Source organism: Chiloscyllium punctatum, chromosome 22, assembly GCF_047496795.1.
Source record: "Chiloscyllium punctatum isolate Juve2018m chromosome 22, sChiPun1.3, whole genome shotgun sequence".
Taxonomy (NCBI): domain Eukaryota; kingdom Metazoa; phylum Chordata; class Chondrichthyes; order Orectolobiformes; family Hemiscylliidae; genus Chiloscyllium; species Chiloscyllium punctatum.
This window is the reverse complement of record NC_092760.1, coordinates 38,929,498-39,506,213: the sequence shown is the minus strand read 5'-3', so window position 1 is coordinate 39,506,213 and position 576,716 is coordinate 38,929,498. Positions and strand designations below refer to the sequence as shown.

Here is a 576,716-nt window from a genome sequence, read left to right as displayed (position 1 = left end):
TATCCATTTAGGTGTTTGGGGGGGGGGGGAGGGGGTGGGGGGGGAGAATGTTCATTTGGGGCACCTTTGTCGATCTGAAAATGTGTTGCTAGAAAAGCGCAGCAGGTCAGGCAGCATCCAAGGAACAGGAGAATCGTCGTTTCAGACATCAGCCCTTCTTCAGGATGTTTCAGGCTGATGCCCAAAACGTCGATTCTCCTGCTCCTTGGATGCTGCCTGACCTGCTGCGCTTTTCCAGCAACACATTTCCAGCTCTGATCTCCAGCATCTGCAGTCCTCACTTTCTCCTCACACCTATGTAGATGGCTAGGAAAGGACAACCTTTGAGAGACAGGTCTTGTTGAAGTGCCACACATACCAAGTGAAGTTGTAGGTTCTTGTTTTCTGTTATTTGGCTCTTGTTGCTAAGCTGCTGTAGCTGCTTGTCATTATGGTGGTACACGCCAGCCCACCAGTTCAATTGCCAATTCCCTCTTTTGCAGCTAATGACTCCCTGGTTTGATAATCGATATTTAGGACTTGCATATCACACTTACAAGGATCTTTAAAGTGGCGCATCCTTTGGCGCTTCTTCTAGTTAACTGGTTTCAGCTGCCAAATGTATTGAAGGTCCTTGGATATCCATCGCTCTTCTACCCAATCCACCTAAGTGGCCTTCATTTGATTGGTGCCTATATACTTGGGAGCTCTGCCTTTGAGAGGACTGCAAGATTCATGATTTTGTTCTAGTGGGATAAACCCTTGAGGTGGTATACCCATAATGGCAGGGTATGCCCATGATGTGGTCTACCCATAATGGCAGGATATACCCTGTTCTGCTGCAGATAGTAGGGATAGAAATTATTGAAATTATTTTCCTGGTAGCTGTAACTGCCCATGTTTCGTAACCTGGCACAGTGGTAGTGCCCTTACCTTTGAGCCAGAGGTCAGGGTTCAAGTCCCACCTGCCTCAGAGTTGTGTATTACATATCCAAATAGGTTGATTAAAATATCTACAGTAAAATGCTGAGATTGCATGCCTTACAAATTATCGGTTTTGGCCTCAGGGTCATTTAATGTTATCCCTTATGTATTTTGTAATTCGATGAAAGGTGGTAGTCACTTTTCCTATGTGTGTATTGAACTCTTCATCAGAAGAGTTTGTCACCATAGACGTAAGGTAGTGAAAGCAGTTCCCAGGGGGATTTAGTCACTGTGACCATGGGTAGAGATGTAGCAGCTTATCTCATAACGATTGTTTTCTTGGTGCTTACAGTCAGGGTGTACATGTTAAAGGCACTATATTTACTCTATATTGTATTGTATTTTTGCTCACAAAGTGTTGGGCCACGGATCTGTTAACAGGACAGTGATCCCAATGATACATCTAGAATCTCATGCCCTATGCCTTATTTCTCTCACAAGTGAAAGAAAACAACAGAATCAAAGGCAGGAATCATGAATTAAAATCAAACAAAGTAAAGAAGTTGAATGTATTATTGGAGAGTAAAAACAGACAAAAAGTAAACAAAAGAATTTCCTTGGAAGAACAAACAGAAACTTTGTGCGGAGGGGCAAACACTATGGATTTGGTCTTTTCCAGGACTGGATGTCACATACTCAATCTGTCAACAGAGACAGAGGAGAGATCAAGAGACATAATAGAGATGATGAGAAAGGTGCTGGGAGTGGACATGTTTTAGGATTCTTCCAACAAATGGCTGATGGGAAAGAGGCTGAAGAAGCCAAAAACAGATACTTGCATGACTTCAGAGGTAACAGTACTGGGGCAAAGAGGCACACATTGTTTTCGCTGTAGCTAGTTTTATTAAAGCCATGTTGTTTCTCATCCAGAAAAAAGTTGTGGAAAGCCAGGGGTTATTAATAACTGAACAGGGTCTCTGGAAGGGCTTATGCCTGAAACATTGATTCTCCTGCTCCTTGATGCTGTCTGACCTGCTGTGCTTTTCTAGCTCCACAATTTTCAACTTAGGTGTCTTGGAGGGAAAGGTTTAGCTTGTACTAACAAGGGGGCAGTGATAGGCAGGGTGAACAGAATGGAAAGGAGCTTGGCAATAATTAGCCCATAGTGGATGGACAGTTTGGTAAGAGGACAATAAAGCAGCTAGAGTCACTGCTCATATAGATGAAATATGGGTGTCTAGATAGACCTATGGAAATGCAAAGAGAATTCATAGAGAGTAACTGTGAGTTTATCAAAGGGAGTTCCCAATGTGAAGGTAGTTGGGAAAGCAATGGGTAAGGTCGGGATGAGGGGAGCAAAATACATGACAGTAAAGAAATTAATGATTGCATGAAAGTGACAGAAAGAGGAGGACAAAATAATTGTTTGGGTGAGAAAGAAGGCATGAGGTCAGGAATGAGAGAGGGTCATGTCTTTTGTTGTATCTCTGTAGTTGTATCTCTCTAGTTCTCTCACTAGTATCCTCACATATGGATGAGGAAGGACACCACTTCAACTGGGACAACACATCCATCCTAGGACAAGCCAAACAAAAACACACAAAGAATTCCTAGAGGCATGGCATTCCAACCGGAACTCTAGCAACAAACACATCGAGTTAGACCCCATTTACTACCCTCTGAGAACAGGAACAGGAAGCGACTTCACCAGAGGAAATAACATCACAACAGGAAATGACATCACCAACCCAAAGAAACCCAAACATATAAATAGAAAACAGGAGTTTTCAACATTTCTTCACCTGAGGCCCACTGAAGATGCTACCTAGTAGGGTAACGAAATGTCTGGAAATGAACCTTCCAACTCATGAGCAAACCTACATCCAAAACCTCAACCTGAGCTACAAATCTTCTCAAAACTCGCTTCTGAAGAGTATTGCAAATTTGACACTGAGTCATATAATGAAATATTAGAGTATATCACCAAAAACTTGTTCAAGGATAGTTGTTAAGGGGTGCACTAAAGGAGGGAAAATTATTTAGGAAGAGAATTGCAAACCTTAAGGCCTTAAAAGCTGAAGGTGCAGTCACTGTTGGTGGGGTAATTCACATCAGTATGAGAGGAGTGCAAATACCTCACAGTGTTGTAGGACTGTAAGAGATTTCAAAGATAAAGATGCTATGCATGCCATTGAAGTGTTGCTTAAGTGGTCACAAATATAATCCTGTGAATGGGACTTGCAAAACTTACAATACAGACAGGCGGGTTTTGGATGACCTCATGTCTACACTGGGAGGCTAGCTAGGAATGTATTGGAATAATCAAGTCACAAAACATGGAAGAGACTTTCAGTTGAAGTTCAACTGTGGCAATGATGAAGTTAGGCAATGTTACGGAGGTGGAGCTAGGTGGTCACAGTAATAATGTTGATATGTGGCTTATCTTGAGGTGAGTGTTTCTAAAAGTCAGACACCTACAAACATTTAAAAGTTAATAAAATACTGGAGAAAGTCAGCATCCGTAAAGAGAGAAACAGCATTAATATTTCGAGTTTTTCCATCTTTCTTTGGAAGTGAAGAATCATCACTGGACCTAAAATGTTAACTTTGTTTTCTCTCCACACATGCTGCTGGACCTGCTGTTATTTTACTTTATGTTATTCTACTTTTATTTCAGATCTCCAGCATTCACTGTATTTTAATTTAACAGTTCATGTTTAATGCTTTGACTTGGTTGATGGTGTGTGATTGAGATTGATTGGTTGTTGGTGGGAAAGGGAGAGGGAAGACTTTGCTTGTCTGTAGAAGTCTTAATTACCCACACAAGGCAAGCTGAAACAAGTGGCTGTTGACTAACTGTTTATGAGGAATCTTACCTCCTGTAAGTGTATAAATAAATTTTGTACATAAACAACAGATACCTACAAAACATCATGACAGTACAAAGCTAACTCATTGGCCTGGCATGCTTGAACAAAGCAAAAGGTAAGTCTTTCCATCTTGCTCATAAAAATTAGGAAATAGGAACCAGGAGTAGGCATTTGCCCCCTCTATCCTTGCAATGCAATTCTATAAAATCATAGCTGAACTTTACATCAGTTCTTTCCCACTCTATCCCAGTATCACTTGATTACTTTAGTGTCCAACAATCCACAAGAAAATAACATCCAGGGCTCTCTGGGGTACAGTGTTCCAAAACTTCAAAGAAATTTCTCCTTACCTAAGTGCTAAACGACTCACCACTTACCTTGAGACTGTAATCCCTAATTCTAGACTCTGCAGCCAGGAGAAACAGTCCCAAACCATATATTCTGTCAAGTCTGTAAAAATGAAAGCTGTTTCAGTGATACCACCTCCCATTCTTTTGAATTTCATCTCTCAACAGAGGACAGGCTTCTCTTCCAGGAAATAAATCTAGTGAATCTTTGTTGTACCCTCTCTAAGGTAAGTATATGATTCTTAGGGATGGAAACCAAAATTGCATTTAATATTCTTAATATATTACCACCAAAGTCCTATCCATTGCAACAAAACTGCTTTACTCTTAGTCTGACATTTTGTTAACAGCTTGGCATTCCTGCCATCATAGCCCAAACTGATTGCCTCTTCCACCTTCTGTCTTTCTGCCCTCTTTCACGATTAAATTAAGATTATAAATGGCAGCAGTATGCACCCAAAGTGCATGCGATTTAGTGAGAGGGAGTTGACAATTATGCCTATACATGCAGCATCCTGTTCAAACAGGGAGGCACTGCATCACTGTTGGTACACTTTACTGATTGAGTATCCCATATTCTTCAGAAGAGGAGTGATCACTGATGTAGCCCAGCTTCCTGGCTCAGCGATCAGCAATGCCTCCTATACATTCTCCTCGAAGTCATCAGTGAAAGTGGGGTCTGCTCTTCCTGAAAAAAAAGCATAAGATGGCCCACCCACCAGACCAAAATGACCTGGAAGGAGATGGAAGAGGAGGTTACTCACTTAACCTGTGCCTGATGCAAGTGTAAGTACCAGTTTTGTGCCTTCAGCAAGAGGTTCTTGTCATGAATACTATTTATTTGCAAGTGGGCAGCGTGCTGTAAGGTGTGTGGTTTAAATGTATTTTAATATCTTTTACTTTTTGGGCGTCTGAATTTTGAACTCGTGCCAAATGAGTTTTCTGTGTGTCTGAAGGCGTTTAACGATTACTTGTAAGTATTGCTATACCCACAATTATTTCTTTTGAATGAAAAACAGTTTTAAAGAGAGACTTCTTGGAGACTAATGGGGTTTTGTTTATGTTGAGAGTATGTATGAGCAAACACCGTAAACACAGTAGTATATTAAGCTTTCAAATAGAAGATTCTGGAATTTTGTAAAACATGAAAAAATGTGTTTTTGCTGTTTGCAGACGTCTTAACTGAAGTTGAATGTGTTAACAGTTACGCCTGAGAAAAGAAGGTTGTTTTGGGGTTAAGAAAGAAGTTACTCCAGTCTATGGAGTTTAGTTTAAAAGTTTCAGACAGGAGGCATTTATTTAAAACTCTGAAGGGGTTATCAGAAGCTGAGAAAGTCTAAGTTCAGTTGTATGAAGGCTGTAGGAAAAAGCTATTAGATTCTCATAGAAGGGAATTGAATCCACAGTTAAATTAAGTCCTAAAGATGTGAAAGGAAGGGAATTCTCCCAGGTGTGAGTAAAGAGATTAACACATGGTTTTTACCATGTGTTTTGACTTGCTTACATCTGTATTATGTAGAAATGAGTTTAGTTTATTCTATTTTACCTTCAGTTGTTTTGTGGAATAAACTTCTGTTTTATTGTCAAACCTGGATCTGCAGCTTTGCATGTTTATGTTTCAATGAAAGACCACTTTGATAAAAGCAAAAAGAAACAAATTATGATCTGTCAAGCCAGATTTCAGACTCAGATCTGACTTGTCCAGCAATAACACCAGCGGCAATCATACCAGCAGCAATGCCAGAAGATTGACTGTAGGTCAGCCTTAGTGGTAATTGAGGCCAAAGTGTGTGGAAGTTTGCCTTCTGTGTACATGTCAATGCAGTGTATAAATGACAAGACTGTATTTATGATGAAGGTGCATCTGGACAATGGAGTTAGATATCACTTGATAAGTCACTAACCTTGCACTTGGTCAATCAGGATAAGCAGACCCACAGTATCAAAGACAGAAGATGGACAGAAAATGTACCTTAGTTAGTAGAGAGAGATTTGCTTTGATTTATTATTTGATTTAATTTATTATTGTCATATGTACATAGGTACAATTAAAAGTTTTGTTTTGCGTGCATTACAGGCAGATCATTCCATATAAAGTGCATTCGGATAATAGAATAGAGCGAGAAGTACAATATTATGGCTGCAGAGAAGGTGCACAAAGAACGAGGCCAACATTAAATTTGAAATTTGAGAGTTCCATTTAGAAGTCTAATAACAGCAGGGAAGAAACTGTTCTTGAATCTGTTGGTACATGTGTTTAAGCTTTTGTATCTTCTGCCCAGCAGAAAAGCTTGGAAGAGATCATAACTGGGGCAAAAGGGGTCTTTGATTATGTTGGCTGCCTTTCTGAGGCAATGAGAAGTGTAGATAGAGTCAATGGATGGCTTTGTGTGATAGACTGGGCTATGTTAGATAGGTGGCAGTTGGTAAGGCTGGATCAGTCAGGAATAAGGAGCAAGAGGGATCAATCCAGTGTGTGGCACAGGGGCATACATGGTGGATGTGATGAAATGTGAAACTTTCCAGGTTGTGACAATACTTACGTAATATTTTTCTTGCTGTCTACTACAGATCATCACCATCCATCAACCACACAGAAATGAGAGGACCCAAAAACTCCACCTCAGTGCTGCAGTGGATGCACCATTATCTACCTCCGCCAGCACAGTCACCCCCCCACTCAGCCCACAGAGGGAGCACAATCTGGTTAGCACACCACGGATACATCTCAGCAGCTGACAGCTAGGACCCCAGAGGTTCAGAGGACTGTTGGGGATCAGGCCTCTGCAGATTCCCACACTCATAATGGACCTCAGGTCACACCCACAAGATATCAATCAGATGCGGGGCAGTGGAGTTGGGAAAACACAGTGGAAATGCTAGGGATTAGATGCAGCTTGACATGGGGTATGGGGCAGCCGATGCACACAATCAGTTCTGGCCATGTTTGAGGAATGTGGGCAGATAGCTTCTTCTGGAGGAGCATATAATGACTGCCAAGGAGAACCTGGATAAGCATCCAATCAATGCACACTCAGATCTTCATTGAATCACTCTCATCATGGGTTCAGTGCAGCAATGGCAAGGTGAGATGGGGTCAAGGTAAAGATGAATGTGTTAGGCTTTCAATCATCTATAATGAACATTCATGTCAATTCTTACTTCTCTGATGATCATTCTATGAAATGTGGCTTATAAAACAGGCACAGGGCCACTCCTTCAACAATGCCCTTGAGAGGACATTGACCCATGTTACTCCAATCACATATAAGGTATAAATAAGTTAGATGCATTGCTTTCAAAGATGCTGCTCTGGATCTGAATCATTGGGAAAGACATATGGCTGTTATGTGGATATCCATGTACCCTCAAGGCATATTTGGTATCAAGCACTCGTAGCGAGCCTATTCTAGGTGGTAGAGGACACAAGTTTACATTGTTAATTGGCAAGGATGGTAGTGCAAGGTTTAAATACAGGAAGGCAATGGGGGGTGCTAATACTGATGCATTATTGTTGAGTGAACCTTATGTAGATCAGGTTGGCCCTGACATCCATGAAGGGATAATTTTGATTTGTGACTTCCTCCTCATACTCTGATGAATCTGAGAAGATTTGATCTTCCTTCTGTTCTTCCCTGAGACAGCTAGAAGGTGGTGGCCTAAAGGTAATGTCACTGGACTATTAATCCAGAACCCTGGATTAATGCTGCGGGGGAAGTAGATTTAAATCTCACCATGGTAGATGGTGGAATTTGAATTTGATTAAAATCTGGAATAAAAGTTGCCCTAAGGTGAGCACGTAAACACTGTTGAATTAAATCATGGCTGACACATCACTGTAGTACTGAGGGAGTGCTGTATTGTTGGAAGTGCTAACTTTTGGTTTAAATATTAAACCAAGCCCCAGTCCGCTTGCTGAGGCAGATGTACAAGAAGCCAAGGCAATGTTTCAAGAGGGGGAGATTTATCCCTGATGTCCTGGCCAATATTTATCCCTCAATAAACATCACAATAACAGATTACCTGGCCACTTCACATTACTTGAGTCTGGCTGAAAAAAAGAGACACAGGATTGAAGCTTTTCATTTTGTATTCATCATGACAGATGCAAGAAACCCAACTTTCAATGGGAGAAACAATTTATACTGCGTGAGAAACTATATGTTGCTTAGTTTTTAAGTGAACTCAGATTGGTCAAAACATTGTAATGGAGATCATAAAATATAGCAGCAGAAGTAGGCCATTTGACTCATAAGGTCTTCCTGCCATTCAATGAAATCATGGCTGATTTTATAATCCTCTACTCCATTTTCTTGCCTTAGGAATTTACCAATAGTAACCCCAAAAGTTTTTGTTAAAATTGAAAAAAAAGCCACGTAACTTCTGATTTTTTGAAGATTTGCCATGAGGGATTGCAACAAGGAACAGTGCCCCAATGCTTGGATATATAGCTTATGCCAGCAGAGGGACTTGGCCCTGTGTAAGAGGATATGTACCATAAGTGAGTCACATTGTGAGGTTGACTGATAATCTTAATCTGCGTGCTATCATACTTCTCGGCAGACCCAGGATTGTTCAATAACACTCAGGACTGCTTCCCATTGTGAATCACATCTAATTTTGGTCATTATGTTCTGATTTTTGCAACAACAGGCTGGTTGAGTAAAGTCAGCAATCCACCCCCCCACAGATCCCACTGTCACCATCCCCGCCCTCCAGAATCCTGAGGGGAACACCACCTCTGCTCATGACTCTGGATCATTCCCCCTACCACCATGCCCACTCCAGTTACAGGCTCCGCCCCCACTCCCAGCTCCACCCCTACATGAGGTTCTAGCTCCTAGCCCTGCCAAGTTTTCACCATCCCTCCTAGACCTCCCCCTCACTGAGGACAAACGATCAGTCCTGAGCAAAGGCCTTACCTTTATCTGCCTACGTTGATGCATCAATGAATTCAATACGTGTCGTGACGTCGACCACTTCTTCCGCCACCTCTGCCTCCAAGCTTACTTTTTCAATCAGGACTCCCGCCCACCTTCCTAGGACCCCTTCAAACACCTCCAACACACTCCATCCATCTGGACACCCCGTGCTGGCCTATTACCCGCCCTCAACCTCTTCATCTCCAACTGCTGCTGAGATATTAACCGCCTCAACCTGTCTACACCCCCTCCCTCACTCCAACCTCTCACCCTCACAACGTGCAGCCCTCCACTCCAATCCCAACCTCACCAACAAACCAGCAGATAAAGGGGGTGCAATGGTAGTTTGGCGCACTGACCTCTACACCTCTGAAGCCAGACGCCAACTCAAAGACACCTCCTCCTACCACCCCCTCAACCATGACCCCACCCCCCCCAGTCACCAAACCATAATTTCCCAGACCATACACAACCTTATCACCTTAGGAGATCTCCCACCCGCAGCTTCCAACCTCATAGTCCAGGAACGCTGCACCGCCCGATTCTACCACCTTCCCAAGATCCACAAGCCTGACCACCCTGGCCGACCCATTGTCTCAGCCTGCTCCTGCTCCACTGAATTCACCATCTTCACCATGGACATCCAATCCCTCCGCACCTCCATTGGCCATGACCAGGGCCTCCAAGCCCTCCATTTCTTCCTCTCTCAACGTCCCCAACAGCACCCTTCCACTGACACTTTCATCAGTTTAGCTGTACTGGTCCTCACCCTTAACAATTTCTCCTTCGAATCCTCCCACTTCCTCCAGACCAAAGGGGTAGCCATGGGCACCCCCATGGGCCCAGCTATGCCTGTCTCTTTGTCGGCTACATAGAACAGTCCATCTTCCTTAATTACACCGACACCACTCCCCACCTCTTCCTCCGTTACATTGATGACTGCATCGGCGCCACCTCGTGCTCCCGCGAGGAGGTTGAGCAGTTCATCAACTTCACCAACACATTCCACCCCAACCTTAAATTCACCTGGACCATTTCTGACACCTCCCTCCCCTTCCTGGACTTCTCTATCTTCATCAACGACAACCGACTTGACACTGACATTTTTTACAAACCCACCGACTCCCACTGCTACCTGGATTGCACCTCTTCTCACCCGACCTCCTGCAAAAATGCTATCCCGTAATCCCAATTCCTCTGCCTCCACTATATCTGCTCCCAGGTGGACTACTTCAACCACAGAACACACCAGATGGCCTCCTTCTTTAAAGACTGCAATTTCCCTTCCCACGTGGTTGAAGATGCCATCCAACTCATCTCATCCACACCCCTCCGCCCTCAAACCCCACGCCTTCAACCGTAACAAGGACAGAACACCCCTGGTCCTCACCTTCTACCCTACCAACCTTTGTATAAACCGCATCATCCACCGACATTTCTGCCACCTCCAAACGGACCCCACCACCAGGGATATATTTCCCTCCCACCCCTTCCCACTTTCCGCAAAGACCATTCCCTCCGTGACTACCTGGTCAGGTCCACGCCCCCCAACAACCCACCCTCCCCTCCTGGCACCTTCTCCTGCCACCGCAGGAATTGCAAAATCTGCGCACACACCTCCTCCCTCACCTCCATCCAAGGTCCCAAAGGAGCCTTCCACATCCATCAAAGTTTCACCTGCACATCCACCAATATCATTTATTGTATCCGTTGCTCCCAATGCAGTCTCCTCCACATTGGGGAGACTGGACGCCTTCTTGCAGAGCACTTTAGGGAACATCTCCGGGGACACCCGCACCAATCAACCCCACCGCCCCGTGGCCCAACATTTCAACTCCCCCTCCCACTCTGCTGAGGACATGCAGGTCGTGGGCCTCCTCCACCACCACTCCTTCACCACCCGATGTCTGGAGGAAGAACGCCTCATCTTCCGCCTTGGAACACTTCAACCCCAGAGCATCAATTTCCCCAGCCCCCACCTTACCCAGTTCCAACCTTCCAGCTTAGCACCATCCTCATGACCTGTCCTACCTGCCAACCTTCCTTCCCACCTATCCGCTCCACATTCCTCTCTGACCTATCACCTTCACCCTCACCTCCATCCACCTACTGTACTCTTGGCTACCTTCTTCACAGCCCCACCACACTCCCATTTATCTCTCTACCCTGGAGGATCCCTGCCCTCATTCCTGATAAAGGGCTTTTGCCCAAAAAGTCGATTTTCCTGCTCCTCAGATGCTTTTCCAGCACCACTCTAATCTAGACTCTGTTGTGAACTGCTGAAGCATGCGCTATTTGATATGATCCACTTGTCATTGGGATGTCTAGCCTATACGTGGCATCACAACAGCACTGAATCTCACATACCACATTACTCATTTGTGTGGTAGGCACAAAATGTCACATTATGATTTGTGAGAGCTTGCTGTTGACATATTGTCTACTGCTTTCCTACATCATAACAATGACTACACTTTCAATGGATTTCATTGGCTGTAAGTTGTTTTGATATATTGTTTATATGCTGCTGTAATTTCCTTTTTATGCTCATTCTCCATAACTATTGTAACACTAGAATGTTTCAATCTAAATGAATGATAGAGTGACAGAGTAACTTGTCTAAGTTGGAAAGACATAATATTATTGAGGCAGATGCAGAGAGCCTGAAAAGAGATATAGATAGGTTAAACGAGTGGGCAAAAAGATGGCAGATGGAGTATGATATGCGGAAGTGTGAAGTTATTCACTTTGGCCACAAAAATAGAAAAGACGTAGATATTTTTCAAAGGTGTGAAACCTGTACATATTGATGTTTGAACAGACTTGGATGAACTCATACAAGGGATGCAGGAAGATGGCATGCAGATACAGTAAACAAATAGAATTAGAATCAAGTTTATTGTCACACGGACTGACATGAGTGTAGTGAAAAGTTTACAAAGTCACCACATACGGTGCCACCTTAGGTACAAAGGTGCCGAGGTTGATCTTAAGAATAAATCATAATAATAAAAATAAAATGTTCGGCATTACAGTCCTTCAAGCAGACCCACGCAGGGCCTCATCTACCATCCACCCTAGGCCATACCTCCAATCCAAACCAAACTCAACTTTATACTGCACATCGAGTGCAACCTTGCTCCAAGCACCAAGCTCCACCACAGCTGATGGCCCATCAAGTTCCCAAGTTTAGGCTCAGAGCCTACTAAAGGCAGAAGTCCTTGATCCGGACACTGCCACCACTGCTGCCAAAAACTCTCTAACACCGCTCTGGTGTCTGATAAATGGCATGTTGACCTCTATCATAAAAGAGTGGAATATAGGAGTAAAGGAGACTTACTAAAATTGCACAGGGCTTTGGTGAGACTGCATCTGGAATACAGTGTGCAGTTTTGGTCTCTATATTTAATAGAACCCCCACAGTATGAAATCAGGCCATTTGGTCTATCAAGACCACACCGTACCTCCAAAGGGCATTCCACCAGCACTACCCCCCCATCCCTGTAACACTGCATTTCCAATGGCTAATCCACCTAGCTTGCTTAACAGGAGCAATTTAACATGGCCAATCCACTTAACCTGCATATCTTTGGACTGTGGGAAGAAACCAGAGCACCTGGAGGAAACCCGCACAGATGAGTGGGGAATGTGCAAACATCATACAGGCAGTCACCTGAGGTTGGAATCGAGCCCAGATCCCAGACACTGTGAAGCAGCAGTGCTAACCACTGAGCCATCATGCCACCTCTTTAAGGAAGGATATACTTGCTTTGAAGGCATTGTAACACTTGAACTGATACAAAGGCTCAGACAAGGAATAAATTTTGATTCTGTTAAAGGTACAGGATTATAAAGTTCTTGGAATAATTTTATTCACTATATTTCAAAATGACAAAGGTAAGAATAGCACGTTGATAGCTGATGAATAGAACAATATTATGCAGGATCCAATAATGGAAAATAAAACTTACAAACTAATATCTCCAAATGTAATTGCATCCTAATTTTATAAATGCCCCACAAAATGCTGAATTTGCTAAATCCTGTTTGCAGTTTACCAGGTAAACTGTGGGGCAAGTGACCTCTTTCATCTAGCTCCCTGTTTTACTATAAACTACAAAACCAAAGGTTTACACATCCAGTCACCCGAACAATCCATAAAGCGGAATTGGCCAAAAAATCCACAGCCCTTCTCCCTAATCTCTTGAACAGAATTATTAGAGCCTGGCCTCTGCTTTAATTCAACCAAGGGAATAAAAATGTTACATTTGCTCAACCCAACTGTTTCTTCCTGTCCCTATTCACATCTGAAGCGCTAATCAGATGCCTAGAGGAAAAGATGTAACTTCTGAACATGACCTAAATCTAGTTGTACTGCAAGGAACAAAGGTATGCTTTTGTGATGTAAGGCAGATGATTTATGTAAGTCTTACTATCATTTATTTCTGCATTTAAAAAAAAATTGAACTAGTGGCATATGGGGTTTCTGTGAGTCTGAAAGGGTTTAATGATTAACTTGTAAGTAATTCTGTAGCCATGGTGATTTCTTTTAAAACACAGCATGAAAAAATGATTTCCTAAATGGTAATGGGTTTTTGTTTCCCTTATGATAACATTAAAAATGAAGAAAGTAAACAGTTGGGCATTATGATTCAGTTTAGAAGATTTTTTTTTCTTTTGATTAGGAAAAACACCCATAGCTGGGGAAAAAAGAAGTTTTGTTTTTAGCTTCAGTTTTAGCAATTCTGCAGAAGTATTGGCTGAAGCTAAATGCGTAAAGCAGTTTCTCCAGAGAAAGAGAGAAGATAGTTTAGAGTTATAATAAAAATAGGCTACCTTATTGTAAGGGATTAAGTGAAAAGGTTCCAGACCAGAAATGTTTGGTTAAAACCCTGAAGAGGTTATTTGAAGTCAAGAAAGTTTAAACTGAGTCATGCGAACGCTCTAAGAAGAGGCTATCATATTCTCAAAACTGAGAGCTGAAGCCACAGTAAAACTAAGTCTTACAGGGATGATAAAGAAAGGTGTGAGTATTATGAAGAGGTACTTCTAGGATTAATAGGATTATATTTTATTGTAGTTTGCAAAATATTTAATGGGTGATTTATGTAAACAGTTTAGTTTATTCTAATTCATTATATTTTGTAATAAACCTCTGTTTAATTGTTAAAATCAAATCTGCAACATTGTATATTTATGATTTAATGAGATGCCACATCAGTAAAACCAAGAAAAAAAATGTGTTTTATCAAGCCAGATTTCAATCTGAGATCTAACTTGTCCAGTAATAATATCCGCTGGGATCATATCACTTTTCTTATACCCTGTTGTGCATCTGCTCAAAACCTCTGGCAACTGGTTCATTTTTTCTTCTTTTTTTTACTACCGCCTAACTGCGGTAGTGCTTATTTTTTCCTCAGCACCCATGTTGCAGGTGTGAGACACAGTGAGAGACACAAGGTGTACGAATCTTTATTCAATTTCCACCACCAGGAAGAAAGGAAACACCCAATTGGCCAGTGACAAGCAGTGCCCTTCACAAAAGGCAATGCTGTGTGATCAAACAGTGAAGGGGAGGGCAGGGATTAAATCAAGATAGAGCTGGAGGGGAAATAATGCACTCCATTCCCTGTGGCGTCTACCTCTCCCTGAACAACTCCAGGGTGTTGGTGGAGACCATGTGCTCCTTCTCCAAGGACACCCAGGCTCTAACATAACCACGGAAGAGGGGCAGGCAGTTGGATCTAACGACCCCCTCCACGGCCCACTGCCTGGACCTGTTTATGGTCAGTTTGGCCAGGCCCAGGAAAAGACCCACGAGTAGGTCTTCAGGGCAACTGGTTTATCTCTGCATAGCCAGCTCTGTGAGTGGCCAAATATTGATGTCACGCCTTATGGACAAACCATGCCATTGCAAGCCCCACCCCCCACAAATTTCATAGGATGACAAGAATCATGGAAATGAATCCTTTATATTGTTGCTCGGCCTTCATTCCCCTGGACATAATGAAATCAGAAGATGTTTCAGAGTTCCCTTAATGAGATTCTTCCTCTGAATGACTTGATAATCATTGGTATTTGTCCAATTGACATACTTTAATTCCTCAAGATTATAGGCTTCATGGTCATTTTATTACCCACTTGCTTCCTTAAAACTGCGTCCTTGCTTGCACAGGTGTATTGAGCTTGACTATTTTTCATTCACTAAACCACAAAAACCAAAGTTACAAATTCAGTAGTGCCTAATTTGATTAAATCTGGTGATATTTTTATACACACGATTTTATTGCTTATAACTGTAATTATAGCATTCCACGCAAAAATATTCATTTAAATTGTAACTTTAATGAAAGTGCACTCCCTCCATGAGCTGACAAAGGCTCTGTATGGAAAGAAAGCCTCCCAAAATCTTGTCAAGTTCTGTGCACACAAAATATGTCCCCTGATTCTCCCCAGTCTATCTAATTCAAATAGTCTAACAATGCCAACAGTGTCTAGTCTCTTCATTATTTCAAATATCTTTTATCAAGCCTCGCAAAGACTATATTTTTCAAAAGTATGAAAAACCAGTTAATGTAAATTAGATTATTAATCCAGTGGTCCTTTTCTGAAACTTCTCCAGAGCTTCATATGACACAGCATTTGAGTGAAATAAAACTGGATGAGATATTTGAGAAGATGCATCAACCAAGTCTTCTAGAAAGGCAATTCTACACAGTACTTTTGTTCTATATCAAAATGCCTAGTAAAATCCTTGCTGCGCTAATGGGGACCCTGCACTAATTGGACGTAAAGTGGTCCAAGTAGCACTCAGACTTCACAAACTCAGCAAGGGGCCTGTCCTCTGAATGGTTAGCCTGCACTTCCTAAATGCAGCCTGTCCCTCTGAAATGTGAGGTACAATTTGAGTGTAGATTTTTTTTAAAATTCAGGGAGAAGACAATCCATGGAGCAAATGACAAAATGAGAATTCCAGGGCTCCATGATGCAGTATGGGATGCTTTTAGACCAGGAGGTTAAAGGGAGGTGAGTGACCTTCTACACACAGTCTTCAGGAGACCCTCAAGGAATAAAGAATTGAGAGCATGTGGCCACCTCAGGGAATTCCAGGGTCTGGCCTTAAGGATCTGGTCGCAGTGCTATAAAAAAAGCTCAGTATTTTCACAGGAGTGATGTTGCTCAGCAAAATGATATATCCAAATCACCAACCTCTCATGTGGCTTAATTTGCCACATCTTCATCACTTACCAATTGGCAAACATAATTCAAGTCGAAAATGTGGATATTCTATGCACTTAGCAATCCCGCTAGTCTCACACCCAAGTCTCACAGAAGAACTGGCAGGAATCACATACCTGCATCTCCGCACACCCTTGGAGAGGTGAGTGTTTCACATGTGGACATGACAGTGACTGCATAAGGCCTTTACATCCATCATTGCTTTGCCCTTATGAACCTCATCAATCTCACTTCATCGTCATCCTGTTGTCTGGCATGAAGTACAAAATGCAGATGCTGTGACCATGGATGTCTTGCTTTCCATCCACACTGTATCCCTCATCCCAATCGTCACCTTCATTTGGCTAAGATCAGCTGCCTGACTAACGAATGCAGTCTCACAACAAAGGGTGACAGAGCTTTTCATTTTATCTGACAATCACAGCCACAAGCTCAGACATTAGTGGAGAGTGCAACAGCAGGATCTGCACATGATCAGTCACTGGACGTGAGTTGGCTTCAACCAAACCAGAACAAATAGTTGGTGTGTGTGTCAAATCCATGAGGGAGAGATCTCAGATGAATTCTGCTGCAGGCAACTCAAATCACACCCATGATGCGGATGTACAGAGAGATACCTGGTGCACTGGCAGCCCTGAATTATCTCTGATATAATAATACATGGTAAACAAATTTTAGTGATGCGGCTAACCCGTGAGGAAGGATCTACCTGTGTGGATATTGACAATGATCTTCGTTGATCAGTGAAAGTGTTGCTGTCATTGTCCAACGCAACATGTAGCATAGAGCAAGACAAAATGGCATGGCTCTTTGGTGAAAACTCCTGGCTGAGATGGAGTTAGGAGAAGTGTCTTCTGAGGACCTTTAGTGGATATATCTTTTATTGAGAGCTCTCCTCTTTTGCTTTCATGTGCACCTCCCCTGGCTGTGGTGCATGTCCCTTTGGACTTGAACTTCTTCTTTCTTCTAACCTCCTCCAACAGCATTCACTCTGCAGCAAAATAAGGAAGACAAATGAATCCTTCATCTGAAAGTCTCATGTTCATGCCTTGAAGTAGCAGATAAGGGTGTGGAGGGAAGAGCTCTTCTATTGTTAAACACATGTTCAGTTGGAATTGTTTAGGAGATGGTGTTAATATACCTTGTGATACCATGTTTTGCAGAGATCTGCCTGTCTCTGCCACAGGAAGTCCCTCACTGACACATACAAATACGGCGAGCTGTGCGGGCTCTGCTGCAAGGGAGCTGAATCAGTTCTCCTGTTATTTTCAGTTCTCTCAGCTACCAACATAATGTGGAGGTGCTGGTGTTGGACTGGGGTGGATAAAGTCAGAAGTCACATGACAGCAGGTTATAGTCCAACAGGTTTATTTGAAATCACAAGCTTTTGGAGGGCCGCTGCTTCATCAGGTGAAGTGATGTGGAATAAATTTTGGGCCTCAGCCTCAGAATTCTTACAAAAAGTTGACATTTTAAAAAAATTAAAAATTAAAAAGCGCTTAAAAGGTTAGGACAAAATAGGCTATGGAACAAGTGCAGGTAAATGGGATAAGTGTAGTTTGGTGTTTGTCAGTCAGCATAGACATGGTGGGCTGAAGAGCCTGGTTCTGAGCTGTATGATTCTATGTTATGCATTTGTTCTACTCACACACATAAATTATATAGCTAACTACTGTCAAGATGTAAGTATAGCCAGAATTCCAGTAATAAGTTGCAGCATTACAATATGGAAATGCCCCATTAGACTTAATGGAGTTAATTATAACCTTATGGAATACATTGGTTTTAGTACAGGTGGGTGGGGCTGGAGAAGAGTGGGTGGCACAAGTAGAGTTATTATTCACTCACTTTTGAATTAAACATTAAGCCCATAGAAATCACCAGGCTAAAAACATTAATTTTGCCTTTTTCCCATAGATGCTGCCAGATCTGCCGAGTTTCTGTAGCAATTTCTTATTTTGTTTCAGGTCCGCGGGTTTGCTCAGCTTCCTGCAATTTGCCATTGAAAGCAAGACAAGATCAGAGGTGGCACCAGAGGGGTGTCAGTACACCTCATGGAACTGAGGCATTAAATACTCTGGATTCTCAGAGCTTCTTCCTGACCTACCAGACATCTGGGTTTGTTCATGGTCAATGGATAGAAGAGGTAGTATATAGACAGAAAATGATCTGTCAGTGGATTTATAAGGTAAGTGAGTGTGGGGAGTACACTATAAAGTAATGAGGAGAATGCAGTCCAGATGTTTAGAGAGTACACTGCAGGATGCAGGAGAATGTGCTGATGTGCTCACATTAGCTGCCCTCTAAGGTCATCACACTGCTTCGTACACTGAAGCAGAGCACTACACTCCTACTGCTGACCACTTCTGTGCTCTCCAACTGCACCTTTGTCAACTGCAGCATCTTGCTTGCATGGTTTGGGAAAAGAATCTCTTCTATTTTCATTGTCTCCTGCAGCACATCAGGGAGGTGCCAGTAAAACAGAATCTAGAAAGCATGGCCCAGTTTTGGCAGTTCTCCAGAATAGTTATAGAAACGGTCCCAGGAAGTAAAGTTGGCAGAAACGAATTTATTTATAGCTGTTTAGGCCCCTTTAGTAACAGTAGCAGTAAATGAATTCCCCCTGCCCTTTACCATGAGAACTCTTGCGTATCAGTTGTTTTCATACAGATGGTTTATTCCGTGATATATGGACATCTAACTGACGAGTTAAGATCATGTGCATAGCTGTGCAGGAAGTATCAGTTTCCTGCCATTCCTGCTGTCCCAGTGTTTAAAATGAAATATCTATTCCAATGACAAGTGAATGATTAACACAAAGTTCAAATCAAAATGTGGGCTAATCTTTTCTTGTAGCCAGATATCTATTCGCATCGGCAGCTCAAGTTCCCAATGTTAGGAACATAGGAACAGGAATAGGCCATTCAATAAGATCATGGTTGATCTAACTCCGTATGTCTGCTTTAGGCCCATATCCCTTGATACTTTGCGTAACCAAAAATTTGTCTACCTCAGATTTAAATTTAACAATTGAATTACTATTGACTGTCATTTAAGGAAGATGGTTCCAAATCTCTGTTTCCTGCCACTCAACCAATTTCCTATCCACGTCAGTAATTAGCCCTCGATTCCATGGCTTTCTACCTTAACTAACAATCTCTTATGTGGAACTTTGTTGAGCCTTACTGGTGGTATTATTATTCTGCTTGAGTGTAGCACCTAACCTATCATTTCCACTGAAAAGTTTACTTTGGGGAAATAATAAACATGTAGGTTAGAAGCAACTTATCACATTGCTACTTGCTGGGATTTTGATGGCCTTGGCTCTCCACAGATTTACAGATTATGAGGCCCCTGTGTGTACATGTGCCACACTGGAGATTGTGGTGGATGTTAGTTTGAAGGAAACTCCTTGCCTCACCTGATGCAACAAATACTTCTGGAATGTTGGCCACCAAATCACGTGTGTGCCAACATTGTTTGGTCCTTGCAGTTCTTAGCTGATTAAACAGGCTTTTCTCCATCTGTAACATCAAAATCTTACAGTGATTTGGTGCGATCAGCTTGTATTATTCTTCCAGTGCTACTTCAAGTGCCTAGCTGGATATTCATTGCAGTTCATTCCTGATTTAAAAGAACTCAGTGCACTGGACATCATCTTGTGTGGGAGAAAATCCCCATAGTTTGGCTACAATCTGTAACATGAAAAATCTGGGGAAATGAACAGGCATAAATTCTCCCAGAAACTTTTAGTACCTTACATTTAGTTGATAATTAGAACATAAATTGTAGTTTCAGTTACTTTTTCCTTATGATTGACCCTTCTATGCCTCTTTTTGCTATGATTTTCTTGGTTACTTTCTCCAGCTGGTCCGATTTCTCAATGATTTACCATATCTCTGACTCCCCAACAATAACTTCTACAAATGCTTACCTTGATATTTTTGTTTTCACGTTTTTTTCCAGCTTCAGAATAGTTGAGTAAGACTGGAAAAGGACAGAATGATGTGCAATTGATTCCTTTGCTATCACTTCAACAGCCAATCATGCATCCTGCAGTGAGGTATAGGTCTATTTTGTAGGCAGGAAATGGACTATGATTGGCTATTTGAGAACCTTAGCCTAAGCTGTCAGCGTGTAGCAAGTGTTGAGTTGTGGAGGGGATCCTAGAGAAGCCTGATCCTCTTGCACATTTACAATCAGATTCAACATTCCACTTGCACATTTATTATATGGGATGTTAAGTGTGGGAATTCTAAATTAAGCCAAGTCCAGAGCCATAGAAATTATTTGTTATGCTCCTACTTGTGCTTTGTTAGAGGTCCACTACTTCAACACAAATTGAACCTTGCACCTCCCTGATCTGCATTACATGATAGCACATCATATTGATTCACTGAATCATTGGGTACGGCAAAAAAAACATTTTAGGTTTAAAATACTATAAATACACATGAGGTAGAATCTTATAGGGCCCTGAATGACAAGGACTGGTGTCAGAAATCTGGGAGAATTATGTAAGAAATCCACTGAGGACTTCCTTGATATTGGGAGCAACAAGTCACATTTTCCAATTAAGTTCTGGACATTTGGACTGGATTCCTGCTAATGATGGCAAGATGTCTATTAATGGAAATTGATGCTCATTATCACTCACGCTTTCTATTTTACCACATACCAGACAGTAAGAATTCCCGACAGCAGCCGCATGCTTATATCCATGGCTCTTGCCACCCGACACAAACCTGCCTTACCACACCATCGTGGCACATCTCCAGCCTATTACAGTACATTTCTGCTCTGTAATGCTATACTTTGGGCTGCTCAGGTATTTCTCAATGCAAAGCTGCTGTCAGGACAGTTTACACAGGGACAGGCACCCAGCACACAGTCTGGGCCAGAGTTCACCTCAGGGCTGCTGGCTCACTCTCTCAGTGCTCGCTCACTTAGGACCTAACTGTATGCTCAGTTGCCTTGCCTTTGGGCTTCTCCCCCTCAGTCAGAGCCATCAGGATCACTGAACTGCTTGACAGAGGCTCGGCTCTAAGCACAAATAGAGAGCCAGGCAGCTTGTCGTGTTGTCAACAGTTGTCAGTTATGGATATCGACAAGCTGGTGAATGGCTCGCACTGCATCATGTGCCAGTAGCTTACGTGGTGAATATTATGTGCTGCAAACAAACATGTTTCACCATCTGAGACTAAGGTATGGGAGACAGCCATCAGTCACAGGAATCCTGGCATTGTCAAGGCCAGCCTCCAGATCAGTCCATGGGCTTGGGCCTGGGCATGGTCAGGAGTCCGGTTGCACTAGTCATTGTCAGGTGTCTGGTTGCATTGGTCATTGTTGGGGTCTATATCTCTACAGTCCAGACAGTGTGAGTCAATCAGTCTCGTAGGTCCAGTGCACCCAGTCTGGGGTGTCACAGGAACACAGTCAGGGAGCTTTGCAGATATCATGCAAGGGTCCAATCACTCATTGTTTGGGATTGTCCAGAGAGGTCATTTAAGGAAGTGGTTCCCAATGGCCATTACAGAAACTTCTGTCCATTACAAGTCAAGGGACGCAGTTACTGGGGTCCAGTGCTGTAGGAGGGAGACTGGGCAACATAATTATGTGGACTGGAGTCATAATGCTGGAATGCAGGACAATGACAATACTGAGGAGGGACAAATCAGTACGTGAGGGCAGGGTACAGTAATAGCATGGGAGGGTAAGGAGATGTGGGGGTCCCCGGTAAGCAGGACACTGGCTTCAAGTTGGGGGAAGAGTGCATTGCTAGGTCTGGCATGTGAATCTTACCTGGCTGAGGTCAGGGATAACGTGGGCAGACGCAGACTTGTATAGATAGGTTAGGCTGGGACCACGCGAGGTGCAAAACCTATGAGAGCTTCCAGCATGGGAATATTTATGTTTAGGGATTTACCTACACAGAGAGCTGGAGCCCTGAGACGCACTGTCCAAGGAGTGACCACAGTTGCCTTCCATCGTGCTAAGAAGTGCACAGTGCAAACAAAGATGGCTGCAACCACACCTGGAATGGGTGGTGCAAGTGCTTCATTGTTTTAGGGATGGGGCTGCAAAGATGTGTGATCTGAAGCCTTTTAAAGGGCAACACCATGGGACATACACCTGCACAATGAACGTCGACCTGTGAGCTCTGCATTCTGTCCCACCTTGGGAATGGTCCTACTGTGTCCATTCCAATGCCATGCCCTGATCATTTCATGCAGGATAAGGACTGAACTCCATTAATGTTGGTCATGTAATCACAGTGTGTAGAAAAATGGAGCAGAGTTGCTAAGGTCTCAGTCTGCAATTGCAAACCTCATACCTTGGGCCATGAAATATCATGCAGGGATGGGGATGGGTGAATCCAGTAACTGCAATTTTATTTTTATTCACTCATGGCACATGGATGTCATTTGCTGGGCAGGCATTTATTGCCTGTCCCTAGTTTCCCTGGAGTCGGTGGTGATGAACTGCTGCAGTCTATCTGCTGTAGGTGGACCCACAAAGCCTTTAAGGATGGAATTCCAGGTGTTTGACAGTGAAAGAACTGTGTAAATAATACACACTGCTGCTACTGAGTGTCAGTGATGAGGGAGTGGATGCTTGTGGATGTGGTGCCAATCAAGCAGGAGGCTTTGCCCTGGATGGTGTCAAGCGTCTTGAGTGTTGTTGGAGCTGTACTCATTTGGGTAAGTGGAGAGTATTCCATCATACTCCTGACTTGTGCCTTGCAGACAGGGTTTGGGGAGCCACTGTGTTTATGTGGCAAGTCCAGTTGAGTTTCTGGTCAATGATAACCCCAAGGATGTTGACAGGGGGAATTCAGTGATGGTAACACCAATGAATGTTAGTGGGCAGTGGTTGGATTGTCACTTATTGGAGATGTTTATTTCCTTACCACTTGTGTGACGCGAGCTTTACTCACCAATTGTTTGCCCAAGTCTGGATATGGTCTAGATCTTGTTACATTTAGACATGAATTGCTTCTGTATCTGAGGAATCATGAATGGGGCTGAACATTGTGCAATCATTGGTGAACATCCTGCAGCAATGTCCTGGAGCTGAGATGACTGACCTCTAACAACCACAACCATCTTCCTAGGTGCCACATTTAATCCTAATCAGAGACTCACAGATACAGCTGACTGAGAAAAGTAAACATTTTCTTAGTGGCAGAAAACTATTTACATTGATCTGTCACCTATACCATCAGTGTTCATTCAGAAGGTCCTTTTGTTTCCCTTCTCCCTTACATCTTGGTCTTGGTATCCACAGCTAGGGTCAGAGGGAGCATGCCCTGCGAGGGAGCATGCCCTGCAGTGGAGCCCACTGGCTTTGGAGGTTTGGTCGATTGATCTTGGGGCCAGTTTTGTCTCGAGGTCACAGACATGCTCAGTGTGTCCTTCACAGATGCAAGTGCAACCCCCCCCCCACCTTGAAATCCCACAAGATTGAGGGTGGTAGGCAGAGTGGAGGTGGAAGGCTCAGCCACCTCTGGAGTTTCCAGAAAGGAGACTTCAGTGGGCACCTTTGGGTGGCTCTTCCTCCAGCTGGATGCCCACTGGTACTCCCCATTTGTGAGTGAGGGTCATCCGAAAGTGAGTCACAGTCCTTTGTCCACATGCTGACTTATATTTGGTGCTGTGGTTGAATGGCTAGGGCAATGGAGTGCAGGTCTGTGCATATCTTGAGCAGACCTGGCTCTCCATGGAACCTGACATGGAAACAGTCAGATGTCCACATGCCAGAGGCAGCATGGTATCATCAACAGAGACAGTGAAGTCTTCCAACCTTTACATCAATTTTCCGACCTCTCCTGTCTCTACTTGTGCAGGAATTGCTGACACCTTTGGGTCTTCCCCTACTTGGGGGGCTGAACAGGTCCCTGGTCTCTGCCAGTTCTCTGAGTGTCAGTGACCTGGAAAGTGTCTGTCTTGGCAAGCTGTGGAGATGGGGCAGATAGCTGGAGGTGCTGGCAGATTGGATGGTTCAGTCAAGATGAGAGTGATGCTGGAAATGCACAGCAGGTCAGGCAGCATCTGAAGAGCAGGAAAATCAATTCCTGATAAAGGGCTCCTGCCCGAAACGTCGAATTTCCTGCTCCTTGGATGCTGCCTGACCTGCTGTGCATTTCCAGCACCACTCTAATCTTGATTCTAATCTCCAGCATCGCAGTCCTCACTTTCGCCTGGATGGTTCAGAACCTCTTCCTCACGCCCCCACCTCCCAAGGTAGCCAGAGGATGCCATGACACCAGACCCTGCCATTTTAGTCAGTACATTCTCCAGAGTCCTGAGAAACATATCGACTCTAATCTGGCCAAAATACACACTGAGGTGTTAGGATCCGAGCTGTTATGGGCTGGAGGAGGTTGCCTTGCCGGTGCTTCCTCTGATAGGTCTGTGCTGTCTTCACCACAGCCATCATGGAAATGCTGCAAGACACAAAAGACAGAATGTTGCAACCAAGGGGCTGAGGTTATGAAATGTTGAAATGACATGTACAGTGGGGTTGACGGGGAATGATGGACTTTGCTTTTTACCTGGCTGCTGGGACATGGATATTTCAGTGTCTCTACAGGACATGCTGCTGGTCCTCACCAGCAAAGGCTAAGACCCTTTCCTCATAGGTGGTGGGGAGTTGAATATTGGGCAACCCAACAAACATCCTGACTCTTCCAGCTCTGTGATGGGCTGCTTTCTGTTGAAACAAAAGAGGGGAGGATGGAGTGAGATGAACGTGACCAGCACAACTATAGTACTGATGGAGTGGGTGTGTGGTGGGGTGTCCCAAATGAGTGAGTAGGCAGCACTGAAGGTATGTAAGGTTAGCTTTGTGAAGGCTTGGGGTGGGTCAGACTAAGTGAGGGGTGATGCTACGTGCATTTTCTTTGAGAATGAGAGAGCATGAGCCTCGTTGGGAGTTGGGTGCAGTAGCAAAGATACAGTGAGTGTGAGGGAGCAGAGAGAAAATGGTGGCACTTACCCTGGCAGAGCGGAGAAGGTCACTGACCTTCTTGTGGCACTAGTGTGTGCTTCTCCATTCTGTGGAAACTTCACTGACCCAGGTGGTGTCCTTGGTCCAGGCAGGGTGTCTGGTGTCGATGCATCTTCTGGTGTTCCTGGAGAAGACAATGGCCCTACTCTGGATCATTGTCCCCCACAGCCGCCCCACCCTCCAACACCTCATCTCCCCAGGTCCCTGTTCACAAAGCAGGGCTCCAATGTCCCCTTGCGTGCCATGCTTGGAGCAAAGGTCATGAACCGGGTAGCTCCAGAATACCAGCACTTGAGTGTACAACAGCCCTTCAAATATGGTACCAGTGCCAGGGATGACAGCCTGACTTGGCATATCTGGCCAATGACCACAGCTTCTAGCTACAGTAGAATCTAGTTATCATTAGATGAGAGGGGCCACATAGAGATGTGGTAGGTAGTTAACGAGGCAAGTTTGGGATGATCTGATGTGAAAACCTCCTACTGGAGACCAACCCTCCATGAAATGCAATAAAAATGACAATTAGTCATGGTTTCTCACTTTAAGTAAGTCTTTCCCCTCAGAGCAAGTGAAAGTTTTATTGAGCACAACTTCAGTGCAGAGCATGTGTTTCCTTCTTCATTCTGTGACTGCAATACTTCATTGAACCAATATAATTTCTGCAAACAGTCAAACCATCATTTAAAACCCAATCCAGCATCCTAACACAACTCACACAGAGAAATGTTCTAGAGATTTTACTATTTCAGACATTCTGTACTCATGACATATAATAACAACATGATACAGGGTTCCTGCTGACAGTCCTTATACCCAAATTACCAGCAGCAGATGCCTTTGTGATCTACATCTCAATCTATGTGTCAAATTCTCATTAACAGATGGCAATGCCCTCCAGGAAGGGCACCCCTTCTGTAGAAATTTCATAAAGAGGACATTTCTTTGTGGGAAGTCTAAACATCAGCACATGTTCTGTGTGACCCCACAATTTCCAATTCAAGTCCATGGCTAAGTATTTTCATCTGTCACCTCTTACCTCTGCTGCCACTATATCAGAACTCACCTTACTCCCACTATTATAGCTATGGATTCTTTTGCACCATGTTTTCCTTCATATGCCTGGCATCAGTTTCCATAGCAGATTGCATTGTTTGAGATCTGAAATCTGTCTCTTTTAATTTTCAATTCCTGTAGAGAGTATGGTCCCAGCGATCAACATTTATTCCAGTTGCTATACTGCTAATTGGATTAAGTTATGCTTCCACAATCACTTTGGATATCTCAAACAGACTGTGATACAACAGCATAAAACAATTAATCGCATTTATTTACAAAATCAGGCAGTTATAAAATACAACAAATTAAAATAACTCTGAAATATGAGACAATTGCAACTGATAATATAGGAGGGATCTAAGCTCCAAGAAACATTTAAAAATTAAAACACAGTCTCCTGAAAGTAAAATAGAAAGTTGTAGTACTGATTGCGTTTCTAAAGTTTATTTGTTCATGGGTTGTGGGTGACACTGGCTGGGCCAAGGTTGCTCATTCCTAATTGTCCTGAGGAGGAGGTGGTGGTGAGCTGTCTTCATGAATTGTTACAAGTCATTGTCACTTAGGTTGACAAGTTGCAAGTAACGCTCATACCACACAAATGCAAGGTGATGACCATTGCCTGTAAGAGACAATCTAACCACTGCCACTTGACATTCATTGCTGTTACCATCTATGAATCCCCCACTATCAACATTCTTGGGGTTACGATTGACCAGAAACTCAACTGGACTAGCCATATAAACAGAAAGGCTGCAAGTGCAGGTCAGAGGCTAGGAACACTGTGGCAACTAACGCACGTCCTGACTCTCCAAAGCTTGTCCATCATCTACAAGGCACAAGTCAGGAGTGTGATGAAATACTGTCCACTTGCCTGGATGGGTGCAGCTCCAACAACATTCAAAAAGCTTGACACCATCCAGGACATGCAGCCCACTGATTGGCACCACATCCATGAGCATCGACTCCCTCCACCACCGGTACTCAGAATGCAGCATGTGCACTATCTACAAGATGCATTGCAGAAATTCACCGAAGGTCCTGAGTCATCACCTTTCAACTAATGACCACTTCCATCTAGAAGGACAAAGACAGCAGATATATGGGAACACCATCACTTGCAAGTTCCCACTCACCATCCTGGCTTGGAAATATATCAATATTCATTAAGTGTTTCTGTGTTAAAATCCTGGAATTCCCTCCCTAAGGGCACTGTGGGTTAACCTAGAGCAGGTGGGCTGCAGCAGCTCACCACCACCTTCTCAAGGGTAACTAGGGGCAGGCAATAAAGGCAGGCCCAGCCAGCAACCCACATGTCCCACAAAATAATTTTTAAAAGTCCATATGGAGTGAATACATCCACAGCACTGTTAGGAAAGGAGATTTCAGATTCTGATGCAGTGACAGTGGAGGAGCAGTGATACATTTCCATATCAGGATGGTGTGTAGCTTGGAGGGCAACTCAGAAGTTGATATGTTTCCATGGAGCTGCTATCCTTGGTGTTCTTGGAGAAGAGGCTGCAGGCCTGAAAGCTGCTGTTCAAATGAGTGGCAACAGTTTTCTTTTCTTGTTCTAATTAGTTGTTGCATTGAGCCCTATTTTTCAGGGTAAGAGTTTCACATGGAATCTAGAATTCAAGCACTTACAGAGCTCTTTATTTTGAATATCCATCAGATGTAACAACCATACCTTTTGTGGGTGACAGTGCTGTCGTGGGGACATAAGTTAAAATCTCACCATGGGAACTGGTGGAAGTTAAATTCAATAATAAAAGTTGTGGAACAGCAAGTTTAACTCAGTAATGGTGACCGTGAAACTATCGTAAATTGTCAAAACGTCCCATTAGCTTCGGTTATGTCCTTTAGGGAAGGAAATCGGCCATATTTACTTGGTCGGATAGGAGCATTAACAGACAATTGCCATGTGGCTGAGCCCAAGCCAGTCCTCACTCAATGGATACAGATGTACCACTATCCAGTAGGACATCAGCCAGCAGATCAGAAACTGATTTTTTTTTCACAACCCATCTTAGGGGCTGATTGTTGAACCAACTGTTAACCCAGCTGAGGCCAGTAAACACAACAAAGATTTAGTGATTGAGTTGAGTATGCTAGTCTGTTGTGTCACACTTTCAATCCTTTCAACCACAAAACTGTAAGACAAACATCTGAAAGATTTCTCTAATTGATTAAGCATGAAGAAAGCCAGAGCTCACGGTACAATGTGATGTGTTTGAAGGGAAGTTTGTTCTAACGTGCTAATCCCTGAGATGCTGCTTTATGCTTAAATAACCTGTCCAAATTGTGATACTTGCTTTCATCACTATTGCAGTTTAAGTGAAAGATGAATTCTATTAAATATTAGCTGTGCTGTGACCTAGTTTCAAGCACAAACAGAAAATGAACATAGCATGAGAGCAGTCTGTCTCCAGAGATGGAAAGTGTAGTGTTGCCATGGTGAACTTGCTTTCAGCCATTTCTAGTTCACTAATCCCCATTGAGCCACACGCCATCATTATTTATGCTGCTTAATGAAACTTAAATGGCACATAAATACAAATTATCCTGCACCAGAGCTAAGAATTCAGGACTGTCACTTGGTCTGTCAGTTTGGAGACAGCTTGGAGACTGAATATAAAACGTGGAAATGATGACATGCAGCTGTCACCAAATACTGTATGTCAGTGCAGACACTGGATGGAGCTGAGAGTGTAGGGCACTGGATGGTGCTGATAGAATGGAGTGGTGGAGCTGACCTTGTAGGGTACTGGGTGGAGCTGACAGGGTGGCGTGGGGTAAGGGTGGAGCTGACAGTATTGGAGGTGGAATTGACAGTGTGTGTGGGGGGGCATTGAGCTGACATTGTAGGGGATTGGTTGGAGCTGACAGTGTGGGAGTAGAGCTGGCAGGATGGGGGAGTGGAGCTGATACTGTAGGGTACTGGCTGATGCTGACAGTGTGGGGGATGTTGGAGCTGACATTGTAGGGTACTGAGAGGAGCAGACAGTGTGTGTGTATGAGAGTATGTGTGTGAGTGTGTGTGTGTGCGTGTGTGTTTGCCAGGTCGGACGGGGTGTGTGTGGAGCTGACAGTATTAGGGGTGGAACTGACCATATTGGGCCACTGGTTGGAGTGAATAATATGGAAGACTGGGTGCAGAGCAGGGGCTGAAGCTGGCAATATAGAGCACAGTGTGGAACTGACAGTGTTGTGCACAGAATTAATGCAAGGTGAGAAAACAGGCCATTTACCTAAACTGTTCACTGTCTTATTCCCTTCATAGATGCTGCCTGACCTGCTGAGAATTATCAGCAATTTCTGCTTCCATTACCAATACAGGCCCTCAATCTGCAGCTTCAGGACCTTTGGGCAGGACTTGATGATCTGGATTATTAGCCTTGGACATGGTGATTCATTAGGGAAGAGGAAAGTTCATTTTGTTACTGGAGGCAGTCAAACCACTTCAGCTTCATACTTACAGTTTGGTCCAATGTTAGGGTTTGGAAAGTATGACTGCCAGTGAGCCAGGTATGCAGACCCAGAATCATGGAATCATAGAACCTCTACAATGTGGAAAGAGGCCATTCAGCACCCACCAAAGAACATTCCATCCCATATAACCCTGCATTTCACCATGGCTAATCCACCTAGTCTGCACATCCCTGGACATACAGGACAATTCAGCATGGCCAATCCATCTACCCTGCAGAACTTTGGATTGTGAGAAGAACCCGGAGGAAACCCACATAAACACGGGGAGAATGTGCAAACTCCACACAGACAGTTGCCTGAGGGTGGAATCAAACCTGGGTCCCTGGTCCTTTGAGGCAGAAATGCTAACCACTGAGCCATTGTGCTACTCAAAAGACAACAATGGTGGTATCTCAGCATTAGCGGTTGTCCAACGGGTTTAACGTTCTAACAGCTGAGGGAACAAGGCACTTTGGAACAGGAAGCGACCATTCAGCCCTTTGAACCTGCACTTTCATTCGCTAAGATTGTGGTTAATTTGGTTGCGATCTCAACTCCAGTTTCCTGCCTGGTTCTTATTAACCTGGACTCCGTGTTCTATCAAAAATCTTACACAGTCTTGAATAAATTTAATGACCCAAACTCTACTATTTTCCCAGGAAAAGAACTCCATGGCTAATGACTCTCTGATGGAAAAGATTTCTCCTCACCTTCATCTTAAGAGAGAGAGCGAGCGAGAGAGAGACCTCATTTTAAACTGTGTTCCCTAGTTATACCTCACCCACAAAAAGGAAACATCCTCCTAATATCCACCCTACCAAAACCTCTCAAGATCATATCTGTTTCAATAAAATCACTTTATTCTCCTAAATTCCATTGGGTATAGACCCAGATTGACCAATCGTTTCTCCAAAAGATAAACTCTTCACTCCAGGAAGAATCTAGTGAATGTTTGCTGCACTAGTTGTGGTGCAATTATTATTTTCTCAAAGAGAAAAAAGGAAAGTAGGACACACTCTCAACGTGTGGTCTCTCCAAATTCATACACAGCTGAAATAAAACTTACCAACTTTTATACTCCATTCCGTTGTAATTTGTAACTTGGAATGTAACATTCCATTTGACTTCCTCATAACTTGCTGTATCTGCATATGAACATTTTGCAAATCATGTGCAAAAGCATCCAGATAACCCAGAGGTGTGAAATCTGTTCCGTTTGAATAGTTTACAGGAAGTCCCTGGGTTACGAACGCCCGACTTACAAATGTCCCGTTCTTACGAGCCAACCTCCGGCTTTTCATTTTTAAAAATCCAGGTTGCGTACAGTCTTTTGTCCTAACAAGTGGGTGGAGTACTTAACCCGTATCTGTCTGACTTACACACAAATTCAGTGTGGAAAAAACAGAACTGTTTCGTAACCTAGGGAGTTCCCCTATTCCCTACAAAAACAGACAAAGTCACACGTTCCCACATTATACTCCCGTCTGCCAAGTCTTTGTCCATTTACTGAACCTATCCATATTCCATTGCAGACTCTTACCTCTTCTTCACAAAACTTAACAACAAAACACTATGTTCCTAACTTTTGTGTAGGAGAGTGAGCACAGGAGGGTGGCTGAGCAAACTAACTACAGCAGTGTGGTACAATGAATCATTCAAGCTAGGGGGAAAAAGAAACTGATTATAATAGGGTAGATTATATTTTAATATAGATATTGTTCTGTGCAACGGAGAACATCTGTACCGAAGGCTGTGTTAGCTGCCCAGTGTAAAAGTAAAGGAAGGTAAAGGTTAAAGGTAAAGTCCTTTGGCCTGACAAGGAACTTAGAATGAGAGAAGATCCAATTGCCTTGGTCCATGTGGCTAGCAATGATATTGGTAGAATGACGTTCTGCTAAGGATGTATGAGCAGCTAGGATTTAGATGGAAAAGCAAAATGGTAATAATATCTAATTTACTCCTTGAGTCATGAACAACTTGGTATAGTGTAAATAGGATCACTAAGTTAAATATGTGACTCAATAATTGCTGTTTTGATTCACGAGGCACTGGTATCAGTACCGGAGAAAAGGGAATTGTACCATTAGGACACTTTTCAATAGAACCACTCTGAGATCAGCGTCCTTGCAGGTCATATAATTAGGGAGGCCTATTGAGAAGCCTTTAATAATGGAGGGGAAAGGGTTAATGTGTGGAGGGGGGAGACTTGAAAAATTAAGAATAGACAAGGCATGAGTGTAGGGTAGCAATATGAGGAATGATAATTAGATTATGACATGAAGGAACAGAACATACAAACATAAAACTATACCAGCAAAATTGCTATTCAAGGATAAATGGCTTTAAGCTAACAGAAACAGAGTAGGATTTGGGTGAAGGGAAAATTTAAAAAATCTAAAGATAAAAGTTGAGACATTAGGAAAGTATACTATTGTGTGTAAAGACAAGTTGACAGGACAGGAAGGGACAGAGAGTTTAACTGTAATAGTGCGCCAAACAGAAATGCCCATGTGGGAAAGCAGTAAAATTAAAATTGAAGTAACTTTTATCTGAATGACTAAAACATCCAATATAAGATAGATAGACTAATGGCACAAATAGAGATAAATGGCTTAGATCTAATCGCTGGAGACATGCCTACAAGGTGATGAAGGCTGCGAATTAAATATTCCAGGATACATAATACTTTGAAAAGACAGGCAGAATGGAATAGTCTAATGGGTAATAACATAAAATAAAGGACTGCAGATGATGAAAATCTGAAACAAAAACAAAAATTGCTGGACTTGAAACATTAACTCTATATTCTAATTGGCACTCTGCTCATAAAGAGATGTCAGAGCTATTTGGAAAATCAGGAATAGACTCAGTATAGATTGAAATTAGGAACAACAATGGTTATAAAACATTGGTGGGAGTAATTTATAGGCTCCATAAGTATTTCTGTTACTCAGAGCATTAAATAATTCATTGTTGGAGTTTAAAACAGAGGTGGTGTAATAGTTGTGGAGAGCTTTTATCATTACATAGGATAAATCATTCAAATTGTCAATGGTGATTTGACTTTTTGTGGAATATTTTTATAACAGTTTCCTCATGCAATACCTTGTGGAATCAACCAGGGAGAAAGTTAGTTTAGATCTATTTACAGCATGGTATGGCAACAGCTCTTCCCAAAACCTCAAGAAACTACAGTTGTGAACATAATCCACACAAACCAGCCTTCAATACTTTCAATACTTCAAACTGACTATCAATACTTTCAAACTGACTAGCAATACTTTCTGCTACCTCAGGAAAGCAACCAACATAATCAAAGATTCCTCCTATCCCAGTTATACTCTCTTCCCACCCTCATCTATCAGGCAGAAGTTAAAGAAGTTTGAATATACGCATGAACAGATTAAAGAGCAGCTTCTTCCTTGCTGTTATCAGACTTTTGTACAGACCTCTCAAGTGTTAATTCTCATCACTCTCTCCTGTACCTTCTCTGTGGCTGTAATACTGCATTCTGTCCTGCACCTGATGCACTTTAGATTAGATTAGATTACTTACAGTGTGGAAACAGGCCCTTCAGCCAACAAGTCCACACCGATCCTCCAAAGAACAACCCACCCAGACCCATTCCCCTACATTTACCCCTTCACCTAACACTATGGGCAATTTAGCATGGCCAATTCACCTAACCTGCACAATTTTGGACTGTGGGAGGAAACTGGCACACCCGGAGGAAACCCACGCAGACATGGGGAGAATGTGCAAACTCCACACAGACAGTTGCCTGAGGCGGGAATTGAACCCGGGTCTCTGGCGCTGTGAGGCAGCAGTGCTAACCACTGTGCCACCACTTCGTATGGTATGATCTGTCTGTAGAGCACACAAAACAACACTTTACATTATTTCGGTACATGTGACAACAATAAATCAAATCAAATCAAATCAAACCCAGTATTATGTAGTGAGCAGTGATTTATTTTTACTTTTAAGCCAAAATAAAAGATCCACTGGTAAGTAGTGACCATAATGCAACTGAATTTCACATTAAATTTGAAAATGACATACAGGTAATTCTCCTATAATGCCACAGCTGCATTCCAGTGAAACTTCACTTAACAGAAAATTGCTTTATAGAAATAATGGGGCCTATGGGAAAAGTAGGGTTATGGGCAGACCAACAAAAAATAACACTCATGATCACTCAAAAATCACCCAAAAGCCTAACACAAAGTATAGCACAGCTTGAAAAAAGGTTTAAATCATATTTGTTAACAAAACAAAAGTAAACTTAATACATTACAGCGAAAAAATATTGCTAATGCAGGGACAGATAATGATGATCATCACCACCTTCAAGTGCCGTTGGGGTTGCAGAAATGGATGGCTGTGGTTGATTGTCTTCTGATTGTTTCTTGGTTTAGATTGTGTGAAATGCAGGTCCAAGAACAAATTAGAAAGGCAAATGGTATGTATAAGAGCAATGCAGTCCTGCAGGAATTATACAGTGCTTACACAATTATACAAGAATATCCTTGCCTCAGGGGGAAAGCAATGAACATTCATTAGTTTAATTTTGGAGATGAAGATGCTCAATATTTAGTACTGTACCTCTCACACGCTCTGACGGCAGTTGACATCGGTGCACACGCACAACAAAGCGTGCAAAACAATCGTCACTGGGATCGCACTATTGCAAACAGAGGTAAGCATTCTCGAAAATCCCGTTCCTTAATTCTTCAGTGATGTTATAGCCAAATTGTTATAACATGCTTTATACAAGAACTTTCTGTATTCCAATAAAAAAACAAAAAGCATCTTATATTTAAGCAACGTCAATTACCTAGGCAAGAGGAAAGAGCTGGATAAGGTTGAATTGGGTAAATAAACCAAAAGTTATGGTGGTACATGAACAGTGGGATTCAAAAGTATTAACAAAAATACATTTTATTTCTAACATAACCCAACAAGTAAGACCAATCTGTGGCTTACTAAGGAGGTGATGAATGATATGGGATTAAAAGATAAGTTTATCATGTTGCAATAAATAATAGTAAATTTGAGGATTATGTTTGATTAGATTATGTCTATTTTCATAGTAGAGGACGCAAGTTACATACTAGAAACAGAATATAAGCATGGAGGCTAAAAATATTGAGGAAATTAAGATAATATCAGCAGCAAAAAAGTACTGGTGAAACTCAAGTAATTAAAATCTGACAAATCCTCAGGAGCTTATGCCCTCGATCCTCGGGTTCTAAAAGAGATAGTTGCAGAAATTATGGATGCGATGGCAATCACTGTCTAAAATGTGCTAGGTTTTGGAACAGTCCCAGCAGATTGGAAGTTTGCAACTTAACATCGCTATTCAAGAAAGAAGGCCATTAGAAAATAGTGATAGACAAGCCAGTTAACCTGGCATCAGTCTTTACTAAAGTGCTGGAGTATATCATTCGGGAAGTCTGAATACAAAATAAGTACTGTTTAGTCAGTTTGGAACAAGTTGTAATGATAGTGATAAATTATTGATTTTCGACTTCCCAACCATCTGATTGGGACCATGTGGAATTAAATGGTTTCAAAAAGAGTAAAGCACTGACTTTAAAAAGACTGCAGTAATTACAGGTTGAGCCAAGCTTTGTGAAACCAGCAACTTTCAAGAACCAATCTGGATTAAGATTAGCATCTCTAGTTAAAGAGACTGAAACCAGTCAGGCTTGAAGAAACTTAAAGAAACTTAAGAAGCTAGTCTATTGCATTTGCTCCTCACAATGTGGTCTCCTCTACGTTGGTCAAATGAAACATAGATTGGGTGACTGCTTCACAGAACACTTATATTCTGTCTCAGAAAAAGATCCTGAGCTTCCATTTGCCTGCCACTTCAACACACCACCCTGTTTCCTGGCCAATCTCTCTATCTCAGGCTTGCTGCAATGCTCCAGTGAAGCTTGGGGCAAATTGAAAGAACAGCACCTCATTTTCCAGTTGGGGACCCCTTTGAACTCAATCTTGAGTTCAATAACTTTACAGCTTGAGCTCTCCCTTGTCCTAACCCCAACCCCCCCCACACCAGGCCTTGTTATCACATAGTCTGCTATTACACACTACCCTTTGTTAGCCACTAACCCATTAATAGTCATTCACCTTCCTAGTCAGATCGTTATCCATTCCATTGTCTGTCCAACTGTTCTTCTCTCTGGGCTCTATTCCCACCTATTGTTTACTCCTTGACCCCATCCCCCACCCAACCTTCTCCAAAAAAACTGACACTTTTCTAGCTACCATCAGTTCTGAGGAAGGGTCACTCCACCCTAAACGTTAACTGATTTACTCTCCATAGATGCTGCCAGATATGCTGAGCTTTACCAGCAATTTCTGTTTTCATTTGCGTGTTGTTGAAGAAACGTACATCTTTTGGCTTGTTTTACATCTTTATGAAAAGTTCGTATTTTGAAGATAAAAGAACATCACTTGCAATTATCCAGGTTGGAGACAACAAACCCAAAGTCAGGAATACATAAATGCATGACGTAGTTAAGCAGCTGCTTTGGTAAGGCTAAGGAAATAGATTTGTCACTGGAATTGGAGAGAGGTCTCTCTCACTAAGTGTTTACTCAGGAAGATCAAATCTTGTGACAAAATGAATTAGAAGAACATCCAAATACTAAGCACATAAATATACCTGCAATATTCATGGTTGCCATTGACTTGGGACATCACTAATCCATCATGATCTCAGATAAAATCTAACAACTCCAGTAACAACCTAATGACTTTAAATTACATATTCTTTGCTGACCTTTTTATACTGGACACTATCCCCTTTTAACTTGTACTTATGTTGGTGTACATGTGTTTGATGTCACATTCATATCTTTATTAATATTCTCAGCAAGCAATGAAATTACCCCAATAAAAACAGAAAATGCTGGAGAAATTCAATGGGTCTGGCAGCATCCAAGGAAAAGAAAACAAAGTTAAGATTTCAAATCCTGTACTGTATAACTTCTTCAGAAAAGTCATATTGGACTTAAAACATCAATTCTGTTTTTTGAAAGATGTTGGTAAACTTGCAGGGGTTCAGAAAAGATTTACAAGGATGTTGCCAGGGTTGGAGTGTTTGAGCTATAGGGAGATGCTGAATGGGCTGGAGCTGTTTTCCTTGGAACATCAGATGCTGAGAGGTGACCTTATAGAGGTTTATAAAATCATGAGGGGCATGGATAGGGTAAATAGCCAAAGTCTTTTTTCCCAGGGTTGGGGAGTCCAAAACTAGACAGCATAGGTTTAAGGTGGAAGGGGAAAGATTTAAAAGAGAACTAAAAGTCAACAGATTCACACAGAGGGTGCTGCATGTATGGAATGAACTTTCAGAGGAAATGATGGAGGTGGGAAATTACATAATTTTAAAGGTTTGTGGATGGGTACATGAATAGGAAGGGGTTAAAGAGATATGGGCCAAATGCTGGCAAATGGGGCTAGATTAATTTAGGATATCTGATCGACATGGATGAGCGGGACCAAAGGGTCTGTTTCCATGCTGTACAACTCTATGACTCTCTCCACAGACGCTATCAGACCTGCAGAGCTTCTCCAGCATTTTCTGTTTTTATTTCAGATTTCCAGCCATTGCAGTATTTCACTTTTTAATAAAATTGCCCTGAATTTCACACAAGAGAACCTTGAAATTGGCTTCATGTCGGGGTTTTAGTGAACTCGTTCACTGCATTTAAATGGGAGTGAGGTATAGCTACATGAAATCTTTGCCACAGCCCACTGAGAATGTAGAAAAGAAGAATCTAATCCACTCCTCCTCATCTAGTCGTTACAAATTCAGCATGAATTGAAATAGAAATCTTGTTTTACAAATTTATTGGAGCTTTTTGTGGATGTTACTGGTAGGGTAGATAAAGGGGAACCAATAGTCTGGTATAGTAGGGATTTCTAAAAAAGCATTCAATCAGGTTTTATATAAAACAGTTGATGCATATAGGGACTCATGAAATTGATGATTACGTATTAGAATGGATAGATGATTGGGTAATAGACAGGAAGCAGAGAGTTGGGATTAATGGTACACCGTCAAGTTGGCAGTTTTTGACAAGTGGAATACTGCAAGGATCAGTACTGGGGCTTCAGCTATTTACATTCTGCATTAGTGACTTGACATAAAAACAAAGGCCAGGAGTAATGTATCTAAGCTTGTTGGTGATACAAAGCTAGGTGCAAATGCCGCAGTGAGGGGGACATCAAGACACTTCAAAGAGACTACAGGGGAACCTCAATTATTGGAATACCAATTATCCAAAAATCGGATTATCTGAAGGAGATCTCCAGGTCCCGATGGAAACATTACATCAAAGACATGTTTCCAACAGTGCTCGTGTCTTTTGTTTACAGTGATTAAACAGGCACCGTCTCCAAATGACTGTCTGCCCACCCTCTCTCTCCCCACACTTTCCCTGGAGTTCTGTAGAGTGGTGTACCCTAAACCACACCCCCTTCCCCATATATTCTCTCCAACATTGTCCTGTACAGGGCAAAGATGGAACCTGTCAAAACATTGCAGTAAAAAGTTGTGTGTGTTGCTGTGGCTGCTTGTGTGTGTGTGCTATTTGGAGACTTACCCAATAAAGGCAACTGCAGCAGACTTGTTGCTGTACAGTCCAGCTGCCCCGGAGACGGGGTGGGTGTAGACGGGGTTGGGTGGCAGGGGGCGGGGGTGCAGTGTTGGACAGGGGTGGGGGAATCGGTGTTTGACAGGCTTGGGGGGTGGGGGAAGGTGTTGGGTATGGGGGTCAGTGTTGGGGTTGCAGGGCGGGGGGCATGTGGGGCGGTGTTGGGGGCAGGGGCACTGTGGGGGGTGGTGGGGCGGTGTTGGGAGCGGGGGCAGTGTTGGACAGGGTTGAGGGTGGGGGTGGTGTTGCGCAGGGTTAGGGGGCGGGGCCTCACGCGTTCTGTGCTGCTGCCTCATCTCCTGAACGGGGAGCAGATTTTAAAAACTCCGAGCCCCAGAGGAAATGCATTTAATAGATTAACCGAATAATTGATTATCCGAATGAAATAGTGCCCGCCCATCACGTTCAGATAATCAAGGTTCCCCTGTATACACATGTTTAATAGTTATCTTTGAATTCTCTTTGGCCTCAGGCAAGGTTCCAGGGGACTGGAGAATGGCCAATGTTATTCCTTTGTTTAAGAAGGGAAACAGAGTATTAGGTAAGCCTGGCATCAGTGAAGGGGAAGCAATTGGAGAAGATACTGAGAGACAGGATTTATTGACAGATGGAAGTGAATGGACTTGTTAGTGATAGACAGCATGGGTTTGTGCAGAGAAAGTCACATCTCATCAACTTGAATGAGCTTTTTTTGAGGAGGTGACAAGAACGCTTGATGAGGGAAGGGCAATGGATGTTGTCTACATGGATTTTTTACTAAGGCATGTAATAAGATACTTCATGGCAGGCTGGTACAAAAGGTAGAGTGTCGTAGGATCAGGGTGGGCTAGTTAGATGGATACAAAACTGGCTTGGTCAGACAAGACAGAGAGTAGCGGTGAAAGGTTGCTTTTTGGAATGGAGAACAGTAATTAGTAGTATTCCACAGGGATTAATGCTGGGACTTCTGTTGTTTGTAATATATATAAATGATCTGGAGGAAAATGTAGGTAGTCTGATTAGTTTGTGGATGACACCAAAATTGGCAGAGTTGCAGATAGTGAGGGTTGTCAAAGGGTACAACAGGATATAGCTAGATTACAGAGTTTGGCAGAGAAATGGCAGGCTGAGTTTTATCTAGACAAATGAGAGGTGATACATTCTGGAAAATTAAATTCAGGTGCAAATTATACAATAAATGGCAGAACCCTGAGGAGCACTGACATTTGCCATTGTGACTCTATGACAAAGTGGATAAGGTGGTCAAGAAGGCATACAGTACACTTGCCTTCATCGGCCGGGGCATCCGAATATAAAAGTTGGCAAGTCATGCTACAGCTGGACAAAAATTTAGTTAGGTCACATTTGAAATATTGAGCGTGGTTCTGATTGCCTTTAGCTGAACTTTCAATTGCAGGAGGGGCTGGGCAGGAGTGCAAACATGCATTGAAAATCAAGTTTCCAATGGACAATTGAATCCTGATGCTTGCTGAGGCTGACACCATTTTCAAAGGGAGATCTTATGCATGTTTTGTCATTTTGAGTCATAAACAGGTTGTTCATTTCATCAGGGTTCCCTGATTCTAAGCAATGCTCACTCAGGAAGGGTCACAAATATTCATTCACTCCCTTTTGTTTTGCTGTCTTTTCTCACTGTCTATACTTCTCTATCTCAGTGTTGCCTCTCTTAATTTCCCTCCCATATACAGTCTACTTCTTGATTTATCACCCGGCCCTTATCTTTTGATATGATATAGAAAACAATCTATTGGCAGCATTGAGCTAAACCAAAGAAGTTTAAAGACATTTTAGTAACGGTATAGATTAAAAATGGGAGGTTTTCCTCACATTCCCTGCTGTAGTTCCAGGAAGGTGGCCTGACTCTCATTACTATATTTACCCACTGAAGCAACAATGTTTGGCAAGAGTAAGGAAGAATTGTCAGGAGAAGGAAATGACCTGCCATTTCATAACCTCATTTTCACAACAGCCCTGCTTGTGGAAATCAGACTGGAGATTAGAGTCAAATGGGGAGAGAGGGCCATGTTAAAAGAGTTGAAAGAATAGGAGAGATAGAGCATAAAGGCATGAAAGGATGGATAAAACAGAGACATTGAAAGTAAAGTAGAGAGAAAAGAGAGGACAGAGGGGTGAAGTCAAGGAGAGTGATGGAAAAACGATAAGAAATAAAATGGGGAGTGGCAGTGAGAGGATAAAAGTCTACAACTCGTATAATAAACTCTCCACAAATATAACATAGTAATTGAAAAGGACAAACATGGACTATAAATTTAAAAAAATTAAATTGTGCAAACTCTGTATCTTTTTAATTATTTGCTTTCTTGATTGTGGATTTAAATGGGAAAAAGACTGTTTTAAGGTCAAAATTGTGGAAGGAATTGCGGCACTGTTTAAAATGAAGTTAACAAAACTCAATAGAAGTGATGCTTATACGACTGCTTGGTTTAACCACCGAGGAGAGGCTGGTAGCAGACAGGCTGTCATTAAGGACCATGTACAAAATTGCAATTTGGCTGGCCATAAGATTAGGCAAGTAAACCTGCTAGGCTTTGCAATGAAAAGCTTTCCAAAAAACATTATTCAATTTGTATGGCTTTATCCATACAAATGGATCCACACTTATGAAGATAGATTGGGTAACTTCATTAAAAGACATGAGAGTGGTTCAGCAATGGTTAATACTTATGAATGCATTGGAGCAGTCATACATACCTTATGGATGCAAGAGCAGGAAAAAGTGTCCCAGGCATACTTAAGAAAAGAAATTAACTATAGAATTAGACCTAAAGATATATCATATATAGTTCCTACAAAAAAAGGAGGCCTTTGTTCTTAGAGCCACTTATAATTTATCAAAAGAGGACCAAGAAGTTGATTAAGAAGGAAAAAAAAATTGAGTACGTGAGTAAACTTCTAAGAAACTTAACAGTGGGCTGCAAGAGCTTCTGTAAGTATGTTAAAAGATAAGGGTTAGTGAAAACAAATGTAGACTCCTTCCAGTCTGAAACGAGAGAACTAATAATGAAGAACAAGTAAATGGCTGTGCAATTAAGCAATTACTTCCATTCTGTCCACACAGAGGAAAACAAAAAAATTCCCAAAAGTGCTGGGTCTTTTGGGAAGGAGGAGTTGAAGAATATTTGTACTAATAAAAGTAAAGTGCTGGTATAATTAATGGGACAGAAAGCTGATAAGATCCTTGGGTTTGAAAATCTATTTCCCAGGGAATAAAGAAAGTAGTCATGGAAATAGTGGAAGTTAGTTGCCATTGTCCAAAATTCTGTAGATTCTGGAACAGTCTTGGCAGATTGGAAGGTGGCAAATGTAACTCCACTGTTTAAAAAAGGAGAGAGAGAGACACTTGGGAATTATGGATTGGTTAACCCATACAAGGTAAGGAAAATACTGGAGTTTGTTATAAAGGAAATGATAACAGGTCATTTAAAAATACCAGTGATGTTACACAAAGTTAAATGGATTTATGGAATGGAAATTGGATTTGACAAACCTATTAGAGTTTTTTTGAGTATGTAACTAGTAGATGAGATAAGGGAGTATCCGTGGATGTGGTGCAGTGAAACTTTCAGCAAGCTTTTGATAAAGTCCCATGTAAGAGTCAGTGTATAAAATCAAATCACATGACATTGGTGGTAATATACTGACATGGTTTGAGAATTTGTTAACAGACAGGAATAAAGAGGTTTTAAAAGTGGAAAGCGGTGATGATGTATATCAGCAATATATATCAACAATCTGGATGAGGGAATAAAATGAAATATTTCCAATTTGCTGATGACACATGGAAGTGTGCATGTGAGGAGGATTTAAAGAGGCTTTGGGGATTTAGACAAGTTGAATGCATTGATTAGAAACCATGTATGTCCCTAGAGACAAAACAAGAATATGCAGTAGGATGTCCAGTAATAAGAAGCTAACTTGTCTGATTGCTCATGTACAATGCCAAGTAAGTTTTAAGCAAAAAAAATTATAATCTATAAGTCCATAATAGTGATATAACTGTGAATGTGAAATGTTAAAGCCAACTAGGAGCGCTAGTACATCAGCTAAAAGATGATCATGGATAGCTACAGTAGTAATGGAAAAGCTTTTTCAACTCCATTAAAAGTCTGAGGTCAAAGACTACTGTACTGGACCATTTTAAAAGTAAAATTTAAGTTGCATAGTCCCCTTCTCTCATTACAGAGAGAGATAGCTAGTGGTGAGTTTAACCTGAGGGTTACCACTTCTCAGGTGAGGGGCAAGGTTGGGAAGGCAATACTTCCATGATAACCTCAGCCCAGTGTGGAAATTGAACAGATACTGTTGAAATCAGCCAGCATCGCAAACCAGCCACTCAGCCAATTAAGCTAACTGGCAGATGCTCAAGAAAGACTAGAAAGAACTCAACATATGGTAGAGATGCAAAATGAGTACTTTGTTTCAGTTTTTACTTGTGAAGATACTGATCAAGTGGTGCTGTTAAAATCGGTAATATTAAAATACAATAAGATAAAATAAGGAGCCTAAAATAATTTGGGTGGATAGCACAAATGATATCCACTACTAGGTCTTCAAATAAATGAGACAGATGGTATGTGAATCTCTTGTCTTATTCTGAATTGCTGATTGGAATCCTGAAATGTTCACTCAGACTGAAATGTTATGCCTGTATCGTAACAATTTGTAAGAAGTGTGAAAAAGCTGACTTGGTTATTCTAGGTCCATTAGCTAGGCTTCAGTAAGAGCTCAATTGAATAATTAGAGATGCCATAGAACAATCATTTAGTTAGGGAAAGCTGAACAACCCAGAAGACAATCTACTTGTACCTTCAGAAAGCTCTCTGCAAGACAAGATCATGTGGAATTAATGAATATTTACTGTTGGGCATTGTCTATTGGTTGAATGCCTGTAGACAGAAAGTAATTGTACCTGGAGGTTGTTTACAAAGGATATTATTCATTGATAACTAGTTAATGGATGTGGATGCCCAGTATTTATTGCACATCTCTAATTCACCTTGAGAAAATAGTGATATGGGCACTTTCTGTGATCACTGTGGACTCTGTCTTGGAAGTACAGCATGTTGCTGATGGGAAGGAAGATCTAAGGTTTTGACCAAGCAACAATACTGGAACAATGATATATCTCCAAGTCCAGATGGCGAGTGACTTGGAGGGGAATGTGCAGGTGGCAGTATTCCCATACATCTGCTGCCATTGTCCTTCTAAATGCCAGTGGTTTCAGGGCTGGGAATTGATGGCAGAGGAAGCTTGTATCCTGTATTTGGTTCACACTGCTGCCACTGTGCACTGGTAAAGGAGCGTGTGAATGGCCAAGATGGTGGATGGGATGCCAATCAAGTGGAACGCTTTCTCTTGAATGACGTTGAGTGTCATTGTATTCATTCAGGCAACCGGCAAGTATTCCATTTAAACTCTAGATTTATAACTTGTAGATGGCAGACAAGCTTTGGAAAGTTAGGAAGTGGGTTACTTACTGAAGAATACCTGTTGTTGTAGCCCTTAGCATTTATATGGTTAGTTGGAAAGGAATATTTGGAAATATTTGGCAAGGAACTGTTGTTATCTGAGGAGTTGCAAATCGTGCTGAACATCTATGGACATCCCTACTTTTGACCATATGTTGGAGACAAGTTCATTGGTGAAGCAGTTGAAGACAGTTGGTCCTGTGACATACTCTGAGCACTCCAGTAACCATGTCAGTGGGGAGAGATGACTGGTCATTAACAATCTTAACCATTACAAAGGGGTAACTGCTATAGTTTTTATTAGCTACTTCCCCCTAAAACCAGTCCAAATGCCTAAGAAATCTAAACCCCTCCCTCTGAAACCATTTCTGAAAACATGCATTCAACTGCTCCATCCTCTGTTTGTGTACTCACTGGCGTATAGCACAAGGAGTAATCGTGAGATTACTACTTTTGAGGTCCTGGCCCCCTAAAATCTACCTACGGGATCATGACTTTCATTTTATCTGTCATTGATAGCAACATGGACCATGATATCTCATTGTTCCCACTTCCCTCAGAACATTCTGCAAGGATTCAGTGACATTCCTGATCTTGGCTTCAGAGAGACAGCATACAATCCTGGAGTCACAGATTCGGTTGCAGAAATAGTTCTCTGCTCCCATAACCATTGAGTTCCTTATCACTATTGCTTTTCCTGCTTCCTTCCTCTCTCTCTGCTCAACTAACCTTGTAGTACTATGGACTTATCTCTATTTAAGCAATCATCGCTTGAACCTATTGCTTATTTTGTTGAGCTGTTTGAAAGTGAGATGTACAGACTCTTGCATCTGTTTGACATTTCTATGTTTTATTTTCTATCATTGTGATCTGAAGTCATATTCATGCAAGGTTGTATAAGGACACTAGATTTCTTTCTCTAAAGGGGATCCATCTGGTTTGAATGACAACCCACTACTTGTATGGTCATTGTTACGAATAGCTGTTTTTTTACTGCACGTTTATTTCATTAACGGAATTTAAATTCTCCATCTGCTGTTTGGGATTTGAACCTAGAGTAGTAATGCAGACCTCTGGATTGCTAGAGCAGTAACATAATCTCCATGCTGTCAGTTGTTGATAATGATGAAGAATATAGAGTTATGTACTTGGCAGCTGTGATGCTAAATTGAAGCTGGAGAAAGAAAGGAGGGAAATTGAAGGAAGGAAGGTGAAAAAAGGAAGGTGAAGAAAGCAAAGTGAAAGGAAGACAGGAATATCAATCTGAATGTTATAGTGCATCACCCAGCTTCAGGATCAATGCCAAGAAACTAGACAGAAAGCAAATATGGCTGGAGGTCATAATAAAGAAAGTCTATAATTTTGTTCTGGTATAAGATAGGTTATGTGTCAGTTACAGCACTGCGTCCAATTTGCATCTCCTGACATGGAGGCTGATATTAGATATGGAAAAGATGACGTTAATTAATTTCCAGTTTAAGACACCTTAGTTATCCATCTTAGTTATATTTCAGGAAATCATAAACTCAATTACAATTCATAAACAAGTGAGGGGACTAGACTATAACTATGATTCAATTGGTTCAAATGATAGCTCAGGGCAAATCTGTGGTTGTGACTGATCTCTTGGGTGAATGTTAATGGTCTCATGACAGGATGACAGCATTTTAAGCAGGGAATGTGTCCTGCTGTCATGGACAACATAACTAAAATTCTGTTATTTAGTTATATATTTCACTGCAGTTTCTGCGACCTTGCTATTTTTAAATGGTTGTCACATTTCCCTACATTATAAAAGCATTGAAGTGGAAAAAAAAATCCAGTAGAGTGGAGAAACTGGCTGCTGACTTGTTATTGCCCTTTATACTTTATTGCCCAGAAAAATCTTCAGCCCCTTTAATTCATTGGTCGTGGTTACACTGCTGGTGATCAATTACCAAATCTAATAAAGTAACTGAGTTTTGACTGCACACACTTCCTATTGCTGGCAATCATTCCCATAGTTTGTATCCCAGATTGAGTAAGTGCTTTTCATTGTGCAGTTTCTCAGTCATTCTCTGATGCTGGTGTTTTAACAACCATAGAACGGATTAAAAATTGCAGGGGTTGTTGGACACTGAAATGGAAGATAGTGAGAAGTGGGTGTAGTGCTGTTTGTAGACAGTGGGTTTATAGAAAGGGGGTTTATGTAAAGACTAATAATGGAGAGAGTGTTTCTGGAGGGTGGTTTACAGAGAGGTTTGTACGGAGAGGGTATTTATGGAGAGGGTTTTTACAGAGTGGAAATTTATGGAGAGGATTGTGAATTGGACCTCTATGGGGGGGGGCTTATGGAAAGGGCAATTATAGAGAGGGTGTGTATTTGGGAGGGTGCTTATGTAAAGAGTGTATTGAGAGGGTGTTTATCAACAGGATGTTTTTGAAAGGTGGGAGCAAATTACTGCAGACGCTGGAACCTGTACAGAAAATAACAAATACTGAAGATCATAGCAGGTCAGGCAGCATCCATAGAGAGACAGCAAGCAAATAATTTCGAGTCTAGATGACTCTTCATCAGAGCTCTGATGAAGCACCATCTGTACTCGAAACGTTAGCTAGCTCTCTCTCTACAGATGCTGCCTGACCTCTGTGATCTCCAGCATTTGTTGTTTTTATGTTTATGGAGAGGGGGGTTTATGGAGAGTTTAATTACTGAGAAGGTGATTATAGAATGGGTACGTATGGAGGAGGTGCGTAACGAGGGGGTGATTACGGAAAGCATATTTATGGAGAGAGTGATTTTGAAGAGGTTGTTTCTGGAGAGGGAACTTATGGAGAAGTTGTTTATGGAGAGGGTGATTATAGGGAGAATTACATCAGAGAGGGTGTTTTTGGAGCGGGTGTTTATAGAAACATAGAAAATAGGAGCAGGAGTAGGCCATTCAGCTGATCATTCAACCCGGTACCCTGTTTCTGCTTTCTCCACACGCCCTTTCATCAGTTTAGCTCTAACCATAGCTATATCCAGCTTCTTCATGAAAATATTCAATGTTTTGGTCTCAATTGTTTTCAGTGGCAGAAAATTTCACAGACTCAGCACTCTCTGGGTGAAGAAATCTCTCCTCATGTCTGTCCTACCCATATCCTTAGACTGAGAGCCCTGGTTCTGAACTCTTCAATTACTGGGAACATCCTTTCTGTGTTTACCATGCCTAGTCCAGTTGGAATTTTATATTTCATTTGCTATGCATTTGCTCATTCACTCAAGTTATCCAAATCACACTGAAGCATTGCTGCAGCCTCCTCACAGTTAACCATCCCACATAGCGCTGTGGCACGTGCAAACTTGGAAACATTACATTTAGTTCCCTCATAAATCATTAATATATATTCTAAATAGCTAGGGTCATAGCACTGATCTTTATGACACTCTACGAGTCACTGCTTGTCATTTGGAAGATGAACTGTTTATTTCTGTTTATAACTCTTTGTTTCCTCTCTGTGAGTCAGTACTCTGTCAGTACACTACCCCCAATTCCATGCACTTTAGTTATACGCGTTAATTTCTTATGTAGAATCTGATTGAAAACCTTCTGAAAGTACAAGTAAACCACATCCACTTGCATCCCTGATCAACTCTATTTGTTATATTCTCAAATAATTATGAGTAAATTTGTCAAGAATGATTTTTATAAATCCATGCCAATTCTTTCTGATCATATCACTGATTTTCACATGATCTGTGATGAAATATTTTTTATAAAATACTCTAGAATTTTCCCCATTATCAATGTCAGGCCACTAGTCTTTAATTCACTGTTTTCTTTCTTCCTTGTTTTTTTTTAAATAGTGGGGTGATATTATGTTAAAAATCACACTACGCCAGGTTATAGTCCAACAGGTTTAATTGGAAGCACACTAGCTTTCGGAGCGACGCTTCTTCATCAGGTGATAGTGGAGGGCTCAATCGTAACACAGAACTTTTAGTTACATCACACTGTAAATTTTTGCTATAAATTCTGTGTTACGATTGAGCCCTCCATTATCACCTGATGAAGGAGTGTCGCTCCGAAAGCTAGTGTGCTTCCAATTAAACCTGTTGGACTATAACCTGGTGTTGTGTGATTTTTAACATTGTACACCCCAGTCCAACACCAGCATCTCCAAATCATGGGTGATATTAGTTATGTTCCAGTCCATAAGAACAGTTCCACAGTCTATAGAATCTTGAAAGAAGACTGTAAATGTGTGCACTGTTTATAAGGCCACTTCATAAGTACTCTGGAATGTAGATTCCCTGGGGATTTATTGGCATATAATCCCATCAACTCTCCCAACATTTCCCTACTGATACAAATTTCCTTCAGTTCCTTCTTCTCCTAGAACCTGTGTCCCCAACAATTTTGGAACTTTATTTTGGTTTTACCTTGTGAAGACAGAAACAAAGCATGTATTTAATTGGTCTGTCATCTCTTTGTTTCCCATTATAGCTTCCAATATTTATGATGATAAAAAACCTACAATTGTCTTAACTAATCTTTTTCTCTTCATATACTTATATAAGCTGTTACAATGAATTTTTATGTTCCCTACAAATTTACTCCCATATGCTATTTTTACCTCTTAATAAATCCTTATGTTTTCCTTTTTTGCTTTCTAAACTGTTCCCAAACCTCAGGTCTGTTACTTTTTTTTTGGCCAATTTGTAAGTCCCTTCCTTTGACCAAATATTATCCTTGTTAGCAATGATCTTGCCATCCATTCCCATTGTATTTTTATGTCAAACAACAAGGAACAACTTTTTCAGTTCATCCATGAGTTCTTCAAGTGTTTGCTATGACCTATTCACCATCATCCCTTCAAATAATGCTCCCTAATTTATTATTGTCACTTTGCACCTCATACAGTTATAATTTCCTCTATTTAGATTTCGGATACTGGACTCAGAATCAACCATGTCATTCGCTTCCTTAATGAAGAATTCTATCATATTATGGTCACTCTTCCCTAAGAAGCCTCATAAAGCTTGATTGTCAATATTCTAGTCTGATTACACAATAATGGAGAGGCTGTCTATTGAGCGAGTGTTTATGAAAGGGTGCTTATGGAGTGAGTGATTACGGAAGGGGAGGGTTTACTGTGAGAGTGGTTATGAAGGTGAGTTTATGGAGAGTGGGGTTATGGAGCAGGTGTTTATGTAGATATTGATTATGGAGAGGGTGATATGGCAAGGGTATTTATGGACAGGGTGTTTATAGAGAGAGTGATTATAGCGAGGGTGTGTAGGGAGAGGATGATTATAGAGAGGGTGATTATGGAAAAGTTTATTACGGAGACGGTGATCATGGAGAGAGTGATTATAGAGAAGGTATGTTTGTAGAGGGTGATCATGGAAAGGCCATATTTGCAGAGGGTAATTACAGAGAAGGTGATTACAGACAAGGTTAATTTGTACAGGATGATTATAGAGAGGGTATTCATGAAGGGGAGATTATAGAGAGGGTTTGTTTGTACAGGGTGATTATGGAGAAGGTGTGTTTGCAGAAGGTTGTTATAGTCATGGTGTGTGTTTGTGTTATAGCGAGGGGGCTTTCAAGATGGTACTTGTGATGCTGCTAGAAAAGGCTGAGCTACGGAAATTGCTTTTTTGTCAACCTTTGGATTCCTTGTCCTGACCTACTTCACTGCCAAAAATAGCCTTGTTCAGGTCACTGTTACAAATTGAATTGTGCTGCTTGAGTGCCCATGCCAGATATTGGAGCCAGATTGCCTCCAGTCAACACTCTGCCAGAATCGTAACAAGAACACATCCAGAGACAAGACACCAACTCCTCAATTAGCAAGAATGTATAGAGCCTCTGGGACAGAGCGACCAACTCCACATGTCAAACTGAAACTCAGAGAAGAAATCACATGTGGAAAATATCTGATAAATTCCATGCAGGCAATATAATTAAATATAAATTAAATTATATTAAATGTCAATGCAGTAGTATCCATTTATTACATGAATCGAGGAAAATCTCGAGTAAAATGTTCAGATCATAAGAGTAAGTTCTCATTTCTGAGTTAAAAATCACACAACACCAGGTTATAGTCCAACAGGTTTAATTGGAAGCACACTAGCTTTCGGAGTGACGCTCCTTCATCAGCTGATTGTGTGCACTATAACCTGGACTATAACCTGGTGTTGTGTGATTTTTAACTTTGTACATCCCAGTCCAACACCGGCATCTCCAAATCATTCTCATTTCTGAATTCTCATGACCCCACTGTTACATTTAATGTGAATTTTATTAGGGAGAGGGATGCTATATTGCTCAGCCTCTGTCTCACAGAAACGTCTGAGTTGAGTCAAACTACTTTAAAAAAAGCTACTCCACAGTAATATGCTAAGGGCGGTCTCATCAAGGTGAGAAGCTGTCTTTTGCCTGGTATGAATTTTGATTCCAGCAAGATGTTTTATCTGCTGTGGCAATGCTTATGTTGACCATTGTAATGGAAGAGATGGAGAGTGAACATCATGGAACCCAAGCATCTAATAGACATCTATTATAGCTAACTATTATGAGTAAACATTACATTCATGGACACACAAATCAGTCTAACAGATTACAACTGAGAACAGCACACTTCCAGCAGCATATCATAGAGTCATAGAGTCATAGAGATGTACAGCATGGAAACAGATCCTTTGGTCCAACCCGTCCATGCCGAACAGATATCCCAACCCAATCTCGTCCCACCTGCCAGCACCGGCCCATATCCCTCCAAAACCTTTCTATTCCTATACCCATCCAAATGTCTCTTAAATGTTGCGTTCAAATAGTCTTAGCTAAGATGAGTATGAGATCTCTATAGCCTCAGGTCACATGATATGATAATGATATCATGGGCATGAATTTTAGAGGTATGCTGATTGTTCTGACAGACACTACACAGGAAGTCCTGTTCTTGAAACCTGGATGACCGGCAGTTGAGTGGTACCAGAATGCAGCATAGGCCACTGCAAGGACTCGATAGGAGTCCAGAACAGAAGAACATTGATGCTATATTTAGAGTTGAGTCCCAGTTTGTTTTTTGCCAGAAATAAACCCTGGGAAGAGGAACAGGGTGTTGGTAGGGGGCAGTGGAATGTGTTTTGGAGGTTGGGGGTGTCCAAGGAGGGGTTCAATTTAGGGTAGTACCCCTGACAGGCAAAGGTCACACTCCCCAAAGGTGATATTCCATTTTTATACACCTTTTAGTCCAAATTGGTGAACAGGCCTCTCTTGTTCCATTTCCCCTAGCTGCTTGTATTATTGTGATAGGGATGGAAGGAGTTGTGAACAGGCCAGAAATTGATTAAGCACCACCCCCATTAGGCGCCCAGGGCTGGGAGCCTGACTGATAGCCACCCCTGTCTTAAGTCAGGCAGCTTGGGAATAGGTGGGAAGGTGGGATAGCCACCCAGTTATTTTATATTAGATCAAGGTTTGGCGCCTGGTAATGATATATTAGATCCAGGTTAAAGGGGAAACATGGGAGATGATTCTGTGAATTTAAGGTTCTGCAGATGAAAGGGACTCTTTAGCTGTTTATTTGTGTACATTCACCTAGGCTTTGGGCCATGGAAGAGGTCATTAACCCGCCTCTTTTTTGTGCTTAAGTCTGTGCCTGCGTCTTCATGAACAGGGAGCCCATGGAGTCCACTGGTACGCATGAGGCCTTCTGAGACCAGTGGGCCTCACGGACTTTAGAATACATTTTCCTGCCTAAAGTGACATTTTATTTTCTTTTTTTAATTTTGTTACAGTATCCCTTTAAGGAGTTGTCATTTAATTGATTTTCTAAAGAGTCATAAAAGGCACTTATTGACATTAGTTGTGGAGTGTAGAGTCAGGATCATAACATTTATAAAGTCTCACTGAGTGAATAAATCTTAAACTAAGCAAAAATATACATTTGGTCTCCTCCTTCACTGACTTGTTCTCAAAATATTAACAATGTGTAGGCTGAGAGTTGTGAATGTAAACCAGCCTGGACTCAGGGTTGTGAATAGAAACTGGAATGAGGTTTGGGGAATGGGAATGGCTAACCAAAGCGGCTCTGGGTGGGGTGGGGGTTACAGCTCTGAGCTTTATTTCACCTGCATGAGCAGCAAAATTCTCTTATTGTCCATTGGCTGAATTCAGTGTTCATGATGTACAGATTTAAACATTCCTTAGTAAGAGAGATTGCTGATATCCCACTTTGTCTGGTTATTATTGGAAAATGATTCATAAACCTCTCAGGAGGCTCGGAATCCTGGATGGGTAGTCCTGCTCCACAAGACATCACCACTTGTGGATATCTTTCATAACACACACAAACCTGCTGGTGTTTACTTGGAATCTGTTACCTACTTAGTACTGGTACCACCCCTGCCACCTGGTCATTGTTTAACTAGAAGCCAATGTGGGTCAGTGATCACAAGGTTAATAATGGAATGGAACTTTATATGAGTTAGGAAGCAGCTAGTAGAGCTTTGAGTGACTTCAAGGTTCTGGAGGATAGAATGTAAGAGGTAGCCACAAGTGTTGTGGATTAGTCAAATACAGAGGTAGCAAAAACATGAATGACGGTTTCAGCCGTAGATAAGATGGATGGAAGTATAGATATAGCCCCATGCTGATGACAGAAAGAGGAAGCCAGAACACAGTGAACTGCGCAGCCCTAGGCAATAATCATAGCCAGAAGGTTGGAAACCAAAGTTGTTGCAGTGCCAACACCAACAGAACCAGGCCAAACTGGTCGAGCATCATGATACACCATCTGCTAATTTTACAGATTAAACAATAACACTCACAATAAATCCTCATACACAGCCATTGCAAACTCTCATTCTTGCATTCTTATGATCACATTCACGCCTTTAATCAATTCACATGCTTATACATTCACATGTTCACACACAGTATAGACAGACTCTCACTATTACATGCTGACAGTATCCTTTGAAAACTCTCATCCTTACTATCCATCATTACTTTATGTGCTCATTCTCACACATTCCTACACATTAATCCTCACAGATTTCCAGCCACACACACACACGTACCCTTGACTTGCTTTAGTTGCAAATTTAAGTAGAATGTAACCTGGCCTCAATAACAGTCTGAATGGGGAGGCTGCTGCTTCAGGAATTTCACAACCAGTGGGAGCCTCACATACGAGGTTACAACAACCCATCCTCCCACCAAAGCATTACAATCTCCAGCAGGCAAAGGGCTGCCAGAATCTCTGACATTGCTTCCAAGCAAAATTGTCAAAATACTTACGTGAGCAGGTTTGTCCAAATACTACTGGATCAAAAGTTAATCTCCCAGAGTTATTGGAGGTGTGTATCATGATGCTCGACCAGTTTGGCCTGGTTCTGTTGGTGTTGGCACTGCAACAACTTTGGTTTCCAACCTTCTGGCTATGATTATTGCCTAGGGCTGCGCAGTTCACTGTGTTCTGGCTTCCTCTTTCTGTCATCAGCAGGGGGCTATATCTATACTTCCATCCATCTTATCTACTGCTGAAACCGTCATTCATGTTTTTGCTACCTCTGTATTTGACTATTCCACAACACTTGTGGCTACCTCTTACATTCTATCCTCCAGAACCTTGAAGTCACTCAAAGCTCTACTAGCTGCTTCCTAACTCACATAAAGTTCCATTCCATTATTAACCTTGTGATCACTGACCCACATTGGCTTCTAGTTAAGCAATGCCTCAACTTTAACCTTTTCAAAGCATTGTATAGAATTTCCCCATAGTCTCACCAGTGTCTTTCCCTGTAACCTCCTACAGCACTACAATCCTATGGGATCTATCTGCTTCTCCTAACTTGGCCTCTTGTACCAGAGTTTCATTGCTGTCACTTGCAGTCTTGTCTTCAGCTGCCAAAATCTGAGGGTTTGGAATTCCCCATATAAACCTGTCTGCCTCTCTTCTTTTTTGATGTGTTCCTTAGCAAACTGAGCAAACTTTAGATCATATGCTCTAATATCTCCTTTTGCAGCTCAAAGTTTGTTTGATCGTGTTCTTGTGAAGCACCTTCAATATTTTTCTGTGTTAAAGGTTCTATATAATATAAGATGTTGCCGTCGGGATAAATCCAATCTATTATCTGATTTTTTTCTTAACTCAGTCTCCAGAAACAAAATTACATAACCTTAAAGTCTTAAAGAAGAGGAATAATAATAAAACAGGGAAACAGAGCAAACAAGAATTTAGCCTTGTTTGTTTTTCTCACAAAGCTCATCCTCAAAGTACAACTCCTGTGTGTGAAGTATACATGTAAAGTGCTGTTGATTATATTGCTTTGCAAAAGTTGCTTTAAATTTTAAGGTCACTTCAGTTGCAGGCCAGTCATCTTTTAGTACCACACCTTAGCTAAATTATGGCCCCTGTTCCAGCTCTTTATTGTGCCACATGGTTGGTCAGCGCGATAGATCAATGGGCGTGACGTTCACAAGGTCTCAAAGGCAACATTGACATTGCTGTGCCATTATTGCTTCAATGTTCTACCGATTTAATGCACAAGCAGAGTGTGATCTGAACGGCAAGGTAAAATCTCCAATTAAAGTCATTTGTCACGAGATGTGCACCATTTTTTTGCCACAGGGATTTATCAAATGTCAATAGCTTTGTGACTGTATTAACTTCAATATCGCTGTCATTTAAAATGAGGAAGAACTCTTTCCAACACTATTTCTTTCAGACCATTCTCTGGATAGATTCATCATTTAGATATCCATGATAATAGAGGAGAAATTCATATGAGAGTGTAATTCAAGTGGATTCCAATTACTCGCAATTTATTACTGCCACATTCATAATTATGATATTTTCATCATTCAGTATGAACTTACACCCATTCAGCAGATGGCCCAAATGATCATGTGCAGAATTGCTATTGACGTTGCTAAATTGCAACAAGTATTTACAAATCTTTTCTTTGGACCCAGCAGGAAGGAAATATTGGCGATTAAACACAAAGGTGGCAATGAAACTGAGGATTTCCAACAATGCTGTCGCAGGTTTACTGATAAAGATCTTTAGGTGACATTCCATGACGGAGGCACTGTTTAGCATTTGAGAGAGATTTAAACAACACAGACAGAAATCTGTATTTATGTAGCACCTTCAATGTAATATACAGTAAATACCTTGAAGCACTTCTCAGCATTATCCAATTATATCTACGTTAGCAAACATGGATAGATGAATATTGCCTGAAAACCCAAAACGATTTGGTTGCTAATGGGAAAGAAAATGGCTGACCTCCAAAAAAGTACTGCCATAAAAATACTCAATAACTTTCTCCACCAAATGGCTATCTGCGGCTGAGTTTCCAAAGCAAAAGTGTGAATCAGGAGGTGGTTTCATCTCTAGAAAACCACCCATCTTTACAAAACCACCCTGAAATAAAGTGGCAATTTATTTAAGGTGGAAGCCTCATTAATCGGAGGTGCCCACTGATGATCACTGTGCAGTATTTATGAGTAAAAGAATGTGACCATCAATTTTCTTTCCCTGACTGGGTCTCAGGGGCTTTTGCTTTACAGTGATAGAATAACCACTAGTGAATTTAAGAAGAGGCTCTTGACTTAACAAGATATAATTTATTGCATGCAAGTAATTAAGCACAAGTTGTATTTGTTAATTAGACTTTGTTACTAAGACATTGGAAGACACAGGTGACACATCTGCCCCTTCAAAATTCAAAGTTAGTTCTTCATCTAAGACAGTGTGACATCATTGTTGTATTGGTTATGGGGCTAAAGGGGTTAATATTCATTTCATATTTTCTCCACTCATTCAACTGATGTCACACACAGTCTCTGTGTGGAGACAAGGAATTCTGTTTCAGCATTTGGAAGGAGTAGATGGACCAGCTTTCCAAGTCAAATCTTCTGAGAACTTTTAGATTCGGCAGAAGTGTCAGAGTATAGGAAAACTGCCAATCTAACACCCTTATTCAAAAGGCAGCAAAACAATAAGTAGCTAACAACAGGCCAGTTAGCTTAATGTCTGTCATTGAGAAAATGTTGGAATCCATTATAAAAGATGTAATAAAAGAACATTTAGAAATGCATAACCTAAACAGAAAGAATCAGCATGGCTTCATGAAGGGGAAATCATGCCTGATAAATGTATTAGAGCTCTTTGAGAAGGTAACAAGCAGAAAGGGAAACTGGTAATGCATTTGTATTTCCAGAAGTAATTTGTCAAGGTGCTGCTTGTAAATCTATTTCATTAGATAAAAGCCCACAGTTTTAGGGGTCCTATATTAGCATAGATGCAGGATTGGCTAACTAATTGAAGCAGAGAGTTGGGATAAGGGGGCCATTGTCAGGATAACAACATGTAATCACGTAGAGATCAGTGCTGGGATCATAATTATTTACAACCTACCTTAATGTCTTGTATGATAGAAGTGATTGGACTAAAATAAAGTTTGTGGATGGCATAAAGGTGGGATGGCATGTACTGAGGATGATACAAAGAGTCCATGAAGTATAGACAGATTAACTAAGTAGGCAAAAACTATGTGGATGAAATATTGCTTGGGAAAATGTGAGGATATGCAACTTGGCAAGAAGAATAGAGGGGCTGAATTTTATTTTAATGGAGGAAGAGTGCAGAATGCCACAGCACAGAAAGTTTTGAGGGTCCTTGTGCATGAATTACAAAGAGTTCAGTGGTAATAGTGGAGGCAAATGGACTGTATTGATTCTGGGCATAAAGTGATTTTTTTCTGAGGTGTGGTTAATTAGAGTTTAGATAAATGAGAGGAGACCTTGTTATAAAGGTTCTTAGAGGATTTAACAGGGGACCTGTGGAGAGGACACAATCTCAAGGTGTGGAGTCATGATTTAAGACAGAGATGTGGAGGCATTTCTTTTCACAGAATACAATAGCTTTCATTGTCACGTGCACTTAATGAGTGCAGTAAGGAGTTTGTAATGTCATCTCTCTGTGCTATCTTAGCTACAGAGTACCCAGGTACAGATACTTTAAGTATTGCTACACAGTGAAAAAAATGGGTAAGCAAAATGGGTAAGCATGGGAATAGAGTTTAAAAATTCTAAAATGATAATAAAAGTGACTGTAAAATACTTAAGTTCTACTCCTTTTCCAATATGAGCTCATGCCTACTGGCTCCAGAACACGATGCAATGCCACCTCCACATGCCAGTCCCTGTCCGGACCCACTCTGTTGCCTCTCTGGCTCCAGCCTGCACCTACTCTGCCCCTTGCTCCGGGACTTGGCCCACAACTAGGCCCGCACTCACCGTCCTGCCATTGCTCCAGGACTTGGCCTGTGCTTGCCCTGCTGCCGTCACTCTGGGACCACTGGAGATGGAATGAGCGTGGAGATGGAATGAGCCTGGAGAATTGCCAATTTACAACTGGAGGAAACGCTAGTATTGGTGAAAAACCCAGGCTGTGATCTCCTGGTGAGGACATCAGCTGCAGCATATGGTGAGTACATAAAAACATTTCAGTTTATATAGATTTGACCAGAACGCACACTTTAAGTCTGTTCTTTGCAACGTCATCTAATACATTGTTAGCGAAGATATTAAATGGGAGGGGTTTCTGTGGAAAACCTTAATTCATTTGTCTTTTTGAGTGAAAAGGGTTCAGTGAATCTCCCCACCACCAACTCATAGATCTGTAAGTTGCAATGGACATCCTGAATAGATTCCAACATTTGATAATGTACCCCCTTAGTTTGCAGGTTCAAGACACTCCCATGAGGAATTACATCATCTAAAATTGATGAACTTGATACAGTGCATTTTCCTCAAAGCCCAAGATTTTCCTGATCTTGTGTAAAGCCAAAATCTGTTCAGAATCCAAAGCTGTTACTTTATATTCTGAGAGCCTTCAAAGCATCTGACGTACATGTCGCGAAAGCCTTAGGAAAAGTGCACCTCATTCTGCAATATCTTGGGCATGGATTCATTAAACCCTACCAGTATCCCTACTAACCTCAGGCAACAGAGTTCTAAGCATCTAAGGCCTTTGCCATATTCCTCCTTCAGCCAGTGCAGCAGTCAAACAATGTCAGGCTGGCCTCACTTCTCTGAGTATTATGCTGCCCTTCAGTATGCCTTAATCATCAATTTCTGCAGCATTTTGTATTACAATCTACCTAAAATTCACTTTCTTTCACCACAAGCCAGCCCCAAACTCAGATGGCACTGCATGTGCAGCCAAAAGAACTGGAAGAAATGTCGTGATCTAGATGCCGAACTTTGCCCAACTGTGAGGTCTGGCAAGTGATCTACCCCAGGTATCAATGCCACAATGTAACCAGATGGGGGAATGTCAGAAATACTTTCTTTCCCACCATTGCTTTCCTTGAGCTTATCATCTCTCCCATATAGAATAGCCGCAACTTGCCCTGTTAGAAATCACAGTTGCCTCTTGCTTCTAAACGACATGGTGCTGACTGTTATCCACAGAATGTTTTATCACAGCATTGACTACATGCTCTAGAACTATGCTTACTACCTTCTTTGGTATCTTGTGATGGCTTGTTTATAAAAGTGCAGCATTTTAGACTTTTATTCTTTTCCTATTGGTGTTTTGTGGGGGCATATTTCAGACTTGAAGTACATGCTAAAATCCTGTCTGATATATAAGATGCACTGACATGTAAATTTTCACTGGCATTTAACTGTCTGATCTTCCTTGCCTGTTTCCAGGTGACTGTCTAATCCTACACTCAAAAGGAATCCAAATGACTGCATATGTTTTCAAGCTCTATGCACGGAAATAAATCCCTTGCCATTCTGTGGCTTCTCCAAAAGACATGCCTGTGGAATGGGTGCCCATGTGTTTGTGTGTGAACATAAGCCCTGCTGCATGCAAGGCAGAGAATTACAAGATATTCTGAAGCATCCCCAGAATACACACTGAGCTGTACTGGAAGCATGAATTTTTGTCAGTGAACACCAATATGATTGGCATGAGGTACTGTGAAAATTTGGGCATGTCATCAGAATCAATTACCCTTTCATGCTTAAGTCCTGAAATGATTCAAATTGATATTTCTGTTCGTAACAGTGATGATGCTTTATTCAATATAAATGACACATACTAATGTCTGAGCAGAATTTTTAAAGCACAATGCCATTATGTCTTTTGAGGTGGAATGATGGTCTTTGCATGATTACACCAAAGAGTTGTGCCTCAGACATGTCATGTCAGCCAATATGATACATGTTCATGTGGTTCTTTTCCTAACTTGTCCTTCTGCAAAGAGTCATCTCCAGGACGGTCCCACGATCCAGGGCATCCTTCCTTATCACCTTGCTATATAGCAAAGTCTGTGGGATCTTCTTTAATACAATATTACCTTGCTATGTTTTGTGCTACCCAAATGCATGTTCTCTCTGTCCACACAACTCAGGTGTTACAATTGAGATATTTTATAGGATTGTTATGTTTTAAGCTGCCTCCTGAAATTCAAGATGAAACAAAGTGATGAACAAGCATACATAGTCTCCTACTAACTCTGCCAGGCAAAGGAGAGAGAGCCTGGTAACCATGGAGGCATGGGGCCCAGGTTAAGACTTAAGCAAGAGCAAGGTGCAAAGTTCTCACACTTTAAACAAAGGCAACAACACTTGGTCAGATTGTAGGCAGACCTTCCGATGCAGAAAAGAGACAGAAAAGAATGAAAAGTTGCTGTGATATGCAGAGAGGAAAAAAAAGGTTATTTTCTCTGTAGCTACCAGGCGAAATGCTGGGAAAGCTGAACCACTGTACCACTGTTCCACAGAAACAACTCACAGTGATTTAAGGACACTGGGAAATTTACCTTGGCAAGTTTGGGAGAAGAAATCACCACATTGGACTTCACTGCTGAAAATCAGTTCAAGAAATCCCAGAGGGAGAGCACCTTCAAAAGTTGCTTGATTTTGTAATTCAATGGTTGCATTAAGGCATTAATAAAGGTTATCTTTTCTGTGGTTTGAAGTATTAGTTATGTATTAGTAAAATTACTTATTAGTTACAAATAATCTTGAGTCAAAAGTGTTGTTAGTGTGTTTATTACAGTAATAGGATTAAAACTTGTGCAATTCCTTTAAGTCAATAGACTTGTGAATTGTGCTTGTGAATTTAAATATCTTTTTAAAGTTATCAGTCTCTACAAGGTTGGTAAGACAGATCAGCATCTCATCATTCCTCATGTCATTTAGTTTTTCCTACTCTTCGACATGTATCAGCACATTGTCATTTCAGTGTTTGGGCAAAGCAAGGAGATATAGTGGACTTGGTATTCAACTGGCTTGTCCAAGATTTAAATGGGATTGCCAGAAGTCAAAAATAGTGGACAGCGGACCAGCTGTTCTGTAACATGGAGACTAAGATTGCATCATTGTCATAACATATACAGAGCTGATATAATCACAGGCTTCCATCCATAGGCCACATGCAATCCTACACTAGATAAACATAAACATTAAATAATAACAAGGAAAGAAAAAAGAAGATGCCCTAGTCAGTCCTTCAGTGTAGTGGAGTAGTCAGTGCAAGGCACAGATGATCCTGTTCAGGACAGTGACAATTTGCATTATTAGTAACCCTAAAGTAAAAATACAGAATGTAGGGCCAAACAGTGGACAGACCAGCTAGAAACAGTACTGTCCATACTAAATCAGACAACTAGTGCCTCCTAGATTCAAGGCACTCTGCTTTCTCAATCTCTGTAATTTTACCAAGATGTTTAGCCATGGGTTCTCATACAGCATCCTGTCATACACTCAGAATTTCTACTGATGTTTGCATTTTAACCATTTTTTAAACATTTAGCGTTAGAAGACAGTTGGATAATTAAGGTCCAAACCACAGTTTCCGACCAAATCACCTCTCTGCCACTTTCAGCCAGGGCAAAATATAGTACAACAGTATCAGCATTATTATAAACAGCAGATAAAAGGAGCACCCAGAGGCAGTTAGTAGCACCTTGATGAGCAGGTGAAAGGAGTATCCCAAGTTTAAAAGACCTAAAGTAGAGCCTAGAGTTTCACAATGGTACAACCAAGTTAGGAGAGGTGAATTGGTTCCTTTCTTTGTCTCAGTCCTCCATTGGTTACAACAAAGTTTGAAATTAAACAAGACATGAGTAAAAAATAGTGAACATCAGACCAGCTGTTTTATGGCATAGAGAGAAAGATTTCATCATTGTCATAATGTGCACAGAGCTGATGTATTTACAGGCTTCCATCCACAGGCCACCAATTGGCCATCCCATTTGAAACTTGGGCAAGCCAGTTGAGTACCAAGTCCATAATATTCCCGTGCTTTGCCCAAACGCTAGCACTGAAATTACAGGGTGTTGATACATGCCCAAAATTTGGAAAAACCAAATGACATTAGGAATGATGAGATGCTGTGGGACTGGCGTGGACAAAGTCAGAAGTCACACGACACCAGGTTATATTTCAACAAGTTTATTCAAAATCACAAGCCTTTGGAGCACTGTGAAAGCTTATAATGTTGAATAAACCTATTGGTCTATAACCTGGTGTCGTATGACTTCTGAATCGAAACAAAGAGGTGATATTACCAATTATTTATTTATAAGACAGTATGGAGCTTAGTCACAGAAACAAGACAGTTAGGTTTCTTAAGTAACTTATTGAATGCAAATGCAACTTACTTGAATGACGTTATTAACAAAAGACTTAAATTATGCAAATATTAAAAAAAGACCTTTCTTGGAAAAATAACTCCTACACAAACTCCAAGTCTCAGAAAAAAAAACTAAAAATGGTGCAGAGTGCTACACTAAATACTTTGGCCAAGAAACAATTACATTTAGACAAAAACTTTTTCACAAATTGTCCAAATGTTGGTCTTTATCCCAAAGTCACTTTTTACACAACCTGTTGGCACTAGGATGTCTTCCTGGATCAGCTACGGCCAGCTGAAGTCATTTTTCTGATGAAGTGGTGTAGACTTTGAATTCTCCTTTAGGAACCCTGTACTTGTAGCGAAGCTTTACAGTGGATTTACAGTCCATAAACTTAATGAGTTAGGGTCTCAGAGAAAAGCAAGTGTGGGCAAAGACTGTTGCTCCAGCAAAGTTATCTCTTTGCCTGTCTTCAAATCCCTTATTCACGTTTGTGTGCAAATTAGGCAACCTCATTTTGAAAATACTGTACAGTCCACACCTCCATTTAAATAACTTGCCCCTTGCAAATACAATGTTGTGCTACTTTAGTCAATGCCTTTTGCTTGTGTGTACGACTGAACAGAGTGAAGCTGCAAGTTTGATGAGTGAGGACATGGAGGGAAAAAGGTGCTCCTTCCTTTCTCAGTTTTTTTCAGCTCCAGTATTTTGTTCTTACTTTGCTACAGGGGAAAAGCTGATTGGTGAGTAAATGGTAGGTTATTCTGCTTACAATAAATAATTTGTAAAGTGAAACTATGGTAGGGTACCTCAGATGGGTGGAATGCATATCCTATGGCATGTCATGGACTCACCATGTGTCATTGACAAAAACGCCTCCAGGAAGTGCCACCATGTGCAGAAGTTAAGGTCCAGATTTTGAAAAATGAGTGGCACCATTTTTAATATTTGCATAATTTAAGTCTTTTGTTAATAATTCTTATGTCATTCAAGTACGTTGCATTTTCATTCAATAAGTTACTTAAGAAACCTAACTGTCTTGTTTCTGTGACTAATCAGGAGGCAGAAAATTAATGGACAGAATGTTTAGGGAGGGGTTCACACTGTGTGTCAAGAGCATGTGGGCAGAGAGACGCGACTGACTGTCATGCAGTCTAACAGAACCAGGTAGGGATTACAGGAATCCCCTACATCAAGCTGACATGCCAACAGGTTTTTTTTAATATTTTAGAATTTGGTGAGAGCGATGGTTCATCAGACAAGTGCAGCAACAGCTAAACCAACAACTCAGGAATGAGGTGCTGAAGCAGATATTAATGAGTTGGAAAATAAATTGAAAAGTGGGCTCAAAAGCAGACATCTCTGGCTCACTCCCAGCACCATATGCTGCAACGGAACAGCAGGATTAAACGATTGAACATGTGGCTGAAGAATTGATATGCGAGGAAGGTAATCAGATTTCTGAGTAATTGGGACCAGTTCTACGGTAGATGGAACCCGCACATGATGGGTGGGACAAACACCTTGAGAATGGGATTTGCTAGTGCTGTTTGGAAGGGTTTAAACTAGATTGGCAAGGGATGGGAACTCAGATTGGAAGGAAGTAAAACTAGTAACAGGAAATAGAAGCAAAGTAAGAAGGCATGAATCAAATCAGATCAGAATGTGCAATAACATTAAATAGATGAAGTAAAGGGTCCTCTATTGAATGCATGCATTATTTGCAACAAAATTGATGGTTCAAAAGTGCAAATTGAGGTTGATTTAATTTAATTGCCATTATGGAGACATGGTTACAGGGTGTCTAGAATGGGAACTGAAAATTCAGGGATATTTGTAAAGATTGGGAGAGGGGAAAAGGAGGTGGGGGTATCACTCTTAATAAGAAACAAATAAGATGCTAGTATATTAGTAAAATAAAGTCTTAGATTGAAGAATCCAAGATGCACAACCAATTTGAGAAGAGCTAAATAATGACAAGGCGTAACAAACATTGATGGGAATTGTTTATAGGTTACCAAAGTGTAGTATTAATGTTGGCCATGGTACCAATCAGAAAATTACAACTGAGTGTAACATGGGTACTAAAGTAATAATGAGGGACTTCAATTTGCATCTAGGCTGGATAAACCATTGCTGCAGAAGTTGATTCCTGAAATGTGGATAAAATGTGTTTCTGCATCAGTATGCTGTGAAATCACAGTGCTTCACAATTTAAATAAATGATTTGGATATGGGAACCAAATGTAATCATTCCACATTTGCTGATGAGACAAAACTTGGTTAAAACATGAGTTGTGAGGAGGATGCATGGAGGCTTCAAGGGATTTAGACAGATTAAGTGAATTGGTATATAATATATGGAATATATGTAAGTGTGAATTTATCCACTTTGGTTAAAGAAAAACAGAAGAGCTCAAGTGTTTCTTGAACGTGTGAGGTTAGGAAGTGTTGATGCCCAAAGGGAGTTGGGTATCCTTGTTCATAAATCACTAAAAGTGAGCATGCAGTGCAGCAATTAGTAAGGGAAATGGTGTGTTGCTTTTCATCGCAAAGGGATTTGAGGCCGGGGTAAGGATGCCTTTCTTGAATTTCATAGAACTTTGATGAGACCACACCAAAACAGTATTGTGTGTAGTTTTGGTTTCTCACCCAAGCTTGTACTTACCATAGAAGGAGTGAAATGGAGGTTCACTAGATTAATTCCTTCAATGGCCAGATTGTCTTACAAAGAGGATTTGACAAAACTGACCCTGCATTCCACTCTACTCTGGGTATTATTATTCTGCTTAATGAAACTCTTGTACTGCATATGAGCAAAAGGCCACAGAGAAATTGATAACAAATTGCCTGGGACTACCAGGCCATGAATTTGCATATAAAACAAACCGAGTGGAGAGGGGGATTGCTATCAATTTCTCATTGTCAGATTCCCACTCACCCAGATCCCACTTATAAAAGCACTTTTCCTGTCAGGAATTTCCATACTTGTAATTCACAGGCTGAACTGAGCTGGTGGCACTCTCACCTCTGAGTCACAAAGTTCAAATTCATGTCTCACTCCACAGACTGAGGTCAATAATCTAGGCTGGTACTTCAGTGCACTACTGAGGGAAGGCTAAACTTTTGCAAGGGCTATGTTTTGGATGAAGTATTAAATTGAGGACCAATCTTCCTCTGTAGGAAAATGTAAAAGATTCCATGCAGGAGTTACCCTTACTGCTCTGGTCAAAATTTATCGCTCAACCAACATGATGAAATACAAACTATCTAGTCATTACCACATCTCTCTTTGTCAGAGTCTAACTGTGCATATCTTAACTGCTGCATTTCCTACATTTACAACAGTGAAGGAGGTGAAAAGTGTCCCTGAAAAGCACAGTGGAGCAGGCAGCATCCGAGGAGCAGGAGAGTCAACGTTTCGGGCATAAGCCCTTCAGCAGGAATGGGGTCCTCACATTCTCCTAACAGTGAACGAGAACCAAGGGATTGATTAATAAGGGAAAAATAGAATATGAGAGTAAGGTTGCAGGGAACATAAGGATTGACTGTAAAAGTTTCTATAGGAAAAGAGAAAAAGATGAGTGAAAACGAATGTATGTCCCTTACAGTCTGAAGGGTTGGAATTTATAATGGGGAACAAAGAAATGGTTGACAAACTAAATTCATACTTCACTTCTATCTTCACAAAAGAGATCACAAATAATATACCAAAATTGATAGGTTTAGTAAGGGAGAGATACTGAAGCAAATCTGGATTAATTTAATTGAATTTGGTTTAACAATACAGCATAGAACAGGCCCTTTGGCCCACGATGTTGTGCCGAACATTTATCCTAGCTTAAGCACCTATCCATGTACCTATCCAATTGCCACTTAAAGGTCACCAATGATTCTGACTCTGCCACTCCCACAGGCAGCGCATTCCATGCCCCCACCACTCTCTGGGTAAAGAACCTACCCCTGACATCCCCCCTATACCTTCCACCTTTCACCTTAAATTTATGCCCCCTTGTAACATTCTGTTGTACCTGGGGAAAAAGTCTCTGACTGTCTACTCTATCTATTCCCTGATCATCTTATAAACCTCTATCAAGTCACCCCTCATCCTTCGCCGTTCCAATGAGAAAAGGCCTAGCACTCTCAACCTATCCTCATACGACCTATTCTCCATTCCAGGCAACAACCTGGTAAATCTCCTCTGCACCCTCTCCAAAGTTTCCACATCTTTCCTAAAATGAGGCAACCAGAACTGCACACAGTACTCCAAATGTGGCCTTACCAAGGTCCTATACGGCTGCAACATCACCTCACGACTCTTGAATTCAATCCCTCTGCTAATGAACGCTAATACACCATAGGCCTTCTTACAAGCTCTATCCACCTGAGTGGCAACTTTCAAAGATCTATGAACATAGACCCCAAGAGCCCTCTGTTCCTCCACCTTACTAAGAACCCTACCGTTAACCCTGTATTCCGCATTCTTATTTGTCCTTCCAAAATGGACAAACTCACACTTGACAGGGTTGAACTCCATCTGCCGCTCCTCAGCCCAGCTCTGCATCATATCTAAGTCCCTTTGCAGCCGACAACAGCCCTCCTCACTGTCCACAACTCCACCAATCTTCGTATCATCTGCAAATTTACTGACCCACCTTTCGACTCCCTCTTCCAAGTCATTAATAAAAATTACAAACAGCAGAGGACCCAGAACTGATCCCTGCGGAACTCCACTTGTAACTAGGCTCCAGGCTGAATATTTCCCATCTACCACCACTCTCTGACTTCGACCGGTTAGCCAGTTCTCTATCCAACTGGCCAAACTTCCCACTATCCCATGCCTCCTGACTTTCCGCATAAGCCTACCATGGGGAACCTTATCAAATGCCTTACTAAAATCCATGTACACTACATCCACTGCTCTACCCTCATCCACATGCTTGGTCACGTCCTCAAAGAATTCAGTAAGACTTGTAAGGCAAGATCTACCCCTCACAAATCTGTGCTGGCTGTCCCTAATCAAGCAGTGTCTTTCCAGATACTCATAAATCCTATCCCTCAGTACCTTATTGTTTATTGTCACATATACTCACATGAGTACAGTGAAAAGCTTATAAATCGCCACTTATGGCGCCATCTTAGGTACAAAGGTACCTATGTACAGAATCTTAGTAAAAATTCTTCCAGAACTCTTTGAAAATGGAGTTGCAGGTAGATAGGATAGTGAAGAAGGCATTTGGTATGCTTTCCTTTATTGGTCAGAGTATTGAGTACAGGAGTTGGGAGGTCATGTTGCGGCTGTACAGGACATTAGTTAGGCCATTATTGGAATATTGCGTGCAATTCTGGTCTCCTTCATATCGGAAAGATGTTGTGAAATTTGAAAGGCTTCAGAAAAGATTTACAAGGATGTTGCCAGGGTTGGAGGATCTGAGCTACAGGGAGAGGCTGAACAGGCTGGGGCTGTTTTCTCTGGAGCGTCGGAGGCTGAGGGGTGACCTTTTAGAGGTTTACAAAATTATGAGGGGCATGGATAGGATAAATAGGCAAAGTCTTTTCCCTGGGGTCGCGGAGTGCAAAACTAGCGGGCATAGGTTTAGGGTGTGAGGGGAAAGATATAAAAGAGACCTAAGGGGCAACATTTCAGGCAGAGCGTGGTATGTGTATGGAATGAGCTGCCAGAGGATGTGGTGGAGGCTGGTACAATTGCAACATTTAAGAGTCATTTGGATGGGTATATGAATAGGAAGGGTTTGGAAGGATATGGGCCGGGTGCTGCAAGGTGGGACTAGATTGGGTTGGGAAATCTGGTCGGCATGGACGGGTTGCCGAAGGGTCTCTTTCCATGCTGTACATCTTTATGACTCTAATTAGACAGGTTAAATGCAGGAAGGATATTCCTGATGATCGGGAATTCCAGAAGCAGGGGTCATGGTTTAAAGATGAGGAGTAAACCATTTGGGATTGAGGAGAAAATTCTTCACCCAGACAGTGGTCAGCCTGTAGAATTCCCTGTTAAGGCAAAACATTGTGTGTTTTTCAAGGAGGAGGTAGATATAGCTCTTGTAGCTAAATAAATCAAAGGAAATTGGGGAGGGTGGAAATTAGGATTTTGTCTTCAATGATCAGCCATGATCATATTGAATAGCATTGAATAGCCTACTCCTCCTTCAATCTTCTATATGTCTATGACTACACTGGTTAGGCTTCTTGATAAATCTGAAGAATAGTGTTATTTAATGTAAGCTTTTGATTTCTTTGATATGCTGATAGTTTATGTAGTTGAACTATTACACATATCTGTCTGGAAGTTTCATTGCAAATATTAGTAAAGAAATGGAAAAATTGGAGAAATTGATGGGATGAAAGGCTGGTAGATTCCCAGGGCCTGATAATCTACGTCCCAAAGTACTTAAGGAAATTACCCTAGAAATAGTGGATGCATTGGTGATCATCCAAGATTCTATACACTCCGGGACAATTCCTACGGAATGAAGGGCAGTTCCTGTAACCCCACTATTTGAAAAAGGGAAGTTGAGAGAAAACAAGGAATTATAGACCAGTGAGCCTGACATTGGTAGTGGGTAAGATGCTAGAGTCCATTATCAAGTCCATTATAGAAGAGCACCCAGAAAATAGTGGTAGAATCAGACACAGGATTTACAAAAGGGAAATATATCGACAAGTTTACTGGAATTCTTCTAGGATGTAACCAGTAGAGTTCACCTTTGGATTCAAAGATGAGACTGCTGTGTAAAAGAATGCAGAATAAAATCTTCTCAATCCCAATGGAATCCGTCAAAAAAATTTTCTGATAATAAATGGTTCTGTTAAATAATGATGATAGAAACATATTACAAACAAATTATCTGGGTAACGTATCACACTGTGAACATTATGGCATAAGGACAAATGTATCTGACCAGTGTTAATTGATCCTCTGAAGTGGGATGTTGTTTGGAAGGTCATTGTAGAAATCATAGTCAACAAAATGGTGATAAATCACAGAGTTATTTATCAAGCCAGCTGACAAGAGGACAGCTCAGTGGAATTTGAAGGATGGAAACTAAACACTGAGAGTGCTGGGAGTGAAGCCAATTGCATTTTTGTGATCTCATCACAAAGCACAGATCCGAATCAAGTTTTTTTCAGGACAGTGATCCCAAGGGATCTGACTAGCCTGCCAGGGTGAAATGAAGCTGTTTAATTCAGCTAAACTGCAATTTAACAACATGGTGATAGATGAGATTGCTGCACTATTTTGTAACATTAAAGGTGACGTACAAAGAATTTCACATCCAAGTAAAAGTGGAAGAGATGCACCATCACAATATCAAGCCTCCAACTTAAAGAAATGAAGGAATTTGAAGATGCAATCAAAGAACTGAAGTTGTTTGGATTGGTTAGTGACTGAGGGGCAATTCTGGATTCTGGTAATCAGAAGGCTTTTATTCTTTTCAAGGCTGAATACTCCAGTAAACTAAATAATCAGAAGAGCATATCCATTACAAAAAAAGGGAATTTGGATGTTACACAGACCAGGGCATGACTACTACCTGAACTGTAGGGTCCAGCAAGTGAAAATCCTCAACCCAACCAGAGCAATCAGGTATTCTGCATAATGTAATAACAAAAGAATATAAAGACTCATAGAATCACAGAACGGTTATAGCATGGAAGAAAGCCATCCAGCTCATTATCTCCATGCCAGTTCCCTGTAAAAACAACTCAGCCACTTCTACTCTGCAGCTGTTTCCCCATAGCCCTGCAAATGTTTCTTCTTCAGACACTAATCCAACTCCTTTTTGAAAGTCACAGTTGAATTTGTCTCCATCTCATAGTCAGACAGTGCTTTCTAGATCCTAACAACTCGCCGTGTGGAGATTATTTTCTCATGACACCATTGCCAACTTTTATATTGGGGTCCACAAGTTCTCAATTCTCCTGTCAGTTTGTATAGTTTATTTCTGTGTATTCTCTCAAGATTTTGAACACCTCCATAAAACTGACTCCCAATCTTCACTTCTCTGAGGAGAACAAACTCAGCTTTTCCATTCTACCCACATAACTAATATCCCACTGCTGTGAAACCATTCTTGTAAATATTTGTGTACCCACTCTAAGTTTTGCACCCAGAATTCCTACCCAGAACACAATGGACAGAATGGTAAGCGGGCACTGGAGGTGGGTAGGCCTGCACACTGTCCCCCTGCCAGTTATCAACTGGCCCTGACCGTACAGAAATTGGAGGATCATAGGCAGACTGCTTGTGGACTGAAGCCCTTATGTGATTAACTTGGCCACTTAAAAGCTGCAACTTTGAGATTGACTGTAGGACACCAAGAATGGTAGGAGAAACTGACAGATAAACCTGCTCAGGCCTTGGATGGGGTGTGGGGTGGTGCAGCTTATGAGTCCCTTTCATAAGTGGAGCACCTGCACCAAGGTCTGTTCTTTTCCTCCCCAGCAAATTTGCTCCCTCCCTAGCAACGTCTACCCCCAAACTGTCCAATATGACTGCAAAAGGTCAAATTGCTTCCCCCTCTTCCTGCTGAGGAGGTTTCTGAAATTCTGATGACAAGGACCAGGCTGTGGAGAGTGTAGTAGACCAACACAAGTGGAAGGTCCTGTCAGGCAAGTATTGGGTGCTCTCCGGAGTTGTCCAGTTCCTGGAAATGTTGTTTCACTGTGACAATGGTCTGCTCCACATGTTGAAGCTCTCATTATATCAAAGCTGGCCAGATGCCTTGCAAAAGGGGGATAATATGGGAGTCATTAGCCATGTGTAAAGTGGCACCCCCTTCCTCTGATTGTTGTAGCCCAATGGAAACTGTATCTATAGACCCCATGACGGGGAGCAGTGGTGTACTCCCAGGTGTTACACCAGTACATGATGCCTTTCAGCAGCACTGCATGCTAGCTTCAACAATTTCTCTCAGCTCCCCAACAGCACATCCTCCCTGTCCACCAACAGCACATCCTCCCTCTCCCCAACAGCACAGTCCTCCCTGTCCACCAACAGCACATCCTCCCTCTCCCCAACAGCACAGTCCTCCCTGTCCACCAACAGCACATCCTCCCTCTCCCCAACAGCACAGTCCTCCCTGTCCACCAACAGCACATCCTCCCTCTCCCCAACAGCACATCCTCCCTCTCCCCAACTGCACAGTCCTCCCTGTCCACCAACAGCACATCCTCCCTCTCCCCAACACCACAGTCCTTCCTGTCCACCAACAGCACATCCTCCCTCTTCCCAACAGCACAGTCCTCTCTGTCCACCAACAGCACATCCTCCCTCACCCCAACACCACAGTCCACTCTGTCCACCAACAGCACATCCTCCCTCACCCCCCAGCACATTCCTCCCTTTAGCTCTCTATCAGGAAGTAGATAGTCAAAACTTCACCACAAGTTCTTCCTTCACAATACGATGACCAACATGTGCTGCGTCCAATGGCATCAGTGCTACAGAATCAAACTATGCAACCTGTACTCTCTCTTCTTCAAGACTGATAGAAAAGTAGGCTACAGGTCTCCTACACTCCAGAGTGCAGCATTTACTGCCCCATATTTAGATAATCAATAGTGTTTCTAAGAATGGGTTGTAACTGGGAGTTCTTTTGCATTACAAGCTACTGCAATGTTGCACATACTGTAACACTTTATGCATTCTTAAGTTTTCACAGAAGGCAAACTGAAAAGTACCCTAGCAAGACACATGAATGAACTGAATATCTGTCAATTTCTCAGTGACCCCACCAGCTGATCAACTTGGCACTGAAAGGGAAAGGAACTTTGTGAAAGAGATAATAATGGATGCTGTGCTATGCCTAAGTTGGGATAGAGGAGCTCAATACTAGCTCATCAGCATAGCCTTTTATTACTTGTACAATGTACGACATATTGATGGTCTTATTGTAAATTGTAAGAGTGAACTTAATAACCTTTGCCTGATTAACCTTTGCCTTTCTTCTGTTCACATTAATGAGTGGATTGTTTATCAGTGGGTGTTATTAGTATTTTATCAAGTCGATGAGCATTGCAGTCTTGTTCTCTGTGTGCTTGCTATAGTATCCATCTCTCGTTAGCAACGGGCACTGCTAACTGTGCTGTTGTCATGGTTACAGTACGGATTGGATGCTTCTTGACTAGCTCTTCATAGGATCAAAAGAGAGACTCTTAATGAGATTGAGCCTGAATGCATCTGTAAAGAATTTTACCTGGTCTGTAAAGCTCTGGTCTCTTGCAGGTGTTGAACTGGATTTCTTCTCCCATCATTAAATGTACAAGCTCATTTTTCAAAACATCCTCCCCTGAATCTCAGACATGTTTTTGGTGCTGATTTCTAGCTGACAATTCACAAACAAAATGACTTATTGCCAACACACAAATGCGATTCACTCACACATGATTGCAGACTATTGAACAGCATTGAATTCTCTTGTTGTGTAATGTACTGTTGCACCACTTTGTAGCTCTATGTCTCCCCCCTGAGGGGCCGTCACTATTCTAAATTACTTCCCAGGGTGCAGTGCACAGCACATCTAGACTCTAAAGAAGGGGTTAAGTTCAAAACTGATTTTTGATAAAACAACAAGTTCATCCAAACTCAGCAGTTGCTATTTTGTGATTAAAATACCAGTGAACTCTGAACTTAGCTATGGAAAATCAGGGAAATAAGATACAATACACAACAAATATGTACGCCGGTTTGCCAAGTGTTCAACATTCATGTTGAATTGATGTATTTAAGCATCTCATCTTACAGGAACATTCAAGGGGATGGAAAATTTTAATTTAAAGGCAAGTCCTACAATAGCATTTCTGAGATGAGTGACATAATCTTTGAGGCATTTTGCGGCTCACAAACCGCACACTCAGTCCATGTGCCATTCCACATGCCAGTTCTAACTTTACACACAAAGTGGGGGGCTCTCAGTGCATCTTGGGAGATGCGATAGATGTGAGAGAGAGTGAAGGTGAAGGAAGACTAGTTCAATAACACTGCAATAAAGCTTCCAAAACATTGTCTATAGGTCTGTCAAATCTTATCCTTCACGTTTCAGCCTTACACCACCTCATGCAACCTCAGTTTGCCCATGCTGCACTATGCACCCTCTATGTCCTACATGATTTCTCCATGTCACTGCAGATCACCTTTGCCATCCCATGGGACATCTCTGAGATATGGTTCATGACATTATCTATAGTAGTCATCGAATGTGTACTCCTTAGGTACCATTCAGTAACAATGAGAATTAATTCAAAAATCATGGGAAAAACATTAAAACAATCTAAGAAATCTATGGGTGGCACGGTGGCTTAGTGGTTAGCACTGCTGCCTCACAGCGCCAGAGACCCAAGTTCAGCGGCTCTCTGTGTGGAGCTAGCACATTTTCCCCATGTCTGCGTGGGTTTCCTCCTGGTGCTCTGGTTTCCTCCCACAATCCAAAGATGTGCAGTTTAGGTGAATTGGCCATGCTAAGTTGCCCATAGAGTTCAGGGATGTGTCAGTTAGGTGCATTAGTCAGGGGTAAATGTAGAGTAATAGGGTAGGGGAAATGGGTCTGGGTGGGTTACTCTTTGGAGGGTTGATGTGGATTTGTTGGCCCTAATGGGTTGTTTCCACACTGTAGGGATTCTATGATTCTAAAACCTGAATGTGAGTTCATTATTATGGAAAAAAGGGGGTGGGGAGCACAAGGGGGACACTTGTAATCCTTTACATGCCTATAAGATTTGTAAACAAACAAGATACCACATCAAACACACATTCTATTATTATGGTGTTAAAAAGGTTTTAACATTCTAACACCATCTGTTGAGTTTAATCTTTTGAAACCCAGCCAAGCATTTAAAATTGAGTACCTCTCATACCAAAAGCTCCGAGCACCACTGACAGAACAACGTTCATTTCACATTTCCACTTCAAAGCCAAGTCTTTATCAATCCATCAAAGAAGTGTAGGGGCAGACAATTTCTCATTAGTTTGAGAAGCAGTTTTGTTTGAAACAGTCAAATCTAGCAGTCCAATTAAATCAGAGCCCAAAACATTACAGCAGAAGTATATATTTTTCACTTTCATGGAATTATAGACCTTTCTCCATTTGAGAAGTACTGTAACACAGGTGAATAAGTGCATAATGCTGGTCAATAAAAGGTTTAACTTACTTTTAAAAGATAGATTCCCATTATGATGTATCTCTCTATTAAAAGTATATCTATATTATAATAAACTTAACGGTGATATTTGAAGGTGCAAAAAATATTTACCTTTCAACTCTTCAGCAGGCTGAGTCCAATGGTCACAAACATTTTGATGATGTAAGGTTTTGTTTAAGTGCTTACAAAACTCACAACGGTACATGAAATAATAAACAGTAAGAAATATAAATTTCCTGTGGTACTCAAGATGGGTACCTTGACCTTGGAGAGGTGCTTATCTATTGTGTATCCAACATCTTCCCAACCTGCAAAAAGGCCAATGAAAATAGTATAGCTTCAGGAAGCTGAAAATGTGTTGCTGGAAAAGCGCAGCAGGTCAGGCAGCATCCAAGGAGCAGAAGAATCGACATTTCGGGCATGAGCCCTTCTTCAGGAATGAAGAAGCTTCAGGAAGGCAGAGGAAAACTATTTTTCCAGCAAAAAAACTAAGTTTGGCATTTTGCAACACTATTAGCATTAGGAGACAAAAACTAGTTCCAATGTCTCTACTCTACCTGCTGTAATGGATGCACCAATTCACACACAGTACATGCCCCTCAGTGAACCCTGTTGGAATCGGGTTTAGCTATTATCTCTCGGAGGTCTATTATGTCAATGCCAATCTACTCATTCTTGCTTGGTAAGTTTCCCTGCTAACTGCCTGATGTTTGGCTATCATGCAGAAGTTGAATATGTGAATGGACCTGTCTACATTTTGTACATTAATAAGTAATTGTGAGGCTGAGCTCTATTTCTGACACTTGTGTAGATTTTCTTTAAAAAGGCCTGGGCCTAAAGCATGCAATAGGTGGTGATCTAAAATATACCTTTAATGCTCGACTTGTCAGATCTTGTTTGTTCTTCCAGGTAAAAGTGACTATATTCATTATTTGGTGCCTTTGGTAGGGTTAGTTCCTGTTAATTTAAGTTATCAGAGACATTTTGTCATTCCGTCACCAGCTATCTATCAATTTTATAGCTCCTCACTTTTGACTGTGAGGGATGTAATAAGCCACTTTATCTCCATGACGCCTCCTTTCTGTCTATGAGTTGAACTATATGTGTGGATCACATCCAGGTCTCCCTCTCTCTCCACTGTATATTGTTCTTTCTTCTGTGAGGGGCAGTAAGAAATCCTTTTTTTGAAGGTGAGGTTTTCACTTGATGGATATTGTGTGCTCAATGTTGGTAGCAATGAGGGTGCTTAGTAGGGCCAGGCAAGAATGGCAGATTTGCTTTCCTAGAGGATGTTAGTGAACCAGATGGGTTTATTTTTACAACAATTGATCATGGATATACAGTCACCATTAGGCTAGCATTTTATTCCAGGATTTAAAAAGAAAATGGATTCAAGTTTTACCATCCACTCTTGGCAAGATGGACTTACAACCACAGGACATGGATCTGTCAGAAAATGAAGTCGTTTCTCCTCACCCAGTGTAGTCATTAAATTGCTTTCCTCACGTTATCCAAGACACTGGGATGATGTACCCACTGCTCACCATGTCAGGTCCTGCTAGCTACGTCATCTTGTTGTGAGCCACAGGTTTCTTCCTCACATTTTGCTAGGAAAAGTACATCCCTCTTCCTCTGACTGCAACCAGTAGTACCTCCATGATCATTGCACATTATTAAATTTGAGTGATATTCTTGCCTTTTTACATCCATCCTAAATATCTCCTGGCTCTGCCAAATTCATTGTCCCTTTAAATATAATTTAGGTCATTTCTTGTGAATGCTGCTGCGCAGTTGTGTGATATAAAATCTGTAGATGAAAATTTATTGCCTCAATTAGGCTGAAATAGGAAGAAGCGGTTTAATTGATTTGATTTCTTGGTTTTGCCCACACAATTTTATATGGTGCTTGGAACAAAGATGACATAAAGATCAGAGATTTTCAATGTCTCTTTCTTCATCACATTCCTTACAAACCACAATGAAACCAGATTCCCCGGATGGTCATCCTAGTGGTACTGAGGCATTGAACTGAGAGTGTGTGACTGTCTATGATTTAACGCAGGGACTAAACTTATTTGGATTGGCTTAGAGGGAACCTTGATGCATTTGTTCTTTGATTTCTGTATGTAGTTCTGCAACCATCTAATGTTAACCCCTGTGAAGAAATTAGATACTGATCCTGATCTGAATAATGATTCTGCAAATGGAAATCTCTTGCCTGCCCAATCCTTTGACCTCATCTTCTTCCCCTGGGATTGACTGGAGCATTCAATGCTGCACTTTGTCAGTTCACGCCAGTCTGTCGCTAACTAAAGGGCAGTGCAGTTCTGGACTTTGAAAATACCTTTACTTTTGCTCTGAGAGTAGAACTAGGAGAACTTTGTGCTATTATTGTCTCAATGCCATCATGAGTTGTTTGAAATAAGATTCAGATAACCCTGATAGATCCTAACCCCGATAGATCCTAAGGTTTGTCAAACACTGAGTCTGAAGTAAATATTATCTGCCAAGCAGAAACACACACATTCATATTCACTCACCCATCCCCTCACTCACTCATATAAAATCCACTCAAACTCAGAATCCCTTACACAGACAATCAAACACTCATACACATTTGTCTAGAACAGCTTTATTCACTCCTGTTATTTCATGCTTGCATTTTTATATTGTGATTCCACTAACTAAATAGTGCCCCAGGACAGTCACATTACATATGCTGCAGTACTCAAATGTCAGAACATTGAAGCAAAGTGAGACTTCCACAAAGTTATCTTCTGAAATTGCAGCGTTGGCTCAGGTATGTTATAGATTGGATTTAACACTCACCCCAACATTGGCACAATACAATTGAACTGGGAAGACGGTTTATGTTCTGTGAATGGAAAACTGATCAGCTTTCCAAAACCATCCTTTCACAGCAAACCAAATTAGTTTGAGAAAACAAGATGTAACATGAGATTTGAACAGCTGGATGATCCAAAGATCATGAAGCATTCTTTGCTCCACTGGCATCAACTGGCATCAAGTCATTACAAACATAAAGAGCAAATAAGGTTAAACAAGGAAGTATTACATATTCACATGGAATGAAACCTTTGTTTGTCTGATTCCGCTTAGCTGCCCTCCTTCATTGTCACCACCAGTGCGGGAGATTCTGGCTTAATTGCTCAAGCTCCCCTCCTCATAGCACCCTCCCTCACCGTCGCCACCTTCTGTGGGAGGTTCCATGACACACTTCCCCGTTTGAAACTTGCTATCTTGTTAAGTACCCACAGTACACAGTGACCATTTCCTGAGCAATCATGTGTTTTGCAGAATCAATTGTGCTATGATGACTACCGTTATGACTCTAACTAAGCTATTATCAAATGAGTCATATCCCAGACTGAAACCCAACTTGATAAATCATATTTTGACTGGTTTTGGATTTAACAAAGTGGTCTGGAATGTAAGTACACAATGCTGCATATTTTGCTTTAACAATGAAACAGAATGTTATTAACAAAAGAAATGAATATAAAATGGATTGAACAAAACCATCTACTAATAAAAGAAACACAAGATTTCTTAAACATACAGTAAAAGAATAATGCCACAAATCCCCAAATATTCTCTTCAAATTGAACAGTTTTTATATAGCACCCAAATCACCTCTGATATCGTAACCAAAATACCATTCATGCAATACTCACATGAGAGTCCCTGCATTTAACACCTCTACAGGTTTAAGACCCTTGTGACCTCAACATATAGACAGGAACTGCAGACAATTTTTTTCCTGGAGTTATTACACATCTGAGTTTAATGATATTCCGCTTTAAGCAACCTCTTCAGAGTTATATCCCAACACTTCTGGTCTGGGATGAACGCTAACTCTTCATTCTGAGATAACCTAGTTCACTATATGTTTCCCTGCTCAGGAGCACTAGTCTCTACAGATATCCTCATCCAAACACAGTGGAGCCTTGATTATCCAAAGGACATGGGCAGGCAGTATTTCATTCGGTTCATCGAATTCTAGATAACATAGTTTAGCCGAGCATCAGGACCTTCTGATCTTGCCAGATAATCCAATATTCAGATAATCAAATGCCGGATAATCGAGGTACCTCTGCACTTCACAGGACTATTCCACTCAAAGTAAAAGAGAAATCAAAAGTCTCCCTCTCTAAGCTTTGAGTGTTTCCCTCAAGTTTAAAACAAAGCAAGTTTCTGTAATCTCTATCAAATCCTGATGCCCCATTATTTATCTTGCTGGATCACAAAAACAATCTATTCATGGTATACAAGACCCATTAACTCGAAAGCCAGGCTTCAAAAGCTATTTTAAAATAAATCACAATGGCCACTGAAATATTTACGAGTCAATTATTAACTTGATGCCACAAAAAAACTCTCAGATTACCTGTAAAAAATCCAAAATCCCAACCTTACAATAAATGACATTCAAATAGATCTATAATAAGTCAAACATTTTACCACATTAATGGCAGCATACTCTACTTGTGTCAGCAATCTCAAGATCTTCTCAGCTTCTTATTTGTACTGGTACCTTCCAAGGGATCCAGGCTCTGTGGTGGATCACCTACATTCGGGTTCAGGTCAGTCAAGATTCCATGAGTCATATGACTAGTGGCAATTGCTGCTTCAGTTTTTGCTTTGTACTAGATCCTTCCTGCACTACTTTTCAGGGAGGGAGTCAGCCTCCATACACTGGATGCACTCTCTGGCTTCACAATACACAGGTCACTCCAGAATTCCGCATTGCTATCCAATTCCATTCCACTTCAGTTATGATGCATTGACACTTCAGGTTCCATAACACTGAGTGAGCAGCTTACCTCCACATCATTCACCAGTCTTCTAGCCTCAAGCAACCCCACACTGTGAACCATTTTCTGAGGCTGCCTCAGATCACCTGTGTCCAGCAACTTAATATCCCTGTGCATTTAAGGGTCTCATTCACATGTTGTATGTTACTCTGACCCAAATATTTTGATTTTACATTGATTGGAAGGTCAATCCTGTCAGCCCAGTGATCAGTTGTTTCTTATCAGCAATTTTCTTTCAGTCTTCTTGGACTCCATTGTGAATGCCTTCCTTAGCCTAGAGTGATGACTAGTCCTCCACTCGTTGACTTGCCATCCCGATCAAATGATATAGTGAGCCCAAAGAGCTGGTTCTCAGAAGGACTGGGTTTTGTACAAAGAAGAGATTCAGAGTGTGGAGGATCCATACCCACAAGGTATTCAGGCCATGTTTGGTTACTCTCAGGAGGTGAGGCACACAGATGGTAATGCAGAGTACTGTTGAATTCTTCACAGTGCCGATTACCCACTGGATAATAGGAATTGGTGCAGTTCTTGACAATGCCATTGATCTTTCTCGCCAGACAGTCCGCTCAAAATGGTGGGTTTATGAAAAACAGACTATAAATAAGGCTTGCTGGGAAATTGAGACAAGCCTTGACCAAAGTGATGGTGCTAATAAACAAGCTGCAGAATCCAGACAGGCAGCAGCTACAGACAGACAGTATGCAATTAACCCAGCAGCTGCAAACAATGCAATACACAACCTGAATGCCATCCCCAGGACAATCGGAAACGTCAAGTTTGCCAGACACAGGGGCACCTCACCTCCTTATTTGGAGAGGGCTACCTGACCTATTTGTGCCCAACACCTCCAGGAATGGATGCTTAACGCCCATCCTGCCATCAACATGCCAATGCCCAGTAGTGTCCGATTGAACAGGCTGCAACACCACCCTCAGGAGCAGAAACTTGAGACCAACCACGGTGAAGAGAAGACACCACTGGGACCACCGGGAGAAGATGACCAGATGATCATCACCATGTGGATCAAGGCCAAGATCTTGTGTGGTGGTATATGATCATCCAGAGTTAAGTTAAAGTACAAATGTTAGTTTATAGTGTATTTTGTTGTTATAGTATTAATTGTGTTAAATAAATAAATATTATTGTTTATAATAATAAAGAGTCAATTTGCAGTTTCTTTGCTAGATATGAGTTAAACATACTGTGTGGCAGGTGCAACATCTTGCTAGGCTCCTGTAGGATTTTGCTTTTGGAACTGTGCCTCTGATCAAAGTCAATACAATAAGGGACACCGAAACAGAGAAACCAGTCATGCATTAAGACTCTGACTATAGCTGAGGCCTTTTGACCATGGTAGGAAGGGCCTAACTGAAGTTAGTGAACACATCTGGGAGGATGAGCAATGTCCACCCCTATTACTATAGGTAGTGAAGAGTGTAAAATCTACTATTGGACCTTTAGAGGTCTGTTGGTGACAAAATATCCCATGCTGGGGTGAAGTCACTTCCCTGCTTTGCCTTCTTATCTCTCAATATTTTGACAGTAGTCATGAATATCAGTTGCATCCTGGCTCGTAACATGGCTTGCTGGTCACAGCTGTTCATTTTTCCATTGCTCGGTGTCCTGCATGATTATGAATTGCTACCAATACTTGACACTTGAGGCTGTCAGGAAGGATGAGTTTCTTCACCTCACTCCTTGTCATGACCAGTCAATTGAGCACCCCAATGTCCTCTCTGACCCTTGTCCAGCAAACCAGCAGTTTCTGTGCCTGTTTAGTAGCGGTGCCATGTTGGTGGATGTCAGGCTGTCCAATTGTAGTGCAGTCAACTGATGGCAACATCAATCACCTGAAGCTGTATGAGGTCCTCTTTGGAGATGGATGGCAAAGGTGAAACCACACCCATCTCTATCTGCCTGGATCTGGTTTGGATCTCACTCATAATGCCGGCCCTTAGTCTGAATGTAATAGAGAGCCGAAGTTGGAACACTGTCTTTGATTTGAGACATGGGAATGGCATCAGTCACAGTCCTCCCCAGCCTAGGTGGGATAGTTTCCCTCCAGTGGTCACTCTTCTAAGGGCAAGAATACTTGCATTACTTATGTCTGACCTATAGCAAGTCACCGAATCAAAGTTGCATGGGCTTAGCAGTGCAATGGGTCTATTGCTCCTAGCTTGGTGGATATTGGAAAGTAGCTGAGTGAGTTGGTCTCTGTAAATATTTCAAAGTCTATACCAATCAGAATATCTCTGAACTTATGGGAAATAGCCCACCTCAAAGCTGGCAGTTTGAGTTTTATACTGGAATCAGTCTCCTTACTCCTTTCATTCAACGTGAGATCCCAGTAGCCTTCAGCAATAAACATTTTTCTGTTTTTGAACCTGTGACAGTATTGCTCCTAGGAGAAGAAACCTTTGTGCATCACTTGATCATGTGCATGATCATTACGCATCATTGATCATTGTGCATCACAGGATCACTTTGTGCAATCCAATGTGAAGGAAATGGAAAGCTGGGGAGCCAGAGATCTGTGATGACACAAACTACTGCTTGAATCTTCACAAGCTAGGGTCCAACTGCCTGTGAAGGTATGTGATGTATCTCTTGCATTCTTTCCCAGCCATGTCAACATTCTGATTTTCTCAGCAAATTGTGGAATGGGGCAGCCAACCATGGACCTAGCCTTGCACAAATCTCCTACTGTAATAGCTAGATCCAGGCACCCACAAAGTTCCCTCCCTGTCTTATACTGGGCGCCTTCCTTTACTGCTTGGATTTTCTCATTGTCTTATACCTTGTGAAGGGTCCTAGATACTTTACTTATGCCCCAACAAGTTGGCACTTCGCTGGTTTGTCTTTCAAGTTAAACCATGACAAGCAGGGTAAGGCTGTGTCTAGATTTGTAAGGGTCTTCTTGAGTGTCAAGGGTAACACCTCATTCCAAAGACTTCTGCAGGTGGTCCTGAACGTTTTCACAGTGATGAAATGGGATCTACTGGCAAGCAACCTTTAGTCACAATTTTATGGCTTGTCAAATTACATTAAATGTCATAATTGCCTTTACTGAAAGTTGTCTGGCACTTGCTGAGAGTAGAAACGAGCTACCTCCTTTTGGTCTCCCCAACTCACCAATGTTTATCTTTGAAATAGGGTTAGAGATGTCTCCTCTAGACAGTCACTGTTCACCATGGTGCATGGAACAAGGCAAAAAGCTCGCATGCCCCCTCCACCAACCTCATGATGTGCTGCTTATAGAAGTAATCAGACGTGTTTTCCAAGGACACTTGGATATCCCTGAATGCATTTGACCCCAACAGTGAGAATATTCTCAACTTCCTTACTTCTACGGGAGTATCAATCAGGTCAAACACTCCAGGCGACAAAAAAGGATAATTGAGAACAGATAGGGAGAGTTTGATGTTGCTATAATATGGGATATCCAACCCCTGCAAATCAGAGACTCAGAGAAGAGCTATCAATCAGCTTGCTCTCCTCAGCAAGATACTCACAGGAAAACTGATGGGCAATGGTTCACAGCTCCGCTCCTGTGTCAATTTTGGCAAAGTGCTTCTAACTTGCCAAGTTTCACACTTACTATAGGGCAAGTCCCTTTCCCTTTACACAAGATAAGCTTCTTCCTGAAGGAACCTCCACAACCCTACCCCAGCTGTCAGTTGGAAGCTCAACCTTTATAACATCTTGTGAGGAGTGTAGGCCATTGTACTGGATGGGGTCTCTGTACTTGACAGTAATGGTGGCAGTGCTGGATGAGAGCAGTTTTGTTTGAAGTGTGCAGAACTGTCACAATTCCAATCCTTCTTTGGAGCATTCCTTTGGCAGGTTCAACCATGTGCTCATCATGGGGATAGGACAGGGCAGCAAGGACTCAATCAATCTTGCTAAACAGCAGTCTGTGCTGCTTGCCTCTTCTGCCCTGAGGTTTACATCTCCATGCTGACAGTCACCTCCCTGATGATAATCTATTTCTTGGAGTCTAAGGAGTCTGGTTTTTGCCAATGATCTGGATGCTGTGATCCCACACTTCAAAGAAAGATATTTGAGGTTTGTCACTGTTAAGCTTCCCGAATTCCATCTGGACATTCCCACCCCCCAATGCTTCAGTGAGGTAGTCTTCAGCTGTCCATCCTGGTCAATCTGAAGGAGGAATCCAGGAGGTCAATGCAATTGAAGAACTTACAAGCTCCCAGGATATGGTAACAAGGTCCTCCCTTTCAGCTTGCTTCTGTTCATAAAACCTCTGTTGTAGCAGCATCAGGTTATTGTTGTCCCCAAAATTCCTTCTTAGTACTTCAAAGATCCATTGCAAACTTCTTTGAACAGCTGTGCCTCTTCCTGATATTTCCCAATGGGCTTTCCTTCTCGGATGTTCCAACATAAATGCTACTGCTCACTTGTATTGAGGTCCCTGGAAAGCATGATCAGTTGTCTGCCCTCAATCCAGTCTTTACTTTCCGGATAATCATGTGTTTCCGACCTTCCTTTGAATCTATCCAGCTGACTTGGAGTGCCACTTCCTGTCTCCATGGCATCAAGGGAATTCACTTGGGGGACACTCTGATGGTTCTGGCCTTAACATCCAATTTCCTGTGCTAATACCTGAGCTTCCAATGATCTTGTGCAGCTTCAGCCTCCCTCACAGACATTGCCAGTTTCAACCCCACCATCATCTATTCAACAATGGCCAATCGTCTTTCAACCATATCCACCATGACTTGATACTTATGCCGTGCATTCCCGGTGACTACACCGAACGATAACATGAAATTTGAACAGACAGATGGCCCAGAGATCATGAAGTAAGAGTTCTTCATTTCATGGCATCCGGTCATCCGGAATTAGGGTTAAATAAGGAAGCATCTATAGTGTTGACATGGAATGAAGTGCCTGGTTTATATTCTGTTGAGGAATCCCTTGTTTGTTTACTCCTTCTTCCCATGAGTCCTCTCTCAATCCCCACCCCAACACACCCTTTTTTCCCAGAGAAGGTCCATTTGACTACTCACAGCACCCTCCCTCACCATCGCCACCTGCTGTTGAAAATTCCATTACAAAAAGTGGAATGCCTGGCTTTCCTGGAGGTAAAAACAATGATTGCAGATGCTGGAAACCAGATTCTGGATTAGTGGTGCTGGAAGAGCACAGCAGTTCAGGCAGCATCCAAGGAGCAGTAAAATCGACGTTTTGGGCAAAAGCCCTTCATCAGGAATACAGGCAGAGGGTCTGAAGTATGGAGAGATAAACTAGAGGAGGGTGGAGGTGGGGAGAAAGTAGCATAGAGTACAATAGGTGAGTGGGGGAGGGGATGAAGTTGATAGGTCGGGGGGGAGGGTGGAGTGGATAGGTGGAAAAGAAGATAGGCAGGTAGGACAAGTCATGGGGACAGTGCTGAGCTGGAAGTTTGGAACTAGGGTGAGGTGGGGGAAGGGGAAATGAGGAAACTGTTGAAGTCCACATTGATGCCCTGGGGTTGAAGTGTTCTGAGGCGGAAGATGAGGCGTTCTTCCTCCAGGCGTCTGGTGGTGAGGGAACGGCCGTGAATGAGGCCAAGGACCTCCATGTTCTCGGCAGAGTGGGAGGGGGATTTGAAATGTTGGGCCACAGGGCGGTGTGGTCGATTGGTGCGGGTGTCTCGGAGATGTTCCCTAAAGCGCTCTGCTAGGAGGCGTCCAGTCTCCCCAATGTAGAGGAGACCGCATTGGGAGCAACAGATACAATAAATGATATTAGTGGATGTGCAGGTAAAACTTTGATGGATGTGGAAGGCTCCTTTAGGGCCTTGAATGGAGGTGAGGGAGGAGGTGTGGGTGCAGGTTTTGCCGTTCCTGCAGTGGCAGGGGAAGGTGCCAGAATGGGAGGGTGGGTTGTAGGGGGGCATGGACCTGACCAGGTATTCATGGAGGGAATGGTCTTTGTGGAAGGTAGAAAGGGGTGGGGAGGGAAATATATCCCTGGTGGTGGGGTCTTTTTGGAGGTGGCGGAAAAGTCGGCAGATGATTTGGTTTATGCGAAGGTTGGTAGGGTGGAAAGTGAGCTCCAGGGGCGTTCTGTCCTTGTTACGGATGGAGGGGTGAGGTCTGAGGGCGGAGGTGCGGGATGTGGACAAGATGCGTTGGAGGGCATCTTTAACAACGTGGGAAGGGAAATTGCGGTCTCTAAAGAAGGAGGCCATCTGGTGTGGTCTGTGGTGGAACTGGTCCTCCTGGGAGCAGATTCAGTGGAGGCGGAGGAATTGGGAATACGGGAAGGCATTTTTGCAAGAGGTAGGGTGGGAAGAGGTGTAATCCAGGTAGCTGTGTGAGTCGGTGGGTTTGTAAAAAATGTCAGTGTCAAGTCGGTTGTCATTAATGGAGATGGAGAGGTCCAGGAAGGGGAGGGAGGTGTCAGAGATGGTCCAGGTAAATTTAAGGTCAGGGTGGAATGTGTTGGTGAAGTTGATGAATTGCTCAATCTCCTTGCGGGAGCACAAGGTGACGCCAATGCAGTCATCAATGTCGCGGAGGCAGAGGTGGGGAGTGGTGCCAGTGTAATTACGGAAGATCGACTGTTCTACATAGCCAACAAAGAGACAGGCATAGCTGGGGCCCATACGTGTGCCCATGGCTACCCTTTTGGTCTGGAGGAAGTGGGAGGATTTGAAGGAGAAATTGTTAAGGGTGAGGACCAGTTCGGCCAAACGAATGAGAGTGTCGGTGGAAGGGTACTGTTGGGGACGTCGGGAGAGGGAAAAACGGAGGGCTTGGAGGCCCTGGTCATGGCGAATGGGGGTGTAGAGGGATTGGATATCCATGGTGAAGATGAGGCGTTGGGGGCCGGGGAAACGGAAGTGGAGGGCATGGTTGGTGTTGTGAACGTATGTGGCAAGTTCCTGGACTAGGGGGGATAGGACAGTGTCGAGGTAGGTAGAGATAAGTTCAGTGGGGCAGGAGCATGCTGAGACAATGGGTTAGCCAGGGTAGTCAGGCTTGTGGATCTTGGGAAGGAGGTAGAACCGGGCAGTGCGGGGTTCCCGGACTATGAGGTTGGAAGCTGTGGGTGGGAGATCTCCTGAGGTAATGAGGTTCTTTATGGTCTGGGAGATGGGGGGTGGGGTCATGGTCGAGGGGGCGGTAGGAAGAGGTGTCCTTGAGTTGGCGTTTGGCTTCAGTGGTGTAGAGGTCAGTGCACCAGACTACCACTGCGCCCCCTTTATCCGCTGGCTTAATGGTGAGGTTGGGATTGGAGCAGAGGGATTGGACGGCTGTGTGTTGTGAGGGTGAGAGGTTGGAGTCGGGAGGGGGGGTAGACAGGTTGAGGTGGTTAATGTCCCGGCGGCAGTTGGAAATGAAGAGGTCGAGGGCAGGTAATAGGCCAGCGCGGGGTGTCCAGGTGGATGCAGTGTGTTGGAGGTGGGCGAAGGGGTCCTCGGAAGTGTGCGGGAGTCCTGATTGTGAAAGTAAGCTCGGAGGCGGAGGTGGCGGAAGAAGTGTTCGACGTCACGGCGTGTATTAAATTCATTGATGCGTGGATAGAAGGGGATGAAGGTGAGTCTTTTGCTGAGGACTGATCGTTTGTCCTCAGTGAGGGGAAGGTCTGGAGGGATGGTGAAAACTCGGCAGGGCTGGGAGCTGGGATCTGGTGTGGTGTGGAGCTGGGAGTGGGGGCGGAGCCAGTAACTGGAGTGGGTGTGATGGTGGGGGGAATGGGGGTGGAGTCATGAGCAGGGGTGGTATTCCCCACAGGGTTCTGGGGGCCGGGAATGGTGAGGTGTCCAGCTCTGTAACTTTTGTTTTCTGAATTTATGACCCTTATATTGCCTTAAGTAAATAAATGGTACAGAATTTGGTAATAATTTAAGTTGAGTAATATTCCTTAGTCAAAAGGTCAAATCGAGAGGCCTTTCTTGAGAAGTACAGCCTGTCCTTTTAAGACAAGTAACAATGACATGGCAATTCTAAAAGCTATTGTACATGATATTTATACAGTGATGTCTACCTGGACTGACTTACACAATTAATCTCACTATCTATTTTTGTCCCAACCACAAGTATTAATAACGAGCCCTCATACCTTGCATCTCTTCACTGTTCTTTAAAGTGACTGGCTGAATTAGCTGCTTTGCTCCAAATTCCATCCATGTACATTTTTATTTGAAGCTTGGAACATTATGATGGAACAGCAGCAATTCTTAACTTTTACAGAGCTGACTTGTCTCAAGATCAAAACAGTAAGCAAACTGTATATTGAATGGGAAACAGAGGTTATACTGCTTGTAGGTTCTTTTCCCATTATGTGTGAGTTAGTCAGTACTGATAACTGCCAGCTCCAGCAAGCTGGGATGTTCATTGTGTGGGTCACTGAAATGATAAGTGTCTCATAATTGAAGCACTTTAAGCAGGCCAGAGGGTGTGATGATAGCCCAGGGCCAGATAACATAAAAGAAGCAGCGAGAGTAAAGTTGGCAGCTGTCAGCCTCTGCTTGTGCTTCCACTGCATTATTCTATTCTGGGTGACAAACTGACAATGCATTTTTAGCCCTCCGTGTGCTAATTCCCTCAGAAAGATTCTAGCAACTGCAACCTTATCTGATGGGTTAAAGCAAAACTGCAAAAATAATTCTTTCATTCAGAAAGCTTGAGAGACTGATGGTAAACGATCGAGGCTCATGCCATTGAATACCTCCAAATTTAGAAAGTCAAAGGAAGAAGAGGAGATAAATCAAAAAGTGAAGTCAAGTGCGGCGGTTATAAAACTCTGTAGATTGTTAAAGGAAGCAAAGACTGAGCAAGATAAGGAGTTGCCCAGTTGGCTCTAATCAACTTTCTCTTAGAAATTTATTGCTGCACAAAAGAAATCTACAGGGCGCATAAGGTTAATACAAAGTGTTGCAGCTACTGTGGATGCTGATATAGCAGTTATCTCCAGCTCGGTTTCAACAGTTGACATACAGCAAATGATCAGGGCCGGCATAATGCTAACCTGCAGTGTTGTAAGTGGGACAAATGGATAGCAACTTTGCCTTTGTTTTGGGAGCTGAGATTGTAATAATATGACACAAAATTCCTATTTTATTAATGGGTAAGATCATCTAGCATTTTAAAGCTTTCTCAATACTATATTCCACAATTTGGTCAATCAAGTCTCAGAATATTTCATTCCATTCTGATACTCAGATCATTAGCACCATCTAACTACCTCAGGATACACTGTGAAAGTGAATTTGTTTCTTTTTCTTAACTCTCAAGTATTTTCATTCACGAAGTCAGGTATTATATCATGAACTGGATAATAACTGCTCCTAAATTGAGTTTTCCTTTCAAGACACCAGATTGTTCTACAAACCTACCCAATTTTTCCATCCCTTTTTATTCAGTTCTCATGAAGATGCTGTCTCTCGCTGGATTATATTTTAGAAGCCCCAATATCACTCTGCTCCATTTCCAAGTGGTTATTCCTCTTGTGTGATCAGAACTAAGTTACATGGGCTAAAAATTGGTCCATGACCTCACTTAGGTTGGAAGGGTTGGAATTTATAATTGACCCTCACTGATTCCAGTGGAGGTAAGCAACATCAAAATTTGATGTGACTCCCTCCTTTAGTTGATTGTAGCACAAGGCTGAGAATCTGCCACAATCTGCAGGGAGCTGCACAGGATGCACTAAAAACGTGGTGGTGCAGGTAGCCTTCTGTTCTCAAAGGCAATCCCTCCATATTAGATAGAAGCTGCATTAAATTACAGGAGGCTGCTGCAGAATACTTTTGCTGCAATTCTAAACAAGGAGTGTGGAACTTCAGGACAGAGAGGGGGCTCCTTGGTCACATAATTGAAGGAATCAGAGTGGAATGGTGGAGAACAATAATATCAACTGAGATCAATGGTGGATTTTTAAAAAAAATCATTCTGGAAGTGGGCACCACTGGCTAGGCTAGCATTTAGTGTCCATCTGTAATTGCCCAGAAAGCAGTCAACCATATTGCTATGGGTCTGGAGGCTCATGTAGGCCAGACCAGGTAAGGACAGCAGTTTCCTTCCCTTAAGAGTATTTTTGAACCAGATGGGCTTTTTCCCCCAATAATTGACAATTGGTCCATGGTCATCATTAGCTCCCTAATGCCAGATTTTTATTGAATCCAATTTCGCCATCCACTGTGGTAGGATTTGAACCTTGCTCCCTAGAACATTGCCTGGATCCCTGGATTAACAGTCTAACAATAACACCACTTGGCCACAGCTTCTCCAGTGATTGTCCAGACTATGGGACCAACTGTGACAGAGCTGGTAGCATCCATTTGTGCTAAGAACATTCCAGATGACCGGATGTCTCTTGCTGTCAGTACCCAGTTAATCCTCATCCTGAGAACTGGTATGTCGAGCAAGCTGCAGATGGTGTCACCATGCTTTCTAACTTACACCCCCACTCTCACCCCGATTTTTCCCAATCTGATTTTCTATTTTCAAATATCTAAGAACAGTCCAAAGATGTGCAGGTTAGTTGGATTGGCCATGCTAAATTGTGTCCAGGCTTGTACAGACTAGGTGGGTTAGCTATGGTAAATGTGAGATTACAGGGATAGGGTGAGAGTAGTCAGAGGCTCTTCGTTGGGTCAGTGCAGAGTCGATGGGTCAAATGGCCTCTATCTGCACTATTGCGATTTTATGATTCTCTGGCTGCCCAACTGCAACAGCTCTAGGAGAAGGAGAGAAAGTAATTGCTCATCTGTGATCAAGAGTATTTTACCTGGCACTGACAATCACAGACTTAGACACCAACACAGCACTTAGGTTGGTGTTGAATTGAGAACAGCAGATGGTGAGTCACTAGGCATGACTGGACTGCAGCTAGGCTGGGTTTGTATTAAGAGGGAATTCAGATGTGAAGCATAACAGTGTGGCCAGTAGGACAACCCTGATAAAGGTGTCCACTGGAGCGCTGGCTGCATTGGGGCTATCCTTCCACACAGACTCCAATCACTGACTAGGTACATGGAGGAGCTTGGCTCCAGCTTGGTAAAAACGCATTACTCAGAACTTCTCCTTTTTGCAGTCTTCTGTGCCATTTCGCTTTTATTTTTGCAAATGCAGGGGCACATCAATTGCATCTCCCATAACTATTGGAGCCATTTTTAATGACAGAGAATCAAACCCTCTGCCTGCAAAATCCAGGAATCCGTGACAACATTTCAAAAATACTTAGCAAAAATGATTCAAAATTATCTCGCCTGAAGGTTGGGTGCCTAGCCTTAATACTTGTTCTCAACCCCTTCTACAACTGAACATGTTATCCATGGTTAGTGACAATTGAGTGGAGGTCTTGTAGCACAGTAGTAGTCTCCTTAACTCTGAGCCAAGAGGCCTGTGTTCAAGTTCCAACTGCTTCAGGAGTGTGTAATAACATTTCTGAACAAGTTGATTCACAAAAAAAAAGAAAGTGAATTGAGGTCTTGTGGTACAGTGATAGTGTCCCTAGCTCTGAAATAGAAGCTCCAGGTTTGAGTCCCATTCCAGGACAATGGCCATGGAAGGTGTGCTTGTAAAATGAAAATGTGGGTGTGCTAGAAATAGGTAAAGTTGGCAGATTGTGATATCTTTTCCACCTATCCACTCCACCCTCTCCTCCTTGACCTATCACCTTCATCTCCTCCCCCACTCACCCATTGTACTCTATGCTACTCTCTCCCCACCCCCACCCTCCTCTAGCTTATCTCTCCACGCTTCAGGCTCACTGCCTTTATTCCTGATGAAGGGCTTTTGCCCAAAACGTTGATTTCGCTGCTCGTTGGATGCTGCCTGAACTGCTGTGCTCTTCCAGCACCACTAATCCAGATTGTGATATCAATCAGAGTGTAATACTTATTTGAATTTAATGCTTCCCTTTTTGAGTTCAGTCTTGCATCTACTGCCATCTTGTAACCTCCAACAACAGGAAGGAGCCCTCACCAGTATTATTGAAGGGATCACCAATTAATTTCAGGATGGTTGCTGATTGATTTCTGCTGGCTGTTGCTGCAATTGTACATTTGTGGGATGTTTCCAAAGCTCTTTAAAGTTGTTAAAGTATAGAGGTAAGTGGTGTGTGCACGTGGAAGGATTTGGTCTTGACTTCAAGGATTCTGGACAAATCAATTGCTCCAGACATAGCTCTACTGATTTATATTGCCTTTGAATGCAGCAGCTCAACAGGGATTCTGAGCAGGGGGCACACAGATAGGACAATCGATTGCAAGAGAGAGGAGGAATGTCTCTCAAGAGAAGCTAGATTGGCTGAAAGTATTCGAAGATCAATTCTCCAAGGTAAATCTTGAACATCTCCACTTAGCTAAGAGCTTCTGCACTAAAAGCTGCCAACTGCTGGAACCAGAAACTGTAATCTCAGAGCAGAGGGTGAATGGCAATGCCTCTGGCTGTGAAAGTGGCCAGGAATGTTTACATGCTGGGCTTCTTCCAGGCTGAAGCTGGCAATGTTCACAACATGCCCCAGGTTACATAAAGAAGATCACTGATACCCTTATTCAAAGACAACTGAAAACATTCCATTGTCTCTTGCCAGTGTAAAGTGCTGCTCATGTGACCCATGTTAATACATGAAATATGATGGAAGAGGCCATTGTCCTGCTGAATCATCACTTTCACTGCCAGGGCTGCTACCAAAGAGTGTTGCAGTACTCGGCAAAGTGGATATTATTCTTAGCAGTCTGCTGCAGTCTGCACAATCTCATCAACATGTAGTCATTGACGCTAGCTATATAGCAAGCGGCTGAGAGGCAATCAGTGCCATTCAAATGAGGACTTTGACAGCATGGCCTATAAAATCAACCTGACTTGGAAATATATCATTGTTCCTCCACTGTTACTGGGTCAGAATCATGGAATTCCTTTCCTAAGGATATTGCAGATCTACCCACAGCAGGTGAACTGCAGCAGTTCAAAAAGGCAGCTCACCACCACCTTCTCAAGGGCAACCAGGGATGGATAATAAATGCTGGCCAGTTAGATACGCCCGTGTTCCAAGAGTGAATTTTTTAAAAAGGTAGAAGCTATTACTCTGGTCCTCCCTGGATGTGTATAATTTTCCTTTTCTTTGTATCTCTTTTATTTTAGAGGTCACAGAAACAGGCTTTCATCAAAACATTAGTCTATTCATCCGTTGGTACTGGGAGCTCTTCCATGTGTTTTTGGTTTTCTTTGAAAAGGCTCCAGTGTTTGAGGAAGGAAAGAAGAGATGACAGGTGCAACACAGCATACCCCCAAACCAAGAGTCAAGGGTGGAGGTGAAAGACCATGCCTTATTCATTTTCAGAATGCTTTAGAAACTGATGACATTTACTGTCTGCAGGAGTTGTCAAGTGTTGGATACGCTCATGTTATCCTGAAGAGTATTGTAGCCTGCATGACATTTATCAAGGTTTTCAAGGAGAGGAAAAGCTTTTCAAAGTTGAGAAACCTCACTGCACAGCCACAATTTACTCTGACATTGCAATGAAACTGGGCACTGACCGTGCACCTCTATACCCAACTGATGTTCCTATTATGGATCTGCTTACCTTCCTCACCAGATATATCCACACCATTGGCAACTGCACAGAAATCAAAGACGCTTCTGGGATTTAGACCAACAATCGGCAGGTTAATGTGACTCTGGAGGTGGATTGTATGGAAGCAATCCTCTGCCCTGCCTACAGTCTTGTTATAAGCGGAAACGAGATCTATATTGTTGATGCAACAGGCTTGTTCGTCATTCGTGTGCCAAATTGGGTCATGTGGTGGCCAACTGCAGTGCCAACATCTGCAAGAACTGCAGGCTGGAAGGTCATCTGACAAAGGACTGCAAACAGAGCTGTGTGATGAAACAAGCAACCTCTACAAGAGCTGCCCAAAATGCTGCACAGGTAGGAACCAAGGAAGGACATACAGATAAAACAGTGAGGATGACTTCCATCAAGTAGATTGCAACCTTCCTGCCACTGAGCAAAATGAGACAAAGGAGGACACATGTTTTGCCATTGTTATACATTCACCATATCAAAATCATTTTTAGAGTAACTTCCAGCACTTATTCCACCAAACACGGTTGATTCTGCTTCCCTCCCACCCCCGCTCCTCCCCCCCACCCACCTACCATGAAGGTACTGATTTACTTTAAGTTGTGTAGATGAATTGTATAATGCTCATACTTGTTCAGGTGAGCAGCCAGTGATCAACAGAGTCAGCAATAGCTGAACGTTCCATTTATTTAAATTAGCAGCAGACCCGAACTTTGTATGCTGCCTGCATTGAAAGCAATGGGCTCAGGTTAACCCTGAGTCATGCATTTCAATGTTTCCCCTGGTCAAATTTTAAAAAAAATGTTTCTAATCAACCTATTATTGCACAGTGCTGCAGTAGGTGGAATTTGAACCCTGTTTCCTGGTCCAGAGGTAGGGACACTATCACTGTACCGCAAGAACCGTTTTTAAATGTAGTGCGTAGATTAAAATAACATTTTTGAGAGCAGCATGTGCAAGCTCACAGCAGTAACGGGAAGACAAAAATAGCAGAGGATGGCAGATCCAGTCCAGTTGTGTAGGGCCACCTTGTTTCCAGTCAATATTCACATATAATCACATGCCAGCAGGGGCCACTAATACATTGGAAATGTGGAGATTTATGCTGAAAGCTCCATGAAGTGTTTTAACTTGTTTAATTTACCTCATTAAATTTTATTATTCAAGGAACGTACATATTTTATGAATTTTAGGCAGTTCACTGACATTGCCCTAACCATGTAATTCTCAACCAGGTACGGCACAAGTCTAAGAAAATCTTCCTGTGGACTGCACTATTGCTTTAAGCTTTTCAAAGTTAAATTCAACAGGAGTTAGTTATAACCTTATCTTGTGTTTGGCTGTCTTTCAGTTTTATTCCTTCATTTCTCTTGCAGCTTCCCAGTTCATTCAGATATTTGGTGATACAATGAAGGAAAAGGAATCAGAAAATTCCTTTTTCTTGTGTGCAGTTATTAGATGCTGCTGCATGAATTATATGTGTCTTATCCATAATCATTCATAAGGCAGACACAAACAAGCTACTTAACTTATTCACCTGCATCAACTTGCCAAGGTTTCTTTAACAGCATTTTCTAAATCTGCTATCTCTACATCTAGAAGTACTGTAGAATGGGAATCCATCAAGCTGGAAGTTCCCCTGTATGTCAGAGATCATCTCAGCTTGGAAATATATCATTGTTCCACCATTGTTGCTTGGTCAAATCTCTGGATCTCCCTCCCTAATATTACTATGAGTGTTTCTATACCATTTGGATTTTAGCAGTTCTATCATAATTGTAATGCTTCCCGACTCTCATGAACAAATAGAAAAATGAGTAAATGATGAAAGTGCTCAAATATGAAATTGCAAGCTTCCAGCGAGATTGGAGATAAGAAAGGACTGTTTTGCAACACAGGACAGAAGAAAAATAGTATAGACTTCATGAGAAGGTAAATGATTTGGGGTCAACTGGAATTGCAAAATTGGCAGGACCAAATGAGAGATGGCATTCAGTGCCAAAATATGGTGTTGCATCATCACTCACAAAAGGGGTCCACCAACAGGTAACTTTAAGGTTATAGAATCCCTACAATGGGGAAACAGGCCATTTGGCCCAACAAGTCCACACCGACCCTCCAAAGAGTACCCCACCCAGACCCATTCCCCTACCCTATTATGTTACATTTCCCCTGACTAATGCATCTAACCTACATATCCCTGGACACAATGGGCAATTTAGCTTGGCCAATTCACCTAACCTGCACATCTTCAGACTGTGGAGTAAAACTGCAGAGACATGGGGAGAATGTGCAAACTCCACATAGACAGTTGCCCAAGGCTGGAATTGAACCCAAGTCCCTAGCACTATGAGGCAGCAGTGCTAGCCACTGAGCCACCTGTAAACTATTCAATAGATGAATACACTATCATACCTGAGGGATCAACTTAAAAATAACATTTACTTAAGAAAGACTGCAATGTTTGAACTTTCAGCTTCATTTCTTTATCTTCTACTTAAAACTAAGAAAGTCTGCATGTGTATCTTTTAACCTTATTTTGTCTGTATTATGTTTTACTATAATTATTGCATTGTTTAACTCTTAACTTTGTTTCATCTTTCTGCTTCCTTCTTAAAATTCTGTACCTAGATACAGAACAACCTCAGTTATCTGAACATCGATTATCCAAATTTTGGATTATCCAAACAAGATCTCAAGGTCCCTGTACATGTGTTTCAACTGAAGTAGGAAAATTCTATTCCTCATCTATTTAATTCATCATTTTTGTAAATTTGAATTGGAATATAGATGCAAGCATGCTTTAATAAATAATTAACTTAAAATATATACAGAGGAACCTCAATTATCCAAACGAGATGGGAGGGCACTATTTCGTTCAGATAATTGATTATTCGGTTAACCAATTCAATGCCTCTCCTTTGGGGCTCAGAGTTTCCTATTGTCTGCTCCCTGTTCAGGAGATGAGGCAGCAGCACAGTGCACATGAGCCCCTGCGCCCCTCCTGCCCAACACCGTCTCCCGGCCTCCAAACTCCATCCAACACCGTCCCCCCCCCCCACCCACCCTCCCGTACACTCTCAACACCGCCCTTCATCCATCCCCCCAAACTCCTTCTCACACTTCCCTCCCCTCACCCACCCCCAAACCCCATCCAACACCACCGTCTGGCCGCCTCCCCAAATCCCGACCAACACTGCCCCCCCGTCCACCCCCAAACCCCACTGTACACTGCCCCCCACCTGAACCCTCCCAAACCCAGTCCAACACTGCCCACCGCCCGTACCCCCCTGTCTGCCCCCCATTCTGCCAACCCCTGTGCACCCCCGTCCGTCCCCACCCTCACCCCTACACGCCTCCCTGTCCTCTCTGGGGCAGCCGGACTGGGCACCAACAATAAGACTGCTGCTGCTACTGCTACTGCCTTTTGGGGGGGGGGGGTGAGTCTCCAAATAGCATGCACACACACACAGACACAACCTTTTATTGCAACGTTTTGACAGGTTCCTCCTCTGCCCTGTACAGGATAATGTTGGAGAGATTATCTAGGAAAGGGGGGTTTTGGATACATGTGTCTGTTAACTCCAGGGAAAGTGTGGGAAGAGAGAGGAGGAGGTGGAAGGTCAGTCATTTAGAGACAATGCCTGGGCTCCCATCAGTCCAGACTGTTCTCTGCAGTATGTTTAATCACTGTAAACAAAAGATGCCATCAGTGTTGGACGCACGTCTTTGATGTAATGATTCTGTCGGGACCTCGAGATCTCCTTCGGGTAATCCGATTATCAGATAATTGGTATTTGGATAATCGAGGTTCCTCTGTACTTGAGATGTGACGTTAGAGTTAAGTTCAGACTTTTTATAAAAAGGCTCTCCAATACTTTTTCTCCCCTTGAACAAATGTTTGTGACTGTGAACACACAAGAACAACATATGTGCAAGCCCGAACTGTGCACTCTAACAGCAAGATTTCCTCTCAACATTGACTCACTCCGTTTTGCAAGCCCAACCATTTGTTTCCTCAGCTCATTCTCTGGGCAGTTAAGTCAAAATATGCGCCCACACTGTTTGTTTCCACTACTTTTTCCTTCCGTTATCCCATGATGACTCTTTTTTTCTAGACAAAAAGTAGTTCGATGTCTTTCAGCTGACAAGAAAATTCAATGTAACTTTTTTTTGATGGGGGTGAGCAAATTGTAGTGAGTTAGCACACAGGAAAATAAACAGGAGGAAAACTTGGCAGGAGGAAACATGAGGAAAACATTACCCCCCTAAAAATTGATGAGGGACAGAAGCTGAAGTCAATGAAAAAAACCTTCCCTCTCTCTTGTGTTGCCTCTGTATTTTGCACATCTTTCTCTTTCTCTCTCTCTCTGTAAGGGCTTAGCAGTCACTCAGGAGGGAGGGACAACACTTGGTTAGTCTGGACAGCAGGACAACACTGAACAGAAAGATGCCGGCTGCTGTCAAGGACTGGGATAAACCTAAGGAAAATGTCAGTGGAAAGTTTCACAGACTTCAGTCAAACTCTAGCCAAAAAGTGCATTTTATTTGTAAAATATCATGAATATTGAAGCAATATCCAGCATTTGTACATATTTTATCAATTGAATAAAATAAAAACTCTGTAAGCATGATTCTTTACGTAATTATGTTCAGTATGGCTTCCTTTGTATACAAGCAGATCAGTTATCCGAACAATCAGTTATCTGAACAAAATACTTCCTGACCATCTTGTTCGGATAATCGTGGTTGTTCTGTACTTGTACGATTGCGCCTTGTGTGGTGACATTACATGTTTTTTACTGTACTCCTGCACTTATGTACTTGAGTCCATGTTACAATAAAATCAAAATCAAATCAAATCAATGGAGATTTTATAATCAGCAGATAACATCTAAACAATTGGTTTCTGAAGGAAAATCTTTCGTCACAGAGTCATGGAATTAGTGGTCCAACTCGTCCATGCCGACCACTTTCCCAAACTAATTCCTGATGAAGGACTTATGCCCGAAATGTTAATTGTCCTGCTCCTCAGACGCTGCCTGACCTGCTGTGCTTTTCCAGCACCACACTCTCAACCCCAAACTAATCCGATCCCAATCGTATGTGTTTGGCCCATATTCCTCCAAACCTTTCATATTCATGTACTTATCCAAATATCTTTTCAATGTTGTCACAGTACCTGCATCCACTGCTTCCTCTGTCAGTTCATTTCACACATTAACCAATCTCTGTGTAAAAATGTTGTCCTTCATGTCCTTTTTAAATCGTTTGCCTCTCACCTTAAAAATATGCCCCCTTGTTTTAAATTGCCCACATCCCAAAGAGAAAGGACTCTTGCTATTCACTTTATCTATGCCCCTCATGATTTTATAAACCTCTGTAAGGTTATCCCTTAAACTCCTACGCTTCAGTGAAAAAAGTTTTGAGTCTTTACAGTTCAAATCACCCACTCCCGGCAACATCCTGGTAAATCTTTTCTGACCCTGCTCCAATGTAATAATATCCTTCCTAGAAGGGCAACTAGAACTGCACACAGGAGAGGCCTTACCAAAATTCTGTACAACCTCAACATGATGTCCCAACTCCTAAACTCAAAGGTCTGATCAATGAAGGTGAGCATGCCAAATGCCTTCTTAACCTCCCTGTTTACCTGTCTCGCAAATTTCAAAGAATTATGTACCTGAATCCTACAACACTACCACAGGCCATTCTCTTAATTGTATAGGTCCTCTCTTATTTGTTTTACCAAAATGCAATACCTCACATTCATTCAAATTAAACACTATCAACCTCTCCCCAGCCCATTGGTCAAATTTATCAAGATCTCTTTGTAATCTTAGATAGCCTTCTTCGGTATCCAATAAGTATCAGAGTCATCACTTGCCAAATATTTACTTGTTCTGACTTGGAGAACATTAGTTGCATGTGGGTTCCTTATATATTTTCCAATCAACCTGTTCAGAAATGTTATTATGCACCTCTAGAACAGGTGGGACTTGAACCCAGCTCAGAAGTAGGGACACTACCATTGCACCACAAGAGATCCTATATACTCAATGATATAAATAAGATTGAAGCAATCCAAACATCATTAGTATGATTCTGCATGAATTAGATTGGGAAATACATCAATGTCACATTCTTGATCAATGATTTGAATTATGAATCACGAGAGTGAAGGAGGGAGAAATATAGACTGAACATGTTTTGTCAAATAATGAAATGGGTAGATGGGAGTTGACAGAACCAAGTGTCCTCCCAATAATGAAACATGAACTAATTATCCACATAATCTACAAAGACAATTTGTTTCCAGAGTAGAGTATCAACAATCTTTCTTCCCAAGGATATTCCCATGGTGTGGAAATTGGAAATGGTCATAGACTCATCACTTGAACACTCCACCTTTAGATTATTCCTATTTATCAGTTTTCATTATCAGGACTATGATTTCAGTAGGTCATGCCTAGTTTGGCCTGCAATAAACCACATAACTGTTGTGGAATCTAAATATTAATTTGTGATGCCCACAGAACTAAAGCAGAAGCAGAGGCACAGTCACACAGTTGGATGCAGAGCTACGGGTGTTTTAATTCTACACCTAATTTCCAAGTGCCTGATGCTGATAAAAATAGAACATTCTGCAACTTTCAAAGCCCTCACCTAGGTAAATGAAAAAATTCTTAAATCCATTGAGACTGAAACTTTTCCAACTTTCAACATCAGGATGCAATTAATTATTATCATTTACTAGAGGTCTCAATCTTGACAGGGGTGCATTATGTAGGTGGGTACACGAGATGGCTCTTCTGTTGGGCAACGTCAGACTTGGGTTTCCTGCTCTTTGTTAAGTTTTGACAGAGCAGCATACAGTTTGGCTTTGACAGGTTTTGCCTGGAGGTCAGACTGATTGACAAATCTGATTTCCAATCAGGTGATGAGAACTCTGGAAGAGGCCAAAGCCATAGACACAGCTGCAAGTAAGTCACTTACTGCTCTGTGGGGATGTTAGAGGTCTGGAAAGCTGCAAGAAAAGTGGATTATAGCTAAAAGAGATGAAATTATACTAGCATTCTGTCTTTGATGTGTCCAGTTTAATAGTTCTATTCACAGTAGTACACTGAATGTGAGTTTGACAACAGAGAAACCCAATGCATCAAAACAGATACTAAAGTGCAGCTCTTCATAACTTCTTATTTCTGGTGCAAGAACTTTTTGGGTCATGCCTAGCTACTTTATTTCATTTTGTGAAGGTTTATTTTCTTCCAGTCTGTTTACAGTCACATATTTTGAGATAAGAAACATGTTTCTTCGGTATCCACATGAATCCACAGATTCAATCAATAAGCACATCGACCTGGACCCAATATACCGACCACTGCAGCGGACAGCTGGAACTGACAACCGGAAGCAGCAGATTCAAACCACTACAAATGCTGGAGGAAAGATCACAGAAGCACTTCACAGGAGGCTCCCAAGCACTGAGGATGTCATCTAGACAGGGGACGAAAATTCTGCAACACAAATTCCCAGCTTGGCGAACAGAACCACAACAACGAGCACCCGAGCTACAAATCTTCTCACAAACTTAGAACGTGTTTCTTAATTTGAAATCATTTGTTTCATATCAACTGTGCAATTGCAAAATTTGGAAATAAAAAGGGGATATGCTTGAAGGAATGTTGAGGTGTCCACTGTAGTCTCTAAATTTAGGATTTTATAACTGTGATCTGTTGCACTTTATATGTGAGAGTTCAGGACTTGGTTATGTTCTGCTACTTTGAAAGCTGTTATCATTTTATTCACATTTTTGTTTAGAAGCCCTTTGTAGAGTAAATAACTAAAGGAGAAGAAACTGGTCTTCAGTGAAAGTCCAAGACCAATTTCAACTCTACGGAGCCATCATTCATATTAAATCAGTCATCATTTATGATGGAATATAATGTGGTATTAATAATCAATAAATGTACAATAGATGTAAACACCAAACCATAGGCAGGTTTCCCACAAGAATACAAAATAGACCTCTCCATGTCTGTTCCTGCAAACCACCTTCTTTGGTACTTCAGTTTTTATTTTTATAATTACAGAGTATCGTTACATTGTCAAAAGAGCAATTCAGGGTCAATTTATATTTTGATGTGAGACAAGTCATTAATGTGTTCATGCAACATACCTCTGCCCACTATGCTAACTGAGAAATTCTTTAATTGAAATGGATTAATGTCTTGCTAAACAATGCATGGGGGGGAAGGACATAAACAAACATATTAAATTTATGCCAATTAGTATAACCATCAGAAATTTCTATCTTATTCAAGTTTCTAAAAGTTTAAAATATTTGAAATGAGGTTGACCTATTTCTGAAAGAAGACAACACATTGATATTTATGCGAATCTCTTTATTAGAACTTAGCTAACACTATTTTGATATGGATTCACTCTTAAAGCTTCTGAAAATTTTTCACATTTGCTTTTAAATAGTTAGATCAGCATATCCTCAATCAACATGATCCTCTACCTGACTCTAGGTTGCCATAGAGTAGGGGGAAAAACCTGATTGTAGAATATACTATAGAATGAGTTAACCATATTTTAAATTTATGAACTGAAACTTTTTACAATGATGTATCTAGAGTTAAATTCTCAATGAAAGAAACTGAAAGATACTTATACTCTCTCCTAACAGGGATTTGGACTATTGCAAGATTCTCATTAATAATGTAAATAGCATCCTGTGACTACACTGAGCCTGTGCCACAGTAAACCAAGTCAGCAAATGAGAAATTAGTTTCCTTGGTGAGGCCAGAGAGCGTGGGCATGTTGTTCCATGCCCCATGCTAAACATTTAAGCTTTGTTTAACTGCAGACCTCCATCTCATCAGCCATAAGAACTCTGTAATATCCATTCACCACCACCCATTAGCCCTTAAGATTGACCTGGTTTACAACGATCCTCAGTTGTGACCTGGTCACTGTGCCCCAGTGGAAATGGATGAACAGCTGATTTACAAAATTCAGATAAGACCGAGCTGTTATAATCAGTTGCGAGTCCGACAAAGATTCTGGTTTGGGATTTCCATCACTTCCATCCACCAGGAGTAATAGGCTCTAGAATTGTAGAGAGTATCAGGAAATATTTCAAATAGAATATAGGGATCAACATTTTGTGGGATATAAATGCTCCAAGGCCCCATTAGAAACATAGAAAATAGGAGCAGGTGTAGGCCATTTGCCCTTAGAACCTGTGCGCCTTTCAGTATGATCATGGCTGAGCAACCAACTTCTGTTCCCACTTTCTTCTCATACCCTTTGATTTTTTGAAGCCCAAAGAACAATATCTAACTTCATCAAAATATTCAATATTTTAGCACCAACTGCTTTCTGTGGCAGAGAATCCTACAGGCTCACCACTCTGAGTGAAAACAGTACTCCTCATCTCAGTCTCAAATGACCTACCCAGTATCCTTAGTCTCTGACCCCTGGTTCTGGACTCTCCATCATTGGAAACATTCATCCTTTGTTTACCCTAGCTCTGTTAGAACTCTACAGCTTTCTGCGAGATTCTCCCTTCACTCTTTGGTGAGTATCGTTCTAACTGATCCAATCCCTATTCATATGTCAATCCTGCCATCCCAAGAATCAGTCTGGTAAGCCTTTTCTGCACACCCTCTACAGCAAAAACAGATAAGGGGACCAAAACCACATACAATATTTCAATCGCAGATGTAGTCTCACCAAGGCCCTTTGGAATTGTGCAAGTACAAATGGCCAATCTTCCACTCTCCAATAATGATCCATTACCACCACAAACTGTATTTTTATTCTGATTATTTTTCCCTTATAGCAAAATTAATATTCCATATTATATCAGCTTAGTATTAATAATGTGTTAATAGGGCATCCACCAGCTGGACGGCCTGTGCTTACTTTTGGGAATGTCCATCAAATTAAATACCAAACAGACATTTACCCAGTCAGCACTGGGCTTTATCATGGCATCAGTGACCTGTAGGCCGAAAACCCGCCACCACCACCTCCCCCTCCAGAGCCTCCAGTCAAACAGGCTGACAGTTGCACGGTAATGATAGAACCACTGGTGAAATGGTGGTCACTGTCAGTATCAGACACATCCCAAGTATGGGATCACCAGGTAACCCAGGTGATAGGTGACTGATGGTGGAATGGGAATCATGGTGTAAAGGTGTAAAGGGCTCGGCAAATAGGAAAAGGTTTGACTTTGCATAGGCTGTCCCACCCCTCCCCCCAAACCCCTTCCCATTGCCAAGTCTTTTAATCAGGCACTGACTGCCTAACTTGGACGAATCACCATGGGACCCCCATGCAACACCACTGGAGTTTAGCTTTTTGGCTTCCTGCATGGTGGTTCCCTCAATGTCATTGGACAAATACCAGCAATGGTGGGATCTGGCCCTTAATTAGGCCTGAATTGCCCACTTAAACAACACAAATTGGTTGTGGGGTGGGAAAGCTGTTAATGAGCCTTTCCATTTTGGACTTAATCAGAGCAGAAGTAAGAAGGTGGCAGGATCTCCACCTGCCACCCTACTTCATTAAATGTCCCTCCACTACCAAATACACCTCAGGAATGGGCATTAAGTGCCACTCCATGTGTCTACTTGACATATGATCTAATATTTAGTGTGGGAGTCACAAAAGTCCAATATTCAGGATATTTTTTTGACCAGTGTCAATTTTTGCTAGTTTACCTGTTGGGATGTATCCTGTTATTAGGATGTTTTCAAATTTAAATGTAATATTACACAGGGCTATCAATGCTTATCTAGTTGTGTTTCATTGATCATCATTATTTCCTGTGGTGCATAAGGAAAGTATGATTTGTAGCATTAAATCAGGTCTAATTTTAGGAATGCTTCAAATACACAGCTCATAACTGAAATTTTAAATCTAGATTGGACAGGCTGCTTGAAGCAGGTAATGAAAGGGTTTATGAAAACAGGATTGAGCATGATGTATCTTCCCCGTTGTCATTTTGTGTTGTATTAGGCCACTGTACATGACCAACATTTTATGTGTAGTTTCAGCAGTAAGGGAACCAGGAAGGACATAACACTGATTAGACCACCAGGGGCTCGTTAATCAGAGCGCACAGTGGGGAGGGGTGTGCATCAGAGAACAGCAAGTCCCTCCCTAAAGGTCAAACACAGTGCGGTACTGAAATCAGCAGAGAACGGCTGTCAGACAATGCATAAAGACAAGGTGACTAGAAGCTGAGACCTTGACACATCTTTCTCTCTCACTGTCACTCACAAACATACATAGACATTCCATTCTGTGATTATATTCTTCTTTAATCCCATCCTGAACCAGTATTGCTAATCTCCATTCCACAGGATATCTTTGGGTAATGAAAGGCAATTCAGTCAATTCTAATTCAGATTTTTAAGGTCCATAAAAAGCCTCCTTTTTCAACATTCAACTGTTTCTTAAATAATTCTAACATTTTTGTCTCTATTACTTTGTGCGACGACCTATCTGTATTTTGCTTACCCTATTTTGTGAAGAAAAGGTTCCTGTTATCAGTCTTGAATTTGTTTTTATTTATTCAAATCTAAGCTTTTTTTCTGGAAATTTAAAGTTATTTCCAGTGTTGCTTTATTCCTGCCTTTTACAGTTCCATATCTTTCCAAGAGAACCTACCCGATGTCCTTCTCATGGCAGAACAGAACAAATTTTCCCCAATCTTTCCACAGAACTTTGATTCAATGGAAACAGTCTCATCGCTTTTTTTCTGAAGAAGTCATATTAGACTGAAAACACTAACTTTGTTTCTCTCTCCACAGATGCTACCAGTCCTGCTGAGTTTCTCCAGCACTTGCTGTTTCTATTTCACATCTGCAACACCCGTAGTATTTTGCTTTTATTATGGCTTTTTCTCTGCATTGCAACTCGTGCCTCAATATGACCTATTGTGTTTTGTGACCAGAATCGAATGCATTCCTTAAGATTTAACCTGGACAATTTACAGGTTGATCATAGTATGCTCTGATTCATATTTTATGGTTTTGATTTCATTTTTTAACATGTTACAAATTGAATCTACCAACTCCAAATTCTTTGAATGTCATCCAAAATTATTCAAACATTATTTATGGAGAATGTCATTCGCTTTCTTGCAATGCAGTATTTTACAGCTGACATGATTAAATTGTATCTGTCATTATTTTGCCCAAAAGATAACATTTCAATGAAACTTATTTTGTAATTACTGAGTCACATCTTAATTTGTTATGATCAGACAATTTGATTAATTTGTACTGAGCTGCTGTTTCCAAGTCAATAACATAAAATCACTGAATAGAATCTTAAAATGGTTACAGCAACAGGTGAATGTCTGTTGTCCCATCCTATCTGTGCCAGCTCTCTACAAGAGAAACTCACCTCCTGAAGTCACCTCATACCATTTTCCTGCTCTGTTCCCATAGCCATGCCAATCTTTCTTCCTCAGTTAATAATCCAATTATCTTTTGAAAACCACATTTAAACCAGCCTGTATCAGACAATTAGACAATGCCCTCTAGATTCTTAATGCCCACTGTGTGAAAAAAAATGTTTTCTTTCCATATCACCATTGCATTTTTTGTCAATCACCTTCAACCAGGGTACTTTGCATCTTGACCCTTCAATGAAAGAGAGCAGCTTTGTCCTACTTACTCTGTTCAGATTCTTCATGAATACCTTTATCAAATCTGCTCTCAACCTTCTGCTTTTCAAGGAGAACAGTCCCAACTTCTCCAATTTACCTGCATAACCAAAGTTGCTCCAACCAGGATTAACTTTTGTGAGCCTTTTCTGTGTCCTCCTGTTTTCTTCATATTCTTCTGAAAGTGTGATACCCTAGAACTGGATGCAAGAGAAGCAATAGCAAGTTCAAACCAGAGCACTCCACTTCAGTACATCTCGCCACAGTCCTCAATACTGACACAACTTAGCTGCTACTTTTCAGTCAGTCAGTTTCTTTTTCAATTTCCTCCTGAATCACTGTTGATTTAAGCCTTCTGAGTGGAAGTCTGTCAAATCCCTTTTGGAAGTCAAGATACAGCAAGACTACTTTGATCATCACTTCCCACAAATAAGCTTAAAATTCTTGGGCAATATCTTCCTCTTTTGAAGTGATTATTATCATAGGCTGGAGTACACATTTGAGAATTATCAGCACATTTTAGCAATGATACACTTAACCTGGGCAGTAGCGCAAAAAGCCGTTGTGTGCTAGAAGTACAATTTCGGGCTGTTAGAGATGACAGCAATATCATTGTAGAAATAAAGGAAGTTCTCAGTTGATTTTGTGAATTGGTCCCCAGGAGACATGACATTATGCAAATAAAAGATGTCATATATTATAAACATTCCTGGGGGGGGGGGAGGAGATTTTTGAAGACTACATTTCTATACTAAGAACATCAACATTTTCAAGTTAATAAACCATAAAAACACAATACGTTTATCACAATGTGAGAAATCTAAGAAAACAAAAAGATACTAAACTAAGCTGTGCAGTCTTGGAAGTGAATAATGATGTCAATTAAAGTATGACTTGCTTTTGCCAGCTTTTCTCTGCATAAAAGCTTCCTAATCAGTGGTTCTTTATAAATAAATTTTATGTGTAAAATTAATAAATAATGACGGATAACCAAGATGCTATTGGAAGGGAACACAAAATGGCAGTCATGTACTCCACCCATGCATACTGTACAAGGCAATGAGGGTTGCACTAATAGTCTTTAAAGGGACTGCTGGGAAACCATTACAGTGCAATCTGGGAGGAGCTGTTTTCACTCATTGATTCCTCCCAGATCTCCCAGGATTGCCTGCTCCCCACCTCAATATGAAAGTAACACAGAAATGTTCCCCATGTACAGCAACATAACGTGAATCAGTGGCAATGCAATGAAAGTGTTGTGTATTAACTGGAGATTAACATTAATGCGAAAACAACATTGTATGAGATGACTTTAAGAAAAGACATCGTATAGAAATGTTAAAATAGAAGTTAAGTTTAAAATTTTGGAATTATGAAAAATTATAGGATGAGAAAAGACCATTCATTTCAATAATATCCCTTTCACAGTATGACTTACATCAGAACAGATTTTATTTAATTCATTTAATTTCCAGTGAAAACTCTGTATCGATACTCCCTGATTCCTGAAGGTGATTAATTAAATTTCTAGGACATTCATTAACACTCACGTTCCACACTTTGTCCCAATGCAGCAATTTCTGAGATGCATCCTCATAATCTACTTGCCTCTTAGATAAATACAAACCTCAAATCTGTTTAAATTCAAAATTGAAGTTCTGAAGCAGTTTTCCAATCTCTGGGACTTCTCCTAGATTCAAAGAATTCTTGGAAGATTATGACCTTCTCTATAGTTACTTGCTATAAAATTCCAGGAAACAATCCATCTTCAGTTTCATTCATTTTTCTTGTACTTTCTCTATAGTAATCGTGTATTTATTTCCTCTCACCCTTATGCCCTTGATTATCTAGTATTTTTTAACACTATTAGTAACTTCTACTGTGAAGATTGGCGCAAAGTAGTTACTCAACTCCTCTGCCCTTTCCTGGAGATTTGCATTATTATTCCCCCAGCCTTATTCTATAAGGTTTACTTTGGCCTCTCTCTTCATTTTTATATATTTAAACAAAATCTCGATGTCTGTCTTGATATTACTTGAAAGAATGTCCTTAAATTTTCATGTAGAGTAGGAAAAGCAAACTGACAAAACCATCCACTTGGAGTAATTCATAGAGTGTACGCAGAACAGTTGCATGGACCAATATAGAGTCATAGAGATATACAGCACAGAAACAGACCCTTCAGTCCAACTCGTCCATATCAACTAGATATTCTATATAAATCTAGTCCCATTTGTCAGCATTTGTCCCTTCCCATTCTAAATCCTTGTTATTCATATACCCATCCAGATGCCATTTATGCCTGCTTTCATCATCACCTGATTTATTCCCTGTACTACAGTATAACCACTTTTAGTGGGCCTATAAACTACTCCTACCAGTATCTTCTTCCACTTGCTATTTCTTCATCTTCTGATCCAAGCTCATTTCTAGTTATCATACTTATTCCATCTCATGAGTTAAGAAGAAGGATACTATTTAAGGATTCTGCAAAGGAATATGGATAGGTTAAATGAGCAGACAAGTTTGGAGGATGGAGTGTTAAGTTTGAACATGTTGATTTTGGCAGGAAGAATTGAAAAACAGTAAATATTCGAAATGGAGAGAGGTTGCAGAACTCTCTGGTGCAGAAGAATCTAGATGCCCTGATACATGAGCCACAAAAAGCCACAAAGACATTTCATGTTTAGTAATTATTCTGGACTTGAGTTTGAAGGATTGTGGTAATACCTGGATCCTTTTTTGAAGGTCAATGAAAATATATTGGAATTTTGTTCTTAATAAGGAATTTCTTGGAAAGCACATAGTTCCAGATAATTGTTGTTCTTCAACTAACTTCAGGGAAAACACCTGACTGTTTTTACCACTTGACTTTATAGCTGCTCTGTTGGCAGAGTTTTTTTGAGGCTGGGAGATGGGTTGGGATTTTCAGTTGGAACGAAGCTTGCTAAAAGAAAGAACCTCCTCAGTTTAGCTCACTTGATTCTGGAAGAAAAATCCTTTTCATGAAACTAGTGAGAAATCTCACTATCTTCTCAACTAGTGTCCAGAAAAATCCTCAATTTTGTTTTCTTTCAGAAAGAACTACATTAGCAAAGATTCCAGAGGCCAGCTGTTGTTGATCCCAGTTTGCATGTGCCAGAAAACCAGACTGATAGCTGTCCGAACATTCCACACCTTATCATTGCTGCCTTCAAGAACTATGACTTACCAACCAAAGTGTTTTCTTCTTAAAGTGAATTTCTTTTCAGGACTTGACAGTGTGGATGGTGAGAGAATGTTTTTTCTTATGGGAGACACTAGAAGTAGGAGAACCTGTCCCACTTAAGGCAGTCAAGTAAATAATGTTTTCTTTCCTCTCAATGGGTCATTAAGTCTGTGGAATTTCCGACAGTACTGGAGGTAGGGTGATGAGTATTTTTAGGACTGAGCTATCTAGATCCTTTATTGATAAATAAGTCAAAAGTTGGTAGAAGGACAGAGTTGAGATCACAGTGAGATCGGTCACAATTTTAACAATTAGTAGAACAGACTTTAGGAGTCAAATGGTCTTTTCCACTTCCTAATCCATTCTGACTCGCATTGTAATGCTCTTGCTAGATTTTTACTCTTTCAAGAAAGACCAGGTTTGGTGGTATAATCCTGGTCCTTTGATCAAGTTGGGTAAATTATTTTTCCAGTGGAAAACTTTTGCTATGTGAACATTTTTCACACAAGTTATCTTAAGCAACAAACAAATTATTTCGGTGAAAGGGTCACTTGCTAGATTTGTCTGATTCGTGTTCCATGCACATTCTGAGTTAATCAGGTTGTGTATGTGAGATGCACAGCAAACTGTGTAAGTCTTGAGTATCATGCAGTGCAACTGCTCCCTGCAGTACCAGATTAGCATGCCTTAAGCATTCATACCATGCAGTAGAAAAACTGGGTCAAATAATGTGACTTCTAACAGAGGAAAACATTGCATCACTGTGGAAAGTGCATAAGGAGCAGGAAACTGGTTAGATTTCTTTGAATAACAGAATTAGTTTTATATTCAAACCTAGAAAGCATTTTACTACAAAACATAGACTTTGTATAAAATGATATAAGTCTCACATTCAAAAGACTTATTCTAACCAACTGCTTATTAAGCTGTCATTATGTATCAGTGACTATGTTATCTGATTGTACCAGGAATTTGGTTAAGGCGGCTTGCAAATTTATTTCAAGACCCTTAGTCCATGTGCAGAGAGAATTATGCTTTTACAATTAATTCTATATTTGAGGTGAAAGCACAATATGCACGTTCAACATATAAAGTATTTGATGGAGATGATGGGGTCATATCAGTTGGCTAAAGAGCTGGTCAGAGCCCTGAATTGCCTCTTTTCCAGGTGGCCTGCTGCATCATGGGCTGCATTCAGCTTTTCCCTGCCATCAAACATCCTGAAGACAGAAGCTCTGTTAACTGAGAGCCAGACTCCAATGCGAGGGTGGGAGCTCCATAGAACAGCAGTACACCGAGAAGGCACTGATTGCTGCTGTTATGACACTGATGTGAGGCTAGCATTGTCATTGGATCCAAGGTCTGAGGTGAGGGATGGTGGGAGGCAGTCGTCAGCTAAGGCTTAGCAGAGTGGGGGATTTGAGGTGTTAGGAATGAGGGAGGGAGTCTTTGTGGTCTCCCTCCCATCTTGATGCTGGGATCCACAATCAGACACTATGCAACTTTGAATGGGGGACAAGCCCAGAAGCCACCTAGCAACAGTATAAGGGTTTGTTTGTCATGTTCCTTGTGTGGTGAGACCCCCTCCCATCTACTGCTGGGTCAATGCCAGCAACAAAATGACGAGATGCTTAGGTGGGGACTCATTGCAATGGGGTGGAAAACTGTGCATAGAATGGATGATGCTGATGAGTATTTTGCTACACACCAAAAAATGCAGCCTGCTCAGCAGCAACAGCAACAAAAGGGGGCAGCACAAGGACACAATGGCAGACAGAAAAGGACAGGGAAGTGCACAGCCCTAGTACATCCCAGGGTGTCTGCAAGCCCGGGATGACACACTTGTGGAGGTCCAAGTGGCAGTTCTAGAAGCAACTACACTTCTCAATGGCAGATAGCAACATACCTCTGCTGCAAACTGCAGGGAATCCTGGACCCACAGGGTTACAGTGGTAACCTAATGTCAGTGACCCTGAAAGTCAATGCAGCCCTCAATTTCTTCACCTCTGTCTCCTTCTATCCTTCCACAAGTGCTATTTGCAAGCAGCCAATCACCACTGCAAAAAGATGCTGATGAATGTAAATGTTGAAAAGGACTGGAAACTACATCAAATTCAGAATGTGACATCAACCAGGGGAGAGTTCAATGGAATTCATTGTCTTGCTGGGGTTTCCACGTGTTCAGTGGTATGTCAACATTGAAGCATCATCTGAGGAGTTAGCAGTTTGTATCAATAGATACAAATTAAAATATTAATTCAATATAATATAATATGGGAATTGAATATTACAGTTATGTGGTCAGTATCCAGGTTGCAGTCATGATGTTTATGAGCTGTGCCATTTATAAGTACTCCACTTGTTTGTACCAAGGCTAATGGTACCAAATGTGATGGCCTGGAGGTTTGCAGATGTAAATGATGGGTGCATTGAGAAAGCAGGCCGTCATAAGCAGAGAAGAGGATCATGCTGTGTCCTAGGCTGGTGATAGATCTTTTAATAAGGATCAGACTCAATCTGCAAGCAAAGCACCAGCACTATCAGGTGAGTGAAGACTGCAAGGCCTATTCTCATTCATATGCCTTTATGGGCTGAGTTAATAAGGTATTTATGAATCCTTTTTACTCTGTACACTCCTACTCCAAATTCAGATTCCAAAATGGATTCTTGCCCTCCTGTCAGCTCGCATGCCTCTATCTCAGAGGTGGTCTGAAGTCAGACGTCTGATACTCCTTCCTTTGTATTGATCTGAATAGCCCTTACTACTGGACTGATGCCTGTTCTCATGAAATGTTAGTAATGTTCATCTATCCCTCCAAATCTCACACTCTCAAGAAGGCAGTGGGAAGGGTGTGGCAATGCAAAATGGAAAATGCAAATTCCTGTGATACGCACATGCAATCCAATGCAACTGAAAAGACTGCTGCTGAGGGCACAGTAGCTATATCAATGCCCATAACTTTTCAGAGACCCTTCTGTCCTGACCCTCCTCTATTCAATGTATGGGCCATCTTCTAGTCAAACTCACACTTTCAGCATGAGATAGATCATCTGTTCTTTCCTACGATGGAGCCAATCCCCTGACTACACCTCTGTGGTGAGCTCCAACCTGAGCTCCATGGTTATCCGAGAGGGTCTCTTGAGGCCAATACCAGGTTATAGGATATGTCTGTGTTCATGGATGTCTGCTGGAGGTCCTACAGTGAACCACCACCAAACTATAGCAGCAGGACTATGACATTTCAGACATCTTCAGTTGCCACAGGATTAAACTGGGTGATGTCAATGGTATTTTCTCATGGGACCTTCTTGTTTGGAACCAGAAGTTTGGCTGTCAGAGATTTAAACAGCACAGTTTGTAATTAAGAGGTGACTTCAGTTACAAAAACAGGACAGGCTTCCCGCTCCTGCACAGACCTCAGATAACATGAGCTACCTAAAGTCAGAACCTCCCCCATCACTTGTTCTGGCAGGGATCCCGTGTTCACTTGCACTAATTGGCTGGGCACTGCATAATCAGGTTCAGCCAGTGGCTAATAACGCACCCTGGATTCCTGATGACTCACGGAGTAAATACTAAATCCAGCTCAGTCAAAATGTATTGGACACCCATGAAGGGATTTAGAAGAAAGACAAAGTAATTATGAATCCTATGTCCCATCGCTGAATTTGACATTTCTTGTTTTTCAGGGAGGCAGGATCAAGGTTGGGCTGTGGTTCGATACTCCACAGAAACCAGATTTTGGAATCCCATGAGTGTGGAGATTAGTCTAGGTGAGAGTTGGTCTCTTCTCAGTGCAGTTCTTTTGGATAGCCAGGGCACCCCTTTGGAAAGGTGAGCGATCCCTATGGATATAATCACAGGATACTTCTAGTGTGGGATTCAGGAATCTTTTTTTGGTTAGAGGTATCAGCTATCCTTTGGTGCTGGGGTCATGGATCCTTTGAGTGGGTCAGGGTGCCTTTGAGCTGTTAATTGTGCAGATGACTCTGTGTAAAGGTGCACAAATCCCTTAAAATTGTTTAATTTTTCAAAGGCTATCTAGAAGTGTTAACTTATCAAGAAATGTCAAAAGGTGTCGACCTGTTGAGAAATGTTAATATGTGTCAGCAAATGTCAAGGTCTGTCAAGATCTGTCAAAGATGTGTCAAATTATGTTTTCACAAATGAAAGTGCTTTTCTCAATAAAGAGTTATCTGCACTATTCAAATTTAAATAATGGTATTTATTCTCCTGTGTGTATGGGTACCTGTGGACATGCATTGAGTTGGCATCGTAGATAATGGGGAAAGATTGGTGGGTGAAAGTAGACATAAAGTTGGCATATGGGTTTGAGGGGCAGGCTGGCAGAGGAAGTGGTGGAGGCTGGTCCAGTTACAACATTTAAAAAGCATCTAGGTGGGTACATGAATACATAGGGTTTTGAGGGATATGGGCTAAATGCTAGGAAATGGGACTAGATCAGTTTTGGAGTGTCTGGTCAGCATGTACGAGTTGAACTGAACAGCCTGTTTCCATGCTGCATGACTCTATGAAGTGCAACACACTGCACAGCTTGGCATGAGGGTGGAATACGGAGTGAGGGAGGCATGAAGGTTAAGGGTTGGAGGAAATGTTTTAGTTCTCCCCTTTTAGAGAGATAAGGTACCACTTTGGATCTAGTCCCAGTACACCTTTGATGAAAGTAAGGCTTCCTTTAGTGAAGGATGGGATTGTGAAAATGCATGCTTGTGCATAAACTCATTGGGACTGGCATAATTTCCAAGGAAATAGCTAAAGCAAAATTGTGGAGTTAAATAAAATAGCGTGAAGCATTTCAGAGTGCCATGTTCATAAACCCATATAGGATTTGCGCCACATAACTGATTTCCTAACCAATCATTTTCACAATAGGGTGCTTTATAAGCAAGCATTTTGATTGACAGCCCTAACTACTTACTGAATGTATTTTTTTTAAAATCAACTTGTTTGGACATATTATGATTTATCTCTGTAGCCATCACATTTTGAAATGGGCTTAAACCTGGATCTTCTGACTTAGAGGCATCACTGAGCAACAAGACCTTCTTTTTGAACAGAAAAGTTTGTTGACATAGGGCATTAGGCACTTAAGTGAAATATTTGGAGAGGGAAGGACAAAGTGTAGTGGATGGGGCACAATGAGTTGGCATAAACTGTCAAAGAGGCATTGGAATGATTGAAGGCTTAGGGTGGCATGAGGTTATGAGCAGCAATGGAGAAGATGGATAAATAAACATGGAGTGCAATGAAAGGGGCATGAGGGGTGGAGTGAGAGGGAGTGAGCAGGAAAGGGGTTTACATTTTAATCTTTATTTTTTAAAACTTTGACTACAATGTTGCAGCCCCTATGCCGACTTTCTGCCCAGCCTGTTTGGGAACTGATAAGCTCCTATCCCTTTCCAGAATGCCCAACTCAACTCCTAATCCAAACCGCCTTGGAGATCTGCAGGTTTGTAGAGCCATGATTTCCCCCACTTCTGTGCACTCAACCTGGGTTTGAAAACTGTGGCTGATTTCATGCCAGTAAAAGAAGATATAGCCAACCCCAATGCAAGGCAATATTACAGAATGGTGGGGCTAGATCTTATGAACATTTTAGGTCACTGTTGTTTAAAGGAACACTGTCTCATGAGAGGATGGTTATAAAGGTTGAAGACACAGACAATGATAAATATTTCTCATTCATCTGAATGGTGACAGTGTAATGTAATTTGAATCAGGTCTTTGCTAAGTATCACAGCCTAAATATAATTTAAATTTCAACCACTACTGAATAATTGCTTCCTGTCAAGAAATGCATGTTTTGGCTGCAAATAGAAATTCAAAACCTTTAGTTTCTATTGATTATTTAATTTATTTTTTGTTACAAATGCATTGATTCAATGGAATGCTCAGAGACTGTTAAAACCTTCTAATTTAATAGTATGGTAACTGTAGCAATTATTGCATTAATGATTATTTTTTGTCTTGATTTCTTAGAACCTTCCAAAGTGCACAGAATTATATTGTGATGTGTATCAAGGGACGTGAGCAAATTTCAGAGCCCCTCACTTAGTGGCTTCTTTGCATATGTAAACTTAGCAAACCTTCACAGCTTATTTTTGTTTCTGCTGCGTGTCCACATGTATGTATTCTTGCGTGTGTATTCTGGTATATGGAGATCAGGAGTGGAAATATCGGATTGTCTTTTGCCCAGAAGCACCAACCAATTTCCATCTTAAGTAGCAGTCCAGATGGAAAAGTGATATTTTTATTTGCTGTTGGTGAAACACAGAATGTTGCAACTTGACCTGTAGAATGTACAATAAAAACTTATTGCAATTACTGAATACTATAATTACTCAACATGACACTAGTGTGTTCATATTCCCTATCTTTTGGGAGGCAGATTGAGATATACTGTAGTGAGATGAGGCAATGTATTGATCAACAAGTTGCTTTTTGTCATGTTTTGTAATGTTTCAATGAGAATGGAAAATAGTTTTTCCAGTAACTTTCATTCAATTTCTTATCATTGCTCATATCATGAAACATGAAATTTAGCCCCATCTCATTGTAAAGTCCTTTCATCTCTAGCATTCAAACCTCCTTCAGAATAACTCTTCCTGAGAAAGAGTGGAAGACAAATGTTGACCTCTGAATCTATCCGATGTTGAGAGTGTCATCCATTGGTTCACTGAACTGCTGAACAAATCTACCATTTATAAAGAAATCTGCCCCACTTTATGAAGAAGTTATCAAAACCATACTATTTGTTTAGCTTGTCTCACTGCTGGGTGGGTCTAAATGAAATCCATTCAAATATTCAGATGAAAAGTAACAGACCTTAAACATTAACACTGTTCCTGTCTCCATAGATGCTACCAGAACTGTGAAGTGATTCCCACATTTTATGCTTTTATTTAAACATTAAAGATGTGAGTATCTTTATGTTGCTCACTAACACCCCATTGTCTCAAACGTACCTGTATATGAGAACATATAATGCAGATCACTGATGCTCCAATTTACTTGCTCCGAATAATATTTGGGAAACTTGTAATTCTTTGTAAGTTACTACTTTATGAATATAATCTAACTTTATTGCTGCAGCATAGTATAAAGTGACACCAAACAAGTTAAAAAATGAACATGACATTCACCATGAGTTCCCGAGTTTCAGTAAAACCTCTGAGATAATGTATATTGCTGAAAAGAAAGTCATGTTGCTGAAGCTTTTCATATTGTACTCTTGAGGACAACTGCAAGAATATCAATTTTAAAACTATTACAACAATTTATATTATAGGAGAAGAGGTTTGATTGTTTGACAAATTGACTCTAATTGTCCAAGGCAATGCCATAGAGAAAGCAACGGGGTATTCATAAGCATACCAAGCTCTCAGGTAACTCAAAAAGGCACAAGGTTTGAACATACTTCTTTAGTTTATCAAAAATGAGTCCCTGAATACAATTATGTGTGGCTTTTTTCAAGCATATATGAACTACGTTATGAGCTCAACTGATTTTCTTAAACTGTTTGGTTGATTAACTATTACTACACTTTGGATTGCTCAGCAAATGCTGTAAATAGCGGAATCAAATCCAACAGTAGATGTTCTTACTTGGATTTTGCAAGTGTGGATTGATCGTGTATAGTCTGTACTTTGCATATTATGAAGGAACAAAAGAACATGCCAATCAGTGGGATGTTTCTAGCTGGCATCATGCTGACACTGAAATTCATACATCGCATTGCTCGATTTGTGTAGCAGGTAGAAAGGCTTTATTAGACTAACTACAGCATCCTATCAGTAGAAAATCCTACTCAAATAGCCATTGCACAGTTACAAGAGGATTGGAGTACAAGAGTACATGAGATTCACTACAATTATACAGGATATTGATATGAGCAGTTTGGTTCCCTAGCTAAGAAAGGACATGATTGTTCCCAGGTGATTCATTGGACTAGTTCCTTAGTATCCTGGATAACGATTGTCCTATCATAGAGATTAGGTAGACTAGGTCTATAGATAGACTAAGCTTATGAAAGGTGATCTAATTAATACAAATATAATTCTACAGGGACTTGAACAGGTACTACAAAAATGGTGAGTTTAGAACATTAGTTCATAATCTCAGAATGAGTGATCAGCTATTTAGGATTGCGATGAGGAGAAAATTTACTCAAGAGATTGTGGACGTTTGGGATTTTCTTTGTAATTCTTACATGGGATGTAGGTATTTATGGCAAGGGCAATATTTGTTGCATATTCCTAATTGCTCTCAAACTGAGTGGCTTGCTAAACCACTTTGATAGGTAGTAAAGAGACAATTACATTGCTGTGGGTCTGTAGTCACATGGAGGCCAGAACAGGGACCAGATAAGGATAAGAGATTTCCTTCCTTTGAGAAAGGACATTAGTGAAAATGGTGGGTTCTGACAACAATCAATGTCAGTTTTTTGGTAACTGGTTCATACATTCCAGATCTATTAACTGAGTGTAAATTTGACTAGTTGCTATGGTGGGATTTGAACTTGTGACTGTAGAGCATTAGCCTAGATCTTGGGATTACTACTCCAGTGACACTATCATTATACCACTGTCTCCTCATAAGTGAGCCCAGTAAGCTAAGGAATCTCAGCCGTTGAATATTGTAATGTGAGGTGATGCTGCTCCTTTAACAATATTGTGCTGTCCTTGTTTCTTTTTTAAGAGGGGTCATAAGCACAGAGACTCTGGGAAGTGTTAGTTTAAAGTTTTAGGGCCAATATGATTATAGCTAACAGATACTGCCTCAGGCAAAATGCTTTTAAGTTTAAAAAAACTTATACAATGGAAGGGGAATGGATAGTTCTCCCATCTCAGCTTTTCTTTGGTTTGGTTTGGTTTGGTTTTAGCAAGCAGTCAGTTGTGAAGCTGCTGGACCCAAAGATGCAGGTTCATGCTGATGCTCCCTCTCTCTGACATCTCTCATTTAAGACCCCTGTGTTTGACTTTTCCTTTTTTGCAAAGGGATGTTTATGGGATTGCTGCAAGTATTTGGAACAACATCATTAATCTGAGATATACTGTTGGGTTTTTGGATTGGTTAAGTTCTCATATATTCTGTTCTCTTCTATGTGTGTTTCGTTCAGTTTGGTTTGAAACTCAGTGGTTGGGCCAGCTGCATCACTCCTGGAATAACCACTTCACACCTGCTTAAAACAACTAGCAAAGCTCGGGTCTGGGCTACTTTCTTGAAATGTTTTGAGGGGTTTGCCTGGTCCATAACACATGCAAGGTCAACGGATTTTTGGGTATGAAAGAAATTAAGGGACTTGGGGATAGTGTGGGAAGGCAATGTGAGATCAAAGATCCTGATGAATATGAAATACACTGAAAGGACCAAATGAGCTAGTCCTGCTCCTGTTATGTATGTATGAAAATACCTTACACTCATGGTCAACAGTGATTTGTACTGATTCATGTACAACACAGATTATAATTTCTGGCAATAATAATGGGGGCATGGAGTTGTTAAGTGTCAGGAGAATTCTGACATCAGTTTAAATCCACAGTGAATAAGAGTAAAGATTGAATTCTCTAAATCTTTGGAGCAGAGGTTGGGCTCATGCTTTCTGGGAAGACATATGTCTTAGGAAATTCCACAGTTTAGACAGTGGAATTCTAATTGTATTCCATAAGATGTGAAAAATCAGACTTTTTTCCTCAACATCACAATTCATTCAATCAGTCTTTTCTGCTTTTCCTAAAAATCTGCTGTTCAATTGAAATGCATGCCACTATGGGACCTCAGACACTATCAGCCTGTGGAACAGAGGGGTTGAGGATTAGTAGATCAATTCGGTAAGGGAGGCAACCGACTGAGTTGGAAAAGCAGCTGATGGAAGGGAGGGAAACCACTCGCTCAAATGGTGAGCAACCTGGAGTGATTCATGAAATAATTTTACGCAGATTATAATTGAGAGGTAAAAGATTTATTGAAAGAAATGTAGAAGCTGAATTGACTGAGGATAAGAGATTGGCCAATCAATGCTCTGGAAAAGATCAATGGACTAATGGATTGATCGAGTATTGGCAATGGCATTTGGCTATTGAGGGAGCTGATTGAAAGGTGGGGGATTGATTGATCAGTGATGAGAAATGAATTGTTCAAGAAGTAAAAGTCAAATGGGAAGTGGTCTTCTTTCTAACAATTCAAAACGTTTTAAGCAGTTGTGTTACATTCAGACAGAGTGTTCTTTTAATGTTTCATTATTTCCAGCTAATAAATATCTTAAGTCTTCCAACTCTTATGTAACATGCAAAATCTTCATCTTTTCCAGTGCCACTGTTTATCCCTTCCCTGCTTATTTTCATGCTCTCAACATCCCCCTCTCTCTTGTGCTGAAACACCTGTGTCGTGCAAGTACAAGCTGTTAACAATCCTGGTGAGTGATGTGTGCCAGCTGTTGTTAGATGTCTCACTCTTCATTCTTTCATTGCTCTCAACATTGATATGGGAAAGTGAATCTTCCTGCTTTTGATCAAACCTCCCACTCTGTTCAGGGAGATCTTACTGGCCTCTTCACTGGCAATGGAATATATGCAGTTTCCAATTCTAGAAATTAAAATAAATTGTGGGCTGTACATTCACATCTCATTATTCTGAGCTTGTTTTATCTTTTCTAACACTGAATCAAACTAATATTAATTTGAGAAAGCTTACTTTGTGTTAATTTTCTTTTCTATCATGAAGAACAGCCAATGTCTTCTGGGACTTAGTTCAATGGGATCTTGTGCCTTCTGATCTGTGAGAGTGGCTATTTTTCATGTTAGCTTGAATAGTAGATGCTTGTATGCTATTTGACTACAGGTGGCTTCATAGTCAAGTTCAGTCTTGTCAACATGCACATATGTGTCTTTCCAGCAATCCACTGGACAGGAATCTAGAGTACAAACTCTGCTGATCTTATTGGGCTCAACCAGTTGGGCAGAAATCAATTCTAGCATCACCAATTCTCCCCAATGATACCAACTAACTTAGCACACAACTGTTGTCCCTAGCTAAGATCTTCCATGTCTTTATGACTGTGACGCATTTACAAACTCAGCCCACTATTATGCACCCAGTGTCTTCATGACACACTGAGATTGAGTAGACAGGAAAGCAGAATTCAGGCCACAAAGAGATCATGCATCATTATTATCTAATTGAAAGTAAGCTCACAGGGTCGAACGGCTTACTTCTGCTTCTAATTCATATGTTCTTACATACTCCAACAACATTGCTCAATCAATCATACTTTATCCCTCACTGATCTCAACCCCCACCTCAGTGGGCCAGCTCTCAATGTACCAGTGTGATACATCATACCTCTTATGTCATTTCATGGAGGCTTAGAAAATACAAACAGCTTTCGGGTCTGTTCCACTTTTCAATATGTTCATGACCAATCGTCCATTTCAGTACACTGTTCTTGTTTTCTTTCCATATCCTTTGATTCCTTTAGCCTGAAGAACTATTTCTAACTCTTAAATGAAGCTATTCAATGTTTTGGCCTCAACCACTTTCTGTGGTAGAAAATTTCACAAGCTTACTGAAGAAATTTCCCCTCATCTCAGTTCTAAATGGCCTACCCTGTATCCTTAGACTGTAAGTACTGGTTATGGACTTCCAGCCATAGAGTCATAGAGATGTACAGCATGGAAACAGACTCTTCGGTTTAACTCATTCAGATATCCCAACCCAATCTAGTCTCACCTGCCAGCAGCCGGCCCATATCCCTCCAAACCCTTCCTATTCATATACCCATCCAAATGCCTTTTAAATGTTGCAATTGTACCAGCCTCACCACTTCCTCTGGCAGCTCTTTCCAATCACAAACCATCCTCTGCATGTAAAGGTTGCCCCTTAGGTCTATTTATATCCTTCAACCCTGGCAACATCCTTGTAAATCTTTTCTGAACCATTTCAAGTTTCACAATATTTTTCCGATAGGAAGGAGGCCAGAATTGCATGCAATATTCCAAAAGTGGCCTAACCAATGTCCTGTACAGTCGCAACATGATCTCCCAACTGACTAAATACTCTGACCAATAAAGGGAAGCATATCAAACGCCTTCTTCACTATCTTATCTACCTGCGACTCCACTTTCAAGGAGCTATGAACCTGCACTCCACGGTCTCTTTGTTCAGCAACACTCCCTAGGACCTTACCATTAAGTGTATAAGTCCTGCTAAGATTTGCTGTCCCAAAATGCAGCACCTTTCATTTATCTAAATTAAACTCCATCTGCCACTTCTCAGCCCATTGGCCCATCTGATCAAGATCCCGTTGTAACTGAGGTAACCTTCTTTGCTGTCCACTATATCTCCAATTTTGGTGTCATCTGCAAACTTACTAACTGTACCTCATTGGGAAGATCATTCCTATTTTGACCCAGCCTGGTTTTGTTAGAATTTTATAGATTTTTATGAGATTCCCTCCTCCTACTAAATTGCAAGTCAATATAGTCCTAACTGATCCAGTCTCTCTTCATATATCAGTCCTGACATCCCTGGAATTAGACTAGTAAACCTTCAGTGTATTCCTTTCATAACCAGAACGTCCTTTTTAAGATAAGGAAACCAAAACTGCACATAATATTCCAGGTGTGGTCTCACCAAGGTCCTGTATAATTGCAACAATAAACTATGACAATTTGTTTTAAACCTTTTGGTCATGTTGTGCTATGGATCTGTAAACTGTAAGAATTAAGATCTAAGTGCTTAAGGACTTAACTTTGCAATGGATTCTATTAGCCAGAAGAGAGAGTGAAGATTTCCAGAAATCTGTAACAGTGGAGGTTGACCAGTCTTAGTGAAACTGCACTATGATGTATCAATGATAATTTCCCCTGAGTGGTAAGTCTGTAAGCAGGAGCACATCTCTGAAAGACCATTTAGAACTGAGATATGGAGGAATTTCTTCACTTAAAAGGTAGTGCATTTTTGGAATTTTCTGTCCATTGAGGCTGTGGAAGCTCAGTCATTGAATATTTTCAAGACAGTGATACAAATTTTTCTGGACCTGAATAGCATCAGGGGTTTTGAGGATAATGTGGATAATGTGGGTAAGTGGCATAGTGGTAGATGCAGTGGAATGGCAGTGAGGGCTCAAGGGGCTGAATGGTCTACTTCAGTTTGCATGTTTCTAATTGGCCTTCACACCCATGGACAAAGTCAGTAACATAGACTATGCAGTGTGGGTTTAGTTGATCACTAGCAAGTGACAACTGTTGCACAGTGTGTAACTGTGAATGCCAAGCATGGTCAGGATGTTTATCATGATAAAACAGTGCTTCTTGGCTGCCACATAAGAATACTCAGCACCTTTAGGGGAAAACATTGGGAATATAGAATAAAAAGAAAGCACAAACTCAGGTGTACGGCTTGTAAAGGAAAATAAAAGATCAATGTTCAATATTTTAATGGACACCTTGGTGACAGGGTAGCATCAGATTCATATCTTCGGAGAAACAGTATGAGAGATTGGAAGCAAACAGCACCACCTGCTGATAATACATATAATATGAACAAGTAAGGTTATCTAATTTTGTACAAACATGAAATGTGACAATGCAGATTTACCTCATTCAACAGTCAATGCACGCACGCACGCAGTAATCAGCCAGTCTCTAAACAACATTTTCTGTCTGCAAACGGGCAGTCAAACTCCAGTCCTCAAATTCGTTGCCTTATTGCTAAATGTTTGCTGCCACCCTACTTTGCACAAAGCTGGAACATATAATGTTGTACTGGAAATGAGAATTCTACTGCAATGAAGGTAAAAGATACAAATATACAAGAATATTTGGAATTTATTGAGACAGTATTATGCCCTCATCCTCTTGTTGCTCCTCTTCTCATTCACAACATAACAGAGATTTCAACAGGGAAATCTATTTCTGACGAGCAGCAGAAAATAATTGCAACAGCAAAAGTTTGAAATGAAACACCTCTGAAATGTACTTAACAGATCAATATGCCATGAAAATAACAATAGCTCATAATATCACCTTCTCAATTAGGTACCCACTCTTCCCTTTTCTTTAATTTATTTGTTCATGGGTGTAAGTGCACTGATGTCTTGGAGAAAGTGCTAGTGAGCCACCTTCTGGAACTGTGGCTGTTCATATGGTGCAGGCACACCCATGGTATTGTTAGGAAATGAGTGCCATAGCTTCAACCCAGTAACACGGTGGCTCAGTAGTTAGCTCTACTGGCTCACAGTGCCCGAGACCTGGGTTCAATTCCCACCTTGGGTGACTGTCTGTGTGGAGCTTGCATGTTCTTCTGCATTTATGTGTGTTTCCTTTGGGTGCTCTGGTTTCCTCCCACAGTCCAAAGATGTCAGGTTGGGTGAATTGGCCATGCTAAATTGCCCATAGGGATAGGTGCATCAGTCAGGGTAAATATAGGCTAGGGGTTCCTTTTCAGAGGGTCAGTGTGGATTTGTTGGGCCAAAGGGCCTGCTTCCATACTGTACAGAATCTAATCTAACAGCGAAGAATGGTCAGGGGATTTGTGGTTTGGAGGGGAATCTGTGGTGGTGTTCTTGTGTTTCTGCTACCCTGTCCTTCTATATTTATAGAAATTATGAGTTTGGTACTGTGAAGGAACCTGAGTGAGTCATTACATTTTAGAACATAGAACATAGAACATAGAACATAGAAGAATACAGCGCAGTACAGGCCCTTCGGCCCTCGATGTTGCGCCGATCAAAGCCCACCTAACCTACACTAACCCACTATCCTCCATATACCTATCCAATGCCCGCTTAAATACCCATAAAGAGGGAGAGTCCACTACTGCTACTGGCAGGGCATTCCATGAACTTACGACTCGCTGAGTGAAGAACCTACCCCTAACATCAGTCCTATATCTACCCCCCCTTAATTTAAAGCTATGCCCCCTTGTAATAGCTGACTCCATACGTGGAAAAAGGTTCTCACTGTCAACCCGATCTAACCCCCTAATCATCTTGTACACCTCTATCAAATCACCCCTAAACCTTCTTTTCTCCAAAGAAAACAACCCCAAGTGCCTCAGCCTTTCCTCATAGGATCTTCCTACCATACCAGGCAACATCCTGGTAAACTTCCTCTGCACCCGTTCCAGTGCCTCCACATCCTTCCTATAGTATGGCGACCAAAACTGCACACAATATTCCAGATGCGGTCGCACCAGAGTCTTATACAACTGCAGCATGACCTCAGGACTCCGGAACTCAATTCCTCTACCAATAAAAGCCAGTACGCCATATGCCTTCTTCACTGCACTATTTACCTGGGTGGCAACTTTCAGAGATCTGTGTACATGGACACCAAGATCCCTCTGCTCTTCCACACTACCAAGTAGTCTACCATTAGCCCAGTAATCCATCTTTTTATTACTCTTACCAAAGTGAATCACTTCACACTTAGCTACATTGAACTCCATTTGCCACCTTTCTGCCCAGCTCTGCAGCTTCTCTATATCCCGCTGTAACCTGCCATATCCTTCCTCACTGTCTACAACTCCTCTGACTTTCGTATCATCCGCAAACTTGCTCACCCAACCTTCTAACCCTTCCTCCAGGTCATTTATAAAAATGACAAACAGCAATGGTCCCAAAACAGATCCTTGCGGAACACCGCTAGTGACGGCACTCCAAGATGAACCTTTGCCATCAACTACTACCCTCTGTCTTCTTCCAGAGAGCCAATTCCTAATCCAAACCTCCAACTCACCCTCAATGCCATATCTCTGTATTTTCTGCAGTAGCCTACCATGGGGGACCTTATCAAACGCCTTACTAAAATCCATATATACCACATCTACCGCTTTCCCCTCATCTACCTCCTTAGTCACCTTCTCAAAGAATTCAATAAGGTTTGTGAGGCACGACCTGCCCTTCACAAAACCATGCTGACTATCCTTGATCACATCATTCTTATCCAGATGTGCATAAATCCTATCCCTTACAATTCTCTCTAAGACTTTGCCCACAACAGAAGTGAGACTCACTGGCCTATAGTTACTAGGATTATCCCTACTCCCCTTCTTGAACAAGGGAACCACGTTTGCTAGCCTCCAGTCCTCTGGCACTACTCCTGTCGACAAAGAGGACACAAAAATCAAGGCCAATGGCTCTGCAATCTCCTCCCTTGCTTCCCAGAGAATCCTAGGATAAATGCCATCAGGCCCAGGGGACTTATCTATTTTCACCCTTGCCAGAATTTCCAACACCTCTTCTCTACATATCTCAAAGCCATCCATTCTACTTATTCGTGCCTCAGTATTCATATCGACAACAATGTCCTGTTCCTGAGTGAATACTGAAGAAAAGTATTCATTCAGCGCCTCCCCAATCTCTTCAGCCTCCACACGCAACTTCCCATTACTATCCTTGATTGGACCTATTCCTTCCCTAGTCATTCTTTTATTCCTAACATACCTATAGAAAGCCTTAGGGTTTTCCCTAATCCTACCAACTAAGGACCTTTCATGTCCCCTCCTTGCTGCTCTTAGCTCTCTCTTCAGGTCCTTCCGGGCTACCTTATAACTCTCAATCGCCCCTATTGAACCTTCACGCCTCATCTTTACAAAGGCCGCCCTCTTCCATTTAACAAGGGATTCCAACTCCTTATTAAACCACGGCTCCCTCACACGACCCTTTCCTCCCTGCCTGATAGGTACGTACTTATCAAGGACACTCAATAGTTGCTCCTTGAACAAGTTCCACATATCAATTACGCTCTTGCCTTGGAATCTACTTTTCCAATCCACACATCCTAAGTCATGCCTCAACGCATCATAATTTCCCTGCCCCCAGCTATAACTCTTGCCCTGTAGTACACACTTATCCCTCTCCATTTTCTTTTGTAACTACCTCCTGCAACTTTAATAGTTGCTATAATCATTGGCAATTGTTTGGTGGCAGAAATTGAGTAGAAATTTTGCATTAATAAATTGGGTTCCAACTGGAGAACCTTACAGGAGACTCTATGTAATGATAATTCAGTACTAATAAAAGTTTTATTCCAATTAATGTCCAGCAACTACTCAAAAATAGGTTGCAACTCAGAGGGGAATCTACTCCTCCAATTCAATTCTGAGAACTATCATTCCTGCTAACAGCTCAGCTACCATACTAACCCTGAAGGAGAATATAGTGTGCAGTACAACTGGGATATCTTTTCATTGAATTGGAGGTGATGGATGTTTAAGCTTTCTGTTGTTGTTTTTGTTTGAGCCCAAAGCAATTGACTGCAGCAGGAAACTGTCAACAGAAGTTTGAGAAACCGTGAGGCGAGTGAATGAGGGGGAGAGGTATTCGACATGTGCAATTTCAACCAAGGCAAACTTCAGATGGTACAAGGGATCTTAGATCAATTCCACAACTATTCAAGAAACTCAAGAGGGCACTGGATGATAATTTTGATAAAAAATATTGTGTCTGGAGGAATAGAAAGGAGATTGGCACAAGGTTTTTAGATTAGATTTTCTACAATGTAGAAACAGGCCCTTGGCCCAACAAGTCCACACTGACCCTCTGAAGAGCAACCCATCCAGACCAATTCCCCTACATTTATCCCTGACTAATGCAGCTAACACTACGGGCAATTTAGTATGGCCAATTCACTTAACCTGCACATCTTTGGACTGTGGGAGGAAGCTGGAGCACCCGGAGGAAACCCACGCAGACACGGGGAGAATATGCAAACTCCACACAGTTGCCCAAGGTGAGAATTGAACCTAGGTCCCTGGTGCTATGAGACAACAATGCTAACCACTGAACCTCCAGGAGACTTTATGTAAGTAAAGTCTCATATTACCACAGTGCAGGCATGATGGTGCAAAATACCTCATTCTGCATTGTAACTCTTCTAGGATTCTGTGAGCTATTTTCATATTACCATTTGCAAAAATGCTTTCCCTGACGTGATGTGTGGATTAGACAATAGATCAAGTGAAAGGTATTTGGGATACCACCTGGTAAAATGTAGGAATCTAGAAGTGAACCTTTGTTTGGAAGTGCACAGCAATTATTTTCTGAACAAAGTCACATATCAGTGCACAAAAGGAAAATACTACAATAGCTCCCATTCTGAAGTAGAAACAGAAAATATTGGAAATACGCAGCAGTACGGTGAAGAGAAACAGAGTTAGCGTCTCAGTTCTGATGGAAGGTTACATGCCTGATACCTGAACAGTTTCCTCCTCACGAAACTGCTAGGCACCTGCTCAGTTGGCATTTCCAGCACTCAATCCTTCCGTTTGGGTTTGAACACTGGTCGTGCTTCAAACATTGGCAACTGACACAGAGAAAATAAGCATTTTATTTATTTGTGCATCTAAGAGATAAGCAAATTATTTGGTTGAGGCGCTGGGGCAAGGCTTTTTGCTGGATAGGTACTCACACGCCATGGTATGCCCACACTGAGGTACACGCCCATGACATAGGCTCAGGCGGAAGACGCGGGCTGAGCGGAGTCTGACAGTGGTGAACGATCGCCATAGCCTCATGTAACTTTAGAAACTTCAAGAAAGTTAACGTGGCTGCAACCATGAGCATCGGGGGTCTGATCAGAGTCACAAAATACCAACTACTGGGCATTAGTATCATCATCATGGTAAATATTAATCATTAATATTGATACTTCTTTAATAATGCAGATGCTTGTTCAAACGTTTATCCCTTCTGAAAAAAACCGTGTTGAGCTGGGAACGTTTAACTCGCAGGAACTAAAAAAAAAGTCACATTTGATGTTCGTGTTTATTTAAATATGAAATGAGTTGCTAGCAATCTTTCCACTGAAATAATACGTGTGTGATAAACTGATGTTTCTGATGTCTTGATGTGCTAAAATCGAATTAAAATACCTTATTGGCTAATAACAAAACTAATAATAATAACTGATAATGGTTAAATGTGGCTTACTTACCTAAGCCCCCCCCCCCCCGCCACAATCTTCGTGCTGTAAAATAACAACGAATATTTGCGGGCAATTGAACTTTGTGAGGCATCACAGCGGAGTAATTATTTTCTTTCTAATGGTAGAGGGGAAGCGATGGCCGATTGACAATGGGGTAGGGTTCAAAACCTGCCATGGCAAATTCAATTGTAAAATTGAATTTTACAATTCAATTGTAAAATTGAATTTTAGTGATGACCATAAAACCCTTGCCGATTGTCAGGAAAAGCCCACCTGGTTCACTAATGTCCTTTAGGGAAGGAAACTGTCCTCATGTGGTCTGGTCCACAAGTGACCCCAGACGCATGACAATGTGATTGACTCTCAAATACCCTCCTGGTGATTAGGGGATGGGCATTAAATGTTGGCCTCACCAGTAATGCGTATATTCCGTGAATGACCAAATAAAAACACATTGTTATACAGTGTCGACAGATAGCAGCAACAATGGTTTAGGTAATTGATATCATGTCTACTAAGCTCAAGATGGAAGCATAGACCTTTCAGAGACACCACCATGGAGTCATTCAGTAAATTTCACTTTGGTCCGCTGCAATAACTTGCTTCAAATCAGCTTTAGAAGAGTGCTTTGGGATATTTTACACTGGGTTTCTCAGAGATTTCCAATTCCAAATGTTATGGGCCCATGTCACTGGCAGCTGGATTGAAATAATTTACCCTACTCAGATTCATCAGTAGTTACCTAATGCCGTAACCCACACATTACTCACAGGCAACCAGTTCATGCAAGCAACTGCCCAGCCAGCCCTGAATGATGTGATTTTTAAGCCCCTTTTGACAGCTGGTGTCAGAAGAAAAGGGATAGATAATACAACAAATATCAATTGAAGTCACAGCAAATCCAATTCTTCATAATCCATCTGGATGTTTATCATGAATTAGTCAGGATCGGGAAGAGCCCTTTTTTTGCCAGGAATATCTCAGATTACAGCTCCCATGCCTCTGCCAAAGCAGAGTCAATATTCCAGGTGGGGCAAAGAGGCTCTGGCAAAGGTAGAATACATAATGAGTACTTTGTATCAGTATTTATCAAGGAAGGAGGTGCTGAACAAATATTGATTGAAGTGGAAATGGTTCAGGCAACGGACATGGTGAACATTCATAGATAAAACATTGTAAAAAGCCTAGGCATACTTAGAGTGGATAAATTACCTGATCCAAATGGTTTGCAACCCATATCGATAAGGGAGGTTTGGATGGAGATAGTAGAAGAGTTTGCCATAATCTTCCAATCTAGATATAGATGTGATGCCAGAGATTTAGCAAATTGCAAATGTGACACCCCTGTTCAAGAATGTATGTAAGGACATTATGGTCTTATGTCTTATTCCTAACTACATTCCAGTCAGTTTGATAGCAGCAGTGTGTAAAATTTTTAAAATAATAATCAGAGAAAAAATCAACAGACTCTAGGAGAGGATTGAATTAATTAAGAGCCAGTACTGATTTGTAAAAGGCAGATTGTGTTTGACTATTTGGAATAGATTTTTCCAAGAAGTAAGAGAAAGGTGATAAAGTGTATGCAGTAATTTATACAGATTTTAAGGAAGAAGTTGACAAAAGGCTGGTTAACAAAATGAAAACTCATGGAAAACAAAGTGTCAGCTTGGAATAAAAAATGGCTGAACGACTGAAAACAATGACTCATGATGACGTGTTGTTCTCCAGATTGATGGATCATAAATAGTGGTGTCCTTGAATGGTCACTGCTGGGACCACTGTATTTTATATGTAAATAACTTGGTTATCACCAAAATAAGAGTCACATTTCAAAATTTCTTAATGATGCTAAATTTGGAAGTGTGGCAAACAATGAGGATAGTACAAATTGGTGACATCAAGATATAGATGGGCTAGCAGAGTGAGAAGTTGCAGATGGAATCCTATATGCCGAAGTGTGAGGTGATATAATGGATAAGATGAGGAAACAGATACTTAATGGTATAATTTTAAAGAGTTTTACTGAATAAAAAATTGTGAAAGAAAGATTATGAATAAAGGTGTCCAAGTGTTCTACTGTCGGCTTCATGACAGGGTATTCTTTCCTGTTCATATTTCTCCATCTCCCACTAGCACTTCTCACTTTTTTCCCTCTCATGGCACCTACTCTGATAGAACACAGTCATTACTTTTCTTGACAGTGATGTGCTTTTTGAATTCTGCTTCGGGGATGGGGGAGGTGTGGTAATGGTTTTTGGAAATGGGCTTAACTCTAGGGATCTTTGGAGGTTTTGAGGGATATTGTTTCAATTTATGGTTTTATTGCCACAATTAATTTTTAAAAAGTATGCTGACATTGTTTTTAATATGTTTAATCAGAATAGGACTTTTTAAATTTTTGATTGTTAATTATTTAATTAGGAATTTCCAATGGACCATAATGTGCAGACAAATGTAGGAAACTGAAGGACACCCTAGTCCAAGTGAATCAGTCTCTGACAGTGGCAGGATACATGAAGAGTTGTTAGGAAAACATATTTACTCTTGTGCTTCATGAATTGAGATATTGATTAAAAATGCAGAGATGTTTTGTTGAGCCTTTATAAAGCACTGGTTAAACCACAACTAGAGTATTTACTTTAGCTCTGCAGAGGAGAATTACCAGAATGTTCCCAAAGATAAGGAATAGTTAATTATAAGTTCATTTGGAAAATCTGGGTTTGTTTTCCTTGCAGCAAACAAGGTTTAGGAGGAGATAATACAAGGTGTACAAGATGATGGCAGGTTTAGGTAAAGTAGATAAAAAAAAATTGTTTTGTTCGTTGAAGGTTTAGGAACTAGGGGATATGGATTTAAATACTTGGTCAAGAAATATGGGGAGAATGTGAGAAAGAACGCTTCTATGCAGTGGTAATGTCCTGGAATTCTCTATCCAATAGGGTGGTGGATGCAGAGATGATCAATGACTTCAAATGAAAAATGGATGGGTAGTTGAGGACAATAAACTTGCAGGGCTATGGGGATAGAGCAAGGTAATGGCACTGATAATGGATTTCTCCGCAGAGATGGACTCATTAAAAAGAACAGCCTCTTTTTGTGCTACTACGACTCTGTACCTCAATGATTCTGCATACGTGTCCACATAATACTCACCAAAATTTGTGTTTTGTCACTAAGGGCTACTGCTTAGTTAATTGAATAGAAAGTTGAATTGCTCACCTTGAGGTGTGTCATTTTTGTTACAAGAACATTTTGGTCTAGTCAGTTTCAAGGGCAGTTCACATTTATATCGTTAGGTACAGTCATAGCTTCACAGTAATTTTGTCATGTGAAAATAGGGGCTTGTAATTTCTTGCCCTTGCCTTGAAGAAAATTAGCACCCTGAGTGATCCTACATTTTGGTCTGCTTCCTTTGTGTTCAAGTATATAGTGCTTAAATATTTTAAAAGGACTTGCCTCTCCTAAACAAGACAAAACTCATCTGATGCCCACCCATAAGCCTTGGTAACTGTGGATGTGAAGTTTATACTGTTCTCAATGGTCTCCACGTACATTCCAGTCCTAGATGAGACAGTCAACCCACTCTATACAGGATATGTGGCAATCACACTCCACTCCTGTCTGGCATCATGCCTGTTTCCAGTTGTGGCTAATTCGCTTACTCCTGACCATGGCTTCCTGGGTGGTCACCCACCTGTTAGACTGGTCATGCCTTTAAGCAGTTCCACAGTATATTACGGAGCACCCTAAAGTCACATGAACCCCAGTTAGAGAACTATTGATTTGAAAAGCAATTGAGGAGGCAGAAAATGATATAATATTCCCATTAAGCATTGAAGTTCAATAACTGTACCAGAGAAGCTATATTAGTGCTTTATTTATTAACTCCTATCCTTCCATGGAAAAAGTAATTTTATAAAGCATTTTCCTTACCATAACCTGCAATCAGTCAACTGAAATCAGTAAATTAAATGCCCCACTATGCTTGATGAATACATTAATTCATGTAATTCATTTTTGGAAAATAAAAGTATGTTTAATCCAACATTGTGGGAATGAATTTGTGCAGACAGCAGGAACCGTGTCTCCAGACACAGCTTAAGCCAGGGAGCTGGCAGCCTCAACAACACCATCGCTAGTGGTGGTCAGTTATTGCTGAGGTTGTAACTGCAAGGAATAGAATCCCTAAAGGCTGGGCTGCTACAAAGACTGGGTTGTGATTGCTGGATCCAAGCAGGTAGACCTTGGTAAATGGAAGTCGGCCTGGGAGCTAGTGGTGTATGGGTGACACTAGGGCATCGGGGCATGTCATTACAATTGGAGCTCCCCTCCATGATCTCTAGAGTGCCCAAAAAAAACCAACCCTCCAACCCCCACCTTGCAGCCCACTGGGAGACTGCCAGGTGATCTTTACTGGGTGACCTTCCACATAGCAGCAAATACCCATCATGTAGGAAAATGCCCATAAAGTCAGGAAGTGCCCTTAATTGACCAATTACATTTCTCAGTTGAGGTCCCAGCAGGTGTTCAATCTAATGGCAGAAAGGCAGTAGGCCTGTTAACTTCTTCCTATGTCACTTTAACAGTCTTCTCATCTTCTAGAAAGTTGACAGAGAGCTGGTAAATGTTAGCCTGTTATTTTCTAGAGAGCAATTCAGAATCACAAAAGGTATGTTTCCTGAGAAAAAAAGTGGTTAATTCAAATAAGGTACGTTTTTCAGAAGTGTGAAAGCCAAGTTCAGATTCTCTGTTTCTTTGGGTTTTGTGACATGGTGAATTCAACAGTACAGTTAAGCAGCAGATAGTAAATATTTAATTAAAGTAAACACTTAATATAAAATTAAAATGAATATATGACTGAAAGAAATAGGTGAACCTAATTTCGAGAAACCTGTCCTGTTTAAACATATTGCATTTTGTTATTTCATGTCTCTTGAATGGATGGGCTGTGAAGCTCAGTAAAGTATTTCAGCCACAGAGAATCCACTTATTTAAAAGATACTGGTTGACCAACTATAGCATAGAAAAACAGCTGAAGGCAGTGCCAATTTTATGCTGTCACTGCATCCCCAGAATATTTGGACAGTTAGACTGCACTTTTTACTCAAATGAGATCTTCAAGAGATGACATTCAAAATAGCCAGTCACTAAATCAGTAGACTCTGATTTGTTTGATAGCTTTAAATTCAGCATTGATTCATTTTTAAGAGATTGAGGTTATAGAGTCATAGAGTCATAGAGATGTACAGCATGGAAACAGACCTTCGGTCCAATCTGTCCATACCGACCAGATATCCCAAGCCAATCTAGTCCCACCTGCCAGCACCCGGCTCATATCCCTCCAAACTCTTCCTATTTATATACCCATCCAAATGCCTCTTAAGTGTTGCAATTGAACCAGCCTCCACCATATCCTCTGGCAACTCATTCCATACACGCACTACCCTCTATGTGAAAAGGTTGCCCCTTAGGTCTCTTTTATATCTTTCCCCTCTCACCCTAAACCAATGCCCTCTAGTTCTGGACTCCCCGACCCCAGGGAAAAAAACTTTGTCTATTTATCCTATCCAGGGAAAACAGCTCCAGCCTGTTCAACCTCTCCCTTTAGCTCAAATCCTTCAATCCTGGCAACATCCTTGTAAATCTTTTCTGAACCCTTTCAAGTTTTACAACATCTTTCCGATAGGAAGGAGACCAGAATTGCACGCAATATTCCAACAGTGGCCTAACCAATGTCCTGTACAGACGCAACATGACCTCCCAACTCCTGTACTCAATACTCTGACCAATAAAGGAAAGCATACCAAACGCCTTCTTCTCTATCCTATCTACCTGCGACTCCACTTTCAAGGAGCTATGAACCAGCGCTCCAAGTTCTCTTGTTCAGCAACACTCCCTAGGACCTTACCATTAAGTGTATAAGTCCTGCTAAGATTTGCTTTCCCAAAATGCAGCAGCTCGCATGTATCTGAATTAAACTCCATCTGCCACTTCTCAGCCCATTGGCCAATCTGGTCCATATCCTGTTGTAATCTGAGGTTGTCCACTACACCTCCAATTTTGGTGTCATCTGCAAACTTACTAACTGTACCTCTTGTGCTTGCATCCAAATTATTTATGTAAATGACAAAGAGTAGAGGACCCAGCACCGATCCTTGTGGCACTCCACTGGTCACAGGCCTCCAGTCTGAAAAACAACACTCCACCACCACCCTCTGTATTCTACCTTTGAGCCAGTTCTGTATCCAAATGGCTAGTTCTCTCTGTATTTCATGAGATCTAACCTTGCTAATCAGTCTCCCATGGGGAACTTTGTCGAACGCCTTACTGAAGTCCATATAGATCACATCTACTGCTCTGCCCTCACCAATCTTCTTTGTTACTTCTTCAAAAAACTCAAGTTTGTGAGACATGATTTCCCATGCACAAAGCCATGTTGATTATCCCTAATCAGTCCTTGTCTTTCCAAATACATGTACATCCTGTCCCTCAGGATTCCCTCCAACAACTTGCCCACCATTGAGGTCAGGCTCACCAGTCTATAGTTCCCTGGCTTGTCTTTAATGCCCTTCTTAAACAGTGGCACCATGTTTGCCAACCTCCAGTCTTCCGGCACCTCACCTGTGACTATCGATGATACAAATCTCTCAGCAAGAGGCCCAGCAATCACTTCTCTAGCTTCCCACAGAGTTCTTGGGTACACCTGATCAGGTCCTGGGGATTTATCCACCTTTAACCATTTCAAGACATCCAGCACTTCCTCCTCTGTAATCTGGACATTTTGCAAGATGTCACCATGTATTTCCCTGCAGTCTATATCTTCCATATCCTTTTCCACAGTAAATACTAATGAAAAATATTCATTTAGTATCTCCCCCATTTTGTGTGGCTCCAGACAAAGGCCGCCTTGCTGATCTTTGAGGGGGAAAGTGAGATCAGAGCTTAAAAATGTGTTGCTGGAAAAGCGCAGCAGGTCAGGCAGCATCAAAGGAGAAGGAGAGAAGGGCTTATGCCCGAAATGTCGATTCTCCTTCTCCTTTGATGCTGCCTGACCTGCTGATCTTTGAGGGGCCCTACTCTCTCCCTAGTTACCCTTTGGATTCTCCTTAATTCTATTTGCCAAAGCTATCTCATGTCCCCTTTCTGCCCTCCTGATTTCCCTCTTAAGTATACTCCTACTTCCTTTATACACTTTTAAGGATTCACTCGATCTATCCTGTCTATACCTGACATATGCTTCCTTCTTTTTCTTAACCAAATCCTTAATTTCTTTAGTCATCCAGCATTCCCTATACCTATCAGCCTTCCCTTTCACCCTGACAGGAATATACTTTCTCTGGGTTCTTGTTATCTCATTTCTGAAGGTTTCCTATTTTCCAGTCGTCCCTTTACCTGCGAATGTATGTCTCCAATCAGCTTTAGAAAGTTCTTGCCTAATACCATCAAAAATAGGTTAAAAAATAGTTCTGAGAATCCTTGCTTTGTGAATAGATTAATTAGAGTTCATCAAATACAGATGATGCTGTCTATGAAATGATTGGATTTGATATTCTGACTGGCTTTTCCTTGTTCAAATAAGTTACAATACAAATGTAGGATATGAGTAGGTTGCTTGGTGCACGCAAAATGGTTGCAACAAAGAATTAGTGCCTCCAGAGAAGCAGTGTTAGAGAAAGTCAGAGTGGAGGAAGGAAAAAACAAGTCTAAATGAATTGTTCAAATTATTATCATTGCTGTGTTGTAATGAGCAGTTTAACTTAGTTCAGAGTTTTGCATTTCATTACCTTCTGTTTTGTTTATATTTTACACTAGCTCCTTGGAGTTGCAGTTGCTGCAGTGACCTTGTCGATATCCTTCAGTGATGAGTTTGTTGTTATCTGCAATATCATAATTGAAACCAACCGATACACTAGATTTCATGAACTTGGTGAGTTAACTTGGAGACAGTTTAAAAACGGACTCTTTTCCCCTATGAGCAAAGCACCTTTTTCAATTGTGATGATTGCACAGACTGGAATTTTCACCTCACTGATGTGGCGTGAGCAATGGTGAGAAGGTTGGGAAAATACAGACAGAATGAAAAATAAATCAGAATGTCAACATCAAGAGAAAGTTTTGCAATTTTCCCCTTACGGGTTAAATTGTAAATTCAAAATCTTGCCATTAGAGTGTCAGCTACCTTATTTCCACGCACCTGGCAACTCATTGTTAGCCCCGTTCACATTATTTATATGCCACTTATAATTCTCCTCTCCTTCCCCAAAATACTAGGCAGCACAATTTCCCAACATGTAAATCAGGGTCGTATCTGGCCTCCCATTCTTGCTTGTCCTGGCCATCGTCTGGATGTGTCTTCTCCGATGGCATGGTGGCTCAGTGGTTAGCACAGCTGCCTCACATGCCAGGGACCCAGGTCCGATTCTAGCATCGGGGGACTGTCTGTGTGGAGTTTGCACATTCTCCCCATGTCTGTGTGGGTTTCCTCCGGGTGCTCTGGTTTCCTCCCACAGTCAAAGATGTGCAAGTTAGGCTGTACTAAATTGCCCATAGTGTTAGGTGCATTAGTCAGAGGGAAATGGGTCTGGGTGGGTTACTCTTTGGAGGGTCGGTGTGGACTTGTTGGGCCGAAGGGCCTGGTTCCACACTGTAGGGAATCTAATCGAAAAGAAACCTCCCCCTCTGTGTTCTGTGGTTGCCATCCTCCTCAGCCTTCCTCCATACAACTCGGCACTGGCAAACCAGCAGCCTCACTACATCATCATGCTGGTTCTCAGACCATCTCAATACTTTATTCTGGGACAACTAGGACTTGCACACTTCTGCAAGGTCACGTTGCAAGCAGGGACTCATATGAATCCCGTGCATCTATACAGGATACATCTTTTGGCTCTTGGTTTGCTCTCTTAGTGCTCGCTCATGGCTTCCAGCCTCTGTTTACTTCACATTGCTTTGCTGCTGCATGCTGATTGACATCAGCACAGACTTACAGGCTTCTAGCCTCTGTGTGGGTCATTTATATTTTTAGTGCACAGGGTTGTCAGTGCTCAGTCAAAGGCAGCAGTCTCTATGACTTATGTTGCTTTTTTAATGCAAAAGGAGAGGCAGATGGTTTTTTATGTGGAGACCACTGAATAGCCAATGTGTGGACACGTCACTCTATAGCGCCATGTTAAGTCAATGTTATAACTGCAGCATGTGTGAGCAGCTTACATGACAAAAACACACTGCATGTGCTACAACCAACTGGCCATGTATGAAGTTCAACAGGCAACAGTATTTGATGATGGAGGGATCGAGTCAGTCAGGAGGTACACTGCAGTTAGTCAAAGGATGCATTCAATTCTATTCCAGGGGTTATCCACAGTTATCAGATGCTTGGTCCAACCAGAGTCTGGGGATCTGTGTCCTTGCAGTCAGGGTTAAACCACTGGCAGTCCTGCAGGTCAAGTGCAGTCAGTCTAGGGATTATAGGTAGATCTGTTGGGGTCCGTTGAGTACTGGACACATATGATGTATCTTCCCCAAATAGCTGTTAAGATGTGCCAGTGATGTGTTTATCAGATTGTGATGCCTGAACTGGAATGGTGGTGAGGTGTCCCCAGTGAATGAGTAGGAAGTGCAGAGGACTGGAGTGGTTAGTAGTTGGGGAGGAGACAGGTGGTGAAAGCTGTTGAGTGGACATAATGCATGCAATACTGACAGTTGTTGTCTATGAGCATCAGTGAGATGCTTGTGCAATGACAGTGAATGGTATCCCTGAAAGTAGAGTTTCTCAAGAGAAACTGGTGGCAACTTACTTGTCAAGAACACTGTAGATAGTGACCTTTTTCCTGCACTACTGGAAGTCCATTCGGATTCGGGACACAGTATTGACCCAGGCTGCTGTTTGGGTTCAGGCTGACGTTTTCTGCTAATGTGGCTTTCAAAGTTGGTCTGCAGGAGAAAGCATGCATTTCCATTCCACCACCCATCCACCAGCAGCTGCCAGTCCTGGTCTGTAAAGCGGCTGTGAGCTTTCCTTTCCTTTGGGTGACAATGATCAATAATCACAGTGTAGGAGCCAATTTCTAGTGCACAGTGTCTGATGTGGTACACAGCTGGGTGTTAAACATGGCACCAGTGGCATGAATGTCAGAAGATCCTGGCAGTGGTGAACATTTCTGCTTCTCCTGCCATGCGATTTCCCCAGAAAAGTGCCCAAGTATGGGTTCCAAATTAATGAGATGAAGAATGGAAGACTGCATATGGAAAATTTTCTGAGCCGTGGTGGACTGGGCACCAAGACTCTCACTTGATAAACCACTTAACTGCAAATGGGAAAGTTCTGCCCACTGACTGCTAATGTGTCACGGTTCAATGACAGGACTATATAAAAACCAGAATTCATTTAAAATACTGAGAGAGCAATAACATTAGTTTCCTGATCCACTTAATTATTCATTCTTAGCCAAAGCTAAATTAAAATCAATTTAAAAAGTTATGATCTTTAATGAGGTTTGTTTGAACTGACTAGTCAATGTCCAAAAATAATCACGATGCTAGGAATCTCTAAATTTGAACACATTGGGAAATTATGGACTTTCAACTTTTGGAAAACTGAAGTCTGAATTCTACAATTTCGGCTAAATAGAAGTTAGATATTGTCTTTCATAATAGGACCCAAGTTCAAGTCTCATTCATAGCCATGGAATGAAAAATTTCTACCTCTAGGGTTCCCACATAAAATATATAGCAGTTTGCATTTGTGTAGTGCCTTTAGCAAAAACATCCTAAAAGCTTCATGGATGCATTATTGGATTAAAAAATCAACACACAGCCAATGGAGGAAATATTAGGAAAGGTGAATGAAGGTTTTGTTGAATATTGGGTTTTAACAGGAAGTCTTAAATGAGGAGATATAGTTTGGAAAAGTTGAAGGAGCAAATTCTAGAGCAGTACAAGAATGGCCACCAATGCTGAACAAAGTAAAATGGTGGATGTTGAAACTGGACAAAGGCAGCTAACCCAGAGGGATGTAACTTGGGGAAGATTACAGAGATACATACCTAGAGATGGTAAAAGGACTAAGGTAATGAAGATTATGGTTTAAAATTTAAATTGTTTGGTGACAGGGAGCTAGTATAATCAGAATGAGTTGATGATTTATTGGGAGGACCTGGTGTGGGAAAGGGAGCAGGAGTTATGAATTTGATGGAGTTGAAGTTGATGAAAAGTGAGTTATTGGAGAGAACCAGGATAGTAAAATAGCCATTTCTGAACGGGAGTAATTTATATATATAAAACACTATGTCCTGTGAGACAGTGTAGAAGGAGCTTTATTCTGAAATTACCTGCAGTATAGCTAGTCTTAATGAGGTAAGGTTGAAGTAGGGGAAATATTTCAGTTTTCTTGCAGTTCCTTGGTGACAATCAACCTCCTCTCCCATCCCTCCTCACCCTTACACCTCTTTTGAATATTATTATGCTAAAATAGTAGCAATGCATTATTTCTGGACAGGAAGACTTTGGAGTGGGAACATAGCTTAAAAAGTCAGCTGATCAAAAAAAGTTCAAAGTTTGTTTAGTTGGAGGTGTTTTGCATTCATCTCAGGAAATTAGTCTGTGGCATTGAATGGTAAAGCTCACAGATAGTTCCTGGCCCTGTTCAGCAGGACAGACTCCACAAAACAGGATTTTAAAAATCTCCATTTATCATGTCACAGACTAAAATATCTTTAAAAAATCTATGTCCTGACAATATCTTTTCATCATGACTTCTTAATTTAATCAACTGTCAAATTATTGACCCAGTTAGAAGCAACAAAAAAATTAAGCAAACCTCAGCCTGGTGGTTTTTGTTCACCAGATAAGTGTTTCTATTCAACTAAACCCTATCAGTCACAACAATTCCCCTGGGTGCAGTGAGCCAAGTGCAGGCTGCCTTCAATGTACTTGGAAGTGGTACAGTCAATCCTAGATTCAGCTAGTTGTGGCATCGTACCTGCATAAAATACATTTATAATTCTATAGAAGTTCTATCAGTTCTAATTGTCACAGAAGCATTCTCCTCATCTTGTACAAAATAAATGTGCCAGGAACCAGAAAAATATGGAATTACAGAAGCAAAACACTTCCTTCACTTAAAGAGTAGTGAGCCTGTGGAATTCTTTGATACAAAAAGTGGTTGAAACCAAGACATTGAATATTTTCAAGGAGATAGATATAGTTCTTACGGTGAAAGGGGTCAAAGGATATGAAGGGATAAAGAAAGAAACTGGATAAAATAGGATGGAATTCGTCAGGTTGCTCAGTTTGTATGCTGTTGTATAACTATGATCTTTCCTTGTGTGTCCATCAGATGCACAGAAAAGAGAAAGCAGAAACAGGGTACTGAGCTGGAAAATCAGCCATGATCATATTGAATGGCAGAACAGGCTTGATTGGCCGAATGAACTACTCCTGTTCCTATTTTTCATGTTTCAATATAATCTATAACCTCTGGATCATAGAGACATAGAGATGTACAGCACGGAAACAGACCCATCAGTCCAACTCGTCCATGCCAACCAGATATCCCAACCTAATTTAGTCCCATTTGCCAGCACTTGGCCCATATCCCTCTACACTTTTCCTATTCATATACCCATTCAGATGCCTTTTAAATGTTGCAATTGTACCAGCCTCCATCACTTCCTCTGGTAGCTCATTACATATACATACCACCGTCTGCATGAAAAAGTTGCCCCTTAGGTCCCTTTTAAATTTTTTCCCTCTGACCCTAAACCTATGCCCTCTACTTCTGGACTCCCCCATCCCAAGGAAAAGACATTGTCTATTTATCCTATCCATGCCCCTGATGATTTTATAAACCTCTATAAGGTCACCCCTCAGCTTCTGATGCTTCCAGCCTAGTCAGCCTCTCCCTATAGCTCAAATCCTTCAACCTTGGCAATATCTTTGTAAATCTTTTCTGAACTCTTTCAAGTTTCACAACATCCTTTCGAAAGGAAGGAGACCAGAAACGCAATGTTCCAACAGTGACCTAACCAATGTCCTGTACAACCGTACGTGACTTCCCAACTCATATACTCAGTGTTCTGACCAATAATGGAAAGCGTACCAAACGCCTTCTTCACTATCCTATCTACCTGTGACTCTACTTTCAAGGAAGTATGAACTTGCGCTCCAAGGTTTCTTTTTTGAGAAACACTCCCTCGGGCCTTACCAATAAGCTCTGATGTGCTTTTCCAAAATGCAACACCTTGCATTTATCTAAATTAAACACCATCTGCCGCTCCTCAGCCCATTGGCCCATGGGGTCACGATCCTGTTGTAATCTGAGGTAACCTTTTTCACTGTCCGCTACACCTCCAATTTTGGTGTTATCTGCAAACTTACTAACAATACCTCCTATGTTCACATCCAAATCATTTATATAAATGATGAAAAGTAATGGACCCAGCACCGATCCTTGTGTCACTCCACTGATCACAGGCCCCAAGGCTGAAAAGCAACCCTCCACCGCCACTGTCTGTATTCTACCTTTGAGTTAGTCCTGTATCCAAATTGCTGGTTGTTAACTCACTCGCCAGATAGACTTTTATTTAATTCACCCTATCAAAACTTCTCATGATATTGAAAATATTTATTAAGTTATCTCTGAATCTTCTCTATTTCAAGAAGAACAGACCTAACACTCCTAAACTTCTCCTGGGCACTGAAGTGCCTTATTTGGAACAATCCTGATAAACCTCTGCTGTGCTCTTTCAAAGGCCTTTTTATCTTTCCTGAAGAATGATGCTCCCCATCACCTTGCCATGCCACCTTGGGGATTTTTCATATGGATAGCAAGGTCTCTGTTCATCTGCGCTTAACAAAATTGTGCCTTCTGTAAGATCTCATCTTTCCATGTCAGGCCTTCTGAAGTACATCGTTTCACACACTCCAATGTGAATTCCATACGATATATTTCTGCCCATTTTGCCATCTTGAAATCCAGAACAATCTTCCAATTTTGTGAAGTTTAAAAGTAAGGGGTTGCATCATTTAAGACAGATATGAAAAGCTTTCTGCATAGAAAGTCATGAGAGTTTTGAATTCTCATCATCAAAAGCAATGGAAACAAAGTCTTTGATTGATTTAAGGTTCTCTGCTGAGAAGTGAGGCAGAGTGTGACCATGAGAAGGCAGGAATTCAGGGTAATTCAATCAGCCATGATCTCATTGAATGATGGGCATGCTTGTGGATCAGAGTGACCTCCTCCAGCTCCTGATTTATATGTTCTTTTGCAGCCCATTCCATCCTGTGTAACAGGATTACACTTTACAGTCATGAAACTCTTTCACAATCAGTCTGCTGTGTATGATTTTTATACAGCATTGCATGTTATTGTTGATAGTGTAGAATGGAACATTTTACTTTGTTTAATTTTTTCTCTCTGCACACTCAGACTGTTCAATAAATATCTCATGGCTGGGAGTGTTCAATGCATTATCTGAGGGCCCCTCTCTCTCTGTTATCTCCCAGTGACCATGCCATGTGTAGTTGCTGATATCAGCAACTGACACCTCGACAAGAAAAATCACCCTGCTTTTTTTTTTGCTTCAAGTCAGTAGTACTGGTAACTCTGGAAGATAGTTGAGAAATTTGGGGCTGTATGTGTGTGTGTCCTGAGCTGTTTATTCCTGTCTCACTGAACAGTGAAGCCCTCTTTGTTGACTGCAAAAGTAGGACGGTCACTTTGAGGTGCAATTAACTTGTTTTACTGTGATGTGTAGTGAAGGACTTAGCAATGTAAAGTGGGAAAGTGCCAAAGCCATTGGGAGCTACATTACATAGCCTTTGAAAACATGCGGCACGATCATAATCAAATTAACCACAGCCAATGATTGAAATACAGACAGTATACAATGTTTATGCTGTTTGCTCATTATCATCATTTTTTATGAAGCCAGTTTTCATTATTCATTGGCTGTATGCGTTAGGAGGGGTTCCAAATTTGCAACATTCTAACAATGCTTGAAGCTAACCAGAATAGGTCTGAAATAACTGCACAGAGGCCGACATCCTGTCACCAAGTCACCGTTTATTTACATGTTCATAGTACTCTGGCTCAGAATCATTCTCTGAATTGAGGAGATTCTGAATGCCGTGCAATGTTCGCTAATTGCCCCAGGTTAACAACCCTGATCAAGGATCTCATTGTCAACGAGGTCCACTCAGTTTCAAGAGTGAGAACCCCAGTTTTTGACAGACCTTCTGACTGTTGGGCCAGCTATGTTTTGCTCCTGTCCTGTTTGTGAGGTAGCAGCTTTAATGTCATCTGTGTTTGTTCAGAACTGTATCACCTACCTGAACTTTGTATGTCATAGGCTCTAATCTCGTGTTGGCTTCATCTCATACCCATGCAGGGCCATTTCCATGGTTCTGGCACCAAACATTATCCCCTGAAGTAAAGTGTTTCTCTCGTTTCGAGGAGCATTGGCACTCTTGCTGTGTATGGCAAAAAATGCTGACAGTTTTTCAATCGTCATCCTGGAGTCTATTGATTGAATTCTATGCAAGCTTGAATGGGCATCCACAATGACCAGTACCATTGCGCCCATGAAAAACCAGCACAGTGGATGTGTAACTGAGTCCAGTGTTAACCCAACCATTCCCATGATGCGCCTGCGGTGGCAATTCTTGTCCTTGTTGGCAATCTGGGCACCGTCCCATCAACGCAGCTACGTAGGAAACAAGTCTTGGCCACCAAACATAACTTTTTGCCAACATCTTCATTTTGGAAATCCCTGAATGATCCTGGTGGAGTTCAGCCAGTATCTGGTGGTGGCCTTTACTGGGGACAATTATTCTCACTCCCCATAATAATAGGCCACCATCCTCACAACGCGCAGCCCTCAAATCCCTCTGCTCCAATCCCAACCTCACCATCAAGCCAGCGGATAAAGGGGGCGCAGTGGTAGTCTGGCGCACTGACCTCTACACTGCTGAAGCCAAACGCCAACTCGAGGACACATCTTCCTACTGCTCCCTCGACCATGACCCCACCCCCCCATCACCAAACCATCATCTCCCAGACCATACAGAACCTCATCACCTCAGGAGATCTCCCACCCACAGCTTCCAACCTCATAGTCCGGGAACCCCGCACTGCCCGGTTCTACCTCCCTCCCAAGATCCACAAGCCTGACCACCCTGGCCGACCCATTGTCTCAGCATGCTCCTGCCCCACTGAACTCATCTCTACCTACCTTGACACTGTCCTATCCCCCCTAGTCCAGGAACTCCCCACATACGTTCGAGACACCACCCACGCCCTCCACCTCCTCCAAGACTTCCGTTTCCCTGGCCCCCAACGCCTTATCTTCACCATGGATATCCAATCCCTCTACACCTCCATTCGCCATGACCAGGGCCTCCAAGCCCTCCATTTTTTCCTCTCCAGACGTCCCCAACAGTACCCTTCCACTGACACTCTCATTCGTTTGGCCGAACTGGTCCTCACCCTTAACAATTTCTCCTTTGAATCCTCCCACTTCCTCCAGACCAAAGGTGTAGCCATGGGCACACGTATGGGCCCCAGCTATGCCTGTCTCTTTGTTGGCTATGTAGAACAGTTGATCTTCCGTAATTACACCGGCACCACTCCCCACCTCTTCCTCCGCTACATTGATGACTGCATTGGCGCCACCTCGCGCTCCCATGAGGAGGTTGAGCAATTCATCAACTTCACCAACACATTCCACCCTGACCTTAAATTTACCTGGACTATCTCGGACACCTCGCTCCCCTTCCTGGACCTCTCCATCTCCATTAGTGACGACCGACTTGACACTGACATTTTTTACAAACCCACTGACTCACACAGCTACCTGGATTACACCTCTTCCCACCCTACCTCTTGCAAAAATGCCTTCCCGTATTCCCAATTCCTCCGCCTCCGCCGTATCTGCTCCCAGGAGGACACGTTCCACCATAGGACACACCAGATGGCCTCCTTCTTTAGAGACCGCAATTTCCCTTCCCACGTGGTTAAAGATGCCCTCCAACGCATCTCGTCCACATCCCGCACCTCCGCCCTCAGACCCCACCCCTCCAACCGTAACAAGGACAGAACGCCCCTGGTGCTCACCTTCCACCCTACAAACCTTCGCATCAACCAAATCATCCGCCGACATTTCCGCCACCTCCAAAAAGATCCCACCACCAGGGATATATTTCCCTCCCCACCCCTTTCCGCCTTCCGCAAAGACCGTTCCCTCCGTGACTACCTGGTCAGGTCCACACCCCCCTACGACCCACCCTCCCATTCGGGCACTTTCCCCTGCCACCGCAGGAACTGTAAAACCTGTGCCCACACCTCCTCCCTCACCTCTATCCAAGGCCCTAAAGGAGCCTTCCACATCCATCAAAGTTTCACCTGCACATCCACCAATATCATTTATTGTTTCCGTTGCTCCCAATGTGGTCTCCTCTACATTGGGGAGACTGGGCGCCTCCTAGCAGAGCGCTTTAGGGAACATCTCCGAGACACCCGCACCAATCAACCAAACCGCCCCGTGGCCCAACATTTCAACTCCCCCTCCCACTCTGCCGAGGACATGGAGGTCCTGGGCCTCCTTCACCGCCGCTCCCTCACCACCCGACGCCTGGAGGAAGAACGCCTCATCTTCCGCCTCGGAACACTTCAACCCCAGGGCATCAATGTGGACTTCAACAGCTTCCTCATTTCCCCTTCCCCCACCTCATCCTAGTTTCAAACTTGCAGCTCAGTTCCTGTCTCCTTGACTTGTCCGACCTGCCTATCTTCTTTTCCACCTATCCACTCCACCCTCTCCTCCTTGACCTCCTTCATCTCCTCCCCCACTCACCCATTGTACTCTATGCTACTCTCTCCCCACCCCCACCCTCCTCTAGCTTATCTCTCCATGCTTCAGGCTCACTGCCTTTATTCCTGATGAAGGGCTTTTGCTGCTCGTTGGATGCTGCCTGAACTGCTGTGCTCTTCCAGCACCACTAATCCAGTATTTGATTTTCAGCATCTGCAGTCATTGTTTTTACCATCCTCTATGGTGACAAGATTCTGAATCCCCTGTTTATATTGATTATCCAGGGCTCCCTGATTGTCCCAGGTTAACAACCCCAATCAAGGATCTCAGTCAATAAGATCTACTTGGTTCCAATCACTACTAGGTCAACCTCCCACCACACACACACACAAATATGTGGAAATTTTGAATTTTTAATGGCAAAGTGAGTTTCTTAGAAGAAGACTGTGGAGGTGAACTGCATGGCAGTCTTGAGAGAGTGTGTGCGAGAGCGAGACTGTGCAATGAAATATAACGCCTAATGTACTAAAGAAAATTCAAACACACTGAACTGTGACCTCTTGTGACACAATGAAAATAAGAGGTTGACAATTTGTGTTCAACAGCAAGTCCCTTCTCTCTCTCTCTGTGTCTCTGTCTCTCACAGATACACACACCCTCAACTCCCAAATGGCAGGTACATTTGTGCTTTTCTCTTTAAGGAACACAAGAATAGGAGTGAAAAGTCAATTGCAACTCTGCTGGAATGTTCTAGTGTGACTAAACATTTTGATGTGCAGCAGCCTGTGTTTGAGCATTAGTGTGCTGTGAAGGTCACAGTTTAAGAATACCCCCAGTCACTCGTGTATTGCAGGTAAAGGGACTCCCTAACCCTGAGTGCTGCAAACTAGTAAAAGAATAACAACAGAACTACAAAAGGACACTGTCTCACCTTGAATAGTGGAACTGAATCTTGGTTAAAAGGAATCAGCACTACAGAATCTCAATCAATCTGCAAAACTAAGGATTGTGAAACTTGCTGTTCACTACCAGTATTAATGCTCACAGTAACATTCTACGCAATGGCCATAACCTTCAACTATCTACTCTTTGTGAACAGTTAAGAGGCCGATTCATTTTTTAAATGCCTGTTATTTGTGTATACTCACCTGTTAGCTCTAATATGTGTATTTGAGTGGTACATTATCAATTCTTCATGCATTTAGTAATTAACAAACTCATTGTGTTTGCCAACTCAAGAAAGCATGGATGAATTTGCTCCTTTTAAAACATAAGTTCACTTGGGTGTGGGAAAAAGGTTCCATAAGGAAGAGATTCTTTTTAAATTAACCTTGTTGCAACTAACTAAGGGGTTTCTGAATAAAGAAGGGGATCTCACCCAGGAGCTTAGCAGTCTGGAGCTATAACAAATAAGGGAACCTCACACATAGGGTCTGGTTGTAATAAGGTAGAAGCTGCATTGACATTGGGCCAGATGCTGGGAGTCACACCAGAACTGAATCTGATCTGGGAAAATAAGAATGGCATCCAAGGAAGAGGGTGGGACTTATAATTTTCTAATGTTTTAGCGAAAGAGGTTTTGGCTCCACAAGGTGCCAGACAGATCTCAAGATCCTTGTTCAAATGGCAGTGAGAACAGATAGACACGGAAAGTAATGACAGGAGTCAAGCTCTGAGGACCCAGATGCGGCATCACAAGGAATTCAGTGACCAAGGGGTCAGCTTTAGTGAATGAATCCTCGAATGACTTACCCCATCACCTCCACCACTAGCCCTAACCATTGCTGAATATACCATTAGTGAACATTAATGGTCCCAGCACTCATCCTTGTGGACCACCATTTCCCACATTCTTTGAATAAGTATCCTTTACTCCCATTCTCTGTTTTCTGACTTGGCGCCAGCTAGCATCCATGACATGCTTAGTATTGAGGTAGGCCTCACATCTAGATCTCACATCTAGCACATACTTTCAGCTGTTCAACCATGACAGCTACAAGAGCTGAACAGATTGGACAATACTCTGATCAACTTTCTGCTCTTATAGTGCAAAGCTAAGACTGAGGAACTAACTAGTGAGGAACAGATAAACATGTCCTAACTCCCATTGATTACACAGTTCTTTCCATTTGTTCATAAGATGATGGCAAGACCAGCGTTTATTTCCCAGTCCTAATTACCTTAGAGAAGATCGTGGTGAACTTCTTTTTTGAACTGCTGGTACCCATGAGGTGTAAGTGCACCCATAATGCTATTGGGAGGGAGTTGCAGGATTTTGACTCAGTGACAGTGAAAGAATGGTGAATGACTTGGAAGGGACCTTACAAGGGACGGTATTAGTGGTGTCCAATTCGGCCCTTCTAACTGGTGGAGATTGCAGGTTTGGAAGACACTACATTGCATTCTTGTAAATGGTACACCATGCTGCCATGGTGTGTTGGTGATAGAAAGAATGGAAATTTAAGTGGATATTTTGCCACTAAAATGGACTGTTTTGTCTTGCGTAGTAGTTCTTGAGTGTTTGAATTGTACCCATGCAGGCAGATGGAAAGTATTCCATCACATTCATGATTTATTCTTTGTAGATGGTGGATGGGCTTTGAAGAATCAAGATTGAGGACTCACTACATAACTTCCTACCTTGTAGCTGGGTGTTTATGTTACTAGACCCCCTTTTGGTCAGTTGTGATGCTAGGATTTTGATAATGGTAGATTTAGTGATAGTAATGCTGTTCATTGTTTGGGGGGAGTGTTGAGGGCGGTGGGGGTTTTAATTAGATTCTCTCATTGAAGATGGTCATTATCTGGCACTTTGTGTCACAAACATAACTTGCAGTTTATCATTTCCAGCCTGATTATTGCCCAAGTCTTGCTGAATGAGGACATGGACTGCTTCAATATCCGAGCAGTTAGGAAGGTGACTTAAAACTACTCAAAACTGGAAATATCTGCACTTTTGAAGAAGCAATTAAAGATAATAGGGGTAGGACACTCTCTTTTGAAGAACTCCTGCAGTGATGCCCTGGGTTAGAGGCGATGGACCTCCAACAGACAACTTTCTTTGTGCTAGCTATGACTTCAGCTCAGAGCAGCATTTTCTCTCTGATTCTTATGGGCTTTAATTTCACACAGCTTCCTTGATGCTACACTCAGGCACATGTTGCTTTCATATCAAGGGCAGCCATTTTCACCTCACCTCTGGAATTCAACTCTGTGATTCATAGGATCATTGGATAAAAGTTGTTGCAGAGACTTGAGAGGGTGATCCTGGCAGAACCCAAACTGAGCACTGGTGAACAGCATGTTTGAGTAATTGACGCTGGACACTGTTTTGCTGACAATTACATTTTTATTTGCTCATGGCATATGAGTCACTGACTTGTTCAGCATTTATTACCTGACCCTAGTTGCCTTTGAGAGGGTGGTGTAAGCTCGCTTCTTGAACCGCTGCAGGCCATGTGCTGTAGGTTGACCCACAATGCGTTATGGAGAGAGTTCCAGGATTTTGATCTGAAGGAACCCAGTAGTTCCAAATCAGGATGCTGAGTGACTTGGAGGGGAATTTTCAGGAGACTGCCATGTAGGGGCGGCATGATGGTTCAGCGGTTAGCACTGCTGCCTCACAGCACCAGGGTCCCAGGTTCGATTCCAGCCTCGGGTGACTGGCTGTGTGGAGTTTACACATTCTCCCCGTGTCTGCATGGGTTTCCTCCGGGTGCTCTGGTTTCCTCCCACAGTCCAAAGATATGCAAGTCAGATGAATTGGCCATGCTAAATTGCCCATAGTGTTAGGTGCATTAGTCTGAGGAAAACATGTCTGGGTGGGTTTCTCTTTGGAGGGTCGGTGTGGACTGGTTGGGTCGAAGGGCCTGTTTCCACACTGTAGGGAATCTAATCTGCTGCCCTTATCATTCTGGATGATGGCAGTTGTGGGTTTAGAGCATGCTGTCCAAGGAGCCTTGGTGAATTTCAGTGCTGTATCTTAGAGATAGTACACACTGTTTGCTGCTACCACTGAGCTTCAGTGATGGATCGAATGAATCTTTGAGGATATGCTACCAATCAAATGGGCTGCTTTGTCCTGGTGTCAAGCTTCTTCAGTGTTTTTGGAGCTCTACTTATCCAGGCAATAGAAGATTAGTCCATCACACTCCTGACTTATGCCTTGTAGATGATGGACAGGCTCTTGGGAATGAAGAGTTGAAAATGTGGTGCTGGAAAAACACAGCAGGTCAGGCAGCATCCGAGGAGCAAGAGAATCGATGTATCGGGCATAAGCCCTTCTTCATTCCTGAAGAAGGGCTTATGCCCGATACATCGATTCTCTTGCTCCTCGGATGCTGCCTGGCCTGCTGTGTTTTTCCAGCACCACATTTTTCAACTTGGGAATGAAGAAGTGACTTACTCACCGCAGTATTCTTAGCCTCTGACCTGCTCTTCTAGCTCCTTGGATCAACCCCTCCAGATGTTGCTAGTGGGAGATTCAGTGATGGTAATGTAATTGTTAAGGGGTGGTGGTTAGATTGTCCGGAGATAGTTACTGCATGGCATTTGTGTGGCATGAATATTCCTTGCAACTTTTCAACCCAAGCCTGGATATTGTCGAGATCTTGCTGCATTTGGACATCAACTGCTCCAGGATCTGAGGAGTTATAAATGGTGCTGAACATTGTGCAATCTTTGGCAAACATCCCCACTCCTGACCTTATGATGGAAGGAAGTTCATTGATGAAGCAGTTGAAGATAGATGGACCTAGGACTCTACCTTGAGGAAGTCCTGAATAAATGTCCTACAACTGAAACAACTGACCTCCAACAACCATAGCTGCCTCCCTTACTTCTAATAGCAGAGAGCTTTGATCTGATCTGTCGGTTATGTGATGTTCTCTATAACATGTTGCTTGCACTGTTTAACATGTTTGTAGTTTTCTGTTGTAGCTTCATTGGATCATTGGTAGATGTGCCTGATGTTGCTCCTTTAATGCTCTCCTACGCTCCTAATTGAACCATGCATGCTCCCCTGATAATGCTTGTGAGGAATATACCACATGAAGTCATGGATTTACTCATCACAGTGTTGTGCTCCAGATAATTGGGAAGTTTGGCAGAAATCCTGCATTCAATGTTGTGGTTCTGTTTGCTGAGCTGGGAATTTGTCTTGCAAACGTTTCGTCCCCTGTCTAGGTGACATCCTCAGTGCTTGGGAGCCTCTTGTGAAGCGCTTCTGTGCTGTTTCCTCCGGCATTTATAGTGGCCTGTCTCTGCCGCTTCCGGTTGTCAGTTCCAGCTGTCCGCTGTAGTGGCCGGTATATTGGGTCCAGGTCGATGTGTTTGTTGATTGAATCTGTGGCTGAGTGCCATGTCTCTAGGAATTCCCTGGCTGTTCTCTGTTTGGCTTGCCCTATAATGGTAGTGTTGTCCCAGTCGAATTCATGTTGCTTGTCATCTGTGTGTGTGGCTACTAAGGATAGCTGGTCGTGTCATTTCGTGGCTAGTTGGTATTCATGGATACAGATCGTTAGCTGTCTTCCTGTTTGTCCTATGTAGTGTTTTGTGCAGTCCTTGCATGGGATTTTGTACACTACACCTAGATAGGGGACAAAACGTTTGCAAGACAAATTCCCAGCTCAGCGAACAGAACCACAACAACGAGCACCCGAGCTACAAATCTTCTCCCAAACTCTGAACCTGCATTCAATGTCAAGGGAGGAGCCTGGAACTAACTCTGCTTTGAGCATTGTGCTGGGCTTCCAACTCATCCTCTTCCAGCAAGGAAATGGTGACCAGCTCCTGCAACATATTTGCAGATCCCATCATAGTGCAGATTCTGATGGCCAATGTCTGAGCTCCCGTGGCAGTTGAAGCACAAGACCCTTCCCAGTATCAAGGTGTTGGTCAGACTGAGGTCCCGCTTTTACACACTGCCTGTGCTGGGGGAGTTTATCGCAGAGCACAGAGTGGGTCACATTTTGGGCAAATGGCTGGTTTGATGCTAAATTTCCATGCTCATTAAGAATGATTACTTGTCGGAAATGATGGAAGTTGCTGACCCCCTCTGGAACTGTATACAAAAGATAATTAGCACCTTCAAGGGTTGAGGTGGGGTGGCAGTCACCAGGAAGTTTCTGTGGAAACATCATATAGGAAAGCAAGACGCATGTTGCTTTCAGAAAGATGTACGTGGATTGTGCTGTAATAAAGTGGACTATCGGAAACGAAGTAACATCTTAAATTTTAAGACAAAAGTATAGATCAGGATGCGGCGATCCCATGAGAATTCTGGGTGAGCTGGCCTCCTCTTCTTTTTCCCTGAATGACAGCCAGGCTCTGTGTTTCCAAGTGACATGAGGGAAGCAGGAACCAGAGATACCTCCAGTGAGAAACAGGCACTCATCTGCTCTCTGTTGCCGATGTTGCTTTCAGTTGACCCATGTATAATCTGATAGAAACAGTGCTGGGTAGACCAGTTGCCTCACAGCTAACTAGAGAAATGGTTCCCAAACTGTGGGTTGAGACACCATTTGGAACTGCAATCACATCCTCCTGCAAGAACAACAAGGCCCAGGCAGTGTATTGCATGTCTGCTCATTGCTGTTGTCTTGATCTCTCTCTCTCTCTCTCTCTCTCTCTGTCTCTGGACAGTCATGCCTCATACCAACAGTATACAGAAGATTGATGCACGAGTCATTGATTATCTTCCTGTTTCTCTCATCTTTCTCTCACTGAATTTATCAAATGGATCAGATCTTGGCATGAGTGGCCTGGTCCCTGAGATATACGTTGTTCTTAAAACCATTTTTAAGAAGTTATATGCAGGGCATTCTTTAATTTGAGAGTTCCTGTTCCTTGGCCCCTTTTGGAATCCACTGTGCATTAAGATAGGAATCTGGATTAACAAACAGGCTGATTTAAAAAAAGAACTGGAGCCTGAGGATGAGTCAGTCTTTAATTGGGCAGGCCGAAGGGGTTTGTGCAGGGAGTAGCTTTCCTTATTATTACATGAAGTTGTCTGTAAGGAGATGGTGTCAAATACAGAGATTCCCTCCTAGCCGTGTGAGTTAGTGAGAGGTTAGTATTGGGATAATGATTGTTTAGAGTGTGAGGTTGGGACAGAGAAAGGTTTGACTAAATCTAAAGCTACGATCGCAGGGTAACATGGAGAACTTCCTGAAACCTAAACAAGTATATAAAAGAATAACATTTGCTTTACAAAGTCCTTCATAATTACATTTTTAAATGAATATAAGTCAATGATTTGCAAACTTTAATATTAAGAAACTGAATGTAACCATGTTGCTGTTTTTTTGTTGGCATCTGTGATCATATTAATTATATAGAATCAAAATGGGTCACATTGGAAAATAGTTTGGGAAGCACTGCCAAAGTGGTTTCTCACTACTTTATCTAGAGATTGGCTCAACACTCTTTCTGCCGGCCTTTCTCTATTACATGCAAAATACAATATATTTTGCTCACCATCTGTGGTCACTTTGGGTCAGATTGTCAATATGTGCTAACAGGGACCATTTCATTTATTTTATGCCGAATACTCAAGACTTTTAGTAATGGATTTATATTGTCAAGCCACTTCCATATAGGACCCTTACCAGGCAGTAAACAGGAATTGTTTCATCTTGTTGTGTTTAGCTGCATTTATATTCCAGTCCCAAATATTGAAGGTCAATATTTTACCCATGCCTGACCCTATATTTCGTCAATTGATAAAAGGCAGTGAGGGTTTTATGAGAAGTGCAGAAATGCAGACTCCCACAGCTTTAAACCAATCGTTTTCTTCTGTCTCTCCCTACAGCTATGTACAGTGGCTTGTCTATCAGCATCTTTTTTGCTCTCCTGGGAATCGTCTGTCTGATTGGAATTGCGAAAGAGTCAAAGTACTTGTTCACTGTGGTAAGTAGCACATTGTTTGGAACATATTACATCAGAGGTTATTATTCAAGCAACAATTAGCAAATGAGTTTAAACTCACCATCAGGCAATGTTACAATGAAATGGAAGGAGTACACTGTTACCCTGAGATTCCATTATTCATGGGTCACAATATTTAATATAACGACGTCCTAATATCGTCAATCACATGTTTCCTCCATGTTAGACTAAGAATGGAAAGATCTATCTGATAAACACAAAATTATCAATTTATCACAAAATGAAACCCATTCAGTTAAGATACAGAATTAGGTAACACAATTTGTAATATTAAAATATAATTGTTTATTCCTTACACACTCTCTTCAGGTAAAAGAAAATACAGATTTCTCTCTGCAGTCATTTACTTTAAAAATACTTTCTGGTTGTTCTTGGAGACATTAATAGAAGTATGAGGTGTATCATGTTCTGAGGTTTGTTGCTATGGTGTTCTTGCACATGTGGTCAATTCACTAACCATACATGGTTGTCTCTGGGATCTTGGCAGACATAGCTTGCTCAGCAGTTACTGTATTGATAAGCTTGTTTACTCTTACAGGAGAACAATCCAGATTAACCCTGATCTCACAATTTTTTTTTCAGAAGCAGGAGACCCCAACTAGTTAGCCTTCCTCACAAGCATTTGACCGTAATTAGTCACTGATACTAGAAACACTATCCAAGCTGGTCACCGTTTAAACAGGCCCAGTAGGGGTCTACGGCAAAATAAATAATTATCATGTGATTTCCAAGAGTGCTTTGTTCAACAAAAATAGTTCAATCTCCAAAGACCATTTGATTTTTTTTCAAACCTGTCCCGATATCCACAGAATCTGAAACAATCCAATTCATGACTAGAATGCAAGACTAAGGGCCCATACCTGAAACCCAACCTTCCTCAAAGAAGACATGATGTGGGGATGCTGGTGTTGGAATGGAGTGGACAAAGTCGAAGTCATATAACACCCGTTTATAGTCCACAGACTTATTTAAAATCACAAGTTTACGGAGCACTACTCCTTCATCTGGTGAAGTGATTCTTTCTCCACATTAATTAGTTTGTAGAGTTTTTGATTACTTGCTACCTTGATTAGACCTCGTCATGGGACTCTAGTACCTACTCATGTTATTTCAGCCATTTGGTTTGTCTCTTACATTATCTTATTTTTTATTAATTAAGGTTGAGAGATAATTACAAATAATCAGTTCATAGGTCATCCCTTCACTTGTTATTCTGCTGTTGACACTGATTTTACCTGATGAAGGAGCAGCGCTCTGAAAGGTTGTGATTTTAAATAAACCTATTGGACTATAACGTGGTGATGTGTGACTCTGACCTATGCCCGAAACATCGATTCTCCTTCTCCTTTGATGCTGCCTGACCTGCTGCGCTTTTCCAGCAACACATTTTTAAGCTCTGATCCCCAGCATCTGCAGTCCTCACTTTTTCCACAAAGAAGGCCAATTGTTCACAAAGCAGAGACTTTGAAGGAAGCAGAGACTTTGAAGGAAGCTAACCCAACAGGGACAAACCACCACAAGTGGATAAAAATTAATACCAAACCAAGTGTAATTAGTTAATCACATCCCTCTTCTCAGTACGTTAATCCCCAGGATCTATATTCAAATTAACTTATCCAATTCCTAAATACATGTTTTCCAGCATTTGCCTAACCGATGAACAAAGCTTAAAAGTACCACTATATCCCATATGTATAACACCAAAAGAAAATTACATCTGTATTTGCGTTTTGTTTTGATTTAAAATTTTCTGATGTGAAAAGTTCAGCTAACCTGTATGCCACTTTCACCACATCCTTTCTAAACTTTGGTAAAGAAAATCAATATTAACTTCATGGAAATCAGAACCACATAGGGCAGCACAGTGGTTAGCACTGCTGCCTCACAGTGCCAGAGACCCAGGTTCAATTCCTGCCTCGGGCAATTATCTGTGTGGAGTTTGCACATTCTCCCTCTGTCTGCGTGGGTGTCCTCCGGTTTCCTCCCACAGTCTAAAGATGTGCAGGTTAGGTGAATTGGCCATGCTAAATTGCCCGTAGTGTTAAGTGTTGGGGAATGGGTGGGTTGCTCTTCGGAGGGTCGGTGTGGACTTGTTGGGCTGAAGGGCCTGTTTCTACACTGTAAGTAATCTAATCATTACAGTTAACGCTGAGTTCAAATCACAGCCAAGTGAGCTGTAGCCTGCTGGAAAATACAGAGAGTGAACTTTCTTTATTCTGAAAGTATTGTACATATTCCCTCATTATGAATAAAGCATTGGTGAAACATTGACAAAGATTTATATAAAAAGATTGAGAAACAAAAAGAAAATGTCCCTGGAAATATGGACTGTCACCTTATTGTGTAAGTTGTACTTTAATTCAATCACATACCACTAGGGAGCAGTAAAGGGCTGTTTTTCCTATTTATGCGAGTGCAAATGGAGAGCAGGAGTTTCTGTTCAGCTACATTAGTTTCTCCAGCACAGTTCACCCCAGATCATGCAAACCAGAAAATAAATGTTCAGGATAAATTGAATTTCCATGATGTTTTGTGGTAGTTTTTAAAAAAAGTTATTTTAGAAACTAGCATTGCCTAAACATTGCGCATGCCCAGAATTGAAGTCATCACCATTGGGAGTTTCAGCTGACTGTATTCATTTGAAAATATTTGAGACAGATTTAAAAATAAAATTGATTATTTTACATGCACAAACACAAATTGGTACCCTTTTAAAAAAATTAGGACTTTTAATTGACTAAATAAAATAATTGCCTTCACAATGAATAATTAGTTTGTTAAAATGCTTGTACACAGATGATGAAATGGTTTGAATCATCAGAAATAAGACAATAATAATTCTGGATGTATAATTCCAATAATCAATTAATTAGGTTCAGTTTACAGTAGAACAACTTATTTTAGTTGCACATCAGGGACTGTGCTGGTTTAAGTGTACTGCTTTGAACTTTGTCAAACTTAGCCAACTTCAGTTTACAGAGAGGTGCATATTTCAAAATCAATTGCAAAGCATTTGGGAATGTAAAGAAGCAGATGAGAACACTACAATCAATCTGGCAGATTAAAGTTTAGAAAAATACCATACATCTAGCAAGATGCAAATGGAAAAATAGATGACTTTTTTATAACCTCTTCCTTACTTTTAGATTAGATTAGATTAGATTAGATTACTTACAGTGTGGAAACAGGCCCTTCGGCCCAACAAGTCCACACCGCCCCGCCGAAGCGTACCCACCCATACCCCTACATCTACACCTAACACTACGGGCAATTTAGCATGGCCAATTCACCTGACCTGCACATCTTTGGACTGTGGGAGGAAACCGGAGCACCCGGAGGAAACCCACGCAGACACGGGGAGAACGTGCAAACTCCACACAGTCAGTCGCCTGAGGCTGCCCACTATCCTTTGTCTGCTCCTGAAGTTATTGACACTTGCTGGCTCCAGTACAAATGCTTGTTAGTTCCACATCTTCTTCAGTATTTTCATGAAGCAGTTGAAATAAGCTGTATATGAAATTTCTTTTCTTCCAGTCCAGAGTTTGCGACCTCTTGAAGAACATTACATCTTATTCTAGTCACTTGAGAATCCTGAATTGTCAGTGCTCGATATTTGGTAATCACACGCAGTTGACCAGGTTCTTAACTCCGGAATATTATTCCTTTACTTTCCCTCTCTGTCTTACTGTCCTCCATTTAGACACTAATTAAAACTGACCTCTTTGACCAATTATTGACCACCTGACTGAGGCTCTAATGTTATGCACCATTCCGTTCCTGGGAGCAGAGGCATAAAATCTGGTATTACCATACTGTCATGGGTTTGTACATGCTTGGGGATGAAGTAGTGATGACCAACTCATCCTTAGGGTGATTGAGGTTCTTAAGTGACCAATTAATGGTAATTTAAGAGCCTCCTTTGACCATCACTGGAAAATTACCTATGGTAGGGGGCACCAGGACCCGGTATGTGATATACTTGTTGCCAGCTGGAGAGCTGGATACTTCCTAAGATGCCCTATGATGAATCTTCAGTATAGACTTGCCACCAATGCTGCTTCTTCACCATCCCCCCATCCCACCACTACTCCCCCCCCCCAACCTCCGCCCCACCACCACCAACAAATATGGCTATTCCATCCTTCTGGCGAGGGTGAGTCAGTAGTCAGTTACATCAAGACAACTATTTCAACTATTTGCATTAATTTACTAACAGCAATTACAGACTTTGTTTTGGAATGGTTTCTGCTGCAATATGGAAAGGTAAAATTTCAGAAGTTATTCATTTTAGATGGTATATAAAACTGTTTGGATTACACAGCTTAAAAACCTGTGATGTAACATTTTCACTGATTCAAAACAAAGTTGCATGCGTCAGATCCAGTGTACAGGATATCCTGCATAAATCTGGTCAGATGCACATGCCCGGGAAAAATCCTGGACTGACTGTTAAGTGCAGACCCATGACATCTGTTCTTTGGGGCTCTCTGTAAGCCTAACAATGACCACTGCTTGTGGGGACACTCAAAGGTCAAGAGAGCTACTAGTTAGTTGATTGGCCACAGATCTCAGTAGTGTGACTTCCTCCCTGCTTAAGATGGAAGTCCAGCCCTGAGCTACCTGACAGCCTAATGGCCTTTAACTGATTGCAGATTTCCTGGTCAAGTGCTTCTCAGCAGAGGTTCCCTCAGTATAAAATTCTGACCTGAATCACTCGATGGCTAGGTGTCATATTTTGTTTTATAATGTTTCTGTGAAGTGCTTCTGGAGGCCTTGTTATGTTAAAGGCTCTATATAAACAGAATTGTTGTTGAACATATATCATCTGCATTGCTTATATTGCTTAAAATCTTGAATAACCAAATGAGGTCTTGCTTCAGCAATTTTTTTTTCCCCAGATGAAAACATTTCTTAATTTCATTCTGCAGCATGGAAATTGCTGGGTTAAGCCTAGGACTTAACGGAGGATCACTTGATGTGATTTTCTGAACACTCTAGTAAAGCCCTTATTTTACAGTTTCCTGGAATCGCATTAAAGCTTGCCTCTTAACATGCACATCAGGCAAAAATAAACAGAGTAGGTGCATCAATAATATGGCCCATCAACTCTGTACTGCAATAAAGATCCATTTAAAAAACTGGAATAATGCAGACAGTCTGGAGCTTCTGTTTACTAAGCAATATTGCCGAAACAGAGAGAAGCCTGGTTTACTGACCAGGTGATGCAAAAGGAGAGCGAGAGAATAAATGGAATTTACGTCTCCACATGGCCCCTCCACCAATACCATAGGTATCAGAGCATATAACTAAAAGTGTAAATGTGGTCACCAGAATTGATAGAAACAGACATATTCAAGATTTTAGGGAAAAAGATCTCAGAGCTGAACAAACCTGTTGTGCTGAGCCACTAATAGTATTCTATATAGCAAGTATCTCCCATTTTACATAATTTTTTCAAATTCCTAAAGGTTGAAAGAACCCAAACAGCTAGAGAGGCATGCTGAAATACAATACTAACATAACAAGAGTACTGAGAATGTTTGAATGGAAACTTAGAGTACACAGTATAATAGAAAAATGGATGCACATGAAAGCTGTATACTCAACAATAATTATTAAATAGGCTTCACAGCAGCAATATATGCTCTATATCACATAAGCTGTGCTCCAAGAACTTTAATGCTCCTAAACAATTATTTAGCTTGATGGACAAGGTGACTTGTTTGATTTTAGACCCTAACATCTCTCTCAAGGACGCCTTATTGGAAATCATAGACTGGTCAATAATTTCTACCTCTGCTATATTGCACACTTTTTACTTACAGGCAGAAGCCATTCTTTGAGAACTAATTATATCAAATGCAAAGCACATTTCAAGATCAGGGAAAGAGCTGACTACCTCGATAGAACTAGATGAAATTTGGTCCACACTGTCATTTACGATGGAGCATGCAGTCACTCCTGAACCAAGTGCCTTAGACCCATGGCAGTGGTCATGGGCACAGTGGGAGCAACTCTTCTGAGTAGTGTAAAGACTTTGAACTCCAAAGATAGAGGTGCTTTTTGTTTAAGATCTACCAAATGCAACAACTGTGAACAGAAAACTTGGAAATGGGATGCCTAGACCTCAAAGCTGCCCAGAGTGCCACAGGTCACAGGGCATATTGAGGGCATTGCCAGTGGCAGTGAGGTGCCTCCAAGAACAAGATTTGAAGCAACCCTCTCTCAAATGAACACCATTTCTGGCTAATCCATTATCTCTACACAAGTGTCAAACAAAGTGTCGTCAGAGTGCTGAATTTGACTCATTCAGATTCAGGAGAAAGTGAGGACTGCAGATGCTGGAGAGTCAAAATGTGTGGCGCTGGAAAAAGCACAGCAGATCAGGCAGCATCCAAGGAGAAGGAAAGTCAATGTTTTGGGCATAAACCCTTCATCAGCCCATTCATTCCAGGTTTATGCCTGAAATGTCAACTCTCCCACTCGTTCAGATCCAGATTGCAGGGAGGTCTGGGAGAATAAGATAGCCATCAGTATTAGTGAAATGTTGCAAATAATCATCGCATTTACTCTTTCCACGGGGCAAGTACTTCAAAGACATAAAATGACTAATGGCTAGTATCACACAGAGTGAACTGGCCCAAACCACAAATGGCATTGAGGAACTGTGCTGGAGTTTGTGGTTGTAAGTGTTTTTTTGAGTAGGTTATTTGTCATAATTGTTGGCAGCTTTAAAAAATGACATTGCTGTGGTACTTCTTAGCAGGTATCTTGGTTTTCTGCTGAGTATATGAGTACACAGAACCACATTCATTATGAAATGGTTACTTGCTCATTATCATTCTCACTGTCTTCCTCTGCTGTGACTTTGCTATCCTAATTTTGGGCTTCATGATGAGAAAAATGATGGAGTTATTTATGAAACCATGTACAACAACTGTTTGATAGTTACAATGTAATGCTTTAATATCCCAAACAAAAGTTCAAAAGCCATTCCAGGTGTTGCAAATGTTACGACATGGGGTAAACTCCACTGCTAATTTAAAACCAGCAATACAGAAAAGATTTATCCTGAGCAGTAATCTGTGAAAATTCAAGAGACCAAGAACTACTTAAAGTAAAAGTTAGCAATTTTATTTCTTAAAGTATAACAGAGAATGATAAACTAACAACTACTTACAACGCCTTCCTCTAACCTATCTTTTACCTTCTGCTTCTACAATACTAGTCCAATAAAACCCCCAATTAAGATTTACAAAACAAAACTTCTTATCTCAAAACCAAGCAGCTTTTGGTTCTTCTCTGTATTCATGTCTTCTTTTCTTCTACTTGGGGATTCTGCTTCACAGGTTACTGATCGATAAAGGTATCTTTAAGAGAACGATTTTTTGGGCAGTCTTTTTACATGCTGGTGGCTTGGCAGTTCTCCTCTCAACTGTTCAGATTTCCTTGGTCTTTTAGCCCAAAACATTGGATTGTGTCATTGGCTTTTAAGATTGTCAGTATACTAAATTCAAACTTGATTGGGATTTGGTATTTTCGGGGTATAATTTTAAACTGATTGGCTGAATTCAAGTTTGTTTTTGTCTCATAGCAACTCAGCCAGTTCTATCTGTTGTGAACCAAATGTTACTTTAATAAATTCTCCAACACTCTGTGTGCTTGCCAAGTCCTTCACTCTCTTAAAGGCACAGTACACTTCTGCACCTTCATAACACAAGAGCATTTTTCTTCAATTTATTTTGTCACTCGAATGTCATAAGTTAAGGCTGTAGAGGGTAGCACAGACCATTCGCCCCACCCTTGTACTCTTCGTTCCTCTTGAAATAAAAGTGGCATAATTGATTGGCTTAAAGTTGGGAAGTCAGTCAGCTTTTAGGAAATAGACTTTAGTCCATATTGATCTCAATTGCTGATCAAATTAACTGAATAAATAATAACATTTTAGCTTAATTCACTGGTATTATGAGGTTTGAATAGTAATACCATTAATGGGCCTATGGACTCTAGAAAGGCCAGGAGGTCTACAGCATATTGTACTGTAGTTTGGTCAGTTATTAAAACAATCAAGTTCATTGAATGGTGAACTTGTGACCTCAATATCTGTAGATGTTAAAGTAGCCAATCCTTGGTGATCACTTCATAGAATAGTTGATAACACATTACATGTGTATTTTATTAGCATTAATGTGTTTTCAGTAGAAACCTATTCAGAGCTAGCCATAGTAAGTTTAAATATTTTCAGCACAACAGTACACCAAAGTTGCTTCCTTTTAAACAGCAATTTGTTTACATTCAATAAACATGCTGTAGTTCAGGGATCTATTATATTCCCAATATTTACTGCTTTCCAAAAACAATGCACCCCACCCTCATAGTAATTTTCAGACTTATATCTTCAATATGCTGATGAAAATTTCTTCAACCTCTGCAAACTGAAATCCTAAGGTATGTTTAGGACCTGATGCAATTTTTATTTGTGTCACCCACTGCAGAACATTTTCAATAAAACCTAATAGGATTGGTTTTAGTGACTATTTGAAAGAAATTCGCTAAGGGGCACTACATTTAGAAGAATGGCATTTTATGTTTTGGTGATTTCCACAAAAGTTTGCCTTGAAGATTGATTTTTTTTCATGTTAGATACTCTCCAATAAACATACAGTTTTCAGATGGATGCCCACTTTACTACTTAAAATTGTTAATGATGAACAAAAGGAAGAGGTTCTGCAACAAGTAACGCTTTCGCAAAGAGCAACAGTCAGGTCTTTTATAAAGTAACAGACATGGGGATGTTCAATGATCTTACTGGTCCCATAGGGACTATAGGGTCAGGCTACAGTTCCTGGTTCTGCCTTGAGGATTTTAAGGATAGGTTTAAGACATGAAGAAACTGCAGTTTTCCAGGCTGTTGGAGACCATCTCAATCACCTTCAATAACACATTCCTCTTTTGTGGCAATCAAAGTCACAAAAGGTCTTAACATTTTTACTTCAGAATCTTTCCAGACCTATTTCCTGCATTATTTCAAAACATGTTGACACAGGCTTCCTCTTTGTTGGAGTTCATGTTGCAGAGACATGCTGAGATAGCTTTAGTATCAGAAGTTAGAAGATTCATTAACTTCAAATCCGTGAGATTTTTTCTAATTGGAACTTTTTCACGAGATTTCCTCTTGTTTCATCCATGGCCACATTTATACCTAAGTACTGTGTTACTACAGAATTTGACTACATAATTGCAAGTTGTGGACAAATCCTCCATTAATATGTCCAATAAAAATGTTAACAAAATTACAAGTAGCTTTAAAGATAATTTAACTTAATGGCAATTAAAATGATAGAGGAAGAACATCATTAAATGGTCATGTAAGATGTTGGAAGATCAAGCTGATCTATGGCAGATAGTAATAATGGTGCATTAGTTAAATTTATACAAGAGAGCAGGCTATTCTGGACCTGGTGCTTTGCAATGAACCAGACTCTATAAAAGATCTTAAAGTAAGGGAACCCTTAGGAAGTAGCGACCATAATATGGTAGAGTTCAGTCTGGAGTTTGAAAGGGAGAAGGCAAAATCGGATGTAATGGTTTTACAGTTGAATAAAGGTAATTATGAGGGCATGAGAGAGGAACTGACTAAAATAGACTGGAAGCAGAGGCTAACCGGGAAGACAGTAGAGCAAAAATGGCAGGAGTTTGTAGGTATAATTGAGGACACTGTACAGAGGTTCATTCCCAAGAAAAGAAAGATTAACCGGGGAGGGATTAGACAACCTTGGCTGACAAAGGAAGTCAGGAAATGTATTAAAGAAAAAGAGAGATCCTATAAAGTGGCTAAGAACAGTGGGAAATCAGAAGATTGGGAAGGATACAAAAGCAAACAGAGGATAACAAAGAGTGTAATAAGAAATGAGAGGATCAAATATGAAGGTAGGCTAGCCAGTAATATTAGAAATAATAGTAAAAGTTTTTTTCAGTACATAAGAAACAAACGACAGGCAAAAGTAGACATTGGGCCACTTCAAACTGATGCAGGAAGCCTAGTGATGGGAGATAAGGAAATAGCAGGAGAACTTAACAAGTACTTTGCGTCAGTTTTCACAGTGGAAGACATGAGTAATATCCCAAAAATTAAAGGGTGTCACGGGGCTGAGTTGAGTATGGTTGCCATTACGAAAGAGATAGTGCTAGAAAAGTTAAAAAGTCTTAAAATTGATAAATCTCCTTGCCCCGATGGGATACACCCTAGAGTTCTGAGAGAGGTGGCTGAGGAAATAGCAGAGGCATTGGTTGAGATCTTTCAAGAGTCACTGGAGTCAGGAAAGGTCCCGGATGATTGGAAGATGGCTGTTGTAACCCCCTTGTTCAAGAAAGGATCAAGGCAAAAGATGGAAAATTATAGGCCAATCAGCTTAACCTCGGTTGTTGGTAAAATTCTAGAATCCATCATTAAGGATGAGGTTTCTAAATTCTTGGAAGAGCAGAGTCTGATTGGAACAAGTCAACATGGATTTAGTAAAGGGAGGTCATGCCTGACAAACCTGTTGGAATTTTTTGAAGAGGTAACAAGTAGGTTAGACCAGGGAAACCCAGTGGATGTGGTCTATCTAGACTTTCAAAAGGCCTTTGATAAGGTGCCACAAGGGAGGCTGCTGAGCAAGGTGAGGGCCCATGGTGTTCAAGGTGAGCTGCTGGGATGGATTGAGGATTGGCTGTCTAACAGAAGGCAGAGAGTTGGGATAAAAGGTTCTTTTTCAGAATGGCAGCCGGTGACGAGCGGTGTCCCGCAGGGTTCGGTGCTGGGGCCACAGCTGTTCGCATTATATATTAATGATTTGGATGAGGGAACCAGGGGCATTCTAGCGAAGTTTGCCGATGATACGAAGTTAGGTGGACAGGCAGGTAGTACTGAGGAAGTGGGGAGGCTACAGAAGGATCTAGACAGGTTGGGAGAGTGGTCCAGGAAATGGCTGATGGAATTTAACGTGAGCAAGTGCGAGGTCTTGCACTTTGGCAAAAAGAATAAAAGCATGGACTATTCTCTAAATAGTGAGAAAATTAATAAAGCCAAAGCACAAAGGGATCTGGGAGTGCTAGTCGAGGATTCTCTAAAGGTAAACATGCAGGTTGAGTCTGTGATTAAGAAAGCGAATGCAATGTTGTCTCTTATCTCAAGAGGGTTGGAATATAAAAGCAGAGATGTACTACTAAGACTTTATAAAGCTCTGGTTAGGCCCCATTTGGAGTACTGTGTCCAGTTTTGGTCCCCACACCTCAGGAAGGACATACTGGCACTGGAACGTGTCCAGCGGAGATTCACACGGATGATCCCTGGAATGACAGGTCTAGCATATGAGGAACGGCTGAGGATACTGGGATTGTATTCATTGGAGTTTAGAAGATTAAGGGGAGACTTAATAGAGACGTACAAAATAATACATGGCTTGGAAAAGGTGGATGCTAGGAAATTGTTTCCGTTAGACGAGGAGACTAGGACCCGTGGACACAGCCTTAGAATTAGAGGGGGTCATTTCAGAACAGAAATGTGGAGACATTTCTTCAGCCAGAGAGTGGTGGGCCTGTGGAATTCATTGCCACGGAGTGCAGTGGAAGCCGGGACGCTAAATGTCTTCAAGGCCGAGATTGATAGATTCTTGTTGTCTAGAGGAATTAAGGGCTACGGGGAGAACGCTGGTAAGTGGAGCTGAAATGCGCATCAGCCATGATTGAATGGCGGAGTGGACTCGATGGGCCGAATGGCCTTACTTCCACTCCTATGTCTTATGGTCTTATACAATTTATTCTAGCACAGAACTGGAAACATCCATAACACTTATGGCTATGTATGCACAGTTTTACAAGATGGTTCTGCCTTAAAACGATATTTTAATTTGAGGTCAAATGGAGTAATGAAGAGAAACATATTAACTGAATTCTGCCCATCAACATGCCTGTGTGGTCTAGTTATCACAGGGCTTGGGCATCCATGACAAGTGCCATTGAAATGCATACACCAGGTTTAACAGCCTACTCACACACAGACTGTGAACTGCACAATCTTTAGAGTATTGTCTACCAATACACTGACTAAGAACTGTACTGCTTACTCAAACATACACAATGAACTCTATTGTCTACACACACATAGAATGTGTACTCCTTTTACCTAAAGATGCACAGACTGTGAAGTGTATTGCCTACATGTCCATAGACTGTGAACTATATTGTCTTCCATGATAGCCCGTGAACTCTATTTTCCATACACACATTGACTGTGAGTCCACTGCCTACTCACAGGTCGACTGAATTGTACTGCCTGTCCACACAGACTATGAACTGTTCAATCCTGTGAATACTGCTTCACAATATGTAGACTGTAAACTGTGTTGTCTTCACACATGTAAACTGTGAACTGACTGCGTAGCCTGTGAACTGTACTGTCTACCCAACTACAGATAGTACGCCTGCAGAATGCCAGGTGATTTGATGGAAACATACAAGAATTTGAAGGCATTTGTCACATAGACATTGTAGAAGATGGGAGTACAGTCTGAGGATAATGTGTTGATCATTTGGGTTTGAAATAAGAAGGGCATTGTTCATTTAAAAGATTGCGAATCTTTCAAACTGCTTGGGGAAGTGGAGGATGCAGGTACAGTTACAACATTTAAAAGACTTGGATAAGTACATGAATTGAAAAGATTTAGAGGGATATGAGCCAAATGCAGACAGGTGGGAGTAGATTTGATTGGAAACATAGTTAGCGTGGAATAGGTGGACCAAAGGATCTGTTTCTGTGCTGTATGACTCTATAATTGTCTAACCTAGGGTGTAGTGGATTCATCTTTCAAAATATTTCAAGCTGAGGTAGACAGCTTTCTGATCCGTTACAGAGAATCAAGAGATGTTGACAATGGCTATGACAATGGACTTGAGGCAGAAGATAAAACACTTTTATTGATTGGCAAAGGAGCTGTATGGTTTACTCTTGCTCCTTTTTCTTATTTCCTTATGTTTTGAATGTTCTGCCACTCACAGAAAGACATCCAGACATACTTACATACAGACCATGATTCTAAGATTTTATTTGTTTTTGGAATTTGAGCATGACCATTTCTTGTTCATCCCCAATTGTCTTTGAGATCCAGAATGTACTGTCTACTCATACAGAGAGCAGAAACTGTTGTTCTCACTGCTTAGAGAGGAAAGGGCATATAATGAAGATGTCAGCACAGTTCGGAATCCTTCCTATACCACAACCAGGTTTTGGGAAGGGATGCCCATGGGCGGTCTTTCTATCCCACTGCCAATGGCAGGCCTTACATAATCAATTACTAACCATTTAACAGCCTCATCCCAGAGGTGAGGTGGTGTGTGTGCGTGTCGGTGGTACTGGACATCAGGACTGGAGTTTCCCTCTGAGGGTCACCCTGCTACCCTTGCTGCTATGCCCTGACAGCTCTTTCTCAGTGACTACAATCCTGCACTCGGTCCTAACCCTCTCCAGCAGCCAAAGAAAGATTTCCAGCACGTTAACCAGATTCCCCCTATAGTCTGTGACCTTCTCTCAAACAGACTGCAAATCTTGGATATACTACTCAGATACAGCTTGTGGACCTTAAATATACAACTAAACTACAACCTGTGAACTCGAGCAGACTGTCTCCCCCTACACAACAAAACCTGTGTATTGTTATGATCCCAACTGACATTGGACAGAGAAGATGCCAGACTGAAATCTGGCTTGATAGATCATATTTTGTTTAGATGATCTTTAGCAAAGCACAAGCATGCAATGCTGTAGGTTTGATTATTAAAATAAAACAGAGGTTCAATATACAAAAGACAAGATGATAAAGTAGAATAAACAAAGTTATTTATATAAAACACAACTTGAAATATTTTAAGAAAAAATGTAGTCACATCTATCTTAACACAATCACTTTACAAAGTTCAGTCACCAGAGACAGTTAGTTTCTCTATCATAATTATAGGTTTGACTTAACTATTTCTTTCAGTTCCTGGTTTTCAGAGTTTGATAGCCTCTTTCTTAAGTCATACAGCTGAGCCTCGACTTTCTTAGCTTTGGATAACCTCTTCAGAGTTCCAACCTCTGGTCTGGAACTTTCAAACTAAAATCTTTACACAGAGATAACTATTCATAATAGTTCTAAACTACCTATTTACTTTGGGAGAAACTGTTTAATATATCTAATTTCTACCACAGCTTCTGCAAACTTAAAAATACAAGTTTTCCAAATTGGGATTTTCCCCTTGGCAAGAACAAAATATCCTGATCCTTTGGGACAGAAAGCAAGCTGCCCCTCATTGTTTACTCTATCTGCTTGTAAAACTCTTCCAGTGCAAACAAATTTTCACTATGGCAGGGACACCTTCTCTCATACTTTTTTTAAAATCATGGCTCCAGAAATACAGGTGAGTTAATTATTTAACCCCCTCAAACACATAGACCAAACTTTAGATGTCACTAGTTCAAAATCTAAACACGAAAGAAAAAGATAACAAAATATATGCATCACACACCTCTTTTCACATTATTAACAACGGATGTACAGAATTAAATAGAGGTATATTGGAAACATTTCCCACTCAGGTATTCAGATATACAACTATCACTAATAAAGCAATGTCCATCCGTTAATGTTAAATGGCATGTATAATTGATCTGTATTTACAGAATTCATGCTTGAAACCTTAAAAAGTCTAACATTTGGTTTCCAAAGTAGAGATGAGACAAGCATAAGGCAATTCACTTTTCTCCTTGGAACATATCTCCTGTTTTCAGTTGTCTGAGTCTTGCTGAAGTACAATTCTATGTGGACAAGCTATTCTCTGGTATCTCATCCAAATATCTGTCCTTCATTCACAGCCTGGACAGTGAGTGTACACACAGACTGGATGTAGGTTTGCTCCTGAGCTGGAAGGTAGTGTTTTCAGATGTTTCATCACCAAGAGCTTTAACTGATACTACATTGGACAAACAGGCAGAAAACTAGCCACCAGGATACATGAACATCAACTAGCCACAAAGAGACATGACCCACTCTCAGTAGTATCCTTACATACAGATGAGGAAGGACACCACTTTGACTGGGAAAATATATCCATCCTAGTACAAGCCAAACAGAGACACGCACAAGAATCCTAGAAGCATGGCAATTCAACCACATCTCTAATAACAAACACATTGACTTGGATCCCATTTACCACCCCTGAGAAAAAGAACAGGAAATGACATCACCACAGGAAATGACATCACCAACCCAAGGACAGCTAAATACATAAACAGAAATGGGCCATGCCACCAGTGCTTCATCCAGAGGCTCACTGATGATGTTACCTAGTATGGTGATGAAACATCTGAAAGCAAACCTTCCAGCTCAGCGAGCAAACCTACATCCAGAACCTCAACCTGAGCTACAAATCTTCTCAAAATTTCTGTATACACAGACTGTTTAGTTATTGAAAGCCAGACAGCCAAACCTGAAGCTCGTGTCATAAGTGGACTCATCAGGTGATCTCATTGGACAGAAATAAAGTGATAAAACTCTTAATTTCACCTCCCTATCCCTGCCCAGGCTAATATCTGAATAGGGCTTTTGCCCGAAACGTCGATTTTACTGCTCCTCGGATGCTGCTTGAACTGCTTGCTCTTCCAAAACCACTAATCCAGAATCTGGTTTCCAGCATCTGCAGTCATTGTTTTTACCTAATATCTGAATAGGACCAAAGTTAATAACATCTTTACACCCATCCAGGTGAAGGTCAGCTGTTTGTATAAATCATGAAACAAGCCTGCGACTAGATACACACAAATATGTTATATAGTTGGCCGTGTTTTTATCCATTAGTTGGTGAAGCCTTTTGAGGAGATTCTTTTAAATGAGTTTACTTCATGCAAGCGAGGTAAATCAATTTTGTGAGGTTTGTTGTTTTTAATCAGATTATCATGAACGTTGAGATTTCAGGCTGAGAAATGTGCTCACAAAAGGTTTAGTATTGTTCCCTGTGCTATCATTGAGAGAGAGGAATAAATCTCAGCAGAGTTGACAGCAAAGCCAGAGCTGAAATGCAATTTATATGTTTTCAGATGAATATTATTGATTAAGACCTATCTGCATAATGCTGAATGCTCCAGTAAAAGCAAACTATGCAGATGTAGGAAATCTGAAACAAACAGAAAATGCTGGTGAAACTCAACAGGTCTGGCAGCATCTGTGGAGAAAGAAACTGAGTTAATGTTTCAAGTATGGTTGACTAGTTATACTGCACTCAAAATGTTAACTCAATTTCTCCCACTGTAGATGCTGCTAGAGCCATTGGGTTTCTACAGCATTTTGTGTGTGTGTTTGGTACGGTTGCTCCATTTGGCCTTTCCTAGGATTCCTGCTCCTGATCTCTAACTGCAAGGGCAAGATCAAGATTCATTCTGTGAGTCAAATAGGGGATGAACATTTATTGTCTGGCCTGACATTTGATGAGAACATTTGGCATCTCTGAAAGTATCTATTCGTGAGAGTTGCCGTGTTCAAGAAAGCAGAGAATGGGAGTGATAGTACAAAGAATTAAGTACAAAGGGAGATAAAACAACTTATCTCATTTTTCTGAGAGCCTATATATGTATTCCATCATGGTCTTGCACATGACCATATGTCCTCACCTATGGCTTTATTTCCACTATTGCTCCTGAAAAGAATTAGGAAGTGCCAGTAAAAAACTTCATGAATATGTCTAACCTTCTCATCGGTAAAGACAATTCTGGTGCAAGGTATCCAATTTTAGTTCCCATAAAAAAAAGGTATTTATAGATAAGAAATTTATATCAGTCTAACTATGTTTTAGAAATACTAATGAGTACAAACCAATACCCACCTTTTGCAGTCTGACCCTCATGTCTTTAACTCACAGGGAAGAAGTAATATTTCATGTTTCTGAACTTACAGGTTTACTTTTATGAGCAACGAAAGTAGAAATTGCTGGAAAAGCTCAACTGGTCTGGTATCATGTCTGGAGAGAAATCAGAATTAGCATTTCGGGTCCAGTGACCCTTCCTCAGAATTGGTCTTACTTTTATGAGCATGAATTCAGTGTAGACAGTATGCCTCCACTATACGTATGTGGTTATGAGTTTTCCAGTTTTCTCAGTGGAACATATCTCTTGTGACAGGTACATCGCCAAGGACCATCCACCATATCCAATCAAGAATTCTGGCACATAAGAACTTAAGAAATATGAGCAGGGTAAGCCACTTGGCTCCTCAGCACACCCGAGAAATATTCAGAAACCTGATTATAATAGCGTAAGGTTTTTATACTGGCTGTATTTTTTTGGGGGGAATTGTTTTTGTTTCCAGACTGTGACTAATCATGGGATGAATCACTGGCAGCACTCACAATCAGCACAGGCACAGCACGAACTTCAGTTAAACAAGCTCGTCTCTTTGAGATAACTCATTTGCAGATTTCCCCTGTTAACTGTTGCCCGCTATATCATTCTTTATTTCAGCCACCATTATATCACTTAATCTCTGGTACAACACTGTTAATTATTTCTTTCTCTTTCTCTCTCTCTCTTTCTCTCTAACCCCCTCTCTCTTACTATGGTACCTCTTCTTTATCTCTCTGCAACAACTGTACCACTCTTGCTCTCTCCTGTACGACAGCATCACTCACTCTGATCTCAGTATGGCTTCCTCACTTTTCTCTCCTGCACCACTATATCAGTCACTTACTCTGTGTGTGTGTGGTAGTACTCTCTCTCTCTCTCTCCAGTACCAGTGTTACACATTGTGTATAATTCAACTACTCAGTGAACATTAGTTAATTTATTATCCCTTTGCTCAGAGAATAATGGCTTTGTTGAAAAACATTGGAGGAATGAAGGAGAGTAGAAAATGAAACTTGAAGTTTTATTAAAATGCTGCATAAAAAGCAAAGACTAGAATTTGGTGTTAGGCTGTGCAATGCATGGATTGAGTCTAGGAGTATTTTGGTATTTTGTGAAAGGCTACATATTAAAGAAAATCTTTCTCCATTCCAGGATTCACAATTATTCTCTTTCTGTCTCAGCATGTCTGTCACAGAAGACTTTTCACAGCATTATCTCTATGCCAGATGGATATATGTTGAAATCATCTTGTTTTTCACAGTTTAATATTTCCTGTGTCTGCAGGTGCTGATCTCTTTTGCTGTCCTGTTCTGTGGAGTGGTACAGATGATGTACTGGAAGTCTACTTATAAGCATCTGGTGAGTCATATTCCAAACCTGGACTTAATTACACTTATTTATGTTACTATTGTTTGTAACTGAGTGCAAAAATGACAGATTTTGTTTGTTGTGGTGAACAGGTACCACTGGGAATGGTAGTGCTCCTTTTAAATGGTCAACACAATTTTGTTCACTTCCATTAGTGCAGAATTGGCCATAATCTGGCCATGGTCAGCAATAAATTCAAAGTTGCATTCAGATGTAATGTCCGAGAAGCAAAACTGCCACACATAGTTCAGTGAAAGGTGCTGAAGAAAATCGACAGTATGTTTCGTAGTAAGGGGAATTTTAAGGGGAAGAGTGCACGGATTTTCTAGTTGGAACTTTATTTTTTTAAAAACTCTCAAAACTAAACCGACCTCAAACACTCCCATTTTAAGTAGCAACAGAGGGAAAATATTAGGTGATTGGGTGATTGGTGCCTTCTTAAAATATTTTAATAAAGCAGTGTTCCTCAAATCTTTGTTTCAGTTTTAATACTGACCAACCAGGTTTCCCAGCAGTGGGGACCCTAGGAGCTATGGGAGGTAACTGCTGCACGGAACCGACAAGTGCATTTTCAGCACTGTTTGTGGCGTGGAAGGAGTGTTAACTTGTCCAGCATATGGACTTACTCTCCCCATGATTCAATTTCATCACAATGTCTTCCACAGCCTGTGATCTCTTTCTGCACCGTGGGAACCCCAAACTCTGCTTTTCATTTTCCTCATTCTCTATGGTCCTCTGCAATCTTTTCCCCTCTTCCATGATTCCCTCTGATCCCTGCTGCCTCTTGAGTGCTCCCCCATTCTGCAGTTTTTGAACAAGATGGCGGCAGAGTAACAGGGCTGTGTGCTGGCTCCTGAGCCTGGGCTTGTCCATTCCCATCTACTTACTTTCTTTCTTTCTCTTTCTTTTACTTCTGCATTTTCTTTATGTCTTTTATAGCTTTCTCGTTTTTATTTTCTTTAAAGCCTTTTGCAGCATCAGCACAGCAGCAAGAGGGCCGTGCACTGCAACCTCCCAGAGCATGGAGGCAGAGGCGGCGAATGTGGCTCCTCCCAGTGATTGGAGGTGGAAGTGGCAGGAGGAAGATCCTTCTCCTGGCATTCGGGGCTGGTGGCGGCAGTGGCAGTGATAGCAAAGCTCCTCCAGTGATTGGAGGTGGCAGTGTCAGCATGAGCAAGAACGTGTCTCCTCCTGGCAATTGACACAAGACCAGCAGGCTGACTGAGACTCCAGATTGTGGCTAGCCCTTGGACTTGCATCAGTATTTCCAAACATCTTTATGGAAATAAGACTTAGACTTCAATGTCTAGTCCTTTTGGTTTTTTTTAAATATATTCTGGCTTTGTAACCAAGATGGCGCCGGAAAATGGCGACTTTGTACACTTTTGACTGCAGTCATGTGTTCCTATACTTAAGTACACATGACAATGAAATCTAATTTTAATTGTAATTCATTGATGTCCTCTCACTTAATCTCGCTCCCCCTCTTCTCTGCTCAGCAGCACAGGCCTGGTGCCACAAGCCAACCTGCCTGACAGCTGTGGAGCCTCTCAAGCTGATAGCTGCGAGCGGGAAATGGAATCCAAAATAGTAATGACACCCTGCTGCTCTCTCAGCAGCTCCAGAGAAAAACATGAGCTTCTGGCTTTCATGATCCAGCGGAAAGTGTGAACAGGGATGGGATAAAGACTCAAACTAGTAAGACAGGGTGCAGAGAGGGATCAGCAGGAAATAAAAGAAGCCTAATGATAAATGAAACAGGAAGGCAGAACACAGGACAGACTATATTAAGGAATTACATAATTGGCTAGAGCACTAATAGAAGATTAAAAATAGAATTAATAATAAGGTGGCTTATTATTATTATCCACAATAAAACAGGGGAACTGGAGCCAACTATACATTAATTGGAATCAGATATAGGTGGGATTAGTGAGGCGTGACTTCAAAAAAAATTAGCACTGGGAATTAAACATTGCAGGGCATAATATATTCAGAAAACATTACCTAAGGAATAAAGGAGGTGGGATAGCTAACCTTATAATGGTCACACAGGAAGTGACAACCACGAGTAAGACAGAAATGGAATCTACGTGGATAAAGAGGAAAGATGATGGATTGATCACACTTGTAACAGTAATCTATTAATCACCCATTGGTATTAGATGGAGGAAGAAATATTTAAATATATTAGGGGACCTCTAGATCTTTGGAACCATATGCTTTAAGGTAAAAATCATGAAGAATAGGAACATGAGAGAGACCAAGGTAATGGATTGTAGAAAAGTTGATTTGAGTTGCTGACTGGAAATAGGATTTTGGGAAAATAAAATGCACAATAATATTTGACAACATACATGGAACACTAAAGGGAAATGTTTAAAGCGACGTTCAGTAGAATTAAGGAAAATCATATTTTGCTGAAAAGCAGTAATAAGCTAAAACTTAATGAGAAACCATGGATAAATGAAGACATAACAGAAAAATTGAAGATAAGGAAAGAATACACCAAGTACATGGACAACAGGGAACAGCATGATAAGGGAGAATAAGCAACAAATAGGAAATCAGTCAAAGAGGAATTAGGATGGCAAAGAGGAAATATGAAATGAAATTGCCAAGAAACATAAAGCAAGTTGTAAAATCCTGTACAGGCAGAATAAAAGTCGGACAGTTAAGATTGAAAAAAATTAAATAGATTAATCAAACTAAAAGAGGAATAAAATATTTTGTGATCTAATAGAGGCCTTTAGAATTATGAAAAGTGGGTTTTAATAGAATGCATACTGAGAAAACGTTTTTTTCTTTGTTAAAGAGTATAACTGGAGGCCAACAATATGGCATAGGCACCAAGAAATCCAGGAAAAAGTTCAGAAGAAACTTGTTTATCCAAAGAGTGGGGACAATGTAGAATTTGCAACTACTGAAATTGATTGAAGTGAATTGTAGAGATACATTTAAAGGGAAGCTGAACAAGCATTTAGGGAGAAGGAAATAGAGGGTTATAATGATAAATTCAAATAAGGCAAAATGGGAAGAGGCTTGTATGGACTATTATAGCCAGTCTGGATTGATTGGGCTGAGTGGCCTGTTTCTATACAGGGAATAAAACAACTACTGGGAGTTCTTTAGAAAGAGATAATTAAAAGAATAGAAAAGTGTTGCTAAATGCATATCAATTAGGCCACACTTAAGAGTACAGTACTGTGTGCAGTTCATATTATAAAACAGATTAAATGCACTGAAGAGGGTAAAAATTAAGATGGGACTAGAAATACCCAATTATACCAATCATGATAGACAAATAGATTTCTAGTCCCATCCTTACAATTATAACCCTCTTCAGTGCACCTAAGCCTTTTTATAATAAACTCTTGAAAAGCCACTGCATCACGCTAATATAGATAAATTGTCAACAAATATCTCAATTTCTCTGAAGTAACGCCACAAAAAAAATTTTCCCATCACCAAGTCACCCTTTACTTGCACTTGGAAAGTCCTTGTTGCTGGTCTAGATCCTTCAGAGCTAGTCTCAGAATCGCTGATTCTCTCTTTATCTCTCAGCCAGAGCTCCCTGTTTGGATTAGATTATCAGCCCCAATCAGGGGGTTCATATTCTGTGAGGTCCAGCTCGCCTGATCTCACTACAATCACCATATCACTCCTCCTCTGAGTCCGAGGATATAGGCTGGATCTTTTTCTTATCACTCTACCTGGGGTGTTTTAACACCAGGTTAGATATCCTCTGACTCTGCCTTTGTAATGGGCAGCGTGTAACACACAGGAGCTCTCCTCTTACACCCAGAGCGTCTTGGGAGAAATTCACTTTCTTCTTCCGGTGGCAAAGGCATCAATGTGGCATGATCTGCCGAATCAATCCCAGATTCAGACATCTTTTTAATGCTCAGCAGAAAGAGAGAGTCCACGGGTTCAGACAGCCTTTCCAACGGTTCCGAGGAGTGGGCACAATTTGCTCCCACACCGTTTGCAGGTTTGCGGCTTTCATATGATCCTTGTGCTTGTTCAGGATTGTTGCTCCTACCTGAACTTCTTACGTCACTGGACCTGACCTCACGTTGACCAAGACTCTTAACCATGCAGGGCCATTCCCTTGGTTCCTACACCAAACTTTGTTCCCTTTAGTAAACTGTTTCTCTCAATTGGCAGAGTCTGGCGTCGGGCACTTGCATTTCTGATGCCATTTCACCCTACAGCTTGGGTCCGGGAAGATCAAATTTAACCTGATGCGGAGTCTTCTTGTGATTCGCATCTCTGCTGGATCTTTCTCTGTTGTTGCATGAGGGATGGTCCAATAATCAAATAGGAACTGGGATAGTTTGGTATCCAGCAAAGCTGTAAGCAGTTTCTTCAAGCCTGCCTTCAAAGGTTGGACTGTTCTTTCTGCCAGACCATTGGATGATAGATGCTCTGGTGCTGTCTTTGTAAGTTGAGTCCCACTTGACTTATATGGACAGTTCCATGCCATCCCATTAAACTTTAGGAAATACTAGAATTCCCTGCTAGTAAATGATGGCCTGCTGTGTGTGACCAATACTTCTGGGGGTTTGTGTATTACAAAAGTTGTGCGCAGTTTTTCTATTGTCATTCCCCATGTTTGATGAATGAACTCCTTGCATATCCAACCACTTTGAGTGGGCATCTACAATGCCTAAGAATGTTGAACCCAAGAACAGATCTGTATAGTCAAAGTGTAATCAAGTCCAGGGTTTACCCAGCCATTCCCATGAATCTGGAATAGCTGCTCCTGGTAATTCATGTCTGTGCTGGCACTCTGGGTTGCCCCACTAATATGGCTATGTCTGCATCCAAGCCTAGCCATCAGACATACCTTCTTGCCAACATATTAATTTTGGAGACCCCAGGATGACCCTGGTGGAGTTCAGCCAATATCTTGTGGCAACCTTTGCTTGGGACAATCACTCTTGCTCCCCATAATAAGATGCCGTCCTCTACTGTGATCTGGTCTCTCTGGGGCCAAAGGTCTGTTTGTGATGGCCCTTTTGTTTCCCCCATCACCCCCAGCTGTTTCAGTTTTTGCTAGGACTGGATCTTTCTGCATCCAAAGTCTGATATTGTCAGCCATGACTGGACGTGTGTCCAGAAAATTTAAAACCATTCTGGGTATTTAATTAAGACATCAATGTTCTTAGTCATTGTAGATACCCACTCAAAGTGGTTGGACACGTATGGAGTTCATTCATAAACATGACGATAAAAAAACTGCGCGCAACGTTTGTAATACACAGACTCCTGGAAGTGGCGGTATCATTGGCGGTGTGTCTATCAGTGTGATGCAGCTCAGTGCATCCATGTTTGCTAGTTCACGCTGTTCCAACTTATAATTATACGCACTTAGTATTAGAGCCCACCGCTGAATTCAGTCTGAAGCTATGGGCAACACTACCTTAATCTCTTTAAGTAGGCCTAGTAGGGATTGGTAATCCATTATTATTACAAAGTTACAATGGTAAAGGTATTGGTAGGACATCCTGATTCCAAATATGAGTGCCGAATCTTTCTTCTCTATCAGGACGTATTTACACTCTGCATTAGCTGAAGTCCTGGATGCATACACTATTATGCGTTCCTCGCCGTTGAGCCATTTATGCAGTAATACTATCCCGATGTCATATGGGAGGCATTGAATGTCAATACTAGATCTCACTTGGGATCATAGTGTGCCACCATCTTAGAGAATTTACGTCCCTGAAAGCTATGTCTTGGCTACGGAACCACTTCAAAGGCTGACCTTTTTTGAAACAGTTAATGTAAAGGTGCCAGGATGGAGGCCAGGTTATGTATGAACTTTCCATAATAATTCACCAGTCAAGGAAAGACCTAAGCTCTGGTACGCACATGGGAGCTGAGGCACCTTTGGTCACTCTCACTTTATCTTCCAATGGGTGTAACCCGGTCCTGTGACTTTGTAAACCAAGTTGGTCACTTGTGATGCCTGGAACACACGTTTCCCCTCTATGGCATATGCCTGCCTGGGAGAAACGTCTAAGGACTACATCCAAGTGCTCTAAGTGCTCATTGTTGGTCTTCCCTGTTATTAGTATGTCACCTAGGTAACTGGTGACCTGGTAACTTTGCTGACCTCGCAAAATGTTCTCCATCGTCCATTGAAAATTTATACAGCTGACGTTGCCACAAATGGCAGTCTCATATATTGATACAAATGTCTACAGGTATTAATTCTACCATACTTCTGGGAGTCCTAATCTAACCACAATTGCAAGTATGCTTGGCTTATGTCCAGCTTCGTGAAGGACAGCTCCCCTGCCAGCTTTGTATATAAATCCTTTATGTGAGGGAATTGGGTATTTATCCAGCTGCAAAAAGCAGTTTACCATTTGTTTAAAATCCCCACAATGGCGAGCTGACCCATTCGACTTCAAAATCAGTACGATTGGTGCTGTCCATTCCACAATTACTTTGATGATTCCTTTGCTTTCCAGCCTTCTGATTTCTGCCTCTACTTAATTGCTGTGGATGGGCCTTGCAGAATTATGGAATTGCTTCCTTGTCAACATGCAAGGTGGTCTGGGCTCCTTTGATAATCCTTAGCCTTTCTTGAAAGACTTCTGGGCATTTAATTAAGATATCACAAAGGCAACCGTTTTCTAATTGAAAAGTGTTGAGCCAATTTCAATGAATCTCTCTCAAACAATTTCGCACCATCAAGATTGGGCTTGAGCCTCTTACTACAATCAATCAGTGGTAACTGAACCAGCTACTTCTCATTAGAAACCGGAACTGAAGACATTCCCTTAATCTGTAAAGGCTCCCTGTTGTAGCTTCTCACCATTGTACAAACTGAAGATTGAACTCCAGAGTGAATTTTGTTAAAGCCCAGTTGTGCCATCACTGAAACGGCTACTTCGGTATCAACCTCCATTAGAACCAGATGACTATTTAGCCAGACGTTTATTTTGATTAGTTCTGATTTGGATGTGGCTAAGTATTTTAACTGTTCCAAGCCAAATGTAGGTGGACTTTTCAGGTGCTGGCCTAGAAGTTCCCTTACTCAATATAGATCCAGTAGCATTCCTTTTCTGTCTTGAGTCCGCACACCAGCAGCAACTACAATGGTTTGCCAGCCCGGATCCTAAAGACAGTTTGAACTGTTTGGCCGAGACTCATCTTTGATTTGGGATTTTGCTATGGGCTGATCTAAAGTCCCTCTGTTCAGGATATGTCCTGAATGAGGCTATGCAATTGCCTTCAGTTAAGTGACATTCCCCTAAACTCAGTCAGTCTGGCAAGTGTCTACTTCCATTGGAATACCCTGTAATTCATATGCTCCACTTGTTGCATTTTCCAATGATAAAGCCAGTCATAGTGCCTGTTTGAAGTCTAGTAGGGCTTCAGCTAGTAGATGCTTTTGCATGGCTACATCGTTAATCCTACATACCAACTGGTCTTTCAATATCTTATTAAAGGTCAAACGAAAGACACATGTTTCTGGCAGTCTTCTTAACCTGGTCAAAAATCCGGATATGGAGTTCCCTGCTGCCAAGTAAAAACGAATTAGAGGCTTGAGGTCATGATATTTCTTAATTCAATCCATCAACACTTGAAAGGTTTCAATATCTGGAGCATCAGGGGACGTTAGACTCCTAATAATTGTAAAGGCAGCTTGTGGACCTGCAATCAGGAGAATTACTCGTTGCTTTTCATCTGCCCTAGTGTCATTTGCCTTTTAAAAGTAATACATTCTTTCCACACACTGGGCCCTGTCTTCTACAAATAACGATATGAAGCCTGAAATACTTAGCTCAACTCAAAGACAAGTTGTGGGCGAGTTTTTTCAGGAACATGCTTTACTCTTGTTGCCACTGAAATAACTGCATAGAAGTTGGTATCCCATCACTAAGTCATTCTTTATTTACACGTTGAAAGTCCTAGGCACTAATTCAACTCCCTCAGAACCAGCTTTCAGGTTGTCGAATGTCTAACACTCCTCTTTTTTATCTGTCAGCCAGGGGTCCCTGATTGGGGCTATTAATCTGGTCCAGTCAGGGAACTCATATTCTATGATGTCTACCTGACTGACCTAATTACAACCACTGCACTCTCAAAACTATATTTAAAACCTGTTTTTTTTCTGACATGGATAATATGGTGTTTTCACCAGAGTAGATATTGGAAATTTACAAGGATCTGCTATTACATGGAAACTTTCTCATCTATCCTCTGACTGATCTCAGGGTATGTCATTTCCTCACAAAATGTATCTGAGCAGTGGTCTTAGAGCCAGTTAAATACAACAAAACAGCAGTTATCAAGCAATACCAGACTGCCAACTGCTCACAGCAACCCTGCAGGACATCACCTCCTATTAATTAAACCCTTGATCAGCCATTGTTTGTGCTGTTAAAATTGCAGACGTGATTCACAGACAGTAATAATTAATCTGAAGCAGACATTCTTGGATTTATGCCTGTGTAGTTCAGAGAACCTTTACTTAGTACCTATTACTAATAGAGCCTAATGTGAATGCACAGCCTTTGGCTCAAGGCCTCACTTAATAAATTCCTTGAGGCCTATAAGCCATCATCAATAACCAGAGATTAAATTGAGTTTTGCTTTGTGAAAACTGACAGAAGATACTTCAAGCAGACCATCCAATAAAACTGGATTAGGGGAGGCACGCACTCTAATTTCTGTGGCTTTATGGCATCCACAGCTGTGAAGGGTTGAATTTTACCATAAAATCAGTGAAGTGTCAATTTTAGTGAGTTTCATGGTGGGCTAGTCCTCTTGAGCCCTAGTGAGATTTCACACTCTGGTTCCTGAAACTCACCGCATTAGATGTGCACCATGCCTCTGTGTGTGCCTTCCTCATCATATCTACCTTCTTGCCACAAGCAAGTGTTGTCCCAAAGTCGGGACATATTTAAAATGCCACATTGGGTTGCTGTGTATGCTTTTTGAACATGAAGAATTGCCCCAAGCCAGGCGAACAGAGGAAAAATAAATTCTCCACCCATGCCCCAAGCTTTGCTGACAGGGACCTGGAGGTCCTGGCAGATGGATAGTGCAAGAAAAAGGCCATTCTGTTCCCTCAGGCCTAGCAATGGAGACGACAGCCCCAGATTCTGGTCTGAGGGCTGGCTGCCACCTGGTGTCTGGAGGAACGTGCGGCACTGCCACAAGAAGGTCAATGACCTTCTCAGCTCTATGAGGATAAGTGCTATCCTCTTCTCTCTGTACCCCACACTGAGTCTATCTCTGCTACCGTACCCACCTATATGCCTCGGCTCATACTCTATCCCTCCCACTGTTGCATGCACTATCTTCCCTCACCTGCTCTCACCCACCTAACGCCATCCATACTGCTAACCATCAATGCCACCAACTCACTCTCTCGAACCCTTTTCCCCACCTACGCCAGCACTAACAGCTGGTCAAACCACTTTCATCTCACTCAATCTCTTATTTCAGGAGTAAACTGCCCACTATAGACCCAAAAGAGCCAAGATTCTGATAGGATGAGAGGACCCTTCCTCTAGCTGGTGAGGACCACAACCATGCCTGTTGTAATGCTCAAACTGCATGTCATGGCAACCAAATAAGAACCATTGCCCATGGTATGCTGCTGTCTCATTACGGCCACTAGGAATGTACTCTTAACATGAGCTTCTACTGTTTGTTGCAATGCATTCTCTCTTTTCTCTCCAGCAAGCACTGGTGGAACATGCATAGTCTCTGCCTTCAAGAGACTGGCCCCTCAAACTATCTTCTCCTCCCCTTCTGAGGAAGAAACCACAGACCCCTCAGAGGTAGCGTCGGCATACTAGCTTCCTTCGACCTCTTTCAGGTCAGAAACAGACAGACCCGATGGAACTTTGCTTAACTAGATTTAGAAGCATAATCTGGTGAGCACATCACTTTGACAGCTCTACAGTTGGCTGAGGAAACAATGTCCCAGGTCGCTGACACTTGGAGAACTGTCTGACACCACCTTACCAGGCATCATTCATTCCCAGGCAAGAAAGGACACACAGTGTCAAAAATTAACAACTTAGAGTGATGGACAAGTCATTGTCATGGCCACTGGGCACTGCCTTAAAAGTGGAGGACTTCAACTCTTTTTCTACTGTCTCTGGCATATGAACATCTGGCTGTCTTCATGAACAGCCATGATATGGAGATGCAGGTGCTGGACTGAGTGAACAAAGTTAAAAATCACACAACACCAGGTTATAGTCCAACAGGTTTTTTGGAAGTACAAGCTTTCAGAGTGCTGCTCCATCAAGTAGCTATATGAAGGAGCAGCGCTCAGAAAGGTAGTGCTTCTAAATAAACCTGTTGGACTATAACCTGGTGTTGTGTGATTTTTAACTTCATGAACAGCGTGATGGCTGTTATATAGAGTTCCAAGTTCAGGACCCTTAGTATCTGCTGGATATATGCATAGACCTGTATTTCATTACTCTAGCCAGTGGTGGTCAACACCAACAGAAAGGTGACAGGAGGCAAGGGACCTTGACCCTTATTATTTATGCAGCAGCTGAAAATGGTTGGGTATGACCATTATCCTGAGGAATTAGTGCAGTGAGGTCCTGGAGCTGAGATCATTGATCTTCCTTTGTGCTCAGTATGACTCCAACCTAGTGAAGAATTTTCACTCGATTTCTATTGACTCACTCAGCAAGAGCTCTTTGATGCCACACTTGATGTCAAGGGCATTCGCTTTCATCTCACCTCTGCACTTTAGGTCTTAGCTTTATTGGAACAGCTCCGTTTGAGGCACAGCTGGTTCTGGAGCAGAGATCTATATTGCTACCGCTGGAATGTTGCCAGTGCCAAATTCTTTGCAGTATCCAGTGCCTCCAGCCATTTCTGTACCATGTGAAGTGAATCAAATTAGTTGAAGACTGACATCTGAGATGCTGGGAAATCAAGGGGAGGCTGAATTGGATCATCCACTTGCCACTTTTGGCTGAAGGTGGTTGACCTACTGCAGGTCTAGAATCAATACTAAAATTTTCTGCTATTGACGTCAGTACCAGGGCATGAGCAGCATTGATACCCCCGTTATCGATCTCTGTACATATTCAAGTTATACCAGATAACCCCAATGTTGATACAAGTGCATGTCCAAGATCAGTCCTGATACTCACTGCATTATAGCTCCAGGGGTGGTACTGATCTTCTATTAATTAAAACAGGTACACTTCCAGGAGAATTACTGCTATACATGTTGGCCTCGACCAGAATTAATATTCCTTTTAATGGTTCTGATTGACAGTCATGTACTAGTTGTGTATATGTACTGGTCTCCTAACCATACACATCCAAATTCATTACAGATATCACAACTGAGATCAGTGTAGATCCAGGATTAATATTGCTAACCTAGTGAGTGACATCTAATCTGGAACCAGTACTGATACCATGATCTCAGCCTCTATGAGTAGAGGAGCAACAAGGTGATTCTGTGATAAAGACTATAACTTGTGAGGATAGATTCACTCAACTGCTCTTGATTTTATTTCAGAAATAAAAATGTTGAGAATGGATGATGTTGATCAATGCAGAGTATTTATAAAGCTGTGAACATAGGACCGGAGCCTGCACAAAGTTAATAGCAGGAATGGAGCCTTGAGATTGCTGGAAAATTAGAGAATGACTCTGGTAGGAGGACAGCAGAGTTAAGAAAGTGTATATCCCATGTAAAGATTGAGAAAACTGTGCAGTATTGTAATTAAATTATTAGGCTGCTTTGCTCATTGAATAATTAATCCTACATTACATTATTACAACACTTCTAAAGAGTTTCATTGGCTGCAAGGTGTTTTTTGTCAAGTCTTTGTTTCTTATGAATCCAAATTACTAAATTCCAGTCTTCCTGCAGCGCGTGTGCAACATGTTCCTACAATTCAGTAGTGAGGGCATGGAGTGCCCTGCCTGCAACAGTAGTAGACTAACCAACTTTAAGGAGATTTAAATGGTCATTGGATAAATATATGGATGATATTGGAATAGGGAAGGTTAGATGGGCTTCACATCGGTTTCACAGGGCCTGTACTGCGCTGTATTGTTCTATGTTCACATGAAGCAGACATTGCAACTGAGTCAGCTCCTTGATTGTCAGGTTTTTGAAGGGAGCCATGGTGTGTTGTGTTACTACTGTCATTGTCCACAGTTAATTTTACTTTTTGAACTCCCCTAGCTTAGTAAAAGGAGCCATACAGCTCAGCCTACCAGAGATGCCAGATAGTATCAAAACTATACAGCCTAGAACTGTTGATTAGAGATGCATTATGCTTAAAGGGATGGACATGTCTACTTGGCCACAAAAGGAGGTCACTGCGCCCAGAGGCAATATAGCTATTACATCTGCTTTAGAAGGATCTGCAGACAACATGCAACATAACATGGCACCAATTTTAATCATTTAGCTAACTATAGCTGCCAGATTTTATGTCAAGCTTCATCCAGTTTTGTGCAGAGGATATGAGCAGGATCAATAGGTTCCCAATGTTTTACACAAGAGAAAGGAAACTTAATTTCCTTTCTCACCAAATAGTAAAAACAAAATAATGGGGCTGTCAATTCCTGATTTTCAGAAGCAAAATGATGACTGATGATACCCACATTTCTATCCAGTTCTCCAGCCATAATGGCTTATACGAATATCAGAAGGGTCCTATTCGATCAGTGCATAACTGAGAAGTGAACACCAGCATTATATAGTCTACAAGTGCTTCTTAGGCAACACCCACATTACCTTCAAATGAGAGCAGTCATTTGAACCTGGAAAGCAAAAGAGGCCTTTTTCAGCCTTAACACTCTGACAGAACTGATGGCCTTAGGAAGTAAGTCAACCTTTTCCCATTTCCCTGTTTCACAACTGGAGTATTGTTCCATGTGCTGTCCCAGACATCATTTGCTCCTCAAACATTTACTTTGTCATCCACTTTGTTTTGCCAACTCTTTTCTGAGTTAATTCTAGTGCCAGATTCAATCCTAACTGCTAGCCAAGTTTAAAGAAAATATGATGGCTGCTTCCAGAAGATCTGTTCAGGATTTGTGCAATGTAAAGAAGGGTTGTTCCCTAGTTCAAGACTGGAAAATGTAAGCAAGTCTTTCTGTTCCACCTTTCTCATCAGACTATATACTTTTGAAAAGGATTCCCTTCTGTACAATTCCTCTCTACAATTTTTGTGTTTCTTTCACAGGAGGAAGGTATCACTGATTAAACCAGCAATTGTCACCCATTCCTTTCTTAGAAAAGTGGTAATGAATCTTATGAACATGACTCAAAGTCCTGAAGGTGTAGGTAGACACACAGTGTTGTCAGAAAGTGGATATTACATTCAGCAATTTCTCTTGTCATCAGCAAAATGGAGCAAGCAACATCATCCTATTTTTCAGGGTAATTACTGTGTAATTCTTGACCAAGTTTCCTTTGTAATAATGCAGATGACTTGAGCTTGAAAAATAGCATTATGCTTGACCATGGCACAGGAGGATCTGATCTGGCAACTAAGAGGTCTGGTCATGAAAAATCTTCCAATGGAGACCGCTGATTCCAAATTGGAATAGGTTACTAAAGCGTTAGAGTCAAGTGAGCTTTACTTATACAACACTTGGCTGGGAGGTGTAAAATCTAGATATCCCAAACATCTTGACATTAAAGGCTAAAAATAGCTAATTGCTTACAATAAATGAGAGCAAACGTGTGGGCAGCATTGCTTATGATGCAGAGAGAGCTTCTACAGGAGGTGCAGTAAAGGAGGTTCCTCATTGACATTCCTAAATGTCAAAGCATTCTCCTTGTTCCAGTCCCACCCTCCCCCAACACAAGGTCTACATGTAAGGATATAAGTTGAAAGTGGAGTCTGTGTAATTTGAATTAAGTTCTAGGCATGAAAGATGCATGCTGTTGTTGTGACAAAAGCAAACATAACTATTTTTACTGGTATTCTTTATAAATGTCTTTAAACTGTGGAATAGATTTAAACAGAACATCTGGTCTACGTAAGTGCTCAAGTACAGAAAAACAAATCCATTCAGAGCACATTAGGTGGAGCACTTGGGCACATTCCATTACCCACCGCCAGGGAAGGGAGGGGGAGGTGAGTACAGGGAGGAAATATCAACAAAATCAAGTACACATGTTCACATTGTTGCCAATGAGATCTGTGAGGTGGCTAACATTTGAATATAATTGATTTCATCAGGTGGAGAATGCAGTGAAGGACGTATACGATTTTCTGTATGAAGATTTCATGAGAAACAGTTCGACTAATTCAAAACAGGATTTGATGGCCATTCACTCAACTGTAAATACTCACTTAATCTGTTTCTACTGTCCCAGATGTTTATTATAGAAATACTGACTGGGAATGTTAAAATATTGCAGAAATCTGACATGAAGACTTGCATTTATACTGTATCTTTGATGCAGTCAAATATCCCAAAGTGTTTCACAGTAGTACTATCAAACATTTGGCACACAGTCACAAAAGGAGATTCAAGGACAGATGACTAAAAAAGGCAAATTTTAAGGGGGAGCCAGAGTAGAGAACTTGGCAGGCTAAGTGAAGGAATTCTAGAGTGTGGTAGCTCAGCAAGTGGAAGAATTAAAATCAGAGAAGTTCAAGAGGCCAAAGTTGAGAGAGTGTTGTAAAGTGGGAGGTTTGTGGGCTGAAGGAGGTTACAGACATGAGAAGGGCAAGACCACTGAGATACTTGAAATAGGATGAGAAGGGTTGCTAGATTGGAATTCAATGTACGTTGGTTCACAAGGTGATAGGTAATTGGGACTTGGTGCAAATTAGCATTCAGGCAGCAAAACTTTGGACAAGCTCAGGTTTGTGGTGGATAGAAGATGCAAGGCTGGCCTGGAAAAGAGAGAAATAGTCATGTCCAGAGGTAACAAAAGCATTGGTAAAATTTTCTTTACCAGATAAGCTTAGGTGGGGTGGAGGTGACCATTGTCATGGTGGTGGAAGGATGGAGGAAGGTGGCGATGGAGGAGGTGGTGGTAGAAGGTGGTGGTGATGGAGGAGTTATGTGGTAGGAAGCTCACTAAAAAGTCAGAGGTTGATGTTGAGGTTGAAAGTGGTATATATTTGCCAGAGAGAGATGGAACAGATGGCTAGGGCTATCATCTGAGGAAGCAACTAAAGACGTGGTCTTCCCATTATTTATTTTATGTAAGTTTCAGTTTACTTAGCATTGGATGTTGGTCAAATGGGCGACAAATGAGATGCAATTAAAAAGTTGAGAATGATGATACCAAGATACATTCCAATCTGGTCAACATACATATGGAACCAAAGAAAACTGTCTATAAAGATGTAGTGCTCTCTCATGTGTGGATTTCCCCTTTTCAAATGTCAATTTGAATCTGGAACCAAGTCAAGGGAATCTCCAGATGTCCTGTGTCTGTGCTGGTTGTTTACTCTATTTGACGATGAACAGAGACAGGTACTCAGAAAACCACACAATGTTTTTCAGTTTTAAAAATGGAATTTTATAGAAATTGAAATAAATGTTTGAGAAATGGGATTAAGCTAGAATCGGAAATATCATAGACAAAATCTTAAAATATGTATGTTTTAAAAGTGTTTCATCGTGGAGAAATTTGATGTTCCACAATTGACTTTCCAAGGCCAGAGATGTTTTTATTAGTTATGCAGTTAGTGCATTGTGAAAGCCCCAGTTACACCTCATGCAACATGGTTTAATTTGTACAGAAGGAATAATGGCATAAAAAGGTAACTTTCCTTCAGTTCAGTAATTTACTTGGTTGCCATCGATGGGCAGGGGGTTTCAATGCTTCACGCTGAGTGGAACATTGCTATCAACTCTGGACACTACACTGCACATGTGCAGATTCCAGAAGTTGCATCACGACTGCAAAACAAAGCCATTTTTTTCAGAAAGTAAAGGCCTTAAAGGGCAGCTCAAAATAAGGTTCTGGTCAGTGCTGATGTGGCAAAGGTCTCAATGCATATTTTGAAAATGGATTCACCCTGCCAATACACATTGCTTAAGCTAATGCATAGTAACTATTAGGTGAGTTAACAGTGATAAGCATTCATACTAATGCAGAAATGTGAATACAGCATCAGAAATTTTCTAAATGGTGAGAAAATTCATAAAGCCAAAGTACAAAAGGATCTGAGAGTGCTAGCCCAGGATTCTTTAAAGGTTGACTTGCAGGTTGAGTCCATGGTAAAGAAAACAAATGTAAGGTTGTCATTTATCTCAAGAGGGTTGGAATGTCAAAGCAGCAATGTGTTACTGAGACTTTATGAAGCTCTGGTTAGGCCCCATTTAGAATACTGTGTCCAGTTTTGAGCCTCACACCTCAGGAAAGACATACTGGCATGGAGCGTGTCCAGCGGAGACACACATGATTCCTGGAATGGTAGGCCTGACATATGATGAACGCTGAGGATCCTGGGCTTGTATTCATTAGAGTTTAGAAGGTTGAGAGAAGATCTCATAGAAAGTTACAAGATAATGCATGGCTTAGAAAGGGTGGACGCTGGGAATTTGTTTCCATCAGGTGGGGATACTAGGACCCGTGGGCACAGCCTTAGAATTAGAAGGGGTCAATTTAAAACACCAATAAGGAGACATTTCTTCAGCCAGAGAGTGGTGGGCCTGTGGAATTCATTGCCATGGAGTGCAATGGAGGCTGGGACATTAAATGTCTTTGAGGCAGAGATTGATAAATTCTTAATCTTGCAAGGAATTAAGGGCTATGGGGAGAGTGTGGGTAAGTGGCGTGGAAATGCCCATCAGCCATGATTGAATGGCAGAGTGGACGTGAATGGCCGAATGGCCTTACTTTCACTCCTATGTCTTATGGTCTTAAATTCTCAATACCTCAAAAACAGGGAGCATGGGTTTAGGAATTCCTGGCATCTATGTCCCGTTAAATATAATTTCGTCCAAGTTACATACACCCAAATAAATCTTGCATAAGAAACTGGACATACTGGCTGAACTGAACCATTAGAGTTCTAATGGGTACTTGGAATACTTTCACTTCATTCTCACCTGCATCTTTGGCCTTTTTCTCTGTTGTGGAAATTATAAATTGCCAGTTCACAATTGTCAATGTGAGAGCCTATCTGGCCTTCAACCTATCTTTAATGCTGCTCATAGAAGGATATTATTGAGCAGTATCTGTTTCCCTATTATCGTTCTGTTATTGACTTCTTAACAAAGGTGGAGAACAAAATAGAGTAATGAAGAGTAAAACAGCAAGCGTAATAAACTATGGGAAAATCAGATATTAATAACGGCCATTAACGTCTGTTTATCAGTATCACAAATCTTATAAGTCTCTGAATGAGACCTTTACTGAGGAAGTTTTGGATGAATTTTGCCATCTTGAAAAGTTCAATCTGTAATTATCAGAGCAACTCAACTTTACTGTCTCAATCAACTTTCAAGCTGAAACTAGAGGTCTTTGGAGGATTATTCAGAGCTGTGTTCTCCTGCATATACAGTCAGTATTTTTAAAACTGGGAGTTCAGTCATTTTGGATAACTCCTGGGCTGTACATAGCTCTCATTTTACTGATTTCTACAAAATTAAGGGAGAAATAGTTGGCATCCATGTTGTCTTCCAGGATTAAACATGTCAAATTCCATTCTCTGTCTCTGTAAGCCAGTCAGCATATGCAAGTAGATTCTGATGACAGTATATGTCGAGAGCAACAGTTGGCTGTTAGAAGACAACATATTGGTCAGATGCACAAAGATTGTGTCGTGTGGCTTTTCTGCAGTGGTTTAGGAAAGGAAATATTTGTCTGGATGTTTTTTCAAACTTCCTCCCTGAGAATGCAACATAAACATTGAAGTTGTGTGTTCCGGGAGAAACCATGCAGAGTAATTAGAGCTGGGTAGAGGAGGTCATTATGGTTTGTGGCAATAGTGAAAATTTGTTAGGATCCTTTGTAACTGTTACATTCTATTTGACGACTAAGTGAGAGGAATTTCTTTCTTTCCAATAAGACAAATGGTTTGCTTGAAAGTTTGATCCTGGACTACAATGTGGATGCCATCTACTTCTCCCTTAACTTTGCACAAATCAGCAACATGAGAAAACTGAATAACCTAGGAGTCATCCAAACATTTATAGGAACGCTTATCTTTTTATTTTATTGGCTAGCTTTCTCTTGTATTCTTATTTTCTCTTTTTTAATCCTTCTTTGTTTTTTTTACATCCTGCCCAATTATCATACAATTATATGCTTATTCTTTTAGTTTTATACTGTAATTAATCACAGATTGTGAGTCACTTGGAATTTTTAAACTGAAATTTACTTATTCCCACATTCTCTGAAATACCACCTTAAATGTTTGCCATTACATCTCTATTCATCTATATTTTAACATGATTTGCCAATTTGCTTTAGCCATCTCTTTTTACATTAACTTATATAAACTTCTTATTTTTTTTTACTGACTTACTCCTCTCTCTAGACTAAATATAAAATTCTTTAATATTATGGTTGCTGCTACTTTGGGCCCCCTAATTATGAGATCATTAATGTTTGCTGATACCAAGGAACAGAGATATAGCAGAGAAATCTCAGAAACAAATTAAAATAAAGAATGATTGAAAAAACTAACAAACCTTTAAAAATTAAAAGAATATAGTAAAAACATATAAAGAGGAAAAAAGTAAATAAAGTAGTGTTTAAAAAAACATTTGAAAACTGACTTTATATTGCACATGTGAATTTAAAAACAAAATCAGAGATGGAATGTGCAGTTGGAATTTACCATCAGTTGGTGGGTGTCAGCAGACACTCGTAATCAATCCTATCTTGTTACACAATACCAGGTCAAGTGTAGCCTGCTTTCTGGTTGACTCCAAAATATACCATTCTAAGAAACAATCCTAAAAACATTGTATAAACTCCTCATCCAGGCCAACTTTGCCCCTCTGACTTTGAGAGTTCTGAGGAAGGGTCACTGGACCTGAAACGTTAATTCTGATATATCTCCACAGATGCTGCAGACCTGCTGAGCTTTTCCAGCAATTTTGTTTTTTTATTTGTGACTTTGAGAATCTTAGTTTAAATTCATTTCTACTTCCGTAGTTATCTTTTAGAAAAGAACATGGTGCCAGTTTGATTCCAGTGCAGACTGTCCCATTGGTCCAGATCACACTTATCAAGATTAGAGTGTTGCTGGAAAAGCACAGCAGGTCAGGCAGCATCTGAAGAGCAGGAAAGTCAACATATCGGGCAAAATTCCTGATGAAGGGCTTTTGCCCAAAACATCGATTTTCCTGCTCCTCAGATGCTGCTTGACCTGCTGTGCTTTTCCAGCACCCCTCTAATCTTGACTCTGATCTCCAGCATCTGCAGTCCTCACTTTTGCCCAGATCACACTTGCCCTAGGACTGGTGCTAGTGTGCCACTCCCACAGCAGTCTTTGAGCCACACATTCATTTCACTAATCCATATTGCCTTATGCCAATTTGAACTTTCCACAGTAATAATGGGAGTTGAAACCCTATTATGTGACTGGACCCAATCTCCTTAATTAAAGAAGAATCTCAAAAGTGTTTAAGAGGAGAGCTGGATAAAATAGAAGATAATGAAAATGCACTGGAAAATCAGTTTGAATGTCAAACAGACAGGGTTATAATTCCTCTCATACATCCCTCCCAATAAAAACGCAGACTAATGCATAATGAGAACAATATGAAGGTTTAGTGCATCATATTTTTAAGTTGCATTCAAAGTTGTCTGTGGTTAGACACCATTCAAACATTAAAGGAATGGTAACTATTTCTAGCTGTGATAGCTATGGACTTAATGAAAGCACTTGTGAAACCTGCAACTATGCCCTCTATTCTGAGCAAATGGATATCATTTGCCCTGTATAGCTGCAGTGATTCAGAGTGAATCAGTGTTGTAAATCTTAATATTGTGCTAGCCTTCAGAGCAGAGAAATATAATAATTTGCAGCACATTTCTTTTATTCAGTGACATGTTCATGGCAAAAAACAGATCTCTGAGATGCCTAGCTAGGAATCTAGGTTCTGTGACTTTAGCGTCAGAGTCAATGGCAGGTACTTGAAAGAAAAACTTCTTTCTGTCTATAAATCATGGAGTGCGCTTGTATCCATTCAGAGGAATTACTGTCTGTAGCGTGTTGTTTACTGTAAGTTAATTTGTTGAAATCATCAATACTATGGGAATGTGCAGTAAACAAGTGATGGTGAAATTCAAAATTTGCACCCTCCACAGCAAAAGAAACAATTTCCATAAGCTGAAAGCCTTTTCCTAAAAATACACATTTTTACTGAACTACGGATGGTGTAACTAGCTTCAAAGATCCAAATTCAGCATACCAGTGACTTGGCAGTGAGTTACCATTCCTTTCTCATAGCACCTTATTAACATAAATGTTTTGCAAGAAGATTGTTGTTGAGGAGTATAATCATCTTTTGTTCCATTGTTCTGTTCATTGTAAATTGTGGCATATGGATCCTCGACACGCACGCATACACACACCCTAAATCCTGACCTTTGCTTTCCAAATAGAATGGCCTACACGACCACCAGGACTTTGCAATTGCAGGTCTTTTATGTGGACTTGAGATATGGCTTTGTTGGTAAATACACTGCACTGTATGGCATGAAGACATAGATGCCAGAAGCTCCGAACTCCATCTCTGGACTCTGCTGAGTAAGGAAATCCAATTAAGAATTTACTATAGTTGGAGTTGTAGAGCTGGTACTCATGCCCTAGTTAGGAAAGAATTAACTAGAGTTCAAATGAACGTGTTGTGTAAGTGTTGAAGCAGGAAGTAACTATGTCTGGCTGTGATGCTTTCAAAATATGAATATCTTAGTAATTCTTTTTGTTTATTTATGAAGACCTAGGAGAGGTACCAATGCTCTGACAATGACAACAACAAAGTCAGATCTTCCAGGATTAGAGAAAAGGAAAATGAGGAAATTAGGGGGTAAAGGAACTAAATGCTTTCAAATCTTTCGATTCTAAAGCACCGAATAAAAGTTTAGATTGTATCAATGAAATTGTACACAGACAGAAGTTATGTGAACCTGAATCATTTGAATGTATTCAGCTTCACTTTTAACATGGAATTTAATCATATTTCTGAATTAATATGTTGAACAAATCTCAGAACTACTGAAGTTGTAGTATTTTATCATGAGGCATAGCTAATTAAACAATCCTTTTTTATTCTCTTATAGTTTTTTTGCTGTGGAAAAAACTCAACATTTAGTCACTACAACAGTGTGGAGAATGAAACATGCTTTGCAGAAGGTACTCATCTAAAGGTATGGCAAGAACTATAACTAAAGACAGTGTTAAGGATTTGGTGTATGATTACAGACAGCTATAGGGACCAGGTCTGACATTATAGACAGCTATAGGGACCATGTCTAGGAATATAGTCAGTTATAGAGACCATGTCCAAGATTGTAGACTGCTCTAAGGAACATGTCCAGGATTACAGACAGCTATGGGGGCCATGTCCAAGATTACAAACAGTTAAAGGATCCATGTGCAGGATTACAGACAGCTGTAGGCACTATGCCTAGGATTACAGATAGCTATAGGGATCATGTCCAGCTATGGGGTCATGTCCAAGGTTAAACAGCTACAGGGACAATGTGCAGGATTACAAACAACTATAGGGGACCATGAACAAGATTACAGACAGCTGTATGGGCAGTGTCCAGGATTAGAGATAGATTTCGGAACCATGTTCTGGATTAGCGACAGCTGTAGGGACCACGTGCAGAATTACAGATAGCTGTAGGGACCACGTTCAAGGTTAAAGACAGCGATAGAGATTATGTGCAGGATTACACACAGCTATAAGGACCATGTTCAGGATTAGAGACAACTATAAGGACTGTGTGCAGGATTACAAAGAGCTATACATACCATGTTCAGGATTAGAGACAGCTACAGGAACCATTTTCAGGATTAGAGACACTTATAGAGACCATGAACAAGATTACAGACAGCTATAGGGACCCTTTGCAGGATTGCAGACAGCTATAAGGACCATGCTGATGATTACAGACAGCTGTAGGGACCTGGTCCAGGATTATGACAGTAGGAACCATGTTCAGGATCACAGACAGCTGTAGAGACCATGTCCAGGATTAGTGACAGTAATTGGGTAGGGATCAGATAATTTCACACAGCTATAGAGACAGTGACTAGTGCTGGAAGCAACACATTCATGATTAGAGACAGCAGTTGGAGATTGTTTAGGATTGGAAACAGTAGTTGCGGCCGTATCTAGAATGACAGGCAGTAGTTGGGACCATGTCAAGGATTAGAGACAGCAATTGGAACCATGCCTAAAATAATAGGCAGTGGTAGGGTCTGAATCTAGAATAACAGGCAATAGTGGGGTCTGGATTTAGAATAACAGGCAGTAGTAGTGATTGTTCCAATGATCAGAAGCAGCTGTATGGACCAGGAGGCAGCAGGAGGGAACATGTTAGGATTACAGGCAACATGAGGGATCATGCCAAGCAATGTCCTTAAGCACTGGCTATTTCAGAGTATGTGGGAGGGAAATTCAATTGTTTGAGTTGAATTGCAACCGTGTAGGCAAGTGTCAGTTATGTGGCTGCCCACATAGGCTGGGAACTCCTGTCTTTCCCAAGAGAACTTATTTTTGTAATCCTTAACCCTTTTACATAGCACCACTTATAGAAAATATGTATTTAAGCTTAGCTTTATTTTGGTTGCAAGATCTTCTCTGAATATTCTAACTCCCATCCTCTAGTTCCTCACCTTTTCTTGCGCCCATCTGGATCTCACTATGCAATACCCACCTCCAGTTTAATGCTAGGTTTTACTGATGATTAGGAACCAAGAACACACATTATAAATCCCCCATCCCACAACAACAGGAAGTTTTAACCCAGACCAAAATCACATCCTTCCATCTCCTCCAAAAACGACCACAAACTATCAAGATCAAGCATACACCTATTCCAATGGTTAGGGTTTAGTCCTATGTTAACCTTTGGAATCATAGTCTTTATTATATAATGAAATAACATTCTAACGAGCTGAATAACTAGGGAAGAAGGTAAAACTAAACAGTTGGGAAGGAATAAAATTTAGGAGAATATTGTAAATCAAAGATTAGAGACAAGCTGATAGATAAAGGTATTAATGTGGAAAATAATAGACAGTGAAAAAGAAGGGATAGTGTTTTCATCTCAGCTGACGTTATTACTAAACAAGTCAGATCTCAGCCTGAAATCTGATAGTTCAGACAAATCTAATGATGTGTCACTGGACTCACATTAAATCTGTTTTTCTCTCAACAGATGCTGCTGAGTTTCTCCAGCACTTTCTGTTTTTCATTAAATAAAGGGTTATCAAATTAAACAGCAAGAGAAGAGGGTACTGATGTCCATGATATATAAATGGTGTCCCTTTTTTTCAAGCTTTGCATCATACTCTTGATGAGTGAAAGATGAAAAGCTTAGACTTCTTGTCTCATTTTAGAAATGTTCAAGTTCTGTACTACCAAGCAATTATATTTATACCTGAGCAATTGTTGGATCTGTTTTGAGCAGCCTGAAGGGGCCAAATGGTCTATTGTTCATTCATAAATTTGATCTGCAGTGACATTGTTGTGCAGTCAAACTTGTCAGCTGTTCTTCACATAGTGACATCTCAGAAACAGTAATGAAATCAATAACCTTTTTGATGATGATGAATGAGGGACATGTGTTGCTCACGTTATTGAACAGATTCTTCTCTGCACAGTGTGACAAGATCGCTATCAGACAGCTTTGGTTATCCTATGTTTAAGAGCTCGCATAAAAGACAGCATCTTTTGGAATAAAGCACTCCCTCAGTACTACTTCGGTATGTTAATCTAGATAATCAATTCAGATCATTTGGTGGAATTTAAATTCACAACATTCTGTTAACACAATGGTGGATGCCCAAAATCCTAGGGGAAAACTTAGGAGCATGGAAATGCTAGAGCTATAGGTTCCAAGTGCAACAGTAGGGGTGATGAGCACAAATGAGATTAGGAGCCTTCCCAGAAAGATAGTTGTCTGATTGCACCCAAAATAAAATTTGGACTTTACTGCACTTTAGCATCCTGGCATTCCCTCTCTCTTGTGCCCATGATCCCTTTGCTCCTTTCTGATTCTACCCAGTTGTCCACTCTCCAGACTGAAAAAATGCCCCAATTGCACCAGATGAACAGCAACCCTTTTTTTTGGCTTCTGCCATCAAACTGTGCAGCTTTACTGCCTCTACCATTTGGTGAGAGACCTACCTAGACCACCAAAGCCAACCTAACTTTATCCAGCAAAGTTAGCTTATTTGTGTAGAAACGTATTGATAAATATTAAGCCCAGCTGAGAATGAAGGCATTGCTTCTGCTGTAGTGGCTTTCAATTGTGAGTTTTATAACCATGTGTTTTGTCCATTAGGATTGTCTTCAGGCAGTGGAGAATCGGATCACTAGCCTTATGGTTATCATTGAAGTACTGACGCTATTGGTGGGAACTGTGACGGTAATGTCAATCGAGGGCTATATTGCAATATCAATTTGATGCACGTCTTTGATACGTTTAGGATATTTTGAAAAGTGTAGGGAATTTTGCTAGGGGGACAGAACTTAATGAAAACTATATTTGAAGAAAAATGGGTTATCATCAAGGTTACTACTAATGTGCAGGATAACTACATGCTAATGACTATTTCTGTCTGTGTAGACAGTATCATTAACTGTCATTGTTAACAGAGTAAAATGAAAAATATAAACTCCACAGGACCTGTGGGAAACCACTTGGATGAATAAGAACCTCTGGAATTTTCATTTCTGAATAACTTTAAAGGGTGATATTGAATTGATCAACTGTTTTCAACGTACATGATTTACCTCCCTATCAAAGTCAATGGCAGATTTAGAACTCACCCTCATATCCCATTTCCAAATATACTACAGGCGCTGACTACAATTCCTCATACAGATTTCCTATTGCTGAAGGCAAGCAATCACTGCTGCATCTTTGATAAACAGATTGGTGTAGAAGCTTAATTGTTAACAGGGAAAATATTTAGAGTTTTTAAGAGGTACCATACCACCTAGCAAACACTGCATAGAAGTTTGTATCATTTGTGTGGCAAAGGATGGTGTTAGAATCAATGGCTATGTCGGTCATGTATCAGCTGAGCAACATCCATAAATGCTGTGCAAATCACTCATTATTTCATGCAGAACCTAAGTGATTGCTGCCTGTTCATTTTACAACTGAACAAGTTACATCTGCTCAACAATACTGTTCATTCAAACATCGTCTGATTTCATGGGTAGATCTGTTATGTATCAGATGCCTCCTGTAGCTCTTACATTGTTTTCTAGCTAAGGCTATTTAAGGATCACAGCAATTAACAAAATGTTGCTATTACTTAAAATAATACCCTCAACAACTTATTGTGGAGTTTCCGCCAAATATGTTATGACTATTATTACTATTCTGATCCATTTCAGCTGTGATCTGATTTAATGGCAAAACATGCTGGATTTGCCAATGTCTCCATAATTATAGTTTGTCATAGATGACTTTGGTTATCACCAAGTGACTGTAGGCACAGGGATCCTGAACCATGGCACACTGGTCTATATATTGCCAAAGTGATTTTACTGTGCACATATCTATTTACAGGAGAAAGTGAGGACTGCAGATGCTGGAGATCAGAGCTGAAAATGTGTTGCTGGAAAAGCGCAGCAGGTCAGGCAGCATCCAAGAAGCAGGAGAATCAATGTTTCGGGCATGAGCCCTTCTTCAGGAATGAGGAAAGTGTGCCAAGCGGGCTAAGATAAAAGGTAGGGAGGAGGGACTTAGGGGAGGGGCGTTGGAAATGCAATAGGTGGAAGGAGGTTAAGGTGAGGGTGATAGGCCAGAATGGGGATGGGGGCGGATAGGTCACTCCGGCCTATCACCTTCACCTTAACCTCCTTCCACCTATCGCATTTCCAATGCCCCTCCCCCAAGGGTCTCCTCCCTACCTTTTATCTTAGCCCGCTTGGCACACTTTCCTCATTCCTGAAGAAGAGCTCATGCTCGAAATGTCGATTCTCCTGCTCCTTGGATGCTGCCTGACCTGCTGCGCTTTTCCAGCAACACATTTTCAGCTCTGATTTCCAGCATCTGCAGTCCTCACTTTCTCCTATAAATAGGTATGTGCACAGTAAAATCACTTTGGCAATACACAGACCAGTGTGCCATGGTTCAGGGTCCCTGCTTCTACAGTCATTTGGTGATAATCAAAGTCATCTATGACAAATTATAATTATGGAGACATTGGCAAATCCAGCATGTTTTGCCATTAAATCAGATCACAGCTGAAATGGATCAGAATAGTAATAATATATTTGGCTGAAACTCCACAATAAGTTGTTGAGAGTATTATTATAAGTAAAAGCAACATTTTGTTAATTGCTGTGATCCTAAATAGCCTTAGCTAGAAAACAATGTAAGAGCTACAAGAGGCATCTGATACAAAACAGATCTACCCATGAAATCAGACGATATTTGAATGAACAGCATTATTGAGCAGAGACTTTGCCAATGTAACTTGTTCAGTTGTATAATGAACAGGCAGCAACCACATAGGTTCTGCATGAAATAATGAGTGATTTGCACAGCATTTATGGATGTTGCTCAGCTGATACATGGCTGACATAGCCATTGATTCTAATACCATCCTTTGTCACACATATGATACAAACTTCTATGCAGTGTTTGCCAGGTGATATTAGATGATTAGATTAGATGATTAGATGACTTACAGTGTGGAAACAGGCCCTTCGGCCCAACAAGTCCACACCGCCCCGCCGAAGCGCAACCCACCCATACCCCTACCTTTACCCCTTACCTAACACTACGGGCAATTTAGCATGGCCAATTCACCTGACCTGCACATCTTTGGACTGTGGGAGGAAACCGGAGCACCCGGAGGAAACCCACGCAGACACGGGGAGAACGTGCAAACTCCACACAGTTAGTCGCCTGAGGCGGGAATTGAACCCGGATCTCTGGCGCTGTGAGGCAGCAGTGCTAACCACTGTGCCACCGTGGTACCTCTTAAAAACTCTAAATATCTTCTCTGTTAACAATTAAGCTTCTACACCAATCTGTTTATCAAAGATGGACCTGCTGCACATTTCCAGCAACACATTTTCAGCACGTATCTATTTACAGTAAGTATTTCTTTTCATCATCATGCAGGCCATCATCTAGATACTGGTTGAAAAACTCCCATTGTTGGGAAACAGCAAAGCATCTTGAAAGTGCAGTGTATGCATACCACTGTACTAGGTCCAGGATGTGAGGACCCAAGGATTTGATGATGCAAGTTAGTTGTCTTAATACGGTATTACATAGACAGTATGTTTAAAATGAAGGCAATCACTACCAGCAAAAGCAGCAAACTGACTAAAGGACAGAAAACAGATAGGTTAAATTCTGATATTGCTTGGTTACCAGTGTTTGTAATTTTACTGCTCTTGTCCAAACATTTCTGCACAGACATGATGGGATGAGTGGTGGTGTCCTGAGCCAACTTTTGTGCAAATACATTGGCTGGGCAGCTGGTTTGCAATGCAGAATGATGCCAATACATATGGGTTCAATTCCCACAACAGCTAAGGTTATCATGATGGACTCTCCTTCTCAACCTCCTGCTTGCCTGAGGTGTGGAGACCCTCAGGTTAAACCACCACCAGTTATTTGTCTCTAATGAGGGAGCAGCCCTATGGTCTGGTAAGACTATGGTGATTTTACCTTTAATTTCCATAGTCACTTTACTTGGGAGCAGAAACTAAAATATTAACATTTCCAGAAGACACAAACGTGGAGTGGTGGTTGACTGAAAAAAAAGTATAAAAGGCTTAGACAAAGGTAGGCAAGTATGTGTAAAATGAAATGGGAGGTCATACAATTTCAGACAAACTAAAAAGAAATACACACCAAACAGTAAATCTTTAAAAAACAGTTAAAGGATAGGGGATACATTTTTAAGTGGCAGGGTTTTTATAAGTAGTGGCAATTTGTTCACCATTATGGAAAATTCTAACACCAAGTACTGGAGGCCACAATTAAGAGGTTGGAATTGAAAAGGAAATAGGATAGAACTTAAGACTTTTTAAAAACAATTTCATTGTTAATTATTGATATTAATTCCTGCATTTCTGTTGTCATTCCAGGTCTATGGAATGATTCTGACTGCTTTCTTCTGCTTTGCTGGTTACTATACTGAGGATTGGCACACGAAAGGCAAGTACCAGGTGGCAAAGCAGTAGTGAGCACCAAGCTGAAATCAGAAACTAGGCATCGGTCAGCCAGGATGAGACACCTGTGAAGTGAGGGTTTTCCGGATATTGTGAAAGATGTCACTTCTCAGAGCTCTGAGTCTCTACACTGAACATTCTTACTTTTTCATTCTGAAAGAAGGCAAATTAATGCATTTCTACTTCACACCAATCTGTTGTGTGCTCAGGTCAATCCCCTCCTCACTGCATTGCACCTAAAGATTCTGCTTCTGAAGAGTCCTGAGCTTTGTTGTTGTAACAGTGAATTGTGATATTGTGACCTACTACCATGTGATTTCTCTTAAAGTACAAATTTTGAAAATGGCAAATGGTGTTAAAAGTTAACAGCAGGAACCTCAGCAATTCTTACTGGGATTGGCAGCTGGGATGAAGGAACATATGGACATAAGAACAGAAGTAGGCCATTCAACCCCTTGAATTTGACTATACGATGAGATCTGCTATTCAGTTAAATCACTGCTGATCTATTTCTCAACTCCATCTACTTATTTTGCCTCTGTATCTATTTGTTTTATTGATGGATTTTAGCCAGGCAATCTCAGAATAAATTATTAATAAAGCTAAAATCAACTACTTTTTACGGCAGAGTCTTTCACATTTCTGTCTCCCTTTATGGGAAGAAATATATCTTAACTTTTCTCATGAATGGTCTTGCTCCAACTTTAATGTTTTGTTCCCTTGTCCTAGACTGTTCCACCATTGAAAGATGTAGAAGGCTGATCAATGTCAAGATTGATCCTCTTCATGATAGCTTGTGTGGGAGGGTGGGAAGAACAAGCATCTAGGCTGAAGAAGAGGTGGGGTAGAAGTGGAAAGAGGAATTATATTAATGATCAGAAAGAGCAGCTAGGTTGATGGATAGATATTAGGAGCTGAAAAAGAAACTTGTCTTTTTAAAATTCTTACAAAAAGTTAAGCTGGAACAGCAAGTAAACAGCCCCATTATCACTGCTATGGAATAGAATTTGGTAGTAATGTTCAACTAACCTCTTTGAAAAGAAGCCTGTGTGTATTAATCAGTACTTGGAGTTGCAGCCTGCTATGTGATATTTTTATGTTATTCAATGACTATCACTTCCTCTTCTTTCAATACATATTGGGCACCATAATTTTGGTGTCTGAACAAAGCATGTTCATTACCATGTATCTTTACTATTAGTCCACATCTCTCAGGCCGCCCATTGACTCATTATAATGGCTTTTCAGTCTTATTCCCATTCCACTGCATCTCACTGAGGCTATATGCTTCCCTTGCATGTCACTAACATTCTCACTAAGCTGGAATGTTTCGTTCTGCCTTTAATTGAAGGGAGTTCTCATATTGTTGTCATAAAGAGTTAAGTTCAGCTTGTTTGGAAATTAAAATGTTTTACTGTTTGGTACTCATTGTGTGACTCACACACAGGCAGTGAGATGACATGATTGACAGATGAATAGCACTAATGTTTAATAAACAATATAACTTCTGTACGATGCAGCCTCCACTGATGAAAGGATGAATTATACGATGTTCTTAGCTCCTTCAGATGGACTTTACTGAAGTGAGAGTCTGTTTGTTACATTTAAACACAGTACTAAGACCTCCTCCTCTGACTCAATAAGCTATTGCCAGCAGTGATCCACCTGCGTGGTATTAAGCAAGGGATGCCAAACATGTGCCAGGATTAATCCATTAAATGCTAGATTGGAACAATTGATGTGATGCTTCATTTAGCCCAGGTTGATGAGAAAAAGTTACTACCCACTCAAAATCATTATTCATTACTGGATTATGCATGTGCAGACCTCAGAAACAAAGAAAATAGGAACAGGAGTAGACCATTCAACCCTCGAGTCAACTCCATAATTCAATATGATTGTGACTGATCATCAAGCTCAATACCCTGATCCTGCACCCCCCCCCAATCCCTGATCCCTTCAGCTACAAGAGTTATAACTCTCTTCTTCTTGAAAACACATAACGTTATGGTATCAACCACTTTCTGTGATAATGAATTCCACAGGCTCACCATTCTCCTGGTGAAGAAATTTCTGCTCATTTCAGACCTAAAAAGTTTACCCTTTAATTCTTAAACTATGCCGCTGGTTCTGGACTCCCCCAGCATCACAAATGTTCTTCCTGTATCTGACCTGTCTAGTCCTACTGGAATTTCATAGGTTTCTTTGAGACCCCTCCTCATTCTTCTAAACTCCAGTGAATATAATCCTAGCCAACTCAATCTCTCCTCATATGTCAGTCCTGACCTCCCAGGAACTAATTTGGTAAATCGTTGCTACATTCCCTCCGTAGCTCCATGGGCTCCATGGAGCCCAAAACTGCACAGTGTATTCCACGTGTGGCCTCACCAATGTATAATTTCAGTAAGACATCATTGTTTCTGTACTCGAATATTCACACTATGAAGGCCAACATACATTCTTTACCGTCTGCTGCACCTGCTCAGATGTCTACTGTCTGGAGAAATTGTTATCACTGTCAAAGTAGAATTCTCCAGATATGACAACATTCTAAATATCCAGCCTGATTATGGAATAGCTGCTGAATAATCAGCTGCTGGTCCATATTTATACATATGTGCTGCTTTAGATATTGCACAGGCATTCCCTTAAGAAAGAGCGAACCTGTATTTATCTGAACCTTTCATTCTCAGGACGTTGCAAAACACTTCACAACCATTCAAGGACCTTGGATATGTGGTCTTTATGATTACATTAGCAAAGGAAAAGCAGTCAGTTTGCACACAGCAAAGTCGGACACACTGCAGTGAGATAAACAACTGGATTACCCACTTCTGAGACAGTTGATTGAAAAATCAACTGCACATCTCCTATTCTTTTTCATGTAATTGTCTGTCATGGAATAATCTATGTTCAGTTTAGGAGAGGCAACTGATGCTTCTGCTTAACATTTCATCCAAAAGACAGACCTTTCTACTGTACAGCAGTGTGTCTCCCTTTCAGGATTGCACTGACTTCTCAAGTCAGAGTAGGTGCTCATCTCTACAGTGAACTCACAAATTGCTAATTCAAAGATGAGTCTGTTACCAGCGGGCTGATGCTGATATATGTAGAAGCTATGGGAACTATTTCTTCAACAAGATGTTTGTCTGAAAATATGAGGAATAAAAGCTTATCATGCACCATAATTGAATGGTGGCGCAGACTGTGTGGGTCAAATGGCTTAATTTTGCTCCCATATCTTATGGTCTTATGATATTTAAATGTCTCCATGATTTTAACAAATGTAGCACATTACAAACAAAAAAATCACTCAGTGTGATTGAAACAGAATCATACAGGCAGACTGGCAAAATACAACACCAGTAATATACAAGTATATAACTAGATAACTAGATCCAGCCAGCAAGACCAGAAAGAGCAATATATAGGCATAAAGCCGAACTTCAATGGAATAAAAGAAATTCAAAACTTTAGAGAGAATTCCATGCAGAATGACAACAGGAAAGTTTCATAATTCAGTACTAGGCAGGCTGGCTATTGATGTTGTAAAGGAAATCATCCACGAGCTCAAAATGGCAACTCAGGTTTAATTATGAGCTTTTGGGAAGCCATGAGATAGTTGAATTGTGTCACCTTTCCAAACTGCCTCTGTTGCCAGCCAAAGAAGAAATTAGTGTAATTGCTCACCTTATTGAATAATTGATTTGTGACTTTGACGTGAAGGGGACAAGCAAACCATCTGATCATGCTGGTGTTACTAACGTTAATCAGACAAGAGCTTTATGTACAGGTGGCTATTTATGAGAATTTACAGTGACTGGGCCTGACTGACATCCCACCAAAACAGGCAGTAAAAGGCAACTGGCTAGCTTCACTCAGCTTAGATTCATTGGGCTGTGTAGGCTGGGAACATATTGCACCACAACTGGGGATTTTTAGGCTAAAAAGGTAGTTTCAGCTACACAATAAACAACTCCTCTATAAAGTGAATAAGCTGGTTCACCCATTAGTAATTCAGAACCCTGTGAAAACTAAGCTTAACGTATAGGTACTCCACACTCCGGATATTATGAGTAGAACTGATGTGCATCGTAATAAGTCATGTCTAAACAAAATATCATACATTATTATATTTTATATTAGCTTGTAAAACAGGAACTAGATAAAATGCAATTCTACCCTGTGCACCCTTCAATCCAGATAACTGTCCAGATTTGGAGCTGGCAAAAGATAGCCCCTGTATTTTGCCACTTACTAGACATAGTAGAAGGTGTCCCTATCTTTACGATCACTCAGAGAGTCTCGTGAGGTTTACAAAACTTCTGCAAAGATTGTGATCTTAATGCTAACAAGCACATTTGTGAAAAATAACATGGGTTGATAAGGTATTTAAAATCTATTGATAATTAAAAAGAAATGACTGCCAATAATGAAAACATTTTCATTTACCTGCACCATTCTGTGTCCAATCAGTGCTGAAACATAGTAACAGTCAGCAATACGTCCAAGGCATCATCTAGTTGTTGAAGTGTAGGGGTAATTAATCAACATCCAAAATAAAATTGCAGTAAGATTGCCCTAATAAATCAGTTTCAGAATTTAGAAATTTCATGTCACACTCAGGTGACTCCACCACACTATGCACTATCACACACATTTGTACACATAGACACATATACGCTCTCTCTCACGTACGCACTCGCACATACACACTCACACCCTCTCACAGGCAAATACTTTCTCACACTCACGCACACTCTCTCTTAAGCGCACACACACTGTCACACACGCACACACCATACACACACACATATATAATCCCTCATATTCACATAAACTCTCTCTCAAGCATACTCACAGACACTCTCTCTTTCTTTTAAACTTTGTAAATGAATCTGCTCTGACATAAACACAGTCTTAAAACAAGGCCTCACACCTAAAATGCATTTTCTGACCTTTATAATGCCTTCACTAAAGTGGAGGCTTGGAGACATTTAAGTATCATAAGACCATAAGATAGTGATGATAAAACCTTCAGTTATCTTGGGGCAGTGACTTGAAAGAAATTCTGGGATTTACGTATTAGTCAATCGAAACCTGCATCTCCATTCTTACAGATTAAAGACTTAGAAGCCATCTGGGTTTGTTCAATATAGCCATGACTCTTTGATCTTTTACTTACAAATTCTGTGCCCAATGTATTCTTTCTCGCTAGCTGCCTGAGGAAGGAGCAGGGCTCCAAAATATTGTGGTTTCAAATAAACTGTTTGACTATAACCGGGTGTCATGTGATTTTTGGTTTTGTCTACTCCAGTCCAAAACTGGTACCTCCACATCATTGAAAGATGTTTGAGAGAAAGAGGATACAGAAACAGAACAGAGGACTTTTGAGAAGGATGGGCACCAGTAAAAATTTGTTGGCTGAACAACTCGCTGTATTGTAATGTCCATGTAATTCAATAATCTTGGTCATTCTTATGTGAACCATTTCTGAGTTCTTTCAGAGTAAGGCAATTAAAACAGAAACACTTCTTCAGAACTGGCTTTATCATTGGCCTATACCATGTCAGCATAATGTTTTCTGTGTTGTAGTCTAATGCTTTCCAAATGTGACCACCACATGACGTGACTTAACAGCTGCTTCACAATGGTTAAATATTTTCAGGGCATCTTCAATGATTATTCCCAAATGTTTCTCCTTTCAGCTTCTGCCAATGAAGACTCATTCATTTTCTCCAAAAGCATGTCCAACCATTAGCCACATTCACAGATGACTCCTATTTCAGTATCAAATACACATTCTGTTTTCTGTCCCATGTACATTGCTTCATCGATATTAAAATCAAACTGCTTTGCTGTATGAAAGACAGAACAAAAGGAAGACTGTTTCTCCATTGCAACAGGGACTGCATTTTAAAACCCATTTCACTATGTGAAGACTTTTTTGGGACTACCTGAGGTTATGAAAGTTGCTATGTAAGTGCAAGCTTTTGTTCTTAATAACTTTTATCCCTGTAAATGGTTTCTTTAGAGATGCAGATCAACTTTTCTTTATTTTCTGCTGACAATTTTGAGACGTCAGTACATTTAATCTTACAAATGTTCTATGTCATGATTTGTGAACATTGGCAATCCCACAATGTTTCCCTATGGAACTCTACTGGTCACGTTTTCCAGGCTTTTCCACACGTTGTCACTGTTATTTGCCTACAAAGTAATTCTCAGTCAAGCTATATAATTTGTCATATTTTCCAAATTGTTTCCATAGGGATGTTTGTTCATTTCTCCAAAATTTCCAGAATACTACATTTATAGGATTACATGGTCCATTAGCTTAATCATTTTCTTTAAGAAATGTTATAGATTTGTAAAGTACAATCAATGATTATTCTGCCTATGCCTATGATGCCTTTGCATTTGGGTGTTCATTTAGAGCACTAGGCAAACTTTCCTCAACTATTTTCTCCAAAAACACGTCCAACCATCAGCCTGTAATTGTTATATTCATGGATGACTTCGATTTCAACATCAGAAAAACTTCTGTTATGCTGAAATTCTGAGGTATCTCACCAACAGATGTAAGTCGGATTAATATTATCCACAAATATCATGTTCGTTACTTAAGAATTCTCAGGAGTATCTCACCAGCCCAGGGATACTCAGAATATTTAATCTTTCTATTTTTGGACAATACATTGTATATATCTCCTATAAGATTTGTAGACTATTGAGTACCATTTACGACAACTAGAACTCATTCACACCCATCCGTTGCGAACAAAGCCTCATTATATTCTGATCATTGATCATGAGTTTGTGAAAAACTGTGTATAAATACAAGCTCTTTCTTTTCACATTATAGCAGCAGGCAAAGAAAGATAGTGGTGGTAAAGAAGGAGGAAGAAGAGATGTAATAATCTAGTCAATTATAATGATGACAAACAGGATAGAACAGAGAGATTGCAGGCCACACTTGATTTTCTCTAGGAGATCTTCTATAAGTCCATCACATTCTATCACACACAGTAACATTTATTTATACACAGTTTCTGCTTTCAGGAAGTCTCACCCCAATCTGAATGACATTTTTGGAATTTTCTCTCTAGCTTCTTATAAAATACCATTCATGTAACAGCATTGGAAGTGAAGTAAAATATTCCAGCAGTTAAACTCTTAGGAATAACAAAATGCAATTTAGCATCTCCAAGCTGTTCTTCCATTCAGTTAGATTACATGATTACACCTCAGTAGGGTAGTGGGCTGAAAATCAAGCCTTACTCTTCCTAGAACCATTACATTTCAAAAAGCATGTGGAATACCCAATTTACTTAATTTTCAGATCAAGATTGATAGAAAGCACGGACCATGATTCTGTACTTAACAAGAACTACCATTTATTACAAATAACTAGTCTCCAGTTACCAGTAAAATGAACTGTAGACATATAACTCTATCGCCTAAAATTCTAATGCCTCTATAAACAACCTCCCACACATACATATATAGACAGACAAGTAAAAGAATGGGTATTATGGTCAGAGTGAAAAACTGGAAAAGCAGCTCAGTGGTACCTGTTGACAGTGTCAGCTGAGATGGTTCCAAAGCTGACCAAAACTGGCTTCACAATCTTCCTTCTCCAGATGCTTTCATGTGTTTGCAGGAGCCACAATGTGACTATGTCACACTTATAAAAGTCTCTGAGTTATTCATTGTAAGTCACAGTTTACAGAAACTGGTTTTCTTCAGACTTAAAGTGATCTTTACTGCAGGAAACAGAGACATCTCCTAAGCTTGCAGAAATGTGAAGGCTTATCATTATCTTGTCCACAACCAAAGCTGTTCAACCACCTGGGAGCCAATCACATAATTGTTGATTTTTTGTCACTGATAAATTGTCACTAGTCCACTGACCAATCAGTTACCTGTTGCTGGTTGAAGCTCCATTTGTAGATACTTGGCTCCAATGTGTCTGCAAACCATCCAGGACTGCTTGAACCAGCAGCTCTGTAAACAGCACATACAAAGAATATCAGAACACTTGCTTTTACAAAGTGCAGTCATCCTTCAACAATATGTTTTAATCTATTTCAGTTCACAAACAAAATTACAGAAAAATAAAAAACAGGCAGTGTTCATAAAATTGTCATTTAGGTCAAGGCAGGGAGAAGATTGCTGAGCCTTTGGCTTTGATCTTTATGTTGTCATTGTATACAGGAATAGTGCCAGAAGTCTGGAGGATAGCAAATCTTGTCCCCTTGTTAAAGGAGAGTAGAGACAACCCTGGTAATAATAGACCAGTGAGCCTTACTTGTGGGTAAAGTGTTGGAAAGGGTTATAAGAGATAGGATTTAGAGGATTTATATAGAAAGGAACAAGTTGATTAGGGATAGTCAACACAACTTTGTGAAGGGTTGGTCATGCCTCACAAGCCTTACTGAATTCTTTGAGAAGGTGACCAAATAAGTGAATGAGGGTAAAGCAGTTGATGTGGAGTATGTGGATTTCAGTAAGGTGTTTGATAAGGTTCCCCATGGTAAGTGATTGCACAAAATACAGAGGCATGGGATTGAAGGTAATTTGGCAGTTTGGATCAGAAATTGGCTTGCTGAAAGAAGACAGAGGGTGGTGGTTGACGGGAAATATTCATCCTGGAGTTCAGTTACTAGTGGGGTACCGCAAGGATCTGTTTTGGGTCCACTGCTGTTTGTCATTTTCATAAATGACCTAGATGAGGGCATAGAAGGATGGGTTTAGATTAGATTACTTACAGTGCGGAAACAGGCCCTTCGGCCCAACAAGTCCACACCCATACCCCTACATCTACACCCACCCCTTACCTAACACTATGGGCAATTTAGCATGGCCAATTCACCTGGCCTGCACATCTTTGGACTGTGGGAGGAAACCGGAGCACCCGGAGGAAACCCACGCAGACACGGGGAGAACGTGCAAACTCCACACAGTCAGTCGCCTGAGGCGGGAATTGAACCCGGGTCTCAGGCGCTGTGAGGCAGCAGTGCTAACCACAGTGCCACCGTGCCACCCATTTGTGGATGACACGAAGGTCGATAGTGTTGTGGATAGTGATGAAGGATGTTGTAGAATACAGAGGGACATAGACAAGCTGCAGAGCTGGGTTGAAAAGTGGCAAATGGAGTTTAATGCTGAAAAGTGTGAGATTATTCACTTTGAAAGGAATAACAGGAATAAAGAGTACTGGGCTAATGGTAAGATTCTTGGTAAGTGGAGATGAGCAGAGGGATCTTGGTGTCCAGTTACATGGATCCTTGAAAGTTGCCACCCAGGTTGATAGGGTTATTAAGATGGCATATGGTCTGTTATCTTTTATTGGTAGAGGGATTGAGTTTTGGAACCATGAGGTCATGCTGCAGCTGTATAAAACTCTGGTGCGGCTATACTTGGAGTATTGCATACAGTTCTGGTCACTGCATTATAGGGAGGATGTGGAAGTTTTGGAAAGGGTTCAGAGGAGATTTACTAGGATGCTGCCTGGTATGGAGGGAAGATCTTACGAGGAAAGGCTGAAGGACTTGAGGCTGTTTTCTTTGGAGGGAAAGAGATTGAGAGGTGACTTAATTGAGACATTTAAGATAATCAGAGGGTTAGTTAGGGTGGACAGTGAGAGCCTTTTTCATCTGATGGCGATGGCAAGCATGAGGGGACATAGCTTTAAATTGAGGGGTGATCGATATATGACAGATGTCAGAGGTAACTTCTTTACTCAGAGAGTAGTAGGGGCATAGGATGCACTGCCTGCAACAGTAGTAGACTCACCAACTTTAAGGACATTTATAGGTCTTTGGATAGGCATTCAGATGGGCTTCAGATTGGTTTCACAGGTCAGCGCAACATCAAGGGCCAAAGGGCTTGTGCTGTGCTGTAATGTTCTACGTTCTATGTTCTTGAAATTATTTCTTTGGTAATGCTATTATATTTTACCTGTCTCTAGCCCAGAAATTTTACTCAGGATATTTTGTATTTGCATACACAAAATCTTCCTTAGCATATTTAGTATTCCCACTCTTAATTACTCCTTAGTTGGATCCATGTATTTTATTATTCCAATACTTTTCATTAATGATGTCTTATTTCTTTCTTGTTATTTTGTCTTTCCTCCTATTGCAATATACCTTAAACACTACCAGTGAGGACACTGCTCCCAGATTTGTTCAGCTAATGACTATTTCTTCCAATATTCATTTCAATGTCCCAGGAATGTGATGTTTTCTCTTCTGATAATGACTCCAACTGTAAACTTTATTGTCCTACCCTTCCTACATGGATTTATAGAGTCACACAGCATGGAAACAGGCCCTTTAGGGAAACTCATCCATGCCACCCAAACTAATCTAGTCCCATTTGCCTGCATTTGATCCATATCCCTCTAAACCTTTCTTGTTCATGTACCTGTCCAAATGTATTTTATATGTTGTAACCACTTCCTCCGGCAGTTCATTCCATGTATGAACCAATTTGTCCTCCTATTTGTTCGCTCTACCATAACGTTAACTTTCCACTAAGGCAAGTAGTGGAGTTGTGGGGAAGGTCTTGGTGAGGTGCTCATCCTCATTGATAATGTGTTGCAGGTCACGAAGAACATGGTGTAATTTTTCAGCCCCTGGGACGTACTGAACAACGAAGGGTACCCTGTCAGTTGCAGCACGCGTCTGTCTCCTGAGGAGGTCATTACGGTTCCTTGCTGTGGCAAGTCAGAACTGGCGGTTGATGAGTTGAGCATTGTACCCCGTTCTTGTGAGGGCATCCTTGAGTACTTCCAGGTGTCCGTCACGTTCCTCCTCATCTGAGCAGATCCGATGTATGCGTAAGGCTTGTCCAGAGGGAATGGCTGTTTTAATATGTTTTGGGTGGAAGCTGGAGAAGTGTAGCATTGTGAGGTTGTCTGTGGGTTTGCAGTAGAGTGTGGTGCTGAGGTGTCCGTCCTTGATGGAGACACAGGTATCCAAGAATGAGACAGACAGTAGTCCATGGTGAGTTTGATAGTGGGATGAAACTTGTTGATGTCACTGTGTAGTTTTATCAGTGACTCCTCGCTAGGATTGTTGGGCACCGCACAACAATCAACAGACAGGAGGGTTTCCTCCCAGTTGGGGAACACTTCAGTGGTCCAGGACATTCAGCCTCAGACCTTTGGGTGACCATCCTCCAAGGTGGACTTTGGGACAGGCAGCAGAGGAAAGTGGCCGAGCAGAGGCTGATAGCTAAGTTCGGTACCCATAGGGAGGGCCTCAACCGGGACCTTGGGTTCATGTCACATTACTGGTGATCACCATTGCACTACACACACACACACACACTCTCTCTCTCTCTCTCTCACATACACACAGACGCACACACACTCCCACACATACACCCCCTCACAGACTTAAGACACTCTGCACTCACTACACACACACACACACTTTCTCACACTCACAACCCCCACCCCAGACAGACACACACACAGACAAAGACCCACATGCACACATATATTTTGTGTGGTGAATTTGTACTTGCAGAGTTACATTGCACTTTGCTCAAAAACTGCATACATTCATGTAGAACTCAGAGCTCAAAAATTGCATGAATTTATGTAAAACTCTGTTCTCTCACTTTTTTGATTAGAATCAATCTAAACATCAGGTCATAGACAGAGAACACAGGGGGCTAACACCTTCAACACATTGTCTAGCTATCACCATTGTTAACAGCTAACCCGAGAATGCAACTTTAAAAAAAAGGGTTTTGTGATTTACACATGAAAGAAATGAAACTATCACTGTATTCTAACAGATGAAAGGCTTAACAGACAATCAATTTTTCAATGTATAATTTCAGTTACATCACACTGCAAATTTTTGCTATAAATTCTGTTACGATCGAGCCTTCCACAATCACCTGATGAAGGAGCGTCGCTCCGAAAGCTAGTGTGCTTCCAATTAAACCTGTTGGACTATAACCTGGTGTTGTGTGATTTTTAACTTCGTTCTTCAAAGTGGCAGAGTAATTAAGAATAAAATCGATGATGGGCAGCCACAACTGATACATGAGGAACCTATTACGCACGGGATTAGTTTCAGGTAACGGGAGTATTTGGGAAATTCCCGGATCATTTTAGTCACAGCGTCTGGAAACAATTGTCACAAAAACATGACCCGCTGAAACGAACCATCTGATTATCTCCCAGCCCCAGAATGAGCCTCCTTCTATCATGAATCTGCTTGAGTTGGACCGGTCTTTGCTCCCACGGGAGCCCACACTCACTCTCTACGGGGATTGGTTTAACGCGCTCTCCGAGATCGGAGTGGGCTATGCGCTGGCTGTCAGTGCGCTCACTCTGCTGCCCTTCCCCAAACCCATGCTGTGATTGGATGAGTGGGATGGGGCTTTCCCTTTATTGGCTGGGAGTGGTCAGGGTGGGGCGGGACTGTGCTTTAATTGGCTGATACCGTCCACGTTGTGTAATGATTTGCTGGGTGGTGTCAGACCGCGCGGTGGTTGGGTGGGCTGGGCCGGTCTCCGCTGTGATTGGCTGGGCCGTGGCGGGAAGGCGGGGCTTGCCTGGAGTCACTCAGTTGCTGCGAGCGGCCGCGCTCTTTGCAGTCGTCGTCTGAAGGGTAGCGTCTCGAGTGTGAATACCGACCGGAGCAATGGGGGTGGAAGGCTGTATGAAATGCATCAAGTACTTGCTATTCGTCTTCAATTTCCTTTTCTGGGTAAGTGGCCAAGGCGACTCTGGGGATGGGGATGGGGATGGGGATGGGTGAATGTGAGGGAGCGAGCCGGTGTCGCTAGCTGGAGGGGGTGGGTGCTCGCTCAGCCGGTGGTTCCCCCCGGGCAGCCTCGCGCCGATGTGTTGGGCGGTACCTCGAGCCACAAGAGGCGAGTCACCTCCTCGAGACTGTACCGTTATTCTCCGGCTGCTGGGAGTGTTCACTCTGACAGCTCACCACCTCCGCTATCTCTTCCCCTTCTTCCCTCCCCCCCCCCCCCCCCCCATCTTTCCGTAGCCCTACCTTCTGCTTGCTTCCTGTCAAGCCCCAAGTCCACTTCGTTGTATGTGTTTTTTATGCCATTTTTAAGCACTTCCTGTGTGCAAATTGGTTGTTGCATTTATCTAGGAGAAAGTGAGGACTGCAGATGCTGGCGCTCAGAGCTGAAAAATGTGTTGCTGGAAAAGCGCAGCAGGTCAGGCAGCATCCAAGGAACAGGAGAATCGACATTTCGGGCATGAGCCCTTCTTCAGGAATAGAAAGGCTCATGCCCGAAACGTCGATTCTCCTGCTCTTTGGTTGCTGCCTGACCTGCGCTTTTCCAGCAACACATTTTCAGCTCTGTTGCATTCATCTGCCTGGACAGCCATTCGGCTTCGTTGTTAACTGCTTCCTAATTTTGCATTCGACCATTGAATTTCATATTCCCAAAACTGATTTGCTGTGAAATTCAGTTAGTTAAAGATTGCTTCTTTAGTTTCCTGTGTACGGTCTAACTGATCTCCTACTGAGTTGGTTCGTCTTGGTTTGTGTGGTCTATCCACATGCAACCGCATTTCAATTATCCAATTGGTTTTGCTTCCTAGGTGAATGTGTAAGGGGAATTAAGGAAGTGAAGCTTCTAGTGGTTATATTGGAAGTGGAATAAGAACACATTACTTGATATTTAAAAGCTGGATAGTCTATCAAACCTGTCCCATGCTCATGGCTGTGGCATTGTCGCTAAATTGCCCTGGAGCTTCCTTGGAATCTGAGGTGAAGAAAGATGGTAAGAACTCACTGTTAACAGGAGGAAAGCCTTTTGGAAAACTCCTATTCACTTCCTGGAATTGAAACGAGGTCCAGGCAGTTATCTGGTCCAGTTACTTACTAGCTATCTGGCACAACCTCTGCCTCAGTCCAGAAGCCGGTTGATTCCTCCTTGAAGATACTGTATTCAGAAAGCCAGCATTTTAATAATCTCAATATTAGTTTTATGCTTTGGGAACTGAACGTAGACATTATGAATTCATTTCATTGCAGGCACTCGCTCATTTTGAGCAGGTTTGAAACCTGGTACCAAAGTTAAAGGGAGAAAAGTTTAAAAATTCAGAAATCATCCAAAAAGATTTGTAATGCAAATAATTCGATGTTGTGGTAGATTTGAGTTTAGTGTGAATATTGACTAGCTAAGTAACTGACCTGGTGTTAGGGAGGGAAATTTACTGTCATGTCAAACCCTATCCTCCTGTGGAATATTGCCTTATGCAGGAATCAGTGGATAGTTTGGGGAAAATGTGCCATTGGCTGACTTTATCTACCCTAGATTAGCAGTGCTTTGCATGGTATCTCTTATTCAGGACTCTGTCTGCCTTGGCTAATAACATCCCTTTACAGAAAACTTCCTCTGACAAAGCCAGCGGGGGTTTTCCACATTAACTGTGATGTGGCGGTGCTGGTGTTGGGGTGGGGTGGACAAAGTTAAAGACCACACAACACCAGGTTATAGTCCAACAGCTTTATTTGGAAGTACAAGCTTCTGGCGCACTGCTCCTTCATCAGTTAGCCAGTGGGGCAGGATTGTAGGACACAGAATTTATGGGAAAAGATCAAAATGTTGTACAACTGATGCCTAGTATTGTGACTTTTTATTTTAACTTTGCCCATGTACTTTCTATGCCATATAATAAAAACAGAATAATGGAAATACTGAGCAACTCTGATAGAATTGGTGGAGAATGAAGATTTTTCATCTGAACTGGAAAAAAGTTGAGTTGTGAATGGATTTTAAGCCAGTACAAAGGCAGGAAATGTTAGGAGTGGAAGGCAGGAGGGGTTGGGTGACAAGGGGGATTGACAGTGCCGAGCACACACAGATGGTAATGGGACAAGTACATAAAGAAAAAATGGTTTTAGAGAAGCTGCAAATGGGACTTGGCAGAATCATAGCCTCTGCCCCATATTTCCAGGTGACCAGGGTTGTAAGAACTCTAAAGGGTCTGGTGGAAAGGTGAGGTGTTTCATTGGAATAGTGTAGGGAGGCAGCGGTTGGAGTGATTTGTTACATGACAGTAGGAAATTGCCCTGTGTATTTGGCTCTGTGCAGAAATTCCCCTTGATCTTGTAGGTTGTATGTTTTCTTTTTCAGGTGCTTAATCCAGTTCTCTTAAAAGGTGCCGCCACCATTTTCAAGATTGGCAAAATAACAAGGAGGTCTTATTTAATCATTTTAAATAGGTTTCCACTGATTCTTGACCCTTCTGCCAGTGAGAGTAGTTTTTTCTCATATCTAGAACTCTCCCTTTTGAAAATTTCTAATACAAACTTGCTTTGTCACGATCTATAAGTTTTGCACTCATGCTTGTAGGTTTCTGTGTTCCTTTACTTGAGGTTTGTGCACTTTTTGACAGCTTCCCATTCTTTCTATTAACATTATCGTGTATTTCTGTTAAATTCCCTATTTTTGCTGATGCTATGACCAGACTATGGGCTTTTGATTACTTCAAATTTGTTATTAAGTTTAAAATTATGCCAGGTACTCAGTAAATATAGGGAGCCCTAATATGTCTTCTGATTTGAACAGCAACTGAGCAGTCTTATTTGTTTCCTGTCCTTCAGTCAATATTGTTGGCATTGTCCCATTTTATTTAATTTGAACATAAACTGTACATGAACAGTATTGCCCTTGTGTACCTTCTGTTACTTCATCAAAAAATTATCAAATTATACATTTTCCTTTATCCATGTCAGCTTTTCTTAAGTGATCTACAGTTGTTAGTTTTATCTTGGAAGAAGTGGAGTTGAAAAGTGTGGTGCTGGAAATGCGCAGGTCAGGCAGCATCTGAGGAGCAGGATTGACGTTTTGGGCATAAGCCCTTCATGAGTTTTATCCTGGATTATTATTTCTAAACACATGACCGTTATTGAGGTCAAACTGACCAGCCTATGGTTGCTGGATTTCTGCTTGCACCCTTTTTGAACTGTGTGTAATATTAATTCTCCAGTCCTCTAGCATCACTGCTGTATCAAAGAATTGAAAACAATGACCAATATTGACACAACGTCCACATTCATTTATTTTATACATTCTCTAGTACACCCCATCTGGCCCTAGTGATTAGTCAACTTTCAGTGCAGACAGGCTCTCTAAGATCTCTTTACTGATTTTTAATTTAGCCCTTTCAGTATCTCTGCCTGTTATTATAACTGTGGCTTCCTTGTTACAGACACGTGCATGTATTCTTTGCCTCTTAAATAAATTTCCTTTTTTGTCCCTGGTTGATTTCATACCTCTACTTTTTATTTGACTACTTTGTGTGTGTATTCTTTTGTATTCTTTTATCAACCTGTCTCTTGACACTCTCACTTCTGCTTTCGCTTTCACTTTGAATGTATTCTGTTTAGTCTGGCTCCTGATATCTGTCATGACCCCTCACCTTCCTACTTTATCTCACTCTATCTCAGGAGCCAAGGGACTCTGGCAATGCCTTGTGGGAATGCCTTGACTGTATCTAAGGTACCTCCTGTTAATGGTCTCGAGTGGTGCGTAATATTGTGTGTGAACCTTTTCAGCCCACTCCTACAAACAAGACCATTTGAAGTGGGGGTATGCTACTTAGTCCCTTGAGGTTGTTCTGTCATTGATTAAGATGTCAGCTAATCTGATGTTTCCACATTTTTGCCCACCACTGATCAACCTTGTTTATCATTCTTTCTAGCTGTCTGTTTTTTAATCATTAAAAAGAAATGTGGACTCTACTTCACCATCTTTTAGAGAAGAGAATTCCAAAGACTCTTGGTCAGCTAAGAAAGTTCTCCTTATCTCTTTCATGAAAGGATGATGCCTAATTTTTGAACAGTGACTCCTAAATTTAAGATTCTCATAAGTTGGATGTAGAGAAGATGTTTTCTCTCAAGATGCCTCTGGATCTCTTTTTTTGTTTCAATCAATTCATTTCTTGCTCTGCACACTTGTGTGTGCAAGCCTAGTCTATCCAAGCTTCCCTCATACCATCATATTCCAGGTATTAAACCTTCTCTGAATTGTCCAAATAATACCAAACATTGCAATGCATCCTTAGATGAGGAAATCAGTACTGTACACACTTTCAGATGTGGTCTGACTAGTGTTCTGTGTAAATGAAGCACAGCTGTCCTACTTGGATGTTCAGTTTCCCTAGTTGTAAATGGTAATGTTCTATTTGATTTGCCAATTGCTTATTGTACCTGCATGAAATCTTGTGTGATTAACATACTAAGACACCTAGATCTCTCTGCAACCTTTTAATATTTTCATATGCTTTTTGTCCTTCCCCACAGTGTACTTATTTGGCAGATGTTTACTCACTCACTTAACCTGTCTATATCTTTTTATAATAGTGTGTGGTGCTGGCAAAACATAGCAGGTCAGGCAGCATACGAGGAGCAGAAGAATCAACATTTTGGGCATAAGTCCTTTAGGAATTCTTCAGATGCTGCCTGACCTGCTGTTTTTCCAGCAGCATGCTCTCTATTCTGATCTCTAGCATCTGCAGTCCTCACTTTCTCTTATCTTTTGTTTTAGCCTCCCTATATCCTTTTCACACCCTGTTTTCCTGCTCATATTTGTCATCAACAATGTTACCTTTAGTCCCTTCCTCGAAGTCAGTTTTACAAACTGTAAAAAAAAAAAAAAAAGACCCTGCCTGTGGAGCACCATTCATTACATCTTTCCAACTAGATATAGGACAACCTCGATTATCCAAATGAGATGGGCGGGCACTATTTCATTCGGATTATTTGGTTAATCAATTCAATGTCTTTCCTCTGGGGCTCGGAGTTTTTTTATTAAGTCTGCTCCTTGTTCAGGAGACGAGCAGCCGCATAATGGGCGCGCGTGCGCGAGGCTCCGCCTGCCCCCAACGCTGCTCCCCAAACCCTGTCCAACGCCTCCCACCGCCCAGACCCCTCCACCCCCCCACCTCTTCTCCCCGCCCCCCCCCCCCCAATCCTTTCCAACCTTGCTACCCTCTTCTTGAATAAAGATGTAACAGTGGTTATTTTGTGATGCCATGGAACCCTTCTAGATGTTTTGGAAGATGAGTGAATGTATCTACCATCTGTGCCATTGACTCTTTTAAGGCCTGATGATGAAGGCCATCTGGCCTTGAGGACTTGTTAGCTTTTAAGTCCAATAGTTTTCCTAGCTTTTCTCTGGTGATGTTTATTTTAGTAATTTCTTGCTATAAACCTTTAGCTTTAGTTGCTCTTTTCCTTTCACATAATTGTGATTTTGAAACAGGAAGATCCTCTAGGAGCCAGCTTTCTCAGACTGCCTCCTGTCTCTTTATTACTCTAGGACTGCCCAGCCCTCTGACTGTCACTGAACTTTGCTGATTTGTAGTGTTTTTGTTTTAAATTTAATATAGCCTTTAATTTCCCTATTTGTCCACAGATGTGACCTTATCGAAGAACATTTTCTTTCTCACTGGGATAGGTTTTCATAGTTATAAATATCAACTTAAAGATCTACCACTGCAAGTCTACTATCCTACCTCTTGGCCTAGTTTCTCAGTTCACCTCAGCAAGTTCTGCATTCATGCCCTCATTTTTACCTGTATTTAGGTTTATAACTAGTCATGGATCCATACTTCTCTCTCTGGACATGAATTTGTCAGATGATTACTGTCAGTTAGAGAGGCTCCTTCACAATGAGGTTATTGGTTAATCATGTTTGTATGCCTTGCCTAGTTTAGGATATCATTTCCTATTTGACTGTGAAATATTCTTCTATAACAAACTGTCCCCAAATCTTACTATGAAAATCAACTATTATTATTGTGGTAATATCTTATATCTCCACACTTTGACCTGGTAGGAGACCTGTAGACTATTTCCTCGTGACCCTTGTCTTTAGTGCTTCCTATCTCTTACCCAAACTGATTTTATATCATGATCTTTCAAATTAAATTACTCTCTCAATACTGAATTAATGTCAACCTTAGTTAAGAGTTGTACCAGTCCCTTTCCATCTTTCTGTCATTCCTGTTAATATCCTTCAACATTCAAGTGCCAACATTGGTCACCTTTCAGCCATGCCTCTGATGCCATCTAGTCATATTTTTCTCCATTTGTACATGGTTTCAATTCGCATTCATTCTCCCTCACTGTCATGGTTCTGTGTTTAGGATCTTACAAAGAACAAAATGTAGGGTTTGTCCACTGCAAACATGATGTTTAAAATAAACTTCCTGTTTGACATATGATAAGATCTTTACATAGGAACTGCAGGTAAATCCCCACTTTTCTGTCCCAACCATAATTTATTCAGCCCCCTAAACATTCCTTTGGCTGATAACGTTAAAATGCTTTAGTCTCTCCATCCCAGTATCTCTTGGGTTTGGCTGATAACTGTGGAGAGTTGCAAGTTGGGAGTTCTGGCTACAACAGTAAGTCTACAAGTTAGGTTTATTGTTCCCGAATCTCCTTGATTGCACAACAAGATATCTACAAATTGGCTGGAACACTTGGATCCCCAACACATCCATGCTAACAATTCACCCCCTTGTTACAAATGCTATAGGCAGTCAATTAGCTTAAAGTCCTTTCTGTTGCCCAAGTTATTTAACTAACCAGAACACTAGTTCCAGAATAGGAGTAATTGAGGACTGCAGATGCTGGAGATCCTGATGAAGGGCCTATGTCCGAAATGTTGATTCTTCTGCTCCTCGGATGCTGCCTGACTTGCTGTGCTTTTCCAACATGACATTCTCCACTAGTTCCAGCATAGTCTGGGTGTTTGCTGTCACATCAATATAGCCTCCCACTTTCCTCATGCTGGTGTCCTATAATCTGAAACCTATTTGTCCTAAACCAGTCTTTGGACTCTACATTCAGCTTTCTAATCTTACTTACCCTATGCCAATTTTTGTGGGGCTCAGGTAACAATTAAGTGATTATTATCTTTTAGAGGCTCTTTTTAATTTAGCCCTTAACTGTTCGTACATCTTGCCGAACCCCTCTATAGTTTTATATAAGATTATAGGAACAGAATTAGGCCATTTGGCCAGTTATGTTTGCACCATTCGATCATAACTGATTCGTTTTCAATCCAATTCTCCCCTTAATCATCTTGATTTAATCAAGAATGTATCTGTCTTAAAGGCGCTCAATGACTTGGCTGCACAGCCATAAAAGAATAGGACATAACAGCAGAAATTAGGCCACTTAGTTCATCAAGTCTGCTCTATCATTCAATCATGGTTGATAAGTTTCTCCGCTCCATTCTCCTGCTTTTTCCCCATAACCCTGATAGTCAAGAACCTACCTCAGTTGTAAACTCAATGACCTAACCTCCACAGCTTTTGTGGCAATGAATTCCATAGATTCACCACTCCCTGGCTGAAGAAGTTTCTCCTTACCTCCATTCTAAAAGGTCTTCCCTTTACTCTAAGGCTGTGCCCAAAGGCCCCAGTCTCTCCTACCAATGGAAATATTCATCCTAATATCTACTCCGTCCAGGCCATTCAATATTCTGTATGTTTCACGTAGATCCTCCCTCATATTTTTAAACTCCCATTGATTATAAACCTAGAGTCCTCAAATATTCCTCATGTTAAGCTTTTCATTCCTGAGACCATTCTCCTGAATCTCTTCTGAACACACTTCAGGGCTAGTACATTCTTCTTGAGATATGAGGCCCAAAACTCTGCACAATACTTCAAATGTGGTCTGACCAGAGCCTCAGAAGTATATTCCTGTTTTTTATATTCAAGTCCTTTCAAACTAAACACTGTCATTGTGTTCGCCTTTCTAACTACTGACTTAACTGCAAGTTTACCTTGAGAATCCTGGACTAGAACTCCCAAGTATCTTTGCATTTCAGACTTCAGATTTTTCTTTTCATTTAGAAAATAGTCCATGTCTCTCTCCTTCCTGCCATAGTGCATGGCCTCCCACTTTCTGAAGTTATACTCTATCTGCTGCCACTTTCTTGAGAGACCACTCTCTTAACCTGTCCAAATCCTTCTGCAGCTTCCCTGCCTCCTCGAGGCTACTGTCCCTCTACCTATCTTTGTACCATCTGCAAACTTAGCCAGAATGTACTAGTCCTGAAGTGTGTTCAGAGGAGATTCAGGAGAATGGTCGTTAATGTATATTGAACAGGCCACAATGTGGTTCCAACATTGAGCCTTGCGGAACACCAGTTGTCACTGGCTACAATCCTGAGAAGGGCCCTTTTTAGATTAGATTAGATCCCCTAGAGTGTGGAAACAGGCCCTTCAGCTCAACAAGTCCACACTGACCCTCCGAAGAGTTACCCACCCAAACCCCTTTCCCTCTGACTATTGCACCTAACACTGGGCAATTTAGCATGGCCAATTCACCTGACCTGCATATCTTTGGACTGTGGGAGGAAACCCACACGCTCTGCTTTCTGCCAGACAGCCAAGCCTCTATCCATGCTAACACCTTGCATCTGACACTGTGGGCTCTTACTCCGCCTCCTGTGCAGCACCTTTTCAAATGTCTCCTTGAAGCACAGATGGAAAACATCCATAGGTTCTCCCTTGTCTAACCTGCTCAATACTTCCTCAAAGAATTCTAGCAGATTTGTCAGGCAGGATGTCCCTTGATGAAACCATTCTGACTTTGCCCTGTCTTACTTCTAATACTTCTAAGTATTCAGAAATCTCTCACTAAATACAGCATTGCCTGTTCCCTAGTGGGCTCCATTGCAAGCTGCTCCAAAAAGCCATCTCATAGACATTCCACTTTCTTGCAATCCACTACCAACCTGATTTTTCCCAGTCTGCCTGCTTATTGAAATCCCCCATGATCATTGTAACTTGACCTTTCCTTCACATCTTTTCTATCTCCTGATGTCTCTTGCGCCCCAGCTCCTGACTGCTATTTTGAGGCCTGTACATTACTCCAGCTATGGTATTAATACCTTTGCAGTTTCTCAGTTCTATCCACAGAGATTCTACATCGTCTGATCCTACTTGTCAACTGACCCCTTTGTGGAAATGCACAAATTCACCATTTTCTGGCTGAAGAAATTCCTCCACATCTCAGTTCTGAAGGGTTATCCCTTCACTGAGGTTGTAATCTTGTGTCCAAGTCTCTCCTACCAATGGAAATGCTTTCTCTGTGCCCACTGGATTCTGGTATCTCAGCATTATGTAGCTTTTGACGGTCAATATACCCACCACGCGCCCCCCCCCCCCCACCCCTTCACAAGCCCTTTCCCCCCCCCGGCTCTCTTTCCCCCCCCCCCCCCCCCGGCTCTCTTTCCCCCCCCCCCCCCCCGGCTCTCTTTCCCCCCCCCCCCCCCCCCCGGCTCTCTTTCCCCCCCCCCCCCCCCCGGCTCTCTTCTCCCCCCCCCCCCCCGGCTCTCTTCTCCCCCCCCCCCCCGGCTCTCTTCTCCCCCCCCCCCCCGGCTCTCTTCTCCCCCCCCCCCCCCGGCTCTCTTTCCCCCCCCCCCCCGGCTCTCTTTCCCCCCCCCCCGGCTCTCTTTTCCCCCCCCCCCCCCCGGCTCTCTTTCCCCCCCCCCCCCGGCTCTCTTTCCCCCCCCCCCCCCCCCCGGCTCTCTTTCCCCCCCCCCCCCGGCTCTCTTTCCCCCCCCCCCGGCTCTCTTTTCCCCCCCCCCCCCCCCGGCTCTCTTTCCCCCCCCCCCCCCCGGCTCTCTTCCCCCCCCCCCCCCCCCGGCTCTCTTTCCCCCCCCCCCCCCCCGGCTCTCTTTTCCCCCCCCCCCCCCCCCGGCTCTCTTTTCCCCCCCCCCCCCCCCCCGGCTCTCTTTTCCCCCCCCCCCCCCCCCGGCTCTCTTTCCCCCCCCCCCCCCCCGGCTCTCTTTCCCCCCCCCCCCCGGCTCTCTTTCCCCCCCCCCCCGGCTCTCTTTCCCCTTGTCTGTCTGTCTCCAAAGCCAGCACATCATCCTTTCAATATGGGGCCCAAAACTGTTCAATATTCTGAATGCAGTCTGACCAGGGCCTTATACCGCCTCAGCCATCTCTTCTCTTGTATTCTAGCCTTTGTGAAATGAATGCTAACATTGCATTTGTCTCCCTAACTGACAACTGAACCTGCATGTTAACTTTGAGAATCTTGAACTAGTCTCCCAAGTCACTGCTTCAGATTTCTGAAGCCTTTCCCCATTTAGAAAGTAGTCTGTGCCTCTGTTATTCCTCCCAAAGTGCACCACCTCATACTTTCTCACATTATATTCCATCTGCCACTACTTTGCCCACTCTGAGCATGTCCAACTCTTTCTGCAGCCTCCCCACGTCCTCAACATTACCTGTCCCTCTCCCTATCTTTGTCATCTGCAAACGTAATAATGTCCTCAGTTCCTTCATCCAAATTGTTAATGTAAAATGTGAATAGTTGTGGTTCCAACACTGACCCCTGTGAAACTCCACTAGTCATCCACTGTCATCCTGAAAAAGACCCTTTGGTCCCCACTCCTGCCATCGATAAGTCAGCCAATTCTCTATTCATGCCAGTGCCTTGTCCATAACACTTAAACTTATTCAGCAGCCTTGTATGTGGCACCTCTTAAAAGACCTTCTGGGAATACAAATATATTGTGACCACTGGCACGCCTTTATCTAACTTGCTGATTACCACCTACAAAGAATTCTAAGAGATTTGTCAGACGTGAAACTCCTGTTGACAAAGCCGTGCTGACTCAGTCCTATTTTAATCGTACACTTCCAAGTACTCTGCAATCTCATCCTTAATGATGGACTCTTAAAATCTTACAAACTACAGGCTAACTGGCCCATATTTTCCCATTTTCTGTCTCCTTCCTTGATAAAATGCTGTTGCGTTAGCTCTTTTGCAGTCTACCAATGCCTCCAGTCTCCTCGGCTATCTCCTTCAGGACTCTGGGGTGCAGTCAGTTTGGTTTGGGTGATTTTATCCACCTTCAGACTTTGCAGCTTCCCCAGCACCAGGCCCTTAGTGATGGCCACTGCACTCACCTCTGCACCTGACTGTCTTGAAGTTCTGGTATGTTGCTGGTGTTTTCCATGAATACTGATGTAAAGTACATTACTTAGTTCCCCTACCATTTCTTTGTTTCCCATTGTTATTTCTCATGCCTAATTTTCCAGTGGTCTGGTTTCCACTCTTGCTTCTGACTGTGTGTGTGTCTTGTAAAACCTTTTTTTATATTACTGGCTAGCTCACACTCATTTCATCTCCTTATTGTTTTGTTAGTGTCCTCTGGTTTGTAAAGGCTTCCCAGTAATCATCAAGTTTTATGCTTGCTTATTGCTGTCATGTCCCTGACCTCCCTTGGTAGTCATGTCCTCCCTTTATATTGTTTCTTCCTTTTTTGGATGAACTTCTGTGCCACTCGAAATACCTGCCATTGCTGCTTCATTGTCTTCAGAGCTAGGCTCTGCTTCCAGTTAACTCTGGCCAGCTGCTCCTCCATGTCTTTGTGGTTACCTTTACTCAATTGTAGTACCCTTGCATCTGATTTCAGCTTTTCCCACTCAAACTGCAGGGTGCATTCTGTCATATTATGGTCACTGTTCCCTAGTCGTTTCTTCACCTTAACAGTGGGGTGGCGTGGTGTCTCCAGGTGCTCCAATTTCCTCCCACAATCCAAAGATGTGCAGGTTAGGTGAATTGGCTATGCTAAATTGCCCTTAGGGTTCAGTGATATGTAGGTTAGGTGCATTAGTCAGGGGTAACTATAGGATAGGGGAATGGGTCTGGATAGGTTTCTCTTCAGAGGGTTGGTGTGGACTTGTTGGGCCAAAGGACCTATTTCCACACTGTAGGGATTCTAATTCTAATCCCTAATCAAGTTTGCCCTTTTACACATCATCTCCAAAATGGCCTGTTTCTTAGTGGGCTCTAGCACAAGCTGCTCCAAAAACATCTGGTTGACATTCCACAAATTCTTTTTGTTGGGATCTGCTCCCAGCCTGCCTACATATAGAAGTCCTTGATTATTGCAGTGCCTTTCCTAAATGCTTTTTCTATCTCATTTATTTTCTTCCTTCTATCCTGACGTTTGCTTGGATGCCTGTACATAACTCCCATTAGGGTCATTTTTGCTTTTGTTACCCACAGATTCTACACCTTTCAACACTCGTGCTATTGATTTAATGTAATTTCTTTCAGGACAGCCCTACTCTCTTTGCTCATCTGCTTGTTCTTCTATTAGGATGTGTATCCTTGGCTATTTAGTGAAACCCCTTGCAGCCGCATCATACCTGCCAGTTTTAACCTGTGCTACTAACTCATTTATTGTGTTTTGTATACTGTGTACAACACCTGTAGTCCTTTGACTGCTGCCCCCCCACCTTTCTCATAGTTGTCCCTTTTATCTGCTGTGCCTGAAGTCGGGTTTTTGAGTCATTCCATAATTGATATCTTATTACTTGTTCAGCAAACTTTGATAACCTTTGCTGAGCTCCCCCTCACTTTTTCCATAATTTTCCATGCAATTGGACTAACCACTCACCATTTAGTGTAATGCTCTAACAATAGCCCTGGTTATGCAGTTGACCAGAACTGTGGCCCTAGCATGTTTCAGGTGGAGCCTGATCAGGACAGCTCCCTCCTTCCCCAGTATTGGGGTCAGTGTCTCACGAACTCAAACCTGTTTGTCCTGCATCAATCTTTGAGCCATGTGTTTACCTTTTCTAATTTTGTTGACCCTGTACCAATTTGCTCATGACTCAGTAATGTGGAAATTATCTTTTGGTAAGCTGCTTTATAATTTTAGCTCCTAGCTATGTGTATTTCCTGAGCTGAATCCCTTTTCTCTTTCTACCTATGTCTTTGATACCTATGTAGACCACAGCAACTAGATCGTTCCCCTCCCATTCCAAGTTTTTCTGCTGCCCGCATGTGAGATTCTGAGCCATGGCACCGGGCAGGCAATATAGCCTTAAAGACTGTGTATTCTTGCCTCTGAAAATGGTGTCTATTCCAAGAATATACTATCGTGATTGCAACGCCATCTCTTTCTCCCCGACTTTAATTTTTTGTTTAAAAAGCATAAATTGCTTACAAACTGTGAACCAAAAAGTGCATCTTCCCCTCTGCGTGGAGTTCTCCCACTGCCTCCAGATTTCCTGAGAATATATACTGGGCCAGTATCTCACTTTGGATGTGTCTCTCCTTTCTCACCAAGTGAACTATGGCTGGCTCTGTCCCATCCCACTTGCAACTTCTCCAGTCATTGAGCCAGAGAACATGTCCTGAATGTTGAGAATGAGCTGGCAATGCTGTCTGTCACCTGGACTCTGGCTCTCCGCTACAGTGAACTTTCTATCCCTATGACCATAACTCTACAATTTGGCAGCTCTTATGTGCAGCAAGCTCCTATGGATAGCAATGCAATGATCTGTGTTTTGTCATTATGATATGGGTCAAATGTTTGCTGGGACACTGTAGATAACTCATTTGTTCATCACCTGTGAAGTTGTGGCATGGGTTCTTTAGACCTTTCCTGAAGGTCCTTTGATGAAGGGCCTTTGCCCGAAATGACGTTTTTTTCCCCCTTTTGCTCCTCTGGTGCAGCCTGACCTGTGCTTTTCCAGCACCACACTCTCTTGATCTTTCAGATCCACCAGAAGGCATGTGGCGGTCCTCAGTTCCATGTGTTTCATCCAGTGCATCAAATTCTGTGTTCAAATCTTTGAGATTTGAGCCCATAACCTTCTGGTCTGAGGCAAGAGTGCTACCAAATGAGCCAAGGCCAATGCATCTACCTTTGTGAACTGCTGGTGGCTGCACTGTGAGGGGGAGTCTCTGGAGGAGAATGTTTGTCTTAGTTTATTTGGTTCTCCCTCATTGTTTTTCCAAGATTGGAATAAATGATCCAAGTATTTATTCAACATCAGTGCATCCCTCAGTCTCTGGACTGCTTAACTAGGCTCTTTTTCAAAGCCAGCTGTTTTTTTGTAGCAAACAGCATTTGTACTAGTTCATATGAGTGAGCAATTTCCGGTGTGCCACATGTTGCTGCTTGAAGTTATTTATATTTTCTCTCCATAAGCAACAAAGGAAGTGGAGTTTACAGATACCCTGGAGCCAGACACATTTCCCATTCTAAACGGAAGCAGCCCCTTTAATTTCTCTTCACTTTCTGAATCAGTTATCTGTTTTTATTAAATATTTATGAAGAAATAATATACCAGGGTACAGAATTTGACAAATTGATTTTGTGATATGGGTGCTTCCCTGATGGCTAAACCCAGCCAATTTGGCCATATGTAATGTGTTCTACAGTTAGCTAAATTCTCCCTGTTGGAAGGGTTATGGAAATGTTAGCAACTGTAGATGCTGGTCCAGGAATTCTGTGCAGGGCTGGGGGCCTCTTCTATCCCTGTGTATTGGGGATGGTGTAGTTAACTCCTTTTAACCATCCTTTGAAAGTATTCTTGCTTTGCTGTAAGGGTGTACTTATGGGTTTGAGTTTGTTATTTTTATGCTTCCTTTTGCATCCTTTCTCCTCAGCCAGAATGCAAGGGCATATGTTGCATGTGCTGGAAATCTGAAATAACAGGTAATACTGGAAATACTCATCACTTAGATGATCTGATGGAAGATCATCTGACCTGAAATATTAACTGTTTCTCTCCAGAGATGCCCTGTGACCTACTGAGTATTTTAGGCATTTGTTTTTCAAACTCTTGTGTGGTTGTGTTTTCTTGAATGTTTTCATTCTTCACACAAGTAATGATTGGGGGGCTGACCTTATTAGCTGTTCTATCACTCTTCTATCAAAATAACAATTGAACCTAGATTATTTTTGTCATACTTGGTTCAGTACCTCATTGAACACTTACTTTACCAACTGAGTCAGCATGAGAATGCAGGAACTTATTTTTCCAATGTAATGTTCCCAATGTCAGGCTAAACTTGTTAATAAATTATTCAGCAAAACAATGATTGATTAGTTTTTCCAGGACACATGACCCCTGAAACACTTTCAAAGCCACCATCAACATGGCTTTGTGCGTGGGAAACCGTGTCTCACAAACTTGACTGAGTTTTTTGAAGAAGTAACAAAGAAGATTGAGGGCAGAGCAGTAGATGTGATCTATATGGACTTCAGTAAGGCGTTCGGCAAGTTTCCCCATGAGAGACTGATTAGCAAGGTTAGATCTCATGGAATACAGGGAGAACTAGCCATTTGGATACAGAACTGGCTCAGAGTTAGAAGACAGAGGGTGATGGAGGGTTGTTTTTCAGACTGGAGGCCTCAAGGATCAGTGCTGGGTTCTCTGCTTTTCATCATTTATATAAATGATTTGGATGCGAGCATAAGGGGTACAGTTAGTAAGTTTGCAGATGACGCCAAAATTGGAGGTGTAGTGGACAGCGAAGAGGGTTACCTCAGATTACAACAGGATCTGGACCAAATGGGCTAAGTGGCAGATGGAGTTTAATTCAGATAAATGCGAGGTGCTGCAGTTTGGGAAAGCAAATCTTAGCAGGACTTATACACTTAATGGTAAGGTCCTAGGGAGTGTTGCTGAACAAAGAGACCTTGGAGTGCAGGTTCATAGCTCCTTGAAAGTGGAGTCGCAAGTAGATAGGATAGTGAAGAAGGCGTTTGGTATGCTTTCCTTTATTGGTCAGAGTATTGAGTACAGGAGTTGGGAGATCATGTTGCAGCTGTACAGGACATTGGTTAGGCTCTGTTGGGATATTGTGTGCAATTCTGGTCTCCTTCCTATTGGAAAGATGTTGTGAAACTTGAAAGGGTTCAGAAAAGATTTACAAGGATGTTGCTAGGGTTGGAGGATCTGAGCTACAGGGAGAGGCTGAACAGGCTGTGGGGCTGTTTTCCCTGGAGCGTCGGAGGCTGAGGGGTGACCTTATAGAGGTTTACAAAATTGAGGTGCATGGATAGGATAAATAGGCAAAGTCTTTTCCCTGGGGTTGGGGAGTCCAGAACTAGAGGGCATAGGTTTAGGGTGAGAGGGGAAAGAAATAAAAGAGACCTAAGGGGCAAAAACTTTTTCACGCAGAGGGTGGTACGTGTGTGAAATGAGTTGCCAGAGGATCCGGTGGAGGCTGGTACAATTGCAACATTTGAGACATTTGGATGGGTATATGAATAGGAAGGGTTTGGAGGGATATGGGACATGTACTGGCAGGTGGGACTAGATTGGGTTGGGATATCTGGTCGGCATGGACGGGTTGGACTGAAGGGTCTGTTTCCAAGCTGCCCATCTGATTCTGACCCCACTCCCCTTTAGAAATATGCTTCTGACATTGTACATTTACTTCCGTAGAACACTTTATTTAAATGTTTGAGGTTGATTGATTTCTCTAATACAGTAAAGAAATATTAGGTGTGTCTGAAACTCTAGTTTTGATTCTACGCTTTATTTGTAGCAGAAGTTGTTTTTCAGTTGGCAGCTCTTTTTATGATGCTGACAACTTTTATTTTAGTTTATAGGTGATGTGTAAACACTTCTAATTCACTGATCGCTCTGCCCTCTGGTTATTTTCACTACTGAGTCTGGTCTTCGAATGCAGCCAGAATCAACAAAATGAATGTAGCCTTTCTGATGGGATGTGTTTAGAACAGTTTTAAGACAGTTCTGTAAGGGCCTGAATTTGCAGCATGTAATTCCAACTGTTACAAAATTTATTTCTTCTCTCTAATGTTATCTTTTATGCTGTTGAATGGTTACTGACTAACTCTAGCATTAATGCAAAAGGGTTGCCTTTCTGAAGTTGATGCTTACAATTTGATTTTTTTCAGTTTTAGGTATTTTGCATTCTGTCCGGTGGGCAGGGACTTTCATGTAGTTTAGAGACAGTGCTTTCAATTCCGTTTTTTTTAAACCTACGTTTTTAGTTCAGACCGAGATTGACTGACTGTCTATAACCTCCTTCAGACTTAAGGTGTTTGTAAATTAAATTTGAAGTAATTCCAGTTGGGTTCATAGTGAAATTTAAGTTTTAAAAAATGTCACTTTGAAATATACCATTAATAAATTGGCTCTGCACTCAGATTAAATGTATTGTCTGGTAGACTTTGTAACTGACTTGATACTAATGAAAATATTTGTTATTCTATGGTAACTTTGTTCTGCAGATTTGGAAATAAGTTGTTAACATTGGTCCACATCTATGCTGGCTCTCAGATCTTAAGGTCTAGTTGGTTGCTTTCCTCTAACGTTGGAGTGAATTTTAGTCCTTATAGATGTCTTCTCCATCCAGGTGAACATGCATGATTTATTTTAAAGAGCGACAGTGAGACTTTAGAGATTTGAAGTAAATTGAAAAGTAGTCATTGTTAGATATCAAGTTTACGTTTTAAAAGTATCTAGATTGGAAGACACAATCTGTGTGGTGTTCTACAGTTCTTGAAAACAATGGGGTGCAATGCACTTTATATTGATTTCACGCAGGCCACAAACACAGGGGTCATACATCATTTGATGCTGACAAGAATTGAAAGGGAGGTTCAAAAGCAGTTACTACAGTACGTTATGCCTGAAGTAGAGAGATTTTAAAGGAAAAGGCCAGTTAAAGTTAAGACTGATCTCCCATTGGGTCAAACCTTTCCCTGAAGTTTGCTTAGGTAAGAAGTTTTCTCTATGTTCCCATTGAGATTGAAATGGTCTTTAAGTTGCTCTTTACAAGGTTATACCATAACTGATGAAGATGGGCTTGATCCTTAATTGCAGGGAAGATGGGAAAATTGTTGATCTCTGCCATGACAGTGACTAATTGGACATACTGATCGGAGTTTTAAGCATTATGGATCATAGATTTGAATGCGACAGTGGAGGGTTCTGTAGTTGGTGCACCTAGATGTGAACATGCTGTTATTTATAATGTGGCATCCTTGATTTTAATAGTAACAATTGGATAAACTATTAAATAGGCAGTCAATATTTTTGCACATTGAAGATTGTCGTCTTCAAATCAGCTGGTTCTGCAGTGGGAATTCACATCAACCAGCCGCTTGTATAGGATCCCATGAAAATCATTACAACTTTGAGGAGTTGTGATGCTACTTGCATTAATAGTCTAGTGTCGACCAAACTTTGGTTCATTAAAGCTCGCAGATTGTCAGAGATTAATGACAGTGAGTGACATGTTTTAAAGGTTCAAGGCGAAAATTAATTTGCATGAATAAAAATCATATGCCTTTTACTGTTAAAGTAGGAATGGGAATCTTAGCAGCACTAACTGTGCTGCTGTCAATAGAATATATATTAAAATAGTATTGGGTGAAATAACATTTTTTTTAAAAAAGTCTTAGATTGGATTCCGAATGCTACAGATGAAAGGTTATGATAAATGAAGAGAATTACTTAAGTCAATGTTTAATGTTATGTTTTCTTTCTCCAGCTTGCAGGAGGAGTAGTTCTGGGTGTGGCGCTCTGGCTCAGACATGACCCTAAGACAACCAGTGTATTAGAAACACACTTTGCAGATCAAACTGCCCCCAGCACCTTTTTTATAGGTAAGAATGAAGCTTTGAGTTCATTTTGGCCAAAGACAGCAACCATTGGTCATCACTAACAACTGGGTTGGAGATGACAATAAATGTAGCCCAATCAAGGCTTTATTAAATGAAGAGACCACTGATATTCTAAATCTGGGTAGAATATGTCAGCATATTTATGAACTGTTTAAAATTCAAAATATTTCATGGCTTCTTCGCTGGGTGTTCATAACTAACATATCTTGTGGGTCGAGGTAGGTTTCATATTCTGTTTACCTCTTGAGACAATAACCCTCAGTATTGGGAATAATCGAATCGGTATTCCTCCTCAAAGTAAAGGATCAACTAATGGCCTTTCTGGATGATCATCCAGAGAACCTTGCTGCAAGTTACCTTCCGTCTTTGGTAAGAACTGTTCAGAAAATCATTTAGTGATATTAAAAACAAAGAACTTGCCAAACTAACCTCGTGACTGGATCTTGTTTGGCAGCACAAGAGGAAGCTAGGGTTACGGCTCTAATACTTGGTATTGTGTAGCATCAAAGTGACCTCAATAAAATGTCAACTTTTGTAATTTTGAAAAGTATAAATGTTGGAGTACAGGATAAGAGCATTTATTTATACAAGGGGCAAGGAGTTGATTTGACAGTAGGGCAAGGAATTTCTACTTGCTACTAATCTGCAGTTTATTTTACCGATACACATCTACTGTTAACTATAAAGTAATTTAAGTGTATGATTAAAGTGTGGCACGACAACAAAGCCAGGGTAAGTGTGCATCTTGTTTCATTTGGGGAATTGTAGACGTTTCTTGTGACCTAGATAAGCTCATGTGCAGGAAGTACCACTGGTTGTACAAACCTGAGCTCTGGGTTTGAGTTGGAGCAGTAGCTAGAGTCAGTTCTGATTCATGGAAGTATGTAGATAGCGTGCTCAGAGGTGGCACATTACACATTAAGGCAAAGCTACCAGGAATAAGGACCTGGAGTACAAGTGCAGGGAAGTCAAGCTAAGCTTATGAGACACCAGTCAGAGGTCAACTGGAGTATTGTGAACAGTTCTGGGTGCCACACTTTAATAAGAGTGTGGATGTATTGACAAAAGTGCACAGGTTGTGCACAAGAATGGCTCCAGTGATGAGATTGGATTGAAGAAGTTGGGATTGTTTTCTTTGGAAGGAAAAGCTGCATTGAGGTGTGATAGAGATTTACAAGATGATGTGTCTGGAGACAAGTAGATGAGGCAAAACTGTTTCTGCTCAAAGGAATGAGAACCAGAGGGCACTGTTCTAAAAGTTCTTTGGAAAAGATTGTTTGAATCTGCCTGGAACTTTGTGATTACATTGTGTTTATGGTGGATGTGTTGATTATGATTCCTTTTATTGTTATTGCTCAGGAGCCTAGTTATGAAATCTGGTGCTGAAGCTCATGAAACCAGAACGCGCTTCGTATGTACTATGAGGTTTCATTTTTAAATTCACTCATGGGGCGTGGGTTTCACTGGCTGGCCAGATTATATTGCTTGTCCCTAGTTGACTGTGGGAAGGTGGTGGTGAGATTGGTGCTGCAATCCATGTGCTGTAAGTAGACTAACAGTGCCATTAGTGAAGGAATTCGAGTTTTGATCCTGCGATAGTGAAGGAAAAGCAATATCTTTCCAAGTCAGGATGATTGGCTTGAAGGGAAACACACAGGTGATGTGTGAGAAAACAATCTGTTGAATTTGTCCTTCCAGTGGAAGTAGCTGAGAGTTTCAGTGAAACTTTTAGAGAATTTCTGCAGTGTTTCTTGTAGGTAGTACATGCTGCTGCTACGGAGTGCATTTGAATATTTGATGAGGTGTCAATTGGACAGGTTGCTTTGTCCTGGATGGTGTGAAGCTGCACTCATCTAGGTAAGCGGGGAGAAATCCATCGCACTCTTAACTTGTGCTTGCTGGTGGTGGGCAGGCTTTGGGAGTCAGATATGGTGAGTTACTTGCTGCAGTATTCCTTGTCTCTTGTACACAGGTTGCCACTGTACTTACATGGTCAGTCCATGCACAAGTCTTGACCTATTAGGAAAGGAAGTCTTTTTCATTGACCAAGGCAGAGGGAGTTGCATGGTCTGATGCAAGAATGCTACTTAGCCTACTTTAACCGACAATGTAGTCTTGAATTAACTGGCTGTGTATTGACAACATGAGGCTGTTGGCCTAAACATCTCTGCATCTGGAGCAGTTCATCGTAATTACTGATGTTTATTGTAATCTGGACAGCTTCAGATCTAATAGTTTCATAGTAATAGAAGCAGGAGTAGGCCATTTGGCCCAACAAGCTGGCTCCACCATTCATTAGATCATGGCTGATCCATCCATTGTCTCAGCTCCTCCTACCTGCATTGTCCCCATGAACCCTTCATTCCCCTACCCCACACAAACCCATCCAACTGTGTCTTTAGTATATTTAATGAAGCTGTCTCTACTGCTTCCTTGGGCAGACAATTCCATAGATTCATTGTTCTCTGGGAAAAGCAGTTCCTCCTAATCTGTCCTAAATCTACACCCTGTAATCTTGAGGCAATGTCCTTTAATTCTAGTCTTACTCACCAGCAGAAACAACTTGCTTGCCTCTATTTTATCTATCCCTTTTTTAATTTTATGATTCTGTAAGATTCCCCCTCATTCTGTTAAATTCTAGTGAGTACAATCCCAGGTGGTTCAACCTCTCTTCATAGGGTAACCCCCTCATCTCCGAAATCAACCTGGTGAACATCCTCTGCACTGCCCTCAAAGCCAATATATCCTTCCTGAAGTAAGACCAGAACTGAGCACAGTACCCCATGACCAGTCTCACCAATGCCTTATACAATTGCAACAGAATAAATTCAATCCCTATAGCAATGAAAGCCAATAATCTGTTTGCCTTTCTGATTACCTGGTGCACCTGCAAATCAACTTTTAGCGATTCATGTACAAGCACTCCTAAGTCCCTCTGCACAACAGCATGCTGCAATCTTTCACCATTTAAATAATACTCTGACCTATATTTTTCACTTGGAAAGTGGATAACCTCACATTTACCAACGTGGTACTCCATCCATCAGACCCTTGCCCACTCGCTTAGCCTACCTAAATCTCTCTGCAGACCCTCCACGTCCTCTGCACAGTTTGCCTTTCCAATCAATTTAGTGTCATCAGCAAATTTGGATTACACTTGGTCTCCTCTTCCACATGTATAATAATCACAAACAGTTGCAGGCCCAACATCGACCCCTCTGGCACCCCGCTCACTACTAATCTCCAACCAGAGAAACACCTGTTTATCCCAACTCCATGCTTTTCGTTGGTTAACCAGTCCTCTATCCATGCTGGTATGTTCCCTGCAACTCCATGAATTCTTATGGATGAGTCTTTTATGCAGCACCTTCTTGAATGCCTTCTAGAAATCCAAGTATACAACATCCACTTGTTCCCCTCCATCCACTCAGTTTGTTACATCCTCAAAGAACTCAAATAAGTTTGTCAAACACTACCTTCCCTTCCTGAATCCATGCTGCGTCTGCTTGATGGAACCCTTTCCACCCAGATGTCTCACTCTTTCTTCTTCAATAGTCTCCAGCAAAATCCTGACTACAGATGTTATGCTAACTGATCTGTACTTACCTGCCTTTTGCCTAACTCTTTTATTAACAGTAGCGTGACATTTGCTGTCTTCCACTCCACTGGGATCTGCCTGGAGTCCAGTGCATTTTAGTAAATTACCACTCATCAGTCTACTATAACTTCTACCATTTCTTTCAGCACCCTGGGGTGCATTCAATCAGACCGGGGGACTTACCTACCTTTTTAGACCCTCAGCTTTGCTCAACACTACCCCTTTCATGATAACAATTGAATTGAGGTACTCTCCTCACATTGTATCCTTTTAAAATCATTCTTTGGCATATTATACACATCTTCCACTGTGAAGACTGACGCAAAATAGTTATTCAAGGTCTCGGTGACAAATGTGAGCAAGCTGCTGGGATCTATCATCGTAATCAAAATGGTTAACACTCATGCAAATCCTCTCAGTATGTATTTATGATGGCTACCTCACACTTGTCTCATCCATTTTTATGTTTAGAGTATGACATTAATAAGGTGTTAATTATTATTGTCTGCATGGATATATCAGCAATTTTCTGAACATTTTGAATGACTGGTCCTCTTCCAAATATTTCAGTAATCATGGGTATCCCATTTAAATTCTATATAGTACAGAAGTGTTGCATGTCAAGTGTTGTAATATGCCTTTGAGTGAGACAGCCTGCCATTTTTGGATGACATGTATCTCTGGCTGTTCTCTCCTTACTTTTTTCAACCTGCATTATTTACAATACTTAGTAGACTTTCCAAGGGTCTGCATCAACCTCCAGGCTTCTGTTATTCATAGCTTGAGAGCAACTGAGCTAACAGAAAACATTTGATAAGGTTCCACATGTAATTGACAAAGCTGGAAGTAAATGGAATTGGAGGTGATCTTGTGATTGTTTGCAAATTTGTAAAACCGAAGGTATTAACAGGAAAATGAATGCTAATCACAATCCAGAATGTGTTAAATGGCGTTTCCATTGAGTGTGGGACAATCTGTACATTCCTGTTTGTCTCTTCCCTCACCCTGGTCCCCATCTCTGTCTCTCTCACCCAAAAATGTTTCACTTGTCATTTCACTTAAAGCTGAGCTTTTCAGGAATGCAGCCACACTTCAGGTGAGAACCTGCTGTGCATGCCTTCAGGTGAAGTTAGTTTAGATCAAGTTCGAATTATTGCAATGCATATTTCACTTTGGAGGAATGTCAGACAACTGAAGGTGAAATGAATATAATGCAAGAATCTGTATTTCAAACAAAACACAAAATTCCTGAGCATTTGGAGAGAGCAGAACCAGTGCATGTAAAAGTGAGTGGCGTCTGCTGGTGGTTTTAGCTAGTGAGTTGCTAACTAGTTGGATTCCAATATGAAATTGACAGTAAGTTTCCGGCTTATTGTGGTCTGCTGAAGTTGACCTATGTGTTCTGGAGGCCGAATGTTGGCTAGGCATCCAGCTTGTGACCCTTCTATTTGAGAAATATCCTCTTATAGGAAGTGATTGTCACTCCTCCACTTCCTGTCTGGACAATGTTTTGCTAGAATTAAATCAGTCGTTGCTTTTAAATAATTTCCCATTTCCTTAATATAGCAATTCAAAAACCATTCTGTTCTACAGCTGGATTTCTTACTCCGTGCCAGTATTTCTGTGTTGTGTGCATGTGTCCATTTTACAAAAGAGCTGCAGAATCTGCTGCTGACTGTTTCAGTGGTCCTCTAAAGGCATTTCCTGCCCTTGTCCAAACCAAACTTGGAGCAAGCTTGTGGATTTGTATCTATGACTGAGTTTGGGCTCTGAAATTGGAATCAGTACTTGAGGCTAGTGATGTGGTAAACATTTGTTACTCATTGACCTCCAAGTCAAACTCTAAATGGCTTTGTGCTTTTATTTTTGTTGTAGAGGTCCATAGAATAGAATTTCTATAGTGTGGAAACTGGCCATTTAGCCCAACAAGTCCACACCAACTCTCCAAAGAGCATTCCACCCAGACTCTCTCCCTTTTTTTTGTTTTAAAAAAACTTGACCATGATGGTGTGGCATCATCAATTAAAAATGGGATTGGGCTTAACTACATTGTCATTGGCAGGTGTATTCCTGACATTTAATGACTAGGAATGAACATATAAAATGTCTTTTTGGGTAAAGTACCAAAAGACCTGTGACACTGTATCATTTCATAAAGGGAAGGAAATGAATAGTCATTAGCAGAAAGAATGAAGAATTGTGTTTAGCTGTGTTCAACCAACTGTGGCTGTGCAATTTCCTGCATACCTAGTACAGGCAGTCTCTGGGTTATGAACAGGTTCAATTCTGAAGTCTATGCAAGTTAGGACATAATGCAAGACAGTAAAGCTGTGCGTGATTATGGGAAATTTTTGTATGTTGGGTGTTTAAAATTGGTCCTGTATCACATCACATTTGTAAGTCAGATGTTTGTAAATCAGGGGTCTGGTATTTGAATTGTTTTGCTGCTTTCCCTACGATTTCAACTAGTTGAGTCTATGAATGTTGTCAGATGTTGACGTGGCCGGATAGGGAATTGAAATACTGTAGTTTTGAAGGGAAGTGTAGCTCACTGACTGGGCTAGGTTTCCTGATGTTATGTCATGCCTGCGTTATTGTTCAATTTTTAGTGTGGTTTCAAAAGGAAGTGATTGTTCTGTTTGTCCCAATTCATTTAACAGGAACTTTATTTAATTTGGATTAATATCCTCAGCATAAGTTGAGATGTCCTCTGAGCTGTAAATCTGGTTATATTTCTCATGAAACTTAAACTGGTCTGTTCAGAGAACTGGTCAGTATCAATTTAAGGTGCAGTCTGGATGGTTCAGTCAAATTATGGTAAGTTTTAAATTCATTTTTTGATTACCTTTCAAAAACAAAAATACACTTCAGGAGTCTTTGCTCACTTTTTCTCACATTTAGCTTCTCCCTGCCCCCGCCCGTCCCCAACTCACTAGATTTAGTTGTGTGAATATGTCCAGTCCTTTAGTATATGCCCAAATGATTATTTTTCAGGTGTATCCCTGTAGACATGGATTTCTTAGTGGGCTGCTTAACTGAGGGTGGGTAGTAGAAAGTAGAGACTAACTCATATCACATGGTTTTCACCAATTCCTTGCACTTTAAGGTAGGCCAATAATCTCTCACTAAGTTTGTCAAATGTCTATTTTAATAGTGTTTCTCCAACCAGGGTCTAAAAATGACTGAGTGGTCAGGAGACTGAAATGTTTAAAAATGTAAACTGAGCAGGGATGATTGCTTCGTTGTGTAGAGTAAACTGTCTCACCAAGGAGTAGAGTGCTATTGACAATGGCACAAAAGAATTCTGGTGCTCTCGTCAAGAGAGTTAGCCTCCCTAATGGGATCTCTTAAGCAATATCCTTACAACAAATATGCATTGTCTAGTTTGGAGCATGGAGGAAGATGATGGGATGATACACTTGTCTGAGGTAGTCATATGAGCATGTTGGCACGAATTTAAGTGTATGTAACAATGTGCATCATAACTGGAATACTTTGCTTCAGCTCTTTCCCTGGTTCCTGTCCCTATAAACCTTCTCCAGCTGGCCAAAAAATGGTTGACCTGTGCGACCTACCTACAGTCCACCTACTTCCATCTTGCCTGTGTGGAGCCACCTTCCTGTACAAGATCTGCAAATGCAGCTTTTCATCAAGGAGTGGAAAAAGCAGGCAGACATTAACCAATCTCTTGTGCCAAGTCTGATCTGTCAAAAGACCGGCTTTGAAATAACAAGACTAGCCCTCCTTTCACTGGTTTTAGAACAATCCAAGGGTCCTGCACAGCCAACCTCAGTGCGATCTCCTTGTACACTTGTAGAGAGCCAGAAACCATGTACGTTATCAAGGGGTGACCTTTCTGCGCACACAGCAGTGAATTTAACATGTTGACCAGACGATTGTTTGGCTCCAGTGATTTGGAGCCACTAAATACCTGTAATAAAGGGCCATCTGACCTTGCACATAGGAAAAGGCTAATAGCCCACTGTGTGTGTGTGTGTGTGCGCGCGCGCGGTGGCGGGGGGGATGAAGCTTTGTGCAGATGTTATCAGATAGTAACATAGCAATTGAGAAATGACAAAGTCCCAGAAGTACTGTTTCACTTTTATTCTAATTCTTGCGCTGTCTTAAATTGCATTAGTGTGGATATTATTGGCATCGATAGGGTTTTGATTACAATTTCTCATTCACCTTCTCTGTGGTTTGGCTGGCAATGTTAGTTATCAGAATGCCCAGCATCTCCCTTTTTGGCCTCTTTGATTTTGTTTTATTTCTTCCAGAGCACTGATCTTAGAGTTTGCTGCTTTCTTTAAGTGTATGGGAAATAGATGAAATAAGTAGCAAGGCCACAACTGGTGTTGTAGTGGAAATAACTCTCTGGATTGGTAATCTACAGGCCCAGGTTAATGGTTTAGGGAGACTGTGCTTTGAAACACACTCCTCCATGTGTGAACTATCAAAACAATTAAATTTGGAATTACAAAGCTCACTTGAGTAATGGGTTACTATGAAACTGACCCATCTGGCTCACTAATGCCTGCCTTTAGGAAGGAAATCTGCCATTCTTACCTGATTTGGCCTACATTTGAGTCAAGATCCAAAGCAGTGTAGCTAACCTTTAACTGCCCTCTGAAAATTGCTTACCAAGCCACTCAGTCCAAGGCCATTTAGAGAAAGTTGGTAAATGCTGGTCTTGCCACTGATAGCCCTATCCCATGAAAGAAAAAAGGGAGGGGTGGGGAAATCTTTCAATTCAGTTTTTCATTGTTTCGTAACTAACTGAACACTGTTCATTGAAGGTGGGGAGCAGAGTAGAAGAATCACAAATGAGTCATTGACAGTGAAGTGACAGATATTGCATGTTTAAGCACTACAGCCTTCTGATTTTAAACAAATGAAACAACCTTGTGCAGCATGTAAAGCAAATATCTCTACAGTTGGTAACTAAAAATTGATTCAGTGACTGAAGAACAGAATTGAGATTTCATGGTGCTAATGTGAAATGGTTGAAGAATTCTGAAATGCCTGCACTAGGTGGGTGAGGTAACTGTTAAGCAGTTTCTTTAAATATTCCCTTCGTTTAATTGTTGCTAGAAACAGTCTCAAACAATGATGGAGCTGTCTGGCAAATGTGAGCACACTCTTTTTAAAGAAGCAAGAAACAGTCTTTTTCAATTGAAGAATTTTCCAGAGTTCCAGTAAACATTGTCATATTTTAAGATTGACTAAGACTAAGTTTCCAGAATCCTGTGCCACTGCTTTTACTATCCATGTTTTTACTGGGTCTGTCTTTAAGGTTTCAGTTTCTAAATCTGCTGTAGTCCCTTGCTGTTCTTCCCCAGTGACCACGTGTAATAGGCAGTCACACTACCCCTGTTGCTCTCTCTCTTTATTTTGAAAGAGTACAATTGTAGGGAAAGACTTGGCCTGTTGATACAGCCCTTGGGTGCCAGAGGTTAACATCTGCCTCCACTGATGTCCTGATGAAAGCAATGCCTTTACCTCTGACTTCCTGAATGCTTTAAATGGCTAAATGATATTCAAGAGGTCTCTTCCTGAGCAGGATGTGATGTTTGTGGGAATTGAGAGGAAGGTAATGCAGACTGCTGACAGGAATTGCACAGGAAAGATAGTTTGTTGTCTTCTGGTTTTCAATTGTTATTTGGTGCAGAAGGGAATCTGCAAGGCTTTTTTGTGCTTAGAGACTGGATGCCTTGAATCTCAGGAACATTTAAAACAAGTCAAAACATTTCTGCTCACCATGTCTGGGAATTAGTCATAATTTAAAGTTTCATACATGATTTCAATGATGGCTTAAAAATAACATGCCATTTTCATTAGACTGACCAACTGTGATATTAAAGAGTTAATTTGCTCTGTTGACCTGCAAGAAATTGCCCCAGGGCTAGGGTGGTGTGTCTTTTCCTTATAGGTGGAATGAGGGAGGTTTAAGTGGCCATTTCCTTGCCATTCAAGGATGATTTACACTTTCATCCAGAAATCAATAATAACATTACAATTGGAATTTGACTACACTCCTATAGTTACAAAAAACTATTTCCAACAGGTTTGACCATTAAGGGTTAATTTGCATTACATTGTTTCTGGAGGTGAAGTGGTCACTGCATTGCATTGTGAGTGGCATGTGACTGAAAGTGTGAATAGGGGTTGTCCTGTGCGCATTACTAACTGATGCAAAGCTTTTGTATAAAGGAAGAACTGTTTCCTTTGTTCAGAGAGCTTCCCTGGGCATGTCTTGCAAGCATGGTGAGAAGTGTTTAGGATTTCTCCAAAGCTTATACTGTACCATGTATAATAAACATTGCTTGTTCACAGAAGTTGGCATGTTGCAGTTGCATCAAGTGTGTAAGAAACTCAGGAAAAAAGGCAACACAAAAACTCAACGCAACCACTTATTACTATGTAACTGGCCTCATCAATAGTTCTCTCCCCTTCTCCTCTTTCCGCCCCCCCCCCCCCCACCTCTTCCATTTGCACCTTGCTAACTGTTGGATATAAACTGAATCTTCTCATTTATCTTTCCAGATCATGACTGAATAGAAACATTTCACCGTTCCTTGAAAGCAGAGTTGCAAGTAGACAGGGTACTGAAGAAGGTCATTTCTTGCCTTTATTTGCTAGTGCATTGAGTGTAGGAGTTGGGAGGTCATTTTACGGGTGTACAGGACGTTGGTTAGGCCAATTTTAGAATTCCTTTAATCATTTTGTACGACTTGGGTGTCGCTGGCTAGCCAGCATTGATAGCCCATCTCTATTTGCCCTTAAGGTGTTGGTGAGCTGCCTTGAATCGCTGCAGTCCACTTGCTGTGGGTTGACCCACAATGCTGGTGGGGAGGAAATTCCAGGAATTTGATCCAATGACTGTGAAGGAACAGCAGTATATTTCCAAGTCAGATTGAGTGGCTTGGAGGTGAACTTGAAGACTGTTTTTTCAAGTATCTGCTTCCCTTGTCCTTCAAGATGGAAGTGGTCGTGGGTTTGGAAGGAGCTGTCTAAGGATCTTTGAATTTCTTCAGTGCATCTTATCGATGGTGCACTTTGCAGCTACTGAGTGCCAGTGGTGGAGGGAGTGAATGTTTGTGGATGTGGTGCCAATCAAACTATCTTGCTTTGTCCTCGATGGTGTCAAACTGGAATGTTGCTTTCAATTCTCCCTGCTGTAGGAAGGATGTTATGAAACTTGAAAGGGTTCAGAAGAGATTTACAAGGATGTTGCCAGGGTTGGAGAGTTTAACCTATAGGGAGAGATTGATAGGCTGGGCTGTTTTCCCTGGAGGATTGGAGGATGATTCTTTATAGTTTAGAAAATCATTAGGGACATGGATAGGGTGAATAATCAGTGTCTTTTCCCCAGGGTAGGGGAGTCCAGAATTAGGGTGGGAGTGGGAAGATTTAGAAGGGACTTAAAGGAGCAACTTTTTCACACAAGGTGCTGCTTGTATGGAGTGAGCTGCCAGAGGAAGTGGTGGGGGCTGGCACAATTACAATATTTAAAAGGCATCTGGATGGATATGTGAATAGGAAAGCTTTGGAGGGATATGCGCTAAATGCCGGCAAATGGGACAGTTTAATTTTGAATATCTAGTCAAAGGCGAGTTGGACCAAAGGGTCTGTTTCTGTGCTCTGCATCTGACTTTCTGAAACTCCTAATATACATATACAGCTATGGCGATTGGAGCCTGGGTTTCTCTATTTCAGCATTTAAAGGTGCGCTGTAAGAAAGTGATTTGGTCTGTTGGATTCTCCTTTTTTCTGTGTTTGCCAGAAGAACTTGGCAGCACTTTTGTTCCCATTCAGTGAGCACTCCTACATACTTTCCACTTGAAGCAACTTCCTGTTGAGCTGTCAGTGTTTTTCATTGAGTTGGAGCCGAGATAAATTGCAGAGGAGCCTATGAGACGTACTGATGGAATGTTTACAAGTCTTTTCCTTCTGTCGTTGTGGCAGCCAGTTTCTGGAATGGGGAGAGGCAGGGATTGAGTGTTTAGTTACAGAGAAGTCTGACTGAAGAGGGTAGCTGTTAAATCTCGGTAAAAGGACACTGTAATGAAGATTCTTAGTTGTATGTGAGAGAAGGTGAAACAGTTTTTTGCTTTCACGAGTTGAGTGAAATCTTGATATAATGTCCATCTGAAGCAAGCCAAACGTTCTAACACAAATGTTCAGGAGGTGGGGGCATGGGGTGGGGGACAATGAGATGAGAGGGGAAGTAGTCACTTCCAAATCTCTCAATTCTTACATTTGGTGCCCCACCTCCAACTCTATTGTTCTCATTCAAGCTGAACCAGAAGGCACATTTGTGTCCTGATTTGGTCTGGGCTGTGCTTTGAATCTGATGGGTTATCGATAATCAATACTATCTACTCCCTTTCTGCTTGTAGCTCTGAATCCTTGAACATTTTCATTTAACCGTGAGACTATTCTTTGACTGTTTCCAAAGTTTCCTTCCAACATTAAATGCCAACAAATCAAGTGTTCCACTGAGCTTGTAATGATCCTGCCTCTTCCAACCTCCTGGCTCCTTATCCTTTCAAACACTTGGGCTGTCCCTTTTTTTTTTACAGATACCTCTTGGCATTCATCCTAGCTCAAGTCTAGGGGGTATTCTGATTTTTTTTTAAATCTGTAAAATACAAAAAGGATCAGTTTGGTAGGTTTGGTCTAAATCTGTTGTGGAGGGGTGGTGACCTTGCATGTGGTCAGTTGCGCAGTTCTGTTCTCTGTGCTGTGGCAACTGGGGAAAATGAAACAGCTAGCAACAACTGTTAACCCTCTCCTCCTCCACCCCTCTGGTGTGCATGCTGACAACATGTGAACAGGAGGACAATTTGATGCAGCCCTAGTATCTCCTGGCATTGTTTGAGCGTAGTGCTGTTGTGATCTTGCACGTGGTGAGTTTGAGAATTGTAGGTCAGTTTGAAAAAAAAATTCCTGGACAATTTGGATTCTGATCTGGTAAAGTTAAAGGATACAAAACGAAAGGAGTCCCGGGAAGTTTTTATGTGAAACATGAGGTGAAGTTATAAATATGGGGCAATCTGGAAAATACAGAATTGTTAGTCACCCTATTTTTATCTGCCTTTTCATTCATCCTTCTACCCAGTGATTTTGAGATTTCATCCACCTTGCCTTTTCTTTAAACTCCTTTCTTGACCTCCCTACTATAAATGGTAAAATCACCATAGTCTTGTCAGACCAGAGGGCTGTGCTCTCCTTGGAGAGGGGCAATTGGCAGTGGTTTAACCTGAAGGTCACTGCCTCAGATGAGGGGAGAGATTGAGAAGGTGAAAACTGCCATTTTCAATGTGTTTTTGGTTACTTTCCTTGCATTCATGTCAGTGATTGTAGTTTTGGGCACTTCCAATAAAAATGGTATATAAAAATGCAGGGGTAGTATGAAATAGGTGAGAATTTGTATTTTGCAGCAATGTATTGTTATCTGAATTGCATTGCGTGAAGTTCACCTGATGAAGGAGCAGTGCTCTGAAAGCTTGATTTCAGGTAAACCTGTTGGAATATAACCTGGTGTCGTGACTTCTTGCCAGACTGTAGGGCCATCCTTGAATTGGAGAGAGGCAACTGGCAGTGGTTTAACCTGTGGGTCACTATGCTTCAGGTGGGGAGAGGTTGAGAAGGAGAGTCCTTCATGGTAACCTCAGTCAGTGTGGGGATGTTGGTATCAACTAAGTTATCTGACACCTCTCACCCCAATTAAAGTAATAACTTACAAGGGGTGTGTTTTTAAGTTTCATAATTTTCTGGAAAGTATTTTCCCATAGGATTTCTAATTGGGGTTGCAACTCACTCGCTCTCGAAATGTTTTGAAACAGAAACTGGCCACTGGAAGTCTTGTTTACCTTTTCCACTTGAACCTGTGGCTCATGGTATGGAGACTCTTATTAGATTTTCAATTAATTACCACCAATCGAGTAAGGTTTAGAACTCTTAAGCAGTGTTCTATCTCTGGCATACCATGTTTAGTTTTCAGCTCTGTAACGTTCATTGGGTGCAGGCAGATTGCAAAAGAGCTTACCCGAGATCCACTGACTTTCAATTTCAGCAGGGTTCACCTTAGAAGCAACAAATGCCTTCAGCGTAGGAAAAATACCCAAACCATGTCAACAGGCATAACAACTAAAATTGAGACAGAAGATGGTATGACCATGATTTGAAGTAGAGTTTTAAGGAGGGGCTTGTGTGAGGGAATGATCTTGGGAGGAAATTCCGGTACTTTGAGGTGAAAAACAGCAGTGGCAGCTGCTAAACTGAAGTTCTAGAAGTGGTTTGTACTGCTGGAGGAGGCTAAGGACAGAGGAGAGCTTGATCATAACAGAATTACTTGAGTAATATTTTTGCAGTAAAAGACAGCAACCTAGCTTTGTTCTAGATTTGATTTGTCTGAAGCTGTTTGTCCCTAGAGCTGATCTGGATATTCTGCATTCTGTAGAAGCCTTTTAGCCAATGCAGTGTTGTACCATGTGGAACAGCATACTGTGACATAGTTTCAATTTTGAGAGGCACTTAATATTGTTTAGTGTTGTAGTGTCATCCTGGGTCTCTGCAAAATGCCTTTTAGTTGCACTACTGTTGTCTGTTCCTCCAAAGGTTAATGCTTATAGATCAAAGGCTTTCCTTTGCTTGATTTCAGATGTCTATCAATCCATGCCCACCTCTCTCAATTGATCATATTTTGTGAACCCTAACAATACTGCATGCTAGGATATTTGACTGCAGGTGCACCAGAGCCAAGCCTGGTCGATTCCTTTCCCTGTCTTTGACTTCTTTCCCCAGCAGGCCTTAAAGGGAGCAGGGCTAATTTTCTTGAGGGCGCTGCGATCAGCAAATGCTGATCAGCAGGATAGTGGATTATGCAGGAATCACTTGCACAGTGTCTGTCATTCTTTGGTGCTTTTATTTATACAACCTTGTTTGATTCATTTTTGCATACAAAAAATTAAGTACCCTTTTAAAATCTATAGTGCAGGGAGCAGTTAGGGAGTGATATGTGGAATTATCAAGCTATGTTCACTACCAGTTTAGTCTCTTGCAACTGATGACTGCCTTTCCTGTGACGACTCCTACTTTTGCTGAGGCTGTGCAGCATCTCCAGCTGGCTCTTGTTAGCTGGTGGCGTTGTGGCTTTGGACTGTGTGTAATATGAATTGAATCTAATGTAGACAAAATGTGATCGTTTCCATCCTGTGGCAAAATGCTGTCACTGCTGAAAGCATTTTGCTGTTGCTGCTGCTTTATCGTTTTTTTTGGTTTGTATTTAATAATTTCACATAAAATCAGGATCTGGTAGTTAGGTCAGATGTGTTTACCTATTCTGTTTCCTGTGCATTTTTATTTCGCTAGCTTAGTTGTATCTGTTGTGGGAGTCTTGAACATACTTGCTGTTATTTACCCTCCTGGGATAGGTGCAGCAAGTGTTAAATATGGAAAGATTATCATTCTATATTGTATTCCATCTCATCCTAGAATGCCTGCATAAACAAGTCTCCCTCTTGTAGTAAGTAAGTCTTAATCCTGAACTTCAGTGACTCTTACTTCAACTTTTGTATCTGTATGATCACAGCCACATCCCCTTGATTAAAGTTAAAAATCACATAATGCAAGGCTATAGTCCAACAGATTTATTTGGAAGCACTAGCTTTCGGAGCGCTGCTCTTTCATCAGGTGGTTGTGGAGTATAAGATCATAAGACGCAGAATTTATAGCAAAAGTTTAGTGATGTAACTGAAATTATATATTTGAAAAAAACCTGGATTGTTTAAGTATCTCGTCTTTTAGAATGACCATGTTGGTTTCAGTTCTTTCATATGTAAATTGCAGAACATTTAAAGTGTTGAGGATGTAGCAGTGTTGAAATGCTCTGCAGCTCTGTCGGCATCTTTAGAAATAAAGAGAAACAGAATTCAAGGGGATGTGTGATTTTATTGCAAGATGCTCATGTCTATGAATCAAAAAGCTGTAAATTCAATTTAAGGTGCCATCTAATGTGACACTGAGTCAGTCAATTCTGTATACAGGTATGTACATTTGTTTTCCAACACCCCTTCAGTTTTGAAGAAATTGGACTAGACTCCTTTGGTAAGAGCTCACTGCAGGGGAGCAGCCAAAGTGGCTTTTTAAAGTGGTTTTTCCTTTGTTTTATTGAGATCTGTCTCTTGATTAAGCTTTAACAATATAAAACATAGGTACTAAGTTAGGGTGGAATAGTGTTTTTAAAGCAGTAAGACTGGTATTTTTTGGTCTGTAGATTAAGGTACAAAGATGGTCTTTAGTAAAGTGGTATGCTCTTTCTGTTGGATGTGGGAAGGTAGAAAGTTTCCATGTTACTGATTACGTCTGCCGGAAGTGTTGATTTGTGAATCACGTGGATCAGTTAGAGCAGCAGTTCAAGGCAATGAGCAATTTACCGGAGCAAGTGGTTTGATGGATGACTGCTGCAGGAAGGGAGATAAAACTCATCTACATCTGGTAGATGGGTTACCTCCGGGAGAGGTAATGTAGGCAGGTCTTGTAGGAATCTTCTGTGGCCATCGCCATCTCAAACAGGTATGATGTTTTTGAAAATGTAGGGAATGATGGACTCCTGGGAATGCAACACTGACAGCCAGGTTTCTGGTACTGAAACTAATTTTAATATAAAGTGTTCATCAAATTCCAAGCGATAGATTCCGATAGGGGACTCTTTAGGCAGAGTATGGACAGACGTTTCTGTGGCCCACAGCAAGATATCAGAATGGTGGTGCCTCCCTAGTGCCAGATCGAGGACATCTCAGGGTGCAGCATATCCTCCAAATGGAGAGGGACCAGCAGAAGGTCATTGTGCACACTGGAACTAATGTCATAGGAAGAGAAAAAGGATGAGATTGAGGAGAGAATATAGGAAGTCAGGCAGAAATTTAACAAGGAGGTCCATATGTAGGAATAGGAGGATAAAGATGAATGTGTGGTTGAGGAGCTGGAGCAGGGGAGAATGATTCAGTTTTTAAAAATATATATTTATTAAAGTTTTTTAATATTAAAAATACTGAACAATGCAAATTTTAAAAAAACCAACCCACCCTTTTGTATAAATGTATAAACATATATAGAAAAGTATAGAATAAAAAAAGCCCAAACTGGCGATTTAACTAAATAAATAACTCAGCCCAAAATGCTCATATGTTCGCAGTTCCTCCACCCTGGATATTGGACTCTTAAAACACAATTGTTAACAGCTATGTAAAAGCCCTTGTTAGTAGATAAATCTGTGTCCAGGTATTCCAGAAAGGGCTGCCATGTCTTATAAAAATTCAGTTTTGTGGTGTTCCATATTTGTGAGAAAATCCAAGGGAATATGCTTCATAACAATCTTCTGCCAACCTGACAGGCCCAGGGGATTTTTGGTTATCCAACCAAGCAAGATATTCTTTCTTGCACAGAATGTGCGAATATAGAAAAGTTTTTTTTTGTTCTCATGTGCATCTGCAAGGAGTGCAGTGGCAGGCCCATAAAGATGGAGAGAGAGGTTGTTCACCTTTTACATCCAAAATTCCCTCCATCGCACCCATCATAGGCTTCAAACATATTGGAGTGCTATTGCAAGACCAGAGACAATGGGTAAGAGTGCCCATACAGACCTTGCAGTTGGGACATGCTGAAGATACCCCTGGTTTAAATTTTGACAAACTGTCCAGAATCCTGTAGAGAATCTTCAACTGTAAAGTGTAGGTCTTATTGCAAATTGATATCTTCCTTGCATTCGCCCAAATATCCCCCCATACCTCTGAGGAAGCGTCAACACTCGGTTCTCCCTCCCACACCCTGCAGAGTTGATCAAATTCATCTGAAAACCTGGTATACCCACTAAAGGTGTAAATGAAGATGTTTTGCCAATGTTGCCTTCCCTCTGCCGAATTGTCCCCTATGCTTTTAACAGTATCGATGACTATTGGGTTATGGCAATATTCCCTAACTGTCCTCATTTTGTCCAAAAACAGCAAACTGGTAAGGGGACACCTTGCCTGGGAGGCTTCAATATCTAGCCGTCTTGAAAGAGGATCCCCAGAAACCCAGTCACTCACCTAGGACACAAGTGAGCTTAGTTGATAATTTTTTATGTCTGGAAAGTCCACTTCCCCAATCTGAGGGGCAGTTGCAGTTTAGCTAATTTAATGAGGGGCCACTTATGATGCCAAATAAAGGAGCTGAATCAACTGTTCAACCTCTTGAGTGTTAGCTTATTGAAAATCAGGAGGAGCATCCACATCGGGTATAGCAAACAGGGGAGAATATTCATCTTAAGCGCTATCCAACCCAATTACAAGACCGAAGTACCTCCAATCTTTGAAAGTCTTGTTTAATTTTATCAAATACTTGGATAAAATTGGCTTTGAACTGGAGTAATGCATATGCCCAAATACACACCCCCCCCCCCCCCCCCCAAAAAAAAACCCAAATGGGAATCTATGGTCTCCCTCAAGACCCAGCTCCTTCATAAGACCACCCATAGGCATAGCCTCTGATTTTGCAAAATTAATCTTGTACCCTGAAAAGGCGCCAAACACGTGAATGCATTGGATCAGGCAAGGCAGTGAAACTGCTGGATTTGTCAAAAAAAAATTAGGACATCCTCTGCATACAACGAAATTTTATGTAATTTTGACCCCACTTCTGGAGCTGATATATTGGGATCCCCACGCATGGCCTCTGCCAATAGTTCAATCACTAACATAAAAAGCAATGGTGAAAGGGGACAGCCCTGCCAACTGTCCCTAACAATACTAAAATTGTTTGATTGTATTTTGTTGGTGATGACCGCCAAGAGAGGTCCACCGTAGAAAACCCTTACCCATCTTATAAAAGCTTTGCCCAAACCAAGCCGCTTGAGTGTAGAAATGGTACGCCCACTCAACTGTCAAATGCCTTCTCTGCATCTAAAGGAATCACCAATCCCTATATTGGCTGTTGTTTACATGCTTGAATTACATTAAGCAACCTCCTAGCATTATTGGAGGAACTGTGACCCTTAATGAAGTCTGTCTGATCCTCTTTAGTAATAGAAAGTAACATAGTCTCTGGCTGTAACACAAGTGTCTTAAACGTGGACTTTAAAATCCTCTCTAAGAGTGCGATAGGCCTGTACGAAGCAAAATCTTCCATGTCCTTCCCTTTTTTAAGAATAAGTGAAATCCTGCCCTCAGTCAGAGATGGTGGGAGACAATCATGCCTGTATGAATCATTAAACATATTGAGCATTGGGCCTGACAGTATCCTTGTAAATTCTTTATAGAATTCACTGGAAAGTCCATCAGGACCGGGCACCTTTCCACTCTGAAGCTGCCTCGCCCCTTCCTGCACTACTTGCTCTGATAATGGGGCATTGAGAAAGGACCCTTGTTCAAGAGTCATGCCCGGAGCTTCGGATTTTTAAAAATTAAAATTCCAATTTGGCCTGCCCCTCCTCAGTCCTCAGATTGGTATAACTTCAAGTAAAATCTCTGGGATGCTACATTAATCTTTTTAGAATCACATGTCAGATTCCCAGACCCTTCCCTAATCGCCGTAATGGCTTGTGGGGCACTCCTTTTCCTGGCGCGATACATCAAGTATTTACCTGGCTTGTCACCATGCTCAAATAACCTTTGCTTTGCAAAAGCCAGCTTCTTCTTTTCCATCTGTGAGAGCATGGAATTTAATGCAGACCACAGCACCGTAATCCTCTGTAGTTTGATCAATGAGGGTCTGTCAAAATAAGCCTTCTCAGCTGCCTTCAACCGTACTTTAAGGGGACGTTGCTGTACAGACTTCTGCCTCTTCCTACTGGAATAGGGAATAACTAACCTCCTAGCATAGGCTTTGGCAGTTTCCCAGAGGACAGATGAACTATCAACAGAGCCTTAGTTGATGTCTAGGAATGCCCAAAATTCCCTAGAGACATACTCCTCCAACTTGTTATCCTTTAGGATAAAGGGGTCCATTTGTCACTGCCTCAAACCCACCATAACACACTTAACCTTAACCAACAGGTACACTGGAACATGATCAGAGATGGTAGTATTACCAATTGTACATGATGCCGCCAAATCCAGGGTCACTGCAGGGTTCAGAAAAAAAAAGCAATCCTAATTTGAATCTGTGCAGATTGGAGAATGTAAAATCCCTGCCTGTAGGGTGAAGACTCCTCCAGACGTCCACCAACCCTAACTCCCCACACAGATCCATTAATTATTTAGTTTGTACAGAGGGTATCGAAGCCTTTGGGCAACCTGTCTACTGTGGGATCCATGAGATAGTTAAAATGATGTGCCGGGACTCGAGACTTAACGTCAGTTTAGAAAAAACATCTATCAAGAATTTAGAGGAATAAGCTGGAGGGCAGTAAACATTTAAAACACCATATTCTTCCCCATTTATCAAGGCTTTAAGAATTACAAACCTCCCGTGTGTGTCTTTAATACACTCCAGTAACTTAAATGGGAGATTCTTCTAAATCAGTATAGCCACTCTCCCACTTGTATTAAATGACGAAAAATAAACTTGGTCAATGCCATTCTGCTGTAATTTCAGATGCTCCTTGTCATCCAAGTGTCTCTCCTGTAACAAAGCAATATCCACCTTCTAAGATTAGAGTACCTTCTTCCTCTTAATTGGTGAGTGGCTTCCCTTGATATTCCAGGTACACGATTTAATCAAGTAATTAGCCATAACATTTTGCGATAGTATTTAAATTCCAGAGAGGAGGAACCTGAACCACAAATTGCTGAACCTTAGTGTCTCATGATCCACTAAATATAAAAACTACATAAACTAAAGCCACTACATTTAACAAACCTAAAAAAGTATTTAAAAATTAAAAACAGAAACCAAAAAACAAACCAACCTATAAGGTTCTTGAAAGGGTTCAGGAACGATTTACAATGATGTTGCCGGGGTTGGAGGCTGTGGTCTATAGGGAGAGGTTGGATAGGCTCGGGCTGTTTTCCCTGGAGTGTCGGAGGCTGAGCTGTGATCTTGTAGAGGTTTATAAAATTGAGGGGCATGGATAGGGTGAACAAACAAGGTCTTTTCCCTGGAATGGGGGAGTCCAGAACTAGAGGCCGTAGGTTTAGGGTGAGGGGAAAGATGTAAAAGAAACCTAAGGGACAACTTTTTCATGCAGAGGATGGTATGTGTATGGAATGAGCTGCCAGAGGAAGTAGTGGAGGCTAGTAAAATTGCAACATTTAAAAGGCATCTGGAAGGGTATATGAGTAGGAAGGGTTTGGAGGGATATAGACCAGATGCTGGCAGGTGGGACTAGATTGGGTTGGGTTATCTGGTTGGCATGGACGAGTTGGACTGAAGGGTCTGTTTCCATGCTGTACATCTGACTCTATCACACTGCAGCAACAGTTTAGATTGCCTACAGTGTGGAAACAGGCCCTTCTGCCCAACAAATCCACACTGACCCTCCGAAGAGAAACCCACCCAGACCGATTTTTCCCTCTGAATAAAGCACCTAACACTAGGCAATTTAGCATGCACATCTTTGGACTGTGGGAGGAAACTGAAGCACCCAGAGGAAATTCTCTCAGCGTCTGCATGGATGTGCAAACTCCACACAGACAGTCACCCAAGGCTGGAATTGAACCTGGGACCCTGGTGCAGTGAGGTAGCAGTGCTAACCACTGAGCCACCATGCTGCCCTAGATTATAATAATGAAATCAGAATCACTTGTATCTTTTATTTCTGGCTGGAAAGCCCTCACAACTTTGGATTGGGGGTGGGGGGGATTGTGGTGGTGGTGGATAGAGGGGTTTAATGTTGCTCTCCATTTGCGACCTGGTGGTCTCCATAGTGACTGTGTCTCTGTGTGTGTGTCTCTGTCTGTCTGTGTGTGTGTGTGTGTGTCTGTCTGTCTGTTTATTGAGCCTAACTAAGCCAGCTGGACATGAAGGCTGGCTGGGTTTGAGCTTTTTCCCTCATCATTTTAACTGGTTGGCTGGCTGCCCAGCTCTTGTTCTGAAAACTTTCCAGCCAGCTGTCCCCCGGGGTTTCTCTGGCTGTGAGGGAAGCTTGTTTTTTTCTTTCAACCAGTTCTCCATGTTAACTGGACAAGTAGCCATTTTGAGTGAAACTTCCTTTTTAAACTGGAGTAGCGGATTTGGGTACAGCTGCAGATTTCAATGCTTAGTTAAGAGATCAGCCACCTTAGCAGCAACATGTACAGTAGTTGCAGAGCAGACCTGTAGATTCTTGACTGAAAGGCATCCAAACTGATTTCCCAGGCGATATGGAGAAATTTATTTTCACATTGAGCTCCATATCCCCTCTGACCATCTCAACTTGAGAACTGGAAAGTGGCAAGAGCCAACACAAGGAAAATCCAGATATTGAAGTAATGTGGTCAGACAGGTAAAAGGAGAGATGTTGGATTGATTTCTGACTCTGTGCTGTGACTTTTCCTTCAGGTTCGAGTCGATTGCTGGTTTGAGGATCCCAACTGCTGGCGAGTGTTTTGTAGCTTTGCCAATCCATGAATATTGTTGCAGGTTCAATTTTTCATTTAATGGTGAAGAGCCAGGGAATGAACCGTTCTTTTAAATCCGTGTCTGCAGACAAAGTTATCTGAATGTTTGCATAAAACAGGACAGGTCTTGATGCTTTCAAGGACCATAATTTGTGGTGGGAATGGAGTTGGGTCAGCTGGTGTGATGCCTGAAGCAATTTGACAGTGTGAATATTGTGCAAGGACTACAGGAACACCAACAATGACTAGCATCTTGAGGAATAAGCCCCTTGTTCCTCTCAACTGATTGCTGAGAATGAATTGGAGCACTGGAGGGATGTAATGATTATGGAACACAGAAACTGGGCTCTAGTTTAATAGGTCTATGCCACTTGTGAGATACAGGGGTATGGATTAGTGCTGTCAGTTGTGCTCCATTACAGCTGAAATGTGAGGGGTTCTGTACATCTAGGATGAATTGTTGAGAATGACCAGCTGTAAATCCGCACATTCTCTTGTTCCAAACGCCTGCCTGTGGATACTATTTTAAGCTGAACAGCATTAGGGTGAGATCTGAATGCTACAGGTGTCATGTGATTGTAGGACTATTTTTGGTGACTGCAGTGAGTGATAGATTTAATACATTAACAAACTAAGGATGTGAAAAGCGAAAATATGGAAACAGGAAAACATGAAACTTGCATGAGGTAAGTCAAAACCATTGTGGTTTGAGCTCTCTGAACCATCAACCCTTATTGCCACATTCAAGTTTAAAAAACAGAGTCGTGGGTGAGTTGGGTATTAGGTAATTCCTTGCTCATTGTCTTTTAGAAATTCAGTTACCTTACAAAAAAATGGCAGGCAATGTGTTGCGACTACGTGAAGTACGAACTCCTGGATACCAGCGTGATTTAATGCAAATATGTATGTGATAATTGTCTGTGATCTGAATGTTAGCTCAGTTTGAGCTGAAATGCCAGCTGGACACACTCCTAAATTAAGTGGGTGGCAAGGTGGCTCAGTGGTTAGCTCTGCTGCCTCGCAGCACCATGGTCCCAGGTTCAATTCCAGCCTCTGGCAACTGTGTGTGGAGTTTGCACATTCTCCCAGTGTCTGTGTGGGTTTCCTCCAGGTGCTCCAGTTTCTCCCACAGTCCAAAGATGCGCAGGTCAGGTGAATTGGCCATATTAAATTGCCCATAGTGTTAGGTGCATTGGTCAAGGGGGGCGGGGTTGCTCTTCAGAGGGTCGGTGTGGACTTGTTGGGCCGAAGGGCCTGTTTCCACACTGTAGGATATCTAATTTAATCAAGTGTGGAATTTAACATGGCACTATATTACAGGAGATGGTCACATTGTCTTAAACAGGGGCTTCTGATTTGTGCAGTGATCAGGGATAGAAGGGGAAGTACTTTGGGTGGGAGAGCCCCAGCTTTAGCTGTTTTCACAGTCTAATAGGTTTGAGTTACTTTAAGTTTACTTAGATGAATGTGGGAGCTGCAAGATGGATGAGCTCAATAACCGTGGCATCGTAGTGTAGGAAACCAGTTGGGTTGGGGAAGCAGAAAGGAACTTGGTATGGCAAGGTAGGTTGTTGCAGAGATGAATGTCAAAGAATGATTCCAGAAGGTTATGTTCCCTGTCCAGTGTGAGGGTTTGCGATGTGCTCAGAGGAATTTGGAGTGGGAGACACATGAGCCAACTGATCATCTAGATACCAGCGATAGGCCAGACAAGGAAAGACCTTCTACATAAGCAGTATAAAGAGGTTTATACCTATGGCAAATAAGATTAGAAAGCTGAGCGCATTGTTCAGACTTTTGTGGGAGAAGTGGATTCCAGTTTGTGGGAACTGAAGTGATGTCTTTTGGGGTGGCGAATCAATCTGGGGGTAGTAGTTTTGCTAGCCGTGTAACAGTGGTAGTAGATAGGACTCTAAATGAAAGAGTTAGGGCATGGGATTGAATTTGGAAAGATCTAACAAATCAGTAGACTAGGCAAGAAAATTAATGACAATGATAGACAGCGACAGAAAGGGTGGAGAGTGTGTTGCAGGGAAAGCACAGCAGGTCAGACAGTATTCGAGGAGCAGGAGAATCGATGTTTCGGGCATAAACCCTTCATCAGGCAGGGGTCAGGAATACACATCTAAACTCAAATCAACAGATTAAGCCAAAGGTTACAAAAGTTTAAAAAAAATCAGGTGAGCAAAGATTGTCAACTCTACAAAGTCCTTAGTTAAACTGTTTTTGGGACAGTTTCTTAAAACAACATAGTCTGGAACCATACAGCAAGCTATATTAAGACAGGTATTGCTCAATAAGATTTGGTTAATTAATGACCTTCCTTGGAGCTTAGTAGCAAACATAATTTTAGAATTTTGTGCATTTCATTTGATTTTGAGAGAGAGAGAGACAGACAAGTGGATCCAAGAGTCTTGTTTGACTTAAATATGGGTTATTGTGAGGACATGAATGCAGAGCTAACTAAAATGAATAGGTTTAGGGGTACGTCAATTGTGATGCAGCAGCAAACATTTTAAGAGGATGTTTCAGAGTCCACAGAATGGATGCATGCTAAGGAGGGAGAACCTCAAAGGAGAGGTCTCACCATCTGTGGTTAACTGAGTTAGCCTTGGGCTTAAAAGTGCATAAAATGCTCAAATGTCAAGTCAGATGGACAGAATACAAAAGATTACAAAGATGGACTAAAAGATGAATAAGGAAAGAAGAATTGGCGTAAGAGTACAATAATAGTTTCTAGGGGCATTTGTAAAGGGAAAAGTTAACAAGTACGGGACATTAATAGGAAGGAGATGGCAGATGAATCTAACAGTCTTACAGGTTTTCTTGCATTGGTTTTCACTGCAGAGGATACACTTAATAAACCCAGAAATAATTATAAAGCAGGAAGTAGAAGGAAGGGCTGATCATCAGAAAGTTACAATTGGGGAATTGGTACTGAGCAAATTGTGGAGTGGCAGGCTGACTGGTCCTCCAGCCCTAACAGATTTTTCCTTGGATCATTAAAGAATTGGCTAGTGAGACAGTTGACCTATGGTTTTAATTTTCCAACACTCCCTAGATATGGGAACAGTTCTACTAGAATGGAAATAGTGCATATAACTCCTTTTCTTCAAAAGAGAAAAATAGAAAAGAGGATGCTACTGTTAACGTAGCTTAAGCTATCATAAAATGTTAGATGCTGTTCAAGATAAATATCCTAAAATGTTTGCTACATCACAATTGACACATCCTTCAACTTATGAATGCAGAGGTAGCATATTCAGTAGTTCGTATTAACTTGAATATGGACTATTCAAGTTAAACAAAATTCTTGGTTAGCACTTTTCTCTCTTGTAAAATAAGCATGAAATTCTACAATTTTGATTGCTCCTACCTGCTGGGGAAGGTCAATAGTAGGGCACTTTAAGGACCTAACAGATGCTGTGGATAAAGCTGACCCAGTGGATGGGTTGCCAGAAAGCCTTTGATAAGGTGTCAGATCACATTGTGAGAAATAGAAACTCATTGTATAGGGAGCTTGTTGAGATGATTAGGGAGCTAACAGGAGGCAGAGCAGTCATAAACTGTTAATATTTTGGTTGGCAAGATGTAATGAGGGGTGTGCTGCATGGATTGGTGAGGTCTGTGTTTTGCAGTTTATATAAAATGACTGAGGGGAGGAATGATATACTTGCCAAATTTGTTGATGTCACAAATGGATAGGCAGACAAATTGTAAAGAGGGCATGAAGTTACAAAGACATATTGATGTGACATAGTGAGGAAAGATTTCACTGAGATTGGTACAGTTGAGAGCAAAAGCAAGTCAAACAGTCAGGGCAGGCAGGGATAAAGCAGAGAACAAGGGAGGACTGATAAATTAAACTGCACTTATTTCAATGCAAGAGGCTTAACCGAGAAGGCAGATGAACTCCGGGCATGGTTAGGAACATGGGACCGGGCTATCATAGCAATTACAGAAACATAGCTCAGGGATGAGCAGGACTGTGACAGCATTTGTATCCTGGAACATTAAGCTATAGAAAGGGAGGCAAGAGTGAAGGGGGGAGTGGTGTTTTTGATAAGGAATAGCATTACAGCTGTACTGAGGGAGGATATTCCAGGAAATATATCCAGGGACGTTATTTGTGTGAAACTGAGAAATTAAGAAAGGGATGTGATCACCTTTATTGGGATTGTATTTTAGACTGCCTAATAGTCAGAAAAATTTGAGAAACAAATTTGAAAGGAGATCTCAGCTATCTGTAAGAACAATAGGGTAGTTATGGTAGGGGATTTTAACTTTCCAAACATAGACAGGGACTGCCATAATGTTAAGGGTTTAGATGGAGAGGAATTTAAGTATGTATAAGAATTTTTTTGATTCAGCATATGGATGTACTTACTAGAGAAGGTGCAAAACTTGACCTACTCTTGGGAAATAAGGCAGGGTAGGTGACTGAGATATCAGTGGTGAGCACTTTGGGGCCAGCGACCATAATTCTATTAGTTTTAAAATAGTGATGGAAAGGGATAGACCAGATCTACAATTTAAAGCTCTAAATTGGAGGGTGGCCAATTTTGACGGTATTAGGCAAGAGCTTTCAAAAGCTGATTGGGTGCAGATGTTTGCAGGTAAAGGGATGGCTGGAAAATGGGAAGCCTTCAGAAATGAGATAATGAGCGTCCAGAGAAAGCATATTCCTGTTAGGGTGAAAGTTAAGGCTGATAGGTATAGGGAATGCTGGATGACTAAAGAAATTGAGAGTTTGTTTAAGTAAAAGAAGAAAGCATATGTCCGGTATATAGACAGGATAGATAGTGAATCCTTAGAGTATAAAGGCAGTAGGAGTATATTTGAGGGAAATTAGGTGGGCAAAAAGGGGATGTGAGAAAGCTTTGGCAAATAGTTATGGAGAATCCAAAATTTTTTTTACAAATACATTAAGGACAGAAGGGTAACTGGGGAGAGAAAAGGGTTCCTCAAAGATCAGCAAGGACGCCTTTTGTGTGGAGCAGCAGGAGATGGGGGAGATACTAAACGAGTATTTTGCAACAATATTTACTGTGGAAAAGTACATGGAAGATGTAATGTAGGGAAATAGATGGGGACATCTTGAAAAATGTCCATATTACAGGAGGAAGTGCTGGATGTCTTGAAACACCTAAAAGTAGATCCCCAGGACCTGATCAGGTGTACCCTAGAACTCTGTGGGAGGCGAGGGAAGTGATTGCTGGGCTTCTTACTGAGCTATTTGTATGATTGATAGTCACAGGTGAGGTGCCGGAAGACTGGAGACTGTCGAACGTGGTGCCACTGGTTAAGAAAGGTGGTAAGGACAAGCTAGGTAACTATAAACCAGTGAGCCTGATGTCAGTGGTGGGCAAGTTGTTGGACGGAATCCTGAGGGGCAGAATGTACATGTATTTGGAAAGGCAAGGACTGGTTAGGGATAGTCAGCATGGCTTTGTGCGTGGGAAATCGCGTCTCTCAAACTTGAGTTTTTTGAAGTAGTAACAAAGAGGATTGATGAGGGCAGAGCGGTAGATGTGATCTATACGGACTTCAGTAAGGCGTTCATCAAGGTTCCCCATGGGAGACTGATTAGCAAGGTTATCTCTCATGGAATACAGGGAGAACTCTCCATTTGTGTACAGAATTGGCTCAAAGGTAGAAGACAAATGGTGGTGGAGGCCTGTGACCAGTGGAGTGCCACAAGGATCGGTGCTGGGTCCACTATTTTTCTTCTTTTTATACAAATGATTTGGATGTGAGCATAAGAGGTATAGTAAGTTTAGTGATGACACCAAAATTGGAGGTGTAGTGGACAGCGAAGAGGGTTACCTCAGATTACACCCGGATCTTGATTAGATGGGCCAATGGGCTGAGAAGTGGCAGATGGAGTTTAATTCAGATAACTGCGAGGTGCTGCATTTTGGGAAAGCAAATCTTAGCAGAGCTTATACACCTTAATGGTAAGGTCCTAGCAAGTGTTGCTGAACAAAGAGACCTTGGAGTGCAGGTTCATAGCTCCTTGAAAGGGGAGTTGCAGGTAGATAGGTTAGTAAAGAAGGCGTTTGGTATGCTTTCCTTTATTGGTCAGAGTATTGAGTACAGGAGTTGGGAGGTTATGTTGCGGCTGTACAGGACATTAGTTAGGCCACTGTTGGAATATTGCATGCACTTCTGGTCTCCTTCCTGTCGGAAAGATGTGAAACTTGAAAGGGTTCAGAAAAGGTTTACAAGGATGTTGCCAGGGTTGAAGGATTTGAGCTATAGGGAAAGGTTGAATAGGCTAGGGCTGTTTTCCCTGGAGTGTCGGAAGCTGAGGTGTGACCTTATAGAGGTTTACAAAATTGAGGGGCATGGATGGGGTGAACAAACAAGGTCTTTTCCCTGGGGTGGGGGAGTCCAGAACTAGAGGGCATAGGATTTGGGTGAGGGGGAAAAGATATGAGACCTAAGGGACAACCTTTTCACGCAGAGGATGGTGTGTGATTGGAATGAGCTGCCAGAGGAAGTGGTTGAAGCTGGTATTATTGCAACATTTGAAAGGCATCTGGAAGAGTATATTAATAGGAAGGGTTTGGAGGGATATTGGCCAGGTGTTGGCAAGGTGGGACTAGATTGGGTTGGGATATCTGGTCAGCATGGACGATTTGGACCGAAGGGTCTGTTTCCATGCTGTACATCTCTATGACCAGGGAAGGATTAAAATCAGAAAGAAAATTGGCAATATCCTAGTTTAGGTTGAGTATGAAATGGCACAAGTGGTCATCAGTCAGTCATGGATGAGGAAGATATGTAGAACTGGATCAGAACTTTCTACAAATCCACCAAAAGGACAGGCTTGATTAGGATTCCTATGCAAAATTTGGAAGCACTGAGAGGATATGAGAAATGCTTTTCACAGAATTATCAGCTGCACAGAGTGGAATGAAGCTGGAGTCTGGTTCAGCTTGTGTTCAAGGAGCAGGTATTAGGAGCAAAACTGAAATTGCTGGAGAAACTCTGGCAGCATCTGTGAAGAGTTAATGTTTTAAATCAGGTTCTGAAGAAAGGTCACAAGTCAAGGAGCATTAACTCTGCTTCCTCTCCAATGATTTATGCCAGGTCTGTTGAGTTTCTCTGACAATTTCTGTTTTGGTTTCAGATCTTTGGCATCTGCATGTTCTTTGTTTTATTTTACTGTTCAGCTCATGTTCTTTTCAGTCAGTAACTGATCTCTTGTTCTCATCTAATATTTCAAATCTGGCTTTGCTGTCACATGTGGTATCCTCAGTTGGTACTTACCCAGGGGGAATGCTAGTAAATTCCTGTAACAGAGCCTCTGTGCTATTTAATCTAAATTTATTACCACTGCATTGGCTGTGACATAGTTGAAGTAAGAACATCTGATAACAATAAGATTCAGGTGATTGTGGGTACAGGGACTGAAGAAGGATGTAGGTGATGCAGCTTACCAAGCCTTTATTTCCAATCCCTAACTGTCCTGGAGAAAATGGTAAGCTGGCTGAATAGCAGGAAATTCCTGGATTTTGAAACAGTGAGGGAATGGCTGGCAATTATATATCCAAACCAGGACAGTATATGGCTTGGAGGGGAACTTGCCTGTGGTGGTACTTTTCTGTATCCGCTGCCCTTGTCCCTCCAGTGTGAAGATAGGGGTTTGGAAGGTGCTGTTGTAGGAGCCTGTTGCAGTGCATCTTGCTATTGGGTGTCAGAAGTTCATATTTGTGAATGTGCTGCCAATCAAGTAGGCTTCTTTATTCTGGATGATGTTGAACTATGCAAGTATTGTTGGAACTTCTGCAGAGATGGCTTTGGATTAAGATTGACCTACAAGAAACAACAATCTCATTTTGTGCTAAATTGGCTGCAAACAATGGTGATTTTCTGATTTATCATTTTATTCTAGTTTTGCAAAGTCTCCTTGATGTCATTGCATGTAAATTGTTGCCTTGACAGCCTTACTATTTCTCTGGTGTTCAGCTCTATTGTTCATGTTTGGACTAAGGTTGTAATGAGGTCAGGAGCTGAGTGGTCCTGGTGGAACCCAGCCTGAGTGTGACTGAGCAGTTATTGTTGAGTTAATAGCTTGATAAAACCTTCCATCACTTTGTTAATTGAATTAATTGGGTTGGATTTGTTCTGCTTTCTGTGGACACACCTTGATGATTTTCTGCATTGGTAATTGCCTGTATTGTAGCTGAATTGGCACAGCTTTACTAGGTGCGCAACTAGTCCTGGAGGACACATCTTTGCTGGTATTGTTGGAATGTTGACACTGCCTATAACCTTAGCTATATCCTCTGCCTTCCATTTTTATGATAAGGAGTAAATTGAAATTGCTGAAGACTTAGGGGTGTTGGGAGGAGGCCAAATGGATCATCCACTGGCACTTCTGATGGAAGACTGACAAAAATACTTCAGTCTTGTCTTTTGCATTGATGTGCTGAGCTCCCCTGTTAAGGGCGGGGGTATTTAACTCGTGAGTTTAATTGTCTCTCAAAATTCCTTGTTGGCTGTGCAGGACTGCAGAAGTCGGATCATAATCTATTGATTGTGAGATTGCTTAACTTTTGTCACTTACTGCTTGTACTGTTTGGCATGCAAGCAGTTTTAGATTGTACTTCACTGGGTTGACACCTCATTTTTTTTTTAGTTAAGCTTGGTGCTGGTCCTGACATGCCCTCCACTCATTTTTCACAGGGTTGATCCCTTGATTTGGTGCTATAATGCAAGTGAAGGATATGCTGGGCCATTAGGTTACAGATTGTGGTTGAATACAGTTCTGCTGTTAATGGCCCACAGTACCTGAGATGTGCTCAGTCTTGAGTTGCTAAATCTCATTGCAGTCAATCCCCTTCAGGACAGTATAGCTTCACACATGATGGACACTATCCTTAATGTGAAAACAGGACTTGGTTTCTGCTATCATTGTGTGGTTGTCACTTCTGATGCTGTCATGAGCAGATATATCTATAGACTGGGTGAGAATGAGATCAAATGTTTTTTTTTCCTTGGCTGCCCTCCCATCTGACCCAAATCCTTTAGAACGTGGGCAATTTGTTCAGTAGTGGTACTGCTTTCGGTGATAGGCTTTGAAGGCCTTCACCCAGAGTTCATTCTGTGCCTTTGCCACCTTCTCAACACCACTTGGAGGATGCACAATGTGGGGGAGCACTGATTTATCAGCTGAGGCACATTGGGAGGTTTCCTTCATGTTCGATCTGATGGGGTGCAGAACTGATGTTTGCAATTCCTAGGGGAACCCCTTCCAGAATACATACCATTGTGCAGCTGCTCTGGTAGGTCTGTCCTGTTAGTACAAACATGATTCTGAATTAGGGTGGTTCGTCTGTGGAATGAATTTCCTGAGGAAGTGATGGATGTTTACAATGTTTAAAAGGCATTTTTGGCTACATAAGTGAATAGGAAATGTTTGGAGGGATTTGGGTCAGTAGCAGACAGGTGGGCCTAGTTTAGTTTGGGATTATGTTAGCATGGACTGTTGGACCGAAGAGTCTGTTTCTGTGCTGTATGACTGTGACTGAATATCAGGTAGTTATTTGAAGAGTCTGTGGGACAACTCTCCCATTTTGACAGAACCCCAAATATTGGAAAGATGTTTTTGGGATCAACAGATGTGTGCAGAGATTTTTCTCTGGTTTAATTTCTTCTTTATTAGGCTTAGACTTTTTTTAATATCAGACTTTGCAGTGGTTTAATGCAACTTAATTACTTGTTAGACCATTTCAGAATAGTTCAGAATGGGATACATTGCTGTGGATTGCACATAAGCCAGATTAGGGAAAGATGCTAGATTTTCTTTCTCTAATGGACACTTAGTTAACCAGATTTCTTTGCACCAATCTACAAAGCTTTCGTGGTCACCATTAAGCTTTCTAATTCAAGATGTATTCAAATTTCACTTGGTCATGGACAGGATTTGACCTCATGCTCCAGGGTTTAACCTGGGTCTCTGATTACTAGCCCGATGACATTTTCACTATACCACTCTCTCCCCTATTGACTGACACTGGTTCAATGGTGTGCCTTGGTGAATAGAAATGTATAGCATTACTGGAAAACAACTATGACTCACAGATGGGTCCAGGTGGTGGATGGGTATGGTGCCAACCAGTTCCTGGCACAGAAGCCATCCCTATGCCTCTGAACTGTTTCTGTGGTCTGTTCATGGAACAATGCAGCCCTGTGCCAGTGGATTCCTTTTGACTGTTGTGGGTTGACCGTAAGATTGACAATGAGTTCAATGGTTAAAAAGGGGATGGGACAGCAGAGCAATCAGGTTCCAGTATTAGTTAACTGTTCCTTATTACACTGTCTTTTGACCTAATAGTGTTGTCATTGTGATACTGGCCTCCTAGTGAGAGTATGAATTTGATAAGCTGGTAATTTTGTTTAAATTTTTGGCTATCATTATGAAAACTGAACATAAAAGTTGCTCAGACACTAACGTCTCTGAAGGAAAAAGACCTGCCACTTTATACGGGCTAGTGTTGATGAAGCCAATGTCACCTTTTAGTGGAGTAATTTGTCTTCTGAAGAGGTGGGACAAGCTACTTATTTGCATAAATAATTGCAGTTCAGGAAACCCAGGTTAACCCAGCACCGGCAGTATACACTGCTGTGCCATCATTGTTAGCTGTAACCTGATGACAGATCTCATGGTTTTTGATGTAGTGTCCTTGCAATCCCTGGGAGTGTCATAGTCCAGTATTGCCTGAGGAAGAACGAAACCAAAACTAAACAGCTACCATCCCCAAACGTCAGGAACTCCAGAGTGTATATCCAGTTCAAATGTACTTTTTGCAGGAGTACTAGGTTTTACCTGAGGCCTGGGATGTTTTCTCTCATGTCTACAGAATGAGAGGAAAAGTGCCCTTGAGGTTAAGTTGGGCTGAAGTAGTCAGTTATTGCTCGGGCTAGTATTTGTTCAAATTGAAGTTTGGGCTGGTGCTGTAATTCACTGTAAATGGGAATGAATACTGAAAAATTAGGCTGTGTTTGAATGCAGCATGTGGCAGCACCATCAGATGAGGAGAAGCTGCCTGCAGCATTGGTAGTGTTTGATTTGTATCTGATGGAGCTATTTATTGTGGGTTCTGACTAATTTTCCATGTTGCGAGGGGATATGTGAAGTCATTGTCACTAATATTTGAAGTCTGAAGTTTGACTTGGGGAAGGCATGTCAGATTGTCGGAGATAATCTAGAAGTGAAAGCATAAAATGTTAAAATCAGCACTTCTTTTGAGTGACAGTGATATTTCAGATGTTGAGCCAGTTCGGCTGAAGGGTCTAACCTTAAATGTTAACGTGTTATTGTTGCCACGCATTGTGGGCCCTACTGGACAGTATATTTTTTCCTAGCGTTTTTTTTTTAAGAAAGACGTATCTGAAATTTCAGTGTATGTATTAACTGGAAGAAGTCACTTGAGATTAGGAGCAACAGCAGTCAAACTAGTGTATTTGTACAGGCAGGCAACCGAAGTTATGGTGGTCATGGAGAGAAAAACAAAATGGATTTTGGTTGTTTTCGAAGGGCTAAGGCTTTTTCCCTGGAGTATAGGTGGCTGAGGGCTGACCTTTTGTAGAAGTTTATAAAATCATGAGGGCTATTTGAGGGGAATATCCACTGTCTTTTCCCAGGGTAGAAGAGTTCAAAATTAGCAAGTTTTGGCCTAATTTATCCAGGTCATGGTGTTGATGCTTTGGGCAAATGGTTCAAACTGGATAAGAAGCCACTTTTTTTTTAGATCAAGATTGAAGTGTGACAATGAAGCATTTTTGGTTGGAATATACCAGTGTTGAAAATCCTAGAATTTACTCATTTTTCCTACCCCTCCGTCTACATGTCCATGCGCATATATGCACACTGTGCACACTTCTGGTTGGATGCTAGATCACTTGCAGTTGTCAAAGGTATTAAGTGATTTAGATAATGGGTGTATTGGTGGAGTTGAGCTGCAGATAGAGCAGAACCTAGTGCAATTGTGGGGCGAAACACTTGTGCTGACTAACCTGTTCCTGTGTTTAAATAGTTTCTTGTTTTATGGTATGGTGATGATACAATTATTGAAGTTAGATTTCTTTTTAAAACCAGGAAGCCTCCGATTTCAAGAGACACTTACCCCGTTGTCCTCCCGACTTAGATTTGAACTTGCGATAGCTGAAGATGGTACATGTGGAATCTCCATTTAATTGGGTGATCATTTATGATGGGCTTATTGTTGATGATAAGCTGCTTAAAGTTCTGAGACAGACTTGAACAATTGGGAGTAAAAGTTTTTTTAGATGGGTAATCAATGATAAACTGGTTTTACTGGGCTTTTTATTGAACTTCAATTAGCCACAGGGTATAATACCAAATATGACTGCCAATCCAGGCTGCTTGTTTAATTCCGGGGATGGTAGTGTCTTAGCAGCATGTTCTCAATATTTACTGAGGAGGTAAAAATCAGTGAGAGAAATGAAGGGCTGTTTGAGGCTGACATGATATGAACTGGACAATGAGAAGAACTTGGCCAAATAAGATGTCACTTGGACAGGCCTGAGCATGTGCTTGTATTTGAAGCTGTTTTGAAAGTGCAGCAGAGATGTGAATCCACTTCTAACCCAGTCCAAAATATTTCAATTCTTGTCATTACTGGATAAAGTGCCAGTGTTTTTCACTTGCCATCTGTCACTTTTTTTAAATTGGGAATATGTTTATAGAAATGCTGTACCTCATCCTTCCAGAAAATGAGTACATAGAGAATTTTTGTTATTGTGATCCTGGGGACAGGTTGAAGGACAGTGATGATATGGATAAACTGCATTCCTCTGAAGATATGGCGATTTGTATCGGAGGTAATTTGTGCTCCGCAGCAGGTAGGGAATGTATTAGAGTACATACAATGGGCCACTTGCAATTAAGGGTGTAACAAGAGTTTGTTAGTGGAATCTGAGAGCTGCATATTGTGCATATGTTAGCAGAAAACCATCAGGGGAATTTTTTTACTGTCAGTCTATATTTGTGTACAAGTGGTTGCTTTCTAATTTGCCATGTCACCAGTAGGGAATCCCCTTTTTGAATAAATTTGGGCCAGATAATTTGATCTCTCATTTAAGTATTTTCTGAAGTGAAATTTGTGGTGTTCTTTAAGTGGCTGAAACTCATCCATTGAAAGACACCACTGTACGAGTACAACCACCTTGTGCTTTCAACAAAAGGCTGGACTTGAAGAAAAATTGCCAAGGCTAAAACATGGCCAGTGAGTGTGGGACTTGAGAGTAGGGTTTGTATTTAGCCTGTATAATGTGAGCAACATGAGTTTTTTTTTGGAGGTATCAGAACTGTTTGTCTTCCCTTCTCATGCCTCACCACCCACTGTGTGGTAATGATATGCTGCTGCTTTCTGTTGCAAATATTTTCATAGTTTAATGTGGGCCTGGAACTCATTAGTATAATGTTTTCCAGATTTGTGCTCCACTGATTTTTGAGTGCCACTAGAAACTTAATGTTCCCTACTTCAGAGTTGCAACATGGCCACTGTCTGAGTGGGTGAGGATCAAAAAGTTTGTAAATGTATCGGGGGACATGAGCATAATAGTAATATGACTGAATCCAAACACACATTAAAGTTCCAAAGGCATTGTGGTAGCTGAAGAAATTGAAATTAATTTAATCTTAAATCAATAAAAAAATGTAGCCTCAATAACCATGAGACAGTCATTGTTATTAAAACATGGTTTACTAATGCCCTTCAGGGGAGATAATTTGCTGTCCTCACCTTGTCTGGGCTACATGTGACTACAGACTTAGAATAATACGGTTGACTCATTATTTACTGAATTGATCTAGTAAGTCACTCAGTTGTATCAAACAACTACAGAAAAATGAAAAAGGAATAAAACTTGACAGATCAGCCTGCATGAACACAGGCACTGGATATGAAAGAAACCCTGCCTATTGGACCTTGCAGACAAGCTCTTGCTGACGTCAGGGTGCTTGCGCCAAAATCTGGGAGAGCAGTCCCCCAGATCACTGTCAAAAATTTTGCATAGGTATACTGAATCATATGCAGCCAATATCTCGCACCTCTCCATCCTCAACCCTGGGTAGATTTTGTCCACCAGCCATAGACCCTTATGTGATAGCAATGCAGCGATCCAGTCAAGGAGGAGTGGCCTATGGAGACAGCAAGAAAATGCTACAACTGTGCAATAGATCAGTTGACATCTCCAGAAGTGAGAAACCAGTTATTTTTGAGTTCAGTTTGTTATCTTACAGTGTATTATCCCAGAGCTGTTGAGGGTCAGTTGGCTGATCTGAAAGTCCTCCCTGTTTTCACTGATTCCTCCCAGCAGCTGCCTCTCGGTACCTTTGTAAACCACTCTCCCTCCTTGTACCAGTCTAGTGTTAGGAGCACGTCACAACAAGAAAACAAGTTTCAAAACACATTAATCTGAAAGAGGCTTTTATCCAAGCTTTGGCACTGTGGCAGCATGGAGTTGGCAATGTCCTGATTAACTCTCAAAGACAATAGCATTACAGCTCAGTGCAAAGTGTTTATAGAATGAACTTTCTGTAAACAAATGCATATTGTATTCTAGTCCTAACCAGAGGTGGTGTGATAGTGTTCAGTAACTGCTGCATTCATCTGTGCCATTAGCTGTGCCACTATCCCAGCGCAGCATGTTTTTATTCTGTTTTGAATCTTTCTTGTGCTTGCTCTCTCCTCCTCCCCCAATCCCCATATACTCTCCCTCCCTCTCTCTCTCTCTCTCTCTCTCTCTCTCTCTCTCTCTCTCTCCCTCCCTCCCTCCCTCCCTCCCTCCCTCCCTCCCTCCCTCCCTCCCTCCCTCCCTCCCTCATCATTCTTCTCCCCCCACTGTTTGTTTCCTGGGCAACGGTTTGCAGGGTCAAGCAGTGCATGTTCACTTGTCAGCGATGTGTGATCAGATGGTTGATTTTAAAAATCATTTTGTTTCAGTGGTTCAGTAAAGTTCCCAATGGAAAAAGCGGTGTTCTTGCACTGCAACAGTATTTTCAATTATTAAAAATGCATGATCATCTCAACACCTGCTACATTTGGTCTTCAGTGATCCATTGTAGAAAGTGCTTTGATCTTTTGGATTATGAATTCTAATCTGGAGATGAATGTCACATGTTAGGCTAGAGTTTGGACACATAATCTGGTTATTGAGTATAAATACAGAACTAGCATTCTCTTGTGGACTTCTGAAGGATGAAAGTTAGGCGGGTGACCACTTGAAAGTTAAACTTAGCCTGACTCCTTAATGGAGATGGGAGTGCTTGATTAATTCATATAGAGGCAAATGTGTTTTGAATCTACAAGAGATGTCAATGGCAGTACCCTTGGCTGAGGTGCAATTTTGCAATCAAAGTTTGAAGAATTGATCACCTCCACTGCATATCATTCACCAAGGTGGAGATTGTTCAGTCTATCGTAGAAACGGTACCATGCCATTTGGTCCCTTGAGTCTGTTCTCAACATTTTTAATTCCTGGCTGATCTTGATGACAACTCCATTTATCTAGTTTTGACCAATATCCCTTGATAGCTCTTCCAGAATAAGAATCTGTTAATCTTCATTATAACTTCATTTGACCAGCACTTACTGTCTTTTGGAGGAAAGCGTTCCAGATTTTGAAGCCCTTCGTGTGGGAAAAATTGTTTCTTGACTTTTGCTCCTTTTTGGCCTAGCACACCATTTTAAATGACTATGTTCAGGGTTTCTATGCTAGAAGGATTGTTATCTGAATCCATTGTTTCAGCATTGTAAACTTAAAGTAGCGTTTGTAATCTGTCATTGGGTACATTGGATATCTGCTAATTGATCCTTTTTGGTAAGTGTGAAGTTACATAATTTTGTGTTCAGCCGCATTTGTAGGAAAACTGTCATAGCAAGTGCTGTCAGAAATGAGCTTTCAATTGTTTCCATGTTTTTGTTGGATGAAAATGGATGCCATCCTCTCTTACCTCTTTACTGAAAGTGTCAGATAGCAGATAAAGCATTTGTGTTGATGGCACAATTAGTGGTAGGACCCTGTTGTCCATGCGCTTTGTAGATTGTGCCATTTTCGCATTCATCGAAGCATGTGCAAGGGCTAATAGTGCAATGAATATTGGAGTTGGCAGGTCATGTTGCAGCTGTGCAGGACATTGGTTAGGCCATTTTTGGAATATTGTATGCATTTCTGTTTTCCCTCTTTATCAGAAGGATGGTGTGAAGGATGTTGCCAGGGTTGGAAGATTTGAGTGACGGAGAGGCTGAATAGGCTGGGGCTATCTCCTGGAAGTGTCTGAGGCTGAGGGGTGACCTTAGAGGTTTATAAAATGATAAGGGGCATTGGATAGGATAAATAGACAAGGTCTTTTCCTTGGTGGGGGAGTCCAGAACTAGAGGACATAGGTTTAGGGTGAGAGGGGACAGATATAAAAGGGACTTCAGGGACAATGTTTTTATGCAAAGGGTGGTGTGTGGATGGAAAGAGTTGCCGGAGGAAGTGGTGGAGGCTGCTACAATTACAGCATTTAAAACTCATCTGGATGTGTATTTGAGTAGGAAGGGTTTAGGGTAATATGGGCCAAGTGCTGGCAAATGGGGCTAAGTTAGATTAGGATATCTGGTCGACATGGACGAGTTGGACCCAAGGATCTGTTTCTGTGCTGTACATCTGTCTCTAGTTACAGTACATCTGTAAATATTATCAGTATTTCACATCCAGTAATAAGACCACCAACTGATACATTTGCACTTATTTTAAATATTTCAAATTATTTTCTGTACTAGTCCAATTATAAGATCCACCCGCAGACAGCATTTGAAATATTTAAAATAACTACAAATGTGCAATTTACTGACACTAGTACATTTCTTTTGTGAAAGGGACTGATTGAGTTTGTTGTCATGCTACAGATATTTCAGAAGCGCAATGCATTTGATGCTGCACTCCCACTAGAATAGTTTGTTTACTTGAGACCTTCTGTTCTAATCTTGTTATGGGTCATTCTTGCCTCCACCACTTTACTGACCAAATCTGCCCATAGCATTATTTTGACTGTGGCTCCCCTTCTCTGATGCAACAGTCTATTTTAGAAGCTTGCCAATGATGGGCATCCGCAAGCTAGCTTCTATCTTCAACTGTCATGCAGCCAACAGAGCTCATTGAATAATGATAAGGAGTAGGAGCTGTAGTTGTAACCAAGGAATACTTAGACTAATTGCAGTGCCACCAGTTGCCAGTTTGAATGAATATTTCCAAATTACAGGAAAATTGGTCATATCCAGATCACAAAAATGAAATGAGAAAAGAATAGGCGTAGTAATGAGCTGAACAAAGTAGTGCTTATGTATTTCCCAGTGGGGATTGCTGCTTTTTTTTAACACGTTAATTATTACCCTTTCTCTCCTCACAGGGGTCTACATCCTGATTGGTGTTGGAGCTGTGATGATGATTGTCGGGTTTCTTGGTTGCTACGGTGCCATCCAGGAATCCCAGTGCATGCTGGGAACGGTAAAGCACACTGATTCCTTTCTTTGGCTCTATTATTGTTGAGTTTTTGGAGACCATTGGCTCCAGAACAGTGATCTGATACCTACCTTTAGTTCACTGCTACAATCTGCAATCTCTGTTACTGGATAAACTCCCTTTTACTACTTGCAGGTTTTTAAGTGTTTGAAAGAATGTAGAAATGCATGTCACAGATGGTCAATTCATCCTGTTCTTTAGCACCTGACCTATAGATGCTCCTCATTACTGGGTACAACAGAATGAGTATCTGTACAATGAACTTGGCACTTAGTCAATTTATACATGTACCTAAAAATGCTGAAATGGGATTTAGTCACAAGGACAGTGGAGAATAGCAGGCCTGATTCTGTTTGGAATCCTTTCCTCAGCAAGGAGGCTGATTAGATTTGGTCTGATCAGCTTTAACCCAGGATAGGCCAAAAATCTAACTCTAGATTTTTGACAATATTTGCCACCACAAGTACATTGTGAATGGTTGACTTTATAGCTTTAACTAAAGCATGGTTCATGAGTAGTGTTGTGGCCTTATCACAAAGTCTTACCTTTGGTCATTCTTCCTTTTTTTTTTCTATTCCTTCATTTTCAACTCATTGATTTTTTTTTTAAAAAATGTCCTTGACTGCTCATACCTCACCCTCTCCATTCTACCAACCCCTAAGGGCCTCTGCACTCAATGATTCCTCATCCTCACTGATATCAGTCTTCAATTCAGCTTTTTTTCAGTCTTGTTTCTCCGTGTCCTCTGTTATTTCCAAAACCTCACCTCAGGTTTATATTCTACTATATTCACTTTGATCATGCCAGCTCCTGTGGCTTCTCTCCTTTGCTCTAATGCCTACAAAGCCTTCTTTGTAAAGATATTATGCTTTCCCATTTCGGCCCCACTTCTTTATCATTCATTAGACTGAGTTGTACAACGATCAACATCTGATGGGTCAGATGCTGATCATTTACTCTTGTCGATTCAACAATTACTACATCTGCAATGACCCCTCTTCCTGCTCCTGTATACCTCTGTACAGATGAATACTGAGATAGTTGGCCTTCCATCTAACCGCCACACACATCAAATGCAGCCCTTAAGAGTCTGATATCCTGCATTAGTCCTACCTACCCATTATCACAAACTCTTGCCCCATTTTTGAGTGCACATGTTTTTGCCTTTATTTGCTCAATATTGGCTATTGTAATTTCTGCTGAATGGGTCCTTTCACTATGGTATCCCTTCTTTGCATGATTTTTCTTAAAAACCCAGCTATTAACTCCGACTTTCAACACACTTCCCATTGGCTGTGGTTTCTCATTATACCCTTATGATAGCTGTTGATGTTACATCTTTTAAGTGATTCATAACCACATTTTTTCATTAAACCATTGAGCAAACATTCCTTGCAGTCACCATGATTGTGTACCCCTTGGTGCTTAGTGTATATGGCCTTTATGCGCTATTTTGGGTTAACACACCCATCCTTCTAAGTGTGACTAGTTTTGAGGTATTGTTAAGGTCTGATGTCTTTTTGAGTTTCTTGTTATGAGAAGCCCATCTCCCAGCCATGTTGGCAGTTTTGGAGTGATTGCAAAAAGCAGCTGGCTAGCTTCTGCAGTGATGTAAGTCTGTATTATATGGAGTGTCTTGTACCACAGGGTACTGAGCTCTCCATGCTGCCCATGAATGCTAGTCATTGAAACAAGCTGAAATGCTGCTGCAGTGATTGAAATAGTTTTCATGCTCCAATGTAGATGCAGACATAGACTAGAGGGGTTTGAATCGAAGCAGTAAACATGTTTTCGGTCCCACTGCTGCAATCCTGTTTATTGTTGAATTATTTTTTCCGTATACAATCCCTACAGTGTGGGAATGGACCCTTCAGCCCACCAGTCCACATCAACCCTCTGAAGAGTAACCCACCCAGGCCTATTCCCCTATCCTACTACTCTACATTTACCCTGATTAATGCACCTAACCTACACATCCTTGAATACTTTGGTGAATTGGCCATGCTAAATTGCCCAAACCTACAGATCTTTGGACTGTGGGAGGAAACTGGGAAAATGTACAAATTCCACACCGACAGTCGCCAGACACTGGAATCGAACCTAGGTCCCTGGCACTGAGACAGCAGTGCTAATCACTGAGCCACTGTGCTGCCCATGTGCTTGGATCTTCTGTCCCTCCTTAATAAACTTCATTTTTTGTACTGACCTGTCTGGTAGAAATTTCAATCATCTTAGTCCTACTACTGGAATGTTATCCTGAGCCCTTGTACTTTGTTCATCCTTGCTGTATGACTGTGTCCATTTCCTTCTTTCGAAGTGTTTTGTTATTTTAATGGCACGATGCACTTTAATAGATTCTATTCAGTAAGTTGCAATAAGCAGATTGGTTCAAAGCCTATGTAGTGTAAAATTCCAGTGCAGGTTTTAGTAACTGGAGCTGCATTAATGGTGTTTTTTTTTCTCTTTTAAATTCCATCAGTTCTTCGCCTGTCTGGTGATCCTATTTGCTTGTGAAGTGGCTGCTGGGATCTGGGGATTTGTAAACAAAGATGAGGTTGGTATTTTGGTCTCCCCCAAATGTACTGTGATTACAGAAAAAATGGAGAGAGATTACTCAATCTTGTACCTCCCACTTCAAGTTGTTCTCTACACCCAGCCCACTGAGTACAAATTCTTATACTAGGGAAAACTGGCAGGGTCTAGCTGACCTTATACTGGGGAAGGGGAAAGACTTAATTATACTGGAGTGGGAGACTGTCACGCCGTGTATTAGTGGGCCAGGGCAGCACTTCAAAATTGTGAATTTGTACGCGACTTCTGGGTGAGAGGTGAGATTAGTGGATCATAAATGTAAGGAAACTATGAAGCTTGCAGCATCTTATTTGGGGAGGGGGTGTCGGTGGAGATGGTGTTTGGATACTTGTAGAGGGAAAGCTGCAGGAACCTGTACAAGGGAATAAGAGGAGCAGGGAATTCTATAGCCACCTGCCACTCATTGGTCCCATCTTGTGCTACTTCTCAGTTGAGATACCAGAGGGTTGCCACCATCAATTTTGGAGCTGGAGTTCAGCAAGCTTCACTGAACATAGGAAAGTGTGAAAATATTGGGAATAATAATGGAATCTCCTGGATGATGTGCTGCTGGCAGGACATAGGTCCTTTCCGTAGAGAAAACAGTCAATGAATAAAAGGTGTTTGTCTCTTGGGTTATGGTGCCTGTGGTATTGTGGACGGAGGATATTATAGTTGAGGTCTTGTGTTGCCCCAGATAGAAAACATTTTTCACTTATTTAACCTGTGGAGCTAAGCTTTGAATTTTTTTTTCCCACACCCCCCTGCACAGGTAGCTGAGGAGCTGAAAATGTTTTACAACCAGGCCTCTGTGGCTTATCATACACCATTGCAAAACGCAGAGAAGAAAGAGCAAGCTAAAGCAGTGTTGATCGCAATGCACAAGGCGGTGAGACACACATATTCTCAATTATGTTACTTAATTCAAGAAGTTCTGCCTGACAATGAATGTCCATTTGTCACCTGTTGCTGGGGACTATTCAGATGTTGCTGTTTCTGCCTGTGTCGAGTGTTTTATCCATTTTCTCCAATGGGACACTGGGGAGATTACTCTCCAACATGTCCACATTACAAAGGGCCAGAACATTCAGATTTTTAAAAACAGCAGTTTGTCATTTCTTTTGGGTTTGTGCTGAACTTATGCCGAGGGTACAGAAAAAACCTGTGAACAATTCTCTTTTTTTTTGTAGATAGGAAGCTGTTGTATCTGTACATTTCTCCCCTCTGCAAGGGAGAGGGATGTCACTTTGCTACTGCTGTTTATGAATTTGTTTCAGTTGGGAGAGGTGGGAAGCTTATCTCACTTCTATTCAGCATTGGATTAGAACTTGTATCATTAACTTCTAGTTCAGTGAAAGAAAAATTACATTGTCATTTACACATTGCATGAGAAGGAGCTGGGGCTTCTGATTCCTCAAGAGGAATGAGAGCTCCTGATGAAAGGTTCCAACCTGAAACGTTGACTGCCCTGCCCCTGTAATACTGTGCTTTTTCCAGCTCCACACTTTTATCGAATGAGATACCTCAGCCTTACTGTATTGCATGGAGCTGGTCAGAGTTTGTTCACCCTTCTCCCCAACATACAATGGAGAGAATGGATTCTGTTAATATTGCCAAGCTCCTGAGGGTCTTGCCAATCAGGAGGCACTTCATATGTGGCTAAGGTGGGCAGGATGGGGAAATGTTAGTGCAGAAGGCCAATTTTCATGTTTCTGTGCTGAGGATTAATTTAGTAATAACAAAATCATGAAGGCTCTTTAACACAGCCCTGTCCACTCCTGACAGGTAATCTAGGAAAGAAACTAGGAAACTCTAGGCATTGAGGAGTTGAGTTACAGGGCCAATACTACATATAGTAGATGTCATTCCCAGGAGCTTACATGTCTTATGGTGGGGATGCTGATATTCATTGTGCTACTTGCAATGTTACAGGTCAGACCCTTCAGATGATTAGTTATGCTTGCAATGATGCATGCAGATGTGTTGTCAGTTATGTGCTGCAGTATCCTTGTGTTAGACTTGTAGATTTGTTCATATTAGCTTATTACTAATGGTTATCCTATCCAGGCTGGTTCATATTCCAATTTACTTGAGTAATTTCTCTTTCTGAACCCCTCCCCCGCATCAGCTGGACTGCTGTGGAGCCAACACACTGAACAAGTTTATGGCGACTGAGCTGTGTCCCAAACAGACAGGAGTGGGTCTGCTCACTAAAGTAAGTACCTGCTAATTCTCCTGGTGTTTGCATACCTTTAACTATCTATTAGTTCTAGAGCTGGGTTGAAGCCCTAATTTATTTTTTACTCAAACTCCCAAGAAAAGCTCTGTTATCTGGTGGTTTAAGTACTTGGCCACAAGACACTATTCTGATTTGTCTTGTTAGCTGGGACTGGGTCTACGGTGTTATAATGAACCTATGGGCTAAAGAAGGGAAATCTGTGGAGGGCCTATTTGTGGTGTTTTCCTGGCAAATGACAAACGTTGGAAAAGTTTAAGATAAGGAAGGGTGTGATGCTATCCATGGGAATTAGCTGTCTGACACTTGCTGTTCAGGTGCATCAGCAAAGGACCTTGGACCAATATATCCCAAAGGATATGTAATTAGTGCCTGTGTAGCTGTGGGCAATTGGGAGTCAATGCCTTCAGGAGAAGTGGGTGAAAAGTGGAGCAAAATGTTATAGTCAAATATTTTCTAGTTTAGTTTTAAAAATATCATACACTCTTTCCAGTTAGTGTATCAATAAAGTATTTCCAACTTAATCTGCAACAATGAAGCAAATTACACCCGTGGTTTTGATCTGAATCCCAGGAAAAAAAAGCACTTTGTTCTGTACCAAGTGTCAGGAAGCTGACTATCCATCTTGTATGTCCCCATTAACAGCTAAATGGCTCCACCAGGTGGCAGCTTGACAATGGTATCTTATGAGCACAAGGTGGAGAGAAATGAGAGACTCCATTCTCTTCTCACTGGCGCACTCATTTTTCTCTCTCTCCTCCACCCTGTACCAATGCCCCGTCCAAAATACCCTGAAGCTTGCAAATAGTTCATAAATGTACGTGTAATTGGAAGCAAAAAAATCACATGGTCAAACTTTTATTGTAGTAATTTCACGGGGGTAGGTGTGCAGAATGGCTGAAGATAGGTGCAGAAATTTGGGAAAGCAAATCTTAGCAGGACTTATACACTTAATGGTAAGGTCCTAGGGAGTGTTGCAGAACAAAGACCTTGGCATGCAGGTTCATACTCCTTGAAAGTGGAGTTGCAGGTAGATAGGATAGTGAAGAAGGTGTTTGGTATGCTTTCCTTTATTGGTCAGAGTATTGAGTACAGGAGTTGGGAGGTCATGTTGAAGCTGTATAGGACATTGGTTAGGCCACTGTTGGAATATTGCATGCAATTCTAGTCTCCTTCCTGTCAGAAAGATGTTCTGAAACTTGAAAGAGTTCAGAAAAGATTAACAAGGATGTTGCCAGGATTGGAGGATTTGAGCTATAGGGAGAGGCTGAACAGGCTGGGGTTGTTTTCTCTGGAGCGTTGGAGGCTGAGGTGTGACCTTATAGAGATTTACAAAATTGAGGGGCATGGATAGGGTAAATGTGCAAAGTCTTTTCCCTGGGATCAGGGAGTCCAGAACTAGAGGGCATAGGTTTAGGGTGAGGGGAAAGATATAAAAGAGACCTAAGAGGCAACTTTTTCACGCAGGAGGTGGGACATGTATGGAATGAGCTGCCAGAGTAAGTGGTGGAGGCTGGTACAATTGCAACATTTAAAAGGCATTTGGATGGGTATATGAATAGGAAGGGTTTGGAGGGATATGGGCCATGTGCTGGCAGGTGGGACTAGATTGGGTTGGGATATCTGGTCGGCATGGACATGTTGGACCGAAGGGTCTGTTTCCATGCTGTACATCTCTATGACTCTATAAAAAGGCTTTTTAATTCACTTAAGTTCAAACCACTTGTCTTCTAGCCTCTCACTCCTATTTTCCCATAACATTTTGGATACCTATTAGTTTGCCTGGCATTTTAGCATTAGACAAAGTATCATTGGTTTGATGCAATTCCAACTTCACACAGCAGTTATATACCATTTCACTACTTGATGTACCTCCATGAGATTATCTTCACCATTATTTTCTTCAAGCTAATTCTAAGCACTCTTGTCTCCATCTGCTTCACTTGTGCTTCCTCCGCTCTCATCTCATTTGGGCTCAAGATAGTCATGGGTTAGAACCCTTCTCCAGGGCATTACATAATCTAGGCTGAAGTGTCAGTGCAGTACTGAGTGCAAGTGTAACTCGATCCAGATGCCATACGCTGGACAGTGAGTACTCAGATCTTCTGGTACTGATCTTATACAAAATTTGTTGGTGAACAGATCTGAATAAAGTTCAGATCTGTTGCTCCCAGTGAGGTCTCTTCTATATTGGGAGACTGCGCTGCCTCCTTTCAGAGCGCTTTAGGGAATATCTCCAGGACACCCACACCAATCAACCCCACCGCCCCGTGGCCCAACATATCAACTCTCCCCTCCCACTCTGCCGAGGACATGCAGGTCCTGGGCCGCCTCTGTCGTCACTCCCTTATCACCAAACGCCTGGAGGAAGAATGCCTCATCTTCAACCCCAGGGTATCAATGTGGACTTCACCAGTTTCCTCATTCTCCCCCCACCCCCAAAACCTTACCCCAGTTCCAACCTTCTAGCTCAGCACTGTCCTCATGACCTGTCCTACCTGCCAATCTCAATCCCCACCCCCATTCACCTATTATACTCTTTAAAATGCAAAGCCATTTGGACAGGTAAATGAAGAGGAAAGGTTTGGAGGGATATAGGCCACATGCAGCTAAGTGGGGCTAAATTAGTTTGGAAAACAAGGTTGGCATGGTCAAGTTGGGCTGAAGGATATGTTTCTATACTGGATGACTCTCCCAGCTGAGCCTACCAGCATTATTCTGCAGCAGGAATAACAGCATAACGTCAAAAAACCAATTTACAACATTGACCTGAAAGCTGAAGGGAATGGGCCTGCAGAAAGCCAAGATAATCAGCTGCTCAGCATCAACAGTGAGGTCTTGAGGTCATGGATTTTTACTGTTTTTGGCATTGTAAACTGGGGCCAGTGGTAAAATCTATGATGGAAAAATAAAAGTTGATCATATGACTTTGACTTCCAATTACATACACCTTTACCAACTTAGTTGGAACAAACCTACCAACACACAAGCAGTAACTAATGAACCTAAAGGATTCATTAGATATCACCAGCAAAACTAATGTAATTTACAATATACCATGCAAGAACTGTTTTTAAAAAAAAAACACTACACTGGATAAACTAGCAGGAACCTTGTCAATAGGATACATGAGACACCAACTGGCCACCAAAAGACAACCCACCATCACCAGTTTCTATACATATGAAGGAGGACACCAGTTTGGCTGGGACAACACACACATCCTAGGACAGGCAAAACAAAGACATGCATGAGAATTCTTAGACCCATGGCACTCTAACCAGAACTCCATCAATAAACACATTGATTTAGACCCTATTTACCTTCCCTTGAGGGGGGAGCACAGGAATGACATCGCCCACTTTAAGAAACCAAGACCTGCAAATAGAGAAGTGGGACATACCACCAGCGCTTCACCGGAGAAGTACTCTGATGTTACCTAGTATGGTGACGAAACGTCTGAAAACACACCTTCAAGCTCAGCGAGCTAACTTACATATTTAGCTTTACCAACTATTTGCAAGCTTTGGAGTATTTTGTGCTGGTGGTGGTGGTGGAAGTGGAAGAAGAGAGTTGCTGAGTAATTTTGCATATTTTAGGTTGGACCAGCCAGGAACGGGGAATGGCTTTCCTCATTTGCGTCCACCTTGTCCTCGCTATAATGGTATTTACATAATATAGTGGAAACCATAAAATTCTAGTTCTGATCAACTTGAATCATTGGCGACCTTTAAGCGGCATTTGGATAGGTACATGGATGGGTGCTTTATCTAGGTTAGAAGTTCGGCACAACATCGTGGGCCGAAGGGCCTGTTCTGTGCTGTATTGTTCTATGTTCTATGTTAACTGTTTCTCTCCACAGATTCTGTCTCCCTAGTTGAGTTTTCCCAGTTTTTGTTCCAATAGGAAATTCTTAAACTTTATTTGGTCTTGCATCTTATTCGCTTTTTATTTTTTGTAAGCACTGTCACTTTGCATACATTAGTGACTATATCTCCACAGTAATTAATCGGCTTTGCCATCCATAGGATTTGCGTTATGCTATGTGAAGCTTTTTTATCAGAGCAAGTTTATTTTTCTTTGTTCCCTTCATTATTATTTCTTGTTGCAGTTTTTGCCTGTTACTGCTCAAATCTGGCCTGAATGATCCTACAGACTCCTCTAGCATCATCTTACCATGAGATCCATTACTGATTTTTAAGTAACATTTTGACCGATCCTGCTGTTTGCTCTAATGTTCCCTTGTCTCAATCTGCTCTAGTTGATATTTTATTTTCCTTTGCCTTACATTTGATCTGGGATCAACTGGATCACCCAACTCAGATGTTCATTCCTCATCCAACTTTCATCAGTTCTAAGCTCAAGCTATTGTGATTTTAACATTCTGTCTTTCTGACCTCCAATTATATAAACTCCAGAATTCAAACTCTTAAGAGCTTGCCTCCCATGGAGTCTCATGGCCTGAATCCTCGCTGACCTATACTGGCTCACTGTATCCCATCTTTAACTCCACACTCTGGTTCTTGCACTCTGTACTTTCCTATTCCACCCGTCTTTTGTTTGCATTTATATACTGCAAATCTTTTCATAATGTCAGCACACCCCGAAGTATTTTTGTAATGTAGTCACTGATCTATTACATGAAAGACTATGGTCAATGTGCACACAGCAAGCTTCGCAAAACAGGAGTTAAATCAACAATCAGATAATCTATTAGTGATTTTTCTTTGAGGTATATTTACCAAGATACCAGGGAGGCCATCCTTGCTGCCTCTTTAAAGATTGTGCGCTGTGGGATATTTAATGTACAACAGCTGTCACACTCTCAGTCCTAATTGGACTGCTGGTCTATTTTAATTTCTGGTAGGATTTGAAGTCCATGTTTAGATTTGAATTAGTGCTACAAACTGACCTAAGGTATCTAAGATAAGGTTCAATAATACCATCTAGGTCTTACCTTTGCTCAGATATTCAGTTCTTTTGTTTTTCTTTACACTCTGTTTGTGACTGGGGCTGACTGACTTTACCCTATCCATGGCCTAATGCTGTAAATTCAGAGGAATATACCATAGCAATCAACCTTGGTCACCAACTAACAACATAAAATACTTGACAGTAATACAGGACAAGTTAGATCTCCAAAATGAAACCTGTCTTGACAGATCACGTTTCACTTTTGCGGTTGGTTGCTCAAAAATATGCACACGAGGCTGCAGGTGTACTTTTAACAATAGGTCATAAGTCCATTACACAAGGAAAATACTGCTTTCTATAAATACACAGTTAGAAGTGCCACCATCAAAATGAAATTTCAACCTTCTCGCAAGACCTTTCATTGTGGATACTCAATCCCAAAGATATATCATTCTTATCTCAGGTTTATAAATCCTAACTTCTTTCCCCCTTGCTAGAGACAGTTCTTCATTATTTATTTCCAAGTCTACTACTATGAATCTCTCATTGTAATGGCATAAAATTTTCAGTTCCAACAACTTGAAAGATTTCGATCTGAATTCTTTTGGTTTTGAAGTTCCACAGACTTCAGCCACTTTTGGGGTGACTGGTATCCCTGTTAGCAGCTCTCCTGTACTGAACTGATGGAGTTATCCTGAGCTAGAACGTTGAATCTTCTGTTTTAAAATTAAAATTAAAACTAAACTAATTGCCCCATGTGTTGTCCTGCTTATTGTAAACTCAACAATATAAACATTTTATCCTATATCAGTACAGGTGTTCTACCAAATACTCTTCAGTCACATTCTTGCTTCAAACTGACTTTGAGTTTTGGAAATAAACCTTCAGAAAACTGTCCCACATCCATTTTGAAATCCAAATCACAAAAATAACACATTTTTTGCCATTTTAGCAAAGGAAACTTTGTGAATCAAATAAAAATTGAAGTAGAATGATAGAATGTTTAATAACCTGTGGATCAAACACATTGACATTCCTGTTCTTTATTCAACATACCTAAGACGAACAGCCATAAGCCCCATTTTCTTTTCTTTTCGAAAGCTTGAATGATTGGAGCTGTAGAATTGGGTCTGTCACATGAATTGGGAATAATTTCAGGTAGTGAATTAAAATAAACACAATGAATCCAGTTACAATTTCCACGTATTGATGAATCATTTAGTGGCTTACTTGACAAATCAAGTGATGAGAGCATTGAGGGTTATTTGTGGAATACTGTAATTTTCCAGATAGTTGCAATGATTGATGGCCAGCCTGGCTCAAGTGCATTACTAATGTGATTTTGGTTTCTTTAGATGGACTGTCACACACGGATTGACCAGCTGTTTACAAAGAAACTGTACATCATTGGGATTGCTGCTGTCATTGTTGCAGTCATCATGGTATGAACCTTTTTAAGTCTAACAGCAGGAATCTCAGATAATGCAGGGAGTTTATGCAGAAATTTTTTCTTGATGTTCATCTTGTAAAGAACAGGAAGGCAAAAGTCACTAGTCCCTTTTTTCCTTGAGTCCTGGTTTGAATGAATCAAAGGTGGTGAATCATAAAATTATGGAGGTGCAAGACCATCTTTACTCACCTGAAATACTGTTACTTGAATGAAGTCTAAGTGACTTAATATGGTTTCTCATCAATATGGGTTCATAGCATAATTCTTAATTCAGCAGTGATGGCATGAAAATGAGCAAGTTTAGATTTGATGTGCCTAATCATTATGAAGTTTGAATCTTTCTCCAGTGCCTGCATGCATGTTTTCTGCCAGTTTTGCTGGATAGAGATTAGAAATATCTCTTTGAAAGAGCTGAGATCAGTGAACCAGGTGCAGATCAGGAATTAAGGAACACTTTGACGATCTAATTCAGCTAGGACTTAACTGATATTGCAACTCTTGTAATAAGTATCTTATTGTATAATTAATTTCTTTATCTCTCTGCTTCAGATTCTCGAGATGATTTTCAGCATGGTGCTGTGCTGTGGGATCCGAAATGCCTCTGTGTACTAAAGGGGCCCCTTCTGCTGCCACTCACTGGATCCTCTGTGAGCGCAGCTGAAAGAAAAGCTTTGTAGTGAAGTAGATCCCATCATAAGATGACCCCTAAACTAATCTTATTGTCTGTGATGTTGCCACTTTTTAAAATATATATAATGTTTCTTTATATATTAAAAAAAATTCCTGGCATTGACGGTTCTCCTCTGGGTCTCCATGCTGCAGCTTCCACTAGAGGAATCTGTGCAGTTGACACGTGGTACCCACCCATCAGGTCCACAGCAAGTAAATCACCAACTTCAAAGAGCTTGTATGCTGCAGCACAGTCGTAATTGTTTGGATATGAAGACTATTTAAGGAAAAGGATTGGATGCCCATTATGCTACAGGAGGGGGCTCAGCGCTCCTTTTGATCTGAAGCTTTGGGTTCCTCAAACAGATGAATATGAACATTTTAGATACTAAAGTTATTGGAATTCAGTTTAAGAAAAATTGACTGTTTTCTGGCAACTGCATCAGCTGTGAACCGTCTATGATCAGTGTGCACTCAAATGGTGCAAACTTTCCAAAATGAATGTACTGATTTTAAAGTATTGATTTTTTTTTTCTTCCCATTGTACTGCAGGTACCTTTTTTTTTACAAAAAGTATATGTGTTGCCTAACCGGTGCAGTGAGTAACTCATGAAAGGGGCTGGTTAAAATTTGTACCTGGCCTATTATTGCGCTTTTTGCTCTTGCGTACCATTTGTACATTTATATAAATGTAGCTCTGAATGAACTAAAGGAAATTTTGGCCGTGCCCCCACCCGGTCTCCTGTATTTTAATGTCTTGTGTATCAATGTAAACTAAAAGTAGATCATCCTTCCTGTATCATTTCAGGCAAGTTTTTTTTTATATATCAGGGTTTCTGATACTGTGGGGTCTATCTGCTTAACTTCCAGCCTGTGTTTTGTCGGATACCTTCAACCTGAAGGTCTTGTTGGTTATCTGGTGGTTTGAAAAATTCCATGTGTATAAGCTCTGATGCCTTGCTTTCAGCTTCAGTCAGATTGCAGTTTTTTTAACTGTAAAGTGCTGTTAATTATGGTATTCTAACCTAAAAGGAATAATTAAAAACAAATCTGGGCACTTGTACTTTTCATAATCCAATTCTACACTGACCATTTGAACACTGATATTACTATGGGAAAATTATGCTGTGGTTTCTGCCAGAGTAAACATTAGCACATAAACCTGAAACCCACCTCTAAAGCTGCTCCATAATGTGCCTAGAACTATAAACCAGTCCCTTCAAATGCGTTCTTAAAAGTCCAATAGAACAGTGCCTTAGTCTCCTTGTCAAACCTGATTGGGGTTTCAATCAGTTGATTGAAAGGATGACTAAACACAAGCTGGATATTTATCAAGATCATTTGTTATCTTGAGAAACATTCAAATTGGTAATGCATTCAGTTGCTGCCCATCTTCAAAAAGGAAGCAAATGATTAGTTGCCTGCTAATCAATGTCAACAATCTTAACTTAGTCCTGCTCCAGCCTCCATTGACAGATGTTCCTTCGAAATCAGGTGGGAGCATCTATAATGCAAACAGCTACTCTTTGACCACTTCCCCCCCACCAATTAAAACATGTACAATTTTTGTTTGTAAAGCGTAGGCACGTTTGTCCAAAAATGATTTTATACTTTTGTGTTAAGTCTGGATCAGTGTGTACTTATCAACAGTGAGGTCATCCCAGTAATGCACTGACAATTTGTTCAATGTTCTGGTAAATTAGAAAAATAATAAGGATTTTCAATTATGGTTCTTCTGATTTTACGTTGGCAGTAGAGACATGGTTATCACTCAGGCCTGTTGTTACCCAGGGGAGTTCTGATAAGTACTTATTTGCTGCTGCTTTTATACAGCAGTGATTTCAGAAGGAATTGGCTGTTTTGATTGTGATGAAAATGTCTGAGTTGGATTGAACCGTTGTACACATTGGGTTATATGAAGTGTAATGTCCCATAAATTTAGCATGTCTGCATCCAGTGGGTTTGTATACAACCTGCCTGTTCTGTGAATATGTAACAATAAAGATCACCTCCTTTAACACAGCTTTGACTCTAGTATGTTTATGCTGTGCCCTGGGCTCTGTGCCACACACTTTCTCCCTCTTTTCTGCACAAGGAATGTAGCATTTCGCTTTATTGGTATTAAACATTAGGGTCATGTATGTATACATATGCCTGTGTTTCTTCAATTCTCTAGAGTACCTGTTGTCTGTTTTGTCAATTTCCTAGCCTGTGGTGCGATTAATTTAGTACTAACCTAGAGACTTATTTGGAGAGTGGAAATAAGATTTTTTCAATCTAATTTTGTATAAAATATTTACAATAACCTACCAGTCTAGCAAGATTTGAGACAGATCAAAGGTACCTAGTTAATCAACTGATCTATTTCTGCCATGTGCTCAAGTTTCCTCCCACGGTCCAAAAATGTGCAGGTTAGGCAAATTGGGCAATTTAGCACAACCATTGTGTCCAGGAATGTGCAGGCTAGGTGGGCCAGCCATGGGAGAAATGCAGGGTTTACAGGATAGGGTTGGAGTCTGGGTCGGATGCCCTTCAGAAGGTTTGTGCAGACTGGATAGTCTCATGCCGCTCTGCATCTAGTGACTATTTGAACTAGTGTTTAACCAGTTTTCTTTTTTTTGATGGTGTGGTTCCACAGACACGACAGCTTCTGATATCTCAGTACCGGACATTTTATTTTCCTCAATCTTGAAATTACATTGAATCCAACCATGGTGGAATTCATTAGGCACTGAGACAAGTTGTGGCAAAAGGCAAGGCCAGGATTCTGAGGTCAGCTTATCAGGTATTGAACCCTTCATTCAGCATAGAAAATGTCACACTGAGCAGCACTTTTATCCATTTCTGGGCTTGTAGGTACAACTGATGAAGCAGTGACAGCTGCATCCTGATTTAAATGAACTGCACATGCATAAATGCCTATTTGATATCACTAAAAGTGATGTAGGACAAATCCTAATGATTTGAGACATGTTAATGTTGAATACGAGAGCTGGTTGCACTCAGTGAATGCGATAATTACTGGATCACTGTTCCAACAGCTAGCATTGGTTTATTCAGTATGATCAGCTGAGCTAGGATAGATGAGGGATTTTTTTCTTAACTGCCAGATCTCTGCAGCTTCTCTAGTTAAGTGTATTCAAGGCTGAGATAAACTGATCTTTTAATTAGTATGGAAATCAAAGGTTATCGGGGTGCAGCAAAGGGAGTTGAGGATTTGCTAAGGATTTTATGATCCTGCTGCAACTAGACAGATGTGAAATGTGAATATTAGATGGTATAACACTCTGCACTTCCAGTTTCCAATGACAAACTTCCAGCATTCAAAAAACCGTAATTCTTTGAACTGATACTTGTGTTGAGCACCTTTTGGTAGCACAGTAGCAACTGTATAAGCAGAAGTGATGGTACACTATAGTACAACATATTAGCATAATATCCATTATGCTAATGGATGTGCTATTCTAGCATTTTCTACACTACTTCCTGCAATTACTAATGACAACATGCTTCAAATTACTAGCACAGCAATGGCTTGACTTAGTTCAGTTTTATTGAAATTACTTCCTGCATGCACCTACCCACTCAGCTTTAATATTTCATTGGCATTTAATGGATTATACAGAGATTCCTGAATTTTTCAGGAGTTTACATCTCCTGTGAGCCCATCTTTTTAGAATAGTCACTGACTTTAGTCACTTTTTTTGATTTGCTCAATCAGCCATGGTGAGGGTATTTCCAATATCACATACTCAAACTTGCTCCTACCTCAAAGTAACTCCTATTGGATTCACTAATCTTACCATGAATTAAAACATTGTTTTTTCTCCCTACAAAAAAGATGTGCTGAAATAATGTGATAAAAGTTGGTACTGTTCTAGTGACTCAATCTTGCTATTGGACATAGGCAGACCTGGAGACTGAATTCACCCTTCTCAAATATCTGAGAATTTACAATTGAGTAATGCAAACCAGAATAGCAACATTTTTCTGCATGTTTTGATTCTAAACTAAACTGTTAATAGCTAAGAAAATGCAATGCTCTGAAGAGTTCGGTTGATGCTCAACCAATCTTTTCTTTCTCTTTTTAGCCTCTTAGATCTGCTATCCACTTTTATAAATTGTACAGAAAGCACACCAAAGGCATTGACCTTCTGAATCTTTTTCTGTAAGTCATTTATCCACGTGCTGAATTGTGCATAGGGTGCTTTCCCAAACACATAATGACAACTTGCATCAAATGGGACAGTCTGGATTTCTTTCATTGAATGGACTCCAATGAAGGAAAACTGAAGATGACAGTTGGGGAAGAATCAAATAAAATGTGGCCATATAATTTAACATCAGTTACAAAAAAGACCATGCAGGAAAATTTGACAACTAAGTGGACAATGCTAAGAAATTGAGAGGTGGTGACAGTTTCAGTAACAAGCAGACAAATCTAACCTTCAATGTTGTGCTACAAGTAAATCTCCATACCACAGAATGGTAATATTTTCATTGCAAACACTGAAACAGGATCATACTGCAAGTCCAGTATCTCCACTGCTTAATGCTGTCTGTCTTAATTTTGACACAAACTTTCACAAATCATAAAGACAGACAAGCAGAGGAGGCTATACAGCTGACCCAATGCAATCAGCAGATTGTTGGCATACCAGAAAAATACTCGAAGGGAAAGAAATGAGGAATTCTCTTGGAAAGTGTTCTCAGATATTTCATCACTAAAACAGGCAGACAAATCAACTTAAATCATAGTGATTTTATTCTGCTGTTGACAAAGCAAACTAGGAGAAAGTCAGGACTGCAGATGTTGGAGATCAGAGTCGAGAGTGTGGTGCTAGAAAAGCACAGCTGATCAGGCAGCATCCAAGGAGGAGAGTTGATGTTTCAAGCAAACTCTTCATTTTTTCTGATGAAGAGCTTATGCTTGAAATGTTGACTCTCCTGCTCCCTGGATGCTGCCTGATCGGTTTTGTTTTTCTAGCACCACATTCCGACTGTGGACAAAGCAAAGTATGTTGTGGCTTACTTGAAACCAGCAGGTTCCAATGATCACTGAGTCTGAAAAGGAATTAGCATTTGGAATAACCTACCCATTCATTCTGGACTTTAAGCCTGGTGAAACCACCATTGAAGTGATAGATGAACCTAATGGTCCTGTGAATAACTTTGACCCTCCAGGTATCAGAAGGCAAGGAGTACTGTTGCAAAAGTGAACTGAATTATTTGTAAAGATTTGACCATAATAATCTTTAGAAAAAGGGGCAGCTACCTCAGGTGGAATTAGATATCAGAAAAGATCTCGATTCCTGAGAAATGTCAAGGGAACTTGCACAGGTATTCAGAATTCTTTTTATATTCAGTCACACAGAATTTACAGTTTATCAATTTATCACCTTGGAAGTTTAGAAAATTTCAGAGGACAGGGCATTGCAATGAGTGCTGTCTATTTCAGCTTGCAGTTTGAGGAAACCACCACTACTATAAACAGAGGGTGGTGGAGGAATGCCTTTCAGGCTGAAGGCATGTAACAAATGGTGTGCCACAAGGATTGGTGCTAGGTCCACTGCTTTTTGTCATTTGTATAAATGATTTGCATGTGGTTAGTAAGTTTGCAGGTGACACCAAAATTGGAGGTGAAGTGGACAGTGAAGAAGGTTACCTCCATACAATGGGATCTTGCTCAGGGCCAGTGGGCTGAAATTTAGATAAATGTGGAGGTGTTACATTTTAGAAAGGCAAATCAGGGCAGGACTTGTATACTTAATGGTAATGTTCTAGAGAGTGTTACTGAACAAAGATCTTGGAGTGCAGGTTCAGGTAGATAGGATAGTGAAGAAGGCATTTATTGGTCAGAGTTTTGAGTATAGGGGTTGGGAGGTCATGCTGTGGCTCTACAGGACATTGGTTAGCCCTCTTTTGGAATATTGTGTGCTATTCTGGGATGTCTTCTATAGGAAGGATGTTCTGAAATTTGAAGGGGTTCAGAGAAGATTTACAAGGATATTGCCAGGATTGGAGGATTTGAGCTTTTGGGACCGGCTGAATTGGCTGGGTCTATTTTTCCCTGGAGCCTCAGGCTGAGGGGTGACTTTATAGAAGTTTATAAAATAATGAGGGCCATGGATGGGGTATATAGACAAGGTCTTTTCCTTGGGGTGGAGGAGTCTAGAACTAGAGGGCATAGGTTTAGGGTCAGAGGGGAAAGATTTAGAAAACGTTGTCTCTGAGGTCGCTTTTAGAGGGTGGTGCCTGTATGGAATGAGCTGCCAGAGGAAGTTGTGGAGACTGGTACAATTATAGCATTTGAAGGGCTTCCAATGGCATATGAATAGTAAGGATTTAGAAGGATATGGGCTAAGTGCTGGCAAATAGGACAACATTAGTTCAGGATATCTGGGTGGTATAGACTAGTTGAACGTTCTGTTTGTGCTGTACATATGACCTATTACATTGCCACCTGATAATTGTCATATTTAGTTTACAGCCAGTAATAGACAAGATAAAGGAGATGGTTTTCTTCATTAACACTTCTAAATTTGTGACTATGTTGCACAATTTTACAATAAAGGTACTACAATAAAGGTTTTGTTCTTGTGCAATCCCACATTATAGAAAGTTCTCGAGTTTGATGCAATTTGGGCTGCAGGTTTTTATGTTGAAGGTGGTACAATCAAATACTATCCTACTCTCTTCCATTCTGTGCTGCAACTCCTCTTCTTCCTCAAACAAAGTAATGCTCATTAGGAACCCAATCATAGTAATTCAGAACTTGATCAAATAGGGAGATAATAGGATAAGGCAGGGCAGATGAAGAAATATTTCCCATAAGTGCGATTAGTGCTGTTAAGTTGAAAATAGAAAATCATTATTTAAAAATCCTGTACATACACAAAATTCTGACCAAAGTAAAAGATTTAACGTATTCTAGTTGTGGTTATTACAGCTCTTAATTCTTCTCATACGTTAGTGATCTCCCATCTGGCAAACAGGGAAAATCCATAATACATATGATACATTTATAGCTAATACAGAACAGAAAAGGAGTAGTTACCTATACTACTCCATAATTTACCTCTTATTTGCATCTGAATTACTGCAAAACTGATCTGAGGTTATATGGCTTGAGAATGAATGAACTAAATTGGATAAGCAGCCATAAAATGTTAAAATTCCTCCATTTGTGCTGTGAATGGCTGTTAATAGATTTTATTTTGCTCAGATTAAAGAACTATTAGAAGTGATGTCCTGCAGGGAATGGGCAGTTCTGTCTATGTTCACGGGAGTCTCAATTTTGATATTTACTGTCAAACAAGTTAGAATAGGTCAGCAGGTGGTAGATAGAAGTTAATATGGTTAAGTGTGGGATGATAATTATCATTGGGGTAGAAGAAATTGGAATATGCATTTAATAGAAATCTGTAGGAAACAGAATAAAGGGCCCAGAGATTAAATTCCTTGAAAGTGAAAGCATAGTTAGATAAAGCCATTTTTAAAAAAGTCATTTTGGATTTTACAAAGAAAAAGAGAAGTAACTGTTAAACTGGTGAGGAAATGGAGGGCAGATAACTATTTAATGCTGTAACAAATGCAATGCTTTATAGAAAGAACCTAAAAATCCTTTGCCAAGATGGAAAAATAGTTTCAAGATTTCACCTTATTGGCTTATTTCCATTGTAACAAAGATAGATCAGAGGAAATAATAAAATAAAGAATGGCTATTTTGATCTAAGCAGCTGAAAGACTATACCACCAAAACAGTTAAACATTCTTCCAACATCTCAGTAATTGTATACCTTCCCTGATTAAGGTTTAACATTTAAGAGCAGTAATAGTGTTAGTGATCAAAAATGCAACAATTTCAGGTGAATGTAGACAGCAGTGAGAATAGTGAGGGAGAAGGACAATGCAGAATGTCCCCTGTCCTCACCCTATAATGGAGATGAGAAGCAATGGAGGCCCACAGCTTGTACAGCAGTGAAGGGAAAATTTACAACGTGACCACTAACCTTCAGGCTGATCTTTGCTCCAGGGTTACTGCAGATTCCTTAAAAAGATACATAATCCATCATTTTGACTTCATGACCTGTTTCTCCAGCCATATATAGAGATCATCTTTTCCGGGAAGATTAGATATTGTATGTTAAAATTGCCATTAATTTTGTTTTAACGAAGATTTTTTACAAACACGCTTTCACCTGTTTTGAATGGGCAGAATTCCAGCTAGAGTAATATAACGTAGCATGAATACAGCAAAATTATCTCTAGAATTGGTTATAGCATGGCAATGTATTCCTTGCTCTTAACATGAGATGAAAATACTCAGCTGTGTACTGAATGTTTAACCAAATAAAGAGACAGATCGATGGGGATTGTATGGCAGAGATGCAAAATTGACAGCAATGATGGGGTTGGAAAGGGACTACTATGCATTGTGATCACCCACATTTAAATGTCATCTTCAGTTACAAGGCAGTAGAAATCTGTTCTTGTTTCATAATTTCGAGATCCCAGATCTGCAATATCCACATCACTTCTTTCTGTGTACTCAGAAGGAGGTTCCACACTGGAATTAGTCTTCATTTTAGGAAGAGCAAATACAGGTGGGGGAGGGCCTTTGTAAATTGGTGCTCTCACTCCTGGGGGGAGAAAATAAGGACAGTCACTACGAGCAGTACATATTCACACGTTCCTAGTTTGGGGAAAATTTCATGCTCCTTGACATTAGTCTTTCTTGAAATTGTAATTACTTACACCCACGCATTCTATACAAATGTTAGAAATTGAGAAATTGAATAAGAAGTCAGACCTTTTTCACTGGAGTAATACAATCATAGAAATCAGTTACTAGGAAGTGATACAAAATATGATAGGGCCAGTATAAATGCATTTAAAAGGTTAAGCATAATTAATTCTACTAGATGAGATGAGAAAGCAGATTGGAAGCAATAACTTGATGGACCTATTCTTCCTTTTAATTATAAATATACAAGACAGTCTCCCAATGTTCCAGCCACAGTACTTAGAAACAGAATCTATGCTTCTCATAAAATCCTCAAGGTTAATCCCAAGGGAACTGTTGATTATTTCACACACACTACCATCGTTACCCAAGTTGTTAAATTTGTAAGTATCTATCCATGTGCCAGAGGTGATAGATATGCTGCCTTAAAACTTGCCATTTCTCAGCCCATGCCTGGATATTGTCCAAATCTTGTAGTTGAACATGGACTGCTTCAATACTTGAAGAGTCACAAATGGTGCTGAACATTATGTAAGTATAGGCAAACATCCACACCTTCTGACCTTATGATGGAGGGAAGTTAAAGATGGTTGGGCCGGTGATATTACCCTGAGAAGCTCCTGCAGAGATGAACTGGAGCTGAAACGACTGACCTCCAATAACCACAACCATCTTCCTACATGCCAGGTATTATTTCAACCAGCGAGTTTGCTTCCTGATTCCTCGATATCTCACACTGTCGAATTGGCCTTGATGTAATTCTAATTACACCTCTTTTGTCCCTGTTTGAACCAAAGCTGTAATAAGAAGCTGAGTGGCCTTGGCAGAACCCAAATGGGGCATTGCTGAGCAGGTGCTACTTGATTGCACTGTTGATGACGACACCTGTTAATTTTTACTGATAATTGAGACTCTAGATTCCTATTCTATAAGACAAGATGCATTAAATATTTTTTTTTAAAAATCATAGAAACTCATGTTTTTATAGTTCTGGTTAACGCTGTCCTATTTCTCCCATCTTATCAATTTTTTAGTCAACGTTTGTTCATGTTATATTGTTTGACTTACATGTTTCTGCGTCTATGCTCTGACCAACCTTCTGACTTACCACAGGTCTGTGCTTAACTATCTGCTTTTTATTTAAGTTTGATATGATCTTTGGCCTTTCTAGTTAACCGTGGATTGTGGGTCTGCCCCTCGGAGTTTTTCTTATAAATATGAATGTGTATGTTCTGTACATTCTGAAATATCCCCCAAATGTCTGCCACTTCATCTCTATTGACCAGTACTTCAACCTGATCTGCCAATTCACTTGACAGTCTGGTTTCATGGCCCCGTAATGCCCTTATTTAAACATTTTTAAAAAAGAAATATTGGACCTACCCCCTCAAACGGAATAAAATTCATATTATAGTTGCTGCTACTTAGGAGTGCCTCCACAAGAGATCAATAATTAATCCTATTTCATTACACAATACCAGATCTGGTTGAATGCAGAATGTGCTGTTCTAAGAAACTGTGAGAATTTCTTAGTGAAGTTACCTTTGCCCATTTGACTTTTCCAGTCTATAGAGATTAAAATCTCACGTTAGTACTGCTAGACCTTTCATGTCCTTTATGTTCCACTCTACTGTCTAGCCACTGTTAGGGAGCCTAAACACCACCACCACAAGTGACTTCTTGCCTTTATCATTTCTCATTTCTATACCAACTGTTTCCATATCATGGTTTCCTGAATTTAGGTCATTTGTCTACTCTTTTTAATATTAAAATTATTTTATTTTAATATTATAATAAAATATGATCCACCCCTCCACCTTTTCCTAGCTTCCTATCATTAATGGTCTGTACTCTTCAATATTCAGGTTCCAATCTACGTCATCCTGTAGTGATAGGCTCTGAAATGGATACCAGATCATTCTGTTTGCCTTCCAATTCAGTTGTTTGTTTCAAATACTAGGTTTTTTCAGATATCATCTTTTATTCTTAGCTGTTGATTCTCTCCACATTCTGTCCTCTACTCTGTTTATCATTTCCTTTACCAATATCACTATTTTAATGTCTCTAGTCTTTGATTTACGTGCTCCATATTTAATCCCTCACCTCTACAACATAGTTTAATATCAGCTCTAATTTGCTAGTCATGTGGATTTCAGAATTCTGGCCTCAGCATGGTTCAAGCGAAAATCATCCCATCAAGCCAGATCACACACTTCCACTGTACTGGTGTTTGTGCTCAAATTGGAACCCACTTCTCCCATACCAGTCTTTGAGCCACACATTCATTTCCCTAATCTGATTTGTCATATGCCAACTTGCACATGGCTGAGACTGAAGGGGGACCTGAGACTATAAGATTGAGGGACTTGGATAGGATGAATAGCATGTTTCCCCTCAGAAGGGTCAAGAACTAAAAGGTAGACTTTTAAAAGGTCAATAACAGGAGGTTTAGACAGAATTTTAGGAAAAGAGTTTTCACCCAGAGGGTGGTGGAGGACTAGAATACATTGCCTGGGTAGGTAGATCAGGAAGGTAACTTCAACCTTTTAAAAAAGTACCTGGATGAGCACAATATCCTAGCATTCAAGGCTATGAGCCTTGTAGGAGGAAAGTGAGATGAATGTCGGCAGTAGTTTATTTTTTAGCTGTACTAACTAAGGGGCTGAAGGGCCTTTTTTATATAATAGGATTCTGTGTAATCCATTACATAACTTTCTCTCCAGCCCTGAGAAGATGTATGCTTCCTGGACCCTGGGACTACCACACAATGAAGCTCTCATTCTTTTCAGACAACAATGGCAAGCCTATCTCCTGTCATTATCATATTCTTTTTTGCTCCCCCTACTTTAATGCTTCCTATATTATGGTGCTAGAGAGTCTGTTTGCTCATCCACCTTGCAGCCCCTACTCTTATCCAAACAACCTGAAAGAACCTCCAACCTGTTGAGACAATGGCAAAGGCTGATGCTCCCACATTCTGAATTCTCTTGACCTGTGCCTCTCACTGCATGACGATCTTGTTGTGGAACATCAGCCGAAGTAGAAGAAAAACTGAAAGAACTACAGATGCTGTAAATAAAAAAAGAAATTTTTGGAAAAGCTCACAGGTCTGGCAGCATCTGTGAAGCGACATCAGAGTTAGCATTTCAGGTCACTGCACCAGAAATGATAACTCTCATTTCTCTTTAAAAGATGCTGCCAGACCTGTTGAGCCAAAGTAGAAGACTCTATCCCAAGTATGACTGCCATCTCTCGTACCAATGAATCCAGGTAATATTCCCCTTCCTTGCTGCTCTTTCTGTAGTTCAGTCTCAAGCTCAAACACTGAAGCTGAAGCTGAAGCTGAAGCTGAAGCTGAACTTCAAATGCCTGCCCTGAACCAACCTGGTGTAGCAATTGTGACATGCTGCATCTGTGACATAACCTGTCTTGCCATCCTCAGTGTTTTAATTAACAACCTTATTTTGTTCAATCACTTATTATCCTTTGTTTTAATATATTCCGTAACCTTGCCATTAGAAACTATTCTCTGAAACTTAGGAATAAAATAAACCTTAGTTACGTACCAGATACTCACTAAATCACTAGCTCCTTCATTTGTAGAAGAGTAAGAACCAATTCCTCGAAGTTGAAATATTAGAAAAACCAAAGGCAACACCCAGCTTCCAGCACAGTACTGTAAGGTCACACTCAAGTGTTTAAGTCATACTAAATTGAATAGATGTATACTCTTGAAACTAAAGGCCCATCTGACCCAGTTATTGAGAAACCAGTTTCAGCTGTCTCTTTAATTAAGCTCAACTGCTTTCCAGCAGTTGTTAAACCTTGATTGAGAGCAACTTCAGAATTTCAACTGTAGATTGTTATATGCTAACTATAAAAAGTTAAATTTGTTCTAAAAGATTCCGATCACTTACCCATCACTGTCAGCATACAATGCTGAAGTTGTCCATGCTTAACTGCTATGCAGAATTTTTCCAAAAATTACTGGTTGGGCCAGCAATCGTTAACCATCCCTAGTTGCCCTTGAGAAAGTGGTGTTGGTGAGCTGTCTTCCCGAACCACTGCTGTCCATTTGGTACGGAATCATCCACAATACAATTAGAGAGGGAGTTCTAGGACTTTGAACCAGTGATACTGAAGGAACAGCAACTCTTTTCAAGTTAGGATAGTGAGTGAAGTGGAGGGGAACTTGTAATCCCATTAATGTACTGTCCTTGTCCTTCTAGATGGAGCAGTTGTGTGCTTGGAAAATATTGCCGAAGGACCCTTGGAAGATTTCAGCAGTATATCATGTTTATGGGAAATATTATTGCTGCTATGCATTGGTGGTAGAGGGAATTAATGGTTGTGGACAAGAAAGTGTTATGGACCAGACCAAACTTCCTCAAAATATATTAAGAGGATAGTCGATAGTCTATACCCTAACATTTTCTTATTTTAAAAAGGTGATTCATCACATTCCAGATGCAATTCAATTGGTCAACCTACTCGACTTGAAGCAAAACAGTTTGTCTATTTTCATACTACAATTAAAATACAAAAGAAAAGAATTGGATTAACTATAACTCTTGAAATGCTAAACAAAATAGATATTAACCACTAATTAACTGTTCCAATATGGTAATTCCCATAAACACGCTCTTGGCAAAGGCAAATTCAGTAAAATACATTATCTCACATATAATTCTAGCAACAGGAAGAGAATCACACCTTTTTGTTGTAATAGAGTGGAATAGCAGTTTCCATACCCAGCTTCAGGACACCAGCAACTGAAGGCTAAAACTAAAAAGAAATCCTGGTTCTGTGGGAGCTTGACCCCACCCATTCAGGCTGCTTCTATCGTTCCAACTTATTTTTTAAAATCCTCAAGGCCTCACAAGCTGTTTATTTTATTGGCTTTGGAGTAGACTGCTCAATACTTCTGTCTCAACCCTTCATGGGAAAAAAAACAGGACAAAATATACCTCTTAAAGTCATATTATCCTCACAAAATTTTGCGAATGTATTGAAGATTTGGGTCTTTTTTATAAGCATCTTGATCCTCTGGGTCAGTTTGTTACTCAGCTGAAGTTGGTAGCTGCCTTTCCAATGGTGGTACTTCCATTGTCATTTATCTCAAGAGGATTGGAAATATAAAAGCAGTGACGTACTTCTGAGACTTTATAAAGCTCTAGTTAGACCCCATTTAGAATACTGTGTCCAGTTTTGGGCCCCACATCTCAGGAAAGACATACTGGCGCTGGAGCGTGTCCAGGGGAGATTCACGTGGATGCTCTCTGGAATGGTAGGCCTAATGTATGATGATCAGCTGAGGATCCTAGGATTGAATTCGTTACAATTTAGAAGGTTGAGGGGAGATCTAATTGAAACTTACAAGATAATGCATGGCTTAGAAAGGGTGGATGCTGGGAGGTTGTTTCCGTTAGGCAGGGAGACTAGGACACGTGGGCACAGCATTAAAATTAGAGGGGGTAAGTTTAGAAAAGAAATGAGGAGACATTTCTACACACAGAGTGGCGGGCCTGTGGAATTCATTGTCACAGAGCGCAGTGGAGGTTGGGACATTGGATGCCTTCAAGGCAGAGATTGATAAATTCTTGATCTCGCAAGGAATTAAGGGCTACGGGGAGAGTGCAGGGAAGTGGAACCGAAACGCCCATCAGCCATGATTAAATGGCGGAGTGGACTTGATGGACTGAATGGCCTTTCTTCTACTCCTACATCTTATGATCTTATGTTGGCAGGGAAAGCATAGCTCAGTAGGATAGAACAAAATAAAGATGCAGCACTGTTCCACCTTTCTCTTGATCTCAAAACAATCACTTGAGCAGCTGCCAAAATAAGTGGCTATTAAGGAAGGAGACTGTGAAGCTTGTGAGGGTAGCCACTTTTCTCTTTGATCCTGTAGAGGTCTACCCTGCTCAAATTTTTTTTAGATCTACAAAAATAAGGTAGCATTGTGCCTGCTGCTCTCTGCATTTCTCTTAAAGCTGATGTTGAGAGAAAGTCATGACTACCACAGGTCTGCCTGCTCTGAAGCCACATAGTGCCACTAGATATAGGAGTAATTTGGTGATATGTCTGTGATTTTTACATACTATAATTAATAGAAAGGTTACCATTGTCACTCGAAGTTTTACTTCTTTGCATGAATTGATCAAATAATTGTCAACATAGTACCTTGCTAACGTCTGCATAAATGCCTTGCCTAGCATGAAGTTGTTATATACTTTTAGAGTTGAGACAGGATGCATGTTTCACTGATGAAAGAGCAAAATGTAGTTCAAATCAATCTTTGCCAAACATGCTTACTGCAGCTTTGCAGATGATTAATCACAGAGATTTCCAAGATTTATCAGTGAGACCTCATCACAGAATGTTTGCCATTTGTGTCACCCCTAGTGCATGGGCTATTGATGCACAGCACAAAAGAAGTGATCACACTGCCGTCATTGTACAGCATGAAAGAGTGAGGCAAGCAAATAGGAGACCACAAATTTGGCAATTTCAGAAAAACACAAGCAGGAGTCTGGAGCATGTGATTAGGCTAACCAGAGGCCTGAAAGCTGGGAAAATACAACGAATACAGGTTATTGGGAGACAAGTTTAAAAAAAAGACCAACCAGGAAACCTGGAGATGGAAGAGAATAGAATCAAAATAATTGAAGGCCATGAGAAAGCTGGAGAGAGTGAAATAGCATTCTACAGCCCAGAGAGGAAGTCAGAGCAGCTTGAGTAATCTCCAAAAATGAATCTAAAATACCATCTCAATACAGTGATCACCATCTATTTTCAATGCTTCCCTCCCTCCCCCCCAAAAACATGCCTTCAGTTTCTATTCACATACACAGCAGTAGGAACATACTGAGTATGCAAGTGTGGTTTACAGATAAAGTGCTTTGCTGCATTTATACCAAATTTAGCTTGAATTATTTATAAAATCCTCAGTCACACTTGAGCACTGCACTGAATCATATTTTTTGCTTGTTTGCAAATACAGTTAATCAACAACAGTCAGATCATGGCTATAAATAAAGAGAAAACACTGAAAACTGCAATAGTATTATTTAAAATGTAAAAGGAAAAATTAATTAATATTCTGAATTTGATTCCTTCAACTGCAAGATGATAAAGCCTTTTAGTAAAGTTGGGAGAATACAAGAGGCAAGGGAGATATAACAATCCATTCACTCAAAAAGGAACTGTATCGGCTGAGTAATCCATAAATTATCTGTTGAAAACTGGTGATGCAAAAGGTAATTTTGTGATTAGCAATGAAAAGGAATTAACAATCAAAAGAACATGCAAGTAGTTAGTGAGAACCATACAAATAAACAGGTAAGACAAGAGGGTAATTGAAGAAGCAACACAAACTCCAAATATAGATAATCTAAATTTAACAGAAGAAAAAATAATAGACCAATGTTATGCACATTCAGCATTCCTCTCCTAAACACACTAAAACTGCATTCTCATAACAGGTTTGTACCTAACATCAATTAGTCACTTCTCTTGCATCCAACGGTTACTGCAATCTCACACCAAATCACTAGCAACATTTCTGAATTTTGGATATAGTGGAGGTCTGAAGTCATTAAAATCACTGTTCAGACTAGAGAGCCCTACCCTACCCAGGAAAAATGTCCTTGTATTTTAAAAAATTGGATATCTATTTTCATCTGTGATTTTCATCTTTCTCCATTCATATACTACTGAACCTGTTCACATTTTTATCACCCGACTGTGCCATTGCCATCCTGGTCAACCTACCTTTCTTAACCCTCCATGAATTTGAGTTCATTCAAAATTCCGCTACCTGTAATGTATCCCGTATTGGCCCGCAATGCACCGTTACTTGATCCTTGCCAACCTGTATTGATTCCCGGTCCCTCAATACCTCAAATTTAAAGTCTGCATATTTGCATTTAAATAATGTCAAGCATTGTCCTTCCACTTCCTCCAATCTTCGTAAAAAGCATTCTGTTCATCAGATTTTCTCTTCCTCAGCCTTTGGTCTTATGCATATCCTCCCACTTTGCTCTTTACTTTCACCCATTTAGGTTCAGCACTGTGAAATTTGCTCATAGCCTCCACCTCTCCTTTAAAAACCCACCCTTCAACCTGTCTAAGACGCTTACAGTTCACAAGCTTATAACACACATGTTGAGGTTACTTAATTACTTGTTGTCTTTTGTTCTTTTAAATTTTACTGTGTCCCACGTGACATTTGAGAGGGGTGTATTCAAATTAGTCACTCCACTTACCCAAGTCCCCTTCAGGATCAGGGTCAGATCTGCAGTCCAGGTAATCTGGATTAAGGATTAGCATAGGATCCTTGTCATCCTGGAGTCGAGTCTGGGGATCTGCCATAACACTTCGGTGAGAAATTTTCCGAGGTAAGAGCAATCGTAATTGTTTCCAGAATTCAGAGGAAGGTGTCTGTTAAACAAGTGCCACATGAATGCAAGGTGAAAATAGGAATGAAAGTCCAGACGTTCAACTTTTTTTTGACATACAGGTCCACATATAGTAATTTCATACACTCCAACCCTATCTTCAGTCAACAGTTCTCAAGTTTTTTGATTCAATAGATTAATTCCATTTTAGCATCCAATTTTAGAGTATTTTGCAGATCAGTTAACCTAATGTCATTAGCAGGGAAAGTGTTAGAATCTTTAACAGGGTTGTACAAAGTCAGCACAGATTTAAGAAAGGTAAATCAAGCTGAACAAATCTCCTGGAGATTTGAGAATGCAACTAATGGAAGAGATAAGTGATAATTCATGGATGCCTTTGATGAAGTTTTGATAAAGTCCTGGAGAAGAAGTTATTGGCAAAGTTAAAGCACTTTGGGATGGGGATAATATATTGGCATGGATCAAGAATCCATTTACAGACAGAAGGAATGGGAATAAATGGGTCCTTTACTGTGGCAGGAAGTGATTAGTGAGGTCCTGCAAGGATTAGTGATTAGGCCCCAGCTATTCACAATATATACAAATGACATTGTTGAGGGGACCAAATGCAACATTTCCAAGTTTGCTGACAACATAAAACTGGGCAAGTCTGGGAGTTGTGAACAATGCTTCCTCCCTGTATGTGTGTGCAGCTACATAGATTCTGTACACAGCAATTAGTGTTGGCACACCCAAAACAGCATCGACTTCCAGTTCCAGAAGCTGCTGCCATGCACGGACCTTGCAAGGCCATGCAGCTGGGACAAAAATTAGAGGGAATGATAGTTGTGAAGAAGATTCGAGAAGTTAAAGGTGATTTAGAGAATTTGAATGAACGGGGAAACAAATGGAAGATGCAATACCAAGTGGCTAAATGTGAATGTGCATTTTGATGTGAAAAACAGAAATGAAAATTATTATTTAAATGTGATATATTGGGAAGTACACAGGAATATTAGTGACTATGTAAGTAGTCGGGCATTTGCATTAAGCAATTAGGAAGACATATGGCATATTGGTCTTTGTTGCAAAACGATTTGAGTTCAGAAAGAGGGATGCCTTACTGCAGATTTACGTGGCCTTGGTGACTACACCTAGAGTATCGTATGCAGTTTTGGTCTTCCTAACTAAGAAAGGGTATGCTTGCTATAGAGGGATAGTAGAGGAGATTCACTAGGCTGTTAGCAGGGAAGGCAGAGCTATGCTGTAAGGAGAGGCTGACTTGACTGGGTCAGTATTCACTTGAGTTTAGAAGGATGAGACAGGATCTGATTGAAACATAAAATTCTAGCAGGACTGTGCAGACTTAACACAGGGAGGATGTGTTCCTTTGTTGGGGAGTCTGGAACCAGGGAATACAGTCTAAGGACCTCAGTCTTGTTCAGTACACATTGTTGGCATGGTGTGGCGATGGTGGAGTGAATTAATATTTAAGTGGATTGATGGCATTCAAACAAAATGGTCTGCTTTGTCCTGGATGTTGTCGGCACCACACTCAATTACAGGGAGAAAGTGAGGACTGCAAATGTTGGAGATCAGGGTTGAAGGGTGTGGTACTGGAAAAGCACAGCCAGTCAGGCAGCATCCAAGAAGTAAAAGAATCGACGTTTTGAGCATAAGCTCTTCATCAGGAATGAGGGGGTGGCCCAAGGGGATGAAGAGATAAATGGGAGGGAGTGGGGCTGGGAGGGGGGAATGGGCAGTAAGGTAGCCATGAGTGTGATAGATAGATGAAGGTGAGGGTGAAGGTGATAGGTCAGAGACGAGGGTGGAACAGATAGGTGGGAAGGAAGATGGACAGGTAGGAGTTCAAGAGGGCAGTGCCGAGTTGCAAGGTTGGATCTGGGATAAGGTGACAAGGGATTGGCGGGGGGGGCTATTATTGCGGAAACTGATGAAATCCACATTGATCCTTTGTGGTTGGAGGGTCCTAAGGCGGAAGATGAGGCGGTCTTCCTCCAGGTGTCAGGTGGCTCGAGTTTTGGCAGTAGAGGAGGCCCAGGACTTGCATGTCCTTGGCGGAGTGGGAATTGAAGTGTTGGGCCACAGGTTGGGGTTGTTTAGTGCATATGTCCCAGGGATGTTCTCTAGGACATTCCACAAGTTGGCATCCTGTGTCCCCAGTGTAGAGAAGACCACATAGAGAGCAACGGACACAGTAGATGACATGTGTGGAAGTACAGGTAAATCTCTGTCAGATGTGGAAGGATCCTTTGGATGCTTGGAAGGAGGTTGAACAGTTCATCAACTTCACAAACACCTTTCACCCTATCCACTCCACCCTCCTCTCCAACCTATCACTATCTCCCCACCTTCATCTACCTATCACACTCCCAGCTACCCTCCCATTTATCTCTCAACCCCCTTGGTCCACCCCTCATTCCTGATATACAGCTTATGCTCGAAACGTTAACTCTCCTGCTCTTTGCATGCTGCCTGACCGGCTGTGCTTTTCCAGCACCACACTCTGAGCTCAATTACAGTTGTAACTTGTTCCTTGTAGATGATGACAGGATAATGGTGTCTCAGGCAGTGAGTAATTAGCCACAGAATTTCTGGACTCTCACCTCTCTTGGAGCCATTCTTTTAATAAGGCTAGATTAGATAGGTTTCTATTGAATGGTTCAATGAGCCTACATTGACACTGAAGACTGGGTTCATTGTATAATGGCAGCATCCAAAGAGCAGCGAAATCGACGTTTCAGGCAAAAGCCCTTGCCCAGAACGTCGATTTCACTGCTCGTTGGATGCTGCCTGAACTGCTGTGCTCTTCCGGCACCACTAATCCAGAATTTGGTTTCCAGCATCTGCAGTTATTGTTTTTACTTCATTGTATAATGTACTACTTTTACTTTCTTAAGTGCACATTCACTGTGTTGGGTGTCAATGTGTCCCATCCTTTATTCTGGAGTGAAGATATCAAACAGCTCCACCCAAATTAGCAGACAAAGCTAACAGCTCTTGGCAGAAAATAATTAACATATAAGCTCTGTTTCCTAATTCAGAATTCCCCGTTTGGTCCCAAATAAAGAACTTAATCGGATACAACCATCGTCATGCAGGATTTCCTGTTACAATGGTAAGAGTCATAGGATTTTACAGAAAGCAGCCATTTGACCCATCTAAAAATTGTGATGGTTCTACGTGGCAAACACAGGATGACCAATCTGCTGCCTGAGATACAACAGTGGGTGGAGGAAAGTAAGGAGACAGAAACTGTATGTAATATACTACCTGGAGCATCAACAAGATTCTATACAGTTAGAAAGATATCTTCATTCCTGTACTCAAATCTTCTTACAACAAAGGCCAACTTGCCTTTCTAATTGTTTTCTGCACTTGCATGCTAGTTTTCAGTAACTCATGAAGGGTTCCTTTGGACATGAGGAAAAATGTCTTTACTCAAAAGGGTAGTGAACCTGTGGAATTCTCTACTACAGAGGGCACTGGAAGCCAAACACGGCATGTTGTCAGGAAAGAGATAAAGTTTTAGATTTTAAAAATCAGGGGAAAGTGGGAATATAGAATTGAGGTAGAAGAACAGTCATGATCATATTGACTGGGAGAGCAGGCTTGAAGAGCTGAATCATCTACTTTTCCTAGTTTTTAGATTTTCTTGTCCTGGGTAATCAAGGTAAAATCTAGATGAGTGAACATCAAAACTTCCCAATTTTCACCATTTGAGAGATACACTGAATTTCTGGTTTTCCTATCAAAATGGCTAACTCACACTTTTTTTCACATATTAGCCATCAGTCATATTCTTGCCTGCCCAGCTTATCTGCCTTAAACCCCTTAAAGTCACTTTGTATCCTACTTACAACTTTCATCCCTAAATTTGTGACATTAATCAGTGTTGGAAATATTACATTTGGCCCCATTTTCCAAAACATTGATAATAGATTGAGTGTTTGGAGTCCAAACATTGATCACAGCCTGCCAACCTGAGGATTATCCACTTATTCTGAATCTCGGTTTAAGTCTGTTGACCAATTCTCAATTTATGCCATATGTTACTCCCAATCCAATGCTGGACCTCATCTGGTAATCCAAATACACTATATTCACTTGTTTTCCCCTTATCTATTCTGCTCGTTACATCCTCAAAATACTCCAATATATTTGTCAAACTGATTTCTTTCATAATTCCATGTAGATTTGGCTCAATTATACTATCCTGTCCTTCAAAATAGATTCAATAATTTCTTTTCCTACTAACATCAGGTTAACAGGTCAGTAGTTTCACATTTTCTCTAACATCTTAGTTATTGAGTTTACATTTGATACCATCTAATTGAAGAAATATAGAAGATGACCAAAATGCCACCATTATCGTTACAGCCACCTCTTCCAGCATTCAGTAGCTTAGGTCATCACATCCATGGATTTTGTCAACTTTCTGGAGAAACTGTTAGAACTGTACCACTTTTTTTCACTAATATAAATTTCTTAGTCCCTTAGGTCACCAGTATTTCTGAATGTTTAAAAATACTTTCAAAGACAGGCACAACAATTTGTTTAGTTTCTCTTTTCAAGTTCCTTATTTTCCATTAGAAATTGTCCTGACACCATTTGTAATGGACCTACATTTGTATTTGTTAATCTCTGCTTTTTACAAACTATCAAAGTTTTTGCATTCCATTTTTATTAATGCCTTTGAATAATTAGTTCCCAGCTTGGTCATTAAGTAGTCATATCTGTAAATGCAGTTAGATTATACATGTTTACTTCTATTTGTGGTGTCAATTCATCAATCTTGTTTCTAAACGTATACAGCATTTGTGGAATACCTTTAACTTTGCTAATTCAATTTTTTTCCATTTCTTGATTCTACTTAATATTGGCCTTTGTATCCATTGCTCTCCAATTTTATATGAATTTCCTCTTGGAATCCATCCCCCTACCAACTAGTTTCAGTCCGCCCCCACAACACTAGTAAATCACCTTGTAAAGTAATTTTCCCAATCCTGCTAAGGTGTCACCCATTCTCCTTTTACAAGCCCATCTGCCTCGGAACCAGTCCCAATGCTTCAGAAATCTAAAGCCCACCATCCTTTATACCACTTTAGCTATGCATTCATTTGGGTGTAACCACGTTTTGAACTCATTTGCATGTGGTAGTGGGAGTAATTCTGAAATCACTGCCTTTGAAATCATGTTTTTCAGTTCCTTTCTTACCTGTCTAAAATCTGCTTTCAGGACCCCATTCTTCTTTCTACCCATGTTATGAGTACTCATGTGAGCATGACCTCTGGCTGTTCATCTACCATCGTAAAAATGTCCTGTAGCTACTCTGATCTCCTTGACTCAGCACAAAGGAGTCAACTTACCATCCTAGAGTCATATTGACAGCAGAAATACCTTCTGTTCCCCAACTATTGAATTGGCTACCAATATTGCTGTTTCACTCTTCTTCCTCTTCCCCTCATAGCTGAAGCAGCCATAGTGTCATGACCTTGGTAATATCTGCATTCCATTGAGGAACCACTGCCCTTATCAATATCCAAAACGGAACATCAGTTAGTAAATGAGATGGATACAGGAGACTCCTGCACTTACTGGTCCTCCGAGACCATTGGATAGTCATTCATTTCCTCTCTGCTTGCATGCTCCTAACCTGTGTTGTGACCACTTCCCTAAACATGTTTTCAATTTTGTGGATAAACCAGTGACTCTAGACATGGCTCAAGATCTCAAGCCCAGCACTCAATTTGCTGCAGCTGGTAATACATCTTGCAATTGCGGTCATTTAGAAAATGTGTTGTGACCATAACTTGCCCTATTTCACAGGATGAGCATTCCACACAGGTGAGCTGCCTTGAAATGCTTGTAGATTATTTATAATCAACTGGAAACTGGAAAATAGAAAGTAAAGTTTTATTAATCACCAGCTGCTCAACAATCAGCTCCTTCTCCTGTGCCAACATCATTCTTTATTCTGATATTGAAATCTGTTTGTGCTGTGCTCTCGCCAATGTTTTTAATTTCAAAATCCAGCTGCCCATATCCTAATTAGCAACAAATCCTGTTCCTGTGTTCATTAACCTATACTAGTTCCTAGTCCAGCAATGATTCAAATTTTAAAAATCTCATCGAATTTTACACATCCTTCCATGTCTTTGGCCCTTCTTCCCTTTCTCTATAACTACCTCAAGCCCCATGAGTCAAGGTTTCTGTGCTCCTCCAATTCAGACCTGTTGGGAATCTTCAATTTTAATTGCTCCACTATTCGTGCCAAAAACTTTGGCTAAATCGGCCTAAACTTTGGAATTGCCTCTCAATGCCTCTTCACCTATTCAGCTCTTTCCTTTTTTAAGGTGTGCCTAAAACCAACAATTTGACCAAACTTTTAAGCATCTGCTTTATGTGGCTGTGTGTCAAATTTTCTTTGACCCTGTGAGGGTCTCTTGGTATTTTCTAATTTTGTTAAAAGAACTACGTCATTGTCGTTATTAATCTTCATTTAGGACTGGTAGGGTTGTAGGCTTTAACATGATAGTTGTGGAATTGATAAAGTCTGAGTGTAGCATGTTGTCTTCACTGTTTAGCATATCATTACATCCGCACATATGAATTATGAGCAGGATTAGACCATTCAACCTACTCCATCATCCAGTAACATCATGGCTTATCTGACTGTAATCTTAAATTTGCATTCCTGACTGTCCTTGATAACCTTTCAGCCCTTTACCTAACAGGAATCTATCCAATTCTGCCTTAAAAATATTCAAGGACTCTGCTCCACTACCTTTTCAAGATCAGTATTCCAAATTCACCTGGGCTTTGGCAGAATACCTAGACTGATTCAATTCAGTGCTCGTTTAGTGGCTGCAAAGATCGTGAAAGTACAGAGAAACCTCTATTATCCAGCATTTGTTTAACTGAATTTCAGATGATCCGAACAAGATCACAAGGTCCCATTCGGGTATTTACTGAATACTCCCCACCCATGTCTTTCGGATAATCGAGGTTCTTGAAATATTCCAGAATTTACTAGATTCTGGGAGGGACCTAGCTGATTGGAAGACTGCCAAACTCCGAGAAGGGAAAAAGACAGAATGCAGAAAACGATACACCAGTTAGCCCAACATTTGTTGTTGGGGAAAATGCTAGGGTCTTTATTAAGGAAGAAATAAACAGGATATTTAAAAATGCTTAAAATAATTAAACACAGAGTTAGAAATCGCAACATCAGGTTATAGTTCAACAGGTTTATTTGGAATCACTAGCTTTCAAAGCGCTGCTTCTTCATCAGGTGGTTGTGGAGCGCAATCATACGACATTGAATTTATAGCAACAGGATTGCAGTGTTATGGAATGTGGTGTTAAACAAATTTAGCTTGAGCCTTTCCTCTTGTAGAATGATCATGTTAGTTTCGGTTCCTTCATGTGTAAATTACAGAACTTCTTTAAACTTCCATTCTCAAAATAGCTGTTAACAATTGTTGCCATCTCAGCTCAGATAATGCATTAAAGATGTGAAGTTAAAGACAGTGTCCCAATGTTAAGTCAGACTGATTCTATTTCTAAAGTGGGATTTACAGAATTATACATGGATTTGTACAGTTTTTGAGCAAAATAAAATGTAATTCTCAGGTATGAGGGGCGGAATGGTTTATTTGTGTATGTTCTTATGAATTATGTCCCTCAAAGAGTTTCTTCTTCCTTCTCCCTGTATTAAACAATGATCCTTTGTTTTAGTTTCTCACTTAAGTGGAAACATCCTCTACATATTTCCTATGTAAAGACCCTCCAGGATCTTGTATGTTTAGTCATTTCTTACTCTTCTAAACTCCAGTAGTTACAAGCCTACCCTGTCCAACCTTTCCTCATAAGATAACCTTCTCAATCCAGTATTAGTCTGGTAAACCTTCTATGCCTCCAAGTGCATATACATGCTTACTTAAATAAGTTGGCCAAATCAGCCAGATTTAGCTTTGTGTGCCCTACATGACTGAAATTTAACATCCCTACTTCTGTATTGGATTCTGCTCATGGTAAATGACAACATTCTTTCGCCTCCCTAATTACTTGCTGCACCTGCAAGTATCTTCACTACCTTTTGGAATTCATCCATAACAGCACCCAGAACCGGCTGCATCCCAGAGTTCTGTAATATACCAACATTTAAATAATACTTCTTCCTGCTAAAACAAATTCAAGTTTTTCAATGTCATACTGCATTGGCTAGATCTTTATTTAACTATCTATAACTTTTTTTGGCTTCCTTATGTTTCCTTTACAATTTACTTCCTTACCTCTTTTTGTGTTATCAGCAAACTTGGCAACTATACCTCAGTCCCTTCATCTGAGGTAAACTGTAAACAGTTTAGGGCCCAGCATTGATCCCTGTGGCATATTCCTCATTACATCTTGCCAACCTGGAACAAACCCATTTTTGCCTGTCGCTATTGGCTATTATCCACTACAGTATTACTAGGTCACCACACCATAAGCTTTTAAACTTCCAAAATGACCTCTTATGTGGCACCAATCAAATGCCTTCTAGAAATCTGAGTACAGGTCATCTGTCGATTCCTCTTTATTCACAGCATGTGTAACCTCCCCCATCAGATTGGTCAAACACAATTTCCCTTTTACAAGCCAGACTGATTCTGCCTGATTGCCTTGATTTTATCTCAGTATCCTTCAACAATTATTTAAGAAATTTTTATAACATTTTCCCTATGATTGATTAGCTTAAAATCTATCTTTTGTTTCCTGCTTTCTGCCTCCCTTCCTTTTTGAATAATTACATTTGCTACTTTCCAACTTAATGGGATCATTAATTGGAAAATTAAAACTAGTGCATCAACTATTTCATTAGGTGCTTCTTTTAAGAGGAGAAAGGGAGGACTGCAGATGCTGGAGATCAGAGCTGAAAATGTGTTGCTGGAAAAGCACAGCAGGTCAGGCAGCATCCAAGGAACAGGAGAATCGACGTTTCGGGCATGAGCCCGTCTTCAGGAATGAGGAAAGTGTGTCCAGCAGGCTAAGATAAAAGGTAGGGAGGAGGGGCTTGGGGGAGGGGCGTTGGAAATGTGATAGGTGGAAGGAGGTCAAGGTGAGGGTGATAGGCCGGAGTGGGGGTGGGGGCAGAGAGGTCAGGAAGAAGATTGCAGGTTAGGAAGGCAGTGCTAAGTTCGAGGGATTTGACTGAGATAAGGTGGGGGGAGAGGAAATGAGGAAATTGGAGAAATCTGAGTTCATCCCTTGTGGTTGGAGGGTTCCTAGGTGGAAGATGAGGCGCTCTTCCTCCAGCTGTCGTGTTGCTATGGTCTGGCGATGGAAGAGTCCAAGGACCTGCATGTCCTTGGTGGAGTGGGAGGGGGAGTTGAAGTGTTGAGCCACGGGGTGGTTGGGTTGGTTGGTCCGGGTGTTCCAGAGGTGTTCTCTGAAACGTTCCTCAAGTAGGCAGCCTGTCTCCCCAATATAGAGGAGGCTACATCGGGTGCAGCGGGTGCAATAAATGATGCGTATGGAGGTGCAGGTGAATTTGTGGCGGATATGGAAGGATCCTTGGGGCCTTGGAGGGAAGTAAGGGGGAAGGTGTGGGTGCAAGTTTTGCATTTCTCGCGGTTGCAGGGGAAGGTGCCGGGAGTGGAGGTTTGGTTGGTGGGGGGTGTGGACCTGATGAGGGAGTCACGGAGGGAGTGGTCTTTTCGGAACACTGATAGGGGTGGGGAAGGGAAATATATCCCAGGTGGTGGGGTCTGTTTGGAGGTGGCGGAAATGACGACGGATGATACGATGTATATGGAGGTTGGTGGGGTGGTAGGTGAGGACCAGTGGGGTTCTGTCCTGGTGGCGATTGGAGGGATGGGGCTCAAAGGCAGGGGAGTGGGAAGTGGAGGAGATGCGGTGGAGAGCATCGTCGATCATGTCTGGGGGAAAATTGCGGTCTTTGAAGAAGGAGGCCATCTGGGTTGTAAGGTATTGGAATTAGTCCTCCTGGGATACGGTATTGGAACTGGTCCTCCTGGGAACGGTTAGTAGTAGGCCATTCAACCCCTTCTGCTTATCCCATCACTCAATTAAATCCTGGCTGATCTGTGGCCTAACTCAATGTATCTGTCTTTAATTCATTCATTCATTCATATTTTTGTTAAACAAAAATTTATCTGTCTCAGATTTAAAGTAAACAACTGATCCTGCATCCACTGCTGTTTGTGGTAGGCAGCTCCAAAATACACCACTTTTGTGTGTAGAAATGTTTCTAAACATTCCTCCTGGTCTGTCTGGCCTTAATTCTTAGACTCTGCCTCCTAATTCTAGAATCCTTAATCTACTCTGTCTTTTCCTGTGAATATCACAAGAGCATAAGAAAGAGGAGGAGTAGGCCATCTGGCCCATTAAGCCTGCTGCACCATTTGATAAGATTACGGCTGATCTTTTCTTGGACTCAGCTTTACTTCGTGAAGACTAATCAAATCAGCCTTAACCTTCTAGGTTTAGAGAAAACAGGTCTTATTTGTATAGTCTCTCCTCATAATTTAACCCATGTAGTCCATGTATCATGCTTATAAACCTACATTGTGCTACCTCCAAGGCTAATACGTCCTTTCTGGTGTGTGCTGGCTGCTCACAGTATTCCAAGTGGGGTTTAACCAGCATAACCTCTGCTTGTCTATATCTAGAGGATTGGCAATACAAAGGCCACCATTCCATTAGCTTTCTTGATTATTTTCTGCACATGTTCATGCTACGCATCTGAACAAAGTCCCTTTGGACATTCATAGTATCTAACTTCTAGAAAGTTAAATAGAAAACAGCCATCTAGAAAATACCCTGATCTATCTTTCAATCTAAAATGGATAAACTCACATGTGCTTGCACTGAACCCCACATGTGCCACACTTTTGCCTATTCACTTAGTCTATCAATATCCCTTTGTAATTTTATGCTATCTATACTGTCTACAGTGCAGTTTAATTTTGTGTCATCTGCAAACATGAATATATGACTTTCTATGCCATTACCCAAATTGTTAATAAATAGTATGAACAATTGGGGCCCTAACACAGAAGAACACCACCAGTCACATTCTGCCAATTTGAGTACATACCCATTATCCCTACTTTTAACTGCCAGCCACTCAATTTTCCAGTCATGTCTGTACTTTTCCCTCAATTCTGTGGGCTGGTCCCTTACTTAACATTCTGCTTTGTGGGATTTTATCAAATGCCTTCTGTAAATCCACATAAACAACGTCTATGAACAGTCCCCTGTCCACTACTGTAGTCACCTCTTCAAAAGATTCAGTGAAGTTTAATCAGGCATGCTGGCTCTCCCTGATGAACTGAATATTTTGCTCAATTAGCCCATCCTCGTTTATAGATTCCAACAATTTTCCCATCTACAAATGTTCGGCTAACTAGTCTAACTAGACACTTTTTCAATTTTCTAATCCAGAGGGAAGACTCCCCTATCTAGCGATCTCTAAGATTATAGTCAGAGTGTCAACAATGTGCTTCCCCACTGTTTCCATATGAGAACATTAAAGTCAGGTCCCAAAGATTTGTCACTATTAATTCCATTAATTTTCTCAGCACCAATGTTTTACCTATGTTAATTTTATTCAGCCCCTGTTCCTGATCCAAATTGGCACTTCCAGCAAGTCCTATGAGATCATTGGGCTGCTCTCTCATTGGAGGAAGATGACTGATAATGTAAGGGCCACCATGCCTCAGGTGCGGGGAGAGGTTGAGAAGGAGATTCCTTCATAATAACCTCAGTTGGTGTGAGCATTGAACACTCACTGTTATCACTATTCTTCATCTCTATTTTTCAGTTTCAACTTGAATAATTTATCTGCCATTGACTAGAACACCAAAGAAAAGTATATTCACAATCTCTTTCTTTTTGTGTGCTAGTGTTTAAGGTTTCTAATTTAGGTTGTTAGGTGCACAGTATAGAAGTTTCAAAGCTGTTCAATTTGGCCTGATATCAGTGACATTTGGCTTACAAGTTCCATTAACATACCATTGATGTGGAAGTCCACAGCAGGAGAGTAAAACTTTTCCTCTGTGATTTGAGAAGTTGAATAGCTGGGTGAGATAGTTCCCTGTACTGACTTTCAAACATAATGAAGATGGGTCTTCTGGAGAGATCCAGTAGTTGCCATAGTGCTTCCCTGAAAAAGACAAGTCACTTGTCAAAATAATGAACAGCTCCTATGACACACCATGAAGAAAGGCAATGATCTAGTGGTATTATCTCTAGACTATTAATATACAGACTCAGCTAATGATATGGGACTAGGGTTCAAAAATCCTGCCATGGCAGATGGTAGAATTTGAATTCAATAAAAATCAGGAATTAAGATGACAATGAAATTGTTGTCAATTGTCAGGAAAAACCTCTCTGATTTACTAATGTCTCCACCTGGTCTGGCCTAAATGCAACTCCAAACCCACAGCAATGTAGATTAGATTAGAATTGACATCTGTTTAGATTAGATTAGATTACTTACAGTGTGGAAACAGGCCCTTCGGCCCAACAAGTCCACACTGTCCCGCAGAAGCGCAACCCACCCAGACCCATTCCCCTACATTTACCCCTTTACCTAACACTACGGGTAATTTAGCATGGCCAATTCACCTAACTTGCACATTTTTGGACTGTGGGAGGAAACCGGAGCACCCGGAGGAAACCCACGCAGACATGGGGAGAATGTGTAAATTCCACACAGTCAGTCAGTTGCCTGAGGTGGGAATTGAACCCGGGTCTCTGGCGCTGTGAGGCAGCAGTGCTCACCACTGTGCCACCCCAATGTAGTTGATGTTTAATTGCCCTCTGGGCAATAAATATCAGTGACACCCCCATCCCTTGAATTAAAAAAAACACATACACTAACCAATTCAACACAACAAGGACAGAACCCCCCTGGACCTCACCTTCCATCCCACCAACCTTCGTATATATTGTATCACCTTCTGCCACCTACAAATAGACCCTGCCACAAAGGATATATTTTCCTTCCTACCCCTATCAGCATTTTGGACAGACCATTGCCTCTGTGACTCCTTTGTCAGATTCACACGCCCCTCCACCTCACCTCCGAAGGCCCCAAAAGGATACTTCCACATTTGATATAAATTTACTGCACTTCCACCAATGTCATCTACTGTATCCATTGCACCCAATGTGGTGTCCTCTACATCAGGGAGACAGGATGCCAACTTGCAGACCATTTCAGAGAACATCTCTGGGACATCCACAGCAACTAACGCCACCACCCCGTGGCTGAAGACTTCTACTCCCCCTCCCACTCCACCAAGGACATGCAGATCTGGGGCGTCCTCCATTGTCAAACGCTAACCACCTGACGTCTGCAGGATGAATGGCTCATCTTCCACCTTGGTACCCTGCAACCACACGGGATTAATGTGGATTTCACCAGTTTCCAATTCCTCCTCTCCCCCACCTTATCCCAGACCCAAGTATCCACTTCAGCACCGCCTTCTTGACCTGTCCATTGTTTTTGCCATCAATTCGCTCCATCCTCCTCTCCAACGTATCACTTCTCCCCCACTTTCATCTGCCTATTGCATTCTCAGCTACCTTCCCTCTAGTCCCACCTCCCTTTCATTAATCTCAGTTCCCGGCCCACAAGCCTCATTCCCGATGAAGGGCTTATGCCCAAAATGTCAATTCTCCTGCTCCTCGGATGTTGCCTGACCTGCTGTGCTTTTCCAGTGCCACACTCTTGACACTAACCAATTCAGTCTTAGTTCCACCTCAAATAGTCATCTATATGCTTTACATACAGTTTTACAAGAGATCCAGAACACATCAAATGACTCATTTATATTTTGACGTTTCTTACACAAACATCCCCATGGCTATATGAATACATCACTCTCCATCATCCTTAGCTTTTTCTCAGCTCAATAGTGTAGAAAATACCTAAAGTTCAGCCTGCACCAATCCTGTTCCAGGTATGATTTGGATAGCACTACAATCAGACGACGGCAGCGACTAATGTTCATTATCAGTTCTGCCGAGGGCTCTAGATCAAGACAGAAACAGTAGTCAAAAGTAAACTAGTGAAGAAGCTTGAAGGAGTGGTACATCACAGTAACTGATTGGAGCATAAAAATTTATAACAAGAAGATTCTATTCAAATAAGTCTATGTAACAACTATGTTGATTCAGATGTGTATTAGTCCTGCAGTGCAGATTCTAAACATTTCCTCCTGACCCCATCAAGTGTCAGTTATTTCAGTTATTCTAATCATTCATTTTTTTAAAATTCTAATTATACAACTTGACCACATCAATAGTTCTGAGGATTTCTACAACCAGCATTTGAAAGGAATTTGGAGTTGGAAAATTGAAATTACTTTGTTGCAACTGTCTCAGGCTCAATGCCCATAAGTACTGCTCCCCAGTGAAGCTTAAGTTTAATAAATTTGCCTTAATATATAAACCAATGGAATATTCAATTAACTACTATTCAGTAAATAATACTTTGGTTTTAAAGACTTTGAGGTTGTAGAAAGAACTGAAGACTGAGAAATGTTAGCAGCTCCAGAACACCCTATTTGGTGACAGCAAAGATCATGCTACCGTAGTTTCAGGTCTGAACATTCTCTGATAGGAACAGGCAAACTCAGCCAAGTGTCCCATTCATGATCAATATTTGATGACTGTTGCTGCAATTCCAAAAAGATGGACTGAATCCAACTTAGATGCGCTCAACTGTCAAGTTACCAGCCGACTCTCCCTGTCCAATTCCACTCAATGAAAATGGATGCTTTGGGGGGGGGGGGGGGGGGGGGGGGGGGGGGATGTTGGAAGCAGGGGGAGTACTTGTGACAACAAATGGTACTTTGGTACTTTATTCCAAAATTTCAAGTAATATTATTGCCCCCAAATCATGTAACCCACGATTGTCTATATGCTATGTTTGATACTGACAGGCTGTTATGCCTCATGTACTGGGTCTCCTGATTAGTAAAGAAAAAGGCACCTGATCCTGGAAGAATGTCACGATCATCCAAGTGTAACTTGTATCCATATTTGTTCTCCAGATGTGGCTTCAGGATGAAGTTGACAAATTTGCGGTCATCATCAGCAGACACATAGGATATATAAGCATCATATAACTTCCCATCTGGGAAGAGAAAATTATTAGAAGGGATTTACATTTCTGCTCTTCCAAAAAAACAGACTAAGAACTGAGAGTTTGTCTCACTATTGTCCCACAGTCATTATTTGCGAGTTTTCTTTTGATATGCAGACAGTGTCAGTCTTACATTCATCTGACAATAAATAAGGTCCAATCAGATTTGAGAAACAATTCACTGAACGTGCTCCCACTGTCAAAAGATACAACTTCAACCAATCCCCACTCTTATGCAAAACTGTGGAACTGCAAGGAGAAAGACTTGTTATTAAACACAATGATTTACCAGAAGGTAAATAATTTCACAGCAAGGAATTCAATACTGATAGTAAATTCTGTTTTTTCATGTCGCATGGGTTCCTGCAAAGCACCGATGATCAGGACAAAAGGAGCTGTTTGCAAGTGAAACTGATTGGTTCTCAGCTAACAAAGCAGGTTGGGACTGGAAACAACTTACAGACACACAGAAACAGAAAGATACAGAACATGCATTATTGTTTTTCACTACAGAAGCTGTTTGATTCCCGGAATTAAAATAAAACTCAGTTTAAACTTAAAGAAAACCAATTAACTTTCGTGCAGCAGTTGCTGAGCTGTGACTTTTGAATCAATAAATAAGACATTTTCCAAGTGAGTCAAAGAACAAAGAAAATTACAGCACAGGAACAGGCCCTATGGCCCTCCAAGCCTGCGCCAATCCAGATCGCTATCTAAATCTGCTGCCTATTTTCTAAGGATCTGTATCCCTTTGCTCCCTGCCCATTCATGTATCTGTCTAGAATACATCTTAGATGACACTATCATTCCCACCCCTACCACCTCCGCTGGCAACACGTAACAGGCACCGACCACCCTCTGCATAAAGAATTTTCCACGCATTTTCCCCTCTCACTCTGAACTTGTGACCCCCTAGTAATTGAGTCCTCCACTATGGGAAAAAAGTTTCTTGCTATCCACCCTGTCTACACCTCTCATGATCTTTTAGGCCTCAATCAGGTCCCTTCCCAACCTCCTTCTTTCCAATGAAAAATAATCCTAATCTACTCAACCTCTCCTCATAGCTGAACCCTCCGTACCAGGCAACATCCTGGTGAACTTCCTCTGCACCCTCAACAAAACATTCACATCTTTTTGGTAATGTGACAACCAGAACTGTATGCAGTATTCCAAATGTGGCTGAACCAAAGTCTTATACAACTGTAACATTACCTCCAACCCTTGTACTCATTACCCCGTCCGATGAAGGAAAGCATACAGTATGCCTTCTTGACCACTCTACTGACCTGTATAACCACCTTTAGGGAACAATGGGCCTCAACACCTAGACATCTCAGTACCTCAATTTTCCCCAGGACGTTTCCCATTTACTATATAGTTTGTTCTTGAATTGGAACTTCCAAAATGCATCATCTCACATTTGTCCAGATTGAACTCCATCCGCCATTTCTCTGCCCAACTCTCCAATCTGCTGTATTCTCTGACAGTCCCCTTCACTATCTGCTACTTCACCAATCTTTGTGTCATCTGCAAACTTACTAATGGTAAATCATTTATTTATTTCACAACCAACAGTGGTCCTAGCACGGATCCCAGTCGAACACCACTGGTCACAGGTCTCCATTTCGAGAAGCTCCCTTCCATTACTACTCTGTCTTTTGTTGTCCAACCAGTTCTCTGTCCATCTACCTAGAACACTCTGTACCCCATACGACTTCAACCTTCATCAGCCTATCATGGAGAACCTTATCAAAAGCCTTACTAACATCCATGTATATGACATGAACATCCCTTCCCTCATAAATCAACTTTGTCACCTCTTCAAAGAATTCTATTGTAAGATATGACCTTCCCTGCATAAAACCATGCTGCCCATCACTGATAAGCTCATTTTCTTCCAAATGGGAATATATTCTAACCCTCTGTATCTTCTCCAATAGCTTCCCTGATGTCAGGCTCACAGGTCTGAAATTACCTGGATTATCCCTGCTACCCTTCTTAAACAAGGGGACAACATTAGCAATTCTCCAGTTTTCTGGGACCTCTCCAATGTTCAAGGATGCTGCAAAGATAGCTGTTAAAGCCCCAGCTATTTCCTCTCTCACTTCCCTCAATAACCTGGGATAGATCCCCTCCAGACCTGGGGACCTGTCCACCTTAATACCTTTTAGAATACCCAATATTTCCTCCCTCCTTATGCCAATGTGACCAAGAGTAATCAAAGATCTATCCCTAACCTCAACATCCGCCATGTTTCTCTCTTTGGTGAATACCGATGCAAAGTACACATTAAGAATCTCATCCATTTTCTCTAACTCCATGCATGTCTTTCCTCCTTTGTCCTTGAGTGGGCTAACCTTTTCCCTAGTTACCCTCTTGCTCCTTATGTATGAAACAAAAAGGCTTTGGGGGTTTCCCTTAACCCTGCTTGCTAAAGATATCTCATGACCCCTTTTAGTCCTCTTAATTCCTCATTTCAGATTGGTCCTACATGCCCAACATTCTTCCAAAGCTTCATCAGACTTCAGTCGCCTAGCCCTTATGTATGCATCCTTTTTCTTCTTAGCTGGTCTCAATTTCACCTGTCATCTATGGTTCCCTAATCTTGCCGTTTCAATCCCTTATTTCCATAGGAACATATCTCTTATGAACTCGAATCAACCTCTCTTTCAAAGCCGCCCACATATCGAATGTGGATTTCCCTTCAAAGAGCTGCTCCCAATCTACATTCCCCAGCGCCTGCTGAACTTTGGTATAGTTGCCTTTCCAAAATTTAGCACTCTTCCTTTAGGACCACTCTCATATTTGTCCATGAGTATTCTAAAACTTATGGAATTGTGATCACTATCCCCAAAGTAATTCCCTACTGAAACTTCAACCACCTGGCCGGGCTCATTTTCCAACACCAGGTCCAGTATAGCCCCTTCCAGAGTTGGACTATCTACATATTGCTCCAGAAAATCCTCCTGCATGCTCCTTACAAATTCTGCTCCATCTAGACCTCCAACAGTCAATGTTGGGAAAATTAAAATCTATCACCACCACCCTGTTGCTCCTACATCTTTCTGTAATCTCTCTACATATTTGTCCCTCTATCTCATGTTTATTGTTGGGAGGCCTGTAGTACAGTCCCAACACTGTTACCGCACCCTTCCTATTTCTGAGCTCTGTCCATATTATCTCACTGCTCGAATCTTCCATAGTGCCCTCCTTCAGCACAGCTGTAAAATCTTATTTGACCAGTAATGCAACTTCTCCAGCCCTTTTACCTCCCTCACTATCCTGCCTGAAGCATCAATATCCTGGGATATTTAGTTACCAATGATGCCCTTCCCTCAACTAAGTCTCAGTAATGGCAGTAACATCATACTCCCAGGTACTATTCCAAGCCCGAAGGTCATCTACCATACCTACGGTACTTCTTGCATTAAAACAAATGCACCTCAGGCCACCAGTCCCTTGGTGTACATCTTCTACTCCCTGCCTACTCTTCCTTTTGTCATACGGACTTCATTATCTACTTCCTTACAGGCTTTAATTACTCGCTCCTTCCTGATCACTTACCTCCTCATTTAGTTCCCGTCCCCCTGCCACATTAGTTTAAATCCTCCCCTACAGCGTTAGCAAAAGTAACCCCAAGGACAATGGTTCCAGTCCAGCCCAGGTGTAGACCATGCAACTTGTAATAGTTCTACCTCCCCCAGAACGGGTCACAATGTCCCAGAAATCTGAACTCCTCCCTCCTGCACCATCTCTCAAGCCACATATCCTGCTTATTCTATCATTCCTACTTATGGCACTGGTAGCAATCCTGAGATTACTACCTCTGAAGTCCTACGTTTTAACTTGTTTCCTAACTCCCTAAATTCTTCTTGTACCTCATCATGTTTTTTACCTGGTGGAAAGTCAGTTGCTTTACACTTCTTAAAAAATCAGTAGGAGCTTCTCATGAAAGACAACTAAACACCAATTGCTTAGCTAGCAAAAACAGGATCATTGCAACATCAATATCAGGAAAAAAAAACACTGAACTGACTTTCCAGTTCTTTTTCTACCTCCGCCAAGAGTCCCAGGAAATGTTCTGAGAACCTGGGTTCAAATCCCACCATGGCTGATGGGGAATATGAATTCAATAATAATCTGGAAATAAGAGTCAATGATAACCATAACACCATTGGTGGTTCTCGGGAAAAATCTATCTGATTCACTAGTATCCTTTAGGCAAGGAAACCTGCTGCCCTTACCTGGTCAGGACTACATGTGACCCACAGCAATATGGGTGACTTAACTGCCCTCTGGAGAATTAGGGATGGGCAATAAATGCTGGTCTAGCTAGTAAAGCCCACATATACAGTCAGGCATAGACAGAAAATAAACTAGTGCTATAGATGGAGGGAATAAAGTGCTGGGAAAACTATTCAATGGCACTAATCCTCAGGATCTAATGGATATACCTTTTGTTTCCAAATCCATTCACTTCTGCTCTTTTCCTTCAGGTGCTTTACCTTCTTCACAGAAGCACAGAGCAACTGGTTCACAAATTATAAAATCTCTAACCTATTATTTATAAGCAACTTCTTGCAGCAATTGGCTTTCTTTAGCTTCAGGTCTTTCAAAAGGAGAGGTAAAGAGATACCACCTCCACTTCCAGAAGTCCAAGCACTTCTCACTGTATCACTCACAGCCACAAGTTGTTCAGCTATCCTGAGATTTGATGTGAGGTTGATAATGTTTGTCATCCACAACTGGTCACACTTCCACAAAAGAACCAGTGACTTGTTGCCTATTGAATCTCACTTTGCATACACTGCTTGATGCTGGGCCATCTACAAACATCAACATCTTGAATAAAGCAGTAGTGATGTGACTTGCAACTATTTTCTGTAATTTGCTTTCTTAAACTATAGCAATTGCTTGCTTAGTCCTTTGTTGCAAAACTGCCCTTTCCACTATTCAGGTCTACAATCAAAAGTAAAATAAAGCAAAGTAAAAACAGCCTTTACAACAGCCTACACTCAGACCTCTATAAGATTCTGGCCCAGCCAGGTTTAAGTACTTCTCCTCAGACAGGCACAAAATTAACACATTTTTCTTAATGTATAAATTATTAGAACTTTCAACTAAAAACCATTCAGCAAATAGCATTTTGGTATTCATTATTCCGTACATAATTATCCAAATTCTTCTATCTGATAATTCATTTCCAGCTATCAATTGTTCCAAAATTGCCAGGATATTCACTCTGTACACAATTTACTTGATTTTTCTTATTGTTCGAGTTAGGCTTTGAACTGTGGTCCTTGACATGCAAAACATTTACAGAAGGCAGATGTGTTTCAACTTTTTCTGTACTGTGCATCATGAAGCATCGTGACAGAATATAAAAGGGTGAAGCTGGTAAAGCACAGCACATCAGACAGCATCCGAGGAACAGGAGAAACAAAGTTTCAGGCATAAGTCCCTCATCTGGACTGTGAAGGGGGAAGGGGGATGAGAGATAAATAGGAAGGCGAGGGTGAGGTGGGGAAAAGGTAGGTGGGAAGGTCGAAGGTGGGGGGCAATTGTGATAAGTTGGTGGGGAGGGTGGAGCAGATCGGTGGGAAGGAAGATGGACAGGTGCCTCGGATACTACCTGACCTGCTGTGGTTTTCCAGCTCCACTCTGACTCCAAATCTCCAGCATCTGCAGTCCTCGCTTTCTCCACCGTGACAGAATAGAAATATAAATACAAGTCTGACTGCATACTTCCAGCTACTCTGTAGGCTAATGTACTACTGAATATAGCACTGAACCAGTAAGGAGATTACAGCTTCATTCTCTGATTCATCCTCGGTAGATAATTTCAGCCAGAAAAGTATTATCTGCTTCAGTGACATTGGATAATTTTCTTGTTCTTGACCAATGTTCCTGATTACTATCCACTGGGCCCTATTGAAATGTGTATGCAAGAGCTTGATGGAATTTGGCTATTGCAATGCCATAATAGAGTGCTCTGTTGACACCCAATGAATAATAGCACAACTGAAGAACAGCTATTTAGATGAAGAAACTGGGGGCTGGTGGGTAAAGCAGGTCAAAACCTACACCACCAAGAGCTCATGCTTACAGAGTAGAGGGAGAGAACATTGGTCAGTTCTAAAGAAATCAGGCACTAACACTAAGGAGGTCAGACAGAGTGTGGAGAAAGGTAGTTAATATTGTAGCATGGAGACTGGTTATCAGAACTAACAAAAAAAGGTCATTGACCTGAAACATCATGTTGGTAACCTTCCAAACAGACACTACCTCACTGGCTGAACATTTCCAACTATTCCCTATTTGTACTTCAGATTTCCAGTGATAAGCATTTGCTTCCAGCAGGTTATTATTCTTGATATGGCAACTATTATTCAGTTATCTTTAGTTTAGCGATGGAAAGGGATAAGTGCATGCCACAGATCAACAGTTATCGATGGGACAAGGGCAAGGGCAAGGGCAATTATAATGCGATTAGGCAAGAATTAAGATGTATAGAATGAGGTAGCAAAATGCAGGGGATGCAGACAACGGAAATGTGGAGCTGGTTTAAGGAACAGATATTGCGTGTCCTTGAGAGGCCTGTCAAGCATGGAGGAAGTGATAAGGTAAGGGAACCGTGGTTTACAACAGAAATTGCATCTCTTGTTACGAAGAAGAAGGAGGCTTATGTGTTGATGAGGCAAGATGGTTCTGATGAGGTGATGGAGAGTTACAGATCAGCTAGGAAGGATTTAAAGAGAGAGTTAAAAAGAGCAAAGAGAGGACACGAGCAGTCTTTAGCAAATAGAAAAAAGGAGAACCCTCCAGCTTTCTATGGGTATGTGAGGAATAAAAGGATGATTAGGGTAGGAATACGGTCAAAGACAGAAGTGAGAAGTGGAGTGTGGACCCTGTGGAAATTGGAGAGGTGCTAAATGAACATTTCTCATCTGTTTTCACTAAGGAAAAGGAGAATATTGTAGAGGAGAAGAATGAGGTACGAGATATTAGACTAGAAAGGATCGAGGTTAGTTACGAACAGGTGTTATCAATTCTAGAAGAATGAAAGTCGACAGGTCTCCTGGGCCGGATGGGATTTATCTGAGGATTCTCTGGGAAGCTAGGGAGGAGATAGCAGAGCCTTTGGCTTTAATATCTGAGTCATCATTGTCGACAAGTTTGGTACCAGAGGACTGGTGGATTGCAAATGTTGTGTCCTTGTTCAAGAAGGGCAGTAGAGATGACTCAAGTAACTATAGACCAGTGAGCCTTATTTATATTGTAGGAAAGGTTTTGGAAAGGATTATAAGAGATAAGATTTACAATTATCTAGCAAGCAACAATTTGATTTCAGATAGTCAACATGGTTTTGTGAAGGGCAGGTCGTGTCTCACAAACCTCAGGTGAGTTTTTTGAGAAGGTGACCGAACATATAGACGAGGGTAGGGCAGTTGACGTGGTATACATAGACTTCAGTAAAGCCTTTGATAAGGTTCCACATGGTAGGCTGCTGGAGAAAATGCATAGGCATGAAATAAAGGGCGATTTCGCAGTTCGGATTAGAAACTGGCTTTCTGAAAGAGTGATGGTTGATGGAAAATATTCAGCCTAGAGTCCGGTTGCGAGTGGTGTGCCACAAGGATCTGTTTTGGGACCACTGCCATTTGTCACTTTTATAAACGACTTATATGCTGGCATAGGTGGATGGATTAGTAAATTTGCAGATAACACTAAAGTCAGTGGAGTAGTGGACAGTGTGGAAGAATGTTACAGGTTGCACGGGGACTTGGATAAACTGCAGAATTGGGCCGAGAGGTAGCAAATGGAGATCAATGCAGCTAAATATTATTCACTTTGGGGATAATAACACAAAGGCAGAGTACTGGGTCAATGGAAAGATTCTTGGTAGTGTGGATGTGCAGAGGGATCTTGGCATCCATGTACATAGATCCCTGAAAGTTGCCACCCAGGTGGATATTGCTGTTAAGAAGGAACACTGTGTTCAGTTTCACTCGTAGAGCGATTGAGTTCCGGAGCCGCAATAGCATGCTGGAACTATACAAAATGCTGGTGCGGTTACACTTGGAATATTGTGTACAGTTTTGGTCCACATATTTTGGGAAGGATGTGGAAGCATTGGAAAAGGTGCAGAGGAGATTTACCAGGATGTTGCTTGGTCTGGAGGAAAGGTCTTATGAGGAAAGACTGAGAGACTTGAATCTGTTCTCATTGGCAAGAAGAAGGCTAAGAGGGGATTTGATAGAGACATACAAGATGATCAGAGGATTAGATAGGGTAGACAATGAAAATCTTTTTCCTAGGATGATGACGTCAGTGTGTACGAGGGGGCATAACTACAAATTGAGGGGTGATAGATTTAAGACAGATGTCAGAGGCAAGTTCTTTTCGCAGCGAGTGGTAAGGGTGTGGAATGCACTACCTGCTAATGTAGTCAACTCAGCCACATTAGGGAGATTTAAACATTCCTTAGATAAGCACATGGATGATTTTGGGATAGTGTAGGGGGATGAGCTGAGAATAGTTCACAGGTCAGCGCAACATCAAGGGCAGAAGGGCCTGTTCTGCGCTATATTGTTCTATGTTTTGTAATGAAAACTCCCATGACATAAGAAACTGGTCATGGATATTGTGGTCCTGAAGAATCCAACCGACCTTTTTTTTTTAAAAGCAGCCAACTATTATACACAAACGTTACATTTCTTAAACACAGTGGTATTAGAATACAACAGAGAGCGACATCCTTCTGGTAGCATGTCATGGTCCCAGCAATCCTAGGGCAAGACAGAGTATGGGATATTTATTCCCTCATGTCACATGCTATAATGTCCTTTAAAGGTATACTCCCATACCTGGAGTGACACAGTGGCACAGTGGTTAGCACTGCTGCCTCACAGCGCCAGAGACCTGGGTTCAATTCCCGCCTCAGGCGGCTGACTGTGTGGAGTTTGCACGTTCTCCCCGTGTCTGCGTGGGTTTCCTCTGGGTGTTCCGGTTTCCTCCCACAGTCCAAAGATGTGCAGGTCAGGTGAATTGGCCATGCTAAATTACCCGTAGTGTTAGGTAGGGGTAGATGTAGGGGTATGGGTGGGTTGCGCTTCGGCGGGGCGGTGTGGACTTGTTGGGCCGAAGGGCCTGTTTCCACACTGTAAGTAATCTAATCTAATAACACAACATCCAATATTACCAGGATTTTCCTCTGGAATTCGATTTTACCAGATATTCTAAGAGGAGTTGCTGATGCATTAGGATTATTCTCAAGTTTTCATTATCAAAGAACCTGAAGGAAAAAAAAGACTCACCATTCATTTCAAATTCACCATATTTATTTCTGTACCACAGCTGCAGATCCAGTCGACACTTCACATACAGTAATCCAGCCAGAAGCAATGCAAATAGCACAAGGAGAGCACCCAGTACTGCTGGCACGTGGCTGGCATTATCTACAGGAGAAACACAGTAAGTAATATGCATTCTTACATTAACTGGCTATGATGTGGAGGAGCTGGTGTTGGACTGGGGTGGACAAAGTTAAAAATCACACATCAGGTTATAGTCCAACAGGTTTATTTGGAAGCACTAGCTTTCAGAGCTACTTGATGAAGGAACAGCTAGTGCTTCCAAATAAACCTGCTGGACTATAACCTGGTGTTGTGTGATTTTTAATATTAACTGGCTAGAAGAAGCTCTATAAATAAAATGGGCTACCTTGCGTTTTCAGCCCACCCAGAATGAAAAATTTGGCTGCTCCCCAGATACTGACCCTCCGTAGCAGTGGGGCTGTGTTGTTTAAAATACATTTTATTGTTGTACAATTTTTATTGATCAAGTTGAGGAATGAAAATCTAAAGGATGGGTACTTTCCAATAACAGGCATTGTTAGAATCATGCACTTCCAAGTCTGGAACAATTAAGCTCTTCTATCTGCATCAAGTACATACCTTAAGACAGACAAACCAATAGGTCTTATATCCATCAGAAAGAACAAAATTGGTATTTAGTTTCATGATGACGAAGCTTCTATTTTACAATTATTTAGTATAGAATAAGTAATGAAATGGAAATAGGTGTGTTGATTAGGAACAGTCAGCATGGATTTCTGAAGGGAAATCCAGTTTGACTAACTTGCTGGAGTTTTTGAGAAGTAACAGGAAGGTCTGATGAGGGTTAATCCATTGATATTGTGTACATCGACTTCCAGAAGGCACTTGATGTAACACAGACTTGTGAGGAATGTTACAGGCCATGGAATAAAAGGGACAGTACCAACATGAATACATGTTGGTGGAGTGATAGGAAACAGAGAGTTGTGGTCAATAGAGTTTTGTCTCCCCCAAGCTGCAGGAGTGGGTGGATAGGAGGCAGATGAGATTCAATGCAGAGAGCTGTGAGATGCTGCCTTTGGTAGGAAGAACATTTAAAATCAATATAAAATAGGGGGATACAAGTCTAAAGGGGGGGTGCAGGAGTAGAGAGGCTTAAGTGTATGGGCATAGATCATTGTAATTGGCAGTTCAGATGGAGGGCAGTTAACAAAATATATAGTACCCTTGGTTTTATGAACAGGAGTATAGAGTACTTCCTTTAAACCAAAGGGGTAGCCATGGGCACTCGCATGGGCCCCAACTACGCCTGCCTCTTCATCAGGTGTGTGGAACAGTCCATCTTCCTTAGTTACACCAGTACTATACCCCACCTTTTTCTCCGCTACATTGATGGTGATCTCCTTCCTATAAGAAGGATGTTGTAAAACTTGAAATGCTTCGGAAAAAGTTTATAAGGATATTGCCAGAGTTGGAGGATTTGAGCTATAGGGAGAGGCTGAATAGGCTGGGGCTGTTTTCCCTGGAGCGTCAGAGGCTAAGGGGTGACCTTATAGAGGTTTATTAAATCAGGATGGGCATGGATAGGATAAATAGACGAAGTCTTTTCCCTGGGATGAGGGAGTCCAGACCTAGAAGGCATAGGATTAGGGTGAGAAGGGAAAAAAGTTAAAAAGGGACCTAAGGGACAACTTTCTCCACACAGATGGTTGTGTATATAATGAGCTGCCAGAGGAAATGGTGGAGGCTGGTACAATTACAACATTTAAAAGGCATCTGGATGGGTATAAATGAAAAGGGGTTAGAGGGATATAAGCCAAGCGCTGGAAAATGGGACAAGATTAGTTTAGGATATCTGGTCGGCATGGACAAGTTGGATCAAAGGGTCTGTTTCCATGCTGTACATCTCTATGACTCTACGACTGTATCGCCACCACCTTGTGCTCCCATGAGGAGATTGAACAGTTCATCAACTTCATGAACACCATCCACCCTGACCTCGAGTTAAACTGGACAGTCTGTAAAAATGCTATCGCTTATTCCTAATTCCTCCACCTCTACCACATCTGCTCCCAATAAGAGCAATTCCATTCCAGAACATCCCAAATGGCCTCCTACTTCAAGGAACACTATTTCCCTTCCCACGTGGTCAACAATGCCCTCCAGCTCATCTCCTCCACTTCCTGCACCACCACCCTTGATCCCCACCTCTCCAATTGCAACAAGGGTAGAACCCCCTCCCACCCCGGTCCTCAGCTTCCACCCCACCAATCTCTGGATACAATGCGTCATCCTCTGCCAATTTCGCCACCTGTCAGACCCCCCCACCAGAGATATATTACCCTCACGACCTCTATCAGCATTCCAGAGACTATTCACTCCAAGATTCCCTCATTTTAGGTCCACACACCCCACCAACTCACTCTCCACTCCCGGCACTTCCCCTGACACAGCAAAAGGTGTAAAGCCTGTGCCCACAGACCACTTCCCTCAGCTCCATCCACGACCCCAAAAGATCCTTCTACATCCGCCAGTGATTTTCCTGCACATCCAAACACCTCATCTACTGCGTCCATTACTCTTGATGTGGTCTCCTCTACATTGGGGAGACAGGACACCAACTTGCAGATGTTTCAGAGAAGATCTCTGGGGGACATGCACTAAACAACCCCACCGCCCTATGGCTGACCGCTTCAATTCCCCCTACCTGTCTGCCAAGGACATACAAGTCCTGGGCTTCCTCCACCACCAAATCCTAGGCACCCAGCACCTGGAGGAAAAATTCCTCATCTTCTGCCTTGCGACCCTTCAACCAAACAGCATCAGTGTTGATTTCACCAGTTTCCTCATCTCCCCTCCCTCCACCTTATCCCAGATCCATCCCTCCAACTTGGCACTGCCCTCTTGAACTCTTCTACCTGCCCATCTTCCTTCCCACCTATCTGCTTCAACCCATCATATTCATCCCCCACCTTCATCTACCTATCGCCTTCAAGCTCCCTTCCCCGCCAAGCCCCCTCCTATTTATGTCTCTGCCCCCTTGCCTGCCTACACCACCCCCCCCCCCCCACTCCTCGTCTTAGAAAAAGACTAAAGCAGAGATTGGATACAGATTTAAAATCATGAGCAGATTTGATAGAGTAGATCTGAAGAAGCTCTTGCTGCTCATAAAAGCAACAAGAATAAGCGGACATAGGTTTAAAGTGAGTTGCAAAATGAACAAATGTGATGCAAGTAAAACATTTTCACACAGTGTGTCATTTGTGTACAGAATGCACTGCCAGGAAATATGATGGAAATTGTTTCAAATGAGACATTTGAGAAGGCATTGGACAATTATTTGGATAGAAATAATGAGCACGGTTACAGGGAAAAACAGGAGATCCCACTATGGAATGGCGCTTATATGAAGAGCTGATGCAGACACAATGGACAGAATGGATTCCTCTGTTCCATAACATTTGTGATTAATATTGACACTAGCCATAGTCTCATAATGACTCACAATCTCTTTGTAATGTGAAGGTTGCTGATCCTTTTCTAATGAAGCAGGCGAAGATTCCATAGTCACTCTCGTCCATCATGCTGATGTTCAGAAGGCTAGAGATAAATTTCTCTGAAGCATTATGATTAAACCTGATGAACAAGGATACAGAAAGGACACAATTACGCTATCTAATGCAGAGTCTAACATCAGTCTTGCCACTGGTCCTTTCATCCTCAGCTGCACATATGTATTTGACTCACTACAATGGAATATCATATGCTGCCTCCCCAGGGTTTCTACAATGATAATTTCAAATGTTACCATGTTCCTTCATCATTCACATAAAAAGTTTTCATTTGTCCCTAGTGTTAACTCGCAGGTGGAACTCTTCCTTCTTCAGTTAAAAAGCTGAGTTCATATCCCATTCCTGGATTTGATCATATTCTCTAATGTAATACTGGGTCAGTGTGGCATTGGTGGAGTGTCACCTTTCAAAGTACTTCTCACATGACAGAATCATGAAACAATGCAGTACAGGTGGTGGAGATATATCAAGATACCAAATCTTTATCTGACATGTGGAGATAAATGTACATAGTACTATTTGAAGTTCAGGTAAAGTCTGATTAGTGTTTATCAACTGAAAAGCAGGAAAATATATTATCTGACCATTTATTTTACCTTTGCCTATGCGATTGTATTGGGTGGAAATTGGATGCTGTGTCTATCTACAAAATAACAATTGCTTCATTTCAATTCAATGGCAATGAGGCACTGAGGAACCAAGTCTTGTATCACCCTAACATTTGCTTCAAAGCCCATCATATTTCTACACTCTTACCTCTGTTCAGCTCTGTCCATTTCACTCCACTTTGCTGAAACTGAATCCACACCCTGCCTTTAAATTTACCCCTACCACTGCTGGAACTCTCATTTCTAGACATCTGACTGGAGAAACAACCATTAATTCTTCTTCATTTAAAGAAGAGGGGTAATTTTATTCTTGCATTGGGACAATTCTGGATAACTTCATCATGTGAATCTGTAAACATAATATTGGGAAGCAGATTTTAAACTGGGCTAACCTCCAGGTAAACAAATTTTGAGAATTAATTGGTTTCCCATTCAGGTTGTCAGCCTTTCACACTTAGCATGTCCAATACATGTAGCCAATTGCATTGTGCTGATTGGGTGAGGAATGCTGGTACTCAGATCAGCAAATTTTTAGGTTGGGTAGTTATGTTCAATAGCCCAGAAAATAATGGTCCATTGTAATGCTTTGGCAACTAACTTATTACAGGCCAGAGATTGAGTTTAATCTGTACTAGGTATACTAGGTAATCTGTACTAGGTATACCTAGTGGCATACTAGGTATTTATTTACTGGGAAACCTAGGTCAGATTTCTTTTTAAAAATATAAATGTTTAAGACTTGCAGCATAACACTGAAATCTGGGTGTATCATAGAAAAAAACTACAACAAGGTGGAACTGCAAACTTCAGATATCAAAGAATTGGAAGTTGATGACTGAATTAGAATGAATTAAAATGTAGTTCTTAAACAAGAAGGTAATTTTGTGAGGGTACGGTGGGGGTCCAGCAGTTAACAAGGTGCATAGCAGGTAGTTGTTCACTAAAAATACTTCACAATATTACATTCAGAAGGTAGATAAATAAAAGTATTTGTCAACATTTTTTTCTTGAAGTGGTTTGCCATCAAGTCAGAACCTCTCATCAGTCTTTATTTTGATGTACATAACAGACAGTATTTTTGAACAATTCCAATGAATGCAATATCAAACAGTTTATTCTGTTATTTGATCTAAAGAAAAGCTGGTTATTTTGGAAATGCTGAACAAGTACTTTCATGGACATAAAATGCTGCATGCCTCATTAGCATTTCCAGCACTTTACAGCAGTGTTGTCCAACACATGTAGCTAATTGCATTTTGCTTAATAAATAAAAAGTAACTGACACCATCGTTTGGTGAGTGATCTCAATACTCACATTACATGACGTACGTACATACTCTTAACATTTTGCATGCCTGTCTAAAAATGGCTAGATGAAAGACAGAACGTTTTTTAAAAAAAACTGCTGCATGGACTTTATTAGATACTAACTGCTAGTTTTCCACCAAAATGTTGCATGACACAAGTTAAAGGGCTGGACTTCAGCACCACTGAAACAGTAACACTGTGTGGTCAATTGTAAAGTCAGGCCAGCAGCTGGAAGTAACCAACTAAAAATGCATACTTTCAACAGATGGGTCATAGCAAAGTGGGGACTAGTTTGGCACTGCTTGTTGTGCAAATCAGCATTTTCAGTCATCATTCCAAAGTCTAAATGCCGCTTGCAAGTGTTGAACACAATCCTATATGGTGAACAAAAATGTAAGAAATGATAAAATCATTTCAGAATTCCAAATTTTTGGTGAGAGAGCAAAGCTTTGCACTGAGAGGTAGCAGATGTTTGTTACACAATGAAGCACATGAACTTGTATTTGACCATAAGGACCCCCACCAACTTTTACAGATACACCATTGAAAGAATACTGTCCAGGTGCATAACAGCCTGGTATGGCAATTGCTCTGCCCAGGACCATAAGAAACTAGACGGTTATGTGCACAGCTCAGACCATCACGGAAGCCAACCTCCCATCTATTTACATGTACCATTGCTGCAGAAAGGCTGCCAATATCATCAAAGACTCATCCCAGCTAGGTAATGCCCTCCTACAACCTCTTCTGTCAGGTAGAAAGTACAGAAGCATGAACACATGTCAGCAGGTTCAAGGGCAGTTTCTTCCCTGCTGTAATTAAACTGGTGAATGTACTCGGACTTCAAATAATGTTGATCTTGCCTTGTGCACAGTGTAACCTGAATACCTTTTCTATCCAAGATTTTTTTTCACCACATGATCTGTATGTCCTTGCTTATTGTGATCTGCCTGTACTGCTCACAAACAAAGCTTTTCACTCTACTTTAGGTGCATGTAACAACAAATCAAATCAAATCATTGCTGAGAGCTCATCTGTTAGTTTAACTTCCCAATCCATCCTCCACTAACAGTGGAGATTAATCCTGCCTCAGAGCTTTTGTTCTGTATGATTAATGTGGGGAGACAGGAGGGCCTAACCAACAATGCCACATTAACTCCATATATTCTGCTGAAGATGGAATTATAAATTGGTAGAGTTATTACCTGGTCTCCTCAGTGGAGGTGTATTTACTACTGTTCATGATCACATGTCCATCTTTACTCCACTCGATGTTTGGGTCACACCAGTTGAACTTCTGGTCATACAGTAGCTTCACTGTACAATTCAACACCATCCAAGAGCCAACAGGCAGAAAGTAAGTCTGATTTCCAGAAGGAGACAGGAATGTAGGAGCTACATTACAGCGACTATCTAAACAAAGATAAAGACACATTACTGTACAAAAGCCGTTACTTCATCGTAGGGATTTAGAATACTCTTTCACAAAAGAGGGGGATCTGCATGATGTCTTTTATAGGAAGAGGACAGGCACTTCTGTGGGCTAGCATGCAGCCAAGCCAGAAACAGCCTTATGATTTACCATCAAGCACAAAAAAAACAAATGAAAAATAATGATCAGGCAGCTTCCATGAACAAAAGTAAAATCTGTACTTCTGCCATTTTTGCACAAAGAATCAATTTAACAATTCTCTTCATTTTCCGCATGTATATTTACTAGCTAATTTATCTGCAACCCTAAGTGCTATATAGACTATCACCCGAGCAGTCAATGTTCATGCGTGCTCATGCTAACATAATTAAAGGAAGTATAATGATTCAATTTTTAACATTCAGTTTAAACATGTACTACATGGTAGAACAACCAAAAAAAATGTGATCTTGAAAAAGAGAGATTCACTTATCCCCACTCTTCTTTTCTAAAAAGCACACTCAATTTTCACAGTACAATAGTACTTAATAATACAACAAATACAATCAAACAAACTTGAAGTTTGACTCCTGATCCACATTAAAGTTAAATGTTGTCAAGCAATACTTTGCATTGTCTGATTGACATGACAATTCCTGAGATATGGAAGGGAGAAGAGATACCAAACTGGTCTCCTGCTCCTACTTATTATACAGTGATGTGGCTAGAAAGTGATTGTGTAGATGTTGGATGAGAGTATGCGGTTCAGACATAAAATTTTCAAAGGTCAAATATTTGGTCTGGCAACTTGAATACTTTTATTATTCAGTCAGGAGAAGTGGGCTGCACTTTTTGGGCCAGCATTTATTGGATGGTGCCAGTTTCTTGACAGTTGCTACACTCATCTAGGCAAGGGAAAGTACTTCACAGGGCTGACTTCTGCCTTGTAAATAGTGGACAGGAAGTAAGTTATTCATAACAGGACTCCAAGCCTCTGACATGCTTTTCTAGTTACAGTATTTATATGACTAACTTGAAATTGAACTAACTAATGATACCTTTTAACATGTTGATAGTCAAAGATTCAGCAGTGGTAACACAACTGAAAGTCAATGGACGATGGTCAGTTTCTCTCTAGTTGGGGATGTTCGCTGCTGAGCACTTGTGTGGTTCAAATGTTCCTTGTCAGCCACAACCTGGATAATATCTAGGTCTTGCTATATTTGGACAAAGGATGCTTCGGCATCTGTAGAGATGTGAATGGTGCAAAACACTGTGCAATCAATTGGTGAATAACATCACTTCTGCCTTTATGAAGCAACTGAACATAGTTGAGCCTAGAACACCACCTTGAGGACTTCCTACAGAGCTATCATGGGGCTTAGGTGATGTATGTCCAACCACCACAATATTCTTTTTTTAAAAAATACATCCAGAAATGCTCTTACATTCCCCTCCCCCTCCCCCCCCTCCCTCCACCATCACCAAATCACCCACGGTATTTTTTAATCTATTAACCACCACTAGTAAATCAGATGTTTTCAAACTGATTAATTTTCATGCAAAGCCCATTTAAGGGCAGTACAACAATCTTCCTTTGTTCTAGGTATGACTCCAACTAGCTGCCTTTACCAACGAGACGGGTGTTGTCCAGGCCATCATGTTTGAGGAGGAAACTCCGCTCCTCGAGGGGTTTAAAATTGATAGAGGAGACATTGAAGAGACTGTCAGTACTTAAAGAGAACAAGGTGTTGGGACTGCATGAGATGCATCTAATTATATTGAAAATAGAGAGAGAGGAGTAATTGCAGAGGCACTGGTAATTATCTTGTAGTCTCCTGGGATTCGGGATGGGTGACAAAGGATTGGAGAATTGCAAAAATTGCAAATTGCAAGGGGATACCCTTGTTTTAAAGGTTTGTAAAGATCAGCCCAGCAATTACAGCCTAATTAGTTAAAGTTCAGCGGAAACTTCTGGAAACAATTGGTGGGAATAGAATTAATAATTACATGGAAAAATGTAGATTGATATTGAAGAGTCAGCATGGAATTGTTAAAAGAAAATTATGTCTAATAACCTTCTGGAGGTTTTTTGAAGAAGTAACAGAGAAAGTTAATGAGGTGAAAGCCATTGATGTGGTGCACAAGGATATCCAAAAGGAATTTGATTGAGTGCCACACAACTAAATTGTAAGGAAAATACATTGGTCATGGAATAAAAGGAGCAGCAGCAACATGAATACCAAACTGGCTGAAGGATAGGACAGAAAACAACAGTTAATGGTTACTTTTTTGGGCTGGAATATGGTTTGAAATGCAAGTCCCCAGGAGTTGATATTGGGATCCTTGTTTTTCCTGATATACATAAGTTATCTAGATCTCAACGTGCAGATAACAATTTCAAAGTTTGTGGAGGACATAAAAGTTGGAAGAATTGTAAACTGTATGGAGGACAGTGTAGAACTTCAAAGGACATTGAACAACACTGAAGTGGATGGATAGGTGCCTTTGAAGTTCAAAGAAGAGAACTGGGATAGATGATGCATTCTGGCTCAAATAACATAAAGACAAACCTAAAATAAAGGTTACAACTCTAAAAGATGTACAGGACCAGATATGTAGGTAATTCATTAAAGAGGTCTGGACAGGCATAACTGATACTAAATCATACAGTATCCTACACTTCACAAATAAGAACGAGCAAAACCCTCTACTGGATGGTTATTCAACAGCAGCTCCCATCTAAGTCTGGCTCCTCACACCTCCAGAAGGGAAGTAAAAAGCCTAGACCCAGAGTCTCACTCGATCCAGCCCACGAGTTTGCAGATTGTGTTTAAGTACAATTCTGCTGCTACCGATGGCTTCAGCACCTCACAAATGCTCAGTCGAGATACTGGATATATTAAAGATCCATCATCCTTCACATTTAGCCCTATAGCAGCACCACACAACACAATGAAGGGTGTCCTCAATTTGAAGACAAGACTTCATCTCCAGAGGATTGTACAGTGTTCACTCCTATCAATACTATACTGGACTGGACTGGATAACTGCATTTTCAACAAACAGTTTGGTAAGGAGGAGGTCAAGTTTGTTTTTCCTGCTTTCCCAGTTCCTTCACCACCTGTCACAGATCCAGTCAAGTATCTTTGTCCTTTAGGAGTCTGCCAGCTTGGACAGTAGGGGTGCTGCTGGCTCACTCTTGGTATTGGACATTTAGGACCCCACAAGAATATAAGCGCTTTTAGTGCTTCCTCCAAATAGTGTTCAACACGGTGGAGTGCTGATTTATCAGATGAGAAGGCATGGCAAATGGTAATTAGAAGCAGGTTTCCTTGTCATTGAACCTATGAAGTAGAATAATAGAATCCCTACTGTGCAGAAAGAGGCCATTTGGCCCCATCAAAAACTGCATCAATCCTCTGAACAGCATCTCACCTGGACCCACCCCACTACTCCATCTTCAGAAACCGGTGTGGGATTTTTACCATGTCTAACTCACCTAATAGGTCCATGTTTGACTTGATGCCATGTAATGTCAAGAGATCTGGAGTCAATGTAGATACTTCCTAGAGCAACCCTCTCCCTTCTGTATACCACTGTGCCTCCACTTCTGCTGGATCTGACAGGATATACCAAAGAATGGTGATGGAGATGTATGGAATATTGTCTAAGTTATAATTCTGACAGTACAATTAGGTCAGGCTTTGGCCTGGCTAATCTGTGAGAAAGCTCATCCAATTTTAGCACAAGACCCCAGATATTAGGAAAAAGGAAAAAGGAACTTTGCAGGATCAACTGGACCAAGTTTTCCATTGTAGTTTCCAGTGTCAAGGCTGATAACCATTGCTTTGAGAATTTGTTGTGGTTCGATATAACTAAGTGGCTTGCTAGGTCATTTGCAGAGGACATTTAAGAGTCAACCAAATTGTGGTGGGTCTGAAGTTACATGCCCATAGAAGGCCATCAGATTTCTGCCTTCAAGGCCATTAGTGAAGCAAATGGGTTTTTAAGACAATTGATAATGGTTTCATGATGATTGTTAGACTTTAAAATTCTACATTGCTTGAATTACAATTCCAGAATCTGCTGTAATGTGATTCAAACCTTAGTTCCTAGCGTATTACTGGGGTTTTTGGTTACTAGTCCAATGACGATACCATGACATCACTACCTTGTTCTGGGGAATGGGTGAAAGACTAGCAGCAGTATGAAGAGACAAAACATATAAAATAATTGATTCTGCAGAATAATAGCAATTCCCAACTCATTAATAAAATTATTGCAAGGTCATTGTCTCCACATTATTAACTGTGCTTTTTTTTTTAACTCCTGAGACTGATGTTGACTCTCAGCGCAAGGCAAAAAGGCAACAAGGTTTTTTGACAAACAAGAGTACACCAGTAACCTGATAATTCAAGGTGATTGTATTCTCCTAGTATTCAAGTGCCGAGGACAACAGGAAATGTGGAGCTGAAGCATGTGGAATCTTGCACAGTTAATCAGTGACAACTTCACATAACACATCCAGGCTCAGTGAACTGAAACAGGAATGAGAAGGTCGAATCCAGCATCTTTGATAAAGATGCAACAATCATTTTTTTAAGAAATGCAACATTACTCCATAGAATATCAATAAGGATTTATTTGAAGGTCACATCAATGGTAATGTAATTTGTTTTGTATAAAAACCCACTCCTCACAAGTTCAGCCATGCTTACTGTGTCAGGACAGAGTTAAATTTCTTATGGAGCCTTTGCTCTTTCCACAGAATGATTGAACTGTGCCCAGGAGTCACTTTGATGCACATTATTCAAATGGATACTCATTGCATCTGACATCAGGATAGTGTACGTCATTTATCATGAGTGGACATCACAACTAAGTTGATTTCTGCCTCATTTGAGGGCCATACTTTCCAGTTGAAATCATTAGATAATCAAGGAGGAGGAGGAACCTCACATTACTTTCAGTGTGCCTGATCTTTTTTCAGACTTTAAGCCAACTATTTACATGGATCTAAACAGAATGCTGTCAGAATGCTGCTTGGAGAAGGGATGGAAACAAATTGTCAGAATGTTTGCAAGACCACACACAGCCCATGCAGGGAAATTACAACTGCTTGTAGTTGAGTATTCCTACATTTGGGGAGCAGGACATGTTTACATGCCATGTGCCAACAGGATCAGCTCTCAGTCTACGAACCCAGGAACAGCTTTTTCCCAGCTGTTATTAGACTGGAATGAATTCTCTAGCCTTAAATAATGCTGATCTTCCCTAACATACGCCCTGTGAAATGTAACCTGTATGCCTCTGTCCAAGTCTTTTCAATCTGTATATCCTTGCTTACTATGATCTACTTGTATTACTCGTAAACAAAGCTTTTCACTGTATGTCAGTACATGTGACAATAGATAAATCAAATCAACAGTAGTTTGCTACTAGCTACCAGGCCTTGAAGGTACTATATCTGATTAAATGAAATACGTGCACAAGAGCATCCTTTAGTTCAAGTTTTAGTGGATAATTCCATGAAATTCTGTGGTCTGAGCAGTGAAATCCAGATGTGTTCTATGATGTCTACAGTAGGACATAAATCTAATGCTGGACTCATAACAGTAGAATGTAAACGCAGTCTGCCACAAGGTCAGCTCTGTACATGACTATGTCCACCAGTGAACGAAGGTAGAGGTAATATTTATGTGCCATAGATCTCAAAATTAATAGATGGATTTCAATGAAACTCAGGAAACACGTAGGAAATGGCTTAAGGAAAAACTTACGTTTTTAGCAAAGATGTTGATCTGAACATGGATTCTAGAGTTTTTTTAAAAACACAAAACAAGCGGAAAGCCCACAACATTTGTAAAAATGTCATATATCCTATTTTATATGGTATTTTTTCAGAATGTCATGCATTGTCTCAGCAGCTGAAACAAAATTTGTCACAATTGTCAGAATAAAGGCTGTCTTCAGAGCAAGTTATTTGATGTGGTTAGCCTGAAATCTCCTCAAGCTCTTAATAATAACTTTTTAAATTCTTAGTTAATTTTGTTTTCAACTTTGTAGTTACAGAGCATCAACCAGGCAGAAAAATAAACCAAGAAAGACCTGCTTTATAGTAACAACACCAAGTTAACTCAGCATTGAGGAGAGTGGTGGATGGAGGGCATATGCATTGTATTGAGTGCCTGCTTCTTTGTTACTGAACGTCAACATCATTCTTAGTGTTTCTGGCCCATGTTTCAGTCTCAATGGATTCACACAATATTTTTTCCATGCTGGCAATCCCTCTATCAACTATCCCATTCAGGCACATACGTATCTGGCATGCACTTATGACTGTCATTCACACCATAAGCAATGCATGGGCACAGAGACTTCAATACTTCATGCTACCAAAAAAAAAATCATATAAAATGTCATATTTTTCTCCAACATTTACAAACCTGCCTTTCTTTGCAGTAGACCTCTCAAAAGACTGAAGGATGAAATATAGGAAGTTGCTTTCATCTCTCCAAACTGGTGTTCTGACTAATCATCCTCCACCTACCCATTCAAACCAATGCACTTCCAAACCAGGTGCTGCTAAACATAGAATTTTGATTCTTTTGATTTTATAAACCATTTACAACATTGAGTTGCTAATTCCTTACCTTCTAATCGGAGTTGCATGGTGAAGGAGTGAAATCTCTGTCTGTTCAAGCTGACTACGCAAGTATAATTCCCAGCATCAGAGTTGTGGAGGGTATGGAATGTGAGAAATGCAGTTCCGTTTGGATAGGTGCTGTTAGTTATATGAGAACTCTGGTTAATATTAAAAGGAAGGCAGTTCTTGATCCACTCAACAGTGAATCCGGAGGCAGTTGGGATCAGCTGCAGCAGTTCCTTGCTCAGTGGACAAAATAAATAATGTTTCTGCTCCTGCTTTGTCCACACATAATGGTCATAGAAGCGATCGGCATCAATACATGAGAAATCTGTTGATATATATTACAAAATGAAAGTAGTGTCTTTGCCTCAGGTTTTACAAATTCTTTTACAGTTGCCTGAAACACAATTCAACTGCAACCAGATTTGATCTATTACATAAAACACCTCACCAGTTTTATCCAACTAAACATTCAGTCATTCATCTCATTTGCATTCTGTTAACTCACCCAGGTTGACTTGTGCAACATGCTGCTCCTGCCACGTCAAAGCCATGGAGTAGCCAGACAACACCAAACATGCCAGAGCTCCAAATGAAGCACAAACTGCATTTGAAGAATTTTGAAGCCAACAGCTGAGTGTATGAGACAGCTAATTACACTGGATCCCAGTTCTGTGCCAGATACCCAAATCTTCACATAATCAACTCAAGGCATTCTTTCTTTCAATGTTTGTGATAAGAAATCCAAGTTTTGCCACTATGTAAGAACTCCAATATTTCAACCTGAATATACAGGAGAGCAGAGTGCATTCATCTCTAAAATCACCACCAATACCCAAGAGGACAGTACTCCTCCTCTTAAATATTAGGAATATCAAAGTCATTGTTTTCACATCCCACAACAAATTCAGTTTCTAAAGCACTGACTTCACTTATCTCCCTTTTTAACCTTAATGTCTTATCTGATTTCAAGATGATCGTGTTAGTCAAAGCGCATTCCCAAAAAATTCCAACATCTTAACTACTGACTAACCCATGCCATAAACAAAACAATCACTAACTCTATGCACTTGTATTTTTATAATAAAATCCACAGTAATTGGTTCTGACAAAGTCAAGTTGTTTTTCCAAATAATGAAAAATAAGTAGAGAAGAATGAATTTTAAAAACTTTTGTTGAATACAAAATTTAAAAAATTAAATTAAAAATTAATTGATCAAAAAGGATGAGACGACCCCACCCCATCTTCAGCTACAATCTTTTCCTAGCTACAATCTGTCCTTAAGTAGGGACACTGCATCAGAAATGTTAACTATGTTTTCTCTGTACAGATCCTGCCAGACTGAGTTTTTCCAGCGATTTCTGGTTTTGTCTCCAGAGAATGTGTTAGCCTAATGACGGGCTTATTCTTTAATTAAAACCTAACAGGGGACTGACAGATTGAATAGTTGGTGATAAACAACTGCTACATATCATACAACATGAAAAGTCTGCAAAACTGTAGTAATCTACAAGTGCAAACTTTTCTATGATATTGCAGGCAAATATCCACCATATATATATATTCTGAGGAGAAAGGAAGAGAACAAAAAGTCAAAAGGAGGAAGAAGTGGGGTGACCTTATAGAGGTTTATAAAATCATGAGGGGCATGGGTGAAGCTAATAGATAAGATCATTTCCCATGGTGGTGGGGGGGGGTGGGGTAGTATAGAACTAGAGAACATAGGTTTACATGAGATGGGAAAGATTTAAAAAGGGACCTAAGGAGCAGCTTTTACATACAGAAGGTGATGCGTGAGGAGGTGGTGGAGGCTGGTACAATTAAAACATTTAAAAGACATCTGGATGGGTACATGAATAAGAAGGGTTTAGAGGGATATATGCCAAGTGTTGGCAAATGGGACTAGATTAATTTAGGATATCTGGTCAGCATAGAGTTGAACCAAGGATCTGTTTCCATGCTGTATATCTCAATGACTCCAAGTGCTTTCAGTTTAGTGGCGTAAGGGTTAACATCTAAGCCAGTCAAACCTATCATTCTGTACACAGGCACTTTGTACCTTTCCACTACCTGGAGCCACACAATATAAATTCAACTGAGCAGCAGGTGTTGTGTAAATACTGCTGTATCTGCCAGTTTCTGACTCATGCTCACATGATACAGCTCAGCATTTCAAGCTCCTCTCCCACTGCTCATATGTCACACAGACTCTTCTCGACCTAAAATAGATAGATTTCCTGAAATGACAGATGGAGGTGGGAAAATAAAACAATTGAAGGTGCGGCATGGGAGAACTGCCTAAGGGCATGCAGGTGAACCGAAACTATGTAACATTGTTCCCATGGTTCTGAGAGTCAGCCACAATATGCAAGTTCCCAAACAATTGTGTCCTTGTCCAGCAGGTTGAGTGCCCCCTTAGGAAGTCTCTCCAGGGCCAGCAGAACAGATTATTTGCACTGAATCTCATAATGAGAAAAAATTCCATTATCAATAGAGATATGGAATATTTAAAAAAGAACATAATTTCTGAAATACAACGCATGTTAAATGGGGTCACACAATGCTACAAGCTGACCAGTATTATCATTTGGGCCTATAACCTTCAAGCACCTCCCTCCTCTCCCCCACCAACTGCTCTCCAATTGACTGGCAACATTCTTGTAATAATATTTTGGGATGCAATTCACTCAAGCTAGGAATCTGGTTCAATCTTTTCAACTGGATAAAAGTGCAGCCACAACCAGGAGCAGTGCTGTTGCGTGATAACTTTTAAACTTTGCAGTTAAAATAATTCAATTACAACATTAACACTTGCAATCTGACTACTACTGCAGTATAAACCAAAAACATCATAAACTCTGAACAGGTCAGACAACATCTATAAAGAGAAGAAAACACAGTTAACATTTCATGTCAATCACCTTTCTTCAAACTTGAATGTCTTCTAGTTCTGATGAAAGGTTATCGTGCTGGAAAATTAATGCCGTTTCTGTTTTTACAGATGCTGTCAGACCGCCTGCAAATTTCCAATATTTCTGTTTTATTACATTTTATCTATCCTTGATCTCAAAGTTTCACTTTTGTTTTTAATGTTCTCCTCTTTTCTCTTGAAGATGCATAGCTTTGCTGGTATAAAAGTTCCCCAAACTCTAACAACCTCCTATTACTTTATCTATATGGCCATCTATTGTGTGTAATAGATGGGTTTTGGCATGATATTGTCTATATTGTACCATCTGAACAACACCTGTATCACAGGTAGGTTTGCTTTAAGCATTGCAGTAAAGGTTAGAGGCATCAGCTCTCTACAAAGGTGGTGGCCAATTCAGAGAAAGTCTTTGAAACATTAGTGACAGCTCTTAAACTCTATTTGACCTAAAATAACTGCAGTAATTTCACATTTAAGATAAATGCTCACATAGCTAAAAGTGCACCCTCCTATTCTCAAGACTGATCTTAATTGTGTTTTAAACTACATTTATAGTTTCAGAACTCAAGTCCTTTTAATCGGATGGAAAAACATTCATGCTCTGAGTCAAAAGATTAAACCAATTGGAACAATTCATGAACCTTTTCCTCTCCTTCTCTATTGTTCCAAAAGTCTAACTGCAACTCAACTTTTGATCATTACTCTTGACCACTTTTACTGACCTCTCATTTACTTCTTATGATTAAACCATGGAATTTCATGTTACACCAAAAACACAATATACACGCACAAGTTGTTTTTGATCTGTAAACATTAGATTAAGAATACCAACAGTTTCTTTCTCACACATTGCAGATTTGGTAGACATTCTCCGAAATATACATTCTACACATAGGACAAATTATATTGACAACGAAATTCCAGAAACAAATAATAGATTGATGTGGCCTATTTAATGTTGATACCAACTGATCTTACCCGGCTTTGAGGCTCCCGCTGTCTTCAGATCATTTTCTTCAGCAGTTCCAACTCTACTCAGTACACAGAGAGTCAGTGCGGTACAGAAACTTCGAACCCACAGGAATTGCTTGCTCTTCCACATTATATCGGTGCTCTTTGAAGACTGTTATTGTCGTTTTTCGCCCTACAATACGTACCACGGGACGGATTATAAACTCAGGTCAGTATGTAGGAGAAAAGAACGCATAGATTCACTGCAATGTCCAAAAGTATTTCCTGGGCATTCCAAAGTATCACACTCTATTCAGCAAGTATCAGGTAATGAGCACAGACTACCAGTTCCTATTGAGTCTTCATTTAAACCTCAGCAACTTCTTCCAATTACATCAAAACTCAAACGTTAAATAACGCAATGACAAACAGGTCGGTTAAAACGTAGGTATCAAAGAGTTTAACTGCCTGCTCCAAGTCCAACAATTAAAATCCAATTGACATTTTTTTACATTGGTTTCGGTTTCCCCCAGTACTAGATATGCATTTTAAATGTTATTTTTCTCTGAATTCATCAACAGGAATTAATTGCTGCCGCTTCCTCGCTGCTGCGATCGCTCGAGCCGACTGGAGCAGGTGCGCTGATTCCAGCTTCCAGGGCTCCACACGCTGGGATTGTAGTCCTGGCTGATGCATTCCAAAGCTTGAAAGAACGAGGATCGGACGTAATGAGGACTACAACTCCCGACATGCACCAGCCACTTGTGCCTCTGCTCAGGACACGATAGCAAAAGAGCCAGGTAAGGGGGGGCGGGGCTAAAAGGGATGAGTGGTATTGTATCCAGTGGTGATGCTGGAGTGGTGGTAAGCTGGAGGGCTGTAGCATTGGAGCCGTACGCTGGCGACTGGGTCTCTGAAATATTAGGAACCAGGAGAATTGCTTGTAGCAATAGCGACGAGAGACAGGCGTGGATCACTGGAACACTGACAAGGGTCAAGAGAAGTGGGTCACTGGTGGCTCAGTGGTCAACACTGCTGCTTCACAGCGCCAGGGACCCAGGTTCGATTCCAGGCCTTTGGCAACTGTCTGTTTGGGGTTTGCACATTCTCCCCATGTCTGCGTGGGTTTCTTCCCACAATCAGGTGGGAGCATTAGTCAGGGTTAAATGTAGAGCAGTAGGGGAATGGATCTGGGTGGGTTACTCTTTGGAGGGTCAGTGTGGACCTAATGGTCTGTTTCCACACAAGGGATTTATGATTTGAAGAATATGGGGAAGGGACAGGAGGTGAGAGTCACTGGAACAATGGAGTGGTGAAGGCCAGAGTGACAGCATTAGACATCAAGACTGCATTTGACTGAGTTTGAGCATCGACGAGCCATAGCAAAACTGGAATGAATGGGTATCGGGGAGCAAACTGTCCGTTGGTTGGAGTTATACCTGGCGCATAGGAAGATGATTATCATTGTTGGATATCAGTCATCTCAGCTCTAGGTGTTTCTCAGGGTAGTGTCCTAGGCCGAACCATCGTCAACTGCTTCACCAATGATCTTCCCTCCATAATAAGGTGAGAAATGGAGATGTTTGCCACTGATTGCACAATGTTCAGCACTATTCATGACTCCTCAGGTACCGGTTCAAATGAAACAAGACCTGGACAATATCCAGGCTTGGCAGACAAATGGTAAGTAATATTCACACCACCCAAGTGCCAGGCATTGACCGTCTCCAATAAGAGACTACCTGAACACTGTCTGCATGGCATTCAATGGTGTTAGCATCTCTGAATCTCCCAGTATCAACATCCTGAGGGTTACCACTGACCAGAAATGCAATTGGACTTACCAAATAAAAAGTGGCTACACGAGCAGGTTAGAGGCTAGGAATACTGCAATGTGTAACTCATCTGCTGACTGCCCAAAACCTGTCCACCATTGACAAGGCACAAATCAGGAGTGTGATGGAATACTTCCCATTTGCCTGTCAAGAAGCTTGACACCAGCCAGGCCAAAGCAGCCTGTTTGATTAGCACCACATCCACAAGCATCTGCACTGATGCTCGGAAGCAGCATAGTATACTATCTACAAGATTCACTGCAGAAATTCACCAAAGATCCTTAGAAAACACCCTTCAAACCCACAACCATTTCCATCTAGAAGGCCAAGGGCAGCAGAAACATTGGAACAGCACTGCCTGCCAGTTCCCCTCAAAACCACTCACTCTACTGATTTGAACCTGTTCCTTCTCCACTGCTAGCTAGCCAGTGATGCCCATGTCTCATTAGCGAATAAAATAATGGACAGGAGGAGAGTAATTGGATGAATGGGAAGGGACAGGGGGAAAGCATTACTGGAACAATGTGAAAGGATAGGACAGGAGAGGATTACTAGAATAATGGGAAGGGATCATTGTTGAAGAATCACTGTGTTATGCCACTGGAACATTGCAAGGGGAGAACTTGAGAGAAGCACTGGAACATTGGAGAGGGAGTACTTCGAAGATCACAAGAAAATAGGGAGTCAATGCCATGGAGTATCACAAACAATTGGGAGGAGAAAACTGGACGGGGAATGGTTGCATCAGATTGCAAGTTGGCAAATGTGCTACTTACTTTTCATGAAATTATCTGAACATCAGTTATTGGGAAAATGTTAGTTATACATTATTAAGGTAGCCTTGGAATAGTGTAGGATGACTAGAACAAATTTTCAAAGACAGATTGCAAGTTCTGAAATAACTTTTTCAAATCTCCCTACTCTCACCACCTGTACACAAAAGATTGTGATTCAATTTCTCCCCTTTATTTGGAAAGTATAGGAATGACGTATTTACGCCATTGTTCTATTTGTACTTGCTGATTTTTTTTAGGATTACAACAATGCTGTGAAGGTAAAAAACAAAATAAAGTTTATTTCAAGCACTCATTGATGTAGGGGTTGAGCAGAATGCTTTACAACACAAGTACATGGTGGGATAGAATTAGAAAAGATAAAAAGTTCATTAAACTAGTAACTATTGAAGAGAACAACCAAGAGATATAATGGTCATTGATTGTTTGACTGACATTGACTTCAAAGAGGGCTCTGGAAGATCATTACTGAGTCCAGTCATGTGATTGTAGCAGACATATGTGTGTGCTGTTTACTGTTTTCAATAGTCACTCTATCATCATCATAGAGTCATACAACACGGAAACAGACACTTCAGTCCAACCAGTCCATGCTGAACACAATCCCAAACTAAACTAGTCCTGTCTGCTCCTGGTCCATATCCCTCCAAATCTTTCCAATTCACATACTTATCCAAATGTCTTTTTAAACGTTGTAATTATGCCCACATCCACCACTTTCTACTCCTATTTTATATGTTTCCATGTTAAAAATCACACAACACCAGGTTATAGTCCAACAAGTTTATTCGTAAGTACAAGTTTTCGGAGCGCTGCTTCATCATCAGATAGCTAGTGGGGCAGGATCATAGGACACAGAATTTATGATAAAAAAAATCAAAGTATCATACAACTGATGCAATGTATTGAACAAACCTAGATTGCTGTTAAATCTTAATCACTTAGAATGAGTTGCAGGCTTTGATTCATTAATATGTAAATCCCAGAACTTTACTTGAAAGAAATTCTGGGATTTACGCACTAAGGAATCGAAACCAGCAACGCATTCTAAGTAATTAAGACTTAACAGCAATCTAGGTGTGTTGAATACATTGCATCAGTTTTATTACATTTTGATCTTTACTATAAATTCCATGTCCTATGATCCTGCTCCACTAGCTACCTGATGAAAGAATAGCACTTCAAAATCTTGTACTTACGAATAAACCTGTTGGACTATAACCTGATGTGTGATTTTTTAACTCTGTCCACCCAACTCCACATCATATCTATATACATATGCAAAGACAATAACTGGTTTCTACTCCATTCATGGAGCCATCATGAACTTATTTTGCTTTGCTACTTATATCATGCAAATTACATTTAAAACATTGGCAGATGAAACATAATGTGGTGAAATGTGATTCACACTTGTAGGAAGAAGAGAAAAAAAATGGTTGGGTTTAAATTGGTGAGATATTATTGAATATAATAATTTTCCTCCAAATTCTAATCACATCACTAAACAAACTACCTGGTTTCCAGCATCTGCAGTCATTGTTTTTACCTAGTTGATTTTAACTCTACTGCAAATCCTCTTGCAAGGATGCCTGTCTTGAAGAAGTTTTCCTCCTCTCTCTACAAGAATCTCAGGGAGTCCCTCTCCCACGGCAACTCCCAGGTACTCTTTGCTACTTTCTCCCCACCCCCATCCTCCTCGCATTTATTTATCCACCCTGCAGGCACTCTGCCTCTATTCCTGATGACGAGCTTTTGCCCGAAACATTGATTTTCCTGTTCCTCGGATGCTGACTGAACTGCTGTGTTTTTCCAGCACCACTCTAATCCAGAATCTGGTTTCCAGCATCTGCAGTCATTGTTTTACCTAGTTGATTTTAACTCTACTGCGAATCCTCTTGCAAGGATGCCTGCCTTGAAGAAGTTTTCCTCCTCTCTCTACAAGAATCTCAGGGAGTCCCTCTCCCACTGCAACTCCCAGGTACTCTATGCTACTTTCTCCCCACCCCCACCCTCCTCTCAATTATCTCTCCACCCTGCAGGCACTCTGCCTCTATTCCTGATGAAGGGATTTTGTCCGAAACATCGATTTTCCTGCTCTTCGGATGCTGCCTGAACTGCTGTGCTTTTCCAGTACCACTCTAATCCCTAATATAAGGGAATGCCTATTGCTTTTGGAAGAAAATCACTGTTGCCCCTCCTGCCCCACAATCCTGAAGGCGAGGAAAGACCCATCAGGATTCACCACAACTTTAGGCAAATTCTCCTGATGGAACCATCCTCTGTCTTTGCCTTTATTTCCTCTTTCCTTCAGCCCCTCCCTTGCCATTTCTTTGCAGGCTCTGCTTTTCTGATCATAGAATTAGAACAGAACGGAAAGACATCATTTGGCTTACTGGGCAGGCTTCAGTGGATCCTGATGGCAGGCTTGTATGCTGGTAAACCTTTAATATTACTCAGCTGGCTGTTTTGTCACCAACCCTCCTGCCTCTGAACTGTCTTGGGGAAAGACTAGGCAATCCACACATCCTTTGTCCAATTACCAACTTTTTGGCATTATGAAATTATTTTGAATTAATTCTTTGTACTCATATTCCATGCCTACCAATCTAATTTTGTCCAATCTATATGAAATGATCCATGAAAATCATCCTTTTTACAAACCTCTACTATTTCTTCCTGTATACTCTAATCCTACAGTGTGGCTACAGTTAGGGGGCCTATAAACTACTCTCACAAGTGACTTCTTACTGTTGTTATTTCTCACTTCTATGCAAACTTATTCTACACATTGATCTTCTGACCTAAGATCATCTCTCACTACTGTAATAATTTAGAAATCATACAACACCAGGTTATAGTCCAACAGGTTTATTTGGAAGTACTAGCTTTTGGAATGCTGCTCCTTCATCAGGTAGCTGTGGAGCAGGATCATAAGACACAGAATTTATAGCAAAAGATTACAGTGTCATGCAGCTGAAATGAAATATTGAACAAACCTCAATTGATGTTAAGTCTTTCATCTTTTAGAATGGGTTGCAGGTTTTGGTTCATTAATATGCAAATCTCAGAACTTCTTTAAAGTCACATTCTCGAGGTAACAAGGTTTTATTTTAAAAAAAACCCATGTGAGAGCGTGAGACTTATACTCCATCACACTCACATCCACACTCTACCAAGCATGCACACACATAAACACACACTCTCTCACATGCACACACTCACATGCACTCTCTCTCTCTCTCTCTCGTGCACGCACATACACATATCAGTGCATTTGCAGAATTGTATTTGCCGACGCATTCTATTTTGCTCAAAAAGCAAACAATCTGCAAGTAGTCAATGCAAGCAGTCAATCCATGTAACATTTTATAAATTCCTACTTTGAAAATAGAACCAGTCTGACTCAAGATTGGGATGCATATGGACTCTAACCTCACACCTTTAATGCGTTGTCTGAGTTGAGATGTCATCTTTTTTAAATAAAACCTTAAGTTATCTCGAGAATATGATTTAAAAGAAGTTGTAAGATTTACATATTAATGAACCAAAACTTGCAACCCATTCTAAAAGATGAAAGACTTAACACCAATCTACGTTTGTTCAAAATATCATTTCAGTTGCATGATATTGTAATCTTTTGCTATAAATTCTGCTATAAATTTTGTTATAATGTCTTACAATCCTGCTCCACAGCTACTTGATGAAGGAGCAGTGCTCCGAATGCTAGTACTTTCAAATAAACCTGTCGGACCTGACCTGGTGTTGTGTGATTTTTAACTTTGTCCACCCCAGTCCAACACTGGCACCTCCACATCATGGCCACTGTATTAATGTTATTCTTTATTAGCAGATACCTCAACACCATTTCATAGCTTCCTGTCCTCCTGAACTGTTCTAGTATTCTTGAATATTTAGGTTTCACCATTCTTCACCTTGCAACCACATCTCTGAAATGGCTATACATATTTATTTCTTTGTGCTATCAATTCAGCCATTTTATTATAAAAACTGTAAGCATTCAAACACATAGGCTGAATCTTACGTTTTTTTTAGCTAAGCGTCAGTTTCATTCCATTTCATGGAATGTTTCACTCTGCAAGGCCTCACAAGTTATTTGCAGCTCCACCTTATGAATAGGTTATGTTAGATCCAGTAACATGTAATGAAGTAGGATTAATAAGAAATCTGATAGTTAAGGATCCTCTAAGGGTCGCAATCACAACATGAGAGAATTTCAAAGTCAGTTTGAGGGAGAACAACCCAGGTCTTAAACTAGTGCCCTCAAACCAAATAAGGGCAATTACAGTGGTATAAAGAAAGAGTTATTTAAAGCAGGCTAGGTATATAAGCTAAGGGAAGGTCAATAGATAACCAGTGGCAGATGTTTAAGCAGATACAATGCTCAGCAAAAATGCATCCAGTCAAAAAGAAGGACTTGATGAGAAGGATGAACAACCCATGGTTAACAAAATAGGTGAGTATCCATTTAAAAGAAAAATGTACAAAATGGCAACACATGGTAGGCTAGCTGATCGGGAATTTATTTAGAAAACGTAGCTGAGGACCAAATGGAAAAGAAATTGATAATTGAAGTAAATTGGCGAGAAAAAAAGCAAGCAGTAAGCGTGTCTATGGATACATAAGCGATTAGCTAAAGTGTGCGTGGGATCCTTGAAGGATGTGACAGGAGAATTGATAACGGAGTACTTGGAAATGGCAGATAATTTAATCCGATGTGGCAGGAGAATTGATAACAGAGTACTTAGAAATGGCAGATAATTTTAATCGACTATTTTGCAAGTGCCTTCATCTTGGAGAACCCTCTAAACATCCCAAGTACATCGAGTAAGCAAGGTGCAAATGGGAATAAAGATCTTACACTTTCTTTATCATGGGGATAAAGTATTTGACAGATTAATGAGATGGAAAGCAAGCAAATCGCCAGCACTGATGGCCTGTATCCAAGAGCTTTTGCTGTGGAGACAGTAAAGGCATTAGTCCAAATATTCCAGAACACACAAGATTTCTAGAGGGCTCCAGCCAATTGAAAAAATGCCAACATGACGCCCCTGTTTATGGAGAGGGGAGACAGAAAGCAGGAAACTACAGGTCAATTAGGCTAACACTTGTTATTATAAAAATGCTAGAGCCCATTATTAAGGAAGAAATAACAAGATAATTTAGAAAAACTTAAACATAACTAAACAGAGTCAACATGATTTTGTGAAAGGGAAACTTTGTGACAAATTTCTTAACAGTTCTTTGAGGATGTAACAAGCAAAGTTGATAAAGGGGATCTGGAAGATGTAATATATTTGGGTTTTCATAAGGCAGTTGATAAAGTGCCACATAAAGGCTTACTGCACATGATAAGCACTCATGGTATTGTGTATCATATACCAGATTGAGGATTTGTTAATACACAAAAGACAGCGAGTCTGGGTTAAAGTGTCTTTTTCAGGTTGCAAAGACATAACTAGCGGGGTGCCATAAGGCTTAATCCTAGTGCCTCAATTATTTACAATTTATGTTAGTGATTTGGAGAGTGGGCAGAGTGCAATTTATCCAAATTTTGTTGTTAATACAAAAATAGATGGGAGGACATCTTGTGATGAAGACACAGGAAATCTACAAGGGAATGTAGATAGATTGAGTGGGGAAAACCTTCACAGATTGATTTAATGTAGTTGAGTGAGAGGTAGGAAGAATTGGTAAGAAGAATTAAAAGGCAGATTACAATTGAAATAGAGAGAAATATAACACAGATGTATGAAACACCAAAAATAGAATGCAGGTGCAGCAAGTAATTAAATGAAATCATGCCCTTTATTACTCACAGTTTAGAGTTTAAAAACAAGGAAGTCTTATTTTAACTGTACAGCATGTTTGTGAGGTTGCACCTGGAGTACTGTGTAGTGTTTCAGTCCCTGTATTTAAGAAAGAACATATTACTGGCATTGGAGTCAGTTCAAAACAAATTCACCAGGTTGATTTCTGGGATGAAGAGGCTGACTTATCAAGAACTGTTTATTCATTCGAGGTTATCAGAATGAAAAGATGATCTCGTTGAAATATACAAGATTCTGAGGAAACTTAACAAGCTGATGTTTCCAATAGTGGAAAATCAAAACCTGGGGCATAAAGTTACAAAATAAGGAGACATTCACTTGAATCTGAGATGAGAATGAATTTCATCTCTCAGAGGGTAGTGAATGTCTGGAATTCTCTTCCCCAAAGAGTTGTGAAGGCTAGATCACTAAAAGTATTTAATCATATTCCCGGATATTCAAAAATCTTTGAGGGGTTGGTGTTAAGTGAGATTGAAGCCTGAGACATGATCTCATAGAATGGCAGGGCAGACTTGGGATGCTGACTGGCCTACTCCTATTTAAGGTTTAACGTTTTTACTGTATCTCCAAACTTTTCTGTTCTGTCACTAACTTCATCCCAATTTCTCTATCTACACATCCTTTGTATTACATTTTCCAGTTGTGACCCCTCCCTCAAGGACTCCCCTTTCCCTTTTCCCATATCATACACCTATATTCCCTCCCAGTCTCTCTCCTCATCTTTCTATTGGCCTTTTATTTGCACATTCATACATTTGGCTTCAACAGAACTCCTGTGACACCCTCTAGCAATCTTGAATTCTTTCTTCCTTTCCTCTCACCCATTCTTCCTCCACATATCTCTATACTCTACCATTAATATTTTTGTCCTTCCCTATCTGCACATCCTGTCAACCTCTAGATTGTCCCAACTTACTATACTTTTCCCCTCCAACCATTCTACCATATCAATCTTAGCTCAGCCACGTTCCAATTATTTTGAGCCTTCTAATGGGAAGATTAAAAATTGCACTCTTGAATCCTCATGCAATGCTATAGAAGAACATCAATTTTAAGATGATTATTTTCTAAAATAAAATTGCTCAGATTTTAAGCATGAAGTGGGGTTTTACATGGTCCTCTATCATTTGCATTTTGAAAGCTTAGCTGAGTAGTTACATAGTTTGTTGCTATTTTGCTGGGCATAGTATTGAAAGTTATGTAAAGCAAGTTTTGAGAAGATTTGTAGCTCAGATTGAGGTTCTGGATGTAGGTTTACTCGTTGAGCTGGAAGGTTCATTTTCAGTCGTTTAGTCATTTAGGTAACATCTTCAGTGAGCCTCCGGATGAAGCACTGCTGGTGTTTCCTGCTTTCTATTTATAAGTTTGGGTTTCCTTGAGTTGGTGATGTCTTTTCCTGTGGTGATGTCATTTCCTATGGTTATGTCATTTCCTGTTCTTTTTCTCAGGGGGTGGTAAATGGGGTCCAAGTCAATGTGTTTGTTGATAGAGTTCCGGTTGGAATGCCATCGTATTTTGCAAATGATGTTTGTTTTGCTTGTTCTCTGTATAGGGCCTTTCAAATTCATGAGCTGATGTTTTAGTGTGTTGGTGGGCTTGTGGGCTGAGTAGTCTGGCAGTCATTTCCAAGTTGTCTTTGATGTAGGGGAGAGTGCTAGGGTTTCTGAAATGCCAGACTACTCAGACCCCTTGGCATCATTGTAGCCCACAAACCCACCAACAAAACATCAGCTAATGAACTTGAAAGACCCTTTACAGACAACAAGCAAAACTAATGTCATTTACAAAATACCATGCAAGAACTGTAACAAACACTACATAGGACAAACAGGCAGAAAACTAGCCACCAGGATACATGAACATCAACTAGCCACAAAATGACATGACCCTCTCTCACTAGTATCCTTACATACAGATAAGGAAGGATACCACTTCAACTGGGACAACACATCCATCCTAGGACAAGCCAAACAGAGACATGCGCAAGAATTCCTAGAAGCATGGCAGTCCAACCAGAACTCTATCAAGAAACAGATTGACTTGGACCCCATTTACCACCCCCTGAGAAAAAAGGACATGAAATGATATCACACAGGAAATGACATCGCCACACAAAATGACATCACCACCCCAAGGAAACCTAAACAAATAAATAGAAAATGAGCCATGACACCAGTGCTTCATCCAGAGGCTCACTGACGATGTTACCTAATATGGTGACGACACATCTGTAAATGAAACTTCCAGCTCAGCAAGCAAACCTATATCCAAAAGTTATGTAAACTTTAGGGCAAGGAAATATATATTTGATGGTGTGGATGGATAATTTCAATTTAATACATGACAGTAATTTAATGTACAAGAATCAAAATAATAGGAGATCCAAAAATACAACAGGCATGTATTTATATTATTTTAACATTAGTTGTACTTGCTACTTTACATCATATTTGTATTTTCTATAATAACAATTATAGCAATAAATAAGTAAATGAGAAAAAGACTGCGATATGAGACTGCAGCTACAAATCATAAGCCAAGAAAATTGACATGGTAGAAATCACAACAATCAGCTGTTCTACACAACAGCAGAAATGCACAGGATATTAACATCCTAACTGCAGCAATATTTAAAAGCTAAATCAACATGTCCAATCAAGTATGATTTGTCAATTTAAAGAGTCATGTTTGGTCCAAGGGTGGTTATCTACAATAAAGTATATTTTATTTCACAATTTTCTTCACAACTAGTATGATCCATCTATCTTATAGCAGAGAATAACGTTTGGATTTTCTTCCTCCTGCCAAATAAAGGTAAAGGAGATTCTGTCCACCAACTTGATGGGTGTCATTTTCATCAGCTACGAGTTAATAATGTGACACAAATCCCTAGTGGGAAACTTATTACATAGCCTTTAGGGACTAATATGTGGGGTCTTACTGCAGCACAAACTGTGAGAGAGGGAGGTCATTTAAAGGGAGCAGATGCATCTTTTCGAAAGACTGGAGACATTGTTTTTTCAATGTAAGCCCAGAACTTGGCTAATGCCTTCAAGATTTGAGTTGCTGGAGTCCTTTGTGAAGTGAACAATTTTTAGTATCAGCCTTACACCACTGATCTAACTCCACTGCTATCTTAGTATCTAACTGATCTAACTCCACTCCACTTAGTAGCTGCACTAGAATATAAAACAGTGCAGTCTGTTTTCATTGAGAAGTGTAGCTTCCTTTGCTGCAAGAGATCAGATCTAGGCCTGCCCACATGACTTCCTTGAAAATTCAGTGCTGATAGTTTACTTAACTGTGAAAGGATTTCTAAATAAGCCCACTTTATCTACCCCATCATTTTCATTTCCCAGTAAAGGACCACTACATAGCAATCAGGACTAGGAACCATGTCTGTTACAGTTGTTCCCTACCTGGACTAGCCTGTTGGAGCCTTTATTGTTCTACCTCAGGTAACTCAGCATTTGATTTTAAGCATTGCACAAAAATGCAGTTTTGAAAAGAAAGACCTAGCTCTTAGGGATGACATCAACACGATTAATCCTAATTCTGATGTTTTTAGTCAAGATTTATGGTGAAACATTAGAAATCCAGCATATGATCTGCCTCCTGAACCAAAATGAATTAACAATATTTCTTCAATGCACAATGCCACTGCATTGTCATGCACTTAAATGGTAAAATTTCAAACTTTTGACTCCCCCCCCCCCCCCCACCTTTGGCTTCCATGGTCAAAGAGTAAGGAAAACTTCATTACAGCACTAAGTCATACAAACTAGGATGTCCAGAGTCTAATATCCAGGTTGTCCCACGTTAGCTGATCTCAACCAGATTATAAGTTGACAGCATAAATGGTCTTTGTGCACAAGGTTTTTGATATTGACTGCAACCTTGTGAATATGACTAGAAAGTGAAAATTTGGACTGATAAATGTCTAGTAACATTGACACAGGTATCAGTCAATGACCATTTCACTTTGATGTTCAACAGTGTTACCATTGCAGAATCCACTGTGTATTACTTGCAATCACCATTAATCAGAAACTTAACTGGCCACTTAAATACTGTAACCATAAGGGCAGGTCAGAGGTTGGATTTATGATCTCTGTGTGAAGGCAGAGTTGGGCTTGGATGTAACAAATCCCATGATTGAATTCCTGTTCCTATGTTATAATAAGAAGCTCAATTGATTTGGCAAAGATTCTGTTTCTATGTATGAAACAATTCAACATCAAGACAGTGCTTTCAATGGAGGGCAAAATCAAGTTAAAATTACACCCGAAATACTGATCTGCACACACTGTAATGGAAACAGTCTGCCTCAGGAGCCTAGGTACTGTCCTAGTTTAGAGTGGTGCTGGAAAAGCACAGCAGGTCAGGCAGCATTCGAGGAGCAGGAAAATCAATGGACGTTTGGGGCAAAAGCCCTTCATCAGGAAGCCCTGATGAAGGGCTTTTGCCCAAAACGTCCATCGATTTTCCTGCTCCTTGGAGGCTGCCTGACCTGCTGTGCTTTTGCAGCACCACTCTAATCTTGCCTCTAATCTCCAGCATCTGAAATACCCACTTCTGCCTAGGTACTGTCCTAGGCTAACAATAATCTTGATTCTACCTGTATGCGATTGGTCTGCATTTGTTTGGATGAGTTTGATGACTATCTCAAAATTATTTTCTATTTCAATGATGAAAATGTCACAGGAAATTTGCTATATTTTCATAAATATTTATCAGGGTCATTAATAAACTTTAGTGGAGTTAGCTTACACTACCTATCCAGGCTGGTTTACAGTTAACCACAGTTTGATGTAATGTAGTTGACCTGTAATGGCTCTGGGGACAACTTTGGTCAACAATAAATTCTGCCTTGTCAGTGCTGTCCACATTCCAAGAATAAATAGTTAGATTTAATATTTAATCAGTTATACAATATTCTCATTGTTCTGTTGAAACAACATGGCTTGTACGAAGCAGGTATGCAGAAGAAAGGATAGTATCTCGTTTTGGGTGCAATAATACTGCACACCATATATATAGCCTGTAGATCAATAAAGTGATTAAAAAAAACAAAAGCTTCCTGAATTGGGATAACAGCATTTGTTATCCATGTTTTGATTTCTCATTGTAATCAGAGGTGAAAGCTTGCACTTAACTGCTGATTGTGCTATAAACAATTTAGTTTTAGAACTATTAGCACTTTGGCTTATCACAGGTCCAAATAATTTCAGGGATTGGGAGCTCTATAGGATTCTTCAAATTGTGATCTCCTGAATTTACCAGGATTTTTTTTGGTTGGTGCAAACAGGCTCTGGGGTTTTCCAGATTGGGAGCTACAACCTTTCCAGATTTTCTAGCTGATTGTAGGATATTGGAGCAGGTGTGCTCTGAACCGTGATGTATCAGACATTTTTACCCAACCAGGGGTCTGACAGATCCATGGATAAAATGCACAGTGAATTCATATTCTCTTGGATTTATTCAAATCAAGTTAAAAATTAAGGTTCAGTAAAAGTTTCCTATTATAAGTCTAATGTGTATCAATATTAGAACTTAGGAAAACGTTTAACCATGGCCATGAAGAAACATCGACAATGATCAGCTTGATTGGCACCAAACTGAATAAAGCCACCTTGCTTTTCTTGGCTGCAGTCTGGTTCAATGACTGAGTGGTACATGCTTTACTGACAGGATTCAGCAATATATTTTTCAAACGTGGCTTGCTTCACATATTTTTGTTGAATTGTATAGTAATATAAAAGGCACTATGTTATCAGCTAGGTTGTTAGTCATCCTTTTCCAGTAAACATGTTTATATTATATTCATATTTTTCATGAAGTTAACTGTTGATGCCACATGGTATTGTGTGAAGCCGCTGTACTTCTTGATGCTAATATCCTAAAAGGGAAAGAAAATTCGAATCACTTCACAAGGTTAAAGCAATACTTTTTTTTATAATTCTTGATTTTCCCACACTTTCCTTTCACAATGTAATAATATTACCTCTATAGATTTTGAGGTTAGTTTTTGAGATTGGGTGATTGTCTAAAATAGGGGAGATATAAGAAATATGAGCAGAAATAGACTATTCAGCCCCTCAAGATTGCCCTGCTAGTCAATAAGATCATGGCTGATCTGCACCAGGCTTCTTATGCTAGCTGTTAGCCTTCAACTCCTTGATATTTCAAAAATATATTTACCTTCTCTTTAATTATTTCTAGTAGTCTGCCCTTTGCAATTCTCTGAGTAGGAAATTGCAGACATTCACTACCTCTAGGAGAAGAAATGTCTTCGAATTTTCATAACCAATTTTCTTCCCCCACTTCTTCAGATTCATTCAATCCTTCCTTGCTTGCTTTTATTTCCTTCTCAATGAAAGCTGCACTAACACCAAGAAAGCAATAAATTTTGAATGGAATGTAAGTTATGTCAAGAGAAAAGGACTTAAAGAAAACAAAAAGGCTATAACACCAAGCCCAGTAGAGAAGAAGCTGAAGACTGGAATGCTTTGCTCCTGGCAGTTGTTACACAATAAACAGTTTAGCAGAACAGCAGCTGCAAAGTCTGTGCTCTTAAGAAAATAATCAGTTTTTCATCCAAGCTGAAACAGTCAGGGAGACACTGATTAGGATGAACAATCTAATTGTAGATAACAGAAATCTTGTAAGGATTGGGGCACAATGACACCTTCACAGAATTTCAATCGTTCAAATAATGTATATAATTCCATTTTACAGATGGAATGATAGATGATGCTGATAAAAGAGCTCTGAAGACTCTGCTCGTTATTAGTAAGGACAGGGTTTGCATTATCAAATCCCATCTTTTCATGGATAAACAGAAAATTTAGAAGATGTGGAAAGTTTGTGACGATGAACTCAGGGTAAGAATTAATGGTAAAAATGCTCTAACTTGTTAAACAGATAGTAACCGCAAGAGTCTTAAGACCATAAGAAAAGACCATAAAATATAGGAGCAGAAATTAGGCCACTTAGCTCATCAAGTCTGCTCTGCCATTCAATCGTGGCTAAAAGGTTCTCAACCCCATTCTCCCGCTTTAATCCCTTTGACAGTCAAGAACCTATCTATCTCAGGTTTAAATACACTCAATGACCTGGCCTCCACAGCCTTCTGCGGCAACGAGTTCCATAGATTCACCACTCTCTGGCTGAAGACGTTTCTCCTTATCTTCATTCTAAAAAATATTCCCTTTACTCTCAGGTCCTAATCTCTCCTACCAAGGAAACACCTTCACAACATCTACTCTGTCCAGGCCATTCAATATTCTGAATGTTTCAATTAAATCCACTCTCATCCTTCTAAACTCGATTGAGTATAAACCCAGAGTCCTCAAATGTTCCTCATATGTTAAGCTTTTCATTCCTGAGACCATTTTCATGAACCTCCTCTGAATGCGCTCCAGAGCCAGTACATTCTTCCTGCAATATGGGGCCCAAAACTGAACACAATACTCCAAATGTGGTCTGACCAGAGACTTATAGAACCTCAGAAGTGCATCTCTGCTTTTATATTCAAATCTTCTCAAAATAAATGCCATGATTGCATTTGTCTTCCTAACTACTGACTTAAACTGCAAGTTTACCTTGAGAGAATCCTGGAATAGAATTCCCAAGTCTGTGCTCTTCAGACTTCTGAATTTTCTTCCCATTTAGAAAATAGTCCATGTCTCTATTCTTCCTACCACAGTGCATGACCCACACCTTCCCACATTGTACTCCATCTGCCATTTCTTTGCCCACTCTCCCAGCCTGTACAAATACTTCTGCAGCCTCCCTGCCTTCTCAATATTACCTGTCCCTCTACCTATCTTTGTATCATCTGCGAACTTCCCCAGAATGCCCTCAGTTCCTTTATCTCGAATGTCAGCATATAAAGTGAAAAGCTGTGGTCTCAATTCTGAGCCTTGCAAAACACCACTTGTCACTGGCTGCCATCTTGAGAAGGACCCTTTTATTCTCACTTTCTGCTCTCTGCCAGACAGCCAAGCTTCTGTCCATGCTCACACCTTGCCTCTGACACCATAGATCCTTATCTTACTCAGTAGCGTCCTGTGTGGCACCTTGTTAAAGGCCTTCTTGAAATCCAGATAGATAACATCCATTGACTCTCCATGGTCTAACCTGCTCATTACTTCCTCAAAGAATTCTGGCAGATTTGTCAGGCATGACCTCCCCTTGATGAAACCATGCTGACTTTGCCCTATTTCCCCATACACTTCTAAGAATTCAGAAATCTCATTCTTCACAATGGATTCTAGGATCTTGCCCATGACCGAGGTTAGGCTAATTGGTCTATAATTTCCCATCTTTTGCCTTACTTCATTTTTTAAACAGGAGTGTCACGTTAGCGATTTTCCAGTTCTCTATCTCCCTTAGAATTCTGGGGTGTAGTCCATTTTGTCCAGGTGATTTATCCACCTTCTGAATAGTTTTTCAGAAGATGTCACAACAATGGGCACAAATGTGACAGAAGGGAACAGTCATATAGGTTCATTAAATTTGTAATTGCCACCACATCAATTAAAGATTTTAGGAAGAATCTTTGGACATAAAGAAAAAATACTATAGCATTGACACATTACTTGTAGATGGATGCAAGTATAGTGGGAGGCCAGCCATAATTATATGCTGTAATAGCTGCAAACATTTTTGCTACAGTCAGCAAATTGCACCAAAATCTGAAACAGATATAGTTTGTTGCACCTTCCAAAAGTTGTTCAGTTTTTATTGGTATCTATAAAGCATGTGGTACCAATGAGCATTGGGCATACATGTGTAGGAGATCTCGTTCCAAAGGCTAAGCCAAAACTTAAAACAAAACATGGTGACCAACTAGACAGTATAACACAACAGTGACAGCAAGGAAAGTCTTTAAAAAGATGCATAAATGCAAATGCAGTGAGGTTCAGAGTCAACCAGACAAAAGGCAAATTTCAGAAGATTACTAGGCTTTCTATACTGTTAATCTCACATTCTGTGCCTATGGAATAAGGTGATCAAAAACTTTTACAACAATTGATGCCATATATCTTAAAAAGGCAGGACAACACAGACCAAAAACTAAAACTTGATATTGGAGCTATTGCCAATATATTACCACTGTGTGTCCTGAAAGACATGAAACTTAGGAAGTGGCCTGCTATGGTACAGTCTATGAGAGATTGTCTCACAATTTATAACAAATCTCCAATTCCTTGCATTGGCAGAATCACACTGCAGTGTGAATGTACAAGCTCAACCTGATATTTCAAAATTTTCTATTTAGTAGATACCAGTGGTCCAGCTTTGCCGAGCCTGCTGGTTTGCACAGATCACAGTATGGCCACAATTCATGAGATTCAAACCATACCTATTATGGTAAAACAGACATGTATTATATCTGAACCAGTTGATAGTCTCAAAAAAACCCAAATGAATTTAACACAATTACCAATTTCAGCATGATGCAACCTAAATCATTGATCCTTCAAGAAGGTGTAGTGTGTATATTCAGGGTAAGCTTTGAGCACAAGTAAACAAGATGGACCGAGATTGAAGTTCACCCACCATACAGATTGATGATTAGATTACTTACAGTGTGGAAACAGGCCCTTTGGCCCAACAAGTCCACACCGCCCCGCCGAAGCGCAACACACCCAGACCCCTACATTTACCCCTACCTAACACTACGGGCAATTTAGCATGGCCAATTCACCTGAACTGCACATCTTTGGACTGTGGGAGGAAACCGGAGCACCCGGAGGAAACCCACGCAGACACAGGGAGAACGTGCAAACTCCACACAGTCAGTTGCCTGAGGCGGGAATTGAACCCGGGTTTCTGGCGCTGTGAGGCAGCAGTGCTAACCACTGTGCCACCGTGCCGCCCACAATGTAGCTCCACAATGCGTGATTTAAAGAGAGAAGTCACCATAAAAGTATGTCTAGGCCCAAAGCATCTCAATCTTTCACATAAAAGGTCTCTACACAAAATAACTGATGCTGGGAAAATAAAACCTATATCATCCAGAAGAAGATTCTTTTCGAAGCTAAATGTGAAGCGTGAATGCTAGTCTGTCCATTAAGCAGAAAAATCACAAAAGCTCATTTGAATAGTACTTTTCAGATGGTTACCTTTGATGCTCTCGGTTAGCCAGGATATATTCCAATAGCACAGATTTGTTTATTGAGACTGTACCTGACCACCTTTACATAGTTTACAGTATTGTGGTCATAGGTAAAACAAAGGCAGTGCATGACTACAAACGTAGTCTACTAATGAGAGCAGTCCTAGAAGGATTAGTACTAAAAGGCACCAAGTACCAAGTCAAGAGCAGCCAGATAAACTTCTTTGGGTCCATTTACTCCATGCATGGGCTCCATTCCAACCCTGATAAAATTGGGGATATTCAACCAATGCTGACCTCATAGGGACAGATCATCCATATCTGCTATATACCAATTGTCTCCCTGAACTAATTAAACTACAATTCTTCTCAGTCTGCTTTCTGTTAGGATTCTATTCCATTAATAATGTTCTCGCCCAGTGATACTACCTTCCATACCAGTGATTCTGATATATTTTTCCTTTTCTCTTAATCAAGGATTCCCTTCAACCATGTTGACAGGACTCTTGAATCAGTCTATTTCATGCAGTTTTGCTCTTCCCCCTTCCTATTGCTTCCATAGTCTCAAAGAGTGCCTCTTGTCCTTACCTTCCAGCAACTGGTTTTGACATTCATTAAATAATCCTCCCCATTCCCTACTACTTCATTGTGATTCCATTGCCAAACACATCTTCCACTCGTCCAGTGCTATGTGTCACTCTGGTTCACTCTTCAACCCACTCAATATACGTCCCATAATATAGTGCCAAGAGATGCAACACCAGCAATTTTATCTCCTCTCTTCCCACTGTTGTTTCTTTACCTGTCCCATTACATCATTACATTGGTTGTTTAATCAGTCCTACATTATACTCCCAAGATTTCCATTTTTGTCCTTCCTCCCCTTCCCCTTTATTTTCTCAAACCTGTATATTCAGCATAGGAATTAGGAGCGGGAGGAGGCAATTCAGACCTTTGAGTCAGCTCGGCCATTTAATGTGACTAATCTTATCCTGGTCTCAACTCCACTTTCCTGTCTGGTCTTCATAGCCCTTTATCCTGCTTTTTTTTTATCAGAAACATATCTTTTTTCTTAATCTGTTGACTAATTCTGCCTCCACTACACTCTGGGGCAATGAGTTCCACAGATTAACAAACCTCTGAGGGAAGTAGTTTCTCCTTATCTCAGTTTTGAATCTATCTCCTCTCACTCTATATCTATCAGCTCTTGTTCAAGACTGTTCCTCAAGGGTAACATCTGTTCAGTGTTCATCTTTTCAATCTCCTTTAGCATATTATATACCTCAATCAAATCCCCCGTCATTCATCTGAACTCCAGCATGTTTAAACATAAGCTATTTAACCATTCCTCGTATAGCAGCCCTTTCATTCCTGGAATCAACCTGGTGAACCTCCTCTGAACTGCCTCCAGTGCCGTCACATTCTCAAGCAAGGAGACCAAAACTGGACACAGTACTCCAGATGTGGTCTCACCAACACCTTATATAATTGTAAAAACACTTTTATAATTCAGTCACAGTAAATGCAATAAATGCCAGAATTCTATTTGCCTTTCTTGTTATATGCTGCACTTGCATACCTACTTTCTGTGATTCGTGCACAAAGACTCCCAGATCCTTCTGCACTGATTAACTTTGAATCTGGTTCTCATCTAAATAATAATTTGTCCTTTTATTCTACCAACCAAAATTGGCAACCTCGCACTTATCCACAATGAACTCCATCTGCCAGGTTTTGACCCAATCTCCTAGCCAATCAGTCCATCTGTAAACTCGACATATCCTCATCACAACCTGATTTCCCATCTATTTTAGTATCATCTGTGAATTTTGCTATGTTACACTCTGTTCCTTGCAGATCTTTTATTTAGATTGTAAATAGTTGAGGTCCGAGAACTGAATTCTGCCGCACCCCACCATTTGCAGTTTGCCATGCAGAGAAGAACCCATTTATCCCAAACCTCTGCTTTCTGTCAGTTGGCCTCTTTCTAAGCCGATACTCTACCATTAACCCCCTGGGCTCTAACTTTCTGGATGGTATTTACGTGGTACCTTGTCAAATGCCTTCAGAATGTAGAGTCTAGATATACACATCCACTGGATCCCCATTATTCACTTTGCTGGTTAAATCCTCTAAGAACTCCAGCAAGTTTGTGAAGCACAACTTGACCTTCATAAAGTTGTGTTGACATTGGTAAATTGAGTTTTGTTTCTCCAAGTGAAAAATCAGAATGGTATATTGCTTCCCTGGTGCCAGGGTCAAGGATGTCTCAGAGAAGGTGCAGAATGTTCTCAAGGGGGAGAGGGGCCAGCAGGAGGTCATTGTTAACATTGGAACCAACAACATAGGAGGGGAAAAGGTTGAGATTCTGAAGGGTGATTACAGACAGTTAGGCAGGAATTTAAAAAGGAGGTCCTCGAGAGTAGTAATATCTGAATTACTCCCGGTGCTATGGACTATTGAGGGCAGGAATAGGAGGATAGAGCAGATGAATGCATGGCTGAGGAGCTGGTGTATGGGAGAAGGATTCACATTTTTGGATCATTGGAAGCTGTTTTGGGGTAGACGTGTCCTGCAGAAGAAGGACAAATTGTACCTAAATTAGAGATAGTCAGGAAAGATTTCAATCTGAAACTGGTACAGTTCAGAACAAAGGCAAGTCAAACAGTCAGGGTAGGTCAGGACAAAGCAGAGAACAAGATAGGACTAATAAATTAAACTACATTTAATTTCAATGCAAGAGGCCTAATAGGGAAGGCAGATGAACTCAGGGCATGGTTAGAAATATGGGACAGGGATATCATGGCAATTACAGAATCATGGCTCATTCATGGACAGGACTAGCAGCTTAATGTTCCAGGATACAAATGCTACAGGAAGGATAGAAAGGGAGGCAAGAGAGGAGGGGGGTGGGGGTGGGGGGGTGTTTTTGATAAGGGATAGCATTACAGCTGTACTGAGGGAGGATATTCTGGAAATACATCCAGGGACGTTGGAACTGAGAAATAATAAAGGGATGATCCCCTTATTGGGATTGTATTATAGACCCCTAATAGTCAGAGGAAAATTGAGAAACAAATTTTGTGGGCGGCACGGTGGCACAGTGGCTAGCACTGCTGCCTCACAGCATCAGAGACCCAGATTCAGTTCCCGCCTCAGGCGACTGACTGTGTGGAGTTTGCACATTCTCCCCGTGTCTGCGTGGGTTTCCTCCGGGTGCTCCGGTTTCCTCCCACAGTCCAAAAATGTGCAGGGTCAGGTGAATTGGCCATGCTAAATTGCCCGTAGTGTTAGTTAAGAGGTAAATGTAGGGGAATGGGTGGGCTGCTCTTCGGCGGGTCGGTGTGGACTTGTTGGGCTGAAGGGCCTGTTTCCACACTGTAAGTCTAATCTAATCTAATATAAAAATATATAAGTAAATCTCAGTTATTTGTAAGAATAATAGGCTGGTTATGGTAGGGGATTTTAGCTTTCCGAACATAGACAGGGACTGCCATAGTGTTAAGGGTTTAGATGGAGAGGAATTTGTTAAGTGTGTACAAGAAAATTTTCTGATTCAGTATGTGGATGTACATACTAGAGAAGGTGCAAAACCTGACCTACTTTTGGGAAATAGGCAGGGCAGATGACTGAGGTGTCAGTGGGGGAGCACTTTGGGGCCAGTGACCATAATTCTATTAGTTTTAAAACAGTGATGGAAAAGGATAAACCAGATCTAAAAGTTGAAGTTCTAAATTAGAGAAAGGCCAATTTTGACGGTATTAAGCAAGAACTTTCGAAAGCTGATTGGGCGCAGATGTTCGCAGGTAAAGGGAAGGCTGGAAAATGGGAAGCCTTCAGAAATGAGATAACGAGAGTCCAGAGAAAGTATATTCCTGTTAGGGTGAAAGGAAAGGCTGGTAGGTATAGGGAATGCTGGATGACTAAAGAAATTGAGGGTTTGGTTAAAAAAAAGGAAGCATATGTCAGGTATAGACAGGATAGATTGGTTGAATCCTTAGAAGAGTATAAAGGCAGTAGGGGTATACTTAAGAGGGAAATCAGGAGGGCAAAAAGGGGACATGAGATAGCTTTGGCAAATAGAGTTAAGGAGAATCCAAAGGGTTTTTACAAATATATTAAGGACAAAAGGGTAACTAGGGAGAGAATAGGGCCTCTTAAAGATCAGCAAGGTGGCCTTCATGTGGAGCTGCAGGAGATGGGGGAAGATACTAAACAAGTATGTTGCATCAGTATTTACTGATGAAAAGGACATGGAAGATATAGAATGTAGGGAAATAGATGGTGACATCTTGAAAAATGTCTATATTACAGAGGAGGATGTGCTGGATATGTTGAAACATATAAAAGTGGATAAATCCCTCGGACCTGATCGGGGTGCCCTAGAACTCTGTGGGAAGCTAGGGAAGTGACTGCTGGGCCTCTTACTGAGTAATTTGTACCATTGATAGTCACAGGTGAGGTGCCAGTCGACTTGAGGTTGGCTAATGGTGTGCCACTCTTTAAGAAAGGTGGTAAGACAAGCCAGGGAACTATAGACCAGTGAGACTGATGTTGGTGGTGGGCAAGTTGTTGGAGGGAATCCTGAGGGACATGATGTACATGTATTTGGAAAAGCGAGGACTGATTAGGGATAATCAACATGGCTTGTGCATGGGAAATCATGTCTCACAAACTTGATTGAGTTTTTTGAAGAAGTAACAAAGAGGATTGATGAGGGCAGATGTGATCTATATGGACTTTAGTAAGGCATTTGACAAGGTTCCCCATGGAAGACTGGTTAGCAAGGTTAGCTCTCATAGAATACAGGGAGAACTAGTCATTTGGATACAACTGGCTCCATGGTAGAAGACAGAGGGTGGTGGTGGAGGGTTTTTGAGACTGGAGGCCTGTGCTGGGTCCACTACTTTTCATCACTTATATAAATGATTTTGATGTGAGCATAAGAGGTATAGTTAGTAAGTTTGCAGATGACACCAAAATTGGAGGTGTAGTAGACAGCGAAGAGAGTTATCTCAGATTACAGCGGGATCTTGATCTGATGGGCCAATGGGCTGAGAAGTGGCAGATGGAGTTTAATTTAGATAAATGTGAGGTGCTGTATTTTGGGAAAGCAAATCTTAGCAGGACTTATACACTTAATGGTAAGGTCCTTGGGAGTGTTGCTGAGCAAAGAGACCTCAGAGTGCAGGTTCAAAGCTCCTTGAAAGTGGAGTTGCAGGTAGATAGAATAGTGAAGATGCTTTCCATTATTGATCAGAGTATTGAGTACAGGAGTTGGGAGTCATGTTATGGCTGTACAGGACATTGGTTAGGGCACTGTTGGAATATTGTGTGCAATTCTGGTCTCCTTCCTATCAGAAGAATGTTGTGAAACTTGAAAGGGTTCAGAAAAGATTTACAAGGATGTTGCTGGGATTGGAGGATTTGAGCTATAGGAAGAGGTTGAATAGGCTAGGGCTGTTTTCCCTGGAGCGTTGAAGGCTGAGGGGTAACCATATAGAAGTTTATAAAATCATGAGGGGCATGGATAGGATAAATAGACAAAGCCTGGGGTAGGGTAGTCCAGAACTAGAGGGCATAGGTTTAGGGTGAGAGGGGAAAGATATAAAAGAGACCTAAGGGGCAACATTGTCATGCAGAGCATGGTATGGGTATGGAATGAGCTGTCAGAGGAAGTGGTGGAGGCTGGTATAATTCCAACATTTAAAAGGCACCTGGATGGGCATATGAATAGGAGGGGTTTGAAGGGATATGGGCCAGGTGCTGGCAGGTGGGACTAGATTGGGTTGGGATGCCTGGTTGGCATGTACATCTCTATGATTCTGTGACTCTAAGTGTTCAGTTATCTCCTCCTTTATGATTGACTCCAGCAACCTCCCGACTGCAGAGGTCACACTAACTGGTCCACAGTTTCCCATCTTTTGCTTATCTCCTTTTTTGAACAAGGGTGTAACATTAGCATGTTTCCAATCCACTGGTATCTTTCTACAATCCAGAGAATTTTGGTAAATCATAATTACTGTATATACTCAAGTAATAGAGGAATTTTTTGATTACTTTTAAGGTTAAATTTATGGGGTTAACTATTATGTGGCTGCTACTTTTGAGTGGCTGAAACTTGTGCCTGGCAAAATTTAAACGTATCATTAGCAGAAGCCCAAATGATCTCAGAGCAAAGAAAACAAATTATGGTAATTCTGAAAACGCGGAACGGAGTAGACGGCTGGCGGACTGGAATACCCAGGGAGGCATGGGATGACTGGCAAACTGACTCATAAATGTTGATCTGTTATCTCTGAAGAATTAGGGTCGACTTTCACATAAGATAAATGGAAAATTCCAGATATTTTGGTCAAAAATATGGTATGAACTTTTACATGAGAGTAACTATTACTCGAGTATATACGGTAATGCATCCATTATTTCTGCTGCCACTTCCTTTAACCTTCCTAGAGTGCAGGTTATCAGGCCCAGGGAACTTAGGTGCCTTTAAGCCCATCAGTTTACTTTATACCTTCTCCCTAGTTATTGTAATTTTACCAAGTTCCTCTGTATTAACTACTATTTTATGGAAGAGATGATCTTCCACTGTAAAAACAATGACAAAATATTGGTTTAGTGCCTCTGCCATTTCTGAGTTTCTTATTATTACCTCACTATTTTCATCTTGCTAGTGTTTAAAATTCTCCGAATCCTCCAAAGTGTGATTAACCTTTGCAGTATGATATGCCCTAGTTTTTGCCTTTATGTTAAGCCATGGATGATTTTTCACTTTCTTATGATTTCTTTTCCTCTCAGAAATATACTTTAATTGAGAGGTATTTAGTATCTTCCTAAGCATTTACCATTGTTCTTCAACAATCCTGCCCTTTAATATTTTTGTCTAGTCCATTTGGACCAACTCTTTCCTCAAGCCTATATAATTACCTTTGCCCAACGCTATAACTCTCATATGCAACTCAGGCTTTAATTTTACAATCTGAATTTGAAACTTTGGCATGTGGTGATCCCTCCTTCCCTGAGGATCCTTAACTACAAAACTATTTATCAATTCTTCCTTGTTACATCATACCAAATCTAAAGTAGGTAATCTGCTAGTGGGCTCCATGACGTGTTGCTCTAAAAAAAATCCTTCATGCCCTCTATGAACCTTTCTTCGAGGCTACCCTTGTGAAGTTGATTAATCCAGTCGATATGTATGTCAAATCACCCCAAATTACTGTTGTGCCCTTCTCATAAGCAGAGATCAATGGATTTCTAGATATTGAACATGTAAAGGGACATGGGGATAATGCAGGAAAATGACAAGATGGAAGATCAGATCAGCCATGATCTAAAGCAGGCTTGGGGCTGAAAGGCCTACACTTGCTCGTATTTCTGTGTTCAGTGATTTGAACAATCTAAATTAACCATGTTTCACTTTATATAGGGAGTATTGTTAGTGTTTCCTGATTTTATTTCAAATATCCAGTATCTGTAATGTTTTACCTTTGTAAACATTCATCTCATTATTTTGATACATGCAAAAATGGCTGTTTTATTTATGTACATAACATCAGTGCACTTCAAAAGGATTCTGATTGTGACGTACTTCAGAATTTTAAGAAATTCAATGTAGCATAGCAATTTATTTTTACACTGTCAGGATTCAGACATCAACCTGTGTAAGTTTATATTGCCAACACCATACCAAGGCTGTGTTCATACTGGCTCACAAGGGCACCAGATCAGGACTGCATTTATACAGCACCAATAAGGCCCCTTTACCATGCTGTGATTGCATTGCATTCACAGTGGTGTTGTACAGAGTTGTGTTTACAACACACAGGCATCATACACCACAATATTACTGCTGTGATCACGTCATTTTTTCGCCTTTCTTTGTTAATTGGGAGGCATTCAGAGTTTTAGAGCCCTGGATTTTACAGCATCTTAGTGTCAGCCCAACAAAATTTACCTGAGCTCCTCCTTTAATCGGTCATATGTGTCTGTCAGATTTTGATTTCGGACCGATACTGGCACATCAGGGATAAACCAAGCCGCAAGGAACTTGATGCAAATAGCAATATTCTAAAGCAGAAATGGAGACAATTGTTTGATAAGATACTCTTATTATGTGTGAACTACTAAGTACCCTACCATATTAAAATTACATAGGTAATTCTGATAAAATACAAACCCGTGATTGGGATGAATAGAGATATTTGTTACTGTTTAATAAAAGTTATACTACACAGAAGATGATCCGAACCATATAAAGAACCACACAGAGAAGCATAAAGAACTAATTGTTCGTCTCAGGTTAGTTAGCAGTAGGGGACCTACCCACATTTTCTACATTTTATTCACAGAGTTCCTATTTGCCATGAAAGGCTAGTTTGAAGGAGTAATGTATCTCCTAATGACTTTAACACTGCTGGGCAGGTCAGAAATTCTGTTATGTGGACATGGAAGAAATTGTTTTTGCCCCTAAACTACAGATCAGTTACTAGGATTACTTTCTCTTTAGGTTTCAGAAATGCTAAATGTGACAAGGAATCCTAGGGCCTGGTACAAAAGAGAGCTAGAATTTACCTCAAATAAGAGGAGGAAGGCTAAACGAGCAGCAAAAATGTGCCAGAATTGGACAGTATACTCATAGTTGTATTCGTTTCTGTAGTCACGATACCTGGGGATGCAACAAATGAAATGGGTTAACTCACATGGCATAGTGGTAACGACATTTGATGAGTAAACCAGAAATACTGGCTAATGATCTGGGAATATAGATTCAATATTCACCATAGAAGATGGTGAAATTTGAACTCAGTAGAAATTCTGGAATTAAAAGTGGCCATTATTGTAAAAACCCAGGTTGGCTAAAATGGCACCCCCCAGAACCTAGGCACCAGAAATGATTAAACGAGCCCCATCAATCCTGCAAAGTTGTCTTTACTAACACCAACAGACTTGTGAAAAATTGAAGGTATCCCATAGATTAGTAAAGTAATAGCCTGACAATCATAGAGAATCATACCTTACTCACAACATTTCACACATCAGCATCCATTGATATGTCCTATCACATTAGCAGAACCAAGAGTGTGGTGCTGGAAAAGCACAGCAGATCAGGTAGCATCTGAGGAGCAGGAAAATCAACATTTCGAGCATAAGCCCTTCATTAGGAAAGAGGCTTGCGGGGGGTGGGTGAGAGATAAATGGGCATGGGGTGGTGGTGGGGAGGGGGAGAGGGTTGGTAGGTAAGAATGCAATAGGTAGATGAAGGTGGGCGAGAAAGTGATAGGTCGGTGAGGAGGGTGGAGCGGATCGATAGGAAGGACAATGGACAGGTCAAAGGTGGTGCCGATTGGAGACTCGGGACTGGCATAAGGTGCAAGGAGGGGAATTGAGGAAACTGATGAAATCCACATTAATCCTGTATGGTGGCAGGGTCCCAAGACGGAAGATGAAGCGTTCTTCCTCCAGGCATCAGGTGGTTAGGGTTTGGCGATGGAGGAGGCCCAGGACCTGCATGTCCTTGGTGGATTGGGAGGGGGAGTTAAAGTGTTCAGCAATGGGTGGTGGGGTTGGTTGGTGTGGGTGTCCCAGAGATTTTCTCTGAAACGATCTGCATGTTGGCGTTCTGTCTCCCCTCTGTAGAGGAGACCACACTGGCTGCAATGGATACAGTAGAAGACATTTGTGGAAGTGCAGGTAAATGTCTGTCAGATGTGGAAGGATCCTTTGGGATATTGGATGAAGGTGAAGGGGGAGGTGTGGGCGCAAAATTTGCACTTCTTGTGGTGGCAGGGGAAGGTGCTGGGAGTGTGGTGTGGGCTGGTGGTGGGTGTGGATCTGAAGAGAGTCGTGGAGGGAATGGTCTCTCCGAAATGTTGATCGGGGTTGGGAGGGAAATATATCCCTAGTGGTGGGTCCGTTTATAGGTGGCTGAAGTGGAGGAGGTTGATGAAATGTATACAGAGTTGGTGGGGTGAAAGGTGAGGACCGGGGGGGTTTGTCCTTGTTACATTGGGAGGGGTGGAATTCAGGGCGGGGGTGTGGGAAGTGGAAGAGATGTGCTGGAGGGCATCATTGACCATATGGGAGGGGAAATTGCATCTTTGAAGAAGGAGGCCATCTGGGATGTTTTATGGTGGGAACAAATGCGGCGGAGGCATAGGAATTGGGAATAAGGGAGCAGGGTGGGAGGATGTATAGTCCAGGTAGCTGTGAAAGTCGGTGTGTTTGTAGTAGATGTCCATGGTTAATTGGTTACATGAGATAGAGATGGAGATGTCCAGGAAGGGGAGGGAGGTGTCTGAGATGATCCAGGTGAATTTGAGGTCGGGTGAAAGGTGTTAGTGAAGTTGGTGAACTGTTCAATCTCCTCATTGAGGAAAATGGAGTTAGAAGATAAAGAAAGGGAGAGAGAAAGAGAGAGAGGGAATTTGGAGAAAGAGAGAGAGAGAAGGGAGAGAGAAAACAGAGAGAATTTGAACTTCAGAAGTTGTGACTTAGTCAGTAAAGTCAAGTTAACAGGATGCAGATTAAAAGAGAAAGAAGTGATACATACAAATATGTTAAAACATTGCCACATTTTGATTAAAAAGATGTCAAAGTCTTCTTTATTTTATTTGAAAAGATTGGCTAGGCAGATGGAGTGGTCAGAGGACTGTGAGTCATGCTAGTTCAGACTAAACTGGTAGGCAGAACTAGTGAGGTGTTTGCAACATGGTCAGCTAAGGGATCAAGAGATTATAAAGAGGTTAAACAGGCTATTTTAAGTGCTTATGAATTGGTACCGAAGCGTATAGACAGCGATTCAGAAACATAAAGAAGAAACCAGGTCAAACTGATGCTAAGTTCGAAAGAATTAAACATAGTCATTTTGATAGATGGGTGCTGGCCTTAAAAGCAGATAAGACCTCTGAGGCTCTAAGAGAGATCATTCTGCTGGAAGAGTTAAAAAATATCATTTCCAGAGATGATAAGAAATCACATGGGTGAACAGAAAGTTCGGGAAGTGAGAAGAGCAGCCGAATTCACGTTACTGCAGAAGACAAGGTTTAGCTTCTGGCAAGAATTCCATCTTGTGAGGGATAGAACTTGGGAGAAGGGGAGATCCTACACTACGAAACAAAGAATAGTGAACACTGGTAATTGTTTACCACAAGTTAAAAAAGAAACCCAAGTGGGTGGAACAGAGGTGAAATGCCTCAGGTGTTTCCACTGTGGTAAAGTGGGACATGTAAAGTCATAGTGCTGGTCATTAAAGAAAAGCACTGTGGGAAAAGATGTGGTAAAAGAAGTTAAGCCAGTGGCATTACTGAAAGTGGTTAAGGAAACCCCAAAAATAGTCGAGGAGCTACAGGGGATTGCACAGCCTAGGCAGGAGCTGGGTATAGAGTTAGTGCCTAATCTCTATAAAGACTTCACCTCTATGGATAAAGTTTACTCAGAAAGTACAGGGGGAAAAGGGCAAGAAATTATAATTTTGAGAGATACAACAATCTAACCAGTCTCTAATAGTAAGAGATGAACACTCTTTCTGACCTGTTACTTGAGAGAGTGGTAATTTGTGGGATAGATGGACAGAAATTTAGCATTCCCCTATGTAAGATCAGGTTGGAGTGCCAACTTAGGACTGGGGAAGTAACAGTGGGAGTTATTGACAGAGTGTTAGTTCCAGGAATCCAGTTTGCTCTTGGGAATGATTTAGCAGGGTCCAAGGTGGGAGTGACACCCCTTGTTGCAGAGAAGCCCAAGGAAGACCAGGGAACTGAGGAGTTAAAAGAAAAATACCCTGATATTTTCACAGACTGTAGCAACAAGATCCCATTATTATAAGTCACAGCACAAAACAAAAACTAAAGAGAAGGATGAAGGGGTTAAGGTTCAGTTAATAGACACCCTGTTTGATGTAATGGTGCAGAAAAAAACCTGAACAGGCAGAGGGCCAGACAGAAGTGTTTATTCCTGAAAGGCTAATGGACTTGCAACAGAAAGAAGAGACAATAAAAGATGTATATAGAGTCATAACGATGTACAGTATGGAAACAGACCTTTCGGTCCAATTCGTCCATGCCGACCAGATATCCCAAGCCAATCTAGTCCCACCTGCCAGCACCCAGCCCATATCCCTCCAAACCCTTCCTATTCATATACCCATCCAAATGCCTTTTAAATGTTGCAATTGTTCAGTTTCTTTCTCTTTCTCTTTCTCTGTCTCCTGCACTGAATATGTTGATGCGTACTCAGAAAAGGAAGCATAGAATATTCCTGAGGATTATTATCTGAAAGATAGAAGCCTAGGACAAAAATGGAGAGCACCGCAGATTAGTGCAGAGGAGAAATGGGCAGAAATACACCAGATTGTGTTGCCAGTTGTTTACACACATGAAGGATTACGGGTAGCACATGGACTACCTGTAGGAGGTCGCCTAGGTGTATGAAAGACTCAGGCTAAGGTACTAAAACATTTCTACTAGCCTGGAATGCATAAGGATGTGGTTAACTTTGGCTGTATGTTTCATATATGCCAAATGATAGGTAAGCCACAGGCAGTAATAAAACCAGCACCTTTATTGCCAATTCCCGCATTTGAAGAAACTTCCATGCTAGTTATAATTGATTGTGTAGGTCCCCTCCCAAGAAATAAAAGTAGGAACCAATACTTGCTAACCATAATGGATGTGTCTACCGGATTACTAGAAGCAATTCCATTACAGAGTATTAAGGCAGAGGAGTTAGTAGCTTTCTTCATGTTGAATGGGCTACTCAGGGAGATACAATCAGACCAAGGGTCTAATTTACTGCTAGGCTGTTTAAGGAAGTCATGGATAGTTTAAATATATAGCACTTTAAGTGCGTATCATCCTAAATCCCAGGGAGCTTGAGAAAGGTGGTATCAGACCCTGAAGATCATGTTGAAAGCGTACAGTCAGGATTGTCTGAATGATTGGGATACAAGTATCCCATTCGTATTATTTGCCATTAGAGATGCCTCAAATGAATCTATTCAGTTTACTCCCTTTGAGTTAATATTCGGACATGAAGTGAGAGGCCCTTTGAAATTAATTAAAGAAAAATTGACAGGACCAAAGTTGGAGATCTCACGCTTGGATTATGTATCGGAGAGATTAAACAGGTAGGTGAGTTAGCTAAACAGCACCTGAAGAAGGCACAGAATAGAATGAAGCAGGTGGCAGATAAAAACTCTGAGAGTCGGACATTTTTCCATGGAGATGACATATTAGTATTGTTACCAGTGATGGGAGATCCCTTCAAAGCCAGGTTTAGTGGTCCCTATCAAATTGAGAGAAAGTTGAATCAGGTGAACTATCTGGTAAAGATGCCAGACAAAAAAAACTGTACTGCGTATGTCATGCGAATATGTTGAAACCTTATTATAGGAGGGAGAATGAACTGGAGAAACAGGTGTTAGTTACTGCACCGTAGAGTGAGGAATCAAATCCAGATGTTGTGGAGTTTGATGCTCCGCAAAATATGTTAAACAATGAGGAAGTCCTTGAGGAATGGGATAGGTTAGTAAACTAGGCAAAAGTGAGGACTGCAGATGCTGGAAACCAGAGTTTAAATTAGAGTGGTGCTAGAAAAGCTCAGCAGGTCAGGCAGCATCCAGCATTAGTAAACTGTCTGTCTAAGGAGCAAAGAATGCAGTTGAAAGATTTTTTACAGCAATGTGAGGACGAATGCAGGAATAAGATGGGGAGGACTAATGCTATGGTGCATGAGGTAGATATAGGGAATGCTGTTCCGATAAAACACCATCCCTATAGGCTTAATTCTTTCAAAGTCAGACAGGTCCAGAAGGAAGTGAAGGCGATGCTCAACAAAGATATTGAACTGAGTCAGAGTGAGCGGAGTTCGCCAATTGTATTAGTTCCCAAACCTAACAGGATTCAATGATTTTGTGTAGATTATCAGAAGGTCAACACCATGACAAGATCAGACTCATACCCAATACTGAGACTGGAGGACAGTAAAGAGAAAGTTAAACAAGCCAGTTATACTACTGCATGGTTATTGGCAGGTACCTTTATCAGAGACAGTGAAAGAAATTTCTCCGTTTGTACACCAAATGGGCTATATCAATTCAAAGTGATGCCCTTTAGAATGGAGAATGCACCTGCCACATTCTAAAGACTCGTGAACAGAGTAGCAGCTGGGTTAACAAACTGTGCAGTGGATGATGTAGTAATTTTTAGTGAGTCCTGGAAAGATCACTTGGCACAGTTGGCAGAGCTCTTTGAACGATTAAGAGAAGCAAAGTTGGTAATAAACTTAAACAAAAATGAATTTGTGAAAATAGAGGTGACATTCTTGGGCCATAACATCGGTCATGGAAGGTTGATCCCAAGGAGCACAAAGATGAAGGCCATCGAGGAACTTCCATGACCGACCTTGAAGAAAGAAGTGCTTTGATTTTAGGGACTGAGCAGATTCTACAGGAAGTTTGTTCCAAACTTTAGCAGTGTAGTGGCACCATTAACAGATTTGCTGAAGAAGAACACAAACTTTTGGTGGACAGAACAATGCCAGGAGGCATTTTACAATTTAAAAGCAGCACACCAGTTTTAACTACACTGAACTTTTTGAAACCCTTCAAAGTCGTAATCAATGCTAGTGACATAGGAATTGGAGCTGTACTACTACAGGAAGATGATGAAATTGAACTGCCAGTTGGTTACTTTTCAAAGAAACTTCACATCCACCAGAGAAAATACTCTACGAACAAAAAAGAATTACTGAGTTTGGTACTGGTCTTACAACATTTTAATGTTTATGTCACAAACAATGTGTCGGAGATGGTTGTGTACACAGATCACAATGCTCTTACATTCTTGGAACACTTTGAAGACAAAAATATGAGACTATCTTGTTGGAGTCTTATGTTACAGACCTCTAATTTAAAATCGTACACGTTGTGGGTCGTAAGAATGTAATAACAGATGCAAACTTAACGGACAAAGTATAGATGAGATTGAATAAATACCAATATTATATATGTGTGTGTGCAGAAGTTAATATTAACTTAGATTAATGTCCTAAGTATGTCATGGTAATGTGATTAAGAAATAGAAAAAACATGAAGTCATATTTTCATTATTGGTTCATTTTTTTCTGAAGGGGGGAGGTGTGGAGTTGAAGGCGTGTACTGTACCTTTAAGAAAGAGTGAATTTTGAAAAGCTGGCAAGAAGTTGTCATGTGACTGACTTGAAGGTGTAACATTTGAGCTGTAACTCAGATAATGAATTGTTTTCAGAACCATTCAAATTTAATCAATCAGTTTAAATTATGCCCCAAGATACTAAAACCTAATCAAACTTGAATTTTATTGTTTTGACAACATCAAACCAATGAGATGATCTGATGTTTTGGGGTATAAAAAGCAGGCATTTTGAACGGTTAGCCGGAGACAAAAAGCATGTACTGCCATCGATGGGCTGCCTATAGACCCTCTCTCTAAAAGATACCTTTCAATATGAAACATCTTTGCAGCAGAAGACAGAAGATAACCCAGGGGAAATCTACAGACAGAGGAAGCTTGACACACGAAGATGACAACTCATTTTGAAAACTGATTTGCTGTAAATTTTATAGGGGCATTATTGGATCAGTATATTGTTACAGAGTGGAAAGTAGATAAATCGCTAAGACAAAGGAGGCTGATAGTTGTAGATAGTTGTTGTTTAATGCTCACTTTTGGAGTTAATGAATAAATTGTTTATTTTTTCTTTAAATGGTGGAATTTGGGTAGTTCTTTGTCACTCATACTCTAACATATCTGTTTGGTTTAAGTTAGCAGAGGGGTTTACTCCGTGTCGTAACAATACAGTCTTGCCACATCTGGCTATGTCTCTGGTGGACAATTAACCAGAGGAATCTGCACAACCAGAGTGAGGGAGGCTTCACTAGAGTTAGACTGAGACAGTGTAACTGGGAATTTGGGTCAACATGGACATTCAGGGCAGAGTGCATTAAATTAAAGGTGGTTTACTGAAAGAAATAAAGTCTCCAGAGTCAGTTATGAGAAGGAGAGGAAATAAGTTGTGAATTATAAGGCCTACCTGTATGATGGCATAATGTCAGGAGTGTAGAGAAAACAGCTAATTGGTGAATAGGTTTGATTAGTATTTCCAATCTTTAAAGTAAAGACTGGCAATTTAGCTTAAGTCAATAGATTTATTTTTCTTCTCTCTTTTTCTGAGAAACAGCTTTTTTGATTTTCATATTTAATCCATACTTATTCCAAAGATGACAAATAGTATACAGAGTGATGAAATTACAGGTCAGAAAGGACAAATGGAGTGTACATCCTGCATCAGATGTGAAGTCATTGGAGAATCCATGAGTCCTAGACAAGCATCTGCAAGAAGAGTCACTGACAGCATCAGCATGAGCTCCAGGTTTTGGAATTTTAGGAGTTGTTAGAGTGACTACTGTGTATCCGTGAGACAGAGGACGATGTGAATTGCATGTACAGGGAGCTGGTCACACCATAAACTAGAAGTGTACAGGCAAAAAGGGAATCAATGACTACCAGACTGTCTAAGAAAACCAGACCAATATTGCAGGAGTCTATTGTGCTTACTAATTTGTATTCCATTTTGGTGAGGGTGATGGTTCTTCAGGAAAGTGTAACCACAGCCAGATCATTGGCACCGCAAGCAACTCAGCTATAAAAAGGAGGAAGAAGAGTGGAAGAACAGTAGTTATAGAGGATTATGCCAGCGTATTGAATAGTTATAGGATTAGCCAGGCATTTCTGTAGCAGTAAATATGACTCCAGAATGGTGTATTACCTCCTTGGTGCGAGGGTCAAGGACATCACAGAGCGACTGCAGGATTCATCTGGGTTGGGGATCAGCCAGATTCATGGGTCTCCATGACATAGGTAAAGAGAGGGATGAGATCCTGAAGGCAGATTTCAGGGAGTTAAAAAAGAAATTGAAAAGCATGACCTCAAAAATTTTAGGATTACACCCAGTGCCATATGTTGATGAGCATAAGATTAGGAGGAGTGGTCATTTGAACATGTGGCTGGAGAATTGGCATAGGAGAGTGCATCATATTTCTGAGGAATTGGGATCTGTTTTGGAGTAGGTTGGACCCTTACAAGCTGGCCAGATTATGTCTTAACAGGACTGGGAGGGATATCTTCACAGGAAGATATGCCAGCGCTGATGGGGTGGGTTTAAACCAGTTTATCAGGGAAATGGAGCCTGAGGGGTACACCAAATTGGAAGGAAGTAAAGTTGGTGACAGAACGTTGAAAAGATGATAAATAGACTAGAAGACAGAAGAAACAAAGTTATGCATCCATTTTGTTCTGAAAGCAAAATGATGTCAAAAAGACAAAAAGCACTCTACTGGTGAAGACATAATTTGCAACAAGGTAGACGATCTAAAGGCAGAAATAGAGATACATGAGGATGATCTAATTTCCATTACAGAAACATGGTAACCAGGACTGGAAACTGAACATTGAAAGATATTCAACATTTAGGAAGGACAGATAAGAAGGAAAAGAAAGTGAAATCACGCTGATAATACAAGATGTGATCAATACATTAGTATGAGAGGATCTCAGAACGGAAGAACAATATGTAGAATTTGTTTGAGTTGAACTAAGAAACATTAAGGGGCAGCAGTTATGGGTTGGAATTATTTATTGGCCACCAAATAGTAGTGATAGCATGCAGAATGTAATTAATCAGGAGATGTGTAAAGCATATAGCATGGGCAGTAGAGTTATCATGGGTGACTTTAATCTGCATACAGACTGGGTAAACCAAGTGAGCACTAAAGCTGTGAAAAACAAGTTTCTGAAATGTGCTGAGGATGACTTTCTATTGCAGTATGTTGAAGAGCCAAATAGGTTACTCAGCATGCTATTTTAGAGCTAGTATTATGTGATGATAAAGAATAATTAACAATCTTGTTAAAAAAAAACTTTTTTTACATTAAGTTTAAAAGTGAGATATGTTCATTCTGAATGAGGGATGCTAAATTTGAACAAGGGAGATAATGAAGGCATGAGGCATGAATTGGCCAAAGGTTGATGGGAAAAATACATTAAAGAACTATTACATGACTGACAGCAACTACATATTCTTTCAAGGTGCAAAGCTCAAAAAAGATCAGTCGACCGTGAAAGAAGATCAAGATTACATAAGATTAAAATAAAAGGCATATAAATTTCCCAGAAAATCAATAATTCTGAAGATGATTAATTCTGAGTTTGTATAATATGGCAAAGGATGACCAAGAAACTGGTAAGGAAAGAGACTAGAATATCAATGCAAACTATCAAAAACAAAACCGGATTGTAAAAGTTTCTATAGGTAGGTAAAAAAGAAATGTTTAACTAAAATGAATGCAAATTCATTGCATGCAGAATCAGGTGAATCCATAATGGGAAACAGGGAAAAAGCAGGGAAGCTAAATGATTACTTTGCGTCATTTGTTTCACCGATCAAGATACCAGATATCTCCCAGATTTGGAGATCTGAGTAGTTAGGGAAAATGGGGAGTTGAAGGAAATTAGCATCAGGAAGAACACTATACTGGAGAAACTAATGGGGCTGAAAGGATACTAGATTACGTCAGGGAACAGTTGATTGTCCCTGGCAACACTGCAGGAAGTATACTTGGCTGTAGCTTCTATCAGACCACATGGATGGTTGAAGCTGTAGTTTGAGGCACTGAGGTGTCTACAAAAACCAAAGGGTGTGAAAGATAGTAGCTTCAGGGAGGTGGTCACACTGCAAAAACAGTCATATAGATGAGAGACTATCAGGAGAAGTAAGCAGGTAGTGCAGGAGTACCTTGTGGCTAACCCCTCTCAAATAAATATATCATTTTGGATACTGGGAGATGGCCACTCATAGGCAAATAGCACTGACAGCAGGTCTTTAGCACCATAACTGGCTCTGCTGTTTACAGAGTTATGTTAAGGTCCAAGTGATTGATTGTGATAGGGGACTCTTTAATCAGGGACCCAAACCAACTGTGAACGAGACTTCAGGCCTACCTGGTGCCAGATTCAAGGATATCTTGGAGCAGTTGGGGTAAATTCTCAAAGGGGAGTGTGAATAGCCAGAAGTTGCTGACACATTGGTACAGATGACATAGATAGAGAAAGAATTGAGGTTTTGCAAACCAAATACAGGAAATTAGGCAGGAAGTTAAAAAGCTGGACCTTCAGGGTCTGGATTACTCCTGGTGCCTCATGCTAGTGAGAGTAGGAATAGGGGGATAGTTCAGATTAATATGTGGCTGAGGGTTTGGTGCAGGGGTTTCACATTTTTGGATCATTGGGATCTTTTGTGGGGCAGAAGAGACCTATAGAAGAGGGACAGGGTGCACCTGAACTGGAGGGGGACCGATATCCTAGTGAGGAGATTTGTTAGTCTTACTCGGGACTTTGGGGAAAGGTGGGCAACTGTAAGCAGTTGGGAGACAAGAGAAGATTGAGGCTGGAACAGTAGTTAAAGGGAGCAAGTGAAATTGGCAAGGAAGGCAAGAACACAACAGAGAATGAGGTAAGATTGATGAATTAAACTGCATTTATTTTAATGCAAGATGCCTGATAGATGAGGCAGGTGAACTTATGGTATGGATGGGAACATGAGACTGGAATATCATAGCTATTACAGAAACATGTCTGAGAGAGGGACAAAACTGGCAGCTTAATGTTCCAGGGTATAGATGCTATAAAAAGGATAGAAAGGGAGTCAAGAGGTGGGAGAATGGCGTTTTTGAATAGCGACAACATTACAGCTGCAGTTAGAGAGGATATTCCTGGAGGATTGTCCAATGAAGCTATATGGGTAGAACTGAGAAATGAAAAAATGATGGTCACCTTAATGGGATTGTGCTGTAGGCTCCCAATACTCAGTGCAAAATTGAGGTGCAAATATGTGGAAGATCTAAGATATCTGTAAGAATAATAGGGTAGTAATGTTCAGGAATTTTATCTTTCCAAACATAGACTGGGACTGTCATAGTGTTAGGGGCTTGGATGGAGAGGAATTTGTTAAGAGTGTTCAAGAAATTTTCTTATTCAATATGTGGATGTTGCTACTACAGAAGAAGGAAAACTCGACCTTCTCTTGGGAAACCAGGCAGGGGAGGTGACTGAGATATTAGTAGGGGAATACTTGGGGACCAGTGATCATAAAGCGCAGCAGGTCAGGCAGCATCCAAGAAGCAGGAGAATCGACGTTTCGGGCATGAGCCCTTCTTCAGGAATAAGGAGAGTGTGCCAAGCAGGCTAAGATAAAAGGTAGGGAGGAGGGACTTGGGGGAGGGGCGTTGGAAATGTGATAGGTGGAAGGAGGTTAAGGTGAAGGCGATAGGCCGGAATGGGGGTGGGGGTGGAGAGGTCAGGAAGAAGATTGCAGGTTAGGAAGGTAGTGCTGAGTTCAAGGGTTGGGACTGAGACAAGGTGTGGGGAGGGGAAAATGAGGAAACTGAAGAAACCCAAAGTTCTTAGCAAGACATTGCCAGCATTTAGGGTCTGTGTCACTCAGTCAGATGTGACTTCACTCCTAAGCTTGAGTGAGGGTTTAAGAGTCATGAGAATTCTGTAGAAAGCAACCACACATATATAAGAAGTATTTACAGCGATCATAAACTAACTGCAATTTGCAACACATACAGGTTATGGATGCTCTTGGCTATTCCCAGGGATCATTCTGTCCACATGTACAATCAATTGTGTCACTGGAATGTGATGATGCCAGTGAAACCTTCAAACCTGGCTATCTGGCTCTCAAGGTTTGTGCTGAATATCCCAAATGCATTTAACCTTGGATATGGAATATGAAGGGAATTAGAGACTTCTCTAATGCATTTGAGAGTTTGACTGTGAGATGCCACAAATATCCATCATAGAGCCGTGAAAAGCTCTGGCAGTGTAGAAATTCAAGACCACAGTGATCTTTGTAGCTACAGGCATTGAATTCTAATCCAATCCATGAGGGCCGAGGTCTTCCTGGAGTGATGTAAGCTTGTGAAATCTTCAGTCACCTATGATAGAGGTAGCAGGTAGATATAGTACATTTAGTTATGAGCAAGTGGTTGATATGACCCTGGTCCTGGTCGCGAGCATCCTAAGCTGCCATTTGTTGGGGCTTCATATTGGAGTTCAAGGCATTGCTCGACATGGCCCTGTGTTGCTGGTTCCTCTGCAGCTGCAACGGCTGCAAAAGAATTACATGCACTTGACCCATCTCCTCTATCTGAGGAGAATTATGAGCAAAACTCAAATGGAGATCTGGTCAGTGTGGACTTTGAACCCCAAAATGTCCTGAATACTTTGGGCCACTCAGAGCGCAATACTTACGATTAACCATTCACTCCATCTGTGATCAAATCCACCTCAAAGTTCACGAAACAGAATTTGTTCTTATGAATGCATCCATGTCTGTGAACACTTGTACTATGGCCCTTAAATTGGAAGCCAAAATTCATCATCCTCCCTCAATCACCTTTGACATTCTTTACATTACTTGAGCTCCATTCAATGAGCCTTACTCTGCTGTCAGTAATCTTTGACCATGGCCCATTACCTCAGATCAGCTGTTGCTAAGCATAAACCCACCCTCTCTCTTCTGTCAAACCCCCCTCTTGCTGGTACACAGTAAGAGGTCCCTACTACTTCACTTCTACTATCCATTATCCTCAACCTACCCTCTGTCATTCTCAACTCTCAGGACTTCACCTTCTCTATAGAACTACTGATTTCCCGATAATGTTTGACCCACTGTCTTTCTCTAGTGATCTTTTTTACCTCTTGCATCAGATTAGGTAAGTCAGGTACTGGATTAAAGAGTTTGACGATGTTAGGATACTCATGAATTTGGAAGTAAGAAATGAGCCTTTCCCCAATGACTCAGTTGCAAAATCCCTGCCAATTGTGGAACTGAACCTTACAGACCTGGAATGTCCCAAATTCTTCTAGTCTGTGTTGAATTAGGATGACAAATGGGATGCTTCAATTGTCCTGGATTCAGGAGAGGGGAAATCTGTTAAAGTATCCATTTATTTTCATTATCCTGAGACACCTGCTGGTAAACCTCATGTATGGAAGTCAAGAATAGGATTAATATCTTACCTGCAGTGGTTCATTGAAAGTTCCAGTAACCCTGATCCATGCTCCAAAGGAATTTTATTCTCAAAATCTTTCAGGTGGAATACAGAGAGGCTATTATTAACATACCCAGTTAGACAGCTGCAAAGGAAATATAGGCAGGTCAGTGTGTAACAGCAATTTGCATTTTGATAGTATCTCAAATATTTGAATATATGCCAAGATACTTTGGAGTGTTAGATGCAAGTGTTAAATATAGCCAACAGTAAGAATAATGTTGAAGTGAGCTTTAAAGAAAATTAATGCCTGTGTAAGGATTAAAGCTATCAGGATCTTCATGTCTACAGAAATGTTATATTGATTACTTTAGATAACAGTTCTGTACAAAATACATTAGGAAAAATAAAAATTAACCATCATCAACATCCTGCTATCAGTGGTTGTTACTTTGTAATGCTCTTTGGGATTTAATTTCTAAAGACTGTGATTCAATCTCTTTTTTCAGTACAAACAATGAAGAGGACACTGAGGCATTTATATTCTCCACTATGACCTTGACAGAAGGTGTAACTACACCTATCCCTTGCCTGTAGTTTCTAGTTTGAATCCTTGGTGCCTCTTGAGTTCTTCCCAAAGTTTTATACACCAAACCTGTTGTGGGTCCCTTTATTTTATATCTTTCGATAACTGTAGCAAACCTGATCTGATCAGCTTCTGAACATTTCACTTCCCCTTTTTCTTCTTCCATCATAGGACTCTGACATACACAAAATCTTAAGGTATCATATGCACAAAGCTTCTGCACACTCAGCTTTTGTGTCAGATTATGAGGGACTGGGTGCAGTGCATTAAAAGGTTCAGTTACCTCCTTTGCTCTTGTAAGGTGAGTAAAAGTTAGACCTTCATGACAGGTCTCGAGGCAGTCTTTCTTCAGAAATATGGGAACATGAGAGCAGGAATAAGCCATCCAGTCAATTGAGTGTGTTATACCATTCAAAACGATCATCCACTTCAATGCCTTTTCCCACATTGTCCCCATAACCCTTTACATCACTGATAGATTTCTAAATGGCAGCCTCTTAGACGTTAAATCAGAGGTGCCTGAGGGCATATGTTGCTCTTGAATATGACAGCAATGTGTGACTTACTGATCTCTCAGCAAGGTTCACTATTATGTTGCTACTACCTTTGGAACCAGGAATTATACACAAGGTAGCCAAATGGTTAATATGAACAGGAACACTTTATTAATGATGCTCACATCTCCACAGCTGGTTCTTGAGTGGACCAAAGCTCTGCCAATCCAGGTCACCTGATCAGCTCCACCCCCAACTATATATATAAAAAACACACTGCGTTGAAGTGGACCTGCCAGAACTGATACATGAAACTTCTTACATCGATGAGCTATTGGAATTGGCCATAAAGCCATGTAGTGTTTTTTTTTCTCTTTTGCCACAGTTTGAGAAACTGGTACATAATACCAGTGAAAGTGAGGAATGGTTACTATCACACACATCATCTCTGACATGGAATCATCATCCACACGAGCATGTTCATTGCATTGAGGCAAAGAGGTACTCAGAACCAGTGAAAGCTCAACCCAACCCAACCTGCTGGAAAAATATGAGCTCCTGGCATCACCTGAGACTGAAGGGAGCTGCACGTAATAAAAATTTCCAGTTTTGTTTTTGGTATTATTTTGGACATTAAAGGTGAGTATCCCTGGTGAAGAAGAAACTGCAATTTGTAGAATTAAGAGAGTGCCTTTACTCCTATCTATCCAAGTGCATTCTAAAAATTGTGCTGCATTAAAACATTTCAGCATTGCTTAGTGATTCTGCAATGAAGTGCTTCTAATGCAAGAATATCACTCTTTCGATCCCAAATGTGTGCAGTACTTTAGTTGTGGTCTCACCAGTGTCCTGTACACAGCTCAGAACAAACAACACATCTTACAAGTGCATCTTTTACTAGATTATCTTGCAAGCCTACAGATAGACTAGCATTCAGTAAGAAGGAGGTGATAGTGGCAGCTGTGATCTCAGATCTCAGAGGACAGAGCAGCCTTGCTCAGCTGAGCTCAATTGAGTTGTAGGACTCGCATGAAAAGAGGATTTACTTGCTTTTGCCCAAAACGTCAATTTAACTGCTCCTCGGAGGCTGCCTGAACTGCTGTGCTCTTCCAGCACCATTAATCCAGAATCTGGTTTCCAGCATCTGCAGTCATTGTGTTTACCTAGTAACTGATGTGTACCCACATGACATATTGCCCTGAGGCAATGCAGGTTGAGAATGGAGGATTCCATTCAACTTGTACACACTAACATAACTAAGGGCTTTGAGAAGAGTATTCCTTCATCGAGAGTATTGCTAAACAGGACACAGACATATGCAGCAGTGCTCAGAATACATGCAGGAACTAGACATTGATGTTTAAAGAAGGCAGGCTATATTATGTAGCCTTAGTGAGCGGCACTGATGGTAAGAAATATTTGGAGCAGAATCCAGTTGTGCTCCAACTTTGACTCCCCAACGGCCATCCAGAGCACCAACCAAACACCGAGATAGCCAGATAAAAAATGAATGAGGTGCCACACTAAAAAGGCATTATTAGTCGGCTGGGCTTGTCTAAGGGACTGTGAAGTAGGGTCTAATAATAAAGATGTTTACTTGGCACCTTCATTTTTAAGAATGACTGCTACCTATTTCTCATCTGCAAGCAGAAATAAGTAAGTAAGTGGCTTACAAGGCCACAAAAGAAGCATAACATAGAAGCATCACATAGGGCCGAAGAGAGTAGGTCACTGGTAATTGTTTCACCTCCAACCGTGCACGTATTCTAACTTTACACTCAATGTAAATACTGACAACTCCAGCAGTATAAGCTCTCAATTTTAAGTGGCAGCTTCATTATTTTTGGAATACTTTGGAGATTTGAAATCTAAGGGAGTAAATCCTGATAAAATAGAGCCCAAAAGTGAACTGATATCTAATTATGTTACTTTTCCAGACAACTTTTGAATCAATTACATTTCTTTGGATCCAACTGAAGAGATTGAGGAGGAAGCCCTGGTGTTTGGATGTGGCAGTGTGTCCATATATTTTGATCAAGCATGCATACTGGAGTGGATATTCCAGTTTTGCAGCAAATTATTAACACAACATAGGAGACACCAGTTACAATGTTTAGTCTGGAGTTGACCAAAAAAGGAAAAGAAACATGGGATGGAAAGCTCCCAAAAGAAAGAAACAAGAAAAAGAAAAATAAAGTTATTAAGGGAAATAAGGATCATTGCACAGGGACAGTGAAACCTTAGGACATTTATGCATCCTTCATTGGCAGTAAGATTGAATCTGCTCTAAGTTGCATCTTCAATGGAAGTGCTTTCAATGCAGCTCAAAGTAAATTCAAGCCCATGCCTTCCAATTATGTCTGGAAGCTTTATTTCTGCGATGCTAGAAGGGTGATGACTTCTTGCATTGTATGAGCAAATATGGAACACAATACTTATAATTTGTACATATCTAATACCACCTGTGTGCTAATAGCTAAGCACATAAGTAAACAGTGCTCCCTTTTATGTACGCACTGAGTGTCTTGTGGGGGCCATGACTGTCCCCCTGTTGTTTTGCCACTTTCATGCACCTAGTCTGTCTGTGATCCAACATGCAGCTAAGCACTTCACCAAAATCTCAACATGATCCTCTGATTGGGAATTAGGCAGTTTCTCAGTGCTGATTCTACCCTTCCCTTATGAAACTTGCCAATGCTAGGAAGAAAAACAGGAAAGTGTTACACTTAGCTGTACCAACACTACCATCATCTACCACCTCTTCCACACATCTAGTGGGGCATAAAGTCAAATGTCTCAGCGTATCAATGATTTGACTAAAGGCTTGTTTTTCAAGGATTTGACTGTTCAATAAATAATAATTCTTGCTTATTTCAGGAACATGGTCTGCACCCTTTATTAATCTGGTTCTAAAAAGCTGGGTAAAATGGGGATTTTGCGAATACCAAGATATAAGCAGAGGTGAGCAGAACAGAAAATAAGCAGATTTTCTCTAGACAGAGTAAGAAATTAGACTAGGGCGAAGTGTCAGACCAGGAATGGGTGATAGAAATAAGGAGGCAGCCTAGACATCTGCGAGTAATGAGAAATCTTTGATGATAAGAACAATAATTGATGAATGTACCATAGGAACTAATTAATTTATGCTGGGGCATTCATTTAACATGTGCTTTTAAGGTGATAAAATTAGGGTTGAGTAAATGTTTGTACATGTGACTTAATGCATGTAATAGGAATGAACACTTGCGGTTTTTAAGAGTACTATCTTAGAATGCTCAAGGTTGGATTCTCGTGTATATAGGTAAATAAACAATCATAATCTCCTGGTTGTTTGTCAAATTGAACCACAACACTAACAAGATTTTACTGTATATTTTGTACCGTTTTAATCCACATAATGTACTCACTCACTGTTGCTTTTTTTTTGATAGGCACAATAACCATAACCGTACTTGTACACTTGTCGAGGGATGAAATCTGATGTGATGGAAATTACCAAGCCATTTCCAATAATAGCAAGAACACCGATTACTTCCAGAATGTCCAACCATATACCTGGAACACAGACACAGAGATATCTGTCATCCATAATTTTCTAATTGCCATAATATGAAAATTCAAAATGTTTGAGTAACTTTTTCTAGGTTTGCTTCCTTAATTTGTCCTGTCTCCTTCATTTAAGTTATTGTTCCATTGATTTCATATGCCTGCAGTAACTTGTCCAAGTGATCATGTGTGTTGGTGCTGGAACCCCAAAGGAATAATGTGATCAAACATGTTCCCAGCATGCACTCATACTCATTGAGAGGGCATTTTGATATTTTGAGAATTCCAGCCTCCAGCTCCATGCTTTTCCGTCCAAATCCACACATCATTCAATTCCAGATATGTACTTATGACTGGTGAGGTCTATGTTGGAAGCATAGTTTCAAAAAGATCATTTAAAGTGTTGACAAGTTACTTGACTATTAAGTTAAAGAAAATCTACCTGTCTTGACTTCCTCAAAAAATAAAACAGAAAAGTTTTGAACACTTAGCAGATTTCTACTGTCTGTAATTTTCCAATTTGCACTTCTACTGGCCCTGGATTTTCTTCACATTACCTTCACATCATTACTATACACTGATCTGCATTTGTTTCTCTTTTCTGTATATCCAGAAGTGCTCTGACACACAACTGAACTTTTTTTTTAACCATCACCAAATCATCTGTGGTATTATTTTAATCTATTAACCACTGATCTGCATATTTGAAAAACAGTCGAGAATGTGGTGCTAGAAAAGCACAGCAGGTCAGACAGCATCTGAGGAGCAGGAAAATCAATGTTTCGGGCAAAAGCCCCTCATTCTTGATGAAGGGCTTTTGCCTGGAATGTTGATTTCCCTGCTCCTCGGATGCTGCCTAACCTGCTGTGCTTTTTCAACACCACACTGTTGACTCTAATCTCCAGCATCTGCCAATCAATTTCAGATGGGTGTGCTTCTGGCCAGCTAAGTGAAGCTGCTTAAATAATGGGAGTTGAGTTGCATGTACTATCGAGCACCAACAATCGAGCAAATTGCGCATTAATAGTTTGTAAGGTAGAATGTAGAAGTTTTCTGTGATCTCACCTAATACAGATCAAACTCTGCTTTGTCAAAATTACACATAACATATACAGTGAGTACCACACAGCCAAATAAATCGCATTGGTTATATCTTACCAATATCTTTTGCTTTTCGTGGTATCGGTCGCCTGAGAAGCCAAATCATCTTTTTGGCATCCAATCGAATTTCAAATAGGTTATTTAAAAATGCAAGTAATGGAGCCAAGGGAAACGCTGCGACAAATATTGTGGTAAAACCATACTGAATTGCTGAAAAAGAAAAGAGATTGATTACAGAGTTATCACAGCTATGTATCAAGACAAATAATGACAACACTGATGATCACTGTTGGAGGCTTTCTGCTTTTATTAATTCACAGGTTGTAGGCATCATTGGCTATCCCAGAACTTACTCCTAATCCCTAATTGCTCAGAGGGCCATTAAGGATCAATCACATTGCTATGAGTCTGAAATGTAGGCCAGACCTAGTACTTCCCTAAAGTATGCTATTGAACAAAATTGTTACTTCCTCTCTTGCAATAGTTATCGAAAAATTCATAATTCCAGACTTTTATTAATTTCAAATGCATTCAAACCCAGGTACCCAAAACATAACACTGAAAGAACTGTGGATTTTGGAAATCAGAGACAAAAACATAAATCACTGGATAAACTCAGCGGGTCTGGCAGCATCTGTGGAGAGAAGTCAGAGTTAATGTTTCGGGTCCTGTGACCTTCTTCAAAGTATAGTCCATCACTATCTTTCAGATTGCTGCTAACAAACAAACCTAAAGATTTTTGTGTTGAACTTAATTGCTATTCAGAAAAGAAGCACCCATCTATATAACATATCTGGAAGGATCAAGCGAAAGGCATAATTCAAAACCAGTGGAAAGGGTAGTGGCAGTGGCAATGAATGTCAACACCAGCACCTCATGCACAGTTAATTGATGTTAGAAGTTAACTTTTTTCGGGACAGTCTCTCCTTTAATACAGAACTGTGTCTTTTCCTCACATGTATAACCTTTTAGTAATTCGTGCATGGGGTGCTACGAGCAAGCCACCTTTTTGTTTACATGAGAAAGTGATGGTGAACTATTTCCCTGAATTATTGAGTAGGCCAGTTCAGAGAGCAGTTAAGAGACAACCATTTTGCTGCAGATTTAGAGTGAAATATAGGCCAGACTGTGTAAGGATGATAGATTTCCTTCCTTAATAAAAGCAAAATACTGTAGATGCTGGAACACAGGGAATGCTGGAGAAACTCAGCAGGGCTGGCATCTATGGAGAGAGAAGCAGAGTTAACATTCTGCATCTGGTAGAATCATCTTCAGTACTAGGATTCACATTTTCTTTCCTAAAGGGTTTTAGAGAAATCTTTTTTAAAAAATATCGATGATTGCCATTTTCATGATTGCCATTACCTATAATACTTCTTTCTTAAGTTCAAGATTTATTGAACTAAGTTTAAATTCATGAGCTATTATGGTAGTATAAACAAAAGAACTGTGGATGCTGGAAATCAGAAACAAAAACAGAAATTGCTGAACAATCTCAGCTGGTCTGACAGCATCCGTGCAGATAAACCAGAAGTAACGTTTCAGATCTAGTGACCCTTCTTCAGAACTGGAGAACTTCTCCCAAAAGAAGAAATAAACAAACAAAGCTGTACACATAGGATGTTAGAAACACCTTAACACAAGAATTTCAATCTATTTCCAAATATCATCCATTAAAGTAACTTAATCCCAGAGATTACTCATCTCTCACATATATTTCAGTTTAATAAAAATCTTTACTTCACTGACTTTCCCTATTTTTGTTTTTTGAACTGTGGAAACAATTTTATTATTTTTTTCTAACTCTGCAGGCATGAATCTTTCACAATTCTGATGGTCTAAACTTTGTTAGTTCTAACAGCTTGAAGATTTCCTAAAATGGAAAATGTAGAAGCAACTTCCAGTGAGATGACTGGTTCATCTGAACTGATTTGATTTCCCAGAGTGGAGAAACCGTTTCATCTTCTGAACTGAACTCTGGGTTCTTCTGAACTAAAAAGCTGAACCTTCTGTTCTGAAGCCAAAATTTAATGCAACTTGCTATATCGCTTTACAAGTCAATTTTGGTAATGAATTGTGCATGTTCAATTTCTTTAAGGCAGTAGTTGAGTCTTGGAATCTGAAAGGATTTTATCTTTGTTATTACATTGACTTTGTGATAATCAATCTTTTAGTGCAAATTTGTCACCTGCCCTGAATGAGTGAGTAGACTCGATGGGCCAAAAGGCTTTTTTGTGCTGCAGAACTCTATGCTTCTACGACATATGAAAATGAAAGAGAGGTGTGTCATGAGGCGTCTTAATGTTGGCACATGTGAGATGCTAACACCCATTGGCCTGGTGTGTTTTTGGCTGTTGCCCTTCAAGCATGCCCTGAGATGTCGGTGCTAGATCTCCAACAGAGAGGTCTGTAGGAACAAACAGCAAACTAGTTACCAGGTAACTGTCCTGACTTTCATGTCAGAAATTGTCCACAGCTAGGTTGTATCTGGAGGGAAATGGTATTATAATGAGATGAGATTAAATAATAATGAGATGTTAATTGAATTGAATGATTTATTGCCACTTGTATTTAACAAATAAATAGTGAAAAATGTAATATGTTGGCACACGCCAGCCCTATTTTAAGTTGCAGAGGATATTAAGATACAGCTTAAAACAGTGTTCCTCCTCCCTTGCTCCACTCAACATCAGGAGATTCCTTGTCCACCAACTCCCCCCACATCACAGTCCATTCCAGAAGTCTGACTTTGGGACCACCACCGCTCCCTCACCAGGAGCATCATACTGGGCCTACCATGCTGCCAATGCAACTGGTGCTCCCATCAATTTACCAGGAGTACTAATTTGGGCTCACCGCATTGCCACAACTGACTGACATCAGCTGCAAAGGCCTCCCTGCTGCCTTCTCTGCCGACCACATAGGCCAAGCTGCTATTGCTGCCATCTTGAAAATTGGTGCCATGCTACTGTCTCAAGTGATCCACTGGGCCCACCAATGTTGAAGTTGCCATGCTCCGACACCACCTCTCGCTGCTGGGCCCAACTTGCTGCTGTTGCAAACTCTCTGAGAGCTCACTCTTTTCCTCCATGCTTGGTTCGCACTTCCTGAAGAGCCAACTCCTGCCGCCGCTACTGTACATGCTTGGGAGGCCCACTCTCACCCTACCGAGGAAGCAGAAAAGACCTCCAAAGAGGGGAAAAAAGAGAGCAAAAGTAAAAGGAAAAAAAAATAAAGAAAACAGATGAAAGTCGACGAGCCTCAGGCCAGGAGATCGGATGCAGCCCTGCTCTTTCAGAGTCATCTTGGACTTGAATACACACAAATAGGCCTTTCCCTGCTCACTAGCAAGAATCTCATATTGTCACTCAACACTTGGTTGGAAAATGTTTCATTCAACATTGCGAAAATCCTCACTGGTTATCTATGTTATTTTCTCAACTTTCACACTGCTGTCCTTGTTATGCAGGGAATGGAAGATTCCATCTTTTTTGTTCAGTCTTTATTAAATGATCATGCTAGGGTTCAGTATTGTCCTTATCACTCTATGAAATATGGCTGAACCTGCAGCCACAACTGTTCCTTCCTTCTATTTTAAAGGATATTACCTAAAATCATTCATGGGGAGTAAGTGAAATGACATCGGTAAACTTCAACCTCTGTAAATTTTCTACCTGACCATCCTGAGATGAAGATACATTTGGACAGTACTGACTCATCCAGGTAATTTTCTCATTTTTATCTTGACTGATTGTCTCCACCACACCCAGTGCACCAGGCCCACCCCACTTTTCTCCTCCTCATTCCTCACCCGATCATCTGTCATTTACTGGATCCCACTTCCATACCTCCATTCCCCGACCTAATCCAAAATCATCTCACCATCGATTCACCCTTGTTGATCTGAGTTTTGATGCAAAGTTTCATTTGCCTGTGGTCCTCCCTTGTACCAAATAGTGTTAACTAAGGAAAACTATAGGTAATACACATAACTGCAGAAAGCTGGCAGATGCATACTACTTGTAAATAATTCTGAACAACATGCCATGGGATCCTCATGCTCCACTGACTTTATCTTGAAGGTAGGACATAATTAAAAAGTTATTTTTCTGTAAATAAGCATTTATAGTACGTGAAATCATTAGCAGCCACAGCCTGGCATATTGTTCAACACGCCAAAAATACATTGATAACTTTATTGCTCTACCTCAATCTACTGATGGGAAATGGAAATTTCACTTTTCCACCAAATTAAGTCATTTTGCTTATCCAGTTCCCTGCTCTTGGACTATATAAAATTTCCTAACAATTCAAAATAATAATTAAGCACAAAGAAGTTCAGGAGATTTGCAACATCTAAAAAGTGCTACTGAAAAGCTGTCCTCTTTCCTTCAAGAAGGCAAATATTAAAAACAAGTTTTAAACACTTGAGGAAACAACTGTTAGAGCAAACAAAGTTAAAAATCACACAACACCAGGTTATAGTCCAACAGGTTTAACTGGAAGCTTTTTAACTTTGTACACCCCAGTCCAACACTGACATCTCCAAATCGTTAGAGTTAACGTTACAGTACAATACGATAAGCATTTAGGTTGGGCATATAGTACAGTGAAAGAGGAATTAGGTTTGAGAGTAATGGACTTACCCATTTCTAAAAACTCATTGAAAAATGAGTAAGAGTTGAATTTATTTAAACTGTAATTTTTGATCCAGTGTTTAGTTACGTCCTCAACTTTCTTTGTTGAGAGCATTGATTTCTTCCTCCACTTAAACTTCAAGATTCTGTAATGTACACCAAGGATAATTAAGTTAAATAAGGATGGACTTAACATATAACATCAAAATATGAATTCTAAGTACAGTACATGTATATCATACAGTAGTATTGCCTAGAAATCAGATTTCATTCAGATATTTTTGTGTAATGGATCGAGCACACATTGTTTTTGTTTAAGGGTAAGATTAAAGTAGCCAGCATGTAATGTTCATGCTACCTAAAAATTTTAATCAGACAAATATACTGCTGATTTTTCCCACATTATTCATTGGCTGCATATTTATTGAGATTGTTAGCAATATTAGACAAATGTAGTTCTACTTAAAAACAGCCAGCACTTCTTAAAAAGATATACTGTGGCTGAAAATCCAAGGACAATTGGCTGAAGAAGGAAATGAGCTGACAGCAAAATTATCTGATGCTGCACTGGAGACTTTGGTGTAGGTAGCAGAGGAGAAAGGAGACATCAATTTGTTTCCATGGAACATAAAGCCTTCCTAAATATATATGTAGGAGAAAGTTGGAAAAGCTTAACAGGTGTCTCAATGTCAAAAGCAGTATACCAAGGACTTGGCTGCAATGACAGAGAAAAGATATTATTTTCAAAAAGAGTTCAGATAGAAACAGTTGAAAGTATATCCTTATCGTAGCTACTTAGAGCCACATTAATTATAACACCGATAGTCTTCACAACACTCCCATTCATTCCTCTAGTTATGCAGTATAGTACACATACCTCAATCACTTTATGCTCACAGACTCTCAGTGAGAGTTAGAGGAAGATATTTGCATAATGACTCATCAGCCATCGGTGCACAGGAAAGAGGGTATCAAACATGCCACTTTGCAATAGGGTGAGACTGCATGCTAGTTCTGACATTGATACAAACTTGGACGGTCCTGCCTACTGAAGGTAGTACACAGGCATTCACCAGGAAATGCTAGAGGAACAGGGCAACTCCCAGAAAATTTTGTAGAGCATGAAATGACCAGCTCCAAATTGTCTTAAGCCAATAATCAGCATCCCTTGTGCAGTATAAATGTTGATTTCCCCTTGAATTGGTACTCTTGCAAAATGTCCTGATTTGTGCAAGACAAAAAGCATCATTAAAATGTTTTATCAGCAATATTCAGGATATACATTGGTAAGTGAATAGGTAAAGACTTGAACAATGTAGGAAATTAGGAAATTGTTGATTTTGGCAGGAAGAATAAATATAAGCATTTTATCTCACTTTTGAGAGTTGCAGTGATCTAAAATGCAAAGGGATTTGTATCTAGTGCATAGAGTCATAAAGATGTACACCACAGAAACAGATCCTTCACTCCAGCTCGTCCATGCCGATCGGATATCCCAAACTAATCTAGTCCCATTCGCCAACACTTGGCCCATATACCTCTAAACCTTTCCTATTCATATACCCATCCACCTTTTAGATGCTGTAATATTTCAGCCTCCACCCCTTCCTCTGGCAGCTCATTCCATAAATACACCACCCTCTGCATGAAAAGGTTGCCACATATTGATCCCCTCTCACTCTAAACCTACACCCTCTAGTTCTGGACACTCCCACCTCAGGGAAAAGACTTTGTGTATTTATCTCATCCATGCCCCTCATGATTTTATAAATCTCTATGAGGTCACCCCTCAGCCTCCAACACTCCAGGAAAACAGCCCCAGCCTATTCAGCTTTTCCCTATAGCTCAAATCCTCTAACCCTGGCAACAGTCTTGTAAATCTTTTCTGAACCCTTTCAAGTTTCACAACATCCTTCCGATAGGAAGGAGACCAGAACTGCACGCAATATTCCAAAAGTGGCCTAACCAATGTCCTGTATAGCTGAAACATGACCTCCCAACTCCTATACTCAATGCTCTTGAATAACAAAACATTTCAATGCAAGTTCAGCTTTTCAGTACCCAAACAGTTCAACTGTTTTATCAAGCATCTTAGTTTGAGTTTGCTCCCTGGCTATGAAGTTATCTATCTGCGAACACCTGACCCAATTTATCAGGATGAAATTAAAACTTTCCAAGTAAGACTAACAATAAAAAGTCATTCCTGTCCTATATTGCTTATTGCCTAACTCTAGGTAACCTCCAATCATGAAGTCCCTTTATTTATCACACATGCTTCAAGTTCCACAGAACTATCCCTTGAAATTGCATCATGAAGTTTCTCTTTGTGATGCCATTTGGGCATTAGTGGGTCTACTTCCTTTTGAAAACAGCCTATGTTAAGCAAGGTAAACCTAACTGAAAAATACTATAGCATCCTGCAGCAATGGAATCCATTTTAACAGCTTTACAACCAAATTTGTCTTCAAAACCCTTAGTCACTAGTTTGGCTTTGGTCTTATATATCCCAACAGGGAGCACTTCTTACGTAAAGGTCGGCTGTATCTGGTACGTATAATTTCAGCTCTCCAACTCTTTTTGATCTGCATTATTTATCAATTCATCTTCTTTTTTTTTGTAGCCACTAAAATATTTTGATCACAAGCACTTCTACTTCTCATACTATTCTCAGCTTATTCCATTATCCTTGTTCCTATTAATCTGCAACCTTATAATTAATTGACCACATAGTTAGGGATCCTCTTGGAAGCAGTGGTCACAGTATTGTTGAATTAAGAATAAATATGGAGAGTGTGAAATTAAAATCCAATACGGGGATCCTGCACTTAAACAAGGGAGACCACAATAGGATGAGGGAGGACTTCGCTAAAGTAGACTGGAAACAAAGATTTTATGGTGGGACAGTTGACGAGCAGTGGAGAACTTACAAAGCAATTTTTCAAAGTGCTCAACAAAAGCATATTCCAGTGAAAAGAAAGAACTGTCAGAAAAGGGGTAATCTGCCATGGGTGTCTAAGGAAAAAAGGAGGCTATCAAATTGAAAGGGAAGGTATACAAAGTGGCCAAAAACAGCAGGAAACTTGCAGACTGGAAATCTTTAAAGGTCAACAGAAATCCACGAAAAGAGCTATAAAGAAATGTAAGATAGAACATGAGAAAATATTGGCACAGAATATAAAAACAGATAGCAAAACTTTCTATAATAATATAAAACGAAAAAGATAGGCTAACGTAAATGTTGGTCCTTTACAGAATGAGAAGGGGCATTTAATTATGGGGTATTATGAAATGACTGAGGCATTGAACAGGTGTTTTGTGTTGGTCTTCACAGTGGAGGACACTAATAACATGCCAGTAATTGACAAAGAGACGAAGGTACGCGAGGACCTGGAAACAATCATTATTACAGAAGGAGTAGTGTTGGGCAAGCTAATGGAGTTAAGGATAAACAAGTCTCCTGGCCCTGATGGAATGCATCCCAGGGTACTAAAAGAGATGGCGGGAGAAATAGCAAGTGCATTTGTGATAATTTTCCAAAATTCACTGGACTTGGGGCGGTTCTAGCAGATTGGAAAACAGCAAATGTGATGCCACTGTTTAAAAAGGGAGATAGACAAAAGATGGGGAATTATAGACTTGTTAGCTTAACTTCTGTAGTGGGAAAGATACTTGAGTCTATTATCAAGGAAGAATAGCAAGGCATCGAGATAGAAATTGTCTTGTTGGGCAAAGGCAGTATGGGTTCATGAAAGGCAGGTCATGCTTAACTCATTTTTTAGAATTTAACGAAGACATTATGAGCAAGGTGGACAACCGGGACCTAGTGCATGTGGTGTACTTAGATTTCCAAAAGGCCTTCAACAAGGTGCTGCACAGAGGCTGCTGCATAAGATAAAATTGCGTGGTGTTAAGGGTAATGTTTTAGCATGGATAGAGGATTGGTTGACTAACAGGAAGCAAACAGTGTGCTATTCTGGTTGGCAATCAGTAACTAGTGATGTGCCTCGGGGATCAGTTGGGACCGCAATTATTCGCAACTTATATAGATGATTTAGAGTTGGGGACCATGTGTAGTGTGTCAAAGTTTGCAGATGACACTAAGATGAGTGGCAGAGCAAAGTGTGCAGAAGGCTGTAAAGCTTTGCAGAGGAACATAAATACTTTAAGTGAGTGGGCAAAGATCTGGCAGATGGAATATAATGTTAATAAATGTGAAGTCTGCCATTTTGGTCGGAGTAACAGTAAAAGGGATTATTACTTGAATGGTGAAAAGTTGCAGCATGCCGCTATGCAAAGGGACCTGGATGTCCTTGTGCATGAATCACAGAGGGTTGGTCTACAGATACAACAAGTAATTAGGAAGGCAAACAGAATTTTATCCTTCATTGCTAAAGGGATTGAGTTTATAAGCAGGGAGGTAATATTGCAGCTGTACAGGGTGCTGGTGAGGTCACACCTGGATTACTGCATGCAGTTTTGGTCTCCTTACTTGAGAAAGGATACACCGGCACTAGAGGGGGTGCAGAGAAGGTTCCCTAGACTGATTCCAGAGTTGAGGGGGTTGGCTTATGAGGAGAGACTGAGTAGACTGGGATTATAGAATTTAGAAGAATGAGAGGGGGAATCTTATAGAAACATATAAAATTATGAAGGGAATAAGTAAGATAGAAGTAGAGAGGATGTTTCCACTGGCAGGTGAAACCAGGACCAGAGGGCATAGCCTCAAAATTAGAGGAGCAGATTTAGGACTGAATTGAGAAGGAATGTCTTCATCCAGAGAGTTGTATATCAATGGAATTCCCTGCCCAGTGAAGTAGTTGAAGCTACTTCAGTAAATGATTTTAAAGCTAAGATAGATTTTTTTTCAATAATAAAGTAATTAAGGTATATGATGAGAAGGCAGGTAAGTGGAGCTGAGTCCACAAAAAGATCAACCATGATCTTACTGAATGACGGAGCAGACTCAAAGGGCCAGATGGCCTACTCCTGCTCCTGGTTCTTATGTTCTATGTTCTTAATTAACCTCCTACTTCATTCTGGGCCACTATTAGAATAGCTCCTGCTCTAATAACCAAAATTATTTTCACAAGTTTGAGATGTTTTCCTAGGGCTACACTCACTTTAACATCCAGTTTAGAATTGTGACTGAATTCTTTAGGCCTTCCACATCTCTATCGCATTTTGCCCATCCATGGATCTTATGTGACTTCACTCATTTTGCACATTTAGCTAATGTTTCTATATGCTGATACTTTTCCCTACTATCCCTAATGGTGATATTCCTCCATTCACTAATTCCTTCTTGCATGTACACTACATTGGTAACAATTTTTGGTTATTGACTTCTGGGGCAAATAGAAAAAGCAAATGCTCTGTGTCACTTTGTTCATATTTAGTCAACTCTTCATATGTGTTTATTTGGTCCTCAAGACTGTCCAACATATGCATATGCAAAGTGTGTGCTAACTCATCACCTTGAATGACTTGTTCAGTTTCTTGAGTGTGTTATCAGTGACAATTAATTTTGGGAATTCATACTGTCACTTTGGTTGCTATAAAATTACTGTTTTTATATCACTATCTACAATCTTACCTGGACATTTCCATTCTTTCTGATTTTTGTGAGATATCATGAGTCCAGGTTTAAAATTTATTTATGGTAGCTTTATATTGTGCCATAAGGCTCACCAAATTTTCTCTGAAAACTTAACCTTAATGAATGCTCTTCTGTCCTGCATGCAAGGCATTCAAGTTCTCACAAAAAGTGAAGCTAATTGTAATCCCTTCTGAAGCCAGGGTTAATCACTCATTACTGAAAAAATGTTGGGACAAAGAAAAATTTACTTAGATTATAGCCTCTAATAATTTGCATTGACTGCATGTGCCAGTCAGATGTTACTTTTCATTTTGTTGGTCCATGAAGCATCTCACCTCTTACAATGTAATTTTTTTCCCATAGTCTCTCACTCAAGGGATTTCTGCTGCCATATCCATTATACAATATTCGTATTGTCACTAGAATCCTCAAATTCATCATTGCCATAGAACCCCTTCACTGTCAGTTGGAAATTATGCATTTCCCTCGTCCAGTTCCTATCAAATTGTTCATTATCTTTTCCACCATTACTGTTTTTATTATTTATTGTGGGGGTCAGTTTAGCTCAGTTGGTGTGTGATGCTGACAGCATGGGTTCAATTCCCACACAAGTGTTTATATTTGTCTGATTTCATGCCTGTAATTGATATTTCCATACTGGCCAATGGCAAGATGCAGGATTAATGGGGACAGGGTTACACTGATTTAGAAGGTAACAGACGGACTGTAGCTAAGGAAAGGAAAATTGTATGGCACGATGGTTAAACAGCACCTAGGGTGAGAGAATGAATTGTACATGTGAGGGACTGTCAGCCATGTTGCCTATATGCAATTGGTAGTGTGGCTGCTTTACAATGACGTTGCTGGTGAAAGGCAATGCTAAATTTCAACACTTGTCCAGCTGCAAGGTGACCTTTGAAAGATGGCACACGACTGCAAGGGATGCCACTCTTGTGGCAGATACACACTGAGTGGTGAATTGTTGTAGGAAGGATGTCATAATAAGATGGAGTAGAAGTCGGACGAGAGAGATACTATAAGCGAAAGGGAGGCAGTTAATGAGGTGAATTTGGTAAAATATGGCAAGAGAACTCACTGGGTCTCGCAGTATGAAACTCTCTAAAAAAATTAACTAAAGTCAAATTTAGCCAAAAGATTCTGCCTCATGATACTTTTTTGTGGATTGAGTTTATTAACTGCTCAGTCCTATAATTTTTAAAACCTATTTTTCTAATCAATCTGTCCAGAGATGTTATTACATACTTTTGGAGTAGGTGGAATTTTAACCCAGGTCTCCAGGGGTAGGGATTTTAGCAGTGCACCACAAGAGGGCTTCTTGCTCAGTCTTATAACTCATTTCACAAATAAGTCCCACCTCCTCCTCTTTTATTAACTTTTTACTATTAAAGTGCCATAAAATCTCATTAAATTAACAATTAGATTACTTACAGTGTGGAAACAGGCCCTTCGGCCCAACAATTCCACATTGCCCCGCCCAAGCGCAGCCCACCCATACGCCTACATCTACCCCTTACCTAACACTACGGGCAATTTAGCATGGCCAATCCACCTGACCTGCACATCTTTGGACTGTGGGAGGAAACCGGAGCACCCGGAGGAAACCCACGCAGACACGGGGAGAACGTGCAAACTCCACACAGTCAGTCGCCTGAGGCGGGTATAAGCACTACCTAACAGGACAGTGTAACAAGGACATTACTAGGAGGGGGTAGGAAGAGAGGGAGGAGATTACACTAAAATAAAGTGCTCCATTTTAAATTTTTATAGATATTTTATTTAACGTATTTTTCTAATCAATCTGTTCAGAGATGTCACTACACACCTCTGGAATAGATGGAACTTGAAGCTGGGACACTACTACTGTGCTAAAAGACAGCTCCACTGCTGTTTTTGTGTCTACCCAACCAATGAGTTAGTCAATTAACCCAATCACCCATTTAATTACTTGTCACATTAGCACTTCAGCACTTACCCCAATACTCCATGTAGACTAGTAATTTTAAACAACTCTGCAAACAACCAAATATTGCTACAAATACAGATTTAACTAATAAAATTAAACAACTAGCCTAAATGTAATTGATGATCCCCTTACACAAGGGGTCTTTCCTGCTGCTAAAAAGATGTTCAGCTATGTAAGGTTAACATAGAGAGGTAGAATAGATAATGTGCCAGTGCCTGGTCTAGGAGGCCCAGGTTCAAGATCCACCTGCTCCAGAGGTGTGTAATACCAGCTCTGAACAGAATGACTACAAAATATCTAGGGTACCTTATGGTGCAGTGGTAATATCCTTACCACTGGCTTCAGAGGAGAGCAATAGTATTTCTGAACAGGTTGATTAGGAAAATATCTAAAGGGCAGTAGATAAAATATGATACTCTAGAATGGCATTACTGATGTCAAATTAGCATTACATGCTGCTTGTTATCATGATCTGCTGTATCTATATCATCTCCGTGACTTCAATAAATGTTTGCATATATTTACATACACCAGAAGTATATGTCTATATTATAGATACTAGTTTGGAAGCAAAATGGTATCTGTTAAACTTAAAAAAAAAGGTACTATGAATGTTATGGTCTGCACCATAAAACCTTCATGTTAATCTTTCTATTCAAAGTGGCTTACTAATTCTGCTGCTTACCCATGTCTTCTCATTTTTTTCCTCTTTGTAAGAGGCTACAAACTTTTTTCACCAGCTTAAATTTTTGGTTGAAATTTGCAGAAGTTATTCAAATCGGGGGAAGCATTTATAGTTTAAACTAAATACAGAATGCTGTTGATTGTATATAGCATAATACAGCCTAACAAATTAGTGAATCTTTGGTGGCTAAGGGTGCCACAAAATGTTCTTGTGTCTAAATGGTACCAAAGAGTGAAGAAGGATTTTGGTATGCTTTCCTTTATTGGTCAGACTATTGAGTAAAGGAGTTGGGAGGTCATGTTGTGGCTGTACAGGAAATTGGTTGGGCCACTGTTGGAATATTGCGTGCAATTCTGGTCTCCTTCCTATCGGAAAAATGTTGTGAAACTTGAAAGGGTTCAGAAAAGATTTACAAGGATGTTGCCAGGGTTGGAGGGTTTGAGCTATAGGGAGAGGCTGAACAGGCTGGGGCTGCTTTCCCTGGACCGTCGGAGGCTGAGGGGTGACCTTATAGAGGTTTACAAAATTATGAGGGGCATGGATAGGATAAACAGACAAGGTCTTTTCCCTGGGGTTGGGGAGTCCAGAACTAGAGGGCATAGGTTTAGGGTGAGAGGGGAAAGAAATAAAAGAGACCTAAGGGGCAACTTTTTCACGCAGAGGGTGGTATGTGTATGAAATGAGTTGCCAGAGGATCCGGTGGAGGCTGGTACAATTGCAACATTTAAGAGGCATTTGGATGGGTATATGAATAGGAAGGGTTTGGAGGGATATGGACCAGGTGCTGGCAGGTAGGACTAGATTGGGCTGGGATATCTGGTTGGGTTGGACAGGTGGACCGAAGAGTCTGTTTCCATGCTGTATATCTCTATGACTCTATGTTTATTAGCTGTAAAATGGTGTCCTTAGTAGTATATTATGCCAGGGCTCCTATAGGAAGGATGTTGTGAAACTTGAAAGGGTACAAAAGAGATTTACAAGGATGTTCCCAGGGTTGGAGGGTTTCAGCTTTAGGGAGAGGCTAAATAGGCTGGGACTAGTTTCCCTGGAGCATCAGAGGCTGAGGGGTGACCTTAAAGAGGTTTATAAAATCATGAGGGACATGGGTGAACAAACAAAGTCTTTTCCCTGGGGTGCGGGAAGTCCAGAACTAGACGGCATAGGTTTAATGTGAGAGGGGAAGAATTTAAAAGGGACCTAAGGGGCAACTTTTACACACAGAGGGTGGTGCATGTTTGGAATGAGCTGCCAGACGAAGTGGTGGAGGCTGGTAAATTTACAACATTTAAAAGGCATCTGGATGGGTACATGAATAGTAAGGATTTAGAGGGATATGGGTCAAGTGTTGGCAGATGGGACTAGATTAGTTTAGGATATGTGGTCGGCATGGATGAGGTGGACCAAAGGGTCTGTTTCCGTGCTGTGTATCTCTAAGACTCTATGACTGTATGACTTAACAGATTCAATCTGAGCAAAGTGTTACCTTGTATGTCATACATTTTGGCTTGTGTGATACAAACAAGTTTACTGCTGATCAAGTTAAACTTACGGAATAGTATACTCCATAGTGGTGCTCAGCAATTGTTTCAACACCATAATCATAGACATTTGAATTAAAAGATCCGCCATGCAGCCACTTGGATGGCACTAAAAAAGAGAACATGGGTGTCAACCATTGCTCTATTCATATGTTTGTTTACAAAGTCAATTGGGATGATTTTTACCCTACACGTTTTGAAAATGCTTGGCACTCTGTTTGAAAGGAACCTGAGAGTATGGAAATGAAACAGTATTTGTGGGCATGTAATAGGGTAGTACAGCACCCAGCCTCTACATTCTGCATTAAGTGAGTAAAATGCAGGCTTTTCTCTTTCATTATTTAAGACCCTTGCATTAGAGAGTGCAGTATATCCTTCAGCAGGTGGTCTCCAGCCAATAGCTGCAAGACCTGAAAACAGAAGCAGAAGATAATGCACCTTAAGACGTATGGCATTAAATTCACCAACAACATCATATAGCAGCTACAATGCCCAGGATTAGCTTATGTCAACTGTTTTGGAATTTATTATTGCCCAAATCACGCTTTTACACTGTATGTTTTTGTGTGGCCATATAACAAGACCTTAAATTACCTCATCTAGGTTAGTCTGCAGATTGGGTATATATGCATCACTGCATATATAATTCCAAACATTCATGATTACCTTTATGCTAAAACAATAAGTTGGTACTACAATATCAAGGCCAATGCTACAGAAAGACATCACTAAAATAAGGGTGAAATATAGGTGGCAAAGACTTCTTCTCTTTGATATGTCCAAGAAACTTAGGGAAGATGCATGGACTGAAATAGTGCCAATACAACAGAAGGGTGTGCAGTTTACTTTCTAAAAAATGGAACCTTCTGATCTCCAATCTGCTCAAAGTAGAATTCATGACATAATGCCCATGTAGCACTTTAGGCAACTCAAAATTACTTGAAAGCTCTTCAATTTGGATCATGAGAAAAAAAAGCCAAAGGGTGAAGAAATGCAGGAAATATCAGTTAAAAATATAACAAACAAACAAATACACTTCAACAAAATGCTAAAAAGGATCCAGAAAGTAAACATGCAAATATGTGGGCAATACTTGGACATTTAACAGCTTTACAGGAAAATTTTCTTCGCATTCATTTGTGGGATGTGGGCGTTGCTGACTGGCCAGCATTTATTGCTCATCCATAGTTGCCTTTGAGAAGATGGTGATGAGCTGCCTTTTTGAACCACTATAGTCCATTGCTGTGGGTTGACTCAAAATACCATTAGGGTGGGAATTCCAGAATTTTGATCCAGTGACCATGATATATTTTCAAGTCAGGAATGACGAGTGGCTTAGAGGAGATCTTGTAGTTGGTGAGGTTCCCATGTATCTGCTGCCCTTATCCTTCTCGATGGAAGTGGCCGTGTGTTTGGAAGATTATATCTAAGGATGTTGATGAATTGCTGCAGTACATCTTATAGATAGTACACGTTGCTGCTACTGAGCATCGGTAGTGGAGGGAGTGGATGTTTGTAGATGTAGTGCCAGTCAAGCATCTGCTTTGTCCTGGATGCTGTCAAGCTTCTTGAGTGTTGTTAGAGCTGCACCCATTCAGGCAAATGTGGCATATTCCCCTTAACTATATCAGGTTTCTGTTCATTAACTACAGCTCCACCTTCAGCAATATATTACCAATCAAACTACTCTCAAATATCTGAGACCTGGATCTCTGCTCTGCTCTTTGCAACTGGATTCTCAATTTCCTGACCCACAGACTGAAATCAGTGAGAATGGGCAATAGCACCTCCTCCATGACAATCCTCAACACTGGTGCTCCGCAAGGCTGCACATTCAGCCCTTACTATATCCCCATGCACTCATGGCTGTGTGGCCAAATTTCATCCTAACTCCATCTACAAGTTCTTTGATGACGGCACGGTGGCACAGTGGTTAGCACTGTTGCCTCACACCGCCAGAGACTCGGGTTCAATTCCTGCCTCAGGCGACTCTTTGTGTGGAGTTTGCACATTCTCCCCGTGTCTGCGTGGGTTTCCTCCGGGTGCTCCGGTTTCCTCCCATAATCCAAAAAACGTGCAGGTTAGGTGAATTGGCCATGCTAAATTGCCCGTAGTGTTAGGTGAAGGGGTAAATGTAGGGGAATGAGTCAGGGTGGGTTACGCTTTGGCAGGTCGGTGTGGACTCGTTGGGCTGAAGGGCCTGTTTCTACACTGAAGTAATCTAATCTAATCTAATCTAAAACACCATTGTTGGTTGGATCTCAAACAATGGTTAGACAGAACACAGGAAAGAGATAGAGTACTTGGTGGTGTGTTGTAAAAATAACAATCTCTCCTCAATGTCAGCAAACCTAAAGAGCTGTTATTCACTTTGAGAAGACACAACAAAACTGCAGATTCTGGAATCCAAGGTAGATAAGCAGGAGGTTGGAAGAACACGGGAAGCCAGGCAGTATCAAGAGGTGGAGTCAATGTTTTGGGTGTAACCCTTCAGGAATTAGTGAGTTTTGAGAAGATTTGTAGCTCAGGTTGAGGTTTTGGATGTAGGTTTGCTTGCTGAGCTGCAAGGTGCATTTCCAGGCGTTTTGTTATCTTACTAGGTAACATCTTCAGTGGACCTCATGCAAAGCAATGCTGAAAATTCCTGCTTTCTATTTATATGTTTGGGTTTCTTTGGGTTGGTGATGTCATTTCCTGTGGCGATGTTTTCCTGTGGTGAAGTCACTCCCTGTTCCTTTTCTCAGGGGGTGGTAGATGGGGTCTAACTTGATGTGTTTGTTGATAGAGTTCCGGTTGGAATGCTATGCTTCGAGGAGTTCTCATGCATGTCTTTGTTTGGCTTGACCGAGGATGGATGTATTGTCCCAGTCGAAGTGGTGTCCTTTCTCATCTGTATGTGAGGATACTGGTGAGAGAGGGTCATGTCTTTTTGTGGCTAGATTCTTCAGGAGTCACTGACTTCAGGAAGCAAGCTTGAGACCACGCCCCTATCTACATAATAGAGTTTAACTTTCCACAAATGACAATCACCAACAATTTTTCCTGGTCCACCCACATTGATGCAACAGTCAAGAGGACACAACAATGCTTCTACTTCCTCAGGAGGCTAAGGAAATTTAGCATGAACGTAAAGACTCTTATCAATTTTTATAGATTGTTCTGAAGATGTGGGTGTACTGTACCTTTAGGGGAGTTAAAAGCTGGTAGAGCTACCTGACAGCACCAAGTGTTCTAAATAAAATACTTGGTTGAAAGCTAAATTAGCTGGTTGCCCAGAAACGACAAAACAGATTTGAATTAGGCCAATCAGTTTAAATTATATCCCAAAAAATACCAAGCTCCAATCCAGTTTGAATTTAGTATATTGACAATCTTAAAAAACCAGTGACACAATCTAATGCTTTGGGGGTATAAGACCAGGGAAAATTTAACAGTTGAGAGAAGAACTGCCAAGCCAACAATATTTGCACACTGCCCAGAAAAAATAGGTCTCTTAAAAGGTACCTTTATCGATTAATAGCCTGTGAAGCAGTATCCCCAAGGAGAAGAAAGGAAGACTAAAATACAGAGAAGAACAAAAGCTAGGTTAAAAACAATGACTGCAGATGCTGGAAACCAGATTCTGGATTAGTGGTGCTGGAAGTGCACAACAGTTCAGGCAGCATCCGAGGAGCAGTAAAATCGACGTTTCGGGCAAAAGCCCTTCATTAGGAATAAAGGCAGAGAGCCTGAAGGGTGGAGAGATAAGCTAGAGGAGGGTAGGGGTGGGGAGAAGGTAGCATAGAATAGAATAGGTGAGTGGGGGAGGGGATGAAGGTGATAGGTCAGGGAGGAGGGTGGAGTGGATAGGTGGAAAAGAAGATAGGCAGGTCGGACAAGTCATGGGGATAGTGCTGAGCTGGAAGTTTGGAACTAGGGTGAGGTGGGGAAGGGGAAATTAGGAAACTGTTGAAGTCCACATTGATGCCCTGGGGTTGAAGTGTTCTGAGGTGGAAGATGAGGCGTTCTTCCTCCAGATGTCTGGTGGTGAGGGAGCGGTGGTGAAGGAGGCCCAGGACCTCCATGTCCTAGGCAGAGTGGGAGGGGGAGTTGGAATGTTGGGCCACAGAGCGGTGTGGTTGATTGGTGCGGGGGTCCCGGAGATGTTTCCTAAAGCGCTCTGCTAGGAGGCGTTCAGTCTCCCCAATGTAAATGAGACCGCATTGGGAGCAACGGATGCAATAAATGATATTGGTGGATGTGCAGGTAAAACTTTGATGGATGTGGAAGGCTCCTTTAGGGCCTTTGATGGAGGTGAGGGAGGAAGTGTGGGCGCAGGTTTTGCAATTCCTGCGGTGGCAGGGAAAGGGTGGGTTGTAGGGAGGTGTGGTCCTGACCAGATAGTCACGGAGGGAACGGTCTTTGCGGAAGGCGGAAAGGGGTGGGGAGGGAAATATATCCCTGTCGGTGGGGTCTTTTTGGAGGTGGCAGAAATGTTGGCGGATGATTTGGTTTATGCGAAGGTTGGTAGGGTGGAAGGTGAGCACCAGGGGGGTTCTGTCCTTGTTACGGTTGGAGGGGTGGGGTCTGAGGGCAGAGGTGCGGGATGTGGACGAGATGCGTTGGAGGGCATCTTTAACCATGTGGGAAGGGAAATTGCGGTCTCTAAAGAAGGAGGCCATCTGGTGTGTTCTGTGGTGGAACTGGTCCTCCTGGGAGCAAATACGGCGGAGGCGGAGGTGGAGGAATTGGGAATATGGGATGTCATTTTTGCAAGAGGTAGGGTGAACAAAACAAGCTGCCTAGTTTTGAGATAAGAAGTTCTGTTTTTTATAAATCTTAATCAGAGGGTTTTATCGGACGGTATTGTAGAGGAGAAAGTAAAAGTTAGGTCAGAGGAAGGAATTTTAAATAGTTGTTAATTATTCTCTGTTATACTTTAAGAAATAAAGTTGCTAATTTTTACTTTGAATAGTTCTTGGCCTCTCGAACTTTCACAGATTACTGCACAGGATAAATTTTTTCTGTGTTGCTGGTTTACATTAAACTGGAGAGTTTACCCTGTGTCGGAAGAATTTGGGGGCTCGGGTCCAATCCAAGGTTGATAAGCAGGAGGCTGGAAGAACACAGCAAGCCAGGCAGCATCAAGAGGTGGAGAAGTTAATGTTTCCAGTGTAACCCGTCTTCAGGACTCATTGACTTCAGGAAGCAAGCTTGAGGGCACGCACCTCTCTACATCAATGTAGCTGAGGTGGAGGTTGGCGAGAGTTTCAAGTTTCCACGAGTGACAATCACCAACAACCTTTCCTGGTCCACCCACATTATTGCAATGGTCAAAAGGACACAATAACACTTCTACTTCCTCAGGAGGCTAAGGAAATTTGGCATGAACGTAAAGACTCATCAATTTTTATAGAGTTTGTACACCGCAGTCCAACACCAGCATCTCCAAATCATGACTACTATCAACACCACTAATTGCCTGCTTAAAGTGGAGAGGATCACCAAGAAGCTCGTACATATCGACACAGACATCAAGTTTCTACAGAAATGCAGGCAAGCAGGAAAGATTCCAAAAAGATTACGGATCACAAACCGACTCAAGTCAACATATAACACAGACTACGCAGAGAAACTTTGCCACTGCACCTCTCACAAACTCCTCAATCATCTTGTGCACCAACACTACAGCAGGGGCCACAACATTGAAATTCAGATGGAGTCCACACTCTCATCCTGCGCTCAGGATACAGCAGTACAATTACATGACATTGCCAAACAGACAAGGCGACAAAACTACACCACTTACATGCACACCAAGAACAAAAAACTGGAAAAACTTGGCATTCCCACCAGTAGTAGCAAAGCCCACCCTGGCACTACAGTGGATAACATTATCCCTGCGGGGAAGTCTACTATCAACTTATCGGACCACACTCTTCGCATACACCGGATCTGTTCAGATGAGGAGGAACGTGATGGGCATCTGGAAGTACTCAGGAATGCCCTTATAAGAACAGGGTACGATGCTCAACTCATCTACCACCAGTTTCGACATGCCACAGCAAGGACCTCCTCAGGAGACAGACACGTGTTGCAACTGACAGGGTACCCTTCGTTGTTTAGTACTTCCCAGGAGCTGAAAAACTACGCCACGTTCTTCGTGACCTGCAACACATTATCAATGAGGATGAGCACCTCGCCAAGATCTTCCCCACACCTCCACTGCTCGCCTTTAAACAACCGCCAAACCTCAAATAGATCATTGTTCGTAGCAAGCTGCCCAGCTTTCTAGACAACTCCGTACAACCCATTCAAAGTAGGCGCTGCAAGACATGTCAGAGTGTGGACACCTCCTACCATATACGTGGCAGGTACTCACGTGACTCAGCCAATATTGTCTATCTTATATGCTGCAAGCAAGGATGCCTTGAGGCATGGTACATTGGGGAAACTGGGCAAAGGCTACGGCAATGGATGAATGGGCACCGCATAACAATCAACAGACAGGAGTGTTCCCTCCCAGTTGGGGAACACTTCAGTAGTCCAGGACATTTGACCTCGGACTTTCGGGTGACCATCCTCCAAGGCGGACTTCGGGACAGGCAACAGTGAAAAATGGCCGAGCAGAGGCTAACAGCCCATGGAGAGGGCCTCAACCAGGACCTTGGGTCATGTCACACAACAGGTGACCACCATTGCACTATACACACACACACACACACACGCAACTCCTGTACACACACATACACACGGACACATGTATACACAGACATGCACACAGACACACACGCTCCTACAGACACACACTCCCACACGCACCCCCTCACAGACTTAGACATTCTACACTCACATATACACACATACACTCTCTCTCACACTCACAACCCCCACAACAGGCAGACAGACAGACACACATACACACACACACACACACACACATGCACACATATAAATATACGTTTGTGGGGTGAATTTGTACTTGCAGAGTTACATTGTACTTTGCTCAAAACCTGCATGAATTCATGTAAGACTCCGTTAACTCACTTTTTAGCTTAGAATCAGTCTAAACATTATGGCACAGACAGAGAACACAGGGGGCTAACACCTTCAACATTATCTGGCTAACACCAATTGTTACAATTAACCTGAGACTGTAACTTTTAAAAAAAGGTTTTGTGATTTCCATATGAAAGAAGTGACACTATCATGGTATTCAACAGATGAAAGACTCAACAAACAATCAAGATATTTTTCAATGTATAATTTCAGTTACATCACACTGTAAACTTTTGCGATAAATTCTGTGTCCTCCACAACCACCTGATGACAGTGCGGTGCTCCGAAAGCTAGTGTACTTCCAATTAAACCTGTTGGACTATAACCTGGTGTTGTGTGATTTTTAACTTTGTACACCCCAGTCCAACACCGGCATCTCCAAATCAATTTTTATAGATGCACCATAGAAAGCATTCTATCCAGATGCACCACAACTTGGTATTAAATCTACTCTGCCCAGGATCATAAGAAACTAAAGAGAGTTGTGAACACAGCTCAGTCCATCACGCAGGCCAACCCTCAATCCATTGACTCCATTTAAACTTCCTGCTGCCTTGGAAAGGATGCCAACATAATCAAAGACCCCTCACCCTGATTACAATATCTTCCAACCTCTTCCTTTGGGCAGAACTTACAAAAGCTTAAATACACATATCAACAGACTCAAGAACTACTTCTTCCCTGCTGTTATTAGACTTCTGAATGGAACTCTCAATTTTTCAATTTAATGTTAACTCGCTCTTTGTGCACCTTCTCTGCAGCCATAATGTTGTACTTCTCGCTCTGTTCTATTACCTCTATGCACTTTGTTTGGTTTGACCTGTCTCTTCTGCACGCAAAGCAAAACTTTTTACTGTACTTAGGTATATGTAACAATGTTAAACCAAATCAAATCAAAAATTCAACACACTCCTGACTTGTGTCTTGTAGATGATGAGCAGGCTTTAGTGAATTGGGAGGTGGGTGACTAGCCTCTGATCTGCTTTTGCAACCACTGTGTTTATGTGGTGAGTCCAGTTGAGTTTTTGGTCAACGGTAACCCCCAGAATGTTGATAGTGGAGGATTTAGTGATGGTAACTCATTTTGAATTTCAACGGGCAGTGGTTAGATTATCTCTTGTTGGTACTGAACATAACCTGGCATTTGTGTAGCACAAATGTTACTTGCCACTTGTCAGCCCAAGCCTGGATATTGTCCAGATCTGGTTGAATTTGAAATGTCTGAGGAGTTATGAATGATGCTAAGCATTGTGCAATCATCAGCAACAATGGAGGGAAGGTCAGTGGTGAAGCAACTGAAGATGGTTGGACCTCAGGTACTTTCCTGAGGAATTACTGCAGAGATGTCCTGGAGCTGAGATGACTGACCTCCAACAACCACGACTTTCTTTCTGTGTGCCAGTATAACTCCAACCAGTGGAGAGTTTGCCCCGATACCCATTCATTTCCATTTTTCTAGAGCTCCTTGATGTCACAGTGGGTCAAATGCCACCTTGACGTCTAAGGCTGTCACTCTCACCTCACCTCTGGAATTCAGCTCTTTTGCCCATATTTCAACTAAGGCTGTAATTAGATCAGGAGCTAAGTGGCCCTGGCAGAACCCAGAGTTGGCGTCACTGAGCAGGTTATTGCTGTCCAGTGCTGCTTGATAGAACTGTTCATTATACTTTCCATCACTTTACAGATGAAAATGTGTTGCTGGAAAAGCGCAGCAGGTCAGGCAACATCCAAGGAGCAGGAGAATCGATGTTTCGGGCTCATGCCCAAAACGTCGATTCTCCTGCTCCTTGGATGCTGCCTGACCTGCTGCGCCTTTCCAGCAACATATTTTCAGCTCTGATCTCCAGCATCTGCAGTCCTCACTTTCTCCTCGAAAACTTTACAGATGATCAAGAGAAGACTGATGGGGCAGTAATTGGTTGGGTTGGATATGTCCTGCTTTTTGTGTATAGGACATAACCTTCCTGATAAGTCCTATATGTTGTTAGATAGATGTCAGCACTGTAACTGTACTGGAAGAGCTTGGCTAGGGGAGCAGCAAGTTCTGGAGCACAAGTCGTTAGTCCTATTGCCAGAATGTTGTCAGGACGTGCCTTTGCACTATCCAGTGTCTCCTTGATATCACGCAGAACAAATCAAATTGGCTGAAGACAGGTATATGTAATGCTGGAGACCACTGGAAGAGGCCAAGATTAATCATCCACGTGGCACTTCTAGCTGATGGTTATTGCAGATGCCTTAGCCTTATCTTTTGCACTGATGTGCCTGGCTCTTCCATCATTGAAGATGGGAATATTTGTGGAGACTCCTCCTGTAGTGAGTTATTTAATTGTCCACCAGCATTCACAACTGGATGGCAGGACTGCAAAGCTTAGTTCTAATCCACTGGTTGCAGGATTGCTTAGCTCTATCACTTGCTACTTATGCTGTTTGGCATGCAAGTAGTCCTATTTGGTAGCTTCATCAAGTTGACACCCCATTTTCAGGTATGCTTGGTGCTGCCTCTGGTATGCCCTCTTGCACTCTCCTTTGAACCAGGGTTGATTCCCTGGCTTGATGGCAATGGCTGAGTGGCGGACGTGCCAGACCATGAGGTTGCAGTTTGTGCTGGAGTTCAGTTCTGCTGCTGTTATTGGCCTACAGTGCTTCATGGATGCCCAATCTTGAGTTGCCAGATCTGTTCAATGTCTATCCAATTTAGCATAGTGATAGTGCCACATAACAGTAAGAAAATAATCTGTGAAGCTTGAAAATCTTTTTTATACTCAGAATATTTAACTATTCTTCCTCAGAAAGGATATGAAAAAGAGCTATCCCTGAAATTTGATTGTATAAACAGATAGGCAATTTAGACAATATTTTACAAAGAAACTAGATAAAAGGTGTTCAATATACAAGTCGAAATTATTTTCCCTAGGTTTTCTATATAATAAACAATTCATTAACCTGTATTGATAATTACATTCACGGTAACATTTAGTGTATGTATTTATGTTTCTCAAAAGGGAATGTAAAGAATCAGGAATTGTTTGCTCACCTCTTCTAATCGCCACTTGTTAGCTACTCTCACATAATTACCTGGATGCCCATTGATCCTAACAGAGAAATAAGTTAATTACGAAAGTTAATTACAGGATACTAATACTACACATGCACTGCAAGTGAACTACCACTGTACCCTCACATGGAATTGTACTTTGTATTCATGAATAAAATGTGAATGGAGACAAAATCAATGGGCTGAACTTTGCTGGATTTTGTTTGGCTCAATGAGAGTTTTTGGAAGGGATTCGCGCCAAAAGACCCAGTGAGATTTTCCATCATATCTTACCAAATGCATCTTACTATCTCTCTAGCCCACCCCACGACATTCTTCATGTCCAATTCTATCCTTATCTTACTATATACAACCTGACACTCATTGATATTTCCCTCAAAGGACCAGCATTGCTTATATCCACGCAATCTTTAAAAGCCCATTGCATAAGTATGGTTCCTGACAATTGCTCTGGACATGGCAGACAGACAAAATGGGTGCTTTTGTTTTGAGGATAGGGACATAGAAGTGAATGTGGTGGTGCAGATGCAAGATGCTCTTCCTCCTGGCACCAGGTCATGCTTGGTTTGAGTTTGCCACCCAGGTCAGTGCTGTCTTAGCTGTCTAAAGGAATGACAGCAGTGTAGGAAGAATTTGAATTACTTTCTCCATGACAACCATCTTTTCTCTGATACCTCCCACTGACCATGTCCAGGCCCTTTGAAAGAGGTATGGGAGGCTGCCCTTGACTCACTATACCAGAAAACTCTGAGCACGCAGTACCTCTATTGACATGACTCATGATTTTTGAAAACCATGAGAAGCTTCCTGGCTCTGTGTTTAACAAATGACCAAAGCAAGACAATATAAGGGATGCTATGAGAATTCAGCTAAGTCCAGAATGAGTAAGCGCTGAGATGACAAGCAAAAAGCCCAGAGATGCAGCCTGGTTCAGTCGATGATCTGGATATGTGTCCCTGAGAGCACGATGTCCTTGCAGCAGCCATTACAATGATAGTTGCCAGTGTAGCCTTAAGTTCAGATTGAAGTGCAGAGGTGTCAAAAGCTGGTTTGGAGATGTACCATGAGGGTTGTTAGAGACTTGAATATGATTAATGCAAACATGTGGTATGCATTGTCAATGCCCATGAAGGGTACCCTATGATGCTGGCACCCAGTGTCCATCATTGAAACTTCACAGACAGCAACGAGCTCAGGTTTCCAGTAAACAGATCTATGTTGAGAATTCTTGAAGTCTAGCTTAGTTGGTATGTTTGGTAAATTGGCAAGATGGATATTAATGAGTCAAGTTGTGGTGTTAAAAAAGCATTTACTAAGTTATAATTCCCTTTAATTGGCACGTCACTGTTGCCGAGTGAGAAACATGCCACTCTGCTTGGCGAAAGCATAAAAGCTGTAGCAAGATGCTCCCTTCATCGAGATAGGTATTGCCAGACTTCCTGATGAAGGGCTTATGCCCGAAACGCCGATTCTCCTGCTCCTCGGTTGCTACCTGACCTGCTGTGCTTTTCCAGCACCACCCTCTTGACTCTGATCTCCAGCATCAGCGGTCTTCACTTTCTCCTTGCCAGACTTCTCATCTGATTCTGCCACATGTCTCAACTTAGCCCAATATAGTGATTGCAACAAGGTCAGCCAGGAGGACCTCATAAGATATTAGTTCCCTGGGGGAGTGCTGTTAAGCTAGTTCAATCAGCTAGTCCTGCCTGACAGATATTAATAAGTGTGTTTAGAAAAAGAGAAAAAAAAATTAACAAGTGTGTTCCCTTTGATGTGAAGGGCTCTGCTTGTCACTGGCCACTCGGGTGTTTCTTCGCTTCCTGGTGGTAGAAACTGAATAAAGATTCGTACACCTTGTGTCTCTCACTGTGTCTCACACCTGCACACACACAACATGGGTGCTGGGGAATAAATAAGCACTACCGCAGTTAGGCGGTAGTGTGGGGGGGGTTTAACAAAAAAGAAGATAAACAGGAGATTCAGATAGTCTCCAAAAAAAATTAACAAGTGTGTTTAGAAAAAGAAAAAAAAAATTAACAAGTGTGTTCCCTTTGATGTGAAGGGCTCTGCTTGTCACTAGCCACTCGGGTGTTTCTTCGCTTCCTGATAGTGGAAACTGAATAAAGATTCGTGCACCTTGTGTTTTTCACTGTGTCTCACACCTGCACACATACAACATGCGTGCTGGGGAAAAAATAAGCAGTTAGGCGGTAGTGTAGGGGTAGAAAGGGAAAAGAAACAAAATCAGGAGTGTCAAAAAAAATAAAAAAAAAGAACATGAGTGTCAGAGGTTCTATTCACTCTGAGAGCGGCCTCTGAGGGAGCTGGATCAGAGTGGAGTGAAGGGAAGGAAAAGAAAAAAAGAGAAAAAAAATTAACAAGTGTATTTAGAAAAAGAAAAAAAAGTAACAAGTGTGTTCCCTTTAATGTGAAGGGCACTGCTTGTCACTGGCCATTTGGGTGTTTCCTTTCTTCCTGGTGGTGTAAACTGAATAAAGATTTGTGCACCTTTTGTCTTTCACTGTGTCTCATACCTGCACACACACAACATGGGTGCGGGGGAATAAATAAGCACTACCGCAGTTAGGCGGTAGTGTGGGGGAAATAATAATAAAAAAACCAAAAAAAATAAACAGGAGCGTCAGACATCCTGCTCACTCTGAGAGCTGGCTCTGAGGGTGCTGGATCAATGTCAAGGACTCTATGTGCAATTAAGGGGCGACTTGGGGACGGCATACTGGCCTCTGGGAGTTATTTCAGTGGCGACAAGAAAAAAGCACGCTCCTGAAGAAATTTGTTCATACCAGTTGCCTTGGAGTTGGGGTAAGCATTTCTGGTATCATACTGTTATTTGAGAAGCTTGACTCATTTGATCCTGCCATCAAAAAAGAATTAACAAGTGTGTTCCCTTTGATGTGAAGGGCACTGCTTGTCACTGCCACTCGGGTGTTTCCTTTCTTCCTGGTGGTGGAAACTGAATAAAGATTTGTGCACCTTGTGTCTTTCACTGTGTCTCACACCTGCACACACACATGAGTGCGGGGGAATAAATAAGCATTACTGCCGTTAGGCGGTAATGTGGGGGTAACAAAAAAAAGGAGAAAAAATATTAACAAATGTGTTAAGAAAAAAAATTAACAGGAGTGTCCAAGATTCTGTTCACGCTGAGAGCTGGTTCTGAGGAAATCAGACCAGTGTCAATTACTGTGCACATGTAAATGAAGGGTGACTTTGTGATGGGTACTGGTCTCTGTGGAGCTATTTGTGTGCTAATGAGACAAAAAAAGTGCTCGTGAAGAAATTTGCTTGCAGCAGTTGTCTTTGAGTTGGGCTACATATTTCTTGGCTTGATACCATTTTTGGGAGGCTTGACTCGTTCAAGACTGCCATTAAAGACTGAGCCCACTATGTGGAAAGAACATGTTACTTTTTTCTGGACAAATGACAGTGGGGCAGATGAAAAGCAATGAGTCATTTTCCTGACCACTTGTGGATCCACAGCTTTTTTTGGTTATTAGCAGCCTAACTTTTCCTGAAGCACCAAATACCAAAGTTCTTTCAAGAATTAATAGATTTAGTTAAGGAATATAATGATCCAGGTCATCTCTAATTCTGAGATGCTATGGTTTTACTCGGCAGTTTGAGAGTGAGGAGAATCTGTGTTGGGAATTTTGATGAAGACAACTGGCAGGGTCATGGTTTAACCCTTAATGAGATGCTGAGAGACTGTTTGGTATATGGAATTAATGATGTCACCATGCAAAAGCACCTACTAGCTGAAGCCCATCTGGCCTTCAAACAGACATTACAATTGACTTTGTCATGAGAAAATGCTGCAAATGGAGCTTATGAGTTAAAGGGTATGCCAATGGAAGTGGACACTCTTGCCAGGCTGATTGAGCCTGGGGAACACCACTTGAGCAAAGACAATTAAATAGCCTCACTCAGGACATTTCCTGAACTCCAGGTCAGCAAAACCCCAAAATAAAGCCAAGCCTTGACCAAACGGTTAACATTTTTTCAGGATCTGGGCCAGCGAGCCATTGTAGTTGCTGCCGGTATGCAGACTCAGGACAGCAAAAGAATGTATCTAGCTTGAATTGAGTAAGAGGACTCATAGGCCGGTATCCAAGAGAGTGCACACCCAGGAAAGCCCAGCCACATCTGGCTTGGAACAGTTAAGTTGTTCAGCAACATCCAAATTGGAACCAACCAAAATAAATATCTGGTTAAATGGTCACCCAATTCTAATGAAGGTTGATACCAGTGCAGCTATATCAGTTATTGTAGAAGCAGCCTTCAACAAAGTTCGATTTGGACTCCAATTTTTAAGTTTGTGTAAGATCTCAACTAGATTGAGAACCTATGCCATGGAATCTTTACAGATTAAATGTTTAACTGCAGTTCTGGCCTTGTACGAGAAGCAGCTGGTTACCACTGATTGTAGTAAAAAGCGAGGGCCCAAGTTTGATGGGGCAAAATTGGTTGCCTGACTGAAGTCCTAATTACATACCTGGATGTTTTTCAGGAAGGTCTAGGGATTATCAGAGGAACCTAGTCCATCTTGCATGTTGGCTTGGAAGCAATTCCATGATTCTGCAAGGGTTGTAGAGTGCTATTTGCCTTATGCGTGAAAGTAGAATCAGAAATCAGGAGGATGAAAAGCGAAGGAATCATCAAACTAGTACAGTTTGTGTAACGGGCAGCAGCGGCCGTACTGATTGTAAAGCTTGATAGGTTTGCTGATGAAGCAAGGGTAGGAGAGTGGATTGTGAAGGGAAGATAAGGAGTCTGCAAAAGGGTTTAACTGTGTTAAATGAGTGAGCTAAACTGTGTAAGCTAATAATGGATGATATGAACTGAAGGATGGAAAAGCAGTATATAATTTAAATAGTGAAAATTTACGTAACTCTGCAGTAGAGAGGAATCTGATGCCCTGGTGTATGAATCACAAAACATTGGCATGTAGGTACTGCAACTGATTAGAAAGGTAATTGAAATTGCATATTTTGCAAAGGTCAAAGAGAATGAAAATAGGGAAGTTTTGTCACAGTTGTATAGGGTAATGGTGAGACCATATCTGGAAATACACTGAATATAGTTTTATTCTCTTTACTTAGGAAATATAAAATTGCACAAGAAGTAGTTTGAAGAAAGTTCACTTGACTGTTTCTTGAAATGAGGTAGCTATTCTAAGAGGAAAGATTGGAGAATTTGAGCCTATATCCATTGGAGTTTAGAACAATGAGGGGTCACCTTACTGGAACATATAACATTATAAGAAGATTTGTTAGGTAGATGTTGAGAGGTAGTTTCTACTAGCACCATTTAAAATAAAGGAACACACATTTAAAATGAAGATAAGGAGAAATGATTTTATCTCAATGGGTCATTAGATCATGGATTCGGTCATTAGATCTTCCCAAGAGAATAATTAAGACAGAGTCACTGAATAAATTTAAGATTGAATTAGATTCTTAATTTAAAAACAGACTCGTAGGTTATTAAGTCATAGATCAGGCATAGTCTCTTCAAAAGGTGAAGCAGGCTCAAGTGGCTATATGATCCAATCCTGCTCCTAAATCAAATGATTATATATATGATTGTACCAAGGAGATTGAGAGAACAGGGAGTGATGGAGTATGTCCTTTGTAATAGCCACTTGATGGCCACTAAAAATGCATGCGTATCTGGTCTACTGGAAGGAGGTCTTTTTCTATGATGCTAAATATATCAGCAATGATTGGCTATGAATGCCTCAGCCTCCTGTAACACTGGTGCACACGTGTCGAGAGACCTGATCCTCTGTTCTGTTGATCCTGTGTTGGGAGTCTACCTCCTTCAAGCTGAATCTCATTTCTGTGGTATACAGCTGAGGAGAAGACAGCTGACACTGGTACTGGTATTGCTCCTACCGCTATTAGTATTGCTGGTGTTACTACTCTTGTCCATCATCAAGTTAGAGCTGCATAAGCTGTTCCTATGCTGTAGTGAAAGACTGACAACAAGGAATTATAGGTCAAGGTGAGTGAAGTACAATACAGGTAATCTAACTTTCAAACAGCTGGAGATCATGAATCAAGCTATAAAGAAGTGCTGTGGTTATCTGTCCCTCACCCAGGCAGGGCAACAGCTATTTAGTTACACTTTGATGGATTCCAAGCATGCCCCCGTCCCAGCTTTCACATGGTTGATCCGAATTCAACACATTTTAGGAAACACAAGCACTAGCTGTTAAAAGTTGGAATTCTGGGTTAAATCCTAAAAGAATCAGGGACTTAAATATTTTAATGACAGTTGACAGCTTCCATGGTTTTCCTGTTCATCTGCAAACTCACCTAGGTTAAACTCAGATATGGGCAGGAACAGATTGAGTTCCTGATCCAGCACCACTTTCTGGGTCTTTACACCACCATCCGTCTCACCAAACCACCTGCAATCAATCTCCTACTACCCCCAGTTTGCAACCAAACTCACACCTGCCACTTGTGAGTTAAAATTCTGCATAAGTTATTTTACCACATTTCTAAATCTCCCATACTATTATTCACAATGAATTATAAGATTTGCTGATTTATACAAATTGGAGTGTTTAATGGTACCCACCTTCCCAGAAAAAAAGCGATGTAAACAATAGAAGTAAACATTGTGAAAAACTGGAATGTGAACATTTTTACAGTGAAGCTGTTTTCTCGGGCTAACACAGTACGCATCCTTTCTGAAAAACACCAATACATTGTGATAAGTGACGTTTTGTATTCCCTGTATAATCAGAACAGTTCTATTCTCTCACATTGTGACTCAAGTCCAACTTCCCCAACTCTACTAGTATATCTCCCATCCACCAGTAGCTTTCTTGGGATTTGCTTATTGATATTACATGTTGTGCTTTGGTTTTTGACTGTTTAAAATTTGAATTAAGACTGCTCCTGTTGACCACATTGCAACATCTATCTGACCTATCAGGGCAGCACTTAAATTCAGGTGTAAAGGTTGGAAAAGCAGCATCTAACCCCTTGAAGAACTCAGTAACACTGACATCCTTGGCTCAACTAAACTGTTCTGCATTTTGAAACATTCCTATAATTACTCTGATGTACACAGCCTCTATAATACTTCAGTTTCAATTGACTCTCTTGTCATATTCAGTTGCATTCCAATGCAACCTGCTGGAAAACAGCAAGGGCTTGGATGTGCAGGATCACTATCATTGTTGGCTTTGTAAGTGGTAAAATCTGCGTTTTCCCCTTATGAGTCGAATGATGCAACAAAAGTGTCTCAAGGTGCAATTACGGTTTAGGATTTTCCATACATGGAGCTAAAGACTCTTGATTTCTAAATGTGCCTGGGTGGGCCCCAGTGGCAAATTCAAGTTAAAATATATTTTCAATTAACACACCACAGAGTTGAAAGGGATGTGCTGAGGTTTTGGTGGCAGCCTGCACACTTTCCCAAATCAATAGCAGAAACTGGATTATCCTGTTAGATGGGGAAGATTTTTGCTAAGGGTCTGTCCATGCTGGCCTGTGGATTTTGGGAACCATTGACTGAATAAAAATTACATTATATTGCAAAATTATAAACTTACATACCCAACTCAGACAGCTTCCTTGCAACTAAATAATTGACCTGGAATATAAAACGATGACAATTATTTTTTTATTTGCTTATTATAGGAAAAAAACTTCTAGACAATTAAGCCTAAAATTGATGTGCCCTATTTTTTAGGTGTGGCTGTTTCATTTAGTGACCTACAGCCAGAAAATCTCACATGGACACACGTCAAATTGATGTAGCCATCCCATTTTTGATCACATCAGAGACTTCAATGAATCCATATCACACATCTCCCGACAGCATGCAGACTTCCATGCACCTAGTGTTGTGAGCAAATCTCATTCTAAAAGCAGTCTTCACCTTTTAAAAGCATCTATGGAAGAACAGATTAGAACACATGGTTCCTGTAAAATTAAAGTGCTGAAGGCTCCTGGACAATCACTTTGGATGAGTCAGGATATGTGTGATGTCACACAATGTCAAACAAAGGCACTTAATCTCAGTGACATCAACCCAAAAGCAGTGGTGAGACAAGTGGAAACCAGGAGAAAGAGAATTCTCCTTGGCAGCTGGAGATTTTAGAAGGGCAGATGGGGGAACTCAACTGAATGGAAGACAAAAGCTCAGTTTCTTCCTGTCTGCCATGTCCGGAGCAATTGTCAGGAATTATGCAGGACAACTCCAGACTGATACTGCTTGTTCAGGTGCAGATGGGCTTTTAAAGATGGCACAGGCACAGTGAATTCTGAGATATCTGCTGAGTGGCAAATTATTCTGGGAATGGAGCATGGTAAGATATGGCCAGAATTGAATTTGAAAGATGTCATAACAATGGAGAAGGTAAGAAGGCAGAAAGTTTGGTAAAACACAGCGAGAGAACCTGCAGGGCTTCATGGTGAAAAATCTTCCAAAGCCTGATGTAACTTGGACTTAGCCAAAGAAACTCAAGATTCAGCCCTCGGCTTTATCAACACCAAGCTGTACTGCATATGACTGAGACTTCTCATCATGAGCTAATCGACTTTGAAAGGCTTTACCTCTTATGGCCCAAATGTTTGCAAAAATAAATAGCTTGGTTTCAAAGGAACCAAGTAGCAGACGATATTTGTACTCAACAGATTTTGGAGGAAGAAGTCTACCCAGCCAAGTTCATGCTCACAGCAAGGACTGGGGTCCATTTGCCCAATATTCAGGGTCCAGTTCTTTGAGTGAGCTTCAATCAGGGTGAGGCCAAAGTCTTGGGTTCAAGGATAGCACCTAGACCATGAGCAACACCAGTGTCCATGATTTCTGTCTTTGCCCTGTTCAGGACCCATTTTTATAGTCAGATTATTGAACGAACGTGTTACCCATTTTTGACTAGCATTAATGAACTGGGCTGCACTGTTAAGAAGTATTCATGATATGCTCAATTATCCCGGTCGACTGATTGTTTCCACCTGCTCCTGTGCTACTGAACTAATTTCTGCTTATACTGGATTAGTGGTGCTGGAAGAGCACAGCAGTTCAGGCAGCATCCAACGAGCAGCGAAATCAACGTTTTGGGCAAAAGCCCTTCATCAGGAATAAAGGCAGTGAGCCTGAAGCGTGGAGAGATAAGCTAGAGGAGGGTGGGGGTGGGGAGAGAGTAGCATAGAGTACAATGGGTGAGTGGGGGAGGAGATGAAGGTGATAGGTCAAGGAGGAGAGGGTGGAGTGGATAGGTGGAAAAGGAGAAGGCAGGTCGGACAAGTCCGGACAAGTCAAGGAGACAGTGCTGAGCTGGAAGTTTGAAACTAGGATGAGGTGGGGGAAGAGGAAATGAGGAAGCTGTTGAAGTCCACATTGATGCCCTGGGGTTGAAGAGTTCCGAGGTGGAAGATGAGGCGTTCTTCCTCCAGGCGTCTGGTGGTGAGGGAGCGACGATGAAGGAGGCCCAGGACCTCCATGTCCTCGGCAGAGTGGGAGGGGGAGTTGAAAAGTTGGGCCACGGGACGGTTTGGTTGATTGGTGCGGGTGTCTCGGAGATGTTCTCTAAAGCGCTCTGCTAGGAGGTGCCCAATGTAGAGGAGACCACATCGGGAGCAAAGGATACAATAAATGATATTAGTGGATGTGCAGGTAAAACTTTGATGGATGTGGAAGGCTCCTTTAGGGCCTTGGATAGAGGTGAGGGAGGAGGTGTGGGCACAGGTTTTACAGTTCCTGCGGTGGCAGGGGTAAGTGCCAGAATGGGAAGGTGGGTCGTAGGGGGGTGTGGACCTGACCAGGTAGTCACGGAGGGAACGGTCTTTGCGGAAGGCGGAAAGGGGTGGGGAGGGAAATATATCCCTGGTGGTGGAGTCTTTTTGGGGGGTGGCGGAAATGTCGGCGAATGATTTGGTTTATGCGAAGGTTTGTAGGGTGGAAGGTGAGCACCAGGGGCGTTCTGTCCTTGTTACGGTTGGAGGGGTGGGGTCTGAGGGCAGAGGAGCGGGATGTGGACGAGATGCCTTTTCCACCTATCCACTCCACCCTCTCCTCCTTGATCTATCACCTTCATCTCCTCCCCCACTCACCCATTGTACTCTATGCTACTCTCTCCCCACCCCCACCCTCCTCTAGCTTATCTCTCCACGCTTCAGGCTCACTGCCTTTATTCCTGATGAAGGGCTTTTGCCCGAAACGTCGATTTCGCTGCTCGTTGGATGCTGCCTGAACTGCTGTGCTCTTCCAGCACCACTAATCCAGTATTTGGTTTCCAGTATCTGCAGTCATTGTTTTTACCTAATTTCTGCTTATATCAACTTCATCCTCTCCCCCTTGGTCCAGGAACCTCCCACATACATTTGAGATACCACCCTCGCCCTGCAATCCTCCATGACTTCCGATTCCCGGGCCCCCAACACTTTATTTTCCCCATGGAAATTCAGTCCCTCTGCAGCTGCGTCCTCTATGAGGAAAGCCTAAAAGCACTCCGTTTCTTCCTCTCCCACTGACCCCCATTCCCCACCCTCCCCCTCCAGTGTCCCTCCACCGACACTGTTATTCGATTATCAGAACTGGTCCTTACCCTTAACCACTTCTCCTTTCAGTCCTCCCATTTGCTACAAACTAGAGGGGTGGCTATGGGTACCTGAGTGCCTCTTCATAGGATACATGGAATATTGTCTTTTCCACAGCTACACTGGCATCATCGCCCCCTTTTCCTCCCTTACATCAATGACTTTATCGGTGCTGCCTCGTGCTCTCACAAGGAGCTTGAACAGCTCATTCACCACACCAACACTTCCATTCCGACCTCAAATTCACCTGGTCCATTTCCAATACCTCCCTCCCCTTCCTGGACCTTCCCATCTCAGTCTTGGGTGACCGACTCAACACTGACATCTACTTCAAACCCACAGACTCCCACTTCCCACCCCTATCTGTATTCTGTAGGGGCTGCTCCCTCCATGTTAGGTCCATGCTCCCCACCAACCCCCTTTCCACACCTGGCACCTTCCCCTGCCAATTAGAGGTGCAAAAGCTGTGTCCACACCACCCCCACTCACCTCAGTCCAAGGCCGCAAAAGATCATTCCAAACCCAGCAGAGCTTTACTTGGATATCTTCCAATCTCATTTACTGCATTCGGTGCTCTCAATGTGGTCTCCTCTACAACAGACAGACCAAGTGCAAACTCACAGAATGGTTCAGGGAACACCTCAGGTCTGTACGCACCAACCAATTCCACCTTCCAGTGGCCATCCACTTCAATTCCCCCTCTCACTTGAGGACATGTCCATTCTGGGCCTCCTCCACTGCCTACACAAGGCCACCTACAAACTTGAGGAATACCTCATCTTTCACCTTGGCAATCTACAACCACATGGCATGAACACTGAATTCACTAGTTTCTAAATTTCCCCTCCCCCACCCCATCCCAGATCCAACATTCCAACTCAGCTCCTCCCTCTTGACTGAGCTACCTGTCCATCTTCCTTCCCACCTGTCTGCTCCACATTCCCACCAACCTATCACCACAAGCCCTTCATCAGGAAATTGTCATTGATGGAGGTGGAGAGGTCCAGGAAGGGGAGAGAGGTGTCAGAGATGGTCCAGGTGAATTTAAGGTTGGGGTAGAATGTGTTGGTGAAGTTGATGAACTGCTCAACCTCCTCGCGGGAGCATGAGGTGGTGCCGATGCAGTCATCAATAAAGCGGAGGAAGAGGTGGCAAGTGGTGTTGGTCTAACTACGGAAGATTGTCTGTTCTACGTAGCCAACAAAGAGACAGGCATAGCTCAGGCCCATGCGGGTGCCCATGGTTACCCCTTTCGTCTGGTGAAGCCTGATGAAGGGCTTTTGCCCAAAACGTCGATTTTTCTGCTCCTTAGAGGCTGCCTGGCCTGCTGTGCTTTTCCAGCACCACTCTAATCTTGATTCTGATCTCCAGCATCTGCAGTCCTCACTTTTGCCTAGGGATAGATGTTAACATAGGCGAGAGTGAGTACCACAGATGCCGGATATTAGAGTCGGGAGTGTGGTGCTGGAAAAGCACAGAAGGTCAGGCAGCATCCAAGGAGCAGGAAAATTGACATTTTGGGCAAAAGCCCTTCATCAGGAATGAGTTTGGAGTCTTGGGTGTGGAGAGATAAATGCAAGGGGGGGTGGGGCTGGCGGGAAGGGAGCTGAGAGTGCAATAGGTGGATGGAGGTGGGGGTAAAGATGATAGGTCGGAGGGGAGGGTAGAGTGGATGGTGGGAAGGAAGATGGACAGATGGGACGGGTCATGAGTACAGTGCTGAGCTGGAAGGTTGGAACTGGGGTAAGGTGGAGGATGGGGAAATAAGGAAACTGGTGAAATCCATGTTGATGCCATGTGGTTGGAGAATCCCGAGGTGGAAGATGAGGTGTTCTTCCTCCAGGTGTTGGCTGGTAAGGGAGTGGCGATGGAGGAGGCCCAGGACCTGCATGTCTTCGGTACAGTGGGAGGGGAAGTTAAAGTGTTCGGCCACAGGGTGGTGGGTTTGATTGATGCAGGTATCTGAAGAAGTTCTCTGCAGTGTTCTGCAAGTAGCCACCCTGTTTCCCCAATGTAGGGGAGACAGCATCGGGAGTAGCGGATATAGTAAATGACATGTGTGGAAGTGCAGGTGAAACTTTGATGGATGTGGAAGGCTCCTTTGAGGCCTTCGACAAAGGTGAGGGGGGAGGTCTGGGCGCAGGTTTTGCAATTCCTATGTGATAAGGGAAGGTGCTGGGAGAGGAGGGTGGGTTGTTGGGGGGGGGGGTGGACCTGTCTTCGTAGTCGTGGAGGGAACGGTCTTTACAGAAGGCGGATAGGGGTGGGGAGGGAAATATATCTCTGGTGGTGGGGTCTATTTGTAGGTGGCAGAAATGGTGGAGGATAATGCAATGTATATGGAGGTTGGTGGGTGGAAGGTGAGGACTGGGGTTTTGGTGGGGGGTGGGAGGGATTTTGTCCTTGGTGCGGTTGGAAGGGTCGTGTTCAAGGGCGGAGGTGTGGGATGTGGATGAGATGCACTGGAGGGCATCATCAACCACATGGGAGGGGAAATATCAGTCTTTAAAGAAGGAGGCCATCTGATGTGTTCTGTGGTGGAATTTGTCCTCCTGGGAACAGATGTAGCGGAGGTGGAGGAATTGGGAATAAGGGATAGCATTTTTGCAGGAGGCAGGGTAGGAGGAGGTGTAATCCAGGTAGCTATGGGAGTCGATGAGTTTGTAGAAAATGTCAGTGCTGAATTGGTCACCGTTGATGAAGTTGGAGAGGTCCAGGAAGGGAAGAGAGGTGTCAGAGATGGTCCACGTGAATTTAAGGTTGGGGTTGAATGTGTTGGTGAAGTTAATGAACCGTTCAACCTCCTCATGGGAGCACGAAGAGGCGCTGATGCAGTCATCAATGTAGTGGAGGAAAATGTGGGGAGTGGTGCCATTGTAACTGTGGAAGATAGACTGTTCCACAAAGAGACTGACTTGGCTGGGGCTCATGCGGGTGCCCCTGGCTACCCCTTTCGTCTGGAGGCAGTGGGAGGATTCAAAGGAGAAATTGTTGAGGCTGAGGACCAGTTCAGCCAAACAAATAAGAGTGTCAGTGGAAGGGTATTGGTGGGGACATCGGGAGAGAAAGAAACGGAGGGCTTAGAGGCCCTGGTCATGGCAGATGGAGGTGTATAGGGACTGGACAGCCATGGTGAAGATGAGGCATTGGGGGCTGTGGAAACCGAAGTCTTGGAGGAGGTGGGGGGTGTCCCGAACGAATGTGGGGAGTACCTGGACAAGGGCAGATAGGACAGTATTGAGGTATGGGGAGATGAATTTGGTGGGGCAGGAGCAGGCTGAGATGATAGGTCGGCCGGGGTAGTCAGGGTTGTGGATTTTGGGTAGGAGTAGAATCGGGCGGTGCGGGGTTCCTGAACTATGAGGTTGGAAGCTGTGTGTGGGAGATCCCTTGAGGTGATGAGTTTGTGTACGTTCTGGGCGATGATGGGGTTTGGTGATGGGAAATGAGGTCGTGGTCAAGGGGGCGGTAGGAGGAGGTATCTTCAAGCTGGCGCCTGGCTTCAGCGGTGTAGAGGTCAGTGCACCAAACTACCACTGTATTCCCCCTTTGTCCGCTGGTTTGATGGTGAGGTTAGGGTTAGAGTAGAGAGAGTGGAGGATTGAGCATTATGATGGTGAGAGGTTGGGGTGGGGAAGGGAGGGTGAACAAGTTGAGGCAGTTACTGTCTTGGCGGCAGTTGGAAATGAAGAGGTTGAGGGTGGGTAACAGACCAGCACAGGGTGTCCAGGTGGATGGGGTGTGTTGGAGGCAGGCGAAAAGGTCCTCGGAAGGTGGGCAGGAGTCTTGATTGAAAAAGTGTGCTCGGAGCTGGAGGCGGTGGAAGAAGTGTTCGGCATCACAATGTGTATTGAACTCGTTGATGTGTGAATGGAGGGGGATGAAGGTAAGGCCTTTGTTGAGGACTGATCGTTCATCCTCAGTGAGGGGGGAGGTCTGGCAGGATGGCGAAAATTTGGTAGGGTTGGGAGCTAGGACCTGGTATAGGGCTGGAACTGGGAGTGGGGGTGGAGACTGTAACTGGAGTGGGCATGGTAGTGGGGGTAGTGGGGTGACATCTTTAGAATAAGTGATGCTCACCCTGGAATTCTGGGGGGCAGGGCGGTGACAGTGGGATCTATGGGGCGGGGGGTGGGGGGTGGTGTATGTCGGTGGTATACAGGTAAGTTGCATAAGTAAGTAGATGTTGGCCTGCCAGGAACACCAACATTGCATGAGTGAATTTTTCAAAAATTGAATTATCCTCAATTCTGGTGAAAGAAAATACATAGTCATTCAGTCATACAGCATAGAAACAGACCTTCCGTCCAACCAGTCCATGCTGGACATAATCCCAAACTAAATTAATCCCACTTGCCTACTCGTGGCCCATATCCCGACAAACATTTCCTAATGATGTATTTATCCAAGTCTTTTAAAGATTGTAATTGCACCCACATCCACCATTTCCTCAGGATGTTCATTTCACATGCAAATCACCCTCTGCATAAAAAAATTTGCCCTTGTGTCTTTTTTAAATCTCTCTCTTCTCACCTTAAAAATGTACACCCTACTCTTGAAATCCCACATCCTAAGGAAAATACAACTACCATTAACCATATTTATACCTCCTGGAATGACGGGACTACTTTACGCTGAAATACTGGAGTGACTGGGCTTGCATACCCTTGAGTTTAGAAGACTGAGAGGGGATCTGATTGAGACATATAAGATTATTAAAGGATTGGACACTCTGGAGGCAGGAAACATGTTTCCGCTGATGGATGAGTGCCGAACCAGAGGACACAGCTTAAAAATACAGGGTAGACCATTTAGGACAGAGATGAGGACAAACTTCTTCACCCAGAGTGTTGGCTGTGTGGAATGCTCTGCCCCAGAGGGCAGTGGAGGCCCAGTCTCTGGATTCATTTAAGAAAAAGTTGGATAGAGCTCTTAAGGATAGTGGAATCAAGGGTTATGGAGATAAGGCAGGAACAGGATACTGATTAAGGATGAGCTGAAAAATGTGTTGCTGGAAAAGCGCAGCAGGTCAGGCAACATCAAAGGAGCAGGAGAATCGACGTTTCGGGCATAAGCCTGCTGCGTTTTCCAGCAATACATTTTTCAGCTCTGATCTCCAGCATGTGCAGTCCTCACTCCCTCCTACTGATTAAGGATGATCAGCCATGATCATATTGAATGGCGGTGCAGGCTCGAAGGGCAGAATGGCCTACTCCTGCACCTATTGTCTATTGTCTATTATTTTATAAACTTCCATCAGGTTGCCTCTCAACCTCATAGACTCCAGTGAAAAACACCCCATCCTGTTCAGCCTTTCTTTATAACTCAAACCTTCCATACCCGGCAACATCCTGGTAAATCTCTTCTGAACCTTCTGCAGCTTAATAATATCTTTTCTACAACTGGGCGACTAGAATTGGACACTGTATTCCAGAAGAGGCCTCACCAACATGACTTCCCAACTCGTATCATCAAAGGATTGAGTAATGAAGGCAACCATGCCAAATGACTTTCTAATCTTCCAGTCTATACATGATGCAAACTTCAAAGAATAACGTACCTGCATCCCTAAGTCCTTCTGTCCTACAACATGACCCAAGGTCCTACTATTAATCATATATGCCCCACCCCTTGTTTGTTGTACCAAAATGTAATACCTCATATTTATCCAGATTGAACTCCATCTGCCATTTTTCAGCTCACTGACCCATTTGATCAAGATCCCTCAAGAAGGTCATAGTAGACCTTCTTCATGGTAAATCTTTGTCACCAATTTTGGTGTTATCCACAAACCTACTAATCATGCCTTCTACATTTTCATACAAATCATTTACAAACAAATGAGGATCCAGAACCAAACACTTATGGAATACTGCTGATGTCAGGCCTCCAGTCTGAAAAGCAATCCTCCACCATCACTTTCTGTCTCCTGCCTTTAAGTCAATTAGGTATCCAATTGGCAAGCTCACCATGAATGCCATGTGACCTAACTTTACTAATTAGTCTATCATGCAGAACCTTGTCAAATGGTTTACTAAAATACAAATAAACAATGTCTACTACTCTGCCATCATCAATCTTGTTGGTAACTTCCTCAAAAAATTCAATCAAGTTGGTGAGACACAATTTTCCTCACAAAACCCGTGCTAACAGTCCCTAATCAATTTCTGCCTCTCTAAATGTCCATAAATCATATATTTTATAATCAACTCCAACAATTTACCCACAATGAAAGTCAGACTCATGGGTTTATTGTTCCTTGGTTTCTCCTTACAACCTTTCTTAAACAAAGGTAGAACATTGGCCACCCTCCAGTCATCAGGCACCTCACGTAATTATACATGATGCAAATATTTCTGCAAGAGGTCTCACAGTTTCCTCCCTTAGTTTCCACAAAGTTTTGGGGTACATTAGATTAGGTCTCAGAGATTTATCTATCTTTATATTCTCTAAGACCTCCCAAACTTACTCTTTTGTAATGTGAACTGTTTCTGAAACATCAAAGTTTATTTCTCTGCATTCTCTGGACTCTATTTCTTTCTCCACAGTGAAAATATAAAATATTCATTTAGTATCTTTCCCACCTCCTGGGGTTAAAACACGACCTGTTGATCTTTAGGAGACCCAGTGGCTCAGTTGTTAGTTCTGCTGCCTCACAGCACCAGAGACCCAGGTTCAATTCCAGTCTTGGATGACCGTCTGTGTGGAGTCTGCATATTCTCCCCGTGTCTGCGTGGGTTTCCTCCCACAATCCAAAGATGTGCAGGTAGGTGAATTGGCCATGCTAACTTGCCCATACTGTTCAGGGATGTGTAGTTATGTGTATAAGTCAGGGGTAAATGTAGAGTAATGGAGAATGGGTTTGGGTAGATTACTCTTTGGAGGGTCGGTGTAGACTTGTTGGGTCAAAGGGCCCGTTTCCACACTGTAGTGATCCTATGATCCTCTGTCTAGTTACCCTCTTGCTCTTAATGTAGTTGTAGAATCTCTTTGGATTATCCTTAATCTTATCTGTCTGTGATATGTCACATCCCCTCTTTGCCTTCTGATTTCATTCTTGAGAATGCCCCTGCACTCTTTATATTGATTAAGAGACTCAATCAAAACAAGTTGTCTATATCTAAAATAAGATTGTATTTTATTCTTGACTAGAACCTCAATGTCTTTATTCATCCATTGTTTCTTAATCTTACCAGCCTTACCCTTCACTCTAACATGAACATAATGCCTCTGAATTCTCATTATCAGACTCTTAAAAGCCTCCCACTTACCTGTCCATTTACCTGTGTACAGTCTACTCCAATTAACTTTTGAAAGTTCTTGTTTCATATCATTAACATTTGCCTTACTCCAATTATCAACTTTAATTTGTATGGCTTATCCTCTTCCATAACTATTTTGAAACTAATAGAATTATGATTGCTAGACCCAGAGTATTTCCCCAGTTTTATTTCAGTTACCTGCCCTGAATTATTGCCCAAAAGAAGGTCTAGTTTTGCTCCTTTAATGGAAGCATCCACATATTGATAAAGCAAATTTTCATTGAATACATTTGACAAATTCTTCGCCATCCAAACCTTGGATGATAGCCCCAGTCAATATTTGGAAAATTAAAACCCCCATTATTACAAACTTATTATGCTTACATATATCAGAGATCTCCCTACATATTTGATTCTCAATTTCCCTCTTACTATTGGGGGGACGTATAGGAGAATCCCATCAAGGTGATCTTTCCCTTCTTATTTCTAATTTCTACCTGTATATTTTCACTGGACGATTTTTCAGAAATATCTTCTCTAGTTACAGTAGTAATGTATTCTTTAATCAAAAATACCACCCCCACCCCTCCTTTCTTGCCTCTTTTCTTAATCTTCCCACAGCATCTAAAACTCAGAACAATGAGCTGCCAGTCTTGTCCCTCTCTCAGCCAAGTTTCTGCAATAGTTAGGACATCCCAATCCCATGTTCTTAAACATGCCTTGAATTCATCAGCCTGACCTGTAAGACCCCTTGCATTGAAATAAATGCAAATTAGTTCTTCAGAGTTACACATACTCTGACTCTCTCCTGTCTTTCTTTTCTAATTAACGTGGTCTCTTCACATTCAGAACCTTTCCCACCAATCATTCTATTTACACTGCCACTTAGAATTCCTCCCCTCCCCCTCTCTATCAGCATAAAGCTTCCCTTAATGCAATCAGCAAATCTCCCTGCTAAGATATTGGTCCCTTTTCAGTTCAGTTTAAACCCACCCTTTTTTGAAAAGGTCTTTTCTATCCCAAAAGTCATTCAAATTGTTCAAAAATATGAATCCCTGAACAACACACCAAGTCTTCAGCCATTGATTTATCTCCATTATCCTTTTAGAGTCATAGAGATGTACAGCATGGAAACAGACCCTTCGGTCCAACCTGTCCATGCCAACCAGATATCCCAACCCAATCTAGTTCCACCTGCCAGCACCCGGCCCATATCCCTCCAAATCCTTCCTATTCATATACCCATCCAAATGCCTCTTAAATGTTGCAATTGTACCAGCCTCCACCACTTCCTCTGGCAGCTCATTCCATACACGTACCACCCTCTGCGTGAAAACATTGCCCCTTAGGTCTCTTTTATATCTTTCCCCTCTCACCCTAAACCTATGCCCTCTAGTTCTGGACACCCCCACCCCAGAGAAAAGACTTTGTCTATTTATCCTATCCATGCCCCTCATAATTTTGTAAACCTCTATAAGGTCATCCCTCAGCCTCCAATGCTCCAGAGAAAACAGCCCCAGCCTGTTCAGCCTCTCCCTGTAGCTCAGATTCTCCAACCCTGGCAATATCCTTGTAAATCTTTTCTGAACCCTTTCAAGTTTCACAATGTCTTTCCGATAGGAAGGAGACCAGAATTGCATGCAATATTCCAACAGTGGCCTAACCAATGTCCTGTATAGTCGCAACATGACCTCCCAACTCCTGTAGGAGGAAGTGAGGACTGCAGATGCTGGAGATCAGAGCTGAAACTGTGTTGCTGGAAAAGCGCAGAAGGTCAGGCAGCATTTAAGGAGCAGGGCAACTCCTGTACTCAATACTCTGACCAATAAAGGAAAGCCTTCTTCACTATCCTATCTACCTGCAACTCCACTTTCAAGGAGCTATGAACCTGCAATCCAAGGTCTCTTTGTTCAGCAACACTCCCTAGGACCTTACCATGAAGTGTATAAGTCCTGCTAGGATTTGCTTTCCCAAAATGCCGCACCTCACATTTATCTGAATTAAACTCCATCTGCCACTTCTCAGCCCATTGGCCCATCTGGTCAAGATCCTGTTGCAATCTGAGGTAATCCTCTTCGCTGTCCACTGTACCTCCAATTTTGGTGTCATCGGCAAACTTACTAACTGTACCTCTTATACTCGCATCCAAATCATTTATGTAAATGACAAAAAGTAGAGGGCTCAGCAGCGATCCTCGTGGCACTCCACTGGTCACAGGCCTCCAGTCTGAAGAACCCTCCACCATCACCTTTGAGCCAGTTCTGTATCCAAATGGCTAGTTCTCCCTGTATTCCATGAAATCTAACCTTGCTAATTAGTCTCCCATGGGGAAACTTGTTGAACTCCTTACTGAAGTCCATATAGTTCACATCTACTGCTCTGCCCTCATCAATCTTCTTTGTTACTTCTTCAAAAAACTCAATCAAGTTTGTGAGACATGATTTCCCATGCACAAAGCCATGTTGACTATCCCTAATCAGTCCTTGCCTTTCCAAATATATGTACATCCTGTCCCTCAGGATTCCCTCCAACAACTTGCCCACCACTGAGGTCAAGCTCACCGGTCTATAGTTCCCTGGCTTGTCTTTACCGCCCTTCTTAAACAGTGGCACCACGTTTGCCAACCTCCAGTCTTCCGGCATCTCACCTGTGACTATCGATGATGTAAATATCTCAGCAAGAGGCCCGGCAATCACTTCTCTCGCTTCCCACAGAGTTCTCGGATACACCTGATCAGGGCCTGGGGATTTATCCACTTTTAACCATTTAAAGACATCCAGCACTCCCTCCTCTGTAATCTGGACATTTTGCAAGATGTCACCATCTATTTCCCTACAGTCTATATCTTCCATATCCTTTTCCACAGTAAAGACTGATGCAAAATATTCATTTAGTATCTCCCCCATTTTCTGTGGCTCCACACAAAGGCCACCTTGCTGATCTTTGAGGGGCCCTATTCTCTCCCTAGTTACCCTTTTGTCCTTAATATATTTGTAAAAACTCTTTGGATTCTCCTTAATTCTATTTGCCAAAGCTATCGCATGTCCCCGTTCTGCCCTCCTGATTTCCCTCTTAAGTATACTCCTACTTTCTTTATACTCTTCTAAGGATTCACTCGATCTATCCTGTCTATACCTGATATATGTTTCCTTCTTTTTCTTAACCAAACCCTCAATTTCTTTAGTCATCCAGCACTCCCTATATCTACCAGCCTTCCCTTTCATCCTGACAGTAATATACTTTCTCTGGATTCACATTTTCCAACCGTCCCTTTACCTGCGAACATCTACCTCCAGTCAGCTTTCGAAAGTTCTTGTCTAATACCATCAAAATTGGCCTTTCTCCAATTTAGAACTTCAACTTTTAGATCTGGTCTATCCTTTTCCATCACTATTTTAAAACGAGTAGAATTATGGTCGCTGGCCCCAAAGTGCTCCCCTACTGACACCTCAGTCACCTGCCCTGCCTTATTTCCCAACAGTAGGTCAGGTTTTGCACCTTCTCTAGTAGGTACATCCACATATTGAATCAGAAAATTGTCTTGTACACACTTAAGAAATTCCTCTCCATCTAAACCTTTAACACTATGGCAGTCCCAGTCGATGTTTGGAAAGTTAAAATCCCCTACCATAACTACCCTAATATTCTTACAGATAGCTGAGATCTCCTTTCAAGTTTGTTTCTCAATTTCCCTCTGACTATTGGGGGTGTCTATAATACAATCCCAATAAGGTGATCATCCCGTTCTTATTTCTCAGTTCCACCCAAATAACTTCCCTGGATATATTTCCGGGAATATCTTCCCTCAGCACAGCTGTAATGTTATCCCTTATCAAAAATGCCACTCCCCCTCTTCTCTTGCCTCCCTTTCTATCCTTCCTGTAGCATTTTTAGCCTGGAACATTAAGCTACTAGTCCTGCCCATCCCTCAGCTATGTTTCCATAATTGCTATGATATCCCAGTCCCATGTTGCTACCATGCCCTGAGTTCATCTGCATTCCCTGTTAGGCCTCTTGCATTGAAATAAATGCAGCTTAGTTTATTAGTCCTACCATGTCCCTGCCTGCCCTGACTGTTGGACTCACTTCTGTTCTCAGCTGTACTCATCTCGGATCGATCTCTTTCCTCACTATCTCCCTGGGTCCCACCCCCCCCACCTTACTAGTTTAAATCCTCTCAAGCAGTTATAGCAAATTTCCCTGCCAGTATATTAGTCCCCTTCCAATTTAGGTGCAATCCGTCCTCCTTGTACAGGTCACTTCAACCCCAAAAGAGATTCCAATGATCCAAAAATGTGAATCCTTCTCCCATACACCAGCTCTTCAGCCATGCATTCATCTGCTCTATCCTCCTAGTCCTGCCCTCATTAGCTCGTTGCACTGGGAGTAATCCAGATATTACTACCCTTGAGGACCTCCTTTTTAAATTCCTGCCTAACTCTCTGTAATCTCCCTTCAGAATCTCAACCTTTTCCCTTCCTATATCATTGGTTCCAATGTGGACAATGACCTCCTGCTGGCCCCTCTCCGCCGTGAGAACATTCTGCACCCTCTCTGAGACATCCTTGATCCTGGCACCAGGGAAACAACATACCATTCTGCTTTTTCTCTGCTGGCCACAGAAACGTCATTGTTCCTTCCCTCCAAATATATATTTAACCCTTGAGTTTGGCATTGGGAGTCAACCAGAGATTAGTTCTTTTAAGGTTGTATTTTTTAATCTTCTACCTGATCTCTTAAATTCACTCTGTACTGCTTTAATCACTTCCCTAAAAGTGTATTTTCTACTGATGTGGCTTTTCAATCTCACCTTTAACAATATGCTTGAAACGTTTAGAAATCCTAGCACCAGAGAAGCAACAAGCCACCCTAATTTAAGCTCACTGCCACAGAATCTCCTGTCTATCCCCCTGACAGCAGAGTCCCCTATAACAATAATTTTATTAAATTTTGTCCAAAGCTGTCTAACATAAGAATTCGAAGTGTCCAATAACTGACTGCCCCTTCCATTTTCCTCAGAAAGACTATCCTATTCAACAGTTCCAAAAATGGAATATCCATTTAATAGAGAAATAGTCACTTTTGAACTATCTTCTTGTCAATTCTGTTCCCCTTCATAGATGCTGCTTTAACATTTCCAACAATTTTGTTCTTATTATGTTCTTATGTTACTTTCATAACATATCATGTGAGGAAATATTTGTTTAAAAATCTAGAAATCCTCTCAGTCATTCTACTCTTAATATCAAACAGGTCACTATTAATCCACTGAATTCCCGTGAAGTTAAAATATCTATAACACAGGTATTTCCCATTTCAGTTGTCTATGTAACTTGTACCTAAAATGCTTCATATGGTGTTTATCCAAGTTTTAAAATAGGTCTGCGCTGATAAAAGTCTTCAGTTGCCAACTGAGAAATTAAAACCTGTGATCTGAATGCATTAAAATGGTTGCATCTGTATGCTCCATGTTAGAAATGAAGTTTTCATAAGTAAGCCAAGTAACTTGCCTCAGTCATACCTTAGTCATGATAATAATCGTCACCAAGTGCAGCATAGCACTAATTACAACAGCTAGTGAATTGGCATGTTCATGCACAAAATCCAGTGATGTTTTTGTTAGTATGACATTCACCACAATTCGGAATATCACAATACCAAACGCGATACTGATTATAACAGCAATCTGTAAAATAACAGAAGAAAAAAATACCTTTAACATTGTCAAAGAAAGGTCAGGAACAGCAAGCAAAAGTCATTGTGAAAGATCCACAATACTAGCATAATGTACAGAGATAGGGGCACCAAGGAATTACAAAAATGCTAAATGAGGATCACAACAAAGATATCCCACACTGACGTGATCAGTCTTGGTTGGATAAAGATGGAACCCACAACATTCATACAACAACCACAGGCAGAGAAATAATGGAAAATGAATAAATAAATAGTGTACGAACGTTAGTTAACAGTTTCACAAAATAAAGATGGACAAGGACATGTCACGTTGTCATAATGCATTAAACAGAAACATCAGGGGGGATATGTAGGCTTCGAAATGCGAATAGGTTGTCCTTTGTTTCAGGTGCTAAATTGATGCATAAGCCTCCAGTGCGATGGGTAGCTAATACATTCATTTCAAAGTGTTAATCTGTCACTCAATATTAAATCAGGCTGCTCCACAGGTGCCTGGAGTACACATTAGAATGACAGAAAATGAACTTGTGAATAACATCCTGCATGATAGTGATTTTGGTATGAACTAGCCTAATTGCTAAACTTATCCAACATTTTAAAGCATGAACCAAAAATATCCTCAACAATGCTCCTGCTGCCTGTCGCAGAGAAATTATAAGTATTGCTTTGAATGGATATCCAGCAGTTATGCATGCTCCAGATTCATGATCATGAAGGATCAGCCCTTACAATACCTAATATACCTATCATTTCCTAGTATATTTTAAAGTGCCTTGAATTCTTGTGCACTTGTATTCAACTGCAGCAGAGTCGGTGCATTTTCTCATTCTTTAGCACGCTGGTAACTGTAGCATCCTGTAGCAACTGGTGCTGAGTTCGAGGGATTTGACTGAGACAAGGTGGGGTGAGGGGAAATGAGGAAACTGCAGAAATCTGAGTTCATCCCTTATGGTTGGAGGGTTCCTAGGCAGAAGATGAGGCGCTCTCCCTCCAACCGTCGTGTTGCTATAGTCTGGCGATGGAGGAGTCCAAGGATCTGCATGTCCTTGGTGGAGTGGGAGGGGGAGTTGAAGTGTTGAGCCACGGGGTAGTTGGGTTGGTTGGTCCGGGTGTCCCAGAGGTGTTCTCTGAAGCGTTCCGCAAGTAGGCGACCTGTCTCCCCAATATAGAGGAGGCCACATCGGGTGCAGCGGATGCAGTAAATGATGTGTGTGGAGGTGCAGGTGAATTTGTGGCGGATATGGAAGGATCCCTTGGGGCCTTGGAGGGAAGTAAGGGGGGAGGTATGGGCGCAAGTTTTGCATTTCTTGCGGTTGCAGGGGAAGGGGAAGGTAGTCGGGAGTGGAGGTTGGGTTGGTGGGGGGTATGGACCTGACAAGGGAGTCATGGAGGATTTGGTCTTTTCGGAACGCTGATAGGGGAGGGGAGGGAAATATATCCGAATGGTGGGGTGCGTTTGGAGGTGGCGGAAATGATGACAGATGATATGCTGTATACGGAGGTTGGTGGGGTGGTAGGTAAGGACCAGTGGGGTTCTGTCCTGGTGGCGATTGGATGGGCGGGGCTCAAGGGCAGAGGAGCGGGAAGTGGAGGAGATGCGGTGGAGGGCATCATCGATCACGTCTGGGGGGAAATTGCGGTCTTTGAAGAAGGAGGCCATCTGGGTTGTACAGTATTGGAACTGGTCCTCCTGGGAGCAGATGCGGCGGAGACGAAGGAATTGGGAATATTGGATGGCGTTTTTACAGGGGGCAGGGTGGGAGGAGGTGTAGTCTAGGTAGCTGTGGGAGTTGGTCGGTTTATAGTAAATATCCGTGTTGATTCGGTCGCCCGAGATAGAAATGGAGAGGTCTAGGAAGGGGAGGGAGGAGCCTGAGACGGTCCAGGTGAATTTGAGGTCGGGATGGAAGGTGTTGGTAAAGTGGATGAACTGTTCAACCTCCTTGTGGGAGCACGAGGCAACGCCGATACAGTCATCGATGTAGCAGAGGAAAAGGTGGGGGGTAGTGCCAGTGTAGCTGCGGAAGATGGACTGTTCCACATATTCTACAAAGAGGCAGGCATAGCTGGGGCCCATGCGGGTGCCCATGGCTACTCCTTTGGTTTGGAGGAAGTGGGAGGATTGGAAAGAGAAGTTGTTCAGGGTGAGGACCAGTTCAGTCAGTCAAAGAAGGGTGTCAGGTGGGAAAGGAAGAAGCGGAGGGCTTTGAGTCCTTCGTGATGAGGGATGGAGGTGTATAGGGACTGGATGTCCATGGTGAAGATAAGGCATTGGGGACCGGGAGGGCGAAAATCCTGGAGGAGGTAGAGGTGTAAAGGTTGTAAGCTGCATGCCCTCTTATTGCTTCCCCCAGCCAACTTAAGTACCTCAATAACAACGACCTCTAGTGGATAGCTGCCTGGCATCTGACTTGCCAACTGTAATATGAGGGTCAGCTTTGGGAAGAAGGAAGATAGTGGAGTGGCCACCTGTGGGGGCCCATAAAATTCATTCCATGGTGTTAGTATCTGAAACATGCTTGTCAAGGTTACTTTAAGTGACACTGCATCATCAGGAAGTGGTCTCTTCTTCAAATGTCAGAGCACTGTTCATATCTCCCACAGCTGGGGTGAAAGATGAAAAGCTCTGTCTTTTTCATTGGGAGTCTCCTGACTAGAGTTGTAGTCAACTTTATCCTACCAGAAGGCAATGTATTGGTGAGAATGTCAAATAATAAGAGAATGTGCATATCATGGTTGAATAACTCCTATATAGCATAGGAACATGTGAGTTGTGTGGAAGTGAGTGTTGCAAAAGTACATGAAGTTAAGGACTAAAAGGTGCAAAGAAGTGATGGTGCGGTGATTACAGGAAAGTAAAAAGAAGCAAGAGAGCAGAATATTTTGAGTTGTGAGGTTACAGTAGCTAGAGGTGCAAGGAGAGACTAAAAGAATTATAGTGGCCCAGATCTTGTACATGTTAACTGTGAAACTGTCAATATGCATTGCTAATACAATTTTGAAACTGACAGAAACTTCAGCTGTCCTCATATATGCAGTTAAATTCAGAAATCCAGAAGTCACTGCCAGTAATTTCCTCCACAGCAAGTATTGTTCAGGCCACACACTTAGCAATGTTCATGAAAACATTGAACTGATCCCAACTTTCCCTTTTAAGCTTTAGTATTCCTGGTAAAATACAATAAAATGATTATAAAAATAAAATGCTACAAGGCTGAAAGTCTGAAATAAAAACAAAAAGTGCAGAAAATAGCTGAAAGGTAGTACCATTAGAGAGAGAAATAAAACCATCATTTTAGTTCAATGAGCAAGTGAAATGAGAGTGGGTGGAGGAAGGAATGAAAGTATGAGATAGGGTGAATAACAGGACAGTTTAAATGAGAAAAAAAGTCTGTTAAGCAAGGCCAAAGGGAGTGGTATTGGTACAAATCGCTTAAAAGCAGGAGTGAATAGAAAAATAGTGAACAGTTGCATTCTGAAACCAAAACAAGTGAAAAATAAGTTAATACCAAAACCTGGTTATGGTGTCAAAATTGTTTAACTTGGTGTTCCGTCCTGAAGACTGAACGGTGCGTAACCAGAAGACAAGCTATTCTTTGAGTTTGAAAAGAGTTTCAGTTTGTTAATACCCTAGCTGATATTACTACTGGTCAAGTAAACCTGCTTCTGACTCCTCTCTGTTATGGTTGGAAAACTCAAATAAAATCTGGTTCAATAGATCATATTTAGTTCTTTGAAAATTAAACATTGTGACCGTTAATTGAAGCATAAGCTCATAAGGTTGAAGATTTAGTTTTAACAATAAAACAAGTTTATTACATAAAACAAAAAGTGGAAGAAATTAAATTAAGCTATCTAAATATGACAGTTTAAAGACCAAGAGTCAATGCGATCAAACCCCATTGCGCCAGAGACCCGGGGTGGGCGGCACGGTGGCACAGTGGTTAGCACTGCTGCCTCACAGTGCCAGAGACCCGGGTTCAATTCCCACCTCAGGCGACTCTCTGTGTGGAGTTTGCACATTCTCCCTGTGTCTGCGTGGGTTTGCTCTGGTTTCCTCCACTCCAAAGATGTGCAGGTCAGGTGAATTGGCCATGCTAAATTGCCCGTAGTGTTAGGTAAGGGGTAGGGGTAGGGGTATGGGTGGGTTGCGCTTCGGCGGGGCGGTGTGGACTTGTTGGGCCGAAGGGCCTGTTTCCACACTGTAAGTAATCTAATCAATCATTTCAAGGAATCTCAATGGGATTCAGGAATCAGGAAGATCACAGATTCTCCTCCACTCATTTTGTAATCAATTAATTGTCCCTTTACCCCACTACCAGTCAACTTGGGCCTCTAGATTAGGAATGCTACGCTTTTACAATTATTTCATGTCTCTCTATATGACCAACCTGATACAGCCTTCATATTCTTTTCAAAGGGTAGTGTCAGAAATGGACTCAATATTCTAGTTGAGACCAAGCAAGAATTTTATTTCTTTATTTGAGCATACTGAAGAGCATGAAAAAAATCATGCTGATAAAAATTGCTGATGATACAAAAGTGGGAAGTTTAGAAAATAGTAAAGAAGACTAGAAAAAACCTTTAAGAAGACACAAGCCACTAACTGGTTGGACAGTAGATAAAATGTAATGTAGATGTGTATCTTTTGGGAGAAAAAGTTGGAATACTCTCAGTGTAAGGAAACTGAAATATGTAGATGATGTTAGATTCTGAATATTTTGTTATTATGTGAGAACTTGGGTTCAAAGGTGAAGAAAAATGGATTTTAGTTTTTCAGTTCTGCAGAGATCTGACCTGGTTTGTTAAAGATCATAAACAGCATTTACAAAATGTCATACAATTTCAGTTGAGTGGCCAGCAACCCAACACTAAGGTGTTTGCTGTCTTGAGTTTTACAGCCATAACAGAGAGGAGTCAGAAGCAGGTTAACACAGAGGGAAGAGATCCATAACAGCAGAGGGGTTATTATTATCAGTATCCAATCAGCAAAGGCTACAGAAAAGTACTGAGGTCCTCAGAAGTCAATGAGAAGAAAGTTCTGGAAGCAGAAAGCTCTGGGGGTGTCAGTGAGAAGATATTCTACAAGGCTGTTAAAGACATGAGTTTAGGGAACCCTTGTTAATGAATTAGAGAGCTGAGTTACCAACTTATTTTAAGGATTATAGGGACAGACATTAATTAAAGAAAATAGAATCTACTGAATGCTTTAAAAATTGCCAAAAGGAAACTGATTACTGCCATGCCAGCTGAGCAAAATGCTTGAAGATGGAGTGACTTCATAGAACATAGATCAATACAGCGCAGAACAGGCCCTTTGGCCCTCGATGTTGCACCGACCTGTGAACTAAGCTCATCCCCTACACTATCCCATCATCATCCACGTGCTTACTCAAGGATTGTTTAAATCTCCCTAATGTGACTGAGTTAACTACATTGGCAGGGAGGGCATTCCATGCCCTTACCACTCTCTGAGTGAAGAAGCTACCTGTGCTGTCTGTCTTCAATCTATCACCCCACAATTTGTAGTTATGCCCCCTCATACAAGCTGACATTATCATCCTGGGAAAAAGACTTTCACTGTCCACCCTGATCATCTTGTATGTCGCTATCAAATTCCCTCTTAGCCTTCTTCTTTCCAATGAGAACAGACCCAAGTCTCTCAGCCTTTCCTCATAAGAACTTCCCTCCAGACCAGGCAACATCCTGGTAAATCTCCTCTGCACCTTTTCCAATGCTTCCACATCCTTCCTGTAATGGGGCGACCAGAACTGTACACAATATTCCAAGTGTGGCCACATTAGCATTTTGTATAGTTGCAGCATGACATTGAGGCTCTGGAACTCAATCCCTCTACCTATGAAACCTAACACACTATATGCCTTCTTAACAGCACTATCAACTGGGTGGCAACTTTCAGGGATCTATGTACATGGACTCCAAGATCCCTCTGCACATCCACACTACTAAGAATCTTTCCACCGACCCAGTACTCTGCCTTCCTGTTATTTTTCCCAAAGTGAATCACATCACATTTAGCTGCATTGAACTCCATTTGCCACCTCTCAGTCCAATTCTGCAGTTTATCCAAGTCCCCCTGCAACCTGCAACATTCTTCCACACTGCCCACCACTCCACTGACTTTACTGTAATCTGCAAACTTACTAACCCATCCACCTATGCCTGCGTCTAAGTCATTTATAAAAATGACAAACAGCAATGGTCCCAAAACAGATTCTTGTGGCACACCACTAGTAACCGGACTCCATGCTGAATATTTTCCATCAACCATCACTCGCTGCCTTCTTTCAGAAAACCAGTTTCTAATCCAAACTGCTAAATCACCTTCAATCCCATGCCTCTGCATTTTCTCCAGCAGCCTACCATGTAAAATCTTATCAAAGGCTTCACTGAAGTCCATGTACATCATGTCAACTGCCCTACCCTCATCTGCATGCTTGGTCACCTTCTCAAAAAACTCAGTGAGGTTTGTGAGACATGACCTGCCCTTGATGAAACCATGTTGACTATCTGAAATCAAATTGTTGCTTGCTAGATGATTATAAATCATCTCTTATAATCCTTTCCAAAACCTTTCCTACAACAGAAGTAAGGCTCACTGGTCTATAATTACCTGGGTCATCTCTCCTGCCCTTCTTGAACAAGGGCACAACATTTGCAATCCTCCAGTCCAGCAGTACTAAACCTGTAGACAATGACGACTCAAATATCAAAGCCAAAGGCCTTGCTACCTCCTCCCTAGCTTCCCAGAGAATCCTCGGATAAATCCCATCCTGCCCAGGGGACTTGTCTACTTTCACTCCTTCTAGAATTGATAACACCTCTCGTAACTAACCTTAATCCTTTCTAGTCTAATATCTCATATCCCATTCTTCTCCTCTACAATATTCTCCTTTTCCTGATTAAAAGCCGATGAGAAGTGTTCATTTAGCACCTCTCCAATCTCCACAGGGTCCACACTCAACTTCCCACTTCTGTCTTTGACTGGCCCTATTCCTACCCTCGTCATCTTTTTATTTCTCACATACCTATAGAAAGCTTTAGGGTTCTCCTTTATTCTACCTGCTAAAAACTGCTCATGTCTTCTCTTTGCTCTTCTTAACTCTCTCTTTAAACCCTTCCTAGCTAATTTGTAACTCTCCATTGCCTCATCTGAACCATCTTGTCTCATCAACACATAAGCCTCCTTCTTCCGCTTAACAAGAGATGCAGTTTCTGTAGTAAACCACGGTTCCCTTACCTTATCACTTCCTCCCTGCCTGACAGGGATATACCTATCAGGGACATGCTATGTCTTTTCCTTAAATCAGCTCCACATTTCCATTGTCTGCATCCCCTGCATTTTGTTACCCCATTCTAAGCATCCTAATTCTTGCCTAATCGCATTATAATAGCCCTTGCCCCATCGATAACTTTTGACATGTGGCATGTACCTATCCCTTTCCATTGCTAAACTAAACATAGCTGAATTATGGTCACTCTCTCCAAACTGCTCACCTACAACTAAATCAAACATCTGGCCTGGTGACCTTACCAAGCACCAGATGCAGTGTGGCCTATCCTCTTGTCAGCCCTTCGACATACTGTGTCAGGAAACCCTCCTGCACACATTGGACAAAAACTGATCCATCCCGATGTATAGCTATAGCATTTCCAGTCAATGTTGGGGAAGTTAAAGACCCCATAATAACCACCTTGTTTCTTTCACTCCTACCCAAAATCATTTTGCCAATTCTCTCCTCCATCTCCCTGGAACTCTGTGGAGGCCTATAAAAAACTCCTCTCCTGTTTCTAACCTCAGCCCATGCTACCTCAGTAGACGAGTCCTCGTCAGAAGTTCTTTCAGCCACTGTTATACTATCCTTGATTAACAAAGCCAGACCACCCCCTCCCCCCCCCACCTCCTTGCCTGTTCTTAATGAATGATCTGAACCCTGGAACCTGCAACATCCATTCCTGACCCTGCTCTATCCATGTCTCCGAAATGGCTATAACATCGAAGTCCTAGGTACCTATCCATGCTGCAAGCTCACCTACCTTATTTCAGATCCTTCTGGCGTTGAAGTAGACACACTTCAAACCAGTTTGCTGTCTGCCAGCATATTCCTCTGACCATGAAATGCTGTCCATGTCCTCCTGTACACTGCAACTACACTTCAGGTTCCCATGCCCCTGCTGAGCTAGTTTAAACCCACCTGAATAGCACCAGCAAATTTCCCACCCAGGATATTAGTACTCCTCTGGTTCAAGTAACAATAAATTAAAAATAAACAAAAAAAACCTAGTCTATCAGCCTATTTTACACTGGGTTCTGACTTGTCCATATGATCATCAACTAGGATTATAAGAGATCTAGGGACTCAACTATATTATTCTCTTAAAATCCAAGTATAGGTAAATAAGGCCGTATAAATGGTCAATATAATTCTAGGTTTTGTAATTAGAGATATAAAGTATAATTGTAGAAATGTGATAAATCCAGAAAATATTGGAAATACTCTGCAGCATCTGTGGAAAGGGAAAAGAGTTACTGTTTCATGTTCACGACCATACCTCTACAACCCATACATTCATAAGAAACAAGAAACATTGATTAAGCTAAAAATGGAACACTAACCAAGAGTCAATGGCAATCAAATCTCATTGCAGTCATTTCAAGGAATCCCAATGGGATTCAAACGGTAATCAGGAAGATGACAGGTTCTTCTCCTCTCATTTTGTAATCAATTAATTGTCCCTTTACCCCACCTACCAGTCTGCTTTCAGAGGAAATGTAATTCCTCCCACAGTATGCAACATTCAATACTCCATTATGGAAATGACAGTAAAATTAAAAGTGATTTATCAATGTGATAACAAAGATGAGAAACTATGAAGATAGAAGACAGAAGAGTTACTTCAAGAAATCGAAATGTTTGATGAGAGAGCAAGAGAAAAAAATAAAGCTTTTCAAAATCTTAGGAAGTTGAATAGAAGAAATAGGGAAAGAATATTTTCTTTGGTTAATAAGTCACGAATTATTAATTATTATTAAGAGAAGTATCTTTCCAAAACATTTGTGGGAGCATAGAATGCTTTCTGTTGAAGCAGTTAAGACAAAGACCACTGCACACATAGGCACATCTGCACAACTAAACTGACAGTGTCAATAAACTACTGGGACAATCGGATATGGTGAGGTTTATCTGGCAGGAATGATTGAGAGTGCTTTTGTAATCATACAGAGAGAGCATTGATAGACCTATGCCCAACCTCCCAAAAGAAATACATCTCTCACCTGAAACATTCTGATTGATAACTGCTCTTATGTCAACTCTTCTCTGTAATTTAAGACAAAAGTTTACAGAGAGAATATTTCTACTTTTGGAAGAGCAAAACAAGAGTCTACAAGAGGTGGTCAATAAGAAATCAGGGAATTCAGATGAAAATCCTTACCAAAGAGAGGTGGACATGTGGAACTCCCTACCACAGAAGTTGTTGTGGTAAATGCTGTATTGAAGGGAAAGCTAGTTAAGGATATTTTAAAAATGACAATTGAAGATTCTTGTATTATGCTGAAAGAGACAGATGACAAAGCATTAGTGATTACCCAAGTACTACATTTAAGACAAAATGGGCTAATAGAGGTGAATGATCTGTTTCTGTATTGTATATTTTATGCAATTAATACCTTCTCTTTAAATTTGATATAACATACAATTTTCTTCTCCACCAATAATGATTTATCTGAATGTTGTCGTGGACCAAGCCAGACCCCCTCAAGATATTTTAAGAAGGTAGCCTCGACCCTATTTTTTCTTATTCTAAAGGTGGATGTGATGTGGATATGCCAGGTGTGATAAAGGTGTTCAAGCCACTCGGCTTTAAGTAAAACAGAATTTACTTAAACACTACAATGAAACACAAACAAAAGAAAATGGAATTTAGAATAATTTAACAATTGGAAAACTTAACTAAGGAGTTGTTCCAATCCCATAACATCCCACAAACACACCCCTTGGCAAAAAGTAAATTCAAACACAGGTTCTAACAGACAGGAGGGAACAACTTCCAAAGAGATTTCAGAGAGAAAAGTCAGTTAGGAATCATCTGCTGAAGCTTCTGACTACTACAGCTAAAAAACAAATGAGAAAACCTGAACAGGGAGAACTGGCCACTCCCCTCCCATTGTTAAAGTCGACTCTTCCCAGATCCCTCGGCCCTTACGACCGCTTTTTAAAAATACCCAAGGACAAAATAACTTTGTTAAAGTGACAGCCTTGTCACAATGTTACAGTGAATAACTGTGAAAATAAACTTACACAGGATGAATTGAGGATTATTTACTCTTTCCCTTTTGTACACAACATTCAAAATAATCCAAAACATTTAAACAAAGAAGCACAAATCCACACTGGTGAAAAGACTAGTGACTAGAAATTAATTAGCTCAATTTCTCGGTGTGTTGGGGTCATAATTCATGACTTCAGATATCATTATCATTGATGTGGAAGTGTACAACCTCATATGACTCATGCTGCTGGATGACTTCACTTTCAAGAAGGGGCCTAAAAGTAAATAAATGTGAGAAACATGTGCTTAGCTTGCCTTCAACTCTTCAGGGAAATTCACTGAATTAACAAAAGCTGCTGATGAAATCTAAATAAGTAAAAAGGCCACACCACACCAAGTAGAAGGTTTTGAGGTTCTCAGAACAATACTGGATGCATTTAGTCATTAAATTGGACAGAAAAAGAAAGGCTAATTTTCTGCAAGAAACTAGGAGACCCTCAAGGCAAACCCATCAATAATAAGTAGAGTACCGAATAAGGGAAGCCAGTGCCCAAAAGCCGGCTCTAATTACTGAAGAAAACCGAATATGGCCAAGGTCAGTGAATGCACTGTCACATCAGATGTCACCAAATGGAGGACCAGTCTCTTGTGCATCCTCTATTTTATTCATTCACAGGCTGTGGGCATCACTGGCAAGACCAGCACTGAATGGCCATTCCTAATTGCCCTTTAGAAGATGGTGATCAGCTAACTTCTTTGATACAACATTGTCATTTCCTTGGCCATTTCAGAGAGTAGGTGAGAAATGACAATCAGGAGTAACAAGTAAATTGGACAAGGTAAGAAGGCATTCTTCTCGCAAGGTCATTAGTGACCAGATTGATCTTTCTAACGATCCAGTAGTTACATGGTCAGTGTCAGTGATACTATTGTTTTGTTACAAGTTGATTTCTTGTCTGAATTTAAATCGGATTGTTTTTCAAAGCTTCTGGATTATTAGACTACTAACGTAAACACTATGCTATCTTACCCAGCAGCATTCAGGAGCACTGTGGACTTGTGCCTAACATTCACAAACCACATGTCACCTACACACACGTCTTCTAATGATGATAGCATAAAACCCAAACGAGATTAAGTAGACTGGAACTATACTCACTGGAATTTAGAAGAATGAGGGGATCTTATAGAAACATAAAATTATGAAGGAAACAGATAAGAAAAAAGCGGGAGGCTGTTTCCACTGGCTGGTGAAACTAGAACTAGGGGCATAGTCTTAAAATAAGGAGGAGGAAATTTAGGATCTGAGTTGAGGAGGAAATTCTTCATCCAAAGGATTGTGAATCTGTGGAATTCTCTGCAGAGTGAAGCAGTTGAGGTGACCTCATTGAATGTATTGAAGAGGAGGTGTTGGTGTTGGACTGGGGTGAAAAAGGTAAAAAATTCATACAACACATAGTTCAACAGATTTATTTGAAAGTGTTGGCTTTCAGAGTACTGCTCCTTCTTCAGGTAGCAAGTGGGGCAGAATCATAAGACACAGAATTAATAGCACAAGATTGTAGTGTCATGCAACTGATATGATATATTGAGATTGCTGTTAAGTCTTTTATCTTTTAGAATGTTTTGCAAGTTTTGATTCATTAATATGCAACTCTCATAACTTCTTTTAAGCCACATTCTCGAGATAACTTAAGGTTTTATAAAAAAAGGTGATGTCTCAGTTCAGACAATGCATTAAAGGTGTGAGGTTAGAGTCTGTCTGGATTCCAACCTCGAATCAGACTGGTTCTATTTCCAAAGTAGGAATTATAAAATGTCACATGGATTGACTGCCTTCATTGACTGCCTGCAAATACAATTCTGCAAATGTAACTTCACACCATAGACTTATATATGTGTGTGTGTGTGTGTGTATGCGAACAAGTGAGGTAGAGAGAGAGAATGTGTGTGTGTGTGTGTGTGTGTTTCAAAGGTAGATGAATTTTTTAACAGTAAAGGAATTAAGGGTTGTGGTGAGGGACTGTAAATGGAGCTGAGTCCCAAAAAGATCCGCCATTATCTTACTGAATGGCAGAGAAGGTTTGAAGGGCCAGATGGCCTACTCCTGCTCCTCTTTCTTATGTAGTAACCCATCTCTTGCACGTTCCACATACCTCCAGTGACTCAGCTATGACAGATACATAACACAAACAGAGTTGTACATGGTGAATGATATTCTGCCCAGCCCACTGTAGGGCAAATTCACACATAACAAGAGGGTGCAAACTAACACATCCATCACACATGCCATAGTTTCTGAAGATATTCTTACCAGAAGAAATCCTAGTATGAGGACTATTGTGGCTCGCAGGTACGAATGCTGATATTTTGTCGGTGGCACATCAGGGTCATATATTAGCCCAAGAGCAAGTTCCTCCTATACATAAGATAAATATTTTGAGTAGATTTTTCTCTTAGCCAACTAATGATGAAGTTTCATTAATTTTAATCCTGCACTGTTAAGTTAATATGAAATGTCTACTCATTTTGACAGTCGATTTTTAAGTGAACATACTAACACATGAATTAGCAGAAGGAATTGGTCATTCAGTCCCTCTAGTCTTTTCTATCATTTACCAAGATTATGACTGATTGGATTATAGGCTCAACTCCACATTCCCACCTACCGCTGAAAACCTTCAAATCTCTTGATAGTCAAGAATCTATTGTTGCAACTGCGGCAGGAAGAATGCACTGGTGAAGAAGCTCCCTCACAAATTGCACCATTAACATAAATGTTTAAGTTAAATCATCAAAATGGCCATTTGTTACCACTATCCAGAATAAAAGAGACTCTCCCATGTTTCTTCAATAAACTCAAAATGATCTGTTCATTATAACACAAAATTTATTCAAAATTCATGTAGCAAAAAACTATAATCCGGAAATAAAACAAAATCCCTTTTAATGCCAAGCAAACATACTTGCACAAGTCAACAATGGCTCTGCAGAGATATTTTTAAAAAGATATTTTCAAAAGAATGAAACACATTTATTAACCAATGATCATAAAACAAAGGATAAAAATTGGTGAATTCTCACTCGCTATCAAGCTTCATGCTGACAAATCAAATTGCTGACAGCTATGAGACAACGATATGGTGGAAGATTTTGCAAACTCCGTGACTTTGGAGTTTGCAAGGTCGTCAAAATACTGATATGTGGACTTTGTTTGTCCTGGTTCAATTTTTGGAATCTTTTAGAGAGATTTTGCAAACATATTGCTCTTTATTGAGATATTTTCTTTCTGACACCTAGGTGTTTGAAGTACAAGCCAAATGCATCCAAGATTGCTAGGCAACCATTAGCACAGAGGCCCCGTGGTCTCTTCCAAATTTGGATGTTCCAAAATTTTAGAACGATAAACCTTTTTTATACGAGAAAGTGTCCAAGTAGTTCAATACCTTCCACTTTTTCTTCACATAGAATAAGAAGATACATATGTTCATTTACAAAACTACCCCCTCTTCATCTTAAATGGGAGAACCTCTGGGAGACCCCCATATTTAAAATATGTTCCCTAGTTCTAGTGTCTCCCACAAGGGTAACAATTATTTTAGCTTGAACCTTGTTGAGTCCTCTCAGGATTTTATATGTTCCAGTAAGATAACCTCTCATTCTTCTGAACTCCAATGGATACAAACCTAGGTTTTCCAACATTTCCTCATATAATAACACTTCATCCGGCTTATCAGTCAAGTGCACCTTTGCTGAATTCATTCTATGTGAGATCACCTAGGAACACCTACACACATACACACACCACACAAACACATTATTCATATCCTTTCTTAAATTAGACCAAAGCTACACATTACTTTAGGTGTAACCTCACCATTTCTTTATGTAGCTAAAGCAAAACGTCCATATTTTTATATTTCATTCTCCATGCAAAAATCAACATTTCACTTGCTTTTCTATTTCTTACTTTACCAAAAAACAATGACAATTCTATGATTTATGTACAAAGATACCCTGATTGCTTGTACTTCAGAGTACAGCACTGTACAGGCCCTTAGGTCCTCGGTGTTGTGCCAACCTTTTATCCTACTCTAAGATCAAACTAACCTACATACTCTTCATTTCACTAGCATCCATGTGCCTATCCAAGAGTGCTTAAATTACCCTAATGTATCTTACTCTAATACCACTGCTGGCAGTGCATTCCTTTACACTCACTACTCTCTGTGTAAATAACCAACCTCTGACATCTCCCCTAAGCCTTCTTCCAATCACCAATTACCCCTTGTGATAGCCATTTCCACACTGGGAAAATGTCTCTGGCTATCCACTCCATCTATGTCTCCTCTCATCCTTCTTCACTCCAATGAAAAAAACCTTAGGTGCCTCAACCTTTCTTCATGAGACATACCTCCACTCCAGGCAGCAGCCAGGTAAATCTCCTCTGCACCCTCTCTAAACCTTCCACATTCTTCCTATGAGGTGACCAGAACTGAACAATATATTCCAAATGTGGTCTAACCAAGGCTTTAAAGGGCTGCAGCAGCTCTTAAACTCAATCCCCCTGCTAATGAAAGCCATCACATCACATGCCTTTTGAAGAATGCTATCAACTCAGGTGGCAACTTTGAGGGGTCTATGGACATGGACCCCAAGATCCCTCTGTACCTCCACACTGCCAAGAATCCTGCCTTTAACATTGTAATCTGCATTCAAATTCAACCTTCCAAAATGAATCACTTCACACTTTCCAGGTTGAACTCCATCTGCCACTTCTCAGCTCAGCTCTGCATCCTGTCAATGCCCCGTTGCAACCTACACCAGCCCTTCATAATATCCACAATTCCACCTTCGTGTCATCGGCAAATGTACTGACCCACCCTTCCACTTCCTCATCCAAGTCATTCATAAAAATCACCACTGGTCACCAAACTCCAGGCTGAATACTTTCCATCTACTATTACCCTCTGTCTTCTATAGGCAGCCAATTCTGTACAGAGACAGCCAAATTTCCCTGCATCCCATGTCTCCTTACTTTCTGAATGAGCCTATCATGGGGAACATCTTGCTCAAATCCATATACACATTTACTGCTCTACCTTCACCAATGTGTTTTGTCACATCCTCAAAGAATTCAATAAGGCTTGTGAGGCATGACCTGCCTCCTTACAAAGCCATGCTGACTATCTCTAATCAATCTATGCTTTTCCAAATAATCATAAGTCCTGTCTCTCAGAATCCTCTCTAATAATTTGCCCGCCTTCGATGTAAGACTGTTGGGCCTGTAATTCCCAGGTTATCCCTATTCCCTTTCTTGAACAAGGGAGTAACATTTTTCACCTTCCAATCATTTGGTACTACTCTAGTGGACAGGGAGGATGCAAAGATCATTGTCAAAGGCGCAGCAATCTCTTCCCTCACTTTCCACAGTAATCTTGGGTATATCCTGTCCAGCCCAAGGGGACATATCTATCCTCATGTTTTTCAAAATTTCCAACACATCCTCCTTGTTAACATCAACCTGTTGAAGCATATCAGCCTGCTTCACACAGTCCTCACAAATGACAAGGTCCCTCTCAGTTGTGAATACTAAAGTAAAGTATTCATTAAGAACCTCCCCTACCTCTGACTCCAGGCACAAGTTTTCTCCACTATCCCTGATTGGCCTTACCCTCACTCTGGCCATCCTCTTGTTCCTCACGTAAGTGTAGAATGCCTTGAGGTTTTACTTAATCCTATCTGCCAAGGATTTTCATGCCCCCTGCTAGCTCTTCTAAGTCCATTCCTCAGGTCCTTCCTGGCTACTTTGTAACCTTCTAGAGCCATCTGATCCTTGCTTCTTCAACTTTAAGTAAACTTTCTTCTTCCTCTTGACTAGATGTTCCACATTTCTTGATATCCAAGGCTCCTTCACCCTACTGTCCCTGCCTTGCCTCAGTGGGACAAACCTATCTAGCACTCAAAGCAAGTGCTCCCTAAACAACCTCCTCATTTCTGTCGTGAATTTGCCTGAGAATATCTGTTCCCAATTTATGCTCCACAATTCCTGCCTAATAGCATTATAATTCCCCCTCCCCCAATTAAATACTTTCCCATACCATGACTATAGTAAAGGTCAAGGAGTGCGATCACTATCACCGAAATGCTCTCCCACCAAGAAACCTGACACCTGATCTGGTTCGTTGCCAAGCAGCAAATCCAATATGGCCTTTCCTCTGGTCGATCAATCTACATTTTGAGTCAGGAATCCTTCCTAGACACACCTCACAAACTTTGCTCCGTCCAAACTATTTCCACTAAGGAGGTCCCAATCAATATTAGGGTAGTTGAAGTCGCTCATGACAACAACCATGTTACTTCTTCACCTTTCCAAACTTTGCCTCCCAATCTGCTTCTCCATGTAATCATGATGTTCTGTAATTCCTCTTCATTTAAACAATATAATGTTTTCTATTCTTCATGCCATATTTCAAACAAAAGAGCATTTACAGCACTTAGCATATCACCAGCACATCTTTCATCACAGCTAGGAGAATTTACATATCTCATGGTTATTCACCAAACGCTAGAATGGGACAAGGACACCGTCACAAATAATGACGTGGCAATCAACACCTCAAATGAAGCTTTATTGAAATCTATAAGTTTCAGATCTTCCACTACACAGTCACATTTCATCCAAGATCCTCTCAACCATAACTTCCCCAAACCAGGGGAAGCATGGTCAGCCAGGGCTCCCTGATTGTACCAGTTTAACAGCATCAATCCAAAAACTAATAATCTGAGGTCATCCTAGCTGAACTCATTACAATAATTACACCTATGAGTGCAGACAAACTGTCCTATGCTTCTCCAGGACAAGAACCTTCACAACTGATGACAGCATGCCAAGCCAGTGGGCAGCGCGGCTTAACTCACTATATTTGAGGAGCAGGCTAACAAGCTGGCAGGGGAGCAGGTCTCTGTAAAAGCTGAGATTTTCAAATCTCCTGGCGAGAAAACTTCCATAAAGCTTCTCACATCTGCACAGTAGGTACCAAAACTTCAATATAATCTTTGCTAAGAGTGGCACCTCATGACAAAAACACATCTTTATGTTTCTCTCTGCAGCCTGTTTCACAAACACAGACCCAGGGAAGAATACCTTCCCCAGTGCCCTCTCTCCTACTCCTAGACAGCATATCTCTGAGAAGCAGCAGCCAAGAACTTCAGAGATAGCACTGATAAGACTGCTAACCCAATTAGCGCCTGGGCCATAAACTGGTGAACACAGCATCATATGGGTTTGCAGCTACAACAAGACAAAAGGGTTAAGATCAAGGGCACTGCTGAAGAGTAGATCCCTGGTGAGACAACTACACATGATTAGTCTCTGCACTAAAACATTACTAGCTAAGAGAGAGGGAACAGCAAGCTGGGGAACATTTGGAAGAGCTGACAGAAATCATACAAGAGCAGATCAAAGGACATAGGAATCTGCCCATGCTCTATCTGACATTGTGACTTCAACAAGCCAGTGTGTGAGTGCATGGCTATCTCCATGTATTGAGCGGTGGCTGTCACTGAGAGTTAAATATAGTAGAACATAGTCAAAACGTAATGCACTGGAAAAGCACAGCTGGTCAGGCAGCATCTGAGGAGCAGGAGAGTCGATGTTTCGAGCATAAACTCTTTTCCAGTGCCACACTCTTTGATTCTGATCTCCGGCAGTTCTCACTTTCTCCATGTGTAGTCAAACAGTTAGCTTCTGCCATAGTGCACTTGGACCTTCACTTCATCATCAAAAGCATGGAGATATACATTGTATAGATTGGCAGAGGGATGTTAATCTAACTCCAAATGTTCCAGCGTCTCAAAGAGTGAGGAAGGTGCCACTGCACACCCATACAGGGGAGCAACAGACAGGCACTCAGAAGGTCTCCTCTCAGGACACTCCAGAGAAGCCCTGCTACTCCATTTCCCTTCTAACAGGAACCTATAAGCATTCATAAGCTCAGGCCAAGGAAGTTGCACTGCATCTGTGCGGGAAAGTCCTAGCAAGCTTGAGCTTTGGAGCTGTCCAGAATGTAGGAACTATGGCAGCTTCCTAGATAGTGACTGCTCACATCCAAGTTTTGCCTGTGGTCAAAAACACGGGAGATGTTGAGGCAGTGAAATCTCTTCCTGTTTGGGAAGCAGGCTCGAAAATACCATGAAACTCTGAGTTTGATGTATGTGCAGTTGATGGCTCCTCCTATCTGAGGGAAGCCAGCAATGACAGCAAAGGTAATGGCTTTGGCTTAGCTAGTAATGGTTTACTGCAGAGACTAATCATGTGTAGTTGACTCACCAGGGATCATTTATTTGTGATACTTGAAATTCCATGGCGTCCATGATTCAATAATGCAATAAGCCATTCTTTGCAGCATCACTACACTCATGTTTGAGTCAAACTGCCCTATTTTCTCTGTAATTATGATCAATGTGTTTATATGACCTCTGGGTGCATCAAATAGTTTCTGCTACTCTTCAATCTCCTTTTCATTGGGCAAAAGTGAGTACTGCAGATGCTGGAGATCAGAGTCAAAACTAGAGTGGTGCTGGAAAAGCACAGCAGGTCAGGCAGCATCCGAAGAGCAGGAAAATTGATGCTTCAGACATATGCCTTTCAAACGTATAGCACCGCTCTAATCTCCTTTTCCTTGTCAACTGAGCAGAGCTTGATAGCTTTGCACACTATTGAGTGGTGTGCCATGAAGTTGCCTAACTAGGCCCATCCAAGTACAAGCATCTAAGTTGTTTTATTGTAAGCTTGAATTGTTATAGTTTTAATAATAGTTTTATTATGACTGTGGTCATATTTATCTTTGAACTGTAATGAAATCACCATGACTGTGTTGAATAACTATGGATTTTTGATATTTAAATTTGTCACCAGTACCTGGAAAGATGCCATTTCCTTATCTCCAATGGCTAGGGTTGCCAAATATTTTCTGATGTCAAGCTATTCTCTTCTAGTTATTAGCTCAGAAGTCTGTGGAGGTCTACCTCCCCACCTCTCTCTTTCAGCCATGTACTGGACTCTCATTTTGAAAGACAGAAAGAGAAAACTTATGGCATATTCTAAAACCATTTGTTCAGACAATAAATGTGGTGCATTTGGTAGATGTCTATTGGTAGAAGCAGAGAATTAGAGAAGAATGGGGGTGAGTAACAGTGATGCATGCACAGTTAAAACTATGAAAAATTATGTGGAAGAATGATGGGTGAGTCTGCAGAGTAATTGAGCATGTGTGGTGATGTGATAGAGTGGGTTTGACATGTAAGAATGACTGGAGATAGGTGTGAGATTGATGCATACAGATAGCCTATAGGTGAACATTGAACTGAATTGCACTTTCCTGATCTGCTTAGGCCATTAAAGCACTGACTCCCGAAATAATGGAATAATTGTCCTGTTCCTAATCTCCTGGCCTCTTTCAGTCACTAGGTAGGTTGGGGGAAGTATCTCTATTCAGCTTCTCACAGACCCAGCAGTACATCAATGCAGGATGACATGGGCATAGTCTTCAAGCACTCCGAATCCATTGTTACACTTTGTTTTCTTTTGCCTTCAAAACCAAACTCCTGCTAGTGGAATTTCTTTTCTTGTATCACTTTTGCTTTTCAATCTGTCCCCTACCATTCATAGATTATGAATGTGGGCTTGTGGAATTTTTTAACTGGTCCTACCGATAATTTAATTGAAATTAACTCATATGTGTCCTCACCATACTCATTTCCACACAATCAATTTTAATTCCATAAGTAAAAGGATAATGACCTCTTTATGTTAAATATCACTGACAAAGAAGTTTACTTTAGGATTTGCAACATATTATCAAACGTATTATTTTCCACCCAAAATACTTCAAGTTAATATCAGCTTCATAATCATATGATATCACATTATTTTTCAAACTGTGATTTAATGTTATTGAACTTATTCATCAGTGGGCAAATCAGTTAAGGAGATTACCTCATCCTCATCCCAGTGGTACAAATCCCACTCGCTGACAACTTTTATTCGGGCTCGTTTCCACAACTCCAAAAACACAGTGGCTACAGTTTAAGAGAGAGATATTTGCTGAGAATGCCAATATTTCATTCTTTAAATATAAAGAATATTATAATGTAAACAAATAAGTGCAATTTTATAAGAGTGGCCTTAATTTTGTAATTTTCTAAAATTTTGTTGGTCAAATTCTCAAACTGAATACTTTGGAAATTTAATGTTATAACAAGCTGTACAGACCAAGATAGTCCCAGTCTGTGGTAAGTTAGATGATCTTAAATACAGTGGTAGAGTCATAAAGTCATACAGCATGGAAACAGACCATTCTGTCCAAATAATCCACATCAAACATGTTCCCAAACCAAACTAGTCCCATTTGCCTGCATTTGGCCCATATCCCTCCAAACCTTTCCTATTCATGTATTTATACCTTTTAAATGTTAATGTACCCACATCCACCACTTCCTTTTGCATAAGGAGAGTACCTACCTCAAAAAAGATGCCCTTCGTGTCCTTTTTAAATCTTTCTCCTCTAACCTCAAAAATATGCCCCTTAGTTTTGAACTCCCTCACTCTAGGGAAAATACCCTTGCTATTCACCTTATTTGGAATTCTACAGCTAATTTGAAAGGGGAGGAAGGAAATCAACAATGATTTTATTCACTGATACCATATTTTTCCCTCTCCTAAGAACAGTAAAATATATGATGACTAGGTAAGAACTGACTCAGGCTCATAGTAATCCCAGGTTTTTTCAATAGTTCCTCCACTATCTAGATGGACAAGGAAACAGGCACATGTGAACAAAGTCACTTTGAGTTCCTCATAAAAGCAAAGTTCAACTTGGACATATATCACAGTTATTCATTGTCACTGGGTCAAAATCCTAGATGTTTCTATTTAACACCATTGTGGAAGTACTTACATCACATTGGACCACAACAGTTCAAGAAAAACAGCAATTAGGGATGAGCAATAACTGTCAAAGTTGCTACCAATGCCCATTACTGAGAGTTTAAAAAGCACTGAATTAACAATTATCTCTCATCATCCACATGTATTTACAAGGAATAAATACAGCAATGGGCAGTAGAGGATTCTGCCAAGATGAACCCAGAAAAAGTTTACATAATGTTGCTGTCAAGATATTTCAGAATGTTCTGTGCGTAGTAACCCATATAAAGTTTAATCTTGTGTGTTATACATAGTCTCCTTTGATTATAATCTTATTAATCACGTAACCCATTTAAACTCAGCACCAGGCTTTAAGTTTGCATATAAGAATAAAATTCAAAGGTAATGTTGCATAAGGAGAGTACCTACCCCAGATTCCCATGAACATAGCAAAGAAAACTGTTATTTCTTGATCAAATAGCTGTGTAATCTGCATGGATAGAATGAAAAATGTTTGATCACTGGCAGCAGTGGACACTTGCAACAGCATATATTGTGTCTTATACTCTGACTCTCTAATTGTAAATTTTCCCTCAGCAATACTGACTCAATAAGTGTAAATTTATTTCGTGCCAACCAAGCATACTGCCATTTCAGGATCATAGGCACTTTGAGGATTCCTCCACTTGCTCTTCTATCAATCCCTCCATCTTTGAACAGTTCCAATAATGTAAGCATAGTATCCACTTGGTTAATTGAATCCTCAACTTTAAATCTCTGATGATGGGATCCAGGCATCCTCCAAATTATCAGTTTATTGTGACCTAGACATTCCTCATTATTTTCAACTTATTCAGTTATTGCACTGAATAAAAAAGGAATTTGTACTTTAATATATTTCATGACCCATGCACCATTTTTGTGTTAATGTTTGTGCAAATTTCCAGTAACTTTTAACAAGACTTCCAGTGTTTACTCAGTTCTTGCTATTGATATACTTTTAAATATAGGTTAACAGCTACTGCAACATTTCAGATGGTGGACTTTAGATGTCTTAGTAGAGAAAGTGTTGTAAATTGTTATTAAGGTAATTGAAAAAAACAGGATTTCCAAATTCTTAGTACAGTCATGCAGAGACAACATAGGAAATCATGTTTGACAACTTTATTGAAATCTTTGAGGAAGTAAAAAGCAATGTAGATGAAGAGGAACTAGTTGGTACACTGTAATCCAGAAAACATTTACAATATGCCACATTACAGGCTACTATGAAAAATACAAATAGTGAGTAATGTATTATAATGCAACATTGGATAGAAGATTGTTTAGCTGATACAAAGCAGAAAATAAATATAAATGGGTAATTTTTGGGTTGGCAGGATGTGTCAAGTGGTATGACATGGCGATCAACGATGGATCTTCAATGATTTAGAATCTATATAAATGACTTGGATTGAATGTATTGTTGCTAAATTTGCTGACAATTCAAAGAAATGCCAGAAAATAAATTGTGAAGCGGACATAAGGAGTCTGCAAACTGTTTCAAATCAAGGTGGGAGAAATGCACTGTCACTTAAGTTCCACTACTCTAACAGACGCAATATATGTTAAAAAAAAAGTTTTACCCAGTTATTGATATCGCCAATTACACATGCTAATCTATTTGTTTCAGGATACAAACCCACTAACGATGCCTCTTTAATAAACAATGAAAGTTCTGACTTATTATAAAACCAGGCTTATTCAAAAGAGATATAAAGTTTATTGATACAAATTGGAATATGGCAGTTTGAATATATATCCTTTGCAACACACACACAACAGTTAAAAAAGAATATTTCTCTGCAGAGGTCAACTATAAGAAAAGACTTCTTTCATCAAATAATTGTTGATTCATGAAAAAAAGATAGGAAATATTCTGTATGGTTTTTGGTTCAGCATCCTCGTACATGCAGACAGATGTAACTAGGCACAGATAGTTATCAGAGCTGAAAAATGTTTTGCTGGAAAAGCGCAGTAGGTCAGGCAGCATCCAAGGAGCAGGAGAATCGACGTTTTGGGCATGAAGCCTTCTTCAGGAATGAGGAAGGTGTACCAAGCAGGCTAAGATAAAAGATAGGGAGGAGGGACATGGGGGAGAGCCGTTGGGAATGCAATAGGTGGAAAGAGGTTAAGGTAAGAGTGATAGGCCGGAGAGGGGTTGGGGGGCGGAGAGGTCGGGAAGAAGATTGCAGGTCAAGAAGGCGGTGCTGAGTCCGAGGGTTGGGACTGAGATAAGGTGCGGAGAGGGGAAATGAGGAAGCTGGAGAAATCTGCATTCATTCCTTGTGGTTGGAGGGTTCCTAGGTGGAAGATGAGGCGCTCTTCCTCCAGGCGTCGTGTTGCCATGGTCTGGCGATGGAGGAGGCCAAGGACCTGCATGTCCTTGGTGGAGTGGGAGAGGGAGTTAAAGTGTTCAGCCATGGGGCGGTTGGGTTGGTTGGTGCGGGTGTCCCAGAGGTGTTCTCTGAAATGTTCCGCAAGTGGCGGCCTGTCTCCCCAATGTAGTGGAGGCCACATTGGGTGCAGCGGATGCAGTAAATGATGTGTGTGGAGGTGCAGGTGAATTTGTAACGGATATGGAAGGATCCCTTGGGGCCTTGGAGGGAAGTGAGGGGGGAGGTGTGGGCGCAAGTTTTGCATTTCTTGCAGTTGCAGGGGAAGGTGCCGGGAGTGGAGGTTGGGTTGGTGGGGGTGTGGACCTGACAAGGGAGTCGCAGAGGGAGTGGTCTTTCTGGAATGCTGATAGGGGAGGGGAGGGGAGGGAAATATATCCTTGGTGGTGGGGTCCGTTTGGAGGTGGCAGAAATGACGAAGGATGATACAATGTATCTGGAGATTGGTGGGGTGGTAGGTGACGACCAGTGGGGTCCTGACGTGGTTGACGATGTTATCCACCGTATCTCCTCCACTTCCCGCTCCTCTGCCCTTGAACCCCGCCCTCCAATCGCCCCTCCCCCATGTCCCTCCTCCCTACCTTTTATCTTAGCCTGCTTGGCACATCTTCCTCATTCCTGAAGAAGGGCTTATGTCCGAAACGTCGATTCTCCTGCTCCTTGGATGCTGCCTGACCTACTGCGCTTTTCCAGCAACACATTTTTCAGCTCTGATCTCCAGCATCTAGAGTCCTCACTTTCTACACAGATAGTTATCATTAAATATATGCAGTTATTACAGGGAACTTTCAGATGAGCAATTCATTTTGGAGATTGGTTAATGGAATTATTTTAGAAACTCCTCAGAGGGAGAGCTGCAACAGTTTTTTTCAGCAGTCATGCTGGAATCATAGAAAATGCTAAAAACAGGTGAAAGAGGATTAGTTGAGTGGATTCTCTCAGCATGCTGCACACCAACTGAACTCCAATCAATATCACTTCTTCTGACCACTGGTAGTCTTCTGAAGGCCAATGACCTGGAGGCTTCCTTTGTCAGCCAGCTGCAGAGACTTGCCAGTAATTGGCTCAGTAGAACTGCTTTCAAGTCTAATCTAGATAGAGTACCCATCAAGGTGAAAGCTTCTGAGCAGGTGGAGGGTGTAGAAGAAAACCGTGCCAATGCATCCTCTGAGAAATCTGTGGCTCAGAGTGGAGGAAGAACTGATGGCATGAGAAGCTGCCTCTTTAGGACAGAGATTTTGTGAATACCACTAGTGTCTGCATAAGAGAGGAAAGATCATTGGTTGTGTGGTAGAGGCAGGAGCTTGAGAATAAGCTAACTAACTCTGTTGGTAATGGCAGAACAGTGCAGTACAGCAAAATGAAGCTTACTGGTTTGCCTTGACATGGAGGTTTCAGCAATCATCCTAAAGATCTTCTCCTCATAGGGGTGACAGATCAAGTGGTGGCCTCACTGCTACCTGTCTTGGAGCTCACTGCCTGACTATGAAACATTTCTTCTGAATTGAGAAAAAGGACTGATTGAAATTTAAGAGCATTGAAAAGCTGTTAGTTGTGGTGCATAATAGGAGAGATGGTGACAGTCCCCAGTGAGTGAGTAGGAAGCACAGAAAGCAGGAAGGGGTAGGAGAATGATAAGATGAGAGTTACTGAGTGGAAGTGCTGCATAAAATGGTGAGAGTTGTAAACTATTAGCCTTGGTGATTTTTTTGTGCAGTGGCAATGTTGGATTGAATGTGAGATAGCAGAGAGAGGGTGGTGGCAATTTCTTGTGAGTGTAGAAAACCCTTGCAACAAACACAAAAAGTGCTGAAGAAACTCACCTGGACAACCTGTTGATGAAGGGTCACTGGATTTTAAATATTAACTTTGTTTTTCTTTTCACAGATCTGCTGAGTTTCTCCAGCAATTTCTGTTTTGTTTGAGATCTTCAGCACCCACAATTCTTTGTTTTAGCAGAAAATCACTGACCGGCTTTCACCACTGCTATCCATTCCTTTTAGTCCATGAATGGGCACTGATCCCGTCACGATCTGAATCCACTTGAGTAGCAGTCTGGCCTTTTTGGCCCATCCGCGAGAAAGAAGATAAACCTCTCAGCCAGTCCTATCACCAGCCTCCAGGCTTCTGTTGCCAAAACATTGTGCCAGCTTTCCTTTCTATTTTTTTTTCTTCTTTATTTTATTTTTTTTTTTCTTTCTTTTCTTTAACCCACACTACCGCCTAAGTGCGGTAGTGCTTATTTTTTTCCCCAGCACCCATGGTGTGTGTGTGTAAGCTTTCCTTTCTAAGCATATCCTTTTCAATAATGATCGAATGCCAAAGTGTGAAAGCCATTTCCTGCTTTGCAGCATGGATTTAAATGTAGTGCCAATGGCCTGAATGCCAAAAGATTCTAGCAGGGGTGAGCATCTCTGCCTCTGCTGCCATGATTGAACAAGGTAGGCACTATAGAGCCTAAATGCATAATGAAGTGAGTAGTAGAAATTGCATAAGACACTTTGCTGTCAGCCATGATAGGATATCTGCCATGAAACTGCCCAAAAATAACAGTCTATTTAAACATGAAAATTCAATCCATTATTACAATTCCTTCAGCAAACATCCCAAATGGGAACAATAAATACTGTGCCTAACCAGCGACACATACCTCCTTGAAGGATTAAAACAAATCTAAATATAACAATGATTAAGATCATAAAGCACCTATACTAATTGGGTGCTTCGTATATGTAGCACTACTCAGCTACTGTGAATACGTAATGAACTATCAGGTTATTACATAATTTTCAGTCTCAGTAGTTCAGCAATTGCTAAGCATGCAAACCTTCAGCATCACAGCAGATTATTGTGTATTATTCCCAAATTTTGTAAGGTTGATTTTCCAGAAAAGGAATCATTACAGACCATGTATGTGTTTAAGAGTTTTTTTTTACTATGACATTTGAAAAGAATTTCTCACATTTTCTTGCTCAATAATCTGGGTAGCATGTATTGTATTCATACTATGTCAGCTTTAAAACCTTACATTCTCATTTTATTCAGTTTTCAATGAACTCACCTCCATCATTTTAACATATCGTCTTAACACTCAGGAACAAGAAATAGGATGGATATAAAAACAACTGATTTATCTTTCCTGTGGATGTTATTATAGACTTTTTTTGTTTTGCTCGATGCATTTTTTTCCTTAATATTTTAGCGTACCTTTGCATAGAAGCATGTATCAGAAAGCCTCCACAATGGACACGTCTGATCACATCTCGGACACATGATTATTGTGTGGGCATTGCAGACTTCCTTACTAAAGGTACGTGGGGGAGAAAAACATGGTTAAAGAATTGCATTTATCATAGAAACATACAGTATAGAAAGGTCCTTCAGTCTGCACCAAAAAAAAATTACTCTAAATCCAAACCTGTCTTGCTCTCTAGCTCTAATCTTCCAAGGAACTATTTTGCAAAATGTGGGAGTGATCAGGTATTAAAGATAACTCAGACAAAAGATTAAGTCATCCTGCAGCACTGAACTGCAGAGACCACTGGTGTTTGTTCCAAAGAACTTATAGAATAAAACAAACAGACACTTGGCTCAAGTGATTTTACAGTGCTTATGCTACATACTAGTTTACTTACAGGTAAAAACAATAACTGCAGATGCTGAAAACCAAATACTGGATTAGTGGTGCTGGAAGAGCACAGCAGTTCAGGCAGCATCCAAGGAGCAGTGAAATCGACGTTTCGGGCAAAAACCCTTCTTGGATGCTGCCTAGTTTACTTACACTCTACTTACGTTAGTATCGTGTTCTATTCCTTTTCAAATACTTATTTTATTTCCCTTTCATGTTCCTTTTCAATCATTCACAAAATATGGACTCCAATGGCTAAGCTGGTATTAATCGTCCTTGAGAAGAAAATATAAAGTTGCCTTTTGGAACCACTGAAGTTTGTGTGATGTAGGTGCACCAATAGTGCTGTTAGTGCAGTATTGACTTCTTGAGAAGAAGATATAAAACTGCCTTTTGGAGTCACTGAAGCTTGTGTGCTATTAGTGCAGGGGGAGTACCAGGATTTTGACCCAGCGACAGTGAGATAGGGGGATGTATTTCCAAGTTGGGTGTATTGCCTTAATGAAATTTACAGGTGGTGGCATTTCCATGATTCTGCTGATCTTATCCTTCTTGTTCATTGAGCTCACAGCTTTGGTAGGTGCTGACCAAGGAACATTGAAGATACACATTGGTGACAACGTATATCGAAGGTGAAGGGAATTAATATTCAAGGTGTTAGATGGAGTGTCAATGAATTGGGCTGCTTTGTCTTGCATGTTGCTGAGGCTCATGAATGTTTTTGGAGCAGTATTCATCCTGGTAAGTGGAGAGAGCATTGTATCACACTCCTGACTTGTGTCTTGTAGACCATCGACAGGTTTTGAGAAGTTAGGAAATAAATTATTTGCCACAAAACTCCCAGTCTCTAACATGTTCTTGTAGCCACTGTATTTGTATCTTTAGTCCAGTTTAGTTTCTGGCCAGTGATAACTCCCACTGTTTTGATAGCGGGCAATTTAGCAATGGTAATGCCATTGAAACTCAAGGGGATATGGGCAGATTCTTTCTTGTTGAAAATGGTAATTTGCTGACACTTGTGTGACATGAATATTGCTTGTCACTTAACAGTCCAAGCCTGGATGTTGTTTAGATGTTGAGAAGCAGCAAATAATTCCGAACAATGTGCAATCATTAGAACACATTCTCACTTCTAACCTTATGATGGAGGTGAGTTCGTTGATGAAGCAGCTGAAGATGATTGGGCTGGGGACAGTACAATAAGGAATTCCTGCAGAGCTGTCCTGTGGTTGAAATGATTGACATCCAGCCATATTTCTTTGTGTAATTTATGACACCAATTTTAAATGGGGTGTTTGATGCCACACTCTTGAAATGTTACTTTGATGTCAAGAGCAGTCCTCCTCACTTTCCATCTTGAGTTCAACTCTTTTGTCCATGTTTGCACAAAGGCTGTGATAAAGTCAGGACCCCACTGACATAGCAGAATCCAAACTGAGCATCAGCGTGCAGGTTATTGTTCAGTAAGATTCACTTGATAACACTATTGACAGCACCTTCCATTACTTCGCTGATGATTGAGAGTGGACCAGTTGGCTGGATTAGATGTGCCTGTCTTTTGTGGAGGGACATACCTGCACAACTTTCCAAATTGCTGGGTAGAGGCCAGCATAATAACTGTATTTGTACAGATTGGCCAAACATGCAGTTAATTGTGGAATGTAAGTTTTCAATACCACACTGGAATATTGACAGGCCCTTTGACCTTTGTAGCAGCCAGTGACTTCACCTGCTTCTACATATCAAGTAGAGTGACCAAATTGCGTGAAAGCTAGCATCTATGCTGCCTAGGATCTCAAGAAGAGACCACTTAGCACTTCTGGCTGATGACGGATGCAAATACCTCAGCTTTGCCTTTTACACTGACGTTATGGGTTCACCCATTGTCGAGGATGGAGATGTCTTTACAGCTTCCTCTTCCAGTGAATTGTTTAATTGTCCACTACTATTCATGACTGGATGTAGAGCTTAAATATGATCTGTTGGTTGGCTTAACTCAGTCCATTGCATGCTGCTAATACAGATAAGTATACAAGTAGCCCTGGCTGTATCTATACCTTTTTAGGGGTATGTTGATGCTCCTCTTGGCATTCTTCATTAAATCAGGGTTAGTATGCCAGGCCATGAGGTCACAAATTAAGTCTGGTTGCAATTCTGTGGCTGCTGATTGCCCACAGCATCACAAGGGCGTTCAGTCTTGAGTTGCTTGATTTGTTCAAAATATATCCCATTTATAACAGTCATAATTCCACACAACGCCATGGGATGGAGTGTTAATGGCCATGGAATCATAGAGTGCAGAAGGAGGCTGTTCAGTCTACTGAGCTGCTGAAGATCATCCCACCCAGACCCAGACCCAGACTTCTACCACCTAACCTATATATCTTTGGACTGTGGGAGGAAACCATTGCCCCGGAGGAAAATAATGCAGACACAGGCAGAATGTGCAAACTCTACATACACAGTTGCCTGAGGCTGGAGTCAAACCCGAGTCTCTGGCACAGTGAGGCAACAGTGCTAACCAATGAGCCACTGTGCTGTCCCAGTTGCTTTGTTAATATAATGGTGGGCCTTCATCTCCACAAGATGTGGTCACTTCTACCTATGTTATGATGGTATTTTGGTGAGGATGAGGTCAGGTACATTGTATCCTCTTCTTGGTTCACTCACCACCTTTAACAAACTCAGTCTAGCAGCTAAGCTCTTTAGGACTCAACAGCTCAACCAGCAGTACTGCTGAACTAGTCTTGGTGATTGGCACTGAATTCTTCCAGGGTATATTCTGTGTCCTTGCCACCTTAGTACATCATCCAAATGGTGTTTGACATGGAAAAGAACTGATTCATCACCTGAAAGAGTTGGAGTGGCATGGTAGCTGGTAATTACCAGAGCATTTCTGTCCATATTTCATCTGATAAGACCTTAAGAATTGGAAGAGGAGGCCCCTTGAGCCTGCTCCACCTTCTATAGTACCATGTCTAATCCGACATTCCTCATGTCTGCTTTCCTGTCCTTTTGCCATAACCCTTTATTCCCCTACTGATTAAGAATTGATCTATTTCAGCCTGAAATCTACACAAGGATTTTTCTCCACAGCTGTTTGCAACAAGGAGTTCCAAAAACTTACCACCCTCTGATAGAAGAAATTTCTCCTAATCTCAGTATTAAATTGGTGCCCGTTTATTCTGAGACTATGCCCTCTGGTCATAAACTCTCCCAAGAGGGAAAAACATACTCTCAGCACTTATCCTGTCAAGCCCCTTAAGAATTTGATATGTTTCAATGAGATCACCTCTCATTCTTCTAAATTCCTTTGAGTAGAGTACAGTTTAACCTTTGCTCAGAAGACAATCCTTCCATTCTGGGGATTATCCTAGTGAACCTTCTCTGAACTACCTGCAATGAAATTATATCTTTCTTTAAATAAGAAGACCAAAACTACTCACAGCACTTAATTGTACCCTTACCAGTACCATGTAGGATTACAGTAAAATTGCAATGAGACTTTTTGGTATCTAGTATCTATGTTAAGGACTCTCAGGGCATTTACTTCCTAACTGCATATCATTGTGCAGCCACCTCTGGGCTGATGATGGTGATCAAATTGGATAAAGGTGATGTTGAAGCCCTGAGAAAGAGGCCAATTTCCCAGCAGGGGTGCTGATAAGATATCTGAGACATTGTAAGGTATGATTCTGTGAAAATGACTATGTTAAGCAATTAATTGACTAATCTGTGGTACAAGTAGGAGAAAGTGAGGATTGCAGATGCTCTATATTGGGGAGACAGGCCGCCTACTTGCGGAACGTTTCAGAGAACACCTCTGGGACACCCGGACCAACCAACCCAACCACCCCGTAGCCCAACACTTCAACTCCCCTTCCCACTCCACCAAGGACATGCAGGTCCTTGGACTCCTCCATCGCCAGACCATGGCAACACGACGGTTGGAGGAAGAGCGCCTCATCTTCCGTCTGGGAATCCTCCAACCACAAGGGATGAACTCAGATTTCTCCAGTTTCCTCATTTCCCCTCCCCCAACCTTGTCTCAGTCAAATCCCTCGAACTCAGCACCGCCTTCCTAACCTGCAATCTTCTTCCTGACCTCTCCGCCCCACCCCACTCCGCCCTATCACCCTCACCTTGACCTCCCTCCACCTATCGCATTTCCAACGCCCCTCCCCCAAGTCCCTCCTCCCTACCTTTTAGCTTAGCCTGCTGGACACACTTTCCTCATTCCTGAAGAAGGGCTGATGCCCGAAACGTCGATTCTCTGTTCCTTGGATGCTGCCTGACCTGCTGCGCTTTTCTAGCAACACATTTTCAGCTCTAATCTGTGGTGCACCTCTCCCAGTTTTGGCACGAGCCCCTAGGTGTTTGCATAAAAGTACTTTGCAGGGTTGAGAGGGCTGTGAATGTCTTTACGTTTTCCATTGAGTTGGTTGATGACAGAAGGTCCATCCAGTTTTATTCTTTTTATCAGACTTTGTAGTACTTTGATACAACAGGGTAGATTTCCAGACAATTAAGAGTCAACCATATTGTTGTAGGTTTGGAGCCACACATGAACCAGACCACATGGGAAATCTTCCTTCTCCCAAAGAATATTTGTGAACCAGGTGTTTTTACATCACTAATGGTTTCATGATCATTAGTCAAACTTTCAATTCCAAATTTATCATTTGAAATCAAATTCTACCATCTACCATGGTGGGATTTGAACATGTATCCTCAGAACTTTAGCCTAAGTCTCTGGATTACTAGCCCAGTTACAATTCCACTATGTCACTGCCTCCTCAGAATTTATATACATTTTAACCTCAAGTACTTCATATGGAAATGAATTCAAAGCTTCATGAGTCATTGAAGTGAGGTTGCAGCCTCCTTCTCTTTCCTCTGTGATCGTTAGCCGAGATGATGTTCCATACATTATGCTTCCAATAAACAGCCCTTTCAAGTGTAGGATGTTACCAAACCTGGTTCTATCTACTCTTCCATCTTTCTGTTGTCCAATGTTATAAAGCATTAGCAAAATAGATTTTTCTCCAACAAAATAACTTCTATCTCTTATATTATTTGTTATGTTTGCAACAGAAGCACCAATTATACAGTACCTCACTTGGTTATCTCCAAAATAGATTAATCCGTATATAAAGACGATGAATCCACATACAGCCGCAGGAATCAGCATGATAGTGTACCAACCAAGCCAGGCAAAATACAAGGCAAGACGCTCTCCAAAATACAATCTACAAATAGAAATACAATGCAAATCAACAAAATGTATGATATTTTAAACATGATTTTCTTTATTGCATATTTCTAGCTATGTAGAGTAAAGGACATTGCATCTACATTCTGCCTTTAACAGAGTCAAACCAAAACTAGCATGCTACAGCAGAATTACTAAATAAAATTTAATGATAAGGGGTTATGTCAATGTGATAAAAACACCTTGGACAAACAGGTACTGTATATACTTGAGTTAGAAATTTTTTGAATACTTTTTAAGGTTAAATTTATGGGGTTGACAATTACATGGATACTACTTTTGAGTGGCTGAAATTCATGCCTGTCAAAAATTCATATCATATCATAAGCAGAGGCCCAACTGATCTCTAAACGAATAAAGAAAAAAACATAGCAAATTAAGATAATTCTGAAAAACTGGTGCAGAGTGTGGCTGCTGTGGGTAGAAGACCCCGAGCGGTGTGAGACAGTTGGCACACTGACTCATAAATATTGACCTGCTATCTGTGAAGAACTAAGATCAGCTTTTATATGAGACATAAGGAAAATTCCAGACATTTTGGCCAAAAATAGGGGGTCAACTTTTACTTGATATTGAGTATTACTTGAGTATGTACAGTATGATATAAAGTGCATCTTATTGAAAAAGAGGAAGGTAAAGAGACAAATACTGCATATATTGAAGATCTGAAATAAAAGCAACTGCCTGGTTGCATCCATGAAGAGAGAAATAGAGTTAAAATTTTTGATGTTTTCAATCAATCTGTTCAGACATGTTATGACCTCTGGAGTAGGTGCAACTTGAACCTAAAACTGACCTTTAAGTTCAGGTAGCTGAAGGCAATAATGAAGTAATTAAAATTGGGCACACACAAGAATTTACAAATGAAGGAGTGCAAAGATCTCAAGACCTGTAAAGCTGAATGAAGGTGCAGGAGAGACAAAACCCAAAAGGGTTTGAAAACAAGCCTGAGAATTTTAAATCTGAATTATTGCCAAACAGGGATGTTAACTGAATATTTCTTGTGTTTAATTGCAAGTGGTGGGCATTAACTGGACACTCACTTAAGGTCTCATAAATACAAATAGTCAAATGCTTATTTATTCCTGGAAAGGAAGAATGCAATATTCATCAGTACACTTGAGGATGGCTAGGGATCTGTGTGACTATTGTAGAGTGAAGTGCATCATCACCTTTAGAAATGCTTTCATAATTTTATACATTTCCTTTCAAACTGTCAATCACAATAAGATAAAAGTGCTTTTTAAAATAGCAGTGCATTGATAATTATTTGATTCCAAAGAGGTATAAGAACAGGCTTAAAATATGATTGTTCACTTATAACTATATTTGTAATATTCATATGCAAGTTAACACTTATAGTTCAGTCTACTTTTTTTTCTGTAGTGAGCTAGTGCGTTTTCTGAAAAGGTACCATACCGTAAATTCTCTTTGAAAAGTTACTAGATGGCATGATCAATTCTGTCCAGCAATAGGGGAGGTGCTTATTGGAAACCTCTTTTGGGAGTTACTGAATAGGAGTTCAAAGGATGGAAAAGTGAGTATATTCTGGTCCTGACTCCAGTGACTTTGGGACAATTCTGATGCGTGATTGAAATCTGGCTTGAGACCTCATACTTTGTTTTAATAAGGTGGTCTCTCTCTGAAGCAGCAGCATACAATACTATAGAATTTGTTTTAACAATAAAATGGAAGCTTAATAACCAAAAAAAATGACAATAAAGTTGTGGAAACCACCTGAATAAACTTACATTGAATTTTAAAGTGTTAAGCAAAATAATTTTGAGCATAAGGAGTTGAAACTGTGTATACAACTGAGATAATGCTTTTGGTTGACTTTGAAGGTTTTTCTGCTCTTTTTGCAATAAGAACTTTTTTGAAGAACAGAAGCTAGCAACTGCTAGACAGGCAGCAGTAATAGCAGATTAAAACTGATCTACAAAATAAGTCTTTTCTCCATCACCCTCATAACTTCAAGAAGGATAGAGAAAAGGAGGTTAAAAGGGAGGCAAAGTGAATAGAAATGAAAGGGCAAGTGGGAATGTCCATGATCCATCAGAGCAGAAAGAAAGGTTAAAATTGAAATACTAAGTGTTTCCATTGTAATAACTAAGAATGCTGCATGTTGCATGGGAAACCCACAGAACTACTTAGTGTCTAAGAGTCTGAAAGAGAAAGAAAACAGAAAATTGAAGCTTTAACTGGAGATAAACACTGCTGACTGCAGGAAAGTGAATAAAGTAGATAACAGATGTAAAGAGTTTTTGTCAAAAGGAAAGCTGGCTGACTTTTTTATTCAAACAATGTGCCTAAGCTCATAACTATGTTAAAGGATACAGGAGAGTTACTCAAAGACTTTTTTCGGTTGGGATAGGACATCGCTTTCGCTTAGATGTATTTTGAAAGCTGAAGTGCTCATAAATTAGATGAAGTGTATCTGAGTTCCATCATAAAGTGCAGTTGGAGGGTAATTTGTTCTCTGGAATAGTGATATTAAGCATTGTTGAGAAATTATCTTTGAATAGAGTTGATTTATTCCTGCAGAAATAATTTGGTTATTGTAAAGGAAATCCATAATCACGAATCTGGTTAAAGAGACAGAACAAATGTTTTATCACAAGTCGTAACTAGAAAAATGGCAAATAAATTAACAGATTTAAATATACAGAAGGCCCAAAAATCGCAAAGCAGGGATTCTTAATTCTATTGACATAAGATTGTTAAAAACATGAAGGGAAATGAAAATTTAACAAAGAATATTTACACATAATGAAGCCTGTGGTTTACACTGGATTTAGAAATACCTTTTTGTCTTTCTTTCCATCAGGCCTCCATTTCCCAATCACACCTTTTTATCTATTGAACTGCTCCAGTTACCTTCCTTCACTTCACTTTAACTACTGGCGTAGATCTGTTTGAGGTTCCCTGCTCAGCAGCCACTCCTTCCATCACCTGCTGCCTGAAGTTCCATTGTACATATCCTTGCTTGAAATGCACTGTCCTAGCAACTACATAGTGTAAGTGGATGTGATGTAGAATGTTCAATTATACCACAAATAGTTAAAAAGTTGGAGTCCAAGTTAATGGAAGCATTCTCTGATGCTGTGCAAATGGGAAGGGTTGAGATGAAATTCAGCACTGGATTGAAGACTCTTGGCCTCCTGTCTACTGCTACCTTCCAACGGATTGTGGTGTATGACCCTTGTTGGGGCCTCGATCAATTTGGGCTCCAGGAGTTGTATAATTGGCAATTGTTGCTTCAATTTCTGGCAGGTCCTTCCTGCATCACTTTCCAGGGCAGGTGTCAGCCTCCACACATTGCATACAACTCCTGGATTCAGAATACACAGGCCACTCCAGAATTCTACATCACTATCCGGCTCTATTTCACATTACCCATCATGCTCCAGTGCAACACAGCTGTGAGCTGCATTCCTCCATCGACTAGTCTCCTGGCCACTAGCAATTCCCTTCTGAACTGTTTTCTGAGACTACACTCCAATGACTGATTCAAAAACAAGGGTGTGGCTATCTATATCCAGCTGCTTGATGAATCTGAAGTTCAGAATCCCATCCTGTATTTTATTCCAACCTCTGGCATTCTGATTTTGCTGGGATATCGAAATGTCAGTCCTGTCAACCTTGCAGTTGTTCAATGGTTATCTCCTTGGTGCTTTTCTCATTCCTTTTCGACCACCTTCTTGAATGCCTGGCTTAGCCTTGTACAATGCTTATCTGTCAGAGTCGCCTGTGGATGAGTGTGGGGTACTAGTATAATCATTAACCCGTCCCAAAAGCTGCTCAGTCACTTTTGTTCAGTCAGAAGGCAAGGTACACAAATTATCATGCAAAGTATTGTTTAATTGTTCGCACTGTCCAATACTCTCTGGACAATAATGATGTAGCTCTTGACAATGCTATAGACCTTGCAAAGGTCTTTGCTCTTGCATTTGAAATTGTGCCTTAAATCTGACATGGAACACTGAAAGGCATCTCACTAATAGTCTGGCTATAGTTGACGCTTTTTGGTCATAAATGGGGATGTCCTGTAAAGGTATCAGTGACTAGAACACACTTGGTCCTTTCATTGCAGGGGTCAAGGACTATAATATTCATCGCAAGAACTTCCATAAGTGTCCCATTATTTGGTGAAGTTGCTTCGCTGCTTTGCCGAATTACAACTTTCTCAATTTCAACAGTATTCATGCCCCAGGCAGGTAACACCACTCTCAAGTCAGAGCATTTGTCTTTTCTGAAGTTGGTGTCCTACATGATTATGAACTGTTAACAAAACTTTATATTTGGCATTGTCAGAGAGGATGTGTTACTTCAGCTCACATCTTGTCATGAACCATCCAAATAAGGACTTCATTCTCCTCACTGATCCTCTTGTAGCACCTCAATAGCTTCTGTACCTGTTTGGACTCTTGCAGCAGCAGTGCTGGGTTGGTGAGTATTGGGACTTCCAGTTACCAATGTCAACAACAATAATTGAAGCTGTCTTAGGTCCTCTTTCATGAGAAATGGCAAAGGTGGAGCCACAAGTAGATGGACCTGGATTGGATCTGGCTCAGAAGTGCATGGGTAACACTCAGCAGAAGCATAAACTGTTTTGGGGAATCAAATCAGAATGCTGTCTCTGATTTGGGATATCATCATGGCATCATAGCAGGTATAGCCATTCTCCCCAGGGTGTTAGCACATGCATTACTTATGCATAACCTCTACCGGATCAGAAATCAAAGTTGCATGGGCCTAGCAGTGCAATGGGTCTATTGCTCCAAGCTTGGTAGATGTTGGAATTGGAATCTGTAAATATTTCAAAGTCTACATCAATCAGGATGTCTCTGAACTTCTGGGAAAAAGACCACCTCAGTCTGAGTTTTATATTGGAATAATTCTGCTTTTTCCTTTCATTCATTTGATACCAATAGAGTTTAGCAATAAACACTTTTCTGTCCTTGAACCTGTGACAGCATTGCTTCTGAGACAAGGAAATTGTTGGAATCCAGTATGCAAAGGAATTGGAAATCTGGATAGCCAAGGACAAGTGATGAAACAAACGTCTGCTTGAGGGTGCAAAAGAATTCATCACAAGCTGGGTTCCAACCACCTGTGATGCTCTGTGATGTATCTCTTGCATTCTTTCCCAACTTCAGCATTCTGATTTCCTCAGCAAATTATGGAATGGGGCAGCCAACCATGGACCTAGCCTTGCACAAATCTCCTATAGTAATCAGTTAACCCAAGCAGAACCCTGCTGTTCCCATACAGTCTTAGGCTAGGTCCACTCCTTGACCACTTTAATTTTCTCATTATTGCTTTCTTGGCAATGAAGTGCCAAAGGAACATTTGTCCAGAAAAGTTATTGTTCCTCTCGTTTGGGTTTTACATTAAACTACAACAAATGGGATAATACAGTGTCTAGGTTTGCAACGGTTTTCTAGAATGTCAAGCTGAAAAAGTGTATATCATCCAGATAACCAAGGAGGGACTGGAAATTGACTTTGCCAAAAGCTGTATCCATCACATGCATCAAGATGCCAGAGCCATTACAAAATCCGAACATCATCCACAAGTATTCAGAAAGACCCTTTGCCTGTTCAGAATGCCAAAGTTTTAATATCTTGTTCAGCACTGAGTGGCTGGTTATAACTGTGGGCCAAATGAAAATTGAAGAAATAGTTTGCACCTTTGAGAAATTCCTCAATCCTAGCTGGAGGCTAAGCATCCTTATATGTCTTCGTGTTGATTGCCTGGTAATTCACACTAATCCTCAGTTTGCTGTATTTATTCCTCACAAACTATGGGAGAGGCGTATAGACTTGACAATTCTCAGAGGATACCTCACTTCAGGATTTCTGCAAGTAGTTGGAAATTTTTTCCCAATAGTGGGATATGGCAGTCAGGAATCTTTAATGAATGGGCATTTTTAGCTACCATCCTGTGCTTACCAGGTCACAGTACCAATGTCATGATCTATTTCAAAACTTGCCCTGAAGCTATGAAAGTAGAAACAAGCTGTTTCCTTTAGGACTCCTCCAACTTGCCAATGTCAAATTCCGAAGTGAGATTTGATATGTCTCCTCCAGTTAGTCAAGTTTAAGGACACCTATGGAGGTTCTTGGCTGGAGGTAAATGTCTTTGTCACTGAAACTGGCAAACTGCAAAGGTACAACATTCTACTCTCCCACAATGACAAAGACGACTTAAACAGTTGCATCAAGTGGGAGGTTGGCCACTTGAGTCATGCGATACCCTAACGAGGCTTGACGTTGACCAGTTGGAAAAGCCAGCTTGAGTGCTCAAGAGCAGTCCTAGGGTCCTGTATCAGCTGATGCATTTTGATGCCCCAACTGTCGCCCCATAATGTGCGATTCATGATAATCCCTGACATGTTTTCTAAAATTGTCCATTTAATGCCAAAAGCACAGGTGTTCTCACCTTCCTTCCACCAGATAATTAACTGGAACACAAATGAAAACAAATAAATCCAGAACATGAAAAGTATGAGTTGAGGACAGACACGGAGAGTACGCTGTAGTCATTAAAGGAGATGTTGGCCTTTTGTGAAGATGCAGAGATCCAGAGTACAGGAGATATCAATCAAGACACTTACAGAAAAACTGATGGGCAATAGTTCACACCTCTGTTCCTGTGTCATTTAGGCACAGCACGTCTATCTTGTTATATTTACACTTTGCATACAACCAAGCCCCTTGGTTGCTAGTCTCTTTCCTGATTGTTTCCCATGATCTTCTTCATGTGATCCTATGTTTCAAGAAAATATTAAACTGAGGTTTGTCATGATTAAGCCCCCTCCAATTTATTTGGATATTCCCACCTCTGCTTCTGCTAGATGGTCCTTTGGTAGCCTGGCTATGGTCAATTTGAAGGATGGTGATGTGATTGAACAATTTTACTAGTTCTAATAAGGAAGACTGCTTTCTTAGAGTCACAAAGATGTGCAGCACGGGAACAGACCCTTTGGTCCAATTCGTCCATGCCAACCATTTATCCTAGCCTAATCTAGTCCTATTTGACTGCATTTGGCCCATATCTCTCTAAACTCTTCCTATTTATATACCCATCCCAATGCTTTTTAAACGCTGTAATTGTACTAGCCTACACCAATTCCTCTGGCAGCTTATTCCATACTGTGTGTGAAAAAAATGCCTTTTAGGTCCCTTTTCTATCTTTCCCCTCTCACCTTAACTATATGCTCTCTCGTTCTGGACTCCTCTACCCCAGGGAAAGACCTTGTCTATTTATCATATCCTAGCCCCTCATGATTTTATTAACTTCTAAAAGTTCAGCCATCAGTCTCAAATGCTCCAAGGAAAACAGTGCCAGCCTATTGAGCCCCTCCCTATAGCTCAAATCCTCCAACTCTGGCAAAATCCTTATAAATCCTTTCTGAACCATTTCAAGTTTCACAACATTCTTCATCCTCCATAGTAAAATGGAAATGCTCATGGGAAGCCTCTACCTGTGTTTGGTCTAAAGAATCAGTTTCCAATGCTAATACATAAGCCTCCAATGATCGTAGAGCAGATCCAGTCTCCCTTTTGGACATTACTAGTTTCAACTCCTCACCACTTAATTTCAGTTTGGCCAGGTGGCTTTCAAAAACATCCACCATGACTTGATGCCTGGCCCGTGGTACCTTGCCAGCTATGTCAGAAATGTGATATCAGATTTGAAAGCAGAAAAATAACCAAGATAGTGAAGCAGGGATTTCATTGGCAATAGGTCATTACAGAGGGAAATTAAGGTTAAAACGGCATCAAGCCTGAGACTTATATTGGGTTAAGCAATCCTTTGTCTGTCTGCTCCTTTTTCCAGTGAGGTGTCTGTTTCCCAAAGGCATCCATTTTTCAGAGAGTCCATCTGAACACTCCAGCTGCCCTCCCTCACTGTCACCAACTCCTGATGAAGGTCTTGGCTCAGCTGCTCATGCTCGTCACCATCTCTCATTACCATCTGCTGTTGGAGGTTTAATTACATCACCTGAAGTGACAAGAGGGATATTTCAAATGAAATATTTCAAATGAGGTATATCTTCATTAATTCAGGCTCAGACAGCAAATGTGGAATTAAATATATTAGCACAGGCAGTTCATGCTGAAGCTGAGACTGAAGGAGTTCTGGAGTATTATGATAAGAATCAGAGTTCTGATGAAGAAGAGGAGACACCCTCACAGGCCTATAATGAGGATTGCTGGTTGTTCATCAGATAGTGATACTGTCTAGATATCATCAGAAAATACTGCAATCAGCACATGAAATTCCTTTAACATGGTATGTAGGAATAAGAAACCAAACAATCATAAAATTGCATTTAACCTGACCAAGACTTCATAAGTGTGTAGTGCAGTGCTGTAAAACAATGCCATATGTATCAGGTCGTAGGAAAATCTCAACACATAGTTAAACTAGCACCCTTAATACCTGTAGCAGTTTCTGAAGAACTGTTCAGTCCAATGTTGGTAGATTGCACAGAGCCATTAGCCAGAACTAAAGCATAACACCAGTATATCTTTACATTTATAGATATGACAATCCAATTTCCAGAGGCTATCGTTTTGAGGACAATAGGACATGGAACACCACCACCAGCAAATTCCCTTCCAGGCCATTCACCATCCTGACTTGGAAATGTATCACCATTCCTTCAGTGTCACTGGGTCAAAACACTGGAAATTCCTCCCTAATGGCACTGCAGGTCAACTCTCAGCAGGTGGACTGCAGCAGTTCCAGAAGGCAATTCATCACCACCTTCTCAAGGACAATTAGGGATGGGCAAAAAATACTCCCCCCCTTCGCAATGCCTACATCCCACAAGTAATTTTTTTTTAAATTACAATTTGCCTTGAACAAATGTGTAATACAAAATTAGTAATGATCAGTAATGATCTCTGGAAGTAAATTTCCTTTAGTGCAATGTCATTTTTATTTGGAGTGAGAGACTTGCATAGCATAATGTTCAGTATCTATGCAGATTCAATTATTCTATTGGGTTTAAATTTTGATTGCAATGTTCAAGAAGTAGGCATTTTGCTCAATGTTTAGGAAAATATGGCAATGCAGATAAGTTCAGTGCAATAAAATGAATATTATAGAACATCCATGAACAATCTCCACAGCAGCATCATGTCTAAGTTGCTCATTGTACTGTGATAATGGCAGTATTTTGTCCAGTAAAGAGGCAACTAAGGATATGCAGACAGCCTTTGTATCATTAAAAGAATGTAAATTGACTGTACAGCTTCCACCTACAAATTTTCCTTTAGGCTCCATTGTAGATCTGTTAAATTTTAATCAGGAAGTATCAATATTTATTAGTGTTTGATGTAGGCTTTGATGTGAAGAAATTCCCCAATTGCTCTGATGAAGAGGAATAATAGGTTATATTTAGATAGAGAAAGTTAGAAAGTATTGAATTAGTGACGCAGAAAATTACTTTTCAATTAGAATCAACAAACTTGGATCTTGATCCTGAAGCAAATGAGATTTAAACTACCTACACTGATTGCTGTAGTGTTATTCAGTATGATCAACAACATGATTTCACAGATTTAGATAATATGAAAGATAACGAATTTTAAATACTTGTTGCTTCAGACACAATGAGCTTTTATAGCTCAGAACACCAATTAGAGAGTGGGACTTCAAAAACAATAGATGTGAAGTACAGTTGCTTAACAAGAATATAGATCAGCTGTTAGGTGCAAGTGGGCATTGGTAAAGCAACAATGTCTATGCAAGCAATTGTATTTGAAAGTAGGGAAACAGAATTTCAGGCAAATGTGTGGGAACATGGTTCTAGATCAAATTAGATTAGATTAGATTAGATTACTTACAGTGTGGAAACAGGCCCTTCGGCCCAACAAGTCCACACCGCCCCGCCGAAGCGTAACCCACCCATACCCCTACATCTACATCTACCCCTTACCTAACACTACGGGCAATTTAGCATGGCCAATTCACCTGACCTGCACATCTTTGGACTGTGGGAGGAAACCGGAGCACCCGGAGGAAACCCACGCAGACACGGGGAGAACGTGCAAACTCCACACAGTCAGTCGCCTGAGGCGGGAATTGAACCCGGGTCTCTGGCGCTGTGAGGCAGCAGTGCTAACCACTGTGCCACCGTGCCGCCCACAAATGTTACAGATGACTTTATTGAAACATGAAAGTTAGGGAATTTTTATTTGTGTTAGAATCATAAGAAGAATCCAATAACTCTAATTTAAAAACATTGACTTTGGAGCCAGATTTACTCAATATATTTTTGCACATTGATACAAAGGACTTCACTGTACTGGCAAAATGAAGTTAATTTGGAAGATTTGGATTGAGTGTTTTATATTAATGTCATTTTTATTTGGAGTGAGAGACTAGCATAACATAATTTCCTATTTTGGAGACAAAAATTTTTGCTGGAAAGTTGAAAATTTGAGTTGTTCAGATGGAGTTTATTGATTTGACTATGTAATGTAAAGATTGTTCACATTGCTGGAAAGATGGTGCTATAGCGGGCACATTATCCAGAATGTAAAAATGATAAAGTAAGTTAATATTTGATGGAATAAGTTAAGAATTTAATAGAAAGATGATTTTTTTTAAATGAATAAGATATGTACAATGGCTGAATGGGTATGAATGGACGTAAGTCTCAAATTGTGTACTCCATATGTCAAAAACCTCGTGATTAAATGCATTTTTTAAATGGATTTTCATGTCTCCATAGGTTGGAATCATGTAAAGCCTACTTTTGTTGTCTTTTTGGATTATCAACTACTATGTAAGATGATGTATGTAGTTTTAAAAGTTGCTGGAACACATTGTTAGTTGTCTCTACAATGTTGCCTTATTCAAGTTGTGACAAAGTAGCCCAAATAGAATAGCATCACATATGTACATTCAGCACAACTTTAAATTTTCAGTGAGGACCAGTTGTTGTGGGTTTAGGAGCACGTGGCATATTAACAATGTAAATTGGTTCCTGGATGGGGGATGCAGCTTAGTGGGCAACACAGCAGAAACACTCAGCTCATGAAGAGAAAGCTCACTCTCCCTTGTGTATGGACAAGTAAGAGATTTCCTACTAGCTAGCTCCTTCACCTTTATCTGTAATGGAAAAACACTTTGAGACACTGAAAGACTGAAAATTGGTGCTTCCACAACCATACATCATTAGCAAAGAATTAGAAGGAGTCAAAAGAAAACCAAAGGAAAACAACTCATTGATATCTGTGATCCAGAGTTTGTAAGAATTGTGCTTCGCTATTATTTTTGTTTCCCATCCACAATATTTGTGCCTTTTCTCTTTCAACACCTGTCAGGCAGGGAGGAAAGGGTCGTGTGAGGGAGCCGTGGTTTAATAAGGAATTGGAATCCCTTGTTAAAGGGAAGAGGGCGGCCTATGTAAAGATGAGGCGTGAAGGTTCAATTGGGGCGATTGAGAGTTATAAGGTAGCCAGGAAGGATCTGAAGAGAGAGCTAAGAGCAGCAAGGAGGGGACATGAAAAGTCCTTAGTTTGTAGGATTAGGGAAAACCCTAAGGCTTTCTATAGGTATGTCAGGAATAAAAGAATGACTAGGGTAGGAATAGGTCCAGTCAAGGATAGTAGTGGGAAGTTGCGTGTGGAGGCTGAAGAGATTGGGGAGACACTGAATGAATACTTTTCGTCAGTATTCACTCAGGAACAGGACATTGTTGCTGATGTGAATACTGAGTCACAATTAATAGAATGGACGGCTTTGAGGTATGTAGGGAAGAGGTGTTGGAAATTCTGGAAAGGGTGAAAATAGATAAGTCCCCTGGGCCTGATGGCATTTATCCTAGGATTCTCTGGGAAGCAAGGGAGGAGATTGCAGAGTCATTGGCCTTGATTTTTATGTCCTTGTCTACAGGAATAGTGCCAAAAGACTGGAGGATAGCAAATGTGGTTCCCTTGTTCAGGAAGGAGAGTAGGGATAACCCTAGTAACTATAGGCTGGTGAGCCTCACTTCTGTTGTGGGCAAAGTCTTAGAGAGAATTATAAGGGATAGGATTTATGAACATCTGGATAGGAATAATGTGATCAAGGATAGTCAGCATGGTTTTGTGAAGGGCAGGTCGTGCCTCACAAACCTTATTGAATTCTTTGAGAAGGTGACTAAGGAGGTGGACGAGGGTAAAGCAGTAGATGTGGTGTATATGGATTTTAGTCAGGCGTTTGATAAGGTTCCCCATGGTAGGCTACTGCAAAAAATACGGAGGTATGGCATTGAGGGTGAGTTGGAGGTTTGGATTAGGAATTGGCTGGCTAGAAGAAGACAGAGGGTAGTAGTTGATGGTAAAGGTTCATCTTGGAGTGCAGTTACTAACGGTGTTCCACAAGGATCTGTTTTGGGACCATTGCTGTTTGTCATTTTTATAAATGATCTGGAGGAGGGGCTAAAAGGTTGGGTGAGCAAGTTTGCGGATGATACGAAAGTCGGTGGAGTTGTTGACAGTGAGGAAGGATGTGTCAGGTTACAACTGGATATAGATAAGCTGCAGAGCTGGGCAGAAAGGTGGCAAATGGAGTTCAATGTGGGTAAGTGTGAGGTGATTCACTTTGGTATGAGTAACAAAAAGATGGAGTACTGGGCTAATGGTCGGATACTTGGTAGTGTGGATGAGCAGAGGGATCTTGGTGTCCATGTACACAGATCTCTGAAAGTTGCCACCCAGGTAAATAGTGCGGTAAAGAAGGCATATGGCGTACTGGCTTTTATTGGTAGAGGAATTGAGTTCCGGAGTCCTGAGGTCATGTTGCAGTTGTATAAGACTCTGGTGCGGCCACATCTGGCGTATTGTGTGCAGTTTTGGTCGCCATACTATAGGAAGGATGTGGAGGCACTGGAACGGGTGCAGAAGAGGTCTACCAGGATGTTGCCTGATATGGTAGGAAGATCGTATGAGGAAAGGCTGAGGCACTTGGGGCTGTTTTCATTGGAGAAAAGAAGGTTTAGGGGTGACTTGATAGAGGTGTACAAGATGATTGGGGGTTTAGATAGGGTTGACCATGAGAACCTTTTTCCACGTATGGAGTCAGCTATTACGAGGGGGCATAGCTTTAAATTAAGGGGTGGTAGGTATAGGACAGATGTTAGGGGTAGATTCTTTACTCAGCGAGTCATGAGTTCATGGAATGCCCTGCCAGTAGCAGTGGTGGACTCTCCCTCTTTATGGGCATTTAAACGGGCATTGGATAGTCATATGGAGGATAGTGGGCTAGTGTAATTTAGGTGGGCTTGGATCGGTGCAACATCGAGGCCAAAGGGCCTGTACTGCGCTGTATTTTTCTATGTTCTATGTTCTAACATTGTGTGTGTGTGAGAGAGAGAGAGAGAGTGAATATGTGGAGTTCAAGTTATATAATAAATTAAAAATCACACAACGCCAGGTTATAGTCCAACAGGTTTATTTGGAAGCACTAGCTTTGGGAGTGTTGCTTTTCATCAAGTGATTGTGGAGAATAAGATTGTAAGACATAGAATTTATAGCAAAAGTTTACAGTGTGATGTAACTAAAATTATATATTGAAAAAGACCCGGATTCTTTGTTAAGTCTCCTATCTTTTAGAATGACCATATTGGTTTCAGTTCTTTCATATATAAAATGTAACGTAACTTTTACAAGTTACATTCTCAACACCAGCATCTCCAAATTATCATAAATTAGCAATTCGACTCATCGTATTTTTGATAATAGTTTAAAAACACACAAATAAAGATTAGTGGGAAGCCAGAAAATTGGGAAGCCTTTAAAAACCAGAAGACAACTAAAACAATCAGTAAGGGAGAGAAGACAAAATATGAGAGTAAGTTAGCCAGTAAAATAAAAGACAATTTCAAGAGTATGTTTTAGATATATAAAAATGTAAGAAGGAGAACAAAAGTCTACATTGAACTGCTGGAAGATGAAGCTGGAGAAGTAGTAATAGGGAACAAAGAAATGGCAGAGGAATTGAAGAGGTACTTTGCATCAGACTTCATGGAGAAAGACACTAATAACATACCAGAACTTCAAGAGAGTGGGAGGTAAGTCTACCTGGTCTAGCCTACATATTCTCCAGACCAACAGCAATTTATCTGACTTTTAAATGCCCACGGAAATAACCTAGAAAGCCACTCAGTTCAAGGATATTAGGGAAGGACAACAACTGCTGGCATTGCCAGTGATGCTCACATGCCATTAAAAAATAATGATATCTTGATGATCACTTAAAGTGCTAAAACAAGGCCATACAGGGTAGTAAGCCTGTGGGTGCTGGAGATCTGAAATAAAAACAAAATGCTGAAGAAATCCAGCAGATCTGGGAGCATCTGTATAGAGGGAAATAGTTGATGTTTGAGTCCAACATGACACCTTTTCAAACAGAGGTTAACTCTTCGTAAAGGTGTCTAAAATGATAATGACAGGACATAAGAGTGGGAGGGATTCCTGGTTAGCCAGAACCATCTGGTAGTTGCAGCATAACAACTTCTCTGTGCTAGAAGACTCCAGGCACTGGTTCTTGCCATGAGAATGTTATCCCTGTTCCAAGGGGCTGCCCATACACAAAACATAGATATGATTTTAAAAAAACATAACTAATATTTAAAGTATTCTGAGATGGACAACAGTCTATCTGGAATCAGAAGTTCATTGTCAGAGGTAGCAGCCCCAAGCCTACAAATGCTGACCAACCCCTGCCATTAGATTTAGCCCATGACTTCACTGCAAGTTATTAATGAGGAGATGAGTGTTGTGTGACGAAGAACAGACTCCAAGACCTAAAGTAAAAGGTTAGATTGGAAGGCAAGGCTCGTAGGGATGAGGAAGATGGGGGTAAACCTCTGGGGGCAATTGAGGTCCAGAGAAAGGTTCAAATCCTAAAGAGAAGCAAGGACAACAATTGGGAGTAGCAGAGGCACTAAGGTGAAGAGTAGAAGTGTGTGATTGGTCATATGTGAGAACAGGCTACAGAACAGGACCTCTGTGGTGAGCAATATGAAAGTGAAGCTGGCAATGTTAAAATCAATAATAAAATCAATAAAATCAATAATACTTTGTGAACTATGTTGAAGCAAAACAGTGCTAACTAACTCAATGTTAAGCAAGGACTTATTGTAAATTATTCTACTATGTTGAAGCTCTGAGCTTGAACTTCTGATGGCAGAATCACCTTAATTATTATCACTGTCACTGTACGTTTTGTAATGAGCGTGTGTTTTTATATTGGTAATGTACTGCCCAAGTTACGGGTGTAAACTGCTCGAGTTCTCAACCTTCCAAGTCAGTTTTTTAAAAAAATGCTATGTATATTGTCAGATACAGACATATTTGAATTGAATAGGCGGCATGGTGGCTCAGTGGTCAGCACTGCTGCCTCATAGCACCAGGGCTACGATTCCAGCCTCGGGTGACTGACTGTGTGGAGTTTGCACATTCTCTCTGTGTCTGTGTGGGTTTGCTCTGGTTTCCTCCCACAGTCCAAAGATGTGCAGGTCAGGTGAATTGACCACGCTAAATTGCCCATAGTGTTAGGTGCATTAATTAGGGGGAAATGGGTCTGGGTGTGTAGCTCTTCAGAGGGTCGGTGTGACTGGTTGAGCCGAAGGGTCTGTTTCCACACTATAGGGAATCTAATCTAATAGAATGAACTTTGGGCTGTGTGATGATGTGCTCCTTTAACGAGGTTATGCTGTACTTGGCTTTTTTTTCTCAGAGAGTACATAAAGCAGTCTTTTTAAAAAAGTCTAGGTATGAAGGGTTTTAGGGTCAATTTAATTGTATCTAACAGATGCTGCCTCAGGCAAAAGGCTTTCAGATTTTAAAAAAACACTTGTACAATGAAAGGAGAGTGGCGAGTTCTCCCAGCTCAGCCTTTCTTTGGTTTAGTTTGGTTTAGTTTTTTTTAGCAGTTTGACTGTTCACTGAAAGCAGGCAATCAGTTTTGAGGCTCTTGGTCCAAGAAACAGCTCCATGGAAGAAGGTGTTCCATGATGAATCCCTCTGCCATCTCTCTCTCTCTCTCCCGTAAGACCCTGTGTTTGATTTTCCCCTTTTTTTTTGCAAGGAGAGTTTATGGGGAATGTTGCAAGTATTTGGAACAACATCATTAAGTTGGAATAGCCTATTGGGTTTTCTGATTGGTTAAGTTATTCTATATTCTGTTCTCTTTTGTTTGTCTGTCAACTTCGGTAAACTTGCAAATAAATTCTGTTTTGTTTAAAACTAAATGGTTGGGTCAACTGCATCACTCCTGGAATAACCACTCTACACCTGCTTAAAACAATTCGCAAACTTAGGATCCAGGCTATTTTCTTGAAACATTTTGAGGGGGTCTGGCTTGGTCTATAACAGAATTGAGGCTCTTTCCTTGATTTGTTCTATAGTTCCGTTTTGGGATTAGGATTGCTGGGCTTGAATGCAGCAAGAGGTAGGTATTGGTGTCTTTTGTTCTTGTTGTTGATTTTAGTTGGTTTAAACAGTGCTTGGGATAGCAATGGCTCTTTCAGTCACCAAGAGTTTTCTGGGGGTGGAAGAAGTGACTTTGGGGGTTTTACAAAAGGTGATTAAGGCCAAACTGCTAGAATTAGCAGACAAGCTGGAGTTGGAGCTACCTCCTTCCATGAAGAAAGGACAGATAATTACAGCAATAGTTCAGCATTTAAGTTTGCAAGAAATGCCATCAGATTCTTTAGAGATGGCTAGAAATCAATTAAAGATGAAGCAGCTTGAGTTAGAGGCAAAAGACAAAGAAAAGGCAAAGGAATGAATTACAGTTAAACACAGAGGAAAGAGAGAGAAGAGACAGAAAAGGAGAAAAGGAAAGAAAGAAACAACAGGTGTTTGAACTTCAGAAACTGGCACTTAGACTGGGAGGTCAGCTTAAAATTTTGGAGGAGTTCAAAGATTCACTTCCTGAAGTAGTGAGAACTCATGTGGAAGAACAGAGAATTAAAAACAGCAAGGTTAGCAGCTGAAATGGCTGGTGATTATGAATTGGTCCACAAATCAAAGTTTGGCTTCCAAAATCATTTTCAACTCGTGAGCAATAGAAATTGCGGAAAAGAGAAATCCTGACATGGGAAGGGAAAGGTAGATCTTGGTGAAGATCATAAGGATAACTTACCAAGGGATAGAAAGGAAAATCTTGAAGGAGAAAGAGAAGTTAAAAGGCACCGATGTTTTCACTGCAATAATGTAGGCCATATGAATTCACCGTGTTGGTGGGTTAGAAAAAGCACTGGGAAGCCAGATGTAGGAAAACAGGATAAGCCAGTGAATTTTGTTAGAGCGGTAACGGAAAGCACAGTGGAGGCTAGAAAGCTGCACCAGAATGTACAACGTGGTTGGAGGCTGGTTAAAGAGGAAGTGCCAGACCTTTTTAAACTTTATACCTGCGAAAGTAGAGTTTACTCGCATAAGCCAGGAGGAGCAGATAAAGAAGTTACAATATTATGAGATACAGGATCCCATCAATCTGTGAGTTGAAAGATGAGGAGACATGTACCTCTGAAAGACTATTGCCAGAAAATGTGCTAGTAATGGGAATTCATCGTGAGACAAGAAGCGCTCAATGCTGTGTAAAGTGGGGTTAGAGTATCCAATGAAGAAGTCGTGGTAGGAGTACTGGACAAACTCTCAGCTCCATGAATACAATTTGTCCTTGCTAATGATATACAGAGGTACCTCAATTATCCAAATGAGAGGGGCGGGCGCTATTTCATTTGGATAATCGATTATTTGGTTCATCAACTCAATACCTTTCCTCTGGGCTCAGAGTTTTCTGTTAAGTCTGCTCCCTGTTCAGGAGATGAGGCAGCAGCACATTGCATGTGAGCCCCTGTCCAACACCTTCCCCCAACACTGTCCCCTGCCCGATGACCAACACTGCTCCCCCGCCCAAGCCCCAACATCACTCCCCACCTGCCCCCGCCCAACCACTAACACTGCGCCCCCCGCCCAACCCAACATCACTCCCCAACCACCCCCATACCCAGCCCCAACACCGCCACCCAATGCCTTCCACCCCAACCCCGCCCCACATCCCCAGCCACCCCGCTCCCCCCACCCCCCCGATCCCCGTGCAGCCATGCTCCCGACAGACCCCGCCCCCCCACCCCCTGGGCTGCTGGAGTGGACACAACAGTAAGACTGCTGCTGTCTTTGTGGGGTAAGCCTCCGAAAAAAACACACACACACACCTTTTTACTGCAACTTTTTGACAAGTTCTATCTCTGCCCTGTACAGGACAATGTTAGAGAGAATATCTGGGGAAGGGGGTTTTAGGGTTCATCCCTGTGTAGAACTCCAGGGAAAGTGTGGACAGAGGGCGGGAAGTCAGTCCTTTGGAGACAGTACCTGGGCTCCCATCGATGTCCAGGACTGTTTTCGGCAGCATTTCAGTGAGTCGAGATAATTTTTAATCACTGTAAATAAAAGACGCGATCGAGGTTGAAACAGCTCTTTGATGTAATGTTCCTATCGGGACCTCGAGATCTCCTTCGGATAATCCAATATTCGGAAAATTGATATTCGGATAATCGAGGTTCCTCTGTAGCTGGTCCACAGGTAAGAGTGCTGCCTAGTGTGATTTGAAAGCCAGTAGAAATCCAGGCAACTGAACTATAGCAGGACACATATCCTGGGATTTTTTCCAACTATGTGGTAACTAGGTCACAAAGTCACCAGTTGAAACAGAAGAGATCAAAGACTACAGATAAGAAAGTTAAAGTGGAATTAGCAGAGACCCTGTTTGATCGAATGATTGATACAAACCAGGAGCAGATGGATGACACAGCAGATATCTTTAGCTGAAATAAATTAACTGAGCTACAGCAGAAAGATGAAAATTTAAAGCAATTGAATCAAAAGGCATACATGGAAAAAAGAATCTGAATGTATCCCTGACTGCTATTATCTTAAAAATCATGTCTGAATGAGGAAATGGAGACTATCACATATTCAGGCAGATGAGAAATGGGCAGAAGTTCATCAAGTCGCATTATCAGTAGGAGATAGAAAAGAGGTGCTGCGGGTAGTGCATGAGCTACCACTAGGGGGTCATTTAGGAATGAGAAAAACACAAGCTAAAATACAAAAACACTTTTACTGACCTGGACTGCATAAGAACGTAGTTGAATTTTGCCAGACATGTTATACATGTCAGGTAAGTGAAAAACCACAGGCAGTAATAAAACCCACACCTTAATACCTATTCCTGCTTTTGAGGAACCTTTTTCAAGAGTCTTAATTGATTGCATAGGACCCCTACTTCAAAGAAAAATTGGGAATCAATATTTGTTACCAATAATGGAAGTGTCCACTGTATTTCCAGAGACAATTCCATTATGCAATATCACAGCTAAAAGGATTGTGTAGGAATTACTCAAATTTTTCGCTAGCTATGGACTACCCACAGAGATACAATCAAATCAACGGTGAAACTTTACATCAAAATTATTTAAGGAAATGATGGACAGCTTAGGAATCAAACAATTTAAATATATAATCCAGAGTCGCAGGGAGTGCTAGAAAGGTGGCATCAGACATTAAAGACCATATTGAGGGCATATAGTCAAGACTATCCAGATGATTGGGATAAGGGAATTCCAGTTGTACTTTTTGAAATCAAAGATACACCAAATGAACTGACCAAATTCAGTCCATTTCAGTTAGTTTTTGGGCATGAAGTGAGAGGACTGCTAAAATTGACTAAGGATAAATTAGTAAGTTATCATTCAAATCACAAATTTGGACTATGGATCAAATTTTAGAGAATGATTAAGTAGAACTGGGGAATTGGCTAGACAGCATTTGAAAGTATCACAGCATACAATGAAACAGGAAGCATCCAAGTAATCAAAAACTCGCAATTTTGCTATCAGAGATAAAGTGTTAGTGTTATTTCCAGTGATAGGTAAACCTTTAAAGCAAGGTTTAATGGGCTCTTCAAGTTGAAAGGAAATTGAATGAGGTGAACAATTTGATAAGGACTCCAGACAGAAAGAAGTCTCACAGAGTGTCTCAAGTGAATATGCTCAAAAGGTATTTTGACAGGGAAGGAAATCCAAAGGAGACTGTGTTATTGATTACAACACAGGGAAGAACCAAGTTCAGAGGATTCTGAATTGGACATTCCTCAAATTAAACTGGACAATCAGGAAGTTGTCAAAAATTGCAGAGGAAAATCGAAATGACCTGAAAGGGTTATTCCTATCACATGGGGAGATATGTAAGAATAAGCTGGGAAGTACAGGTACACAATCCTTTATCTGAAACGCTCAGAACCAGCTGGTTTTCAGAATTTGGAATTTTTCGAATTTCAGAATATGTGACAGTTTGATGGTGAAATTTTATAAAATCTTACTGAACAGCAGACTCACTATGAGTACTACAGGCCTTGAGACAGAATTAAGGCCTGCCAGTGCTGGCCCCCACTCCACCCCCACGTCAATGCAGTTACAAATACTGATGCATATCCGATTCTGCAAGACTGTGTTGAAAAGATGGGACAAACAACTTATATTTCTAAGTTGGATTTGCTCAGAGGATACTGGCAGGTACCTTTGTCCAAAAGAGCGAAGGCAATTTCAGCTTTCATAACACCAAATGCTATGTGATATGAAAAACGTGCCAGCCACATCTCAGAGACTAATCAATAAGGTCATTGCTGGATTACTGAATTGTGTCGTATATATTGATGACCTGGTGATTTTTAGTCACACATGGAAGAAACATTTGCAACATATATCAGACTTGTTCATTCAGAAGGCAGACTTGGTGATAAACTTGGCTAAAAGTGAATTTGCCAAAGCCCAAGTCACCTTCCTGGATCATGTTACTGGACATGGACAAATGGTCTCATGTAATGCAAAAATAAAGATAATTGGGGGGTTTCTCATACCATCGACAAGAAGAACAGTACTATATTCCTGGGATTGAGTGGATTTTGTCAAAAATTCATCCCAAATTTTAGCAGTGTCACTGCTCCAGTCACTGAATTGCTAAAGAAAGGCAAGAGATTTTAGTGGGCAGCAGACTGGCAGAAGGCATTTGATAGCCTGAAAGCTGTGTTAACCACTGCTCCAGCAGTAGCCACTGTTGTGAAGGTGTAAGGGGTACTGTACATTTAAGAGAGTTGAAAGTGAGCAAGGGCTTAGAGAGGCACACACAGTACTGGAATATTTACAGTGTAACATTTGGTCCAGCAGCTAGCTGTACCTAGGTTGCTATGAGACAAAATCAAATTCAAATTTGGCCAATCAGTTTAAATTATGCCCCAAGATACTAAACTCCAATCAAGTTTGAATTTAGTATTTTGACAATATTAAAAACAGTGAAATGGTTGGATGCTTTGGGGTATAAATATTAAACAAATTGAACAGTTGGAGGAGAACTGTCAAGCTACCAACATTTGCTGACGACCTTTATCTATCAATGACCTGTGAAACAGAAACCCTAAGAAGAAAAGAAGTTAAAAGAAGACGCAAAGAGAAGATTTGACAGCTGGCTGGTTTTGAAATTTGAATTTTTTGGTAAGTCTTAGTTGGGGGTTTTATTGGACCAGTATTATAGAAGGGAAAGTAAAAGATAGGTGAGAGAAAGGAGTTGTAAATAGTTGTTAGTTAATTATTCTCTGTTAGACTTTTTAAAAAAGTTGTTAATTTTTCCTTTAAATAGTGACCTTTGGCATAGTTTTTAGATTAGATTCCCTACAGTGTGGAAACAGGCTCTTCGGCCCAACAAGTCCACACCGACCTTCTGAAGAGTAACCCACCCAAACCCATTTCTCTCTGACTAATGCATCTAATACTATGGACAATTTAGAATGGCCAATTCACCTGACCTGCACATCTTTGGACTGTGGGAGGAAACTGGAACACCCGAAGGAAACCCATGCAGACACGGGGAGAATGTGCAAACTCCACACAGACAGTCACCCAAGGCTGGAATCGAACCCAAGTCCCTGCTGCTGTGAGGCAGCAGTGCTAACCACTGAGCCACCATGCCGCCTTGGCCTCTCGAATTTTAACCAATTACTGCATAGGTTAAATCGTTTCTGTGTTGCTAGTTTAAATTAGCGGGGCGATTTACCCTGTGTCATAACACCACACCTAATTACGCAGAGCCATTCTTGGTGGATATCGATGCAAGTAATGCGGGTGTAGATGCTGTGCTCTTACAGGAAGACAACAAGAAAATAGAACTTATCAGATATTCCTCAAGGAAATTGAATATTCATAAGCAGAAATATTCGACAATTGAGAAAGAGACTTTGAACTTGGTGTGGATGTTACAACATTTCACCGTTTCTGTTACCAGTATTGTATCTGAGACAATCATATACACTGATCTCACTCAATCATATATACTGATCATGTGAAGAAATTTAAGGACAATTATATCTGACTGTTTAGATGGAGCTTGTTATTACAACCATTCATAGAGTCATAGAGTCATAGAGACGTACAGCATGGAAACAGATCCTTCGGTCCAACCCATCCATGCCGACCAGATATCCCAACCCAATCTAGTCCCACCTGCCAGCACCCAGCCCATATCCCTCCAAACCCTTCCTATTCATATACCCATCCAAATGCCTCTTAAATGTTGTAATTGTACCAACCTCCACCACATCCTCTGGCAGCTCATTCCATACACGTACCACACCATCTGCATGAAAATGTTGCCCCTTAGGTCTCTTTTATATTTTTCCCCTCTCACCCTAAACCTATGCCCTCTAGTTCTGGACTCCCCGACCCCAGGGAAAAGACTTTGCCTATTTATCCTATCCATGCCCCTCATAATTTTGTAAACCTCTATAAGGTCACCCCTCAGCCTCCAACGCTCCAGGGAAAACAGCCCCAGCCCTGTTCAGCCTCTCCCTATAGCTCAGATCCTCCAACCCTGGCAACATCCTTGTAAATCTTTTCTGAACCCTTTCAAGTTTCACAACATCTTTCCAATAGGAAGGAGACCAGAATTGCATGCAATATTCCAACAGTGGCCTAACCAATGTCCTGTACAGCCGCAACATGACCTCCCAACTCCTGTACTCAATACTCTGACCAATAAAGGAAAGCATACCAAACGCCTTCTTCAATTTGAAAATTGTGCATGTGGCAGGACAAGAAAACATGACTGCCGATTCATTGTTGAGACTTGAATGAGAAATGGAGGCTTTCGGTGACGGGGTAAAACAGACTGAAACATAATGTAGTAGTGCATCTTTGCATGATTATTGTTAATGTAACGTATATGTGTGTTGAAGTGCACTAACAATTTAAGATTAAGGGGTTTTAAATGAAGCCATCGTTGGATATTGATAGTTCTTTTTTTTAAGGGGGAGGTGTGACAGTGCTGCTCCTTTAACAAGGTTATGCTGTCCTTGGCTTTTTTCTCAGAGAAGTTGTAAAGCAGCCATTTCAAAAAGTCTACATTTGGAGGGTTTTACAGCCAATTTGATTATAGCTAAGAGATACTGCCTCAGGAAAAGGCTTTCAGGTTTTAAAAAAACACTTGTACAATGAAAGGGGAGTGGCCGGTTCTCCCAGGTCAGCATTTCTTTGGTTTGGTTTGGTTTAGTTTTTCTAGCAGTCTGACCACTGAAAGCATTCAGTCAGTTTTGAGGCGGTTGCTCCAAGAAACAACTACATGGAAGAAGGTGCATCATTCTGAATCTCTCTGGCATCTCTTTCTTTCCTGTAATATCCTGTGTTTGATTTTACCTTTTTTGTCAAGGGGTGTTTTTGGGGAATGCTGCAAGTATTTGGAACAACATCATTAATTTGGGATAGTCTGTTGGGTTTTCCGATTGCTTAAATTATTCTATATTCTGTTCTCTTTTGTTTATGTGTCATTCAGTAAACTTGGAATAAAATCTGTTTTATTTAAAACTAACTGATTGGGCCAACTGCGTCACTCCTGGAATACACCTGCTTAAAACAACTAGCAAAGTTAGGGGCCGGGCTACTTTCTTGAAATGTTTTGAGAGAGTCTGACCTGGTTAATAGCAGCTGTCTTTGCCCGTCATGTTAAATGCTCCGTAGACTTTGTGACAACTGATATTGTGTTGAAGTAAGAGTCCCCAGATCTATTTCTCAGTTATTTGACAGTTATTTTATTGGTTATCCTTTGGTCCCAATATATAATACGTTCAACAGGCAGCTCCTTTCTGACTTCCCTTAACAGTGTAACAATGAAACAAATAACTGTAATGTTTGCACACTCCCCCAGTTTCTTGCATGCAATGTGATTTTTAAATACCCAAGTAAATTTCTTTGTTATTTCCACTATACTTTCATCCTCCATAGATTCTCCCTTTTTCTGAATAGTCTTACTTTCACTTAATTTATTCTTTTATTTTCAATTAGGTTATAAAATGTTTTGCTCTTTATATTACCTGGATAATTCCATTTGATTCCTTCTAATCTTTTCAATGCCTTCCAAAATCGTTTACAATTTTCCTGATTCGTCTTTTTAAGAAACAGTTTTATTATATTTCTTTTTTATAAAGTTTGTTTTTAATTCCCTTCCCTGTGAAACTCTCACCTTTGTCCTTGTAATCTTACAGGTTTTGTGCTCAATTCATCTCAACTGAACATTCAACACTACTAATCCATGATGCTTTGCTTGATATTTCTGCACATGTAGTCTTTCCTATCTAACTGATTTATTTTCCTGTCTGGCACTTTTAACTTTTGTCAAAATAGAAATTAATATCAATTAACACATTACCTCTTTTTTTCCTATTGACCTTTGTTGGCTCTGATACCCCCCTGTTGCTAATAAATGCCAACTCTCACCTTTTTTGATCACCTCATGTGTCCCTCACAGTCATATTCTAACATTATATCATTCAATTTACTTTGTGAATATTTAATATCCCCTTATCCTCTGGATTCCAGCTAATAATTAACATATACTGTGATTTTTGTGTGTTACCTGCCTCCTCCCCCACTCCCAATGCAGATATTAATATAATTATATGATTTGTTAGCACCAAGTTAGAACAACACCTTATCTCATTGATTGGTTGTCCACTTAACAAACATTTCCAATTCGCCCAGTCACGCTGAAACGGATGTACTTCCTTCCAAATATTTTTCTAGAATGAAAAGAAATCGGTAGAATCAGTTGTTGCTCTTCCTTAAATATTTTGTACTTAATTACATAAGAAACTGGTTTGAAAGTAGAGCTGCGCTTTGCTGTGAATTACTGATTGCAGTATACCAATTAACCCATCCACTGAGATTAAATAAATACATGAATAACTTATATTATAACCACTGGAATCAACACAATAAATTTAAGTAGAGACTTTCACCACTCTTATGTAAAAACCTTGATTTTTTTAAAGATGTGTAGATTAGGTGAATCGGCCATGCTTAATTGCCTATAGTGTTCAGGGATGTGTAGTTACTGTGCATCAGTCACTGCTAAATTACAGTAAAGGGTACAGGAATGGGTCTGGGTGAGTTACTCTTCGGAGGGTCGGCATGGACTTGTTACGCAAAATTGCCTGTTTCCACACTGTAGGGATTGTATGATACATAGGAAAGGTGACCAAACCATAGCTTACTAAGGAAATTAGAGATAGTATTAGATTGAAGGAAGAGACATACAAATTGACCAGACCTGAGCAGTGGACGCAGTTTAGAATTCAGTAAAGGAGGTCAAAGGATTAAGAAAGGGAAAATAGAGTACGGGAATAAGTTTGCAGGGAACATAAAAACTGACTGGAAAAGTTTCTATAGGTATGTGAACAGAAAAAAAATCGGTGAAGACAAATGTCCCTTACAGTCAGACACAGGGGCATTTATAATGGGAACAAAGAATGGCTGGCCAACTAAGTACATACCTTAGTTCTATATTCATAAAGGAAGACACAAATAATACAGCAGAAACATTGAGGAACACAGGATATAATGAGAGGAAGGAACTAAAGAAAGTCTGTATCAGTAAGGAAATAAGATAAGGTTGCTGGGATTGAAACCCAATATAAATCCAGGTCCTGATAATCTGCATCTCAGACTACTTATGGATGTGGCCCTAGAAATAGCGTTACTTTTGTGGTCATCTTCTAAGATTCCAGAGACTCTGGAACTGTTCCTACAGCTGGAGGCTAATGAATGTCACCCCTCCATTTAAGAATGAAAGCGGAGAGAAAACCGGAATTGTAGACCAGTCAGTCTGGGGAAAAAAGGGAGTGTCCATTATAAAAGAATTAATAACTGAGCATTTGGAAAACAGAGGCAGAATCCAACAGACTCGTGCTTGACAAAAATACGAGAATTATTTGAAGATTTAATCTTCTATTAACTAGTAGACTGGATGTGGTTTAACTGGACTTTCAGAAGGCTTCTGTCAAAGACCCATGTAAGAGATTAGTATGTAAAATTAAAGTGCATGGGATTGAGAGTAGTGTATTGAAATGGATAGAAAACTGGATGCCAGACAAGAATCAAAGAGTAGGAACATAACAGTCATTTTCCGAATTGTAGGCAGTGGCTAGTGGGGTACTGCACAGATCAGTGCTAGGTCTCCAGCTACTCACGATATATATTAAAGATTTGGATGAAGCACCTAAATGTAATGTCTCCAAATTTGCAGATGGCACAAAGCTGGGTGGGAGTATAAACTGTGAGGAGGATGCAGAGATGTTTAAGTGCAACTTGGACAAGCTGAATGAGTTGGCAAATGCATGACAGATGCAGTTATGAAGTGAATAAATGTAAGGGTATCCACTATAGTAGCAAAAATAGGAAGGCAGATTATTATCTGATTGGCCATAAGAGAGGGGTATGTGTAATGAGATCTGGGTGTCCTGTTTGTCAGTCACTGAAGCATGCAGGTACCAGGTGGTAAAGAAGGGAAATGGTATGTAGGCCACAGATGGAATACTGTGTCCACTATCAGAAAGATGCAATTGCACTGGAGGGGGTACAGAGGATATTGCCTGTGTTGAAAAGTCTCAGATATGAGAAGAAACTGGATAGATTGGGTAGGCTGGGTTTGTTTTCTTTGAGCAGAGGTAGCTGACAGGCAATCTGATTGAGGTATTCACAATTATGAGAGGTATTGAAAGAGCAGATTATGAGAATCCATTCCCATGGCAGAAGTGTCTAAGAGCAGAGGGCATAGTGTAAGGTGACGAGCATGTGGTTTAGAGGAGATACGAGAAAGAATGTTTTCACCCAGAAGATGGTTGAAATATGGAACGTGCTGTCTGAGAAGGATGGTGGAGGTAGATGCCTCTCGCAACATTTAAGATGCATCTGGATGAATCTTGAAATGGCAGAACATTGTAGGCTATGAATCAAGGACAGGTAATGGGTTTAATGTAGTTTAGTGTTTGTTGGTCGGCATAGACATGGTGGGTTGAAGTGACTGAATGACTCTATGACTCTAGTCTTTTCTTGTCATAATTCTTTTTGTTTTAAGCATTTTTGGTTTTCTATATTTTTCAGTGTGCAGTAATATTTTCCATCTGCAGGCTTTCTCCGCAGCCCTGGTTTTAGTACTGATTAGTTCAATCAATCAGAAGGTTGTCATTAGGCAGTTATTTCTTAATTCAAAACAAAACTCTTGGTGCCTCTAAGTCTCATTTTCCTCCTCATTGCTTCAAAAACTATTGCATTGGTCAAAAATGTGCAAAACTTGATTTTCAAATTGCAAATGTTTCCTGGAATTTCAGTTATATAACAACCCAACCTCCATTTCAATTTATAATCTGAGAAAGAATAATATGCAATCTCTTACATTCCTCCATTCTTGAAGAGATTAATATTGGTTTAAATGCATTCCATCAGGTAAAGACAATACAAAATATAAAACATTACAAAAATATTTCATTTATTCAACCCACTGATCCACTGCACAGGATTTAACTTCCTGTCAGTTACTTCCCAAATTCTTAAGTACTTCAGTACGATCATATTCTTCCTTAGATGTTTGCTATTGCAAGATCTTTTCATGCAATTCAAACAATTTTTACATCTTACTGAGGGAACTTATTGATTCAATCTTACATTTGACTCCTAAATTTCTCTATATTGGTGTTTCTTTGCAACCATGCACACACACAGATTTCAAAATGTTGAACAGCCAATAACAATCCCAAAGTCTTCATTTCCCTACATACAGTACTTCTCTTTATGCCAGTTTAATTTCTTAGGAAAGTATCTCACGAGCTTCTCTATTCATGATTCATTCTCTTGCAATATGATTACAACAACCTCCAAGTCACTATCATTGGTTACCATCTTAAAACACTTTGTAAAGTCAAAGGCAGCAAATACTAGTTTTTTTAGTAGGATTGCCTTCACTTTCTCAAAGGCTGCTTGGTATTTTGCTGACTATACCACATTTGGCTGGTTTCATTTTTAAAAATCTGTTAAAGATACAACAATTGTGCCAAAGCTATGCACAAATTTCTAACTAAACCTACCCATTCCCAGAAATTTCATGATTTTTCAAATAAAATTCCTCATTCCTAAAACTACCAGAACCTTCATTTTCGTTGTTAGTATCAACACTTATCCTTAGGACCCTATGATTTATCTAAGGTATATTCTGCAAATTTTCTCTGGTTGAGCTTTATTTCTAAGTCATCTAACTGAAGTTGCATAAACAGATCTTCTAATTGCCTTACATGTTCTTCCCAGCTGTTACTACACATTACAACATTGCCTAATAAACTATTATTAAGTTCTTCAGCTACAACATAATTAAAAGACTTTGGAGTGGAATTGGGGCATTTCTAAAACCAAATGGTATTAGTCAACATTGATTTGTTATAAACCCTTTGGTGTAACAAGAACTGATATTAGCTTGTGATGTTTAGTGTACTTGCAATTAGTGCTTCAACAGATAAATCGTAGAAAGGAATGAAGCACTGTTATTCCATCAATACAACCTTCTAACTGAAGAATTGCATATGTATCTGTTTTCATTACATTTGTAACTTGTTGTAATCTATGCAGAATCTAATTTACTCATCGTTGTTTTGATACTAACACCACCAGCAAACTTCAATTGCTTTGGTTAGGATCAGTAAGTACTTGCATTTATTCGATCTCTATTTCCACCTGAGCATGTTTATCTGGCCAAAGCAAAAATGAAGCTATTTTGTTGGTACTGATTTTTGGACATCCACAAGATGCATGGATAACATTGCAAGTCCAGGTATATCTCTACAGATTTCCTTCAATTCCTAAGTAACCTTACTGAATCTTCCCATTGTTTTTCCTCTGAGTACAAAAATATAGTGGCTAATTATCCCACTAATCTGTATTGGCTAGTTGAATTGTAGGAATGATTTGGAGATGCCGGTGTCGGACTAAGGTGTACAAAGTTAAAAATGTGTTCCTTCAGCGGTCCAGGACAATCGACCTCGGACCTTCGGGTGACCATCCTCCAAGATGGACTTTGGGACAGACAACAGCGAAAAGTGGCCAAGATGAGGCTGATAACTAAGTTCCGTACCCATAGGGAGGGCCTCAACCGGGACCTTGGGTTCATGTCACACTATGGGTGACCACCATTGCACTATACACACACACACACACACACACATATACACAGACACACATACTCCCACACTCACACATACATGCTCTTAGAGACTTAGACCACTCTACACTCACACACACATACACACATATATACACTCTTTCTCACAGACACTCACACTCCCACATGCACCCCCTCGCAGATTTAAGACACTCTACCTCACATTCACACATATATACACTCTCCCTCACACTCACAACCCCCCAATCCAGACAGACACACGCACAAAGACCCACATGCACACATATACACTGTAGGGAATCTAATCTAATCATATACAAACACATTTGTAGGATGAATTTGTACTTGCAGAGTTATATTGCACTTTGCTCAAAAACTGCATGAATTTATGTAAGACTCTGTTATCTCACTTTTTAGATTAGAATCAGTCTAAACATTATGGCAAAGACAGAGAACACCAGAGGCTAACACCTTCAACATTGTCTGGCTAACACCAATTGTTACAGTTAACCTGAGAATGCAACTTTTTAAAAAAAGTTTTGTGATTTACACATGAAAGAAGTGAAACTATCATGGTATTCGAACAGATGGAAGACTCCACAAACAATCAAGATATTTTTCAATGTATAATTTCAGTTACATCACACTGTAAACATTTGCTATAAATTCTGTGCCTTACAATTATGTCCTCCACAACCACCTGATGAAGGAGCAACGCTCCGAAAGCTAGTGTACTTCCAATTAAACCTGTTGGACTATAACCTGGTGTTGTGTGATTTTTAACTTTGAATTGTAGTAAGTTTGCTTTGTGAACTGTCTATCTTTCCTACCTTACTCTGTTTCTGTTATCCTCCAGTACGCTTACCAATGTCATATTTGTTATTTCCTATTGTCCTCGCTATGATTAAATTGCTTTCATGTTTTTTACGTGGTATAACTAATTTGTCCTCCTGTGATTGAGTTATTTACTCATCAAGAGACTTTACTAACCCTCCTAACTACCTTGTGTAGACAACTGAATATCAAATTCAGAGGTTCATTTTGTAAAGGTAAAAATGCTAGTATTTCATCTCCAGTTTGAAAAGTTCCAGTGCAGCATGTTTATCTGCCCATTGTTTCATCTTTGCCTGTGATGTTTCTAAATGCTCTTGTGCCATTTGCATGCGTTCTGATAGAACACACATCCATGTTTCTTGAGAATAACATTGAACTGAAAATGTGTTGCTGGAAAAGCGCAGCAGGTCAGGCAGCATCCATGGAGCAGGAGAATTGACGTTTCGGGCATGAGCCCTTCTTCAGGAATGAGGAAAGTGTGCCAAGCAGGCTAAGATAAAAGGTAGGGAGGAGAGACCTGGAGGAGGGGCGTTGGAACTGCAATAGGTGGAAGGAGGTTAAGGTGAGGGTGATAGGCCAGAGTGGGGGTGGGGGGCGGAGAGGTCAGGAAGAAGATTGCTGGTTAGGAAGGTGGTGCTGAGTTCGAGGGTTGGGACTGAGACAAGGTGGGGGGAGGGGAAATGAGGAAACTGGAGAAATCTGAGTTCATCCCTTGTGGTTGGAGGGTTCCTAGGTGGAAGATGAGGCGCTCTTTCTCCAGCCGTCGTGTTGCTATGGTCTGGCGATGGAGGAGTCCAAGGACCTGTATGTCCTTGGTGGAGTGGGAGGGGGAGTTGAAGTGTTGAGCAACGGGGTGGTTGGATTGGTTGGTCCGGGTATCCCAGATGTGTTCTCTGAAACGTTCCGCAAGTCTCCCCAATATAGAGGAGGCCACATTGGGTGCAGCGGATGCAGTAAATGATGTGTGTGGAGGTGCAGGTGAATTTGTGGCGGATATGGAAGGATCCCTTGGGGCCTTGGAGGGAAGTAAGGGGGAGGTGTGGGCGCAGGTTTTGCATTTCTTGCGGTTGCAGGGGAAGGTGCCGGGAGTGGAGGTTGGGTTGGTGGGGTGGGGGGGGGGGGGGGGGGGGGGGGAGGGGGCGTGGACCTGACGAGGGAGTCATGGAGGGAGTGGTCTTTTCGGAACGCTGATAGGGGAGGGGAGGAAAATATATCCCTGGTGGTGGGGTCCGTTTGGAGGTGGCGGAAACGACGATGGATGATACGAATGTATATAGAGGTTGGTGGGGTGGTAGGTGAGGACCAGTGGGGTTCTGTCCTGGTGGCGATTGGAGGGGCGGGGCTCAAGGGCTGAGGAGGGGGAAGTGGAGGAAATGTGGTGGAGAGCATCGTCGATCTCGTCTGGGGGAAATTGTGCTCTTTGAAGAAGGAGGCCATCTGGGTTGTTTGGTATTGGAACTGGTCCTCCTGGGAGCAGATGCCGCGGAGACGACACCTCCCCCCTTACTTCCTTCCGAGGCCCAAGGGATCCTTCCATATCCACCACAAATTCACCTGCACCTCCACACACATCATTTACTGCATCCGCTGCACTCGATGTGGCCTCCTCTATATTGGGGAGACAGGCCGCCTACTTGCGGAACGTTTCAGTGAACACCTCTGGAACACCCGGACCAACCAACCCAACCACCCCGTGGCCCAACACTTCAACTCCCCCTCCCACTCCACCAAGGACATGCAGGTCCTTGGACTCCTCCATTGCCAGATCATAGCAACATGATGGCTAGAGGAAGAGCGCCTCATCTTCCGCCTAGGAACCCTCCAACCACACGGGATGAACTCAGATTTCTCCAGTTTCCTCATTTCCCCTCCCCCCCACCTTGTCTCAGTCCCAACCCTCGAACTCATCACCATCTTCCTAACCTGCAATCTTCTTCCTGACCTCTCCGCCCCCACCCCCACTCTGGCCTATCACCCTCACCTTAACCTCCTTCCACCTATTGCAGTTCCAACGCCCCTCCTCCAGGTCTCTCCTCCCTACCTTTTATCTTAGCCTGCTTGGCACACTTTCCTCATTCCTGAAGAAGGGCTCATGCCCGAAACGTCAATTCTCCTGCTCCTTGGATGCTGCCTGACCTGCTGCGCTTTTCCAACAACACATTTTCAGCTCTGATCTCCAGCATCTGCAGTCCTCACTTTCTCCTAGGAGACTAACATTGAGGACATTATTAGATTTGATTACAAGTCCACACCAACCCGCCAAAGCGCAACCCACCCATACCCCTACACTTACCCCTTACTTAGCACTACGGGCAATTTAGCATGGCCAATTCACCTGACCTGCACATCTTTGGACTGTGGGAGGAAACTGGAGGAAACCCACGCAGACACAGGGAGAACGAGCAAACTCCACACAGTCAGTCGCCTGAGGCGGGAATTGAACCCAGGTCTCTGGTGCTGTGAGGCAGCAGTGCTAACCACTGTGCCACATCTACTTAATCAATTTTAGAGGACCCTTATCTCATGACTATAGATCAATTTGAATGAAGTAAACCTAGTAGATTAATTTGGGGATTCTCTGGTAATATTACTGAAAACATCTATTCCCTTGTTTCAATCCTGTGGATTTTCATGATAATATGCCTTAATCATTATTTTGAGATCCTGATACTATCTCTCCAAAGCTCCCTACATTTACAAATGAAAGGTAACAGACTTTGTTTTATACCCAAATTGCTGATCTATGTCCTAAAAACTTTTATACATAACATCAGAACTTTCATACTGTTATATTTCAATTGGTAGTCCACTACTACCTTACTACATTTGTCCTTAAAGGAATAGCTTTGGAAATCAGGTTGTCAAATCCATGAACCATCACCTCAACAACTGAACCAGGACAAGAAGGGCCCAGATCCTGAACTGCCTGCAAGTTTGCCTGACCAAGTTAGCCCTACCGCAGGCTGAGCACTATAGAGCCATAAGGCTAACTATAACCCACTCCCTGGATTAGAAGGACATGGACCCCCAATTAGGAATATTCTGACCAGTTACCTGAACATGGTCAACCTCCTAACCGATATACAGTCTATCTTTGATTTACTGTTCATTCTGAGCAATACGAAGATTGTTCATAGCCAGCGGGTAAAAAGGCAACAGGTACCTGTTCTGACTGCTATGTCAAAAATTCTAGACATCAAATATGTTCAGCACATTTGGTTAGAGACAAAAATACTGTATATGTTGGAATCCAAAGTAGACAGGCAGGAGGCTAGAAGAACACAGCAAACCAGGCAGCATCAGGAGATGTAGAAGTCAATGTTTCGGGTGGAATCCTTCTTCAGGATTGGGCATGGGTGTGGGGACTGTTCTTTCAGCACATTTGATAAGACACGCATATAAATGAGGTTGGTTTAATAAGGAATTTAACAAGCTATAATCCCTGTTAATTGGCAATTTTCCACCCCCTGTGAGAAACTCTCACCATTTGGCAAATGCATAAAAGATGCAATAATTGTCAGTTCTGCCACACATTTCACCATAGCCCATTTTGTTCAGGTGCATATAAGATTCTGCTGATTTATATTTATACATTCAGTTAATGCCTTTGCAGAGGTATGATGGTATCAGATGTAGGTATAATTTTCACCATTCACCATTATGGTGGCTGAAATCTTAGCTTCTATTGCAACGGTCAGAAGCCATCAGGTCAACTTCAGTGCCTCAGGGAATGCTCAGACTGAGGTCAGAAGATTCATGCCTGATGCCATAGGCTCTAACAGCTGTTATCATAGTTGCAGACCTCAGCGCTGAAAGCCCTCACAGGTTATGCAACAGAAGCATAAATTACTGTGAAATCTCTTCAAGTCTGGCAGATTCTGTGGAAACAGAAACAGAGTTAACATTTCATGTCCAATGATTCTGTTCAGAAATGGAGTCAGTGTTCTCGAAACATTAGCTCGTCTGTCTCCACAAATACTGTTAGGTTTTTCCTGCACTTTGTTTTTATTTTGGATCTTGAGCACTTTTGTAGTACTTTGCTGGGACTCATAGTCTGTCTGTTGTTTGATAAAATTATTATGGTGAAGCTCTTGTTTGTGTCTTTTGTCGTAGCATTTTGGCCAAAAGCAAACTATGGTAGAACATTACAAGATAATATGAAGGTGTTGTATGATGAAGAAATACTGACCTAAGTGAACAGGGGTTTGAGCAGGTGCCCAAGGATACATCTTCAGAACCTAAGGGATCCCAGATGCCACCTTCCTGTTTCTTCTTCCCTCCACAAAACACCTTTGTCTATGGAGCGACTGCTCTATCTTCAAGTCATATGATCCAGAGATACCGATATCTTCAGCAGACAATCTGTCAACAGATCACCAAATGTTCTGCTCTTTCTGGGAGAATGTTGCAATACTCCTTGCCAAATTCAGCAACTCAGCACAATGCTTCCAAAGTGACTTTGACAAACTTGGCAATAGCAGCAGTTATAAAGATCACCTTTTTCTGCAAATTGGGTATCTAGCCCTTTAAATAGCATTCATCTGGTGTACCTCTTCCTGAACACATAATATTTTTAGAGTAGATGGCATGTACATTCAGTCGATCAGCACAATCCAAATTTCAACAATATACATCTGATCAAATGGAACTGTGTTCTGTAATAATGATCCGGCTAGTAATGATGCCTCTAATGCAAGCACAAGTCATACATGCTAGTGCCCTTAGCACTGCACAACTCATATATATTATGCTCTTAGCATTTTGAAGGTTGTGATAGGAGTCTAGTGCATGCCACTGACGGAGCCTCTGGTATCTATAGCATGATGGACTCAAATTTCCAGCTCAACATAACTGCCAGAAATAGCATACCTTAATTAAATAGCCATTGCCCAGCAATGGGGCTCATCTCATCTCTAGTTCCTTCTTGATAATTATTGCTGATGATTTCAATTGTTTTATATTTACTAAGACCATTTTGCCGCCTTATTTGATTTAAGTCCATCTGCCATTTTCCAATCACCATCTTCAATGTACACTTCCTCTTTTTTCAAGTACCATTACTGGAATAAAATAAGAAGTACTAGTAACATATCTCCATAGCACATGAACTCCAAGATGCATCATACCGATAACTTCCTTCGTTCTAAAAATCTCCTAACTCTTCTCATTTGTGGTATTTCTGGTTAAAATCTTCATTACAGTGGACAACTATGTAATGGTGGCATTGCATATTCTTTCAACATGGTATTCAGATTCTGATTGACTTTATTAAGATGGAACTACAAATAGTGAATTTCTGGCAGCAGTACAGAATGGCATCATTATTTTCCTGAGTTCTAAGCTAATAACCTACCGTGAAACTTCTATCAAATAAAAGGCATATTTCTTTAAGTGCTAAGTAATTTAACTAATTCTTTAGGAAGTTTAACAAAAACATCCTATGACATTTTGTTTTATCAAGATAAGTATCAGTGTTTACCTCATGAAGCGGGAAGACTGTTTCAAATGTCTTATTGTTTAGAAATTCACGAAGACCTCCTGTTTTCAAGAAAGATAATATATTTATGTCCAAGCAATGCAAAAGGAATCAGCTCCAATCATGCAATGATTAACCATTTTGACCACGTAACCACTTTCAGTCCATAAATCATGTTTATCTTGAAAGACTTCCGAACTCACCTTACCCACAGATTGGTATTTTATCACTGAAAATCTTGGCTAGAATGCCTTTACTTATTGTAGGGCATAAGAAGTTGGGTACAATAAAGAGTGGTGTAATAAATTTTAATAGTTTGTTGGTAGTATGACATAAGGAAAACAAGAAGGTATAAAGTCTCATAATGTTTAGGTCCACAACAATAGTAACTTGAAAAAGGACTTTGCATTTTTGAATTTCTATTTAAATACAATTGGCTGAATTTTCTCAGATGGTTGGAAGGCAGTCGATCTGGCGATATGCTGGGGAAGGTGTCAGGGTTTCTTGCAGCCATTATGGATTCAATCCAGCAGGCTCTAGCATAGTCCTGAAGTGAAATTTTAAAATTGGTTTTCCATTGCTCACAGCAAATGTATGTGGGAATGATTCCCATTGCAACTACATTCAGGTGATAAGAAAGAAACATTTATTCTTTTTCAAACTTCTAAGAAAACCTGTCTGTTTTTGTGGGTCATACCACTCAAACCAGACTTAAAATGCTTTTTACTTTTAAGTATGTCTTGTCAGCTAAGATCACGGTGGCTCAGTGGTTAGCAAGCTACCTCACAGCATCAGAGGCTCGGGTTTGATTCCAGCCTTGGGCGACTGTCTGTGTGAAGCTTGCACGTTCTCCCCATGTCTGCGTGGGTTTTCTCCGGGTGCTCTGGTTTCGTCCCACAGTCCAAAGATGTACAGATTAAGTGAATTGGCCATGCAAAATTGCTCATAGTGTTAGGTCCATTAGTCAGAGGGAAATGGTTCTGGGTGGGTTACTCTTTGGAGGGCTGGTGTGCACTTATGGGGCCAGATGGCCTGTTTCCACACTGTAGGGAATCTAATCAAATGGTGGAGCAGATTTGATGGGCTTAACAGACAATTTCTGTTCCTATAAGTCCATGGACATAGATCTCTGAAAGTTGCCGCTCAGGTTGATAGGATTGTTAAGAAGGTATACGGTGTGTTAGCTTTTATTGGTAGAGGGATTGAGTTTCGGAGCCAAGAGGTCATGTTGCGGCTGTATAAAACTCTGGTGCTACCGCACTTGGAATATTCCATACAGTTCTGATCAGTGTATTACAGGAAAGCCACAAGGTCATGTTGCATCTGTATAAAGTTCTGGTGCAGCAACACTTGGAGTATTGCATACAGTTCTGATCATTGCATTATAGGAAGGATGGGGAAACTTTGTAAAGGGTTCAGAGGTGATGTTGCCTGGTACAGTGAGAAGGTCTTACAAGGAAAGGCTGAGGGACCTGAGGCTGTTTTCATTAGAGAGAAGATTGAGAGGTGACTTAATTGAGACATCTAAGATAGCCAGTGGGTTAGGTTGGGTGGTCAATGACAGCCTTTTTCCTCGGATGAAGATGGCTAGCACGAGGAGACATAGCTTTAAATTGAGGGATGATAGATATAGGACAGATATCAGAGGTAGTTTCTTTACTCAGGGAGCAGAAGAGGCGTGGAACGCCCTGTCTGCAACTGTTGTAGAATCACCAACTTTAAGGGCATTTAAATGGTCATTGGATAATCAGATAATTGGATGAAAATACAATAGTGTAGGATAAATAGGCTTCAGATTGATTTCACAGGTCGGCGCATCATCAAGGGCCAAAGGGCCTTTACTGTGCCTTAATGTTCTATGTTCTATATCTTATGATCTTGTAGTCAATCAAGACTATTATCTCTCCCCAGACTGTAATAGATTAGGGGTCATGTCTGTAATTGAAAGTATGAGATAATGAAAGCAGGAAGTGAAACGGATCACTGAAAGTATTGCAAAATCAATCAGTGAATTTTCTTGTAGTTTCATTGTGTTAATATATAAAATGGCCAAAATCAATTGTGATAAAAAGTGCCTGATTTTTATATGTATACAAATGTATGCATATATTACAGTTTGTTTTCAAAACAATGGTAGATAGAAGTTGGTTCCTTTTGTGAAGGGTTTAAAAAAAATGTCTTTCTGAATCCATGCGTGATGTAATACATGACATTTCAAACAGCAGGGAACCTCTCAAGTGTTAATGGAAGGTAGTTTGTCCTGTGCTAGATTTGTGATATGGAGTATAAACATCTGTTGTGGGCAGCACGGTGGCACAGTGGTTAGCACTGCTGCCTCACAGCGCCGGAGACCCGGGTTCAATTCCCGCCTCAGGTGACTGACTGTGTGGAGTTTGCACGTTCTCCCCGTGTCTGCGTGAGTTTCCTCTGGATGCTCCGGTTTCCTCCCATAGTCCAAAGATGTGCAGGTCAGGTGAATTGGCCATGCTAAGTTGCTCGTAGTGTTAGGGAAGGGGTAAATGTAGGGGTATGGGTGGGTTGCGCTTCGGCGGGTTGGTGTGGACTTGTTGGCCCAAAGGGCCTGTTTCCACACTGTAATGTAATTAAATCTAAATCAAGAGACATTCATTTGCTTTTGCTTTAGGATAACTAAGGATTGAGTTTGGCTTAGGAAACTCAGAGATTGAAGTTTTTGAGCAGTTTCAGACATAACTGGAAAGAGAGGTACAATACACTTTCCCTCCTAGAAAGGAGTGTAAAATACCCCAGGAAATAAGTTACATTAGTAGAAAGATTATTTGAGTAACTTTAGTTAGAAATCAGCACTTTGTTAAAAGACTGAGAAAGTCTAAGCTCTCAGTTTTAAGTATTCCTGTTGAACCAAAGGTAAAAAGCTGAAACAGAATTTGCAATTATAATGTGATGTTTTTGGGAAAAAGATATAAACCTGGCTTTTCTGTGTGTTTTAAGATATTTCAAACTATATAATTAGATAAGCTTAGTTTGTTTTATTTTATCATTTTGCTTTTAAGTAATAAATTATCATTTATTGGTCCTAGGTAGTAAAGAAAATCTACAGCCTTGTGTGCTTATGTTTCAGTAAATGGCCACCACATTAAAATTTTAAAATAGAATCTATCAAGCCAGTTTTAATTCTGGGATATGACTTTTTCCAATAGTAACATGGAAAACACTAGGAGAATACAAGTGTCTCATCCATGTTGCTCTCACTAGGGCAGAGCTGGTGATGTAAAGATAGGCTGCTGACATTATATACATCATGTATAAATGACGTAGACAGAATGTGGTGGTATGGTAACTAAGTTTGCAGATAACATGAAATTTAACAGGGTGATTAATAGCGAGGAAGGTCTTAGGTTACAGGAGTAAATAGATGGATTTGTCAGATGGGCCAATCAGTGACAGATGGAGTTTAGTCCTGATGAGTATGAAGTGATGCACTTTAGATGGATTAACAAGAAAAAGGAGTACTAAATGAATGCCAGGACATAAGGAGCAGGACACTGAGGAACAGATGGAGCTTGAGATGCTTGTCCAATGATCGCTGAAGGTGACAGGACAGGTTAATAGAGAAGTTAAGAAGGCATATGGAACACCTGCCTTTATCAGTCATAACATAGATAATAAGAGCAGGGGGCTTAAGTTACAGCTAACCAAAACTTTGGTTAGGCTATAGCTGAAGTATTGTGTGTATTTCTGGTGACCTCAGAATAAGAAGGATGTGATTACACTGCAGCGGGTGCAGAGGAGATTCACCACGATATTGCTTAAGATGGAACATTTTATCACAAAGACAGGCTGGAGGCTCAGGTTGCTTTCTTTCGAGCAGAAAGGCTGGCGGGGGACATGATAGAGGTGTAAAGGGGCATGGACATGGTGACAGGAAACAAGTGTTCCCCTTAGTTGAAGAATTAATAACATGGGGCCATTATTTTAAGGTGAAGGACAGAAGGATTTGAGGAAAATATTTTTCATGCAGAAGATGTTGGGAATCTGGAATGCACTGCCTGGGACTGTGATGGATGTGGGAAACCTCATCGCCTTTAAAAGGTACAGGATAATTACTTTAAATGTCATAACATTCAAGACAATTGGCTAAATGCTTAAAATTACTGTGGATAGGTCAATGCAGACTTGATATGCAAAAGGATGCATGATTCAGTGACTTTAATATCAATAGGTTAAGGCTGGGATTACCAAGAATAAAAAAATGAAATTTCTAATTAGATATATGAAAAATCCAAATAAACTTTTGTCTTCAAATTACTGAATGATTGCATATTGAGAAGAATGAAGGTTTAGCACACTGGGGCTTATGATTTAAATTAAGTTGAAGATTGGAACTGAGGAGTGAAACCAACAAATAATTAATAGCCTGGTTGTGGGATTACTGATAGCAATTATTAGCATTGGAAAAGGAACACAGAACAAATTAAAAAAGAGAGTTCTGGGATATCCATAAGTTAATTGTAAATGGAGCATTACTAACTTTAGTAATGGCATGGACAGCATGGTGGCTGAGTAGTTAGCACTGCTGCCTCACAGCGCCAGGGACCTGGGTTTACTTCCACTCTCAGGCGACTGTCTGTGTGGAGTTTGCACGTTCTCCCTGTGTCTGTGTGGGTTTCGTCTCAGTGCTCTGGTTTTCTCCCACAGTCCAAACACTGAACACTCTAAATTGCCCATATTGTCCATGGATGTGTAGGTTAGTGGATTAGGCAAGGGATATCCCTTGCTGGAAGTTTAACAGTTCTGAACATAAATTAAGCTGATTAAAAGCTTTCGTAGATATCCAAGATGATGAAAAATATATCATTAAATTCTTCAAGTGCAGAGTTTCAGATATACACATTGTAGATAGGAAGATCATCAGTCATGGAACAGGCATGCTGAAAACTGTATTGGCCAATAAGGAATAGGGTGAACATTAAATTTTAAAAAGTCCAGTTTCTCTGAGTCCTAGCCAATTGCTGGAGCATTTGGGTAGTTCCAATTAACTATACATAACAAATGCTATCTGTGCAGTGTCTTGTGAGCAACACAAAATGTACCTCAGAAATGTCATTGGTCTGGAAATGTTGTCTGTTTTTGTATCTGCAAAAGCTGATAGACTCACTGAGTTTCTACAGCACATTTTATTTCTGTATTACATTAAAAATCTATTTATGTTAAACATCATTACGTTTACCACACAGATTGTCTCCATTTTCCATTGAATTATAATTCTTACCACAGTTTGGGACAGTTGTCCTCCGAAGAATAAAACTTATAATTCGAATTCTGAAATAAACATAAAAGTAAAACATTATCTTCAGCTACATGGGTTGGTCTTTTCTTTGACTGTGCAATACATACAGTTTGTGTGGTTTAAACTGAAAGAATCCGATTTAACTCTTTTCATTATGGTCCAATAAGATGCTGCTTTGTGCACTGGGTACATTACGTGCAAGCAACCCAGTTTATCTGACACTAAACCAGTGGGGAAATGCCTGTCATATAAATAATGCATATTAAGTGCAATAACTGTAGGCAACAAGGTGCTCAGTGGTTAGCACCAGGGACCTGGGTTCAATTCCAGCCTCAGACGACTATCTGTGTGGAGTTTGCACATTCTATCTGTGTCTGCGTGGGTTTCACCAGGTGCTCTGGTTTTCTTCTCTTCATCACAAAGATTTGTAGGTTAGATGAATTGGCCATGCTAAATTGCCCATAGTGTTCAGGGGTATGTAGGTTAGGTGCATTAATCAGGGTTAAATGTAGAGTAATGGGGAATGGATTTGGGTGGGATACTCTTCAGAGGGTTGGTGTGGACTGGCTGGGCCAAAGGGCCTGTTTCCACACTAGGGATTTTATGAATCATTGTTGCATAAGAACAACTCAGCATTCAGTTTAAACAAATGTTAGAGCTGGATCTGACGTTAGGGTTACTGAACCTGAAATGTTTTTCTCCATAAATGCTGCCAGATCTGCTGAGTTTCTCCACCAATTTTTGTTTTTGTTTTTGATGTTAACTACTTCGAGACATATTTCTGGAAGGAAAATATTTTACACGTGTAATATACAACAGTATATTAGAGGAAGGCTGAGTTACCAAAATAAAAGTATGTTTTCTGAAAAGTAAGAGGCTAGGAAAACTGTCTAAAAGCACGTATTTTATATGTAAAAAGAGATAAACTGAGAAGAAAATGGCAAAGATCATTTTCGCACATAGTTCAAATATGTGCAGGTTAGGTGAATTGGCCATGCTAAATTGTCCATAGTGTTCAGGGATGAGTAGAGTGCATTAGTCAGGGGTAAATGTAGACTAAAAGGTTAGGGGAATGGTCTAGCTGGGTTATTCTTTGGAGGATCGGTGTGGACTTTTTAGGCCGAAGGGCCTGTTTCCACAGTGTAAGGATTCTATGAATTGACCATCGACAAATAATGGAAAAAAGGTAAATTATATGTAATGATTACAATTATTAACTAAGGTAAATTATATGTAATGATGACAATTATTAACTAAACATATCAGCAGAGAAGTGGAGCAAGAAGTTCTTTCGTAAGAAGATAAATTAAAACCAAACTATCTTTTTAAAGAAAAAGAATAAAGTTTTGTACTAAGAAACAAGAAATAAAACTTTTAAATGTTGTAAGGACAAGTTGTTAAAAAAAAAGCATATTGAGTCAAGGAGATACACAAGACAAAAGGAAGCAAGTAATGTTTTGTAAGTTATTAATCAGCAGTTAGATTGTGACAGATGATTCTATGATAACAACATAATAAATAGGTGTAAGAGAAGGCCATTCCACTCCACAAGTCTGCTCTGACATTCAACGAGATCATGGCTGAGCTGTCCCAGACCTCAACCCCTATTTCATGCCAGCTCATCATAGTTCTCAACTTCCTGATAGTTCAATAATCTATCAGCCTTTTGTAAAGACAGCATTTTTTTTCCCTATTTGTGACAGTGGATCTTAATGGGAAAAAGCACTGTTGTGAAACCTACGACTATGGGAGGAATTGCTGCACTTTAAAATCAAGAGTCATAGAGTCATAGAGATGTACAGCATGGAAACAAACCTTTTGGTCCAATCCGTCCATGCCGACCAGATATCCCAACCAGGTAAAAACAATGACTGCAGATGCTGAAAACCAAATACTGGATTAGTGGTGCTGGAAGAGCACAGCAGTTCAGGCAACATCCAACGAGCAGCGAAATCGACGTTTCGGGCAAAAGCCCTTCATCAGGAATAAAGGCAGTGAGCCTGAAGCATGGAGAGATAAGCTAGAGGAGGGTGGGGGTGGGGAGAGAGTAGCATAGAGTACAATGGGTGAGTGGGGGAGGAGATGAAGGTGATAGGTCAAGGAGGAGAGGGTGGAGTGGATAGGTGGAAAAGAAGATAGGCAGGTCGGACAAGTCAAGGAGACAGTAACTGAGCTGGAAGTTTGAAACTAGGATGAGGTGGGGGAAGGGGAAATGAGGAAGCTGTTGAAGTCCACATTGATGCCCTGGGGTTGAAGTGTTCCAAGGCGGAAGGTGAGGCGTTCTTCCTCCAGGCGTCTGGTGGTGAGGGAGCGGCGGTGAAGGAGGCCCAGGACCTCCATGTCCTCGGCAGAGTGGGAGGGGGAGTTGAAATGTTGGGCCACGGGGCGGTTTGGTTGATTGGTGCGGGTGTCTCGGAGATGTTCCCTAAAGCGCTGTGCTAGGAGGCGCCCAGTCTCCCCAATGTAGAGGAGACTACATCGGGAGCAACGGATACAATAAATGATATTGGTGAATGTGCAGGTGAAACTTTGATGGATGTGGAAGGCTCCTTTAGGGCCTTGGATAGAGGTGAGGGAGGAGGTGTGGGCACAGGTTTTACAGTTCCTGCGGTGGCAGGGGAAAGTGCCAGAATGGGAGGGTGGGTCGTAGGGGGGTGTGGACCTGACCAGGTAGTCACGGAGGGAACGGTCTTTGCGGAAGGGGGAAAGGGGTGGGGAGGGAAATATATCCCTGGTGGTGGGGTCTTTTTGGAGGTGGCGGAAATGTCGGTGGATGATTTGGTTGATGCGAAGGTTTGTAGGGTGGAAGGTGAGCACCAGGGGCGTTCTGTCCTTGTTACGGTTGGAGGGGTGGGGTCTGAGGGCGGAGGTGCGGGATATGGACGAGATGCGTTGGAGGGCATCTTTAACCACGTGGGAAGGGAAATTGCGGTCTCTAAAGAAGGAGGCCATCTGGTGTGTCCTATGATGGAACTGGTCCTCCTGGGAGCAGATACGGCGGAGGCGGAGAAATTGGGAATACGGGATGGCATTTTTGCAAGAGATAGGGTGGGAAGAGGTGTAATCCAGGTAGCTATGGGAGTCAGCGGGTTTGTAAAAAATGTCAGTGTCAAGTCGGTCGTCACTAATGGAGATGGAGAGGTCCAGGAAGGGGAGCGAGGTGTCAGAGATAGTCCAGGTAAATTTAAGGGCCAACACATTCCACCCTGACCTTAAATTTACCTGGACTATCTCTGACACCTCGCTCCCCTTCCTGGACCTCTCCATCTCCATTAGTGACGACCGACTTGACACTGACATTTTTTACAAACCCGCTGACTCCCATAGCTACCTGGATTACACCTCTTCCCACCCTATCTCTTGCAAAAATGCCATCCCGTATTCCCAATTTCTCCGCCTCCGCCGTATCTGCTCCCAGGAGGACCAGTTCCATCATAGGACACACCAGATGGCCTCCTTCTTTAGAGACCGCAATTTCCCTTCCCACGTGGTTAAAGATGCCCTCCAACGCATCTCGTCCATATCCCGCACCTCCGCCCTCAGACCCTACCCCTCCAACCGTAACAAGGACAGAACGCCCCTGGTGCTCACCTTCCACCCTACAAACCTTCGCATCAACCAAATCATCCACCGACAATTCCGCCACCTCCAAAAAGACCCCACCACCAGGGATATATTTCCCTCCCCACCCCTTTCCGCCTTCCGCAAAAACCGTTCCCTCCGTGACTACCTGGTCAGGTCCACACCCCCCTACGACCCACCCTCCCATTCTGGCACTTTCCCCTGCCACCGCAGGAACTGTAAAACCTGTGCCCACACCTCCTCCCTCACCTCTATCCAAGGCCCTAAAGGAGCCTTCCACATCCATCAAAGTTTTACCTGCACATCCACCAATATCATTTATTGTATCCGTTGCTCCCGATGTGGTCTCCTCTACATTGGGGAGACTGGGCGCCTCCTAGCACAGCGCTTTAGGGAACATCTCCGAGACACCCGCACCAATCAACCAAACCGCCCCGTGGCCCAACATTTCAACTCCCCCTCCCACTCTGCCGAGGACATGGAGGTCCTGGGCCTCCTTCACCGCCGCTCCCTCACCACCAGACGCCTGGAGGAAGAACGCCTCATCTTCCGCCTTGGAACACTTCAACCCCAGGGCATCAATGTGGACTTCAACAGCTTCCTCATTTCCCCTTCCCCCACCTCATCCTAGTTTCAAACTTCCAGCTCAGTTACTGTCTCCTTGACTTGTCCGACCTGCCTATCTTCTTTTCCACCTATCCACTCCACCCTCTCCTCCTTGACCTATCACCTTCATCTCCTCCCCCACTCACCCATTGTACTCTATGCTACTCTCTCCCCACCCCCACCCTCCTCTAGCTTATCTCTCCATGCTTCAGGCTCACTGCCTTTATTCCTGATGAAGGGCTTTTGCCCGAAACGTTGATTTCGCTGCTCGTTGGATGCTGCCTGAACTGCTGTGCTCTTCCAGCACCACTAATCCAGATATCCCAACCAATCTAGTCCCACCTGCCAGCACACGGCCCATATCCCTCCAAACCCTTCCTATTCATACACCCATCCAAATGCCTATTAAATGTTGCAATTTTACCAGCCTCCACCACTTCCTCTGGCAGCTCATTCCATACCCGTACCACCTTCTGTGTGAAAAGGTTGCCCCTTAGGTCCCTTTTATATCTTTCCCCCCTCACCCTAAATCTATGCCCTCTAGTTCTGGACTCCCTGACCCCAGGGAAAAGACTTTGCCTATTAACCCTATCCATGCCCCTCATCATTTTGTAAACCTCTATAAGGTCACCCCTAAGCTTCTGACGCTCCAGGGAAAACAGCTCCAGCCTGTTCAGCCTCTCTCTGTAGCTCAGATCCTTCAATCCTGGCAACATCCTTGTAAATATTTTCTGAACCTTTTCATGTTTCACAACATCTTTCCAATAGGAAGGAGACCAGAATTGCATGCAATATTCCAACAGTGGCCTAACCAATGTCCTGTACAGCCGCAACATGACCTCCCAAGTCCTGTACTCAATACTCTGACCAATAAAGGAAAGCATACCAAACACCTCCTTCACTATCCTATCTACTTGCGACTCCACTTTCAAGGAGCTATGAACCTGCACTCCAAGGTCTCTTGTTCAGCCACACTCCCTAGGACCTTAACATTAAGTATATAAGTCCTGCTAAGATTTGCTTTCCCAAAATGCAGCACCTCGCATTTATCTGAATTAAACTCCATCTGCCACTTCTTAGCCCATTGGCCCATCTGGTCAAGATCCCGTTGTAATCTGAGGTAATCCTCTTCGCTGTCCACTACACCTCCAATTTTAGCGTCATCTGCAAACTTACTAACTGTACCTCTTATGCTCACATCCAAATCATTTATGTAAATGACAAAAAGTAGAGGACCCAGCACCGATCCTTGTGGCACTCCACTGGTCACAGGCCTCCAGTCTGAAAAACAACCCTCCACCACCATCCTCTGTCTTCTACCTTTGAGCCATTTCTGTATCCAAATAGCTAGTTCTCCCTGTATTTCATGAGATCTAACCTTGCTAATCAGTCTCCCTTGGGAATCTTGTCAAATACCTTACTGAAGTCCATTCAGATCACATCTACCACTCTGCCCTGATCTTGTTACTTCCTCAAAAAACTCAATTAAGTTTGTGAGACATGATTTCCCACACATAAAGCCATGTTGACTATCCCTAATCAGTCCTTGCCTTTCCAAATACATGTACATCCTGTCCCTCAGGATTCCCTCCAACAACTTGCTCACCATCGACTGGTCTATAGTTCCCTGGCCTGTCCTTACCACCCTTCTTAAACAGTGGCACCATGTTAGCCAACCTCCAGTCTACTTAGAAGCAGGTATTAGATTAGATTACTTAGATTTAGATTACTTACAGTGTGGAAACAGGCCCTTCGGCCCTACAAGTCCACACCGATCCGTCGAAGTGCAACCCACCCAGACCCATTCCCCTACATTTACTCCTTTACCTAACCTACAGGTAATTTAGCATGGCCAATTCACCTGACCTGCACATCTTTGAACTGTGGGAGGAAACCAGAGCACCCGGAGGAAACCCAAGCAGACACAGGGAGAATGTGCAAAATCCACACAGTCAGTCGCCTGAGTCGGGAATTGAACCCGGGTCTCTGGCGCTGTGAGGCAGCAGTGCTAACCACTGTGCCACCGTGCCGCCCACAGAAGGTATCTTCTGCATCTTAGTCTCCTTTTTAGTGCACAAAGTCTTAGCATTGTATTAGAAGCCAGCAGCCTCTGTGTCTTAGCCTATTTTCTTTTTTACTATTCATTTCAATGTTGGCATTGCTGGCCAGGCCAGTATTTATTGCCCATCCCTAATTACCTCGAGGCATTAAGAGTCAACCATGTTGCTGTGGGTCTGGAGTCACATGTAGGCCAGACCAAGTAAGGACAGCAGTTTCCTACCCTAAAGGACATTAGTGAAACATATGGGATTTTCTGATAGTCAATAGTTGTTTCAGGTCGACATGAGATTCTTAATTCTAGATTTGTTTTTTCTCCTGTACAAAGTCTATAATGCTGATTTATTAACAGGAATATTCTGTACGTTAACTTGTTTTTTAGCACAGGAGAAGAGTTAGTCCACTTGTGACAATGGGAGCAATGAAAAGCAAACATTTCAGTCAGAGATGGATTACACATTACTGTATGGCATAGTGCTGCATCAATGTCAGAGTTGCAGCATGTGCCAGCAGTTTATGACAAAGAAATTGAAACAAGCTGAAAGAAAATCACAATGTGTGAAAGTCAAAGGAGACGAATGTTTACTGGCATGACGGTTGACTTTATTCACTCAGGGGATACCTCCAAATCAAGGGGCTGGTGCAATTCTCAGTTTGGGAATACATAATCCCCAAATATTCCCAAACAATTGAAATCCCATTCAGTCCAGGGGATGGGCACAGACAGCCACAGAGGTTTACATTACTAATGGATAGAAGGCTTATCAGAAGGAAGTCCAAGACAACCTGGGAAAAGCATGCAGCTCAGGTCTGAAGAATCTCACTGTATGGGACTGAGAGAATGGTGACAGTGATAGAAAGCAGTTACTAATTGTCAAGTGAAACCTGATAGTTAATTGGAGGGGAGTGGGTGTTCTCAAAAAGGGCAGGTTCAAGCAGGTTATACTTACTCCCCCCTATAAATAGGGAGGATGCAGAGCCAGCAGCGGACACAATAATAGTAATGCCAAAGGGCTTAACCTAAACAAGGAAAGGTTGAATGGTCATTGAGATACAGGAGCAGCAACATAAAAAAGGAAATGTCAAGGATATAGGGAAATGCATGGCTCACAGGTGGAGCCTGCAAATCACTCATTTGGACACAAAGTTGGAAAATCATCATATTAGAGCAAAGGTCAACTGTGAAATAAATTCACAAAATAGCTTTTGCAATATTACTTTTTAAGCACTATAACTGGTAATTGCAGTAATCATGCCTTCATTGATGAAGGAAGGCTCCCATTTGTTTTTAATTCTCACTTCATCGAGAGGTCAGTAATTGTTGAAGAATGCAGATAATAAATTATGGTCTTGAGTAATCATGACAGTATATTGTGCCCTGGTTTTCACCACGTGATGTAAACTCACCAAGTTCTTATTGTAACAAGAAACTTAAAAGTTGAACCTGATGTTCTTAATGACAATTGGTGGAGAATCAAAGGTTAATGGAGTTGATTGGGATGCAGAATTCAAAATATAAGTAGTTTAGCTATGCGTTTATTGAATGATGCAGCAGGCCCGAGGAACCAAATGGCCTACTCCTGCTCCTGCTCTGTATGTTTGTATCGATGGAAGACAAAGCAAAGCAGTTGTCATATCCTCAGAAAGGTAAACCTGCGAGGACATGAGCTGTAATGTATAACAGAGGTTGGATGGCTGCGTTTTCACGGGGCATACAGGGAGAAATTTATTCCCAATGGACACTTTGGGACTGAATATCGTGGTACAGAAAAATCCAACATATATTATTACAGCAGCCTATTATGTACAAATATTGCATTCATAGTCACGTGTATCTGTGCTAACATTAAGCTGATACATTACAACAGAGAAACATGTTTCCAGTACTGTACCTTGCTTCATCTGACCCCAGTTAAAATAAAGCATGAGATCTTTATACCCTCAGGTCACACTTAAGGTACAGTAATGTACATGTATTTGGAAAGGCAAGGACTGATTAGGGATAGTCAACATGGCTTTGTGTGTGGGAAATCATGTCTCACAAACTTAAATGGTAAGGTCCTAGGGAGTGTTGCTGAACAAGAGACCTTGGAGTGCAGGTTCATAGCTCCTTGAAAGTGGAGTCACAGGTAGATAGGATAGTGAAGAAGGCGTTTGGTATGCTTTACTTTATTGTCAGAGTATTGAGTACAGGAGTTGGGAGGTCATGTTGCAGCTGTACAGGACATTGGTTAGGCCACTGTTGGAATATTGCATGCAATTCTGGTCTCCTTCCCATCAGAAAGATGTTGTGAAACATGAAAAGGTTCAGAAAATATTTACAAGGATGTTGCCAGGTTTGGAGGATTTGAGCTATAAGGAGAGGCTGAACAGGCTGGGGCTGTTTTCCCTGGAGTGTCGGAAGCTGAGGGGTGACCTTATAGAGGTTTACAAAATTATGAGGGGCATGGATAGGGTAAATAGACAAAGTCTTTTCCCTGGGGTCGGGGTGTCCAGAACTAGAGGGCGTAGGTTTAGGGTGAGAGGGGAAAGATATAAAAGAGACCTAAGGGGCAATCTTTTCACGCACATGGTGTGGTACGTGTATGGAATGAGCTGCCAGAGGACGTGGTGGAGGCTGGTACAATTTGAACATTTAAGAGGCATTTTGATGGGTATATGAATAGGAAGGGTTTGGAGGGATATGGGCCGGGTGTTGGCAGGTGGGACTAGATTGGGTTGGGATATCTGGTCGGCATGGACAGGTTGGACTGAAGGGTCTGTTTCCATGCTGTACATCTCTATGACTCTATGAGCATGTAACTTAAAGGTATACTGACATGCTAACTCTGAGACATAAAACAACATGCTTCTTCTGCTATAGTTTAAAAAAAATCCAAATTATTATATGTTGTTGCACATGTGGACATGATATCAATTCAGTAACTGCAAATAGATAAAACAGAGTTTACAAGACTAACATTACATCGTTCAATGTAATGCTTTGGAGGTGTGACAACTCACCCTCACTGGTGATTTATACCTATTTTGCAAAGTAAACATTGTGGTATGATCTGGGTTGGTTGTATATTTTCAAAATCATTGCTGGAATCAAAGTATTTGAATTTAGATTTCCTAGTCACACTGTCTGCCCAATGTGCAGTTTTTATAGTTCTCTAACTGCTTGCTCATCCCTCTTCAAAGAAGAATGTCTTGCTAGACAAGTGTTTACTGGGCATGGTTGTTTGTTTCTGTCTTCTATGCCCAAATTGTTCAGTGGGTGAAAATTGCTTCTCCATTAGTGTTACATTCTACTTTAGCCATGCCTGATTTGTTATGAAGACTGGTTCTCGTCTGCAGGAAATACATCTCTTCTTTGTCTTACTGCATGCAGGAGCAACTCCACAGAAACCCTGCTGAATCTTGAAGCAATTCTTCATTATGATAATAAGTAAAGCAAAATAGTACAGATGCTGAAAATGTGAAACAAACAGAATGCTGGAGAAGCTCAGCAGGTCTGGTAGGATCTGTGGAGACAGAAACCACTTTAACATTTCAAGTTTGGTACTATTTGTAATGGACCAAACCATACTCCATCAAAATATATTAAGGAGATAGCCTGGACCCTAACTTTTTCTTATTTTAATGGTAAGTGTCAAACGTTGCATTCTGGGTGCAATTCGATTGGTCAAACTACCAAAATACACTTTATTCATACAGAATAGTTAAAATACAACAAAAGGAAGAAAAAACTTGCAATAACTTAACTCTATTAGAAAACTAACAAAATGATAGATTATTTAACTATTAAACAGCAATTGTTCCAATACAATAACATTCCATAAACACAACATTGGAAAAGGCAAATTCAGTAAAATAGATGATCACACAGTTATTTCTCTAGTCCAGGAAGAAAAAACTCAAGAGAAAACTCTGAGAGAGAGAGTAGCATGGAGAGGTACTACAGCTTCCAAACTGAGCTTCAAGACACCAACAACAGCTACTAAAAAGTTGAAAGTCCTGGTCCTGTAGTAGCTTGACCCCACACATTCAGACTGCTTCTGTTGTTCCAGATTTAGGAAAAAACCCAAGGCCTCACAGGCTGTTTATTTTATAGGCTTTGAAGCAGACTGGTCAGCTCAACCTTTCTTCAAAACAAAACAGGAGCAAATGCACCTCTTAAAGTCATAGTATTGTCACAGACTTTTCTTGAGAACATTATGATTAGCTCAGTTCTCCACAGTTTCCACTGATCTGAAGCTCTTCCTTTGTAGCCTACCTGAATATTGTAAATGTTTCTTTAAAAATGGCATTAGTCAGCAAGCTTCCAGTACAATGACTGCCTGCCACTTATAACTGGTAGACTATTTTCTAGCTGCCAGTTTTTAATTAGTTTCTCCTCAGAAATTCATTGTCCCATTACCCATGCAGCCTGAATATCTCCCACACAGGTCATCTACCCAATTGGTAAAAACCAGCCCTAGCTTTTTGGCTAGCTTCGTGGTCACAACTAACTGATGAAGTCCAGCAATTCTGTTCAATTTGTTGATGGGTTGAATTCAAGAGAATATTTCTATGTACTATTATCAGAGACTGGAATCTAAAATTACTGTTCACTATTACATAATTTCACATTTAATCATCATTTACTTCCAATTTGAATTAAATCAATATGGCAGAGTGAACTTTGTTATTCCATGTGAACTGGTTGGACAAAGATCGATGATAACTCAACAAATATATAATTATATTAAATCTACCACACTTGATCAATAATACCTGGTTGACTTTGAGATTGTTTCCAGTCCAGTGGAGCTACAAGTTCTCTCAGCAATATTCAGAAGTTGAATGTATTTTTCAAACATCTTGTCAGGTGCTTGGATTCCAAAGAACTGATTTAAATCATTTTCTTTTTTCTGGAAAGAGAAAATAATCTTGACACTTTGATTTTTTTCAGTGTAAAATTAATAAATTTATATATTTCGGAATCATTAAACTTTCTTTATTCACAATCATTATGCTAATATACTCCCAACATCACCTTAGCTTTTATTTCTATAGTCAAATGATTATCTTCAGGACATTGTAATATTGTAGGACCTTGTAGTAGTTGCTGCACCTGCATGCTAACTTATTGTGCTTCATGAAAAAGCATACGCAGATTCCTCTGTGCTGCTCATTTTTGGAGTCTCTCTAAATATAAATAAGTCTATCTTTTTATTCTTCAAACCAGGTGCATTACCTCATATTTTCTCATATTAAACTCAATCTGCCATGTTTTTGCACACCTACTCAACTTATCATTATCCCCTTGAAGTTTCCTTATGTCCACATCACAACATATTCTCTTCCCTATTTTTGAATATCAGAAAATTTGATACATTACAATTGCCCTCTTCCCCAAGTCATTCCTTCATCATGAACTCTAGCATTTTCCTAAAAAAATGTCAGCATAATTGGCCTAAGATGCCTCCTTTTCTTCTTGAACAGGGATGTCACATTAGTGGTTTTCCAATCTGCTAGAAACCTCCCAGAACATAGTGAGTTTTGAAATATGTTAATGAATGCCTCCGCTCTTCCTGCAGCCACTTCCTTGAAATCATCTGGATTCAGGCCACTAGGTCTGTTAGCCTTTAGTCTCATTAGTTGTCAAATATTTTGTTACTCAAAATAGAGACTTTTACACCATCCTTATAGTATCCTCCACAATGAAAACTAAGGCAAAACATTGGTTTAGATCATCTAACATTTCCCTATTGCCTGTTATCAATTCCCCATTTGCATTCTCCAGGGGTATCATACTTAATTCAGCAACTCTCCTTTTTTTATATATCCGTGGAGGCGTTTGCTGTTGATTTTATATTTCTTACCAATTTACTTTCATAATCAATTTTCTCCTTTTTTTGTTAGCTTTTTAGTCAACTCCTGCTTGTTAAAAAAAAGTTACAAATTATCTGGTTTACAACTAGTTTTCATTGTTTTGTATGTCTTAGTTTTTGACTAGACACTCTTGTTGATTGCCTTTGTTAATTATCGGTGGTTGATCCTTCTCATTGAATTCTTCTTTCTCACTAGAATAAATGTTTAATGAGGATTATGAAATATTCACTTAAAGGAAACTGTGCTGAAGGCAATTGCTCATCCAATGACTTCCTCCCTATGTTATTTTTCCAGACTGCTTTAGACAACTCTTTCTTCATACCTATGTAATTGCCCTTATTTAAGTTAAGGTCACTGGTTTCTCTCCCTCAAACTGAATTTTAAATTCTACTATGTTATGATTGCTAACCCTCTATAGGATTCTTAACTATGAGATCTCTTTTTAATATTACCTCATTGCTATTTCTAAAATAGTCTGTTCCCTGTTTGTTTCTGCAACATATGACTTTAAAAAGCAATCCCTGATAAACTATAGAAATTCATCTGCCTGTCATTCTTGCCTATCTGATTTGTCCAGTTAATATGTAGATTAAAATCACCCATTACAATTGTAGCATCTTTCTTACATGCCTCCATTATTTCCTGATATATATTTTCCTATAGTGAGGTAAGACTCTCACTAGTGACTTCTTTCTTTTTGCCATTCCTTATTTCCACTCAAACTGATTCAACACTAGGATCTATTGCACCTGCATCACCATTCACTACTGCACCGATACTTTCCTTTATTAAAAAAGTTAATTCCACCTCCTTTTCCTTTTTGACTGTTGAATACTGAGCTCCCAGTCTTGGTCACATTGTAACTACCTCTCTGTAATTGCTACCAAGTCATATTCATTTGTTTGTGCTGTGAACTCATCTATCTCATTACAAATGCTGTGTTTAGTCAGATAAAGTATCTTAATTATTACAAAATTTGTAATAATTTTTACAATTATTACTTACTCTGGTTCTAATTTATTTTTCCTCAATACTCTTCTGCATTTAGTTTCTACATTTTCCTGTCTCACTTTGACTGTTGTTTACCTCTTCATACCCTCTACCCTCTCTTGTTTCTTTGTGATTTTTTAAAACTTCTCTTCAACTGAATCCTCCCCACATAGTTTAGTTTAAAGCCCCATCTACAACCCAATTATACAATCTACCAGGTCACTGGTTGAAATGACGCTTCTCCCAACAGAAAAGATACCTCTTTCTCCCTCTTTCACTGCTGCACGATTCTGAACTTTTCTTCCCAAATCTGTCTTTGAGCCGTACATTCACCTGTCTAATATACCCTTTGGCAATTTGCATGTGGCTCAGGTAGTACTACAGAAATTATTATCTTTGCGGTTCTGTTTTTATTAATTTAGCCCAGAGCTGCTCGTAATTCCTCGGCAGAAGTCCTTTCTAATTCCTACCTATGTTGTTGGAACCTACATGGACTCTGATAATTGGATCTTTCCCTTTCCATCTCAAGTTCCTCTTCAGCTAAAATTGATGTCCTGAATCTTGGCACCAAGTTGGCCTTCAGGACTCTTGTCTTTGCTGCAGAGAACAGTATCTACTTTCCTACGTTATGTTTGAAAGTGAGGTAATTCAATCTGAGACAAGGATTTAAAATGTGAATAAGGGAAAGCATGAAAACACAAGCCATACGTTAGTTCAGCTGGACTGGGAAAATGCATTAAAAACCATGACTGTATATAGATCACTGATAGTCCTCAAAGATCTATTACACAGTTTACAGAAACTGTATATTCCTTCAAAGTGCAAAAACTCAAAAGAGATCAGTCAACTTTGCCAGACAAAAAAAGTTAAGATTTGTATAAGATTTTAAAAAAAGGCTTTAAAGTAGTTGGAAATTGAACTAAATATGAAGATTGGTGAGTTTTTAGAATTCAGCAATGGAAGACAAAAAAAACCATAAGAACACTCTACAAATACAATCTATCAAAAAAAATGGACTGCATAAACTTTTACAGGTATGTTAAAAGGAAAGCTTTAGCTAAGATGAATGTAGGTACATTAAAAGCAGAGTCAGGAGAACTTTTTAATAAGGAATTAAGGAATAGCAGAGAAATAATTGATTATTTTGTTTAATAACATGCTGAATGATGGGTAAAAATATGGCAGATAGAATAGAATGTGAACAAGTGTGAAGCTATCTATTTTGGTAGGAAGAACAGATGTGCAGAGTATTTTTTTAAAGCTTACAAAGTGAAAAGTGTAGAACTGCAAAGGGACTTGGGTGTCCTTGTCAATAAGATACTGAAGGATAACATGCAAAGATGTGATATCTAGACAGATCTGGGTGTTCCATTACATGAATTGCAGGTTAGTATACAGGTACAGCAAGAAATTAGGAAACCCAGTAAAGTTGGAATATTATTGTTTATTGTAAACAGAATTGAATACAGAAGTGAGACAGTTAAACTTGAGCTCTTTGGGATGTTGGTGAGACCACAGATAAAGTACAATGTAAAACACTGCTCTCTTTATGTAAGGAAGGATAGAAACATATTGAAATAATTCAGAGAAGGTTTACTAGCATAATACCAGAAATGGGTATGTTGTCTTATGAGGAGAGGCTGGGCAGGCTAAACTTGTATCAGCTGAAAATTAGAAGACTAAGAAGTGACTTGAAAGGAAGATAAAAGGTCCTAAGAAGACTTGAAGGGTACATAAAATAATGTTTCCTTCCATGGGAGATTTTAGATCTAGGGGTCACCTGTTTAGGACAGAATTTAAAGAATGTTACCTTACAGACAGCTGAGAGTCTTTGGAATTCTCTTCTTTGAAAGGCAGTAGAAGCAATCTTTGAATCTTCCAAAGGCAGAGGTGGGCAGATTCTTGGAAAGCAAGGGGTTGAAATCTTATCAGGGTTAGGCAGAAATATGGAGTAATCAGATCATGCATGATCTTACTGAATGGTGTAATAGACTTGGGGTTCTGTGTGGCCTTTTCCATATGCTCCATTCCTGATATGTAGAATTTGAACGTGTGTCCCCAAAATACTTGTCTAGCTCCCTGGATTACCAGCCGATGACCTTATCATTAGACCATTAACTCCGCTCTGCGGCCCCCTCCCCCACCCATAGTTTCAAATTTTAAATTTAAATTAATTACAATTAACAATTCCCAAAATGGAGCATATAATAGGTGAGCACAGCAAGGCAAATGCTTGAAATACTCAACAAACAAAGCAGCATCCAGAGAGAGAGGGGGAGGTGGAAAGAGAGAGAGAGGATTAATGCTTCAGGTCCTCTAAATCTGTACTAGTTCTCACAAAGGGTCACTCACCTCCGTTTCTCCATGCACAGATGCCGCCAGATGTGCTGAGCATCCCAACACATATTGTTTCTATAGAAGCAAAAGTTTGCTACCACTCTAAAAAGAAACCAGACTTCTTGTAAGCCTTTCATTCCCTTCCAACAAGAAACCCAGCACCAGCTGCTTGAGATCTGATTGGCTACAACATGAAGGATGAACTTTCAAAAAAAAAGTTAAGGAGTTACAAAGTAAACATATACAAGTGTCTCTAACTACTCACTCTATTTTCTCTCTCATTTTCATTCTCTTAATCACTTACTCTCTTTTACTCCCATTCTAAAAGATGAAAGACTTAATCTAGGTTTATATAATATATCATTTCAGCTGCATGTCACTGTAATCTTTTGCTATAAATTCTGTGTCTTATTATCCTACTTCACAACCACCTGATGAAGAAGCAGCGCTTCAAAAGCTAGTGTATCCAAATAAACCTGTTGGACTATACCCTGATGTTGTGTGATTTTTAACTTTGTCCACCCCAGTCCAACATCGATTCTTCCAAATCATCTCTTTTACTAAGTCACTTTCTCACTCAGATTTACACACAATCAGTTCTCTCACACTTTTCCTTCAGTCTCTATTGTACTCATTCTCTCAGATATCAACAATGAAGGACTAAGGTTGGAAGCGGATATAGGAAGACAGAACCCTTTGAAGAGTACATTCAGAATCTGGACTCGGGCAGCCAAGGTGAAAAAAAACGATCCTGTGTTCATGGAAGAAGTTGCTGAAATCCTCATTAAAAAATCTTCATCCCTTCCATCTCAAGGCTTCAGGAACAAATAAGAAAGATCACTAGTGGCATTATCTTCACCACTGGAATTCCTCTCACACTGACCCAACCCATAGCCCTGGCCAAAGGAAAAACCATAAATACAGATACTATCCCCAGTTTTGTGATCAGCAAATTAGGAACAGCACTGTGTGTTACAATAGAGCTACAGCAAGGTCAGAATGAAAATTAATTTGATTATGGGAATATTGTGCATAATTTGATAGAAAGACCTTCATCTGTTATTTATCATGAACCTGCCTCATGATATTGATCAGATGGAGCTGAAATAATTTTTCACAAATTTTGGGCGGCATGGTGGCACAGTGGTTAGCACTGCTGCCTCACAGTGCCAGAGACCCGGGTTCAATTCCCGCCTCGGGTGACTGACTGTGTGGAGTTTGCACATTCTCCCTGTGTCTGCGTGGGTTTCCTCCGGGTGCTCCGGTTTCCTCCCACAGTCCAAAGATGTGCAGATCAGGTGAATTGGCCATGCTAAATTGCCCGTAGTGTTAGGTAAGGGGTAGATGTAGATGTAGGGGTATGGGTGGGTTGCGCTTCGGCGGGGCGGTGTGGACTTGTTGGGCCGAAGGGCCTGTTTCCACACTGTAAGTAATCTAATCTAATCTATACTAACAACAAGACTAATGGCTGGAGGAGGTCAGAGCCCAACCATCAGGTGAGATGGTCAGGAAGGACCAGAGAAGTGAGGCACTAAACTGAATAACATGCTCACATACATGTTACTTTCAAATTCTGTCTTGAAGAACAACCATCTACAGAAGGACCTCAATTATCCGACATTCAATTACCCGAATATCGGATTACCCAGCAAGATCGCAAGGTCCCGATGCTTGGCTAAACTACGTTATCCGGCATTTGGTTATCCGAAATTCGATTAACCAAATGAAATACTCCCTGCCCGTGTCCTTCAGATAATTGAGGTTCCTCTGTAACTGATTATAAGAGCTTTTGCAGCTTATTTTTGTGAGAATCCTGTGTAATAATGAAAATTACCCTAATAAGGTAAGAAGGGAAGATGAGACAGAATGGAGAACAACAAGTCTGATTGTTTTGCACTAGTAATAAAGAAAATTTTAAAATCTATGATAAAGAATGTGATAAATAGATATTTGGAAAAGAATGGTAACAGTTGGCAGGGTCAATATGAAATTATGAATGAGAAATTATGTTTGACAAACTTGGTTTGAGTCTTTTTTTAGGATATTGAATGTAGTATTAATAGGTGAACCAGTGAATGCAGTGTATTTGCATTTTCAGAGTTTTCTTTTGATTAGGACCCACACAGGAGGTTAACAAATAAAATTAGAGCACATGGTTTTGGGGGAAACACATTTCTATAAATTGAGAATTGGTTAATAGATAGAAGCCAGTAAATACTATCAGGACTACAGATATTTTATTTGGCTTGGACTGATTTGTTTCAGAGAAAGAACCAGCTGTTCTTATATGTATAATTTAAAGGAAAGTGGAAATGTGGGGACATGTGAAACCAAAAGAGAAAATGCTGGAAAATCTCAGCAGGTCAGGCAGCATCTGTAAGGAGAGAAAAGAGCTGACGTTTGGAGTCTAACTGACCCTTTGTCAAAGCCTTGACAAAGGGTCAGTTAGACTCGAAACGTCAGCTCTTTTCTCTCCTTACAGATGCTGCCAAACCTGCTGAGATTTTCCAGCATTTTCTCTTTTGGTTTCAGATTCCAACATCCGCAGTAATTTTATTATGTGGGGACATGTATTGATTACACAGAGACCTGAACCTTTTTGAAGAAGTTTGATGTGTGTAATGGCACCAGGTATGTTTGAAATAAAGTCGCCACTCAGCCACTGATAATGGATTTGCTTCAGTTCAGTTTATCACGGACCTGAGGGACCTCCATGACCTCCAAAATGTCTTTAAGCAAGCCGGATCTTTTGCTCTAGCTCTTATGAAAGAGTTAACACGACAAGACTTTTCAAGAGCAAACATCTAATTCAAGCCAAAACCTAAGCCCAACTTATCTGCCACTGTATTGGTGATTATCACAATCAACAACATGATCAAAAAATGATACCATTACAGAAAAACATTTGTAGGAAAGCTATGTCATTTCAGAATAAAGTTGACAAAACAAATACAGACAAATGGAGATAACCTAGTGAAGATTACTGAAATGTGGTTACAGGAAGACTAGGACTAAGAGTTAATTGTCTAAGAGTACTTAGTATTCTGAAATGATAGACAAGAAGGAGCAGGAGGTGAAGTTGCTTTATTGGTTAAGAATGACATCGAGGCTGTGTTAAGAAATGATATTGGTGCTAAGGACCAAAATGTTAAATCAATCTGGGTGGAAATAAAAAGCAAGAGAAGGAACCCTTTGAAAAGAGTAATTTACAGTACTCCCAAAGTAGGATATAGTATAAACCAGGAAATAGTGAGGGCTTGTGAGAAGGTCACAATGGTTATTATCAGTGATTTGAACATGTGTATTGACCGAATTAATCAATTTACACGCGTAGCCTCGAAGAAGGATTCATAGAATGTAGAGGTATTGTTTCTTAAAGCAACAAATCATGGAGCCAACGAAAGAACTGGCTGCTTTAGATTTGGTATTATGTAATGAGTAAGGATTGATAAATGGTCTTGTAGTTAATGTTCCATTTGGAAGGAGTGACCAAACATGCTAGAGTTCCAAATTTGGACTGAAAAAGTGAAGATGGAGACACTTAGGAAAGTTTTAGTATTGGGCAAAGGTAAATATACAGGCCTAAGGAAGGAGTTGGCCCAAGTGGACTGAGCAAAAATATTAAAGGTCAGGACAATTGAAGAACAGTGGCAAATGGGAGGGAAATACTAAATACCTCTCAATTAAAGAATGCTCCTGAGAGGAAGAGAAATTGGAAGGATGTGGTGGAACAGGAGGAAATTCAGAGGAGGTTCACCAGATTGATATCAGGGATGTAAGGGCTTTCATTTGAGGAGCAGTTGAATAGCTTGGGCTTATACTTGCTGAAGTTCAGAAGAATAATGGGGAGCTGATTGATGTGCATAAAATGCTAAAGGGATTGATAGGGTGGATGTTGAACAGATGTTCCCCCTTCTGGGACAGTCTTGAATAAGAAGTCATGGATATTGAGTGAGAGGAAGTAGGTTCAAAACTTAGATGAGGAGAAACTACTTCGTTCAGAGGGTTGTGAATCCATAGAACTCACTGCCCAGAGTACAGTGGAGGCAGACTCAATCAACAAATTCAAGAAAGAAATAGGTATGTTTTTGAGGAAATGCAGGATAAAGGGCTATGGAGAACAGATATGAAAGTGAAGTTGAGACCAGGATAAAATCAGCCATTTAAGATTCCTCATTCACCACACATGACATCACTTCCGCCCTTCACATTATCACTGATGTCACATGCTCAGTGACTTCCGCCCCCCCCCCCACTGCCGTGTTTGCCACCACTCCCATCCCTACCAACGCTACTCACCTGCATTCTGCTGACATGCCCCCCACAGATCCCACTGTCACCAATCCCGCCCCCCAGAACTGTGAGGGGAACACTACCCTGCTCAGGACTCCACCCCCACTCCCCTCACCACCACACCCACTCCAGTTACAGGCTCTGCCCCTACTCCCAGCTCCACACTCACACCAGATCCCAGCTCCCAGCCTTGCCGAGTTTTCACCATCCCTCCAGACCTCCCTCTCACTGAGGGCGAATGATCAGTCCTCAGCAATGGACTCACCTTCATCCCCTCCCCCCCCGCCCACGCATCAATGAATTTAATACACGCCATGACGTTGAACATGTCTTCTGCCGCCTCCACCTCCAAGCTTACTTTTACAATCAGGACTCCCGCCCACCGTCCAAGTACCTCTTCGCCTGCCTCCAACACACTGCATCCACCTGGACACACCATGCTGGCCTATTACCCGCCCTCGACCTCTTCATTTCCAACTGCCGCCGGGACACTAACCGCCTCAACCTGTCTACCCCTCTCCCCCACTCCAACCTCTCATCCTCATAACGCGCTGCCCTCCACTCCCTCAGCTCCAATCCCGACCTCACCATCAAGCCAGCAGATAAAGGGGGTGCAGTAGTAGTCTGGCGCACTGACCTCTACACCACTGAAGCTAGACGCCAACTCGAGGACACCTCCTCCTACCGCCCCCTCGACCATGACCCCAACCCCCCATTACCAAACCATCATCTCCCAGATCATACAGAACCTCATCACCTCAGGAGATTTCCCTCCCACAGCTTCCAACCTCATAGTCCGGGAACCCCGCACTGCCCGGTTCTACCTCCATCCCAAGATCCACAAGCCTGACCACCCTGGCCAACCCCATTGTCTCAGCATGCTCCTGCCCCACTGAACTCATCTCTACCTACCTCAACACTGTCCTATCCTCCCTAGTCTAGGAACTCCCCCCATATGTTCAAGACACCACCCATGCCCTCCACTTCCTCCAAGGCTTCCGTTTCTCCGGCCCCCAACGCCTCATCTTCACCATGGATATTCAATCCCTCTACACCTCCATCTGCCATGACCAGGGCCTCCAAGCCCTCCGTTTCTTCCTCTCCCGACTTCCCCAACAGTACCCTACCACCGACAATCTCATTCGTTTGGCTGAACTGGTCCTCACCCTTAACAATTTCTCCTTCAAATCCTCCCACTTCCTCCAGATCAAAGGGGTAGCCATGCACACCCGTACGGGCCCCAGCTATGCCTGTCTCTTTGTTGGCTACATAGAACAGTCCATCTTCCGTAATTACACCGGCACCACTCCCCACCTCTACCTCCGCTACATCGATGACTGCATTGGTGCCACCTTGTGTTCCTGCAAAGAGGTTGAGCAATTCATCAACTTCACGAACACATTCCACCCTGATCTTAAATTTAGCTGGACTATCACTGACACCTCCCTCCCCTTCCTGGACCTCTCCATCTCCATTAATGACGACCAACTTGACCCCAACATTTTTTACAAACCCACCGACTCCCACAGCTACCTGGATTACACCTCTTCCCACCCTACCTCCTGCAAAAATGCCATCCCGTATTCCCAATTCCTCCGATTCCACCGTATCTGCTTCCAGGAGGACCAGTTCTACCACAGAACACACCAGATGGCCTCCTTCTTTCGAGACCGCAATTTCCCTTCCCACGTGATTAAAGATGCCCTCCAACGCATCTCGTCCACATGCCGCACCTCCACCCTCAGACCCCACCCCTCCAAGCATAACAAGGACAGAACCCCGCTGGTGCTCACCTTCCACCCTACCAACCTTCGCATAAACCAAATCATCCGCCGACATTTCCACCACCTCCAAATGGACCCCACCACCAGGAATATATTTCCCTCCCCATCCCTTTCCACCTTCCGCAAAGTCCGTTCCCTCCATGACTGCCTGGTCAGGTCCACATCCCCCCAACAACCCATCGTCCAATCCTGGCACCTTCCCCGCCACCGCAGGAATTGCAAAACCTGCGCCGACATCTCCTCCCTCACCTCAATCCAAAGCCCTAAAGGAGTCTTCAATATCCATCAAAGTTTTACCTGCACCCACCAATGTCATTTATTGTATCCGTTGCTCCCATGCTGTCTCCTCTACATTGGGAAGACTGGAACGCCTCCTAGCTGAGCGCTTTAGGGAACTTCTCTGGGACACCCGCACTAATCAACCACACTGCCCTGTTGCCCAACATTTCAACTCCCCCTCCCACTCTGCCGAGGACATGGAGGCCCTGGGCCTCCTTCACCGCTGCTCCCTCACCATCCGACGCCTGGAGGAAGAACGCCTCATCTTCCGCCTTGGAACACTTCAACCCCAGGGCATCAATGTGGACTTCACCAGTTTCCTCATTTCCCCTCCCCCCACCTCACCCTAGCTCCAAACTTCCAGCTCAGCACTGTCCCCATGACTTGTCCTACCTGCCTATCTTCCTTTCCACCTATCCACTTCACCCTCCTCTCTGACCTATTATCTTCATCCCCACCCCCATCCACCCATTGTACACTTTGCTACCTTCCCCCAACCTCCTCCCGGACCTATCACCTTCATCCCCACCCCCATTCACCTATTGTACTCTGCTACTTTCTCCTCACCCCCACCCTCCTCTCATTTATCTCTCCACCCTTCAGGCACTCTGCCTGTATTCCTGATGAAGGGCTTTTGCTCGAAACGTCGATTTTCCTGCTCCTTGGATGCTGTCTGAACTGCTGCGCTTTCCCAGCACCATTCTAATCCAGAATCTAAGAGCTGAACTGCCTACTCCCACTCCTAATTCCAATGTTCCTAAATCCCCTTTTGCCATGTACTTTGATTTTGTGCATTTTTTGTCCATATTTTCTACACACTTTATTTCTAAAAAGACTGTTTTATCCATCTACCTGTCTGTCATCATATGCATGAATAAACATACGTTTAGATTTAAAAGGGGTGTAGTTTATGTTTGATTTGTAATAAATAATGTTTTTGCCACATGTTAAAGGATAAGATTGTCAAAATGAATAAGTTTTTTCCTGTTCATTGATTAAATCTGGTGCAAGCTTTTTATTTTATCTTAGATAGGGGGTCATAATCTTAGAGATTAAACTGGTCACACATCATATTTGTAAAGATTCAAAATAATGGAACTGGATTTGCAGCAAACCACTCCTACAGGAATCATGACAGTAGAAATAAATGGATCCTTCTCAGGATACCAGACTATTACTGGAGGGGAACTGCAAGAATCAGTGTTAGGTCCGCAGCTGTTTATAATCTACAGAAAGGATTTGGGTGCAGGGACCAATTGCAATGTTTCCAAATTTCTTATGTTCCCATTTGTGTGGAAATGTACAATGTAAAACGGATGCGGTGAGGATTCGAGTGATGAGTTAGAACATGGCATATGGAACATAATGTTAACAACTGTGAAGTTCGTCACTGTGTTAGAAAAAATAAAAATCCAGAATATTTCTTAAATTGTGAGAGGTTAAGAAATAGGGATGAACAAAAGGACCTGCTGTCCTTGATCGTGAGTCACTAAGATTCAGCATGTAGATGCAGCGATCAATTAGGAAGGCAAATGATATGGTGGCTTTCATAATAAGGGTATTTGACCAGAGGAGTAAAGATGTTTTACTGCAGTTGCTTAAATACTCACTGAGAAGTCCTCTGGACAATTATGTACATTTTTAATACCTTTATCTCAGAGATTTTTGAAGAGTTTACAAAAAAGATAGAGATTTTTAAAGAAGTAACAAAGAAGGTTAATGAAGGCAGAGTTGTAGACAATCCAGGGAGAACTAGCCAATTGGATACAAAATTGGGTTGAGGATAGGAGGTAGAGGATGGTGGTAAAGGATTGTTATTCCGACTGGAAGCCTGTGACCTGCAGTGTGCCACAAGGATTGATGTTGGGTCCACTGCTTTTCGTCATTTGTACAGATATCCCCTGCTTTTTGAAAGTTCATTTTACACCACTTCGTTTCTATGAAAGACCTACATTAGTACCTGTTTTCATGAATCCGAAGAGGATTTTCACTTTTACGATAAAAGGCAAAATTTTTCCTATATAAATTAATGCTTCTTTGCTTTATGCCATTTCAGCTTATGAAAGGTTTCATAGGAACGCTCTACTTCCGGATAGTGGTGGTTACCTGTATACTGTAAATGATTTGAATGTGAATAAAGGAGGCATGGTTAGTAAGTTTGCAGATGACACCAAAATAGGTGGTATAGTGCACAGTGAAGAAGGTTTTCTAAAGAGTACAACAGGATCTTGATCAAATAGGCCAATGGGCCAAGGAGTGGCAGATGGAGTTTAATTTAGAAAAATGTGAGTTATTAAACTTTGGAAAGTCAAACAAGGGCAGGACTTACACGGCTAATGGTAGGGCCCCAAGGTAATGTTGCTAAACAAAGAGACCCAAAGGTGCAAGTGCACAGTTCCTTGAAACTGGAGTCACAGGTAGACATGATAGTGAAGAAGGCATTTGGCACGCTTGCCTTCATTGGTCAGTGCATTAAGTATAGGAGTCAGGAGTTTATGTTGCAGTTGTACAGGACATTGGTGAGGCCACTTTTAGAATACTGCATTCAATTCTGGTCTCCCTGGTATAGGAAGGATGTTATTAAACTTGAAAGGGTGCAGAAAAGATTTACGAGAATTTTGCTGTGACTGGGCAGGCCGAGCTACAGGGACAGGCCAAATAGGCTGGGCATCAGAAGCTGAGGGGTGACATTATTAGAGATTTATAAAATCATGAAGGGCATAGATAAGGTGACTAGCCAACGTGTTTTTTTCCGAGATTAGGGGAGTCCAAAACTAGAGGGGGTACACTTAAGGTGAGGGGGAAAGATTTAAAAGGGACTTTAGGGGCAACTTTTTCAGAGGGTAGTGCATTTATGGAATGAGCACCCAGAGGGATTGGTAGAGGCAGGCACTATTACAATAGTTAAAAGGCGTATGGATGGAAAGAGCTTAGAGGGAGTTGGCTAAACACAGGCAAATAGGACTACATCAGTGCAAGATAACTGGTCGGCTTGAAGGGGTTTAGACCAAAGGTACTGTTTCCATGCTGTATGATTCTAAGAGATATATTTGGCACAGAGGCGGTACAAAGGAGGTTCATCGGGTTAATCCCCGAGTTGTTGGGATGGTCTTAAAATAATGGACTGAGGAGATTGGGTCTGCATAGGATTTCCTGGTGTTTCAAAGAATGAAAGGTGACCTCATTTTTCTGAAGAAGGGTGACTGGATCTGGACTACTAACTCTGCTTTCTCTCCAGTGCAATTGCCAGACTTGCTGAGTTTTTCCAGCAATTTCTGATTTTGTTTCTGATTTCCAATGTCCACAGTTCTTTGGTTTTTTTTGTGACTACACTGAAACTCACAAAATTTTAAGAAGGCACAACAAGATGAATGCTGGTAAGTTACTTCTACTGGCTAGTGAGGCTAAAAGGACATCCTCCTTATCCTGAGTTATTTTTATTCAATTCATGGGATGTAAGCAACATTGGCTGGGCAAGCATTTATTATTATCCTAGTTTCCCTTGAGGAGGTGGTGGTCACTTATCTTCTTGAACTGCTGCAGTCCAGATACCTTTGCAATGCTATTAGGGAAAGAGCTCCAGGCCAACCCCAGCCAGGTAAACTCTTTTTATACGGTACTTTGTTGATTGCCTTCCAGAAATCCAAGTATACTACACCAATTGGATTCCACTTATCATCCTGTTAGTTGCATTCTCAGAAATTTTAATAAATTTTTCAGACACCATTTCCCTTTCATAAACTATATTGGCTCTACCTAAAACATACCATGATTTTTGAAGTACTTCACTTTTCCTAAATAAGACATTTCAGATAATAGAATAATATTAGAACAAACCTCCCACCCATCACACTTTTTCACTTTATTCTTTGAGTTTTGGGCAATGCTTGCAAGCCAATTTGCTATCTAAGCACATCTGCCCTGAGGTGTTGTGACACGCCCTCTTTACAGTTCTTCTTGAGGTAATGGTATTTAGACAGTGGTCTTACGTAGAAAATTACATGTTTTTGCCCGAGTGATGATGAAAGAATAGGAACATTTATCCAGGCCTCATTGTTTTGTGAAGTGGAGGAGTACTTAGAAGAAATGGTATTTCTTATTCTTAATCTTCACCACTTGCTAAACGTCACAGTATTGCAGGATGGAGTCAAAGCAATTTTTAAATGTTGTTTCACTGTATTCTTTGGATTATATATATTGTAACTATAGTAAATCTGAAGTGGAGGAGATTAACTTTTAGTCCAGTGGCAGCATCAAAGAAACGGATTGCCTTATCCTGGGCGGCACGGTGGCACAGTGGTTAGCACTGCTGCCTCACAGCGCCGGAGACCCGGGTTCAATTCCCGCCTCAGGCGACTGACTGTGTAGAGTTTGCACATTCTCCCCGTGTCTGCGTGGGTTTCCTCCGGGTGCTCTGGTTTCCTCCCACAATCCAAAGATGTGCCGACCAGGTGAATTGGCCATGCTAAATTGCCCGTAGTGTTAGGTAAGGGGTAGATGTAGATGTAGATTTAGGGGTATGGGTGGGTTACGCTTCGGCGGGGCGGTGTGGACTTGTTGGGCCGAAGGGCCTGTTTCCACACTGTAAGTAATCTAATCTAAAAATTATTTGACTGTTATTGCTACTGACTATACTATTCAGATAAGTATTGAGTATTCAAATATATTCTGAGTAAAAAATGGTGTGCCACTAATTGCAGAATAGCCCTTGAAATGCTCCTATGGCCGTGAAGTTTATTTTTCTGACCCAGTTAAGCTTCTGGTCAGTGATGACATCTAAAATGTTGATGGCAGGATGACATGGGGATGGTGAAACTATTGAAAGATCAGTGAGTTTTCTTGTTTAAGATGGTCACTGCCTGAGTTACCAATTCTATTCTGATATCAAGTGAATTACCATTTAGTAAACTATTGTGGATGTTAAAAAGGTTACACCTTATTTTCATTTTGTTGGTGTTCCAAGCTTTAATTTTAATTTAGATTCTATTTTGACTTTATTCTACTCACCATTATATTGAAGCCTATGTCTTTCAACTTTTTCAGATAACACAGCCTTTCCATTTCATGTCTGTCAATGCCAGTATATGATTTGTTTGTCACTAAGACAAAGTCAACTTTAGCCTGAAACATACAAATATTATGGTTCAGAAAATGCAAGATGTATGCGTAGATATACATGCAGTTACTGCAATACATAGGAACATAAGAAGTAGGAGAAAGATTAGGCAGGAGTAGGCTTACTCAAGTCCGTTCCACCATTCAATACAACCATGGCTGATCTCAGCTCAGCCTCAACTTCATTTTCCTGCATATTCCCTATCACCCTTCAACTCATTAGTAATTAAAAATCTGTCTACCTCCACTTTAAATGTATTCAATTTCCTAGCTTCCACTGCACTCTGGGATAATGAATTCCACAGATCCACGATCCTTTGAGAGAAGGAACTTCACCTCATCTCTGTTTTAAATTTACTATCCATTATCCAAAAGCTCTGACTTCTTGTTCTAGATTGTCCCACAAGAGGAAATATCCTCTCTACATCCTATTTGTCAATCCCTTTTCACATTTTATACACTTCAATTAGACTTCCTCTCATTCTTCTAAAATAACTACTCATGAAAAAGTTCAATTGCAGTGGAAAATTAGGAAATGTAGCACTACTCGCTGACTGCTGGCCATGTACAAAAGAAGCCACCGTGCACTTGACAATAAGATTGAGGAAATACAATTAATGGTAATACCTTGGGTAGTGTTGTAGAAGAGGGACCTAGAGGTGCAGGTATATAATTATTTGAAGTTTGTATCGCAAAGTGATAGGTTGATTAAAAAGGCATTTGGCATGTTTGCATTCTTTGTTCAATCCATCGAGTATAGGCGTTGGGAAGTCATGTTCAAATGGTACAGGACATTAGTGAGGCCTCTTCTGAAATACTGTGTCCAGTTCTGGTTGTCCAGTTATAGGAAGGATATTATTAAGCTGGAGAGGGTTCAGAAGAGATTTACAGAGGAAACTTAATTATCTGAACGTCATGGGTGGGAATGGGGGGGTGGGGGCGGGGAATACTTTGTTCAGATAATCAAAATTCGGATAATCGAATGCCAGATAATTGAGGTTCCTCTGTACCAGGACGTCATCGGATATGGAAGGTTTGAGTTATAAAGAAAAGCTGGTTAGGCTGAGACCACAGGGCAGCATGGTGGCTCAGTGGTTAGCACTGCTGCCTCACAGCGCCAGGGACTTGCGTTTGATGCCCATCTCAGGCAACTGTCTGTGTGGAGTTTGCACATTCTCCCCATATCTGCGTGGGTTTCATCCCACAATCCAAACATGTGTAGGTCAGCTGAATTGACCATGATAAATTGCCCGTAGTCTTCAGGGATGTGTAGATTAGGTGCATTCATCAGAGATAAACATAGGACAATAGGGTAGGGGAATGGGTATGGTTGGGTTACTCTTCAGAGGGTTGGTGTGGACTTGAAGGACTGTGCAGGAGAGAGAAAGAGAGAGAGAAAGAACCTGCACAGTTACTGCCTTTGCTGTTTTGAATTCATGCATCGCTGGACATTGGAGTGCGTCCAGGAAAATTAACAAACAGTGAATTTCACAACTAATCTTGGAGGAACCTGTTTGGGCGAAGTTCACAAAACAGAATCAGATAAGTTAATCGTTGTTTTAAGTGTGTCCAACAGAAAGGCTGCAGTAGTGAGAGTAGAGTGGGTTCTTTCTTGATTATATGTTTTGGAGCTACGTCTCTTGATTAAACTTAAAATATAAGCCATAACTATTCATTTAACCTGGGGCAGTGTTTTGTAGAGGATTAAGACGGTGTTATTTTCTGGGTCTGTAGATTGTGAAGGAGCAAATATGGCCATTAGTACAGTGATATATACTTCTTGTCAGATGTGGGAGTTTAAAGAGAGTTTAAGGGTTACTGCAGATTATATCTGCTGTAAATGCTGTTGGATGCGAACCTTATCAGATCGAATGGATCGGTTGGAGAGGCAGTTAGAAGTGATGAGGAATTTGCAACAGCAACAGTATATGATACAGTCACATAGATGGGTTAACTCCTGGAAATGTAAGAGAGGTAGGCACCTAGGGCAGGAGTCTTTTTTGGATAAACCCCATTTCAAACACATATGCGGTTTTGGAAAATGTAGGGGATGATGGATTCTCAGGGGAACGTAGCATGAACAGCCAAGTTTCTGGTATTGAGACTGGCTCTAATACAATGAGGAGTACATCAGCTTCCAAGAGATCAATTGTATTAGGGGATTCTATAGTCCGAGGTACAGACAGACGTTTCTGTGGCCAGCAGAGAAAAAGCAGAATGGTGTGTTGCTTCCCTGGTGCCAGGATCAAGGATGTCTCAGAGAGGGTGCACAATATTCTCACGGGGGAGAGGGGCCAGCAAGAGGTCATTGTCCACATTGGAACCAACGATAGGAAGGCAAAAGGTTGAGATTCTGAAGGGAGATTACAGAGGGTTAGGCAGAAATTTAAAAAGGTCTTCACTGGATTACTCCCAGTGCTATGAGCTAGTTAGGGTAGGAATAAGAGGATAGAGCAGATGAATGCATGGCTGAGGAGCTTGTGTATGGGAGAAGGATTCACATTTTTGGATCATTGGAATCTCTTTTGGGGTAGAAATGACCTGTACAAGAAGGACAGATTGCACCTAAATTGGAAGGGAACTAATATACCACCAGGGAATTTTGCTAGAACTGCTTGGGAGGATTTAAACCAGGGAGATAGTGAAGAAAGAGATCAATCTGACACTGATACAGTTGATAACAGAATCAAGTCAAACAGTCAGGGCAGAACTAATAAATTAATAAGGTAGAACTAATAAATTAAACTGCAGTTATTTCAATGCAAGGGGCCTAACAGGGAAGGCAGGGCATGGTTAGGATCATGGCACTGGGATATCATAGCAATTACAGAAACATGGCTCAGGGATGGTTAGGACTGGCAGCTTAATGTTTCAGGATATAAATGCTACAGGAAGGATAGAAAGGGAGGTAAGAGAGGAGGGGGAGTGGCATTTTTGATAAGGGATAGCATTCCAGCTGTGCTGAGGGAGGACATTCCTGGAAATACATCCAGTGAAGTTATTTGGGTGGAACTGAGAAATAAGAAAGGGATGATCCCCTTATTGGGATTGTATTATAGACCCCCTAATAGTCAGAGGGAAATTGAGAAACAAACTTGTAAGGAGATCTCAGCTATCTGTAAGAATAATAGGATGGTTATGGGTAGGGGATTTTAACTTTCCAAACAGAGACTGGGACTGCCATTGTGTTAAAGGTTTAGATTGAGAGGAATTTCTTAAGTGTGTACAAGACAATTTTCTGATTCAGTATGTGGATGTACCAACTAGAGAAGGTGCAAAACTTGACCTACTGTTGGGAAATAAGGGAGGGGAGGTGACTGAGGTGTCAGTGGGGGAGCACTTTGGAGCCAGCAACCATAATTCTATTAGTTTTAAAACAGTGATGGAAAAGGATAGACTCGATCCAAAAGTTGTAGTTCTAAATTGGAGAAAGGCCAATTTTGACGGTATTAGACATGAACTTTCGAAAGCTGATTAGAGGCAGATGTTCGCAGGTAAAGGGATGGCTGGAAAATGGGAAGCCTTCAGAAATAAGATAATGAGAATCCAGAGAAAGTATATTCCTGTCAGGGTGAAAGGAAAGGCTGGTAGGTATAGGGAATGCTGGATGACTAAAGAAATTGAGGGTTTGGTTAAGAAAAAGAAGGAAGCATATGTCAGGTATAGACAGAATAAATCGAGTGAATCCTTAGATGAGTATAAAGGAAGTAGAAGTATACTTAAGAGGGAAATCAGCAGCACATAAAGGCGACATGCGATAGCTTTGGCAAATAGAATTATGGAGAATCCAAAGGGTTTTTACAAATACATGAAGGACAAAAGGGTAACTAGGGAGAGAATAGGGGCCCTCAAAGATCAGCAAAGCAGCCTTTGTGTGGAGCCACAGAAAATGGGGTAAACACTAAATTAGTATTTTGCATCAGTATTTACTGTGGAAAAGGTTATGGAAGATATAGACTGTAGGGAAATAGATGGTGACATCTTGCAAAATGTCCAGATTACAGAGGAGGAAGTGCTGGATATCTTGAAACCGGTAAAGGTGGATAAATCCCCAGGACCTGATCAGGTGTACCCGAGAACTCTGTGGGAAGCTAGAGAAGTGAATGCTGGGCCTCTTGCTGAGATATTTGTATCATCGATAGTCACAGGTGAGGTGCCGGAAGACTGGAGGTTGGCAAATGTGGTGCCACTGTTTAAGAAGGGCGGTAAGGACAAGTCAGGGAACTATAGACTGGTTAGCCTGACCTTGGTGGTGGGCAAGTTGTTGGAGGGAATCCTGAGGGACAGGATGTACATGTATTTGGAAAGGCGAGGATCGATTAGGCTCAAAGGTAGAAGACAGTGGGTGGTGGTGGAGGGTTGTTTTTCAGACTGGAGGCCTGTGACCAGTGGAGTGCCACAAGGATCGGTGCTGGGTCTTCTACTTTTTGTCATTTACATAAATAATTTGGATGCAAGCATAAGAGGTACATTTAGTAAGTTTGCAGATGACACCAAAATTGGAGGTATATTGGACAGCGAAGAGGATTACCTCAGATTACAACAGGATCTTGACCAGATGGGCCAATGGGCTGAGAAGTGGCAGATGGAGTTTAATTCAGATAAATGTGAGGTGCTGCATTTTGGGAAAGCAAATCCTAGCAGGACTTATACACTTCATGGTAAGGTCCTAGGGAGTGTTGCTGAACAAAGAGACCTTGGAGTGGAGGTTCATAGCTCCATGAAAGTGGAGTTGCAGGTAGATAGGATAGTGAAGAAGGCATTTGGTATGCTTTCCTTTATTGTCAGAGTATTGAGTACAGGAGTTGGGAGGTCATGTTGCACCTGTGCAGGACATTGGTTAGGCCACTGTTGGAATATTGCATGCAATTCTGGTCTCCTTCCTATCGGAAAGGTGTTGTGAAACTTGAAAGGGTTCAGAAAAGATTTACAAGGATGTTGCCAGGGTTGGAGGATTTGAGCTATAGAGAGAGGCTGAACAGGCTGGGGCTATTTTCCCTGGAGTGTCGGAGGCTGAGGGGTGACCTTATTTATAGAGGTTTACAAAATTATGAGGGGCATGGATAGAGTAAATAGGCAAAGTTTTTTACCTGGGGTCGGGGTGTCCAGAACTAGACGGCATAGGTTTAGGGTGAGAGGGGAAAGATAAACAAGAGACCTAAGGGGCAACTTTTTCACACAGAGGGTGGTACGGGTATGGAATGAGCTGCCAGAGGAAGTGGTGGAGGCTGGTACAATTGCAACATTTAAGAGGCATTTTGATGGGTATATGAATAGGAAGGGTTTGGAGGGATATGGGCCGGGTGCTGGCAGGTGGGACTAGATTGGGTTGGGATATCTGGTCGGCATGGACAGGTTGGACTGAAGGGTCTGTTTCCATGCTGTACATCTCTATGACTCTATGTTGGGCCAAACAGCCTGTTTCCATATTGTAGGGAATATAATATAATCTTTATCACTGGAGTGTAAGGGGTTGAGAGGTGAACTTATATAAGTTTATAAAATAATGACGGCTATAGATAGAATTAATGGTAGGTGTCTTTCCCCTCGATTGGGGGATTTCAGAACTAGGGGGCACATTTTTAATGTGAGAGGTAAAAGATTCTAAAAAGACATGAGGAACAAATTTTCTTTTTATAAAATGTGGTTTACGTGTGGAATGAACTTCCTGAGAAAGTGATGGATTTGGGTACAATTACAACACTTAAAACACATTTGGATAAGTACATGAATAGGAAAGGTTTAGAGGGATATTGGCCCGGAGCAGGCAGGTGGGACTAGTTTAGTGATTATGTGTGGCATGGACTGGTTCCATGGACTGGGTCTGTTTCCGTGCTGTATGAGTCTATGACTATAAAAGCTGAAGAATAATAAGATAATTTGGGAAATGCATACAGAAAGGCTTGAAGACCCAGATTCTAATCCATGCTGTGCATGATTTAATTAAATAAAGCTTTATATTATATTCAGCAGCTTCCTTTTGATTGGTACCTGTTCAATCAATAGCTGTATCCTCCAAGGGAGGTGTTTGATTAGCAGTATAGAGAGAACCTATTTTCTTCTCCTAACCTACATTTTAACATAACTTGAAGTATTTAATAAAGGAGCTAGAGCAAATGAGCATACACCCTCTATTCAACAGTGTGTGGTTAAAGCATTGATTACTATACTTTCGCATTTGTTCAGATTACCAGTAATTCTTCATTTTCAGGCACCAGAATTTCACTTTCAGAGTTGGCTACTGCGTAAACTAGTTCATCATTCTGTAAATAAACAAATGGTTCAATGGCATTATGCTCACATACTTGTAACAAAGAAATCAGATACAAAAGCAAAATACTTCAAATGCAGGAAACCTCAAGTAAAAATAAAAATGCTGGGAATACTTAGCAAATGAAATAACATCTGTCGACAGAAAAATAGAATTAACACTTCTGGGCAATGGTCTTCCATCAGAATTGGAAAATGTTAGAACTGTAGTGTGTTTTAAGCAAATGAAATGGAGGGAGGGGCATAGGAAAGAATAAGAGTGAAGGTCTGTGACGAAAGGAAAGACAGGTGAGATCAAAAGAGAAAAAAAATCTGTTGATAGATCAAAGCCAAAGAGATTGATGATGGCACAAACATGGAAAGAAAATGTGTCTAGAAAGAATAATTAGTAACCTAAGTAAAAATAAAAAATAACATACAATCAAAAATAAGGGAAATGTCAAAGAAAATACTGAACCTAAAAACTGAGTACAGAGGACAATGTGAAACTGTTGGAACTCAGTGTTAAGTTCAGCTGCCTGTAAAGTACTTAACTGAAAGGGAATGGGCTATTCTTTGAACATATATTGAACTTCACTAGAACACTATGGGATGTTGAGAACAAAGAGGTCAACCTGAGAACAAGCCTCCACTTCTCCTATTACTTCCATAGCTATCTTAAGAGTGTAAGCCTAAATATTACTCCAACCCAGTATTTCATCTAGTTGTCAATCACTTCTTCCTTTGTATCACAAGTGTACTAATATTCTTTCTCAGCTTTAGTGAATTAACAATTTTGTCTTCTCCAGTTAAAACTGAAGCAATTAGATATTTAATGCTTCTGTCATTTTTCTGTCATTACCTATTGGTTTATCCTGCATACTCCTCGTGCGCAAACCCTACTTCACCTTTCCCTCTGTTGTTTATGTGCATCCAGAAGATTCTTTTTTATTCCTTGATAACCTATGCTGTAAATTTTCATTGTTTTTCATGTGTTTTTGAAAACTTCTTTCCCAAGTTCTTTGCATTCCATTTTTTTCCATTCTTCTTTAGAATCTAAGTATATTGTGTATATCCTTTATTTAGAATTAATTTAGCTACAACTCTTTGTTCATCTCTGGTTCCCATAGCTGGATTTCTATGTTCTAGTTTTAGAAAAATACATTTCTCTCAAACTCTACTGATTATCTTTTTAAAGATTTCCATCTCAATGCACTGAATTTTACAGATCATCTGTGGCCGCGAAAACAGGCAGGTGGATCATAAATTGTGGTGATGTGTCTGCTCCTGGACTGCCCACATAATTTTTTTGATTTTATGAGTGGCAGGGGAGTTTCTGAGTGGGCTGCCCACTTATGGTCCAATTAAAGTCCTAAAACTAATAATTAATGCACAAGTAAGGGTCATATCCTATTGCCACTTTGGGCTCATCCTTGTAACTTAGACTTGGTGTGGAAAGTTCGCCCCTAGTGCATAATCCAGCCCCTTATTTTTCTTGATTTTACTCTGTTTATTTTTATTAGTTCCACCCTCATTTCCTCAGAGGTTGCTGTATTCCAATCAATTATCTTAATCTTTGTCCTACTTACATCATTCTTGTTCTTAGACTTGAATATTAGAATGTTGTTATCAGTATGAGATGCTTTCTGACTTCTGACTGCTTTGGTTTGTAACAATGACCAAACCAGTGTTGTAACATAAAATAAAGAACTGCAGATGTTGAAGATCTGGAGAGACAGGAAATTGCTGGAGAAACTCAGCAACCATAGAGTGAAAGCCGAGTTAGCTTTTTGAGTCCAGTGACCCTTCCTGAGACTTTCAAACTTGGTTGTTCCCTGATACCTCCACTATAGCCTTTTGCCTAGGCCTTGAGAATACATAAGGAAGGGAAGGCCACCACCAACCCCCCTCCCCATGATGCCAGAGTACCTAGAAATGCCCTTTAAGGGCAACAGCATGATGTACAGAGATTAAAATAGAAAGGTAAGTACACTAAATTCCTTTTAAAGATTTTGTGCTGTTTCTATTAATTGTAGGTGTGATCATTTTTATATTGTTTAAAAAATGTAATGTAATTGTTCTTAATAATTCTAAGTGTAATTTATTTTCCTTATTTAATATTCATAGAAACACAAAAGATGGGGGGGAAGAGGCCATTTGGCCCTTTGAGCCTACTCCACCATTCATTACAATCATGGCTGATCATCCAACTCAACAGTTTTCTCCTGTTTTCTCCCCATAACTCCTGATTCCATTTGCCCCAAGTGCTACATCTAGCTGCCTCTTGAATACATTCAATGTTTTGGCATCAACTATTTCCTGCAGTAATGAATTCCACACGCTCACCACACTTTGGGTTAAGAAATATCACATCTCCATCCTAAATGATCCACCTCAAAACCTCAGGCTGTGACCCCTGTACGGACGCACTGCCTCACAGCGCCAGAGACCTGGGTTTAATTCCCGCCTCAGGCAACTGTCTGTGTAGAGTTTGCACATTCTCCCCGTGTCTGTGTGGGTTTCCTCCGGGTGCTCCAGTTTCCTCCCACAGTCCAAAGATGTGCAGGTTAGCTGAATTGGCCATGCTAAATTGCCCGTAGTGTTAGGTGAAAGGGTAAATGTAGGGGAATGGGTCTGGGTGGGTTGCTCTTCGGAGGGTTGGTGTAGACTTGTTGGGCCAAAGGGCCTGTTTCTAAACTGTAAATAATCTAATCTAATCTAATCTAATCTAAAAAAAACTCATCTAATCCTCCATGCATCTACCCTGTCTAGTCCTGTTAGAATTTTATAAGTTTCTATGAGATCCCCTCTCATTCGTCTGAACTCAAAGTTAATTAATCATTTCTAGAGAATAGGTTGGGTAGATATGTAAAATAGATGAGGTATGTAAGGAGGTAGTGTGGCAAACTGGTAGTGGTAGATAGTAGGTTAGTAAATGGCAGGCAGGAAGGGTGGTCAGGTCAAATCTGATGCATGGGTGGTGCTGGCAAATGCTGTTGAACCGGAGGGGGTTTGTGGGCTGAGTCAGTGTCAGGAGCAGTGTCAGGGATTTTTGGCGTCAGAACTGGAGGAGGAAAGAAAGAGATGTCATATGTCTGGGGAGTCTGAAGGTGAGGGGGAACTGGTGAATGAGGGTCACAGTGGGGGTGAATGTCCAGTAGGGGTCAAAATGGGTAGTTAGAGATTCAATAGTGAGTTGAGAGTTGGGAATTAGTTTAATTCTCAATTAAGGAGTTGAATAATTTTTCATTCCTCTAACATTTTTTGAGTAATTATTAAATATGACAGAACCATCCAAAATTTCAGACTCTAAAAGTCGGCAACTTTTCTAGATGATTCCCAAAACTGGGTAAATTCAACTAACTCGGCAACTCCTGAACAGACAGCTGCATTAGGGTTTTTGCATGGTCCTGACAAATAGATTCTCTTTCCACTGCTATAACAATTGTCTTCCAGACAGAAGATCTGGAACGTTATCTTCAATTACTATAGCTACTCCACCATCCACCTTTCCTTTATTTTACTTCTAAAATATGCCACATATTAGATTAGATTATTTAGTTTTTAGATTAGATTACTTACAGTGTGGAAACAGGCTCTTCGGCCCAACAAGTTCAAACCGACCCGCCGAAGCGCAACCCACCCAGACCCATTCCCCTACACCTAACACTATGGGCAATTTAGCATGGCCAATTCACCTAACCTGCACATTATTTTTTGGATTGTGGGAGGAAACCGGAGCACCTGGAGGAAACCCATGCAGATATGGGGAGAATGTGCAAGCTGCACACAGAGTCGCCTGAGACGGGAATTGAACCCGGGTCTCTGGCGCTGTGAGGCAGCAGTGCTAACCACTGTGCCACCGTGCCACCCCAAGCGAAGGGACGGTCCGCCAGAATGACGTGATCACAGGCAGTGATGGGATATGAACCCACGCCTCAACTGAGACTAGAATTTGAGTCGAGCGCCTTAGACCACTCGGCCACACTACCAAGCCCACTTACAACAATATTACACAATATTGCAACAACTTCCTTGCCAATCCTGCCTTGCTGTCATATTTCAGTCACCTCAATAACATGTAGAACCTTCTACAAATATTGCCTCTAATTCGTGCATTTTATTTTGCTCTGCATTAATTTAAATTGTTTTTACCTTTTATTTCTCATTTATACCCTCAGGTTAAATCACCACCTGAAAGCAGCCTCTATGGTCTGGTAAGACAATGGCAACACAACCACAAAATCAATAGCTTTACTTGTCATTCCTCTCTCTATTGAATATAAAATTTAAATTGTCTTTGCACTATCCTTATTCCTTGCTTTAGTGTGTCCATTAATTTTTTTTGCCTGATTCTTCTATTGTTAGGTTCCCAGCATTAATGCAGTTTACTCCTACAATGCTCTCATTTTAAAATCTTCTTTCTGAGGTGTAGTTATATTTTGCTAGGGCTTTTGTCCCAACCCAGTTCACATGAAGTCCTTAGCAGCAGTTGAATTCACAGGACCACAATCTATTTTGTACTCTTTATTAAATTGGCTATAAGATAGATGCCTGCAGTGAGTGCCTCACAGTATAATTCATATGACTACTGCAAGCCTAAAGGCACATAAGTGCAGCAGTGCATCTCAAAGCCAAGTAGTCTCCTTTTCATGGAAAACATTTCAAAAATATGCATGCATTATCGTTTATAATGTGAGCTACCCATGTTATCCACTATGTACACAACTATGGCTAGCTGCATTAACAATTTGTTATTCTCCCAGTCCGTGTGTGTTCCACATACAGTCTTTCAAATTATGCCAATGTATATGTCGTCATTCATTGTTCATCCTTTTTTGCAGGAAACGTTGTTTCCATGTCACTCGTTGTAATTTTTATTGTTCTATTTCCATTGATGGTGTGCTGTGATCTATGCAGACAGTGAGTTCATGTCTTCCTGTGCGGCCACTTGCAGCGAAGGAACAGTTTCTCCGTGCCAATATGCATATGCCACTGTGACAGTATATCTGATCTAGGTGACCATTGCTTTATGCAGGTCCAATTTGCCACATGAGCTCACTCTTGCTGAGGGCACTGAAGGTTTGTATCCTGGCTGCCTCTCATCAACTTGTGCAACTGCTTGGCAGTTTTAATATGATGAAATTTGGTTTTCTGCCATTTCATCTTCATTTTGTTGTGCTTGTTATTTCTTCTAGTTTATGCCAAACAGTATATGCTGCAAGTCTGCTGAAGGATTCTACAGCAGAACAGATACAAACTTTGCAACCTTGCCACATCCAATTGTGAACTGTAAAGGAAGGACTATTGAACAACTCAAAGAAAGAAGAGGCTCCACAAATATCCCCATCCACAATGACCAGTACAAAAGTTATAGCTGAAACATTTGTAAGAATCTTCAGCCAGAAGTGCCATGTGGATAATCCATTATCAGCATCAGATTCCAGTGTTCAGCCAACTCGATTAAATCCACATGACAGAGAAACAGCTTGGGCACCAGATATTGCAAAGGCAATGGACCCGGAAGTTGCTGCACCTCGACACAAAAACTGAAAGAACTGTGGTTGTTGTAAATCAGAAACAAAAATAGAGGTTGCAGGAAAATCTCAGCAGGTATGGCAGCATCTGTGAAGAGAAATCACAGGAAGGGTAACCTGTCATAGAATCATAGAGATGTACAGCATGGAAACAGACCCTTCGGTCCAACCCGTCCATGCCGACCAGATATCCCAACCCAATCTAGTCCCACCTGGCAGCACCTGGCCCATATCCCTCCAAACCCTTCCTATTCATATACCCATCCAAATGCCTCTTAATTGTTACAATTGTACCAGCCTCCACCACTTCCTCTAGCAGCTCATTCCATACACATACCACCCTCTGTGTGAAAAGGTTGCCCCTTAGGTCTCTTGTTTGTCTTTCCCCTCTCACCCTAAACATATGCCCTCTAGTTCTGGACTCCCCGACCCCAGGAAAAGACTTTGCCTATTTACCCTATCCATTCCACTCATAATTTTGTAAACCTCTATAAATAAGGTCACCCCTCAGCCTCCGACGCTCCAGAGAAAACAGTCCTAGCCTGTTCAGCCTCTCCCTATAGCTCAAATCCTCCAACCCTGGCAACATCCTTGTAAATCTTTTCTGAACCCTTTCAAGTTTCACAACACCTTTCCGATAGGAAGGAGACCAGAACTGCACGCAATATTCCAACAGTGGCCTAACCAATGTCCTGTACAGGTGCAACATGACCCCCCCAACTCCTGTACTCAATACTCTGACAATAAAGGAAAGCATACCAAATGCCTTCTTCACTATCCTATCTACCTGCAACTCTACTTTCAAGGAGCTATGAACCTGCACTCCAAGCTCTCTTTGTTCAGTAATATTCTCTAGGACCTTACCATTAAGTGTATAAGTCCTGCTAAGATTTGCTTTCCCAAAATGCAGCAACTCGCATTTATCTAAATTAAACTCCATCTGCCACTTCTCTGCCCATTGGCCCATCTGGTCAAGATCCTACTGTAATCTGAGGTAACCCTCTTCGCTATCCCTGTCCTGAAACGTTAACTTTGATTTCTCTTCACAACTGCCAGACCTGCTGAGTTTTCCAGCAACTTCTTTTTGTGCACACCTAAACAAACTATTCTGGTACAGCTATAATACTGGCATCTACCCAACAATATAGAAAACTGTCCAGTGAATTCAAACAAATCTAACAACTCAAGACTGGGCATCCATGAGACACTGGGCTATTATGAGCAGTAGAATTATACTCCAGCATAATTTGCAACCTCATACCCTTTATAAATGGATCCTGCACTTTCTGACTGAGAGACCTCAGTTGGTCCAGATTGGGAACAGCATCTCTAATACCATCATACTGAACACGGGAACCTCAAGGGCTGTGTGCTCAACCCACTGTTGTTCACCCTGCTGAAACATGACTGTGCAGCGATGCACAGCTCGAATCATATTATTAAGTTCGCTGATGACATGACTGTAATGGGTCTCATTAGCAGGAATGACGAGTCAGCATACAGAGAGGAGGTACAGCAGCTAACGGACCAGTGCACAGCCAACAACCTGTCTCTGAATGTGGACAAAACAAAAGAGATGATTGTTGATTTCAGGAGGGCATGGAGCCTGGTGCCTCAATACCAGCTCCATAGCTAAGAGAGCACAGCAGCTTCTCTACTTTCTGCATAGGTTGAGGAAAATCCACTTTCCAACAGCCCCCACTCCATCCTCACATTCTACAGAGTTCATTGAGAGTACCCTGAGCTGCTGCATCATTGCACGGTTCGGGAGTAGCACCATCTCAGATCGTAAGACCCTACATCGGATAGTGAGGACATCGGAGAGGATCATCAGGTTCTCTCTTCCCTCCATAACAGACATTTACATCACATGCTGCATCCGAAAGGCTAAGAGCATTGTGGAAGACCCCACACATCCCTCACTCGAACTCTTCTCCCTCCTGCCATCTGGCAGAAATACCAGAGTATTCAACCTCTCACAGCCAGACTGTGTGACTGTTTCTTCCCCCAGGCCATCAGGCTCCTTAACACTGTATAATCAGACTCTATTCCATCTGAATTTGAACACCACTGTGCCTATTGTCTTAACATGAAAGGAATTACTGTGCTGTCTTGTGTATTTTGCACTTCTTATGCATTTTATACTGCCCTGCGTATAACCGTGTAGTTTGTGCTGTCCAAGTAGCACCTTGCTCCTGGAGGAACACTGGCTCATTTTTTTCACTGTATCGGTTGTATATGATAGAAATGACAAATAAAGCCACACTTGACTCTTGACTCAATCATTACTGTTAAGCAAGGGATCAACCCTAGTTCAATAGACAGCGCTGGAGGATACGCCAGGAGCAGCAGCAGGCATAGGCCTTTTTTGGAATATTGCGTGCATTTCTGGTCTCCTTCCTATTGGAAGGATGTTGTGAAACTTGAAAGGTTCAGAAAAGATTTAGAAGGATGTTGCCACAGTTGGAGAGTTTGAGCTACAGGGAGAGGCTGAATAGGCTGGGGCTGTTTTCCTTGGAGCGTCGGAGCTGAGGAGTGACCTTATAGAGGTTTATAAAATTATGAGGGGCATGGACAGGACAACTAGACAAGGGTGGGGGAGTCGAGAACTAGAGGGTATACATTTAGGTTGAGGGGGAAAGATTTAAAAGGGAACTAAGGAACAACTTTTTCACGCAAAGGGTGGTGCATGTATAAATTGAATTGCCAGAGGAAGTGGTGGAGGCTAGTACAATTACAACATTTAAAAGGCAGCTGGATAGATATATAAATAGGAAGAATTTAGAGGGGCATGTACAAGTGCTGGCAAATGGAACTAATTTAGGATCACTGGTCAGCATGGATGAGTTGGACTAAAGTGTCTGTTTCCATGCTGTATATCTCTATGACACTATGAACCTGGTGAAGATACCAAACAGGACTACTTGCATAGCAAACAGCAGAAGCAGCAAGTGATACGAACAGCTAAGCAACCTACAAACAACTGATCAGATCAAAGCTCTAAAGTCCTGCCACATGCAGTCATGAATCATGTGAATAATTAAAGAACCCATTGGAGTAGGAGACTCCACAAATACACTTATTCTCAATGATGGAGGGGCCCAGTATATCAGTGCAAAACATAAGGCTGAAGCATTCGGAGCAAGCTTCAGCCAGAAACGCAAAGTGGATGATCCATCTCAGCCTCCTCCAGTAATCTCCAGCATTACTGATACCGGTTTTCAGGAAATCTGATTCACTCCATGTGACATCAAGAAATGATTGAAGACACTAGTTGATCAAAGACAATGGGCCCAAAAAACATGTCAAAAATAGTACTGAAGACTCATGCTCCAGAATTTGCCGCTCCCATAGCCAAGCTCTTCCAGGACAATTAAAACACTGGCATCTACCCGACTATGTGGAAAATTTCGCAAGTATGTCCTATACATAAAAGCAGGATAAGTTTAACCTGGCCAATTACTTCCCCATCAATAGAACATAGAACATTACAGCGCAGTACAGGCCCTTCAATCCTCGACTTTGCACTGATCTATGGAACCAATCTGAAGCCCATCTATCCTACACTATTCCATTTTCCCATATGTCTATCCAGTGACCATTTAAATGTCCTTAAAGTTGTTGAGTCAACTACTGTTGCAGGCAGTGCGTTCCACGCCCCTTCTATTCTCTGAGAAAAGAAACTACCACTGACATTTGTCCTATATCTATCACCCCCTCAATCTAAAGCTATATCCCCTCATTCTAGCCATCACCACCCAAGGAAAAAAGCTCTCACTGTCCACCCTATCTAGCCCTCTGATTATCTTGTATGTCTCAACTGTCAACTCTCAACCTTCTCTCTAACAAAAACAGCCTCAAGTTCCTCAGCCTTTCCTCCCATACCAGGCAACATCCTAGTAAATCTCCTCTGAACCCTCTCCAAAGCTTCCACATCCTTCCTCTCATGCGGTGAACAGCACTGTATACAATACTCCAAGTGCAGCTGCACCAGAGTTTTGTACAACTGCAGCATGACCTCGTGGCTCTGAAACTCAATCCCTCTGCCAATAAAAGCTACCACACTGTATGCCTTCTTAACAACCCTATCAACCTGAGTGACAACTTTCAGGGATCCATGCACCTCAACACCAAGATCCCTCTGCTCATCTACACTACCAAGAATCTTACTATTAGCCCAGTACTCTTTATTCCTTAGGGTCCTTCCAAAGTGAATCACCACAGACTTTTCCACATTAAACTCCATTTGCCACCTCTCAGCCCAGCTCTGAGGTTATCTATGTCCCTCTGTAACCTGCAACATCCTTTACCACTATCCACAACTCCACTGATCTTAGCGTCATCCGCAAATCCATCTACATCGTCATCTAGGTCATTTATAAAAATGATAAATGCCCCAAAACAGATCTTTGTGGTATGCCACTAGTAACTGAACTCCAGGATGAACATTTCCCATCAGTCACCATCCTGTTTTCTTTCAGCTAGCCAATTTCTGATCCAAACTGCTAAATCACCCTCAATCCCATGGCTCCATATTTTGTGCAATAGCCTACTGTGGGGAAGATTATCAAATGCCTTACTGAAATCCATATACACCACATCAACTGCTTTACCCTCATCCACCTGTTTGGTCACCATCTCAAAGAACTCAATAAGGTTTGTGAGGCACGACCTACCCTTCACAAAACGGTGTTGACTATCCTTAATCAACTTGTTCCTCTCTAGATGATAATAATTCCTATCTCTTACATTTTCCAACATGTTACCCACAACCGAAGTAAGGCTCACTGGTCTATAATTACCAGAGTTGTCTCTATACCACTTCTTGAACAAGCAGACCACATTCACTATCCTCCAGTCTTCTGGCACTATTCCTGTAGACAATGACAATGTAAAGATCAAAACCAAAGGTTCTGCAATTTCCTCCCTTGCTTCCCAGATAATCCGAGGATAAATACCATCTGTCCCAGGAGACTTATCTATTTTCACACTTTCCAGAATTGCTAACATTTCCTCCTTGTGAACATCATTCCCATCTAGTCTAGCAGCCTGTATCTCAGTATTCTCTCCAACGACATTGTCTTTTTCCAATGTGAATACTGGCGAAAAATATTCATTTAGTGTTTCCCCTAACTCCTCAAACCCCACACAGAACTTTGCACTACTATCCTTGATTGGCCCTAATCTTACTCTAGTCATTCTTTTATTCCTGATATACCTACAGAAAACTTTAGAGTTCCTTGATCCTACCTGCCAACAACTTCTCATGTCCCCTCCTGGCTCTTCTTAGCTCTCTCTTTAGGTCTTTCCTGGCTAACTTATAACTCTCAGGCGCCCTGAGCCTTCACATTTCCTCCTAACATAAGTCTTCTTCTTCCTCTTGACAGGAGATTCAATTTCTTCAATAAACCACAGCTTCCTTTCTCGACCACTTCTTCCCTGCGTGACAAGGTACATACTTATTAAAGACACACAGTGGCTGTTCCTTAGATAAGGCTCCACATTTCAATTGTGCCCATCCCCTGTAGTTTCCTTCCCCATCCTAAACATCCTAAATCTTGCCCAACCACATCATAATTACCTTTCCCCCAGCAATAACTCTTGCACTGTATTATATACCTGTCCCTTTCCATCGCTAAAGTAAACATAACCGAAATATGGTCACTTTCAACAAAGTGCTCACATACCTCCAAAGCTAACAGTGGCCAGGTTCATTACCTAGTAACAAATCCAATGTGACCTTGCCCCTTGTTGGCTTGTCTACATACTATGCCATGAAACCATCCTGCACATGTTGGACAAAAACTGACCCAACGAAAGTACTCAAACTATAGTATTTCCAGTCAACATCTGGAAAGTTAAAGACCCCATAACAACAATCCTGCTTTCTCGCTCCTATCCAGAATTATTTTTGCTATCCTTTCCTCTACATCTCTGGAACGTTTTGGACACCGAAAGAAAACTCCCTACAGGGTGAAATCTCCTTTCCTGTTTCTAATCTCAGCCCACAGTACCTCAAATGTCCTTTCTGCTACTGTTATACTGTCCTTAACTAACAGTGCCACACGCTCCACCCTCTTTTACCATCTTCTCTGTTCTTACTAAAACATCGAAATCCCGGAATCTACAACAACCATTTCCGTCCCTGCTCTATCAATGTCTCCGAAATGACCACAACATTGAAGTCCCAGGTACCAACCCATGCTGTAAGTTCACCCACCTTATTCTGGATGCTCCTGGCATTGAAGTAGACACATTCCAAACCACCTTCCTGATTGCCAGTGAACTCTTGCGACCTTAAAACCATATTTCTGACCTCATCACTCTGGACGCTGGAACTACAATTGGGTCCCCATCCCCCTGCTGAATTAGTTTAAACCCTCCTGAAGAGCATTAGCTAATTTCCCTCCCCAGCTTATTGGTACCCCTCTGGTTCAGGTGTAGACCATTCTGTGTGTAGAGGTCCCACCTCCCCCAGATTGAGCCCCAATTATCCAGGTATCCAAAACTCTCCATCCTGCACCATCCCTGTAGCCACGTGTTCAACTTCTCGATCTCTTTAATCCTTGCCTTGCTAGCACGTGGCATGGGCAATAAACCAGACATAACAACTCTGTTTGTTCTAGCACTAAGCTTCCACCTTAGCTCCCTGAATTTCTGCCTTAAATTCCCATCTCTTTTTCTACCTATGTCGTTAGTTCTTATGTGGACCATGACTTGGGCCTGCTTCCCCTCCCCCTTGAGGATCCCGAAAACACAGTCCGAGACATCATGAACCCTGGCACCTGGGAGACAACACACCAACAATGAGTCTCTCTCCTTCCCACAGAATCTCCTATCTGTCCTCTAACTATGGAGTCCTCAATGACTAATGATCTGCTCATCTCCCTTCTTCTCTTCTGAGCAACAGGGACTGACTCTGTGCCAGAGTCCTGTACCCCATGGCTTACCACGGTAAGTTGTCCACCAGTAATAGTATCCAAAACGGTATACTGGTTATTGAGGGGAATGGCCACAGGGATTCCCTGCACTGCTTGCCAGTTCCCTTTCCATTCCCAGACAGTAACCATCTGCCTTTTTCTTGTACCTGAGGTGTGGCTACCTCCCTGTAACTCCTCTCAATAACTCCCTCCGCCTCCCAAATGATGCAAAGTTCATCTAGCTCCAGCTCCAGCTTCAGTTCCCTCACGCAGTTTTTGAGGAGCTGGAGTTGGTGCACTTCCCACAGATGAAGTCAGCATGGACACCAGTGGTGACCCTTACCTCTCAAATTCTGCAGGAAGAACATGTAACTATCCTAACATCATCCCCACTGTTCTAAATTCCCAAAGAGACTGTAGAAAAATAAAGAATATTAAAAAAAAACTAGTTACTTTACCAATCCAGCGCACAGTCTACTCCTGATCATAAGTAAAGTGATGTAAAGTAGCATCAACAGTGCTATCAATCAGCACCTGCTCAACAATAACCTGCTTAGTGATGCCCAGTAAGTGTTCTGCCAGAGCTACTCTGCTCCTGACCTAATTACTGCCTTGGTTCTAATATGGAGAAAAGGGCTGAATTCCAGAGGTGAACCGAGAGTGACAGCTTTGACATCAAGGCTGCATTCGACTCAGCATGGCATCAAGGAGCCCTAACAAAACTGGAATCAATGGGTATGAGGAACAAACTCTCTGCTGATTGGAGTCATACAATAGCACATAGATGGTCATGGTTATTGGCAGTTAGTCATCTCAGCTCCAAGATATCTCTGCAGGATTTCCTCAGGATAGTGACCTAGGTCCAACCATCTTCAACCGCTTCATCGATGATTTATCCTCTAAAGTCAGCAGTGGGGATGCTGACAATTATTGTGCAATGTTCAGCACAATTCATTACTCCTTAGATACTGAAGCAGTCCTTGCTCAAACACAACAAAATCTGGACAAATCCAGGCTTGGGCTGACTAGGGGCAAGTTACATTTGCATCACACAAATGCCAGGAAATGACCATCTCTAAAAAAGAGACAATCTGACCACTGCATCTTATCATTCAATGGTGTTACCAGCACTGAATTCCCCCACTATCAACATTCTTGGGGTTACTATTGAATGAAACTCAACTGAACTCATCACAAAAACACAGTGGCTACAACAGCAGGTTAGAGGCGAGTGATACTGCAGCAAGTAACTCACTTCCTGACTCCCCAAAGCCTGTCCATCATCTACAAGTCAGGACCATGATGGAATACACTCCACTTGTCTGATGAGTGCAACTCTAACAACACAAGAAGCTCGACACCAGCCAGTAGAAAGCTATCCTCTTGACTGGCACCACATCCACAAATATCCACTCCTCCACCATCGATGCTCAATAGCAGCAATGTGGATTATGTACAAGATGCACTGCAGAAATTCTCAAAAGAATCTCAGACACACCTTCCAAATTCATGACCAAAAGGATAGCAAATACATAGGAACACCACTACCTATAAGTTGCCCTCCAAGCCATTCACCATCCTGACTTGGAAATATATTGCTGTTCCTTCACTGTCACTGAATAAAAATCCAGGAAGTTCCTCCCTAATGGCACTGTAAGTTAATGGAGAATGCAGCAGTTCAAGAAGGCAGCTCAACACCACCTTCTCAAGGGCAACTAGGGATGGGCAACAAAGGTTGGCTGGCCGGCCAGCCAGAAATACTTATATCCCATGAATGAATACAAACAAAACATCTGCTTAACATGTCAATATCCCACTGCAGACTATTTGAGTCATCTTCACCATTTGCCTTCCCACCTATTCTCGTGTCATCCACAAACTTAGCAAGAATACATTTACTTTCCTCATCTAATTCATTAATATACACCTGACTCATTGTCACCATATAATTTGATCCCTGTGCCATACAGGTTGCCATCCTGAAAATATCCCTCGTATCCCAACTTTCTGTCTTCTATTAGTTAGCCAAGCCATGCTAATATATCACCTCAACACCATAGACTCCTATCTTATTAAGAAGCTTAAGGTGTAGTACCCTATCAAATGTCTTTTAAAAATCCAAATATATTACATCCACTGCTCTCCCTTTATCTATCCTACTCATTACCTCCTGAAAGAATTCTAGTAGATATGACAGGCATGATTTCTCCTTCATGATGCCATGCTGACTCTACTTAATCATTATATGTATTTCTAAATGCTCTGCTGTTATATTTGCCCAATAACACACATTAAGCTAACTGGCCTACAGTTGTCTTTTTTTGTCTTCTCTTATGAAATAATAATGTTACATTGGCAGTTTTCCAGTCCTCTGAGATTTTTCCAGAATCAAAATATTCCTGGAAGATCAGTATCTCCGTAGCTACTTCCTTATACAACCTAGGTTGCATCCCATTCAATCCAGGGGACCTATTGGTTTTCAGCCCCATTGGATTTCCCTAGCATTTTTTTCTCTAGTGATAGCTGTTATATTTATTTTCTCTGCTCTTTTTGCTCCTTGAATACTTAGTCTCCATGTCTTCTACTGTGAAGACTGATGCAAAGTATTCATTCAACTCCTCTGACATTTCCTACTTCCCCATTATTTCCCCAGCTTCATTATCTAACTGGCCCATTTTCAATTTGGCTTTTCTCTTCCTTTTCATATACTTAAAGATGCTCTGGACATCTGTCTTGATATTGCTTGCATGTTTATTTTCTTACTCTTTTTTGGTTGTCTTTTATTAGTTTCCGTGCCGCATTGCTCTATGTCTCTGTTCCACCAGATAGCTACTGTTGGGGCCCTATAAGATTACTGCTACCAGTATCTTTTTCCCTTTTATTTCTTACCTTCACCCACATGGATTCCACAGCTTCCAACTCAAGATCATTTTTATGATTACATTTATTCATCCTTTACCAACAATGCTACTCCACTAGAGACATACCCTTCCATCCAACTCATCTGCACTAACCAGTCATCCCAATCACCCTGTCTTTTCTAAATTAATTAAATTGTTTAAACTGACAAAAATGGCTTGTGTACCATCGAGTAATCTTCTATTTCCGTTCTTAAAATTGGCCGCTGTTTTAAGTTTGCTATCTTGTTTGGCCTCCGCAATTTAATAGCTTTTTTTGCTCCTTTCCTGATTCGGGATTTGACTTTTCCTTTAACGCTGGACAAAATGTTGGCACTTTGTCTCTCTTGAATGTCATGTTCAGTTTTCTCCTCATTGTGAGGTTCCACTTTTACTTCAGTCATGTAGTCTGCTCCCTTAGTTGTCAGCATATAATCTCCCTACATGCCAGGTTTGACTTCCTTTAAGCAAAAAGCCTTTAATAGCCTGGCTCCACCCAGCTCCCCTCTCAGAATTGGTCTGCACTCTCCCTTAAATGGTGGGTTTTGCTCTGATTTAAAAGTGCACTCTTCTCTCAACTCAAGTCTAGGCTGTTCTCAACACTTGACTGTATTCTTTGGCTCTCAAATATTAAACGTTGCTATTTCCCTAGGTGCCAGGCTCTACTTTCCCCCGCTCAGAGTTTGACGCTACTACACCCCTCTACCCCCCACTTCGACGTGACCCCGAGGCGTCTGCTCCACTCCTGCTGTGTAATCCTGCTCTCTACCGTGCGACTTTTCCCTCCCCTAAGAGCTGACCCTGTTATTCCGCAGTATTTTATCCTGACTTTTGACGCTATTTGACCTTCTTCTCCCTCGATGGTTTCCCTTGCACTAATTGCGGATCGGCGGTGTGTGGGCTCGCGCGCGGTAATGGCGACGCGGGCCTGATGCGGCCGTTAACAGGAAAGGGCTGCACGCGGAGGGGCAGGGGCTGGGGCTGGGGCTGGGTTCGTCATCACTCCCTTGAGGAAGAGTGCACGTTCCTTCTCAGCTGGTGTAGAACATAGACAGCTTCGCCCATTTTGTACAGATAGCTTTTGTGCGTTGATCATTAACCTTCTCGTACTGTTTTGAGATTTGGACTGGAATCGAAGCAACGACCACTCCTAACATAAATATTGGACTGCAAGTACATTTCCAGTTATTGGTCTGCATAAAATACTTTTAAATTTAGCCACCTGTTTTATATAGCCACAGTCAGATTTATTTGCTCGAGAACTAAGGACATGCAGAACAACTTTGAATTTATGTCTCTGAGTAAGGCCACTGACCAAGCAAATCTGCTGCCCATAAGTATCACCACATAGAAGCCGTTCGTTACTAATTAATTCAATAATATTAAATTAGATGAACATTTTATTTTAATTCGGATTAGTAACTTGAAAATAGAGCAGCTTCTTACCAGAGACAAATTTAGGAGCTTCAGTCTATATTTTTAACCATCCATTGCTCTGGGATGATTCCCATTGACCGGAAGAAAGCTAACGTAATTTCTGCCTTAAAAACAGGTAGCAAAATAATCCAAGATCAGTTTAGATTAAGAGGATGAGTCTAGTGCGAAAGATGTTGAGGGATTGGACAGAGTAATGCGCCACATTACTTCTTTAAAAAGGGTATCTTTTATCACATACGTTGCAAAGATGGTGCAAAGGATTCAGAAATCATTTCTAAGCGTTCAGATTTCAGCCCTCTGGAACTAACAGCATCTTCTGGAGTCAGTACATTTTTGTTTTAATTCATTTGTGGGATGTGTATGTCACAGGCACCAGCATTCTTGCCCACCCCTAACTACTACTTACCCTGCTTGAGAACTTCACTGTATTTAGACAGCTGACAATCTGAGGACTTGGTGCCATTTAAAGCTAGCATTAGGAAAGAGGAAGTGCGTGGCATAGTTATTACTAAATTCGAATAGACAGCTTTCTTTGAGGTAAGCAGCAAGTGCTGAGATTGCACTGCTGACTACAACTAGCCAAAGTGGCATTCACCATACAACCATTGATCAGTTGTGGATGCAGACATAATTGCAATATTATATCACTCAAGCTTGAAGTAGACCACTTGAATTTTTCAATAAGTTTGCACTGTGCCTGCCAAAACACACTCTGCTGCTTTTTCTAGAAATGTTCTCTGTGTTACTGACATGCAAAGTTCAGCATCTGTGTCCAAATAAGCAGAATGTGGAGCAATCTATGGTCTCCAATGCAGACTCTTCATTACAGTGTCTTGTGACCTCCAACTATACTTACTGATTTCTGATTATAGGATACTGATCCTATTGAAATGTGAGCATCAGAACTGATGCACTTCTGTTTGAGTGCTATAATTTTGCACCTTCAGAGGATGTGGTCCAACTGAATCCACCTCCTGTAGGACAATTGAAGGCTCTATGAAAAATTAAGAATGTGAATTAAAACTGAGAACGAGTAAAATGACCGTTATGCACATTATTATATTTCTTTGCTGTTGACATCAAGTCAGTACATATGAATGAGTGTTTTGTGTTATTTAATTCTAGTTGGTTAGGGCATTTCCATGAATAAACAGCAAGGATGGGTTTTCTCGATTTTCCTTTCCTTTGAAAAAGATGTAACACGTACCCATTCTTTTTGCCCACACGAGGGTGCTGTGTGTGATTAAATGTAGCTTCTGGCACACACAAATATGCTGTGAGCTTGACTTATAATTTTAAATTAATTGGTAGTGTAATTCTTAGTTAAATCAGGATTATTTAGTAAATGTTGTTCAATACGATAGTCATAGCTAATATGTTCTGAGTTTTGCAAATAAGGTTGGCACATTGCCTGCTGCAGATAGTCAAAGTAACACATTGTTTGACATGGTCCACAAGTCGTTAGGAAGTACAGTTCTACATGCCTGCCATCACACCTGTTCTGAAGCTCATATGTCACATTACGTATTTGCGTGATAAGTAGTGTGCCTTTTTGGTTTGATGGCACCATCCTGGTAATGGAGAATGCCACTCATATTTACTGCTAGTACCAATGTAAGACCAGTAGCTTCACTTGCTGCTCAAATTTTTGAGACACTTCCCCTTACAGTGCAACCTGACGTACGCCTGGGAAATTTACAAAGGCATAAAAGAAGGAGTCTTCGTCCATTCCACAATATACAGGATATTGTGAGATATACAGTAAGTGGTGATTTGATCAGGGAAGCCGTTATCAGATGGGATAGTTTTGACGTGCACTACCTTGGCAATAAGCTTGTTTCCTTAGAAGAGTATAAAGGCAGGAGGAGTATACTTCAGAGAAAAATCAGGAGGGCAAAAAGGGGACATGAGATAGCTTTGGTAACTAGGGTTAAGGAGAATCCAAGGGGTTTTTACAAATAAGTTAAGGACCAAAGGATAACTAAGGAGCAAATAGGGCCCCTCAGGAGATCAGCAAGGCAGCCTTTGTGCAGAGCTGCAGGAGATGGGGGAGATACTAAATATTTTGCATCAGTGTTTACTGTGGAGAAGGACATGGAAGATGTAGAATGAGGGGAAGTAGATGGTGATATCTTGTAAAATGTCCATATTAGAGAGGAAGAAGTGCTGGATGTTTTGAAATACATAAAGATGGATAAATCCCCAGGACCTGATCAGGTGTAACCTAGAGGTCTGTAGGGAGCTAGGGAAGTGATTGCTGGGCCACTTGCTGAGATAATTGTATCATCAATAGTCACAGATGAGGTGCCAGAGACTGGAGGTTGGCTAATGTGGTGCCACTATTTAAGAAAAGTGGTAAGGACAAGCTAGAGAACCCAAGAACGGTGAGCCTGGTATTGGTGGTAGGCAAGTTGTTGGAGGGAATCCTGACGGACTGGATTTACACGTATTTGGAAAGGCAAGGACAGATTAGGGATAGTCAACATGGCTTTGTGCTTCGGAAATCATGTCTCACGAACTTGATTGAGTTTTTTTAAAAAGTAACAAAGAGGATTGATGAGGGCAGAGCGGTGAACGTGATCTACATGGACTTCAGTAAGGCATTTGACAAGGTTCCCCATGGGAGACTAGCCATTTGGATACAGAACTGGCTGGAAGGTAGAAGACAGAGGGTGGTGGTGAAGGGTTGTTTTTCAGACTGGAGGCCTGTGACCAGTGGAGTGCCACAAGGATTGGTGCTGGGACCACTACTTTTCATCATTTATATAAATGATTTGGATTTGAACTTAAGAGGTATACTCAATAAGTTTGCAGATGACACCAAAATTGGAGGTGTAGTGAGCAGTGAAGAAGGTTACCTTAAATAACAACAGGATCTTGATCAGATGGGCCAGTGGGCTGAGAAGTGGCAGATGGAGTTTAATTTAGATAAATGCGAGGTGCTGGATTTTGGAAGGCAAATCTTTGCAGGACTTATACACTTAATAGTAAAGTCCTAGGGTGTGTTGCTGAACAAAGAGACCTTGGAGTGCAGGTTCACAGCTCCTCAAAAGTGGGGTCGCAAGTAGATAGGATAGTGAAGAAGGTGTTTTGTATGCTTTCCTTTATTGGTCAGAGTATTGAGTGTAGCAGTTGGGAGTCATGTTGTGGCTGTACAGAACGTTGGTTAGGTCACTTTTGGAATATTTCATGGAATTCGAGTCTCTTCCTATCGGAAGGATGTTGTGAAACTTGAAAGGGTTCAGAAAAGATTTACAAGAATGTTGCCAGGCTTGGAGAATTTAAGCTACACAGAGTGGCTGAATAGGCTGAGGCTTTTTCCGTGGAGCGTCGAAGGCTAAGGGGTGACATTATAGAGGTTTATAAAATCATGAGAGGCATGGAAAGGATAAATAGACAAAGTATTTTCTCTGGGATGGGGGAGTCCAGAACTAGAGGGCATAGGTTTAGGGTGAGAGGGGAATAATATAAAAGGAACCTAAGGGGCAACCTTTTCACACAGAGGGTGGTGTGTGTATGGAATGAACTGCTAGAGGAGGTGGTGGAGGATGGTACAATTGCAACATCTAAAAGGCATCTGGATGGATATATGAATAGGAAGAGTTGAGAGGGATATGGGCCAAGTGCTGGCAAATATGACGAGATTAGTTTAGAATATCTGTTTGACATGTATGGGTTGGACCGAAGAGTCTGTTTCTGTGCTGTACATCACTCTGGAGAAAGTGAGGACTGCAGATGCTGAGAAGTCAGAGTTGAAAAGGCTAGCACTGCAAAGGCACAGCAGGTCAGGCAGTATCCAGGGAACAGGAGATTTGACGTTTCAAGCATAAGCCTCTCATCAGGAATTCCTGTGCTTTTCCGGCACCACCTTTTTTGACTCTGCACATCTCTATGACTCTAACTGTAAAATGTCAGTATCTCTTAGGAGGCCAAGGAACTGAAACTGAATTGCAAGAAAAAGGATGCCTGAAACCCTGAGAAGAGCTAGAGATGTTTAACAATCTTAGGTTGGAGTGGAAGTACTGGGACTGGGCTGAAGCTGGAAATGGGTACCAGGGGTTCAGCTGAACTGGACATGGGTACTAGGATAGGGCTGGAGTCAAGGCATGCACCAGAGTAGGTGTGCACAGAGGCAGTGATGCAGTGAAGAATTAGCCAGCTTCCACACTTCACCCTCCAGTTTAAACGTGTCACTGTCTTTGAATTGACATATCAATAAATAATGCATAATGTAAGATTCACTTCACAAACTTTGGGATTTTCCAGTTTCAAACTATCTTCATTTATGTCCTCTACAACCACTGCTTCCAAGCCTTTCAGAGGTAAAAAAATGACTTCCGCATGAGGCTCAGGCTTTGCTATTCATCACCTACCCAAACACTCAGCCTGTCATATCTTGCAATGATATAGACTCCATTGCTCTCTCACTGTGCTCAACACTGCCAGATTTTGAAATCTGTGGAGACTTGGACTGGTCAGTCTAGTACTTAAAAAACAACATGGGATCCTCTTAAACTGAAAGAAGCGTCTCAAGGTGTTGCCTAAACTGTCTCAGACTGGGTTCCCAATCTTGTCATACAGAGAGCCTTCTGCAGTTGTCTCATTACAGAACCTTACCACAGCCATGCCCTCATGCAAAAGTCAATTTTAGCATAGTCTTGCTATATGCCACCACTCCAAGTGAGCCTACAATACACTTCTGCCCTTCCCAACTGCTGCGTATTGTGAATTTGAGCCCAGTCCAGGTACAAACCTGCAGTCCCGACGAGCCCCAGTGCATTGTGAATAATGGCCCAGCTTTGTCCTGGACACAAAGATCAGGGAAAATCCAACCTGGGAAATTGCTGCCCTGTCAATCTATTCTCAAGTGATGTAAGGTGTCATCAATGGTGCTATCAAGAGCACTTGTTTAGCAGTGACATGCTACCTCAGTTTGGGTTCTGCCAGGACCACTCAGCTCCTGATCTCATTATCGTCTTGGTCTAAACATGGAAAAAGGAACTGAATTTCAGAATTGAGGTGAGAATGACAGCTCTAAGACATCAAGGCTGCATTTGACCAAGTATGGTAAGAAAGAGCCCTAGAAAATCTGGAATCATGGGGAAAGCTTTTGCTGGTTGGAGACATATTTGGCACAAAGGAAGATGGTTGTGGTTGAGGGAGGTCAGGCATTTCAGCTCCAGGACATCTCTGCAGGATTTCTTGGGGTAGTGTCCTTGGCCCAACCCTCTTCAATTGCTTCAATAATGGCCTTTCCTCCATCTTAAGGTCAGAAATGGATACATTCACTGATGATCGCACATGTTCAGAATCATTCACAACTTCTCACATACTGAAACGTATCCAAATGCAGCAAGACTTAGATAACATCTAGGTTTGGATTGACAAGTGGGCAAGTATGATTTGCCCCACACAAGTGCCAGGCAATGACCACCTCCAATGAAAAAGAATCTAACCATTGCCCTTTTACATTGAATATTCTTACCATTTGAATCTGACACTATCAACATCCTGGGGATTAATATTGATCAGAAACTGAATTGGACTGTGGCTACAAGAGCAGGTCAGAGACTAGGAATCCTGCAGTCACTAACTCACTTCCTGACACCCTACAGTATGTCCACTATCTAAAACAGACAGGTCAAACGTGTGATGAATACTCCCCACTCGCCTGGATGAGTGCAGCTCCAGCTACACTCAAGAAGCTTGACACTATCCAGGACAAATTATCCTATTTGATTTGCTTGCTCCGCTACTAATGCTCAGGAGCAACAGTTGTACCATCTACAATTGCACTGCAAAAATTCTCAAAGGCTTTTTTGACAGTACTTTCCAAACACATGACCAATTCCATATAGAAAGATAAGGGAAGCAGATACACAGGGACACCACCACCTTCTAGTTCGCCTTCAAGCTGCTTACCATCTTGACTTGGAAATATATTGCCATTCCTTTAGATTTGCTGGATCAAAATCCTGGAAGTTCTTCCCTAATGGCATTGTGGATCTACCTACCTACCTGCAGTGGTTCAAGCGTAGCTCACTGTCTACTTAAGAGCAACTAGGGATGGGCAACAAAAGTTGGCCCAGCCAGCAATATCCTCACCCCATGATTGAATAACAACAAAACATACATTTCTTTATTCCTAATTCAGTGAGGTGTTATAGTGTAATTAGTTTCAAAATTTAAGATGTCTCAATATTGGGCCATTGCAAAAAGAAATCACAACAAAACTCAAGAACTTTGCCTAAACAATGCAATCACATTATTTGAAATTATATTAGGAAGTGTTATTTATTAACTTAAGTGCTTTTAACAAATAGATTCAGAAACACCTTGTTTAGATGAATGAGTATTCTAAAATCTGCACAACTCCCATGTTTACTTCAGAATTGATTATCAGGCTGTTGAGAACCCAGGCTCGTACAGAACCCAGTCTCTTACAGAAAGTGTTGAGACCAAGTTGAAACTTTGATATTTGTGTTCAGGTCTTTTGTAATTGTCTTCTACATATTTAAAGCTTTGTTTCATTTTTCATATTTTATTGTAATAATCTTGTGTTGTTAAAGAACGTTTGCAGCCCATATAAATACCATCTATAGATATTCCCATTCAAATAAGTCAGTAGGGTAATTAATAACAATATAAACTAGTACAATCCAAAATGCAATATCATTGTGAAGGAGGGCAGTTAAATTGACAACGAAAATAATCAGGCAGACAAAACAAATTAAAGGAATAATAAAAATTAATATATAACTCATTTACAAGATAGTAATACACTTGAGACTTTGGACTTGTTAGCTGTCACATAGATCAAGTGTGAAGTGTTTGGGGAGGCCTGTGAGTAGGCAATGAACTTTTATAATCTAAGGCAAAACTGAATGTACTTGTATCAATTATTTTAAGATAAACATTTTAGAAGTACTTGAATAAATCTGATTTGAATAGACTTGGGAGGAGGTCTGTGAGAAGGCAAAAAACAGTCACCATTGAATATGGAGAGGATTACATGAGAGGGTAAAAGATTAAATTTTAGAAATAATTGCTAGTTCGCAGTCAAAAGGCTGAGTATAGCAAGCAATTGTGATGCATCCACAGAAGACTCTCTTCAAGAAAAGTTTGAGGCCAAGTTGAGAGAGAGGGACTTGGGAAAAAATGAGGACTGCAGATGCTGGAGATCAGACCTTAAAAATGTGTTGCTGGAAAAATGCAGCAGATCAGGCAGCATCAAAGGAACAGGAGAATCAACCTTTCAGGCATAAGCCCTTCTTCAGGAATGAGAAGGTTGTGCCAAGCAGGCTAAGATAAAAGGTAGGGAGGAGGGACTCGGGGGAGGGGCGTTGGGAATATGATAGGTGGAAGGAGGTTAATGTGAAGGTGATAGGCCGGAAAAGGGGTGGGGGCGGAGAGGTCAGGACGAAGATTGCAGGTCAGGAAGGCGGTGCTGAGTCTGAGGGTTGGTTCTGAGAAAAGAGAGGGACTTGGGTGCTAGGAGAGATCAGGGAATAGGACTTGGGAAAAATGAGATGAATATTGATGGGCTCCATCAAATGAGTTTGCAGAAATAATGATATGTAACATTTGCAATTGTATCTGTGCAAAATCATGACTCGTAATTTGGTAAGATGCCAGTAAATGTCCTGAAATGAAATCACATGTGCTTTCTCCACAAATTAACAGGAGACAAATCTCTCTTATCATTGGACTTTCGGAAACAGAGCAACCATTGACATCTTGATAAGATGAAATGGCACAGAAATTACAGGCAGTTGACTTAACAAAAGCTCATGAGGAAAGGGCCCAAATAATGAGATGCATAAGAATGGCACTTTCATTAAAAATGCTAAGTTGGCCATCTGCTTCACAGCAGTGAATGATAAAAAGCAGCCTATTGCTAAATCTTCATTTAGTCGATTGAAAGATTCCTTTGAATCTGTTGTAGGGCCCATTTCTTGGACAAAGCAAGCCTGAGCGATGTCATTGAAAATAATTGCTCATGTAGTAAAGTTCCACAAGCATGTTGTAACCACTGTGATGTTCTGGATATCTGGAGATTTCAGGAAACATAGGGTCAAGATTGATAGGATCAAAAAGGCAACAAAGAAACCAGCTCCATTGAAGACAAAGCAGGGCAATCCTCACTGATTGCAATTGTCACATCTGACTGGAGTAACACACTGAAAGTCAAGCCCAACTATTTCTGGAATTATCACAAAAGATAAAGATTTAAAATAAGTAGACAAAGTTGTCCTATTTACTTTGATTTTTAATCCTAGTTTGACATGGACTAGATTTCTGTACATAACAAGAATTATTAATTTATTACAAGAGGTTAGGATCTAGCTACAAGCAAACAATTATAAACCTTTTGAATATAATGCTACAAATATAAAAACTAATCCTCATAAACTAACCCTTTCTCTCTCTCTCTCATACACATTCACACACACACGCACACACACAACTAAAGGAGAAATAAACTGACTTTCTTTAAAGTGGGTTTTTCCCCCAGAGACCAAAGACAGCTCCCTAGCTGGTGAGATCTGATGATGATTTAGAGGTGCCGGTTTGATCTGATCACTTCATTGTATCTTGTTCCAGCCTCGAGCTCATCAATTACCTGATAATCCATTCACATAATCGTTGGAAAGCAAAAGACTTTTGTCATTAACTGGTCATTAATCCGTAGATTAATCAACTTCTTGTTGCCAAACAAAGCTCCATCTGAATAAATCTCCTTGGCTCCAGTTCATCTGCAATTCATATTTCAATTACTGTTTAAAGAATGCTTACCATGAGTGTTGCGTTCCTTGCTTTTCAAAACATGCAGCAATCTGGCAAAACAATGATTTGGAGATGCCGGCAAAACAATGGTTTTAAACAATTCTTTCTCATTGCACTCAATGATTTTAAAAACACTAAAATAAATATACAGTCTTTACACAATATACTGATAAATGAGTGGGCCACCTATCTTGAATTATACTCCAGGGAAAATAGAGTCAGTGCAGAAACTGCAGACAGCATAGAGACATAGATATCAAATCAAAGTGAAGGAGCTTAGAAAAGTTATTGGCTCTAGATGCAGCATCTGCATTTGCATGATATAAACTTTGATTTTAAAATAGAACAAGAGCACACAAAGCAATCACAACTTTCATTGCCTGGATGAACATTACAGAAGAGTATTTGCCAGTTTTACCTTTGTCAAACTTCAGATTTCCTGTAGAACTTCAGAACTGAAAGATCACAATTGACTCAATCCTCCCAACCTGTTAACTGCATGTGAAACGTCATGATTGAAGGAGACAAATATATATTGCCTTCTTTGATCTCACCGGGACATTCAATCATGTGAGCAGACGGAGTCAATTTTAGTTTCTGAAAAATTAGCTGGCTCCCAAGGCTGGTAGGTCTGATCTCCTTATCCGAAAAAAAAGGCGTTAAATCAGTTATGGTAGGCAACATCAGAAGCCTTCTACAGTGGAATCAAATTGGGGTTCATTCTAGTACCAACACTGTTTGCTACTGCCTACAGTTTATTTACAATGTTGTCTATTAATATATACCAGAAACAACAGAAACCTGCTGAGCCTTGGCCATCTGAGATCCAAGATGAAAGCATACAAAGTCCTTATCTGAGAGTTGCTCTATACTGATGAGGAAGTTAGCACTAGAATAATCCATACCAAAGGTCACCGTCAGAGGAAAAGGGACACCTTTCACACCTGAGAGTTTGATTTGAACATGGGCATCAAAGTGATGAATGTCATCATTTAGGATTTGAACATATCACCATAAATCAGTAATATTGGGATGATGGAGATTATTGATAATATGGAGCCAAGCTCCATAACCTGTCATACAATGCTGTAATGAATATTCAGATTGCAAAAGCTGCCACTGTTATGCCCACCTCAACTAAGAGTTTGGAACAATAACCTGATGGCAAACATCAAACTGTGAGTTCACCAAACCTGTGTCCTCAATACACTCCTGTAATAGTACTGAGATTTGTACAATATGTGCAAGGCATAAAAAAGGTTTATAATTTGGATAGCTGTTTCAGATCTTTCTTTGGATCTCTTGACAGGACAATATTGCTAACTCAGAGGTTTTAGAGTGTGCTATTTTGATCAATACACATTTGCTTCTGAACCATCAGCATATGGCTTAGCTGTACATTCATCAGATGGATGACAGCCATATTCTTAACAATCTCTTAATGGTGAAATAGTCACTGGGTCAGAAACTGCTGGACCTGCTACCTCTAGTACAAGAGCATCTTTGAGTGAGACTTGAACTTGACAGACAAATACATTGACAACTGACAGACAGCGGATGACTGCCAGGATCTCTGGAAGCTTCGTGCTCAGGTGGTATCAGAAGAGATAAGGAAAAGAATTGTCAGTTGTCTGCAGAGAGGATCCAGGGAAAACAGGGTCCAGCAAACCACATACCTTCTTAGACCACTGTCTTCATCTGCAGCAAGTGCAACAGAGACTGCAAAATCACACTCGAGTTCCTGAGCCACTCTGCAAGCGATGTTCAATGCAGAGTTGTCCACTACAGTGCAAACTATTGTTTAATGAGACAAAAGACTCCTAGAAACAACAATTTGGGTAGACGTAACCACATTTATCAGCTTTCTTGAGGTAACTATTATGTGCACAGGCACAGACCTCATTACTAACCAGAGCTTTCCCCAAGCCTCCATAAAGGGTGTAGTTACCTAGAAGAAAAATATCATGGTTGCCCACTGTCAGTAACAGATGCACTGTCAAACCAGGTTGCTCAAGTACAGAAAGTATAAAAACGTTCAAGTTTATATGTCAGATATGCAAGATGATAATCATTCTTTTTTGTAAATCATGTTCCCTATAAGTTTGCCTTTTTGCTGCCTAGTTGAAATAATTTGATTCAATGAGTGTAACAGAATCCTTGACTTATGTACCTTACAATTAAATATTGCATGTGTGTCTGTATGCATTCTTTGTTATGGAGAGTAAACTGAAAAACAATCTATACCAATGAGGCATTATTTAAAACGACTAAATTGTTTTCTTTATATACAAAACATGACAAAACAGTAACTAAGTGTAAACAGCCAGTTTCTGTAATCCTTGGTTATTCAAACAATAATAACGACCTTGACATACAAAGCAGACACAAAGAATGCTGGAGAAACACAGCAGGGCTGACAGTACAGTATCTGTCAGATGAGAGAAACAGTTAGTTTTAAGTCCAGTATGACTTCTTCAAAACTGAAAGGTACTGGCATTTATTTTATATGTACTTTTGACAGAGGAAAAATAGAAGCAGGGAAGTCCAGTGCAAAAGATAAAAGATTCATTAAGAGAAAAAAGATGTAAAATGAATATAAATTATGATGTGAAAGAGAGGGAATGGGTCCTCTCCAGTAAGAGTAAAATACGACACAAACAAATCTCTGGAAGTGTTTGGGGAAAGAATGTAAGAAAAATGGAGAACAGACAAAATGCGGTCAGTTTCTGAAATTACAGAATTCAATATTGCAAGCTTGAGGATATAGAGCGCCTGAGTAGAAATTGAGGTATTGTTTCTCAAGCTTGAGTTGTGTTTCATTGGAGCAAACACAGGGCAAAAACATTAGCATAAGACCAAGGTTGTTTATTGAAATGGCAAGCAACTGGAGGGGGGGGGGGTGGTGGTCAGGATCATGCATACGGACTGAGTGCAGTTGTTAGCAGACAAGTCAGTCTGGGTTTCATCTTGCCAATGAAAAGGAGATTGCACTGTGAGCAGCGAATGCAATAGACTAGATTGAATAAAGTACAAGTAAAATGTTGCTTCACTTGAAAGGTGTGTTTGTACTCTTGGACAGTGAGGAGGGAGGAGATGAATGGGCAAATGTATCTTCTGCAATGGCATGGGAAGTGAGGATGTGTTAGGAGTTGATGGAGGAGTGAGCCAGGGTATCATTGAAGAATTAGTCTCTATGGAATGCTAACAGTGAAAGGGAGGGGAAAATATCTCTACATATAGATCTACTTTCAAGGTAGTTGGTTTGTTACTAATTGCTGGGGTTCTCTAACATATTTCTGAAGTGAGAAAGTCATGTCTTTCAATTTCAGAGATTACCAATTCACTGATGTAAGGTCAGCTTGACCTGAAACATTTAACACAGATTCTGTTTGATCTACTATGTATTTTCACGTTTTATTGTTTCAAATTTCCAGCATCTGTAATGTATTGCTTTGTTATTGATAATTCATTATAGTAAGCTGAGTCAAATTGGTCATTCTGAATGAAATTGTGTGGAGGCCTTCAACTGGTTGAATGGAATACTGCAATATCGGGTGATCTAGTTGTGAAACCTGAATAGAGAATAGCTAACAATGCAAGAAGTAATACAGGTAAGATGACCTTAGAGGCTGGATTAGTACATGGGGAGTACAATGTGGTAGACATAACAGAAACTTCGTTGAGAGAAGGGCAGGATTGACAACTCCATATTCCAGGGTTTAAATGTTTCAGGCACGATAGAGAGGAATGTAAAAGGGTGGGCTTGTTGCATTACTGACTAAGGAGAATCTCATAAACGTTCTAAGGTATCTAAGGTTCTAATGGCCTCATCCAGCGAGGCCATATGGTAGAACTTACGAAAAAAAGATGTTATCATTATGATGAGTTATAATATATGTCTCCCAGAATCCAGCAGGATATAGAGGAACAGATATGTAAGCAGATCAAGGGAAGGTGAAAAAACATCAGGGTTGTTGTGTTTTAACTTGCCCAATATTGACTGGGACTCCCTTAATGCCATGGACTTAAATGGGATAGAATTTGTTAGGTGCATCTTGGAGAGTTTCTTGAAACAATAAGTAGATAGTCAAACCAGGTAAGGGGCCATATTAGATCTTGTATTGTGGAATGAGCCTGGTCAGATGATCAAAGTTTCAGTGGATGAGCATTTTGCAGAATAGTGATCATAATTCTATATGATTTAAGACAGTTATAGGTAAGGATAAAACTGGACCTTGCAACAAAGAAAGCTAATTACAACAGTATTAAACAGGAACTGGAGAAATTAGATTGGGGGAGTTTGCTTGAGGATAAATCTTCATCTGATCTATGGATCACTCTTAAAGGCCAGTTGCTCAGAGTTCAGAACCAGCGTGTTCTTGTGTATATGAAAGGATAGCAAGATTCAGGAATCTTGGATGACAAACGACATTGACATATTAGTAAAACAGATAAAGGAACCAGATGTAAAGTTTAGGGAACTGAACTCAAATGAGGCTCTTGAAGAGTATAAAGGAAGCAGAAAATAACTTAAACAAGACATTAGGAGGGCTAGAAGGGGCCATGAAATGTCCTTGGCAGGTTTAAGGAGAATCCCAAAGCATTTTATATGTTTGTTGGCTGCAAGAGGGTAGCTAGGTAAAGGTGCACTCAAGGACAAAGGTGGGAATTTGTGTATGGAGCTAGAGAAAAAGGGTAAGGTCCTTAATGATTACTTTGCATTGGTGTTCACCAAAAAAACTATATGGATAATGGTAAGATTAGGGAGGGATATGTTGATATTCTGGGGCATGTCGGTATTAAGGAGGTGTTAGAGCATAGAACATAGAACAATACAGCACAGACCAGGCCCTTCGGCCCACGATGTTGTGCCGAACATTTATCCTAGCTTAAGCACCCATCCATGTACCTATCCAATTGCCGCTTAAAGGTCACCAATGATTCTGACTCTGCCACTCCCACAGGCAGCGCATTCCATGCCCCCACCACTCTCTGGGTAAAGAACCTACACCTGACATCCCCCCTATACCTTCCACCCTTCACCTTAAATTTATGTCCCCTTGTAACACTCTGTTGTACCCGGGGAAAAGTTTCTGACTGTCTATCTATTCCCTCTGATCATCTTATAAAACTCTACCAAGTCACCCCTCATCCTTCACCGTTCCAATGGGAAAAGGCCTAGCACTCTCAACCTATCCTCGTATGACCTATTCTCCATTCCAGGCAACATCCTGGTAAATCTTCTCTGCACCCTCTCCAAAGCTTCCACATCTTTCCTAAAGTGAGGTGACCAGAACTGCACACAGTACTCCAAATGTGGCCTAACCAAGGTTCTGTACAGCTGCAACATCACTTCACGATTCTTGAATTCAATCTCTCTGCTAATGAACGCTAATACACCATAGGCCTTCTTACAAGCTCTATCCACCTGAGTGGCAACTTTCAAAGATCTATGAACATAGACCCCAAGATCCCTCTGCTCCTCCACTTTACTAAGAACCCTACTGTTAACCCTGTATTCCGCATTCTTTTTTGTCCTTCCAAAATGGACAGCCTCATACTTGACAGGGTCGAACTCCATCTGCCACTCCTCAGCCCAGCTCTGCATCATATCTGTTGTTGGGTGTCTTGAAAAACATTAAGGTAAATAATTTCCGAAGCCTGATGCGATCTATCCTAGGATATCGAAGGAGGTAAAGGAGGAGATTCCAGCCTCCTGTTTGTCTACTTTGGATTCCAGCATCTGTAGTTTTTTGTTTCTACTTCCTTCTGTACCTGGAACAATTTGACCAGGCTTAGCACTCTGTACTTAGAAACAAGCAAATCATTCTTTTCAGTTGCTCAAAAGGCTATAATTTTGCTGTTGTAATAATGTTCATATTCTAGGACAATCAGACATGCCACAAGATTATTACCAGGGTATGTGAAATATTAGTTAATGCAAAGGTTTCCAGCTGATGTAGTAACTTCATAAGCATTTTATTTCACAGTAAGGATCCACTTAGTCAACTGGTTATTAATATGTGGACAATGAACTTCACTTTTTTAAAAATTTAAAAATAATCATGTGAGCTTCTTAAAACAACTTTGAACATCAAACTAAGAAATACCTAAACAAAAATGAATATTATTTTCACTATTGTTAAATTAAGAATTTCCTGTACAATTCCAAATCAAATCTACTTTTCTAAACATTAGATTTCCCATTACAAACTATATTTGTGGGAGTATTGGTATGGAAGAGTATAATTGGATAAAGTAATATTGCTGTTATAAAGCGAAGGTCGACTTCCTCTTCTAATAACCAAAACTGAAACACCCAAAGAGGCTTGCCTCATTTTATAATATGTTAAAAAAAGTGTGCCAAGTGGTATAACCTACCTCTTACCCGTCAAATCTGTTATAAAGGAATGGTTAAATTAAATGAAATCCTTTCACTCAATCTATAACAACAAGAAACAATGTATTTATCTAATTCCAACAGTGAACAAATTAACAGAATCACTAACAAACTGAACAACTTCACTCTATCTACTAACTATTCTCTAATAAAACAAAATCCTAATGTTATGCTGTTCCAACAAAATACAAGTCCCACGTATACACAAAAACAATAGAATTAGTCTCTCAAAATTTCAGCAAGGATACATCTTCCGGAATGCTCCTCATCCTGTCCCCGATCTTCTTTGAGAAACACCTCCTCCTTCGAATTCTTGTGTCAGAATGTTCTCTTTGTGAATTCTGCTGTCTGAAAAATTAGCTAAGAGTACCTTGGTACCTTTAGAAGTTAGACGGTGCTTTCTCTGAGAGTTGAAAGTTGTTATCACTTGACAGATGGCAGTTGGCTCCCAATGATTTTCCAAATGCCCTTTTACATCTGAATCTAACCAGTTGTAATATTGTATACTTCTATCAAATCTCAGAGTATCATTTTGCTCCAGAAAGGATAATACTAGCTTTTCCAACCTACTCTTTATTAAAATTCCTCATTTCTGGAACCATTCTCATAAAGCTCCACTGCATCCTCTCATGAATCTTCACAGCCTTCCTAATATTTTATGACCAGAGCTGATTGCAGTTTTCTAGATGTTTAACAAGGTACACTCTGTGTAGATTGAACTTCAGGAGGAGTTCATGAAGGATGTCAGAGATGTTTTTGTAGGCAACACAAAGGTGAATGATTCTGTCGCATTGGGGTAGGACAATTTTATGGAGATGAAAGTAGACAATCGCAGTACATTGTATGATGTGGGACTTGAAGCATACGTCAGGACTAAACAGTATCAAGAAAACGGGAAGGGTGATATTAGGGTAAAGGAAAACAATGAGAACCAGAGACAAATGTGAAGTAGCAATGTCATTTTTATTATACAGGTATCTTAAGCATCAATTATAACTGTCTGCATGTTTTAACAGCTCAGCTAGTGTAGAACAGAGTTTAAAATCTTTGCCAGAAATTGAAGGAGACATTCTGGGAGTATTTTTCAAGTTTACACAACCAGTAGGAAACTTTGTACAGCAACAGCACATACTAAAATTTTCAGATGCAATTGACAGCCAAAGAAATTGTGCTTGATTTTCTACTGGAAATACCTGATAGATATCTGTCACCAATGAGGTGTTGGAAAATAATTCATTACCACACTCCTCCCCCTGTTGCATACAGGCAAATAGTATAGCATGGTTGAGATTTAAAATTTTCTTTCATTTATTCCTTCAAGTGATATAGGCATTGCTGATTAGGCTAGCATTTATTGCTCATCTATAAGTGCCTTTGAAAAGATGGTGGAGGCCCATGTTCTTGAAGCACTGCAGTTCAGGTCCTGAAGGCATATCCACAGTGCTGTTACGAAGGAAGTTTCTGGATTTTAATCCAAGGACAGTTGAAGAGTGGCAATATGCTGCATGACTTGAGGGGGAACATGCAGGTGGTGATGTTCCCATGCCTCAATCACCCTTATCCTACTTGGTTTGAAAAGTTTGTTGAAGGCATCTTGCTGAGTTGCTGTAATGCCATCTTTTAGATTGGTGCAAACTTCTTCCAGTGCACATCAATGATCGAGGAAGAGAATGCTGAATGTGATAGATGAGTGCCAGTCAAGGTGCTTTGTTTTGTATACTGTTGAGCATCTTGTTGAGCTGCAGGCACCTTGGCAGGTGGACAGTATTCTACCACAAGGTAAAAACAATGACTGCAGATGCTGAAAATCAAATACTGGATTAGTGGTGCTGGAAGAGCACAGCAGTTCAGGCAGCATCCAACGAGCAGCGAAATCAACGTTTCGGGCAAAAGCCCTTCATCAGGAATAAAGGCAGTGAGCCTGAAG

The 576,716-nt window shown here is 41.2% G+C and overlaps 4 protein-coding genes and 1 non-coding gene across 5 annotated transcripts; 2 read left to right on the top strand and 3 right to left on the bottom strand.

The window, feature by feature from the left end:
* The first annotated feature begins 126,563 nt into the window (after positions 1 to 126,563).
* LOC140493533 (tetraspanin-32-like) lies at positions 126,564 to 204,616 on the top strand. Its single transcript, XM_072592073.1, has 8 exons — positions 126,564 to 126,703; positions 134,819 to 134,933; positions 152,627 to 152,724; positions 170,957 to 171,031; positions 185,260 to 185,361; positions 192,285 to 192,371; positions 195,525 to 195,608; positions 199,307 to 204,616. The coding sequence occupies exons 1-8, from the start codon at positions 126,638 to 126,640 to the stop codon at positions 199,400 to 199,402; spliced, it is 723 nt and encodes a 240-aa protein (XP_072448174.1). The 5' UTR covers positions 126,564 to 126,637; the 3' UTR covers positions 199,403 to 204,616.
* Positions 204,617 to 211,959: 7,343 nt separating this feature from the next.
* cd81a (CD81 molecule a) lies at positions 211,960 to 284,370 on the top strand. Its single transcript, XM_072592072.1, has 8 exons — positions 211,960 to 212,127; positions 230,713 to 230,827; positions 270,396 to 270,493; positions 272,988 to 273,062; positions 273,852 to 273,968; positions 275,208 to 275,294; positions 281,585 to 281,671; positions 282,229 to 284,370. Exons 1-8 carry the CDS (start codon positions 212,062 to 212,064, stop codon positions 282,289 to 282,291), a joined length of 708 nt encoding a protein of 235 aa, XP_072448173.1. The 5' UTR covers positions 211,960 to 212,061; the 3' UTR covers positions 282,292 to 284,370.
* Positions 284,371 to 287,341: 2,971 nt separating this feature from the next.
* On the bottom strand, positions 287,342 to 342,067 carry sigirr (single immunoglobulin and toll-interleukin 1 receptor (TIR) domain). Its single transcript, XM_072592071.1, has 10 exons — positions 341,478 to 342,067; positions 337,574 to 337,897; positions 330,712 to 330,919; positions 327,524 to 327,654; positions 323,998 to 324,138; positions 314,528 to 314,671; positions 313,462 to 313,564; positions 311,536 to 311,686; positions 299,362 to 299,536; positions 287,342 to 290,990 (listed from the first exon to the last, which is right to left on the bottom strand). The coding sequence occupies exons 1-10, from the start codon at positions 341,599 to 341,601 to the stop codon at positions 290,800 to 290,802; spliced, it is 1,692 nt and encodes a 563-aa protein (XP_072448172.1). The 5' UTR covers positions 341,602 to 342,067; the 3' UTR covers positions 287,342 to 290,799.
* Positions 342,068 to 359,213: 17,146 nt separating this feature from the next.
* On the bottom strand, positions 359,214 to 558,569 carry LOC140493883 (anoctamin-9-like). The gene is made up of 23 exons (XM_072592877.1): positions 558,354 to 558,569; positions 542,754 to 542,825; positions 536,455 to 536,568; positions 520,664 to 520,800; positions 494,407 to 494,413; positions 493,565 to 493,653; positions 468,359 to 468,493; positions 462,824 to 462,920; positions 457,611 to 457,671; positions 456,252 to 456,334; positions 448,566 to 448,670; positions 435,783 to 435,947; positions 420,012 to 420,048; positions 419,026 to 419,137; positions 412,399 to 412,456; positions 402,335 to 402,432; positions 392,530 to 392,666; positions 387,941 to 388,093; positions 386,644 to 386,791; positions 382,185 to 382,301; positions 368,635 to 368,728; positions 368,018 to 368,130; positions 359,214 to 359,301 (listed from the first exon to the last, which is right to left on the bottom strand). Exons 1-23 carry the CDS (start codon positions 558,567 to 558,569, stop codon positions 359,214 to 359,216), a joined length of 2,436 nt encoding a protein of 811 aa, XP_072448978.1.
* trnal-caa (transfer RNA leucine (anticodon CAA)) lies at positions 546,722 to 546,803 on the bottom strand. Its single transcript has one exon. It is a non-coding gene; the product is annotated as a tRNA-Leu (tRNA).
* Positions 558,570 to 576,716: the final 18,147 nt, after the last annotated feature.

Bases quoted from the DNA above. Each gene is read 5' to 3' on its own strand.
- LOC140493533 (XM_072592073.1), top strand. From the start codon at position 126,638: ATGAGCATCGGGGGTCTGATCAGAGTCACAAAATACCAACTACTGGGC. The intron at 126,704-134,818 runs GTAAATATTAAT...ATTTTACACTAG, and splicing joins GCATTAGTATCATCATCATG to CTCCTTGGAGTTGCAGTTGC. The intron at 192,372-195,524 runs GTATGGCAAGAA...TTTGTCCATTAG, and splicing joins CAGAAGGTACTCATCTAAAG to GATTGTCTTCAGGCAGTGGA.
- cd81a (XM_072592072.1), top strand. From the start codon at position 212,062: ATGGGGGTGGAAGGCTGTATGAAATGCATCAAGTACTTGCTATTCGTC. The intron at 212,128-230,712 runs GTAAGTGGCCAA...TTCTTTCTCCAG, and splicing joins TCTTCAATTTCCTTTTCTGG to CTTGCAGGAGGAGTAGTTCT. The intron at 273,063-273,851 runs GTTGGTATTTTG...CCCCCTGCACAG, and splicing joins GATTTGTAAACAAAGATGAG to GTAGCTGAGGAGCTGAAAAT.
- sigirr (XM_072592071.1), bottom strand. From the start codon at position 341,601: ATGTGGAAGAGCAAGCAATTCCTGTGGGTTCGAAGTTTCTGTACCGCA. The intron at 313,565-314,527 runs GTGCCTTTTTCT...GTCTTGATCTAG, and splicing joins TGACATTCTTCCAGGATCAG to AGCCCTCGGCAGAACTGATA. The intron at 290,991-299,361 runs GTAAGTGGAGTG...TTCTCCCCCCAG, and splicing joins TGATCCTGAAGGGGACTTGG to GAGTGAGAGCACCAATTTAC.
- LOC140493883 (XM_072592877.1), bottom strand. From the start codon at position 558,569: ATGACTGAAGTAAAAGTGGAACCTCACAATGAGGAGAAAACTGAACAT. The intron at 419,138-420,011 runs GTATGTAAGTTT...GGTGTTTTTCAG, and splicing joins AAGGAAGCTGTCTGAGTTGG to AAAGGATGCGTACTGTGTTA. The intron at 412,457-419,025 runs GTGGGTACCATT...TTTCTCTGTTAG, and splicing joins ATCGCTTTTTTTCTGGGAAG to GATCAATGGGCATCCAGGTA.